The sequence below is a fragment of the Chaetodon auriga genome, chromosome 24 (assembly GCF_051107435.1).
Source record: "Chaetodon auriga isolate fChaAug3 chromosome 24, fChaAug3.hap1, whole genome shotgun sequence".
NCBI lineage: Eukaryota > Metazoa > Chordata > Actinopteri > Chaetodontiformes > Chaetodontidae > Chaetodon > Chaetodon auriga.
Window position 1 is genome coordinate 10,494,247 of NC_135097.1, and position 488,514 is coordinate 10,982,760.

The window sequence follows — 488,514 nt, forward strand, 5'->3', positions numbered from 1 at the left end:
CTTTAAGACATCATTGCTTGAGCATGTGGCAATTCACCGTCAGATATGTGAGACATAGATCTCATGGACAAATTGATATGGAGTGCTCCTTTATTGAACTAAAGTAGGAACAAACTTTAGCTTTATTGAATACACCCCAGGTGTTCAATAACCGCCAGACCCCATCAGACAGCAGAAGCTCTCTATTGAGCAACAGAGATTAAGTTTCTTGACTTAAGCCTCTCCAGCTGAGAACAAAGATATATACCTGAATAATGTTGAAGGGAGAGGTTTAATGAAAAATAAGATAGAGAAGAATGAAGAGGGAGGATGTATTGGCATCTTATTGGCATCTCACAGCGCCTGGCCATTAATGTGTGCTTTGACATGGTGAATGGGATGCACTGGCTCAGACAAATAATCCTAATAAAGAATACAAATTTACAAATGCCAGATTCAAGCAAAAGTGCTCAATCATCCGCATCCCCCCCTTTACTTTCCTCACCCAGGTGCAGTCCAAGCGTTGCGGGCAGATATTAATTCACCTGAGCACTGTTGCTTTATTCTTCCATACATCAAAATAAGAGGAGAGTGTGTCTTTTTTTGTCTGCAAGTGTATATTTACAAATGAGCGCTTTTAATTTAAAAGAATGACCCAATTCTTAGGTGGTGTCAAAGACATGATGACTAATGCTTTGCCTGGAGACTCGCTGCAAGTGATTGGTTTTCTATTGCATCAAAATCAGAGATTCATAGATCATGATAAAGTGGTGCGAGCGGGACAATGCTTCATTAATGGCCAGAGAGGGATGCAGGCTCCGGAGTGTTTCTGAAGTAACACCCTTTTTTTTTCTCATCTGCTGCTCAATAAGGCTGTAAAATAAAGCCGCCTTCAACTTGGTGGAAACTTAAAGCAAACGCAAGGTGAAGGGCGAATTTTAAACAGAAATGGCCAACTTTTACTTATGTTGGAGAAATGCTCGAGTATCCGCAGAAGAACAGTTCTGCTCAAAAGGATATGAAAGAGCTTACATGTAGCTGATTACCTCAGGACTGTCTACTGCCTAGAATTTGGCTTTTTGTGGACATTTTATCTTTCCCCCAACAGCAGCAAGGCTGGAGTACCGTAAGGGGAACCCTCTTTGGCTTGATCTGCGCCCTGACTGTCTGTGTGTGTCTTTAATAAAGACACTTTCCCCACTTCCTGCCTACTCCCTTCTGATTCACAGCTCTATTTACAGTTCCTGCATGGCCCTGCCAAATCAGGGGTCTTCAAATTGGGTAGTTAAAGGAGCTGCGGACGGAGAAGCACATTTTATCACCAGATATGCCCAGAAATCAATGCACCCTCTCAAATGGCTGTCTCTTTATGGACCGTCAGGGAAATATGAGTGGAAATAGAGAAGCGGGAGGGCAGTGATGTGATGTAAGTGAAGGCCTTCATTCAGAGTCTTACCTCCCAGTTCAAAACAGACATTAACACGAAGGGTCCCATTGGTTAAAACCCCCTGCTCTCAGAGTCCATTGTGTGCAGTAGTGCAAGATTTTGTACCTGATTACTGGACATAAAAATCAAAAGAAAAAAGAAAAAGAAAAAGAGTTTAAAAAGTTGAGTTAAGCCAGGGTATAAGTGGCTCTCAGAACGTTTAGAAACAAGCTTATAGGCAGATAAAGAGTATTTCAGATTACTGCAGCTGGTGTAAACATCATATGAAGAAACAGAACGGTGCTGGCTTGCAACAGGAGACATCAGGAGGCTCAGTGACTGCGGCCATGGAGGATTCAGGAGAGAGCGACTGTACTTACAGCTCTGATGCAGTCTTTTGACTAATTACTGTCTTAATTGACATTCTGTCAATATGTACCTTCTCTTCAGCGTTCCAGTTTTGCCAACATTGCAATATTTGACAAAACAGGCAATAAGCCCTAAGACATGTATTGAAGGGAGTTTTGTCAAAAATGTAAATGAAAATATCGTATTAGAATTTCAAGTGCTCTTTTCTCCCTCTTTCTAATGGAAACATCCGAGCCCGGTTAACTAAACCACATTTAGCTTTAAGAGCCAACTAAAGAACAACACTGCGCACAACAGTGTGTTGAATTATGCAGTAAATCCTCCAAATTCATTGACAAAATTGACCACCAGAACAACTGCCATGGTTCATGTTTGTATTTAGGCACACAAATGACAAGTAGTGTGAAGGGAAAAAAAGCAAGATTTGAGTTAAAATAAGATTACTTCATTCAATCAGTCATTAACTGCTTTAGTTTCCAGAGCATTTGTGATCATAGCAACAAGAAAACAACGTTGGCCTGCATCCAACCACCTCAACCACCTTTGTCTGCAGACTTTGTGGCTCTTTAACAACAAAGCTACCTCCTACTTTGCCTCTGACAGAAAAGAGTCATGATTCCTATGACTGCAAGAGGCCTTTGTCACTGAAACATATGCTGTTTTTGTCTTCTCGGAAGTTCAGTCTCAAATTAGTGTTTCGCTCGCTGGCAGTTTTCCTGTTTGCGTGCACTAATGACAGTGTGCTACCACGGCACTTTGGTGAGTTTTTAAAGTCAAAGCAGTTTAACTCACATCCATCACACGTGCCACCTCTCCACATGAACACCTGTAAAGCGTTCATGCACTGCCACTGCTTAAACGCTGCTACTTCAGGCCTGTGGAACAGGCGCTTCGACTCAGCGGCAGCCTGCTCTTTATTTAGAGCCCCGTCTCACTGGTTCAGACCCAAGGTCGTTGCATCACACGATGGTCGCTGGCTGCCAACAAAGTAGCCTATCAGTCATCAGCCTTAATGAATAGGGTGCAGTGTAAAAATAGACACAAAGACACGCAGTCAGAATGTGAGCTCTCACAGGCAACGGTGGCATTGACACTTGGCAACTTGCACCCCTTATTATCAGTCCACATAGCTGCGTCTGCTCATGTCCGAAACACTTATCTTTAGTTTGTTGATGGTTATTTTAGTAACTGTCTTTTTCTGCATGCAGAGTGACAAACACCAGCCTGGGACACACACACACACACACACACAGAGTAAAGTTCAGGACTGTGTTCTATTCAGGACGTGGTCTCCTTTTAAATTCGGACATACATTTTCGTCCATCCTTACTCAGTTTTTTCTTCTGACAGAGCTGAATTTAAAAGGTTTGGTCTGCTTGGTCCAGGTTTTTACTCAGCAGTCATCAGGCATTGGTTTTATTTTTATCTCTTGTGTAAATGAATTCTGTGTATGGTGACACACAAGACGTATGACGCACACCGTAACTCTTCCATGTCAGTCATGTGATATCGCAGACACTTCTATGACACACTAATCTTCCAGAGCATGTATGAATATGTACAGTATGTGTTTTGGTGGTGCATATGTGCACATTTCTGTGCCCTTATCGGATCACAGTCCATCAACAGAAACTGTCTCAACAGAGGATGAACTTCTTACCAGGCATACGCAGCATCACTGATGGGGATGTCATGGTGTCTTGACACAGCCTGCAGTACACTTCTACATTGCGGCAGCATTGTGAGATGTTAAACCACTGAGAAAAAGCAAAAACAAAAAAAAAAAATTCAGAGCCTTGTTACGTTGCAGGTAACTCCCTGTGGAGTGTCTGAGTGACTTGCGGTGCCATGGAGCAGCTCTTTTGTGAGCAAGTTCTACATTTGCACAAGGACACACGTGCACAAGTGTGCGGCGACGCAATACACTTTTCGTGCTGCCAATTTCAGGCTACTGCACTCGTTGACAGTTGGTGGCAGTCATGCACCGAGACGCAGATATCAAAATACTCATTTGCAAGGAAGCTCCAGCGGGTAGGTTTGGTCAGAATCACTGATACTCCTAAATTTTGTTTGCATTGAATGAAAAACAGCAGAACTTTGACCCAGAGGAAAAATAATGTTGGAGCTGACAGACATTCTCAGTTACAAAGATGAATCTCAAAGAGGCAAAGGCCTTAAGTTATGATCAAGTACGGGTGTACGACTATCCAAGCCAAACCAGGAAACCAAAAACTGCTTGAAATATCTATGCAATAAGAAACTGTACATACATTAAAGTCCACCTCTGCAAGAACATATGTATGACTGAATGTAGGTTAACGCTGGCCAGTTGAGAAATATCACTGAATAGTAAGCAAAGTGTTCTGGCTCTAGAAAGTAATATTCCCTGTTGCCTGCACAAGCACTGCAGCCTCTGAGGATCAGCCATGTGCTGAAATAGTGTCCTTTGACAGTGTTGTCGCTTCCTTTACTAAGCCCAAATTGGTCCTTAGGCTTTAGAGGTACAGGGTGGCAGATGGCCGGCCCCCTCACAGAGTAGCTCCACCAGCTTGGACTAGCACACATGTTCCCTCAGTGCAATTAAGTCTAGCTGACCCCTCAGAGCCCCCTGCATCAGCGGGGTGTTTCCGTCGCGTTCCTCCATGCAGATGCTAGCACCAGCGTGTTCTATGTGCAAACCCTCGCTACGCGTGTCACACTGTGCACATATGGCTGCTCCGTGTTCAGCATGTTTAATAATGCTGACATGTTTTAGGAGACAACATTAAGGCGGCAGGAGACTCAGACTAAATTGACCATCCGTATGACAAATAAAGCTGTTAGGCTTTGGTGTTTGGGCTTTGCATTGTGTATGAGAAGACAGTGCTGTAATATATTACGAAGGACAGGGCTGAGAAATGTTGTGCACGTTCACTCTTCTGTTTGTCTCTTTGGCTGTGCATGGCAAAAAGGTGCTTTGTTCACTTACAGCTCCTAAATCAAATTCTCCTTTTTGATTGAAAAAAACAAATCACTCACCATTTGCAATCTGACTCCTGGAACAGCACGTCTCTCTCTCTCTCTCTCTCTCTCTCTCTCTCTCCTCGTCCATATGTACAGCGAATATATCTCTTTATTTGCATGCAGAGACTGCACTGAGGCATGACAATAAAAGAAGCAGCTTAATATATCAAAAATCTGTCTGATTTATTGGCATCTGAAGTGTTTGCTAGCAACAAAAATCATTCCCATGCCAAATAGTCTTTGTAAGGCTTGACTGCTATTTACTGTCATGCGTCTCATTTTAGTGTTATGGGTGATTATGATGGGGAGGCCTGTGCAACCATATATTAGCATGCGCCGAATGAGCTGTGGGACATGATGCCCCGTGACGGTGAGGTAAATGAAAGCTGCTTGCTTATGCAGATGCATTTACAGCCCGACATGAACTGAAAATAGCCTTGAACATTATGCAGAGATGTAGTGCCATGTACATATCCATATATTTGGTGTATTTGTGATTTATCCATCAATCCTTCTCTCCATCTTGTGTAATGACACATCCTTAACTATCAGTCTGTGCAATGAACTTCCTGACGTCTTTTTTTGTTTTTCAGTCCCAGTCAGTAAATCCTTCCATCTAGCAACTATCTAATTTGGGATATGCAGGAGAGCCGACCTGTTGTTGTCCTGAATCCAGCTCAGGACCCTGAACGCATCAGTGTTGCTGTCACTCTGTGGGTAAATTACTGAGGTTCCCACTGTCCTGCTGCAAAGCCCGGGTCAGACTGGGCTGTATCTGCCTCTTTCATCCAATTAGGAAATGAGTTAAAACCCTTCACTTGTGCTGGGACAAGCTGACAGGGACACACACATACACACACACGTGCGCGCGCACAAACACAAACACACACACACACACACACACACACACACACACACACACACACACACACACACAGGTGCTGGCCAGAGCATCTGCCCCATCACCCATGCTATTTCTTAATTTAGATCTCAAGTAGGATAACCGGTCAAAACACACATACAAACACACTGAGGGATAAATAGACCGTCTGTCTCCCCACTTCCCCCTCTGTCTGCCACATGGTGCAGACACACATCAATTGATTCGGCATCTCCCTTCCCGTCTCTCTCTCTTTCATACACACAAACACACACGCACACACAAGCATGAAGTCTCTCCCTTGGGGATGAAATCACTTACACACACACAAACACGCACAAATATCGGGTGGCTCGTTGCTGGAGTGGACAGGCCTTTGTGAGATAACGGGCAAACGCAGCCTGACAGGCTCGGCTGGGCCATTATTGAATTGCAGTGAAGACTATATTACTTTAGAGTGAGATAAAAGACTACATACAAGACGGATGGGTGGGGGACATCAAACAAGACTGTGTCCGGATTGTGCCAGGAGTAATCCGGCTGAGGGCAGTGCTGATTTCCCCCAGGCCAGGTGCCATTTCTTCTTGAATAATTCTTATGAGGAATCCAAAAGCAGCTCCGCTTTTGTGCCGTTATTTGTATCCTCTCCTCGATTCCCTCCATCATATCCTGTTTTTTTTTTTTTTTTTTTTTTTTTTTTATCCCGCTCTTGCCCATTCTTCTATCTTGTTTCTAGGATTGCTGTTGCACAAAACTCCGATGTTATGATTGGAATTCTTCAAAATCGTTTAACTTCATGTGGTGCGCCCTCGGCCGGGGGATGTTTCTCGACTATGAATGGAGAGAGAGGGCCCTCGGGGGAAATACTTGTGATGGTGTTTGGGAGGTTTGGCCTAGAATGCAATATGGATCGCAGGAGAAGCCATCTGATGTTGAGGAAACATTTGGCACCTTGTGTCATCTGCAGAACTTGTTTGCAGTCAGAGGCGTCTTTGATCTCTAGACAAAAACAATGTAAACAGATGCTTTGTGTTTGCTCATTCTGAACATCTTAGGCTGCAAAAAGGCTGACAGGTATGATGATGATAATGTTGTGAAGCAAGGTGATCATTACTCACTTCAAAGGGGAAATTAACAACTATAAAAACAATGCAGAAATCCCTATATGAAGCACGACTAACAGCTTCCCTCTTTTCCTCTGTTCTATTATCTGTCGTGAGGTGATAGCACTCTTTTGTAGCTGGCAGTGCTGAATGGCATTGGACTTGACAGTGATGCTGGCATGTCATTAATCAAATATATATGCATGGAAATCATCTAGGCGCCCCGCCATAGGTTACGCTCAGGTGGCAAGGAATAAAATAACTGGGGTGAAAAGAGGCTTTTTCCACTAAGATCTAATGCAATTCCCACAGAATTAAAAAAGAAGGTTTGCTCCAACATAAATCCAGAAACTACATTAATAAAATATCAATGCTCAGTGATATGGGAAAATCGATCTATTTGAGTCGGTTCTCTGAATTACAATGCAGACTCGTGGCAATTCAAGAATCTGCAAGTTGCGGACACGGCGGGTTTGTGAGGCGTCTCCTGGAAGTCGCCGTCGTGTTGTGGTCGTGTCCCGGGTGGTGTCACAGTAGATGCATGTTGTTGATGCCTGAGTAATTCATGAACTGATGAATTTGAGATAGAGTGCAGAGAAACTGTGAGCAGCTCAACACAACACTGACATATTTAAGATGACAACGTGGGTTTCCACCACATACACAGATCTGATACAAACAAGAGAGAGTGACAGCCTAAAAGCACTCCCAGGAGGCTTTTGGGGGTCAACCCTACAGTATGCTTGCACGCTTTATATGGATTGATCCTTTGTTACAACTTGTAAGAGATGAATGGGTTTTAAGAGTTTGGGAGAAAGTTTCCAGCTTAGTTTCACCAAGCGCAGCCACAAACGTGGCCTGGAAAAAGATACTCCTGAACAACCTCCCAGAGGCCAAGCTGAAAGTGTATATTCGCTCAATGAAATCATTACGTTTTAACGTTTTCACGAACACTGAAATTGTCAGGTTTAAGGGGGAGAAGTTCAAAGAAAGGATTGTGAGTCCACACACAACTCACCTGAGGACCTCAAAGTTTGAGTAGCATCACTGTCCTAACTGGCTTGTCAATTTAAGCAACCTCTTTATGCATTTGAACTTATGATGCTTAAGCTTTTCATTAAATAACACTCCATTTTTGTGACATTTATGGTCTACATTTCTTCAGCAACAGCCATCCAGTGTATTTAAATCCAGTCATTTTTCTCTATTTAGTTGTTTTTATTCTTAGTGGTGGAGTGATGCATGCATGTATCAGCCTCACTGTTTACTTTTCATTTTCACAAGGCAGTAATGGAACAAGAAGGAGCAGCCACACTGGGGTGTTAGATGCAGAGTTGCAGGCGACAGGCTGCACACCTCCAAATCCTCAGAAAGGTAACCGCTGTCTGGTGTCCTGCAGTTGTGTGGAAATGACTTGTGGAGTAAGCACCATGAAATCAGTTTGCAGTTGTTCATAGCATGAACGGAAAAGGCAAGTTATTGACGGACTGCTTCATGAAAACAATGAGAGTCTGTTTAGCTGCACTGTAAACTGATACACGGGTTGCTCGTCTGTCCTGACAGAGGAGCTGCTCAAGGAGTGTTTGCTGCCTCCAGAATTCTGGGACCTGGAGTATGAAAAAAAAAAAAAAAAGCACTTGTGTCGCCAAATTAACCAAGACAGAAATCTTAAGAGTTACAACCATAACTCTCCCTCCGGGATGAATCTTTATGCAGTGATTACAAGTAATAGAGTACACTGAAATCTAAGATTGTGCATAATTTCTTCAATTATAGCTGGAGAATTGCAGCAAAGCATTGTGCCCAATGTTGCTTCAAAAACATTTCAATTGAGTTTGCTTTGCCCCCTGTTGGGGTGATTATTAGTGTTTTATGAGGCCTGATGTTCTGGCCTGCAGTTTATATCTGGAAGTAGAGCAATGCTGCATGATGTTTTGCATGGAGAACAATTGTTTGTCATTTGCAGGCACCTGAAAGGCTGCCCCTTAGATAACTTTGTGTCCTGTACACAAAGCAGATGAATACTCAGACTGCATTATAGATTATGGTCAACTTTTCTACACTGCATACTGGCTGAATTTCCCAGTTCATCCCGGAGTTTGTTTTATCCATTATGAGCCAAATGCATGATGGCCGCGGTCGAAGGACGAGGTAAATATAAATTGATTATTCTCTGATTGAAAACAGGTCTGGACTGTGTTCACCCCCTCCCACCAAACGCTCATTCTGTTGGGGGGGGCAGCCCCATTGTCGTATTTATTTGCTGACATGATTCACAACATGATAATAATAATTAATTGAGGTTATTAATTTTTAATGAGAGACCTAAATGGTGTGCCCCAAGGGCCTCTAACCTCTGGTTTTAATTAATATGCGGTGGGTGCACATTAGGCTTTCAATTAAAGTGGGGGGAATAGCCAGGCAATCACTGAGAGCTTTTAATCCATATGCTCATCAAGGGTCCAAGTCATGCCTTTTTAATCAAGCACTCCAGACCTGAAAAGAGCGAAAACACATGTCTATCAGTCATTCAGTGAGAACAGCTAGACTGATTCCGGACTTCAAGAAAAGTGCTGTCTTTTAATGAGCTTGGCTTAAGACCGTAACATGGCATGAAACAGCGAGGGAATCCAGAGAGGAGGAGGAGAAAGAAAGAAGAATTCTTCAAGAGGAGCTGGGAGGAGAGGTGGGATTAATGAGATGCAAATTAGTCCCCATTTGCTCAAATGCTGACAGCTGAAGCGTCGCTTTGACAGGGGACACTGTCAGTCCAACAAGCCCAAATAAACACTTCTCTGTTTTACCACGCAAACAAATGGCTTCCCTGCGCCAAGATGTGGCACATGCTGCTGGCTTGCCGCAGGTGACTTGATGCTATTCATGAAAATGAGAATCCTGTGCCACGAGGAGACAAGTCGTACGCATGCATGTTGGACAAGTGTGTTTGTACATCTTGTAAAACAATACCCCCCCCCCCATCCCAACTCCCCCGCCTGCAATCTCATCCAGACAATGCACACAAACACACACCTTGGCTGAATCGTTAAATAACCCAGGTGTCCTGGGAAGATGCTGCATGTGACCGAGTTCAATTTTCTCAGGTGGTAATGTGGAATCTTTGCTCTCAAGATAGCACTGACAGAGGAAGCCTCAATACTACACTGTTTGCTTGTCTGAATTAGTGAAGAAAAAGAAAGAAACTGAGGCCGAGTGATGACATGGCGAGGGGAAAAAAAAAAAAAAAGCAAGACTTATAGACAGCGAGCAGGTCGATAGATACATAGACAGGTAGACAGAGAGATCGGGGGGCGTCGTGCAGCAGCTAATGCACACCAGCAATTATGGGCCATCATAATCACAGCATCCAGTGACAACATAATCATAGCACAATCAGGTGGCGAATCAGAGGCAATTTGCAAACTATCTCTACAACTTGGAGGGGCTGGCGAAATTCCCCATTTGTGTGCAGCAGGCTGAGAAAGCTTAATTATCCTGATGAGGGGGTGGCAGAGAAGGGACCAGCGACCCCGGCACGTTGCAAGCCACCTATGAGACAAACGACGGCTGGCGTTGAGATCTCGAGACACCTGGAAACTGGCTTTTCGCGCGTGTCTATGAATTCCTTTGTGGCAACACGGTGGAACGAGCAGGTGTCAAATTGATCCTGATTGAGAAGACAAGGAAGAGCAGATGCACTGGATGTCGTTGGTAATTTCTCCCTCTTGTGAGCATTTGTGTGGTTTAGCGTCTGTGTGCTGACAGTATGGCTGCATTTATATACATGTGTACTTTAAGAACAGTGATCATGAACTGTGAGAAGATATTTTTTTTGCTTGCTGCAGAGGCTGATTATCTTGTCAAATTCTAGCTGCCGGCTGAGATGTGAACATATTGATAATCTCAGAGAGAGAATTTATAATATATTCATGTATGGGGAACGCAGAATTTGAAATCTGCAAGGAGACAAATATAGCAGAGAATGCAGAGAGGGCTCACAAAATTTTCTGTGTTCACTGAAAAAAGAAATACCTTTGGGTTATGTTATTAAACTTAGAAATGAACAACAAGGAAACTGAATTAATCTCCACCAAGAACGGGAGCCAGATAATTCCAGTTGAGCAAATTGAATTGGAATGTAAATGTTAAAAATGATCCACATGCTGTCCCTGGGTTCCTATGAGCACAGGCTCAGAATTCAGTCTGCTCCTCTCCCTCCGTTGCTCAAATATGTGGATAACAACAAAATTAATTATACATATTAATGCTTGCTTGCCAATTTTTCATGCGCATCTCCCCGAAAACGGCTTTCTTCAAAAAGCACCCGTCCAGAATTTGAACTAACTAATCTCCAGTTGCCTTGGGAGAGAAAACAAGCGCTTTGAGGGAATAAGTTACATTCTGTTGCGGCGTTTACACGTGTGGCTGAGCACAGAACTTCAGAGCTGGCATTTCAATCAGGAGCCATCAAAGGCATCCTTGGCAGATAAGAGGAGCTGCACAAGCCCCTGTGCTCTAAACTCTAATAGTGTGTTTACGCAGGAGATACACTCTGCATACAGTAGAACAAATCGGAGCTGCACTGAGACCTTACACAAAAGCTCAGTTCTTACTGCCCAAATTCAAAGGAAAACTTGTGTGATGTTTAATGTTTAAAGAGTACAAAATTAACACTGGAAAAACAGATACCAATAAAAGTGGTGCTTTGAATCGTATTCATGTTTTATCTGATAGGAAGCCTTTTTCATTTGGCTCGCAATACACAGATACAAGGCCAGGTTTGGTATCATAGATCAATGGTTCCCCACTCAGGAAACCCATCACAAGGGGTCATGAGGTTAACCTAAGGGCTACCAGGTTAGCAACAAAGTGAATCCAATACTATTATCTTTGCTACTTTCTTGTGACATACTGCACAGTTTCTCTGACAACTGATGGGCACAGACCATTAGAGGTCACATACACGTTTGTCTGTACAGTAAAACATGGAGCAACCGCCAGCAGCTAGTTAGCTTAGTTTAGTGCAAAGATAGCGGCAAATGGTGATCCTGGCTTTTTCTGAAAGTTGACAATAATACCAGAGTGCTGCAGGAATGAGTTTGAAAACCGAGAGATGACCTAGCATTGTTGCACTACTGGTTACCTCATCTGATATTCATGGGGCTTTTTGAATAGGTTTTTGGTTAGGTGCCTGAAATAGGGTCTGTCGCTAACACAAGCTGAAGAGATTTTCTGAGATTTTGTTCTTCAACATAAAATCCGTCGGTAAACCCCCCCCACGACTGAATTTTGAAGCTTGTCTTTAAAAAGGCGGTTGCTAACAGGTGGCTAAATGAGACTACAGAGGTTGTCTGGGACATTAAAGGTCATCCCGCCAAACACGGAAACTCATCTACTTGCTTATCTGCCTCTAGAGCCTTGTTGTGTTGCTCACGCTCTTGAAAATTATTCTCATGCAAACTTTATAACTTGTAGTATATATTAAAATTTGTGGTGGATTAGTAGAAATTAGGAGAAGATTAGTGGACGCTGAAGTCATGCTACTGTAACGTTAACTTTTTACTTCTGTCAATTACATTTACGCTTCAAATATAATAAAAGTGATGTTTATTTAATATCTTGTGAAAGTACCCTCAACTTTTGTTTCCCACAGAGCTTATTTTCTGCAATGATCCAAAATCCAATTGAAAAATCCATGACAAGGGAACCAGAACGATGCTAACTTACGGGCTGGCCTACAAAAAACTGTTGTCCCTGCAGTACTCTATTAACACCTTATATCTCTTAGTTTAGTATGTGCAAAATCAGCAGTGTAAAAATGACACACCGTGGGTTTACGGGTGGTCATGTGCCAGACAATTTCCCACCTTGAGGTTGCCTGGCAACCAGCAGAAAAAATATTTAACTATGCCTTTTAAAAGGTCATAAGCAAAGAAAGGTTGGAAGCCACCGTCATAGATCAAATATCCAGGCACTCTATTTCAAAGGTTTTAACTGGTTTAATCTGTGTAAATCTGGTGACATTGGCAACATGTTGCTGTGTTGCTCTGAGCAGAATTTAGTTTGAAAATGACACACTTGAGAAGCAGTTGCAATGACTGCAGAGAGCTGCTGCAGCCCCCACATGCTCACATGATGCAAACATATTGGATCGTCACAGCAGAGAAAGCTAAACTAAGTGCATAATGGAGTTTTGCTATCATTTAAGTTCTCATTTAAATCATTAAAAATTCAGCTTTGGTGCCGTCTTTGGCAAGGATTGACTTTACGTTCTAAAAAATGAAGGCAAAAGTTTTGCATGACTTCATGAGACTAAAATTACTGTTTGTCTTACGCTGATATGATAATGTGCAGTTGACATCTTGTGGCCTCAACGTGCCATAATATAGTAACGACAGCTAAAATGACTTGTATATATACAGTGTGACTCCATAAGTAATACAAAAAATGCACTAAATAAAGTTCAGTGCCGTCAAGGCCGTTTGCTTTTGCTCTTCAAAGCTCCTTTGTAATGTCATATATATTTCCTGGATGGCTCCCAATATCCTTAAGGCTTATTGGAGCGCTGCATCCACACAACTCACAGAGGACACCCAAAGATAACAGGAAAAGTTGGACCTCTTCCTAAAGTCAGGTATTACTGAGGCTAGCCGTGTTGTGCACTGGAGATTCGTACCCACAGCATAACAGGTTTATATCACCTGGTGTAAAGATTCATTGGCATGATCATTGGAATTGACTTTTAAGTGACCTGCTCGCTATAAAAATGAGGCTAATTACGCTGGAATGGGAGAGTGTCACCTTTGTGAAAATATCTCATCTATTGATGCCTTAATTTTAATGACACACATGACCTTTGTGAGTCACACCCTTGAGCTACACAAATACAGGAGAGAGATGCCTTGGCTCACTCCTGTGAGCTCAGGGGTGCTACATGTGGAAAACCTCCCATAGTACCTTTTTACTTCCACACTAGATTTTTTTAAATCCGCTGTAGTCCACCTACATTCAAAAAGAAAATTCAGAAAATTTAAATGAGGAGTTACTGAGTGTCTACCTGAATTACCAGTTGCAGAATATTGTGAAATATGATGTCAACAGTGATAAATGTGAGAAGAGAGCTTGAGAGCCACTCCACCAGTGATGCTTATCCTCTGCAGCATCATTTATGTTTATCATCACAAGACGAGTATCCTTCCAACACATGATATAATGTGTCTTTGCATAAGGATAAGAGGCTTTTAATATGATGTGTGGTTGTCACCATCAGAACAAAGATAAGGCGTTTGGGGGCGCAAATGTATGGCAGAGGGAAACAAATTACACTTCTGCAAAAAAATATTATAAGCCCAAGCACTGTCAAAAATAATTTCAGTTGATTCTGTGATGTTTCAGAAAATCTCTTGAAATAAAAAGTCTCTCTTTTTAGATATCTGCCTCTATTAAATGTATTTGCATTGCTACTTCTTCATACTGTGAAAATATTTACCTCTCAGAGGGTGTGTTGAACTACTTAACTAAGATTTCATTACTTGTTTTTTATGTGAGTTGCTATTCTCCCTTTGTCTGACTGTGGGCCCAAGAATTTTAACTAATGACAACTCCCACTTGTAAAACCCATAGATTTAATAATTAGCAGAGATCTTTGTATTTTTTTCCAAGTGGATAATTATTTAAGGTCTATTGACAAACCTTAAACGTTTGACTTGCCCCCATTTTAACTAAAAACCCCACGTCCATATCTGAAATAAATGGCTGATATGTGCACATACTGTGCATTCATTAATGTGGACATAAAACTGACATGGTTCCCCCCGTCTGGCACTCAGTTTCTGTCTCACTAGCTTACAAAATAAAGCAATTCATTGTGGTGTCCTGCAGGCTCTGTTGCAGGCCACCCTGCATTACAACACGCAACATATCAGTCATAATACAGGATCTACACAAAAAATTAAGCCTATGCAGATGACACACAGCTATTCACTTCAATTAATCGCCACTTCAGCTACCCTCAAAGACAACTTGAGAGACATTATGCTGTTTCCAAAAATCTGATAAAACAAAGCTGAGACTGCCCCATGCAACGCTTAACTCTTTGAACATGATGTCACTCAAAGGTATCCTCCGTATTTGTGGATTTCTTTGTATCTTATCTCATCTCGCTGCCATGTGAAATGTCTCACCAGAAGTACAGGCCGTATTCTGTACCCACATGCGCTTTACTTTTGGGGTATAGCAAATGCTGCAAGAATGCACACAAAGCCTGCAGAAAGACAAACAGATTCAGCACATAGACGACTCAAATTGAGGTGAAACTATGTTTGGTCAGTGCTTCAACATGAGCAAAATAACGGGGTTATTCCAGTTTATGTGCCTCCACTTCATTATGCACAGACAGGAAACGGGAGTGAAAAGCAGAGAAGAGAAACCACAAGGGTTCCTATAAGTTTGGAGATCAGTCTGTCTGAGCTGTCACACATACAGTACACAGACACACTGTACACACACAGAGCCTGTGTGTGTTGATACAGAAAATGTCTGTACTGTCAGTCGGAGAGGGGAACTCACTGATGGCTGTTTTCTGCTCAAAAAACCTGCCAAATCTGGGAGCGCAAGAGAATCCCAATGCTTTGACTTGTGCACAAGGATACAACTGGAAGACCAGCGGCAGATCAGTATTTGGGTGCACGAGCATTATGCACAACACTCCAATGGTAAAATACAGCTTACCTTAATATGATCTCATTTATATCGCTACATGCACCATTACAACAGCTCAGCTTCCTAATAAATCTACAAGCCCTCAGTCAGCGGCCACCATCATTTGAATGACACTTCCGTGTTCAGGCAGAAATCACATCTACCCCGACTAAATTGACGTGGACCAGTTTTCCATATCAGAGGTGCTCTCCAGCAGTCAAGTATGTGTGTATCTGTTTGTGTGTGTTTGTCTGTGTGTCTTTGTGTGCATGTGCGAGATCTCATTTCTGTATCGTTTCGGTGGTCTGATGCGTGCGTGGGACTCAAGCCCACAGCGGAGAGTCAATCTGAGACATCTATTATGCACTTCATCAATCTTTTTGGACTCTTGACATTTCACTAGCTGAACAAATTGTCAGTTATCAAAACTCAATTTCAGAAATGACATGTCGAAATTCACCCCCCCCCCCCAACCCCTCCTCCTCTCTTGCTCACTCTTCGTCTCTCCCTCTCTCTGCATGTACCTCTTTGCATATACCTCTTGTCATCACGGAGAATTTTCCCCAACAACTGCACATGCATACACACACGGGCATAATCGTGCACATGCACACACACACACTCACACTTGAGGACAAATGAAGTTCAGTCCTCGCCCCCCTCTACTCCTCTCCACCTCTCCCTATCGCTTAAATAGCTTAGCGATGGTAGTTTTGTATGCAAAGAGTTAACGGCTGTTGGAGTTAATCGCTCCTGGGCTATCCGCGTTCCTGCGAGCAGATAAGGCTGTTTATAAATTGATTTGGTTATGCTTCATTGATAATAAAAGGAGCCAGGCTTTGTTTACTTAACAAAACACACACACACACACACACACGCAGCATGCCTGATTCGGATCCCTGCTGGTATGCGGAGCGGATATGTGTGTGTGTGTGTGCGCGCACATCTGTGGAGGTGAGGAAATTTGTGTTTTAGTGCACGAGGAAGGAAGAAAGGAAGGAAAAGAAAGGAGTGAGGAGTCGGCCATTGGAGTGACAGGGTCAACCTTGAGGAAAGAATATAGGGAGAAAATCATTAGAGGAAAGTAAAGGTGAAAGCAGGCAACACTGAAGGGGGCCTAATCCTTGTTCACTCCCGTTAATGAAAGTCATCAGTCACATCCCTATGCATGCTAATGACGTGTGCAAGTGCAATGATATGCACAAAATCTCACACACATTTACACATGCATGCCCGTCATGCAACAGAGCACGGCTTTTTCTTCGTCTTAAAATCAGACTTTCGTATCTCATTCAAACAAACTCTGGCCCACTTGCAGCATGATGCCTTCCTCACGTGGCGAACTGGGCGACTCTTGTTTGTTTTTCCACAGATTAACATTTTGGAAACGCCTAATCTCACAGACGAATCTGTCACCTGCTTTGTTTGGTGATGTCACCTGGTGTGTGATAAGCCGTACTTTTTTTTTTTTTCTTTCTTTTTTTCACTTTGTGAACACAACAAATGCAGTGTTATTGGCTGTGACAAGCCTCAGGGAGGATTTGAATGGAAGTCATACCTCCCTTACCCCGTTTAAAGTAAAGAAAAGTCAAGGATGTGAGACACAAGTTTTAGTACTGACTGTGCTGCACTGGAGGAGTGTAAAGATGAACAATTGATACAAATCAGAAAACAGCCAAACCGTACGCTCGCATTATAGTGAGAAATCTCGACTCTTATGCGTGTGCTGCTTTTGCTCCAAGCAGGATAGAACTTTTTTACATTTTCACTTGTCATAGTAAGAAAAGCACAGGTGTTACTAATAGTATTAACAATGGCTCCATTACATTCAAGTGTCCCAGTAAGCCATGACAGGATGACAGTGAGCCAGCATGTACAGTGCCAGGATCCTGAAATTGAAGCAGTAAAATGAAATTCAACCGTCATTAATTTTATTGTATTTACACCTGTGCTTTTCCTGCTGTTACATGTCAAAATGTCTTCAGTGGAAAAGGGAAAAAGAATCTGTGGCAGCTAAGCGGACTTATGTGCTTAGCAAAAGTAACATTAACTCTGAGCTGTTTGCAAATTTTACGATCTGTCCTAATTGGACTCTTCAGGCGTGAATATGAACAGTAGACAGATCACTATACAAACTCAGTGTTGTTGTACCAAACCTGTTCCTGAATCTGATCATGATTTGTTATTGCATCGTTACGTTTACAGAGACTCATTTAATTTGTCCGCGATCTTAAATGCAGCACAACCAGTAGCCTTCAGCCATTTAACGAGCTCACGTGAAGAACCTCCAGCATCAGTGAAAATTGATACACAAGCAGCTCCAACCCAGATTCTCTGTGAAATTCAGCAAAAATCGATACAGTTGCCATTAACTAATCTTTCTAGTCTCTCTTTCTCCCGTATCTCTGGTGTGTATCTATCTCTCTCTGTGCAAATGCCCCAGCTACATTATCATCATATACTCAACTTACATCAAGCAATCCCCCTGCTAAAAAAAAAAAACACCACCACACACCCCCTCTGCCTGTCAAAGAAGGTGACATGGGCGCTGACGGTGTGTTACTGGTAGCGGCCAGCGTCAACGAGCAAAGCTGGCAATAGCAGCTGATGCTACCTCTAAAGTACTTTGAAGCCTAACTTGCTAGTCAAAGGAAATTAATGACAACTTAAGCGGTTTTACTGATAAGGAATTAATAGCATTGTTGATGGTACCAGATGAACGATGCTGCACCAGGAATCATGCTAAAAAAAACACCTCATCTGCAGAACTTAAGTGAAACATGTCGGCCTGTTCTCCTTTGGGACTGCAGTCATCCGCTGCCCATGTTTACTGCTGTTGGTGTGGCAGTAGACATATCTGGGGCATCTCAGATTTTCCAATTTAATCACTTAAAACGAATTAATTCGTGGAGAAGTAAAAACAGGGAATCTGAGCCGATACTTAATCGCGGCTGAATTGAGTCATATTAAACTGGCTTTATAATGGAGTCCATCACATTGTGTCATTACAAATGCATAAAAATTAAGATGGAACATTTCTTATTTCAGATGGAGATGGACAATATCAGAGAAAGGCTGGAAGACAGGTGTGACGTGTTTCTTGCAGGCATTAACCAGCATGATTATAGCAGCTGCATGTGAGGTGAACTCTATTTAGTGCTTTTCAATCTTCCTTCAAGCAGCCATGTGAAATTTAATTTAGCGTTGCATCTGTCCACATAACCTTGACAAGTTTTTGGAATCATTTGATTAGTGCCCACCACTAAAAATTGGTCTACTGATTTAATGACATTAGTGCTCCTGTTTAAAAACCAGCCTTACCTACAGTTACTGCCCATGCGATCATGCATATGATACAGGAGGATAGTTGCTTAAGGAAGGACTGCAACACTTAATGCACAGGAGCAAGTTAGATTCAAAGTTAATTTATACAACAAATCTATTCAGATAAGGAGGAATTTCAAACTGCAGTCTTTCACAATTACCCAATAGCGTTTCATCACAACCTGACAGCTTGTAAGGACACAGTGGATTGCTTTTTAGCTCAAGTCAACTATATTGTGCAACAACATATATTTAATTTCCTTTTGTGGTGTTTGTGGCAGATTTATTTCCACTGAAAACACCCTGACCTTTCTCTGACACTCTCCACAGAAGCGTTCCCCCTTTTACACTAAAAACTGGTTGCATTGGAGGTACAGTCGAATACAAGATCAGTAGCTCTGCTCGGGGGACACTACTGTCTCAAGATTTATGATGATCAGGAAGCTCATCAGAGGAAGATAGGAGAAGGGGCGGTGGGGGGGGAAGAATAAAAAGGAGAAGAAAACATTGACAGAGAGGAAAAGTTCCAATAATCATAAACATCCGGCTTGTATTCCCAGAGCAGTAAGTCCTCTGCGAAGCTCATTAGCATTCAGCGGACCCACCAGATTACTCGGGGCACTCTGTAATTTGCAATAAAAAATAAAGATGACGCCAAAACAAAAACAAATCTGAGCTGATACAAATTAGGAGGAGCGCGCTTGGTTAGTCTGTCAAAGCAGTAAATTTCCCTGCGCCGCGTGAAAAACTCAGGTCGTAGGCCTGAGCACAGGCAGGGGAAATTAATGAGCTGTCTGTTTGTGTGACTTTATTCCCCTTGTATCTCCACCATTTTGCCTGGACAGTGTATCAATCTACCTTTACGGTAATGATGCTTCAGTGCTGGAAATTATTGCATTAAAGCGGTTGGATTGATTTCGGTTGTGAAAAAGGAGAGTTCTGCTGGGCACTGCGTCCTCCTGGGATAGTTGTACAACCAGAACTGTTCAATTCTTTTTGGAATAAACTGCACACATCCTGACTGTTTTACATGGTGAAGACAAAATTTCTACATTTCCCGCATGCCATTCCCCACATGCAATCTTTAAAGAGTCCCTCTTCACTCTGGAGTTGTTATATGGGACATTTATCACATCTCCACAGTTGGCTTCAGCTGGTTTATCAGCCGAACCAGTGATGTCACCCAATCCTGGGATGTTTTAATGAAGCAAATGCTTTCTCCCGATGCCAGTTAAGGTCTCTCTCAGCATGGAGGCTCCAGCTGCTGGCTGACACCCCGATAAGCCAGACCTCTCACTGCGGCACCTCACGCTCCTCATGCTGACTCATCACTCGGCCTTTCAGATTAAGAGAAAGGTCTGGTGGGTGACGCCGCATGGGGTCTAAACGCCAACTGCCCCATCTCAAAACCTACCTAACCTCTGTTTACGCTGATTGAAACATGCTGATATGGGAGATACCCAGCGAAAAAAGTTTGAATACAGACCAAAATAGGTTAGGGAATGAAACGCTTGCTGATGCTGCACTAACGTGGCAGATGGGAAATGAAATTGTCGGCTCTTTCCGCTGTGTCACTCTATCTGTTCGACCATCCATCCATCTAGTGATCTATCCTCCAGCAGCAGAAAGAGCAGAGTTGGGAATGCAAGCCACCTGAAGCTTTTAGGTCAGCTCTCACGGGACATCACCCTACATCCCTGAAGACTGTGACTCAGTTTCAGAGTCCTAACCTGGCAGAACGGCTGACCTCTCTTTGTCACTGTGCTGCACACAGTGCAACACTGAGGGATTGTCATACGCCGGACAGCTATGTCTCTGCTTGTGTATGCATTAAGCCACTCTCTGATACTTGTAACTGTGGGGAAACATGGGTGCTTGTCTCTCAGAGATGCATGCTAACCTGCTAAGCAATTGTTCTTATTTCTCCTATGTTTCACTGGAGGTTGATAAAACAGACATTGAGAAGACAAATGCTGCAAAAACTAATGAATGTTCACAAATGAGTGGTACTGCCACTTTATTCTAATAAGATGGCGTGCAAAACAACAAAAACTAAAATTGTGTACATCGACCTGGCATGGCTGAGTGGGTTAATTGATTTTTGCGTCACATGGGAGCAGTGGAATAGAACGAGTTACCCGAGATTTCCTGTGACGTATTTGCTCCATCCTCTGCACATTTCCAATCCCCACCAGTTGCATTTCAGAAGCAGAGCATTTTGCTTGCTGCGGTTTGTTCACTTGCTCAGATCATGTTCATTTGGCCATTTTCCCTTGATATTTGTGATTCCAATGAGTAAGTAGGCTTCATAGTTAAATGGTTCCTTTTTTGTCCGTTTTCAGATCGGAAGTCTAGACAGGGTGTTTTATTTAGAAAATTTTCAGTTCACTGTTCCTGTGTCTGACTTCCTGTCTGGCTCAATCTGCTCTGCACAGATTGACGGGTTGTTTGTCACTAATGTTGGGTAGTAACACATTGCTGAGGAGCTTGTTCCAGTAGCCTAATGTCATCACTTTTTCCAGTAATGAGTGATGACAATTTGAAATTCAGTAAAATGTCACCCATACTGTGATACTTCGACATTTTTTAAGGTCTTTCAGATGTCATTAGTTGGTTGATATCAGTTCCATCTCTAGCTAGCATCGACCAAAAGAGGAGGAATACCATTTCAAGCCAATCCAAAGGTGTATGAACCCTGCATTTTCAGGGGTTTCTGGAGCACTGCATGCACTCACAGGCGGCAACATTAAGCAAGCTGTAGATTGTCAGTAAATACCTCCAAACCATAATCTGGCTTCTCGTTAAATTCAATGCGCTTTAATGATGATGACAGTGCAACACTGATTTACTCTGCAGTTGTCAATCAGCATGTATCCAAATGTACTACGTCCACTATGTGTCTTGCTATTGTGACAATATGCATTCTTTTCATTGTGCGTTATCCATTTCATTTATTTCCATACAGTTCTGATATGCCGCTGACTGAAACAGTTGGACAGCTAGTTCTGGCTTTGTCACCTTCACATAAATCCCTGACATGGCTGTCGGGAGATATTTACAGATAGAGGAGGCGTCAAGGGACGGCAAAGTGCTGAGATAAACCTCCCCTCGCCCCCACCCATTTTTATATCTCGACCCATAAATATAAACATATACATTCATATTTGCCAAATCGCTATGGCGGCTGAGATGCATGGCTGGCGACAGGAGGAGGAGACGCAAGAAATAATCCATCATGCCCAGAAACTGAAATAGCAACCCTAAACCTCTGTGGACATCCCAGGCTGTGTCTTCTGGCCTGAGAACAAGCCTGCACGGATGCTTTCTATAGGACCCTTGAGCTGCTCAAAGATTATGGGATGAGGAAAAAAACAAAAATACCCTCTTCGTCTGTTCTCCAAGCTTGGCTGAGGTTCTTATTGCCGACTATGTATCCATTACTGCTTTCCTCTGGTGCCCCCGCATCAATACGGCCCAGAGAAAATCTGGTGTGGCGGCACCTTCCATTGACAAAGCGTGTCTGGGTGGGTCGATACTGTATTAATATGGGACAATGGTGCTAGCCACGTGTGGCTCACACCACTAGGCCATATCGGAGTCTCTAGCACGCCCAGTGGCTGTGTGAATGGCCTTGAGCTCCGCTGGGGCAGAGGATGCTTCTTGTGTGTGTGTGTCTGAGCTAGGACTGTTTTCAACCCAGAAGTCCCAATAAGTGACTACCAGACCAGAGAGAGAGAAAGAACAAGAGAGAGAAACAAGGTCCATTGCTAACAATGCTGCCGTTTTGCCGGGAACATGAGTGAAAAGACATGCAACAGAGAATGTGCCTTTTCATGGTTTGTGGGTATAAGGGCAGTTTTGCATGAAAACAAATTTGATCCTTAAGATTTGGGTACATGCATAAAGAGGTCACAGGTTTTTACTCTAATTAGCATATTTTGAGGCTAGCATAGTTAACAAAAACTGCAACAAAATTAGAATAATGTTACTTGAAACTGAAATGAAACAAAACCATTTTCCAAAGGCAAATTTGAAACGGAAATCAAAATGTGCTCATCCAAAACCAACTAAAACACTATGAAAATGGTCAAAAATACACAGCATCTTCTTTTTCAGGCTTAAATGAGTCCCTCCTTACTCACAGAAATGCAAATACAACAAAGGACGGTATATGTAATCCATAAAATAAAGTCAACCTCAACGAAACGCCCATAAAACACGAAACATGACTCAATTTCCTTGAAGTCCATGCTGATTTTAACATCTCTGCTTATTTATGGGCCTGTTGTAGCCAGTTGAGAAAGCCCATGCAGCCATGTTCAGTCATTAGCAAGAGCTTGTTTTGGCCTAAATAGGCTTTGTCAGTTCAATCCATTTTGTGTATCTACATCACTGAGTTGCTATTAGATGACGACACGCTACTGTGTCACTTTTGTCCCTGCTTAATTTGGTTAAAAGGAGGGGAGTAAATCATTTTTATCACGAGGTCTGTGCATATTCTGTGAAATCTGCATGTGTGTGAAATGCGGGAACGCACGTATACAGAGTCATTGATCAGTTTCGGGAAGCTCTGTGCTTCTTTTTCCTTTCGTATCATATTAGAAAACAGACGGAAATTATGCAAACCAACAGACCACTGACACACTAAACCCCAACTGACACTCTAAACCATTAAAACACATGTTCAGCCACACAGTTAAATTTCCTGTGTTTGTGCTTGCTTGTATGACACACGCGTGTGCGCGCACACACACGTGTACTTTGGTGATTTATGAGTACAGATGAGGCCCTGGGAGTACCTCTGCCACCACAGCACTCAAATCAAAGCTGTCAACAGGGACCCTGGAGGAAGGGAGGAATCAAAAAATATCTCCTTGCTTTTCCTTCTCACCATGACCTGTGTGTGTGGAGACAGAGTTGGTGTGAGTGCAAATACCTATTTGTGTGTGTGTGTGTGTGTGAGTGAGTGAAGGTGTGAGAAATGTGTGAAAAGATGGGCGAAACCTATCAGCTGGCTATGTTGGAGATCGGCAGGATGCCCGATTCACCTTCTCCCCCTCTGCCTGGCCATTATTCCTTGGGAAATATACGCCTTTGGATGCATGGTGGCCAGAGGCTTGTTTACTTGCTAAACAACCTTGGTAGCTGAGTGGCATTTTCAGTGATGCGGCGAGGAAGATTGACTGTCTGCCGGCGCTGGTTGGGTGTCCACAGTCCCGATGCATTCTTTACTATCTCTTCCCGCTTACTCGCCTCCCATTACATACTAGCTCACCTCACAGGCAGAAACACACAGATGCCATTTGTGTATTCATCTGTGAGCTTACATACACATATGCAAATACTCATGCGCGCACACACACACACACACACACACACACACACACACACACACACACACACACACACACACACACACACACACTCCAGCCCATTTTCATCCAAATGAATTGGCTGTTCCACACATGCATGATATCTATCCCACCCCTGGATCCAATTTCCATGTTGATGAAACTGAATTTACAGTATAAATGCATCTAAACATACTGGTGTGCGAGGTGCCTATTATAATACAGCTGATGAGTGATTGCACGGATTTTACCATGCCATTATCATTGTAATCACTGTAATCATTTGACCCTCTTTTGGCCATTTCAGTAAACGTGCAACCTTCATACCTGGCAGTATCTCTGTGTGAAGCGATGCAGGAATGACTCGGGGAACGGCGCAAATTGATTTAGGGAGGCAGGGGAGAAACGCCTGCCAGTTCGCTATCAAAGTTCATGCATTGTATTTACCCGAGCCCGATTACCTTAACAAGGCACATATATCACATAATTAATCCAGAAGATTACCATCAAAAATCCATAAACCAGTAACATGCTTCCTTGCGCTCTGCCATTAATTATATTTGTGGTGCTGAAAAGAAGAAGAGATTGAAAACAGAGAGGCAGAAAAAAAAGGAGAGAAAGAGGGGGCCCACATGAGATACCGAGGCAACCACAGACCAAAAGGCAGATGGCACTTTTAATAAACATACTCATCACACTGCAATTCATCACATTATCAAGATAGCTTTGTGTTACTGACATATTTTTATGACCACTGCGAGTAAACATATGATCACTGGCATGAAGCTTTTTGTCATATTATAAAGGTATCATAATCCCACCCTGGTGTAAACACGACACCTGTAAAATGCACATTATATAAAAGATATACAACATAACGTGTGAAGTGATGTGTACATGCAGCACAGACTATGCTCACAGTCAAAAATCAAGGCTGACTGCTCTATTACTGATCAATTTTTGTCAGACTGCATAAATTCCTTCTGTGCTGATTGAGGTTTCAAGGTGCAGGGGTCGATTTCTAAAGCCCATTATTTTCTGACTGACGGATATAGACATTGTCAGCTAGACATTTAGGCCTCCAGGCATCGCTGGAGGATGTTGCTGGGACCCGTTGCCTGGCTTTGATTCCACCTCAACCGACTTGCTCTCTCTTCCCTCTTTTTTTTTTCTTTTTTTTTGCCCATCGACCGACTTTGTTGCATTTTTGTCTCAAGGTGGGAGGACTTGAAAATAATCGCATGTCTTTCAGAAAGTGTCTGCCAGCGTGTGGAACATCTTTATCACTCTTGGTGTTGGGCTGAGCTTGCTAGCCTTGCCTATGGCGTGTTTGACAAAAGAGGGAGCGCCCTGTCAAAGGGTCAGCCCCCGAGCACAAACAAGGAGACAAAGCGAGATACACAAGTCAGAATCTTCAACACTGGGTAGTGATTTCTTCCAGACCGAACTATTTCCTATTTTTTAGATGTAGGAACCTGAACAGACTGATCGAGTTCTCATGTGTATTTTTCTGATTTCCATTTTTGTCTTGCCAAAAGTGCGTCTTTACCTCTCTATCCCCTTCTCACCTGGTGTCCCAGTTTCATATATCTTGTTTGTCATCTCCTCCAATATTGTTCTCTCCTTTTCTGCAATGATTTGTTTCCCCATTTACAGCGTCTTCCTGTCTGATGCCAACATCTGACTTTTCACCTTTGCGGATGTTGTGCATCTCTTTTCCTTCTTCTCTCATCTTTGCTCATATGTCTACACCCCCCTCGCCCCCTTTCTTCTTTCTGCATGATGGTGATGGATGGGTCCTATGGATGAGTGGGCTGTGAGAGGGGCTGTGATGAACACTGGCCTTGGAGGGGAGAAAGTGAGAGGTGTGTGAGGGGGGGCAACATGAAAGAAAGGGAAAAGCATTGTATGCAGAAAGAAGGACCAAGATAAGCAGCAAGAGGTGGAGGAGACAAAAGAACGTAAGATGGGGAGAAAATTGGAAGATGAGTGGAGAAGAAGTAGATGAAGATGACGGGTGGAGGCCTGAGGGCTCTGTGGTTAAGGTTAGGGGGTTGTACTGACCCTGCCCTGTGCCTGGGGCCCAGCCTTGGATCAAGTCCTGGGCTGATCCAGCACCAGGTGATGAGGTGAGAGGGAATTGTGAAGGCTGCAGCCTGCAAAGACCAAGCTGTACAGACATAAAACCTGCACCTTCTACAAGTCCACGAGACTTTACAAAAGACACTTTTTTGATCTTGACTGCATGGTGATGTAAGGGTGCATAACCTACATTAAATTTTGGAGATTATACCGTTAAGAGAGATCTTTTTGTCCCTCTTCCCCTTCCCTGATTTGGAGTTGCTCGCTCATTGGATACAGGAGACTAGAGGGCCTGCTAAAATCTGCAAAATGAGACATGAGAAATGCACAAAAAGGAAGCACACACTGTTGTAGAGCACAACTAGAGACATCCAACATAAAAGAATATCATCTGATTTGTACAAGGCACAATCACGGAGAATATGCTTTAATATTGAATGAGCAAGTCTGCTCGACTCAGCCATATATCTTTACATCCCATTGCATCCTACACATAAATGCAGGGATCTTGAGATGATAGCAGAATTGTAAAGGCCCGTGATTTTTGACTAGCATCATAAATACGCCACATCCCATCCTGTCAACGTCGTAGCCCAGCCATCCAACTTCCTCCTTACATTCTATTACCAGGCAAGGAAATGACGGATCCCTTGAGAGACCCTAAAGGGGATCCATTTAGAGAGGAGGGGAGTGGTGTACTGGAAGAATTTTGACCCCTTTCACCCGTCGTGAAGCCTGTGGGGACTGCAGGGGCTCACATAGCTCTGTCACTGACAGAGCCCTGGGGTCTTGACACCTGCTCAGCTCTGCGACGTGACAACCACAGACAGAGGAGGCCAAGAGGAGGTCCTTGGTGACACAGTCCCACAGCTCCAAGACAGGTGACAAGGGTCAAAAATAGGGTAGATGGCAAGGAAATGGTGCACAAAATGGTTGGTGGCATACACAATTAGGCAAGATTTATACTTGAACTTAGTCTTAAAAAAACCACATTAGTGAATCAATAATTGTCAGAGGATTAAAAACACACATGCCTAAAAAGGGCTCGGGGGTTGAAGTTGCTTAAGATTTAAATATGAAAAGATTAATTCATGCAGTGTGTCCAAAAACAATGACAGTAGCCCTAATGCTCAAAGCTCATGCAAAGCTCACCACAGGACTGGATGCATGTGTCCCAAGTTGCAATATGTAAAATCACTTACGACAAGTTTCGACTTTGCTTAGAGATATCATTTCCACGAGGTTTTATAAATAACTGCTTATACGTGGTTTTCTGTTTAACTCAAACTTAAGATCAAGATTGAATACAAGTGTGTTATACAAATGAGGCCCCAAGGCGTGTATTTGTCAAGCAGTTTGGAATAACTGTGCTACCAGTTTGACTCGAATTAAAACACTGATGAAACCTCCAACACACACTCTCAGAAAGGAGCAGAAATCTTTGAAAATTTGTTCTGTTTACCATTTTAAGACACTCAGCAGCAAAATTAAAATAAAGGATGACATGCTGTATTTTTTCTTTTGCTTAGCACTGTGGATTCAACACAATCAAAAGACTGAACAAGCGACTTTGACGCCACAGAAACAGCAACATCACTTGTCGGTCTGATGCAAAACCTCAAGATTTATTCATGGCAAACCTGATAAAAATTCCTAAATTGCAGTTCATCTGCTTCTTGAAATGACTCACACCAGTTGAGTTCAATTACCGCAGCACTTTATTTTGTGACGTTAAGCCAGTGGGCCAATTTATCCAAGACATCCAATTGTGTGTTTGTGTGCCTGTGCATGCCGCCATTTCCATCAGCCCTCGCTAAAGCCCATGCAGACTTAGCTCTGAGCAAACATCTATCAGTGGCGACAGGCCTCTTCCCCTGGGCTTTCACCCCAGCACCCAACTGGAGCTGACCTGTCCAATCCTATCTGGACCCCGAGAGCCCTGTTTGCCTTCATCACAGAGGTCCCCCCAACTGCCCCCTTCCCATCACCCTCCTCCCATCATCCGCCAACCGCCAACCTTAATCTGTGGATAATCCCATCTAACCAATGCCAGTAATGGCTGGGAGGCAGTTTTATTGTTTCTGCAGTCTTAGAGGATACTAAAAACTCACTCTATATACTGCAAAAAGATAAAGTAATGACATCCAACCTAATTCCTAAAACTGTAGCTCAATTACTTCTGCAGAGAATGACTTAAAATGCTGCCAATGTTTGTGTAGTCCATGGACAACATGGGTTATTTGTTGACACCCATGAGGACTAATAAAATCTGCATTTCATTTTAATAATATCATGTGATTTAATGCTAAGATGACATTCGTTGATTCGTTGGAGTGAATCCATGTACATCCATTATTCTGCTAGCCAGCAAAAACATATGAATTCTCCTCATGATGCATGTATTGGCAGACAACTGCAGTAAATAGTATATCAATTATGATGCGGGTCAAAAGTCCAAGCTGCTGATTCATATGGTATAGGTTCTGGAAGAGAAAAAGCTAATTAGCATTGTAGAGTGCATCTAGAGCTTGTTTGCGCATAACCTTGTAAGGCTTCGCATGTCTGTTTGTGTGCTACACAAATAAATCAACTAATTGAATATGCAGAGAACAGCGATATATCAGTGGCAAACAAACACAACAAGAAACAAAGTAGGACGCATCGTAAGCCATTTATTAAGACCAAACGATAAACAATGTCCATCAGGGCTGCCAGTGGGAAGCACGGAGCCAACATGCACCATAAAAATCCATGCAGAGCAGTCTGCAAAAAGATCATTAAAAAAAAGCTGGTTCATCACATGTTTTGAGTGTCCTTTTGAAATATTTGTTGTGTTTGCAAAACTCTAACTTGAAATGAACTGAAACCTCTCCTGACAAGGTGATAATTTCCAACTAAGGGAACAAAAGGTACCCAATGTCATTCCTGGCCAGCGCGCCAGAAATGGAATATAGCAGGTCATTATGGCTTGGCTGCTTCCTGGCTTTTCATAATATACTGCTAAATGAGATGAAAAGGTGGGCCGCTCGGTGACTCAGTGTCAGACCCGTGTTTGTGTGTCTGTGTGTGTTTGTCTGCGTGATCACTCGAGTGTCAGGCCAAAATGTGGACGCCTCCTTCAAACGGAATGAGCTGAAACGGCGAAGCCGACCCATACCTTCTCATGCTCCAACATGATCTAGCACAGGTAAGCCCATTAGCATGGGGAAAAGGTCACTTTGAGGAGTGGAAATCAAATACAGGGATTTGGGCAGGGCCATTAAGCCACCGGGGCCATTAGTATTCATGCGGTGCAGATTAATGGAAAATATGAGTCCTACAGAGGGGCCGTAGTATTAAACTCGATAAGAGCTGATTTGCCCAACCTCCGACATCCCTGTTTTCCTACACCCTATTTGTACTCTTTTCTGTATTAATATTAATGATCATATTTTTCCATTTGAAGGCACACTGCTGTCAGATTGCAGGGTTTTGTCACTCACCCAGCTGCCACGACCATGATTGGCAAAGATGTGATTAATTGTCAACCAGGGGACCTAACATTGCTAGTCATGCAGAACACTGACAGTGAAGCAAACAGTCGGCACGTAACTTAATATTCTTAAATGGTGATGATGCTTCATGATAAAGTCTTAATGTTTCTCCTGCTAATCTACTCCAAACTTAGTAGCTGCCTGTTGGTACGCTGTATTAAAGTCAGTATCCCAGTGATGGTGGATTTACTGTTTAGCATACAGGTTTCCAGTGCCAGGAAAGATTATTGTGAGTAAATTCAAGAAAGTTGAAGAAAGGCTTAGCAACTGGCTTCATTTCAAACGTACAAAATCTGGCAAAGCTGGCCCCACCGTAACTGTGAGAACTGTGGGAATATAATTAAACATAGATATGGCCTGATCACATACGACACAAAAATGCTTAATATCTACAAATGGGACTCCTCACGTCAAGTATAAACTTTTTCAACTAAGCCAACTGACTGGTTTTCATTCAGCTTTCTCTTCCTTAATTTTATGGCATTTCTCTTTCGGGTCCAAATGTGCACAGTAAATTAGACACAGGACTAGAAAATTGGAAAAACTCCAATCATCATGCTGAATTAGTAATAAAAGTAATTGTGTCACCTGTGAGTTACAATTACTTGGGTGCTCTTTGTGTTTTCCCCGTCAGTGGAAATGTATTTAGCTTTGTTTGTTGCCCATCTCCGACAGACAGAACAGGTTTTCATTGGGTGCGACAAACCTCAGGTCGTGCAGACTGTATGAAAAGCTTAGACGATGCCAGTTGACACTCCTGGCAGATCCCCACCCAACAGTGGCCATGCCCCCCCCTCCAACTCCCACCCCTCCACCCTACCGTCGCCCCTGTCCCCCCAACACCCCGCCTTCCGCTCCATCTGTCGGCCAATAACCTGCTGGAGCCTGCCATGCCGTTAGCGCACCTGTGCCTGCCACCTCAAATAGAGCTGTTTGACGCACGGAGGCGGCATGCAACCACACACACAGCCTATACCTCCAGACATACAGTATGTGTATGTACACTGCGGTCAGCATGCATCCTGAAGGACAGGACAAAGTTGTCAGCTGAAGGACTTTGTCCAGTTACTAAGTCATCCATTTCTTGGAAACTCTGCAGTCAAAAGGTTGCAGATAGGAACTGACTGCCTCTTTATGTTTCTCTCAGTTACACTTGCTTCCTTGACTGTGACCACGAGAGCGCAATGGGACTGCCTCAGGCCACGGTCCTACTGTGTCATTACCTTACACGGCCCATGCTTCCATCCACACGGGGCACACATGCCACAGGGAGATGGCCACCTCTTTCCTCATTAGCTATGAAGTAATGACTGTGGTCCACAGAGCATTGCCCTCCATTCTTCCTGTGCAAAACAAATGCCCCCATACCAATACCATTACCTCCCCCCAGCGCAGGCCTGTTGAGGCATCTCTCTGTATCTCCTTCAGCCATCTGCTTACCAACAAAGCCTGTCACCATACATGTACTGACTGCTTTCTGAAAAGTACGACAGTACATACAAAATAGAAAAAAAGACAGTTGTAAAAGAAATTAAACAAGCCCTCTTTTGGGATTTGTTTAAAATGTTTCCGTCGGCGACTGAAGATGCTTAATGAGAAGAAAGTCAAAAGTTTAAATGTTTGAGTTCTTGGATTGCAACTAACTGTAGCCAGTTGCACTCAGTTCACACACTGTTACAGCTTTACTCCAGTTAATTCATCCCAACTGGGTCTTACATGGCACTCCTCCAAAAACAACTGCTTTAATCCTTCCATTCGGGCAGGACCATGCCGTTCAAACATCTGTCATGCGGTTCAAATGTGACTCAAGAATTTTGGATGACACACTTTAAAATTACACCACTTCAGCAGTGTTTGAATCATGGGAAAATTAGGAAAGTTTATCACCACAGAAAACTGAATCTATTTCTATGAAAACAACACAATCAGGCCTATTATAATCACATCCAGAGTCAGCATATATGACACTAATGTGGACAAGTGAATCTAAATGGCTACCAGTCCCATTCTCCATGTTATAACACACAGGATTGGCTACATTGTCCTACATTTTCATAGTTTACAGCACAGTTGGATATGTTGAAGACAAGAAGACCCTGGAAATACTGAGTACAATGAGTGGCATTTAACTCAGTAGGAAGCTGAGCCAAAGAAGACAAGTGTTGAATGACAGGCCATTAATAAAACACCTGTTCTACTTTCTGACAAAAATGTCAAGACTTAAGATCATCTGATGAACATAAAAGTTGAGACTCAACTCAAATTAGGGCTCACTGTCAGGCACAAAGCACCATAAGCAAAGACTTACATATGAGGCAAATAGTTTTAGAACGCAAGTCGATCAGAGGTGGACAATCCACAGAACCACAGAATGAAAACTACGACCAGGATCCTCAGGAGAGTTAGCTGAAAGTGGCACCTTTATGCCTCCAGAAGTTAACGGTGTTCTTTGCTCATCCATTCACACTTTCTTGGTATGAGAGAGAGAAAAAAAGGCCACAATTAGTCAGCATTAGTCATAAATGAATAATTGATTCAGATTTGAAATTCAGATCAGGCCGCCAGCATATTCCCACATGGAAGCCTTGGCACAACAAAAAGTCTGTCAGGGCAAAGATGTATGTTTAAGTAACACTACAGGAAGCCTCAACACGACCACAGCGGAGAGCAATAGTACCACTCCATGTCAGCACAGCCGCCAAGCACCCTGTGCCTCTTGGCAGGCTGCTGCAATATATTCAATAATCAAAGAGGAATGCCTTTTAAAGAACTGAGGGCTTGTATTTTGCCCAGGCGTCACTCTAACAGAGCTCAATGCAGTGCATACATTTATCATCGTGCTGGCTCATTCAATCAGGATTAGCCTTTGTAAACCAATGGGAGCAGCCTCTATAAAAAGGTGCTGCAAGAACTCTCTGCCTCAGACTGCTTTTTTCAAAAGATGAAGCCGAACTATCAGACAAACTCAGTTTGCAGAACACACAATGTTACAATACACACACACACACATATATACAGTATATACACATACGCACACAAACATATACAGTACAGCTGTATATACTCACACACTTGTCACAGAACGTTGACACTGAACGTAACAGTAAATCACCTACTGACTGTGTTTAAGTATATAAGTATACCCATAGCGTACAGTATGCACCTCTATCACCAAGAGTTCCCATGTAAACATCGGCATAGTTACCCATACAGAATTGTACTATACAGTGTATTCATATTGATATATATCCATACAATAAGTGCCTGTTATACCTTTGAAAGCTAAGTATGGTATACTGTGCCAGCCAGAATTGCGTGGGGTAATTTATGCTGACATTTTAGCCCAATACTGCCTGTAGTATCCATACTATGGATAAAGCGTCCAGTATCATTTTCCATTGACTGTATTTAGGTCCTGCGTTATTTGAATTTCCAGAGCCTCAAAGCTCCATTTAAGGTCCAGATTCTTTGGGATTTACTTCCTTAGAATCTCATTTGATCAAGGCCCCATTCCTATTTCTGGCTTTCTTTTTAACTGGATGGATTTGTTGATGTAAATTAAAAACTTTTCTCCCCAAAATGTCTGCACATTCAATTTAAAAACTGAAACTTGCCTGTAGTTACTTATTACTTTGAACATGGCTAGGAGGGCTGCTCGCTAATCTGTTCATGGCTGTGTTGCCAGTTTAAAAGGAAAAAAAAAAAGCTTCTGTGGGGACACATTCAACGGCAGTGGCATGAGAGTTATATTTCTGGTTTTCAAATTGCTGTGCATCCTCTAAAGTTGCCGGTGACAATTTTGCCTTCGAAAGATGTCTTCTATTCGAGGACCGAATGTTCCCTGTGTTGCGAGATGACCTCTCGACAGGCGAGCAATCACAGTCGTCAGCATTCATAAGCCCGGTGCTTGGCTGAGCTTGCAGACAGAACCAACAAGTTTTCACTCAGTTTGATAAGACAGTAATACTGAGGAAATAACCTTGCCAGGTTACGCCTGTACACTATCATTGATCCTCCACAACAGCAAATAAGGAAAACGGAGACAACGGGATAGAAACGGCACATTCTCCATCTCTTGTGTCCTTTTAATGGAGAAATGGTACTTTTCCCTCTTTGCTGTCCTCAGCGCAGCGATTTTCTCCTGCTTTTACAATTTAATAACTACCTCCACTCCTTATCAAAAAGGATTTTTTTTTTTTTTTTTTGGGGGGGGGGGGGGGGGGGTTGTCAGATAAAGGTTAGGGTTGTCACCAAACTTCTCTTGCTGCTGCGAGACAAAGTCTGTTTACTTCTTCAGTCATCTCTCTTCCCTGTCAGGGAAAGGAAATGCAAACGCTCTCTACAGAAACCTCCTGGGTATGTTCTTCGCTCATCGCTGTACCCCATTTACTCTCCTTTTCTCTTTCATCCACTTTGGGTAGTTAAGTGCTCATTGATATTCCGTTGGTCAAGATGAGGACCAATAGACTTTTTCTCCCATCAGGATTCGGGAGTGGCCACTTGCAGATTGCTCCTGACACTAGCTGATGATAATTTAACAAAGCATGGCACTGATGAAAAGGCTTATGAGTTGGGATGAGTTTTTCCACTCCTCTCACATCATGTCCGACGCTAATTGCTTTTGACATCTTGGTTTATTGTGCAAGTGTCATGGCAGCTTGGTATCGTTTCAAATCCGCTTTATCTCCCCCTTTGCTTTGAGACTGACAGGAATCAAAATGTAGCATTACCATAAACATGCATACAATCATGTTAACAACAAAAACTGAAAACTAAAGGAACAAATTCAAAGTTCAGCTGATCAGTCAGAAAGGTTATCATTCTGACTGTGAAAGAGCTTAGCAACAAATTAGCAGAAAGCTGAAAAAACGTTTCCTTGGCAGAGAGGACTCAATGCACTATTGAGTGGCATTATGGGAAATGTAGGATCCAGTGTTCCGGGAGCTTGACCTGTACTTAAGTCTTGAAAGTCGGGATATCTCGGCTTCCGCTGCTTCGATTTTGGCAAGTCTTTTAAAAACCCGTCTCTTGTAGGTCTGCCAAGCTCATGGAAGATCAATATTAAATCACTGGAATGACCCTTTAAAATGAAATGAAGATTAGTAGTTGATTGCACACTGTTAGAGCAACAGATTAAATGACTGGCAGCTTCCTCTGTGTTTATGTACATATCTGATCAAATTCGCCGCTTTTACGCTTCCGCTAGATTGGGTTCTCCAATCTGCCTCCACATCTGTACGGTCTTATTTTTCAGAGATGCACGGAGCCTTGTGTTAGATGTTGCTGACCTGAATCTTGGCTGCAAATCTACTTTTGAAATAGCAGCAACTGAGTAAGTTATAGAGCACACTTTGTCCCAGTTTGCAAAACGCTGCTGAAGAGCTACAGTATCTTAAATTCAAGAAGAAAAAAAAAAAATACAGGTAATGTCTGGGCAATCCTCAACCTCCTCACCTCCTCTGTCAATCAATAGTCTCTTTCATCGGTAGGGGTTGAGCTATCATTAATAATAGCTGACACGCTCCTATAGTGGTAATAAACTGGGGGAATCTGGTATGTAATGGTACAGTAATGGCACCTGGGCAGGGTGTTACGCACTCGACAGCTGCTGATGGATAAACCCTAGGTAAATGGATTTGGGCTCATCCAGGGGAGAGGAGCTGCTGCTTTTGGATTGACTCTGTTTTTGTGAGCTGTAGTGGCTGCAAAGGGCCCGTGCAATTGCTGGAGAATGTAAGAGGGCATATGGAAGTGAGCTTTTCAAATTGGACAGTGGGGCATTAGCAGGTGCCACGGACAGACATGTAGATTCACTTCAGCAGCACAGCAACGAGACGTGAGTGTGTGTGTGTGTGAGTGGGGATGAATGAGAATACCCAGTGAGTGCTAACTGGGGCATGTTAAGGCAATTGTCACCCCCCCCCCACGCTCCCTATCACCACAGTGAAGAATGATTTGCTGGTTGGCGTGCCATTTCATCTCCTCAAAACATAGACAAATGTGGACCCGAGGTGTTAAAAAGACCCAAACTTCTTCCATCATTTCAGAAGCCTGAAGAATATAAAATTATATGATTGATTTTTAGAGATGATGAGTTGTCACTTTAGACAGTGGGAATAGGAGGAGAGAAAAAGTTGAGCAAAATATGAGAGGTATTTTTACTTCTCTAACTGACAAGCTTGAAATATGGTCTATTCTGGTTAACCAAAAGGAACACATACATTTCTACATTAGAAAGAATTCCCATTATTTCTCTCTGAGCCATGAAAATCAATTCTAAAATGATTGCTTTCAGTGACGATGGGGAGAGGGGAGAGAAAATAGTTGATGTGCCTTTGGCTGGTCCAATAGATAGAAATAGAGGCTGTTTTTTCCTATTCTATTTTCTCATGAGAAATGGTTGAAATTGGGAGTGTCTAACTATTTCAGTTGTTTCTTCTTCATTTTCTTGTCATCTTTCGGTGCAGCTCTTTGTTTATTTCTCAACACGAGGACCCAATTCTTCGAGCATTACATGATTCCTCTGCAGTTCCAAATCCAGGGGCTTGTTCCATTGGCTTAAACCTTTTATCATATTATGTTGTTTTTGTAGCAAACAACAAAAAACAGATTCGCTCACTTCACTGGCAATGCTCATCAGCTTGTTTTGCATTGTGCTGTCTTGCCCATTTAATGAAGCATTTAGCAGCAGATTAGAAAATAGCTCATCAAGTATCAATTTAACAGATTAAGAAACTTCTTAACCATGATACAAAATAAGGCATTTTAACTATCAATTGCTGTTGTGGCATAAATTTGCTTCCTACCTCAAGTTTCTATACAACCCATCCCACATCTAATGTCATAAGTAAAAAGCCCTGAAAGCACCTTCATTATGTTCTTCAAGTCAATAAAACACAATAAACATTTTGTTAGAGCCAATAACACCATCTATTTGCTAGATATTGCCTTTCCTATGCAGCTTAGTCAGAAAAACATGCACTTTGAGGAAAACAGAAAACGCACCGAGGCATGCATGATCCAAGAGAGATGTTCATACTGCATGTGGTGCCGAGCTATGACCCCTGTCTAAGAACTCCAAATGACTGTACTGTGTTTAACCCTTCCCCTCCACAGTGCACCATGTCAAGTACTTTCTCCGAGGGCAGAAGCACTAACCCTTTCAAAAGGCCACTTTCAGGCAAAAGAGGCAAGAGACTGTCAATTCACTTAACTGCATTCTTATTTCATGAGTGCTGGATAGAGTTTCATGGCTTGGTCCTGCATGTAAAGTGACCCTGCGTTGTGCTTTAGAGGCAAGCTGCGTCTAAAATAAGCAATTGTGGTATTGCCTTCACAAAGCCACAGGAGACCCGAGTCCCCTCGGTGATCTCTTCACATTGATACTCTGTCTAGCATAGAGAGGCTTTCAAAAGGTAAGACTGAGTTCACGAAGGCAGAGTAGAGGGCTGACTTTTCAGTCAAGTGCAAGACATTCTGTGTCCAGCAGTTAAACTTTTCAAATGAACAATATTGACTGACTCATAGATTCATTTTTTTTCCCCAAGGAGGAGTAAATGGAATTTTAAGAATTCAACAAAATAAGTTTTTGCAGAAAAACCATGCCAGACATTATTATTTAAAGCAGCATATTTTTATGTCCTAAAGTACGTCCATTAACAGAGCTTTCTTGTTTCCTAAACCTAAGCATGCCGAAATCATACTTAAGGGTGTCTCTATGATTTAGGGCAGCGATTGTCAATGGGAGGCCACATCCCGTATGCCAAAGCCTCCCATCTGGCCTGCAGAATATTAACTCCATCTATCTACTCCATGGACCCACCACCCAGGCTGGCCATTCCCCGGAGCCAACAGCAGCACACTGGACGGACAATGGGAGGTAACTCAGGAGTTGTCAGAGAATCACTAAGCTTGTCTTTTAGATGCTTCCTGGGATCCCGAATAGCAGTTGTTGTTGTTGTTTTTTTTTTTTGATATAAGGACTCAATCATTGGTAACAGAACTGTGCATTTTGTAATGAGCGCTGACTGCCTCCTTGTCATCATTCTGGACTTCCCATGTTTCTTTAGGCGTCTGTCCACACTGACGTAGGCTCATAAATATAACATTTAAGTAAGAAGATGAAAATATCAGACAACAATAGGCTAATTAGGCCTTAATGAACTGACTTTTGGCTTTACTTAAAAGTCTGGCCCTTGGACAAATGGAGTTGAGGACCCCAGGCTTATGGGTGAATTGCAGTGTCCCCAGTTGGAGTCTAGCAGGGGACCTCTCTTGCATCTCTTTCTCCTATTGTCATTGAATGAAAAGGCATGAAATGCCTTGAAAAGTTCTCTTATTTTCTATAAACACGTTGGATGGATGTAAATAAAAGTTGACATTGAGGATTTTGTCGAATCGTCCAATATCAACAACTGAGCATTGGTCGAGCATCTCTGAGACAGCATCGGTGTTTGAACATGTGTGTTCGCGTGTGTCTACATGTGTGCGAGGAGGAGGTGTTGGGGAATTAAAATGCTTAAGCCACATCTGTCGGAGTGGCCCTGGCCCCATAGCTCATTCCAGATACGCTCATTTGTTAAAGCTGTGGCGACTGACACCCTCAAGGAGCCATTGCTTCTTCACCAAGGGGGTAGCAAAATAAACGAGGCCATGCCAGAAGATAGAGAGAGAAAAGCAGCAAAAGCAGACATATAGACCCCTTCACTGGTGCACTAAAAATACACTGCTGTCGTATATTGTTGCAGAAGAAATGAAGAAACTGTCTTTAAATGGGTGGCATATGGACAGGATATGGAGATCCAAAGATATACAACTGAGGAGGGGGCACATGAACCCATAAATCTGTTTACTCACACATGCATGCAAACATACAGTAAACATGCACACTCTGTCTCTCTTTCCATGGTTTTTCCTGCGGTCTCCAATGCTCAGTGACACGCCTAAACTGACCTCACATCTCCAAGTTGACTCCCCATCCATGTGTGTATTAAACATAAATGAGATGGACTCAATATCTCACTCATGGCTCCTTTGACACTTAGCCACCACCACAACCTACCTCTCTGAGCCTCCTTAGCCCATTTCTGGCCCGCTCCAGTTTTTCATTCTTTTCAAAGATTATTCAAGGTTATTACTTTCTCCAAAAGGCCACTTAGGATGCGCAGTGGAAATGTGTTGACTCTCTTCGATTTTTGAAGGGGTTTGAGTGTATTTCTAATTCACTGGTGGCATGGTTCACTACATATGAAGCTGCAGTGTGGCTTTCAATGGACCTGAGGGGAACATATTTATAAACTGAACCAATGGGACTGCTCGGGAAGTATTTGCCTTCGAAAGCATTAAAGTGGAGGGAACACCATTTGCGGTACTATATTATACATTAAAAATTGAGATGGGGTGACTTTGCTCTGCCACTGACCTCTATCAATATTTGATCGCAGAGAAGAGCAACTAGTAAACAATGGAGAGAGAAGGTGACTCGCGGGAAAGGTGAAGGTCAGGGCACGTGCATGAAGCCCAAAGAAGTGCACACATGAAAACTGTTTGTGCTAGATGCTCCACCACATGCCAGTCAAGCACGATCCACCTTGTGACAGTTTAGAGCTAAGTATTAGTTGCCCTGAAATAAAAATGAGGGGTCACTGAAGAGAATACCTTCCCAGCGAACTTGCCAATCGATCAGACGTGTGCTACAGTCGTCTTTTTGGTTGTTTTAAAAAAGAATAAAAATCACAAGAGATGTTGAACATGTCTTCAGTTCAGGGACAACTGTGGTTTGCTTGTTGCATGAAAGCTTTAAAGCACCAATTGAAGGCATCTCTCTGGAGGAGAGGACAGCGCCTCAAGGCTGCTCTGACCCCATGACCCAAGTATAATTGATGATGTCACATTCTTTCATGAGCAAACGCGAGAGCCATTTGCTTCGATGCATGCAACTGTGCCCGGGCTTACAGTATTACTTGCAGTTAACTTCATCCACATGTCAGAAACATACATCATCAAAGGCATGACTGTTAAGGGCAATGCACACCAGCGGCTTATTACATGTGTCAAAGCATCCCATTGTTTTCAGTGCAAACCTTCATCCTCCACAGCATCAGAACGCATCATTGTGGACAGCTGTATATCTTGATGCAGTCAGTCATAGTACTGTCTTTAGAGAAGTGGCAGTTTTATCACATTTCCTCCCCAGATTAGCACATCCCAGTTACTGTACCTTGACAGCTTCTGTCTGGATCAAACGCTGCAGTGCTGTGCATTGAGAGTGCATGTTGTGTGCAGCTCTTTAATGTTTTAATGTCACGCTTGCAATTAAAGTTTCTGAGACCAATTCCAACATGACTTTGTTCTGGGGTAAAACCAGTGAAAACAAAGTTTGTGGGGCATTTTATGCCCTTATTAGACAGTGGCAGTAGACAGAAAAGAGAAACTGAGGGGAACGAGAGAGATGGTGAAGGACATGCAACAATTCCCAGCCAAACGCAAGGAAACACTGAGGTTTCAGGGTCATCTGAGTTTTACATAAATATATTTACTCAAGTAACCAATGCTTACCACAGAACAAAACAAACACTAAACACACTAGATACCAGGACACATATCTGCCCATTAACTACGAAGCTACAGCCAGGAGAGTTATCTTAACTTAACGTGAACACTGGAAACATGAGGCAAAAGAATTCACACAATTTACCTCATTTATGTAATAAACACATTTGTTAGACTATTTCTTATTAGTTAAAATTGCTTTCTTTTAGTCTACCCCTTGCTTGTGCTTCCTTCATGTGCTGTGGCATCAGAGCCGGACGTAATGAGCACACATGATGTTCAATGGCCAGTGCGGCCCTAGAGTGAGAAATGATTGTGCCGGATACAGCATGTTTAAACAATCCAGCACGTAGACACAGATCAGCTCGACTGTCTAGCTCATCATCTCGAATGAAAAAAGGGGCTCTACTCTATTTAGCCAGCTAAATACAATGAGCCCAGTCTGTGGTACATCAGTCTGTCACACATGAACTGACAAACATGTACTCGCTTCCAAATGTATGATAAAATTAGAGATCATCGTGGTGGCATGTGGAGAGGAAGAGACAGAGGAATGGGGGGGACAAGTTAATCATCTCAGAGTAGCTTCTCCCATCAACTGGCAGTGACTTTAATCAAATTATGACCTTGTAAAGCATGCACTTGTCATTTGGGACCCTAATCTCTTTGCTAATGAGTAATTAGCCCCATCACCTGTTCCTCTAAGCTTCCATTACACCCCCAACAAAGCTTTAAGATAATGGAATAAACAAAAGGGGGGAAAAACAATACTTTCCTTGCCACGCACACAATAAAGAGAAAAAGTAGACCAGACAGACATCAATCAAAACCTGGGAGATTGATTAGAGACTGACAAAATATCTTTTGGATTTTTTTTCCACCATCTGACAAGAGACCACTCTTCAGTGCTCTAGAGGACAATAAGGATACACAAATTCATTAGGAGTAATTAACCGAAAATAGCTCCCGAACACAGGTGGGAAATGGTGAGAGAATTCAGCACCACAGTGTGAGGTTACAGCACGCAGACACTGAGGTTGTGGAAATGATCTAGTGGCCTCATCTCATCAATAACTTCACCTTATGTTGGGACAAAGCCCTTTGGACTGGAGTTACAAATGAGTAAAGCCCACTTGTTTGTTTTTGTGTTAGGTCTTGTTATGGATTAACTCATTTGCCTCAATCTGAGGCCGCACACGTGCAACATCCTGGCTTTTGCAGCGGATTTGCAGAAGGGGACGGGGAGGCTTTTGTTTGTGCCATCCAGCGCCTGTGCAGCTGCACTACTTGGCGGCAGGCACACAAACAGGCGGCTCCCATTCATTAGGCCTTTTTATATCAGAGACGCTCTCCTTCTGGGGGCCTGAAGCATCTGCCTCCACATCAGTAAGCGTGAGGGGGGCTGGGAGACAGAGCTACACTGAGTGGAAGAAGATGGAGACAGAGAGAATGAAGGAAAACAGAAAAGAAAACGGACAAATATGGGAAGGAGATAAGAGGCACAGTAGAGGAACAGACACAGAGGAAAAAAAGTCAGTGTGGCAAACGGCACTGTAGAGTGAGTGGAACGGCACGAGGACGCTGCGAACCTCATCATTCAGTTGTCTCTCCCTCTTCATCGCTCCCTCCTCATCCTCCAATCAGAGGAACATCTGGCTCAAAAGAATAATAATCTGGCGGGGCATTCATAGATCTGACACACATATGAGCACACACACCTCAACGAGTTATCTAAAGGGACCCACGGGAGTCAGCGCAAACAGCCGCGCGCAGCTGTAATGGCAACAGCGTTGTTCTTAACACACAACTGTAACGGTTTTTACTGATTCTGTATCAGTAATAGTGCTTTAAATGAGCATCATTTTGTTCAGTACTGGTAATGAAATCACCCTGTAGAGTTTAGCACAGAACTCAAGGAGTAACGCGACTAGTGCGACTAAATAAAACAAAAAATTTGCCAGTGTTGCGGCAGATACCGTGGCCTTTGGTTCTATATCTTATAGTGATGAATGAGGCATGCCGCATCCCAAATGAAGATATCCCACAGGCCACCACCGCTGCTGTAATGAAGCACTTCAAAATGATATGGCCAACCCCAATAGAGGTTGTGCTAAATTTCATCTCATTGAATTTCATTAAAGTATACGCCAGCAGGTGCAAGGACAGTGGCTGTCTTTTTTTTTTGGTTTTGTTCAGTACATATAAATCATGACACCCAGAGGGTACCTGCGAGTTGTTTCTGAGGGCAGAAATAAATAAAACATCAGCTATATCTTCATACAAATCAAATTTGATGAGAAGTAACAGGGGAATGTGTGGTAGGAACAGTTGAACCTGTCAGCAAAGATTGTGTCGGGTCCCTTCAGCATTTGAAATTATGATATGAAAGGCCACAGTGGTAGATTGATCTATGATTTGGGTAGAAGATGAAAAGAAAAACACACAAAATGCATGATTGCAAATCTGAGACATGCTCATGAGCTATTTTTTTCTTTATCCCAGTAGTGTCAGCTATTACAATAAACTGGGCGAAGTGTATTTTTTTGTTCGATACTATACACACTTACCACTGGAGAATTTGTCAGGCGGCCAAAATGCCTGCCAACCACTGTCAACACTGTTTTGAAAGATAGTGGGACATTACGGAAGTTGGATGGCAAATCAGCTTCATTATATCCACAATCTGTGAAAATTAACATCCACAATTAACCTTTATTTATTGCGGACAATGCACCCCTGGCCAGGTCACACGGCCCATTTGCATGACATTTAATATAAAGCATCCTTGAATGCAGAGCAGGGACCTGTTATATGTTAAGAACAGTGCCTCAAATCTAAATGGAAATCATGCACACCATACACCTAAGAGGAAAATAACCTTGCTTTGTTGAACTGGGCCCAAAGAATACAGACACATGAAGGAGAAGGGAGGCTGTGGATACAGCAAACAAAATGATTACACATTTTAGAGCAATTTCTGGGTCCTGCGGTCATAATCATTTTGTCGATAGCCTTCCAGTGTGCAGGTGCGCTCATACAGATGGTTTTATGAAGATCCATTAAAAATAATTTCGCTCATCGCCAGGCCCAGGAGGGGTCCAACCCAGCAACTGGGAGACAAGCCCAGATGTCTGCTTAGGCTACAGCTCTAACCCACCCTGCACTCCTGATGTGGACCACCCTGTCACCATGGGAACGCAGCAAAATAACAAAACCTGTGGAGGTAGGAAGCAAGAATGTGTTGGCACACATGTGCACAAATATGTACGCGCCAGCTCATACACACACACACACACACACACACACAGAGGGTGTAAACACACATCTTCAGGCGAGAGGCTCCAGCGGAGAAAGCAAAAAGCAGCTTGTGCAGGAAGGAGGCAGCGAAAAGAAAGTTTTTGTACAGATGCAATTACTTTCAAAAAAATAGGTGAGTTTAAACACAAGATTGCTGATGTGTCACTTCAGGCTATTCGAAAAACAAAAAAACAAAAAAGACTTGCTCGCACTATTCCTCGTGCCGCATCGACACGCGCTGCAGCAAAGCAATGCTGCAGAACAAGGCAGCAAGCGAGTGAGGAATTTTTTTGACGTCGGTTGTCCTTGGTGGCAAACATTTGATGTGTTTTGATTAGACTCCGGTGGGGGGGATTATCAAAGGCTAAGAGAAATCAATGTTCTTTTAATAAAGAGAACTTGGGTGGGAGTGAGACAGACAGTTCTGTTCATGACAGGGCCTGTCTCTGCCTTATCTCCCGCTTCTCAGATCCCCTAGACAGGCAAATATTTTAACTGTAAACACCCGTGGCTCGACAGCCTGCGTGGGCCTCCTGTCAGGCTTTTCTACTTGCTACTTACTCACCTACTCTCTCGCATGACCAAAAATGTGCTTGCATGAAAACAAAACCACACATGCGGGAAAAACACCTGCACACATTGCTAATATATAATACATGTTACTATTATCCCAGAGCGCGTCATGCGCTCACATTCTTGAGTTCAGAATGGTGCCACATATACTAAGTGATACCTGCATCCTCCAGCTGCCATCCAAATCCACTGTCATCCAGATTAGCCTGGACACCACCAGATGCCTCAGAGCCGCCAGGAGAAGAGAGGCGCGGCGCGGTGCAGTGAATTCCAGTAATTAATCCCAGATTACATCCTGTGCCTCTCCATCAAGCGAGTTAGCTACAGTGTGCAGAAAGGCTCACTAGGTTGTGAGAAACAGAGGCCAATATGGGCACACTTGAGTGGTCTTTGGTTGCAAGGAAGCTTGCAAGTAATGATTTGTTGGGGATCCTACAATAAGGGGGCTTCCCATCGAGTCTAACAAGAAACTCTGGAGTTCCAAATGCTTAGAGAACGCTGAATTGGAGAGACTGGAACTTCACGAACAAATCATGAAGAAGAGGGAAGAGTTAAATGGGAATATTGACATCAATCACAGGAGGCAGTATAGCCTAGCTTAGCATAAAGACTAGAACCACAGGTTAACCGGTAAAACTTCCATTACATAACCTCTAAAACTTTCTAATTAAGACCACGTGCCCTGTTTATTTCATCCATTCACAAAAGGATAATTTGATAAAAGCAATTACAGTACATGCTGTAACTATTTCTGTCATTTTTTGCATTTACAAGACAGTAAATGATTATCTGTGAACTTTGCGAGTGCTGTATTTTTGACCTGCGGCGAGAGACAGGCTAGCTGTTCCCCCTGATCCCAGTCTTCGTGCTAAGCTAGGCGAAGCCTCTTTCAGGCACGCCTTGCACTGAGATCCCACTCGCTCTTTTCGTGATAAAGTAACACCCTGCTACATTTACGATCTCCCTTTTTAACCTTCACACTGCTGCCAAAAAAATCCACTGGTGATCATGGAAATCAGTGGGCATCAAGTATCATGCAAATGGCATGCAGCCTTGTTCCAAAGGATGGGACAGTAAGTGTTGTGGATTGACAGTAAAACAATGATTTACATCTGCTGACAAGCTGCACATATAAAGAAAATGGAGGGTCTCAGCTGCAAGGAGGGAGATAAAAGCATCCCTTCAACAGTACACTGTATCCACCGCATACTGAATAGCAGCCTCTTTATCCATCAACTGAGGTTTTTACTCTATCATCAATAAAACTTTGAGGCAATTTGCAGCCGCCTAAAAAAGTTCACGCCACATTTTCATAGTCTGCGAAGGTAGATTTGTTTGAAAAACTAATAGAGCTGGTGCACTGTGGAATGCTTATATTTTGTCTGACCTTTCCAGCTCAATTCCTTTTCCGTGGCTATCGAATCTAAATTAAATAAATGAACTACATTATACATTAAAAGGCATTTCAATTAAAAATGGTGATCCCTTTGATGCTGAGGCCTGGGTGGTTGATGTGCTTGAGAAGCCACAACGCCCCCCTCCCCAAGAGGCCTTGAGAGCCTGTTTACTTCAGATTAGGCCCACAGTCATTTCTCACTGGGGAGGGAAATAGAGTCGCTTTCTCTGTCAGTCTCGTAATAAACAGGACTGTTTTGCAAACTTGCTGCAGAAGACTTCCTCGTACAAAGAAAAATATGTGGACTATTAATTTCGTTTCTGGAGAAAATATGTGCATGCATTTGTTGCATCACTCGCTCACTCTCCTGTTTTTCCTGCTCTTATATTTGATATGGAAAAGCATCAGTAAGTCATCTGCAGAGCCCTATGCCCCCGCCCTCCCCAAAGACAAGCCAAGAGCCCTTGAATTAAGTCAATCATTTAGTCGTAACAAATTAATTAAAAGAATAATTAAATCATTAACACATTAAATACGGCAATTAGAAATCTTGTCCTACATGAGTGAATTTGAGTGAATTTAATGGGGGAAGCAAATGGAGCAATGGGGTGTGCCAAAACATAATTTTCATTTAATGCTTTTTTCACAATAACATGCACTTTGGGATAACCCTCCACTATAGAAATGGTTGACTGGTGTTCTCCCAACGATATTATAGAAATATTAAAAGGGAATTTACAGAATTACATTATTCCTAGAATGAGACTCCTAAAGCTGGACTAAATCATATTTACATCATGATTTATTTCATAATAACTGGACACAACACAACTGGCCTCTATGATGGCTCCAGCCCCTCCCTTTCTTGTTGCCTAGTAACTGCAGCATTCCCTTTAGGAGGTAGAATGGGGGAAGAAGGGGGTCAGGAGGGCATCAAAGAATAAAAGGGCTTCTCTGGACAAACTGCCTGTTGGCTTAAGGAGCTCCACAGGAAGGATGGCTCAGCCAGAGCAATGCACCCTGATAGCGAGCTAAGTCATGAGCAATGCTGTGCAGCTGGTTAATTCCATGCTGTAATACCCTCCATATATCCCCTGTCAACAGACGTGATCTTTAAGTTCCCAAACCTGCTGATGAGAGCACATTTGAGTAGCACTGCAGTGTCCTGCTGGACAAATCCCGTTAGAGGGACGCGAGCGATGGGATGAAGTTGAGATGATGATGATGAAGGAGATCAAATGGGAGTCCTGTCCTAGTTCAGGCAAGCATGGAAGTTTTATAGTCACACGTTTCAGATACTGTTAAATCACATGTGGCCATGACCTATCTCGAGCAACCAGGAGGTCCACGGAGTATAAACAGTGAGGTTCTCGTTCTATGTGCAAAACGCAAATGCCCAGCGCTGCATCCTTGCTGCGACACCACCACTTCATCCACCTCCTCAGCCTCCTCCTGCATCAGTATTTAGATTTATGTGAATTCAGAATGTTCTTCTCCAGTATCTGTTCACGTTCATTCAAATGTTGTGCCTCTCTGCCGGGGGGGTTCGTGAGCTCAAGAAAGGCCTGTGTCAAGCTTGCTCAGATCTGATCCAGAGCGTTACATGAGCAGAGCAGCGCTGCCAAACTAACCGCTGCATCCATTTCAAGTTCAGCACCGAGTGCAATTGCAGGGTAGAGTTAGCCAACTCCGCCTGCATTCACAGAAACAGAATTAGAATAATGCTACGCCACCTGAGGTTACCTGACACACAGAACTGTGTCCGCTATACTGCCTAAGAAAAGAATATGAGCAGTTATAATTGTACAAAATGCATTAGCCACACCATTTAGCATTTAGCATAGTGTGCACGAACACACCAACTGGTCTGAATGTGTTGACATATCAAATTATCACATTGCATCTAACTGTTGATATGCATTACTGCACTTTGCAGTGAGCCAAAATGCATATGATCTTTCCCAAGAACTAATGGCTTGCATATGTGTTGCTAGTAAAACAAGATGAACAAACACAGGGAGTCACACAGGGAGAAATATTAGTCTACAACGCTAGTCAGAAACTCTATGGTTTGCCTGTAATGACAATAAACATGCTGTCATTTAGCCGCCCTTGCCAGTGACAAGCTGACAGCGAGAGCTTCAACAGGAGCAATGTGCATGTTGGGGTAATGTAAAGCAGGTGATTGGCTGTTTCTTGCCTTCTGTTGTGGTCTCCAGGCTATAGCCACACTGAGCTGGGGTAAAATGGACCAATTATATTTGCCTGCTTATCTTTGTTGAAGAATGCATGGCAGCCAGTTCAGCACATACATTCACAAAGACACTGCTCTTTTCATGGTTATTTATACACCATTGATGGAATAATGAGTCCTGGGAGAATGCTGTTGTGATAGTGGATATGTTACACAGGGAGTGACAACACATTAATGTGTGTATATGTGACAAGAAAGTGGTCGGAAAGTCAAATATAAAACGTAGTGGAAGAAAGGAGCAGGACTTGCTAAGTCTATTAAACAACACTCAACTTTTCTCAAGGTTTGAAACCACAGAAGCAGAACCAACAGTTTTCTTTAGAAGTACATCACTATCCCACAGAACGAGGCAGGTGATGTTGCTTGGCATGGGGAAACTTTTAAGGGGATGTTGAAGAAGAAGCTCAATAAGCAGGAGCGCAAAAGAGGTGGAACAGAGGCAAAAATGAACCCCGGGAAATTCAACAACAGTACCTTAGGCTGAAGCAAAATGAAAGAAAACACTAATGCAACCTGGAGCCTCACGGCAAGCTGCTGCCTCCTCTCTCTCCCCTTGCTTTAAAGAACGGCAGTTTACTTTCTCAGCCTGCTACCTGCCCAGGTAAGTCCAAGGTGAGCTCAACAGATCACGTCTGAAAATCATACAAAGTGATTAATAAAACACTGATGCAGTTTAAAATTTATTTTAGATCGCTGTCTTGTGCATTTCAAACCATCTTATTCTGCATACTGTGAATAAAACTCCACAGCTCTTCATTTAAATAATGATCATATTGTATACTGTCTTTTTATTTCTTCCAATTATATTGCCAATTTTTTTTTTCCATCTCTGCTTCTTGACTTGCAGTACTTGTGTCTTATCTTTCTTCATATTTTTCTACTTGCTGTGCTTGTTGTTATGCACAAATACACCACGGCGAATTCCTTGCATGTGAAAACCTACTTGGCAATAAACCGATTCTGATTCTGATTATGGGCACGCATACATACATACATACTGATGAGCGCACCAAATTTAATGTCATTTATTTATCCTCCTACATCGAAACAGTGCCCAACCCCCGACTGCTTAGAGGACATAATGATGCAAACCTGTTTTCACTATCTCCGACTGAGCAGCGGCTCTACCCCGACATCACAGACAGAACAACAACAACAACAACAAAAAGATGTGGAGTGCAATCTTTTCAGCAGATCATAACTCTATATAACCAAAGGAAAACAAACAAATGAAACAGGCTTATTTATAAAACCTGACTAAGAATTTATCAGATTAACTGAAACATTGGACTGAAATTGATCATTTAATAGACAAAAACATAGTTAATGAAAAAGAAAACACTGCTAATTTTGGGGAAGAGGGCCTAGTGTCATTCGCTGTGCCACCAACACACTCCAGCTGACCCTTCTAGACTGCCTTAAGTCCGTATGTGCAGCAATGGTCAGATAGCGATCAGATAACTTCATGAGAAAGCCTAATGCCATGACAGGACAGCAGCCGGGTTAGAAAGTTCGGCTCGAGAGTGCAGATCGAAAAACACATCCTCTGCTGAAAGTTGCAACAGAGAAAAATCTCCCGACATAATCACATCGCAAAGTAAAGTGTCTCTGACAGGGCACGCGCCGCCTTTCACAGGCATTATTCTAAGCTTGAGGCTTTATATTCTGTGAGACAAGCTCAACCTTGCATTATGAAATGTAAAAAGCTCTGTGTGCGCGAGGGAAGAGGAGCCAGATATAGTAGAGTAGTGGCTACACGCTCTGATTCTGGCAGCAGCATCACCTCGACAGCAAGGCAACAGAACTATAGAGCCCTAAGGGCACTCAATACCATCAATGGTCTATTTGTGTGTACATATTGGAGTAGAATGGGAATGATCTCTTGTATCGATCCTTTCTAGTCTAAATATTTTTAGAAAGCCATCGATTATATTGGCCGCTATGTTCTGGGAAGCATTAACAGTGAAATGTGACTGTGTCTGAGTGTTTATACATTGGTGAAAATATACAATAAATGTCTGTGTCAGTCTGCAGTTTGGGGATGAACTGCGACAGCGGTATAAAATGAGCTCCAAACAAAGCTGGATATATAAAGCAGCACAGTGACCCCCCATTGATCTGCCTCCTGTGTGTGCATTCTTATTGAATTTTTCAAAATGTACCTGTACCTGTGTAATTTAGAAGGTTAAATCATCCCAAGTTTCTCTGATTGGCTGTTTGTTTCAATGGCGGAGGCCCACTGGTCGTATAGGAGGTGTCACAGCAGTGAGCCAAATAAAAAACCGGCACACACTGAGTCCATATTTCTACACACCGCAAGAGAGAATACACACAGCGAGTTTAAACAGTCGTGCTCACACTGTGGACAAATGTGAACACACACATTTACACATACACCGACGCACACCTCCACACACATACACGGCATTAACAACACCCTCCAGTTTTTTCTAAATACTGCAAATAGATGCTTTAAGAAATTGATCTCTCTGTGTGGTTAATCTATTGTTGCCTTTTTAATGAAACTATTGCAAATTAGCACTACCCAGCATTAAAATGCATAAATAATGGATTCACTTCTGGAATCCACCAAAGAGGAAACGCTCAGGTTCTAATTGCACAGATTTAACTGATAGCATAGCATGTGTTGTGTGCAATCTTTCTGGAAAATTGCTGGGTGCCGATTTAGCAGATATCCTAGGAGATATGCATTGCCACGGCTAATCGTACTGCAGGCGAGTTTTGTACCTAAAATCAAAGTGGTTCATATTCAATGAGTTTTAAAACATCAAAGTATTTACTTTGAAGGAAAAAAAAAACCCCACAAGATAGCCGTTTTTTTTAAATCACAGAGCTATTGGAACTCTTATGTAAAGCTAATGGCCCAAAATAAAAAACTAACACCACATTTTCATTTTGTGATACAGAATGCATATATCTCAAAAATTAAGGGCTTAGAACTGTCATTAACAGCCACAGTTATGCATTCATAAGCTAGACACAGTAGAAATCAGGCATATAGTATAATGCAATACAGAACAATGGCTATAATACATAAATATTACATTGTTTTGTCCTGGCTTTAAACCGTTTATGGTGGCACACTGCAATTCATTGTTTGATTATGCCTCAATGACCAGAAGCCATTTGTGTGACAAAATACTATTAATATGCTTATGAAGGGCCAAAAGGGATCAACAAATTTGAATAACACCCCCTAAAACTAATGTATTCAGCATCTTTGAAGTGTGCTAGCTATACAAAGCTGTTTAGATAAGGATTTTTCTAAGTCCAGGACGGAGTATTTCTAATGCCTGTTTTGTTGCCTCTTCTCCAGAGTCTACTTCATCAATACACCAAAGATAATGCTGTTCTCATACTTCTGCCTTAATAAAAATGTAAAAATTTAGCTCATATAAAATCCTTTGACAGTGGACACAGACTATTTAGCCTTGGCTTGGTGAAACAAGGCCATGGTTTCAGCATGAGACTACGGAGACTGATGAGGAAACTTTCCATTGTCTGTTTACAACAAAACAGGGAGAAGAGAGGGATGAAATGTTAAATTCATTCATCCCAGACCAACTTAACATTCTGTGAACTCCAAATAGTCTCAGGTGTTCATAAGTAGTCGTCATTCATGACGTCTGTTCAGTAAAAAAAAGTCAGGCAGATATCCGGTATTGTCTTTCAATCCATGAACCTACCAGCAAGCTTAGCTAGTTAGCCTAGTGCAGATGATCACTCCGTTAGGGCCACACCATTATTTATAATGGCCAAGCCAGTTCGTTTGCGTGGAACTGCTTGCAGAGGCAAAGCAAATTTGCTTCAACTTGGGTGACACGCGAATTAGCACCATTGACTGGCTGTGAACAGTCTTGACAGGTCTGATGCTTGAAGGATGGGAGAGATTTGGAACTTTAAAATTAGCGTTCAGTCCATGTATGAACAAATCTAACGACAAACCTTTCAATTGAACTGACTATACACTGAATCACCATTACCAGTGAATGTGTCAGTGGCCCCCCTCCCTGGTCGCTGACAGTGTCGTTATCAGCTCAGCTCTAACGCACAGTGTGTTACTTCCTTGTTAAAAGCTTATTATAAGACAGCAAAAGCCACAGAAAAGCACAATCTGATACCTATGTCAAATATTAGAGGCTGTGGAGCCATTAACCTTAGGTACAATGCTTGTATAGGTTTTGCATTGAACAGCACTTGACAGCTTGGACTGAACTTACTACTGACCCAAAGACAGCGAATCAGAGCTGACCGCAGCAGCAGTAAAAGGCAGTGATGCGTTCACTTACTGTTAAACAACATAACCACTGACTATGAATCATCAAGCTCAACAACTCAGTAAATTGATTCATGATTTCCGCCTCTAATTAGAATGGGAGGAAATTATAACTGCTGTGTCACACAATCCAGTATTATCCAACACTGCTCTGATGAATGAGAGGCAACAACAACTGAACGGAATTTACTGTGCTGCTTTCTTGCGTTACCTGGTGAAAACACTAATTCCTTGGCCACTCATCACACAGAGCTCTCCAACAGTCAGAGACGGTGCAATCCAAACAGACAAATCTAAAATGGTCTGAATTAGAGTTTAATTTCATGTTGGTCTGTTGTATAAAGAAACCCAATATTTCGAGCTGCAGTGCAAGGAAGGGATATGAAAAATAAACAGCTGTAAAATCCGGAAGCCGAACACGACATAAGAAGATGCAGCACAAGATACAGGCCAAGCATATGTCAGTAACTTTGAATTAGCTCCTATGGTGCCGTCTGGTTATGGCTGCAAACCTCATCTCAGATCTGTGTCGGAGGAATCATTTCTCCACCTTTTCTCATGCACTTGCGTCAGTTCTCCCTCGTTGGTTTGCTGATGGACTGCACCCTCGCCATGCCAGGCACGCACACTTGTGCAGACACACCTACACATGCACTCACAAACAAAAACGTCACACGACGCTCGGACGTGACACGATTAAAGGTGCACGTCGGCTCGGAACCTCATCCGCACGCACATCAGACATCCTCTTAATGTGAACACAGTTTAAGTGAGGGGTAACGATTTCATCACGCCATCGTAGCAGCTCATTGGGATGCCTGTCAGATCCCAATCCATTTGCAGTGATGAACCCCAAAAGCGTGCATACACACTCATGCACACACAAGCACCGGCACATTTTTCTGTATTTATCAATCATGTCATGCGAGGAGTATCATGTGAAAGGAAGGATTTGAGAGGAAGTCTGGCAGCCTGATTCATAGCCAGATATTCATGGGGATCGTTTTAGTAGACAACTATGGGTCTCATCCAACCCCCAACCCACACACACAAATGCACACACACCCAAGAGAGGCACAATGTACATCTCTGAGCAGACCATCAGTGGTTGTAAAACTGTAGAGTCGTAATGTTCCCCAGCCTTGGGGGCTTATTAGGAGGCATAAAAGCTGCATGCTACCTTCATTCATATTCTCCATAAACACCCTGCCACATCTCAGCTTTTTGTTGCTGCTTTCCGACTCTGGGCAGTTGGAAAATATAAGCCTCTGCGCCACTATTTTGTGCTGCATGATTGATTTACAAAATAGGCCTGTACTGGAAATGTATCTGAATAAGGCTAGGATTTGCCTCTGTGTGTAAGTGCAAATTGCAGTGTCAGATCTCCGCGTGGATGTTGTTTGTCAGGCGTAAACTCAGCATGGCGGCAATTTTTATTCCTCTCTTTACACCGATGTCTGTATAATCTGCAAAAATAGGAGCTGTCGTTGATTATAGTTGAGGAGAGAGAAAGGACCGGGCAAATTGACATTTCCAACTTAGAATTTCTGGTGAATAAAAAAAAAAAGAAAAAAAGAAGCACATTGTGCCTGAGACAGTTTTCAGTTATCAGAATAGAATTATTCATTCCCCTACACTGTTGAAAAGTTCAGTATGGGAGAAATCCGCTGCAACTCAAGTGCAGACAATTACAGGGGCCAGTGTGCCGTTGTGGGAATCTGATTTTGAGAGAGTATTATCTGGGTTTGAAAACAGGGCCAGGCCACTGAGATCACACCTCTTATCTCCTGCGTGCGGTGTGGCGGTATTGAAGGCAGCCTGAATCACAGCTCTAGCCTCTTTTCCCAATTCATATCAAGTGGTTGGTTCAACTTAGAACTAGGTCGCTTGCATAACATGACAGGCAGAGGGGAGGTAGAGGAAGTTAGTTTGATTATGTGGGTGTGTTTTGGGTGTATAATGCGAACAAGATCCTGGGAACGAAATAGGGAAATAAAATGAGGATATGAAAAATGGAGACATGGGGTAAAGCGATAGGGAGAGGGGCTGGAGAGAAAGTGAGTCTATTGCATGGGGAACGAGCTGCTCTGAAGCTACAAGTCATTTGGTTACCCCTCCCCTTCGCCGCTGTCCCCCTCGTCTCCCTCCTCGTCCTCGCAGCGCAGGAACATCTGGCTTTAAAGCAGCCCAATAAAACGAGCCACTGGGAGGCGAGGAGTGAGCGGGAGAAAAAGGTGTGAGAGAATGTGTGAAGGATAGATAAGATAGCGGAGAGATGCAGCGATACAGAGGCGGCGGAAAAGACAGTGAGACTGTGTAAGAGAGTGCTCGGGGGCTGTCATAACTGCAGAACCGGGCCCCTTCAAATGACATCCTTCACCAAATCATATTTCACACGTGGCTACAAAGGCCACACCACATTTAGAGCACTCCATCCCCTGCGGGGGACGGCGACGGCACTCTGGGTTCTGATTCTCCTTCTTACCGAAAAATGGCCACTTGCTAACCGTGTGTCTACATTTACAGTGTGTAATAAAAGACATTGTCAAGCTACAGCTACTTTTACATGTGGGCGCTGTCACTAATTCAAAAGGAACTGCATTTGCATGTATATAAAAAGGTGACAGAAAAGTCTGAGCAGTCCTTGTTATGCACACTGTGGGGACAAACCCACTTGAACTTAAAGTTTTACCCACTTTTCCCTTTGCAGGACCACAGTGCACTTTAGTGTAAAATCGGAAAATGCACCATAGTTAGCTGCATAAAAACTGAACATAGCCTTATAAGTACGGGGTCTTTCAAGTCTTTTTTGTAACTCCTATTCATAGTTTTTGGTCACGGCCTCTTCAGCACCGCATGCCGGTGCTTCCTCTTAAAAATATGTTATTTTGATGAGACCATTATCCTCATCTTCCTCAGCTGCAACTCCAAAACGGCTGATAAAAAACATGGAGTCAAGAGTAGTGGCTTGGCTGTGCGGCTGACAGAATGACAGGTATTTTTGACAGCTACCTGTCAAGTAGGTGGAGTGTCGCACTCAAGTCACAGTGTGATCACTGTCATTTGCAATGCTGAGCAGGTTTATATAAGGTTTTGTAGGTAAACCAAGCAGGCGGCTGTCAAGAATTCAAACTGAGGCAAGGCCACCGATTCAAGAATCTCTCCAAGAAAACAACCACTGGAGAAAGTTCGAATAATTGTGAGTCCAGATCAGTTTGAAAATAGCAGATAAAAAGGCGACAGCGTACATGAAACTGCAGCAAGTATGTGACATCTAGTCATTTTTTTCCCCAGTTGCATCATGTGCTTGGAAATCCTTGAAATCCAACAGGCAGGAAGCAACAGATTTCATTTGCATTGGTGCTCTGCGCCTCAACAATCCCTGCTCCCAAAGTAGGTCAGCACGAATCGGCGCCTCCGAAAATAATAACAAAAGGTGAGCCCCCTTGCTCTCTCAGGGGTGAACGCTCTGCTTTCGTGCGACTCAGATGCTTCCACTGCGAAATGTGCCGTATCAGCACTCTCCAAATCTGTAGGCATTATACTAGGGCATATTAAGGCACAATATTGCATTCAGTATGCGAAGGGCGCTCAGCAGCCATTGTAAAATTTTAACAAGACAATAGCGGATACACACACACATTGTAAATATGCACAGTTTTGTTAGAAGGCACTGGAGTTGAAATTGTAATGATGTTAGTGTGTGACGGGGGCTGCCGCGAAGACCGAGTGTGCAGCTATAGCCTCATCCTTTTTCATCAGTGTGTTTTCCCAACCCGAAAAGTGAGTTGGAAAACACAGTCTATTCCTTTGGGGGTGTGTAGCTTTGAGCAAAGTGCACTTCATCTACAAGAGTAAGTCAGGGTACTGTATATCACCTCAGCACAGGCACACTGTCCTTACACACAAACACACTCCAACATGTCCTCTCTTCCTCACAGATTCACACAGAAATACACCATGCCCTTCCTCTCTTTGCTTCCAGTTCTCTCTCTCTCTCTCTCTCTCTCTCTCTCTCTCACACACACACACACACATACGCGCGCCCTCTGTCAGTATTTGAACAGTACATGCAATGTCCAGAGACCGAGCTTCATGCACAGTTAATGTCTCTGCTGTCCAGATGATTAACGTTGCCCGGCTCACGTTCCCAAACGCTGCCCAAATTCCACTCTCCTCCCGCTTCACCTTCTGTGTTGAGCTCACTCCTGGGCTTCAGGTAAAAATAGCTGCTGCACCCTGTGCCTCTCTGCCGTCACACAACCTGCTGTGCCTCCGCTGGGATATCAGGCCTGGGCAAAATTGATTTTATTGAGACTCCATGTGTCACAGAATACAATGCGTTAGAGAATTTGGGATTTTAGGAGTGTGAATACATTAGAGCTGTCACTCCTTATTATAAACATGAACTATAGTTTAAACAAGGGATAAAGTCAATATTCCATTTTTAATGACCTGTTCAAATTTGAAACTCACATTGCATACGTGCCTGACTCCAGCTGCATAGCTTTTGTGTCTTTTTGTGAACAAAACATGGAGAAAGTGAGCGAGCCATACTGCACAGAAAATAATAATTTAAAAAAGTCATATCCGGTACCATTTTGAATGCAACTGCATTATTATAATGTTAACTTGTTGCTTATGTTGGCTTGCCTTAAATGAAAAGGACATTAATTCTACAGTGTAGTTTATGATAAAACTACGAGGGCTACATTCAACTTCATTCATCATTCAAAGGCAAAGGCAAATCAACTGGCAGTGGGAAACAAGCTATTAGCCTACTAGGTATTATGGAAAGGTTACATCAACCAGTGCAACTGTCAATGTACATAAAGGCATGAGAGCATTGGGTTTCAATAGACTTGAAAAGATGAAGATATATGCTGTTTTCAGACCTGGTAAGATCTTGCTGCTGATTTTCAAACAAGCACCAAAATGGAGCTAAACCAGGCTCTCCATCAGATTTATGCCACTGTGAAAACAGGAAAGATGAACCCCATGGTTTACTTTTAGCCACAATATCTGATTAAAACACACCTGTCCAAAGTCACACACCCCTGTGCCAGCAAAGAGGACCCCTAACACAAGTAAGCACTACATCAACAACTGCACAATTTATGGCGACATCCAGATAGACGTAAATAATCACCACAATCTTTCAGCATGCTCTGCACTACATCTGTCAGTTGCTGCATCTGTGCATTGCTTGGCAACCATTCAGCTAAATGTGGCTACATTGCTTGGCAGAATATTTGTTGTCACTAATTTATTGCTAATAATATTGCTTTTTTTTGTTGTTGCGGTGTGTTTATTTGATGAAACCTTGCCAAGGCTGCATATTAGCTGTTTTATGAAAGCAATAAGCCACGTAAAGCCGTGCTTTATAGTGATTTTACAACAACTAAGGGGCCTCCATGTCTTGCCCCTCAGCTTCCTATTGCTTTCTTCTAAAGCACGCCCTGGCAGTTCTTTGGCCCGACAACTTATTTAGGAGTTGTTGGGGCTCAGACAGGTTGGTTGACTGTCAGATTCTCAGTGGGATCCTTAGTACAAGCATGCATAGTGGATTGCAGAGCTTCAACTTAGAATAGAAACTTCCAAAAATTTGACATGTAGAAAGAACGCTCAAGATGTCTTCTTTACATGTTAGCCCCAAGCGGCTGATAAGGTGATGTATATCAAAGCTTGTTTCTTTGGGTTTGTTTAGGAGTCTTTCTGCCCCCAGTTGTCACAGATCACTTAATACAACTTAAAGTAACTCAGTCAGAATTTACCTTTGACAAGTGATGCAATGCAGCTTCTGGAACACTCCCAGAATCCTTGGTTGCCATGTCAGTGATAGGACTGGATGTGAAGTCGTTGCCCGTGGCCAGAATGCACACATTAGGAGTGAGTGGAAGCTCTCCAGCATGGCATATCTCTTTATGTAATGCAATAGCATCTGCTGAAGGCGTTGACATAATCCCAAAACCGAGCCATCCGATCAGCATGCCAACAAGTCCGCAGACAAGGGATCTAAAATGGGAGGGTGCAACAACCGGGCCAGCAAGCAGCGAAAGGAGGAGAATTATTGTTAGTTAAAAGTTGTTAGTTCAGAAAGGCAGAGTTTTCTGAAGATGGCAGCTTCATAATGTGCGAAGAACAACAACAACAACAAAGCATTTCTGCTAAAAATATTTGGTCCAGATTGCTCCAAACTTGGTCTTATTGTACTATTGCAGTGATAATACAGAAATCTTGTTTACCAAACAGGGCTAAAACCAACTTGTTTTGCTGAACTACTGCAACCCAAATGTTTGTCCTCTCTCTTTGTACTGCTTAGCATTTTTAGACTGAGGGTATAATAATGCAAGAGTAAACACATGAGGAGGGTTTTGTAAAAAAAAAAAAATAATAAAATAAAATAAAAGCAAAACTTTGAATTGAACCCCTCAGTGAAATAAGGGAAAGCAGTAATTCAAGACCAAACAAACAACAGGGAACTTGAATAACTGACACAGGATTTCCAATTATGCCACACAAATCTGCAAAACAGTGCCTAGCCCTGTTTGAGGCTACCCACTGTGGCAAAATCACATAAATGCAGAATTTACTTAAAGGTCTTGATCATGGAGGGGCTTCCAGCTTCGGCGTGAGATAAGACATCATCTTGCTCCTGGATATTTGCAAGTTAAATGTGAAATTATGAAGGGAAAGGATTAGCTACAAGTGTGGAAGAGCGAAGTGAACTTCTCCTGTGCAGATCTGAACAGTGTGTCCCATCAGCTGTGTTGTGTGCATGTGGGCATGTTGCCACTCTCCAATCAACAGTGATTGAGTCCAGGTGCAAGTTTGTCCTTCCAAGTGCTACAGAGCTGAATCGATACCAATTCACCCACCAAATATGTTTCACGCTCACAACGAAACCCTTGAATTACAGTATGTCGCGTTTTAAATCCAAACGGTGTCAAATTCGCAATGCAGACGCAGTGTGCTGCGCTCACATATCTTTCCTGTGCACTGTGTGTCCTGCGTTGTCCTTTAGCACTGAATGCTAGATCCTGTTGTCCTTGTATCATGTGTCAGCATTCAGCAGAGTGTGTGCTTGGCTGCACCAGTGTCACCCAGAACAAGTCCTGCATGCTATTATACTTTTGTATCATTGTGCTAAAAGTAAATATAAGCAAGCCTCAGTCAGCGCTTTTTAATAAAAAGGCACTTCCTGGAAGAGGGATGTGACCAGAACTGTTTTGAGATGACCAAAAGCATTAGAAACAAATTACTCACAGCTATATTAGAATATTGCCTGTGTATTGCCACTTTCCATGTACTGACAAACATCTAATCCATGGACATCTCCTGTAGCTCTGTGCAGTGTAATTGCGCCTCATCTAACATGACGAAGTGGCTTGTCACATTTAAAAATGAGCATTCATGAAATGTGAAGACTTCCCACAAACTTCCCTTTGTCCTACAACTTATTGCCCTGTCTCTCTTTAACAAGAAGCAGGCGTGCTTGAATGGAAGAATGGTTCTGTCCTTCACACTGTCTGATTTGCTTAGGAAAGGCGCTCACGTCTAATACTAATCTGAACGACAGCAGTGGAAATCTTGGCTCAGTTTCAGAGGCTAGATTGGGCCTGGCCCAATGACCTTCTCTGAGAGAACATGGAAAGTTTGCCGGCTCAATATGTCACAGCCAGCATGAGCTTAGAAAGAGAACAAGAAAGGAGTGATTAAATGGGTTAGATCCGTGGCTGGCTTTAGTAGATGTCAGGAGGAGTGCAGCTCTAGTTGTACTATGAGATTATCGAAAATTGTATCAGGCTGAAACTCTCTCATCAAGTATGCATCCAACTTTATAGAGCAGAGAGTCAAGAGAGAAAAAGTATAAGAGAGTATTTCTAATTCCAAAAATATATCCCTCCTCATTTTTTTGAGGATGATTGAGCATTGTTTTCTGTATTCAGCTCTGGAGTTCAGTTCAATCTGCATGAGTGCAACAAGTCTAACACATCGGCGGCGATCAATAAAGCCAGCCCAGCATTATAATAAATGACAAAGCTATCATTCTGTTAGGAGCCAGACTTAAGAAATTCTCTTTCAGGCACCCCGCTGGATAAGAGCAGATCCCATCCACTGAAAATAAGGGCTTCACTGACATAAACAACTGATAATTCAGAAATTGGACATTTCTTAAGGCATAATTATAACAACTGAAGTAAGTTTAAAGCAAATTAGCCTCACAGGAAGTTGAAACAAAGTGTTAAAACGGGGTTAATTGAATTGTAAGCCTTGTCACAGAAGATTACCAAGTCCAAGAAACACCACTTTAATTGCGTTATTACCATGTGGATTAAGGCATGGGGTATTTTTGCCCAGTAATTATAGCTTGGCTGTCCGTGCATTTTAATGCACTTTAGTCAGGATGATTCGGGCTGAGATTTTTGACAGTCCAAACAGAGGAAAGTTCCATTACAGAATGTGTCTGTAATGCTTTGGGATAACACTGGCATTTCAGCTGTAATGGTGCCCACAAAATAAGGATTAAAAGGATACATGGTGATAATGAGTAATTAATTTGACAGGACATCGCCTTGATTTGATGCTATTTATGTATCAGAGGAGAGAATCGGAGGCTCTAAAATCAAAGAGACTCAGCGTGCTGTGGTCATTTCATGTCAGCCGCAGATGCTCTGCAGCATTTATCTCTACTTCTCCTTTAACAGCACTTTCAAATGTAATAAAAAATCCTCAATCATTCCTCAGCAGCCAGATATTCTGTGGGTTACAAGACTAGCATGCGAGTGACATGGCTCTGTGGAAATATCTGAACAGCTATTGGGTAGATTACCATGAAATTTGATACAAATATCCATGGTGCTCAGATGATGAATGCTAATGACTTTTGGTTATCACCTGACTTTATCTAGCGCTTTAATTTCAACATTTTGATTGCAACACCTGCAAAAATGATGGCTTCTTCAGCCTCAGCTGTATTGAGTGTTTTGTGCTAACTGGCACATGTTAGCATGCTAATATGCAAGATTAAGATGGTAAATGTACCTGATAAACACCAGCATGTTAATATTGTCATTGTGAGCTTGTTAAAATGTTGATGCTAGCATTTAGCTCAAAGCACCACTGTGCCTAATGCAGCATTCAAGCAGAGTAGGAAAAATTTGTTTCCCACAGGGCAAATTCACCTGAAAGCCCTTCAAGTCAGTACAACAACAACCTCATTTATTGTATTGCATTTTGCTCACATGTAATTTACAATATGGTATCAGCATGCAGAAGGACCTAGATCAGTTAGAAAAGTAATTAATTAGAATTAACGCTGATAGCAAGTCAGGTAAAGCAATATTTCAGTGGTTTTTGGGAATGTACTGGTGCAGCAGCCAAGTCCAAAAATCATTTTGTAATACATCTTCTTTGGAGCGTCCATGTTTTCACATGACAACTTAAAAGCCCATGAACACACCTAATTTTGGAGAACATCTTCATAACTCCGGAAATGGGACAATCTGAGGAGCATGTGAATGCTCTATTAGGACAGCCTCACAGAGCTGTTAGCATGGCTGTCGACTCTCAGACTTGTTCACTGACACAAACACCTTTCCGGACTCTTTCATGTGAACCTTGTTTTGCTGCCGTAGGGACTGATAAAGATCGTCATTATTTTTCAGATCGACAGAGAAGCTGAGGTGTTTAAATGAAGGGTTGACATCACTGAACATGTATCTGTTCTTTGAAATGCTAAGGAGCACAGACGACGTCAAACCTCTTCTTCTGATACTTTATTGATCTCCCGTTGCTATCCACTTTCTACGTGCCATATGTTGGTCTGATCACAAGAACAGCGACACAGTGGCCTCTTTGGAGCTGCTGGGAATTCTGTCTGTTGCTCAAGGGCACTACAGGACAGATGTTTCCAGACACTGGAATTTGATCATGGCCCTCCAATTAAGCAGCGGTCTCCCTACTTTCTTGTACTTCTCACATTCATGATTTCAACAGCCAGGGAACCCAGGACGGTTACAGAATATCATTAGCCTAATGGACGGGAGCGCAGGATGGCAAGAATGAATGATTGCATTACAGAGCCATTTGCTGCAGACTGTACATTGACATAAATAGTGCAAACCAACAATAACTGTCCATGTGCCCATTCTACTGTATTGTGATAGCTCACTGTGAGATACATGGGTTCAAGCTGGGGTCTGAGAGAGCGGGAGCGATGCTCGCGATGGCCCTTGTGTCAAAGTGAGTGGGTTTGGTGGGGGCTAAGTAGCTGGGAACTGGATTTAGACACAACTCCGTGATCCGCCAGGACCACTCTGGAAAAAAATACGAGCAGATAAGAAAGAGAGAGAGAGAGACAGTGAGAGAGAATACACAGAGAGGGAGAGAGCACTCAGCTTTTCTTTCTTTCCAAGCCATCTTGTCAAGAATGCTTGAATGGAGCCATTATGAAGCCCAGATCCAACTAGTATGGGACAGTTTAAATAACAAGAATAAAAAAAAGACAGCTAGCATTATTCTTTCTCAAGCAGTGGTTTCCAAACTGGGGGTTGGGATGCCCATGAGTGGTCATGAAATGAGTTTAAGGGGTCATGAGATAATTTCTAGGGTGGGAAATAAGGAAAGATTAAATTCTGCAACACATAATTCTGATTATTTTTGGGACTTTTCAATAATCTTTGTGCTTGTTCCTGTGAAATACTGTCTGGTTTTACCTCCTCGGGCCTCTGAAAGTGATTAAAATGAAATGTAAATGTCTGAGAGGAGGAAATAACTCCTCAATAAAACTAACAACTCAGACACTGCTTCATCTCAAGAGGTCACAGCAAAAAAGGCTGAGACCCACTGATCTAAAGAAGGATGGCAATGGTGAAGTACTGAAGAGGTGTTTACATCTGCATACGCTGAAGCTGAAGTCACTTAGTAATTCAGATCTCATCCTACTTTGTATGTGCAATACTTTATGCTCTTAATCCAGTCTCTAACAGACTGTAAATGACCCATTTGTATGAGGGAAATAAGCATATTTGATTTGTCAGTATTTTGAATGAAGTCATTAAGTACTGAAGTCATGGAAATTATGCTAATTGTTATTGATGCTACCCCATGATTGCCAAATAATAACCGATGATATGCTGCTCACATCATCACATTTACATGTTGCTCTCCACCATCGGCTCGTTAGCGGCGGTGCTGCGACGCCGGGCCTATGCGGATCCACTCTCACCACCTGCACACTTGCAGTTTGCGAACGGGGGGACGGAGTGTCTGCAAGGTGCCATCAGAGCTCGAGTCCAAAGAGCACCGTCACAGCCTTGTCACGTCGAGTCAGTCCCGCTTCGTCTCTTTCCTCTCTCCGTTTTCCTTTTTTCGGTCAGGTGATGCGCGCACGGAAAAAGCCCGGCCGTCTGCATCCGGAGCCCTAACGCTCTCTGTCAGCTGGCTGTCCCTGCGGTCACAGTGGAGATTTGTCTTTCTGCTGACGTCCCTTCTGTGTGGCAGGGAGTTGCCAGCCCCAGCATTCTTAAAGGCCTGCCGTGGCCTCGAGGCACAGGAAGCAGGTAAACGTAGGTACGTCAAGGCAACACAGATCGGTTAGCAAATGATCAAAAGGCCAAATTACCAAATGATTGCCATCTGGATCTGATTCCTATGCTAATCCATCAACAAAATCTATATGCACACTCACACACACACACACTACAGATACCAAAACACTGGAATCTTGTAGGTTTCCCTTTTTTGTTGTTCTAATTAATACGGCACGTCTTGGGCACACTTGAGGTAATTAACATTGTTTTTTGCCAGCAACACACAGCAGATGGTGATTGAAAATAGAGGGATGAGTCGCTCAATCAACCACCATTTGTCTGTAGCCATTAATTATCTAGCGAAGAATACATTTAGTCCCCAAAGTTGATAGTTTGGGGGGAAGAAGAATACTGTCCTTCTGTTCCTCATTACTCTTTAACAGCAGAAACTGCTGAAACTAGAATGCCGAATAGGGAGACTGCGATTTTAATAGCACAGTCATTATCTCCTCCCATAAGGTGGCATACGATGGAAGGCTTGTCGGGAAAAAAAAAATGGCGCTAACAAATAAGCGGTTCAATAAACGGCAGTCAGGCAGCATCTAGAGGTCCATTCTGCTCTGATCCATCAAAGACCACTTTCAGAAATGATGGGGACAAAATGCAGCTTCATTCAGAATGATGGGTTCGGGAACCGCCGCAGGACATGTTTATTTTCCTTCTGATCAAATGAAAGCCAATGTGTCAGGTGACCACTTTGTACGTGCAATCTGTTGGAATATCAGCCTCTCGCCTGCAGCTAGGACAATCATATCGTGACGGTTAAAAGATTTCCCCTCTTCCTCCAGTTCGGGCAAAATCTTGTTTGTTTTGCCTCATGAATTCTGCCTGGCAACACATTGGTATTACTCAGCTTAAATGGAATTCTCTAAAAATAAGAGGGACAGGGGGAGAGAGAGAGGGCAGGAGAGAGGCAGAAAGGGAAGAGGAGTTTGGGGGATTCAGCAAAGAGAAACCTTGAAGGGACACTGGAGGCAAGAACTCAGCGACATAGCATCACATCCTGGCATCACTTCTTTGATGCTATTTTGTCATCGCCAACAGCTCCCTAATCCAACGTCTATGACACCCTATAATCTTGTTTTTATTCTCTCTGCCAGCCTTGTAGTCAGAGATAATCAGTGTCACCTAACTTTAATTATTGTGATAGAATCAAGATAAATGTTGTTGCTTCAATGTCACTCGTTCTCCATTGATACAGAAGGGAAATTTGTGCTCTCGATATAGCTTGTGCTATGTTGAGAATTTAAAAGGAGAGAGTTCTTGATGGTAAATTACCAGTAGGATTGCTCATGTTCCACCCCACAGGCTTTAATTAACTAGTCTCAGGTAGTCTAATCTTATTATCGAAGACTGCTTTCTCCACACCTTAACCTGCTTACATGACACTGAGACAGGCGGTCGGAGGATAAAAGCGCTGCCAAAATTGTGCAGGGTTATCGTTTTCAAGTTGCTCTCCACCGCTTCGGCCACAAAATACTCACCGTTTACACATTCTTGGCACATAGCTGGAAACAAAGGCTGAATAGTAAGTGCCATTTTCAGGGTTTCAACAGCATCCGACACAGCAGCCACAGCTAGATGCCAAATAAAATACAGAGCTACACAACTCAGCGGCAACATCTCAGTGTTTGTCCCACAGAGAGCCCAGCCCCATCAAACCCCATTATCTCCAAGGCTACCACTTACTTCCAACTGGAGTAGAGATAGCTGCTTATCTGCTGGTTAATAATAAAAAAGACACATAACAGATAAAAAAGCCATCCTATCGTGATGGAAAGAGAGAGGTGGGAGAGAAAAAGCCGACGGGGAGCAGAGAGATTTCCAGGGACAGTTTCATTCTGTGGAAAGGGCAAGCAGAAGGAGACCTCCCGCTGTAATGCGGCAGCCAAGCCGAAATGAAAGCCAGCCGCTCTCTTCTCCGGGGCTAAACAGCGGCCTTAATAAAAAACACAATCAGACCCCCAACCTTAAAGTTTAATGCACATTCTTCCCATATTTCTCTTTGCACCAGTAAAAAGAAGGACATGGTGGAAGCTCCCAGTGTGATCCCAGCTCCCAGGCTAAGATGTGCGTGCGTTAAAGAAAAAGAGGGGGTTGTTATAATCATAATGAAGCCCCATCGAATATCAAGCACACCATCAACTCACTATAGCTCTCCATCGTGTTAATGAAATTGTTCCCCCCAACTTTTTAATTAACTTGCAGACTCATGGTGTGGAGTCAAGTTGTGGACACAGACAAAGACTACAGTGTTCTCTCCCAGGTGATATGAATATCAAAGAGGGAAGTTGCTCTGAATTAAGCTGAGTTTCTTTATTAGGGGAGAAACTTCAGAGAGAGACAGATGTGCTGAGGATGGGCTTGTGTCATTTCTCCTGCGTCAGTCAGCTTTCATTCGGCACTTTGATATATAAGCGCGGGGGGGGTGGGGGGGGGTGGGATGAATTTATTGTGAATTTACAGCGTGCATTGTTTTCTGAACTTTTAAATCTTCCCTTTAAAAAAAACTTCAAGGTGGTCTCCTTGATAGTAATCAGAGAGAGCACAAATCATAATCATTCCACAGCGCTGACTGAAAGTGGTACAACAGTGCTTGATGAAGGAACATTCATCACAAGGAAAGGGAGATAATAGGGAAGCCACTAAAAGAAAGGAAGTTTTTTTTTTTTTTTTTTCAAACACATTTCCCTTTATTGGCATGGTGAGGCTGATGAGAATTGCACATAAAAAATGAAATTCACAAGAAAGTCGTACAATAGGTAGAACCACAAAGGCATTGGTAAGGACTTGGCAGAAGGCAACGTGGATAGGACACAAACAGGTAACAACCCACAGCGAACCCCCCCCCCCCCCAAACACACACACACACACACACGCACACACACATACGCACACCTCCAGAAACACACACATGCCTGCCTAAAATCACAAACTCACACATACATACATACGTTTGCTCATACACATATTGTCCTTCCAAAAGAAACATGATTACCCAACAAACGTTTAAGCAGTGGCAAAGTCCTCAATAGGTCACATTATTAAAAAGTCCGCCACGGTTGAAATTTGAACCATAAGGTGTTATAATATATTGCTACTCTAGGCAATTTACAAAGCATTTTTTTTTTATTATTATTATTATTACAATGATTAAAGCCACATCTATCAAATGGGACACGACACCATTACCCAAACGCTATACAGACAGCAAAAAAGTAAAACAATGTTAAAACACAGGTAAAGGGTTTTTTTCAAGTCCGTCCCTCGCCCAATTTTTGCCTCTTTGCATCATAAAAATTAGCCGTTTCTTGTCTCCACAGTCAAACTCCATGAAAGGAAGCCTGTGATCAGCAAAGCTTTCATACAAATGATTTTTCCTTCCTGTGATGGAAGCTGGTTCTCTCATTACTTGGCTCGCAGTAGAAACGGGATATTAATTGAACCAGAAACCGCAAGGTTACCTTTTATGTCATGTCGACGGCGCTGTGATATCTGGACTGTGAGTTGGAGGGGGTGGGTGGAGGGGCGGGGTGGTGAAAGTGGTGCGGCATGCGAATACATTGTTGAGTAGTTTTCTCTAGGCTTATAGAATGTCATTTAAAATCTGCCAGTTAAGACAGCTGAGAGGCAGATATCCAAAGTGGTATATGCTTTGCCGACTGTCATCCTGTAATAGCCATGCACTACACAACAAACAGTTTCAACTGGACACATTTTACACACAGGGTGGAAGTTAAGAGTCAGTCACGTTTGCACAGATGTCACAAGGTAATGCGTGCATTACAATCACATAGACTCAATTACATCTTAAAGGGAAGAGCAGGAGGTGGGAGCGGGCACAATCAAGTGTTTACCGCACAGGGTAATGTCACGGTGATGAAATGCCAAGATCCTGGAATGGAGTCATCCTAGCTACCAGCGACTGGGTAATGGGTCAAGTCCAAAAATCACACAACAATAGGAGCTAAAATACAACTCTGAAAAATAATTTATTGCTTTTTATATAGTTTTTTCTTTCATTTATATTATTATCATTGTTATTATTATTATTATTATTATTAATCATCTTGTAATTATTGTGAATAATATTAGTAGTATCATCATTGTGTATATATATATATATATATATATATATATACACACACATACATATATATATATATATATGTATTGTACATCAAATACAAGATCTTTAAAAAATTCAGGAAAAGGAAATTGTAAACTTTTGTTTGGCATTCACATAATCAAGCGTGAGTGGAGTGATGACAACACGTGTTTACAGTGGTACAACGAAATTCCTGCAAAATCATTTTATTGCTTCATGTTCTGCTTGTGTGCGGAAAGAAAAACAAGGCGACATGCTGCAGGTCGGACCGATCGTGGCGACAGAAATCATTAAAATGATGAGGGGCTGACTGCTGGAGTGATTCGCTGAATGTTTTGATTGTTCTGGAAAGGCATAGAAGGTAATATTATCCCCACCGAACCATTTATTGTACACCCTGTCTAGTGATTGTAAGTTAAATAACACAAATCGAAGGACAACATATACAGTCAATAAATTTCATGAGGTACGCCATGTGAAATGGAGCCCATAAATATTCTTGATTCAAATATTAAAATAAATAGATAAATATGTGTTTGTACTGATTGAAAAGATCTGAATGCGGTATTCTCTTTCACTGAAGGTAATCAAAACGAGAACCATACAAAGCAATAAAATCAAATCGAGTTTTATATATATATACTATATATGTATATATACTGATTGCTTCAGAAATAATTAATAAAAAAATGGGGTACCTTTTTTTTTTTACAATCATGAAAAACACGTTAAAAATGCATTTTACACTGGTTGTATAAGCAAAAACACTGATTGAGAAACTTTATAAACAGATAAAACTATACATGGTTGACTGTTTTTTTTTTTTTTTCCCCAACAAAATAACTTAAAAAAGGACGTTTGTTCACATGCTCCCTCAAAATGAGCAATCGGACACATCTTTTTTTGTCTTTTTTTTTTTACAATCATATCATGTCTTTTAAACATCATGTAGGTGTACAATATGTTTTACAGTATTGTAATTACTACAGATCGACATTCTGAATTAAGAAATTTTCTCCTCATCTTTAAAAAAGGCTGCATTTTACAGTGCATAGCTGTAACAAATAAAGAACTTTATCCGATATGTACAGAAAATAAAAATATTCCTTTTTATAGTATTTGTAAATACACGGCTACATTTCTCCTTAAAATGTAGACAACAATGTTACCTTGAGAATTTTACCTCCAAGATACAATTCCCTATACTCTTGCGTGTAATGTAACACTAGATCCAAACACCAGATTTGAAGGGAAAACAGAAAGACAGAAAAATCAACAGCAAAAGAAAACAAATCTGGCTGAACAAGCTGCATGTTTTCACTCCCAAAGAATTGTGGGTATTGTAGTGCTTGGAGAAAATGAAAGTTTTCCTTTTCTTCTTTCACTGATGGTTGTACAGCAGTAGGGTGCACCAAACCTGTGCACCAGGTTCTGAGGGTTCACTGGCTTTCCCAGAATGCATTGTCTCTTCCCAGCTCTTCAGCAGCTATGTTCATGTAAACTTTATTTTTGATATATTCATTTATATTGATATAGGTCTATAGACTTATTCTTATATACTCTACGACATAGAGTGTAAAACTTCTGGTAGTCTCGTCGTCAAAGGAGCGAGAAACAACAGTGAGGTATCAGAAGTCCCTCTTTGTGACAAACAGCAGGTGCCACTGAACTGGTTACCTTCTCAGGCTGCGCTGGGCCTCCCTCAGCAAGCTGTCAAAATCCATGGAGTCATACTTGCTTTTTGTGGAGGCTGGATCAAAGTCGTCCGAATGGGAGTCTGAAAGGGGCGAGAAAGGATTGTGGTCAGTGTTGAGCGGAGCGGGGCTTCTTTGAAAATGCACATAAAGCAAGAGGTTCACTTAAGCCTTCCCAGGAAACATCCACAGTATATTCTGCCTTCACAGCGTTGCAGCTTGGTCATGTTTTAATCTCTTTCGCTGTTGAGCGTTAACGTTTTCTGATCTACATCATTGAAAATTTGACAAAATATGCAGGATAATTCGTACAATCGGTTATATGCTGCGTGATTTCTTGGCTGGTCACAATAAATCTATAACTGCATGTTTACATTAACAACCTGCGACCAAAGACTTTGTGGAAAAAGTGCCTGTTTTCCACACTAAGGCAACAGATGTCCTTCTGCCTATCCATCTCTCCTCTGTCCTATTTTTCCTGATCAACCTGATAATACATAAAGAGTATCTTATCTCTGCCAACAGACAGCTTCACAAATGGGGCCCCCAAAGGGCCCAGCAGCACACTCGGAGAGCTTTGAGAAATGGGTATGACCATGGCAGCTGGAAGACGCCAGTCGTGATCTAATGCAATGGCCAAGGGCTGCATTGTGTCACACTGTGCACCTTGAGGGATGAAAAATACCCCTGTGCTCTACTTAAAACTAATGGACAGTGTCTCTGAAAACTAAAAAAAAAAGAAGAAAAAAAAAAAAAAGAAGTGAGCGCCTATGAGACGGAGAAGATGGGGAGAGGTTTGGATACCACCCTATTATACGAGTCTCCCCTCCTCTCAATCGCTTTATCCCAGCTATCAGGACGGAGACGACCAAAATAGTCTGTTCCTGACAACGAGGCGGTCGAATGAAGGCCTTTCCATTTCAGTAGACTGATTAGCCAATCTCGGCATAATGTCTATCCTCAAGGCTTTGGGATTAGCAACTGTTTCTCTGTGTGTCAATTTCTCATCATGTCCTCTCTTTAAAAGCTGATGGCTTCAAGCATGTGCTTTGAAAATGTATAGTAACCACTGCATTTATTGAGGAAAGTGCTCCTTTTCTCTGTAGAGACCCATTGACCCTCTTGTGGCAGTGCATTATACCTCCTTGACCTCACATTTTGCTGGGAAATAAATATCAAAGAAAAACTGGCTGCAGATGCAAGGGTCGCTTCGGGGTGTATCATATCATAACCTTCAGGATAATATCTGTATTTTTTAATACGATTTTAAAAAATCATGTCATGATGACGGCAATATTCCGACTTGTTCGTCATGATGTGATAACGCTCCGCGAGCATGGCTGAACGTGAAACATTGTGATGTTATTTTAGGACCATATTGTCCACCTCTAGACTCAATACCTATCATACATATGCCGTCAACAACCATAGGAGATGATATCCTGTGGCTGTGTAACACATCATAATGCGCCGCCTTTCGCTGAACTTTTAACACGGCTGCTCAATTATCACCGCCTAACAACTGCAACTTCACGTCAAAAGTGGGGCATCATGCCAGAGAAAAAGGCCTTGATTTCATTGATATCATGCATTATTTATCAAATGCGTCATTCAACCCTCAGCTGCATCCACGTGAGTCAAGATTTCTGAGGTTTATGGATCGGATCGCGGTGGAAGCTACGGACTTACATCCTCTGCATGCATGCATGCATGTTGACTCCGAGGAATCACTTGCGTCAGATGAATTCTGCTACAGCGCAGGCTGCCACAAAACTCTGACTGAGGTATGCATAAGTAGGAATAAGTACATATGCTCACACAGTGGCCCCTCCCTGTCCATGGGCCCCTACATGCCACATCAAGGCTGCACCTCCTTTTAGAGCCTCAACAGCTCGCAACAGATGGAACCTCACTGCAGAGGGAGGAAGGGGTTGCTGGGACCTAAACTTGTCCCCACCTTCCACGTCCTCACCTTGTCCCCTTTCTCCTCTTCTCCTTCTCTTCTGCGTCTTTTTCTCCTCCTAATTTCATCGCTACCCCTCCCTCCTCTTCTGCACGCTCTCAAAAGTGATTCCCACACTCACGCACGTGCGTCCGACGGCAGCTGCATACATGCTTTTAAGTGCCATCTTCCTGCCTAATGTCTTGCGTTTCATTTCAACAAAGCTGAAACAAGCATCCCACGTCCACATGAGTAATGGAGCCTTGTTTTCCTTAAGACGCTACGGCCACAAGGAGGCTGGAAATGGAGCTCTATTCTCAGCATGTTCACAGGCTGACCCCTGAACTCTCTTTGCCCTTTTGAGCCACAGATGCCTCGTGGTCACATTCAGGGCTGCGGGGATTGTTACAAGCACAGAGATGGGTCTCTTTTGATCTGGAAACATCACTCAAGCTTTTTTTTTTTTCTGTCTGATTTTCCCCCTCTTCCTCCTTTTTTTTTTTTTTTTCCTTTCACTGACAGTCCTCCCAGCTACACACATACACTGCATGACTGCGGGGGGCTGATGGAGAGAACAACAAAGCTGCACTTACCCAAGTCTGTGTAATGTGATTTGCAGAACTGCTTTTGCCCGCCAAAGCACAGCTCGAACTGAGGCTCGTTTGACCTGCGTAAGGTGTGTCCGTTCTCAAGGGCGGCAAAGGCGTCACAAGTGTAGCGGTACGTGATGAAGCCAAAATTGTCCCTGGTCAAGAATAGAAAATGATGCGTCAGAGCGGTGCTGTGGGGTAATAATAACTGAACATGGGGCCTTGTCTTAGATGACGATCACGCTATTTATATGCAAAAGAGAATCAATAAAAGTGTATCTTTGGGGCCCCATAGGCCTGGAAATAGATGGATCGGGAGACGCTCTGAGACTGCAAAAGCTCCGTCTTTGTCTTAGACCTTCAACGCTTGCCTTTGCTTTAAGTTCAACAGTTACAGCAGTTTCCTATCAAGCTACGCTCACGCCAGGCTACCATATAGATGCACACACATGCACAGAAAGTCCTGGGGCCTTACCCATCGTCCCTCAAGTTCACTGCACATTCTTCAATTTCGCCAAAGACTTCAAAGCGGCGCTTCAACTCTGTCCGGGTGCAGTCGGACCTCAGTCGCCCCACGTACACCACCCGTCTCTCCTCCTGCTCGTTAAGAGGAAAGACAGAGTGGAGGAAGGAGATTAAAAGGGGGAGTTTTTTCCTTTCCCCTTCTCTCTCTTCACCGAGCCCTAATGAATTGGTCTTGATCACTCCTGTGGATACTGCAGCTGACTTTAGGCCCCTTTTTTTTTTGTTTTTTTTTGTCCCTCTTCTCTGTCTGTCTGCACTCCTCTGTGATTGGTTCAGCTCGCTTCCTGTTATCTGATAGAGTTGCAGATAGAGTGCCCTCAGTCTGCCTTGGCACAACAATTCCTTTTTCTCTCTGCAGCTCATCAACCAGAGGCAGAATGATTTTTATCAAATGATGCCATGTCTTAAGTTTGGGGCTGCTTCTTCTTTTGCAGCATCTAAAAATAAAACTGAGGGGTGACTCACAGTGTCAGAAAAAGCCTGTTTCTTTCTTTCCAACTTGGGAGTCAAACTCACGAAGTGCAGCAAACAAGGCACGGTCGCCAAATCTAAATGAGAGGCCTGTTAATATTGGGAGGATATTCATTTCCGAGAGAGAGGGAGCATTAAGAGCAGCAGCAGTGAGCCACAGGGCGAAAAACATGGATTTCCTTGAACCTCAGAGGACGTCAGGGTCATAGTGGAATAATTTAGGAACAAACTGCACCAGGCTGCAGTTACAGCTTTTGAGTAATTTAATTGCATCTGCTAATCATATAATACAGCACAAGCCTGGAGCTATAGCGTATCACGAGTATTATTTATTTATTCATTCATTTACTTGCCATTACTGGAGCAAGTCCACTGAGGCCTGCTGAAATGTTGAACGCCGTCTGGAGGGTGGCACTAACATGTATGTAAATCAGTTGCCTGGTGCTAAACTCAAAGTTCACCTTTGCCCCGTTAGACTCACATTAAGTTGCCAAGAAAAATACAAATTAACTACAGATAACTGTTTTTATGGTTTTTCCACTCTCTTTAATGCTTGCATACTGTTTGAGACAAAAAAAAAAGCATTTGCTGAATTAGGGGTTTAGTTGCTGACAACTGATAAATAGTCGGCCTTTTCTTGATGGCACCCTGAGGGCTGTCAGTGTGTGTGTGGGTGTGGGAGACAGAGAAACAGACAGACAGACAGAAGGAGACGCTTTCATATCCCCGGCCTCCCAAACCTTGTGTGACAGCTTGAGCTAGACTGCTCGTAATTGTTTGTCTTTCCATCTCTGGAAATGTATGCATGCCAAGCCAGGTTTGCATTACCGCACCCTTTAATGTGTGCTTTATCAACGGGCGGTAGTAGCGCTACCCCGCTGGAAACCTGAGTAATTTCACACCGAGACATGGAGAGCGGAGATATGGGAGAAACGCGATATTCACTGCATCAGGCTGAATTTTGAAACAGATACAGAAGAAAAGAGCTCAAGAGAATCAGTGGTCGTTTTTTTTTTTTCGTCCTTTCCTCGTCTTGCTCTCCTAGTTTCTGTTTTCCACTATTTTAGCATTTTACCCCTGTGGTGTGATTAATAAGAGTCGACAGTGTTTCCAGACGACAGAGACGTTAAAAATACACAACCCGGAGATAAAGAGGAAGGGCCTGTCGCCTGAATCATTCAGGAACTCACTTTGTATGTATTCTTTCAGTCGGGAGACACTGTGGCACATGGCACTGGGCTGGGGGCTGCCGCATCCTTAGCAATGTGTGTGTGTGTGTGTGTGTGTGTGTGTGTGTGTGAGTCTGTGGGAGGTTTCTGCAGGAATTTGTACATATGCCACAGCAGTGACTGCATGCAGTCTTTTATCAAACAAAGAAAAGGAGGATGGAGGAAATTAGATGGAGTTTAAGTCAGTTGACTCACTATTGCCTTTTGCCTTTGTCTCTCTCTCTGCTCGGCCCTTTCGAACTCCCGCTTCTCGTAGTCCCGGCGGTACTCCTCCCTCTTCAGCCTCTCATGCTGGTACTCCTCGTAGCTGTCATACCTGCGGAGGCAAGGATACGCATGACTGTCCTAGCCTCGTCCTCTAAAATTCACCCTTCCTGTTGATGCCTGTGAAGAACAATTGCCAGTATTCACCAAGGACTGGGTCTGCTCTTTTCTCACCACTGATGGTTGAGGAGGGGGTTTGCAAGGGAGAGGAAATAGACATGTTAATAAGATGTCTCTTCGCCATCGCTATGATTACGGAGACCGCGGGATAGGCCCGCGGGAGTGCCGGCGAGCAGCGTGGTCGGGGAGCCAGGCAGCTGCAACTGTCAGCACAACTTCACATGTCATTACTTTCTGCTTAGTTAGGGCTTCATCAAGAAGGAAAGTGCAACTTTCTCCCCCACCCCGGACTCGCAGAAGACGTGTCCGTTAAGTTTTCGACTGATGAGCGACTCTCGGGCTTGTCGGGTGTCATTAGGCCCGTGGGTGCCAAATCAGCTTGGAGCGCTGAGATGGTGTCAGTCTCTCTCTCTCTCTCTCTCTACACTGTGTCAGTACTTCTCTGCATATGAAATGGTCCCCTCTGCAGTGGCTCATGGAAAACTACAGAGGCACTAAGTTGAATAAGCGTCATTATACAGCTGGGAGCGTCGACTCATGAGTGAAGCGTGCGTGTGCATCAGTGCGATTTGAGATTCTTTTGTCACCAGTCCAATGAAACATGATCAATTAAACATGTTTGCCCTGAATGTTTGTCACGGGGGCCCTCGTGTGGATGGGACAGACTGCGAAAAAGCTTCGGTCTTGATGTGAAAAGGGAATCACAGAGAGATCAAACTATTTCGGAGTGCTGACAGGGAAAAGTTACTTTCACTGCATTTGCCGATAGTGACTTCTGTATTCCAGCCATCCTTGCTTGCATACCATAACGTCTTTTGAGCTGCTGAGAATGAACATCCGTCCTAACCTGGTGTATGCTACTAAACAAAGCTTAATGACATATAAAATTGGAGGTTAAATAATTCAACCAGAATAATCACCTTGGCCTGCGGCTGAGAGGAGATCGAGACTGAGAGTGGGGGCTCTTGTGAGTCCTGGAACGAAAAGTGCTTGAATCTGTGTTGTGACGAGACCTGTGGGAAAAACAGAAAATGTTTAAAATATTATTTTGGGCAACACCTGGGAACGCTGTTCATCTCACACGTTTTTTAAAAATCCGACGGGGTGCTGTTGCCTCCTGCAAACTTGTGACACCCCGGTTAATTTGTTCTTACTTTGGGAACCAAATTAACTTCTTTGATATTCACAAGACCCATTTAGATGTTCGAAACTGGGTTAATTCCAGATAAAATAATTCTGTATTCCCCTAGCCTTGTCCTAATCTAACCCGTGACCACAGAAAGTGTGCATGATTTTCTGCAGAACTTCTGTACACACCTGAGCTTGCATATACATGCACACACTATCTATGTTGTATGAGGAAATGGTCAATACTGTAAGCTCTAGTGGCCTGACTGTAGAGCTTGTACCCCTGCACACCTTAAGCTTCTGATGCTTAATTATTAACGTGTTGCTGAAGAAGGAAGACCTGAATTATGAAAGGAGAGAAGTTCGGGAAGCTCAGAGAAGCAAAGGAATGCCAGTTTGGAAAAGATCGAGGATCATACGCGGTGAAACTTGACGCAGAGAGGAGGGATTGTGAGAATTATTTTGCTGAAATTCTGTTTATCTTTTCTTGCATGAAAATACAACAAGCTTCTTGTTCTGTTCCTTTCAAAACTCCGATCCCCAGCCAGCATTTGCAGAAAGCTTGTCAGTGTCAGATTCTGATCGAATGCCTTGAGACTATTACTGTATAATTTGTGAGCACGTTGGCGCAGAGAAAAGAACAAGGGCCCGAACAGACTGAAGTGATTCTATTGGCTCTGTGGAGTAAACTGACCTTTAAGTAATCAGGCAAACAAACTGAGTCACTGCAGTGGAGTCCTATACTGTGAGTACTCAATGAACTACTACTGACAAACTGAATTTCCTCACATCCTTCTCAGTAACTACAGCTTCCCTCTGTTCTTCTACCCAAAAAAAAAAAAGAGAAAAAAAAGACCCAACAGAAAATCCCTTGGCTCTGATCAAAGGGAAGCATGGGAAATGTAGTTCTCACACAGAGCTATGATGATACGAGTCTCTTTTGAGAGGGGTTTTGAGACTACATTCCCACAGCCTGGATTTGGCTTTCATCTCTGGGGATGTAAAAGAGGAGGGTTTGCCACTCAGTAAAAACAACAGCTGCCGCTTAAAACAATAGCCCCGGCATCAAACAAAAAACAGGAGCATGCGAGGGAGCAAGTGGGGGGGGGGGGGGGGGGGGTGAGTGTTAGGAAGACACTCAAATAAAACTCCCTGCCTAGAGATTAAAACTCATAGTGTACAAAAGTCCAGCGCCTGTGGCATGTTTCATGTCCTGGTTTTTTCTTTTTTGCCCGTTGTGTGTTGTTTCATGGCGATCGCACCATTCAACCAATCTTTTTCTTCCCCTGAAGTGCCACCTGCTTTAATAAGCAGAATTTAGCGAGCTGCGGACAATTTGGTTAGAATCCACTCCACCTCTCTTTCACCAGTTAAATCTCTTAGCGTAAGGCTTGCCAAATCTATCCTGCATTTAAGTCAGCAAGGCGAAGACTAGCAGGAGGTCGAGAACCCGTGCTAAGAGTCTCCAGGGTCGATCCTGTCTGACACCAGCTCTGACGACTGATCAGGCCTGTTTTACACTCCTAAGCTGGATCCCCCGCCAGCTCCAAGCCCTGTTTAAACTGCATGGGTGGGGAGCAACCGCGGCTCAGCCAAAAGAGGCGGGAGGTGTGTGGTTGTGTGTGGTGTGTGTGAGAGATGACTTACCAGGAGGAGGGGCGCCTGTCAGGTGAGCTGGAGAGGGAGCGCCTCCGGTAGTGCGAGGAGGAGCTGCGGGAGCCAGAGTGGGAACGAGAACGGGAGCGGGACCCGCTGCTGGTCCAGCAGAAAGGCCTGCTGGGCGAGAGGAGGAGGGAGGAAGGGGGGGAGACGGAGCCTCGTGAAGGGGAGCAGCTGGATGGTGGGGAACAGGAGGGAGAGCATGGGGGGCAGTAAAAGAGTAGGTCCAGAGGGGTGCCCTCCCAAGGATAGAGGAAGCGACTCTCGCGGCCCTCACCCAGCTCGAGCTCTTCGTGGAAGGGCAGGAAGCCTGGGTGCAGGTAGCTGGAGCCAGGCAGCCTCTGGGAGTAGCAGCCGTCCTCTGCCGCCTCAAGGGACTGAGTGGCTGCAGCCTTATTCTGTTTGCTGCCTGGTTCTCTCTCCTGGCCACCCTGACTATAAAGGGCTTGTAAGGGGTAGCCAAAGTGCTTGTTGAGTTCCGCTCTGATTTCCTGGTCGCACAGGAGCTTCCGGCTGGTGGCAGAAGGGTGCTGTTGGTCCCCATCGGTAGTGGGCTCTTGTAATGGGATCTGGACGGTTTGCGTAAGGGTCTGCTTCCCTAACCCCTGGACCCGGACTGCTTCTCCATTCACAGGGGCAAAATTCTGCTGCTCAGCCAAAGGACCAGATGAAGCCGATAATGGAGTACAAGAAGATGAAGATGATGAAGAGGACGGTGGCATGGCTGAGTCCTTACATTCGACATGCCTGTCCTCCACTTTGCCTGCAGTAGGCAGGGGAGCAGCAGCGGCACCTGAGGTGGCCGTCATCGCTGCTGTAGTCACGGCAACAGTGGCTGTGCCGCCGTCCTTCTTAGCGCTAGCCTGGCAATAGTCATGGTCGCTGTAGCCACGTGGCGCCGACCGCTTGTTGTTGCTAGTGCTTCGATGCTCCTCAAGGCCACGCCCCACTGTGTGTTGGGTGACAGAGTAAGGGAGGGCGGTGGACGCTTTGCTCAGCTGGGCATAAAGCTCAGTCTGTTCGGGACCCTTCCTTGTGGGGCCCCCGCCTGAGGCACCTGGGGCCGGGGCCAGAGCGCCGGGGCCCAACTCGCTCAGCCTGGCTCTTTTGCATGCCAAGGCTGAGGAGGAACATGAAGACAACTTGGTTTTGAGCGATGCTTTGAAAGGATTCTCTTGACTGGCTTTGTGTGGGGGCGTGGTAGGTGGTGTCAGACCTGCAGAGGGAGGAGAAGACAGAGGGGTAGGTGGGGGCAATAAAAGGAAAATGGAATCATAATGCAAACGTCCCCGAATGCCACCCCCCCACCCTCTGTCCCTCACTCATCTATAAACTCCGGGTCAGTTTATGGACAGTGGACACAGATACATGCCTGATTAAAATATTCACTTTCACTTGGCCTAATCCTGATCTCTATTTTATTGCAATCTTGACAGATTAATGTAATGCTTGGTGTAACTTAATACGGTGGTGCTGTAACACGGATGACTTGCCATCGTCTTCCTCTCTGACCTTGGAAAGATCCCTTTTCATGAAAAAAAAAAAAAAAACACTGCACAAAACCCACGAAGAGGACAAACGTAATGCAGCCAATGAAAAAAATGAAAGTACATGTATCATATCTCTGCCTACATCACATAAATGTCTGTGCTGGACAGCAGCCAATTCATCTGAATAAAACCAAAGACCTTTTTTATCGGTCTGAAAGAAAAATCACTGACATGACGGCATGCATGTTTCAAGATTATCCGGCACCATCTCCCTTATTCCAATGTCGGAAGATGTGTCACTACTCTTAATGTTCGTGTTATCATGCCTGGTGATGTTGCCATGGCAAGATGTCTGCTATGTCATAGAAGCACAGGAAGTAATGGCGAATGGGCTGTCAGTCTTCTCAGATGGCATGTCCCTCCTGCTCGTGCCCCCCCCCCCGCCCCCCCCACCCTCACCCCATCTTTCCCCCTCCGCCTCCTACAGATTTACAACCAGACAGATGGCAGTTATATGGGAAGTCCTGAGATGAGCCCACTTTATAGCATTGTTAATGCACTCACACAAACAGCCACCACCATTACTCTCATTCTCACTTTCGTCCTCTCCTTTAGTCTCGCATTCTCCCTTTTTCTCTCTTCCTGTCTGCCATCTTCCCTGGATCAATCTCTATTTCTCCCTTTCCGTCTCCTTTCCTATCCCGTTTCTGTCTCGCACAGAACAAATGTGCCCACACACACACACACACACACACACACATACTCGTCACTAACAGTCTCTCACTGGAGTCAAACTCAGGCACTTTGAAACACCTACGCTCTCCCCTCTTCTTTGCCTTTCTTATAATGCACATCATTCTTCCCTTGCTGGTGAATTGCACCAAATGACAGCTATTAGTATCAAATCCAGTGTTAGAGTATGCACAGGGAAGACAGCTTGGCAAAGAGAGTGTGGGAGCCTGATACATAAATATGCAAGTTTCTGAAGCCACTTGCTGTGTTTGGAATGCCTGATCCAACGGCTTATCATCCCACTTATTATCTGGATGTGTCTGTAAGGAGGACTGCAAGCCCTCACTCCCCTCTTTCCCCCTTTTTCTCCCCTCTTTCTTTTCCTTCTCTCAGTTCTGATGTTGATGCAGTACATATATATATATATATATATACATTATGCCAATGAAATGAGCTATGAAAAGGAATTGGGAGAGAGGGAGAGGGGGTGCGACACAATGCCTGAGGAACTTCTGTTTCACCAATGAAGCACCATCTGTCCAAAACAATGTGCGCGTGGGGTCATAAAGTAGGAGCCATTAGCGATGGGGCTGAAATAAATCAGAATTAGATAAATATGTGCCTCTCAGTCAAACTTGCAAGTGATGGATGATCCGCAGACACAAACACCAATCATGAAGCCACCGGAGAGAAAACGATGGAGCCAGCGAGCAAGACAGAGAAGGAAGAGGAGGAGGGTTTTATCGTTTTTTTTTTTTTCTCGTCCAGCTGTAAATTGAGAGGAGACCTCAGAGCGAATAACAACTCCGTGCTTAAAGAGTTGATCCGGCGGTAAGCCATGCAAATAGCAACACACAGACCACCCCAGTGTCATGAGATACAGTAATTAAAGACAACACGGCGGCACAGGGTAAATCTATTAGCTTGGTAGAGATTAGGCCAGAGGAGTCAGATCCCAGGGGGCCGCACTGCCTGTTGTAGCTTTTACAGCACCTCTCCGAGAAGTGTCAAGAAAACAGGCAGCCAACAGTCACAAATGTTGCTATTATTTGGCATTAAACACTATTTGGCTCTCAATATGCACAGGTCAACTGGTAATTAAATGTAGCTTTCTTTGACACACTAACCACTATTACTACAACTTGTCATAAAGTCATGAAGTAAGATATTACTGCCAGCAATCCATGGAAAGTTCCATCATTGAGTCGCTGATGTGGAGCCACCCACCTGGCTAACTTCCTTCTGGTTATCAGTGACGTCACCATAATCTCCACTGTAGTGGAATGTTACTCTAAATCTGCCAAGGCGTGTAACTCTAGACCTAAAAGGTTTCGCCTCAACTTACTGGGATCTATATCCATCTGTCTCATACAACACATGACACAAAAGCTAATCCCTATAAAGGGGCTCAGTAACCTAGAGCTTTCTGGACTAATGACTTTCCAGCTAATATTCAATCCTAAATTTGCGCAGGACGGTTAAGTCAGGTGAAGGGCTTTATTTGACCGTGCTTGTAAAATGGATGCGGTGGAACAGAACGGACGCCCGGCTTTGGCCACAGGTCAATAGACTCACCCACGTGCAGTAAAACAGGACAAAATATTAACCCTGCTTGATTGCCCCAGAGCTTAAGTAGCCCTGCTCTTTCCTTTCTTTAGGTCTCAACAGGCATCCCCTTTGACCCCGAAAGCTTTTCTACACAAAAGGGTTACACAGCGCAGCAACCAAGGTCAGAGGGACAGAGGGAGACCTCTTGCGGTCTGATGTGCCACAAATTTCCATCCCCCATGAGAGCTACACAGACGGTATAGAGGACAGACATGAGGTATGTTATATGAGGAGCATTTCCCTTGCTGGTAAATGAATACCTGAAGGGCCCAGCACACAGTGTGAGAGATTAAAGGACAGCCATTTTGTTTTTATTGACCTTAGATGATTAATCTGAGGGAGAAGGGGGGTAATTACAGACATTATTAGCACAGGGAGGAAAAGAGAGACATAACCCCCAATTTTGCAGCTTTCACTGACATTCTCTTCATTTTTGTCCCATAATTACCTTTTGCCTATAGCTTTCATCTGATGTAGTTAATTATAAGGCAATAACACAAAAAGAATGGTGTCAATAATGATGGCGAAAAACCCTCATGCTGACTCCATTTAGGAAACAGCATCCTTTGCACAGAAGACTTAACATTCAGCTGATCTAATTGGCCGCATGTTCAAGGTAAGGAAAGCACAGATCATATGGGCAAAAGTGAATTATACTGCAAAACCAATTAAATCCGTAACACTGCCATTTCAATTTTCCTATGATGTGTAAGCTGTCCGTCAGAGAGCATTAGGATCTGATAGAGGAAGAGGAAAAACATATTAACTCTTCAGTATCAGGGGAGGGGAGGTGGTGGAGGATGGGAGGGGTTTGCTAATGAACCCTGAAGAGATTGGAAAGCCTAATCAATACTCAGGGACATAAAAATGTTCTCCTTTGCCTTCACCTTGAACTCTGAACTGTGATGGAACTATCAAGATGTGGGAGACAGAGTTAACCCATTATTAGCTACAACAGGGAAGTGAGAAATCCCAGCGGCTGGTCTGAACAAATAACAACTGCATGTGTTTTAAATAATCAGAAATGTGTGCTTACCTGGGGTTCCAGCAATCTCCACACTTAATGTGCGTTCAATGGTTTTGTTCTCAAATGGTGATCCCTTGTGGTCACTGGAAGACAAAAAATAAGTGCAACAATTTACTTCTCAGGTGAAAGCAGGACTTTAAATGCTTTTTGTGATCTAAGAAATGGAAATGAGTCACAAAAATGCCTCAATTTGGTTTCTAGTCTATTTAGTTGTCTTTGGTTTTGGCTTTTTTTCTGTAGTTGTTGTTGCTTTTTGCCTGGAATAATGTGGAAAAACTTCTCACACTTACTTTGGAGACTCTGGGGTCAAAGGAAGTGGCAAGGTGGTTGGTTTGGCTGCAGAACACAAAGGAGCATGGGTAATTATTGATCTAGGTATGACACTCATGGCAGAAGAGAACAGGTCCACATTCTGCAACAATTAATCTCAAATTGGCTCGTTAAATGCAATTATTACTACAAAAAAAACACCCATTAGAAAGTCTCTCTATAGACACTATTGCACAAAGCATATGTTTTTAGAATTGACCCCGTTTTAACAATTTATTCTCTTTGGATAGACTGTTCACTCTGTGAGGCAGGATGAAGTGATGGTGCGCATTTCACTGGTGTCTACACACAGACATACTCCGCTCAAGACAACAGCGAGTTCGAAATGGAATAAAGACAGAGAGACGATGCCACAAACAAGACACATGACAGTGGGTGAGCCCCTCCCTGGACAATTAAGTCATAATTGCATGCACCAACAGCACAGGAGGGGAAAAAGAAGGAAGAAAGGAGAGTCAAGGAAGCTTGTGCAGTTGCCCGAGGCTCTGGCCGACTTGTGCTCCAGCTAAGGGAACGTGGCTTTAGTAGCACGACGCTAAAGAGCAACGCCCGGGCTCTGAGTCTACATGTACATATTCAGCACACTCAGCTCAATCAGCCAAAGGTGGTTCAAGGGTCGACTTTATGAACACCAGACGCACAGAAGCAAGACAAGGCTCGCCCCTTTTCCCACCCCCTCCTTTTTAAAAAAATTGCACTCAATTTAAATTTGAAAGAATGCCTCCGGGACTAGCAAAAAGCATTGGCTAGCAGGCTGTTTGTTGTCATTGTTGTTTATGCCCTCAGAATGACTGTTAGATTCGTATTAGAATAGGGGTTAGTTGTGAAGTCAAACTGGGAAGTGGTTAGAGCAGGAGAGGGAGAAGAGAGAGCAGAGATAAGGCCAGTGGGGGGGATGCAGTCATGATTACCTAACAACGGGTGGCCCTGGTCGTCGGGGTGCTCGCTGAGTGCCTGCCTGTGTGGGTACCCTTGCCCTTGTATGATGCAGGGAGGGGCGGGCTCTGCAATTCTAGTATCTGGGAAGAGTGGGCTTGGTGGGCCTTGTGAGAGCACCGCTGCAGGGCTGCCCGTGACATGGTCATCATCATCATCATCAACACCATCATCATCATCATCATGGTCAACATCCTCCCCATGGTTTAGCCACCCCAGCTCTAGTCCAAAGCCCAGGTCTAGCCCTGAGTCTGGCTGGCTAACCCAGCTCTCTAGGTCTAAGGCGAGAGGTGACAACAGGGGCCCTGAGTCAGACTCTTCAACCTGACTTTCTGCCCGGTTTCTACAATCAGCGGTCCCCCCTAACTCTTCCTCCTCCACCTCAGAAACAGCTTGGGCTGGGCTCTTAGACCTCTTACCTGCTAATTTGCTGAGAGTGCTGGGTAAAGGGGTTGGTAAAGTCTTAGGTGGGAGTAAGTGGGCTCGATATCGAGCAGGCCTCTGTTTGGAGGTGAGCAGCTGGCTAAGTAAGGGGTGCCCCAGCTTCTCATCTCTTTTCTTAATAGTCACTGTGATGTGTCTATGTGGTGCACGGCTGGCACCGTTACTGTTACTATGGCCTTGCCTGCCAAAGCCCTCACTAGCCTGAGTGGCGCCCGCAGCCTCTCGGCAATGCTCACAGCTGTGACTCACCTCTCGGGGAGGGAGGGAATAAGAATGCATATACCTAATAAACCTAGCGGCGGCCAGGCGGCCCACATCGCCTGGCGGCCTTCCTTCTTCACTGGGTGGCCCGTGCTCCAGTTTGGGGCGGACATGGCCGCAGGTGGAGGTTCTGTGGCCAACAGGGATAGAAGCACCCTCCGACTCCTCAAACCCGTCATCGTGACTGCAACGCTGCCACTTCCCAGCCCCAACACCAGCCACACTACACTCGCCTGCAGCCCGGCTCTCACCTCGCTGGTGATGCTGCTGCGGCGGCTGCTGCTGCTGCTGCTGCTGCTGTTGTTGAGATGGTACAGCTGACTTCTTCTTGGAGGTGGTGGAAGAAGAGGAAGACGAGGTGGAGGAGAGGGAGGAGAACGAGGAAGTGGACGACGAGGACGGCGAAGAGGAGGAGGAAGATGCGCCAAGACCCAAGCCACTCTTGTCCCTGCTACTGGCACCCCCCCAGGTGCTCTTGGCTTCACTGGCTTTGGTGTGGAGCAGGATGTCATCAGTTGCTGTTAGGTATTTCAGCAGCTCAGTGCAAGGCCGCCTCACCGGGCGGTTCTGTTGGCTGGAGCCCCCTCTTGCTTTTCCATTCCAGGGGCTCTCCGTCTGTGCAACACAACAAGACAGAGAAAGAGAGAGAACATCATTTGGTTTGCTTAGAAAATAAAGTTTTGCTCACTGTTAGTATAGTTCAGTCGATCCAGTTGTGAGAAATGATAAGTGCTTTATTGGGCACAAAAATAAAAGTACAAAGGGAGGGAGCCAGAGAGAGACTGAAAGAGCAACTCAGACAGCCTAAGCACAGTGGTTGCCCAACTGTCTGGGAGGCAATGGTGGGAGTGCGGTCCGCCCATCATCTTAATTGCGTGGCCCTCCGAGCACCAACACGCCACTCTGTACGCGCACCATGTCCTCCGGGAGTCCTCATTCGCTGTGCTCCAGAAATGGATGACTCAAAGGCACAGTATGAAAATAGAAACTGTGAGGAAGGTTGACGCACTCCATGTGCAAACACAGTATGCACAACGCACACAAATCTGTATATGTGTGTGTGTGTTGTGTTGTGTTTACCACACAATATGATCACATACAGATGCTTTTTAAATTCAGAGGATTTTAAGCACTAGGGAAAGCAGAACAAATAGAGATTTCAAACATTTTTCCCCAAACAAGAGCAAATGATCAAGTGCTGGAAGCTGTATATGGCACTGAACAAACACTATGTCAGGTTCTGACATGAAATGCAAACAGATTACTGGAATGACATACTTTTTTTTTTATTCATATTCACAAACATATGACGCTTACACTGACTAAAATTCATCTCAATCCCAACCCCTTTCGAAAAAAAAGTCCTTTTGAGAGCCATCTAATGAGAACATAAAGGCTGATATTTTGATCTTGACGTCTCAAGGCATCAATCTCGCCGCAAGAGTGCCTGTCGCTGTTTTTTTTTTTTTTTTTCCAACAGGCACCATACCAAGGCGGATAAGTGGTGGAGCTAATGAGACAACGGTGCCGATGCCTCGCCTGGAAAGCCCAACAGCAATCAGCCTGTTTTCATTACGAGATGGCCCCCTGGGATAGTAGACTAGAGCAGTAGTCTAACATCTTCTAAAGGCGGCCACCAAAACAAGAAAAGTGTGAGAGGGGGGGAGAAAGAGCAAGAAACAAGACAGAGCAAGAACAGAGTGAGAGATAAACAAACACTGACAGAAAATGTGTGTTCAGGAGTGAAATACGCAGCAAGGCAGTGCGTATATTTGTGTGTGTGTGTGTGTGTGTGTGTGTGTGTGTCCCTACCTTGACGACGGCAGGTGGTGGTCTGATCCGGTGGTTGCTGCTGGCTGCATGGTTCTGTGCCTTGCCACCTGTGTATTGATTATAGCTGAGCTGGGAGTTTGCGGGTGCCAGAAGGAGCTTCTTCAGCTGCGAATGGACCCAAACAGAACAAGAGAAAGTGGTGGAGGAGGGGGGAAGTGAGTATGGCTTATGCAAATGACCATTTTCTTTCAATTAGACAGCCTGCGCTTTGTGGAACCAAAAGAGGCCAACGCTGCAATCAGAAAAGATGAAATCACTCAGATATTTAAAAGATTAGACATTTTTTAAGCAGTTTATAGTATGCGACAGGACAAGTCTTTCTTCCTGTGAAGGTGTTTTTGTGTACACAAAGCCAGGCTCCTCTAATGTGATTGAATAAACACTCTCGGGCATGTGGCTAAAGGTCATTTGGAAGGGACCGGCATGGAATAAAATGGACTATAACTGAACATAACACAACATTTTAGGTCAAAGCCTTTAAGCTAGAGGAATGCCCAGATGGTGTGGTTATGTGTAAAAATAACAGCACAAAGGTAAGCTGACTTCTCATCGAGAGGCCTGTCTTTTTGCCAAAAAAGATGACTCGGGCACAGGGGGATTAGTTGAGACCCACTGAGAGTTGACAAGATGAGATGGATTTCTTTTTTCCCTGACTTTCATTATGTGCCGGCTTGATTTCAGGGCTTGTGGCACTGTGTCAACCATAGTTGGCCCCACCACAGTGTTCGTATCATTGAATTGGCGCCACAATAGCACTGTTATGTAATTAGCACTGAGCAGCAAACGCACTGATCCATTCCATTTACTTCCCTCCTCCCTGCATCTGCATCTCTGAATGCTCTGACGACACATACAGGGAACACATTGTGGCAAATGTAGCAGAGTGTGGACTGGGCGCTGCCAAAGACAGAAGTCTAACAGACAAATGGCCACTTTTGGTGCCCAGTCTTGTTGAAGAGTCTTATCTGTTGTGTGCCACAGACTGGCAAAAAAAAAAGCAGCAGTGTGCGCAGGGCTGGAGGTCATGTCTCAGGAATGGCACGTTTTCGACCCTGGAGCGGTGGTGATGGGAGAATCTCACAAAGGAAAAGCTGGTGGTCTTACCAGGGAAGGCTCCTCAGGCTCTGGGGTGCGTGGTGAGCCGTCAGGGGAGGAGGGACAGCTCCGGTCACTGGCATTGGTCACGTCCCCATCTGCCAGGGCCTCAAACGAAGGCAATCCGTCCTCATCCACCGGGATGCTGTCCAGGGTCTCTGTAAGCACTGCCAGCAAGTTGGCCTCATTTTCTTCATCTATCTTCTTAGGAGGGGGAAAAGGGGGAAGACAGAGACAGAAAAACAGAGAGACGGGGGAAAATAGGACATTTTAGTCAGGAGAAGTTGCATCTCTTTTTTTTTCTACCGGGGAAGTAAAGGTGGTGGGTGGTTGCATGCAGGCTTTCATTGTTAATAGAGTGGGAAGATTTTTTTTTTCCCTCGTTTTTTTTTTTTGCAGTAGAGCTGTTTCTATCCTGGCAGCCTTTTTCAAAACTAAATTCTCTCCCTGTGCAAGTGAGTCAAGCCTGTCACTCATATTTTAAGCACGCAGCTTACTGGACCAAAATAATATCTCCCCCAAGAAACCCATTACCAGGGCTGACAAGTAGCAAGTATCTAGGGAAGACAGGAGTGGGTCGGGGTGCGTCGTGGTATTGAGGGGTTTGTGGGGGTAAAGGAAACAATGAGTGGAAGTTGACTCTCCTCTATCTTCCTCGGCGGAATTGCGACAAGATCGGCTTGCCGTCAAGATGTTTGCAAGCTATGCTCAGATAAGGCAAATTACCACCCGTTAATGCTAAATAAACGCGATATATTTAAAATGTGAGCATGACAGCTGATGTGCACGATGGGCGGGAAGTTATCATCAACATTTCATGAAAAATAAAGCGTGTCCTCGCCACTCAGCTCCTCTCTGATGCTCCAGAGGAGTTGTGTGCTTGCTGCAGCTGGCTGTTTAATAGTAGAGATTATGGCTGCGTTTGAGAAATAAAGAGACAGAGAGAGATGAAATATATAGAGATGAATAGCGAAAGAGGTGTGAGCCGCTAACATGCATGTACAGTATGTAAAGAAGGAAGCAAGAGAAAATGTATATTAAGGTCAAGAGGAATGCAGCTTGCTTGACAAAAGGGTGTGTGTGTGTGTGTGTTTGTGTGTGTGTCTGTGTGTGCACGGCTGTGCCTTTGCGCAGTGACAAGTGACAACAGGAACTGCAAGTTCCAGGGCCATAAAAGCCCAGGGGACTTTAAGACAGCGGAAAGATAAACAACGTCGTCACCCCGGGATGTTCTGTGGCCAGCCCAACAAGAACAAATCCCTTTATGCACATGGCAGGATTATCATCGCTCGGTGACGGCGTGTGGCCATCATTATGCCAAGGGGGCCACCAACCTCTTAGATACCAGCACTACACCCCAGAAGACTCGGATGCTTACATGCAGGAAATATACCCACTTGTTCCTCTCTACCCCGCTGATTTTACACAATTACACACCCACCGTGGACGGCACTTTCGGAGCAGGTTTGGATTCACCGATGAGGTAGCAGCTATTTTAATGCCCCCCCCCCCCCCCCCTCCAATTTTCATTTATAGATGACACAGATATCTTGGACGTTCAGTTAGCTAGCTAACGGTGAGGAAAACGTTAATCTGATGCTCATTGAGTAGATTTTCTCCAAACAACATGAGCACTCAGTCATTATTAAAAAATGATAAAGGGGACATATTTCACAGAGATAACACGATGTAGACTGGGGCCACGCCGCATTGGCAAGCAAATGCCTTGCAGGAAATTGCTCTGTATGAGGTGGCATGCTGTTTAATTACTTGCATGAAGCTCCAAATCCACTGTGCTGGAACACTCCACGACTGAAATGTTCACCATTTTCCAGCATCCCAAGTTATTACCTGAGCACTAAGCGGGTAGGTATTAACCGCTGATAAATCCGGAGCCTTTTCTTAGCCCAAACATACATCCTCGCATGAGAAATTGAAAGCGGGATCATTTTAGATTATCACAAATGAGTCTTTAATGAGCCAGCCATCTGTTTAGATCCAACCTCACCAAACATCCAAGCACTGCTGTATTTGGGTGGGGCTTTAGTCACCTCTCTAGATTCAAACCTATACGTTCTGTAGAAATTGCAGTCTTTGCCACTCTGCGACACAGTAGTTACATTAAAAGTTGAGGGGGCTGTGCAAGCTTCATTATGTCATGGTTTGGAAAGGATTGGGGAATTTCTGAGGCTGTGGCAGGCTCAAATGTAGTGATTTCAATCCTGTTTCAAAAACCTCCACCAATTGGCAAGCTCCCACAGGCACACTGTATCCCCGAAGATAACCCAGAAGGGACTCTCATATTCTGAAAGAGACACTTGTAAAACCCTGAGTCGTGACGATCATGCTGCAGCCGCTGCTGCAGCTCTCGTGGAGGCACTCATAGGCCAAGTGGGGATTTGAGAATCTGGGGTAAAGAGCAAACCTCAGTGATCATTTCTACCCTGGTGAGACCATGATCTAATACTCCTGGCCAGCAGGGTGAGCTTTTCAATGCCAGCTTAAGGACCACACCTTGCAGAGTTTCCACCCCAAAGTCAATCTTCTACCAATGGCTCGCTTGTCCCTTGTATATTTATAAACAAAATCTCTATGTGGGTGGACTTCGGGAACTATGGCACCCAAAGGGGGTGACGCCAGGATAACCCGGCAACCTGCTGACGGCCATGTCCACTTATATTGATTACTCCAGCAGCTGCTGAGAGGAAAAGAGGGCAGGAAGAACAAAGAGAGAGGAGAAAAATTGTCTCGGTGGGAGCACTTTCTCGCCCATCCCGCTTAATGGACCTCACCGAATTAAAGAGATCTTAACAATCCTGGGCTAATTGTGGGATCACAATATATTAACCCCGCTCCAATTCTAAAGGGTGCCATTTTGTGGCTGTTTTATTCCAAATGCTTCAATTAGCCATTAAACATGCTGGCAAGTGCTGGCAGAGCTTCTTTCCCCCCTCCTTCACCCCAGCTTCCCTACGTCGGAGAAAAGAAAGCCAACTCCAGTTGTTCATTATTAGGTGAGGCCCTTTTGTTATCAGGCAGGCTGTATTAGAGGTTGTCCTTGCCTTTAACTCTTTTATTGAGTTCCACGGCTCAGCATTTGTGTTCCAGGAGATACTATTCACACAGCTGATAAGGGAAGGTGAAGGTGCTGTTTTAAACAAACACTCACTTCTGAACACTGGGGCAAATAGCCAAATTAAATCTGCTAATTGCTTCTTGAGGATTCCAAGCTCCTGAGCAAATTTGCCAGGGATCAAATTTTAACGAGCTTTTCGGGGCAATGCATCATTTACATGTTAAAAGGAACCAAATGTGTTGTGAAAGTGCCAGAATGATAGAAGTGATCACTGAATAACACCAAGATGCAGTTTCAACAGCTCCGCCGTTATCTTCAAATGAGAAGCAGAACATGTGGCAGACACTCTGGATGTGGGAAGATAAAATATCTCCCATTAAATGGGTCATCTGGTATTTAAAGTACTGTTTATTCTTACTGTCTCTTTTCGCTCACTCTTTCCTTCTCTCTCTCTCTCTGCAGATAGAGGAATAGCAACCAGTTAGTTCAGACAGAAAACATTCTTAATAAATTGGCCCCCAAATTGCGTGGCGGGGTTAAATCTGTGCCTTGACAATTTAATTGCACTGCTTCATCTCAATCTTTATTTTTTTTCCCCTCCACTCTCTGCTCTGTCAGCTTTCAAAAGCAGTCCCTTGGATGAGGTTAAGACGAGCCAGACCTTCTAATCATGGCACAATCAGAAATTGCAGGGGGTATATGTGCGTGCACCGAGCGAGGGGGTCGTATCAAGTCGTCACATCTTGACTCTGCCAAGAAAAGCAGCCTTGGATTTGATAAACAAATAATGTCATTCTGTGTTATTACCCCCGGCCCCCAGATTTCAGAGGAAATAAATCAACGTCAGCCTTGCCGTTAAGGCCTTAGTCAGGCCTGACACGTCGGCTGGTCACACAGGCACAACATATGGGAGCGGAGAAGGAGGGAGGAAAGAGAGGCAGGGAGGGTAAGGTACGGCACGATGCACGGCAGAGAGACAAATCATGGCAGCCGCCAGGGATGTCTGGTCATTTAGCATGAGCTTACTGAGATGGAGAGAGGGTGATTATGGCCTATACGGAGCGATGAAACCATACATAACACTGTTAAGTCCCTCTGTGCGTCTGAGCGTGTGAGGCGGCGGTGACACAGTCTGACGGTGTTCCAAATCATAAAACTAAATGTTAAACCTCTATTGTAGACAGGGCTGTGACTGCGACTGTTATTCTGAATCTGAATTTCCCAAGAAAATGATTCCATGGGCTCAATATCGAGGGTCAACATGTTGAGGATACAAAAATCACAGCACTGGTGGCTAACAGTGTGTCTCTGCATTCATCCAGTCAGTATATATTCTGGTTATCATGATGGTTTGAGCTGCGAGTAGCTAAATCTTGTACCATCTAAATGCAGACAAGATTGTCCGCTCCAAGCAGCAGGCAGCTGATTTTAGGCTTCTCCATCCTGCTTAGCTATAATACCACAACTGGCCTTGTGATAATCCCTTCGCCCTGGCAGGAATTCACTATTTTGTGCCTCCATTTAAACAAAAATGGCAGCTCTCGGAATGAAGAAGAAGTGCTGCTGCAGGAGCTGACTGTTTACATGCCAGATGTCTGTCTCAGTTTAGGAGGCTACGCGGGTTGTCAATGAGGAAACGGTTGGACCCATCAGTGAGGACCAGGATATGTGTGTGTGTGTGTGTGTGTGTGTGTGTGTGCAGAGATGATGCATCTCCTGGGAACCATTTGAGACTGTTAGAGCACTATCAGATGAGCTGATGAGGGAAAGAGAGAGGAGAATAGAAAGTGAGGAGACGAGATATCTGTGTGTGCGTGAGAGAGAGGGAGCCAAAGAGAGAGAGAACTGTTGTTACACATCCTGACACAGGCCAGATCCGATTGAGACACCTACCCAAGGGATGTTAGCAGCGCTGGTCTTTCTAGTTCTCTGCGGAAAAATCCTTTGACCGGTAACCCTGCTGCTCCTAAAGCTAACCACCTGAACTCTGTCACACATCTGCTGAGATCAGCTGAGGCTGTCACATGCCTTCAGTCCCACCAAGCCCTTTCTGTATAGCTTCGGGTCAAAAACCATTCAGTCAGGTTCCACAAAAGCGCATGCAGCCAGAAAGATACGCAATGAACCCCAGAGATCAGCAGCTGGAAAGACAACGCAAACCACCATCCTTATATTTATGACAGATCTATAAAAATAACCTGATAACTCTCCATCCAAACACAGCACAAAATGCATACACACTTCTGTTCACATCAGCTCACACGCATCCTCACACAGCTGTCCAAACAAGCGATCGGATCGTGGGTGGGTGGGGGGGGTGGGGGGGGGTGGGGGGTTCGGTGTGTCCTGGTGGAGCCTCCCCATCTACGGTCCTGCCCCAAGCTGCTGTTGTTTTCCTACTCCAGCCGTCCAACAGATGGTCCAAGCAACCGTTTGCTAACACCACAGAATCACACACCATCATAATGATTGGACACTCACCCTTTTGTTTTGGCAGCTACTTCCCAATCGGCTTGGCACGAGGAAGCACTGATTGCTGTGATTACTCTGACTTTGACTTGCTTTGACGGTCACAGCGGGAGGGGGGAGAGAAACAGACATTTGGAGCCTCGAATAAGGAATATTCAGCTAGATGCAGAGATGGGATGAAGAATGGTGCTTCCCTCTGCTTTTTTCGCCTAATGGCATGCAAATAGCTATTTGCTTAAGTCGGCAGCTCTGAATGTGCACCACTAAGCAAGGGGCCTTTGAACATACTGTAACACTGTTGATAATGCGTTGGAGGAACACAGGGAAGGGAACTGAGCGAGTGCAGAGAGAGACAGAAAAAAGGAGCACAGAGACAGTTTCCAATGTCCATCTTTCTAAAGGAACGCAGCCACATTTCCTGGCTGGAGTGTAAGTCTGCCATCACCAGCCAAGCGTAGCTATCCATAAAACAATTGAACACACACACACACACACACACACACACACACAGAAGGCTGGTCACTTTGGTTTTGACATTTACATAGATTTTCAAGGGGAGCAGAATGGACCAGAACTTCTTGTTTTTCGCACCGAGGACTCTGTTATTATCCGCTGCTGACACCACCTTCACACACTTACAACCGCACACACACACACACACACACACACACACACACACACACACACACACACACACACTTAGGTACACCTGCACTCAAATGCAGCTCCTGACCTTTCAGGCCCTGCCAAGCCCATCGAGGGTTTGTGGCGTTTCATTTGTCACAGTAATGTCTTCCTCGGAAAGATGCCAGTGCAAGGAGAGCCAGGGTACAGTGGACAAGATATAGTGGTCTACAGCGTTTCAGACAAAAGGTATGCTCCTGTGTCATTGTCCCATTCTACATCTCTGTGTGCATGTGTTTGCGCGTTTGACGGGGGACGCAATATCACAAATTTATGGTAATTGAAATGGCGGAATCTTTTGGGGGAAATGCAGTCAATTTGATTCTGCGGCAAAAAAAGGTCACCCTATTCAATTTGCACTCAACGGCACACGAGGTGCGACGGGAAACACCTGAAAGCAAACGATCTTATCAAGGCCTCACAGGCTTCACCACTTACCCAACTGCATGAAAGCTATTTGCTGATTACTAAATAAACGCATTATCTTTTACCTTGACTTCTGCGTCGAGTGTGTGCCCTGTGTCTCCTGGATCCAGGTAGGAGGCTGCCACTGCAGTGTGTGCGCCTCTTATCCATGTCGTGACTTTGAGAGCATGTTATCTGAGCAGCTCTCTGTCTTCTGCACTTTCAAGTGCCATATGCGTATGGGCTGCACGTGTAGCAGCGGTGGACAAACACGGAGGGCTTCACAAGCCTTTGCGTGTTGTGCGAGGGGTAGCAATGTGGGGGTGCGCCTATCTTTACAAGTAAAGAAATGAAAACACATCAAAGAATAGCGCACTTAAGTCGATACAATCCCAACTCGTTGATGCGATTCAGGGATACTATGAGAGAGGATGAGGGGGGCATGAAAGCTCTCAGATGCTTTCTTTGTAGCATCAACATCGAATGTTGATCTGCACTTCATCTTAATCTCGGATCTATTCTCTGTGGAATACTGATCATGTTACCTTTAGTTTGGACAGGCTCGCCTTCACAGCGTACGTTGAGCTGAGCAGACCCACCATACCTGCGCACACGACCAGACTGTGAAATGTCTGCCAAATGCAGAATGATCAGCGGTCACTACCCACTTGATGACAAGCATCCAGCACTTGAAATGCCTTCCCAATCTGGCCGTCAACTTATTATACAACACAGCCCACAGCCATATGAAAAGAGGTTTGGCTGGCCACAGTATAGCCTGAAAATGGTTTTCTGGAGAGAGCTGATTAACAAGCAGACGATTTTAGAGCTGTCGACCTCCTGAGTTCAACAGCACTGTCATGGCGGATGAATGCAGCAGATTTATGCCGGATACACCGCTTCACATTTTCATAACACACGTATATTACAATTCACCTGATAAAATCATGCTTACCTTACTGTGCTTACGCCAAAGAATCAAGTTTAAATGCAAGTACTTGAGACTTGCAAGAGTATGTCCATATCTATCTGACATTTCCTTGAGAGGGACTTCTCTTCTAGTCGTATTCTGTACCAAATAGTAGAGTCGTACAAGCAAGTTTTGTTTTACAAAAAGTACAGTGGAAGGAACATTTTTTCTATCTGCGGCAGCCAAATGTCTGTAAAAGCTTCTGCTTTCAGTTTAGGCTCAGGAGCTACTGATTGGGCAGCAAGTGAGTCATCCAAGCATCCAGTCACTCATGCATCAGCAGAGTCTCGGAGAGCCTCTTGAACTATTTGAGGCCTGTGCAGACTTAAATGCTTCAGGGGGGAAATAAGCTGGAGCTATAAGCATGCAGTGCACATCATAAAGCTTATTTAGAGGGGGGAGGTTTTTTCCTGCATGGATGACAAAGCTCTGAAAAAAAAAAAAAAGCAATAGGGAAAAAGTGTTTTTTCGCATGTACAGTACAAGACCGCCGTGCACATGGCCAAAGATGTGTGCAAATCAAAATACCTAAATTGAGAAATTAATCACACAAAAACACATACTCAGATGTACCTAATGCACTGCACACTAAAGACAGAGCTAATCAGAGCTAAGTTTAGGAGTTACACCACTTTACACCAGCTGATCTTGTCTTTGCTGACATCCAGCTGCTTAACTTCTCACCTTGCTGCAGTAACGTATTGATGCACTCTATGGGCTACAGGTGCAGCAGAACACACCTCTGACCACACCAAACTACACCCACCAGTGATGCTGGGCGTGGTCAAAGATGTCACCCTGAAAAGCTTCAATCCCACATGGCATTGAAACACTTCTTTTCAGTCTGGCATCAAGCTCCTAAATACCTGCCAGCTCCTCTCATAACTGCACTTGTTTTTGGATTCATCGCGAAAAACCGAATGAGTTATTGCCGAGAATCAACAAACTTCTCTTCGGGCTGTGGTCCAAACACAAAAAGATTGACAGAGTATGGCGAACTACCACAGCAGAAGGGCTGGCCAAGGCTACTGTCACTGCTGGGCACGCTGGCACCGAAATACATACATACACACACACCTGAGATCGATTGGCCTTTCCTGGAGAGGGGAAGCAGCCTATCGCCCAAGACTGATAGCGCTTCAGCATGAATCACGGCACTCACCGATTGAAGGCCTCTCTCCATCCTCTTCCCTCTCTCTCTCTGTCGAGGTTTCCCCTTTTTGTCTGTTATTCATACTGTTTTCTCACTACTGGCTACCACTTTCACTCTTTCCTTTGTACCTGTCACTCTTTGATCAATTCATTTTATCTCTATGCAAACACCGTCTTGCACTCCCCCCCCCCCCGTCTCTTTTTGTTGCATAAGATGGACAGCATAAAAGAATGCAAGCACTCCACTGTTCATGCCTTACCCTCTCCAAAGTGTTCACTATTAAATAATACAGGGAAGGTTGGTCCTATCGCATGGCATCGTCGCAACATGTTGCTGTGTGTGTGTGTGAGAGTATGAGTCTGGGGGGGGTGGAGGGGGGTGGGTGGATTATTGGCTTAGTGTTTTGGCCAGGTTTAAGTGAAACAGCCCTGAAAGGCTCTTAGTGGAGATTACCCCAGGTACTAAAAATAGTCACACACACGAACACACAAAACAGAAAGCGATGAAAGTGTTGTGTCTAGCCAGAAAAGACCACTATCTGATCTTTGTATAGGGTGTCTCAATTACACTGAGACACACATGCACACGTACACATCGGTGGCTCCAGTGTGATGAGAGAGATGGGTATCCACTGGGGGCTGGGGATCAGCTGGGGCAGGAACACCAAACCATGCCTCAATCAGCAGCAGCGGCCCACTGGGAACATGAGTTGAGTGTGTGTGTGTGTGTGTGTGTGTGTGTGTGTGTGTGTGTGAGGGAGGGAGAGAGCTAGACAGGCAGCCAAGCAGCCACCACCAGACCAAAGGATGTTCCCTTGCTCTTTTTCCAAACATTCCCTGAGGGCAATTTTTTTTTTTTTTGGCCATGTCCCCCTCCGACTCCCTATCCTTTTATATTTCCCCCCTCACTCCCCACCTCCTTCCAGCTTTCCTTCCCAGAAGCGATTGTCGGAGGCCAGAATATATTTCTTTAGCCGCTGCAGCTTCAACTTCCCATCAGCCAGGAACAAATGCTTTGCCTTGGGAGCGAAAAAGACAGAGGAAGGAAGGGATGGCAGAGAGCAGAGCCCACAGTGTTGCAGGGCGGCGGGTTGAGAGCTCTTGTTGTGGAGTGGATCTGACAGACGCTCCAAGATGACACAGGCTTGGACAGCCTAAGTCTGCATCTCTCTACTATTCGTCTGCGCTGACTTGCCTGCGCTCCCTCTCATTTGTGTATCTTGAAACAGCATAGCCACGGGTCTGAGAGCGCGGTTTGCCTTCAGTTCGACAGTGACGGAGGATTTCTCCTATCAGACAGTGCAAACAATGTATCAGCACAGTAAAAACTGAGGGGAAATCGCAATGAGGAAAGTATGGTGTATTCTAATAAGACTCACTTGAGAAAATCATATTATACAGTGGAATATGATAATTCACACACCCTTTGCTGGAGCGGTGAACTGGTGCGGGTGGTGTACTCTCAAATGTCAGCATAAATTTGCAAAATAAACGCAACCGGCATTCAGCAGGGAGTAGGAACAGGGACAATAAGGGTCTCTGCTGTCTCTGTGTGTGTGTATTTAGGTAGGTGTGTGGGCATGACAATTCCTCTCTATGACTTTGTGCGCAGCTAACATAAGCGCCTAGCGCCAACAAGTGCGTGGGCTAATCTACGCTTTGGCGTGTTTGCAGCGCAGAAAGGTCTGCTGGAAGAAAACATTTCATCACAGCGTGTTTTATCAGAGCCTGCTCAAGATGACCTAATTGATAAAATCTGCCTTTACTTAAGAGCAAACGCCTGAGCATCTGTCCAAAAATGCACAAACATGCGAGACAAAGCACCATAATGCCTCGCAAAATCTGGTGCCATTGCACACCACATCCCGTTGGAGCAAAGCAGACTTTGAATGGCTGACGCGGCCCACACATGCATGCTCACGTGCTTACACTCGCAGCATGTCCCGAAACAATATTTGAGCAATGCTTTAAGCCTCGGCATCTAATTTTACTACCTGCATTACCTGAAGTTCAAGCTTCACCTGGTCTATGTGTTTGTCTCCTTCGCTTCCCTTTTGCTATTGGCCTTTTCTGTCTTTTTCTGCACCTCCCTTTGTTTTACTTATCTCTATCTGCCCTTGTCCCTTTGTCCCACCTGTCCATCTATCATCAGAGTATCTCACAACAGGGCAGGCACGGCAGTGATAATATGTCAGAAAGGTACACTCAGTGCCAATTTTCTACCATAATCACGACTCACCCCACAGCAACAGTAAATGCCTTCATCTGCGCACGTGTGATGTGGACGTGCCGCATCCCAGCGCGCCATCCAAATCAGGATGCAAATAAAGCAAAACCAATGAGACGCGTTTCCATCAATCAAACGGTGGAGGCTTGACATGAAATCTAAGTGGAGACCTGCAGTTAAGAAGACATTGGGTCACGCTTCTATGCCGTTATCTTTGGCAGTACATCGGGAACTTATTGGAGTAACCACCCCTTAACAACTGCAGCCCAAAATAGACTGTGGACTTTCACGGTCGGCCCGTTTTGAAGAGGTGTCAAACACACTGTGCCAGGAGCAATAGCTGTAATGTGTGTGAGTATGTGTGTGTATGTGTGTGTGTTACAAGTGGGGGGTTGTGGTGTATCATTCTTCACATTTCGTGTCAGGGACAGTTGGGACAGTGGCAGGGAATGGAGCAAAGGGCCAGCCAGGGGACAGATTGTGATCTAGGACCGTATGCTGCTTACGGAACAGAACACACACACTAATAGAAACATGGACATATTCGCATTCATACGCACACTTACAACGCATATACACAGTGTAAACAACTTTCATTGCCCCCTTAATTATAAAAAAAAAGACTGTCTCTGATATGAAGAGCACATTTCCGGTCCCAACTGCACTGTATAACCACGTCAAACTCTGTTTACTCATTTGCTACCGTCTGTCGCATGGAACTGTAACCTCAATAAAAGCCCCAGTGCAAGAAAAACAGTAGGTGTTTGTCTTCCTGTCTGAGCTGCAAATCATTTCAACGGTTGACTTATGTGAACTAATTGAAGCCGGTTCAAACTTCCAGGGAGCATGTCATTTGATGGAGACTTTTAAAAGAGGGGCCTCAGTGTAACAGCTGCACGCAGCTGTTACACATGTTACTCAAGGCAGCCTTGATAATCTGCTACCTGCTCTTTCTTAAAACACACATTTGTTAAGCCAATGTATGTATAGATGAGTGACATATTAAAGGAAAAACACCGGAGTAAATGAACGGAAAAATAGGACAATTGCAGATGCTTTCATATAAGTGAGAAGCCTTTTCCTGGCGTGCTCTGGGTCCACTTGTCCCCTCAGAGGGAGGGGTCGCGGCAAATCAATAGAAAGTTATTCTGAGTGATTGCCTTTATATTTGGATGAAACGTGTCTCTTCCACTGTGACCACGCCTGCCTCCACAGGGCAAGAGGGCTTACTGACTAGTTTAATGAGTGTGAAAATAATGTGAATCATGTGCTATAGCCTTTGCAGTCATCAGATCTCAACGCAATTAAACACCTATGGGAGATTTTGGAAAGCGCTCTCTGCCAGCATCATCAAAATGAAAATGAGGGAAAATCTTTTGGAAGACTAGTGTTCATCCCTCCAGAGACTTTGAAAATCTCTGCCAAGGAAAAACTGAACCTCTCCTGGTGGCTTATGGGGACCCAACACCTTGCTAAGACACTTTTTTCCCCCTATTTGTCACTCGTATGTATATCTAAGAGAGGAGGGGGAAATGCAAGGAAACAACAAATACACTTAAAGACTTTAAATCTGCCCAGTTAACGTTAATTAACATGTTCTCTAATCTTCAGCCTTTTATTGGATGCTTCTCTGCCCTGTGTAGAGGCCAATCAGGGGGGCACAGGAAGTACAGCTGGAGCCCCAGCTTTCTGATCCTTGCCGAGCGGCAAACTTTCCCCTGTCAGATTAAGTAGGATTAGCCGGGCCCTGCCGTATGATGAACTGAGCACTTCATATGTTGACTTGAAACTTTCCAAAGATGGAAAAAAAAAAATCCCTGGTCAGGGAAATGTATTACTTGGTTTGCAACCCCAGCTTTCACTGCTTGATTAGAAGCCTTTCCATACCCTCAGCATAACACAATAGGTGCTGGCTTGTCGAGTGTGTGAAAACATCACCCGCTCACTGCGATGTACAGTATGCGTGTAGACGCAAGCACGTGCGCTGGTGTGCAGGAGCATGTGCCCGTGCAGGCACACAAATACAAGCTCTTTCCCTCATTGGAAGTCACACATGGCTTCTTGCTCAGAGCTCGTTCCCTCATCGGGGTCCTCAGTGGGTGCTAAGTTCCATTGTGTTTTAAAATTACACACACACACACACACACACAAGCACGTGCATACACTCTCATTGGTATTTTTATCCATCCCCAGAGCCACTCGGTGGCTGCAAGCCATATCACTCTCAGACGACAGAGGAGCCACGGTCACACCGGCTAGTACTTAAGGCCCCCCTTCCCGTGTGTGTGTGTGTGTGTGTGTGTTGGGGTGGTCCATGGAGGTAGAATGTGTGGTGATATAAAGAGACTCTGAAAAGGTGGCAGTGGTAGGGAGGAGGTCAAACGTGGAAAGAATTTAGTCTGTTATCAACTGTTGCCTGCAAGACCACTGAGGAGGCGCGCGCACACACACACACACACAAACAGAGAACCTGAAAACGTGACTACATGACAGGGCCATAGGCACACACACACGTACCCTCAGACAGGGTTTTTCCTCCTGAGGCGAGGCTAAAGCATCCAATCTCAGTCTTTCTTGTCTATCTCTGGCACTGATAAAGGCTTATAATGAACTGGGGACTGGAAGTCAGTCCCAAGACCGATGGCTTTATGGCCCTGGCCAGATCATCACCCTCTGTGGACTTCGTTTGTCACCGGGTGAGAACAGAAAGAGAGAGTCAGGCGGAGAGAGAGGGATAGGAGGAGACACAGAGAAAGAAAAGGGGAGGTGGTGGGGGGCAAAGATTAAAGTTTTACGCTCCAACCTTTGAGAAGCGTTTTGCAATATAGCCAGCATGTCCAGAGTTTACTACCAGTGTTCTTTCAGATGTGTGCCGCCTTACTGACTCTTGGCAGAAATAAATGGTCCGAGTTTTGATAAGGGAGCCTACCGTCACGGCCAGGATCCAAACAGGGGGACAAAGGTCCTCCTGGGCTTATCATTCTTCACATTATCTCCCGTTTTGTACTTCGGAGCAATGTAAAAGCATGTTTGTAAACTGGTAACAGTTGTACATTTTGTTTGGCTCACATTCAAAGTGCGGTGGTGTGTTGGGTTTGCTAGGGCACGTTATCGTTCGAGCTCACTCCTGACCCCTGGGAGAGCAGAGAGTGAAATCACTGTGGATGCAAAGACGTTCCATGGCAGCATAACGCTTAGAAACAGCAACTTGCCGTGCAGTGATATTGATGAAGGTAATGAATAGAAAATGCTGTGAACGAGAGTAAGCTTTTCTTACCTCAAAGAGATTGGATGCCTCGTTGCCATACTGAGCAGAAATGATCTCTGATTGGTCACTGTACCATTTGAGGCCACCCAGGAAGCTGTCTGCATCTAAGTCACTGACATCCAGCTCTGAGAGGTCGAGTTCAGGGAGGTCTGGGCAGAGGGGCTGGTCTTCACCAACCAAGGCAGCACACTGGAGAAACAGAAAACAACGACAAGGATGGTCAGACAGAAAAAAAAAAATCACTTACCCTTCACACGCAAATCAGACACAGAACTCCTTGTGCCAAGTTTCAAGCATACCTTTGTAGCACATATGAAGAGTTCAAGCCTAAACTTCTCACCTCAGTGACAAATTCAGTTCTAAATGCACTCATTCGGTTATTTTCTGTCCTGCACTCCCTTTTTTTTTTACTTCAGTAAAAGCACAAAAGTATTAGCACCAAAACATACTTACAGTATAAAAAGTAAAACTTCTCATTATGCAGGATTTCAGAAAAATGTATATTATATTATTGAATTCCAATGATTGATGCATTAATGCATGCATTACTTCAATGCTGCAGCTGGTAAAGGTGGAGCTATTTTTTTCTTTGCTACATATACTGCTGGGTAGTTTGTGAATTTTGACCTGGGGATCACCTAATCTACATTATTGCATCACAATTTGTTTATGATTATGTTTCGCATTCGGAATATGAACCCGCAAGGTATCTTATCAAAGAGTGCAATATTTGCTTGAACCAGTGCCTAAGTACAGCACTTGATGTATGTCTGCCACTTTCATGTGACACACTCTTGACTCTATTGATTATTATCAGATCTTTTGATCTCTTCTGAGGCTGCAGATCAGCTGGTTTTGCACAACAACCTGCAACCTGTTTCCACCCTGCCTCTCTCCACCCTGCAGTACACCGTGTCCTCCCACCATCACTCCCCGAGCTCTGACACTGGTGCTGGCCTCCGTGCTGCTAAATGCTGCCTGTTGAAATGTTGTGATCCACCAGCCACTTTTATGTAATCTAGCCAATTCGAACTGCATGTGGCAGCTGTTCCCGCTTCCTCCACACACAAATCAGCAGCTCTGCTCTGGCGGCAAGTGAGGGGCTCTGGACTAGAAATGAACAGGGACTTGGTGACGTGAAAAGGTGTTTTACTGGCGAAGAAGGCGGAGGCAACAAGTTTAGAAAGCTTAGCGGCTTCTTGCAAGATCATTTTTAATCGCAGACATATGTAGAATTCCCATTCCACGTATTAATTGCTTTTGCCCAGCAGAATTATCCTCATTATTATGGATAATGTTCTCATTTCCGTATGCAACCCCTCAGGCAGGAAACGAACAGCTGAAATGAGCAACAGTCAGCCAAACCTGTCTGTGTGCTCCACGCAAACTTTGAGATCTACAGCCAGTGATCGTTAAAAGGCAAAACAGACACCAGAGTTGTGACCGTGCACATGGAAATCCAAGCTGAGTAAACAGCTCATCGTCTACCGTCTAATAGGGTACACACTCCTAATTTTGTTAACAACACGTCAGCCGTTGTATGAACGCTACAGGATTGCCTTGAGGCAGATATATGGTAGATATCCCCTGGCGAGGCCGCGAGGTACTTGGCCCGCAGAGTGAGGAAGGATGAGAGTCGGGTTCGGCTCAGGGCAAAGCTGGGAGACGGATGCTGTGCCAAGAAGGAAAAACCGCCCAGACACCGGTGTCACAGTTCATCTGCCGTCGGATTCGCACCAACGCGAATACACGGTGACTTAGACTATGATGAGACAAATCCGTTATGTTACAGCCGCAACAGCGAAGGGGACAGATTCACTGCGTCTTAGGCTTCCCCCTGCGATGATCCAGTGTGACAAGGCACGGAATGAAAAAAAAATGTTGTAAAGATGTTGGGATATTCAGCGGCTGGACGTCCTATGCGCGATTATCTTATGGACTTGTTGGTGAACTAATGAAATAGCGCCGCCAGACAGACGATCGGGGCGCTCCACCACAGCGCTCCAGTGATTTACGCACGCACCGCACATAAAAGCACCTGCTAGGAGAAGATTATTAGAGGGAAGACTGAGGAACTGGATGACAGTTCTCTCATTGGAAGAGCAAGATTCTGCATATTATTAAGTCTAAGTGCGTACATTTCAAGCAGAAAGGGGCAGCATTCAAGAAAACGCGTCCATTTGCTGGATTGACACTGACAGACAAGCGTTATCGCAGTCGCAACAGCGAGGAAGACGCTCTCCTGAAGCCCGCCTGGCTAAAGTGACAAGGCACGCGCCTGCTCCGGTGATTAAAGTGCACAGGAAGCGCCTCTGAATGAAAAGCAATTCCCAAATCGCTCGGAAAGCACAGATCCTTACTTTTTACGAAGTAGAGGCTGTGTTCTTTCCCATATTCTCAGCACGCAGCCTAGATAACCACAGATATGAAACCAGACTGCAGTTACATCATGTAGTTGCTGTGAAAACCTTTTTGAGGCATCAGCTCCTGCATGCAGACAAGTAGCCTGGACCCAAGTAGACCTGAACGTCCATAACAAGCTGGACGGAGCCGGTAAATTAGGGAAAAAGGAGGTGACTGAGCCTCCTTTTGATGTGCTTGATTATCCGTGTGCACTTTAACCATAAAGAACAACGTTAACAAGACCGGGCGGATGGGAGCTAATAACTTGGACAGAAATAATACGCAGGAGATCAAATGAACCGCACAAATGCAAGATGATCAAGCCTGCCCGGATGCGTTGCTGCTCTCCAGGCAACGCAACGCTCCTCCGGCCGGGCTGTTGGCATACAGACGTGCCCGGGACCGTTAGTATTATGATGCTCCTGCGCAATGCCAGACAGCGCTCCGTCAGTGTGGGCAACCTTTGCTCCTGCCTCTGAAAATACCATGCGCTACAACACATCAAAGGAGCTGTTATCGTCAGTGGCGTCAGCGAAATACCTGACTTTGAGACATTTCAGTCATTTCGCCATGAAAGCCTTCTCGGCACCGGAGCGCGGCTGGAAAGATATCCGCTAGCTTGCAAGCGCTCGCTCCGTCTGAACAGAGATCCTATGGGAAAAGCGATGGTCCCGAGCTTCTGCACGCATTACAGCAACTACATCTTAAACTGGGGTGAAAAGGGAGAATCCGCACATTCCCTCCACTTGTCATATATTCCCGTGTCGTATATCCCCCGCATCCTCAACTGCGTCCAGACGCGCACTACACCGGCGTGCCACCAGCGCCAGCAGCAGCGCAGAGCAGAGCAGAGCAGAGGAGAGCTTATGTGCAAATCGCTGTCTCGGATAGTCACTGTTGTCCATCGTTCCAGGGGAAAAAAAAGAAAGTCCAGAGGGCTAGGAAGATGAAAGAAGTCGGATTTTTAGATGCGCTCACCTCTAATTCTCTCCACACCGAGTCCTGGTTACACCTGTCCCACGCCATCCAGCCACTGAATGACGGTCCGGAAAATAAAAAAAATAAATAAAAAAAAAAGAAAAAAAAGAAAAAATTAAAAAAAAAAGAAAAAAAAAGAAAGAAGTCAAGTAAAAAAGAAATCCACACACGCTTCCCACTCGCTCTCACACAGGCAACTGCTGCCCCTCGCCGAGAATGAACCGAGGGCACCTGTCTTACAACTGCTTTCCATCACATGACAAAGCTATTAAAAGTAGGCAGGGGAGTGACTCCGCGTCCACACTACTCGCCAGTGACGCGCAGTGAGCAGGCGGGGTCTGGCTGCGCACATAGTAAAATCCTCTCTGTGCACTGCAAAAAATGTCCAGCTTAAAACCATATCATGATCTATCTGTCTCTACATGCGCAAACAGTAGGCTGTAAAGATTAAAAAAAAAAAGAAAAAAGAAAAAAAGTCAAATTCAGCTTGAAGGCAAACAGGACGAGTTTCTGGAATTTCACTAAGCAAACAGACTGATCTTCACGTGAATTCCAGGGGCTTAGCTATAACATATTGTAAATTAAATTCTTTAACTCAAGCTCAGCTTTGTTGGAAAATGTTTTAAGGAACAAAATAAAATGATCATGGCATTTTTTTTGCAGCGTGACGTCAAATGATCACAAATCTCTCGTCTATATGCGCAAATTCGGGGTTGTAGTTTTTAAATCATTAAACCAGAGAAAGGTCAGGATTATAATATGGACAATCAGGATCCATGTTCTTTTTGGTGAGCTCCCTCTAATGCCCATAATCAGTCATCCCTCGTGAATTCCTCGGCTGGGTCTTCAGGAGGCAGATGGGACTGAGCAGCACCTCGGGACTCTGGTAGATTGACGCCTCCTGATCTTTTCTAGCGCCCTTAAAAAGTGACAGCAAACCTTTGACAAAGCTGGTGCTGTAAAGATGTCACCGCACCTATCGGGATTCCTCTGCAAGAATGCGCAAAAACCACAAGGTAGTGAAATCCCAGCACGCACAAACGGATCATATCATGGAGGAAATAACAGAGCAGTCACGCAATGACCCTCCAGGAAAATGGATATAAAAAGCTCTCGTTTATGTTTAATTCAATTACTGCTCATTGACGAGATAATTAGTATACAGTGTTGGCGCCATTCCTGAGTTAACTCCAGACAAGAGTGTCACCTAAAATGTGCGTGTTTGGCGTGTAGAGTATCAAAGACGGTAATTCAGTCTTTCGCAAAGTATTTCTTTGTCCATTCAGAGGCAGTAAAAAGGACAGGTGGCAGTATCAAGCATGTATACAGTGTCAACAGGACGTGTATAGGCAACACTGCTTCGGTTAAATAAAAACAAAAGCTCTGTGGACATTTCAAACAAAGTGGTTTTTCTGTTGGGCAGACTTCCTGGGCTGACTGCAGGTCTCTTCAATCCGAAACGCTATTGTCTTCCTCTGATTAGCAGAAACATCAGTCTCTATGGAAATGATCAGGAGCTGTTGTCACACAGGGACTGTCTGAGCCGGAAAATTATGAATTCTTCTAAAACCGCACTGTTGCACGAGATCTTTAACAAATAGGACTGTTTCTGCTTCGATATTATTTTCAGGAAATAACCAAGTTAAGGTCTGACAGTACATTTCTGTAATAAGAAGCTCACTCCATGGAACATGCTAAGCCTGTTAAGTCCACCTGAGCGTGCCAGGAACAATTGTCTCCCTAAATTAGTGAACCACATACAGTAAGTCTCATTAAACACAAAAACCCGTAAAACAGTTCTGGGACTGCAAATGTAGATGGTGCAGATTGAGTGGGAGCACGCCAGCGAATGCCCTGTGTGTGCCGTAAGACATAATACATGTGCCTGTGTTATGCTTATGGGTATCTGAGGGCATTTGTACCACTAAATCTATACATCTGCCTCTACACGCGTGCCCAGAGATGCTACCCAGAAGCCACGGCGAAACCTGATCGGAGCAGGTGGCGTGTGCAGTGACCTCACAGAGCCCAGATGGACCAGGACCACAGAGACCGTAATATAGGGGGCTGCACGGGAGTGACGTGGAGCTCGATGGTGACTGCGGCAGAGATAAAACACTCAGGATTCAAGTGATGAAAAAGTGACGTTAAAATAACCTCTCATCTCTACATGGTGTTATTGTGTCTAACAGATGGAGGTAACTGCAGATACAGTCGCTACTGGTCAAATAGATTCTTCACAGCTTGAGTAATAGCACCTTGATGAACACGGATTTGCCTGGAAAAAAACATCTTGGCAGGAGATACATGCTAGTAAACGATATTTCTCCCTCTCCTGAAGCAGCATGTGAGTCACAGTCAAAAGGCTTATCTGATTGTACTCTTCATGCCAATTAAGACAACGGAAGCTAAATATAGATATAATGTTATGATTTCCTTTCTTGAATGGCCTTTGATTCTTCTTTTTTGGGGGTGGGGGGCTACAAACACACTCTTGCTCAAGGCTGGGTATTTATGTGTGCAGCGGTAGAGATTTGTAGATAGCGGAATCATTTCAAAAGAGAGAGAGAGAGGCGGGTTCTACAGCCCTGCTCGAATCCAGGTAATCTTTGAAATGCCACAGCTTTTGTTTCAGTTGCTGCGAATGAATGGGCGAGAATGGAGAGATTGTCGCAGGCTGGCACAGTGGGAGAAACAGGTGATGTTTAGCAGCTAAGAAAAAAAGTTTAATCCTCTATTAAACTATTTATTTGGAGCCGAACAGTGTGCACACCTTTCTCCTTTGTGCCCTGCAGTGATGCATATTTTTTCATCTTGCACCTGAATATTTTTGCCTGGATGTGCGCACACTTGGTCCCTCTTCTAATATTTAGCAGCCCACATCAGAGGAGATATTTGGACCAAAGCGCTGGCAGCTACGGGGGCCATCATCACGGCGTGTGCGATCATTCTGTTCCTAAGAATGACCTTGGGTCTTGCTTTCACACTGGCCTCGCATTTAACAGCTCTTATAGATATCACGTCTCGAGGGGACGCAATCTATAGGGTGGAGTGTGAAAAGTTGTTTGCACCCCTTGATGCAGAGCATGTTGTCATTCGATGGACTTGACTTCTTGAAACCTCTCCAAGGCTTTGAATATCGCCACCAGCGGAGCGGAACCTCGCAGACAAATATACCTCAAAAGCAACCATTAAAACCACGATTAATTAAAAGCGGCTGTTGGTTAATTGCTAACTTTTGGCTCGCAACTCAAAAATAATGCAATGTGACAACTTTCCCATACGCGCATAGGAACATGCCCGGTTCCAGATGCGGACAAACTACAGACTTCAATCGGGTTGTGCTGCTGGCAGTTCTCAGAAAGCAAAACGTCTTCATGATTAAACAATTTCTCCTCAGAGTTAGCCGACAAGTGGAGCTCTCAAAGCCAAAATGAGGCTAATCCACAGATAATTATCTTTGTTTGAATATTCAACCTGGCCTGACTAATGGTACAGAGTCTCCCATTTGCATTTCTGGCGTCAGACTGAATCTAATATTAACATTTCTGTTAAAGAGCTGAAAGCGCATTGATCCCGGAGTGGAAATTATGGTTACATGTTTAATTCTAACACAGTCTGACAATGTTTTTTTTTTTTTTTTTAAACAGTGTCATTTTTGACAGTCCATTCATACTCAAGTGGCTGCGTCTTGTTTTCCTTTTTCCATAAATTGTGTCACTGGCCCTCTGAGAGTGCGCTGCTGCACAGCGTGGGGGATGATTCATATCACTTTGTTGCATGTCATTGCTCCCAACAGAATCTATCCTAGCATCTGGCCGTTTTAATACATGGTGGCTGGATTCATGTGAATTAATTGAGGGCAGAGGTAAAACAGAGTGCCGCATCTATTCATTTATTATTCGGGACCGTTAAAAGACAGCTTATGCTTTGTTCTGCCGCTTTGTCATTTGTTGTGCGTTCAGGTCTTTGGTGATTGGGTCATTTTTTTTTCTCCTTGACAAGTCATACTGTGTTTCCTTTATTAGAGAAGGAAGTGATCACATTTCCCAACAGTCAACGATAACATAGGATGGAATACCACACAGAACTGTCTGCAGGAAATGGAAATGGATACATTGTGTAAATATAAGGTTCTAACATCGTGTCATATGAGCACACAACTTTAAAAGTGTCCTTTAATAAACTAATACGGCATAATATTTCAAATATTTATCTTATTAATTTCTACCTGTTACTCTTCGGTGCCACGGAAAGACCTCACACAAGGTCCATACATCTGCTTGGCCTCCATAGGCTCCTAACTCATGCATTACAACAAGATAAACAGTGTGACGCCACAAATTATTCCTACGCTCGCCCTCTGACATACAGTAAGCTCGTGCATTCTCCCCCTGTGAAGATTTTACATCGCCTCTCTTTGTAGTGCCCTTCAGAGAACCCGTCGCCTTGCCGCCCTGCGTGCAAGCGTGTAATCCTTTCCATCAATGAACTCCACTGTGTCATTTAGCCACTCTCAGGATGGCGGCTACTTTCCCCGCAGAGAGTCCAGCCCCCATTATTAAGGCAAATGGCATGAAGAGGCTAGGGCCAGTTAGCCATGGCTGAGCCTTGGAACTGAAAATAGCATCAGTCCCATGCAGGGGCAGGTAAACACAAAAAGGAGCCTGGGGCGCAACACAGGACGGTTCCACCCTCCCCTTCCCTGCTCCAGCTCTGTTTTGGAGGAGCCGGGGAAAAGCGGCAGCCGCAGATGAATAATATCACGGTCGCATGGCGACACGAGCCGGAGTCTCCCTTCGGAGCCGCGTGTTGTAGGGCTGTTATTGGGCTTGTTTAAAATCACCAGCGAGTCATGCAAGATGCATGTGAAAAGTGGTGGCAGAAAGAGGGTGAGCTGTGAGCACAGGCCTGGTGTGTAATGCGTCTTGGTGGAGAACTGTGCTAAACTAGCGCTCAGGGCAGGGACTTGTGAGGCACTTTGTGTTTTGCTTGGGTATAGCACTCACAAGGAATATTAAAATTTATGGACCATGAGGGTTTGGGCTGCAAACACACATACATAAACAAGACTTGCGCACTCCCTGCGTGCTTAAAATGCTACAAACCCAAACTTTGAAATTGCTGTAAAATTCCAACAGATGCCACATGCCCAGCAATGCAACTCGAGGAAATGAGATGCGCTTGTGTGGAGGAGATGCAGTTAAATCTTTTTCTACTGAAAGGGCACATGAAAATAGCACTTGTTGTCATGCTGAATATCCAGCAAGGTACTTTTTGAAGTTTAACACAAACTTTAAACTTGAGTCAAAAGCCAAGGCCTGTAAAAGCAATGAGACGTGCAGCAGGGCGATCAGGTAACACACAGGCATTAAAGTGATTTCCTCTGCTTATGCTTGCAAGATGACTTTTGGACCGTGTGCTGCATGTTTAAAGATCAAGAACAAAAATCATGTTTTGACTAAAAGACTAAACAGCAGCAGGAGTTAAAATGAACTCTGCAATGTGAAAAATATATTAATGAGATCTCATTGCTGGCTACAGGCGAGTTTAGGTGCATCTTTCTGCAAACTGCAAAAGCCTCCTGTGAATCACGAGGAGGGCCCAGAGCACAACAGATGTTGCTTGATTTCTAAAATAATAGAGAGGCAGGGCTGAATACCTTGACAGCGCAGTCCTTATGTACTCTTAGCACTGGAAGAGCGCCAGGGAAGAATTAGGTCAGCTGAAGTGCATTGTGCCTTGTGGAACTCCACGTTAAAACAGCGTCAGGGGAGGGAGGAGGGGTGGAGGTGTGTGTGTGTGTGTGTGTTTGGTGACACACAGGTAGAAATTTCTGGAGCAGCACAACCAGTTTTTTTTTTTTCCTCCTTTTACTCTTGTATCATGGAAACGTGAGCAGAAACGTTACACCCCTGAGTCCAGACTGCAGTCTAATTATTTTGAGCAATGAAAAGAGAAGGAAAAGGGGAATGAGAGAGAGAAAAAATGCATGCGAATTGCAATTCTTTCATACAGCCTGCATACGGGGTGTATAACCACAAGCCTGAAAAAATCCTTACGGCACAATAAAACTGATTGTATCATCACCTTTTTTTCCCCTTACAGGGTGCATTTCTACTACTCTTCACATCACCTCCTAAAAGGAGCATGTACTGCTGGAGTACACAGCGATGGAAAAAAAAAAAAAAAAGGAAGAAAAAAAGAGGAAAGCGTAGCAGGGATGTGAGGAAGGCACAGTCAATAGTCATTTTTGCCAAGGCATCCTCGTGAAAAAGCGCAAAGAGACAAAAGGAGCAGATGGATGGAGATGGAGCTAATGGTGAAAGAGAGTGTGACAGAGAGTAACAAAAGCAAGAGGGAGTGAGCCGCCGTGAGTGATAGAAAGATGTGGACAAAGACGGGGAATGAATTCAAGGCAGATATGGAAGGAGGGGAAGAAAGAAGCGCAAGGAGGAGTGATTGGGGACAGGAAGTGCGGACTGAAACAAAGGGGCAGACCAATCGGAGGCCAGCAACCGCCTCACCATGCTCCGGAGCTGTTCCATCACTCATCTGAAGATAAACCACCTCGCTGTCCCCCTTAGGTCTCCCAAGGCCTCCCAGTGCCAGTCCCGCCACGTCCACTATCTCAGTGTTAATCTAATGGTTACCATCTTCCCCTCCCCTGCATATTCCGGTCACGGTCAGAAATTTTCCTGCTTACGATGACTATCTGGCACACATGTGCTACGTATTCATTTACAGGAAGGTCTAGGTTTTCACACACACACACACACACACACACACACACACACACACACACACACAGATTCTTCCACTGCTAGCATGACCTCATTGCCCTCTCACAACGATCACGTTTTGGAAATAAAACTCTGTTGCAGATGCACCCTCCCCCTTGTTAGCAATATCAAATTGGAAGAAATAATGAGATGCGGTTGTGAAGATGACAGAAAGTAATTGGTTTTGATGTGTGTAAAATCGGAATTTTAACTGGACATGATATTCAAATGACTTGGCAGCCGTCCATCAACATGAAAGCGTGTGTAAGCATATTGCAGATTGTGCTGAGCAATAATGTTGGCTTTTCCTCGTGAGTCGGCAACATCAGCTTTTTTTTTTTGTTGTTGTTGTTGTTTTTTTTCCAGTCAAATGTTGTCGTGCCTCCAGCCATTTCCACTTCCTGGAAATAAAATGGTTCCTATCACTTATTTTTATGATATCTGATCATCAGAGGTAGAAATCAACTGTGAGGCAGTCATTCAGTCAGTCAACCCTTGCTTGCCCTGGCTGTCCTGTCCCCTGCAGCCTTCTCCGAGTCCCTCCCATAATCCCTTGTTGTGTGTTTTGTGGTGCTCTGTGTCCACCGGGACTGTCATCACTGCCACAATAAACAGGATTAATCAGCGCTGGCATTGGGCACTTTGGTCCAGATGACGCATGTAATTAAGAAGTAATTGGCATGTCATCTGTACATGAGGAAATATGACATGCGCGAGCCAGCTGCAGTCGTTGCGCCGCCCCGCAACAAGAACAACTGTGTCCTCAAAGGCTTTTTTCAGAGCGACAACTTCCCCTGCACTGCTGACACTCTTGCTTCCTTAACGCCTTTGTTCACCCCGCAAACTCCCTCGCATTGTAATTCACTCGCTTATTCATTTATTTACATGCTAACACACTTAAACACTAATTTGCTAACTTATTCATTTATTTACATGCTAACCCACTTACTGCCGCTTGCATTCAGCAACTTGTTCATTTATCCACATCCGGGATGACACAGTTACTTTCTTGAGTATTCATTTATGCACGTAGGAAGTCACTTACATTCTCGCTGGCTTAATTAAGAGGCCCCTCTCTTTTCAGTTCACACAAAAGGACGGGTTTATGCAGCTCAATATATACTGTAGCTGCACACAATGGGAGATGGCCAAGATGCCCTTTCATGTTTAGGGTCATGCTGGCTGCAACAATAGGTCTGAACTGCCCTTATCTCTCCTTGTAAACGTGAAGCTCCGGGATAAGTCAGAGCCCGATTTCATGGCTCATGAGGGAGATGTTAGGATGAACATAACTGAGGGGAGACTTTTCTTATTTGCCCTTGCACCTTATATTTCCTCGGTTGTTAGGGAAGTCAGTAATAAAAAGGAAACTCACCGCCAGGCTTTGGGATGATGCTCTATGTAAGCAGGTATGGCGTAGACGCACACCTATTTATTATTATTATTTCATAGTTACTCAGAGTATATGCAGCCATTTATCAGTGTAAAAGCAATTCTGAGTTACATTAAGGAGCAACATTAAGTGTGCGCCGCCTCCTCTCTATAAATTCAATTGACTCAAGAATATTAAAGATGTGCCAAAGAACATGATTATTATGGATCATACGTGTTTCTGAGAGAATTGTAAACACGGCAAGCAAACCGAAGAAAGCCGACATCACTGAAACAAAGTTTGGGCTGAAACTGAGCGTGGAACTGGTTCCAGAAGGGGTGAACTTGGCAGGGAGTGAGGTCAGCGATGCACTTGGCTGGTAACCTCAGATAGCTGCTGGCTAATTTGCAGTATGCCCCCAATCGCAACAGAAAGCCTCGAGCCATGCTGAGGAGAGAGAGGGTGGCCATAACGGCAAAGCAAATGGCTCATAGAGATATCCCAGTTGTTTTTCATCACATCAATTTCACGCCTGTGCCGCCAGTTTTTCAGAAATGTGACAAGATGGAGACGGGGAGAAAAAAGAAAAAGTAGGGGAAAAGGGATGACGGAGATAGGGAGGAGGGAGAAAACAACGAGCTCGGCTCGACATGGAGCTGGCAATGTTAATCTCAAGGCCTGTTCCTGTTGCGAATGAGCGCTGTCATAGCTGTCTCATGAACAAACAAATGAGAATATCTCCAAAGCTAACATCTTCACTGACAATATTGCTCACTTCTCAATTTACTGATGCAACACACAAAATCTTGCGGCAATTCAGTTGATTCTTTCTGGTGTGTTTGCAGAGACTTAAAGGAAGTCATTTGTTTTTAGTGCAAGAAGGCTTTGGAATGAACAAACGAAGTTGACCTTACTTATCCTTTTACTGCAGCTTCCCAGAAGCATCGGCGCTTATTGTTAGTCATGGTTTTGTATATCGCCGGGGAGTTCTGTTCGACAGCATGCACATAATTAATGTCAATGCACTCCGTTACCTGTGGAAGTTTTACTGATGGAGATTTGCTTCCACTGTGAATCTGTCAAGTTCTACAGCTTGTACTCATACAGCTTCATTCATGGCACTGTGCATGTGCCCAGCCTCTCAGGAAAAGTACCCGATCCACACAGACAAACTTCCACTAAATTCCAAAAGGTGTTGCAGTTATCACCGGGTTTTATCTATGGTGCAAACACGCCTGTTTATACAAGCCGAGATAGCAGCTATTTAACCTGACAATTGCTTTACGGTTTCTTGACCAAACACATTTTATAGCCGTTTGCATAATTCCCGTCTTTCATCTGTTAGAATTTGAGATGAGCTGTGTGCTATTCAGCATGATGACTCACCAGCAAAGCACCCAACTGTGGGCTATATAATTATAAAAGCAAATGTGCTATTGTGCTGAAAAATCAGCTCGAAAGTACATGAAGTACTTAAATTTGTGTAACTGCAGGATGTATTTGTTTTATGTGTATCGACGTGTATGCTGCAGACGCGCAGCAGGAAGTCCGGGCCTGATAAAAACTCACCGAGCGCCTGATGGAGCTGTGGCTTCGGAAGGGAAGAGTCAACAAGACTCCAACTCATTGGACAATCTTCCATCCAAGATAATTAATGACAGTGCATTTTTAATTACCCCTGTGTGGCGGTAGGCACTACAGCTTTTGTTTATTAAGCCCCACTGATACCCATATTAACAAAGTTAGGTTAATGATAGAGGTATTTTACTTAATAGCATTTTTATTACTCCCACCAAGAATGAAGCAATTAATTAACAATGGGCGAATTAAGTTCCTCTCCTGTAATGGCCTACCAACACAGGACATCATTACCAATAGTCAAAATAATTCATAAAGCCAGGAATCAGGTGGCAGGATGGCGGTGGGGAAAAAAATGAATACTCCCAAGCATACGTTTGATTTTTCATTTTAGAGCGGAATAAATTATGAATACGGTCTGTCAGCAGACATGTTGGTGGTACTGCATGCCGAGCGAGCCGCGGGATCAAAGATGGAGTGCGTTAAGTCACGGATTTGACATCGGTGTCTGGCGAAAGAAAGAGAGAAAGTTTCAGTGCGCAATATGAGCAGGTGAGTGTTATTGGAATAGATAGAGTGGTGAATTAAAGATACACAGATAAATGAGAGAACAACCAAAAGAGGAGAGATGGGAAAGTGAGGGACGGGACTGAATGTTCAAGAAATGACATCGAATAATGGACCTCAAAGACATATATGAAAGCGCATAATCTTTTAAGCTTGCATTTGAAGGTAATCTTCCATTAAAGAATACTAGCTATTTCTTTGTGGAGGAGAAATGCAAAGACAGCAGAACTGATGGGGACTACTGGTGTGACTTTGAATAGAGGAAAGACTGAAATGGCAAAAGGTGCAATTTCTCAGGCTCCGGACTTCGGTGGTAAATTCTTTCATTCCGAAAGAACTACTAAAACAGTGGCTGCTGAGAAATATAATCCCCCACCCCCAACCTCCCAGTGCCCAACACACACACACAAACACACACACACACACACACACCCTGAGCCCAAGTACACATGCAACAAAGAGGGAGAGATTAAAGCATTAATTCAGTGAGAGGGAATAGGATCCTGGCATAAATTTAGAGTGAATGTTTGGGGTTATCTTCTCTGCTGACTGCCGTTTCTACTCTCTGTACTCCATTGCACTCCACATGCAAATGTAAATCAGGGTCACACCCTGTATCCTGTAACATATCAGCCTGTAAACTCTTGTTTTGCTTTGATAAGCTCTGCATATGTGTGTGTGTGTGTGTGTGTGTGCGCGTGTTCGGATGTGTGTGTGTCTGTGTGTGTGTGTTTGCGGTGACAACAGGTGCACTCCTGTGTGTGAAAGTGGAAAAATACCAAACCGTCCGTGTGCACAGTGCTCTTTCTGTATATGTGTGTGTATTTGTGTGGGTGGGTGTGTCGGTGAATGTGGGTATTTACATCTCAGACAGTGCATTTCAAGCTGCTCTGCTCGCCTTAAAAAAATGTACCAAACAGAGAGCCTTGTTTGTTTGCTTGTCATTGCTGGGTGGGATGCACTTTACTAGGCACACCAGCTTTCTCCTGGCTTCACACTGGATACCAGCTGGCGGCCACTGGGGCGCCACAACGTATCGTGCCAGCGTCACAAACGAAGGGGAAAGTGTGCCTCATCATATAGAAAAGTAGTCTGGCAGCCTCCAGTCCTCATTAAAAATGCACTAACGCTGAACGCTCCCATTAATCTAAGCATGCTGTATTTAGCAAGGGTAGCCTTGTGTACAGTCTATAAAACGCAGCAATTAAAGCAGGTACTTTTGGCTTCATCAAGGCCCACCCGAGCGTAATGGGCCAGAAATGTGAAAAATTCCTCCATCAGCCAAAGCCTATGTGAGAGCAGCCAGCATGTAGCCCATAGCACTAAGATAGATATGGAACTGGAAGATGGCATGATTTAATCTTCCTCCTGCCTGATAATGGAAAGAAAATCTGTTAATGTTCTATCTACAGTGTTGCAGATAATCATCTCTTAGGTATCAGTTCTTATTTCAAGACATCAGTCATCCTAATGTAGACTAGAAAATGAGGTATAAGGAAGCCAAGCTAGAAACCAACATAAAACTAATACGTGGGGGCAAATGCCACTGAGATAATACAACAGTATCAGTAACTCAACATGCATAACATAAAAATGTATTGTATTTGTTGCATTATGTTGGTAACATAGATGTAGGTGCAGTACAAGGTGTGGAACATTCAATAGCGGAGTCTGTCATGACATCATTATGACTGCTGCATGAACCTCTTATAGCAGAGGGTTCAAGGAGTCAAGGAGAAGTGCTAAGATGCAAGCCATCGACGCATGCTTTCAGCTGCAACCCGAGTAGGTTGCAACTTGAAGAGATCACATGTGCAGACTCTTTAAGACTTTGATGATCGCTCAAAGGGATGGACAGAATAGCTTGCATCGTCCCATTCCTTAGCAACAACTTTTTTTCCCCCTTCTTCTCACATCTAAAGCTGGCACAGACATAAATGCTCAACGAGACACTGACAAAGACATTTTGGATTTTAGGTTTTAGGAGAGATTGAGGTCTCTCAATCAAAAGAACAAAAACATAGACTGTATAAAACAATGGAAGTAGTGTTTGTGACGTCACCCATAGGTGTTGGGATTTGAACCATTGTGAAACTCAGTGACTGAGGTTCTTGGATATTGCCATCTTGGCAGTGCTGAATTCCCGGTGATTCCAAAAATGGGCAAAGAAAAAAGTGGAAAAGTTGAGCATCGGTGAAGCTGAGATGGGTTGAATGAAGCCTAGTTGGAGAGACCTAACTAACAGCTTGCTGTCAAACAAAGCAGCCGTGCCCATAATTATGCATAACTTGCCTTAACATAGTTTAAACGAGTGAGTTATATAATAAATCACCTCCTGTGCTGTTGTCATGAACAAAGAAATTAGCCATTTTTTGGACCAGGATGTCAACATGTTTATTATTGCTGTAAATTTTGGCATTATAATATAGGGGTCTATGGGGATTGACTTGCTTTTGAATCCAGCCTCAAGTGGCCATTGGAGGAACTACAGCTTTTGGCACTTGGGTGTTGGTGACACTTTTCAAAGTTGCCAAACAAAAGACGTAGTTTGTTGACGTTGTGGAGTAGCACTGGATCATGGGAATAACTGTTTTCATTGTCAAACAACCTCCGCTGCTGATAATCTATCTGACGTGACTCAGCTAGAATTGCCTGAGTCAACCAACCAACAGACTGATCAAGAATCTGCCCCACTGTTGTGCGGTACATCAGGATGACTTCCTCAAGCCCAAAGCCCAAACTGCTCTGGACATGGACACCATGATGAGTACAGTCCATGCATGGTTGGAGAACCTGGTGAAGTTGGCATTAATGACAATCTGGGTGCTGAAATCGTCCCAAAGTCTGACCATAACGAGGAGGAGGAGACTCACATCCTCTTAGTGGAGGGCTTCCTGCCTTACACCTACGGACCTGCTGAACCAATGTTATTTCCATCCTATACCGAGATAATGTATTTATTCACGTTACATTAACCCATGTTCGCTGACTTCCTTTAATACGTCTACTTTAATATGGGAATGAAACACTTGAGTCTGTCAGCTCTTTAACTTTATCGCATAGCTTTCAGTGGGAAAGGGTTCATTTTTTTGTCCACTCCAATGCATTTCTTAAGAATGCATTACTGAAGCAGTGGTCAGAGGGGGTAGGGATGGATACTGGCAGAGCATTGCTGTAGCATGTGGTAATGGTCATCTCAGAATTAGCTATAAGCAATTATTGTTTCATGTGCATGCCAAGTCACAAAGGATAACGGCATTGGCCGAAGAGAGAGGCCACGCTCATAATGAAGGGATACATTGTCCACAAAGTAGCTTTACAGTCCAACGATGAGAGGGAACAGATGTATCAGGAAGACAGATCCCCAAACAAAGTGAAATCACTCCAGAGGCTTTGGTCCATGCTGGAGCGCCTCCCATATAAACAGGTGTGAGTTACTGTGTCACTGTGTGTTCCTGTGAGTCATTTTGCGAGCAAGGCAGGCTCGGCTATGTAAAGCTGTCAACATTTCCATACCCTAATAATAATTACCCTCAATTTACCCTCTGCCCTGCAGGCAGCTGGAGTAAACAGGCCAAGGATATAACCACCTCCATGCTAAAATGTGATTTCTCATCAGGAGGTGGCCACATGGTATGGAAGATAAATCAGTTTCTATATGTATGAGGACTACTGTGCTGCCAAGTGTAAGATAAGAAGTCAACTCAGTAGTCCAGTGTTGTTTACGAGGTTCCTTTATATGGATTTTATTTATAGTGGATCACGACCTTGAATAAGATTAGCGAGTCAATAACACAAATTCACTAAGTTGCATTCACTGATAAGAGCACACTGCAGAATTGTTTCATAATAAATACTTCCCGTGGATAATGAGACTAGGACATGATTATGTTTAACAGTGAAACTGTAAAGTCTAGATACTATATGATGACTAATAGCAGTGGGATTTTAATGGCTGCTCCTGCTGCTGCCATGCACTAATTCAGAAATGATTAGTTAGTTCCCTTTCCTTCTTGAATAGAAATGTGTGCCATCAAATCTGGGAGCAGTGAGCGTGATACTGCTGTGGGATAATTGAAGTGGCCTCAGCATCAATGTTATAGAGCCTCGAGAAGATGCTGTTGATGTTCATACAGCCTCCTGAGGCCCCGGCTGAGGCATCAATGGCCAGTTCATCTGTTTTTACCCACTTAAGATAGTTTTAGAGCTGACAATTGAACTGCATACAGAGCTTAAACATGAAACTTTTGGCGATTGCGCTTCAAGAGACATTTCAGAGCCTTTCAGTGCGTCTACTTTAACATTCCAACTGCTTTCCCAGGGCTTCAACTTCAACAAAACATTTGGATGTTTAATTTTCAGATTTAATGCTTTGTATTTGTGAGAAAGACACTTCTCAACCCAAACATTTCAGTCCCTAGTGCTAAACTAATGAGACATAGCAGGATTTTATAGTTCATGTCTTGTGTTGGGTGCAGGCAAATTCATCTACACCAGGCCAAAGATGCAGGAGGGCCCACATAGAGCAGTTAGCAGATTTCCAACATAAAATGACCAGCACCCACTGCATTATAAGCCCCAGCTGGTTACAAAGAGGGCAAAACTTAAATGCATCTCAGCAAGCTGTAACATCAGCCTGCCAGGGTTCAAAATTTTGCACAAATGAGAAATTATTGTACACAATTCTGCTATGTTACAGGTTCTGGGTTTGGGAATTGAGGTCTGGAAGCATTTGTTGAGGTATGAAAAAGATAATACATTTGTCTATGTGTTTTTCACTGTTATGTTCTCCAACTCTACGTCTCCTTGGGGACTGCCAAGCTCAAACCACAACCATTCCTCAACCATTTCACATTCAGTTGGCCCAGACTGGGGCAAGGCAATTTGGCTCTCGGACCATCTATACAGTGCCTTGTCTGGGAATGGATTTAGTGATTCTGATCTTTTTTTGTGCCTATGCTCTTTGTCTCCATTGTGAAGACTCAGGGAAAAAGAGAGAGAGAGAGGGGTGGGGGTGGGGGGGACAAGTTTGACCGAAGCCCAGTCAATTATCTCCCAGGTGTTTGACTGAAGTGATTGTAAGCGATCGCGGCAGTTCCCACGAGCCCTGGACTGAGACGGGCTGGAATTAGCCAGGAACAAAACCCAATTCAGCAGAAGTGAAGAAACAGCAGTTTTGAATAAAACCAGGCAGAGAATGCAAAAGAAAAGGCTCCCTGCAGAAGATAAAGTCGAATCTTGGCTCCTTTTTTCCTTCTTCCTCCATTTCCCCTGTCACACACAGCCTATCATATAGCCTAGTCTTTTAAACAAACTGTGGGGCTGGAATTGTGTCTGTGGTGCTTCCAATACCTTATTGTGTGGAGGTTAATTACTGGCAAGGCATGAGAAAATTACATTCTCAAAATAAAGTATTATGATTGGCCCTTCTGCTGGCTATTTTAAGTAATGCGTGGTCTTCATACAAGATAGCTGGGAAACCAGATTTTTAGACTTGTTCGATATCAAGTAACCTCGTTTCAAGTCCTCTATTAAAGCCACTATTCTGACTTGCAAATTACCTTTCTTTCCCAGGCCCCAAACACCATTTCCTCACGAAGATTAAGTTATAGCCTGTACTTGAGTGCACCCAGTGTTGTAATAACACAGGACACTTTTCTATTGATAGCAGTGAATTTCCCTGTGTCTTTTCATGTATCTCCCCGAGAGAATTCAGTCATGCTGAAGGGCAGCATTTCTGCACGGGGACGATATTGTGGAGATTGACATTTAGAAATCGAGGGGGAGGAAAGTGGTGGATTTCTCAAGCACAACCTGCGGTGGTGTAAGCTAATTTACGTAGGTCCAGCCTAAGCTAGCTGCTGCAAGAGACCAGGCACATTCCTCAAGTCAATTCTTAACCACTAAAGAATGGTTAACTGGGTGAGGACTTTAACTCAGCCTCAGTGAGGAGTCTTAGCAGGAGCCTGCTTAGGTTTGCATGAATCTCATGATGGGAGGCCCCAGTTCCCAAGCAATGATTGTGCATTTTCCTCCCTGCTGGAATCTTATTTACTCTCGCCTTCCACATGAGATGGCCACGTCAAGCATGGTTTGCGTCCGCTGCGCTTTCGCTTGGCTGCTTGTGCTGCACGCCAGCTCACACACATCAGAGCTAATAAATATGAAGCCTGGGGAAACTGGGTTTGCCTGACGCGGCAAGGCTGGAGGTATCTGCCGAACTGGCAACCCGGAGTCAAAGAGCACATCACGTGCAAGTTAGTGCTGCTTTGGACTGCGATGAGCATGTAATCGCAAACTGGGAAAGGATTCCGGGGGCTATGAGGCATTGATCTTGCTCAGCATCACCCCAACAACCTCCCATGCCCCACCAGCAAATACTCACATTCACACAAAGCGCACACACCCACAGCCCCGCAAGCAGAATAATAGATGAGCGCGTCTTTTTGTTATGGCTCTATTTAGTTAGCACTATAGGCTAGTTTTTGTTGCATTGAAACAACACCTTTTCATTCATTCATCATAATCCATCTCACTCCTCTAAGGTCACTGATCAAACATGGCTGTGTGTGTGTGTGGGGGGGGGGGGGGGGGGGGGGGCTCAACCAAATGTGGAAATGTGGAAAACCCCCTAAAACAGAGGGAATTAGGGTGATGAAAGGTCCATATGTCCCAGACAAACACCTTCATGGGATGAATGTGGTTTGAGAAGCTCCTGTGAAAAATGAATGCCTGGGCTAGGCGACATGTCGGCTTGTTGATGGAGTGTGACATCCTGCAAGGAATGAAGCTCTCTCTCTCCTAATGACCCTCTCACATGCAAACTAGTCTCCATCATCAAGCTCATTTGTACTGTCACCCCCTGCCCTTGGTTTTCACACATTATCTTAATGCCATGCCAACAGCAATGTGGATACATTTGAATTTGTTACAAAAATGTGTTGCAAGATCTTTGCCCACGCTGGCATCTAGGAAGCATTTCCCAAAAGGTTGTTGCCCTGAGATGCCAAAACAGTAGAAAGGCATGGATACACATCAGCATTTTCTAAAACTGCAACCATTCAGCACTGGCACTTCCACATGCATCTGTTTAGGAGAGCATTTTCAAAAGAATTCGTTCTTGGTTGTTCACATTCAGTGTTCTTATGGACAGGCTGAGTCGAGGAAAAGCAGTAAACTGCGACTCCTAATAAGAGATTCAGAGACAATATAAGCAGCCTTGTAGTTCTCACTCACACTGGAATACATTCCACTTTATAAATCATGTAACACATACAGTATGTTGAGATTTACTTTGTATATACATGATGTGCACATGTTGTCACTGTTAATGATAATCAGTGAGCCTTGTTTTTTTGTGTTTTCAGGCACACCCTCGGTAATGAGCAGCTATTGCCACTGTGTTGAGCATGGCATCTGCCCATGATTACTTTATAACAGTGTTGCCAGTTCTCTGACATCAGTGAACTGACAGCAACTCCCACATCCTCCACAAACAAGCAGGAGATGATCTGCTGAGACTTGTGAATCGACTACAAATGACAGAACAGCAGACTTTCCTTTGGTGCCTGTGCATGACCATGTCGACGGTAACAGTGTGAGCCGACACTATAGGAATAGATCAGACGTGGTTTTTCTTTAATGATGTTACAGCTGTGCAGTTTCTGCAACTTCAATGCAACTGCAGCAAATACTCGACTGATAACGGCAGCAACTTGCTTCCAGTCACAACAGTGGGAGTTTATCTTAGGATTTATGTTAGTACTTCTGAAGCTATCAATACACATCAAAGTTTGCTGTTATTTTAATTATCAGGGACACATGACAATTAGTTTTCTTCATGTTTGCCAGCTTAAAACTCACTGATATAATGGGTGTTAAATGATCGAAGATTTAACACAGACGATAATAACAACACCAGTAGCCTTAAAATCATATACTCATATTAATTTGCCACTGGCAAAACTAAACAATTTCAGCATGAACAGTGTAGTTTCCATTGTTTACTTCACTAAAGCTGAGACAGACAGTAAAATGATTGTCACTGTGATGACTTTCCAGGGTTGTAAAATCCCATCTCACAGTAATATGATATTTGGCTTTGTTTTTACATCTTATATGCCTTAATATTCATGAATGTGCTACTCAAACTGGACTTCCCAGAGCGTATTTCATCTTCTTGCCAATACCTGTAGAAATACCCTCCTGCCAACACAACCCATTCTGGTCTTAATGGCGACGGATAATCCATGCTGTCATAAATGTGTACCTCCTCGCTTCCTGAGCAGTGGAGAAATATTCATACATTTGTCAACTTTTTTAAATTGAATTACAGTTGTGAGGTGATATGATGGACCACAGCAAACATTAATATTAGAAAAGCTTGTGCATTATCATTTGAATTAGTCAGATGATGCTCGAAGTAAGCAGAGAAATATCAAATTCAGTAACAGTGGCCTACAGCTGAAAATGAAATTCTTACAGAGATTGTTTTAGTTCTTGTTTTCTGGTCTATCCACCTCTATCATGGCAAACGCCTTCACAAAGGCGTTACCAAAAACAGACAATATTGACACCTCCTCTACTGCAACAAATGGACAGACTGATCGAACCCAAATGAATTTGGAATTGCTGCAGCCGCGTCAGGATTCGTCTCTGAAAATGTTGCCCAGTTACACGGGGCGAGTGTGCACAGGAGACAAAAAGAGATAAAAACAGAACCATTAAATAGAAACTGTCTGTACTTTAATACACAGTGGAAGAAACAGAGGGTGCGGCGTGTCAGCAAACAAGATAGATTGACAAAGTCGTCACTGGCTGAAGCTCAGGGCTTTCACAGCTATACCCAAAACCTGTTTGTAACATCTTATTTCCAGCATGTACCCAGGGGCCACTTCCATGTGTCTTAGAAGACTGTGCTTTGCAGCCACACTAGCGTGAACCCCCTGATGGCTGGCAGAGCCCTCTGATCTGGCTGCTCACACTCTAGTCCACACTCTGGGGATCAAGGATAAAGGACCCTTTTCTCTACTCAGCCTTGCTTTATTCCCTCCTCTCTTCCCTTCCCAGCATCACCCCAACCACGTATGTTTTAACAACTGCCTGCCTCCATCACTCATTTTTAACTCCTTCCTTTACTGCTCCTCCTCTCGCACCCCCCCCCCCCCCCCCTTCCACTCTTCTTCTTCTTTTTCTCTCTGCCACTAGCCGTTGACTGCAGCCAAGGCTTTTGTGTGCAGAGTGGCTCTTTATTGAGTGTCACGCTGGCCGATAATCGCTGTTTAGCGGTTATCGCCCCTCCACACTATGCCCATTAATTAGGCTTAATAGTCGAAGAAGCAACTTTTAAGGATGCACTTGTACAGCAATAAGGCCACGGTTATGAGCTGCCACTTGTTTGCATGTGACTTCTGAGTGTGTTTTTATTAATGCCTGCGTGCATGCCGTTTGTGCGTTCGTCGGCTCGGCTAATCAGGGGCAGCCAATTGTAACTGACATGTCCGTGGTTTATCTAGTCGATGATGTGGCGGGTGAACAATGGTGCCAGAAACAATGAACGGGGGGGGAGCGGTGTCAACCGAGATTACAAACGTCTCCGGGAGCGGCGAGAGCCCTCTGGGATGTCAGATCACCATATTGTAGGGCTAATGAGATGGTGACACACTGTACACAAAGGTGTTGTAAAATCCTTTCTCTGCGATGGCTCAGTCCGCTCACTGTGACATTTCAGCAGGGGTCATATTGAGGTGACACACAAAGACAAGGTCCTCCGAGTTAACCCTGCCTCCAAAAGAATAAGCCAGGATCCTCTTTTGAAGCGCATGCTACCGATTATTCAGCGTTCCTCAGCCATTAAAATAGAATTGTCAAGTTTACTGACAAAATATGTCTGTTTTGTTGCTGTTCCTAGTCGAGGCGTAAACATGTCAGTTTCTCAACATGCACAAGTAATGTGTTCTTTTAAATTCCCATGCCCATTAAAAGTCACAGGCTCATTTTCTATGAGAAATCCCAGTGAAATAAACTCCAAATATTTGTGCATGGCATCAAAAGGGGCTTACATCGCAGACAGCACGTCCTCAAACAAATATTGGCGAAAATGTTGGGGAGGGATTTTGTTAATTGATGCTGTCCTCTTCCCCTTTTAATCACATAAGCCCTGGATGAATCTTAGTTTAATTCGCTGATAGAATGCCTCTTTTTTCAGCCATCCTCCAGCTCGTGCTGAAAGCTGAAGGGATCAGGTCTAATCCAAACGTCCCCCTCCCCAGTCCCTCCCCAACGTCCCACGGCTGGTCAAGTCTAGGCTGCTCGAGGGGGGAACAGGAAAAACTGGCAGGCGGAGGTGGGGGACTGTTTGTCGGACCTGGTTATTCCGCTCCGTAGATCCCATCAGGCGAGTCGTGACACGTCTCGTCCGAGGCCACGTCCCACCTGAGCGCCGTGCAGGGGGTTGGACTCTGCGAAGGGGAAGAGTGTGTAGAACTGTCTCATCTGGTCACATTCAGTTTGCATCCCCTGAGTAGCTTGTTATATGAAGTCTGACTGTGCCACAGCCTTTTTTTTTAAAGTGGTCAGCCTACCCTTGCAATATTTTATCAAATATTCTTTTTGTTTGCTTCGACTGTTAAATTAAAATGGTTCAGACCAAGATAAGCTTATCAAGTCAAAGGCTTACAGCTGCAGCTCAATTTCCCGTATTCCTCTTTTTTCCACATTTTCTCATTTTTATTCAACTTTTTTTTTTATTTTTGTTCTTGACTCTCCATTTAATAAACTGTGTACCTTCTGCATTTAGAAACATCGAACCTCTATACAGCCTAGAATATGAACATGTCAACTTAAGCAGAACCTTTATGGCAGCTAATATCTCATTTGAACCATTTCTGGGAGTCCTCCAAGCTCCATTGGAGTTGTGTCTGTGATTCAAGTGGGGAAGCCGCATGGGTTAGCTGTTCCATGATTAGCTTTGAGGGCAGTAGGTGGTGGAAATGTCCACCTCTGCAACCCCACCTCCCCCTGCCCCGTGAGGCGTGAGAGCACTTTGAACAGACCGACCCTGCTGACAACGGTGACTCAAGACCCCCAAGTGAAAAAAGGAAATCTGCTGCACTGAAAGGTTCATCTTCTCGGCATAACGACTTGCTGGGCACCAGTTGACGAGGTCTGTTGTTTCACAGGTAAGGTGAGGAACGCGATGGATGAAAAGACGAGACCAGTGGGTGAAGCAGCACTAAAGAGAGAAAGGGAACTGAAGAAGTGACGATAACTATATGGTGTGACATTTCATGCATGTGAATGTGACAGCGATCGCACTGATTTGCATTGTTTTACATCATCTCTGACAAACATGCAGCACATGTGTACCAGCAGGCATGCCTGACAGTGTACATGTACCTATCTTTGTCAGACATCTGCGTGCATGTGTGTGCCTGTGTGTCAGCACGTGCGCTCATATTTATGTCTCTGTTTGTATTTATATTCACTTGTGTCACTGTGACATCCGGACCGTAGCTCGAGTGCAGCTGATTACAACCGGTGCTAAACCTCTATCCTGGCCGGTTGTCCCCCATGTTGCACATTCTCTGACCCCTGCAGTATGACCTCTCCACTCTGAGTACAGCTGTCTGCCTCATAAACTATATTCCACAGCGATGTTGTTGTTGTTGTTGTTGTTGTGGATTGAGCTTTTGTTTAACCTTCTGGGGATGTGACTTTTTAGTCAGCAAAATGGTGCCTTCAAAGACCAATAAAATATCACTATAAAAAGGAATACAAGTTCAAGTGTGATAAAATACGAATCAAATGTATTTACTATTTCTAAATAACAGCACAAGGCTTTTGAATTATCTGTTTTCGAACCATTACAGTGCAATCTTGTTTTTTGTTTCCTTGCAGATATACTTTTGAGATTTTTTAGTGTTTGATATGTGATTAAAACCAGGATAATATGACAGCTTTAGATGCAGAGAAACATCGAAGAGAGTCATATCCCCACAAGACTGCTCAAAGAGAAAACAAAACAAAGGACCTCAGAAACCACTTCGGACTACATCCACACTCAGTCAGTTTAAAAAAAATCTCCATTTTGGCCTTTATTAAGGAAACAAGGTCCTCTTGCTGCTCATCCTCTCTGGTGGCTAATTGTAGAAGACAATATACCATAATACAAGTGTAGTTTTAATGCTGCAATAACGTCACAAATCATGAGTTTGACTGTATTTATGGAAGACAGTTTGACATTTTGGGAAATACACCCATTTTCTGTCTTGCTCTTGTTTGTATAGTAAATAACAAACAACAAGAAGCACTCATTTAGCTTAGCTTAGCACAGAGACTGGAAACGGGGAAACAACTAGTCTGGCTCTGTCAGGGGTAATAAAGGTAAGGAAATCTGCATAGAAGAATCTCTAAAGTTCTCTACTTAACATATCTCATTTGTTTAATTTGCATAAGAATCAAAGTGTAAAAAGAAAAAGGTTACACATGGGGCAGTTTCTTTGCGGGGTGCAGTGACTTCCTGTCACCTCAGCTCGAGCGCCGGTCTATGACACACAGTTGGGAGTGTGTGCTCATTTGTATGTGCATGTGTTGGTCATGAGCTGTAAAGACAGTAGTGGTGGGTGCCGGTGTGGCAGGTCAGCACTGCAAACTGGCCACAGGAGCGTGTCTCTCAGTGAGCACACGCCCTGTGTTCGACTCTATGCGTGCATCGTTTAACGGCACGCGCCCGTGTCAGGAAGCAGGTTAGCATTCTGTGACTTTGATACTGCTATCGCAAAGTCCATATCCGTTTGCCCGCATGACTCCACACACAAAGCAGGGCAAGCATGTGAGAGTGTTTGTGTTCCATATTTAAAGGATATGTCTTTTGAGTTTGTGTGTGTGTGTGTGTGTGTGTGTGTGTGTGTGTGTGTGAATGTGTTAGAATAGAAAGGGTTCAAGTTGACAAACTGCAGACGCCAACACTACGGGAGTGAGAGAGCAATAGAGGGGGGGGGGGGCCCTGAGCAGAAAGGGTGGAGGAGAGGAAGAGGTGGGGGGCGGAGGGGAGGGGAGGGGTCTAAATCTGTGAGAAAACGTCTAATCCCTGGATTGCTGAAGCTTCGGAAATCCTGGAAATAGATTAGGAGCTTCGCTGGCCCAGCCGCCTTTAATAAGAAGGCCCGTTTGGCTCCAAAGTCATGGCACAGCACTTGCATAATGTGCAGAGCCGCCACTTCTTGTAATTATCGTTTCCTCTATTTGGAAAATGATTCAATAAACACTGATCCACGGTGGCCCGTGCATACTGACAAGCTGCGGATGGAACACGCAGAAGCCCTGGTACATGTGCGACACCCGCTCCAGTCCGGCCACTAATCCAAATACAGGAGGAGGATGAGGGGTGCGCTAATCGAATGAAGACTGACCGTATCGACGGGAGAATCTTTGTGCAGTTTCTCTCAAGCCGGACGGCCACTGAGCCGAGGAGGCTCCCGATACATTTAGAAAGGTCCGCCATCAGATAAGAGAAAGTTGCAACGCTGTTCCCGACTTTATCTGCTTTCACACATCAGCAAACTTTGGTCCTTTTTTCTTTCCCCTTTTGGCATTCTCTGCCACCAACGTAGTCTCTGATATCTTTTTTGTAACGAGCAAGTTCTGAGGGATGGGGGGGGGGGGGTTGGGGGATAAGTCATCTTCATCTATTTGCTTGCAATTGGATTGCATTTACCCTCTCCAGTGGCTCTGGTCTGTGAGACCATATATTTCTCTTTCTCAGCAGGGAAGTTGACACACTTGCAGCAGCAAGTGTGTTGAAATGCAGATTTGATCTGGGTTTTCAAAACACAAGAAGCAAATTCCCTCATTATGAAAAGTGAAGTGTGAACACATACAAAAGAGATATCATCATGCTGTCGTGTTTTCTAAAGCGGCACCAGCTATTGCATCGCACAGTGTCCAGATTTCTCAATTCAACAAAGCTCTGACAGCCAATGAACTTAATAAGTGCATTTGAAATAGAATGTGAGCCAGGCACAAATGCCATTCTCAAGCAGCCTTCAAAGGGTAGTGGGCCAGTAAATAACTTCACCTTCCTGTCATGTTTGACAGAAGGTGAGTGACTGTGTTTGACTTGAATGTCCAGAAGGTCAGAAATAATAATAATAAAAAAAAGCTATAGAAAAAATATTTCATCTAGTAACTGTATACAGTTGAAATAACAATTCCAAAGCTGCTTTTGCAAATCAACCATGTAACTGCAACACCCACAACAATTCCAATGAATAGTGTTAGCATTTCAAAATGACCCTATTACCAGACACTGGGTTCTCAGACGCTTGTCAGCCGAAAGCTTGCTATCACTTGCAATTCATTCTCATCTATTGACACATCTGAAGCTCCAGTGGACAAGGCTCCACTGCCATAATGGATGTGTCAAAATGACAAATATTAGCTCTCCTCTCCCTCAATCAATTAAGAAAACTAGTCAATGAGGGACTATCGATGACAGGATCCATGATCCAGGGTCCTTTAAAGAAGTAAGAGATTTCACTCCAGTATAAATAACTGCCTCCCTTCTGTTTTGCTCTCCTGGCTTTGTGCTGTCTCTCTCTTTTTGCCAAAATGAGGGTAATGTGCTATGAAAGGTATCCCAGATTTCACACCTTCTGGGGCCCTGAGAGATGGAGCGACCAGCTGTCCATATCACAGCACCCGTGTTCCTGGCTACCCCCGGCCAGAGAGAGCCACAGGCAGCCAGAGAGGGGGATATGGAGTGAGAGAGAGAGAAAGAGGGAGAGGTAGAGTTGGGGGGAGCCAAAAAAGGAGAGAATGAAAAGAGCTAACAAACTAGATTTTGCGTGGCAGAACAAAACCTCTTTGAAAGTATGTGGATATTTGCAGCGCTTACATGTATGTGCACATGAGATTTATAGTCAAGTCACCTCATTGAGTCATGAAAAGTCAGACTCACTCACCTACTCTCTCCCTCACACATACACACTCGCACACTTGAGAGGCCGGGGTGAGCCAGAATTGCAAAATGCCAGAAAAACAGTGACCTAAGCATCCTGGAAATAGCATTAAATCTGGCAATATCATGGATCATAACAACTCAGGTCCAGCTTGCAACCACTCCGTGACTTTGCCTTCACTCAAAAAAAACTGTCCAAAATAAGATGTCCTTTCACTTTCTCTGTGAAACTGCACATAAAGCTCTCCCCCACCTGCACGCAAACACCAATCTTAAATGCAGGTGCCATAATACTAGTATGGTGTACTGCTCTAGGGCCCAATTTTCCATAGACTTACTCTATATTGCCATCTGAGAGACCTGGATCAAAATGGTATGGTTTCAACGGGGAAGTTGGAATATTATTCTAGAAATAATCATGGGGGTTTGGTTTCAGCCAGCTATTGTATTCAGGTCACAGTGTTGGTACATTTATGCCTTTAAATATCACACATCTGCAGAAACCTTCCATGTGTATACTTTCCATATCTAAAATGCCAATGACAAGGTAGGAAAGACAATGAGGTAATTAGCATGTGGTTAATTACTTTGCTTTAGAGTGCAGGCAGGGATGATTTTGAGACATTTGGACAGAGCCAAGCTAGCTGTTTCCCCTGCTTCCAGTCTTTGTGCTAAGCTAAGCTAACTGGCTGCAGCTTCGTATTTACCATAAATACATGGGAGCGGTATCTTCTCATCCATCCAATCTAAATATGCATATTTCCATAAATGTCAAACTCTTCTTTTAAAACTTCAATACCTCCCTCTTTTGTGCTGTGTCCGTGTTGACTGGAACACCGTTGACCAAACCAATCAAGCTTGATAGGAACAGAATTCAAAGGGACAATCAAATGCACCAACTAGGACACAAATCAGTGGTGGTCCATCAAGCCAACCCAGAATATTTACATCATATTTTTCACTGATTAAAGCTATTTTGATCACCATAGGCTGCTGGAAAACATAGTATGCACACTTAGAGCCTCACACACTGTTACACATTCACAGAGAGAACAAACAGCACATGCCAAGGTTAACTTGATAATGCATTTGTGGAATTATTTCTGATGATTTCAAAATAAGAGTAAGAGCTAAGTCTGCCCACCCGAGCCTGTGATGCCTGTGCTGAAGCTTCTTCTGAGCATAAATAATCCCACATTACTTTTCAAAGGGCCGGTTTCAGAGAAGGTTAGTCGTTCAAATGGGCGCTGAGGTCACTGGAGGCAGTAGCCCTAAAAGTTTTCACCTGGAGGGAGCAGGGCCATTTATTGATTGAGGAGTGTTCATTGGACTATATCAGTGAATGATTGACTGCATGCTAATCCCGCCCATGAGTGTGGTTCAGTAGCTTCATTTTACCCCTCACTGCTTTCTGGTGGTGATCATTTATGCTTCATTTCTGACAACACATTTTCTATGTGAGAAAATGAGAAAAAGAGGGAGAAAAACCTATTTGCTGCACTTTAAATCATGAGGATTAAGTGTGTAAGTGAGTGAGAGAGAGAGAGAGAGAGAGAGAGAGAGGGAGAGAGAGAGAGAGAGAGAGAGAGCACACAATGCTATTCCAATCACAAGTGCCAGAAATACTGAGCAAATAAGCCACAGCAATTTATTCCAAAACAACACAAATCTTGTTCTTTTTGTTCAAATGAACGTTGTGGTTTTCAGGCTCGTGAAAACGAAGACTATAGAACAAACACAGTTCGAAGACAAGGAAGCAATGCCAACATCCCTAATTATATGCTATTCATGTTCTCTCTCATCACTTTGCAAGAAAACGAGAGCTGATGTAGCCGTTTTGCGACGAGCTAATTGTGTGAGCAACAGCGTGCGCTGCCAACGCATGAGTAACTCTCAGAGGCTATTGCTGTGTGTCGAAAAATAAAATAAAACTCAGCACAAGGATAGAGAGGCCTGGGCAACGCTGAGCGGTAGTGCGACTGTAGCTCTTTAGCAGCTGCTCTGTAGCACTTCACCTCATAGGGTGCCTGTTTGTTTCACTCATCTGGGGTACTTCCTTTTAAAGGCCAGCAGCAACCTGCCGTCCATATTTGCACTGATTGTCGTGGCTATTTTGATTCCGTGGTTGCTGAGGCACGGACAACCTACTGTTCATTCCAGTCACACGCTCACCCAGAGCCTGACAGAGGAGGAAGCCATTTTGAAGGAGTGGTCGGTCTCAGTGGCATGAAAAGTGTGTGGTGACTTAACTCAAGCTCAATAACAGTAAAAAGACAATTTCTGTAATATTTCTTTTCTTGTCTGTCCTTGTTGTTGTCTAAGAATTTGTCCCATCAAAGTCCTTTGCCTGAGGTGAAGTTGGTCATGCACACACAGTCAGTGTGATCCTCAGGTTCTCTCACTACCCTTGCAGTGTGACAGGGCACCGGGTCCCGGATCCCAACCCAAGACTGCCAGAGTCTTTAAGTGGCTTTGAGATGGGAGAAGTGATAGAGGCTAAGCCCTTAATAGCCATTTCTTTGTAATCTTTCCTATGAAAGGCTAAACTATGGGGGTATTGATTTGTTTGAAGAAGGAGAAAAAAATGGAGGAGCGGGTGAGAAAAGTACTCCATCAGGACGGGGCATCTTGAAATGTGACAGAGCTGTTCAGCGGCCGTGGAGATAAGCCCAGATTGAGCCCATTTTATCCGATAAACGCTGCACAGTTTGCTCCGAGAGAGCAAAACAAAGACAAACTCATCAAATCCAAGTTGACAAGACTCACAAACAGTGGTGCTCTTTCTGTGCTCGCCGTGCTTCTGTCTCAACCCAGTCTGCACTCCAACACGGTGGCGGTCACATCAGTGGCTTTTTTTTTTTTGTCCCGACTGCGTTGGCTTCAACCTTTAGTCAGGCGCTCCGGGTTAACAGCGCATCCATTGTCACAGAAACCGCACACAAACCCTGTGAGGAGGCCGGGAAGGGAATGTGCTCGTGGCGTGCGTGCTGGGACGGCTTCAGTATCACAGGTCTGTTTGTACTGGTGTTATTTAGATGACTGCTTTTCAAATGACGCTAAGGAATGCTTCATGCTATATCTCACTGCACACGCCAGCACACATCTCCCCATAGATACAGCCCTGAAGGATATGGTAATTGAGCTATTATTAGATGTGGCAGGGATAGCATTGTTCTCTTTGTAGTCCCAAAGAATACATATTCCTCTGTTTGATGTATTATGGGGATGTACAGTATACCCTCCTGCTTGGGCATGGAGAATGATTTAAGAACCTACACAGTGTAATCCTATTATATATGGTTTATATGCTTGAACTTTTAAAGGCAGAATTTCACATCAGCATCACACCGATAATTCTGCGACGCCAAGGAGAAGCAAGAGGCTGCTGCCAGAATCTGGGACTGTTTTCTGAGCACAGGAGAGACATTTCCTTGCAATGTTGGTTCATCTGTCGCCTGAGGGAGGGCAGGTGGTCTCAGCCTTATTTCTGGGCTCTGTGCTGATGTTCACTTCACCTGGTCCCCCCCCCCCCCCCCCCCCCGTCCCACCCACCCTCTCTCTGCTCTGCTTCCTGAAAAAACACAGCAGCTCTGATCTGTTCTGGCCAAAACACACACTTATCATCCTGCCTCGGCCGTAATTAAGACAGCTATTCTTTACACCAGCCCTGCTGTGTTCCAGGGACCTGACAAAAGGTTTGTTTATGTGTGTCTCGCAAAAAAAAGACGAAACTCTATTTGTGTAAATTAGCCTGTTTATTAATTGCTCATGAGCTAAACGACAAGCAGAGCAAAGCTGCTTTCTTAAACAGCAGTGAAGGCAACAATTCTCACCTCAAACACACACAAACATGTTTGTTTCCATCACTTTCTTGCAGACTTACCTTTACCCTAACCACTACTTACCCAACCCTAACCCTTCCTTTAACCCAAACCTAACCAAACTCTAAGTCTTCACTCTTAAATTTTATGCTTTATATCACGGGGTTCAGCCTTTTGGTCCCCACAAAGTTGTAGGACCCCACACCATGAGTGGGCCTCTGGTGTTGGGACCTCACACATGTAGAAAGACACTCACACTCTTAAATGTCATTTGCACTTCTCCCTTGCCTTTCCTCTCCTGTCTTTTCTAACAGTCATTAACCCTCATGTTGAGTTTATCTTCCACACACAAGGTTCTTGACCCCTTGACCACCAGAGGTTACTCATTACCGCATGTGTGTGTATGTGTGTGTGTGTGTATGTCTGCATGTGTTTGTGAGACCGTCAGGAAATGATTGTGTTCCTACCAGCAAGCAGACTGAGACTAGGCCAGTCAATAGGCTCCAGTGAAAGCCATTGAGTGGACTGAGAAAGGAATTAGCAATTAGCCATTTATCATTTACAGTGCGTTTACCCATAGTGTGCAACCATGCAATGTTAAAATTACATTAGCTTCAGCTAAAAAGAAAATTAATGACAAACTTAAAAAAATAAAATGCATATAAATGAAGCTTATTTGGGGGAGTTTGTAGCAGTTTGAGGCACTGCAGGACATAAAAGAGCTTAAATATTCATAAACCCAGAATAGGTGTTACTATTTATTTTTAATAATCCCAAGACGTTTCTCCACAGTCCAATCAAATCCAAAAGAAAAAAAAAACACACAAAAGATGGGAGGGGGAAAAAATCCCTAAGTAGAGCGTGAAGTAGAAGTTTGGGAGTTGCTGCTCATTTATGCATAGTCATGTGTGCGAGTGAGCGCGTGGTCAGGGGTTGAGCATCCCTGTGGTAAAAGTCCACAGTGGCCTTAGTCCATCTGAATGATTGGCTAACAGGCTGTTTGGCCAGGAGAACTAACCTCCCACAGACGTCACTAGTCCCAGGCTTATGCAAACAGTATAGTGGAGTGATGAACACACATACGTACAGTGCACTCATACATGGAGGTGGAGTAATACTAGCCAATTACACAATCACACAGCACTGGACGTGAGAGGGAAGAAAATCATTCACACTCGTTCCTCCCCCGCCTACTCCCTCACTTATCTCTCTCTCTCTCTCACTTCACACACACATCAGAAATTTCATCTTGCACAAACCTTCACACACACACACACACACACACACACAGTGAGGAGGACAGAAAAATCAATACTGATCATAAGGCCAGCTGTTTTGGACCTATCACTCCATTGTGATGCCAAATGTGAGGTGATTCATGACAGGCCACGCTCTCCCACTCCCACGCCTCACAGGACGACTGATGGATTCCTCTCTCTTCTCCCGATCCCTCCTTTCCTCACTCCCTCCCTGTCCTCCATCCTCTCTTTCTCTCTCTCTCCTCCTCTTTTCCTCTCGCAGGGTCCGAGGTGATGAGAATGACACTGCACAGAAGGGGTCTTTATGCAAATGAGATCAGTGATCCCCGCCACCTCTCCCTTCTTCGCCACGCACCCCCCCCCCCCCCCCGCTCATTTGCAAATCCATGCGTTATGGATAGTAGGGAACAACTGCGAAACCTGACCAGAGCTGGTGGGCTGGAAAGAGGTGCTTAATGCAGACTGAGTGAAGACGCTGCGAGAGAGAATGGATGATTTTTTTTTTTTTTTTTTGTTCATCTGGCTGAAGAATTTACATCAAAATCAGCAATAAGCCACAACAGTCCTAAAATAAATTTCATGCGTGGTCTCTTGTGGCTTACAGCTTCCATAAACCAAAAGTAACAAAGGTAATGCAGTGTAATATAAAAAGAACATAATCTTTTATTTTTGATCTGTAATATTTGTATGAACTATTATTGTCCCGCAGAGCAATACAGTTATAGTACTGGCATAAGAGACGATTTCTGGGCTGTGCATTAATATTTAAATCAACTATTATGTGGTCAAAGGTGTGCGTTTATTGGACATTTTACAACAGCTTCAAACGTGACCAGCCAATCAGATTAGACCGGCACTATTGGCTCAAGAAAAGGCACATTTTCTTTCCGCTCCTGGATGAAACTTGAGCGCTTTGCCCAGTTGTGTTTTGTTATTTGTGTTAGAATGTCAATGTGCCTATGCCTTGTTACCCATACAAAGCAGCTGCTCTGTAACATAAATACAGGCCTTGAGGTACGCTTATGAAAATGTCATGATATGGCGAAAATATCAGTTATGAAAGAAAAGAAGAAAGCAATACTCCTGTCACAACACCAGCATGGCAGATGCACACATGCACACACAAACTAAATCACCTGGAAATGGCCCATAGTTTTCTTAGCACCGCGGCGTGACACACAAACACGTGCGCGCACGCATGCAATTGCACGCACAGAGAAATGCAGGCTTTTTGTTCATATGTGCAGCACACACACACACACACAGACACACACACACATGCACGAACACACTCACTTTTGACATTTGGGGATTGTTTGTTTTGGTTGACTTCAGGCGGCAACCCCACCTGTGGCGATGACTCTGTTTTGGGTCCTGACTTGTCACACTGTGTGAGAGGCGTCAGGAGAAATGCCCGAGGCGAAAACTGGCCCTGTTTAGCCCCGCAGTATGCCCGTTTGTAATTGGCCAAAACACCAGGCGGCCTGTGGCCATTTGTCAGTTTGAATAATTGATACAGGGAATGGTCACACTCGCAAACACGCTGGCACTTTAGCTCACATTCATATGCAGGCTTTTTCTGAAGCTCTACGCACTCGATTTTCATGTGCGATTCCACGTGATGTTATGAATTATGTATTCAATTTCATTCAGATTAACATCTAAAAACACAGACCCATGTACCATTAGTCCAACTAATCAATTATGAGACGTATAGAAATGAGTGAAGATACAAGCAAATGGAGATTAAATTGGGGAGATAGCCAGTCAAATTAACTGCTGCTTGTTAGGGAGGAGAAGATGAGATTCTTGTCTGCCGTTTTCTTGTTAATACAGGCTTCGTTAATGACATGCTCACTTTTCAGATTGTCACTCTTTGAATATCACGGGCCAAAAGCAAAAAAAAAAAAAAAGAAAACAACTTTTCTATTTAGCAAAGGATGATCAGCCAGTCAAAACTGTCAAAATGTTGATATCAGTCAAAACTTGTTTTTTTTTTCCCCCGCAAGCCTTCATTTGCTTGACATGCCCTTTTCATGCTGCACAGTCAAGAGAAGGGATAGTTTTGATGAGTGCCTTTTGTTTCATTCACTTTTTCTCCATTTCTTTTTTCTCATGTCCTAATTAACTCCCTTTTGTCTCACCATGTTTTCCAAATGAGTGCTGTGATTCTCTATCTTGGTGTTATTTTTGTCGCTAATAAATGAAGGTTGAGCATGCATTGCCTTGTAATTAGTTGGAGGAACAATGCAAGACTGCAGTATTCTTGGCCTTGGTTTGTTTTGGTGTGATTCAGAGAGTGGGAGACACACACACACACATGCACAAACACACACACACACAGAAAGATACAGAGAAACAGAGAGGAAGCACAGCCAGAACCCCACGACTCCCTGTTGAGAGAACATAAGCTGCGTTGCAGGACTGCAAAATATGCTGCCTGGCTTCTAATGCCAGATTAGCGATGGCAAACCATTGTATTGAGAGCCATGGCATCAGCATGAGATCAGTGCGCATGTATACAGCCTGATGAATCTGTCACCAAGTTCGAGGTAGCTGGGAATGTTCTGGAAATGAAATCAGGAGTGTTTAAAGTCATATGCCATATTTCTTTACATGCGTCATCGTGTTACTATTTTTGCAAGCTATAATACACAGAAGAATGCAATATGAGATCACCGCGTGCTGCAGTTGTCTTTATGTCACTTTTAAAGCTAGACTGGATTGAAAAGAATATATGCTCACATGCTATGCACTGAAAGACTGGGTCAACTTGTGCTTGTTGTGCTCCCAGCGACAGACAGCATCGTTCCAGTTGTTTTATTTAGGCAATGTTGTCTTTTGCTATTGAACATAAGATTTACAATCCCACAGGGGCTGATTGAGGACTGAATGAGTTCTGTCACTGAACTGGTTACAGAAGCATCAAGAGCAATCCGATTAGTGCTGCAACTTATGATTGTTTTCAATATCAGTTTTTGACTTCAGGCCAGAGGCCGGAGGCTCCCTGACAAGCTGAAGCTGCAGCCATCAGCTGATTAGCTTAGCATTGAATAGAGAAATACAAAAAATCAACTGAACAGCACAGCTGAATGTCCTTAATTGGGTTTTATTTTGTTTATTCAATATGTACAAAAAAAACAAAACAAAACACCAACTTGTCATTTTACACTTTGTTTTTGCCTGGATTAAATAAAAGCCATGAAACGGCTGAGTTTTAGTTGTGCTGGTAGGCAAATTTTGGACAGAGCCAGACTAGCTTGTTAATTAGTTACTTAACTAACTTATCCTGCCTCTCAGTCTTTGTGCTAAACTAAACGGCTGCCAGCTGTAGCTTCATATTCACACACAGACCCAAGACTGGTATCCATCTTATCATCTAACCCTCTGCACAAAAAAGAAAATAAGCGTGTTTCCTTTCAAAAAATGACTCAATCAAAACTGTTTTCCATCAAGTGAGTATCAACTGGTATTTTCTGCACCAAACATGCATCTACATGCAGGGACATGGAAAAATATGCATGCGAAGTGTGTGTCTTTATTTATGTTTTGGGTGACAGAAAGCATGGTCACATGCACCTGAACAAATCTACACACACACACACACACACACACACACACACACAGGGCTTAGCACTAGCATGTGTAGCTCCTTCCTATCGTCATCGTGAGTGTGTGTGTGTGTGTGTCTCTGTGTGTTCGAGCAATGCACGTGCATATCAGCATCCAAAGCGCATTTGCAATTCACAGCAGCCTCCCTCGCGCATTGTCCCAATCTCTGCCTACTTACGCTGCTCTTTTTTTTGTTTTCCTCTGTGCATTGTTTTGGCCTGCAGCTATTGTATCTGTTTAGATTGACTGGTGGTTTGGCTTTACCTCTTGGCTTCAGAATGGGGAATGGGGAGGCAGAGAAGGGGGTAGATAACAGAAACAGACAGTGTCTTGATCACCCACGCTATCCCTCACCTAAATATTACCCCACAATACCCCGTCAACCCCCACCTTCCTCGTCCCCGCCCAAAAGTAAAACCAAAAACCAATAGAACATCTTCATTTCCTTTCCTCTTTATCTCCTCTGTCTCTCGCAGTCTTTGTCCTTTGCAGGTCTTCCCTGCCACTCAGCCCTTGCTTTTTCCCTCTCTTTTTTTTTTTTTTTATCTCATTCCATACTCCTTGATTCTCTCCCTCTGTCTCTCCTCATTTCTCCCCTCTCAGGTTTAGCAGAGAAGAGGAGTGCCAGTGATTAGGAGGCGTTAGAAAGAATGGACGTGCTGTTCCCATAAACCGCTCTGTGCTGTCAACACCAGCTTTGGTGGAATGGAATCAGATAAAAAAAAAAAAATTACTGTGTGTGTGTGTGTGTGTGTGTGTGTGTGTGTGTGTGTGTGTGCGTGCTCAAGAAGGGGGGGGGGGGTCAATTAGGAGTGTAGCAAGCCAGCCCCTGTGAGACACATGACTGTCTTGCCTACTACTGTAAAGTCAGTTTGCCCTTCAGCTGAACTTTGGCTCACTTGAGCTCAGCAGAGCCGGGCCAGACAGAGATGAGAGGTGGGGAAAGAGGGAGAAGGGAAAAAGGCAGCGAAAGGACTGTCTCACAGTGGTGGAATTAATACCCCGACCCCCCCCCACCCCTTCCTCATGCACTCACACACGCGCAGACAAATATTTGGCAACATATGGGGTGAGTGATGTGACACTTTGGCAGGGGACAGGGATAGTGCAGAGAGCAGTCTGGCAACGTCTACCAGGGCAAAGGGAAGCAGTAGTTCTAATGGCATTATCAACAGCCTGCTGTGATTCTTCTTTCTCTTGCAGTTCATAAAATAATCTTTTTCTGAACGTGCACGGCGGGATTACGAAACATTTACACTCAGAATATTAGCTGACTTGAGTCTAACCTAGTTCTAAACTTGAAGAAAAGAGTGGGATTTTATGTAGAGAAAAATATGCCTGGTGAATGATGTGTTCTAATTTATGAGGCTCTAATTATTTGTCATTTTCTTCTGGCAGTGGCTGCGGACACATTTCACGAGGTGGTGGCTCAAAATTCAGTGTGGCAGACACTCTATGAAGAAACTCAAGGCAAAGTCGAGTAAACATACATGTGAAGCAAGGAGTCATCAGAGTTAAATCTATGAAAAAAAATCCCAAATATAGAGAACTTGCATGATTTTTTTTTTTTTTTTTTTAAGGCTGCTTCGAGTTTCAACATATTTTATATATGGACTCAGACAACAACAAAGTAAATAAAACAAATAAATAAATAGCGGGACAAAACATGCTGATACATTGTTGACCACCAAACATTAACTATGGATATTAACTTTTAATGAGTGCTCTCAAATTACAAAACATAACAAGTGTCATAATGTTAAAATCTAAAAAAAAATAAAAAATAAAAAAAATGTGGTGACACTGTTTGAATTATTTATGTCCACCGTCAACATCAATACGTTGTCAGCAAAAAAACAACGAACAAAATGTCAAAGTGGAGAAGAAAGAGGAATTTAATTATTATGTGCACAAGTTTATATTTACACAACAACATTTGCACCTTACTCTCCTTTTGATTCCAGAGTTACGTGGAGGATGCTTTGTGTGTTGCCACGAGCATCTCTTTTTTCATGCAGGTCCCACAAGTCGGCCTGCTAAGTGGCCAAACTGGCTCTGTATTCCCTCATAGCAGGACATACAAGAGAAAACACTACGTTTTGGCTACATATTCTCATTTGCAGTGGCTACGCATCATCTGCTTAGAGAAATCAGGGTGAACCATCAGAATATCAAAGAGGCTGACATTTACTTGGAATGTAGCTGTGTGTGTGTGTGTCTTAGTGTCTACTTGATCAGAGTGTTCTCTACTTTTCACTCCAGGTTTCTTCCTCTCGCTCTTTCCTGAAATACAGTGCCAACACACCTATTTGTGGGGCACGCCGAGCTGCCTGTGTGTGCAGGTGTAAGATTCACGGTGACAGGGAGAGATGGAGGGAAGGGAACGGGAGGGAGAGGGTGCAGAGAGAGAAGGACTCGGTGAGAGGGAGTGGCTATTCTCTCATGCTGAGTGAGTGGAGTGTCAAAACAGGACTGAAGTGTCGTGTCCTGAAGGATTGAATGCTCAGCCGGACTCCATGTTCCATGTAGCATGTCGAGACAAACGTGAACGGGGAGAAGGAAAAGGGAGTGACAAAGATAACGCAGTTTGAAAAGGCATAAAGGGACTGGAGGCTCAAGGAACACATCATCGCAGCAGGAAAGCTTCATGCCGCAATGGATAATAAGGCTAATATAGTGTAGTTATGAGTCTGAGTTTGGCATCTTAAGTTAAAGCCGAGCTATCACTCTCTGCAGTAAGCCATTCCCTGACTCTCCCCTATTTGCTATTGCTTTACGCTACTGCCCAATAAAGCTGAAACGCCATAAAAATAATCTTAAAAGAGATCATCAAATAGTTATGGATTCTCATAAGCTGAGAATTCACCGAAATGCTTAAGATGTGAAATTTAACCCAGACATCGCTGAAAGCACTGCACCTGTCCTACTGTGACTGATGCTTACACCTTGAGCTGCTAATTGGCACTTATGGGGAAACCCACCCACATACACTCCCTCCTTCTATCATTGCTCACATGCACACATACAGTAGACACAACTAGGAAATGGATTGACCTCATTCACAGGGCTTGGGGGGTTACATTAAAGGGTCTCTCACTCTCTCCCTGGCAGACTGTCAAAAAGCGGGTGGTCAGTATAAGTGAGAATCATGCCCTACTTTGGCTTGCTCTGTAGGGAACCAAGTGGTCTTTTGACAAGGTTTTTAATGGATAGGAGTGTTCTATGTGGATCAGGACCTTTGCACTTTATCAAAGCAGCTCTCTGAACCTTAAGCTTGGTGGACATTGCTTGTCAAGCTGGGGGAAATTCCTATTATTATTCCGAGATTGGATTCATGTGGTTTGTGATTGGGCCTACGATTGAGCCCTGGGGAACTCCATATATTCCTTCTCTCTTTTTCAAGGCCCTCACTAGAACTACAGACCTTTTTACTCTTGTGGTAATAAATTTCAAACCCTGACCAGTCTCCATTGTGTTATCTCTGTCCACAGTGTCTGCGTTTTTGTTTCCATGAGCAAGCTTTGTTCTTCAAGCTTGCGGCTTTCGTGTTGGTCTTCATTATATATTTCAGATGTTTCATGATGCAAAAGTGCTGCAAACATGCCAGTTAACACGCATGCAGCCATGCCAAGGCACACAAATGCACACAGAGATACCCCCACTCAAAGAGCACGCAGCCATAAATCATTTAAAGCACAAGTCTTCTCTGAGAAATGCTCCGCATAAAAACAGCCCACCTGAGTCCAGCAGCACATAGATCAATCATGTATCACAAGAAAGTCAGTGGAAGAGTGGGATAACAGAAAGAAGAGCAGAGGGGGGAAGAGAGGTCTTCTCGGCTTTGAGCACCCTGAGGCGTAGATCCCTCAACTGGAGCAGGTTCTTGCATGTGGGAGAGATATTACATGGAATGGTCATGATGCACTGTGCGCATGCAAGTTTCTATATAAGGTTCCTATATTTAAAGGCTCCAGTTATCTATGCACACAATGCATAATGCATCGGACGTTCAACTCAGTGTGCAATTAGCAGTGCTTACACGCAACCAGTGCACGCATTGAGCCTCAGCGACTATAGGACAGTGTTAAAGCATCAGACACTCCTCTCCCTCCCCCACCACAACCCTGTGTTCTTTCTTCATCTTGTCAGAGGAAGAGAGGGAATGAGGATAAGATAAGACCAGGCTATCTGCTTTGCTTGCCCTCCATTTGAAAGGGGCAATGTGGCAGTATGCAGAGGAGGAAGCAAAAAAGGGGGAGGTCTATCATAAAGCAAGCTTGTTTCAGGTTAGCAAAGGGCGCTCAGTGACAACATGCGGTAATCCCTCTTTCCCAGGCCTGGAGGGGACAGAGCGATAGCGTGGAGAAAGACTGTAAAAGAAGAAAAAAAAGTCTGCCAAAGAAAGACAGCAGCAGATATAAGGGCTGACCAGGTGCAAGGAATATTTCCCTCATGAATACTTTAGTTAAATGGATGCATTTTAGACAAAAATCTAGTTTCTAGTTAATGAGGCAAAAAGGTCAAATTAATCTCAGCCTTCTCAACAAACATCTCATTGGCAGAAACTCTGCTGCGGCATCCATTATGAACCTGTCATTCATGTGATACTATAGTAACACAAGTTTCAATTACCCTTAAAAACAGTACGTCATCGTCATGTTTTGACTCGTTCACCTAACCCCTCCAGACTTGCAAGGGGCCTGCGCTTCTTGGAGAGAATCCGTCTCCGTTCTCAGACAAACCGAAAAGCAGGGGTAACATTCCTTAAAAAAAAAAGCTGGTTCTCCACTGCCTACAATCTGTAAAATTGCTGGCGGAGGATCAATCTGGGTCCGAAGACCGAGCTAGAGTCAGTCTTCCCCTGAGTAGCAGGGCTGTGTGTAGCCTTAAACCCCTGATGGATGTGGAGAGGGCTAGCTTTAATCCTGGACTAACAGCCAGTTCTCTGGCCCTTGATTGCCACACAGCACAGAAAAACAGCCCAAGGGGACAAATATAGTCTCCCTTTGATACCAAGGGACCCAGCTGAGATTTATATTTGTGGGTATGACTACATATGTGCATACATGAGGTGAGGGAAGGGAAGGAGAAAGAGGGTGTGACGGAAAGGTTGATTTTATTATTTATGAATATGGGGTTTTTTGTTCACACCTAAATCCCGGCCATCAATAACAATCTCACTGAATAATAAGGTATAAAGACCTTGAGCAGACAGAGCGAGAAGGCTTTGATTTCACATAAAAGCAAGCACACACACACACACACACACACACACACACACGCTCATGCACACAAAGACACACTTTTCAACAATATTCTTTTGAAAATCTTTGTCCGACCTGCATGTAAAACGACTGTACAAAATATGAATATGAGCGACCTCCTCCTGATATACAGTTGCAGCACCTTTTATACAACCCACATCTCCGTTTTCAATCGAATAAAAATCCTCCCACTCAGTTTAAGGCTTTGGTCACAGGTTGATGGGCTGATTCAAGACTGCAGTGCAGTCCAATTCCCAAACTTGCCAAAGTATTCTTGAGCATGAGCACCAATGTAGACCTTCACAAAGACAGGAAGAAGACAGCAATGAGAAAACAAACTAGTATCAGCCAAAATCATGTGTAACGGCACAACATGGATGTACTTGCACATGAAACCTTATGGCTTCAATGTAAGGCTTTATGGCACCCTAAGCTACTTGACCTGTGCCTTTCTTGACAACTAGAATGGCAAGCCTCTGTTTGTTTAAAGACATGGGGTGCAAAAGCTCACATTAACATGCTGGACAGGCAGCAACAGGTTAGGGTTATGGATTAGCTGTAAGCTTTGGCTCATGTAAACGGTGAAAAGAGATGTTTTCAACAAAGCCTTCATTTGGAAGGCTTGCTTCAGGCAATGTTTTTATGTCATTATTCAAACTATGCAGTGTAGTCTAATTATTTCACGTTGTAGAACATAGAGGATAGTTGTGAGGTTGCACTGCAGAATGCACAATGCTCCGTGTACGCTGCCTGGTCTGTACGGGTTAATTAAAATATGGTTAAAGGTGAGCTGCATTTCAGGGGAGTGAGATTTAATGAAATTTCAGCAATGCTTTAGGGTTAGCAGTTTTCTGAGTAAATATATATCCTAATTCTGCATGGGCAAAAATAATTTACTATATCGCCTAATTACTTAAACGTGCTAATCCCCTGGGAGCAAGAAAAAAAAAGGGCCCCCGTGGTGGCAGTGATGCCCAAGCCACTGAAGGTGACAGTGCCAACTTGGGCTGGCACTGTGCCCAGCCTCTCTGGGGACCACATGTGGCATGCACCATTGCACGGTTATATATCTGTGCCAACAAGCAACCCACCCACTGCCTTTGCCCTAAAATATGCCCCTTTAAATGCGCTCACCTGCCAAAACGCCCTGATGCACATCGGCCTGTGCAACCTTTAGAAAACCTTACTGTCATCTCTCCAGCTCACCCAGGAGGGCAGTAAATGAGGAAAATATACATTTTAATTGAGCTACTTAGAGTGCCTTATGCCCTTGTGCAGGCAAAACGACTGTAACTTCTATACGCACACAGTGTACAGTGTTCCGGATCATCCATCTCTGCTGCCAATGAAGCTACCTTGCCCGAGGGTGCAGCTACGCACTGCAATGCCTTCCTATGGGGACAGGGCCACTGACACTTCAAGTCACCTTTTCCAGTCCTATTTCTACTTCTCTCCCTTCCTCTCCTCCTCTAAAAACTTCCCTTCCTCCTTCATGCTGCTGCAAATAAACAGCGAAAAGGGCTTAAGGGGGGCCGAGTGACTGATTTCTTTTTTCTCCACGCTCCTTCCCATTTCCTCTAAAGTTACGGTCCCCAAAAATGGGCTTTAATGGGAAACTGAGGACAAGGTAAATGGGGACTTTATCTGGCCATCAGTTTGGCAGTTAGAACTGCTGCCGAATGGACTTTGAAATCTCCTTAAGGCAACTCTGAGGTGGGGAGAGGAAGAGAGACTGCAAGGTGGGGTCAAAAGCAGAAGAGAGGAAGAGGTAAGGTAAGATAAGGGCTATATATGATGGATAGAGGGAGGAGGGTGAGAAAGATTGCGAGTGATGGGAGACAAGGGTTGCTGAAAATGACTGTATGAGCAGAGTGTGGGGGCTGGGAGAGAGGAAGAGGTGGAGATATGATCGGTCAGGGAGGACTAGAGGAGGTCAGAGTTGGATTAACCTGCATAAGGATTAGACAGCGCTGTGAGGGGAGCCTCGGGCCTACAGCAGCTGTTGCCCAGGGTGCCAGTCACTTTCCACTGCAAGATGTTTGTGTGTTTCCCTTAACAGATAAAATACAGTGATATGTGTGTGGTTGTTTGTACATCGGCAGCACACCAGCGAGGAGGATTTAGTTGCCGCGCAGCTGCAAATATTTGCGTTAAAATAAAACTCTTTTGAATGAAAAGAACAACAATGAATTCATTCCACTGACAAATATGGCCTGCGTAGCTAAAGCCTGATTAGCCTGATTTTCAGACCGCACTGCCATTTCGATTTGCTTCATTTATTCAGCCTGACATTGTGTTTATGATGGCTAATTTCTTCTTGGGAGTTGGGGTATTTTGTTTTGTTTCGCCCTAACCACGCATCCATCCCGCTGACATTGTTTTTGTCGGCACTGTGCTGCAGTGGTTGCTACTGCCGGAGTGTTATTTCTCTAAGCCAACATACAACAACCTGCACAGCAGCGTCACACTCATCCACTCTTGACCATTTTTGTGCCAACTTTTCCATCGCCATTTTTACATGCATGTAGCTTGGCAGCTAGCTTGCTATATAGCATTGCGAAATGCCCATTCAAAGCTCTGACTGGTCGACTTTTTCTCCAAACAATCGCAGACCGAATCAGAGTTGAGGGCAGCAGTTCTGTGGTCTGGAACCAGGCTGTTAAAACCCCTCTATTGTTAAAACAAAACCAATAAAAAGACATAAATCAGCCACACTGTTGCACCAGTCTGTAGCTGGAAATAGTCCCCAATAAATGCATACTCTCATTTCCGTAACACTTTTAGGAAATGTCTTTTTTTTTTTAAGAAATGAAACAAATAGACTTCCATAGCGGCTGAGTACCACAGACATAAGGAAGTCACCAACTACTGAGAGACCAACAAATGCAACACTGGTTTTGGTCTTGGATATGATGACAGTAAGAAAAGTATACAACAAAGGCAGCCTCCACCTTTAAATTATTTATATAACATGTAAAATCACCTTAAAGTCAGCCTGAAGTGACAAGATGCCCTATTTTGCATTTGACTTTAGGTTTCTGTCAAGATTTCTGTGCGTAAATATGCATATACATGTGACCAAGTGTCATCCTTCACACATATAAACACACTAACAGTTTCACCAGAGCCCTCCACCATCTGTGGAGCTGCCCATCTCTCTTTCTCTCTTATCTTTTGGATTCGGCTGCAGAGGGGCTCTGGGCTATGTCATCTTGTCTCTGAATACACACACACACACACACACACACACACACACACGGATCCTTCCTCCATCACAGTAGGAGACAGTGGGCTTGGCTTTCGCTCTGATCTCTCCATGCAGCCTCCGAGCCTTGGAGATAGGGTCAGCTCAGCGAATGATGGCCTTCCAATCCGTCTCTGATACAAACAATACACACACACGCACACACACACACCCCTGAACATACACAGTCTCAGAGAAACCCACACATCACACACAGCACGGGTCAATAACCAGGGTATACCAACAGCAATCACAGGACTGCTGGACGTGGGGGCTGTGTATTTGCGTGACATTCGATCGGATGGATTCGCCTTGTTCTTTGCCAGTCTCCCGGGAGAGGAAGCTGAGGGAGGGGAAGTGATCTGTGGCATTCTTTCAGGGATGATTCTCTCCTCCTCTGTCTTTCTGATGATGGTAGCCTTGGCTCACGATGGGCACACTACAGGTCCTAACTGAAACAATTGCTGCTCCATGGGCTCCCTGTGTCCTGTGTTGGCCTGGGGGGGGGGGGGGGGGGGGGGGTGTTTGTTAAAGGTTTGGTTTTCATTGTGCGTGTGTTTGTGAGTACGCAAACATGTGGGAACCTTCAAGAGCATGTATCATGGGTGTCTGTGTATCTTTGAGCAATGTGTTTGGGAAACAGAGAGAGAGCGAGAGAGAGCGAGAGAGAGAGAGAGAGAGAGAGAGCTTTTATCTGTATTGTCAGGGGATAATCACACAGCATACCCTTGAATATCCTGTGTGATAAAATCTGATGTGACACTGCGGGATTGCAGGGATGATTGAACTCTTGTCTTAAAGAAATCAAGCAAATCCACCGTCACTCCGCTTCAGGTGGGGATACAACACAACAATGTCAAATGACTGTGTTTGGAACACGAGGCAATCAGGGAAATAGTATAACAAGGCAGGCCAACATGCATTACCCTCTGAACATGAAACCTTGCTTCCACCAGGGATGATTTATCTCAAAGAGTTCTTTGGATGGAATTGGATTTGTGTGTGTGTGTGTGTGTGTGTGTGTGTGTGTGTGTGTGAATCAAACAAATAAAATGCATCAAGGATATTAAACAAACTTAAAGGAATTGGATTTAAACAAAGTGCAAACTCGAAACTGCTAATTTATGAAGGTTGATACAAGGGAAGGGTTGTCAGGGACGCAGCACCGTGCTTAAAGACACTTCAGCAGGGATGATGCTTTTTCAAAATCCAAGCTAGATTTTGGTGGTTAAACAGTAATGGGAGTCCACAAGTGAAGCATCCATACGTTCAATTCACACCCATTTCAACCTCCATTTGGATGTCACTGACCTCAGCTGTCCACACAGCTCCTGAGGAGGAGGATCAAAATTTTACAGGACCAAAACAGTTCTCAGGCTTCAGGACAAGTATACGAGTATACAAGGAGAAAATCGCATTTTTTTATGGATTCATTAATTTTATTCCGCTATGGTAGGCAGGGTGAATCTGCTCACAGTGACATGGAAACTCATTGTGAAAGTGGGTGCCTTGATTAATAAAAGATATAGTTTGCAACATATACCCAGTGGGAGATTTGTGTGATTTGGACAACTGCCAGTTTATTTCAGACTGCACGAAAAGGTGGGGGGCTGGGGGGGGGTCCTACAGTGACGCTTATCACATTTGCGTGTCTTGGCATACATTCATATTTGATAAAAACAGAAATGTATCTGTTCTGCAGTGACAGACGCCTAAAAAAAAACCACAGAATCTGACTTTCCAGCCGAGCCAAGATGTCTTTATTTCCAAGATACTTCAGAGTAAAGTGTCCTGAAATGTGGCACAAGACATCTAGAGATTTCCATTTGATGTAATTGTGATGCTGTAAAAAAAATAAATAAATAAAAAAAAATGTCATCTTCAATTTGAACATTTCCTTCAGTATAAATGGCACTAGTTGTACTTACAGCAAAGAAATACTTTGAAGCCACTTGAGGGGAAATTCGAGGAAAACAAATGGACTCGTGTCAATAAAATTAACCTACAAATAAACAAGGTATAAAACAAATTTAGGGAGCGAGTAGATGAGTAAGTGATAAAGAACACTCTTTTACACGTTTTTAAAAGAGAAATTTTTCTTGTATCACCAGCATTTTGGTGGGGACAAACAGCCCAAAAATGGCAGCCAGTGTCCATTAGCATGCCATCTGCAATGCGTAGAGATGTGAGAGAAGCCGAGCTCATAAAGCCTTGCCTCTCTGAAAGATTCTCCACGCTTGACCTTACGGATAATACTTCCGCTAGATTTTGGAGTGCTTAATAAGTAATATTCTGCTAAAGGCCAGCAGGTATTCGGAGCAGGGAATCATTATTGAATGAGGCTCAGACCAGGTTTATGGTCCCAATTATGCTAGGCTATAAAAGTCTGATACTGGCCGAGCAAAAACTTTCACTGAGTTTCCAAGTTGCTGAGGACAGACTCCAGACTAGAAATTCATTTGAGAAACATGATGTGCAATTATGATGGAGAGATGGGGGAAGAAGTTGCATCATACTTACGCCAGCATTTATCTCTGGTCATATCAAGGCTAATATCTGTTCAAATATGCAGCTTTCAAGACTGAAAGCGATTGGAAGGAGACACACAATGGCTGCATCCACACGCTGAATTTTGGGTTTGGCACACGGAGCTGTGATTCAAACCATCGCTTACCCAAATCTCAATAAGCAAACATTTTTCAAACATAATCCCTTCAATTGATCTGAGTAATATTACGATCTAAATGTGAGTGAATAGATTTCACCCAGTGACAGAGTATACACAGCAGATGAGCTGTAAATATTTCATTTTCATTTCTGGGATGAGGTTTTATTATTGATGATGAAGGGGGTGCGGGCCTCTTGCGTAGAGATTATGGTAAAATGGATATTACTCTCACTGAAGGTTTTATAACTCCTATGGTTAAGATAAGACCATGAATGACACCAAGGGAAAGTTCAGTCTTCCATCCTCTACCTATATAATATCACCTCTTCCTCTCTTTTACTCTCCTGTCATCTCCATTCCTCTCTGCTGGCCCTGAACCTACACCTGCACCCACACCCGTTCCTTTTTCTCTTTCATGGTCTCATTTGTCTTGTTGCGTCTCTCTCTGCCAGTCTCTGTCACGCTTTCACCCTCCTCTCATCTCTCCATTCCTCCCTCCCTCCCAGGAATGGATTCAGGTGAGCCAATTTCATCTCGGTCATGCCTCTTGTTTGCAACAGTCAATTCGGCTTCTCGGGAAAATGGCCTCCTCTCTTCATCGAGGGCCTTTTCATTTGGACAACTTGGCTCCTTTGCCCTAACCCTGAAATTACTTTTGGGTGGTTGTGAAAGGGGTGATGCGTTCACGTGATACTGTGCCATCTTTTCACGCTGGACTGACACCCCTGTCCAGAGGAAATGATTTTGTTTGGCTCAAGCCAAGAGTGAAGTGCTGATTATGAAAATGCCTTAGGGCAAAATGCAACTCGGATACTCTATGTTAACACCGTTAGAAAGAAGATAGTTGTTTCTGAATATACTGGGGAAAGATGCTGTATATATTTGACGTATGTTAACGTCCAGATGAAACGGCATTTCGTGAGTATCTTGCTTTTGTACCGGAACATATTTCCAAGTGAAAGAGGCAGGCGGGACTTAGCATTGGGAGGAATTTGATTTGAACATTGACAAGCGGGCTCCAGTCAATCGTAGAGGACTCCTCACCTCCCTCAGCGCCTTCATCACCTCCATTACAGGGGGAGGCAGATGTACCTCTCGTCCTTCCCACAGAAGGTTTATGGTGGCAAACAGTCAAAGACACCGATGTACCATGTCGTTGTTAGGTAGCAAACTAATGAATTAACCCTCAACCACTAAAAGCTGAAGATGTCATGATATTTTTGTTGAAATTAGTTGGCTCAAGCTTACAAATCTTTTTCTTTTTTTTTTTTTTTACAGGAATCCAGGATCCAATTTGGATTGGATTTTGATATAGTGATACAAAGGAAGTGATTTTGGGGGGGATATATTGTTAAATAGGTATACAATATGACCAGCAATGTGATCTAATTTTGATTTTAATCAATTTTGTGGTCATTTTATGATGATAATTAGCATCAGCCCCTATACCAAACCCGGATCATCTCGAGTTTTGTGTTTCATCAGACACTTCCTTTTTTCAAGATCCTGCATCCTAACTAGTTTGCGATATTGCCAAAACCTTGGAAGTACATTAAAACTCAGCTGACTTTGTTGCAGCCCCAAACATATCAGATGTTGAGTGAAACTGCTTTTCTGAGGAAATGTTGCTGTGTAGCACATTATTGCTCAGAAGACCACAATGGCATACAAAGCGGGAGTGGATGCTCCCTTGACATAGTTCTTTTAAGTTAGGACGATGCAGTCAGCAGCTCATTAATGCTTTGTTAACATTTTCTGTAATGGGAAACAAATTAGGCACAGGCAATACAGCAACCTCTGTTATAAGAATATTCTCTCACCTGTTCATAAGCCTTGACATTTCAGAAAAGAGAGACCTTTAGCTCACCAATCAAGTTTCCCATTAGGTGACAGACATGAATATAACCCAATGATGCCGATCCAAGTGTGCAAGTATTCTTTTGATTATGCTCCTCCGGGTGCTTTGCTGTTTCACTCCTCCCCATCTCTTCCTCTTTTTCTCCTTTTTCATCTTGCCCTCTGAGAGATCACCCTGTCCACATGCTCCAGCCATTAGCTAATAATTCTCTCAGATCATGAGTCGTTTACTTCACTCACTCAAGCACCGCCACGCTCGTCTAATGGTGATGACCCGGGTGTGTGCATGTGACAGAAACTTTTCGGTGTCTGTTAGCGTGCGCGTGCTTATACATACTCTGCGGATGCATCTGCTACCTGTGCCGCCTTCACGTGTCATTGGCTGCAGGAAATGAGAAGCCTTCGCCTCTCAGCCTCCCATCCCAAGGAATAGGAGCTGAATGGCGCACAGCTCTGACCGCAGGCAATCAGAGTTAGCTTTAACGGTGGGAGCTAATGAGAGAGAGCTAGCACTGTGACTGTGTAAAGAGGGTGCAGAGCCACGGCAATGCAAACATGCTCAGTTGATTTTGACGCATTGCACACACACACACACACACACACACATACACACACACACACAGGGGAAACGGATGAGCTATTTGGATTGTATTGGCGTTTAGGTGGAGAAACAGTGGGAAGGGAATATAAAAGTGTTCAATAAAATACTTCAAGTATCTTCAACAGCAACGCAGATACCTGGGCAATGTTTCCACAAGGGTGAAATTTTCTCAATTGCACATATTGGCCACACCCTGATTAGAATGCAACCAACATGCAATAATGCGCAGACACACCATTCGCTCATTCACCCACTTAACATTTTTTGCATGCGCATACATAGCGCATACACACACAGACGGTCCATTACAACTGTATCCTCAAGGGAAATCAGGCCATTTGGAGGACTGCATATGTCACATGTTGACATTATATTCCTTATCATTACTTGATGCATAGGAGTGGAATTAACACAATTTCCCCTGAACATTAGAAATACCATCTGTAAATGCTGAAATAAACAAACAATGGAAATTTGAATAAAAACAGAGAGAGAGAGAGAGAGAGAGAGAGAGAGAGAGAAGCTGAAGGCCGAAAACACCCAAACACTCCCCCGCTATCACTCAAAGATAAGATCACAATCAGATAACACACACACATACACACACACACACACCTGCTTGTTTGTCTGCTCCCCTCCTCCGACCTCACTGATTCCTCCAGTAAAGGAATCGGGATAAGGAGAGAGAGAGACGGGGGGAAGGAGAGGGGGGAAGGGGGTGGGAGGAAAAGAGGGAGGAGTAGAATGGCATTATGTCTATCGGTGTGGATAATTGAATGTTGGAGCGTTTTTCTCCAAGCCTTTGTTGTCCAATCAATACCACAGTTCCCGAGGGAGCTAATCTGTATTAGCAGAATTAGCCTGCTGGCTAACTCAGATGTCTCAACCAGGCCCCTTTTCCTCGTCCACCAGAGTCATGTGAGGATGCGGGACGGCTGACAGCTGTGTGTGGATGGGTCATCTATGGTAACGCACAGGTAAAAAGAAAGAGCCAATACAAAGAAGGATGTACTCCATGTGTTTACCTCATATTTCATGGTTTATATCGCATTATAAACATGTGACTTTGGTTCTCTGAGTATTGGCAACTGCTCACTGAACTAAATGTCTACTATGGGGGAAAACAGCCTACTTAAGAAATAAAGTTGGAAATTTGTGAAATATTGAGGCGAGATTTTAAGTGATGCAGACATAATTCTAACTTTGATGGCTAAAGTGATGGCAACAACATAACTTTCATCATTTTGCTGGAACTTTATCTGCCTTGAGAAAGAAAGTGAAACATCAGCCCGCGATAATTAACACCATCAATCATGAAAGATGCTCTGTGGTTCCAGGTAAGATGCTCTGAATTTGACAGAAAATGATGAATATGAATGATGGAAAGGATCTGGTGTTTATCAGAAGCACCTTTCACACAAGGTACAGACACAGAGGAGGCCGCACTACTGTGTTTACAGCGTTCAACATGGAACATATGAGAATTAGCAGTGTGTGAATGTGTGTATGTGGTACACTTGACTATGCCCCATTTGAGTTCAAATTTGTGCTTTGCTGTGTGTTTGTTCATGTGTGTGTGTGTGTGCGTGAGCATTAAGAATGAGCGGCCTGCTTGTGCTAATGAGAGGTGAAGGGAGACAGTAATTGAAACCCTGGGGAGAATGGGAGACGGAAGTGGGAGGGGGTGCAAATGGAAAAAACACACTCCCCGTACTCCTTTATTTTCACCATGGATCGCGACAACATGTTTCCCCAAGAGACACAGCCAGAGGGGAGAGTGCGCTCTCTCTTTTCACACGTTTCATGTTGTGTGCTTACAGTACAAAACACACAGTCAGGACCTGTGAATGAATGACATAAAGAGCATGATTTGCATTTGCATGGAACTGAAAGTTTTTTTCTTTTCAATCTTTAAAACATCTGTCTGCAACTGGTGGTCACCACGGTTTCAGCTCATACACGTCCTGCTGTTGAGTACCATGTTGCATGGCTCTTTAGTGGACTGTAGACCATGTGGACCTTTGGGTGGGGTTATTTGGGTTCAAAAGGTCACGTGTTCTACAGATAACCTGTAAGGTGACTGTGGCAGTTGGAGTTGGACCATCAAAATCTAGTCAGTTCATCCTTGAGTCCAAATTTGAAGAAATTCCCTCAAGGCTTTCCTGAGATATTGCATTCACGGGAACGGGACTTACGGCGTATGAACAGACAACCAAAATCATAAAGCCTCTGGCCACGGTCGTTGCTGGTGCAGAGGCATAAAAATACCCCATTTTAAGTTTAAGGTACACGTCTGTCTACATAAAACCGCAACAAGAAAAGTCAGTGTCTCCCAAGGAGCATATTCTTGAAATACTTCCATTTGCCTTGCTTAAAATTCTCTTGTGCACGCAGTTAATGCCGAGCTGAAGCTGAAGGTTATGCATCATTTAATTCGATCAGTTCATTTTGCATTCTGGGTCAATTTTGGATTGAATCAGCATCTATGGTGCTGTGCTTTGGTATCAGCTGCAACAATGGGGGGTTCGGAATTTGTTATAGCCCCGATCTGCGCCTAGAACTGACTTCTCCACTTTAGTGCAGATGAGTACTCGCCGTAACGGACTGATGAAAAAAAAAACAAAACATGATTTGTGAAACAAAGTAACACAATAGAATGAAAGGTGATGGTCATAAATCATGCATAACCATCATCAAACAGAAATCCATAGTATTGTGGCTGAGGAGTTTAATGACTAAAAGGGTGATTGATATACCATATGTTCACTCACTTTTACCTGTCCTGAACATATCCCTTCTCACCCTTTCATACTGTTTCTTGGTCCAACATGAGCAGAACATTCTGTCCTATAAGACAATTTGTGCCTATGTACTATTTCAGCTTGGCGGTGATGAGCCACAAGCATGGGTTTACCTGACCCCGGCCATATCTGGACTCTGTGGCTGCTGCAGGGGCTGAAGTGTTGTAACATTGTCACCACGTAATAACTCACAGCCTTGCGCGATGATATCCAAGATGCTTCCCACATACACACACAGACACACACTTGAGCAGCTGGACAAGGCCTTGGAAACTGTATGTGGTTACCCTACAATTTAAGTTGCTAATGATATTTATGTTAACTGGTTGCTGCATGCTTGCCACAGACAGAATGTGATCAATGCAGGAAAGAGTAGAAAAAAAGATCGGGCAAGGTCTTTAATCGAGCAGCCACTCAACACTGTGCAGGCATGTGCACACATACAAATAAACACACACTCCTGGACGTCTTCCACGGAAGCTCCAGTTGTTAAAAACTACCATCCTGTCTGGCCTAATAGCCTACAAAAATAGTTAGACACGCATGCACAAACACACCCACCAACAAACACATTACATTTGCAAAGGCTGCTGCAATATGAATGAGGAAATACTGGAAGTTGATAACAATGCTAATGCTTACTTCCACAAACTGTTTTACTATACTTTGAATTACATTTTTCAAAAACATTTTTCATTTAAGCTGGCGAAACATTTGCTGTATTTCAGAGTCTGAGAGCTGTTGAGACCGACACACATTATTCTGAAGAGACTGTGAGGACAGAGTGAAAAAGAAAAACTCAAGTTAAACTTCACGAAAGCCTAAACATGCCTCTGCAGAGGTGCCAGGCACGTGTCTTGGAAACAAGCGTTAAAGGTAGTACAGACAAATTAGTGCACCACTAAGCCAATCGATTGCTGGCACAAAGCCAGTCTTAGGGAGGAAAAACACTCTAAAATGAGTACTGTGGATTGGTATCTATTATAAATTATAGCTATTACAGTGATTTACATCATAGGAGACAACAAATACACACACACCCTCATGTCTAAGTGTAAATTCAGGCCTGTTTCTAAAGCGGTGAAATGTCCTTGAGCATCCTGTTTATGGTAAGTTCTTTCCCTAAAAACAGATATATTACCTTAATAAAAGAGGACACATTCACACACATGCTCACATACAGTCCATATAGAAACACACACCTGAAAACAGCCATACGACGACACACAAACAGACAAACTGTATCATGGCTGACAATGGTCGTAAATAAGTTGGGACCTTATCGAGAGACTGGTTTTCACAGCTGGATTGAAAAACAACCTTAACTGAAAGAGTGTTGCATGGTTCACTGTGAATCAAGACCTCACTGTAGCCAATTCAACTTCTGCTGGTTATCAGGGTATAAAGTTCTGTGTTGAAAGACTATAAACAGTGGTCCATGTGTAATAAATATATATATAAAAAAATTTCATGTTCAAATTATCAAAGCTTGAGTGTTTGGGAGAAGTACAGTTTTATCATGCATGATGCAAAGCACTTTTAAATAGGAGGTCAACTGACAAGGTAAAAGATGATTTGTGACATGTGCAAGAATACCGTTTGTTTCAACTACATTAGCCAAGGACATTGCCTGACCTTTCATCTGGGCTCTTGCTGGCAACTGCACACCAACTGCAACATTCTATGGAAATAGAGACTCATAAAATGGTGACACTGCAATCAAGAGAGAGGTGTGACAACACATCAAGGGTCTTATTTTCAGAGGACGCATCATGAGTCACAATGCTAAGGATATTTTCGGAAAAGGGGTGCCGGCCAACCTCCGACTATGGCATGGCTACATGGAAAACAGACAAGAGGGCAAACCCATAGATGCTTTCTTCCAGGTGCTCACATGCTGTTTTACACACATACGCAATGACATGTATACTGCCACATTTAAATTCAAATATAGTCTCAAGTGTTGAGGCTGAACATTCATGTGCTTGCAGAGGCCTCTGAAACCTGTTAGAGTAAATGCACTAAAAGCATTTTGCAGTTGTTAAGTCAGAACAGAAGTTCCCCCAGCCACAGCAGCTGGGCCTGCATTCAACACATCAGTCAGTCTTACTTGTACTGAGCTGGTACACACATTTGTACATGTAAGTTTATGCACAGCGCGAGGTGGTGGTCACCAGTCACTCAGGGAGCTGTGAAGCCAAAATTCCACCACACATCCATTGGCAATTTATAAGCCTGCTTGGTAACAGCAAACGTTGAGGCTGGGGACAAATCGTTGACATGCTGGATTCAGCACATTGCATGATACAGCACTGATACAGCCTGTCCCTTCCATTTTATCTCTCCAACATACCTGGAGATCTGCTCTGCAAGTATCATTTCAAGCTTCTGCACATATCGTCCAGTCATATGGATACCAGTCATATACATCAAAACCTTTCAGCAGGTGTTGAGACGCAGCAAACGCAACACCCTGGAGTCATAAAACATGAAAGTGCAGAAGCTGACTCCCTGGCTTGGCCCTGAGCTCGCCATTCCCACTTTGAAAACAAGGGCTTAAAATACCGGGAGATGGGGTGGGGGTGGGGGGGATTTATGTCCGTTTGCAGAAGGTGAATGAATATGGGGCATATATAAAAAGAACCAGAAAGGTCTAACCCATAAATTAAGGCCAAGGGGTGGATTCAGGGCGCATAGGAGAGTTGGACCCTTTTGTGCAAGGTGTTCGGTGACCCCACATTGCTGAAAGTCTCTTGTACAGTCTATTGCCTCTTCTGATATGAAGAGCGGAGGAGGATACAAATGAATCACGCAAACATGCATACATACACAGATTCATGCGGAACTCTTTTGATTTTACTTCGCATGTTTGCAACTATGATTCTTCACTGAAGATAAACTGAACAAAGACCACACATGATCAGAACCTCACACCTTCTCCTTGGTCACTCGCTATTGCTTTGCATTGCTTTGATTTACAGTGGTTGAGAAGCACCAACCCGAATGAGGGGGTGGATAGATGAGGTGAGGACGAAGAGTGGATGTGCACCTCCCCCCGATCTCTTCTCCCTCCCTCCCTTTTCAGAACTGATGAAGGACTTAATCTCTGGTGCTACCTCATCAGTCCAATAATCTAATTAGGGGGAAAGGAAGAGTGTCGGGATGGATTCATACTTTGGGCTGTGCCGTGCACCCATACCTGCCCCTGCTGCCATTGCCGTGCACATTAATCAGAGAAGAGGAACCTCCTCTCCTTCTTCTAGTGAGAGAGAGATGGAGGAGGGGGGCATGAAACAGACACTTTCCAAAAGGCCTGGCTTACATATTTCATGGCACATTACGGATGTCTTGCCTCAGCTCCGCCGACAACTCATTAGGACCTTTATGAAGGGGGAGAAGAGTGAGGGAGAGAGGAGAGAGGGAAAGAGCAGGAAAGCATTCTTAATATGCATCTGTATATCAGCCTTTCTTTTAGATCTTTCTTTTAGAGTTTTAGCATGTGTTTAAATGGACTACCCAATGGTGGGTTTAAGTGCAGCTTTTTCTCTCTGAATTTTAATATTACATACAAGATGCCACTGGGGGGGCATGTGGAGGGCCATGTATTTCATCTGGTACACATTCCACCAATGCACACAGAGGTATTGTGCCCAGATAACCACCAGTGCAGATGTCCCAAACAACCAAATGGAGTTAACCAGTGAAGCAATAAGAGCATAATTCCACATTGGTTTCCCACCAACCAATACTGCCAAATGTATCTGATGAAATGCCTGGCCAACCTGGACAAGAACTGCTGCTGTGGTGCCTGACAAGCCCTTTTTCTGCCACAGCATACCTAAACAAACTCCAACTACCCTTCAAGCCTCCTGCATCGGATTACCCAAATATGATACATAACACAGTGGCAAATATCCATGGGTAACACACAGCTAACTTACGGCATATTAGAAGAGTGCCTTTAGTTGAGGTGAAGTGGTACAAATTTGTACCTTCACAGTCAGAAACTATCCCTTTACGGCTGTCCAGAAAGTACACATCTGGTCTCAGGAGGGCCCATTACTGCATGGGCCTGTGATGGTACGTCTGTGATAAATGGTTTGGTACTTCAGTGTAAAAAAATGTACTGCTCTTGTGCCTCTATCTTTGAGTGTTCGCACAACTATTTGCTTGCTGACTCCCACACTTTCTTAACGACAGTTTGTGTGTGTATACATACTGTATGTACATGTGGTAACTGTGACAGCCCTAGTCCTTCTTTACCCCGTTTAATATTTGAGCTATAGTATATTCCAATGACAAGCAAGGCAAAGTACTTATGTTTGACTTTGAGGGACATAACTTCTGTTTGAGGATATCATTTGTAGGGCAATTTTGTTAAATAAACTGAAATGTATTTTACTACAGAATCATTATGATGTCAGGTGTGTAATTCACCTGCTATGTTGAACAGGACTACATGTCTGATCAGGATGACGGTAGAGGTGGGTGACGCACACAGAAGGGAGGGAGCTCAGCTGATGGCTTGCTGGTGGCCTGATTGCTCTGGCCCAGCAGCCCACTGAGCAGTGATTGCCACAGCTGGGGCCTCCGGTACAGATTCTTCCAGCACTCCCATAGCTCAAAGCTGACACCTCCCACAAAGCACTGTCTGCCCAGACCAACCTCTCATGACGCCATTTGTCCTGACAGATGGAAAGACAGAGGTTTGAAACCAACCAATATCTTCTTCCACTGATTTGTCCTTTCTTTTGTCTCCCTTGGCTCATCCATCAATCATTTTCAGCGTCACTTATTCACTTTCTGTCTCTATCTTCTCCTCCTTGCCCTGCTATCTTTTCCTCTCTTCATCTCATCCACCTTTCTGATGCCAGAGCGCTATCCACATCCACACTTCTCCAACTCTTCCGTCCTTTGCCCTGGCGTTCACATTCATTTATTTGGATCGCTTCCACCTCGGAGGGAATAATCCGCTAACTGGTTCATTCATACGGATGACATCATCAAATCCCTTCGTTGCCGTTGGCTGGATTAATCCTGCTCATTCTCTTGCACTGACTGAGTTCATTATGGAGGCACAAATCCAGTCGGCTTAAAAAGAGCGAAGGGGTCCGGGCTACTACTGAACAAGCTCCAGGGGAAGAGAGTGAGTGAGACAGATAGTGAGAGAGGACAGAACTCCTTCTGTGGGGCAAGAAGGAGAGACAAAATAGCAGTCACCTCAGGCCACGGTCAAAGTGCAGTATTAAACAAAAATGGATTTTTGGATCTGCATTTGCACAAGGCTGAAGCAATTCAAGCTATGCACTGTGTAGTTTTGAAGAGGATGGTGGGGCGGAATCTGAGGTGGTAAATTGTGTGTGTATGTGTGTTAATATGCACAGTGGAGGATGACAAGCTACAACTGTGTCCCTCTGACACGTCATGCTTTTTATATCCTCAGAGTATTCAGTTCCTTGAGGGTCAAAGGCCACACAAACCTTACATGACATGCGGTCCCGTGGTAGAGTTGCTTACACAAATTTTTAACCTCTTATATCCCACAAATAGACTGTTGTGTAATAATTATAGGTATGTTTGTGAAGCAAGGATGTGCTAAATGATGTTAGAATCTCTGGGTTATTATGGGATTCCTTTGATCATCGTGCCTCTTAGAATCATTTAGCCTGAAGCTATTCTCACTATAAAGAGGGGGAAAGATGCTTTTGTACACACTGTATATGTTGCTTTGAGGTCCTGTTGAAAGGAAAAAAGAAAGAGAGCTATGTGGCTGGTGAAGTTGCAAAGATGCATGAAAAAATAATAATAAGTACGAGTTGTCGTGGCTGTTTCTGTTTTCACTTCACATTTTAAGGTCATCTTGCGACAATAAATTCAAATTAAATTCCAGCTTAATATGTGAGATAAACATTTAATGTAGTATTATGTATTTCATTTCAGGGTCCAACTTCCTGCCATTACAAATAAATAACTTCTGTGCTTTCAGTGGGTATTAATAATTTTGTAATTATAATTATTAATAATAAATCATTTGGAAAACATTTCATGATTTTCAAATGGTCACACAAATGATGATAGCAAAAGAAATCAGGTCAAGGTGTAAAATAAATGAACAAAATTTGGCCACCTCACTTGAAAGTACAGTATAGAATGGCAGGAAATCCTGGCAGCTTGCGGTAGCAGAGCTCAGTCCAAATCTGGCATGACTTGATCTTTTTTCCTGGAAATGTAGACCATTAGTGTTTCTGCTGCTACTGTGGCAGCTCCACTAAGCTAATTTAGGTTATACAACACTAGATAGCTAAGGGCAAGAATGAGAGAGCAAGTGGGGAGGGAAGCAAAGCAGGAGACTACAAGCCAGGCTCCACAGGTGCACTGTAAGAGCAGAAACACAGCTGGTTGAACCAGATCCAGGTTAGCTGTTGTGGAGAAGTGTCAAGTGTGTCCTGGCAGTACTGTAGACTAGACTAAACGAGGCTAGGTGGCTCAGGAAGGGGGAGGTGGCTGGGGGGAAGGGGGGTCCTTAAGCCCCTTGCCCTTGCGTGACATAACTGATAGGATTGCTTTGACTAATGGGCATTTAAGTGCTGGTGTGACCAAGCCACAGATCAAGAGGTCAGAGATAAGACCAAGCCAATCGGCCACGCTGTGGCCAACGACATGATAAATAAGCTCTGGCATTCCACATATGCATTATGTATGATTTCTAGCCTGTATACATGTACTCTGCTTATCAAAGCATGTGCGCTGTGGTGTAGGATGTGCATGTAAGTATTTCATGTACATAAACACATATTGGCCCAACACGGAAGAATAGTGAGAGACAGCAGAGATGGGACAAACTCAGTACAGTCACTTTACACGACAGTACTTCAAGTGCTGATTGGGCACAGTGATGTGATCAAATTGCCTCAGTAATTGCATTAGGCAGGGTTCATTCTTTTAAATTGGATAGTTGGAGTTAACATGATTCATTTTGTGCTTTACGCTTTTTTCTCAGAAAAGTGATAAACGAAGAAATACAGTTCATTCAACTATTCTCCTGCAGTTTCGAGCCATAAAATTGTACCCCGTTAGCAGCTGGGACTAAAGACTGTATTTGGACAAACTCCTTAGCAGATCTTCATGATACCCAGGATGACTGTGCAATTGTGTTTGACCTCTGACATCTCGTGCCATCATGAGGCCAAAAACTCTCCCTGGTGATCAAGATTGCTATAGATACTCACTGTAAACCCAGGATTCAATCTTAAGTTTCTGGTGACCACTGGACCTTTTATGTAAGTCACAAAACAACACATTTCTCAAAAGAAAAGCCAAGTACATTTCCTATTTTCAACAGGTTTTCTATTTTCCTAACATCAATCAATATTGCTATATTGCAGTGAAATTTGCAAAGTGCATCAGTGTAAACCTGTTCTTTCCTCATGTGCCACCCTCACACACATGGCGTCACTGTTAATTTGTTGTCTGGGCTATCCAGCAACTTCATACTGTGGGGAATGAGGAACACTGCAGCCTCCGGGGACCTTTAAACATCTAGTCGTTTGTTGTGCACACGGATACACAGATGTATGGCTTTGGAATGCATCATTTCTCTATTTTTAGAGACCTGTAGGATTTAGTGAAGAGTTTCTTTGAAGCATTTGAATGTAGGCTAGATGTGTGTGCAGCCTTATGGAAATAGCGATGGGAGTGACAAGGGTGATTACCACAGAAAATGAGAGGCTGCAATAAACAATAAAAATGCAAAATATATGTACCCATTATCCAAGTTGAGATGTTTATCATCTTGTGTGTCCCACCCAAACTCCCCATGGATGTCATGTTTCGCTATTTATCAGCCATTCTCGTGAAATTCAATCTGATATACGCGTTCTAATCTTACGCTGAAGATAAGCATGGATGCCTGTTAGCAGACATGGCACAAACACCCAAAACCTGCATATAGCCACACTCAAAAATGTCACAACGAAAGGCCACCTCTGAAAGGGTGGACAACACAGCTGTCTGTGGTTCAACTGGCCAGTTGCAGGCGATGGAGGGAGTGGGTGATCATCCCCGTCAATCTGATCTGTCCCCCACCTCTCCCCCTCCTCTCTCTCCCTCCTCTAGCCACATGACACACATTGTGGCTGATCTGTCAGTGCGCTGGCATCATCGGAGCAGGACATGCATGATGTGTCAGAGATAGAATGTCACGCTAGGGGCCCCTGGATGGAGAGAGGGATGAAAGAGGGGAGAGATGACAGATGAAGCGAGATTGACAAAAGAGCGCTGTACACAAAAGAAGGATGGAGGGAAACAGGTGGATTGAAGGTGTTAGGCAGAAAGAGAGACAAGGATGGAAAGGAGGGATCAAGTGAGGGGGGATAAGTACACCGAGACAGATAGAAAGAGATTATTTCGAATGCCAGTGCTGCACACTCTCAGCGCAGGCAGAAGGGCGGCAAGGTGGCTGCTTACACAACACACACAGCCTTGCACACACACAACACACGCGCGCAGCTACATGTTGGCAAAAAGACCTGCTGGGCGCCTGCAGAGACATGAGTCATAGTATCCATATCACTACGCCACAACACATACAAACAAACATATTGTGCTGCTTGAGTACAGCCGTTAACAGGCATTTTGACATTTCCCTGACAAAAAGGAGAAGATCTGAGGGTTCTGCCTGGTTGTGTTAAGGGAGTGAGAGGAGAGCAGCAGCTTTGCATCGCTCTACTTGGTACAGTACAGGAGAGCAGTGAGTTATAGCTGGCCTCTTACAACAAAGGTAGAGCCTGTGTTGTGCGTGGAGGTACACAGTTGTGAAACGTGCTCTGTGTGGGCTGGTGTGTGTCAGTAAAGACGTAGATAGCTCGTGGGTGTGTTTACTAATGTGTGTTAGCGGAGGATGTAGTGTGTTAAAGCAAACGTGTGTGTGTGGGGTAGCTGGGATTTAATGGGATTTCCAGCTCAGCAGAATGCGCCTGCTCGTCTCACACCCCCCAACACGTTCAGGCGCGTGCACGCACAAACACACATCCTTTGTATCGATCCGACCGCCAGCCGCAGGGTCATTCATCAGATGGCTGGACACACCCAGGTGTGTTTTACTGTTGGCCAATGCTCAGCAGCGCATTCGAGGAGCAGACAACCATCATCAGAGGAGGGAGAGAAACAGAGAGGTGGATAAAGGAGGGAAAATCTTACAGTAACAAAATGAGAACAAGCCTAAAAAATAGTGCTGTGAAAAGAAGCAATACAAAACACCATTACTACAGGGACAAAAAGACTGTTAATCATGTTTGCCATTGACAGCATCATATATATATATATATATATATATAGCATAATATACGGCAACCCATCGTCCAACAAAATACTGTGTGTTTATATGTTCCTAATTTGCTTTGCCAAATACATTTTGCTAACTGCATTACATTCATTCCTTTTTTTCCAATCCAATCCCTGTAGTGCTACAGAAGTCATTAGGAGGAGTTCAGGATGGATGATGGGGCGCAAGGTGCAAACATGCAAGCACATGTGAGATTAAGTACAACACTCGAGGTGAGGGGAAGATTGGAGGTTTGGTTAAATGTTGAAAAAGCCAACACGCTTCGCCTCATGCTTCAGGTCAGTCTTACCCTGACCTTATCCAAGCACTTTCAGCTGACTTAACATAACCTTACATAACATAGCCATTGAACTGTTTCTCGTACTTTAGCTGCCAGGAGAGGATATTGGAGCACAAACACATGTACTATACAGTCAGTGAACATTCTGCAGATGTTGACAAAGAATGTCATCTTGGTGGTGTTACATTTCCTCCAAAATTTACTGGCTATTGCACATTATTTGTGTATTAATGTAACTTTTATTGCATAGGTTGTTACTGAAGTATCAACAGAGAAAATTGTCAGTTGACAGTTCTGCAGAACAAACGGTTTTGATACCAGTGGCAAATAAAATATGGTTCATGAATGGTTAGGGTTAGGCAACCAAACCATTTCATGGCTCAGGTTAATAAAAATGCAAACGTTAATTGCATGAATGAAAGTCAGACTCACCCAACACACTTCCACCACCATGACTTTCAACCTCACTACATGCAGAGCACACTACCTCCTGTAGTGGCGCTGAAAATGGGCCCTGGGTGTACATGGTGAGGTCAGGAATCCTCCAATATGGATGTAATTCCTCGGATACTGCTTAGGAATGACAAGCTTTGTCCTTCAGGAACAAATGCTGAACATTTCATGAAGCAACTGCCTTCAGATATCATGCAGGTTTACTGCCACCAACAGTCAAGCCTGACCATCGCCTCATTTGCCACCCAGTAGTCACAAAGGCTGATGTCACTGATGTTGACCGCCACATCTCTGAGATACAACAACACAACCTGACACACAGCAGTCTCAACCTCTCCCCTAATGACGGGTTAACAGTTGCCCCCAACACCATAGCAACAACTCCTTGGCCTTGTCATCGTTGTACCTCTGATTCAATTACCTTGACCTCGGCGGGTGCCTGGGCCTCCCTCCCAGTCTTGCTCCTGTAGCCAGGGAAGGTTAATTGAAACGGAATGCAACATTAATTTCCTTATTAATGAGTGCAGGTGACTGGCCGCTAACTGCAGGAGAGGGTGACCTCAGCCACGGAGACTTTTTTTTTTAACCTTCCCTTGTTGGGAAATGCCACATGAGAGATCACAATGTGCAATGGTACAGTCAAAATGTGTCAATGTGCACATGACATGTCTGTTCTGATGTGTGCATCTGCCTAAGTGTCACTATGTGCAGGTGTGTATCTTTGGCCTTTAGACGAAGCCATTAATAGCCACATATCAACTGGCTTTTCGGCTCATGATTCAGAGTGGACTTGAATGTACTTTGAACTCTGCCCTGATACCAGAGAATGCATACAGTAGTAAGACGCGATCATATATACAGGCACAATCGCAAATGCTCTGACATATAAGACACTCTTATACCTACTCTTCTACTTGGAAACTCTGCAGTTCTTCACTTGGGTTACCTATAACTTGGCGCTAACGCTACTGAGCATTAGAGAGTCCATTGTTTGTGTTTTAACAGAGTCCATTGTCAGTGCTTAGCCCCCTGCGTTGGGTTTCTGTCTTAATAACTGGAAGGTAGCTGTTAGCTTCAGGTCTCTCTCTTGTTCTTTGACTGTGATCAAGGGTTCAGAATAGAGAGAAAAAAGCCAGGTAAGCAGTTTAATAGCTACGGAAACAGATTAGCATGATAACATGTATTTTTATGATCATTTCCATGCTGCTGAAGGGGCGATGTACTGTTCATGCGTATTCACAGGTAAGCTTCCCTGCAGCCATGCACTCTCACCCCACGTCATCCAAATCATTTCCAGGAAACTTTGCATTTAAGGCAAACTTTTTATCCACCCGCGGACCCACAATGCAACAATACTCCACGTGTGTGTATTCTAGTGCCTCATGCCCCTCATCTGTCAAAACATGATAAGATATAAAACTCTGCGGTGACTGGAACAAGCAGCCTCCTCTTCAATCTCCTTAAATAAATACCAGGCAAATGAATGAATTTTGAACAGCCACTGCTGCCTTTATCACAAGACGGATCTCTGCTTTATTTCATTCCGCCACCTTCAGACGCTTTTGCGGAAGATGCAAGCAACTTGTTCTAATAAGATTTTTCTGCACTTGTTTTTTTTTTTTTTCTCCCCATTTCGTCTCTCCCACCAGCAACTTCCTTGTTTAATCACAGAGTCTATTAAAAAGGCAATTAAACATCATGCAGGTAATATGTATAATCCATTGAACAAATCCCGGATCAAATATGCAAATAGCAATAATGGAATGTTGATTAGTGTGCCATTTTGTCTGTACTATATATTGATTCAGTAGAGTTAGAGCGAGATCTTGCGTCTGTAAGTGGCATGCTGCCTGGTTTTAAGGTCTAGTATAAAGTGCGCAGATATTTCTTTTATGCTCAATTTATGCAACAGAATTTTGAAGGGAAGTTTTTTTTTTTTTTTTCTTGCTCTGAGGCTTTCTGGGAAAAGTGCTGCACATTTGGCTGGGGCATGACTTTTTCGAAGTTCAAGGTGTCTGTAGGAAGTCTTGTAGTGTTTATCTCCCCTAAGGCAAACACCCCAAGGCTACGTGAACACGCACAGACAGACGCCATTTTAAGGACATACCACTTTAACTTTAGGAGTCAAAAAAAGAGTGGAAACGGGGATTGGAAAATTTGGCATAGTGGGAAAGTGTCTGATTGTTCTATCTGAGGGTGAGAGAGATGCCAGTTTTGAGAGCTAAAACTCTTTCCAGGAGCCCAATAAGTGAAGAAAACACACAGAGACAAACAGGGATTCATCTGTGTGCACGTACAAGCAAAGTCCTCACATTGTCACTATCTAGCATGTAACAAGAGTTTCACTGGATACAGGCCGCAGAGATCAAACAACCTGAACGCAATTAGAGCTGCATCCAGATGATTTCAGGGTGACTACGTGCTGTTATCGCTCTTCCATTCTGAAGGATGAAAAATGACTCCGTTCTTCATCATCATGAAAAGCAGCGTCGGACACAGAAAAGCACAATCAAAGCAAGAATCGCACACCACAACAAAAGCACTCGCCTGAGTAAAACGTGATGGCATTTAAAAGGGATTTGCGTGACTGATGTTCAGGCTGCTTGTTTATGCCTGTCTGCCCAGTTCTGTGCGGTGGAGTCGCAGTTGACAGAAACCACACAGAGCAGAAGCACAGATCAACAGGTTATTAGCATAAGCCCGGGAAGGTACCTAAGAAAAGCACATTGAAATGTGGAAATAATTCCACCAGCCCGACCGCACCTCTTACAAATAAGAAAAAAATAACTGCTTTATCACTTTCTCAGCTTGATGCAGTTTCTCTTAGGGGGCTTTGCCGTTTTGTTTTGAAAGATTAAAAGTGGAGGAGTACAAGCTGGAGGGAAGGGAGGAGAAGGAGGAGGACGAGGAGGGGAGGGTGACAGAGGACGGAGGAAAGGGGAGGAAGGGGAAAGAATAGGGGGGTGGTGGTGTTTGTGTTATTGATGTGCAGCGCTGGCTCAGATAAAGGATTGGTGGGAGCCAACCAGCTCCTATCTGGCTCCTCCAGCCAAAGGCCTGTTTGCTTTCTAGGAGTTGCCGTCGACCAAAGTTTGTGTGTGTGTGTGCGTGTGTGTGTGCATGTGTGTGTGAGCTGGGAGGCTGGAGAATGGAAAGAGAGATAGTCGGGAGGGTGAGCGTGGAGATGCTTTTTTCGGAATTAGATTCTGCTTCCCTAACAGCACAATTAAGGTACGATTGGAGAGAGAGGGAGGGAGAGACAGAAATTCTCTGGGTTAAGCAAGGATAGTGTATAGTAATGGACCGAGCACAGTGTCACAGATGGAATATGATTACCATAGATCCATTTCTGTCATGCTTTATAAAAAAAAGGAGGAGGGAAAAAATAGAAACGCTCATGTGGCCGAAAATAATCTGAGGACAAATCAATATGGTTAGTAACGGAGCGTCAAAAGACCTTGATGAAGAGGCGGCCTTATCAAAAAGATATGTTTCATAGATGGGGCTCTTGATTTATATAGACAGGGGCGCTATGATGCAACATGAATTACTGGCTGGCTAGAATGCAGGGATGGAGAAACGGAGGGCTAAATGAAGCAGTCGAGTGGGGGATGGGTGGAAGGGGATGGAAGGATGTCTCCTCTTCATCAGCATCTCACTGTCAGCACACAAGCGCCATTCTCAAATGAGACAGGAGGCTGGGTCTCGAAAAGCACTGGATTCAGTGAAGTTCGGTAAACTGTTCCAAAATGTTTTTGTGAGTGTCTGGTTTTTTTTACTGAGTGGAGAAAAAGAGACTCATCTTATCAGTTAAAATTCTGGCAGTGGCAAACATTTTCCGTGCCAAAGTATTCATAATCTTAAGACTGCAATATAGTCTTGCTGATAAATTAGAGTCAAAGTTAACGCCACCTCTTATCAGATCAAATTACCGTTCAGTCTCATCACACATTTTTCTGTAATGTTCATAAAAATAAATGGCGTTTCTCCCAAATATTTGGATTGAAACATTCAATCAAGCAATGCTTTCATGACAACTGGTTCCAGGATTTGATTTCTGTTTCTTCAACACAGATGACTGATGTTGAGTTTGGACACAAGGTAAGTGAAATTTCTCGACTCAGAAAAGTTGTTAGACGTGTAATTTATATCGCAGAGACAGATCAAATTGCCACCAATTCATACTGTTCTTCAGAGGACTGCTTCTTTCTGATGGTGATAGCATGTCTTCATCCCTGCGCTGAGGGTTACCAAACGTCAAACACAGGATAATATTTAACAACAGTAAAATAATACTTGTGCTAAATCTTGTCTTCTTATGCTATTTTACAGATTAGACTGTACCTCTAAAGTGTTTATTTACAGGATCCAAAGTTCACTAGTGCCAATGATTCACTGTTATAATCCAAACAGCAATCATTGACGAGCGAATATCTGAACCCAGCGGCTTTCAGTAAGACATTGAGCAGTGCTGTAGTGGCTACTTGAATATTTAAAACAGCTTTTTTTCCCCAAAACAGCCATTTAAACATTGAGAATTCAGATTATTTTCTGATCAATAATCAACGCTAACACATTTGTGAACTCATGACTTTCTTGTTAAAGCTATTCCGAGTTTTAATCTTTCAACCTTCCGTTTAACCACACTTGTGATGACCAAACGTTGCTTTGAAAACCAAGTTTCTCCGAAATTCTGCAAGTGACTCATGCCTTCTAAAACACAAGGGGGAAAAAAAGATTTTTCTACTTATCCTATTCCTTTTCAGCCCGCCCTCCCCTGCTCCCTTCATCATGAGTGATACAGGCTCTGTGCTACCCTCCATTTGTTTGACCCTGCAGGAGGGGACCTGATGTGCTTATCCATCAGAACCGCACGGCTCCATTTACGGGATGGACCCCTGCCTCTAAAGCAGCTCCTCCAGCCGGCGCCAACAGCTGCCCGCCTGTCTTAAACACACGTCCACCAAGGGCAAGGGCAGATCCCCAACGCTAACACTGAAGCTTCTCCAGATCCAACTCAGTTGACTTGTGCAGCTACTAGGGAACGCTCTGTCAAAAACAATGGAGCGCACTGCATCTCAATGTCGATCCCAGGGACGCCCTGATTGAGCATGTCGGCTTTCTTTCCCAATGAGCATCGCTGTGACACTAACTTATGAGCATTTGAAAGTTGCAATCAATTACAGCACTGTCTGAAGCACACAGAAGGTTTACGAGTGTCATGCTGAATAACTAAAAGTGGCAGAGTATTGGTTGAATAAAATTTAAATGCTCCCAGTGCGTCGTCTTGGTGACATTCAAGAAACACTATACTTCACCTTAATATATAATATATCCAGTCTTTGACTTGTAGTTTAAGTCCTTAGCCACTGTCCCATTCAAGTTTCTTCCTGTTGAATATGTCATGTGGTGATCACACTTCTGTGGGGCCCCACTTTTCCAGCCCATTCATGGTCTCGCTTTGCAGGGGTAGAGTAGGACATATCATTAGAAAGCAGACAGGGGTGACGTGTGCCTATGTGGGTGTTTGTGTGAGGAGGAGGAGGGTGGAGGGCCTGATGTTGGATGCCTACATGTCGAGCAGAGCGGAGCATGGAACCGATACCCCCGCCCCCCCACGGAGGCAAATGCGCAAGCGAGAGAGGGGTGTTGGGAGAGTGGCCCAGTTGGGAGAGACTCAACCAGTGTTCCAATTCCACACTGGAAGCTCAGTCATGGGACTGAAACTCCATCCGCGCACTGGAAAGGAAAGCCTGAACAATCTGTTTCCAGAGAGGGTTCTGAGTGGAGGCACATATATCATAGACGTCATTTTCATGAGCCAATTCACGAGTCTAGAGCTGATCCAACAGCTAAGTTCAAACACAAAATAACAGATGTTTATATTGGAGTAAAGAATCAAGTAAACGCAATCAAACCTCTGCTTTGATTGTCTAAAACCTTTGTTGTGTCTGCAGGACAAGTCAACTTGGAGCAGGTAGGCGCCTGAATAGGTGGTTGTCTCATGCCACCCTTGTTATGTCTAACCCTGTACAGTTTTAACACTGTGCAGACTTCAGTGTTGCACATTAACATGTCCTTTACACCAGCTGACTGATTCATCCATGGAAACTTTAGACTCCAGTGTCCCCCCATTTTTCCCTCACACATGAGACTTAATCTCCAGTAGAAGTCCAAGCGTGGTTCACTTTCCCAAGCTCGCCACCATCACAAACCCCCTAACCCCTATCCCCCAGCCAGCTGACTGTAACTCTAGCCTCATCCCAGGGTGCGTAATCTCTCTCATGTTCCTTTCTCTTGCCGTCGTTGTCTAATCGGACTTGTTCCCTCCTGATGCTTCAGGCTGTGACGTGGAATGCCGCAGGTCATGGCTGGGGCAGCTCATGCAGGGGGCAGGTGCTGTCACAAGGTATGTTTCCATAGCGGCAGAAATACGCCACTGATTTTCTGTCTTTCTTTTTTTTTTTTTTTAGAAGGCTAAAGGCATGGCATCCACTGGCCCCTCCTCTCTCTCTTTGCCCCACTCTCCCTCTCTGTGCCTACATTTGGCTCGCTCTCGGGCTGTGTCACGAGTTGTGTCAGTAGCAGTTGCAGTTTGGCCGGGGAGAGCATTCATCATGGGCAGAGAGGATTGGTTAAGAATCTTCCATTAAGGTTAGCCTGCAGTATGTAGCACATGATTTGAGTCAGAGTAGAAGGGAATGACTCAACAGCACATTCACTGCCAGATAAGGAAGAGCCACATGCGCGGCAGCTCCTGAGGATGATATTGCTGCCCTGCCATGAGACAGAGAAGTCCTACTTTTCCTTCCAGATCCGTCGCAGATTGCCTTTTTTTTTTTTTTTTTTCATTTTCACATGTTCACAAACTTTTGCACATTATGCTAACGCCACCACCTTTATATATTGTAAGCTGTCCCAAATCAAACTGAGGTCAAGGGGTTAGTTTGAGTTATGAATGCAACCTTTGACAACGTATCCCAGTTGCACGAGCAACAATGCCACTGCTGAGAGTGACAGTCAGCAACGTGCAGTCACCGCACTGACAGCGCTCCTGCTGTTGGAGGGTCGTCTCAGTGTCAGCTGTCAGTGATGTGAAGCTGGAGGCTCAGTGGAGTATTTTGACCTTTCGCTAACTGTGATGTCATCCTGGAGCTCATTTACATAGTTAGCAAAGCTGTTCTCCGGGATACTGTCTCACAAGTTGACGTTAAGTACTCAGTACACCTGTTTTCAGTATCTTTGCCTTTGAAATCATAGTTGTGTTTGTCTGACACAATATCAAAATCACATACCCATCTTTTGGTTTCATCAAAGTGTTACCACCACTAAAGGGAAATTGCACTTGTAGTAAATTAAAAGACTGCACGCGTTGCTATTGAACCGGCAATCTTCAAATATCAGATGAAACAGACTCCATAAACTGCGGCATAAAAACAAACACTCTTTTTCATTCATCCACTTGATTCTTCCCACTACTCCTCATCACTCTTCAAAGGCGAAGGTTGACTCTCACAGCTCCAGGGTGTGCTTGTTCTTCGGCGCGTGTGTATGCCTTGCCTCGTTACTGAGCTTCACAGACAGTATAATTTCAGCCTGACACCGCCTTGAATGTGCCGCTGTCAAGCCGGAGCGCGGCGGAGTGCGAGTTGAGGGATGCAGGCTCAAAAATGTCACTTTCATTCTCGCCGAGATGAGAGAGAGGAGACGAATGGGGGAAGGGGCTGGGGAGCAGTGGTGGATGGGTGGCTGGAAGAGGCCTTGGAACAACTGTTTAAATCGGGACAGGAAAATGACCACAGCCTGGAGAGGTTTTTGTGTGTTTGTGCACACACACAGAGGGATGCACAAGAGTATGGTTGTCTGTGCAGTTTATTGCTTCTGATTTTTTTTTTTCTCTTGGTGTAAGCATGTGATACGTCTGAATATAAGTAGATCGGGGAGTTCACGCAACTCTTGTATTTACAAAAACAATGTGTACGTGCTTGTGTGAGAATGCAAAGATACAAAGAAGTGTGTGTATTATCTGTACTGTGAGCTTGCAAGTCCATCAAATCTGAGTAACAAATGTGTGTTTGTGTTTCTCTCCATATGTGTGAGTGCATGTGCCCGCCTGTGCTCCAGAATATCTGGCCCCGACTACAAAGCCCCTCTGTTCTTAGCATGAGCTCCATCTCTGGGCCTTGTCAAACAAACGGCTCCTGGCGCCTCTCTCCTGGGCATGTGCCACGGCCGCTGCCAGGTCCGCCATGGCTTGTGGAGCCCCTGTTCCTGGCATCTTCCGAAGCGCTGCTAAGCATTAACTGAAGTCCCCTCCGTCCTCGTTTACATTCATTAAAACGGTAGCACTGGGCTCCCCCAGAGCGTTGGGAAGCTGCGCCAAGCCTGCCGCAGCCGATAAACCGGGGCCACCTCTCACTGCCCATTCGCTTTGCTTTCTTCTGCTTTTCCCCGTGCCGTTCTCTGTCTGAGATGGCGCCCCACAGCACCCCTCTGTGGGCACTGGGCTCTGGTCTGTTGGCAGGATTTTGTCTCTGTCTTGGTCTTTACTCTGGCTTTTTTTTTTTCCTTTGTAGTTTGTTTTTTTGAGTTAAAACGCTGCAGGTTGTCACTGTTCCAAGTCTTAAAGGGCAATCATATGAAACTGCATTTGAACCTGTTCTGTGTGTTTCGGTGGCTTTGGTACAGGCCTGGACTGTGCAGGTAAAGCACTGAGTACAACTTCATAAGCCAGAAGCAGACAAACAATTTGTTCAGTTGAGCATTCCAACACTCGAAACAACTGCTGCATTTAACAGACACTTATGAACAAAGAGCAGGAGGTTCATCACGTCCAGCCCTGTCACAACACTACGTATTCTACACAACGCAAGACGAACCTTGAGGATTTTGTCATCTGTGTTCGGGGTATGGAGCAACTACAGTAGGTTTTTCTTGTGGGGGATGAGATGAAAGACTGAGTGGGGGATAAGCACCTCACGTTAACCTTGTTCTAATTCTGTTTGACTTGTTGTATCACCAGACATGTTGCCTTGAGGGGAATCAACTGTCCCACAGCTTTTCTCCCCCTTTGTGGCAGAGGGTTTTGGAAATGTTAGCTCCAGGGTTGTGACGCAAGCGTTGATGGGGAACAGCGGTTACCTTCTTTCTCTCATTTCGCGCCTGACTGACTAAGATTCTTCATTGTCAACACGCTAACCCTGAGCTCAACCGCCATACGGAACATGGAGGTGACAAACATGTGCTCGACACAGTGTGCACTAACAAAACAATGACCTCTACAGCGGCGGGAGCTGCTACTTGGTGCATTCGGAACTTTGTGGCGAACATTGGAGCCGGTATGACAGGTAACATGCCGGCTCTACTCGGCCCTTAGAGTCCTTAATGCCAGAAGAATTCAAAATGAAGCTGACTGATCACTAACATCACAAGCTCTCAACTCCCCTGTGCCTCGACTGTGTCTTTGGGGTCATGCTGTTGTACGGAATGGATGTTTGTGCCTGTGCGCCTGATGGATGAAGGTAGTTGCAGGGGGTGTGGCTAGGCTGAGGAAAATATAACCTCTGGCGAGATGAGAGGATGCCACTCTGGAGGGAAGATCAAGGTATGCGCTGCTGGAGGAGAGACAGGCCCTTGGCTGAGGGGAGAGGAGGCAGAGCCGACAGAGTGGCTAAATAGAGAGATGAGGGGAGGAAAGTCTTAATTACAAACAGCGAGTAGGGATAAGGAGAGGGATTAGGTCAACCATAGAGCATGGAATTAGAGGAAGAAGAGCGAAAAAAAAAACTGACTTTAATTAGCATTGTTGGTGAGGTAGTCACGTGTTAGTGTTAACCCCAAAGAGCTAAGGCTAGCTGTCATTAGCATTCATATAACGAGGACTCAGTGCAACCAGGCCATTTCGGTAGCAATTACTTTAGCCTGGCTAGTGCCGACATGCTGGGACACTACACATAAAGATAGTCACTCGTGCTGCAGGGGCGACAGAGGCCAAGGGAGTGAGTGATTGAGGAAAAGCAACTCCAACCAGCCTTAGCATGTCATTAACTTCCTTCCCATCCCTGCAGCACCCCCCCCACCCACCCACCCACCCCCCGACTGGACATTATGAGCTTATCACATAGAGCAAAAGGGAATAATTACCCAAATACTATCCAGCACAGCCATCTTTAATCAGAGGAGTGTGTAATTACTGCCACACAAATGAGTTCAGTTCATTACGAGGCTGCCGTAACATGTCCAACGATGGATTGTTCATCATTCTAGAGTGTATTATTTACTAACGCCGCAGCAAACCAGGGACAGATAAATACACAATTGTCATTAAGGAGGAAAGAAAAAATGGATGTGCTGGTCAGGCGAGCATTTTTCAAAGACACGCATTAAAAACCTAAAGTGCTGAGAGACATTAGAGGGCAAGTGAGATGATAGAGGAACCCCGGGCGACTGATGGCATGTTTTAAAAGCAACTTCCACTTGATTAACTCCCCGTTCTCTGAAGAATCTAATTTCTGCATATTTACATGTATATTTGCATTCATTTTTTGACATACTCAAATCTGTTTATGGCAGGACTTTATTTCTTCCCAGGCAAACCGCTCCGGGAAGCATTTCCGAGGCTTGTTGTTTTTGTGTTCCTTTAAGTACACGTGATGTGCATTTTCCTGGGGTCCAGTAGCGCACTAATCTTCTGGAGCCAGATGTGCTGGTAAAAGGCAAGCCACAAAGCCTCCACCACTAGACGTCTCTGCATCGCTCCTGGCCAGATATGATGCTGCATCCCTGGGGGCATTAGCAGAGAGCTTTGCTGGGCTCCAAATAGAACTATGCTCCTGCTCTGGAGACAGCAGCATAATGGAACAGTGCGAGGGAGGAGGACCAGTCAAACTTGAGGTCTATCGTGGGAAACCACTGGTACAGCACTTTCACAAGTAATATATGTGTGTTTTGGAATGATAATGGCAGCTAAATTGTTTATTTAGAGGTGACAAAGAAGCTGAACTTTTCCTTGCACATGTGACGTGTGTGGCAGTATCCTGATCAGGTGTTTTTACCTGATCGCGAGACTATGTTTGATAGCCCCATTACTTCTTAATCAGAACTAACTAAGCATAAAATAGGACTCTTTGTCTGTGTGTCAGGGAACAGGAAATTAAGGAAACCACCCAGCAAACATATCAGCAACAGGCAATTTATCCAACTTTGAGTGTTTGTTACCGTCTGCATTTCCGAGCTGCCTTTCATCCCTGTGCCTCGATGAACCGATCAATCATAGCAGCATCAGGCAATTTTTAGAAAAGGTATGCTGAATTGCACCTGGATCTGCATCCACTATGAAGCATTTAATGTTGTGCGATTTGCAAGGCTGGAAAAGCAATGCAACAACAACAAGCACCAGCAGCAGCATTTCTATCCCGATTGAGTGGCGGTAATTGTCAAGTTGTCAAGCGAGCTTTTGTGGCTGCAGACGGAGCTGGCAGAGCCCATCAGTAGAAAATTACAGAGCAAAAGAACAATCAGCTTCTCCTCTGTTACTTAAAAAGAAAGAGTTGCCCAACAACAGGGGGATCCAAATGGAGATGAAACCAACCCAAAAGGAGACTGTTTACTTCACTCATGTCTTTGTCTTGAGAGGGAAATGTCAACCGGAACCCAAAAGGAAAAAAGAAAGAAAGGGAGAAAGGGAGAAAATCAACTCAGGTCGCCATTGCTCATTCCTCAAACATCTGACAACAAATCATTATGTCGTCACTGCAATTGACTAACAGTCACCTGGTAATTGATATCAACAAAGGGAGGGTTGGTTTTATTTCGAGGCTCTCACAGGCGGGCCTCCTTTTGCCATGAAAACATTAGAAATGCTCTTTTTTACTGCCACTTGTCTCTAAGGGAACCAGCTCAATTTATCAACTAGTGTTCAAGGCAATGGAATTAAAGCCACACAACTGCTCAAACAGGATCACATTTTATCGCCTAAAGTTGTTGCAACCAATCACATGCTGCTTCACCGTTTGGCTCATCGCCGTGGTTAACTGCTAGTATCTCTTGAAGATGATTCACATCAATTTGTGCCCCTGTTTCTTAACTTTTTTTTTTTTTTCTGAGATGAAAACAATTTAGCAGCAATTTATCTGAAGATATATTCTTTTTAATCAAGACATGAAAGCAGCCCCACTTGAACATTTGTGGTGAATATTCCATGTATTGATTACAGTAACCCCTCCAAAACCAATTTTGAGTAGCACAGCAGATTGGGTTAAATGAGTGCATCTGGCTGTAATGACAGGTAGCTCGCGACTTGAATAAGTACTGGCAAACGGACACCGAATGTCTGGCATAACTGACAAGGCAAGCTTGCTTGTCTGGCCTTGATCTCTGTGCACGTTTAGCCAGACCGTACATGCAGGGCTGCCCACATGACCATAACCAGTGTGACAGGAGAGAACTCTGGACCTATAAGAGGGATCATTCTGTCATTTGAGGGAGCTGTTGTGTCAACACCTATGTGACCAAATCCATAGTGGCGCGAGCACGTGGCACATCCTCCTCCCCTACTAAATGCACACAAACCTTCGCTAGATCAATACCCTTAAACAAATCCTTAATCTGTAATTACTTGCCATCCGAAACACAAACACCCATCTGTATTTGAGGTGATCTGCCTTTCTTGACATCTGGCTCTCACTGAATTTCAGTGGGCCCCCATGCAGTGCAGCAAGCAGGGGACCCAGCTCTGAATTGCACAGGTTGGAAAACAGCTACCCTCTGTATGTTCTGCTGCTTTGCTCTTGGGGCTAAAGTATGGCAGCTATCCATTGCAGGGAGTCTTCTCGAACGGAGTCCGCCATGGGGGCTGAGCAAATAACAACACTTGCCTGATGCTCATACATATGGTATTCTGCAATTCTTCTAGGGCAGGAACTAGGCTACAGTGAGTGTGAGAATGTAAAAAACAGGTTATGGAAATGAGTATGTTTGGTGGGTTTTACAGAGTGCTCACCCAAGTGTGTGCCTATTTATGTGAATGTGTGTTTGTGTGTTTAGAAGAACAGTAACTCATCAGTGTTCATGTAGGGTCTTCATGCTTTATTTCCTGCAGCATTTGTGTTGGTCAAAGGCGCTTAAAACCACCCCAAACATGATAGAGATGAATGAAATTTCATTTGTTGTGCTTAACACACCAAAAATCTGTTAAAAAGATGCACATTGCACAGAGCCAACAGTTTGCGCATCTGCACAAGAGCAAAGAAGAAGTAAGTGTGAAATATGTATTTTTGTGAGAAATGAAACAATGGCATCAGAGGAGGAAGGGGGAGTCAGTGGCAGTCATTCTGTAGCTCTTGGCATAACTGGTTGCTTAAGTGAAAGGCAAACGGCCATCAACTGCTACCCATAACACCAACCCCCTCACTCCATCGTCCTATCCCATCATGTCCCTGATGGACACTCAAACCCAGAGTTAACCCCACCTCCCCCACGCTTAGGACCTGTCAGGCTTGCAGGCAATCTTTGCACGAGCGGCATTACTTTCACCGGGGCGAAACTGACGATGGTTGCGTGAGGATGGGTGGGGGAACAATACGGTCTTGTGTTGCTAGGGAACAAAAGTGACTTGAAATCCATGTGTATCTGTCATCACGGTTGGTCCGAGCAAAGGGACATGAGTCGCCATTCGAGGAAGAAACATCAAAGGGCAAGGAAATTTAGGCAGGATGTGAAGCAAGAGGAAACATCAGTTTCCTCCAATTGGTAATGCCTTGATGGTGGAAAAAGATGAATGGAGAGAGAGAGAGAGAGGGAGAGAGAGAGAGAGAGAGAGAGAGAGAGAGAGAGAGAGAGAGAGAGAGAGAGAGAGAGAGAGAGAGAGAGAGAGAGAGAGAGCGCTTTGGGCCATGTTTTAGCGTGAAGAGGCAGCCCATTTTGCATGCTTAGCTTATCAGGTGTGGAGGTACGCCTGTGCACAATGTGTAGGTGTGATAAATAAAAATGTTTGGGTGTGTATATTTTTACTTAAGTCTGGGTGATTTTTGTCTTGGGCTGTATTTGAGCAGCGGACGTGTTTGTGTTTGAGCTCAGACAGAAACTCCTGCAGGGGTGCTGCTCTGTGGACACACACACACACACACACACACACACACACACACACACGTCCTTAATGTGCCTTTACTGCACATGCTCGATGATATCCAGACCGCTTCTTGCTTTTGCTTGTGTGTCACATCAAGTGTACAATGTGGTGTTCATCAGGAGCAACATGTCAAAAGGGTTTAATGCCAATATCTGGCTCCCCTCTATGGCTAGTGCTGAAAATCAATACACCTGCTTTCTCCTTTGAGAGTGTTTAGAGCAAAACTACAGAAATATATATACACACACCCACACACACACACCCACACACACACACAAACACACACTGCTCTGGTAGCATGCAGTCTCTCCAGGACACTGTGTCGCCCCAGGGCTAAACTACACCTGTCCACCTGCACTTAGGTGGCTACTAATATGTTTGATCCAGAGTGACAGGGTCCTCACCTCACAATGCTTACAATTTGCTGTGTGGGGAAAAAACTTTCAATTCTTGGTTTTACTGGGGTTTTACTGAGAGTTGATGTAATTGTGTGTGTGCTTTTGTGTGTGTGTGCCAGACTAAGGCATATAATCCCCAGCCGCAACTGGTTATATATGATATTAGCATGAGGGCTTCTGGACCAATTACACTTGGTGTGGTTAGAGGTTGTAATCTCAACACCTCAAGAACAGTAATGGAATCTTTTAAATACACATATCTGCAAGTGGCTATCATGTTAAACCCAGTCAAATATGTAAATCACTTCAAGAAATGGTCCTGAAATTCTTTTCCTCTCTGTTTTCAACCGCACTCTTTTTACGAGGCTTCGCGCTGTCTCGCTCCATCAACCAAAAGATTTATCATGTCCTGCAAAAAAACAAACAAGCGGTGTGTGGTCATCCTACTGTAAGTGCCTCTAATTACCTCTTTAAAATTCCGCCAACAAGCTATTAAACGTCCACATTCTCATTTTTTCTCATTCCCTTCCGTGCTCCCTCGTATCTCGAAACACTGCGAGCAATTAGTCCGAGTGACTTTATTCATTAGGGGCTCGGTCCTAATGATTATTAAACTGCACACAAGTCAGAAAGTAACCGCGGGGCTGCACAGTGGCAGAGAGTGAGAATGAAAGAGGGAAAAAAAAGGGACAAGGAGAGGGGAGGCGGGGAAGGACGAGGAAGCTGGAGGGAGAGAAAAGAAAAGGAGAGACAAAAGGATGAGGATGAGAGTGTGGGAGAGATGATGGGGATTAAAAGAGAAATGGGGCAGGACAATCCTGGACAAAGTTGAAAACAGTTGAATGTATTAGCAGGGACAAACGGACTCTCATCCCAACCGAACTGAAATGAGTGCAGATGAGGCCGAGCTGTCCACCAAGAAATTAGGACGGATCATTTGCATCGTGGCAGGTGGATAATCACCCGTTAAAATCAATCGTATAAATCACCCACACAGCCTGCAAACACGTGTATAATGTTGAAAATAAACGACAGACAGCAGATGCACCTATAAAACCTTGCTACAAAACGCACACACACACAGTAAATAGTCTCAGGTGCTTAGCAAACGTGTACACACCCAGAAAGACTCATGCCCGCAGTGCAAACATGCATAGACTTTACCGCGTCCCTGCTGCTCTCCAGCTCTCGTCAATCCACACCTGATGTTATCTCTAAGGGAGATTTATGCACTTGCCGGAGTGAATTTATGAGAGACGGCCTCCTCAGTCAGAGGGACGCAGGCTAAGAAATTGCTTTGTTGAAAAAAAAAAAAAGGAAAAAGAAAAAGCAGATTTGAAAGATTTATTTCTATCTACACCAAGGATGCATGATATATTCAATCTGTTTATTTGAGTGAAACAATCATTTCAGGGAGGGAAGCCTACGAGACGTGATAAGGCTGAATTGTGTTTAGCGCCACCAACCCCCAACCCCTGTTTGCAGTAGGGCCTGCGTGCGCTTGCTCGAATCTGTTTGGTTGTCATTGTTTTTGTTTGCGGCGACCAGAGGGGGGGTATGGTATTAGGGTGATGCATCATTTTCTGTCTTTTGTTTGTTTGCTTTTTATTGATAGATTGATTGTTACCTTGGACATGAATGTTGTGATGGAGGATCTCGGGACAAAAACACAAGTGGCAGCTCCTCGCCGTCGCCTCACAAGTCAGACTGGCGAGCTCATAAAACATGATCAATATTGCCCCCTCCCTCTCTATCCATTCATCTATTCATTTCTTTCACTGGGTCTCTATACTTGTGGCTGAAAGAAGCCTGCTGTCAAAAGTGCAAAGACAGTCCTCGCATCTCATACAATGCCACAATAATTGAAAGCCATTTTTTAGTCTTCCTCTTCTGTATAGGCACAGCGGTTCTGTGCTCCAAATGAATGAATATGTGATACGGCATACAATGCAAACACTGTGGCTAATAGAGAGAAAAAACTTGTGCATTTGGTGCGCCACACGTCTGAGGAAAGAAAAGGTCAGAGTTTGATTGAGTAGCCAGCCGCCGCTCAAACAAAGTCCAGTCTCAGAGGGTACAGAGGACAGGCACAAAGTTAGCATCGCAGCCCCCCTGGGTGCCTACACATGCTGCTGCACTTCTATCTTAAGATAGGAAAGATGGACTGATGGGCAGACAGAAGAGTAAAGGACAATCATCCCGAACTGTCAGGGACAGGTCGGCCAAATGCAAAAAGGAAAATGTACATCACCCTTTTTCACATGTTACAAGATAATCGTTATCCTTCGGTCGACTGATTTAATGTCGTACAGCTTAAAGAAAAGCAAAATGACTAAAACATCCAAGGTTTCTGTTTTACCTTGAAGCACAAGAAGTAGCAGAAGAGTTAGTTAACTTTTTTGGAGGGAGCATTTTCTGCCTTTTTTCGATAGTGATAGTTGGAGAGTGCAAGGACAGAACATTTCCAAGCAAAATCAGTCAATTTAAACAGAATCGCCACAATCAGAAGATTCACTTGGGGAAGCAAAATACATCTCTGCTTTCATAGAGAGTTTAACTTTGGTAAACTTGGACATGTTTAACACAAAGTTAAATAATGATTGTAGAGATGCAAACAGTCCAAAATGGAGGAAATGTTACATCCTGTTTTATATAACACGACACCAGTCTGGAGTATAAACTGTTCCACAGGAGGAGATGCAGTATGATATGTAGTCAGCTGTGAGACAGAAGTGGATGGTACAATTAGATTCCCTTGAAGGAACTTCGTTAACCTACTGTGCAGAACAAGTCATACCATGTCAGCAAACTTTTAACGCTACCCGCCACCTCAGAGAGACACACAGCTGAATTCTGCTGTGTCACTTTTATTAGGAGGGGTGAAATTAAATCTAGGAAATATGACTTTTGAGAGAAAAAGTTGGGACTTCTCGAACAAAACAGCATTACACAACCTATAGAGGAAATGTAGCTGATGCACTTGGGCTTTACCACTCAGCTATGCTGTTCTAGCACGACATAAGAATGGGATACTGGGCAAATCTTTTAATACCCACGGGATTACGGGACTGTACAACCTTTGTCACTCTGGGTGAAAAGGTCATTAGTTCATCATGTATGATGGGAGGTGATCCTTGATCACTCTGTGACGTGGTGTTTTCAGTGACAATATTGTGTCCAGGACTCTAACCCCTCTGTGTGTGTCAGATGCTTCTAGTATCACATGGCCATCGGGGAAGGGGGGGGGCATGTATGTCACAGAGTAAGAGGAAAAAAATGTCTCCTCTGCCATCTAGGCCTTGGAGAACTGCTCTCCCCAGTGGTGGGACGTGGTAGATTATGGCAGGGCAATGGGCAAATAGGTGACAAAATCTGAGCTGAGGCATTTTCAGAGAAAAATGTGTCATGCCTCACATGCCTCAGCCAATTAAAGTGTCTGCACCTAAAGCAGAATTATAGCATAGTTAACCATAATGAGTTGCAAAGTTTAAGATCACTGCCTGCCAGACATAAAAGAAAAGAAATAGAAGGTACTAATTCACTGAGAAAGTTCGGAGTAGCCCAAATCATATCAATTGCTCTGTATATGCTGTACCACAGATTAAGTGGCTAAACAGCTGGCTGATTTCCTGTTATTTACTCTTGTTTCCTCTGTCATCACCTACATACTGTTCCCTTGTGTAACTCCTATTTCATTTTATATCAAGTGACAGCTCTTAGATTATCTCATGCTCAGTCAGGTTGCACTGTTTAAACCTTCTCCTGCCAGTTACACTGCTTTCATGTCTTTCATTGATTTAGTGTCCTGATGTAATTTCTTGAAGTCAAATTCAATTTTGCATCTTGGTCACTGACTATAAAATCTTTGGGCTTTGATTAGTTATTTATGAATGGACCCGCGCATTTGAAAGTCTTGAGCTGCATTTGATTTATGTCAGCAGATAAGTGTTCAAAGTAAAGCACGGGCCAGGTAAGTCCCACGTCCTGCCCGTGTGCTGCATTTTTATTTTTACATTCCACATATTTTTACGTGCTGTCAGTTAAACCTGGGCTCTGATTTTGTGTGTGTGCAGATGGCTTTGTTTTATCTGGATAGACATCACCTTCAGTGCACCACTCCCTGGTGCAGTGGATTTGGACTGGCTGAGGTTAGAAAAGTGAAATCCGGGGCTGCTGGTATTCCCTCCCTGCCTCGTGTTCTTTGCGCTAATCTCTTGGTTGGGTCAGCGCAAGAACAATTAAATGAGGAGAGCCGAGCGGTTCCTTCAGGACCCTGGGGCCTTGTCGAATGGGCAGGAGGTTAGCTCGACACCACTGGTGGGAGAAGATGCATCATTAATGAATCAGGAAGTGGAGACCGAGCTTGTCGGCACCCCTGTAAACTCTATTAGACCACACCCCATTGCCTTGCACTAATGAATAATGTATGACGCCCTGCTGGTTCCAGGTGTGACTTGACACAGCAGTTAAAAAAAAGTATATGAATATTCAGTGGCGGGTGGTAATGAAATCAAAATGTTCAGTATGGGAGTCCGTTTTTAGATTGAGTCTATCTCTGCTGTGCGGAACTGGTAGACTGTGCTGATGGAGAGAAATGAGAGACTTTATATGCACTGACAGGGCTGAAATTTTGCCCTGCACTTTTAATGGTTTGTCTGACAGCAGATGGAGATGTCACTGTGCGCGCACTGATGGAGGCCATTTTGTTTTGGCAAAGCAGCGGTGATTTGTTTGCCTGGGAGGACACTGATGAGCAGGAGGACAGAGAAATGACCCATCGGTCAACACTAAACAGACTTCATTTAGTTGCTCTAACAGAGGGGTTCAGAATTGCACTGTCAAGGAAGGCATTTGTCCCTTGAACACATGAGCCACTCCGAATGTACAAGGTTTCATACAAGCCACTTAAGACTGCAACAGGTGAGATACAGGCTGATACATTAGACTCTGTCATATCTTTATGCCTCAGTGGATATTTTTCAGCGTTTGTCTAAAAAAAAAAGCTGCTAAAAAAATCCTAAAAACTCCAAAATATTCTTTGCTACCTTCTTCTGTGACCTTTCTCCATGCTCCAGAACTCCCACTGCAGATAACCGTGCAGCTCTGGCATTTAGAGGGTCCATCTAGCAGCAGAAATACAGACAGAAAGCTTGTGAACAAGAGAGCATGAGCCCGTCATAGACAAATGACCAAGCCTCCGAAGGTTAATGCCCACCATGTGTGGAACAGGGGGCCGCAGGAGGCCAACGTGGCTGCAAAAAGCACGTCCCAGACACCCCGGCAGGCGCAAGGGGCTCTAGCCGCTGATTAATGCCATACTTTGGCTAATTACCTCCTCAGCGGACGTTAGCTTTAATGACACGAGTCATCAGAATACGTCAGTGTGGATGGATAGCTGGTGTGGGGGTGGGGTGAAAGAAGAGAAAAACAGGAGAGATATCTGCGCAGCCAAGCGTCAGAGAAAGCCATCGACTGCGCCTTCCCACCCCATTAGGTCGATTCCAGCACACCCGCCACTGTGCCGTCCATATCTGAATAATAACTGCCACTCAGCCACAACCCTACCACCCTGCTGCCCTTCCCTCAGTCCACCAGACCAGCATCGACTGGGTCCATTTGGTACCCTGTGACGCTTCCAGCCAAACTCTAATTTACAAAGAAATAAATGGTCTCCGTAATAACAAGGGCCTGAGTGCCCCAATCTCAGTGAATCTGCCTCATCCTCCCACAACACAATTCATTCCAATGCAACTCACTAACGGGCAGCCAAGACCTGGACAATGTCTTCAGCTGTTGTCCCACCCAGCTGATGAGTTACAAGCGCCTGATTGGCTTGGTGCACTGTCCCACAGTGTGGTCATTCAAGCCCCAGTGGAAGAAGTGAACTCTGATGGCAAAGCTAATTTGGATATTCTGTCAACCGTGAAATATGGAAAAGAGTTGCTAAATGAGCAATTAATCCCACGGAGATACCATGTACCTGCAAAAACTTAGATGGAAGAAGGGAAAAGAACAGAGCAGAAAAGGGAGCAAATTACCATTTTAACTTTCCTTAATGTTCCAAATAGTTCTGAAGCATTTAGATTTCCTTGATATGATGAACGTTAACATTTCAACATGGGAGAAATCCAACAAACTGCACAAATGTTTGCACACAGGCAACACCTTTTGGCATATTCTTGAGCTATGTTTTGCCATTTTCCCTTTGAAGGTTCCGGCTAATTGCTTGTGGATGACTTTAGCCTTTTCATTCTGTGAAGGCCTAATTGTAATGTATTGTTGTGGAGGGCCGCAGGGCTCTCCTGGAAGTCTTATTTATTTTTGCCATTCATCAGTCTGTTAAATATAGTCAATACAACTGTCAACGTAAATTACATGGCCCACTATAGAGGCGACTTTCCATGGACGATGGAGGCGAAAAGGACCTTGAGCCGGTGCCAAGAAGTGTTCTTAAGTGCGACACTGACGCTGATTCAGAGCTGAAAGAAGGCGATGAAAAAGGGATGAGATGGAAAGGGGTGGCCCCTGTCTTTTTGCTCTCTTTGCGATGTGAAAGGAAAGGGTTCATCCCAGTGCCACAGACAACAAGTGCATGGCTTAAGTGTCTGGCACTGTGACACGTAGCTGAAGAAATTGTTCTCCGTTCCTCGTCTTGTGTCTCTCTTAGGGACATGGAGGAAAAAAAAAAAGAAAAAAAAAGAAAAGAGTTGTGTGTGTGTGGATTTCAGTCCCATCTAGCTCTTGCAAAATATTGATTCACACTAAGAACTGAATGTCAGGGTAAATGTTTGCCACTTTTCTCTCTGTAATTATGTCTTGAGACAGCACGGACACAGCGCATACATACACATAATATCTACATATTAGCCATCAACTACTGTATAGCCGAGCCAGTTTTGTCCTTGAAGTTAAGTCAGACTGGCATTAAACTATTTCAATAACAATTTGCACAAGACTGCCTCTGTCTTCTTTATTCAAACAGAAAGGCTGAATAATCTCTTTCATCCCCTGCGTGTGTGTGCGTGTAAGTGCCTCACACACAAGCACAAAGGCACACTCACACACACTAATAACTAGCAATCATGATAATCTATAACTGCACTCCAGCCGAGTCCCTGGACAGGCATTACAGTCATGTTGCGGGCCAATAAATAACGGCACAAATAAAGCGCCTGTCCATTCTCGCACCCAGTGTGTATGCAAAATAGGTCAATAACACTATCCTGGAGGTCATTGCCAGACCGTTTGCTCCTTTATCGACTGTACCGCAATTCCAAAGGAATTAGGCTATGTCACAATTCATCGTAGCCACAGCCTCTGGGTCTTTGACAAAAAGGGAGCCTTCTGTGGGGATGACAAAACCTATTTGTCTTACAAGGTTGTGTGTGTCTGTTTTGTTTCTGCTTCGCCTTCAGTGACCTGAATCAAAATAGAAAAGAGGCTTTCATGGTGTATCTTTCATCTTAAGTTCTGGCTTTTTTTTTTTTGCCCGGTAGTGTTAGAAATGCAGTTCTCTTCCTCGACAATGTGGTTTTTATGATCAAAGCTCCCTTTTTGTGCCACCCAGAATTAAAACACTGCTTCAGATAACTGGTTACCTGGTTTCATCAAACCCTGTTATCAGTCTAATTAAGTTCTGTAACTTAGTTAGGAAATCAGCTACTTCTCATTGTTTAACTTGCCTCCATTGGTGTATTCACCTGCTATTTATCATCACACGTCAAATATTTCAAATTTGCATCCCATCTGTTTCCCCACCTGCAAAAAGACAAAACTTTTTGGGTGACTCATTCTGCACAGATGTGTCCACAAACGCCATTCAAGAAATACAGATTTTGAGATGCTCTGCCCAAAACCACAACCTGCAGGTCTTTATAAACTTACTGGTAGCATACTAGCAGCATGATCATGGGGCAGAGACATGAATGTACTGCAAGTGTCAGTTTACAACGTCGGCAATAGTTCTCCCTCCTGCCAAAGGCTCAAACATGTGGCTTGATGCCCAGTTTAAGAACACGTCCTTTCCTTTCGTCCTCCTCCACTCATAATTGGGAGTGATAGAGGGGGTGAATGATCCTCAAAGGCAACTGTCAATGTCCATTTTATCGTCTTTGTCTCCACTGCTTTTAATCTCTCAATCAGGCCCAAAGCCATTTTGATGGACCTTTCCAGCAAAAGTATATTCCACCTTGCAAACTTCAGCAACACCCTGAAACTCCACATCATGGAATATGATAAGTTGAACCCACTTACTTCAGTCACGACCAATGTTTTAGAGAGAAGGCTCAATATACGGTAGCTCAAAGACGTTGCGAGGACATCAGAAAGTATGGTATAGTTGAGTATGCATAGTGCATGGACAGCAGAAAGGAGGAGTTTCTATGGTTGTCCTTCCAAAAAAACAACAGCACCGGTCATTCATTCAGACGCTTAAAACAACCTTCATTATGTTCAAGCAGCTTTGTATGGATGTGCTCACGAGTGTCCGCTCTCCAGTGGGAGCAGCATGACACTGTTACGCTGTTATACTGGAAAAGTTAAAAAAGTTGAGGTGGATGGTTAAAGCATGTGACTTCCACATCAGAGGCCATCACCAGCATCTTTCAAGCCTGAAGGGCTGAATGTTTAATACTCAAGAGACAGATTGTGGTTTAAGTATTCGTTAATAAGTAATAATGTGCCCATAATTCAAATGTATGATCAGCTCATTTGATTTTTCGGATTTTACACGCTAATTAGCCATTGTTTCAAGCGCAATAAATCAGACTTGAGGATTAACACACCAAAGATCCTATCAGCTCTGTCAGGATGCTTTCATTAACGTCTTCCAGGCCTTTTTTTACCTGTGTCAAGTGTTAGCTGGTGCTGCCACCGCTGAGCCAGTGGCAAACCCTGTTAAGAAAAGCTGACAGACAGACTGGTGAAGAGTGTCTACAATGTCTGGTGGGTTTTGATACTGTCACAAGACATCTCTTCCTTCCCCTTTCCGCCATTCTTCTTTGTCCATCGCTGTGCTCGCTCCTCTCCCAGTCCCATCATGATGGCCTGAGCATGAAGGAGCCATCTGTCACTCTGTGCTCATTCCTGCTCGGGTCCTGAGAGCCCGCCACTCGCCTCTCACCCGCCTTGGCTGTCATGTCCGCTGGCTGACGGGAAAAGTGACGAGCGGCGACAAACGTCCCCAGCTTGAGTCTGTCAGTAACCCCCCTTTTTTCCCCTCTCCTCCCTCCCTCCCTTCCCCATGCATGCATACACAAACACACAGACCCATCCAAATGCATACGTCCGTCTACGCCTGAAAAATCTGCTGGCTGTATCTATACAGTACAGACAGCCTTCAGAGAGCTCACGTTCAATTGATTTTCTCCATTTTGCAACAGCATGACATTCTGACAGGGGAGACGGTGAGCAGAAGAATAGAGGAGGGAGAAGATGGAGAGAGACATGCAGAGAGTGGTATTCCCCCATCTGACCATTATGTGCGGCATGTCAAACGAGGGCGAGAGACAGAGGCCTTGACATGGGCCAGCCCTCACAGGGAGAGACTGCAAGTGGGGGAATGGAGGGGGGGTGGGGACAAAGGAAGCAGGGGAATAGATAGAAATGGGGATGTAAAGAAAGGGAGGGCAGTTTCAGACAAGGAGGGAGGGGAAAGCTTGTGAAGGATGTACAAAGCCACTGTAAAGAAAACGACAAGCGGGAAGAAAGAGCGCGCGGTATAATGAGGTGGGCCAGGTGGAGAGGAGGAGGAGGCGGAGAAAGAGCCCATCGATCGGGTACAGTTAGATTGGCTGCGCCGGCCTCACCTCCTCACAGCCCTGCTTTGCCCCCGATCACGCCCTCCCCTCCTCCCTGCCCCTCCCTCCGCCCCGCTCGCAGGGGCCAAAGTGATAGACAGTGAGAATCTAGTGATAGCATTTGATTGTCAGCTGAAGTGGCAGTTATAAATTTACTCCAGGATAGCCATTCAGTGTGACGGTTCAGGGGATTGAGAGAGTGCGGCGTGGAAGGAGAGAGACACAGAGGAAGATGAAGGTGGAGGGGGGTATCTCTGGGAGGGGCCACCACTCTGATCTTTGTCTCCCACCATCCTTTTGTGATAAAAGTGCTTTTATGGGTGCCACCAACAGACACAACACCCCTCCTTGTGCGCACACACACACAACATAAAACCTTCAAAACCTACAAATAGCTGCTGTCTCAATTTGGGCAATTCAGGGCTTCTAGCTGGCTCAAAAAAAGGTCTTTACACGGAAAAAATGACCTCTGTTTCGTGTAGTTTACTGGAGCATCTGTCTTTGTTTACAATATCTTCCTGATATTTGGAGGCGGGGGGGCGGCTTCTGCGATGCAGCCATTTCACAGCGCTCCCCCGCCCGTCAACCCCCCATTCCTGGTGGATTATTCCTTCAATTTGTTAAAAGCCAAAGCCTCCGTGGGATGGTCCAATCGCAGGAGAGGGATGGGGTGGGGGATGCAGGAAAGCAGTTGGCATTTACAAATGCTGTGGGTGCAGTGAAATATGGGAGCCATATTTCAACATGTGTGAGGCTGTGCGTGCACATGCAGAGACACCCACCCGCTCACACAGGCGTGCACAGCTCCTACACACCTAGAGCACACAAATTCTCTGTCATCAGTCTGCAGGAGTCAGGTGCATTTGTGTGCGTGTGTTGTTTGTGCACGTGTATGTGTTTGGGGGGGGGGGGGGTTGCATGGGTGGGTTTGTGTGCACCTTTGACACCAGCTTGACAGGCTACTAATTGCATCCAGGGTCCATGATGCCGCTTTCTTTCGCAGACGGCGGCGCGCACACATGATCCAAGACCCTAATGTTGTCGAGGACATGCAGGTATTGACTTGCAATTTTTTTCTACCTCAAACTTGTTAATTAATCTTAACCCGAACAATAACACTCATCAGCCCTGCATCCGAAAATAACACTTTGACAGATTTTTGTTGCTTGCAGGGATATTCGGACCCCAGAAGACATTAAAAATTTTATTTCACACACACACAGCCAGAAAATGAGATGTGAGACAAATACTACAGGTATGTCTACCTGAAACACAGGCTCTAACTAGCAGCTACACTAAACAAAAGGAGCTTTGTCTGTGTGTGTGTGAGAGAGAGAGAGAGAGAGAGAGAGAGACAGACAGACAGACAGACAGACAAGTTATACCTCTGTTGTTCCCGGGTTCCCTGTCTGCTGTGTGTCCTTGTTATCACCTCTTTGGCTCTTTAGGAACATCTTATTTCAGAGCAATTTCTCCACCAGAGCTCACAAATGTCTGCATCAGACACTCCAACTCTTAGAAATCGCATCACATTGCACTTTTTTTTTTTTTGCATGCGAAGGGATTTCTGAGGCCATCGAAATCGGCCAATCTCCAGAGACAAGCTTAAAAAGCAGAATTACAATCTAGATGTGATCTCCATGAGGAAACTGAAACTACAATTATTTCGGCCATGCGCCTCCCCAAAAGGAAAAGTTTGGTCTCAGCGTGAGTTGGGGTTTATTCATTGCATAGGATACAAAGTAAGCACACTGTATCCAAAACTGAAGCCAGAGCCCCTTTTGTGGTCTAAAAGATATTCAGCGCAGGCATTAGCATATTCAACAATAACAAGCCCAGCCACAAAAACATACATGAATGTTAGTATTGTGAGGGAATATATCTCTTTCTGTCAGAAGACAGGAGAAGCAATCACGGCATTCCTGGCATGCTCTGGAAGCTGAGGTACAACAAAGACAGGTACAGCTATAGTATGAGATAAACAGACAATGCAATTACTGTAGGGTAGTGCATACTACATGAGCCAAACACACACATTCTTATTCACACAACAGCGTTACAAACACACTGTACATTATCTTCCAGGCATCTTTGTGCCCACCACGAGAGAGGAAAAAATGATGTTTTTTTGTATGTGGAATTCGGCTAACCCTAAAATGACCTGCACTATTAGCTTCCCTCTCTTCAAGCCAATAGCTGCTGCTGCTGCTCTCCAGCTGGATAGTTTTTCAGGAACTTTACCCAGAAATGCATATTGGTTTCAATGCGAGGAATAATAATGGCACCGAGCCGAAAAATAACAAACTAACTGTAACTGCAATTGCATTTGTTGGCAATTTAAGGCCAATCTGAACTAAGACCACTTTTAAATTATTTTTAGTTGCATGAGATGCACGGGTCCCGCACATCAATATGCAAACCCTTTCATTCTGCTTCTGTTCGTCTATTTGTTTTCATTTGTGAATGAAGCATAAACTGCACAGACGTGGATAGTTAGGAAGTCTGGACTCGAGATGTAGACAGTCACAAATTTGATGGCTTCATACGACTTAAATTAAAAGCTCTTCTGACTTTGACTTCAACACAAACGACCCCAGACTTTCTTTGGAACTGAGCCTGATGACTTCAAAGACTTAATATCCAAGGTCAGTTGTTCTGGTGTGCTTTTGAATGAGTGACTTGAGCTTCATGGCAGGATTTCTTTTGGGGTCCAGGTTCCAGTATGTGTGTCGAAAGATTAGGATTTAGAGGAAAGAGGATTAATGCGAGGTTATTTTGAAAACCTACATTGTTTTATTTTAAGAATCACTGTGTTGGTACATTTTGAATGGCTTTAACTTTTCTAAAGAACACAACATGTCTGGTTTACAACTGAAAATCCAATGTTTAGGACTTTTAATCAATGGACTAGATAGGGGACATAGAGATTAGGTGTATAGGAACTATTATTTTGGCAAATGTCCAACGTTTTGATGTATTACATTCACCCTCTAGATCCTGGATCTAAGCCCAGATGTCCCACAGGACTCCACACACACTGCACAGTATTCGGCTATCATCTTTAATTGACCAAACTGGGATAATAACCTAATTTTCTGCACTAAAAAAAAACAAGCAAATGTTGGATTAACATGAAAAAATACATATATCAGTTGCAAATATTAAGAACATAGAGGTAACATACAAAAAACATGTCCATGTGAGATGAACTCAAGGACACGTCCAAAGCTTTTAGAATGCATCAGATTAGTACAATGGAGGGAGAAATAATGCCCATAATCCAAGGTGGTGAACATGGAAAACTTCATTCTGTCTGCCTCACCATTAGACACTGGTAACAGCACACGGATAGTCTTTGATGCTGATCCTGGACAGTGTGTTCATGACGACCTACTGGAGTGCTTTAAAGCTGAACTCGAGTTCAGGAGGATGGCTTCAGGCTAAAACAAAAAGGCAAATCCAGTAACCTGAATCTTGCCATGCCATCTTGCCCTCGAGGACAGTCCCGATGGCTGCTGGTTTATACGCTGGCATCCCAGTCTTTGAAAACACGCTGTAGTCTCCTCAGTGGATGCCTGAATGAGAGCTTCATGATCTGCAACCAGTAGAATGCACATTCCCAAAACACAACACAGTAACATGGAATAAAATACACATATGCACTATAAATATTAAAAACGGCTGCATTCAAGTCAGATGTAGACAGGAATGCAAAATGAGGGGACAGGCTCTGTGTCGTGTCCATAGCTGGTGATGCTTTTAGAGCTTAAATATATAATGTAAAAACATCGAAGCTGATTAAATTACAGTCACCGCATAGCAGGACAAGTAGTATTGAGTCCCGATAGAACTACAGAAAAAGTTATTTGATTAGAATTTCTCACTCGTGTCAGCAGGAATACATACAATAACAGAACACGCTCTCATTTGAGCAATGGGTGCCATATCGTTGTCTAATATGTTGCCTCTGTCCTCTCTTTGTGAATATCTTTAACAGATTTGTCAGATAGCGCATCTTTTTCATGCATTTATCAAACATGAACCTTAATAAAGTTAAAAAAAAAAAAAGCTATCTGAGGTCTAATGTTAGCATGACTAGTGGATGGTAGCTAACATTTGCATTAAGGTTAACATGAACTAAGCTGTTTACCAGCAGATAAACGTGGGTAACAGATTTGTAAAAACACATATCTTATGAGAGCATCTCAAACTTTGATTTGATGGGTTTTAATTACCTTCACCGTGTAGAAAGCTCTGAAGGTCCACGAGAAATCCTCCGACCAGGAGGCGGGGCTTCCCAAGATTAAATGATTAAATGCAAGAGTGAAATATGTTTGAAGTGAAACATGAATGGACTGTGTGGCGCACGAACTGCGTCTTTGCAAATTGAACAACCCGCCATCTCCCCCTTTTCCCAGTGTGCTGCTCTCCATGGATAATCTCATATAATATGTAAATGTGTGTCAGATGGATCCAAAATTAAGTCAATGACATTCATAGCCTCCTTACGTTCTGAAATTTAGATTACAAATGCATGTGTGCAATCACAGCTAGCGTCATGTCACTGAACAGCTTCAGTCACACAAAATACTAATTATTTCTATGACTATTACCTCTAACAGAAAGAAAAAAAACAAAACAATAAAAAGTGTTCTGCAGTTGAGGCGACCTAGTGGTGAGGTTGCAGATTTCAACCAACTGAATCCCCCTAGCCTCACCCTCCTGTTCCAAGCATGTAGGAGAACCTAAAAATTATACAGAACTGGTTTGTCCATTCTGGGCTGCTGTAGAAACATGGCAGTATAACATGGTGGACTCCATGGAAGAGGACCTGCTCCCTCTATATGTATAAAGATCTCATTGTAAGGTCTTGTTTACAACATTCTTGTAAATATTATATTCCATTTCTTCCATATTCTGGCCATAGATCCTTTAAATCCTACACACTGGCCCTTTAACGATAAGTCACACTATAAACTGCTGATGTGAAGGGATTCACAAATTTAAGATACTGATCCTTTAAAAAAAAAAAAAACCCTAATATACATACAGCACATGGTAGATGCTGTAGTGTTTGATGAACAGGGTGCTTTGAGGTATTGTTGTATCTTGGTACTCATTGCTGTTACAGTCCCTCTTGATGACAAACAAACAAAGCAGAGAAATAAATCCCCCCTCCTTCCCACATCCCCTATGGGTGAAGAAAAAGATATTTTGTGGGGTGTTTCTAAAATTACTGGCTTTTTTTTTTTTTTTTTTTTTTTTTGCCTCTCTCTGAACCTTCCCCAAAATAAAAGCATAAAAGATGTATAGATTGTGCACTCTCTTTTAAAAGCGACATTCAACGGGCACCGAGCTAAAACATTTAAAGTTCCAGGAGGAATCCACTCCAGATTGCATCATTTGGATCTTATGATGTCGATAGCAGCAGGCTAAAAAAAAAAAAAAAAAAAAAACAAGACAAAACAAAAGAAACACAAGCAGTCGGCACAACACGCAGTCACCTCAATAACATCTGTGAATGAACTCAGGCTGCACTCCTATTAAAGCCACATTAGATTCTCGACATTAGATGCCTCGTCTCTGCGGAGCGCTAATCTTGTTTTTTCTCCCGCTATGTGTTTGTACGAGGACAGAAGAGGCGGTGCGTGCTGGAGGGGAAGCAGTTCCTTTATATGGATTCAGGCGCTGGCGCCTTGCGGGCCCTGCCCACTGTGGGCCTCCCAGACCTCATTGTAATTTCATTAGCTGCCGCGGCGACAATGAGCGCCGTGTCGCATCAACACATCGAGCCCCTGGGCGGCCGATACCCACGGGCCAGCACACGCATGTACACAAACAGCACAGAAAGACTTACATATGTGCACATGCATGCGTAAACACAGAAACCTGCTCACTCGCTCACTTTTCACACTCTCTCTCACACATTCCCACACTCTTCCCACCCTCCAGAGATTTCTTTCCCCCCACCGGTAGGTCTCTGGTGGGCAGAGGGAGCAGGATTTCTTCTGGGGCTTTCCCTGCCTTCCCGTTTTAGAACGGCAGAGCTGGGAAGGAGGACGAGGAGGAGAGAGAGGAGTGGAGACGATCAGATTGGCTTTGATATATGGAACCAGCTTTGATGGTCTCTCCCCTCTTCTCACTATAAATAGCAAGCTACAGCTTTAGGGGAAAATGAAGAGAGTGCCAAGAGGAGGAGCACGAGGAGAAGAAAAGATCCCTGCAGATAACATTATGTGCTCATTGGTACACACATGTATATACGCACATGCATACATGCTGAACAATCTAACATGAAAGAAAAAAAAGTTTGAGTGCCAATTCTCATCGACAAAGACACGAAAATGTTTGCATTTGACAAAGTGACAGGTGCCGACACACAAATGTGGCTGTGGCACGCGCTCGGGTGCAGATGGAGAGATGTTTGGGTGCCTGGGGCGTGTTGCACGGGAGAGAGGTCAGGTTCCTTATAGCTGCAGAGGAGCGACACGAGTGTGAATGGGAGGCAAAGTGAGAAACAGCACCAGTACACGGCGTAATCACTAACGCGCTGACTGTATCGACATGATAGGATCTGATAGCACACGATTTCTCATGTCGTTAAAAAGAGCCGGTGGCTTCGGATGTTTAACCCGTTAACCTCCAACTGTGTGGACTTCACCTCACCACCAACCATGTTCAAAGAAGAACGTATATTTCCATATTTCCAAACTCCAGAATGCATATGCATTGAAGTTCAGAGCCCCTCCTGCTTCGTTTCTTCTTCTGTGGTTCCTTCTATAAATTTCTTTTGTCCCTTTTCTGTACAATTGCCCTGTGGGAGAGGTGGGTGTTATTTGTTTTGGATCCTAATCCGTCCCAATATTTCTTGTACTTTCTGTGTCCAGCAATGTCTGTCCAAACTTGTCAATATAATCATTTCAACCAACTGCCACAACTTATTTATTGTATGTGTGTGTAGGAGCTGGAGGCAGCAGTAGGATTAGCATGGAGGTTCTGTTTCCCTGTTTTTCACAGCATCTTTTTGTATGTAACCAATACAATGCAGGAGCCTACCGGTTACACAGGCACACAGTTGATGCAAAACCACCAAAAGGAACATTTTAATATTGACTCAGTGAATGGTCTGTGTTCACTGCATTTCCAGCTCCACCTTCAGTTGAAGCTACTGCTGCTGCTATTCTGCCGGCAGCCACCACACGATGTGGGCTGATTCATGAATTATTGGTTTACCTTATCACTGGATCCATGATGCGCCAGGCATTTGCACACAGTATATTTCACCATCTAGCGTGTTGTCATGTGTGCACAGATAGCTCCAACAAGCAGTGGCTCAGTTCGGTCCATGCCCACAGGTGGCTTTGCTTTTACCGTTGTCCCTGTGAGATGAATTTCTGACCTATTATTCAAAATCAACTGCATTAGCCATCATGGTAAACTACTGAAATAACCGTAAAAAAAAATAAAATAAAAGTCAGAAAATATATGCATACAGTGATGTGAACGTTAGACTTGAATGCAACTTCCTGTTTTTTCATGTCAGTTGGATCTAAATGAACTGAGTGAAAGCCTTTTACTGCCCTAACCCTAAAATCTATTTAGGTAAATGAGTTTAAAGTATAATAGAAACAAACCTCGAGTTCAATCCTGCATTCCTTCTGTTTCTGTCACATCAAACAACTGCAGCGAATTACCCAGCATGCAATACGTAACAGGCCTGGAGGGCCGGCATCCATCCTACCTCGCTGGAGCTTTACAACAGGCTGTCAATGACAAAGCCTAAACAATGTCAACTGCAGCGACCAGAAAGTGATTCAATTTAAGACCTGCTTTACTCTCCTCCCCTCGCAGCGAGCCTGCACACCCTCTCTCTCTCTCTCTCTCTCTCTCTCTCTCTCTCTCCTGCTCTCACTAACGCACATGTACACAAATCAAATGTAAACATGCAGACGGCGTGTCTCCATCAGCCACGGGGGACAGGTGGCGGCGGCGGCGGCAGCTCTATGCGCGCCACCTCACTTGTACCACCCGGAAACAAATGACCAGTCCTTTCATTTCCCCGCCCTGCCGCCAACACTGTCCCACCTAATCACTTGCTGTGAACATGACAGAGCTTTGCCTCAAGTTACGGCTCCTGGATGATGACACACTTAGAGGCCGGCGAGGGAAGTTAGCGCCGCGATAGATTGATACATTTGTCGCTTCTCTGAGGACTGTCACCCCCCCCCCACCACCACCACCACTGCCACCGCCAACAATAAATGACAAATGAGTTTAACTGCCACCGTTAAAGGCATTTATAATATTGATCTGGTGAGAGTCAATAGCCAGTGCTATGCTCAGGCACTCATAATATTACTTTGAGCAGTGTGCACACTTGCATTCGCATAAATACATAGACAGAGGCACGCACACTCTCATACAGTCTCTAAAAAACAAAGAGGGGGAAATCAATGGACAGTGGTGCTACTAAGGGAAAGACTAATGTTCCTAACTAATGAAAATAAACACATTAGGAATGTGCGGCGTTAACCGACCTCTGTGTTGACCTCACTCCATCTTGACACAATTAATCCCTCGTTAAGGGGGTAATTGTTTGCCACTGCTCATATTTATTGTTGATCGCAGTGGCGAAGGTGCCCGCTGCGTCTCAGACCAGGGCGAAGCCCATAAACAGCACGCGCACACACACACACAAACACCGCTCCTACGCGCATGTGCCGAAAACAGTGCCGGCGGTCTTGACGAGCTCGTGCCCCAAGCTGCCGGGGGCAGCAATCGATAAGGAGAGGGAGCAAAGCTGGCACAGGCCCTAATTGAAATGAATTTGGCGGCAGACAGATAAACGATTGGACATGTAAAGAGAGAGCGGGGATGAAAAGGGAGGGTTCGTCGGGAGAGGGGAAGAGATTGAGATTTTTTTTCACCTTTTCTCTCAAAGGGCGAATGTCTGGGGAGTCCTCAAATGAGAAATACCGTCACTTTATCATTGGCGGCGTCCAATAGGAATTTTACACAGGGCTGAATCAATCATGCCTGGGTTTAATATGGAAAGGGATGAACAGAGGAATATTTGCACAATGTAATAACACAGTTTCTACAGCCTGTCCATTTGGTCACTCGCATTTGATTAGTAGGTCAAACACTCGTGTCCATACCGCTGTGTCCCAATAGTATCTTTGACATTTCAGCTATCTTGTCAATAACATGGTTCCGTTTCACTGCTGCCATTTCTACGTTGCTGTGTGAAAACAGCAGAAAAGCCATACTAGCCAAGACAGACAAAGACCGGAGAGAAATTCAACACCTCTGTATCAGTAAGAGACATTATTAGAGCAGAATTCTGACTTCTCTGTATTCTGTCCACTGAAAAAAAAAAAACACCGTGTGTATTTTTATCATCAAACAGAACACCTCATGTACAATGAGATGATTGACAGCTCAGCTTTCTGTGGGGCTAACAGGCATGTTGTCGGAGGTCAGCCATGTCGCCGTGCATGTGTTCCCCTATAAAAGCTTGCACCGGGGGTTCAGCCCTGACAAACATGTGATCTTAACCTCTTTGACAAGAGGAGTGTGCTTGCATGCCCGGCGCGACGCTCTGTGTACAAAGGGATCAATGTGCTGCCTGCCATTCCTCCGACTACACAGAGACCATGGGATGCCGTGTAAGGTAAGGAAGAGAAGGACTGAGAGGCTGAGGGGGGGAGAAAAGGAAGCAGACAGAGTGAGCGCAGGGACACATGTGTAAGATCAATTGCGCGTGTTGTTGCGGGTGACCAGGTGTCCTGCACTATTTGTTGTCAACCTGAGGGGACACTTCGAGGACAAGAGCACCCAAGCAGCCGCTGACCTACATACACACTGTAACTATACACTTACATGCAAGTGCAAAAACACTCAAATGCACTCCCGCTGTACAAACTGGATCCAATAGTCGCCACGCCAGCTTTAACTCACCTGGTTACGCTGACTTTGAATGAGTCTATTTGCTCGGTGTTGCAGGAAAACGGGGGGGGGGTCAAAGGTGAAGAGGGGGTAAGGCCGAGGAGAAATACGACTTACAAGGAATTACCTTCTGCATAACAGCTAATTGTGGGGGAAATTCTGTCCGTGTGTGTGGATAATATTTCTGTATGTTGTTTTGTTCTGAGTTTGATTCAAGTAACTTTTTACAGTTTTTCAAATACAGTTTTACATTGTTTTGTTTTTTTAACAGTGTGACAATGCAAGCATAAAGACAAAAACATTAGAAATTCAATTACCTGAAACGAGGAAGGGGGTGGGAGGTCCACCAGTGGCAAACAGGAACATGGAAAAGAGAAGACGGGAAGAGATGATGAATAAATTACATGAAAAAGGAAAGATTTTAGGCAGAAATGTGAGAAGAAAAAAAAACATTAGACATTTTGTTCACTGATTAAATGCTGCATCAAAAACAACAACGGTTCCTCTTTTAATAAGAAATGACTTGATCTTGTATTAATTCCACTGGATCATCACCTCTGATTCAAATGGACATGTATTTGTTTTGTTAATGACGTCTGTTTTATCCCTAATTATTCATTCAAAAAGGCGAAATAATTGATCAATCAGACGTCCACAGGCTAAGCAGCCTTGACAACCTAATTTGATTGGTCATCACAGGACCTGACCACACAACCATACTTGCTCCACGGCAGCCATGGTTACCAGAGTGACCACTTTGTACGGAGCAACCGTAATTAAAACACGCTGTGCTTTAAGTCCACTGCAAAATGAGGCAAATTAACCTTCGGAAAATGAATTACCATGAAACTCCAATGAGAGGGATGATGGATGACAGCTGTCTGCCACTCCTGACAGTTTTTACATTTGACTTTCTAATTAATGTGGGGATTCAATGTGTTTGTTAATTCTGTCAATAGCAATTATGTCTCTTTTGGCTGCCTTTGCCACACGCATGTGCCCGATTTTGTGCTAATGCGCTGTTCTGTATGTGTTGGAGCCACGACTGCCAAACGAGGCCGGCCAGCAAATGGGCTTTGGCTCCCCGCGGAGAAAGTGCGATGCTGAATATACATAGCGCAGCATATGAATTCAAGACCGCTCCGCACTGTTGTATGCTTAAGGAAATTGGCAAGCGACTTAGGGAAGTGGGTTGAAATGGTTTGTTGGGTGAATTGTTGGGAAGGGATCATGTTTACAGAACAATGCAGATTAACTGATGGTGGTGTTAAATGGAGAAAGCGGAAACATAAATGCTGCAGCAGCGTTAGGCACAATTCTTATCCAGAACAACCACTGAAGGCTCAGCAGTACATTTCCCAGCATCACAGCAGTTTGTTTCATCTGCATTTTCATTGAGAACTTTCGACACTGTTCGAGCGTACAGTGTAAATAAAGTTTCTTGTGAAGTCCTTGGGTAAACTTTTGTAATAAGGTTGCAGTCTTGGTACTTTTTGGAAGGGGACAAAGGCAAACCCAGCCGAGTCAGCACTCAGCGTCCAAGGACAGAGGGCTCGTGGTTGAAGAAGTGAGGAAGATAGATTTAACTTGCTGCGGGACAAGTCCCTTGCTACCACCCACTCTTCTCCTCTTTCACCTGGTCCACTATTCTCTTGTGTGATATCAATCCCTCGTCCACCCTCTGCCTTTCCTCTTTTCACTACTACAACCCCCGCACCACCACCACCTCCAACACACACACACATCAACACACTGAGGGCATCAATCACAGGGCTGCTGTTACTTCAAGTGAAGTGACACTCTCGGGTGTGGCAACTGTTTCTCTTCACTGGGGCTCTTGCAGGACTTGTGTGTGTAAGAGTGTGTAAGTGAAAGCCAAACAATGCTGATGAGGTTGTCGCCATTCATTTCACTTATTTCAGTTTAGCCAGAGGGACTTCCTGTGAATTGACCCTTTAAAGAACACAAATTAGCACCATTGTGGATCCAGATAAATGAAGGAGCAGATTTGATGACTTCTTATAGAAGAACTTCTAACTTGTTTTGGCTCAATGAATTTAAAAATGGTCCAACAGTGCAAAAAACAACGTCGGTGAGAAGATCAGACAGGTTGTAAACAAGTTGGCAAGTCGCTACCATTTGACTTACAGGTAAAACTGAAACGCACCTGCAATCGTGCAATAGTACGGTCGTTCAAAGTTGATGTTTCCAATAGATAGTTTGGCTTGTCAGTTTGTGGTCAGCCTCTCTTTTCTCTTCCCAACAAATTCACCTGGGGATTCATTTCAATCGCCTACGATCGCCTGACCATCTGTGCTCGTTGGCCTGTTTGAGCTACAGTATTTTTAGCAGTGTCAACACATTCAATGAAAATTAACTCAGTGAAGTTATCGTAATCCACAGAACCAATGGCTCGTTTCCTCATTAGCCCACTTCAACATTTGTCCCTGCAGGCATGATGCTTGCGTATAATGTGATTTACAGGTTCGACTTCTTGGAGATGACTGTTCAAGGATCACAGAGTTGTTGATTCCCCCCTGCTGTTGCAAAAACATGACGCTTACTCAGACAAGTGTTGTTTTCTAGCATTAATACTGTATTCATAATTACATCTTAAACAGGCTTCTCCCCCAGAAATATAGTAAGAAAGACAAAGAGACTAAGACAAACTGACAGGAAAGCATTTTGGGGAGCTGTTTTTAGCTAAAGAGGTCCCAGGTTGGTATGGGAGACGAAGATTTGGAGTCAAAGAAGCGAGAGGGAAAAGCAAGCAGTACCTTGCAGACACAGTACATTACTTTTTCATCAGCACATGCACTCCCCTAAGCCTTGGTCCATGGGGGTGTGCGCATTGAATCACAAGCGTGGCCCCGGCTCTTTCGCCTGAACTCTCATATATTGCATACTGTAGGAATGGAGGGCATGGTGGACTCATATAGGCCACAAACCCACAAGATGCTGTCAAAAACTGCCGACAAATACAAATAAACAGCGGCGGGGAGATGTGCATACATCGCATAAAACACACACAATAACACAAGCGGCGCGGGGCTGAAAAACAGACTTGGATATGGCAAAAACAGGATGAAAGTCACATTTCCCACTATAAGGATCTTCATCACTTCATAGGAACTATAATAAGACTAATAAGACTTAATGAGGAGGCAAGTGAGAGCGTGACCAAACAAAGCCGGGGTTGCAGGGGGTTTACAAGCCTGGGGACGGAAAGGAGCTGCCTCTGGTGCTGCAGGACACGACCGCAATGTCACATTTACAACTTCACATCAAACCCTCTTTGTGTCCTTGCCAAAGTTATCAGTGTGTAATTACCACTTACTTGCTCTTTATTACATATCTGGCTTACCCGATAAGGCCCAAGCGGCCGTCCCCCCATGTGTGACATCAAAGTATAGCTGTTTAAATCTACAATAATAACCTCATAGAGCAGGTATGATTATGGAAGGTAATTTGTCGTACTTATTTTTGCTGGTTTCCTACGGCGTGAAGAAATGCTTCTAGGTAGATATGAGAATGTCCATTATTGCTCCTTAAGAGAGTTGAGAAGAGGAGCTTGTGGAAGGAGCTGAGGAAGTGGAGGAGGAGAAGTCAATCAAGACAGGAAGGATGTTCATTCTCTCTCTTCTTCTTTAGTGGGCCATAAAAGCTAACGGGCCCGGAACAGCGCTCACCTCGGAATCGCCCGATTGCTTTTTTTTCCTTTTCCCCTCATGCTTCCCCTCCCTCCGCTCCTCCGACAAATGGGCAGCCTGGACGGAGGTGAGGGTCATAAATAAGGAAAACGGTAGTCATTGTCACATGCACGTGCTTGCATGCACACACACTCGCACCGTCTCTCATGCATGCACTGCTCAAGGCGCTTTTACTCCTTCCTCGCCGTCGGCATGCGCACGCACACACAACAGCCCGTCGAGAAGGGCGCGCTGCAGCCGAGGACCTTCCCAGAAATGGCCATCGTTCATTTTTTTTTTTTTTTTAATCGTGTTACCTCAGGTGGAGAGAGGGGAAACGTGAGCAAAACTTCTAAAAATACAGTCCTACAGAGGAGTTGGTGCCACTGCAGAGGTTAAACAATCCGAGAGCTGCAGGCAATCATTCAATTTAAAACGCACCGGGAGCCCTTGGGGCACGAGGGGAGCAGGACGCATAAAGAAATTTAACAACTCAATGTTTTACGGCCCACGAAAATGAGATCTGAGTACAGGAGAAGGGAGGGGGCGGCGAATGCTCGCTGTGTGGTCCGTACACAGGCGCACAAAACTGCCAGACACACAAAAAAAAGCGGTCAGCCGGCGAGTGTTGAGTTGAGCTCATGACCCTTTCCCCGGGACTGAAGTATAGAGTGAGCTGGTGGCGAAGGAGAGAGAGGGGACAGCAAATCAAGTCTTGAGGTGTTGCCTGCTTTCTCTGACAGCCACCCTGCCTCCCCTCTGTCTGTCACAAACGAGTTTCAAGATTTGATGCTTCATTTTCCCCAGAGTCCACCTACGTTTCATTCAAATGCTAGTTAGGTAGTAACAGTTACCTGCGTGGTGAGGGGACCACTGGAAAGCTGCCACATTCAGGTAGTAGCAGAAAAATGCTACCATTAAAGGTCCAGTGTGTAAGAGCTAGGGAGTGGACTGTTAGAAATGGAATACATCATTAATTATTATGTTTTTGTTCGTGTATAATCACTTGAAAATAGGAATTGTTGTGTTTTGACACCTTTGAATGAGCTCTTTATTTTTACATGGAGAGCAGGTCCTCTTCCACAGAGTCCGCCATGCTGCACCACCATGTTTCAACAATAGCCCAGAATGGACAAACTGGCTCTAGAGGGGCCCCTTCGCTTTTTTTAAGAAAAAATTCTTTAGTTTTTAGCAGCCACCGTAGGGGAGGGTGATGTGAAGGGTGTTCAGTCGGTTGCAATCGACAGCCTTCTCCGTGAGACGTCACCAGAACCTGCACACTGGACCTTTAATAAGTCACTTTTCATCTCAAACGACAGAAAGCAACACTGATGGGAATTGGTCCTGGTTTCAAGCCGAAACAAATCAAGAAAAAAGAACAATCAGAAAAGTCAAAAGGGATGAGGCAAGACAGCTAGTGACGGAAGATAAAAAACAGACATTCAGGAGGGAGAAAATAGGCAGGGACAGGCTGGTAAAGGCAAATCTAAAGAAAAAGACAATGATACATACAGAAAAGGACAGGCAGGACAAGTTGAGACCCAGACAGAGGGATGGACAGAGAGGTAGGCAGGAAGGCAGACAGTTTAGACAAGCCCAGGGAGGACACAGTGCAGCTAACCAGCGAGAGCAAGAAACAGCACTGTGTCACATGCAATGAGGGCAAGCACACAAGACGGACTGTATTTTTAAAGACTTGAGAGGACAGTAGGTTGTGTGGGGTAGGATGGGTTCAGGGCAGAGGAAACAGAAAGCTGGAGAGAGAAAGAGAGAGAGAGAGGGGAGGACGTGCGACATACAAAATATTTCCATTAAATTTTCACTCTCGCTTTCTTTGAGTCAAGTGGAATTCTGGGGTACTTTTACTCTGTCTGACTTTTCTACAGTTCTACAGGTCCTGCATTTACTTAACAACTAAAGTTGCCACTTTACCGAAATTACTCACCATCTGAAACACTAAAATGCTGCTCACGTGTTAGCGCCTCAGTGATGATAATTCAATATTATTAAATTATGTTGTATTCAATATTATTATATGTTTTATCTGTCTCCTTAACTTAAGTAAAAGTACCACATTGTAAATTAAGTTCCTTAAGTTGTATCCGAAAATGTTTATTGAAAGCTTCTGAAGTTAAAGTGGTCAATAATGTAGAATGGTATCTTTTACATTATGATTATGTACCTTTTATTATAGTTTGATAATGCATTATCGTGTAAACAGCATTTAAATGTTGCAGCAGGTTGGGATGGACCAAATGTTTAAGGTTTTGACTAAAATATTAGATTAGAAAATATTTCTGATTATCTTTTCAATTAATCAATGGGTCCAATACGTCTATCACAGTTTCCGAGAGCCCAAGGTGACATCATGAAATCGTTTCGTCGACCCATTGCTCCAAAACCCAAAGAAATTCAAATCACAATGATATAAAACTGAGAAAAGCAGCAAATCTTCACGTTTGAGAACCTGGGACCTCCTTCATCCTCTTAGGTACCTGCTTCGTACGTTTTCATCTCATGCATCATTTACTTCAGCTCTTTCTTGCCTTCAGCAGCCTTCCCATCTCGAAGCCTTCAGTGCTGTGTCCATACTAAACTACCATTTCCTCATGAGCAAACAAATTATCTGACAGTTCCCTTCCACTAACTCAATTCCTAAATATTTGAGCTCCCCCTTGTTTTGTCTTAATTCATCTTCATCAATCCTTATCGTCCCTCAAATCATTTCTAACAGTGCTGCGTCCAACGCCGGCTCAGTCCATCTTCGTCACATTGCAGTCCTCTTACAGTCCTTCCTGTTTAAAAACACTTCCATCCATTCAAAACACTTTATTCCCCTTTATTACCATTTCTCTCCACTGCACCCCTCCTCTCTCCCCTCTCTTTCCGCTCCTTGCATCCATCCTTCTTCCACACCTCCTCCTCTCCTTCTCTATCCTCTCCCCTGGCAGTGCCCCCCTGGCAGAGGGCCTGAGTGTGGGCCTGTTTCCTCAGCAGGCAGACGACCGCTGCATGCCCGCATTGTGAGCGGAGGAAATATGCTCCATTGTGTCTGTGCGGCGCTCACCCCTCGATGTGGAAGTGGTCTGAATGCAGGCTCGTTAACCAATCAATAGAGCAGACGTGTCTAAAACCTTGTCCTTGAAACCCCTCTCTGCTTTTGTTCCATGCATGACAAATGAGCTGAGTGGAAGAAAACATCCTGTGTGGGTTTTTTTTTTTTTTCCCAGTGCAGATCTTGCCTTGTTTTTACAGATTTTTCTGTAATCACTCGCTCACGCTAAAAAGCAATTTGACAAAACCTGATTAGAACATTTGAAAGAATCAAACAGCATCGGCTTTCTTTCTTTCTTTCCTCTGGATGAATGGTAGAATGTAATATATGGTGAAATGAGAGCCACACGTCTACTAAAGTGGAACATGTGCTTGATTGGCAAGTAGGGAGAGTTATGGCTGCTCAGGAAGGGAAATGAGTCATCCCCAAACAGATGAATGGATTTACAAGTAGCCTAATAGAGTCCTCTGATGTGTGCATCAGGTAAATTATCCCTTTTAACCTATAAAAGGATATCAGCTCCAGTCTAATTCATTTCTGAACATGGTGTCAGAAGTGGAACAGGATCATTTTAATGTTAATTGCGATAGTTAAACGACCTGTTTTGAGGTGCTTCAACTTAAAGTATAGTCCACTTTATGACACCCAGCGTCTTCAAGCTGCTGGATGTGAGCCACTTGGCAGCGTTCTGTCCTCCTTTGCAGACACAAGCAGACACAATCGCGTAGACACTTGAACCTTTTATTCGGACATGCCAAGGGCACTTTGTGGAGGCAGTTCTGGATATAAGACCATTAGCAAACAACAATAATGTTATGAGTAATGCAGCCATTCACAAGACTTCAGCCAGTAAAATAGATCTAATGTCACCTCTGCCATGTTTGCTAACCACTAACCTAATGCTACCATTACTGCCAGTTTTTGGCAATTAATCTACTTCAAAATGTGCTAGCATTACTCTTGTGCAATTTAAAGCAAAAATGTGATCAATTATTTATCATAAACATCAATTACTTTACTAATTACTGTTATATTCCTCATTGCTTTCCTTTTTTTAATCAGCACAGATCCGTCAAAGGTGCTTTAAAACAACTCCAAAGCCTCCACACTCACAACTCACATATTATGTATATAACATGTGTAGATGTAGAAAAATGAGCCATTGTGGTTTAACAAGAAGCCAGCATCCACCCAGCAAACCATCGGCATCAATAGCACCGCTTAACGTCAATCTCAACTGAGCAAGACACAGCAACCAGCTTATGTTCTACTATCCAACAAGTAGCAGACCACTGTTGGCGTAGCCCCGCACTAGGAGGAATTAGTCACCTGCCCTTGTCTCAAATCCCGCTGGCCTCTCACGTCCGTCCATACGTGTTCACCACGTATGAGTTTGGAGATGCCTGCATCCTGGCTCTGATGGAGGCATGTGTTGGGAAGGTGGACTGGGAAACTGGAAAATAGACTGGAAGGCTGCAATCACCTGCAAGTTAAGTGACAGAGGTGGTGTCTCCATATAAATGGACCCTGGTATAAAAGTGTTTTAGTGAGATAAAGACTTAAAGACCAAGTGATCATCTATGTCCATACATGCGTTCTGTTCACCACAAGAATTCCAGCAGATGTCTGTGACTGTGGTTTACACCGACCCAAAGCTGGATGAAAGCATCCTGCAGACTTTGTACAAGCTCCTGATATTCCTAATCTAGTTCTGGGTGATTTTAACCTCAGGTGTAAGGACCAAACAGTCATGGGTTTATTATCAGTATCTTGGAATTTTAACTCACATTATAACTTATTTGTATTTTTTTAACAAGTGTGCTCTTCTTCAAGAAATGTATTTTGTGCTTATATGATGCGTTCATGATCTTTGTGTTTTTATCTTTCACTGCACGGGCCTTTGGGAACAAGTAAAGCAATTGATTGATAGTTTAAGCAGTAATAATACAACCAATCATCGACACCAATAATATCACTAGTATACAAAGCACCATGAAATGAAAACAGTATCAGTCGTAGAAATCCCGACAGAACAAAGAGTTAAAAGTGAGTCTGTTCCAGTGTCCGATCTACTCCCTGGCATCAAATCAATCCAATCACTCCCAGAGACGTCTAGACAAACTGTAATCACTTACAATTCAGAGCAATCACTTTCATCCCATGATGCATTTCGCCGGTGTTAAGACGGGTCTCTTTCAGGGTGACAGTGCCACGATCATTCAGGCAGCAATTACAGTAACAACAGCTTTGAAGAGTGTGACAGTGATTCGATGATCTTGTGACAGTGAGTCGCCATGCGCTGTCAATAATTATACAGTTTAGTTGCACCACATGCTGTATGCAGTATCAGCCTGTCAATATCCATATTATTCACTTGACGCCTATAGTGACGCTGCTTAAAAAGCACACAGTCGTGGAATAAATCACTTTTTGAGAGAGGGGGCTAACACTGTGGTGCCGGGGAAGAAACGGTTGAAGGGATAAGGGAGTATGAAGGGAGTGATTTTCTTTGTCTGTCAAAGTTTTAACCAAGTCTAAACGTTGACAGCTTTAGTCACTCATCTATGGATAAAAATAAAAATGAAAGAGACAGAGGAAGCAAGCCAAAAGAGACTAAAGTGGAAAGGAAGAAGGGAGGGCCAAGCGGAAGAAAACAGTCGACTTATACGCTGCTGTCTCAAGCGTTACCTGTGTTTCACCTTTAATCCTTCCTATCTTATTTTAGTGGAAGAACAAGGCTGGCGCCTGTTTACTGGGAGAATTCCTTTCCAACTGTGAGACGAAGGCTCCCAGGGCTCGGTATTTGTCAAAGAAACTCCTGCGCAGGCCTCAGCCCCAGCCCGGAAAAACCCTTTGTCAAGCAGCCAGCATTTTTCATTCTGCTGTTGTTGTGTCTCGGTCTCACCTAAGGCCATTAAACTCACAAAAGAATAAATTACATTAATTGCCAGTCTCGATGAGAACAGCTGGGCTGAGGTGCAGAACAACAACGATAAAACGAATTACAAGGAAATAAACCCCGGGTAAGAGAAGCAGCTCTCCTGACTTTCTTGGGAGTGTTTTCAAAACAAAATGGCTGCTGCTTGATGGGTTTTCGCTTTGGTTCTGCACGAGTCAGGTAACGGATTCGTCTTTCTGCTGGGTGAAGGTGTTCTCTGCAGCCATGCTGTCCCGGTTCATCTTGACACCTTTCACCATCAGGGCCCAGGTGCATAGCTAATGAGGGGCTGGTGAACCACACACCTGTGTGCTGCGGGAAGGAGGCGGGAGGCCCAGCACCTTGACTAATACTCTCACCCCAGCTTCTCTCCTTTCCATCTGTCTCCATCCCTCCTTCCTTTTGTTCTGCCTGAACAAACCCTCTCCGTTTCCATCAGACTTCAGCTTGCCCTCTCATTTCTCCAATCCGCTCTCTTTCTTCAGCGCACGTCTCTCCGACTCGTGTTTCCCGGGCGTTTGTACCTTCGGCTGAGGCCGCCCCGAACACATGGCTGAGGCATACCTCTGAGAAGAGCTCGTTAGAAGGTGTGAGCTTAACCCCTGATTGATTTCTGAACATGACACAGTGAGAGAGGCGAGATGCAGCGCAAACACTTCTTCTGAGGACTCTGTGTGTGTGTGTGTGTGTGTGAGGTAGAAAGAGAAAGGGAGTCGAGGGTTAGGGGGGATCAAGAACAAGAGAGCGAAAGAAAAGGAGGGGGGAGAGGAGACAGCCAGCAGAGACAGAAACTGACTGTGCTCTCTTTTTCTTTTATGTGCCTTTATATTTTGTTGTTGTTTCGCTAGCATTCAGGGCTGCGCAATGAACTGAGGAGTGGCTAACTTGCACCAATTTGTCAAGAGCTCTCTGACTGTTGTTTGGGCTGTGGGTGGGGGTGAGGAGGGCGCAGCCGCTGATGCCAGCCCTCCAATAGCGGAGTGATTACTGGGCACTGGGCCGTGTGGAGCCGGGCCGGGGCGTCAAAACATGCCATTGCACTTCACTTGACGCCGCTGTATAAAGATATGTGCTGAGACCTATATGCTCTGACAATGCTTTGCTAAATTTAGAGGTATCACATGACATTAAGGGGTTATTTGATTATTTGCCTGAAGAAAGAGGACGCCGGCTCTTTGCTCTTGGCGAGAGCTCAAGGAACACTGCAAAAAAAAAAAAAAAAAAAAAAAAAGGCGAATTCAAGAAAGTTGTAATATCTTTGTTTAAGATAATAAAATCTTGTCTTTTCACATCAAGGATAAATAAATTTGTCAAGCATCATTTGCATGAGGTTATTAAATTTGCTTCAAGGTAGCTGATCTTGATCTGTCTTGGTAAGAAATTCTAATCTATCTTTAATTTAGAGCTGATGAGAAATATGTCTGTGGAGTGGATAACATGGTTGTCATATTAATGTCCCAAAACATTTATTAAGAGAAAACGAGGCGGCTTTGCTCTTTTCAAGAATCAGACCCATCTCGTCAAGATAACGCCGGAAATGTTTTTATTTTGTTTAATTACTGCAGCCTAGTCGAGCAGTCACAGGGTTGACACAGAGGCCAGTGCTGACCACTGAAGCACCGTCTAGCACAACCTTCACTGTAAAAGCATCCATATAAACAGGAGGGATGATCTTAGATTCAACCTGTAAGTGGACTTGAGGTAAATCGCTGTATGACTTTAGAAAACTCTTGAAATAAGATGACCCAGCCTTGCTTTAAGAGGATGTGTCATCTTTGAAATCCCTTCTAAAGACGCACTTTTATAAACAGACTTTTAGTAAATCTCTTCTGAAGGAATGCCAGTCAGGAGTTTGATGTCCCTGAAGGGTCTGTGTCTGTCCACTGTTTCTCTTTTCACTGTTTTTCAGATGTATCTGTTTACCTTGAATATTGCCTTTCATTTTTATTCTTAACTGTGGCTGTGAAGCATGTTGTAAACATTGTTTTTACTAAAGTAATACACAAATAAAGTTATTATATTATTATTCTTTTGTTATTATTATCATAATTCTCATTACTGGGCATTCAGACTGGAAAAAGTCGATGTTATATACTGAATGGTGAGTTATGATTATTGTTTGTGTCAGCTGATGTCTTATTTCAAGATTTTCAGGACCTTCTGTGTTGTGCAGTTTTGAAATAATAACTCCTTTGTAGCTCAGGTAAGTGCAAAATTAGCAGTGTAAAGCAGCTTTATCGTCACCTGAATTGTGGAAATTCATTGCCTACAGACCAGAAAGTCTTTTATGATTTTATGATTTTTGCAGCACATCTATAGAATATTTTTGCTATTTTCTGAAAGATGTTTTGTTCTTGTTTTTGTTTTTTTGTTTTGTTTTTTTTTTGCAGTGCAATGCAAAATGCTTATGCATCATAAACGCGACAGTAAATGTATTTTGCTTCACGTACTCAAGCTAATGGAAAACTGGACAGCATCATTTACACTCCGAGAACAACCCAGCTGTAGCTTGTTAATAGTCGAATTAAAGCAAGTGACAATCTATATTTTCTGCAGACCCTTTTACAAAATTGTGTTCATGCACATCTTTCGGTGTCACAGCGTGGAAGCAGTCTTGTTGTCCAGTCCCTATGTGTGCACCCCCCCTTATAGGAACATGTAAACAACCTTGTGTATGTCAATTCTCAGTAGTAATTCGTCGTCTCTCTGCCCCAAGTCTGCATACGATTATTGGTTCTATAAAGAGGGGCGTCAAGGCATTTTGATTTGCATTTATATTCTTGCTGTGATGGTGTTCTTCTAATGCAATGAAACCTCTCTCTTGCCCAGGGATGAGTGGAAGGGAGGGAGAGGGTTTTGATAAGGCTGCCGTCATTCATTTCAATTTCCTTATCGAGCCTAAGTACCTTCTATGAATTGGCCCTTTAAAGTACACAAATTAGAGCCATCAGTTATGCTCGCACGTGAAACAAGGAGAGGGAAAAGCAGTGAGCGAATGCCGGCAAGGCGGAGAACACCGCGAGGATCACTGGGAGAAAATCAGCCGAAGCGCAGAGAGCGCAAAGAGGAGAGAAAATAAAAACCAGAGTCAGAAAGACAGTGTTAATGACGGTGTGAGATAGTGAGACCACTGTGTGGGCAGCGCCTGAAGAACAAATGTCTCTAATGCTTCATTCCACAGGGAGCGGTCAGGGTACGCTTCTTATCATTTTATAATGATGATTACTCAGGGTCTACGGAACGGGCACCCACTCAGGGGCCGTAGACCAAAAAAAAAAGAAAGAAAGAAAGAAAGAAAAGTCATGCAAACACGACAGGAAGTAAAATATATGCTGAAGAAAAATTACAGGACATTCAATTGCTGAGATTATGTGTTTGCTCCTAATAAGTGCGATAAAAGAGCAGAAAAAAACTCATGCATTTAAATATGCTTCTTAGCCGAGTATAATCCCAAGTCTCTGCGTCATTGTGACTCTGGCAAGAGACGCGCCCAAACAATACTTCTATACCAAGTACTGTTTGTTTGCTTTACATATGAATAGCCCACTTTATTTCTGGAAGTACACCAATCACTTTTGGTCCATTAAATTCTAATTAGTAGAGATAGAGCCTAAAGCCTCACTGAGAGAGATAATATTATAGAGGCTGGGAGAGAGCTGAAACAGAAGAGAGAGGAGACTGTTGCGAGACTGACAGAGCCCAAACAATGACACATAATGGACAAGGCCCTCACAGCTGGTTTGAGAGGGAAGTTAACCCCTTCCTTTCTCATTAACTCACACCTATTCTTTGCAACACACCTTTTATTTCCGTTTGTTCCGGCTCAGGTCTTACTTCAATAGTTTTGGCCACCGTTCATGGCGGTAATAACGTCGTATTCACCGAGAGATCGAGGAAGTTAGACAGGGCAAGAATCAAAACACTTAGACCAACTCTCTAGTTCAACTTTGACCCATCATAGTTGACATAGTTGGGATTGTGCATGGCTTTTCTCTGAATAGTGGGTTTATTGCAACACATTTTGGATGCAAATTCAGTTTTAACTCCAAATAAAGTGGTTTAGATCAATGATTTCCAGCCTTTTTGGCTTTAATCACTGGCTTGCACCTGGCTACTGCTTATTACTGCTCCGACCAAAATGTGATCTTTTGACTTGAATTTGTTTTTTGAAGCCTGTTTTTTTTTTTTAATTTTTAGAAAACAATATAAAAATGAATACCTAAAGCAGTGGTTTTTCATGCTTTCAGTAATTAAATGTTTGTTCCACATTTCAGCAAACTTTCAGCAAACAAAATCTGTGTCCTCTGTACCCTCTTGTGCTTTAATATGCACAATCTGAAATCTCTGCAAATTTCAGCCCCTTTTTCGGAACATACTGGGTGTAAGACAAATCTAGGAAAAACATGTCTTTCTTGTCCGGCCTCTACACTGGCAAGAGAAAAATGTATTTCGCCATAAATAAATAAAGGCCGAATAGGACTCCACTGGAGTCATGTTTTACAGTGCAAGCAAGCTGTGTTTAATTTTTTCTGCAGGAGTGAACTAAACCGTGTGCACTTCTTGGCCTCCAAGAGGATCCAATTTTGTTTTTAACACAGAAAAACAGTCTCTCAAGTAATTCATCTTGCCACCAATAATAATTTATCAATGATAATCAATTAAAATGTTAAAACTGGACTCTTACTTTAAGGCCTCAGTTAGTTCGTTGCTGTATTCCTCCTGACCTCATGTTCCCACTGTAATGGTATCATACCAGAGAGAAATGATGGACCAAGCTGCAAAACTCAGACTCAAGTTGCAACAACCCAGAAAATCACTCCCCAAAAATAAGTCTAACAAGTCAATTCCTGCTTGGCTCCATCACGTAGAGCTTTGTGGTTTCAGAAAAGTTTATCCATAATCTGAATGTTGTTGGTGTGTGAGTGAATCAGCCATTGATCTGATACAACTCATAAAGCAGCCTCAGACTCTGGTAACCCAGGCTTCTGGGGGTTGGTATAGCCTGTGCCAAATAGCAGGCCTGATTAATGCACCGATAATCTGGTCCATAAATAGAAACGCCAGTCTCTGTTTTGTATTTTATGTATCTGCCTTTACTGCAGCAATAACCGTTGGGAGGGCTGTATTTCATGGCTGCTCAGCCGCCAAACTTCTCTCACTTTCACTCTGTCTCTCTTTCTCGTTCACTCTGTCTCCCTCTCTCTCTCTCTCTCTCTTCCTCTCTGGCCCAACTCCGCTTTGATGAAGAGTGAAAGAGCATGTTGTCTAAAACTTTTTGGCAAGTGGTGAGAATACAAAAAAAAAAAAAAAAAAAAAAAAGACTGAGAGGAAGAGGCAGCTTTCACAATACATCAAGCTCTCTCTTCAACAACACCTACAGTTCGCCGATACCTATGGGGTCTTTTTCATCGTGAGTCACTGATAAACACAAAAAAGGATGCCGGATTAGAGGCGAAGGCTGGAAAGGAGCCCACCCCCATTCAAGAGAAGAAGCCTTGCCAACCAATAACATGGGTCACCGCTTCCCAGGCCAAACTGTATCCTGATGGAGCGCTGGGATGCCAGGGCTCAACCGAGAGCGAAGGTGACAAAGGAGGAAAAGCTTTTACCACATCAGTAGCAGAGACATTTGTTACTCACTACAAAGGGAACATGGCAGAACTCCCCAGTCCCAATCCCCATCTGACTGGAGATATAGCTTCGGGGTAGTCATGCTCTATCAGACCTCGTCTGAACCAGATCTGTCTCCCACATTAGCATTCTCATGTGAATAAATAACAGTGATAATGGTAACACTGTTCTGCATGCTGAATGGGAGATGGTGGGCTGCCAGGTCGCAAAGCAGCCAACCCTGGAAAAGTACGTTTAATGAACAAAAGCCGGAAGACACATCATCAGAAACTTACATATTAATTGAGAACAAATAAATAAATAAAAAGTAAGGGCCAAACGCTCGCACTCTTTAGTCATCAAGGTCTCCGAACAAACAATTCAAGTAGTTATCATCATATATTGTTTTTCTGTTTTGTTGAAGCTTCACAGCAAAACACAGCAATAAAAGATGCCCTTTATCCTCATATTAGGGAGCACAATACTCTTCAATCCCACCCATTTGCACAGCTTATGAATATTCTAATTTAAAGCATGAAAACATCCTTTCAGTGGCCGTTGGCAGTTCAGCTATGATTGCATGCCAGCAGAAACGCGGCTAAACAACAGCACCAACCTCGGCATGATCTCCCAACTTGACCGCTGTTTTAATTACAAAACTATAATTACGATGAGCTGGATAAATGTGTCTACTGGGCCTACAACTCACCGAAAGAACAATGAGCTTTGATATTCACAATTTTATTTCATGAGGGGCAGAGGAAAGAGTTTGAAATAGGGCCCCGAAGCAATAGTTAATTTACTGTATCCTGAGATGTTGCCTTAATTTATTGATACCAGTTTGTTTTTCGATTTGAGGTGAAGTGCTCTGGAGAGCGCTGCTCAAAGAATGGGGGGGGGGGGATATTTCAATTATGTTCGAGGAAAAAAGGCAGCGACAGGGGCCTTTCAGTGCACAATGCTGCCCTGTGACTTGATGAATGACCAGCCTTTAATGTTATGGGGGATTAAAGATAACTTCTGAACGATCAGCAGGCCAACATATAGGCAGCTCCTCTTTCACCGGCATAATAAGTTCTCAGCTGCCACTGGTTTAATTACCTCCTTTTAAAACTCAATCCACGTGGACCCCTCTTTAAAAAAAAATAAGATGGCAGGAGGATTAAGTCGAGGGGGGCAGTGGGGGTCAGGTATTCCATTGATTACAAGGTACCATTAAAGATCAAGAGAGGAGGCACTTAGAGACATCCATCAGGCTATGATTGAAGTGGCCGTAATGATCTTCCTGTACACCATAAATAACACTGATGTGTTGCTTCTATCTCGTCCACACCGCTCTGGGTCTGTTAGGAAGCAGCTCAGCCCTCCTCCGTGCAAGCAAGGCCCTCGGGAGCGTCCCGTGTGGACCACCCCCGCTCACTCCCACCACCCACCTGTGCCGCTGAGGAAGTTTGCAAGAAATCCATCAGGGCTGCGTTGGGATGAACAGATCATGTTAGCTACCCCCCTGGGAGAGAGGTCACTGGAGCTATGAGTCACAACTGTCATATGAAAAACACAGCGGAGGCGTGTTGTGACTGCCAGATGAGCATCTGGGATGCACGTTCATGCTGCTGCCAGGCGCTGATTGCAGGATTGGCATGCAAGGAGCTCAAGATGCAAAGAGGCGGTCAATTTCAGTCACCTGATGGACAATGGACCCGACATAATAACAACTCCTCAAGCAATAAATTGGTTACATTTCTGTTAGAACATCAAATATCAAAATTGTGTGTGAGTCGCTGTTCCCCACAGCCGTCAAATTTACTTGAGGGATCACCTATCCTCCTCTTCACAAGATGAACTGTTTGTTGCATATGGGATAATGTGAATTCAAAGCAGCAGGAGAAACATATGCTTTGGCTCCCGCTGGACTGAGAGACCACAGGGACTAAATGCGTCCACCCCTGGCTCTGCCACTTTGTTTTCATCTCTGTTTGCCTCCAGCGGATGGCTGGTTGCTGGATTAAAGAAAACGAAGAAAGAAACATGTTGCACTTGGAGATCCTCATTGGCTGGTGATGAAGGATGTCGACATATGAAGCGGGCGCCTGTTGACACCTACCGGGGGCGGCGTTAGAGAATGGCACAGCTGTATCCGTAGGTGAGGGGTTAATGGAGAGCACAGTATGAGACTTTCCCTACACATTCTAACAGGAAATCAAATTAAGCTTTGGGAAAATCATCTGCTATCTGCAGCTTCAATGTGTGCTTACCAACATCCGCAGCACAGATTTAACATAGCGGTGCACTGTTTATCGATGTGTCACAAAAAATAATGAAGCATTGTCCCTCATTCCCAACACAGCATGCTTTTGAGTTTGTGCCTCTTCTGAAAAGTCCTGTGTGCCTCATTGATCAGCAAAGCTGTGTATCGCCCCAGGTGATCACGCTGTTTTCTGTAGCACAACAATGGAAGAAGGCTGGGATGCAAGAGGAACAACGGGGAGGTGAAATCATGGGCACGTTCTAACCGCCCAGACAGAGAGAGACGGCGAGCAAGAACTCAACAGAAGATCCCAGGGGATTCGTGGTATGCCAGATGACCCTATGCCAGGGTAGCTGGAGGGCATCCTGATAGTATGCCCCCTACTGGCAGAAGGTAAGAGCAGGTCACAGAACCTCCTACAGCTCATCTCGCTTTGAGCAAGCAAAAGCAGATCATTATGAGGAGAAGAACCTTTTGTGTCTTTTCATAAGCTAAAGGGGATGATGTATGAGGCCCAAAATAATGAACCTACTGTGCACGTGTGCATGTTTTTGTTCAAGCCTCCCTCGTTCCGGCTTGGGTCTCCATCACAAAGTGGCTGGTTGCTATGAGGACTGCACAGAAGCTGCTAATTTGAACAGATGCATGTCAGCAACAACAAAAAGTGCTGGAGACGGGAGAAGAGAGACAACCCCACACTTTTTTTGCAAATAAAAGATGAAAGGATATATGACAAAGAAAGTGAGAGAGGGGCAAGAGAAAAAAGGAGCAATTAGGCTACATTCACACCGCAAGCCTGAGTGCTCAATTCTAGTCCAGTGTGAACTGGTCACAGTCCTGAACTGACCCACACATGCAAACAAACAATAACATGTTGTGTGACATCATGCGAAGGAAGTGCACATTCATGTCACCCCTGCATAAATTGGTGCCCCACTTGGGCCACTCCAGGAAAAAAAGTCTAGACTTGCTGCTGGAAGTAAACATGGGGCCCACTGAAGGCAGCATTTACCGTTTTATTTATAAATTGATGAGCGCTGAAACCAGCAGATTTGTGAGCAGATGATGATGAGGGTGAGCAGAGAGAGAGACAAATTTTTAATTATGGCTTTTTGTGGAGAAGTGGCTGCTACTTCTGCATGGAGGTGTGTGTGTGGATGTGGAGTCTGAGCCAAGAGTGGCGGGATCGTGACATGGATGGTTTCACAGAAACAGATTTCATCCTGAATTTTAGGATGTCAAGGGCTACTTTTAATGACTGTACATCTGTCAGAGCCTCTCCACAAGAGCATGGCAACAAGACACTCAGTTCAGGCGAGTGAGTGACACTCATCTGAATTCCATTATGATGGTTCAGACTGAAGTCACACTGCAAAAAAAAGAGACCCTATTTTGTTTAGGACCACATATGAGAGTGGCCCAATTCAGAATTGAAAAGGTCAGATTCAGTCTGATTTGTTCACACTCTCAAAAAAAAAAAAAAAACCAGATCTGAGTCACATAGGAGCAAATAAATCGGATGGCCTAGAGACTGAAGGAAGAGAGCACTTCAAAGAGAAATGATAAATATTTTTATGCACTTTTGCTCTCATCATAAGCACATCATTTGCTTTGCCCTCCACTGAATTGTATTATTTTAGAGCAAATAATACAAATACACACACACATTAACATTTTCTTGCACAAGTAAACTATTGAAGTATTTACAGATGTTCGCAGAGGATGAAAACCTGTTCAAGTACCTCGATAAAAGCTGTATTGGTGTAACACTGCCAGTTCAGGGTTATGTCCCCGCTGACACCATGAGGCTGGCTGCAGGATGCAGGCTAAGACTACTGCTACTCTTGGCAGGGGCTAACCCAGAAAAGGCAAGCAGGCAGGCAGGCAGGCTGGCTGCTGGAGATTGGGTCTGGCAGAAAGCAGGTCATACATACATCAGAGACCAGCGCAGCGCATTGCCTGTTACAGCTTAATATCCACAGAAGCCAGAGCCAGGACATACACACCACCACAGATAGAAGGAGAGAGCCAGGCAGAGAGAAGGGGGAAGAGTTGACAGAGGAAACAGATAACTGGACACAGAGAGGTGCACAAGAAGAGAAAGGGAATTAGAAAGGCAAAACATAGCTTGCAGGAAATGGAGAGCAAGAGAGGGAGGAGGAGGCTGAAATGATGGGTTTGGCAGAGGTGTATTTGACATGGGAGGGAGAGTGAAAGAGCGGGCAAGAGAGTTAAAGGCAGAAAAAGACAGAAAGATGTCCAGTGGATAAAAAAAGTGATGGAGAATCAAGGTAAGAGGGCAGCAGAAAGACTGCTGTGAGGGCTAGACACCGTAAAAACTGAAGGCTGGTTATAATTGAGGAGGTAAAGAGTGAGGAAAGTGCACTTAAGTGAGCTGAAATAGTCATTCCGTCTACAAATATATATTCTTGGGTACGCTGGCGATACATATTTAATCATACAGATAAGGGAACACAGCTCGTGTGCTGACTCACCGAAGTTCAAACATTTTGGGTTGCTGTCATCCTTGCATTAAAATTCAGGCTATAGTTGTTAAATAAGACAAGAGCAATAACACAAACAAAACACTCTCCTCACGCTGTACTCCTGCCAAGAATACAAAGACATAAATTAGCTCCAGCGAACAGTTGTAAGGTTACTCGACATTTCAGCTGTGCTATAGAAAAAGGAAATAGAAAAGTGCAGTAACGGAGAGAAAACAAAGGGACAACTAAGAGTGTAAAAAGCGCTGACAGGCTCTATTGCTGGAGTAGAGGTTGTGAAGGGGGTATAACAGAAAGAGAGGGAGCGAAGGAGCATGCGAGAGAAAGGGAAGGGAGAGATAACAGGGAGTGTGTGATAAAGGGGGAGGAAAAAAACACAAGCCCAGCTCCCATAGGAGGAATGCACAATAGTGCAATAAGCTGGTGATATAATGGTCTTTTTTGCTGTATCAAGCCCGTTCTCTTCATCTTTGGCAACCCTCATCAAATCAGCACTGCGCTACCTCAGGTGGTGCTTTAATTACTGACGGGATCTCAAGACCGAAAAGCAGAGAAGACATGTTTCTGCTAATTCCACCACACACAGAGAAGGAAATACGTGCCTCACGGACACATCCGAAAGGGCGGTGACATGATGAGTCAATAAATCGATGGACAAACACTGACCATAACTTTGATTATCTCGTAACTGTTGAAAAAGTTATTTGGTAAGAAAAACACTCCCTGACTGCAGCTTTGCAGATTTAAATACTCTGAAATGAATATCTTTCAGGTTTGTCAGGCAAAACAATCAGTGTGATCTGTTATCTTTGGACTTCTGGAAATCCTGACGATCAGTTTTTTAACCATTTGCGACAACTCGACAGATGAATTGATAACGAATGCAAATCATTTGTTGCAACTCAGATTGTAAAGATATGAAAAACAGAACGGGCTCACTTCTGTCTTCGGGGGCTGCAAATGATGGCACATTAGTATGCTCTGATTATTGAACACTTATTCATTTTAATAATCCTCATGACAAAACCTTTTTACTGCACTCCTCACATCATATGTCAAACCCCGCGGATTAAGAATCAAATCGATGCATTTAACTTTATTTGCTCGTATCTCTCCGGAATAGTTCGCTCTAACAGCTGGAATTATCCATGCTTATATCCACACATACATATTCCAGTGACACACATTTTAAAAAAACACTGAATAAAAAGCCATCTCTGCAAGTCTGTACGTACATGTTCATAATTGTGTGTCTTTCTGGATGCAGTTATGTTGTTGTGGTTGCCATTAGACTGCTACGGGACTGAGAGTGGTCCCGGGTGGATGCACGTCTGTAAGGCAAACCATCGGTGACATCCTAAGCACGGCTAACGTGGTTACGGCTGCAGCGACGCAGACGAAGAGCCTTCCCAGGACACTCGGCGAGCCGCGGCAGCGCACCGCCACAGACGGGGGCCAAATGAGATAGTGCCGGGGCCAAATCTAATCAGGGGACGAAGATGCAACGCAAGAGGCAGGGAAGACGGCGAAGAAATGGAAGGGACGGAAAGGGGTGGGGGGGGTTGTTTAGAGAGGTAAACAGAGAAAGAGGGAGGCAGAGGGAAGACGAGGGGAGTGAGAAATAGAGAGATATTGAGTGTGTGACAGAAATATACTGAGTGTTGAACTGCACAGGAGAGTGTGAGACAGAGCCGAAAGGAGAGAATAAGGCAGTGCAGGAGAAAGGTCTGTATGCACATGTGTGGGAAAGCAGGCTGAGTTGTTTGCGTACCCCCCTCCCTACTGGTAAATGGGAAACACAGCCTGTGCCATGTCCCCCCCTCTCGCACCCTCCTCCTCCTCGGCCATTCAGAGCCACTTGTGCAGCCTTTTCTCAGCCAGTGCAACACAATAGCGAGCTGATGAACCTGGGGCTAACATGCCCTTTGAGCTCAGTAAAGGCAGGACGCATGGAGAGTCCTTAATGATATCAGGCCTGCGCAGCAAGAACGCCACTCGCTAACTCCTTCACTTCCTCCCTCCCTTCTCTCCTCTCCGTACGCCTCCTCCCTCCAACCTTTTCCAGCCCTGTACAGGAAAAGGACGAAACATCCTAGTTAACCTCCAGAAGAACACACACACACACACACAAAAAAAACGTAAACATCACAAGATCTGACATAGATAGCGAGCACATGTGTTGGCACATCATCTCCCCGCATGAGCTTGAAATTAAATTTAAGCATTTTGTTTTTAAACGAAATGCTGCATCCAGTGATTGTGCCACTCCTGATAGGTAGATTGGATGGGGAGATTAGATTAAAAAAAAAAAAAGATGATTTTGGCTGCCTGATGTCCTTCACTTCCTTTCTTCATGTTCAGACACGTGTGGTGAGAAGACATCGGGACACGCTTTCAACGCTCGCTGGCATTAGCGCTGCCAAAAAAACAAAAAAAAAGGAAAGAAGAAAACAATATGCAAATCCCAAGGCTTCCTGACATATTAAAGATGCAAAAACAGATAGCGGTATGTTGTTAGGTTGGCATTTCTGTGTTGTGCAACTAGAATTGTGTACTTGAGGAAAACTACAAGGAAGGATTGACTGAATTATTGAATATATGAAATAAGCAAAGGTTAAAGTACACAACAAATGAGTATGTAGACTGTAGAACACCTGGACTTTTCTCCTTGTAAACTGTGACCTCTGAAGTTTTTATAGTTAGATTCTGCAGCCAATTAAAGGCAGGCTTCTATGAACAGGGGTGCTTGGGTGAAGAAAAACACCCTTTGCCCAGGTCAATCCTTGGCACTTGTGCTTCAGACATGGCCAATCACCTCATCAAACCAACAAGTCCTGAAACCTAAACAGCAAGTAAGTTGCTTATCAGTGTCTTCCAAAACACCCAAAATAGGGGTTCCAAAAAGCCAGTTCCTGTCTCACATTATGCCATCCTGTTGACCTGATGCGAGTAAAGAGAAGCATCTGGTGACTTCAGGTAAACTGCAGGGAGCATGTGGCTTATTTAACCCCCGCTCGGCCAATCGTGGAGTAAGCAACAGCGGGACAAGCCATTACAATTCAGGGAAAGGGGAATATAATGTATTTGAGGGACCACATGTGTGGCAAAGTTTGTATCACAGGAAGTACGTGGCTTCTGCTGCCTTCCCAGACCAACAGAAGAGTTCGCATTGACATGTACCAAAGTGCAGGGAAACCAGCTAAAAGGTGGAAAATTCAAACACAAAAATAAACTTGACATTGATTCATCTGAATTTCAGTTCGCTTTAGATTAGGATGTCCATCACGCCAGCTGTACAAAGTTAACAATGTGATACATCTGAAGTGCGCATCAATCAGCATCAGCACAAAGCAAATTAGATGCAAACCTTCTATTCACTAGTGGGATGAATTTGCCAAAAAATATTGTCAATGCCCATTATCACAGATTGTACTGTTTTTATCAAGTCAATCAAGCCATCAAATCAACCAGGAAGATGTTTAAAGTCTGACGAATGTAATTTACCAAAGAAGATCAGCATGTGGGCCACATAAGCATCCTCTCCAAAAACCTTTTGAGTGTTTGAGTGATTACATTTTCATTCCACTCAAGTTTCTTGTTCCATTTTTGGCACCATCTGCATTTTTATCCTCTTTCGACGATGCTTAATATGCTGATGCTGATAAAGCCTGGATTTGTGTTGTTTTTTTGTTTAATTCTTTATCAGAATAAAGCTATCAGCTAAGCTTGAGGGTCAGTTCTATCACCGCCGGACACGAGGGCTTAGCACGTTCCTTTAATTCATCAAGGTTTGATTACTTCTGTGAAGATTTTTTCCTCAGCCTGATAACCTGATGCTCCCCAATTAATGCCTTTTCACAATCCTGCCGACGCCGACATGATCAGAGCGCACTGGGCCTCCCGCACGTCTCTGTTCGCCTCGCTTTGTTAGAACACTCTTAGAAAGTTACACCTTAGAGATTTTTTAAACCATTTTCACTCTCCACTCTATCAACAATTGCAGTTCATCAAACAAGATAAATTAATCTCTCTGGCACTGTGGCAACGAGCCCAGATAACTAACTGGGAAAAAAAAAAAAAAATTGAGTCTGAAGCAGGACCCACATAAAGGTGCGTGCTACTTCTGTGATCCTGGACGAATCACTCTGTAAATGTGAACAAAACAGAGTCTGATACACAATTTAAAAAGAAGTGACCCTGAGCCTCAGGTGAGTTTTCAGGCATGTCTAGACCAAAGAAAATTCATAAAACTATGCTGGAATCATTACGTGGGTGTAAATGTCCAATAATAATAATAAGAAAGAACAATACACAGCATGGAGTCACAAAATACGTATGTGTTAAGGTTGAGCTGCAAGTCACTACAGGGCAATGCAGAGCTACAGTGAAGATGACCTGCGGATGCTGTACAGTACATGCCCTTAGCATTGCAACCAAGACTCCATCTTTACTCATTGACACGCAGCACAGGAGACACATTGGATGACTGCCTGCCTGACCTGCATTTGCCATTTTGATGTATTTGCCTGCTCAGCAGCAACAGAACCAAAAAAAAAAAAACAGAAAAAGCAATCCTCGCAATTCCAACAACTATGTTAATGCTTATGGGCATGACTCGGAGATGCACAGAACACATGAAGTAGGGATGCTGCTGAAGTAGACCAGATCGACTGGGCACCAACACCAATACCAGTATTGGTTATCGGGTCTGATACTGTGGTCATGTACACGCAATTGTAATCGTAATGGCTCTAACACAACTGCACCCGATACTACTTTAAAGTGGAGGGGGAGCAATGTCAGCAGTTTGGGGAATTGTAAAATGGCTCCTTTAACAAGCAATTTGATAAAACAACTGAAGAACCAACGCAATGCAGCATTCAAGGAGATTGCTTATACTAGCAGCGGGAAACAGCAACAACCAACTTCACAGTGAAGCAAAAGAAAATGTCCAGAGACAACTAACAGGCTGGTTATCAGTTGTAGATAATACTGGATTCCATGATCTTCTCAGTCTCCTGGAGCTAAGCTATGAGTTTCCCAGCCGTCACCACATGACAGGAACTGTATTACCAAACACTCTCTGACTGAGCAGAGGCAGACTCTGGGAATATTTGGACCAGAAGCGATTATGAACCTCCCCGCCATTCTCATTGCTCACCAATGGACACTTCATCAAAAGACTCCATTTGTTCTGGCTCCATTTGAAGAGTTAACCCAAAAAGTGCACTCCTCTGATGTTTTAGCATCAAATGTGATTCCTGCTGTGCTTCAGTTACTTTTGCCCAAAGAAACAGATGAGGACCATGTCATCAAAAGAGAGGAACCTTAGCTGCAGCCGTCGAAACGTTTCACTGCATTGCAACTGTACTCGATCTGAGGTGAAGGTTGTGTGTGTGTGTGTGTGTGTGTGTGTGTGTGTGTATGTCTTGAGCATTTTCGAACTGCAATGGTTCTATTAAGTACTCATATCTGTACTCGGTATCGGCAAGTACCCAAGTACTTGGTCTGAAAATGAGTGGTTATCGGTGCATCCTTACTTCTGGGTCAGTCTCTCAGCCTCTCAACACAAAGAGACTTGCTTCTTCAAAGTCAGCAATCAAACACGCACAGCACAAAAGCACATTTATCTTCTGTGGCTGGCATTAAAACGGCACGGTATTCATCTGGAAATTAAATTTGCCCACCAAATTAAAGAGTGGAAGAACATAATGGATGGATCTGGATTGTCAGGGGGGCGAGACAGCCCCTGTAAATAAAAGAGAATGGGAAGAGAGTTGAAAGAGAAGGTAAGCTGAGAGGTTTGCTGGATCAAATTGCAGTATTGTCTTATTTCAGTCAGGAAGAGTTTGTGCGCGCGCGCGTGTTTGTTTGTGTGTATTGAGCATGGGGAGAGTACATGGCACTTCATTTTCGAGCTGATTGCGTGCTGCCCAGTGGCGGCACCCGCTGCCAGGCTACTCAGTGAAAAGCTTCCACTCACTTCCTCTCCTTTTCTGCTGCAAATAAATCAGCCGCAAAATCAGATTACGACCAGGAGAGATTCATGGGAATGATACAAAAAAAAAAAAAGAAAAAAATACAAAGCTGAGGGGACTTTGAAGCCAAAACCCCAAAAGCAGTGAGACTAGAGAGAGGAAAGAGAGAACCTTGCCTACACATTACATTTTTACTCGGCAGTAAACAATTGTGCAGGCATTCTCAGGGCATTTGTCTAAATCCAGCACAAGAAGAGGGAAATATGTTAATCACAAAAAACAACCTACAGGAGAATTAGAGGCAGGTGGCAGAGAAGTGGTGGGTACATACAGTCAGTCACTAAAGCTCAAAAGGAGATTTGAAAGGTTGCATTGCTAGTTTGTGCACATAAGGGAAAACATTACAATCTGGGCCGGAATATATATTTCATACTTACTGTTTAAGGGTCCCACAAATTAGCATGATTTAGGCTTAAAGGCTTAAATTAACAAATGGGGGAAAATGAACAAAAGTTATGCAGCATGGCTGTCCATGTCAATGAATACAGCTTTCTGATAGTTAATTCAGCAAAAGCCTAACTACCTCAGATACTTAAAAATATATCACATAAATTGGCTTCTACTAAAGGACATCATAAATATGACCACATAATGAACATCCGCTCGGAAAGTGACTGTGATAGGGGCCATAAACCCTCTAAACTCATTCTTACTGTCTGAAGGAACCCCATTTGTCCTGTGAAGGACATAAAAATATTATTTTGCCCAGGTAGTCTTCTACATCTCTCCTTTGGCACCGTTCTCCTATCTACATGTCTCAAAGGGCTTTTGAGTAATGCATTTCTATTATTGCACCTTGTGTAGTGTCACATTGGTGGCTTTATCAGGAAGTTGTTGTAGGGTGAGGCTGGAGTAGGATGGAAGGGTTATTTCGTGGGCTTGGCTAGCATTAATCTCTGTCACTTGTCCTCTCTGATTTATACTCCTTCCCAATAAGCCAGTCTATGGCCTCCACTTCAATTGCTACTTTGCGATAGCGCTCCATGTTCAGCCTTCGTCCGCACCGCCATTTGACATTGAAGGCTTGTTCTCCAAACCAGCAGAAAGTAAAAAGCATGGTAAAGAATTAAATTTCCTGCACCAGGAACAAGAAAGACAAGATAATAGGAGCCTGGAGCTCCCTCCTCCCCCATATAAAAAGAGCCATTCTCCTCTGAGTCTATTACACCCGGTGCGGCTTCTGCTTGACGACTTTGATCAAGAGCAATTAATCTTTCGCCAGGTGTGAGAAACACGGTAAAGGCCCGCGCTTGGATAAACCAAATTTTAAACATACAGAAAAAAGGTTTTAATAGTTAAAAACAGAGGAGATCTATCAGAACAAGGCTCTGATTAATGAATACAAAGGCTAAATTCGGGCTACCTGATCAGATTCGACAGCAAACGCCTCCAATCGTCTCCTTCGCATTTATTAACCGACCAACAGGATGGGCAACCATGCCACCCACCTACCGTAGAACAGCCCCCCCACCCCCACCCTCTGCTGTGGTCCGTATATTTCCAAAGTGTTTAATTACAGATGATTTATCACCAAACTGTCGTTTGCTAACTGGGCCCTTCCGTTCTCTCTCCCCACGCCATTCTCCCGCTGTGCTGAGGGAGCCTTCACATCATTATGAGAGAGCTCATTTATATTAAAATGAGTATTACCAGTTAATTCGCTCCATACATTTTGGACACAGCGTGTGTCATGCATGAGCTTCGGCTCACACCTGGTTCGTGGCGGCTTTGGCATACATCAAGTGCTTTATTGCGGGAGAGTTAATGCACATTTGATCTTGCTGCGAGTTCCCATAAAGATTAAAGAAAAACATGGAGCGTGACTCGTATATCATGATTCCATACTGCCCTTGCAAACATGATGCAAGTCTAAGAGGACATTAAACATTATGCACTGAATTAAACATAAAACACTAAAGGGCCATTTATGGTGAATCTCATCTCCTCAGTTGACCTCTGGTCAAAGCTGTCAGTCATCTTCTCCAGTCAAAGACAATCACGATGTCTTGCGTATTGCAAAGGAGAAAGCCAATAATGCACATCACAAATGAAATTCATGAAAATAAGAGAAGTATACGTGGTCTTCAGAGCTGGGTCCATCATTCCATAATCCTCCAGTTCTTCAGGATGTGTTCACAGAGGAAGCAAATCATTCACCTCGATCAAAGAGACCACACACCATCGCTAACAACCTACAAGCAATCCTAAAGGACTCCAAACAAAACTCACATCAATATGCACAGGCAGCATACTGCTACACATACCTCCGCTACCATGTAAATGAGGACCAATCCCAGACTGCCAAAAAAAAAAAAAAAAAAGAAAGATTCAAGTTGGGACGGGAATAGCTTCCTCCCTGTTCAGTGAGGGGAAATAATAATGAGGCTATTAAATACAGCCAGCAGATGAAAAATAATAACATATCGATTGTGCACGTAGCACTTTCAAAGGAGCGTAATGGCCTGATTCCTGGTATTGATCTGCTAGCAGGCTTGGGGAGGAGTAGCTAGTCGCCCCTGTAAGACCCCCAGTGAGAATGAGATTGGTGAAGCCATCTGAGGTTCTGTTTCTTGTTTCGCTCCATACCGGCTTTATTGCAAATGGGTGTTTTTTTCTGAGCGGATGTGAAATGAATGCCGCTGAAATGGTCTGACACATACAATATTTTCCATCTTGTGATCATACTTACCTGCAACAATGTGGCTGTTGGTTGCTATACAGAAGTGCGCATTTTGCAAGCATGGCAACATCAGAAAAAAAAAGTAATACATTTTGCAGGTTATATCCACAACAGAGCCATTTATCATTTAACATTCATGGCTTTTCTTCAATCAACTGAATATATATTGTATGCTGTCATAAAGTGGATTTACATGCGCTCCGTGGTACATAGCTAATATTTAGTTTAAAATTAAGATGCAAGATGTTAACCATGATTCTTGCTCCTTCATATAATTTTGGATGATTTATGCATTGTATTCATGGAGTACTCTGTGCATGTTTGACTGTGTAAAAGGTGGACAAAATTCAATCTCCAACTTAACACATATGATCCCTAACCTGCCTCTCACAAACTCTTCAAGTGATCTTATTTCTAGCTCAAAGAGACAGAAAAATCTATATCTCAATTTGGTACACTTCAACTCCACTCCAAAAGTGCCCTGAGAGAAAACTGAATTAAACTGAGACAAGCTGATTCAACACCCTGAAAGATGAATTTAAGTAGTTGTTTCTGAAATATGTATTTGCCATGTGCAATATCGGGGCTTCTCGGCGGGAGAAAACGTGATAGGACTTTACAGCAGCCTTTCGTCTGGAGAAAGGTGTGTTTTCCCAGAATAAAAATGTGCATGTCTGGGAATACATTAATCATAACAAGGTGACAGCCAGCCTGACAGACAAGCAGAGGTGCAGGAACAGATTTGACGGTGCTTTCTATTCCTCAACATGTTCAAAAAAGCAAAAACTTACAGGGCAATTAAAGGAGCGTCGATAGCCGTGTCAGCTGGATTAGGGGCTGGGCGTGAAATTGTCACATTGTGTGTCAGGGGTGCTCTGTTAACAACGCGGCCCAGCTTTTGCCATGGAGTCGCGGAGGGGGCCCCGATGGAACGTGACACTGGAAGAAATACCGTCAAGTCTGTGCAAGGCCAGATTAGATTAGCACACTGGAACAGGTGGTCTTTTATTGGCTGCGTGATAATGTCAAGGATCCTCTGAAACTGGATGCAGCATGTGCACGAAAGCACATGTGCGTACAAACACACACACACACACACACACACAAGGGGAACATTCAGGGTAAAGGTGGCACAAAGCCTTTGTGCTCGGGACCAAAAGGAACCTCAGCTTGCTCACGCCTGAGTCACTTGTAATGTGAGAATGCAGCACATGCAGTTTGACGCTGCAGCCACTGTTACAAAGAATAGAAGGAGGGAACAGAAGTCATGCTAGGGTTAATACGCTTTGGACAAAAAACACTGTTGAGTGACAGAAAGACTCAGGATTGTCCGCCGTCTACCAAGGAACAGCCACAAAACAGCACAATCTAACAAGTGAGGGGACGGAGGTGATGGTGGCAAGTGTAAGGCAGTTTGCCAAACCATTCTTCACAGCCACCAGTATATTTACTGTCATTTTACGGGGAACATATTAGGTATGAATAATACATGCGGTGATGTATGGCACGAGTTCGCTCCGCATAAATTATACAGCAGGGCCGAACCAAATACCGCGTCATATCCCCATATGGACAGCGAGGAGTAAAATGCAGGGAGACACCTCTGCCAAACTGACAGTAGGTAATATACAGCCGCTCTCTGAAATCTGGCTGAAGTAAATTTACTGAACAGGGCCAAAAAAAAGGGAGATCCAAACAATGCATCTGACATATGGGGTTATTTCTGAGTAAGCAAGAGACAGATTTGAAATCATGCTTGCCATTGTGTGCAGATCTCCCACAGAAAGTATCCCGGGAATGCCAAAATAAGAAATACCAGACGGCAGACTGGGGGTGTTCTTTCAGTGGAAATGTTGTCGAGGTGTTTTGATGTGAGAGAAGTGTATGGAGTCTGATGAGGAGGTCTATTGAAACTAGGTCACAAGGCCTGCCATTTTGTCAAAAGCCTGAGTGAAAAGCATTGCAAGAAACATGAAGCACATTTCTAGTGAAGGAAGAAAAACTCTTTGCCATTTCTAGGACAACACACACTCAGGCCTTCTAAATTTATGGCTTTAGAGTAATGAGACGGTTTAAACGCTTCAGAAAAGCGAATGTGTATCGAGTGAACTCTAGCAAAAAAAAAAAAAGCAATAAACTTGTGTCTTTAAAGTACACTTGAGCACAAGAAGTTGCAAAATCTTTTACTTCTGGAGATAAATTAGCCCACTTGTTTCAAGTATGCTTGTTGACTTGTTGGTACACTTCACATACTCCACACATTTACTATTTAAGTGGCACTTAATGCAAGTGAAAGAGTCCATAAGTTCATTTTATGAGGTAACTTTTTGATTTGGGTTAAAAATCTGGCCTAGAAATTTGTTAAGTGGTGCATCCGTATTCCCTCACTTTGGCAGAGAGTTTATATAACTGAGAAATTACAGATGACTACAATAATTCCAAGTTATTCATGGATAGATTTTCCTTTTAATGGGCCACTGTACGAAAAGGAGTTTAGTTTGTAAAACCCCAAGTTTTGCCATACTCTCCATTATCCAATCCAACTTTTATGCAAAAGCTCTAAAAGGTAGAGATAATAATAATGTGTCTATGTCAGCCATTAGAATGAGATAGAAAGATCTCAAGCTGTGTCAAGAATGCTGGTGGTTACGTTGTGATAAAGGGAACTAAAAAGAAAACAAGGCAGGAGTACGGAGTGTCTATTTAGGGCAAAGACTGCAGATGAAAATTCATGTTAGTGCCTTTAGAGGAAGCTGAGGTAGTGCCAGAACACAAGGGAAAGACGATATTCAAATCCCGCAGTACTCTATCAGACAGTGTAAAATGAGAGTTGGCACTATATCTAACACAGAATGAGTTATGAGTTGGAGAACTATTATGACTAGATTCTAATTGAAGCTGTCCAAGAGCTGGCTTTTTCTCCTCATAACGGCAATGGAAACGAGGTAATGTCTTGTACCGGGCCGGCTGTTGAATGGCACACTCAAGGTAAAGCAGGATTGAACTGTACTTATTTTAGCTTGTCGGAGTTCATATGCTGTAGTAACTGCAGTCTTTAAATGTGGGGAAGATTCATGTAGTCTCGGATTATGGGGGTACAGGCAGGACCACGGCTTTTCTCCTGATGTGCATAAGACCCAAGTCAGGAATATGCATGAGATGCTGAATTAGCTGGGGAAATGTTGGGCCTCTGGCTATACACAGAATCCAAAATGTGTGATTAATTGTTTATTGCCACCTTCTGAGGAATAACGGGGAAAGGTTTTTTTTTTTTTGTTTTTTGTTTTTTTTTTTAAATGTACTGCACCAGTTCCTTTATCAGTGAGGGCTTCATAACCATAACCGCTGAACTTTCCATGAATTCTTACGCCCAAATACAATGCAGGTGCCTGTTTGAGTTAACGATTAATAGGTGCAATTTACAGCAAATGGGCTTCTGCACAATATGTTTAGCAGGGCTAGATAAAATGGGTCCCTGGCCACTGATCTGGAGACAGATTAGGTTTTTAGTCGGGTATGATTAAGGCATGAATAGGGAATGGGAGATCAGACTTTGGACCTGCAGTGTTTAATGCTGCCCACCTGTTATAAATGAGCAGTTAAACAAGTCGAGCGTTGGTGGTCCCAGGCCAATTCAAGGGCATGAGCTGGCTACACACACACACACACACACTCAACCTCTCTCTCCTTTCAAGCCACCCCCCCCACCCCTTCAGGATTTCCACTCTATCTTGCTGTGGTGAGTGTGCGCAAGGTGCTTCTGTACGCTTGGCAGGTCACTGGGCCAACGGGTGGTCTATGATTTCCCTCTGTATGAAGGCAACCAAAAGAGAATCCAAAAAGGACATTTATCACTGCGAGGAAATGAACAGATCTGCTCTGCTGCATGTACAACCGGACCAACTACATCAAATACGCAAATGACTCCTTAAAAGCAACTTTTTTTTTCCAGACTCATCCTTGTCCAGGGTAATGAATCACATCTCTGCGTGCTCTTCATAAGCACCAGACCTAGTGTTGCCAAAGGCGTGTTAACGTCTTAACACTGTACATTTAGTGTTTAAAAAGAGCATCTCTTACATCTGTTCCATGAAAGTGTGGGCTTCAAACTGGGTCAACAGACTGTCGCCGAGTTTTTTTTTTTTTTTTCTTGTCAAGGAGTCTCTCCTTGTACCTGCAGGCTGAAAGCACTTAACATGTTCTCTGAAGTTTGACTTTCATGTGCTGTGTAAAACATCTGAAAATGCTTGCTTTCTGTGCGAGTGCTTGCGTCCGCCGCCGAGTGTTGTCCTCGTTTATTTCTAAATGGGCTTATTGCATAATAGCCCGTGGAGGGCACTGTAATTTAAGTGGTACAACATGTGAGAGGTGTAGAACAAGGAACTGGGGCTAACCATAGAGAGGGGCTACTGTGGTAACGCGGGCTAAAAGGTTAAAGCAGCAGGGGGAATTAATATGTCTTAATGACATTATAATGAATGGGAAAATATGGGACATCATTTATTAAACGGAGTCAAGTGTGTCAGGGAAGTGCGAGGACTCACAAACGCATTAATTATCTCACCGTCTTTCTTCATGGACGGGGGAAGAAAGCATTGGTAGAGAGGTAATGACAGGCCCCGAACGGACGTCATAAATTACCACAGGGGGGCTTCAAGACGACAAGGTCTCGTCTCACTCCTGCACTCACGCAGCAAGATGTCTTTTCATGTGTCCAAACCGTCACTGGGAATTTGGACAGAAAACCAGAGTTGCCTTTTCTAACTCTCAGTCATCTCCAGACAAGAAAGGAGGGAAATGCCCTTTTTTCTCTTAAGACCTGATATCATACTGGCAAGACATGACTTGTTATTTATCATACCTGTCACACTGGGAAAAAAAAAAAAAAAAAAAGCTTAAGTTCTGTTTTTACACTGTACCGTCTTGGGACCAAGGATGTGGGGAGGGAGGAAGGTTCAGGCTTTGCTTGAGAACAGCCATCCATAACCACCAGTCTGTTACTTAGATTTGTGATAGATTTTTTATTTTCTCTGTCCAGTTTTCTGAGATCCAATGGCAACTTGTGGAGTCCAAAAGAGCCTTGTTGTGTTCATGCACTCCTCAAAGCCTCACAGTCTCTGTGTTGCACTCCCAGTGCTGACTTTGACACAACCTGGCACATTGCCGCTTGAAGAGGGCACGAATGTCAGCTTGTCGGTTTCAAGTTTCAGAAATAGTCAAAAACAGCCCGCCAATTCTGAAGAGCAAAGAATTTTGTAACTAAAAAGGTGAAGCACAGAAAGCCACACATGCCTTCACTTTCTGTTTGCCTCGTTTAGAATCTGTACAGAAAAACTGACTCAGTAAGAACTCTCATACTGCATCCCCGCTGACTTAATGCTTTGTAGTAACACTGCCTGTTATTGCCACATTGAATAAGTAATAAAGAAGCCCCATCTTGTCCCAGCGTAGTCCAGCATGACGCGTTCCAGCACTGAGCACCTGTTCAAACCTCTCAAACTGGTTCTGTACCGATATATTACAGCAGACAACTGCGCAACAGCCTGATTTTCAGCTCTACAAATTGGTTAATTCCTCACACAATAAACCTGCCAATGTCATTTGAGGGAATGTTGACCAACCAAATGCACATCCGAGCTCAGTGAATCTACAGCTTGGTCGCCATATGTTGTTATGGCAATACCAGCTACCCACAAACAAAGCCTGCAGCAGAGACATCTTTTTTTCCCCTCTGTTTTTCTTTCTAATCTCCTGGTGCTGCTCGTCTGTCAGCATTTCAGTATCTGACTAGTGGGGGTCAGCTGAGTCAGAGGTCGAATGCACGCAAGCTTGGCACAAACACAACAAAGGGCTTGGTTTCCTTGGAGAAGTCAGTGAGACCGAGGTGACGGAGGATTTTCCAGGTAAAATCTGACGTGGGATTGATGTAAAGGTTAAGCGACATGGTGGGAGAAGTTGATATGCAATTAAAATGATGTGTGGGCTGAAATTGTGTAGAGAGAATTGGCATTTTACCCTCTTTTTTCTGCCTTTTTTTGTTGTTGAAAGACACAGTAAGCAAGATCTGAAAGGTGCCCAAAGAGTTTTCATCAAGACGTGGTCGAGTGGCTGTAGATCACTTCACCTGGTGTGTCCCTCTGTTTGTAAATGGTCAGCCAATATACTCTGACCACCTTTACAACCATGGATTTCAAAGTGGAGCTGGGACCAGGTGCAGTGATCTCAGGTGAAGTAAAGACAGGGAAGTGGCAGCCTGATGTGCTGAGAGACAACAGAGCCTGGAACGCTCATGTCGCTCTGGAAACGAGTAAATGACACCGAAAATTGCAGCAATTATTGCCGACTTAAGGCCCGCCAGTGGGCCCAGGGAGAATTAGAGAAGAAAATACGTCTTCAAAGGCAATTAGTCTTCATATTGTAGTGTGTCCATTCAGTGACTGTTCTACCCACTCATGGGACTGCACATGTGGACATGGCTAATAGTCTCTGTTAATGAGCCAATCGTTCATTATCAATCTTCTGGGAGACACAGTGTGAGAGCAGCATCCTGTTGACACATTTAGAGGAAATGGCCTCCGCATGCCGTTCCCTGCGTATGCACAGCACTGCGGTGCAATTGTCGCTGAAGGCTGCGAAAGAGCAGCTTGATTCCATGTGTCCTTGTGGAGACAGCTAAATTAGACAGATTTGCATACACACACAAGCAAATACACACATACGCATGCACACAGTTTGAGTCCTCGCCTATTCTGGAGGGGGAATGCCCTCTTTGTCCCTGGCCACCTGGTCAAAACACTAACAGCTGACTTGTTGCTGAGCCCTGCAATGGTAATAAATCACTGCGCACCCCTCCCAAACACATACATGCAGTCACACACCGGCCGGCACCATCAGCCTATTCCTGTACACCAGGCTAGATACCATCTCTTTATGTTTTATGGCAGGATGGTTCACCGTTTTTTCATCAGAGTGCAATCTCGTCTGCTGTTTCTGCGAGCTCTGTGCTCAGCCCTATCAGCGCAGGGCTCATGGTGGATGTGGGGCCTTTCTGCACAAGCAATCGATGAACTGGCCGTTCCTTACATTTACTCTTAATGCTACCACGCTTGTCTTTTTTTTCTGATATGGCCAAAGTGTATATTTTGGGGAGCCTCTCTTTACTTTAGGACAAATGACAAGTTTTGACTTTCAGTTTCTTCATCCCATTTATTCAAATATTCAGCTTGTTCCTCTGCATATTGGTTTTCGTCACGGTGCCCCAGATGTGGGCTGGATGCAGCTGTTTCCACGAGTGACCCACAGTAATGCGAGCTCTTAAAACCCTGTACATTCCTCCCTTACTCATTCACTCTCACTTTGTCTACCATCTATGCAGACTCCATTTTAGCAGTGGTCCAGCATTTTTACATTGACCTTACAGTGCTTGATTAAGGGCACTGGGCCTCTGGCGCCACTCTGTTTCCTCGATGTTTAATTAAAAGGTGAAGAAAGTCCTCTGTCTTGTGATGATGGCTTGGGTACATGATTCTTTCCCTGCCAACCCAAAAAACGCCCTCTCAAGGCTCCGGCCCCAGGCTTGTGCCGACACACGTCCCTTCACTTGAAGCCGTTTTCTGAAGACTGAAAACTTCTCTTGACCTTTGTGCTATCGCCAAGGAAACTTTCCATCTTTCAGTTTCCCTGTAATACACTGACCTCCACAGGATCAGATAATTTAAGGAGCATGATTTTTTTTCTTTCCACTTTGTTTACTGACAAAATGTCTTTCTTGTCGAGCAGGGGAGGAAGCGATCATCATAGTCTGTAATGTAAGTCGCCTTGTCAAAGCCTGTTTAGAATACATCCTCAGAGGAGCCGTGCAGAGAGGAACACAGGGGTGCACTTAGTGTCATTGCCGCTGGGGAGGGGGCTGTCGAGCGCCGGAGCAGCAAGGAGGGGGCTGCTGTTTCATATGTCTATGGCAATTAACGCTGATATGACACATTCAAAAAGGTCCCCTGGGACTGCCAAAGCCAACAAATTGACTTACCATTTGAGCACGAAGACGTAGGTGGGGAGGGAAAAAAAAGCATGCGGCTTCATCTTGTCATAATGAATCTGGAACCTATTCCTGTCGGGCGCGTTGCTGGTGTGATGATTGCACTTTATTTCCTGTATATGCCATAAAGTACCACTGTGCTTACAGGGACATTGTGTAGCTTTTGACAAGATGGGGGTGGGGGTGGGGGGGGGGGCGCCCTGAAGTAATGACTTTATCGTGTGGTTCTGGTAACTTACATGACAAACGAAACCGTTGCTTTGCTGCTTGCTATAAATGTCTCCTTAGGCCCTGGAGCAATGCAGGGAGAAAGACAGATGTTTCATTTCATGCCATGTTTTCAAACTTACTTACACAGACACATGCACATACACACACGAGCACACACCATGTCTCTGGTTCTTGCTGCATATCTGACAACAATCCTGAATGATAAACGCAACTCAATTCATTTCCCAGTGCACGACTGGAATCGCCCTCCAGCTCAGGGAGCAGGAACTTGGTGTCCATAAAGGTTCAGCCAGTGATTCAGGCTTTTAAGGAGTGTTCAAAATGACAGGAGTCATTGGGCGGCCAATTTGTTTTCTCATGGGGAGCTGTGTTTGTGGCATTTCCTCAGGGAAACAAGGGCAATCAGCTGCAGCCTGTCGAGGACTATGAGAGCGACTGACCTTTGACCCCTGCTGTGGAAGTCACTGGAGGTTTCCAGAACAGGGCCACCGTTGCCAAAGAACACAACTTTACATCACGCCACGTGCTGTTAAATTACACTGAATACATGCCATGAATTGTATCTGCACACCCGTCCTCCTCTACTGCCCCCACACAGGGACAAGAGGGAAATATCATTAGAAACACTAAAAGGCAGGGTTTTGGTGACAGCAAGAAAGAGGTTGACATACAATTAGCAACTCAACACCATTAATTACACCTTGCAATTGCACTTAATCACTACAAAAACTCCCAGGTTGTGTAATTCAAGTGTTTAACTTGAGTGTGACAGAAGTGAGATTCCGTGGGGAACCCTTACACATGTAATGATGGTCCACGGGAGCTCTCTGTGTGGCTGAGGAGGACAGGGGGGAGGTGTGTTTGGTGGCATTGAGGTGGTTGATGGGGCAGATGTCTACTCTGGGCAGCCATGCATACAGGTCTGGCTCGGGGGATCTCTACCCACTGTGCATCGAGAGCAATTAAACACGGCTTATGTTGAGTTCACCGACGCAAACAGGCTGTAAAAAGCATACGCACACGCAAGCAACCTTAAAGGACAGGACGGACGGGAAAAACCAAAGCGCCACGGGCATAAATTGTACCAAATCAAGTGAACGCTAGAGAGCAAAAATAATCCAATTCTTGTGCAGAAGAGTAAAGCGGATCTATAGGAAAAACAGTATCTGACAGCAACACATACCTCTCCCCACAGACTCTGACCTAATGTACAGCATTGTTTAGCTGTATACCTGGCTGCCCTAAAAATGCATATGAGAACAATAAAAATGGAACTGAAACTACCTACAGCAGGTGCACATTCAGTGAGAACACAGCAGGAAAGCCCGGCATGAATGTGAACAGTAAAAGCACTGGACCTTACAAGGCATTAGCATTAAAGCTGGTATTCTTAACTATAGCACGTAAATAAGGGCAGTTTCCAGTGCACATGTAATCAGAAAAAGCTAATTAGTTTCTCATTAAGATGCAGTGGAAGAGTTTAAAATCCAGGTTCCTGTTTTTTGCTGCAGGCAGGACAGGGCTACACTGTGGACTACTTCAAATGTGATTTGTTAAAGGGCAGGTGGCATGCAGGCCCAAGACTGAGGGACTCAAAACTATAGGACGCTCCACATGGGGGTCTCAAAAATCTTTGAAGCTCGAGCTTGATGGCTACAAATGCCACCGCTCTTTCTTTACTCTTCTACCTCGATCTAAATAAAACTTTTTTTTTTTTCGTTTCCTCTGTCGCTTCAGTTCTCTGTAGAGGCCTGCCAAATTAATTCAACACAGTTATAACTAGATTCGGTGGCGTGCAGGAATAACCAGCATTCTACAGCTAAATCAACATCAGACACTAGGCGGGTCCTCTGGGGGCGCCGCGCAGTGCCTCACTGTTTCTCAGTCAAAGCAGCGCGCCTCGCCTTCAGCCCCCTGTGGAATATCTCTTAATGTAACTGGCATCTTCATTTTGCCTTTGCTCAGATTTCGCATGAAAAAATCAAATCCTCTATTTTAACTCTGAAAAGTAAAAGGTTTGGGGAGAAGGGGGAAGAAAAAAAAAAACAAAGACTAAGAGACCAACAGAGGAAAACGATGTAAGCTGTTAATGCTATGTTAATCCCCGACTAAAAACAGGTGAAGGTAATGCAGAGCTAGAAAGCTAGCAGGAGAGGTGAGTGAGAAAGAGGAAATGGGGGGTTGCAGGGTGTGAATAAATAGAGCAAACATCATTGTAAAGTCTTTTAACCCATCAAAAGTATACTTTTTTAGTGTGATCTTGAAGTCTACAAAGACTTTATGCCGGTTTGGCCTTGCTGTCCCACACAGATGGCTGAGAAGTGAACAAATCTATTTTACATAGATACATCTAAGCTACACATTTTTAGTTTAGTTTTCATGATTTGGGATGAAGTGAGTCAAGACTCACTTGTTTTGGACTGAGTTCTGTCACACCGACACGTTTGACTGTTTACGGAAGAGCCTTTATGAAGAAAAGAAGCCCTTTATGAGAAATTTACCTGGAAAATAAAGGAATACATCAGAATGAGACAACAGTACCCAGAATTTGAGCGCCTTTGACGGTTCCACTGGAGTGACTATTATTTAATTCACACTACAGCCTGAAGATGTCCTAAACACAAACAGCCAGCAGCAACGGCATTACTGCAGGATGGAGCAAATAAAAAGCTCTACATGAACGTTATTTGTTCATTATTCATTTATGGAGTGGTTTAAACATACAAGGCCATGGCTGCAGGGTGTGTCTCCTTTCCTGACCATAGTCAGTTCAGAAATACATTCTGCAAAGACAGATAGTGTGACATGGGAGCTGCGCACACACACAGCAGGGGCTGGAAAATCAATCCCTATCGTCAAGCAGCACACTCAGCAGCTTTGAAAAAAATGACAATAGGTCTAACATGTATAGTTTGTTTCTAATCAGTAAAGATCTCAAGGTTTGAGCTCTCTGTTTGAAGTTGTGTCCCTCTCAGAAACACTGACTGCACTTCAACTAATTCAGATTTCAATGAGTAATAAGAAATTTCACACCTGATGCAGGCTGTCCACCCATCACCTCTGCTGTGCCACATGGTCTTTATACTGCATGCTGTATATCAAACACAAATGACGCTCTTTGGCAGGTAAGGGAAACTTGTTGACACTTTTCCGACATCTCTCAACAGCTTTCTCAGCTTTCATTTCAATATCACTGCGAGTCAGTCGGCTTTTAGTAAAGGAGCCGATGCAATATCAAAGCAGCTTTACTGTAATGTTGTAAAATGAAAAATACACCAATTCTTCCCTTATTAGCAGACAGGTGTGTCAGCAAGGCGGAGACACTATTGGCCAATTATCTTCAACTTGTGATCTCAGAGAATTAAGTGGAAAACTTACACCGAAATGCTGTTTATAGGTTTCTCTCCCATACACATAACACGTTATCCACAGTTATTAAGTGTTCAGCCGCTATCAGCGACGATAAACAATAATATTCAACACGTCACAAGAGCTCAAATTCCCTTTGTGAAATTCAGACAATCCCCAAAATAAACCACCAAGTTCTGAACACATGACAAACACGAACCTTCTACAGTGACATCTGCATGTTGGAACATAAAACTGCAAACTGGTACAGAGGTGTGTGCATGTGTGTGTCCACAGTGCAGCACACTCTGGTCTGCCTAGGATGCAAAACGTTGATAAATATATTCATTCAGTTATTCATATTTATTCAGTTTAGTCGTATTAGCTGAAAAATAGACGTGAAGCGTAAAAGAAACGTTTTCGGTGACGAAACACGAGCCTGCACGCAGCCGCTGCAGAGAATAAAGTGAGTGTATCTGTCGCCTGAGACGTGTGAGTTTGATAAAGCTTTTCAGCTAAATTCTTGTCAAAGAAATCATAAGGTGAGTCGACATTACCATGGAAACCAAGTTATGCCAAAGCTATGGTAGCGACAGCATTATTATGACAAACCGTATGCTAATTGGAATATATAACAGGAGTCATACTTGTATTCTTTTGAAAGTACACAGATGTAGTGTAATCAGTAATGGATCACTCTGCACAGACAGGTCTTCTGTAAAGGAACTTGTTACTTGTAACAATCTTATTTTCAGCTATGTTCGGGTTTGGCTGGAGTCAGCGGATCAAGCATCTTCTATTTTCAGTCCATGATCACTGTGAAGCTAAATGTCCCATTTCTCACCTTTGGAAACAGACTCCTGTGTGGACTGACGGACTGTGGCTGACAGCCAAAGCACGCTGTGGCAAACAGTCAGGAACGGGTTGGACTGAACCCACTCAAAGCGTGGTCCAAAAAGGTCAGACTTTCTTTTGATACTAGTTCTAGTTTGCTTTTAAGAAGACGAAAAGTTGAGTAGCAAACCCATACCTCTGCTCCCACTAATCGAATAATTGTGATGCATTTGCTCCACTTGCTCCACTGCTCAGCCGCCGATGGCCACAAATATATTTTCCCCTCACGAAGTACTCGTGCAAAAAATAATATTGGAAAAACAAAATCCTATCTTTGTCAAATGTCTAACCACCAGCCAACCACTGCTCATGAAACAATGGAAGTAACACAGGTAGAAGAACCAAAAAAAAACACAAAAAAAAATCACAATCACTGTGTTTTTCATGAGGACATACTGAGCCAAGCAGTCGTGCATGAATATTCATGCGCGCCACAACAAACTGTGAAAACGGCTTTGTTCGTGAAACCAAATCCCATGCTCATGCTCGAGAAAAGAGTACACTCTCTGGAGGGGGCTTGGATCCCAGCCTGCTAAGATGGTTGCCACCAGTGGCGGTGAATGATGCTAAAAAGGCTGGCGTCAAAGAAAACTGTATGGCTGTAATGCTGTTTACCTCCTCAGCAAACATCAGTCCGGCCCTGCGCTGGAGCACTAACAGCAGGTCAGTGAAAAGCCACCATGTTTGGAAGCTGTTAATTGAGGCACTGAGGTGATAAATTTAACGTCCCCAAGTGTGAATGTAATGCCCTTAAGTGTGAAGAAAACAGAAAAACGAACGTACAGTTCTCAATGTGTCAGTGGAAGTCGGACTTTACCGCCTGTGGATAAACACAACGCTAACATTTTGCAAAAAAGAGAAATGATTACATAACTTCTAATTACCAAATGAGTATTTCCTGAGCAACTCTGAATCAAAGATAATTGTCCTTGATTTTAGAGTTATTATCCACATAGTAGATAATGATACATTTGGTGAGGACAGGCTGCAGTTTTGCAAACAGGAATGAGAGAAAATGCGGCATCCAGATGTTCACAGCTGATTCAAGCCAAAGACTGAGGGCTGTCACTGCTGCCAAATCAATTCTTTTGTCTTATGTCATGCTCACCTTAAAACAATTTGTAAGGATTTTTTTTTTTTTTTCTGTTGATATGCTCACGGTAGCCACTTCTAATAAACCTCCAGGCAGGAATCACCTGGTTTTGTTCAGAGTTGTGCGAACACTGCAGCTTCACTGCGAGGACAAGACCTCTGTCGCGCTGCATGCTGTCATCAGGGCTAAGCCAGCGGCCGCTGATGGTCAGTAAATACGGTCCAAAACGGAGGCTGAGCCAAAACGTCCTGTGTTCTGCTTCTACACGTGTTAAATACAAAATCTTTGAGTTTGGAGGATTTGCTTAAAGGCAGCTTTGTCAGAGCTGGGCTGAATAACAAAAGTAATGCAGTGATGAGTAATGGAACTAATTATATTTGCTGTTGAGTAATTAGCAAAGTAATTACTTTTACAATGAGCAAATTGCAACACGCAACTGATTGCAGTTTTTAAGGAACAAGCCCAACACTGATGATGTGAATGTTCACGGAAATGTGCTCTAAATAATGTTGAAATCTTAAAAAAAACGAATACACGGGGACACAATGTGATGGAAAAGTAATAATGATCAGCTCCTCACTCACTGTAATACACCACCTGAAGGAGCACAAACACAGTAACAACCATTTATAGATATTAGAATTCAAAGATATCTACACTTATCATTCCAGACTGATCCATGAACACCGCACCAGGCAGTCTGTTCCAGCAACTTATTATCTACTGTACGGCCCTTGATGAGAGGAGCTATTTAGGAACTACTTGTTAGCTGATGATTAATTAACAGTTCCGATTTGTTGCTATTCACTGCTAACTCCTTGGGGTTTTCTGCATCATAATGTTAAGTGTTACCAAAGCCAGTGACAAAAGAATGAGAAAAGAATCCGAAAGCAGATTCATCTGGCAGGAATTGATTTGTTAAGCTTCTCTCTTTTCACGGGTGCAGCAGTTGAACAGGATTTCAGAATAAGCCCCTGAGACGCACATCTGGTCTAAGCCTGTCCTCTTCGGGACGGATGGGACCCTCCGACCCGGGTTCCGCTGGGTGTCTTCCGCAGCCGGCTGGACCGGCTCACCGTGTGGTAACCTGGCTCTTGTATGCGTGTGTGTGTGTGTGTGGGGTGTATGGTTTCTGTGCTAATCTACATTAAGTGTGCACAAGTGTGAGTATGCATGCACTGCAAGGATGAACGAGGGTGTGCACATGGATTCATGTCTATCCACGTCTGTGTGTGTACTGTATATATGTTTGTCAATGTGCGCTGTACAGTATATGTGCCAGCTGTCCACTGCTGCCTTCAGGAGGAATGTGTAATGAGGATAAGCTCCTTCTCCTGGCTTCCAGGGGCTTTACTGCAGATCTGTTCCAGGTGTGTGTGTGTGTGTGTGTGTGTGTGTGTGTGTGTGTGTGTGTGTGTGTGTTTATTTGTGTGTGGCCTGTGTAAAACTGAAAAAAAAAAACAAAACAAAACAAACAAATGCAGTACAACCAAGCTCCCAGCTAGCTGCCCAACAGCTAACTACATCTCCATCTGAGAAAATGGCAGCAATAAACCTGCGCTGACATAATTATGTCACACTGAGCCATTTCAAGTCGAAACACAATTGTCAAAGCTCTCCCACCGCTCGATCAGCCTTTACAAAGATAAGAAAGCGTGGCCGTGCTTCATCTCTCCACTCCAACGCATTATCATAAAAAATAATCGAAGCCGCAGCTTTTTCTAAAGCGTGCAGAGTTAGGCGCCAAAATGGTGCGACTTGGTTTCGTAGGTAGCCTCGTCTTTTTCCAGTGGAATGAAAGGATGTCTGAGCGAAGAAGATGCAAACTAGTATTCAAATAAAAAAGATAAACACATCATTTCAGCTTTGTTATGGTGCCTCAAAGCTCAGCTGCGCTGTTTGGCCAGAGGTAAAGGCAGGGAAGCGGATTATGGTTGACGATATTATAGAGCTGATGCAGCATGGTGGAGATCTGGTGTGGTGGGATGGAGATGGTGTTAATACTGGGGTTTCTGACCTTGGATCACCCTCTCTCAACCCTCCACGCATGGGTACCTGTGAGCACACACACACACTCCCACCCCACCTCACACTCAGCCCTGAAGCTCTGCTCACGATAAGCCAATGAGGGAGAGGGACAGCAAAAGGCAGAGGAGGAGGAGGAGGAGGAGGATGTGGCACTGGCACTTGCAGGAGGCTGTTTACTTGCATTGTTAATTTCATTAGCCCTCCGGCAACCACTTCAATATTTAACATTCTCGATTTAGCTCTGTCCCTTTTTCCCCCTTTTTTCTTTTAACAGGTTTGCCAGCAAAGTCCAACAATTAAACAGAGTGGCCAAAGGTAATCTATCAGCACTCTGGTCTTACCACTTAATATAGTGGCACTCGATTTGCACTCAACTGAAGGAGGCCAAACCTTGTAAAAGCCACAATCCTTTTAAATGGGCAATCAATTTGGCAATGTGACTTTGTAGCCTGGTGTTGCTCAGCCCTGCTTGTATAAACCAGTGATGTAGAGTAATAGCAGCCATGCGGAGGCACAGCGGAGAGGCACACATGGATATGCATGATACCTGATCCATCACTGAGCCACAACACATACGCCAAAAATGGGCGAGTAATTAAATTAAAAAGGAAAAAAAAAAAAAAAAAGACTGATTTCATGCTACGTACATTTCCTCTAAAAGTATCCAAGTGTCCAGGGTCAGCGGCACGGTGCTGGGTATAATCCAGTATGTGAATGTGAGCTGCAGCCAGTGTATTAGCATTAGCGGTCACATACATAGAGCGTGCTGAAGAGTGTGACAGCCTGCTAATGGCTCTGTCACAAAGGGACCGGAGTTTAGACACAGCTATAATCATGATCTCAATAAGCGTGCCACCCTACCAGCGCACCAGCTCAGTCGTGTCCCCTGATATCCATACTCTGACATCATATGCGTACAGTCCCATGAAATCTAACTGCGGCTCAGAAGATGGCTTTGCATACTGCCAACATTTCCAGTTGGGGAAGCAATAGTGTGACTACTTTGCACACTCCTGCAGCACAGTGTTAACTCACACACCCTGTGTGAATAATACGCCGGCCTCACCTCTAATCCCGTCCCCTCAGCACAGGATCGCATTGTAGGGGTCTTTCATACCGACAAGGCTGCAATTTATAAACTGTTCTTTTTACTGTGGCGTACTAGCAGCACGCCCAAACCACCCGTCTCTACAACGTACACCCCCCCCCGGCCCGCCTCCTTGGCTGATTTATTAAACAATTGGCACACATAAAGTTCATTGGTAGGTGTGCTGGCGAGGCAAAGTGTTAAAATATTGCCACAATAGCGCCGGAGATCTTTTCATTTACCATTCAAAACAAATCGGACTGCAGCGGGCAGAGAATAAATTCAGACTTGTAAGTAAATACATGTATTGAAGCAGTGGACTGTTGAAAATGCATCAGGGGCAGGCTTTTTCTATTATAGGGATATTTATCTTCCTTCCTAAACAAAAAAGGCCAAGGGAGAAGGCAAGCAGGCGGGTGGGGAATGTGTTTGTTTTCCTGCAGTACAGTACTGTGCACACGCTTGTTTGTGCATGTGTGTGTGTATGTGAGTGTGCAGGCATGTGAGTGTAATTGCTGCCTGTTATCATTAAGCAAGCTGGAGCGATCGGAGGATGCACAACAACCTCTGAAGGGCAAACCTGGGGATATTGTGCGTGACATTGGACGTCTGTGGGTAAGTAATGATCAGAGCACCGTGTGACAGCCCAGCCTGAGCGGCGACAATGGCACATTGTTCGCTGTGCTACGTCGCCCGCGTCCAACTCCTACCCACCTCTTCATTAGTAAGGAGGCCCCCATGTTCTCCCATACAGCCCTATAGTAACAGGAATGCTACCAGCACTGCCTCTCCACTGCTAACAGAGCCATTATATTTAACCGTAATTTATAGAATGGCTGCCTGGGTGTTTTCACACTTCATGAAATAGTAATTCTTTATGCTGAGGAGGCCAAACAGAGGGATTTGTTCTTCTTTCTCTCTCTGGGGGTCATTCACTTCTCCTCTGGAGCTCAAGCAAGTTCAAACCAGGGCCACATCACCTCGAGTACGAGGCGAAATAACCTTTAATTGAAGAATAATCCTCAAGAACTGGATCGGGGAGTGGTAGATAATGAGCAATTGTCTGGTAGCAGCATGAGACAATTTACTTGGAGCTGTGACATCAAGATGGTAGAAGAGGATGTGAGAGAAGCAGATTAATGAAACCAAATAATGTATAAATCCACTCAGCACTTATCACCTAAATGGATGTGCAGTATATACATGCGTGTCTCTGAAGGATAAAGCTGGTTTTAGGCCTTTTTTTTTTTTTTTTCATTTTTCTTTTTTTGACTGTCAACAAATCCCAGCAGTAGACTAAAAACCACTGCATCAGTCGGCCTCGTTCTGACTTCCTGTCTGTGGCCCTGAGCCCATTAACTTCTACTGAAAATGTAAATCTTTAAAAACAGGTCACAACTACATGCGCTGTATTGTCTTTTAATGCTAGGAATTTTCTAAATCCGTTTTAGTTTTCATTTAAAAAAAAATCCTTAAACAGTTATGTAGCCATGTTATGTATGTTAAAATAAGTCAGCGCTGGCTTTGCTGTGTTTCTTTGACCCATCTGTCCACCCCAACACCTCCACGTCTTACTCTTTATACTACATCACCTGACTTCCTCCATTGCCCCTGTTATAATTACCACACCAACTAGAGGTCGCAGCCTAACAATAGAAGTAAATATGGGTCATAATAAGCACCTTGCAATGTCCACCTGTACACCCAATTTTCTGATGAGGACAAGCTGAACAAACAATATGTGAAACTCGTGCAGACGTCAATGTATGAAAGGCCAGAAATCAAGAGAAATGTCATACAATACCATTAGCAATTGTTAAATTAGATACTTCACCTTCAATGGTCTCGTGAATATTTATGGAACCAGGAAAGTGTGTGGATGATTGACTCAACATAAACTCCAGTGCCCATGTTCATTATAATAAAAGGAACGTCTCCAAGTGCAGCTGATGTCGTTTTTGGAAAACAAGGGAGGTCAGTGGCAGAGAGGAATAACAGCTGTCTAGCTTTGGCAACACACAGGAGAACAATGAGTCTTTGGTTTTGGTCTTTTTATGACTTCCGTTGACAATAAGAAATAAAAGGAACGTTGCCAGTCTGCTCTTTTGAGGTCAGAGGGTGCGCTGTGTCTGCGACATCCTCCGAGCAAACCAGGGCACGCATGTTTTAAACTTAGCCGCTTTGTAAACATGGCAGCGCCGCAGGTAGCGCACACGTAAATGTCACTCATGAGGCAGAGTAATTTCATTTTGTTTGGAATAAATAAACCTTCGTCCCTCAAACTGATTACGCTCCCCTCGGAATCTTTTCGGCTTGACTCCCGCTTTGATGAAACAGTGCTCCGCTTAATGATGCCATTGATTCATATCCGGTGGGTATCGCACCATAAGGGAGACAGAGGCAAAGGCTCAATTGCTGCTCGAATCAGCGGCGCTCCTGCTTCCATCGAGCGCGGCTAAAAGAAAACGGACAGACAACGGCAATTCTTGTTTTTGCTGTCATGAATAAGTTATATCAACCTCCAATGTATGAGGAAATATGAAAAACTAATTACCATATTTTCCATTAATGGGAACAGAAAAGTTTTGGGTGAAGTTCTCAAACTGCAGTAAATTCTGTAATTATGGGTCTTTTCTTGTTATTCTTGTTTGGTAAGACGGGAAACTCACAATGAACAATATTCACTGGATTTATAAGCACCCAGAGAACTCTGGTTGTAAGCTGATAAAGGAACGAGCTGAGCTGGTTTGGCATTCTTGGGCTAAAGACAGATTTTTAATGGTAATAGGAAGCATTTATATGAACTCAAAGTCTGGCTTTGTGCCTGCTATTAGGAAAGTTAAGACAAACAATAAAAATGCCTGTTAGAACTCTTTTGGTTTGTAATTGCAAGCAGAAGCCCATATAAGAGCGGTATCAAACATCCCACAGCAGGAGGCGAACTGAACCGCTGCATTCATGAAGGAGCGCGATTGATTCATTTGGCCAAGATTTTTTTATTAAGAGTCAGTTGATGTAAACAATCTGCATTTGAAATAGAGTCTTCCTTTGTTGGAAAAGGCTCGAACATTTTGTCGGAGTGGTTCCTGGTGCTTCTCTGCAACAAAGCTGCCTCACTGCTGAGGGTGCTGCAGCAAGACAGACACTCTGAAAGGCACCACACGGCCAAGAAATGCACGAAACAAGTGTGCACATGAACTTAACATGACTTCCCTTTCCGCATGGCAAAAGTGGGTTTGCAGAGCTCGAGGAAGCTGGGGATTTTGTACACTAACCCCTGCATCGATCCAGATCAAGCACTGGCAGAAAGCAGTGGGCGTTGGGAGCGGAGCCCCTTTGATCAAACAGTGGTCATGACTTCTTCAAGAAGCAGCAATCTCCCACTGAAGTCTGGGAACAGTGTGGAAGTCCCACAAGGGATTATGTCTGAGTATGTCAATTATAGTATGTACGCAGAGCTACTCAAGGGTAGGATCTGCCAATCTCTGTAGCTTTCTGATCCCACCTTGGCTCAGAATAGAAGGTTCTGTTGTGTCTGTGCCAAAAGGAAAAAAAAAAAAGCTCAGTATAAAACAGCCACCAAACATTTACAGCTTATTATATTGCCTTATGTGATTATGTGACAGATGACTGGCAAGCAGCAGACCACTGTTGGAAAACCAGGCATTTTAACGACACGTCGGGACACTTTCCAAACGTGTTTCTCACCCTAAAACCGGGTATTTTAAGCCAAAATGTGATCTTTTCCTGATCCTAACTGAGCGGTTTTGTGCCTCAACCTCAGCACATCTTAACCCCAGTGCTGTCACAAAATAAAACTGAACATTTAAATGGAAAGAAACGAAGTTTGCATGTAAAGCATGAAGTTTCAACAAGGTAAGTACAACGCCAAAGACAGTACAAAACCATTTAAACATGGTAGTTCATCTTTGATCCGCAATGACGCAAACTTCATTCACTGATAAAGACCATGAGATGTGGTTAAAAGCTCCAGAAAAAAGCCTCTGAGTGGAACATGTTTAAATGTTTGTTGTCCTTTATTCATTATGTCACAAGTGACAGAATCCAAGCCACAGCAGATCAAGGAGAAACCATCAGATAACAGGCATGAGTGCCAAAAGACTGCATGAAGATGCAAATGTTTCGGAAAAGAAGGCTGGAGAAGTGTTTTTTTTAACTTGTCAAGTCAAAAGAGGCCTATAAAAAAATCAGTGTGGAAATATAGTTATGTTAAATAAATAAATCTAACGAGGTAAACAAAAATGAAGCAGTCTGAATGGGAAATGCCATAAAAAGGACCAGGGCCCGTAAAAAAAAAGAGAGACATTTAGAAGATGTTCCAACACCTAGCAGGTCTCTGTTCTCTGCCAAGTAAGATCACGTCTCCATTCCTGAAATATGTCAAGTCACTGTACACTTGGAGCTGATCCAAGACCAGATTAAAAAATGAAATGAAGATCTTTTTTGTCTCTTGCTCTTCCCGAGTAAACACACTAATCCACACACTTTGCTGCCTCGTTACTTGGGCTCTTAATTAAAATGCAAGCACTTCTCCTTCAGGCGGTTACCAATACTTGATGCGCTGGATTACCGGCGGTGAAGTCGGACATAATTTGTTTTTAATAAAACATTGGAGGGATTAAGTCGATGGAGTTTACTGAGATTTGGCTCCAAGGAACCGCATGTCTTGTAAATGCTGAGCACAAACAAGCCAACAAATGCTTTGGCATCTTTAATAGGCATTTAATTGCTCTTAATATAGAACAAATGATTGTAATAGCAGGGATTCCTTACATAAATTCAGCTACTGTAAACAGAGAATAGGTGCATAGTAATGGGAGACTTACCTGAATATTTGCATTTGTTTACACAAATTTAGGGTGAAATGGCTGGGTATAATGTTGGGAAGAAGTAGTATTAATTTGTAGCCTTAATTAGGAGTTTTATGGGTTGCCACAGTAGAGAGCACATAAAACGACAGCGTCATCACTAATTCAACATGGCAGGCCTGCAGAACACCATCTGCTGCCCAAGAAACTGTTAATAAAGTCACAATTATCTTTTTGTAAGCACTTTATTGGGAATAAAATTTGCAAATTAATTAGCTGCGAGTCAAGTCCACGGCTAAGAGGAGAGAAGGAGGCGAAAAAAGGCCAGATCACCAAAGGCAGAGGCAAAGCATTTGATTCGAGAATGTTTTGCAACCAAACACACCCGTGGCGCTAATGATAATTTCGGGTTTCATTGCTGATGATTTGAAACAAAGGCTTTGTTTCACTTTTTAATTGCGCTTCACATCCACTTACACGCATTTTGTAATGAGGCTACACATTTAACCGTAGCCTCCCTCCTCTCATCACAACAAACAAACCCCCCCCCCCCAAAAAAAAAAAGAAAAGAAGAAGCAGTCTTAGCAGCCAGTAATTGCACAGTGTGTTAACAGCTGGCTATCAAAACCCAGCAGGAAAATACAATTCACCCTGTAAAGTTGAGCATCAAGCCTATTCATGATCAATACTGCCGGGCGAAGAAAACACTTATCTGTTGTGTTTACATTGTTGTTAGTTTCTCATCAAGAATGCTTCCCTCATTACCCCTCCGCCTCGCCCGTGACTGCCTTCGCTGCCTTTCCAGGCTTTTGTCAACACCAGCACTGACAATAAATGGCCAGAATGGAGGCCAGATAATTTTGTTAATCCCCTTTGCCTAAGACCTTGAGGAGTTTAATTCACGGTGATTGTTTTGACTCCCCACGCTGACAATCAATACAGCCCATTTCAGCACTTTTTGCCGGGCTCAGAAACAGAAAGCCCTTGTCGCTCCGCTCTTCTTTATGAAGACTGCGAGCGGACAAACACGCTAGCCTTCAAAGTCATCAAATGTGCAGGCAGAGAGGACACACACACACACACACACACACACACACACACACACACACACAGCAGAGCAATCACCACTCTTCAAACTCAGCAGCTACCAGTGAATCTACAGCTATAAGTCACGTTCTGCTGTATGTGCCTCAGAGGCCTGAAGCCTGTAGCACACGTCTCCCAGTTTCTTTTTTCTCACTGTAATTGGCTGAAGAAGGGAAATAATGGAGGTGGTGATGCTGGGGGTGGACGGTGGGGTTGGGGGTGGCTATTCCTTCCATCGATGTCTCTGGAGCGGTTATCAGTGACCCCCAGCAGCTCAGCGCCCTCTAACCCTGTCATCAACACACACGCGACCTCTTCACTTTAGCCGACAGACGATACCAGCAAATATCTCTGCAAGAATAAAAGAGAGATACACACTGTGCATCATGCTCCAGTTTCCCTCTCTAAAAAGGGAGGTTTAACCATAGCGGAGCCGCAGTGTAAAATGGAAAAGCGGTGACACTAAGGTTGCCAAATTAGCCACTGTGGCACAGTTTATTTCCCATTTAAGGCGGCGGAGAGGACACCCTGGAGAGGGCAGACCACAAACACTTTAAACAGAAGCGAAGAAGCGGATGTGCAAGGTAATTGTTCTTGTTAGCATGATTTATGATTCATAAATTCTGCACTCACCCGGCATTCCCTCTGAACACGAAAAAAAAAGGGATAAAGAATTTCCTTTTTTCAAATGTTTATAATGTTTAATTACCTGGGCCAGGCCGGCGGTTTATGTATTGATGTGAAAACACCGGGGCAATCACCCCAGGTCTCCTGTGTTTCTTTAATGAAATGTGCATGGCTGTCTATGCATAACCAGATTTGCAGTACACAAGTGCACAAATTAAGCATGCCCATCGCTCAGACAGCGGTACCTCCTAAGTGGCATTTGGAAAATTACCTCATACATTTTATTTGCGGGCGTGCTTTGTTCACAGAGTGGTAATTGACAGCGGTGTAATGAAATTGCAAGTAGAATCGCTGAATGTGTTTTTAAAGTCAATAACACAAAATGTAATGCCCCGCTGAGCAAGAGTTTGGGAATACAATTATGATCAATTTGAGTGCTGAGGGCGGCCATTTTGAATCAGCCTCATACAGAGACAATGGGTGCCTCTCACTCAGCAAGCTCATAAAAGAACTTCATCTGTATTTGTGCTTATGGGGAGACGGAGCACAGACAAAACAGATGCATGCTGTGTAACAACCTAACCCCTTGGCAGTTTTAACGCCAGTGAAGTCTCTGGATGGTACAAAACAAACTTCCCCCTTTTGATCGTAGGCAGGTACACAGTACTTTGAATTATTCTTTAGCCTGCTGTAAATAATGGTGCACTCCTGTTGAACTTCTGCTAACCCAGGGCTATTTAATTGGTCGCCTTGGGGCCATGATGGGCCCACAAGGCAATTTGTACTGGCATTTTTGAGTAGGCTAATTATTGTTTTAAATATTTTTTAATTGATTAAAAAAAAAAAAAAAAAAAGTGACGCTTTGGCACAATTATTTCCCATCCCGTTTTCTTTCCCCACTGTGTCACAGTTATCCCTGTTTGTCCCGGGCCAATCAAAGAGTCCCCCCTGCTGGCCCTGCCTTTTTGCTACGAGCGGCACGGGTATTAGCCCAAAACAAAAAACAGACACGTAGGCTGTCAAGGAGTGCATGGTAAAATTCCCCTATCAGACACCTCTGCCGCGAAGAGAGTAGAGGTCTGAAGCTGTGCTTCATTGTATCTGTAGCCTTTTATGTGATTACTCATATATCAAGCCATATTTCTCAGGCCTCTCATTTGGGATCCTTTTCATGAATTGGCCCCGACTCCAAATTAACTGAAGAACCCTGTGCTAACCCATCAGAATTTTAAATTCAGTTACAGTATCTTTACGGCCCCTCTCTCCAGAATCCCCTCTTCCGACTTGTGGCTCAGTATTCAGTTTTTTAAACCGCTCTCCAGCCCTATTCTTGTCCTTCACCAGGCGAGGATGTTTACAGCAGCTTTCTCTCCTCTTGTTGTGAGGCGGAGATCCAACTCCTCGAGTGTGTCGCTTGCCACACTTCACGGCTCAGGCACTGCATTCTGGCTGAATGGTCTGTGGGACACGCCACGCCAAGCCGCTGCCTTTAAGTGACCACTGGCCGAGAAGGCACGTCTGATTTATCGACTTGAAGGGAAACAAGTTGGGTTGGGCCTTGATCTGTTTCAGGGGTTTGATTATAATGGGAACCTTGAGGAAGGAAAGGGGACTGATAGGGATGATGAGTTTCAGAGCCTCTGCTCATCAAGTGGATGTGTGAGCATCATATCTGGGAGCAGAAAGCACAGGGCTGACCTGTTTTCTCCCTTCATAATACTGCATTCCTCTGTATGGTGCTTTGGTATGTTTCTTATCAAAGTCAAATCATACACATGCATCAAGTATTGCATATGCAATACCCTCACATAAGAGAGATTATGTCTCTTTTTAGCCAACCACAATGAAATTAGGGCATATACTGTACTAACTGCACATAACATGAGTTAATGTTGCAAATGCTGACAACAATTGGGAAGGTAAATGCTAATTATTGTAAATCTATAATCAAAGGACAAACAAGAGTCATGATTTTAAAGGGTGCTCTCATAGGAAACCTTGAGTGTGTTTATTACTGGAAGACAAGAAACTGTAGCTATATTATACTATACTATATATTATAAACTTCTTAAATAGATTAGTGTTGGAGGCTACCATAATAGCAAATGACATAATTTGTTATATTATTGTTATATCGGTGAAAAGATGTAAGATAAATTTAAACATGCAATATAATAATATTTAAGATAATTGCTATTTAATGGATAGCAATTACATGCAATCAGTTGGGATTGTCATAACTTTGAGTTTTTATTTGTATTACATTATTACAATATATGCACTGACTACACTAAGAGCAACTGCACGTGAAGGAAAGCAGTGATTAAAAAAACGTTGTGCACTGGAAGCTGCTATCTGATAAAGGTTTGTACTGACTCAAGCAAGGGGAGCATCAGTATCAGACTGGTCAGACAACATGATCAGATTGCACGCTGTTGGACGACTTGGGAGCGAAGTGAATGGAGACAGCCCCATCGTGTTTTTCTCATTAGACGCTATCAGGTGGCATCGGCTGACAGAGCGGGCGATGGCTGCATAACCTCCAGACTCCTGGTGGTTGAGCTTCCCATAGGCGCCTGGGGTGAACCCTGTGACCTCGTCACTATGGCCACCAGCGCTTTGTTCATCAGATTACGGAGCACATGGCTGTCATGCTCAGACTCTGGTGTGGTATCATTTGTTCCTCATTAGGCTGGGCAATCTGGTGTTAGCATACAACACAGCATCTTGAAATGCTGAGGAGCTCAAACAGCATGCGGGCGTTCAGTGGAACTTGTTCTGCAAAAGTGCTTCTTGAATCCCAGATGTACAGTTTGCAATGAAAAGTGATTTCCAAACCGGAGTTGCTTGTTCTGCAGGTGTCAGAAATAGGTTTATTAAAAGCTCCACAAAGTTAAAATAAATTTACTGGATCATTTACAGAAAAAAATATCTAATTCCCCACTTTTAAAGCAGGTGCTTTCCTCACATCTCATAGTCTCTTGACTCAAAAATATTAAACTGCTCTGATCGGCTCTCTCAGTGTGAAAACATCATAAACCAAATTCACAAGCGTATTCAGATTGTCAGCCAACTTCCACACATTACTCTAGTCTGTGATAGTGTAAAGGTGTTGAAGGTACGGATGCCTCAGGGCCACGAAAAACTAAGGCTGCACACATTGGCAGTTTGGCTCAGGTTTTCTTGGATGTAATTAGGGCGAGAGACCACTGTCATTGTGGGGAATCACATATTTGTGTTAACTCATGCAGGAAATGTAAAGAGTCCTGATAAAGGACAATTCTTACCTGCTGGTGGCACTAGAGAAAAAGTCAGGTGATCGTCAAAGTCACTGGGTTCATCCTCTGGGGATTCTGGAACTCTATACCCAATTTCATTGCAAATTCATTAAATGGCTGTTGAGATATTTCAGTCTGAACCAGGGTAGTGGACCAACCAACAGGCAGGCCAACACTGCCATCCCTGGAGTCATGCTGCTAGCATGGCTAAAAATAAACTACCCTATGTGTCTGCCTTACTGCTCCTGAATACAGCTGTATGCATTTTCCTTTAAAGGTCTACAATGGAATAAGAAAAAAAAGGAAAATGAAAGGACTTTTCAGTAAAGTCTTCACAGTTCAGCTACATCAATTCAAGACTACCAGAGTATCACTGTGTTCATGTTTGGAGCTAGTAAGATTGGATTGACATTAGCAGATATTGCTGTTGTGGCCATGTCAATAACCCTTCAGCCTGTGAGGGGGAGCCACGGGAACCTTTCCATTCCCTGATCTAATTAGCTGCCGACCAAGCTAACTCAACCCGGGCAATCCCCCCGGCTGCTCGAGCCACCAACAGCAGCCAGCCGGGCTGAGGCCAAAAGGTGGGCTGCCACCTCAACTTTGTACATTGATTACAGTTGATCCCTCTGGATTTTTTTTGATGGATTGTGCTTCCAGTCCACGCCCCTTTGAGGCCCATGCATAAACATAGAAATACGAGAATATGTGAACGCATGAAGGCAGGTCTGACGAGTGGGGCCTATAAGCTTGGGCAGCGAGGAGTTCAAAGACTCATTGCAACAGCAGTGTAGGCCATATGGATGCATGAGGATCAGTTTGTTCCTTTATGCAAGAGGATGTTGTCCACTCTGACTGGCAACACAGAATAGCGCAGTTAGCATTTGGAGTCTGCACCTTCCTTGAAGAATGAGGTTGTTAAAGCTTTGAAGTTAATTCAATATGCTGTTAAAATTACGAGGGTGAGCTGCCAACAAGAGCTAGCATAGTTCCAGCCGCCATTCATCCCAGTTTTAATCGTTTTTCAACCCCTGCTCCATCAAACATCTCTCAGGCTTTGTAAAACTTCACAAACACTGTATAGCTCAGTCCTGAGTGTCAGCACTTAATTAAGGGCTAACACACACAGTCTGCCCAGAGACAGATGAGTGCACATCAAAAGGAGCTGTACAATAAGATGGCTACTTTGGTTTCCATGTGTTTGTCCTCCAACTGCAACACCTCGTCAAACCTGATACTATGTAAAGGGCAGGCTGGCACCTCTCAGACTTTGACCCTGTTGTGGTCCTTCAGCTGTCCACTTCTTTGGGATTCCTAAAGGCCTGCTGCCCCCCTGAGGACTGAGCAAGTCTCCCTCTCTCTCAAGCATTTATTCACAAACATCATCTACTCTGACGTGCGGTGAATAACTTCTGCAGCTTCCGTAAAAATGAACAGTCACCTCTGCGACAGTGAAGCTTTTCATGCCGGACATCTTGTGGGTCAGCTACTGTCCGCGTGAATCCAGGAGAACAGTTGAGCCTCGACGTCAAAGTGCAGGTTAAGTGCGATAAGCGAAATGAGCATATGCCAGGGGGAAGATAATGACTAAAAATGACTTCCCATCTCCCTTACACAAAGAGAGACAGGTACAGGGGCACAGCTGCTGTGGAAGATTAATGGTGCTGCCAGATGTAGGGACTCTGGAGAGGGTGACCAGCTCATGGTGCTCTTCACCATGCTGGAAGAGGACAAAGCAGCCATCGAAGGAGCATGGAACAGACACAAGCAAGGGACGTTGATTCATCACTGTGTGCAGAGTGTAAGATTACATGACAGCAATGAGCAAAACCTGCCAGAGATGACAAGCTGAAGGTGCGTGGAGGTTCTAATAATGATGTTTTTGCTGGCAATGATGCCTTAAAAGCTATGCCTAAATCTCTACAATACACACAATAATCCTTAAATAATGAATCACCTTGCATTGACGACACCTTGCCAGTAATGCAAAACATATTTTAAAAGATTGACTTCTATTCCACACCTCATTCTGCTAAATCTGTGTGACACAGTCTGAATGTGAGGGAACTACCAAAAAGCTGAGCATTGTCACAGCTGCCTTCAGCACGAGTGGAATCATTAGAGGCACAGATATCAAACAAATTTGGGCAAAGAGAGAGAAAACGGATACGAGAGCTGTTCAGCGAAAGCGCAGCGCTGCCTCTCTTCCTCTTCAGAGTCATCTCTGACTCACCTCCAGGTCACCTGAGCGAATGACATGCCATCACAGCACAGTGTCAATACTGCAATTTGTTTTTCTATTTCCTCCCTTATCAAGGTTAAACGGGACAAATCAATCATCTTAGCTGCTGCGAAAGGGAGAAAAAAAAAGCACCCCTCTTGTCAGAAAATAAGGGTTATAAATAATACGGCAGCAGAAACCAAACACTTGCGATACAAATTTCTCAAAAAGGCAATTAACTCCAGGGAGGGGAGGGAGAGAAGAGGAGAAACCTGAAACAAATGCCTTCTGAAAGCCCTTCTGCCAAATCTCAGATGTGGGGACACCGGTTCCTTGTTCTCAGTACAGAGAGAGTTTCAATTACGTGCAGTTTGCCCTTGGTTGGGCTATTTCAATATTTTATGTTGATACATTACCACTGCAACATGCCTACATTCATTTTCATTCGAGGGAAGGAGCTTTGAGCAAAAATAGACTCTTTATCAGGCCGTGCGCGGTGTTATATTATTGTGTCTCTCTCGATAGAAAATAGATCATAGAGAAGACAGACAGCCTTATACATAAATGAGAAATCCACTTTTCACATGGATTCATGCGGAGCCAAGAGTGGCATTGATATTGCTCTCGCATAGCTCACGCAATATCAGTGACATGTCTTGTGAATGTTAGCATGTAATTGGTTCAAACCAAACGCACGCAGTGATACAATAAGGGTGTGTTTTTTTGCAGTTTTGCATAATACAGGGCTGCTGACAAAATGCGCAGCGTTCATAAACCAGATAATGGAGAAAGGCATTTACAGTACACTGGGGACCACTTTAAATGGGCACGACATCCCATGATACCAAGGTTTACCGAGGAGGTCATCACACACCTGTGCGCCACACGACCTCCTCAGACAATGTGACATTTTCATGCACGAGCCACATGACGAGCAATGACAGATATGTGAGTGCAGGCCTCTGGTGACCTTTATGGTGCATTTAAAGACTTGCTCCAAGAATTTCAACCGCTGCGCTGCCCTCGACGTGTGTGAGTAAAGGCCAGAGCGAGGGTTAATATGTCCCATATCTTTGCATGCAGGCTATATTGTCCAGACCCTCTGTTTCCCACCCAAGGTTTCATTAAGCTCCTTAGCAGGGAAGACAGCGAGATTGATTGGCTGCTGGTATTTATTGGGCACTGATGGCCCAGGTGCTGTGGAACACAAGCATCAAGCTTTGTTTTTATATCTGGTTTATAGCGCAGCTGTTTCTGCTGAGCTAACGCGACGCACATAATCACTGTGAAGACACTCAAATCATCATCAAAAGCTCCTGAAATGCAAATAAAAATGACAAAAGAAAGAGGAAAAAAGAACAAGTGTGGGGCCGTGCCCAAAGCTGCGCAGGCATGTGGTAAAGGTCAAGATGATGTCTCAGAGGAAGTTTTGGTGCGTGCTCCAAAATTGTCAGAATCGTTCTGCAACTCTAAAGTTTGTGGCTCGTAACAGCAACTGGCTCATTAAAAATACTACACGCCCCCCCCCCCCCTCACGCCAACACCTTGTGCAGGAGCTGTGTGTCCTCTAGAAACATTATTGGAGCGTGTGGCAGGTCCACTGGAGTGCCACTCTAATCATTGTAATGCATCTCTGTTCTTTTAATTAAGGGATAATGTCCAATTTTGTGACGTTTATGAGGTTATAACATCCATTAGCCTGCAACAGATGCTGTGGCTGAATAGCTAACTAGCCTCGAGCTGAGCCACACAGGTCCTCCTCCAGGCCAAGAAGCCACACTGCCCAGCACTTAATGGTGAAAGGCATTCGCTCTTTCCCTCTCTACCTCCCTGTCTCTTTTTTTGGATACTAATTTTACATACTTTTGTCTCCCATTCTCTCTGTATCCGTTCCCTCTTGCTGCCTCCGAGCAGAAATTGGAAGGAGATTTAAAGAGTATAGCTATTGAACTTTAAACAGCTTATAGCCATGGAACATAAAACTGGCATTTAAAATTTGTGATTGCAATTAAACGCGAGTTATTCGCAATGAGAATGTCAAAAGCAGTTCTAATCATTTTTATTGTGCCGCTTAATTATTGCATTGCACTTTTTCCTCACCCGAGCCAAATGCTTTCTGGGTGCATAATTTCAACCTTTAGCTCCTCTTCTCACGCTTATGCCAACAGCAAGATGAGCAGTCTGCTCGCTAGCCCCTCAATTCCAACAAAATGAGTCTGCCTGAACCTCTCCAGCACTCTATATTTTTTGGGCCTACAGCCAGCCCTCCTCTCAGCGGTGACCTCAATTTTCTTATAAATACCTTTCTTACCCATCCCAGTGAAGGGTGAAGGACACAGTCTACTCAAAGCATCAATTGAGATATTATTAGTCTGCTGTGGCACCAAACTATGAAATATTTATATTGGTATTGGGAATTAAGAGTGGTCAAATTCTAAATTGGTGGCTGATGCAGATGCAGTGGCAGAAAACGACCAGCTTTGGGGGATATATTGTGTCCCATGACTGGTTGCATAACTGTGGTGAGTGTTCATTTAGTCAAACCTGAGGGTTTTGGGGTACCTTTATAGGTTGACTCAGACAGCAGTTGGGGAGAATTAATTCAATCGTTCATTTGTAATAGGACGTGTGGCTGGGAAGAAATTAAGTTTGTAAACCCATCCCCGCCATTTGACGGCCGTCATAACTCCCGGAGGTGGACTGGAATTGGCAAGGCTGGTGCCAGGTCTTGGGTCCAGGGTTGGAGGACAGGGGAGTGAGATAGACGGCTGTCCCCAGGGCGGGGTGAGGGTCTGCTGGGCAGCTGTCCGGTAATTAGTCCCCTCCCTCGCGCTTGCCCCCTGGCATCTGTCGGAGCAACAGCTAACAGTGCACGTGGCCCCCATCCAGCTCTCAGGACGCAGTTCGGTTAGAACCATTAGGCTTTATTTAATCAAATACACCTGCAGTTAAACACACACCTGGTCAATTTGTGTGATAGATGTGGCGATGTGTCCACATAAACACAATGATGAACACCTGTAAAAGTGTGCTTGCACAACCTCTTGTTTTTTTCTTTGATCCCTCTTACAGTTTGGCCAAGTTTCTATATATAAGCCATGTGAGACATGGTCTTCAACTCTCAAACCTTCTCATTATGAATAGCTCCTGTGGGAGTTCCACATTGCTTGTGCTATGCTCTGCGTACCGAGCTGAGTCGCTCCAATGCAGCGCCTGAGCATGCACCAAACATTTCCTGCCGCAACATTAAACTTTACAAAACAGGGGGGAAAAAAATGCTTCTCCCTAGAGTCCAATTCCTCAGAAGGGCTTTAAAAAAGTCCTCTCAATGAAAAGGATGCTATGCACCATCAATACCTCAATATGGATGTGCTGTAAAACATGCTATAAGACAACAAAAGCACTTTACTTTTACTGCACTTTGTGTGGCCCTGCCTCTGGCTTTCATGAAGCAGTTAGTGTTTACCACACTTGGCTGAGTAATAACCCTGTCGTAGGACAAACACAACTGTACCCTGAAGATATAACTCCAGAAATCCTGTGCTGGTCAGGTCTCTGTATGTCCCACAATTCCCTTTCTCCCAGTTTCACACTCTTTGTGCTCTCCCTGTATTACTTACACACTAAACTATAGTTCAGAGGATCTTACATGGTCTTACTCACTTATCTTCCTGCATCCTCAATTCCTGTCAGTACACTCGGTTATCTTCTCCTCTGTTGCCTGAAGCATGCTCACACTCCATCCTTTGCCTTAAATTCTTCACTTCATGTCTACATGTAAATCCTGCTTCACCAGTCTGAATGCTTATCTCCAACGTTCAGTATTGGCTTGATTTGGAAATGTGAACATTTTCTTATAAAGGCTAAGTTCTGACAGATTAATCAAGCTGTCTATTTTCTCTGAAGCTGCTTTTGGACAGGGCTCTCTCGCATGCTCTACCGCTCTTTTCTTCCTCTGGTGTCAGACTCCACTCCCTCCATCACCCCCCACCCCCAACCCCGCCTTCTCCCACTGTGCCATCTTCCACGGTGCATCAGCCGGCCTCAGTCGCACTTGGAGAGAGAGCCTAAGTGTCCTTGGGTGAAGGGGGTTCCCGAGGAGCTAATGGTTAGCGCGGTATGACTAATGGGGAAAAAGCGTGACAAAATAAGACAAATGGTTTGGACCAACTTCATTACCTAAGTGACAGCTTGACGGCGCCGCTGTATAATATGGTATTTTTCATCTGTGACTCATTTGGCAAAGGAAAATGACGGCCGAGAGCCGGGACTAACTTTTTTATGACATCAAAGCGCTGCTGATTTTCTACCTGCCCGAGCAGCAGAACTAGTTGAGGAAGTTTGGAATTTTTAAAGGTGTTGTGTGCTTTGAAAAACAAGCATACAGTATGCCGAGCGAATTCTGGATTTGGAGGAGTGATACAGTATTCTGATGCATTGGAGAGTGTCTTAGGTTTTCAAACATCAAACTAGCAGGCAGATTGGCACCTACAGGCTAGCACTGGCAGACTGTTTACTCACCAACCTGCCTTTTTTGTATTATACATCTGTGGACACGCTCTCAGTGGAGACAGAAAGCACAATGGCACATGGAAACCTTCCTAAAGCGTTGCTATTCAACATTCAAGAGATAAGGCGGAAGGCGAGAAATTGACAGTTATCAGCCATGCTATTAAAACATATCTAATGATTTCAGTTTATTTACCACAACCAAAGAACACAGTTTCTGCAATAAATTGGCAATTAATAATGAAAACCATTTCAAAAGTCCACCGCTTTTGATGATAAAACAAGCCAAGGTAATGACAACAGTTTCTCAGTCCTCACCAGAGGTTTGAGCTAAATAAAGCCTCATCTGCTCAATATCAGACCGCTTAATTTTTCATGAAAGGAAAGGTCATACAGTCCACTGTAATCTCAAGTCTCAGTCTCTGTGTATCAGCAGCTGCCTGTCTTATGCTGTAGCATACATTATTCAACAAATACTTGAGACTTCTTCTGGAGGAATGCTGTGGTTTGCCTCACTGTCTTCCTTTGAATTACACAAATTCCACTACAATATTGCAAAGGTGGCCTCAATAATTCACGATTTGCTTTCCCTTTCTTTGAGTGGAAACCAAAAAGGGAAAAAAAAAAAAAAATCTGTTGCTCTCTGAGAAGTTGCCAAAGCGGTTGACAGGGGAGAAACACACGTCAAAATAAAGCCAATAGGTTTAGAGTGTTTCAAAGTCTAATTTTGTCTCTGAGTATTTGCATAAAATCACTGATGTGTCGGAGCTTTTCTTCTGAAGTGTGAATACTGGATCAGTGCTTTTACTTTGTGATAGATTCCTCCAGACAGTGACGGTCCAGCTCATACTGGGACATTCCCAATTCAATTTCCACCCAAGTTGATATGACAAGGTGTCCCGTATCTAAATTTTACTCACTATACCTCAAACACGCTGGCTATCGACTCAATTTAAATTTGTGCAGCATTTCAGATGAATTAGAATATTTTACACCACCCATGTTGTGTTAAGTCAAACTCAGCTGAGTTACACAGCACATCTTTTTTTTTTCCTAGGTCTGCTGAATGCATTCTGCCTTCAATGCTGTATCTCCCACACTCATTCCTGTGTAAACGCTGCTGGGCCTTGGCTTGCTGCACGCTGCGTTAAAGCCAAGGAGTCATTGCCTCTTCTGAGGGGAAGAATCCATCAAAACCACTGGGGAATAGCTAGGTAGAGCAGCTGTCTCCCAGTAAGGCAGGCACAAAAAAGTGGCAGAGTTGCAGATTATGTGTTATTGTTGAGCTTTCAGTCCCCCCCCCCAGTTCCCAAACTCCGAGTGTACTTTGCTATTTTTGTCTGCAGTCTCATCTTTATCACTATGGAAAACAGCGCTTGAGCCATTACACAACATCACTTTCCACTATAATCCACTGCAAATGGCAGCTAAATAAAACTTAATTTAAGAAGAAAACATAAAAATCCGGCTTGAAATTACATTTAGAACGAGCAGCTGCAGTTTGTTGCAGGATGCGACAGAAGCTGCACGCTGCCGGGGCTTGACGAGGTAAGGGTGCTGGCGGTTTTATGTGTTATTAGCCCGCTCTCAAAGTGATCCACCTGCCTTTCAGCCTCAGCTAACAAGGTGTTTCCTAAAAAAAAGGAGAATAGAATCAGAGTAGAGGAGCAGGCCACTATGGAGGAGGTGTAAAATGAATTATTCTGAGGTCGTCCTCCAGTCCCCTGGACTAGACAGGGCGGACAAATCCAGCAGGTGTTCTGAACGTGTCTGTCCATGCCAAAGAAAGTGATTTTCTCTCTCCCTCGCTTGCTTTCTCCTTACATCCTTTTTTTTCTCTTCACAGCTACATGCTGAGAGACATCCACAAAGATTTATGTATTAAAGCTTGAACTTAGCATCGCGCTCCCCACTCTGAGTCCATCCCTCTGTCGCCCTCCCTGCGGCTTCAGCCGAGTGAAGTCTGGACTTTTCAGAAAAGCAGACGGGTCACTGCCCATACGCCTATCTGCCTGCCCTCGCAGGCCAAAACCCCGGTGCAAGCTGGGAAAAAAAGAAACCTTTGAAAAGAGAAGCACTGAGGACTATGCACACAGTCTCAATGTGTAAACATCCTTTCAGAGGCCTTCCCTGAGATGATGAAGGCACTCAGCTGGGACCAGAGAAGAGGAGACGGGAGGTTCAACAAGATAGCTCAGAATGTCTATTATCGCACAAGAGACGGGTCAGCATAAAATAAAAGTCAACTTCAACGGTGAAGTGTGCTCTGCGAACATGCCATGCATATGCTTGAAGGTCCCAAAACGTTGCAAACAAAAGTGAAAGAGCGTCAAAGAAGAAGAAGGCGGGGAGTGGCGATAAAGCAGTTGTTACATCTCTGCGTCCCTGTGGGGAAATCAGGAAGAAATTGCTTTTATAAAGCGAAGCAGCACAACAATAAATTTCTGAGTAACTCAATGTAATACATCTATGACTGATTTTGTGGAAGCAGTGTGTTTTCATTTCAGAGAGCCCAACTAAGAATAATAACTGTGAGCTCAACAACATCTTTGATGACATATAAATTACCAACCGCTTTCATAAAAGACGGCCATGTAAAAACTGTTCAGTCTTTGTGCGGACCACCTCCCTAATCTCACACGAGGAGCCTCGGCCACATTGATTCACACATTTATGACTCTGTTCTGCATGAAAACTTTTAGCCGTTGTCTCCCAGACCTGTCCCACATTGGATAATTGCCACAGATAGGCAAAATTCTCCCCTTCTGCCTACTTCAGCTCAGCCTTTTTTTCCACATGACTGGCCAGACCTACATTTCCCTGCATAATTGCTGAGGATCACTGTACTTTATGAATTGATGATGGGTTGCTAGTGCCACACGACATGAAAGTCATAAAAACATCTAAACAAAGGCTTTAGTATGGACTACATTATTATTATTTAATATGGTGCATGTGGTTTGCCATCTTGCTGCGGTCTAAGAATGCATTTTTAGATTCTTTCCTTAAATAAAAGCAATACCACAATGAATAATGTTAATTCAAGCTGAAAGTCATGCATTCAGAATCTCAGTTAAAGCTGATCCAATCAATATTTTTTGTCCTGACAATGGATCAAAAGGCTCCATGTTATTTGTGGGGGCCACTTGTGGTGATGAGCAGTCTTTCATCTCAATGCACACCACCTGCACAGCACCAAACTGCCGACTAACAACTAGCTGGTGAACATATTGGAGCATTTAGCAGCTACAGATATTCCCTTCAGGAGTTAACGGAGCTAAAATGAGAGCGAATATTGGACCTCATTTACACAGAGTAACTTCATGCATCTTGGAGGATCGGATAGCTATCTGATCTCAATAAAGCTAAGCGTAAATGCAGCCAAGAGGCATTCGAGACCATCTGAAATCCGAAAGCGTGATTTGAGATGCATTCTAGCCAGATGTTGAAAAGGTGCAAATGCACCCGTCTCTCCAAGATGCTTGCGTTATCTTAACTCCTCTCAGAGAGTAACTTTGCAGTCTGTGGAAATAGCCACTCAAGGTGTGATTTCCTTAATATCATCCGCAGTCTGTCTCCTCTGTCCTCATGATAACAGCTGAAGTTACACTGAAATTAGCGCTCTGTCTCATTAAAGCAACATGGAAAAACAGCTCCAGTGATTTCTGCACGTACAGTATGACCAAATACAAGGTGCACCAAGCTGCATTTATCTGATCCCACAACTTTCCCAGTGATAACTCCGGAAACTTGTCTGGATTTTTTTCTATATACCAGACAATTGATGTGACAAGTGCATCATCAGCAAAATGTACCTGAAGTTAATATCAAAAGTACCAAACATCCCATTTCAGAGGGACATTTTTCAGTCATGTGTAATTGGATTGTCATCACTGATTCATTGATGTATACACATCATTTTAATGTCGTATATAGATGACATTTTGTATGTAAAATCTTCTTCTGCCAAGTAACTAATACAATAATAACAATAATAACTGTACTTGAGGAAATGCACTTAGTTAATATCCACCAAGGCACATCAGGAATGCTGCTAGTAAATTGCATTTCTTTTATCTTTGTTTTTTCACCTCCACAATTAAGAACAAGTCCTTAATGGAGAACTTGGGTGGCAAGTGAGACGCATCAGCATCAATAATTAAGGAGCAAAAGACAAAAGTAAGATGGAGTGATCAAGAAGCGACTGTAAATGTTTCGTTTTTTTTCCACCTTTGCTGGTTAAAGAAGTCTGCAGAGCAGGAAAATCTCATCCGGATTGTGCGAGTCTCTGCAACGAAGTGCTTTTTAATCACTGTCCCCCTGTGAAGCAGCTGAACGTGCTTCCTTTCCGACTCCGCCTCCCCTTCAGTGTACCCCGATGACCCGGCATCATGGCGGAGTGAAGGGCCTGAACAAGAGGATTCATGAGGGGAGCACTGTATTTATCATTAATGATATTCAGTTATCTGTGCCACCATCTCCACACAACTGTCCTCTTTTTTTTTCTTTTTTTTTTTTTTTTGAAGAGCAAAAACAAACCCCAGTGAATTCACTCAGAGCGCACTGTGCATCTACAGTCACTTAGACGCAGCTCAGCACACAAAAACAAACACCGCACACAGACACATTTCATACCAGGGGAATACAAATTAACCTGAGATGCCATCAGCAATTAAGCCTAATTTCAATAACGTTCAACATTTTATATTCGTGTGTGCTTTCCCATTAGCGTAATCAAGCGACAACAAATGTTTCCCTGCATGATAATGGCATGCTGGCTCCTCTGTGTGTGGATAAATTAAGGAAAACATACAAGTACTGATTAAATTGGGCCCATCAGGAGAAAGAACTGGGATGATGGTTGCACACCTTCAAGACGGCGAATCCCCCTCACCCTGATCTAATAGAAGACCAAAGAGATGCGTGGAAATGCGCACATTCAGCTAACCCTTGAACCTTGCCAAACCCCAGGATCAATCACTATTCAGACAGGCACCACTGTTAATTATGTTATTTCACTGATGAAGTGACGTTGCTGGTAAGAGTTGCTTAACATTAATATTCAGTAGTACTCTTGGTAGGATGGAGCAAGGCAAGCGTAATTAGAGTTGATGGGCTCCATAAGCATTAATATTGTAGCGCATCAGCAACGTGGGCTTCTCGCAGGAGCCTCGAGAGCTTTCTGTTCCCCGCTGGGACAACTCACTTTTTTCATCTGCATTGTCAGACTTGTCAAGGGGAACACAGTTGATTATTCACATAAAAAGCAGCAATGTTGCCCCATTGAAATCTTCAAACATCAAAACCGGACGTTATTTTTACCTGATTATGATTAACTCTCCATAACAATTGGAGAAAGCCAATAAGCAGGCTGAACCCAAACCCCCTCCTCCAAACCTCGCCCGATAGAAGCACACGCAAACACGAATCAAACTCGAGACATGAGGACAGAAATAGGCCCTCTGATAGGTGCTGACTGCATTTCATCCGGAGCCCCAGCTCGTTCCCAGGTATTGATGTCAATTACAGAGACGTCCATTAGCTGTGGAGTATTCTGAGGAGAGTCAATTTTGGTCATGTCATGCAGTTCAGTTTCACATTGAGGAATGACCCTGGGAACCAGCTGGGTTCAGCTAGCACTGGGGCTAATGGCCCTAATGCATGATACAATAAACATGTGCCTTTATAAACCAGGCGGAACCTCTTACTGTGACAGCGGGCTCTCAAATGACACACACTCAACATTAAGCCTGGCCCATAAGAGTGTGTAGCATAGTGTGATTACATTAGCAATGTGTTCTACACCGTGCAGTATGGCTCAATGAGGTGATGCTGGGATAGTAATTACTGCCATTCCACTTTGTGCTTGTGTTGTACAATGTGGGGAAAACAGCTGGTTCTGAGGTCACCTATCCAGTCTTGGTCAATTTGTCCATTGTAAGCGCGCATTCAATCTTAAAGCGGCTCCTTTGTGACTGCAGTCTGGTGTGATACCTTCGAATGACAGCACTTGCGGAATTCTTACACATAAATATGAACTGCACCACCATCTGCTTTTGGCTACGCTGCAGAGATAAAAAACAAGCTCTGACCTATCTCATGAGGCATGATATATTGACCTGAGTGTATCTACAGCCAGGTGCACACACAGGGACACTGATACAGTGTCAGAAAATATTTCAACCAAACCGCAGTCAAACGTTTCTACCAACTCTGTGTGGGGACGGAAAGGGTAGTCGAATGTTTTACTCACATAAAAGCACTGTTACTTTAGAGGAATTTGACTTGAGTACAAGTAAAAGGCTTTTGCTGAATGTCACTCGCACTCTCTTCCCCCTTTTTTGCCTCTGTCCAGCTGTAGTAAGGCAAAAAAAAACAAAAAACCCCAAAATCTTGACAGAGAAAGTGTGCAGTTAAAGGGCCAGTTTGCGTATTTTGAAGTGGGGTTGTATGAGGTACTCATTCATCTTTAAAGTTAACGACTGATGGTATTTTTGTGTGGGTTAATGCCCATGCTGGTTTGGTCATATTCTGAACAGACTGGTCCAACCCATACTGGAGAGTTTTGCCCAATACTGCCCCATACTGCTGCCACATGCTACATTTTTGGCCAAATCAGAATGTACTGCTAGCATAATAGTTGATTTTGAATACAGCCAGGGTATGACCCACAGTAGATGGTGGTGGCCACGCCATCAGTTTGGAGAAGCAGTTTGGAGAAGAAGACAGAATTACTGGCACAGAAGCTAAGCAATGTACTGCTGTAGACTGCAGGGAGCAGCAAAACATATTTTAACCATGTAAAATATGTTTAGATAATAGAATATTTTCATTGCTTCACTTTGCTGTCATTATGTCCACCTATGAGCTCTTCAAGCCACCAGACTCCACTGACAAAAACAGTAATTTTACTTTCGCACAACACCAGAGTTGTTGGTCTACTGCTGCCTTGACTGGTTAGCTTGTTTGTGTTATACTGTTTGCTTTGGATCTAAAGTAAAGTGCAAAAACACCACAGTCATACAATAATATAAATAAACTAACTGATCAAGGCAGCAGTAGACCAGCAACTCCTGTGGTCTGCGAAGTAAAATTCCTGTTTTTGTCACAGGAGTCTGGTGGCTTTGAAGAGCATGATATCACGGCTTTGGTCAATATTAGCCATTACCCTTACTGATGTCACCCTTCATTTTATTGCACTGTTGTGCCTTTTGTTGTCATGTTCACAGGCTGTCACCTCTCTGGAGCTCTGCCCTCTTGTGGCTGCAGACACATGAGAAGCTTCCTCTCTGCTGCAGCTGCTGGCTCCTTTCTATTGTTCCATTCTTCTTATTTTGACATTTTCATGTGACTTTGGTTTCTACTCCATAAGGATTGCAACTTAAAATTAGCAAAGTAAAATATAAAAGTTCATTTTCTGACTTTTAAAAATACTCCAAAAATTTCAAGCACACAAAACAAGACTTTGATACAGTAACAAGAGTAAAGAGAATTAATTACTTCCACTCCTTAATCTGTATTATCCTGAGACAAATTAGAATCAAAAGCATTTTGGAGGTTATTGTGATGAAGGATGGAGCAGGGCTGATATTATCAACCTCAAAGCATGGTCAGTATTTATGCACGTGGTGTACAGCCGGGGTGATTGAGTAAAGCTGAAATACGAGATGCTGGTTTGAAGGACAAAATGCCTGCTGGAGCACTGGGGAGTGGAAGCGGTGAGTGTATATAAGGGTATGGGTGGGGGTGTGTGTGTGTGTGTGTGTGTGTGTGTGTGTGTGCGTGTGTGTGTGTGTGTGTGTGTGGGTCTGTCAGTGGGTGGGTGGGTGGGGTGTGTAAATGAAGAGGTAATCTCAGGAGTGAATGCCTGGCAAAGAGCTAAGAGATGACCTCTCCTAGGAGGAAATCGAGGAGAAGAGGGAAAGGACTATAAAAACGAGAATGCGCTCAAGTAAAGGAGGAGGAAGAAATAAGGTAAAAGCTATCAGAAAGTAGAGAGGTCAAGAGGACAGCAGAGCAGAGGGCAAAAAGAAGAGGAAGACGGGATTGGTCTGTGATGAGGACAGTCCGACTCACGGCTCTGATTAGAGACTTTACAGAAAGCTGTAAAGACTGCAAGACAGACTTCAAGTTGCTCACAGTTGGCTTTTTCTCTCACCTACAGCAAAGGACCTCTGCCTCATAAATCCCAGTGGAGAGCACTTCTATTGCCTTTGTCAGGATGGACGGGCTTTGATTTTGTCACCACCCTATTTGCTATTTCCAGCTGCACACAAATCTCTTTTTTGCTATGCTCTATAGCTCTTGGGATGGCAGTGTTGCTCGGCCAGTTGGCTGGTGATCCCCTGATTTTTCCTGTAGCACCACCAACAGGTCTGATAAGTTTTCACTTATCCTTTGCAACACCGACTGCACAGATAAGCACAAACTTTGGTACAGACCCGCATGATATACGTTGATATATGTGATCCCCTAACTCCTTATCCAGTACCATCATGATCTTCACCTATTTTGACTGAAATGTCTCAGCAACTAGTGGATGCGTTGCCATGAAATGTGGTAACAAAAATGCTTGGCAGCACTAACTTCAACCTCATCAGATCGACAAACAGTGTGACTCTTGCAGAAGTCAGTCGGGAGAAGCGAAAGAAATACTCTCCAGCTCTGATATAACAAGCTACAGCAGCATCTAGGCTAACCCCTTCGGGAGCCACCATTGTTGTTTGCAAATGAACAATAACTCGCTGTTGACACAGCCAAACCATGCCCGTAGCTGCCAGTAGCTTCCTCAATGGTCCAACTCACTGTAGTTTGGCCACAAACACATACTGTAACTTGAAGCCTGGCGACATGGATTTTCGGCCTGTGTAATCTTGTGATCTCACAAATCCAGCTGCCTTGCTAATTCTTGTCGCATGTAGCACCATTATTAGGCCAAAAGTACCAACATGCTTTGGTTTATGACTAAATACGTGCAAAACTATTGCCATTCCCATCAGCATCAGCTGTACTTCATGTATAGAGCTAATTAGCAAATGTTAGCATGCTAACATGCTAAACTAAGATGTGTTAGGCACATCTGCTTTGAACTCAATGTTAAATACGGACTCACAGAGCCACGAGCATGGACTTAGGCTCTTAAGCTCGTTAAATGAGGTCAGACTGGCCTGATTATCAGTTCTTAAATTTGGTGCTGAAACAATACAATGACTTTTAGCCATGTGTGCAAAAATTTCTACAAGAGTCGGAGTCCTCTTAGAGAGCGCTGGCTGCAGGACGTATCTGTGTGAGTTATGGATGGATGGAGTTGTGGAACCACATCCAGCATTAGTGAGTAAAAATGGAGTGAACAGACAACACTTTGGCTAGGTAAGGTGCAAACAAAATAGTGGGGTATCAACACATTTTAGTTATGACAAGGCACTATTTCAGAAAAATTGCACAAAGGCAATTTTCATTTATTAATAAGGACCAGTGTTTCAGTGAGCTTCAGTGAAAATTCCAAGACTGGGCCTAAAACAACTGCAACCCCCCACACACAAACATACAGTATGAACACTCATAATCACCAGTGAAATGGAAAACATGCAAATGCTTACAATATGTATATTTCTCCAATAGTTTACGTCAGGAACAAAATTGTGCACTGTTATGCATAATTGGGATGCACAGCAGCATGCATAATCAGGCCTTATACGTCTACTGTGACCCGGTTAGCGCACTCAATTTCACATAAACACAGAAATCCTGCTCTGACATATTCCAAAATGTTTGTTGTGGCCAAGAGGACCCTCTAATGTCTCCCAGCAGGGTGTCATGCATTTCCACGTGCAGCCTTCGCTATCTGAATCCCAATGATGCCACAAGGGCCATTTGTCGAAAAAGACTTCTGTACACAGCCTCATGAATAGAACATCTTCCTGATTCAACCAGGTGAACTGCGGTGAAGCAACAAGCACGATGAAAAAGAGGACTCCAGACATGGCATGCCTCACAAACACACAGCCCAATCATAAACTGTACATGCAAACCAGTATGGTGAGCTGAACAGACTTATGCATGTGGTAAGAGAAACTCGGAGCAGAATGTTCCGTGGAGAGAAACGATGGGGTTTGCCAAAAACCACTGATAATGAACACTGACCAAACAGGAGAAAAATAAAGACAACTGGGAGGAGAGAGTGGGGGATCACCACATTTGTGCGAGTGCTCAAAGCGGCGCCTGTAATCACACATTGCTGCCTCCTTCCCCCCCTCCCTCTCCTATCTAGGAACCTGAATGTGAATGCATTAACCGAAAGGAGTCACAGAGAAGATTATGAATAAGAAAGTACCGCTGTTGATTATGCGTTTTCAGTGCGCGAATACAATTTACAGCTATCAGGTCCTGTGATGATTGAACGCCGTCTGTTGCCCCCTGGTAGTTGAATGGGGAAGGAAATGAGGAGTGGCGTGCACGGAGGGAAGACGGCACTTTCAGAGGAGGAGAAACTGAACACCAGACTATCATTTCTGGTCCTGTTTACCTTCCAACGCGATCCATCAGTCAAGCAACTGACGAATCCCTCGTGGGTAGATTACACAGTGGCCCAGCTTTGTTGAATGCGTAATATTTATAGTACCATTAGGGTCTGTGCATTAGATTATGTGCTGTAGTTCCATGGAGGGAATCACAGAGGAACTGTCTTGTGTATTGCTTGATTATCATGAAATGAGAATGAGGCCTCGAGATTGAACAAAACTCCACTTCAAGGAAGTCTGGAGGAAAGAGAGCACACGAAGTTTCCATTTCAAAGGCTGCGACTCACAAGCCGCCGTAACAACATAAACAGAGAGCGGCGCGTGATACCTGTTGTGGGGGAGAGAGCTCAAGGAGGAAGATTCAGAGAGAACATTAAAAGGCAGGGTATAACGCATGTACACATCACGCTTTAGCTCTTATCTGCTCCAAACAACACATCTGCTCAAAACAACAGCATATGAAAACACACCATTTGAAGAATGCAATCAGAGATGGTTAGGTTCCCGTGACAGCGAGGCGCCCCTTCATCTCCCTCCGTGCAAACAGAATCCTTCTTCCGCGTGGCGGGAGGCGGTGGCAGCTGCGATTTCGCGAGGCCCCTGCCTCTGCAGCACGCCCGTGCTTTGTGGAGTTCACAATTATTGGCGCCCATGTGTGACAATATGATGTTTGTTGAGAGCTGCTACAAGTGTCTCCAGTAATAAGATGGCATGTGGCAGAAAGAAAGCAGCGCTGCCTGAGTAAACAGACAAAGTTATCGCTGATGAAATACTAAACGAACAGCAGGAAGTAGCTCACAAGCAAACTCTAACCATCTGAGATCCTCGATTTGATGTAAATTACTTTTTGGGCGATTTGAATTTCATACATGCGTGCTTACTTTCAAACGCTTCTTTCAGTCCCAGACAGCCTCAAGACGTACACAGCAGTAGCGCCACGATTTGGTCAATACAGCAACACTGCATGGGACTTTTGACCATTTGGAAACTTAACAATGTTGTGTCTTTAACGCCTCAAATATAAGTCAATCGATGAGTGCAATATGACTCCAAATAAAAAGAAAAGGTGGGTAAACCCAAGCTGATCTCAGTTGATCTTCACTCCTGATTGTTGGAAAGATGGACATTTCACTCTCTGTCTTACGTATGTATGATAACAAAACTTAGTGATGTGTGATATATTTGCTCAACTCAAAGCTGCATCACTGACCGTAGGTGGACTGTTTGATTTATCAATGAAAAACTGACTGCAAACTGTGCTGTTGTATTTATAAATGACAGCCATTTAGCATCAGACATTTAGCGCCAGAAAACCATCATCTGAATAGTGTTTTTTGCATTGTGTTAATTACCTTAGTTACCTTAACAGTTTTTCTACCTTCGCTAAGCCTCTCTGTCATCTGTCTTCCATTTCCAAAATTCATGTGGGTACATGCCTTTCACCTGACCTGACAACCCAGACACCGTGTGCATTCACTTAGGTGCAGTAACTAAAAGCATCATGTCACTGACTGTGCACGTGGATCTGTTCATACTGTCAGAAGATACTGGAAAAAAAACAAACGAATGCAATATTTTTGGGAACTGTGATCCCAGGAAATGCCATGAATCTACATTGTGCAGATAAAATATGATTATATGCAAATGGAATATAATCAGAGAATGCCAAGGGCAAGTCAAAAAAAATTTGTTGCCATGGGTACAGTGTTGGAGAGACAATTAACTAGTTTAGATCCATGATGAAAGTATCTCCGCTTTTGTTTTTTTTTGTGCGCAAGATGTTGGAAAAAGTGGATTTGTTCTCAGCTTCTTTCAGTCTTTTATCCTGTGAAATGTAGATGAAGATAAGACGGGTGTTTTTGTCCTGCTGCACTGGATGATGTGGTGAACATCAACTCAGCAAACATATTTAGCAGCTGAAAAATCTCTTAATCATACAGGCTGACAAATAAGTGCAAAAAACCCATTGTCCAAAAAAAAAAAAAAAAAAATTAGAATTCCTGCCTCACGATTGTTTGCCTCCACCAACCAGTTGCAGTTTGCATCCATGTCTGCCCAGACTCTAATATGTAGTGAAGACTTACAGGGAGCGTCATCACATGGTGCAACAACAATCACCTGAAGCTCAATATCAGCAGAACCAATGAGCTTGCGGTGGACTACAATGCTTCAAATATGGATGTTGCTGCAAAAAACTACAGCTGCCTCATACACACACACCCCAGATTAGTGTCACCAACTCAGTATCTGACCAGATGAGAAATGCGGTCACAATCTGCCCTTCTGTTCCTGAGTTACGGTATTGAATAATGGCCAGAAAAGTGTTTCTGTGCAACATTATGATGTCACATTGAAGGTGACCTTTGACCTTTTGGATAAAAGTCTTCATTATTTTATCCTATGAGACATTTTGTCATAACTGCCGCAAATTCATTCTTGACTCATGGCCAAAAACGCGTTGACCTTTGCTCACCAAAATCCAATCAGTTTTGTTCCTTGAGTCCAAGTGGACTTCTGTGCCAAATTTAACGAAATTCCCTCGAGGCGTTCCTGAGATATCACGTTCACGAGAATGGGACGTACATACGGACGGACAGACATGGCCGTCACAGGCACAGACAGTAAGATATATCCTGATAATTCTGACCAGGACAATGTTTCTGACGTATATAATAATATCACGTTGTTTTCAAAATAAATTCACGTCACACAAAACAGCTTTGGCACTTGCATATGCTAATATGTGATGTAGTCTAATGAAGATTTGTGTTTTGATCAATCCATGTGCCAAATTATTTGATTTCATGTTGCAGAAACTGCTCCAGTCTCAAGTAACTGCGATATTTGGGTGGTGGTGAGCAGCCACCTCACGCCATAATGACCATAACCAATTACAAATCCTCCAATAACTCTGAAGATAATGCAGCAAAGTTGGTGCTCGTCCCTGGCCAGGATAGCTGAAGACAAATTTCATGCTAGATTAATGCTGGCCAATTGTATGCCACTTTCAATTAAGTTCATTTTCTCCTCACAAAAGCTCACAATTGAGATATTTTGACGGATTTTAAAGCCAACCATGCAGTGTCTTTCATATCTTGATTCAAACTGGGTGGTGACAGCGGAGGTTAGCCCAGCCCGCACAGCGCGATGACTGAAATCAAATTAACTATTTGCTTACATGCTTACGCTCACAGATTGCATGTTTAGCATTCAATCAATATTTGGTGTTGTGGCACAATACCTTCTTGAAATGCAATTAGCTTCACGGCACGGGGAGATGTATGTAAAGTGTTTCGGCATGAACGGACTTGATTCAGGTTGTCCAGTGCAATTATCTGCTGAGGGGAAAGTGGCAAACAGAGTGGCAATTTGGCCCTAGCTCGCACACACTGTACTGTTATGATTACCTTTATAGTCCCCATTGATTTCCTGATGACATTATGACTTGTAATTTTCACAAGCAATCTCCATGAGAAGAAGCTCGCTGTTCATTTGAAAGTCATGATTTCAGTTCTCTCCTTCACCCTGGGTATATAGTATTCTTTTCTCCCCCCCCCCCCGTTCTCTCATCCTTTACTCTCCTCTCCCCTCCGTCCTCCCACTCCCCCGTGCACACATGCACAAACAGATGGGAATTTCTAAGAAATTAAAATCCCATTTTTGGCTCCAGTTCAATCCTTTTCTCTTTTTCTTCTCCCCCAAAGCTTCTGGCACAGAAATGGCCAATTCATGACAGCAAAGCTGAGTGAGCACACTAGTGCGCACATTTACCCGTGGCAATTTCTTCTAACAAGATGAGAGGTGTTTTTCATCTCATGTTTGATGTGATACAGGTATGGATGTTACCATTCTAAGCCCAGACAAGTGTGTTGTAATATCCCTCTAGACTAAATACTCTGGCATGACCATCCTCTGGAAAAAAGAGGGAGAGAGAGTGATGTCGGGGGGGGGGGGGGGGGGGGGAGTCACTTCACAGTCAAGGTAATGCATGTGAGTATTTACTGTGCCACTTTCCGAAAGCGTTCTGTTTATCTTGTGTTAAATAGCCAGCCTTGTTCATAACATGCAAGATATGAGGAGGGGTGGGGTGATAACCTCCATCTCTCACCCCTTTCCCTATAATCAAAGTCACTCGCCACTGCCAGTGTTGCACTTGCAGCGCGATTCGCTTCTCGATAGCCCTCCATCCCTCTAGCAATTACAGTTCTGACAGCTCCACTAAGACACGCTTCCCCGCTATAATTACCCATGGCGTATTTATCCAGGGTGGGTATGTAAGTGTGTGTGCGCAAGTGTGCCAGGCCAAGGGGGGTTTGGACATGTAATAATGATCATCAGGGAACCTGATGGTCTAACAGGGGTGGTATGTTTGTGCTAAAGAGAAAAGGGAGATCCCCATTATGTCCCCTTCACTTCTGCTAGGAGTCTGCCTGACGTGTGATTATAAAAGCACTGGTTCGCAGCATGCCCCGCTACACTGAATGCAGTCTTCATTTTTCTCCAATTTCTCCTGTTGATGAATGCGATCGTCAGTCCACGAAAAAGGCCGGCTGATGTAGCAGCTTTCTGATGAAGACAGAGGGTTTGACTGCACTGATGAGGGTCAAGCGTTTGCTGCAGCGCAGGAAATAAAATTCCTAAAAGCTGCCTCTTGTGATTGAAATCCATGATGAGATAAAGAAGACAGACCGCTTCTGGGTAAATAGGTGAGGTCCCTCTGCCTTTCCTTGCTTGCGACCCCGTCTGATGAGATCACAGTTTGGGCTGATGATTCCTTCAGTCCCCCTTAGCAAAAAATATGATTGGTGCAAATTCACTCGAGTCGTTTGCCACAGCTATCCGAGTGTTTAAGTCAGTGTTTTCTTCTGCAGGTCTTATAATATTCAGCTGATTAAAGTGCTCGTCATGATTAACATTCATCTGGTCTCAGCATCGGTATGTGCCACTGCAGGAACACAATTGTATGCCTTTAAGTACAGCAGCTGTGCTGGCACATGCGAGTCGGCGAGACGATGCAAATGTATTCGGACATTTCACAGTGGAAGAGCATCAAAAAGCTAGTCACATTTTCCCCTCAGTACAACATTAGGACTGTGTTTCCTGGGGAATATGAGTATCAAAGTAGGCTGTCCATTTGCAATGTGTATTACCCTCGAGATCCATAATATGATTTATCTTTACACCATCTCATTTCGTCACTTTACTGTGTGATCATTCGGCGGATTGCCTTGAATTTTTAGCATCCCTTCCCTCTGCTGTGCTAATTTTGCCACATTAAAAAACACACAGGGAAGGTACTGTTCTGACAAATTGTTATTTTGTTATCCTCCAAGCTCGCTGGCAACTGAAGGCTCGTATTTACATTTGCCAAGCTTGTAAGTATAAGTCTTAAGCACACCACTGACAGAAAGCTGACAACTTTAGAAAAAGAGAAATGGAAGGGATGTCGACTTTGTTTGCACTTTTTCTGCTGCTATTTTCGTTGGAATGTTGTGCATCATGACAACAAATGATGGTAGTGCAGTTTTTGGTGTTTGTGGAGGTGGGGGGGGGGGGGGGCGGCTTTTTCCCTCTGACTGGCTGTCACTGCAGTTCTAAATCAGGCGTCATAGCCGCTTCTCATTAAAAACCATCCATTAGACACATGGCCCTGAAAGCCATCCAAACAGAGCTTGTTTTGACCCTTTTACATCCCTTTTTCTTCATGTGCCAGTGAGGCGAGCAGAAAGCTAGTCTGCAGCTGGTACACGATTGACAAGGTAATTTTAGATGCGCTACTAAGGGACCTTCTGCAGTATTTTCTCGCTGTGGAAAAATACGAGTATATACATATATTTGAGATTTTTCTAATCCCTGCAATTTTCGTCTCTGAGCTCAATCCTACAGACTGGCTCTAATGCAGCGTTTCAGTCTCAATTACATTTAATGGATGGATTAGACATCTAGCCTATTCAGTTTGCATGTTATGCAGCTGAGCATGTGAACTGGGTTGGAACTGCAGGGGAACGCTATTTGTTTTCTTGGGACCAGCCTCTGAGGTGTACTAGGTCTGGCTGCCAAAACAGGCGATGTTTGCCTCCATCAAAATTCCCCAAAGTTAACCTTGTAGCAAGTAAAGTGGAAAAACCGACATGTCTTGCATCTCTGCACAACAGCACAAGACATGTCATACTGCGTTCCCTCTGCTTCAATGTTCTTAGCTTCTTGAAGAGAATTACATAAAAAAGCAATGCTGCCAAAGTGCTGAAGTTATGAGTCCTTTTGTGTTGGCGGATGAAAGACCCTCTCACAACTGTTTCTCCTCTGTGCCCCAACCTCCAACTTTTTTGTCGTATAATTAATAATCTTGAGATGGATACATTATTTCTTAATGTTGAGAGGGCAGCATCCTTTTTTGGAGCTGCTTTGTTTATCATATGGGTGCTTCAGGAGCTACAGACAGCTAATGTCACATATGATTAAAGGTACGGTGCCGCATTTTGGAAAATATGCTCATTTGCTTTCTTGCCAAGAGGTAGATGAGAAGATCGATAGCCAGTTAGCTTAGCTTAACACACTGGAAATAAAAGGAAACAGCAAGCCTGGTCCTATCAAATAGCAACACAATCCCCCTACCAGTACCTCTGTAACTCACTGATTAACACATTATATCTGTTTTTGTTTAATCCGTGTAAAAAAAAAAAAGTGTAAAAATGACAATTTGCATTTTACAGGGGCTTATGTGCCAGACTATTTTTTGGCTGGGACCAGTAACTTCCTGGAGACTCTGCTGGTTGCCTGGTCCCAGCCAAGAAATAGTCTGGCACAGAACCACCAATAAAACACACAATTGTCATTTTAACTCTTCGGTTTTTCACCATGTGGACACGGGGGTCAGTCTTCCCATCTACCCTGACTGTCGGCGAAGAGTGAATAAGTGCATTTCCCAAAATGTCAAACGGCTCCTTTGAGAGTCGTTCATAAGAAACTGAGCAGGTGTGTTACTTCTTTTTGGGCCATTTCTGCTCATAATACCACAGTTCATCATCGGCAGCGCAGAGTCAGAGTCGTTTGGATAAGCTACAAACGGTGTATGTAGCACGGCGCTGCAGTGGTTAGCTGTGTCACCTCACAGCAACCCTCCGAAGGTCCATGTGACAAAATGAGACAAAGGACATGATGCTCGGTCAGGCGAAAGCAGTCAAATTTTGCAAACAAACCAGTTTGTTTACTTCCACTGATAACTAATGTCTACAACTTGCAGAAAATTGAAAAAGCAACTGACAACTCTTTTTAGGCTGCGTATGATCAAAGCACGGCAACATTTTGAACATCAAATGGAAAATCTTAAAAGGCTGGGTAATGAACAGTCAGGTTTTTTTTTTTTTTTTTTGCCCATTTGGCGCGGACACATATTTATTATGTAGCATAGCGAGAGACGTGCAGCAGGACATGCTACGAGGTCTTCAGTCTGCAAACAGGCTGAACACACATATTACTCACACTGCGTCTTTTCTAATCAGCCTTTTGTGTGTTTGAGTTTTATCACAGTCACGGCACCGAGGAGCAGACGCCGCCCTGCCCCATGTTCGTGAATGCCACATGAAACAAGTGGAAATTTCAAACGCTGAATGTGAATTATGAACAAATACAACAGCGGCAGATATGCAACATGGTATGACAACGAAATGAGGCTTTCCTTGAAAAAAAACAAACAAAATGAGGTGACTTTCAGTATAACCCTTTTAATTTGTTTCATTCCAGGATGGGAGGGGTGGTTATCATTCTAATTCAAGTAATTAAAACATCACTCTGCATGTGCCAAAGAACTGCTGTTTTTCTCTCTTTTTTTGCCTCTGCACAGGGTCTCCAAAGCATCAGCACATTACAAACCAATTTCCCTATATCAGCTTATATTCACATTTGATTCTGTCGCAGTGCTGATGGGAGTTGGAACACGGGTCTCTGTACACAGGAATCTAAATAACGTTATGAAGCCAGGCGCAGACCTCATTTATAATCCAATGCCTTGGCTGAATTCCATTATGAGTTTCTCCCATCCTTTATTTGTGGGAAATAAGGGAAAACTGAGATTATAAAAATGGCATCAACATACAGTAGCTGCTTGGAAGCGATGGCTCCAGTGTAAAAGCGACTATGTGCACAAAAGGTAGCCGAGGACAAGGTTTTATAAATTATCCTCCCTTTGGGGACAGCAACAATATATCAGCTTTGCTTGCTGAACTTTTATCATAGGCTATTGATACTTGATACCCACAGGTCCTATTTTGAACTCGGGTCCAACTGCTTAGTGTGAGACAGAGAGGCTGTGTGGGCGGAGGGAAAAAAAAAAACAAAAGAAGAAGCTGAAATTACATCTTTCTCGACGGTGTGAGCATCCAAACTGAGGAAAGCTAACAACACAAATTCATCTCAAACCAAACACGTCATCATAGGCAGCTGCCTTTATCACAAACACCTGCGAGCCAAATCAACATCTGCAGCAAAACTGATAAAGCATTTCCCTGTGCAGGAGTTACGAGCAAAAACTGCTTTGATACACTCTGAACTTTGCTGCAAAGTTATTCGACAGACTCAGGTGTCACTAACGCAATGTCAGGATAGTGATTTGGCGACAGTGGCCCCTGCAGCGCGGACGGAAACCTTGGAACATCTGGAAAATCCCTTGGTGAGCGGCTGGCAGCCGGGCTGGGAGAAGGTGTCAGACCTGAGTGACACACAGATGTGTGGCCTCTTGCCCGTCCGAGGCGACGAGGCTGGGATAACTCATTAATCAGAGGACCCTGCCAGCCGGAGGGTACTACCGCCGCCAAGTGTTTCCCTGCACACTGCCTCCACAGCTCACAGACATAAACACATTATGGCCTGCAATGCATACTGTATAGTAATTGACAGACTGCATATATTTCCTGTTCTTTTCTGTCACATTCCCAGCCTGAAACTCTTCGATAATTGGCACAAATGACCACAACCGACAAATACTAATGCAATCCTCTGCTGCAACCACAAAATATGATCTATTCCCTTTATAGTATCAGACACAAAACAACAAGCTCGGCGCTGTATATCATCATTACAGAGCCGCTCTACACAGGGGGGAATGACAAAGAGTTACCTGTCACCTTGTCTTGGGTAAAGGCTATTTAATTACTTATCAAATAGCCTTCAATGTCAACAGACTAAATCTGTTTCATAAATGTGCAAGTAACAATTTTTGACTTTTTCCACTTCCCAAGGGGAGGAAAATCAATTTTAATCTAAAGTCCTCAAGCCGTTCCATATGTATGTCCCAGTGCAGCATACTGTACATCATCTGATGCAATAAATGGCTGCATGACAGAAGAGGGGGGGCAGAGGAAAAAAAAAAACCATAATTGAAGTTGTTGTTTGCATTGCTTAGTGAGGCACTTTTTGCTGAGTGCTGCCAGAGTCGTGTTAGATTGTATTGTCAACATTCCTAATGATTTGCTCTTATAATTTAGGACCTGGGCAGCTGATGAAAGACGGACGAAAAAGGTGCAAAAAAAAAAAAAATCTGTGTGTTCCCCCTCTGCCACGCTGCTGGATAATTACAGCAACTGCACCCGCCTTTTGCTTTGAGACAACCCACTCGTTCTGATGCGTTTCTGTGCATCACTTAGTCACTCCAAAAGCTCTCCACAACACTTGATTTATATATAGGAACGTTATGCAAATGCGAGAACGCTAATGCTCTTTTTCTTTTTTCTTTTTTTTTTTTTTTGGAGAGTGTGCTCTCCGTGCGTGTGACACCGAGGTTGCTTTCCTTAATTCAACTCAGATTGCATTTTCTGACCCTTAATCCTGACAATGGCATTCGGAGGGAGGATTTCACATCCAGTTAAAATACATATATATTAATAGAGAGAATGAATTTGTTTATTTCTGTCTAAATGCTAAAGGGGCTGACTCCTTTCATCACCAGTTGGACTCTTGGCAGGCAAAATCCCAACAAATTAGCTGGAATGACAACTCTGCCTCAAGCATTGGAGGAAACTCGTTCGAGGCCACCATCTAGAGACTAATCTATTTATCACACTTGGCATTAACTCGACCAAACGGCTCAGACCAATGCATCAAAACATTTGTTGGTTGTTACGTATTGAATCACTGCGTTACACAAAGCTTTTTTGCATTTTCATTTTTTTCTCCCCCCGGTGATAGAAAGTCAGGCATGTTTATACATGAAATGCCCAGAGAATATTTGCTCTGAAGGGTTTCCTCCGTGAATCACAATAGCCTTCTTAGGGAGGAGGGGGAGAAGAGAGAGGGAGAGAGAGAGAGAGAGAGGAGGAGAGGAGAGGATGGACAAATCTGCTTACTTTGGAGCTTATTGAGCAGAATGAGTCATGCACAGAGATGAAACGTGACTGCAAAGCAAAAGGTAAGGAAAGCCTGACGAGAACAGAGGAGCGAGGAGATGAGACAGAGCGAGGGAGGAGGGTACGGAGAGGTGAGACAGACAGGGGGAAAACATAGACACATGGAGACAAAAGGAGCATGAGAGGGAGTGGGAGGAAGAGACAAGGAGGAATAAATATGTGTGTGTGTGTGGGATCGGGATGGGTGAGTGAAAGAAGGGAGGGACGGGAACATTAAAGGCCAGATGAAATTAGTTCCATCAGGCCACTCTGATTGTTCTTTTTATAGTGTGACCTGCCACCAGGGGAGCCGGTGCCTTCTGGGAGTGTCACAGGCAGGGTTGCTGACACACAGCACTTTCAATATCACTGACTGAATTGTTCAAGGTGTCACTATTGATAGTGACACAGCCCAGTGAAAAGGAGCAAGCCTTCACATTTTGTTTTTTGCTCCCTCCGTCTCTGCCGGTGCCGCTTTCGCTGGCGCTCCCTCTCCCGCGGCCGGCGTTTTCTCTTCGTTTTATAAATAACTGTAAAGTCGAGTGGCGAGGCGGGGCTGTCTGAGGAGGTGGCGCTCGGCTCTTTAGCCTTTTAGGTGTGAACGGTGCCAGCGTGGCAGCGAATCATCCGGCCTTCCCCTCTCCCGTCAAAGTCATGACCTGACCGTGGCTAACCTCAAGCCTGCATTGGATTTCCTCTCATTCAGAAGGAACAATGCTAAGGGGTTTCCAGGCTACTTGAACATTAATGACTCAGGGGCCTTTAATTGTCAATGGGGAGCAGGTCTCAGGCACAATAGACCAGGGACAGGGGGAGCTCTTTTTAATGCTATCGATTATTTATCCTGACCTTCAGCCATGAAAACAGGAGAAGGCAACAGAGAAAGGGAATGCTTCCTGAGCAACTGAACACCTCTGTCTCTCTGTTTCTCCATCTTTTTATACACTGCAGCACCCCCCCCACCCCCCACCCCATGTTTTATCCTATCCTTAAGCCCAGCTGCCTCTCCCTCTCCTCTTCCCACTGTAGTCTTTAAAGCTCGTCCAAAAGAGTAATCCCCATAACTAAACCAAAAAAAAAAAAAAAAAGTCCAAGTCCAACAGGATGAGGTAGCCAAAGCACTGGCTTGATAGCAAACAACAACCCCTCTTTCTTCAGGACCACTGTGTGGGATTATCATGCACATGGAAATGAACAGCACTTAATATTTCCTGAATAGCAACAATCAACAGAGCTATTGTGCTGCAGTGGCGCATTGTGCTCAAAAACAAAAGCAATATTTGAGTTTCAGCCACCGAATTCTTCAAAGCAACATTAATCAGGTGTTAATTTCACTAAATCTCTCATCTACATTGAGGTTACACTTTGGGGAAAAGGCCAGCGCTATCATTCAAAAGGCTGTGCGTGTCATTGTGTTAACCATATGCTTAAGAAAATGGAAATTCACCAACCATCAGGGGAATTACAAAGGGAGAGAGGCAAGTTTCAAAGCCAGCAGTTAAGCTTGTTGACACATTTTAATCTAGGAAAGCCAGACGTGCGCCTCACAACCCATGACTTTGTGGGGAGATGTAAAGGCTGGAGTGTGCTTGAAACAGATGTCAGGCTCTTTTTTCCCCCGTCCCTCCGAGTGTGATATGGATGCCATCAGCATCACGGGTTGCATTCATAACAGCGTTATTGTACCTGGGTTCGGCTCAATTGGAATTCACCGCCACGCCATGCTGTTAAAGCTCTATCTTAAAACATGCACCTGGCTACGTATGGAAAATAAGCTTGTTACCTGCTGGAGGGAGATGAGGAACCCCGCTGGCTGTCAGCAAACTCACCTTGATGGCCAAAAGGCTTTTTCGGAAACAAAGTCTCTACATTTTCTGGAAAACGTGGAAATGCAATTGATCTTTAATTTGCATAATCCATTTGTGATTACACGGCTAATTTTCACCTCAGGTTTATCGTAACTCTGCCGAACTTTGATATGACCAAACATGAGCACATAAATATTTATCAAACTAAGCAAAGTCCAATTTCAAATTAAAAGTTCTCATTGCACTATGCTAGAACTGAAAAAAAGAAATGCTGAAAAAGACCAAGAATATCAGAAACACCACCTTCATAAAGAGGCAGCTCACAACCAGAAACTATCTGTTATTATCCAGTCAAATAATTCCTTCCTGAGCAGATACAAAGGGAAGCTATGAAGCTAAGAGAAAATAACAGAAAGAGGCTCAGCACATTGGCAAACATAAAAATATTGGTGCATCTAAGTGGGACAGTGTGTGACTCAAAGGGTGACACGACATGAATCTACATCAAACCCTGGCATCTTTGTTTGCCTGGATTATTTGTAGTCGCGCATCCCTCAAATGACTGCTGTGAACAAACCTCAAATCAACAGCTAAATTAGCATCCTGTCAATTAAGAGAAAGCGATCAAAGTTGATTTTCATAACAGTCTACACGGGTAGGACAGCTCCTGCTTAATTGTCTTAGTGGCTGCTGGGACTGAGTGTTCCCTTATGTAACAACTACAATGACTACCACAGTGATATTATGGGGGTGGGGGGGTGGGGGGGCAAACCAGGAAAACCAACAGAGCTCTGTGTGGAATTTGAAGCGAAATGTCAGTGGTAAAGACTTCAGTGCTTGGTGCATATTGGCCAGAGAAGTAAACAAAGTTGAATTTAAATAAATGTTAAGTCACTACCATCAAATGAGCAAACACAATGGTGATTAAGCACACCGATGACAGTATTGCAGTATTTACATGTTCGCAGTATTGTGAACCGGGTGTGACAATCCCTGAGAAAATACAGGATTAAGTACCAAACATTTCCTCCTGTTGCAACTTCACATATGACGCATTCAACTGGCGAAATATGAGTAACAGCTCGTCACCATCCGCCAAATCAACCAGGACTGAAATCTTCAAGATCGCCACTTAAAGCTTGTTCTGCATCATCAGTGACCTTAGCACATACCTTTCACAATAAGAGACCATCCAAAATCCATATGCAATCGCTGATGTACAAGAAACATGAATATCTGACCAATGAAAATCTCTAAGCCTTCCAAAAGTTGGCCGGCGATTGATCGAAATGCACACGACAAGGCATCCAGTGAACTCAGCCTCAAAACATTATAGACCTCTGTGAGATTTTTTCATCAAAATCAAGATTAGAAGCTGCTTGACAATGACCTGGGACATTATCGGTCATTTTTTTCCAAAACCCTGCTCAGGGTCAGTGAAGTCTTCTCTCCCAGTTGGCTCCATAATCAAAAACCAATTCAGAAATTGAACTGTCACACAGGAGCTTATGCGGCGCACATCTCCGCAGTGCTTAAGTTATACATAAACATTGCTGCCATGGAGCCAGATAAGCAATAGGCATTCCTGGAGGAGATAGAAGAGGTCAGTCCCCACGTCCATTCATATTCTCCTCTCCCTCCCTCCCTCACTCTCCCCCGCTGGCCTTTCATGCTAATTATAAGATTTAGCTGTAATCCTGCACAAAGCCACAATCTGACATATAGGAAATATTTATGCTCCTAAAAACAGGGAGCTGCTCTCTTGCGTTCCGTTCGTTCCCTTCACCGACTGGTTTACGAGATCTCGTCTCACCCCTGCTTGGCGGGGGTCGCACACTAACATGGTTTCATGGACTTATGCAAATATGGTCAGCTCACCTGTGGTGTTTGCGTGTGAGGCGACGCGTGTAGTGTGGAATCAGCGGCATAGCGGGGGGGGGGGGGGGGGGGGGGGCGGCAAGGAATCACAGTCGAGGTTTAACTCCCAGCAGGACAGGTTAACAGAGTACCACAGCCTGAAGGTCAATCACTGCAGCTCATTTGTTTGTTTAGGGCTGGGTGGCTCTGCTTTATCGAGGCTAGCCTCGACATACTTGGATATTTGCCCTCCTAAGGGTCCACGCAAGGTAGTTTTCCCTCAACAATTGATGGAACGCACACTGCTGCTTACTGAGTAGATGCTGATCACTCAAAAAAACAGTTGGCCATGCTGTGTATAATTCATCAGAGGGGTTCCACTGTCACATAGAGGAGGATAGCTGTCCAGTCCCTGCCAACCAAGGTCCGGGTCCACCAGCTAATGGCACGGTGCTCCAATTAGAGGTGACAGGGAGGAAGGTCCTGACCCCCATAAACCTTGTCAGCGGAGAGCTGTCAATCAGAGCGCAGCAAAAGGGGAGGACCCATCGCCTGGCAGTTATTGGCATGATGGGCTAAACTAGGTCCGTGGTGATGAGGTCGACATTGACCTGCGTGCTTATCTCCGATCAAACATCTGCTGCTGATACAGGCGCAGGGGGAGGCGCCGGGGCGGAGTTAAATGACACCTGCATCAGTTATGGCTTCCAAACGGGATGGCAGGGTTGAATGGATGGCTGTTCAATTAGAGGTCACCTGGACACTTCCCATTGTCATGCACATGCGAGATTCAATTTCCTGATTGCCACGAGTCTGTCCTCACACATCCGTACAGCAGGAGCAACACGCTTCTGTGTTCATTTCATCGACAAGTAGGTAGTAGAGTAGTCAATTTGGGTAGTTCTGCAAATTTATCTCCCGTGTTTTGAAACTGCTTCATACTATAAAAACATGTTGAGTAGAAAGCATTACATCAGTCTGTGAAGAGGTTGTCATTTATTCAAACCGCATTTTAAAATGTATGAGATGCAGCAGCAAACAACAAATCTAAATGGAGATGATTTCTGTGCTCTGAGATGTTTTGACAGCAATAAGGCGATTTCACATATAACATGAGACAATCAGGAAAACATGAAATGCTGTGCTGTGGGATTAGGACAAAGTTGACAGAAATCAACCACAAAGGACTGCTGGGTCTAATGAATATGTGATCACTCAAATCTGAGGACAATAAAAGGGGAAAAAGCTGTTTCTTCTCCATCCTTTTTGCCATTGAAAGATCGATGGAGACGTACCATGTCTGTCTTCAAACCTGCCCTGTGAGCCCATTTGTTTGAGCATGGTGACAGTTTATGCTCACTCAGAACACTTCAGACTTACAGCTTTCAATTTAAGATGTTTTAAAGTCTGACTCAATTGTCACGTAATTGTAAGCAACCTCATGTGAAGTGTATGTTTGCAATGTATGTATTGAACAGAGTTTTAAGTGTGATTATATATTTAAGGTTCAAAATCAACAAATGCAGTAAATGTAGTCAAAGTGACTCTGTGCACAACTTTTCAAAAACCACAATTTCCAAGACAGCCCTCGGAAATCTTTCATGTCGTGCCAGCGTGAGGATACGTAGGAAAAACTAGGCTGCAGTAAACACAGTCACCGTTGCAACGCAGTCACAGAAGCAGAGAACAGTGCCAGTAAAACAAATGCACTTCAAGCTCTCCCTGCCCACTGACCTGCATTTCCTGCTTTCCCTGTGCACCTGGATTCTGGCACAATCTCCTTTTTGAGAGCTGAATTTGATGGTGCGGCTCTTTGAAGAGCTGAATATATACAATTTTAATTTTGAAAAAGAGGGGGAGGGGGATCAAAGCGAACGTCAAAAATCACCATCTTGCACGCATATGTAAGGATGGTTTAAAATTACTGGAGGGTGTTGCTTATGTCAAATTCACAGAAAATACTGCAGAACCTTGGGCTAGCACACAACATTGTCCAGCACTGACACTGGGGCATTTCCCATGTGCAGGATAACCCATGTGAACCCATGTTTAAAATCACTTTACATCGTTAAAGCAGCTACAAGCAACTTTCATTTTCGGTTGATTCTGGCGACCCCTGTGGACAATAGCAGTATTGCATCCTGCCATAAAGATCTTGATCTGACAGCACATTTGTTTTGGAAGCAGATGAAGCAGAAACGCAACATGCTTTCAATGCTTTTTATCTTTTTTTTTTTTTTTAGACACAGCTGTCTGCAGGATGCGTATGGTGAAAAAACTAAACTGCTTATATGTAAGCCTATGGGTAACAGATTGGGTTGCTCAGTCATAGTGGTTTTGTTGAAATAAAATTACAGTTATAGAAAGCCGTAAAAATCCTTTTTAATTTTCAGGATCAGACCTCGCTGATGGGCTCGTTTGCTTATGTAGGTCATATGCAGTCTATTCATTACCAGTTAAAAGCTCCTGCACTGTGTTTAAAGAAAGTGTATCGTAATATAAAGTTAAAATGAATTACATAGATAGAATTTTTTGACAATGTCCACAAGGTACAGAAGAAAGAGACAGCAGGAAAAATAAAAAGGAGTGCACTGAGGCTCTCTCGTTATTGGACCAGCGCAGTGCTTCTCGAGGTTACCAATAATGATCTCACGCTCATTTCAGGCATTTGATCACACTGATTATCATGCCACCTGGGCTGCGCTGCGACTCTCTGCTCCTGCAATATTGCTCGCTCTCACATCCTGGGAGAAGTCAGACAAGGTGTTGTCACTGACAACGCAAACTATCCTCTCCAGGTTCTCCGCCCCAGACATGTGGAGATTCTTTGACACTGACAACCATGTGGCAGCGCTATGACAACCTGTTAGCAACGTAACATTGTGTGTATGTGGGTGTGTGTCTGAACACTGGTAAGGGGGTGTTTGATGGAAAGATGATTGAGGGGATGGAACGTGGCAAAAGACATGCAGTCCTAGTCGCTGTCATTTTGAGAGGTGTGTGATGAAGTTGGGGTGTCTGCGAGCGACTTGTTTTTCTTTCCGTCTTTAACTCCTAACCGAGCACGCCCTCCCGTCCTCTCCCTGCGCCGCTTCTCCTCCTCCTCACCTCGCCTTGTCCCAAAGCCCAGCACAATACATCAACGGGTGTCCAGACCGCCGCTCTGTAATAACTCTGCAATCTCTGGAGGAAATACTCCGTCACAATGCATGAGACAACATCTTTTTTTAATCAATTGAGCGAAAGAAACAATGCGCGCTGACAAACGCTGCCAACAACCACCAAAAACACACTGAATGAAGAGCGATACACAAATGGAAAACTAAATTACTGCCAGCATTTATCTGAGCACAGATACTGGGAAAGGGTGAAAAAGGAGGTGAGGAAGAAGACAGTGGGGGGACGGATGGACGGAGAGAAAAAGAAAGAAATGAACACTCAATCATTAAATTATGCCCATTCTAATTTTGTTCCCTTCCATCACTTTCAATTATTAAACACCGCCTTTAAGAATGAGTTACTTTATAACTACAGAAAGACCAATAGTCCCTAAAGCTGCGTGTTACATTAGTAGACTAGGCTATGTGGAGAGCAAACGACTTTCATTTAGCTTTACAGCTGACTAGCTTTTATGTCCGCCTGAAAACTATCCTCAGAGCCAAACGGTCACGTGGAAGAGAATGAGAGTGGGGGGGGGGGGCAGGGGGGTTAAAGATGGATGTGAGGAGGGAATATATCAGTCCACAACCGCAATGGCTATAATTAATCATCAGCTGTGTTATTTCTTATCAGGAGATTATTTAGGGGAGGAGAGGTTGTGAGATGGGAGGAAAAAGCTGGAGGTGTGCATGGGAAGCGGTGTGGTTGCTGGCTGTCAGGTGTGGTTGCATTGCTGGTTTTTAACAGTGTCACCCAGTGAGGAAGTCAACATAGACATCCTGGGTTCAAATGAATTTTGACAAGAGTTGATTTGCATGTTCTTGTCTTCTATCCCCGCTGTTGATTATCCAAACTAAGCAACAAAACACACTGTCAGAGAGCCGATATCATAGGTTTTTCATGAAGGACTGACAGAAACTTTCGACTACAGCAGCCTGACAAACACCAACCACGAGTTACATGGTGACGCTAAATAGATCAGTTCTCCACCCACACAGCGCTGGGATCAGCTGGGCCTGTTACTGTTATAACAGTCACAGTGCCTGGTCCAATGTGCTGGTATGTGCGATTTATTCTGTGGAACAATATGATTTTAGAACAGAATAAGTTGTCTGATTGAGGGCATTGAAAGCATGTGCAAATACAGTATTTCTTCATGTAAAACACAGAGTTTAACCGTAACCCTCACCCACAGTCCAGTTTATTAGATGGTATATTACATATAACCTCTGGACAGCAATAAAAAAAAATATCATCTGGTATGGTGATCATTTGTGAAGAATGCAAAAAATATGAATAACCTCCATCATCATGCGAGCATGTTAGCATCAGAACTCTACTGACACATTACTGAATACAGTCACCCATCTACGAGACTCCTGACCTGTAAATTCAGACGTGTGTGGGTGCTGACAAAGCCTCGATGCATCCAATCTGCACAAACTTCAACCTCACTTTCATTGAATTGAAATTGACTGGGCAGGATGACAAGCCTGGTAGAGACAGCAAGCGTCTGACACTGTTCAAAAATTCAGAAAATAGGGATAGTAGGAGGCTTGTGCAACGCTGCCTTTTGGGGAGTTTATGTTTCACTAGGCCCCCAAATGAAAAATACTTTAAGATAAAGTGTGGACATAAGAACAGAGGGTCACATATTAACATGGTGTGGTTTAGCCCTTAGTCAGCTGTTCTTTTGCAGGGCGAGAGGCTTTAAAAAGCTGCAGCTCTAGTCTTGTTATCTAGAACCAAAAGCCACAAGTTGATTTTAGGTACATAATGCCTCTGGGGAATGCAGTGTGGCAATGTTACCGTTAGTGTGCTCGCAATTCACTTTTGGGAAAACAACCTTTCCACAATCAAGTTATATGGCTGTTATGAGCTGTGGCCCTCCTGGAAGAGAGACTTCATTTTTTTACAAGCTATTTCTCCTAACAAGACCGACAGCAGCTGTTGATGAAAAGAATCTGTTGGAAATCGTTGATGATTTCCAAATGGCCGCAAAAATCACCAAGGTATAGTTATTAGACACACCAGAGGAATCAAGGCTCCTGTGTTCTCAGACCGAAAGCTCACAGAAGAAATACTTCATGTTGCACTGAAAAACTCAAATCAATACAAAGCATACCTACTAAGACCCAGGGAGCTGCTGATAAGTGCCTGTCACCTTTAACTGACCTTTAAGCAGCTTTAATTTGTTGCTTCTATCAAGAGTAGGATTTGCAACAGGATGACATGTATCAAAACCGCTAAGAGGAAGTAATGATTGCAGACGTATAATCCTGCAGTGGTCACATTTAAAATCCACATAAATATGAGAATTCTTATAAGGTAAAGAGATATTAGGTATTTGAGGGTCCGTGGATCCTCAGCTGGCTATCATGGCTTGTCATTTAATTTCTCATAGCTCAGCACCGCTTGGTCCTCATAAGCACTGCATCCATCCCCCAACACGGCAAATCAGCCAAGACACAGCAGCACCTCAGAATCTTTTGGCTAGGTGGCACTTGACTGTTTCACCATCAATATGGGATCAAGTACCCTCTCTAATGACTCTAATATCGATGCCCTGCACTTACAGAGGCACCGAGCCTCCAAAATGTCAACAGTGGCATTTTATGTGCTAATGCCATATGGGTGCAATGGGCTGGTAAAAAGCTTTTCCTCCTGCACGCTACGCTCAAATGCTAATACCTCGGCACTCTCTGGTCTGCTTCATTTTCAGTCCCTGTTATGCTAGATTAGCGGCTGACGCCTCACAGCAAGCGGGCAGCCTGCGTTGATACAGAGGAAGTTGTTCGTGGGTGGCCGCTGTGACTCAACCCCGACAGATTGGCGTGCCGTACAAAGTGAGTACATTCAGTGCTCTGCCCAGGCCCCTTCCAGTCCAGTTTCTGCATGGTGGCAAGGTGAAGGGCCCCTGGTGCAACCTGTGCAACTTGTTCCGCAGAAAGAAAAATTATGTAACATCCACATTTGGCACCCAGAAATAGCAACTTGGGCCTGGCACGGTGTTGGTGAGCCACGCACGACAGCAGCAGAGAAGTGTGACAAAACAAAAGCTGCAGGAGACATCACTCAACCTTAGCTTTAGCATCCCGATTTTCAAACGTGGATCCCATTTTAGACTTTACACTATTGCCCGCATTTCTCTTCATAATGGAGCTGATGTATTGTTGAAAAGTGAATTTGTAACCACAGAATGTGAAATCCAGGTCCAGTGGTGAAGATGGGTAGTGTGAGATTTGGTCTAATAGCTTTCCTCTTTGACAGGCCAACAGTCTCTTTGTTCCTCATCACACTCCATAACCCAACTGACGGCCATGACTCATTTTGTCACTCATCTCCCACACAAAGGCTGTCCTTGCCTTTTTGCCCTGTCAACTGACTCGCTCTAAATCTTTCTGTAAAGATGGGAATAGCGCCCAGGCTTCCCTCCCAGAATGGATTTGAAATTAGGTAGATAACCCCTGGAGCGCTTACTCTTTCTGCCATGCCTTGCACACTTGTCACGACCTGCAGGTGCGCGAACGCCTCCTCACCCCCTCTCACTCGTTCCCCCATTCGGCCTGTGATGTGACAGGAACAGAGCATACTGGTTCTCTGCAAATTGCAGAATGTAAAAAGCGCTGAGGCCCGGAGAACGGCAGTGTTTATCTGCTCCGAGATCTGCAGATGAGCTGACTGATCTAAAGCAAGCAGGGCTCGGGGCAAAATGAGATTTCTAATCCTAAACAAATTCTGAGGCAAGGCAGAACAGAAGAGCAGAGCTCCCTTATTTACATAGGCTGGTATCACAAACACAAAGCGACAGGGAGGCGATCCAGGCAGGCAAAATGTCAACCTTGTTTGAGTGACCTCATAATGCAGATTAATACTGACATAACTTGCCATTTAGACAGGATCGAGTAATCCTGCAGGTTAAGATTATTTGAGTATCAATGGCTTGTAGGGCCATTCACAGATTCATTATGGTGACCAACCCTTTAGAGGAGTGAGATTTCGTTCTGTAATGCCCGAAAGCACTGCTGAAATGTCAGTCGAGCTGTCACTGAGATTTGATCAGTTTCAGGGTAGCAGTGTGCTGACATGCAGCACTTAAGCCAAATAAATTCCTCCAGCAGTTGTGGAATCAGACGCCCCATCTATGTTGTGTGTACAGTTTATAAATTTCAGTCTGCAGTTTATTCAGCCATTGCTCCTCAGTAATCTGCGAGACCCTCCTCTCCCCGCCGTTTTTCCATCTTGATGAGATAACATAAAGTATAATTGTGTTCATTCACCGTGATTGTACATCTGCCATTAAATGGTAAAGATAACGGCTACTTAAAAACTCACTGAGTATCCAAGCGTGTCCATCCACTGAGAACAATTTGGAAACATCGTCTAATTCAGATTTTCGAGCTACATTAATTACAAAAAAGAAGAAGAAGAAGCGGAAAAAAAAGAATCTGATCTATACCGAATTAATTAGGCCTGGGTGAGTGAATGTAGTGAATGCTGGGGGAGCAACTGGGTAATCAAAGATGGTCTTAAATCATCACTTGTTCTACAATACCCCCACAGCGAGCCCTATGAAAGACTGTTGCAAATTAAAAAATGACCATCATTTATTGGTCACCGCTTGAAGCCAGCTGCCAGAGCAGAAGCCCGATGGCTGTTCCCAGGCCTGTTTGGGCCCACGTCCTTGCAGGCCCCCGCAGCGACGCCAAGATTAACAGCTCCGGCTTTTCTTACGAAAACAAAATTACTGGGGGAATATCACAGATGCCTCTTTTAAAAAAACAGAAGATGGATGTGAAGATGCCAGACAACAGACAAGTGGGGAGCACTCCGTCTTTTTTACAGTATTCAAGCACAATTTAAAAGTCCTGATTTCCTACAGCCTGTTGCACCAGGCGAATAAGGTTTGCACTGCGGTGTGAAGTCAACACTATGTCCAATGTAACTAGTTAGTTTCACAATAAACTCGCCTATTTGTTCACTTGTTATAATCAAAACACCATCACTCTCATAACATGTGCTGCTGTTCTATTACATCAGCACCGTCATGTGACAGCGCAGACACAAAAGGACGCTTAGGGGAACAGCTGTCTTAGCGGAGATCAACAGTCCAATTCAGCTGACTCGACCTTGTGACCTGCCAAAAAAAAAAAAAAAAAAAAAAGAACAGCCACTTTTTATTTACGTGGAGGGGAGTCAGCTGGCACCGGTTCCACACCATGAGACCTTGGCACAGGCTGCAGGAGCTGCACGCGCTTGCTGGAGCTGGCATCAGTTCTAAAGCTATGTAAAGGTCCAGCCGTGACGCAAGGCAGGAGTATTTTGGGATGAAGTGCGTGGGTTCCCATGGAGTGACTGGAGATAATTTTAACTGGATGAACACAATTCCTTCCTATTCCAGCATTCCAGTGGGGAAGTTATTTTTGGGGTGATGCTTTTACAAGGCACCAGGCACAGCGGAAAGAAATACAGCACAGTTGGAGGAAACAGGGGAATGACACATCTGACACTGTATGCCGTCCTGCAGACGGGGAAAGGTGCTAAAACACGTGTATCCTGCACAGAGTCACAGCCGAGCTTTTGGCTGGAGGACCGGTCTAAGTTTGTGGGTGTAATATTGTTCCTTGCTTCTAAAAACAGATTAGTTTCACAGCTTCCGACATGTCAAAGACTTCCGAAACAATCCATGATGGTGTGATTACATTACGAACCTCCTCTAACGTTGTAATAACTGCGCATATCTGGTTTATTTATACTGAGCAATTAGATTATATACCTGTGTTTTTGCATCCTCTGCATGCAGCGAGGAATAACAGGGTGAAAGAATCAATGTGAACTGCACAAAAAGCTGATTCTGGCTCAGGAACACGCTGCATACTGGAAATACGGATGGCCACTTTTTTTTTTTTCCACTTCCTAATTCATATCTTCTTCTGCACAGAGAGGCTCATTACATTATCAACACCTTCCTGGGCGTATTGCCATGTCCTAGATTTACACAGCACACCTTGCACACTTCACTCATGCACTCAGAACAAAGAGAAAAAAAATAGAATAAGGCGATCATTCCTATAAAAAGGAGCAAACCGGGTTTTGTCTGTGGTTCATAAGCTACCAGTTTCCGGGTTTCCTGTTGCAATGTTTTGTGCGGACATTGCATTTTCTCTGTTCCTGGGTTCCGTGTAAAGCGATCCTGGCACACCACTGTTCCGGACCGTCTCAAGTGATCCATTACTCAGCCATGCCAACTGCACCCTTTTTAGTCTTCCAGCTTTGGCAGCTTGTAGAACAGACACACAATCAGAAATTTCATCCCGGGTGCTTCTTGCAGCCCATGTTTCTCTTGCAAATCGCTGATTTTCTTCTCTCTGAGTGCCCACATGCATACACATGCTGCCATAAACCCCACGAGAAAAGCACATAACTACTCTTAACTCTCCATCTCAGCATGAAAGCCTTTTGAGGTACCATTCAAGGCTGCAACAGTGGCCTGTGTGTATCACTCATAATAACCTGTGAGCAAAACAGCTAACTTCACCATGTGAATTTATTCAAATTTATTTGGCCCCAGGCTTTGTAGAACTAAGCCAATGGAGAGTCTGATTGTGTTCAGACAAGGACAAATGGGCACACTGCATCCATTGAAGCTCATGCAATAATTAGCTCCCGTCAGGCCCAAGAAAGGTTGACGGTTGAGTAGCTGACACATTAAAGTTATAAGGAGGAAGGAAAAAGGGAGAAAGTGAGGGCCGAGTGTGAAGCATGACACAGCCGCATGGCGTCTAATAGTCTCCTGCCGCTGACATGGTGCTTGTTCAGCGATTAGTGGAAAGGTGACATGAGGTGATGAGTGTTTGGGTGGGTTGGAGAAATAGTTAAAGTGAGGCTAGCCTAGCTTACTTTTTTTCCCCCTCTGTGCATGTGTGTGTGTGTGTGTATGTGTGTGTGTGTGTGTGCTCGAGTGAGGTAAGGCCCGGTGCTCCACAGCTCGTTCTCCTAATCGTGCGGAAACTCAGACTACTTACAGGAGCAATGAGGGAGGTAATGAGAAAGTAATTTTTACTAATTTCAGCTAGCTCCACTTCCAGTCTGTATGACTGTGTGTGCCGTCTGCATCATTACGGGCAACATCTGCAACGACTCGCCATGCGTACGCCACCAAGAAGGAGGAGGTGGGGTGGAAGGGTGGGGTGGGGGGGGGGCAAAGAAAGGAAGGGGAAGAGAAGAACAGGAGAGAGACTCCAAGCTTTGATGTGGCCTGAAGAAAATTAAAGCCTGCCAATCCTCAATGCTCATACTGCCTCCTGTTGTCGGGATTCTTACTCATCAAGGTGGTTGTGGTCTGAGACAATGAAACCCTCTGCCGAGAGGGTTTTTTTTTTCCTCCCGCCAAGTCTGTCGCCAAGCAGCTGCCGCTAATCTCTGTTAGCAGAGCCCCACTAAACAGCTGACTACAGCCTTTAATCTGGTCCCACCACAATCATTACCTCTGGAGCCAGGAGGGGGGTGCCTAACACAATTGCAGAAGAGTAAACAAATGAAACCCGATTTGTGTCCATTTGTCTGTCATTCCTCTGGCTTTCATGTAATCTCATTTGAATATTTGTTGAGGAGCCAAAGTCGCTATCGTTTCATCAGGCTGTCGCTCCACGGCTCGGGCTTGTGTTTGCCCAGCCTGCCTGATTGCCGCAGCGATCTTGTTCTCGGCTTTGGAAAAACTCTTTGAGCTTCATTTAGCTTTATTCCACCTTTGACCTCGAGGGGAGCCGAGAAGGATGCACGCGCACTCTTTCGACAGAGTTCAACCTCATCAAGCACATCTGCGGCCACTGTAGCTCCCGTCGCGGCCCCGGCTCGACACGGACTCCTGTTTGCTTTATGATTCTCACGTCACGTCAAACGAGCGCGCTGGAGGCGGCCACTTCAGATGACAAACGGCGGCACAAATTTGTCTTTGTGAAACACGGCTCCACGTGTCACCGCCAGACAGGCTCGTCATATAGCACGCACTTCTTTCTCTCCTTGGATCACAAGTCTCTGGCTCGCCCCCAACGCTTATATCAAAGTCTTGTGATTTGACTCCTCCGCCATGACCACATGAGGGAACAGGTGCCCGTGAAATGAAAGTCAGGGGAGGTTTTCAGAAGCGTGGAAGGAAACGCGGGAGAAGTCCCTGTGCTGCAGACTGCAGATTACCTCTACGTGGCACGAGGGCCGCCGGAGAGCTGAGGCAGCCCCCTGTGAGGAGCCCACAGGGAATACGTTACCAGCAACTTGACAATGACATCTGGACATTTTGTTCTTTGCTCCTCTGAGGGGAAAAAACTGGACTTGTTTGGTGATCACAGGGGGTTTTGATGCTTGCTGTGTTATCAGAAGATGCAGTGCTTTGCCATTATTGTGCCCCTGTGCTTATTATAGATTCCATTAAGATGGCAGTTAAATTGGATGTCCCCATCAGCTCTGGAGCATGTTGTTTGTTTTAGAGAACGCAGTGCTGAGTCACAGAAGTATTATTAAGTCTTTCAGAAGATAACAGATGAATTAAAGTGACAAAGCGCGCAAGAGGCTGCTGTCTTTTCTTTTTTTTTTTTTTTTTTCCAGAGCAGCTTTATTAAGAAAACGAGAAATCAAAACACAGTTAAGCTACCATCCATATTTAAGATAAATTAGCTTCATTCAAATGATTTTTACTTGAGCGGAAATGTCTCAAAGCTTGAAACATCACTGGCTTGAATATGTGATGTCAAGTTCCGCAGCAGAGCGATGCCACTGATAACAGGCGGGAGACTGACGATGTGGACGCTGGCAGTGCTTGAGTGATTAGGGATATGAATGCATTAGTTTTGTCACATTAGAGGCTTAGAAATAAATCACTCCTCAAAGTTTTCAAGCCAATAGAGCAGGCACAGGACGTGTCGCCGGGAGACTTCAAGATTAGATAAGTTACAGTTATAGTTAGCACTATGAGCTATGATCACTGTGTTTATCTTAACAATGGAGCAAATAACTACTTGTATGTGAAAATGGTTGCTTGTAGTGACACCCACAGAGGATTATCCTCCAACTCTGCAGAGCATTTCCGTGTCTTTAACGCACTGTTTTGGTTTTAAGTCCCAGCACTTTATTGTTTTGCAGCTGTTTTGAGCAAAAAAAAAAGCTCAGATGAATCTACTGTCCGTTACCTGCTCAGCACCAAACACACAGGCAGCGACGAGATGGTGAACATGGTGGAGTATTAAGCGGCAACAGAACCACATGTTTGCCTTAGGAGGCGCTGCAGAACAAAACAGCTGTAACTGCCATATTCTAATATTTTTCATTCACTTATTTAAGCCATTTATTTAGTCTTTCGTTCTTGAGTACTATGCCATGTAACAATACAACTGTTTAATTATCTCTGGTTCCATTTAGCAAATATGATCTGGCAATGGTTAGACACAGACACAGACAGGTCTCGTGCACACAATTTTCCTACAACCTCCCACCTACAATGATTATAAGACATAATAATGCACTTCTTCCAGATATTTCACATCGCCTACTTGGAAACCGACACCAAACTCAAAGTTTAAAACAACCCTGCACAGTCCTCCGAAGTGACAGTTCAAACGACGAGCAGCAAAAATTACCTCTTACGCAATTTTCTTTAACATGCAGGATATTGCTCCCCATGAAGCCCAACAACTACTTCAGCACACAGTAATCTAGTGGAACTCTGATGCAACCAATCTGGGTTTTCCACGACAGCCACTTTGGGCTTTTAAGACATTTTCCTTGCATGGCTGAGGAAGGAGCACATTGTAAATGAAAGATTAGTGCGATTGTGTTACATTATTGTGAGGTTCCCCTCTCAGCTTAGGCTGATTTGTGAGGCCATTCAGCGATGTTTCCGGCACACTCCCTTTGTAATAGATTCACTGGGCCTTGAATTGTTGTGCAGTAGAAGCAGTTCAATTAATACAGCACCACCATAAAATAACTATTGAAATGACAAACGGGTAAATGAATAAGCATTTGCCTCTGCAGGCGCAGGGAAGGATGTGTGTCTGCTGAAATTTATGCCGGCAAATCAAGCGCTTTTGGGGAAGGTGATGCAGTCAACTAAATATATCCTGCTGTCGCACACAAGAAGGGGCAGGTAAAAGATGGACCCGTTATTGCTCACACCATCGACTGATGATGGCTCATTTGAATATTTACAGCTGCATCTAAGGTAGATAGAATGATCTCCTATCATTAGGCCACGGCCCTTCAGTGTAGCATAAAGATGCATCAAAGACAGCAGTCAATGCGAGGAAAAAAAGTAAGCCTGCATGCTCTGTGCTCAGCTATCTCTCCCACAGCAAGGAGGGGAAAGGCCTCAAAGTGCCTGATGCAAAAAGTTGACCGTGTGGTGGGATAGAGAACGCCCTCTCACCGTTGTCAATATTCATTTCCAGCAGCATTGACAAAAGCTGCGAGGATAAATATCCATGAAGGCTGAGGGAGGTGGAAGGAGGGAGAGTAAGAACTCCTGGTTTTAGTCAACGAGCCCACAGTGTTCACTGCATGCTGATTAAACACTCAAGTGCAGGATGACTAAGTCATGTCTGACAACTGCGGGGTGAATTTTTAATTTACACTTCGCCACATCCAGGAGGTTGTCTAGTATTAGTCATGGCTGCTGTTTTTACTTGCTGTAATTGGACTACGATGTTTTTGACTATCCAAAGCTGGTTATTTTTGGTGTTGCGTGTCACTGCTGGTTCTAAGTATATTTGGTTGTGGCTGTCTCCTGACATTTCCCAGCAAGACTTAATTCTGACTTAGTGGCTCTCACGCACAGGGCTGGGAGATTTGCTCAAAAAAGGAACGATGCAAATTCAAACGGGAGGGGGGGGCGGATGATCTGACTCAAGGTGAGTTAATCCTGGCGTCACTTTCAAAAATTTGATCAAATCGCACGCACACGCTTCCCATTCAGAGGTGGCTTGCGGGAAAATGGATGGTGTCCAGAGTGTAGTTCACATGGGTTTCAATTAGCAGTGTCTAAATGAATTAAGAGGTTTAAAGCCATTGCTGTTCTAGTGGTGGTATTAACCTGGTGCTTCTCATTAGCCACCCCTGGCTGATAAAGAGAGTAAGGGGAGCGGCGGTGCAGACAGACACCTCTTGCTGACAACGTGTGACAGAGTGGATCACACTGCCTCATGAATAGTAATGGCCGCCAACATGTCCCACTCTCCCCCGTGTGAGGAGTGACGGATTCCTGTGTCAACAGGGCCCATGGCTAGGGAAAAAGGACTGACAACTGACTGAGACATTCTGGAGGGAGGAAGAATGGAGAGGAGAGAGAGAGAGAAAAAAATCCAGTCCTGACATGAAGGCTGCATCATAAGATTGTTTGTCTGTCAGAGCTGCCTTCATTGCCTCCCCGAGAGCGAGTAAATAAACACTGTTTGCAGGGAAAGGAAGTGAGACTGGATTGTTACCCGGTGCCCTTTGGGTGCGCAGAGAGGCGCTGGTGCGTCTCAATAAATCAGACTGAGCAGCCACTCTTAATGCACTCCCCAAACTATCGATAAGGGAAAGGAGAGGCAAACGCTGCTTTTCCGAGGAGTGATGTCACTGATAACCTGGCGGGCACACACTCGTCCTGACTGACCAGGTCTTGGCCAATCAATAGCCGCGCGATGTCTCGCTTGGCAAATGCACAGGTGAGCAGAATGTCAAATAAGCAGCCAGAGACCAAGTTGAACAAAGACCAACTTTCTAATGGAGCCAGAAGTGGCTGTGATGTCCAGTGCTTTAGACAGGAGCCACAAAAAGCTATTCTGAGCCGAACAGTTGGACATCACACTTCAGCCAAGTCTACAGCCTTGAAACAGGGATGGGGTGAAATGGCACCTCTGCTCCCAACTGTCTGGATGGAGCTTCGTTTTTATCAAAATCACTTGTTTTTTGTCATTTGGCGCCAGGGGGGTTGAGCAGGGAGCTGTTGACTGAAACCTGAACACAGCTGGGTCCATGAATTGTTCATTTGTTCCTTGTGAACTCCCCTGGCCCTGGACAGAGTTTAGAAGTAGTTGGTACAAAAAAGGTTAGAGGTTACGCTGGCAGTCACTAATCGAATCTGTCCTCAGAGGCCAATTACAGAAGAATCATGTGCAACATGTCTTGGGCCTTTTAACACAGCAGAGCAGGACGAGTTTTAAAACCTCTCCATCCTCTGTCCTTCATCCTGTTTTCAACTACGCTCTCCTGACCACACAGCTGCCATGTGCATTGCTCATACCCGGAGCGAAATTATCTTCACGGAGGTGGCTTGTGACTCACTCACAAATTCTCATATTCAGGTATATTCTGTGCAAGGGGGAGCCATTTCGTCATGTGAGTTCAACACATGCCAAACTGTGCACAGCTAGCTTAGCTACATTCAGGGAGAAGAACAGAGCAGAAACAGCGAGTGTACGAGCTGTTGTTAATCGACTCAGAAAGTTATATTGTTACACAGTATTTGACACAAACGATACGTCAAATTCCCAACATGATTTTCATTATTTACTCATAATTTCACAATCGAAAGGACAGTTTCAGCACCTTGCCGGGGAAACCTTGGTCCATGGCCTAAGACAGTCGCAGACCACTGATATTTCGCGTCTCGCTATGGCTGCCTGGGATGTCACATCCAAAAAGATCTCTTTTGTGAAAGAAACCACTGTTGTTAATATTGGATCTCCCTCCCTCTAGATTTGTCTTATCACACACAAAATGTGCAGCGAGGCTGACATGTCATGGTGCTGTTTGTCAGACAGCCCTCAGATGGAATGCTTTTTCTCCTGATCAAACTGAAATGAACCATATTTTCAGGCTATTTGTTGTCACAAATTCAGCCATTCTTCACGTGGATGTCATGCGTGCCTTGTGCCAGCTGTCAAAGGCTTACGGGTGGCAGAACGTTTTCATGTCTCAAATGAATGATAAGGTGAACCGCAGCAGCTCAGAACTTGTCCTATTTGGTCAATGGAATGATTTGAATAGTTAAAGAACTGCGGCCATTGAGCAGTACTCTTATATAAAGCTGGTGACAAACTGCACTGACGCACGCTCCATTAGATAATCTTTGACTCAATTTGTTTCTATATTTATGTTTCTAGTCATTTCAGTCAGCGGAATGGAAGCAAAATGTCCTTTTGAATTTGATTTTCACAGCAGAAAAATGAGGGGATGCTAATCTGAAATCTTAAAGACCATATTAAAAGCAATGCTCAGACATTTACTCAGAAGCGTAATTCATCATGTGACATTAATGTTGGATTCCTTTTTATTATTTCCACATTAATGTGATCACTGCACCCTGGCAAGTGAGTCACAGCAGTTGATCGTAGGTGTTTGTACATAAATTGAATATTTTGGGGTGTGTATGTGTGTGCGTTGGGTAAGGGGGAAGGGGGGGGGGGGCATCATTATGGATTCTGAATAGCTGAGCACGATTTCCGGCATCAATTATTCAAGTGTACAGCCTGTTTCTGTAATCACTCTCCTATTGTCCGCTAAACGTCCCAAATCACCACAGAGTCGACATGGAAGAAGACCGAGTGCGGGCTCAGCAGGAAATGATGGGATGGGGTTTCCTCCCACCCTATTCTCGGGCAAATTTTTTAAGGTGGTATGATTTACATCACAATGCTTATCTGATTCCGGTCACAATAAGGTAATACTGTGACTGTATTGAGCGAGCCCGCTTTAAATCTATTTAAAAGGCTCAATAATGCTGCTTACAGACCAAAATATTACAGATGCAGACCTGCTCAATACAAATAAGTCTGCAGCCATGCTCGCGGCTACTGTTAACATGCTCACGATGACAAAAAACTAAGATGCTTATGCTGAGCAGATATAATGTTTACCATCTTAATTTACCGTGTAAGTGCACGAACATTAGCGAATTAAAATTTGGAACCAGATCAACAAAGTTATATCTGTATTGAATTTCATGACAGTCCATCCATCCATTTCATTAAAAACTACATGTCATCCATGAGGAAATGTTACTGGTTTATCAATGGGCAGTTTCCAACCATAGAGCCGTGCTGCTAGCATGGTTAAAAAGAAGCTCACAAGCTCCCAAAATGATGAATGCTGGGAACAAATTGCACGACTGATCTCTCCATACTTCAACTGGGTTGAATTTTTCAGTGTAAACGCCCATTTTTGGTTGTAACTACAATTTTCTTTTGATCTGCAGATATGATCCACGACGGACTGAGAGAAAAACGATCATAATACCTGAATCATTTGTCACAGGGACTAGACGGCATCAATCCTCCTCAGTTGTTCAGTTTAATCACATTTAATCAATCACTTCTGCGATCACTTTTAATCTTGTTTTTCTGTCACCCACTTTGTTCTGCGGTTGGATTTTGGCCATCGATAGTCAACAGTCCGATCATTTATTGTCTGGTTTACAGCAAACACAGAGGTTGATGTTCTTTTCAGGGGGGTTTTACTCTTCTCTGGGAGCTGGACGGCTCCTGGTTAAGGAATCAATTTGACTGGACAGCCTTACAAATTGCATAAAGAGACAAAGTTGTCCTTGGAGTGCGCCACAATTGATTGATGGGCCAACACACCTGCACCGTAAATCCTCCCGACAGAACGGAGGCGAATCAGTCGCCTTCGCCTGCTCCCCAACCTCCTGTGCTATTTACCTACCTCCCCTATCTTCCCTCACTCTGACTCCTCTCGCACGAAACACCATATGATTCAAATTTATTCAAAACAAAGTCAAATTTCTTCCAACCTTTACGCTTTGCCACAAATTGCGCAAACGCGCATCGGCAACATACAAATGTGCTTATCAAACACTTTATATGTAAATTTGCGGTGAGAATTGAATGACAGCGAGTTTACGTTGTGGGGCTGTTACAAAATTAAAAAAAAAGCCATCCTCTGTGTAGACCAGATGAAGCTGAATCCAACAGCCTTTTTTATTTTTTATTTTTGTTTAAAGTCAGCTCTGTCGCCTTCCTGCACGATATCATCATCTTGTGATGTGAAAAACAAGGCATCGGCAAGCACACAGTTTAAAGCCCAAAGTTAACAGCACTTGGGAGATAAAACAGCTTCTCTCGGGGGTTGTGCTGTGCTAAGGAAATGGCAGTCCTCCCTGGGGAGGCCACACCAGTGTTTGTTTCTGGAGAAAAACACTACAGGCGTCTTTTTAGAGCACCCCCACTAATCAGAAGTGATCCCTTCGCATGTGCTATCCACTTTCCCTCGGGAAGGACTGGAGAAAAAAAAAAAAAAAAAAAAAAAGTGCAGGATAGTTGCAGACGCAAGACAACAATGCTGGAAATAAACACACCGGTGCAAAAATACATGTTCTGCACACATGCTTTTGCAGAATTTCACGCAGGTGGAATGCAAAAGATGGCCTGCAGAAGACAAGAAACTACTCTGCTCCGAAAGTATCCAGCAGGGCAAACACTACACACACTACAACTGGACACTACAGCACCTGGGGTTTGTGTGAGCAAGTGGGTGGATAGGTGAGTATATGCGCTGTAGATTTAGAGTCTTTTTATTAGACTACGTTTGTGTTGGTGCAGAGGCGCAAGCAGGTACAGCACAAAATATGCCATCTGCTCAGGATTCAAGTGCATGCTACCATTCCCCAACCACTGTTACTCGACAAGAGTGCAGGATTTGGAGTTAAAGTCTAAACCCGACACTCAAGGGGGGAATATTAGATTCCTTCTGTTGTATGCATGTTGGTGTCCTCCCGATTTTCATACCGTAACAGATAGGTATAAATAATTAAGCAGCCTGTTGCCCTGAATAGCTGGAGAGCAAAAGAGAAGAGGGAGGACAGAGGAAAATTAACAGCGATCAGCCCCGCTTGCGGCATTTTAAAGTACCACAACATTGTCATAATTAGGTTCTCTCTCTAGGAATCACCAGGAATTTCTCCTGCTAAGACAAAAGCCTTCTACACTCTCCCGCTCTCTCTCATAATTAAAACACAGCCTTCGCCGCTGCTTACATGAAGACGTAGTATGCACCATATTCTCTGTCACTTTAATGAGAGCGATAAATGCGATGCTAGCTTTGGCTATTTATAAATTTTATGGCACAAATTGTGGCATAAAGGGCACAAATCAGATGAATGACAGACGAAGGACAGCTGCGGCATCGTCCCTCCATTAAACGCTGCAAATGGCCAACTGTGGCCCGAGCAGTTAATTAGCCAGAGAGGGCCTAATCAGAGTTTTGGAGCTGAGGACCTCCCCAGGTAACACACTAATAGGAGAAGCTTGTGGAGACACAGATGGAGTAAAGAGTGTGGAAACAGGGTAACGGTGGTGTTGGGCTTCTCATAAGAAAGGCAGGAGTATCCCACAATCTCCTGCATTGACCTGCGTGTAAAAAAGGTAACTTGCGACTTTGGCTGAATTGGTCAGTTTTGGAGATTTTAAGATCTTGTAATTAATGAAGCTGTTTGGCATGAAGCTGTGGTTCCCAACCTGGGGGTCAAAGCCCGTCATGGGTCACAAGATAAACTTGAGGGGTTGCCAAATGATGAAAGCTGCCCTGTGCAGATTTTTGCAAACAAACAATGTTTGCAATCAGTATTTCTCACCCGAATTGTACACTGTGCATCCTTGAGGCCTTGAGGAGGCCTTGGAGTGCATCTTTTGCATTTGTTTTTTTTTTTTGCTGTTGTCTTCCTCCTTTTTTTCACGAGCAGATTGCCATCACCTGTCGTTCAGTTGAAGGGTGTAAAAGCGTCAGCAGTAAAGTGTACCGCGCTGTCTGCACACTCATCGCCTGCAAGCTCATATACGTGAACGATCCCAGCCAAACCGGGAGCCACTTGTAAAAACACTGCTCCATATCACTACCAGTGGTCCAAAACTCCACAGGGAACGTTTAACAAGATAGGAAAGAAGAGAAAGCTGTTCCACACAATGTTTCCCATTTGTTTTGTGTCTTTTTTGTCATGAAATACCTCTTTAGAACATCACCTGCAAGAGCCATTTTCATACATGCACATACAGTAGATTTCAGATCCTAGTAGCCAAATAGCTACTTTAACAATGAATACACATCACTCTTTGGTTGAACTGCTCACAAATTATAGACTTAATGCAACCTGTGACAGAGGCTTTAGGGCAGGCACAGCTCAGCTATAAAAAGGTCATAATCCAAAGAAAGCTGGTCTGCAGTATCAGAGACTGCTGCGTGATCGAGACAGAAAGCCTGACGGAAATCAGCTGCCTCTCTCCTCAGCACACAGCAAACCGCGGCGCAGTTGCATCTTGAAGTCAACAAAGGACAGACGCGAGCACATGGAGGAGCTCACGCTGAGGCGCACGTTCACCGAAACAAGACACACAAGTGCCTTAAGCATGCTGAAGTTCACCAGAAAAGCTCTCCGTACACACATCAAACAGGTCCCCCCCAAAAATAAAATGCAGCCAGCTCCTGTTACGTAATCGACCGAACAATCAGCCAGCGAGCACATCCCACAGAGGGAAAGAAGGCAGAGAGGAAGACGCAGGAAGAAATGAAAGTCAGGCTGTCCTGACTGATGATGTGCTGCTGTAAACAGGGAAGCTTTTTTCCAACAATTAAAGAGCAGGGGCTTATTGATTTCCAATGGTGCTCTCCAGTGACTTGCTAGCTGTCACAATGAGGCCCGCGGTAAGGTGACCATGCCTCTGCTCAACGTGATAAACCTTGCATGTCATCAGGTAGGGAGGACGCGGTGTCCCCCTTCCCCCCCGCCGCACCCTCTCTGCCTCTGCCGCCTTTATCACGGTGGCGATGTGGCATTACGGGCCGCTTCATTTCGTAATGAAGTCACCACGGAGCTGACGGGCGCGCGGCACACCACCACAGGACGAGTGAGTCAAAGTTAAGAACCTGCGAGAGCAAACATTTAAAAGTTCAGGTGCTCGTAAACACACAGATAGGATTTTTTTTTTTTTTTTCCCCAGATGACACTTGGCCGGCAAGGCAATCATGCAACTCAATGTGCAGCTTTACGGGCATCATGGGAAGTGGTGGCAACCCTGATGAGGGGTCAACTCCAGTCCCACTCCGGCGATAAACAACCATAAATCAGACGACGAGCTGTCACTCCAGTAGATCCATCATGGGCAAACCTGCAGCGCCGAGCGCGCACACCAACACATGCACAAATGCACCGCGGTGAGGAAAATAGAGAAAATGCCCACGCAGATTGATTGGCTCTTTTAAATGAGTGGCAGCGGGGTTATGTTGATCGATTCCATGGATAATTGACTGATTCTGGTGTTGTTAGAAGTGGAGTAACGACTACATGTCAGTGCTGTGATGTGACACAGCCTGTGGGCATCATAAGTAATAGACACGGCCTGGAAACTGAGAAAGGAAGCTTGTAACGTGAACCTCAGATCTTTGGTGTTAAACAGGTTAAGCTGGCAAGATGTCACAACAATGTGGCAGCTAAAAACACCTGATATGATAGGAAGCCATAGAAAACTTGGAAAACACCACCGATTGCCAAAATCCACAAAAATGATGTTGTTTGCCAAGCTCATTTGTGCCGTCTTTTAATACTGAGGCCTGGCTGAAATGCACGCTGCATATAAATATCCGTTTTTACTGTCACTTGAAGTAAAAGTTGATTGGAATTTTTATGGTGGAGAATTCAGCCAAATGGAGAGTCCTCTCATCTAATATTCCTACACCTCCGCCGGCGAGTCTCCATTCTCTCAAGACGAGACCAATCAATGAATGAACTTGTTACTCAGGCATTAAAAGGCAGAGCCATGGAGGAGTGGTAGTCCGTGTTTGGAAACCTTCCCGCTTTGTGACACAGCAAATCGCAGCTGTTCCGTATTGTCACTTGGCACCGGGAAAAGAACAGATGAAAAGGGAAAAGGCGAAAACGGCGAAGCACAAATTCAAGATTAGGAGTTTTCTGTCGATTTATGACAAGTGTGATGGCTGCAACTGCCGCCACGCAGCTGGCATGAAGGTCCTCCACTCATCTTACTTGTCTTTACATTTAATTATTCATTTAGTTGATCCCACAACCTGCACATTGCACATACAGACAGCAAACACATAAAGGATGACACATCGCTTAGGTTTTCATACAGAATATACATATTTATTTTGTTTAAGTTGACAATACATTAGTTTGTATTTGTAGCGCACACATTTAGTTAGCTTTTGTCAAACCAGTTTTCCTAAGGTCTAACAGTTTTTTTTTTTTTTTTTTTCTGAGTTTCCAGTGTGGAGGGTTCAGCTGCTGAGCGACATCATGCCAGGCCTGCGCAAAGGATGCGGCTGAGGAAACGCAGCTGCTAAATACAGGAAGTGGCCAATTGGGCCTATGCCAAGCGCCTGCAGCATCGAGGGGGGCAAGGAAGTTTAGGACAGGATTTTCTTAATTTATAGTCGGGTTTGTAGTGTTTTGGTTTAGTCTTTATTATTGAAATATTCCTTCTCACCAACTAGTTGTCTTGTTTTGGGTTATTCGTTGTCCAGTTAGTAATGTTTGTTTTGTTATCCCCTTTGTTTTCCAAATGATCTGATCAGCCATTATATATGTTCCCCTTTGTGTGCAGTTGGTTGGGTAGGTTTTGTTTTTGTTAAGTTTGTTTTGTTTGGTCAATTCAGTTCAGTCTGTTTAAGTTAAAATAGCCTGATTTAAGTTTTGTTTAGTTGACCTCTTTTATGCGCCCAGAACTTTTATGTATCGATTACCTTTTTTGTCTTAATAAATCTCTTTTTGTTAAAACCCACCTGGACTCCTTATGCCTGTCTGCTTGGTCCCTCACAACAAGGCACAAGATACAAAAAGGTCCAGAAAATGCCAAATCATTTGTGAGCGAAGGGCGCCCGCCCCGACAGTAAAATTCAGCCAGCGTTATTATGCCAAGAGGTGGTCACTGAGTGGAGGAAAGGACACATGCATCGAATGCAAAGCGACTTTTAATTATTCTTGGGAAAAGAGCACAAGCCCTTGGCTTGTTTACCACTTTACCGGAAACCGCTCATGATTGCTTTGTAATTATCTCCTTGATAATGTAAAATTTACCCCCCACCTCCTTTCCGTCCACTCCTTTCCATAGAACACCACGCAAAAGTGATCAAGCATTCATCATTTAGCCCAAATGTTTTAACTTTTATTTGGGGGAGGTGGAGGGAGGGCTAATAGATTATGGGTAATGAAGCAGGTCCAGCAGCAACACAAATAGGACTTGCTGTGAAAGACACAGGCGAAGGCACGCCTGTGCTGCGATAATCAGTCTCTCTTTTGTCTCATGATAAGCTGAGAGCCTAACCTTCACCCAAAGAGCACATCATTTCCCCTATGAGAGACTTAATGAGACATTAGCCATACTAACAAATGGTGGACGAGAAAGTGAAAGTGACTTTCCAGGTAAAGGCCGTTTGCTTGACCATAATCAGTCCCCAAGTGCAGCTAAAAGATGGAAACAACTCTGAGTCTCCGTCTCAACAGCTTGCTGTGGCTTTTATGACGGGCCTCCGAGGGCCCATCGAATGGCATGTAACATCTTAATATCCCTCAAATAGAACAGGTAATCTGCTTTTGTTGTCGGCTCGTCTGCTGTCATACAGACGACGCAGTTTGTCCATTTGGGCTCGTAATTCTGTTTGGGTTGGAGCACAGAACTCAAAAACAATTACCTGTCAGCTCAGGCATGCATGTGCACACTTCTGGTTTACTTATTGTATTGAGGGTTGTTTCATACAGAAGCAACTCAAACAGCTACTTCAAAGGGCACTGCGGAAAGGCGTGGAATTTGCAATGCCTTTAAATCCTATTTTAGATCACATCAGTATGCATCTGGCATTATTGAAACATGGAATCATGCATTAAAAATACTGTTTCTTTTGTGCAGCACAGAGCGGTTTGGAGATTTGGGACTAAAGACACAGTGGCGGACGGATAAAGAAAGGAAGTGACGAGCCGGTGCGTGGAGGGGCCCTGTTCCCCCGCCGGGCCTCCCAGCTCAATTAGCTCAGCTCATCCCGGCTTTCTGCTGATGGGGAAAATCAGCAACACCACACTGTAGCATACAGTCCAGGGAGTCTAGCCTGTTAGTGAGTGAATGAGTGAGCCGGTGTGCACATTATGCGTCTGTTCGTGTCTCACGTGCAGATTTTGCATTCGTGTGTGTGCATGTGCGTGCGTGTGTGTGTGTGTGTGTGTGTGTGTGCTGGCTGTCTCATCTCTGTTAGACTGCAGCCCCACAGTGCTCTCTGTATCAAACACCTGAACCAATTAGGCTACACTCACAAAAAAAAACCCTAAAGCCACTTAGATTAATGTCATAAACAGTCATGCAAAACTTTGCCTGGATTGACTTACTGAGATAAAAATGAAAAAAAAAAGATGAACTGGAGAGAGACCAAGACCAAAAAGTCTGAGATCTGGATTATGAAATTCCCGCCAGAGACTAGAAAGGTTATATTCCAACACTTTTCTGCCAACAACTCTAGGCTAAGAAAGAAACTTCTTCATGTCTAAATGCTGAACTCTCCGTCAGCACCAACAACAGGGAGGGGGAAAAAAAATGATTAAAACTTTTTCTTTACTCCTGTGGAAATCAAACTCCTGAGAACATTTTAGCACAGCGTTGTCCGAGCTGTGAAGGCACTGTGGCCGGTGCGCATGTGAGATGCAATGCATAAATCATTGAGATGGCCCCTGGATGTGCTTTCAGGATGTCCTAAAGAAGAAAAAGAAAAAAGGCCAAGGTCTGAAGGAGGCAGTCCGGTCCTTTGCAGAGACGTGATGCACATGCATGTCTCAGAGGCAAAGTGAGATGGAAAAGAGCACAAAAACATGAGAGAAATTGCTGAAATTGCTTGGCCAGCACAACTCAAGGCCAAAATTTGCTTAATCACGGAATAAGGACAGTTCCAAAAAAGGCAGTACAATATTCCTGCATAAAAACTGCACCCCACCCCATCCCACCACACACACACACACACACACACACCTCACCTGGTGACCTAAAGACGCTTGATGACACACAATACATTCACACTCATCCCATCCACTGCTGCAACGCTTCCCAGAAATTAACACACCTCTCACACATGCTCAGCCTGCCTTCAAATATACCCAAGAATGCTGCAGTGCGCCAAGTAACTAGTGAAACAAACAAAGTAAATACACAGATAATGCCGATGATAACATCCAAGGCGAAATGAAAGGATGAAGGTCAGTAATTGAGAGAAGGTGGGCAGAGGGACGCATGGTGTGGTTTGTTTTTCTCCTGGCAGGGGGCCATCTGGGCGCGTGCGGCGGGCTCCGGGGCGGTGTAGGAGCACGTCTGTGCAGAGGTTAAGAAAAGCAATTAATCCACAGCGCAGATAATCAAAGGAACCTCCCCCTCTAGACAACTTGGTGGGGGAGGAAGAAGGGAGGGAAACGGAGAGAGACAGGCAGAGAGGAAGATGGGAAAATACTTGTTTACAGGCACTGCTGGCGCGATCAAAAGCGCAGGGGTTCTGCTCTGCCACCGGGGCCCTCCGTTTCAGGTGGAATTGATAACACTTCAGATGTACAATTCAATGTTTGTGAGAGGACTTTTACCTCCCGGTGAGAAGGCAAGGATTTTTCACAGTCTAAGCTGCATTTCCTTTCATCTCAGATTTTGCAAGGTATCAACAGATTGTCAATGGTGAGGAAGACGTTTTCCCACACATAATCAAAGAATGCAGTCTGGAGTGCCTGCGCTCCCTCCGCTGTGACGTCAATTCGCAGTGCGAGAAGGCTCGAAAACAAGATTAATATCTCTGGAAACTAATATTGTGATTGCATTAAGTTATCTGTGAAACAAGCACCTCGCAGGCACATGATAAAGGCTGGAAATCAAGCTGAAAGATATTCCGTTTAAGTGCATCAACGCTGCTCGTATCCTCCCTCTCAGCTCAGATCCGGTACGTACTCGGCCGCGGTGGTGCAGTCAAAGGGCCTCTCCTGCTGAAAAACCTTTACATTTAACTAATGACATGACTAATTTTATAGCTCCATGGGAAATCAAAGCTTGTTGCTCCCTCTGGTGGTTCACATCTCCCTTTGGATGTGTGCTTTGGGAACACTTATGTTCATCATGTGGTCAACAAACCAGCGTTCGTCTCTGGTTAGACACCTCCTCTCCTTTATGCTCCAACCGCGCTGCTGAATCTTTAAATATAAGAACTACAACCAAGGACAGCGTCACACTCGGGCATTGGTGTGTCAATGTGTTGCTATGATGCTGCTGTTTGAATTATTTAAAAAACCGTCTGTTAAATTCATAGTTTGTCCTTTTTAAAACCATGAAAACATTATAGAAAACATGGTCCTCTGCATCAGTACCCATGCAAACCCTCAACCAAAATCCTGCCCTGTAACAAACGCCAAAATGCAGCTCTATGTTCAATTTAGAGCGTGTAAACATCTTGCAGCAAAAACTCTGGCAGACAGTTAGCAGGTCAGCAGTGAGTAAGTGGCGGCACTTTCACAAAGTCTTGATTAGATAATTACCCATCCATATCTTGGCAATATGTTGCGAGGGAACAACACGCTTCTCATTATACTGCAGACAGGCCCTGCTCCTGTGTGTTGCTATCAAAAGCAAGGTGTTCAGCAGGCTCATACTTGTTGATTTTTTTTAAAAACATGAATTAGATACTCCTTTGGGGGTCGCTGGAAGAGGTGGGAGTAGTTCTAGGTACAGGGTGCACTGAAACCAGGACCAACAGGAAGTGAGTTTCTGTGGCTTGGAAAAGGTTTTTTGTTGGGTGATTTGAGTCTGCGACACGGGGCGTCGTCGTTGTCACTAATCAATTGGGTAAACTCAACAAAGCACTCACTGACGAGTATGAATAATAGACTAAATGACATCAGATACGTCCTGGAGCTGCACTGGAAGCTGTGAGACAAAAGCACCCTGACCAACCGGAGTCGCAAGCGCAAACGCCATCGCGATCCCTCACCGGCTTCCCACTCACAGACACCGCCACTGGTGTTTAAAATGGCAGCGCCGGCGGCTCTTTAGTGGCACCATGGGAACAGAACCTGAGACTCTGCAGCGGTGCGTGAGTAGTAATCTGTCAGCAGGGATGTGTGTTTGAGCTAATTTAGCCTTTGATAGCATAAACATTTACTGTTCTCCCAGTCAGAAGTGATGACGTGACAGATGGTTAGCCGATTAACGAAGGTGACCTCTTCAAAGTTGAACTGACAGTCCAAAAGCCAAATGATTACTTTTCTTAATTTTACTTTCAAATCAGGGGGGGAAGAGAAAGGACAAAACTTCCAATGAACACTTTGTCAATCCACTCAGCAGAAAGTTTCACCGTCTCCACTCTCCTGTCAATCAACGCAGAGCACATCATCCTCAACTCCAACAAAACTGACAGCAGTGAGTCGACCTCTCTGCTGAGTCTGTGATCTGAAGAGAAACACAAGTCACATGCTCCAAAAAAAAAAAAAAAAAAAAAAAAAAAGTTTTTATCTCGTTCTTCTGCCGTGACGTGCGCCTCCGCTAAAACCACTCTGGCTCCTGACTCATTACACAGAAAAAGAAGTGACTCGCATGGATCAAATACTGTACATAAGAGCCCACACAAAGGAGCTTTCATTTAACCAAGCCGCTGAGTGAGTGGTAACGTAACTTGAGCCTCGCTGTGATGAAACATGCTGTAGGCAGGAGCAGACACATTTAAAAAAAAAAAAAAAAAAAATGCATTAGTCCTTACTGCTTCTGAGAGCGCGCCGTGTTACCTGCAGCTTTTTCAAAAGTCTTGAATGATAGGGCTTCACCCTTTTGAGCCCGGCTGCCAAGCGCTGGCACGCTTTTTGTCGAGACAAACTGAATACATTGCTTTTGAAGAGCGGCGAGGGCCGGGCAGGGATTGGAATTCTAAAAAGACATGCACAAAATGTGTGATGAAACTTTCAGCACCGTGGACAGCAGCCCTGGAGAGGCCTGACGGGGGGGGGGGGGGGCTGAGAGTGAGGCACAGAGTGGGACCAGGGAGTGAGATGGAGTAAAGTGGGAGGCAATGAGTTCATTTGATAATTAAGCAAAGGCTTCAGCTTCCCCACCCCGCGCATTTCAGCTATCCCCATGTCTGCTCCTTCAAAAGTGGAGGCGCTTACCCCAAAACACACACACACACACACACACACACACACACACACACGCTCCTGCGGCAAGACCCAGCTTTTCCACAGTTTTTTCCCCCCCATCTCTGTGTCTCAGGCTGAATAATGCAGGGCCTTTACCCAGCGCTCAAGCATGAGTGGATAATCTGGCCACAAGGACAGGCTGTGTCAACATTTCCCTTTACTTCCTTATTTATTTATTTACCCACCCGCCGTAGGACTTGGGGAGGGCAACGGAGGATACGTGCATGGCTAACAACATGCTGGCCAAGCAAATGACCCGCTTTCAGACGGTTCACTTTTTTTTTTTATACCGGGAAGGACTTTTAAGGGGAAGAGCGCGGACTGTACCAAACTGAATCTGGGAGGTTACACTCAAGCTTTTCAGGGAGACCAGAGTTTTGTTAAGGCTAAGTTTGGTGACAGCAAAGATCCCCAACGCTCCAAAACCCAAAGATATTCCGCGTACAGCCGCATCTAAAGGAGAAAAGCATCTGAGAATAAGCCAATGAATTAAAGGCACATTTCCCCACATTTAAGAAGCATCAAATAAAAGTCATGAACTGTTATTTTTAAGCCGTCTGCGCTCAAGAAGAACACGACGGACGGGCGCGAATCCAGCCAGCATCTCCGCTGCTTCGCCAATTCTTCATTGTGGATTTAAGTGTCTTAGGTTTGTGAATGTGCGGCTCCCGACTGATGTGCCAAAATCCATTTTGCAGCAGAAGCTGCAGGGGCTTAATTGTTGCACATTGAAAATGCCAGTCACAATGACTTTGCAATCCCGAATCATGTTTGTGGTGGCTTTTGTTTCCCCGTGCCTAAATAACTGTTACAATATGACTCTTAGCACGGCCAATCGCAAGCCCGGGCTTTAAGAGCCTAATCCTCTTTAATTTGTGATTACTTGTAATTCAAAATGGTAGCCCACTAAACCACGAGAGATTTATTGTTCAAACGTCCTCCGTCACTGTATTGCAACCTGGATACTGATAACAGAAATAAATATCCTGTATATATATCCTGAGCTCTCGTGGTGGCATTCAAGTAAATTAGCATAAAAAATCACTGTACAAACAGTTTGGCATCAATCATTGAGCATAAATTGCTAAATAGCTGGGAGCCCTCTTAGCATTCATACAGAACGATTTCATTGGCATTCTTGTGGCAGATGACTTTAGCCTCACACATTGCTCGCACAAATTAGAATGTGAGAATTAAGAGGGATTTCATACAGCACGATAAGTGTATTTTAAAGGCAGAACTGATTAAGCTTGAGGGAAGAGGGAGGAATTAGGTAATTATCTCCAAACAGACGCCACTGCTGCTCTGCTGTGAGAACAGGCCCCGGCACTCAGGGATCAAAGTGCTCAGCATCAAGTCTCCCCTCAAACACGACGCTCAGGCCGGGTCCGAGTTTGCTTTACCTGGCTCCAGCTCACCTGTCTGGCAACCCGCGCATCTCAGGACACATGAAAGAGCCTTGTGATCTCCGCTGTGAAAAGCATCACTCAGTCCACATAACAGTGAACATGACGCATCTCAGTTACTTCAAAGGAATGCTAAGTTTGTGGTTGCCTCTTACTTATTAATAGAATTCCTGGCATAAGATTCATTTTGTCTACTAGGTTAATTCATTATTGATTTCAAGGGCAGGATGTTTGAGCCCCTTTACAGGCAGGCGTGGAAGTTCGGCAAAGCAACATTTCAGAAAAGAAGTTTGGGCGGTTTTTCCATTTAATTAGGCTGCGACTGGAACGTGAAGCTGCAAAAGTTTGGGACAGACACGCTGGTGGGATGAAAGATGCGGACGCGGGTTCGAGACCCTCTTGCGGTGCATTCAATTAAAGTTGTCACCTGCACTCACCTCGCGTGCTGACTCACTCAGAGTAGCCTTTACAACTTCTTTGACTATTTCTTATCAGAGACGCCGTTATGTAGTAGAGAGTCGTGTCCTACCTGCTCGTAGCAATTCTCCCAGGTGAGGTTCAGGAGGCAGGAGGAGAACAGCTCATCTTCGGTCCGGGCATAACCGTCCATGGTGTGCGCCAGCCGTCTCGGTTGGAGGAGTCTGCGGAGTTCTTGCGTCGCAAACGGAGATTTTTTGTCTTTTTAATCGTCTTCCCTCGACGGGTGTCTCTTTCTCTGTGAGTGTGTGTCTGCCCCGCTTGCTTCTCCGTCCGGCGCCGTTGAAGCTATCAAACGAGCAGCGGCGGTGTGCTGGCTGCTGCTTCCCTCTGTCACGTGGGTGGCTTCTCCCAAAAAAGAAAAAACACAAGTGCTGCATGCTTTTCGGGGGCGATGGTTCCGAAAGTGGGGTCCGCGGACCGCCCGGAGGTGTCAGCTGCACTGGGTCAAGCGTGGCCCCGACGTGATGAAGACCACTTTAATTTGACAGGCACTTCTGATCGCTGATCTATGATCTCCTTCACCTGCCCTGGTCCTTGGGAATCAGTGGTGGAATGTAACTGAGTACATTTACTCAAGTCTGTACTTTGCTTGAGTATTTTCCATTTTACTCAGCTTTATACTTTTACGCCACATGCATCCCAGGGGCCAGTATTGTACTTATTGTCCTCCACTACATGTATTGCTTTTGAATTTTGAGTGTTTCTGATTAAAAAAAAATGCATTGTGTGAAGATTTTTGTGCACTTCAGGGCACCTGGGCTTCAGTGGCCTGGACTCTAGATAAATAAGTTTAATTTTTTTAGACTTCACTTTACAAAATAAAAAACTTTTCTTTGACTTTACACCAAAGACTCGTGACTTCACTTGGGCTCGAAACTTTTAATTTGGAATGGCTTCCTCCCAGACTCCAGAGCTAAAAATGCACCTGATAAAACTCTTAATTTACCTGACAATGGCTATACTTTGAATCAAACTGTGCAAGCTGGAGGGAAATGTGTGTGTCGGTGCAGACCAGCGCAGACTACCACATTCAGACATACAAACTATGCTGTCGTCAAGAACAAAACCTGCAAAACATTCAGCTCAAAAGTGACCAATGATTTATCTGTGGCACAGGAGTAAAGCGTGAAGGCACAGTGAATCACTTTACCGTTAAATGTTTGAAAGTTTCATTGAAAGTAACAAAAACACATTTTGAGAAGCTCAATTTCTATCTTAATTCTATCCTTTTTTGGCAGGAAAGGCAAACAGGTGCAATTAATACATTAATTATGGCTGCATTCCATGTAGTCGATCCACTTCCCAGGCCCTGGAGTTGTGCATGCTTGCTCACTGTCATGGCTTACTGGACCACCTAAACTGAATGGAGCTATCGTTACAGTCATTACTCACACCTGTGTTTTTGCTGATATGGCAACTCAGAAAATCTGCGGAGAAAAAGACAATTCTGCCCAACATGAAATCTTCATGGATGTGCCTCCTGTTGACAAAATCTTCAGTCTAATCTGAACTAAGAGCAAAGAAGCATTCTGTCACACAGTTGTCTTCTCAGGCCCGTGTGGGCATGCACGCTGTTTTTGACTGACATCGTCCTCACTCTCCAGTTCGTTTTGTTGCACCTGTTGCTCGGGGGCGACACCTTTATCATTCGTACAATTAATACAGAGAGACAGGTGGCATCATGCAATTCCTTGCTCAGCTTCAATGTGGCCAGAGGTCAAAGCAGACAGAATGAGTGACTCCGCCTGTGTGAATGTACGGGGCATTTAATTAAGATTTCATTACGTTCATTTAGCTGACGCTTTTATCCAAAGCGACTGAGAATAAATGCACTGAGCCATGTGAATGAATAACATGCTGCCTGAAGTTTTCTTATAATATTGCATTTATATTTCTATGATCACTTGTGCTGAGAATACACCCTTCGACCAAAACACCTCTTTCACTGTCAGGTTAGGGTTACTATCAAATTGTGTTGGGGTTTGGGCCATTCCCCCTATAAAACCCATGATAATAGTTTGTACCTCATTCATGTTGACAGCACGAAATATAGCAGAGCCCATTGGATCAGAGATACATGTAGCCAGGGGCTAATTTGCATCAGGTTATCCCCAAATCAGGCCAGTGAAATAGAACAGAACACACAGCAAGCAAACAAATTAGGGAGAGATGGATGTGAAACTGTAAAATGTACAAGTCAGTAATATCACACAATATGGTCATTTTGACATGCAGTATAGCAACTGCATACAATTACCTGACTAGCCTCTTAGGCTAAAACTGGGGTTGCTGACCACTTTTGTGTTCCATGTGCCATAGTCCTTCGCAGTGCACAGAGGCTTGCTCCAGAACATGAGCCCTGCTCTTTTTATGGTGGCCATGTCGCCTTCAAGAGGCTGATTTACATCCGAGCCACCAGGTGAATGCAGTAAAGTACCTGCTGAGCCAGAGAAGCAGCAGCAGCAGCAGGACAACCACTGCTGTCATGGAGGGAGCTGTCTGTCCACACTGGACACTTGAATCAAGACTGCACCTGGTGTTGGACTCTCTACATGTCAAAACACACTTTTTTAAGATGATAAATCAGGACAATCCATGCAAAGCTAATTCAGAAGGTTGAGTTTCGAAAAGCTTCACACCGAGCACCTCAAGATTTGTCAGTCTTGATGATGGGTTTATGTACCTAAAGAATGACTCGTGGCTCATGCATTAGACAAATTAGTGCAGGCTCATAGCATCGTCAAACATGTTAATATTAAAATCAATACAAGTGGAAAAAATTGGTGAGAAATAATCTAAATTAAGTTATTTTTACAACAAGTTTGCCTTTAAAATTGAGCCTTGAATGGAGCATTTGATTGTATTTGAATTGTTTTATTAGACTATGATGGACAATGAGGCTTTAATCAAGCCCATTATGATGGATTAAAATGAAAAGCCGGCCTGATTAAAGATTATACTCCTACAGCTTTAGACAAAACCTTGAAGTTTCAGTCGAGTATGTTCACCATTAGAATAATTGTAAAGCATTGTAGAAAACCATCCTCCTTCAGAATAAAAGCAGTACAATATTGTACCACAGAATTTGTTATCTACGTGCAGCCATGCTGAGCGCTGAACGTCTTTCAGCTCACTGCAAACTGTACGTGGAGGGCTGCTAGCAGAGCTCATTTGGAGAGCTGTCTTTCAGCACACTGTTTATTGTGATGCGAGAGCCGTGCAGTTCGACGGGCCTTTTGTTCATCAGCTTTCTTTGCTGGCCTCCTTGTTTGATCAGATGCATTGGCCACGCATGATGTACGCCCGTTTGAAGTGTGGTCAGTTGGCACGGCGCTGTGCATTTTCTTTTTCCTGGAGAAATTGTCAAGAGTTCACTGCAGTGGTGAGACTGCAGGATGATAGAAATGACAGCGAATGTCCCCCATGGTGATTGGCCATAACACAGCCTACATATTTCATCTAATTCATTCTCACGAGGCTTGTTAGCTGTGTCAATACTGCAAAATTGTGGAATAAAAATACATAAAAATGCCTTCGAAGAGCAACAAAATAAGGGATTTTGCAAGGCTTTGAGCTTTCTGTGACAGTTGCAGGTCTGAGTGATTTTACACTTTTTGATTATAGAGCTGCATATTTTAATAGTAATGCATCATTGGGGAAAAAATATGGTAAACCAAACTCAGTGCTTTGAAAGAAAGCAGGCCCCAATCTGGAGGTAAGCAAAAAGATTGATGCAAGCAAAATGAGGAGCAGTTTGTTCTTTCGCCTTATCTGCCACCATCAACCATCATCTGTCCTGTCCTGTAGATTAATTTAAAGATTACAGAGTGCCATACATTTGCACAGTGGAGGAGAGTACCAAAGCACAAGAGAAATCACAAATAGCATGGCCGGCTTGCTCCTGAATCCATGGCACAGCTCAGCTCGCTCGTATACTTGTGCCTGTAGCTGCCTCTGATCGGCTTCTTCTTCTGCCCAGTGACACATGAAAGCTTTTCACGGAATCAAATCAACAGCCCGAGATAATTCAGTGTGACAATGTAGCAATTGTGTTAGTGTGATTTTATGTGGGGATATTTCTATCATTCACACATATCCTATGAAGGCTGCGGCAGCGAAAATTGGGTGAAAGTTCAGGACGGCGGCCGATCCGGCAGCGTCGTGGGGAAGTAAATGAGGTCAATTCAAATATTGTGTCCCTTCTTCCTACAGGTAGTGGCTGCACCTTTCTGCACAGGTGCCTTCAGTAGGAGATTCATTTCAAACTGGCAGCCCATTTTAAACATGCAGTCTACATGCCAGATCTCCCCTACATAACCAATTTATCAAGCCTAACCCCGCGGTACGTGCATATACTCCCATATCACAGAGAAGGCTGGAAAGCAACTGTCATAGATGGCATGATTGAATTGTTCCCTTGCACTGTCACCAGAGGGGCTATTACTTCAAATTAGCATACAAATTCAAACCAGGACAGATGGATTTGTCACATTCCAGTCGCCATCTTCCTGGAAGATTGGCCGTGCTTGTGCTGTGTGATGGAGATAAGACACCTGTCTCGTCTCCGATTGGTGGCGGCGTTGGTGGTTGCGAGGGGGGAGGAAGGACAGGCGTGGGATGGGAGTAGGACCGGGTGTGGGGATGGATTTCCTGAAACGCTGAGGTGTTCTGCAATAAACTTCCCTACCCACGGTCTCAAATGATGATGAGGCACCATCCAGGACTCTGTGGGTGGTAGGAGATTGAGCTGGAGCGAGGTGATGATTCACACTGTTTGGAAACACGCTGAACAATACCTGTCTGGTATTTGTTTGTGTTTGCTACTTTTGGTGAGTTACTGTCAAGGAGCCACATAAACCGAGGCCGAACAGGGTGCACAGATGAGTGTGCTATGAACAGCTGCGTGAGGAAATGTACAGTACATCCCTGACCTCAAGTCAGTTTTCTGCTTGAATGGCTAAAAGGCAAACTACAGATCTCATTCCGACTGTCAGAGCTCAAGTTTAAATATCTAAGGATTCCTTAGTGAGAACATGGGAAGTAGGGCCACATGCACTAACGAAATACAAGTTGGAGACATAATGATTTTCATTTGTAATTATGGCGGGGTGAATCAATGGGAAGTATTGAGCATGAAAATCTGTCCTTACCTCAGGATCAATTCCATATAATTTCCAGATCAGCTCAAACTAATGGGTTTTCTATTGGCTTCACTTTGGAGGGAGACTAATCTCTCTGGCACCATTTTGTGGTTCTGTGTACGTTCCCAAGCAAAAGGCCAGCCACTTAAAAACATGTCTCCCAACAGTCCAAAAAATATTAAAGCACACATGCTAATTTCCTGACTTAGCATATTACACAATCTGCAGGCTCAATTTAAAACTCCCTCAGCAGGTCTGCTATATCTGCCTGCCTACTTCCAGACACTACAGAGAATGTGAAAAATGCTTACTGGTTCATTTCTGCCTCTATCCTCAGGTCAATGTTATGTATATTCCCTTACAATTGATGTAAAGTTGAGATGCAGAACAGAGGAAAGCAAGGTTACGCTATCATTAAAGGCGACTGTGTACCCGCACAGAAAGAAATGTGGATTAGAAGCAGTTAAATAAATTGCTTTTTAAAAGGTGATGGAAGAGACAGCCAGAAATAAAATGGGGTCTTTGATTTGCATTTGTCATTGTGCCCAGACAAGGTATAGCTCAGACTCACTTGATAAAGGAATATTGCTTTTTCGTGCTTCCAACTGCCCTGCACGGAATAGTTCCATCCACCTGGAATAGAGCTGAGACCACAAGTTGATTAATGAATCGGTCGATGAACAGAAAATCAACTGACAACTATTCTGCTTTAAGCGTTTGTCATTTTTCAAGCAAAAACGTCAAATATTTGTCGGACGTAGCTCAAACGTGAGGCCGTTTTTCTTTGTCTTACATGATCGGAAGCTGAACGTCTTTGATCGGACAAAAGTCAGCTGAATTTGCATTTTTCAGGGTTTTCTGACATTTTATAGACCAGTGATGATTTAGCGTTGCACTCTGGGAACATTGTAAAACACATGCTTCACGTTTTGCTTTTTCCATTTTAAAGCTCGTAGTTCACAGCCCCAACTGACTCAGATGACATCACTCAAGGCGATTTAGCAAATTTTCACATCTCCCTCTGGAGCCGCTGAAGGCGCTACTGAACTTTTACCCCCACACTTGCAGCAGACTGAGGTCCCTTTTAATTGACTTAATCTTAAAAGTAACTGGCAGATTAACCGGTCGTACAAAATAATCTTAAATTAGATCTGACAAAAGCTTGTCCATGAACCATTGAGTTCAGGTATACAAAATTTGAAAAATTTGAGGCACAACCACCTTTAAAATGTACTTCTTTAAAGTTGAAGGGCCGTAACTCATTACTATTAATTCCTACAACTCACATTTTTAAAGCCCCCAGTTTGTCATGCAGGCTCTCTTACTATTTGTTCTTAGTCTGAGCTAAAAGACCTCAGTGATGTCAATTAAACTCATTGCTTTCCCAGGCCGTGCAGTTGTGCTCATTACTAGTAAACTGACTATTGATTGACTACGACCTGTGCACCTCGATGAAGTTGTAGAGTTTCAGCTCTAAAATTAGCGATAATATGGTTTCTACATACACACACAATTAACTGCTGGCTGCTGAGTAGCAGTAAGCAGGTGTAGGACCAGGTGCACTCACCTTCTGACCTAAGAGATATCCCCCCCTCTCTACATCTTCACAGTCCTCTGAAGAGTCCCACTTATCAACCTGTGTGTGGAATTCATGCTCCGTCACTCGCCGACAGCTCGCCTCGTTTAAGTTGTTGACCCGCAGAATGAGGGGGGAAAGCTTCCCAAGAAAGTTTGCCAGAACCCATCCAACTTTCTTTGCTGCTCAGGAATTCTTTCAAGTCTGGTGCCGGACCTCACATTTGAAGTTTAACCCGACAAGACAGTCGCGGTTTGACTGTCATTGACCATTATTTTGGGTATTTCTTACATCACTGCAGTGCTTAGAATTCAAGCTTCCCCAAACTGCAAGCTTTACCTTCCACATTAGAGAGGCGCTGACACAAAGCAGTACAGCCAGAACAGGCTCCAGCACAGCAGGGATTTCACACTGATCTTGTTCTGAAACATTTGTAATTAACATTCTCCCTCACTCCAACTGTTTCTGAAGCTATCAATATCCCAGTAAGAAGATTTAACTTCCCTGAAGAGCCAGGAAACGAGCTGGATTTGGCAGGTCAAAACGTGATTGCTCTGTGTGTGTATGTGTGTGTGTGTGTGTGTGTGAGAGAGAGAGAGAGAGAGGGTTAAGTGAAAAGTTTTATGCACAGATTATCCTGTTATTTTAATGCTGACACTGGAAAAATGTTTTATTACAAAGTCATTTTTATTAAGTTGAACAGCGACAGGAAATGTGACCAGAGTGCCTTTCTTAGCATCTCCTTGACAAGAGAACAATACACTATGCCTGCATCAAAATACAGTATAAATTACATTTGATCAAAAGCTTGGCTTCATGGACTAATGCCGTTTCAGCTGCAGAAGCAGCCAAGAATCCCGAGCTGTGACTTAGTATGGATGTCTGAAAGAGGAATGATGAAATTTTCATGAAATATCATGCTATAAACAGAAATGGGTATTGGCTAAATTCCTCATAACCGCTCATTTGCAGTGCATTTCTAGTCGTGCTGAACCCTTGGTTTAACAAAAAAAAAAGACACAAGGTGGCCCTCAAAGGTAATGTAACATAACTGATCAATCATGAAAATACGTTACACAAAATGAGGTTGTTGGTGGAAAAAAAACCCCCCCCAGCTCAAATGAGTTCAGATCTTCCTTTGCACAGACACTGAAGATGCCGTCGCAGCACATGCAAACCTTCTTAGTACTGAGAGTATTCCTTGGATGAGAGTTTTGCAATGATACGCTCCAGCTGTCTCTTTGCTTCACACTGGGGGAAGTTACTCATCTCATAGTACTGCGGGGCAATTTTCACCAGCCTAGGAAAGAAAGCAAGTAAACATTAGTCACAAAAATTGTCTTCGGTGTTTACTTGTGGGAGAACGCTGTTCTTCCATATTCACGTGGTGACTACCAGCGCAAGCTCAACAAATGCAATACTTAATTGTACAAAGTCACAGAAGGGGGAGAGAAACACAGGGAGCAGGCTGAGCGCAGTACAAGTGTGTGCAAACAGTGGTGCAGTGTGGTGATCAACATCATTCCGATCAAACATGTGGCTGCCACTGACACGTACCACTCCGGCTTGATGTCGGTGCACGTGCGGATGTAATTCTTGGTGGTGAGCACAAACTCGTTGTAAAGCACCCACTCCGGCTTGTGGTCCAGCACAGTGGAGGGGTGCAGCTGCACCACTTGGTTGTCCTTCGCCGTCAGGTAATGGCCTGTGCGCTCCAGGTGAGCGACCTGTTCGCACCAAACAGAGAGAAGAGGGTCACCGCCAGTAACCAACACTCTGAAATCCAGTTCAGGCAGTAAGACGGGAAAAAGAAACACATGTACGCCCTTTAACGGTGCTTAATTTAATTTCTGTCTGTAATTTAACGATACAGAACCATCAAAACCTCATAAGTAAATAACTAAATTTGATAGAACAACAGCCTGGCATTGACAACAAACTTGTTTGTCCCCAGTAGAGAAATTCCCGACTTTGTTGGTAAAGCTGCAGAGGTTGTTGTGATTAACTCGGGCAATCAGTCTCAATAAAGGCCTCTCCCAACAAAGACATGATCCAAATGCTGTGAAAGCTCCAACATGAGCCGCAAATTTGTCTCCGAGATAAAGGTTAATGTTGACAAATATTTAAATATTAACACCATAATTCAACTTGTCAGGCTGCTTGTTTTAGGTAACCCCCGAAAATGGCTTCTTGCAAAATGCCATTTGTTTCCTTGAGCGGGGAGCAAATTGACTTGATTTCTTTTTTGTGCGTTTAAAACTAAGCAGCTGTGTGTTTGTGTGTGTGTGCGCACTTTAAAGGTGATTATCTCAGCTGTTTCTTTTTGTGACTATTGGGTTATGCACAAAAAGGCTATTTTTTTAAATGCTCAAACTCAACAAAAGCAAACGCCGGTGAGCATCAGAATAGCAGTGGAGCTGGATGTAATGACTGCATTTGGGGGATGTATGACGTTAAAAACAAAGAAATGGGGCACTACATAGCTAAAGTTAGCAAGTTCAAAGCTGATACTTTACTTACGACAAATACAATTTCCTTTGATGAGCAAAGAACCGCGAAGAGAAACCAACCTGCATGAAGAAACCAGTGACCAACGCTCGGCGGATGTTGGTGTAGTAGTCTCTGCTGCTAAACTCAGTGCTCCGCCGCGGCAGGCTGAAGCGGTCCATGATCCTGGACAACTGCTGGCGTACGTTGTCTGCCGACATCAGCGAGCGGTAGTTGACGAAATTGTCATAGCACCACTGAGTAGACTCGTGGTCTGTGTGAGACAATTCAGGGTTAAGGCCAAATAACGAAGGCGTGACACAATCAAGTGCGCATGTAAGGGCCGCTCACTCTGTTTAAAGGCGTGGTACACGTTGAGCAGCGTCATGTGGTCCCCGTCGATGTGGGCGAAGCGCATCTTGGACTCGTCGGCCACCTTCTTAGCCTCCGTGGGTCGGACGAAGCACTGTGGGACTAAACAAGGTTGGTATAGGCCCCAACGCAGCCGCCCATAGGGATAAGTTAAGCAAATCCCACAGAGAGGAACAAGGCCTCAGCTAACAGAGAGGCACAGAGCGCTTCACAGGGCACACTGTATGTGAGGTGTTTATGGTGGGAAAGGAAAGGAGGAGGGTCAAAGAGGGGAGAAAGATGGGGTTCTCCATCCTGATGCGCTACATTATGGCTTTATACAAGATACAGCAGACATATGACAGCTGGTCCACACAAGCATCCTATCTTACAGACCTGATACTGAAGCGAGATAAAAGTGGAGTTGACCCAGAGGACTGCGGGTCTGTCGTCTCCCCTCTGTGAACTTGCACTGAGTTGCTTAACGTCAAACCTGCTTGACTGTAGCTTTAATGGGGAATAGCTGTGTTTATTGAGCCCTGCGGTTGGTTGCTGTGGCGGCACCGTCCTTAGGTGTACTTTCACTGCTTACTCTAATGAACTCAGCAAAAACCTGCCGTCCTGAAACACCTGCTTTAAGTGCACACCACGTCCAAACAGCTAGTTAAATCCATTTCCCCGCTCTCAAAGACCCTCGCGCTCCCTTCAAAGGCGCCAAGATTCATCTCAATGAGCAGCATTCTGCTTTGGCAAGCCTAAAGTGCAATTACTGCTGTAGCACGCTGGTGCTGCTCCAGCTACACCTATACATTTTGTACAGACATGTATTTTCCCCCTTCCAAACAAATAATAGCTGACACCCCTGACTTTATCCTCTACTTGCCTTGTAGTTAAGTTCAGTAAGTATACATTTATTCTCCATACATTTTCTTCTGTGTTCTAGCTATTGTTCAAGCTGTAAGCAAAATTTGATGATGAGGGCCTAAAATATGTGAGATAAAACTCCTCCAATTAACCTGTTAAAATCATCACGTCCACACAACTAAAATAAACACAAAGGGTCAAAGAATGCCAACACATTTAAGGGACTTTGAAGATAAAGAAGCTGCTCTGTAGGTCGTTTCTGAAGCACGGTCCACGAGCACAGGAAATGGAAAGAGTAGCAGCTCAGACCCACACAGTGGGCCAGCCCGGAGCATTACCTGACAACATGGCAGTGATGGAGAGGACCTCGTTTGAACAGTTGAATTCACAGCTGGCGATGACCATCTTGGCCAGCTGGGGGTCCAGGGGGAACTCTGCCATCATGGAGCCCAGCTCCGTCAGGTCACCGTCGTCATTGAGCGCCGCCAGGTAGTTCAGCAACTCCAGGGCTCGCATCAGGGTCTCTGGGGCTGGGAGAGACAGAAGGGGAGAGGTGGGCCATTAACGATGTTCCAAGCCCATGGGCAAAACACGCACAGACGAGGGAAGACAGAACAATTTGCAAAACTGTCATTTTTTCAATCACAGCAAAACTTGAGAAGAACAATTTGGAGCCTTTTCACACACCTGGGTCAGGATTGATTCATACTCCACTGACTACTGGCTGTTTTATTTTTGTCATATTTGATAGTTAAGTGAATATCGAGGTTGAAAATTGTTGGTCAGGTAAAACAAGACATCAGAATAAGTCATTTTAGGCTCAGGGACATGATAATGGACAATTTTCAATTGATAACAGACAAAGTAATTGATTCATTGAGAAAACAATCGCCAGGTTAATTGGTCATGGAAATTATCATTTGAAGCAGTCTTATTCATTATTTAAGTTTAGGGTCCAGGGTAATGGAAGGGTGCAGCTGTACGACGTGGTTGGCCTTCCCTGTCAGGTAATCTTCACAGTCACACTAAATAATACATTTGTCTACTCTGGCATTGGATCAAACTATTTCAAGGATGGTCTGACACACTTTGCTGGAAAAATGAAAGATTTATTTGAAATCTGGCTGGTCGAGCAGTTAAAAATTAAATGCTGTTTGTGTCTTCATACTCAATTGGCTTCAAGACTGGGAATCTTGATGATTTTGAAATGGAAGTATTCCCTAAACACAGCGTATGCAATGCTTAAACTTTCACATTCATGCAGCTAAATATCAAAACCAACATTTTCTAAATGATGGAAAAACATTCGTGGCAAAAATAAGAACGTAATAATTGCATCTGATTAACTGAAAGTTCAGCTTGGCGGCTCTGTGCCAGAGAAAATCTGCAGCCTGATCAACCAAATGTGACACTGAGAGACATAATGGAGTAGAAAAGACCTCAGATCTTTAAAAGAAGAAAAATGCAAGTTAAGAGGAGACAGAGACACAAACAAAGGGAGGCTGTTTTGGGGTTTGGTGGCAGGGAGCACGAGGTCAATCAAATGAGCAGGCTTGCTATGCTATGTGATGGCCAGAGTTACGCTAGACAGCAACTTAGCGGACAAGTAATCATGGCAGAGCTCATTTTTCATCCTCCTCTCAGGCAATCCTTAACAACGAATGCAATTACAGGGGAACTTTCTACTTAATGCTTGAACACAAAAGGCTTCCACCGTTTGGTTAAAAGATTTTTCCTCCAGATGCAATTATTGACCTTTGGCTCCCGAGAGCTGGAGCCTAATGACCAGTTGCATGTTAACTGAAAATTAGCTTCAAGCACTCACTGCGGTGCTCGTTCGCTTTCATTTCTCTCAAGTGCTCCCAAAAAAATTCAATTTCAAACAGCAGGGAGGCATTTTTTTATGATTAACAAATATTGATTTGGGGCATCAAAGCTACTTTTTTACACAAAGTAAGCGCAGGCCAAATTACTTACCACACAGCAGTGGCTTGTGTGGGGCTAAACAAAAGGTGAAAATCTGATTTCCAAGTCCTGCTAGCATGATGAACCAGTGTGGAAATTCAATCTATATACAACGCAGCTCATCAGAAAGTAAGTATTGACTGCCTCAACACACGAGAATCCGATATATTAACCAAGGGCCAAATCAATGAGACGAAAGGCTAAAGGTACATTAAACCACATTGGCTTTGAAAGGTACTTCTTTGGAAATGTCACAAGGCAAATGAATCCCACCCAGCCAAGTCCTTGTGTAAATCGCTACTGATTTCTTTTGGATTTTCCATTTGGTTGGCTGGTTCGTACCGTCGCTCCTGTGTTTAGTGAGCGAGGAGCGAGGTGGGAAAAGAGAGAAATGAAGTAGGTATTTGAGCATTTCGCAGTAAAAAAGGAAAATCAAGGCTCCCATTGAGGTGTGGACGAGCTCAAATGGGAAAAACACGGGCTTTCGGGGCTGATAATCAGGGAGACAACACCAAAACACAAACTGACTGGACTTGAAATTCAAACATCAAGAAATAACTGGAAAACGTATGTTGGCCTAGCATTACCACAATAAACACCGTAACCTCAAACCAGGGAGTTTCTGATCAGAAAACCTGTCAGATTAGTTACCTGTCCACCCATTTAGGATTTTCAACATATCCAAAACAGATTAATAAAGCTGTCAGAGCAACAAATATAACCCTTAGCAACTCAAAACTAATTATTTCAACCTCTTTTCTTGACTCTGCAGAGACGCCTCTCTGACCTGTCCATTTACTCTGAGGTGAGCCTTTGACACAGCACATCGAAATTGATCCACTGTAAACTAGATATTATAAAGCTCCGGGAACTCTCTCAGGCTCAAAGCAGGCTTCATTCATTGCACTGAACTCACTCTGTGGTGCTCAGGAGCTAGTTAGGAGAAACCTTCCGCCATGAGTCGATCGAATAAATAAAAGGTAATCCTCCTCTTTTCCTTCACCCCACTGTTCCCAGTTAGACTCAGCAGACAAGGCCAATCCCATATGTTGACGCTTACCCTTGCGCTTTGTGAGAAATGTGGGGGTGGTGGTGGAGGTCAGTCATGTTTCACTGGAGGAATATAAAGGGAAGGCAATAGCTAAGGTGATAGCGCTGCTATTGATGTAACCAATTTCACTCTCAAAATGGCATTTGCCACAGTGGACGGGGAGAGATGGGTTTAATCTCAGAGGTGAGATGAAAACTATATTATGGCGAGAAAAGGGGAGAGGGAGGGGGCGGTTAAGGATAGGAAAAGGAGGGGTGGTCTCCTCGGGAAGACATGGGAACACACACACTCTCGCAGAGGATACCATAACTTGGCGCCTCAATGAGACTCGGCCTGTTTGTTGGCCTAGATCCAGCGTGATTCAGACATACAAGAAATAAGAAATGCAGAGACAGAAACAGAAATTGACTGATCAGCCAGAGCACTAACTCCACACATCACTCTCTTTCCACCCTCTCACTTTGAACACCAATAATGTTAACTTTAAGTAGACTGCTCATAAAAACTGCATAGCACTGGTGTGGAGTCCATGTCTGTCAGAGCACTTACACTCAAATCTCCAAACACTCAGTTTGCAGCATTTTGATATCTGCCAGGATCATTTTATCTTGGCTTTGTTGTTTTTTTTTCCCAAGCTCCCAAGTGACACAGGCAACCCAGATTTGATATTGTACATGAAACAACCACAGTTCAACTAAATGCAGATTTTATAGCAGTTTGTAAGTGCATTTGTACCGATTCAGATGGCACTGATCAAAACCAACATCTCTATATTACTTGATATTGAAGTTTCAGATATCAGCCATGGTTGGTTTTTTTTGGCTGGTGCTGTTAGCTATACGACTACAGAAACACTTGTGAAGCGGGTATTTGTTGGAAATGCAACAGAGGGCTAACTGTGTGTATCTGTTTACAGTGCAGCCAAACAAAACGCAGTTGTAATGAAAGGAAACATAATGTGATTTGATGCTGCACACCGCACTAATAGTTAATTGAAAATAAAATATCCCTTGTGTGCATGAAGGCAATTTGAATCCACTGACTAAAAAGGTGTACCCCGCCACCAACAATGAAAAGTATACAGAGAAGTAATTACAGAATGTAAATTCATTGAAGGGCCGACCATAAATAACATAAAGAATGGGTTTGATTTCATGAAAATCTTCCATCTTTAGGTTTTTAAATGTTTTGCCATGTAAAAAAAAATCACACTTTTTCATGGGGTTGAATGCAGAGCAAAACAAAACTAAACATAGAGAAGTGTGTCCTTATGAGCCAAAAAAAAAAAAATAGCATCTTTTTCCTACTAACCTGGTGGATCCATGAAGTCAAAGTGCACCAGGTCGTCAATACCCAGCTTCTTCAGCTGCAGCACCACAGAGCCCAGATTAGACCTCAGAATCTCTGGATACGTGTTGTCCTGCGCCCGTTAAGAGGTACAAGAGAAACCCAAGGAACATTTCAAAATGAATTAGTCAGGGTGCTTATTATCTCCTCATGCGTCGCTCATATGTCAACTTGAACAGAGACCGGGAGTCTAGGGCATTTGAAGGGCTATTTAACTTGTTTAAAAAATTCCCTTTGCCACTCAGCGTGACATGAAAGAATTAGCCTGTTAAAGTGGAGAACCGGGCCTCCGCAGGTTCATTTGTCACAAGGTGGCTGTTTCGTTAACACAGGTTATGAGGAAGGGTGGAAGCAGTGTGGTTTAGCACCAAGCTCTTAGAATTACAATTCTGCTGAACTGGGAATCATGGAGTTCAAAGACCAAATATTGCATAATAGAGAGCTTTTCCGGCTCCAGCGCTGCTTTGGGGGGAATATAAAGTGCTTGTGGCACTGAAGAATGGGAGAATCAAACAGCTCGCAGAATTTCTAACCGTTTTTCAGAAAGCCGTGTTTCTTACCTGCATTTCTGTCTTGTAAGCTTTCTCTGTGTAAAGGCGGAAACACTTTCCTGGCCGTGTCCGTCCGGCACGACCTGCCCTCTGCTGGGCTGAGGCCTTGCTGATGGCTGTTACCAAAAGAGATTCCACTCTGATGCGGGGGTTATACACCTGATAGGAAAAGGGTGAAAAAAAAGCTCATGTTATGCTGATGTAGATTTTTTTTTTTTTAGGGGGGCAGGCATAAAAAAAGTACTTAAAGACAAGCTAACACCCACAATATACTATATATACAAGCAGCTAACACAAAATGTCCCATAACATATAAACACAATTTGCCATAGCGCATATATAATCTCCTTTTGCGCCATGCCTATGACTTGGCTCCAGGCTGGTGAAATGTCAGAGGAATAAATAACTGGCTTTTCCATCTTTGCCGTTGTCAGGTGTGCACTGCTGTGTTTATCTGGGGATTCTCAGGCAACAGACACAGATGATCGCAGCAGATAGAGAGCGGTGGGTGAAGATGGGGGCGGTGGGGGAGAAGGGGGAAGCTAACCTTTTGCTTGGCAAATCCGGGATCAATTACAAACACCACGCCATCGATGGTCAGGGACGTCTCGGCGATGTTTGTTGACACGACAACCTGTGGAAATGAGAACAGATGGGTTAAGAAATGATCCACCCAGGGTGTCTGGAGGGACTGACGAGACCTCTAGTGTCAGACCTTGCATCGGGATATTTTCAGTCAATTTTACATATGGCCATCAGTTATTATCAGTCAGAGGCAAGCATTCAAATACAGAGAACTCGACAACTGGTACATTTAAGGAAAAGGTAGTTTCTTCTGTTGAAATATTAGAAAATAAAGTGCAGAACTGCATTTGCTGATTGTCATTCAAGTATTCAAAAGAGCTTTTGTACAATCAAAAAGTGTCGTGCTTTGCTACAGTGGAGCAGCTCAGAAATCATAGTAATTCTTAAGCACGAGTAAGAGGAGAGACAAACAAGTGCAGATATCAGCTTTGCTTTAACTTGAAAACTATTCCCTGATGTGAGCCAGTTGACTGAAGAAGCTTGTAGAGCTGTCACTTTAGTGCACTGTACACATGCTGTCTAATGCAACCCAACAGGGGAGTACCGCAACAGTTTCTGCAATCAAGTCCAATGTGCTTTCAACGTATTTGTGGAGAGAGCTGGCTCGGTGCTCAGTGTCCCATCCAAATGCATTACCTCTGGCCTTTCTGCGTTATGTGTACGCGTGTGCGTGAGGTTGGGGGTTCTGGCCGACTGCCCTCAACATGCCGCTGGTTTTGTCGAGATGTCAGCTTCTCTCTCTTGCAAAGTTCTTCCCGGAGTTTTTCATAATCACAGGAAATAGTTGATGTAATGGTTTCTCTTCGGTGGCCTGCTTTTTAACACACTGAGAGTTCTGCAACATGTTACATCCGAGCAGCTTTTCTTCCCTCCAAATGATGGCTGCTGTAGATATTTCATGTGACCCAGCACGTCTCCAGAAATTTGGAACGCTGCTGTCCGCGGACTTGCCAACTGCGTGCGGCTCATTGTCGCTGATTGGCTCTTGCCGTGTGCGACGCAACGCTGGCTCCTCCAAAGCTGTGCCTCAAACACATCCAGTGGCAAAGGGCACTGCAAATGTTCCTGTTCGGTTCAGTGTGAAACATTTTAAAAAAACACTGCCCACTGGAAAAGTGTGATAGTGTCAGACTAGCTAACTTTTTACGAGTTGAAATAAAAGATCTACAATCTTTTTTTTGCACATGAAAGGCTTATTTCATTTTTATTTCAATTCATTCATTCAATATGTCAGTGACAACTTCTCCCTTGCCAGGATAATCTATCCAACTGACAGGTGGGTCACATCAAGATCATCTGATTAAACAGCATGATTATTGTACACGTGTGCCTTGGGCTGGTCACAATGAAAGGCCACACTGCGCAGTTTTATCACATGACACAAAGCAACAGATGTCGCAGGTTTTCAGGGAGCATGCAATTGGCATGCTGAGTAGAGGAATGTCCACCAGTGCTGTTGCCCATGAACTGAATGTTCATTTCACGACTATAACCCGTCGCCAATGTCGTTTGTGACAATTTGGCAGTACGTCCAACTGGCCTCACAACCACAGACAACACCAGGCCAGGACCCCCACATCCAGCTTCTCCGCCTGCAAGACTGTTCGAGAGCTGCCACCGGACAGCCGATGCAACAGCTGCTTTGCACATCCAAAGATTCTCTGCAGAAACCGCCTCAGCTTAGGACCTGTTTTGTCATTTTTATGTTGCTTTAATGTTAATGTTACCGGTTAGCCTGTTGAATTTGGTGTTAGCATGTTCCGTGGCTAGCGTGGCTACTAGCATCTATTGTAGATCCTTACGCTGGAGCAACGTTGGCGTACTTAATATTGAGGGACAGTGAAGAGAAGCTGTGTGAACGTTAAGCCTGATTTGAAGCCAATTAAATAACCAGAGTAGTAGCTTAGGTGTGGGAAAGCTGTTTCTTCACCTTGCTTTCTGTGTACTCTCACACAGTCAGACCTAACGTTATCTCTGCATGTCACAGTACAACGTGAGCTCAGCAGGTTTTGTTGTTCAAGGAAAAACCCCTCTGCTGAGTGCCGTGTCGGTGTGTGTGTCTGCTGCTGCCATATGTAAATGTACTTCATAGACATGCCCTGTGGGACACTGACTGTTATACTTTGGGTTTCCTGCCAAATAAATGCTGTTGAAATGCCTAATCCTACCCAAAATGAATCATATTACATTTAATAATTAACTCATTATCTCCTGATTTGATTATCATGATACTGCAATAGTGCTGATTGAATATATATTACGATTCTACAAGTACTGTGATTCCATATTATGAATGTTTGCATTTTTGGTTTGTTTTTTTGACACCAGATCATGGGAAAAAGATTAATCACACACTTCCAGAGACTGTATATCAGGAGTTATGAGTTAGTGAGTTGATGATAATTCCCATTATGTGTTTAGCATCGAGCTAACGATACCACTGTCACGCCATGGCGGTATGGAAGTTGATTTAAACACCAGGGCAGGTGTGATTGTTAACCATCCTTGGTCAGGTAGAAGAAAGACAACAAGTGAAATGAAATGCTGATGAGTTTCTAAGAATAGGGAAAATGGGGAAACGGTGAACCTGCACCATTTCCCAGTCTCACATCCTTTTCTGTTACAATTATTCCCTATAGCAAGGCTGTGTATGAGAATGACAGCTGATTCAGAGCAAATAATAATAATAATAATAATAAATCAAATGAGTCACAACATCCTATGGGTCTTTTGCTGTCAGCATATACACAAACAGAGGGAGGAGAGGGAGACAGATTTGCAGCTGCACTCACGCGAACCTTGACCGCCGCTAGGATGAGTTATCCTTATATAACAGCTGAAACACACTGGACAGAGAAACCCTTTAGATTCATCATAGCACTTGAGACTGTGGTGGCCGGGTCATAGCCCACTCTACTGGCAACTGCCACTCCAGTGCCATAGCTTAATATACGTGTGGGTGTTTGGAAAAATGCCTCTCCACAGTTCAAAACCTTTTCCTTGCGCACTTGCTTAACATCTACCAAGACAGGAACAAGCTGTCGGCTGACCTGAGCAGTCATTTGGTGGTAGCCATCTGCTTTCTTGGTAGTCCTCATGATAAAATGCCAAGCACAAAACCAAACCATTCTCAGCAGTCTTTGCTCAAACAGGTCCGCAGAAGTAATTTTGCACACTTGACACACTTCCTTTGTAGCTGTGCCTCTTCAGCTGTCTTCAAGCTGTGAGCCTTACAGACTTTTAAATCCCACCTTTTAAGCGAGGATTTCTCTCCAGCATGAGAATGCCTGACTGTTTAGTTATTAATGCCAGGGAGGGCCGTTTTCCCCCCTTATTGAGCCCTCGACCTCGGGTAATTCACCTGTCGAAAGACATATTCCCTTTAGCATTCAAGCAGAGTAATGAAGAAATGGCAATAAATGCCCGTATGAAGCTGATCAGACTGCAGTATCTGGCAAATGGTTGCGTTGTTATTCATGTATTTCTTGGATGAATGGCTGTCTAGATCTGATTGACATGAGCACTCCGTGACAAATTTGAGATGCTTAATTTTGATAGACAACTGAAAATTATATAGGCTGTCTACATAACAGCTAGCTTTGTGGGGTAACACGGAGACCAGCGGCTTGGTTCAAAGGTACATTTCCATATTAGGAACTTAATCAAACGTAACCCAACGTGTCGCCACTATCACAGGTTCTGCTTTTGTTTCCACAGCTGCTTCCATCCATCTAAATAGCAAATAAAATGAATTCAGTTTGTCCTGCTTTTGCTTTTTAATGGCATATATCCAAAATGTCCCAGAATGTAAAATACAGGGAAAATCCAAGGAAAGATCTCGTACCAAAGACTCACAAGGTTCCGAGAAGTTGAGGTTATGGGAAGCCCCAGGTAACAGATTGTTAAGTTCCTGTGGTGAAAAAGGGCCATCGGTGTCGAAAAGGTACAGAGGAATCACATCTTTAAGAAATCAATTAGACACAGTGTGGCAGTCTGAAATTAAAGTGGCTGGCCAAAAAAAAAAAAAAAAAGAGAGACCAGGCTATCAGACAGTGTCTCATGACAGACACTATATGCCAGCAACCAACGTCTCAGCAGGGAATGAAAGGCATGGAATGCTTCAAAGCATACTGGACTAGGTGAGGTTGTCCTGCATGCTGGGACACAGTCAGTGCTCCAGCAGATGCCACACATGACACCCTCTCACATTTCATGATCATATGGGTGGCCTCATTGACTGCATTGATTCTGAAGGATTATCCGGGCTAGGGCCATTACACTGAACATAGGCTGGCTCCTTCCAGTCTGTTGCTGCACTGGATAATCTTGGCTTCTTCATCAGTAATATCATTAGAGCATCATCTCTGCATGTTATTTCTGGGTTATTACCTGCAGGAGAGCAAGTACTATGGCTAACACGGGCCATCTTTCACATTCCCTGGTGGGGAAACACAGCCTTGTTGACAAATAAAGCCTCCCCTCCCGACTGGGGAAAAGGAGAACGTGCCTCGAGCAGCATCGACACACCCACATTCAAAGCTCATTGAAATGGATATGTGGCCCAATCACGGGTGGCATTTGAGGGAATGTTCCAAACGTGACAATGCTAAAAGCAAACCGAACACTCATCACAGCACATTTGTCTTTGAGACGCTGGAAAGCAAAGTGAGATTATCATCTTTGTTTGTAATTAGTCAATTGCTGCCTTGGCTCTAAATGATTAAACTGTTCAAAAATAGAAGATCAGTGGCTTTCCTGGAGAAATGGAGCAATGACGAGCTAGTGCTTTATGTTAATTGAGGGGTGCCTAATGCAGTCATTAGCATGCAGAGCGGCAGACGTGGCGAACCTTAATTCTTTTTCACTACTTCCTCTTGGGCTGGCTTGGATGACATCTCTGCAATTTTCACTCGATCAGTCGCTCAAGTCAGTCATGGAGGAGAAGCACGTTCACTTCAAGCACGGCAGCCCTAGATCCCACCAACTCATCGAGCACCTGACAAATTATCTCGAGGAAAAAAGGAGGGGCATCGGCCGTGCTGATCCGAAGATAAAAGTGGCTGCTCGGGCGAGAGTTCAGAGGTCACAGTGTCACTCCATTCACTTCATTTCATCTATTAACTAAACTCATGGGAAACAGGGAGAAGATGCTGCAAGATGTTCGCAGAGAGGAGGAACCAATGTTATTCAGCAAGCCCGCTGCCAGTCAGTCAGGACCATATAAGTGGCGTTGCAAAAGTAATGTAAGTAACACTGTAAAGCCGTCCATGCAACCATGGCCCGGTTTCACGTCAACATCTCTTTAACCAGGAATAGCAAACACTTGTACTGACATTTGAACTTTAGAAAAAGATCTATCAAACACTGGCTGATCAAACTACTACGAATGCTAAGTCTCTTCAGCCTGAGCAACACACACACACACACACACACATGCAAATACACACACGTGCACCCTGAATTCAAACAGAAAGCTGTAAGATATGAACTATAAAACCCAACACAGTAAAGAAAGATGGTGCTGTAATGTTGATCCAAACCTTGTGGTTAACCCTCAGCCCATGCCGTGCTTTTTATGACCTGTAACTCACATTGCGAGGAATCCTAATATTCCCAAAATCCCGCTTGAATTGAGCGGTTTTAAAGTATCGGAACGTGTTTAACTTTGACAGCCCATAAATATTTTCGCTGCTCATATGTCAGCCTGATCTGCCTCAATTAGAGGGGTTGTAGCAATGAGTCATTCATCAACATCGTCCCCTATCAGATGCTGGGGGTGAATGTTTGCTCATTCACTGGCAGCGATGATATTCTGATATTCTGTCAGATCCCTGGCCAACAGTGTGGCAGCGCAGGTGGTGCTGCTACTCTGGTGATGAGCCCGTCTGAATAGAAACTGTCACACAAAAGAGAGGAATTGTCTCTGTGTCTGTATCAATAAGAGGATCATCCACTCCTTTGAGATTAAGTGATTCAGGAAGAGGACGACTTGTCTTATTTTTGATCAGCTCGTACAGACGTGCACCTTTCACATGGTTGCAAACAGCGGAGGTCTTGGGCCTGTGAGCAGCAGGGCCTGTGCAAATGTGGTGAAAAGATAAAAATGACTGAGAATGCAGTACTTTCCTCAGGCTCAGAGGGCGTGAGTAATACCCCAGTTATAATTTAGAGCAGAGAATCGCATGCTGACAAAAGCAGCATATGTTGTGTGAGTCAGTTCTGCGCTAAAGCTGAGAAAGGGAAAAAAAAAAGTTTCAGTCCCTACCTTCCAGCTCTCCTCCTTTACCCACCTTATTCCCCATCTGGCCTTTCTACATCAACTCCATTCACTTCCCCTCTCCCTCAAACTCCCAACATCAACCTCCTCCCTCTGTGTGTTTTTGTCGCAACAAGGCAGTTATACCTTCCTTCCAATGGCACCATTTGGTTTATTGGGTGGGGGTGGCTCGAAGATCCTCTGCTGCTGCTGTGGAGGCAACGTGGAGTACAGCGGGATGATTTTGATGTCACCGACTTCGGGACCCAGGTCGTCGACCTCCCTCTTGATTCGCTTGCAGGCCTCGTCAATTTCCTGAAAGAGGGAAAGCGCAACAATGAATCTGGGCGTTGCCTGAGTTTGCAAAACGGCAAAATCAAACAGGTTCTGAACAACACCTGGACAAACAATGGCGGCAAATCTGGATGATGGGGGAAGGCGAGGGGAGGTGGCCGGGGGAAACCGTGGTTCCCTGCTACAGTACATTTGTTCTAACTATCACTCCATCTGACGGAGGAAATTAAACCTGGACTGCAGTATGCTTTGCCGAGCTCCCCGTGGCTCTGTTGTCAAATGCAGCAATCATGGAAAACATGGACGCGCGTGCTCAGAGAGGCGCACACACACACTGAGCCAGACAGACTCAAACAGGGTTCATTATTCCACAGTGCAGTATTGTAGAGGGGAATGTGAGATGAGACTGCAGCACTGATGCATAACCAGCGGCAAATCATGGCAGATCAGTTTAGTGAAGCTGAACGTTCTAGAGCCGGTGGGCTGGCAGACAGACAGAGGACCTGAGCAGCGCCAGGAATAAGAAAGCATGATAGTGAGCACAGGGCTCGGGCCTATTCTCTAAAGGCCTATTGGAATACACTATTAAATGTACTAAATACATAGATATTCCACACACACCCCCTGCTTATAACTCATTAACATAAAGACTTTTTTTTTTTTTTTCTTTTTTTACATCCCCAATAGACACATACACATGTTTAATGATCACACTTGAAAGTTTTAAACAGTATGGCCTAAAACAACACGTAACAGCTTTTTATTTCTACACGACTCCCCACTGTTTTGGACAATTTTCTTTGTTTTGCTAACAACAATCATTTAATCCTCATGAAGCAGCAGTTACTACGTGTGTCACATTACAGCCTGTACTGTTGCACCACCTGCAGGCCCATGGGAGCAATGCAGCAAAGAGGGGAGTCATAGGGCACTGATGAACAGGAACTCAGGCTCCCCAAATTATTTTACTGGGTGCTCATAGACACACAATGGGATTCACCAGAGCTCTTCATGCATTCTTATTATTAAGCAGACCAACAAAACAACCCATAAAACTTCTCAGACATTGTTTTTCTGTTTTCTAAAAGCATGGTATGCTTAAATTAGTTTAAGCATAACCAAAACTGACTTAATTTGTACCACTGTGTGAAGCCAGTAACACTCGCCTTGACATGTGAAAGCACCTCAGCGACGTTTCCTGTTTTCCTTCTGGACTGCAAGTGTGTTATTAGCCCTGTTTGTCCCCTTGTTCATCGCATTAAGTCAAACCCCGCTGATGGCCATGTGCCTCTTAATCAACACACTGACAAGTGGAAAATGGTAAATCTGAATGGATTGGTAAAATTAGCCTGGGTATTAATAGCCTATCAAGCCTCTGGATGCAGCAGCTGCCATGGAGAAAAAAATGGACCTCTTTGCCAAAGTGCTGGAAGCAAGCTGGCTGTGTATCCCTCAGGGACATCAAGACAGAGTGAGTGAGTGCGTGTGTGTGTGTGTGTGTGTGTGTGAGTGTGAGCGTGAGTGTGAGTGTGAGTGTGAGTGTGTGCGTACACGTAGGGGCAGTTGGCCAGTGTTGGGAACCTGTCCACCAGCTCTCCCTGCGACCCCAGAAGCAACAATCTCTAGCCAAGCTAATAACCGGCACATTTAGGCACTCCTCTTGACTAGCAAACAACCCCCCTGCCAATCCCCATGTTTTGATGTTAGCTGCTGAGGGGGAAGCTTAAATATTAGGACTTATCTTTGCTCAACAGCTGTGATAAGTTTCGACTTTCTTGTTTGGAGTTGGTGCTTCAGTTCTATTTGTTTGTGGAAGCAAAATATCTCACAGAAAAGCGAAGAGGGAGGAAGAGGGTCCTGTGCGTTTTGCTTTCGTCTGATATAAATTAAACAGTCAGATAAAAAGAGTCTATGGCTTTGCCATGGATCTCCCTCCCAATCATTAGTCTACATCAAAGTTGCTGAGAGACTGAAGAGGTTAAGAAGCGCTCGAGGGATGCGCTGCAGCACCCTTTGAACACCCATCTCTGTCAGACCAACCACACATTAACTTCTTTAACCCAATTAGGAGGGGGTGATAATGAACTCACCGTGGGAGTGCTCTCAGTAATGCCTTAGCTTGACAACAGTGCGGGGGGTGGGAGGGGAATATAAATCAACAAATTACATTGAACTGCAAAAAATGTTTCACACACTTGCCTGCAAATATGCCAGACTTTTCTACGCACTCACAGGAGCAACTATCAGTGTTTCTGGTCATCCGAGCAGCTGGGATACCACTAAATCTAAAATCAATTACTAGCCTTTGGTGGAGACCACTTCAAACATCATGCCCCTCCAGTGAATTCATCCCCTTTGTAACAAGCCGCATATTGATCCTGCTTTGGCAAATGAAAACTGACGTAGGTGGAGTGCCACAGTCAAGCTGCTGTTGAGTGACAAATAATTACTGCTAATAAACAACCTGTCACAAGGTGTGACCGGAGAGGCCAGAAAGACACAACTAGATGTGAGGTTTTAAAGAGTCCTTGTGCAGATGAAAAATTGGTACTGTGTAGCAAAAAGGGTCCAACATGTACCTTAAATCTCCAGGGCAATTTCTGTTGTATTTACACCAGTTACATTCTCTTTTACAACCACAGGCAATCACATGGTCTCCAATGCCATCAGAGTGCTGAGAGAGAAATCATACCTGCACAGGCACTGTTGGCTCTGACAGGCTTCTCCTGTCCAATGATCGGGACATTGAAACATTTGTTGGTGCTTTTCTGCGTGTGTGTGCGTGCGCATGCATGTGTGTGTCCCCACCCTGCTGTGACCAAATTCATCATTTTGGGCATGAACCCTGCCCTCCATTACACATCAGTGGACAACATTTGCAGGGAGGGAAAAAAATAATAAATGACTTAATTTCAGAGATTCGTGGGAAGGGCAGAATCTGGGTCACTCCTATTTCCCCCCCCCCCCCTTCGCTGTGAAAAATCCTGGTGGTTCCCAGACAGGCACACTCACAAACATTAACATCTATCAATCTGAGGATTAATCATTTTCTGTGCGGAGGAGTGCATGCGTGCTCATGGCACTGCGTGTGACTAACTCATCTATGTAATTAGATTAATATGAATACTCTTAACTTTGGGTATGTACAAAATCTTTGCACAAGGTTACTGCCTTTATGATTATACATGTATCTAACGCTGAAACGACTGGTGAACAACATTAGCTGACTGACAAAAATTTAATCGCCAACTGTTTTCTAATTGCTTAATAGTTTGTATAATTTTGAGGGAGGATTTACTGCTTTTTTCTACTTCATATAATAGTGAATTGACTATATTTGTGTTGGGGACTGTTAGTCTGGGAGAATGCTACTTGAACTTTCTGTCAAAATCTAGATGCTTCAGCAAAAATTAATTAAGTCCTGCGTATATCTAATGAAGATATACGTAGGACGTTTCACAAAAGGTAGTTTATCTGTGTAAAAATGTTTCAATCAACATGAAACCATCAATGTTTTCTGTTTACAACCATCACAAATCAGGGGCAATCTGTGCAAGAAGTCATTAAAAACCTATGGAGCCGTACCTCTTGTCCAGTGAGGAAGAGCAGAACGTCCCCTTCATCCCCCTCACACATGTGGATCTGGATCACGGTGCGGATGGCCGCCTCCAGGTAGTCCCGCTCCGGTTCGGGCGTGTAGAAAATCTCCACTGGGTGCGTGCGTCCGGGGATGGTGAGCAGTGGGCAGCTGTCAAAGTACACCTGGAACTTACCGGCATCGAGCGTGGCGCTCATGATGATGACCTGGACAGAGAAGGGCACAGGAGCAGAGCGGCAAAGTCTGTGAGGGACAATGTATTCATAAAAAGAGGTGAAAGGAAAGATAAAACTAAAAGTAAAGACAGCAGAGTGTAAATGACTGTGGCGATTACAGGCATGAGCAATCAAGTGTGGAATGAGTTAACATTTTATACGGCTTGATGATAATTGGGGATAAGGACACATGCTAATTGGATAAGGCTGCAACTAAATACAGAAGAGATGAAGAGTGCAAAAAGCTATACAGGCTGGATAATGCTCTGAATCAGAATTTAGGATGAGGGCACTGGCACACACCCAACGTAGTGTCCATAGTGTAGAACTTGGCATTACACTCCAAGTCACTGACCTACACGGAGCTATGACAGTCCTTGTTCCTGATGTTGGGTACACAATGTTCTCTCCAGAGCCATTAGATCGAGCGCATTAGGATTCTGATGGGAAACACGTCTCCCATTTTCAATCTCAAACATTTTCAGGGGCCAGTGTCTCGGCATTTCGCTTTACGCTCTGCGAGACATCATAATTGCTCTTAATCAAGGCAAATTAAACTTTCAAATTTGGTACGGGATAGGGATGAAGGAGATAGAGGGGTGTGGGTGGATGATCATTCCCAATAACCCTAGACCTCATTTAACAGTCGGCGAACAACAATCTAACCTTTGATTCCACGCTGACAAACAACTAGTCATTATCCATCTGCTTTATGAGAATGATGTCTGGCACACTATGCCTATAAAATTTCTGCCTGCCTGGACGCTCCCATCCGTGCCGACAAGTTGCTGTTCTACCCCCTGGTAGATTGGCTTAAAATGGGGCTGACTCAGGGAGCAACCTCCAATAGTGCTGCGCTGCAGAATAGATGTGCGTTTCTGAGCCCAACAGCTCAGTTTCTTTTTTTTTTTTCCTCAACAGATACACAGCTGTCAGACATGGGGACAGTGTCAGGGAAAAAAATGTGACAGAAAGGAGGAGTGACAGAAGAGGGACATTAACACTGGCTGTTACTGAATTTATCCTCAGGGGAAGTAATATTTAGGGCTTTAACTGTGTTTTGTAGGCAGTAAGTGGGACATATTTGTTGAACAAATCAGACTACTGTCAAGGGTACTTTCAATACAGAGCTTAGAGATAAGACAAAATAAAAGTGTGGTCGACTTGATTTTCCAGAATAAAAAGTGGCTGTAGGTGCTAGAGAAATAGTCTCTTCAGAGATCTTATGCTACCTTTAAAGTGAATTCACCTGCCATCAAAGGCAATACCTGATCCTGAAACTAAGGCCATAAATATAAATACTGAGAAATATACTCAGGGTATTTCTACAGTTTTTACCTTGAGATCAGGCCTCTGGCGGACCACCTCCTTCAGGACCCCCATGAGGATATCGGTCGCTAATGTGCGTTCGTGCGCCTCGTCCAGGATGATGACACCATAGCGCTCCAGGAGAGGATCGTTCATGGCCTCCCGCAGCAACATTCCATCTGTCATGTACCTGTGTGAACAGAGGACACGCAGGCTTTATCATCACATACAATGGCATCATTTGAATAAAACCCTGCTTAGAATTCATGGAATGAGGAGAAATTCACCCCCTTCAAAGTGCTTTGTGCAGAACCAGGGTTTCTACAGACATGGGCAAGACAAATTCAAGGACTTTCAAGTACTTTTTCAAGCATAATTTTTTTTTCAGGGATGAAATTGTTTTCTCTGCAGCCGTCCATCTGTTGCAAGAGAACTGCACAGATTCATAAATGAAGCCAATGGATCATGATCAGTCTCAGTGACAATAATAAAAAACCAACCTTTTATTTTAGGTTAGAGACCAAAATGTTTTATGCAGGTTTAACTTAATTTCTTTAGAGCTCACTGCTAAAAGCAGACTGGAGATTTGAAAATATGCCTGTGTAATGTATTGTTAGAAGTAAGTCATTTACTCAACACACACTTATTCTGTTCTAAGCTCAATTTTATTCAAGTACTTTTCAAGGACCAAGCTAAAAAATATCTGATTTTCAACGTATTCCAGAGCTTAAATTTCTGAGTGCAAAGTTTAAGTACTTCATGCACCTTGTACGAACCCTGCAGAACATAAAGAAAGAGTCAAATCTACCCTTTCAGACAATTTAATCATTTAAATCTATGAGAAGATAAAAATTGAGTTTACTGCACTTCAGAAAATGCAAGTGCACAAATTATGGCCATATCAGCTTTTACATGTTTTGTGTTATTTCTTGGAGCCTGTTGAATTGATTGTTAAGGCTCCCATTAAGCTAATAGCGTTCATCTATTATCTACTGTAGGTCTGCGATTGGTTGTTTTCCAAATAAAAAAGAGAACCAGGGTGATTATTTTTAACTAGCCTTCTTACTTGAGTACCGTCTTGGCAGAGCTGCAGTCCTCAAACCTGATGGAGTAGCCCACCTCTTGGCCCAGCATGACATCCATCTCATCAGCGACCCTCTGGGCGACGCTCATGGCCGCTACCCTCCTGGGCTGGGTGCAAGCCACAGCTCTCTTTGGCCCCGGCACTGAACGCACCATGTCCACACACCACTGGGGGATCTGGAAGACAGCAGACAAGTCAGGCTGTGCTTGACAAATGCAAAGAAGTGAGAGATGCATGCAAGGTAGATGATGGTGGAGGACGAAGATTATAGACAAACCGTCAACATTTGCACTCATGGTAGGTTTTTGCTTATAGCTTAAAAACGGGAGCAGCTTGCCAAGAAAGGCCCAAATGAAGAAAGTCTTACTTCCACTCTATTAAGCTTGAGGTTCTGATGAGTGGTGAGATTTGAATCATCTCTAAAGGGCAGTCTTTGAAATGTCACCCAATCAAGAGAACAAAAAAAAAAATGCCAATGACAGGTTTGGAAGAGATAAACATTTCACAGGCAGTCTAAAAATCTGTTATGAGTACTTAGAGGACCTGACCCTAATCATCAGGATATGCCTTGTGGAATGTTGAGAAGGTCTGTGTGATTAATTGTATTACAATTGCTATTTCAGTAGATACCTGTGTGCAACCTCATTTTGGACATGAGCAGCATTTTTTATTTTGAAATAGGTTTCCCTGAAAATTGTGGTGGAAGTCTAATGCTAAGGTAGTCTGCATTTTCCCCTCATCTATGATATTATATGTATATTTTATTTTACTTTGTCTAAATACAACATGAAACATTTGCTCTAAAATGTTCAAAAATACAATTAATTATTAAACTTAAATGCATCAATGATTATTTTTTCTTTCCACATTTCAAGAGCAATAAGCACAGATGACAGCCCATAAAGATCCATTAATGTATGATACCTTGGTGAGCATGCTATGTACATCTGTGGAGTTCAGAAATTCATGCTGAATGTGGAGAATACAAATGTTTTCCAGCATCATCAAGGCAGAAAGCACTGACAAGATTACACCACTTAATTTAAGAAGTGTTTGGAAGATAGTTTATATTCCCCTCAGGAGGAGGCAAAGGCTCAACCAGTGATTTACTCTAATCTTCTCTCTTGCAAATTTTAAAAAACAGACAACCCAACGCTTTCAAGAACTTTAAATAAACTTAACAACCACACACTGTGAATCGGCTCCACAGAGAAACTGTTTAAAATGCATCATTTGTTCACCGCACCGTTTTTTTTGTCATGTTGTTATACCAATTATATGAAGAATTTCCATTTTTATTTTATCTTTTTACTTAATCTGACACACCAGTCAGTTTGGGGGACAAATTACAACTCTACTGCATCTTTATGGGCTGGTATTGCTAAACATTCTGCCTTTTACCTGTGTGGTCTTTCCAGAGCCTGTCTCTCCCACCAGCACAAAAGACTGGTTACACATCAGGATCTCAGTGAAGCGCTCTCTGTACTCCCAGACAGGCAGCTGCAGCCGCTTCTTCAGGATCTCATAGTAGCGTGGTGTGTGGGGCAGGTTAGTGAAGGGGTTCATCTGCTGCTGAATAGGCGTTTGCTTAAGGAAGCCTCCACTGCCGGCAGCTGGGATGCTGGGAAGCCCGGATGACTTCACATCTCTGTCCCTGTCACGGTCTCGATCCCGGTCACGGTCCCTCTGCCGTTCATCACGGTCTCGGTCTCGGTCTCTGTCTCGGTCACGCCTGTGAGAAGAAGATGCATGAGGTCAAGATCTGATGATGCACTGCCACACAACCTAAACTATTTAAGTGACTACAGAGACACAACATAACCACAAATGGCCTTTACACAAATGCACACACACACACTCAAAAACACTGGAAAAGGTTAAATCTTGCTAAGTTTGCCCTAGAAATGGTCAAGATTAAACCAAACACAAAATGCACAACATGAAACAGACAGTGCACAAATGTCAGCCCATGTCAAGTCATTTTCTTAAAAATGCCACGGTTGCAAAAAGCAAAGCCTGATCGAATGTAGCATGCAAAGGTCATGAATGAACTAATTGTCCAAAATCCACATCAAGCACATTTGCTCTGCAGAAAGATGTATTTAATGGCTTCAGACCAGAATGTGAACCCTTTCCACACCCACATTAGCTGGAAAAGGCTGAGCACAATGTTGACTTTAAAGGTACCCTAGAGCGAGGTGCTTAACAGCCAACTACTGCAGTGGAGCTGGCTGCACACAGGCCAGATGTGGAAGATGGTGTGCAGGTAGCTCTGTGGCAGCACAAAGGTGTTAGCAGTACCAAAAAAGCCATCTTGGGATAAATTAAAGCTAAAAATTACAATGTTACCTTCATCCAACAGTGCCAAATAACTAGTAATTCTTACTAAATTGACCCATTAGATGTCTACAGCACATCTACATTAAGTTATTTAACTATTCATATTTATAATCAAAATATATTTTGAATATTTTGCTGCTAATTGCTATTCAGTTTTGCACAGTGCAGCATAAACGAGCTGACAAACAAAAGCCATGCCAAGCATGAGCAGGGGCGCATCATCTGGTCTCTCTGACAGCTCGTCTGCATGTACGCATCTCCAGCATCCATGTCCTTGACTGTGGGAAAGCTGCAGTCTGCACATCACATGATGTCAGACTCTTTTGTGTAAACATTAATGGAACTGAATTTATCGATCACATGATGCATGCAACATTCATTAATCCCGGTGGGAATCTTTTCCTTGTCCCTCCCGTAAGGTCAAAGCGATGTCAAATCCAGGGCAGTGACCCTGATGCTCTCCGTGACTTTAGCCTGAGCTTCAACCTCGTGAGGTCCTTCAACATCTACGGGTTTACCATGTCTTGTCTAGATCCATATGCACGCCCACCAGGTTTTAATATCCATATAGAGACCCTGGCTTCACAGGAAAAAGTCGACTGGCACTGATTCGGGAGATAGAACACGGCTGTGACATCTGTCACAGCGTCTCATTACGCTAAGTGGCTAACATTAGCCCGGCTAGGGGTCCTATGTGTACCTTTCCTTGAAAGCCGCTTTCCCTCTGCGTTCTATAAAAGCCATATACCATAACAGCCAAGAGTTCATCATGAAATGTTGACTTTGTCTCATGAAATTTATAACCTTTCCATTTCAGACACAGCACTTAATGTAGCACTGACTAGCATGTTAGCCACGTGCAGATCAGCCACGGCTGGTGGCTGTCTGTTTGCTAACTTAGCTAACTTTACTCTAGTCACTTTGCTGGAAAACTACCACGTAACCTTACCGTCCAACAGCAACTCCATGGAGCTGGCTGGGTTTCCTATCATTACAACGATGGATTTTCATCCCCGCCAGGGCTAAATTACCAGCTAAACTTGCAAAGACCTCCGGTAGCACGGCTAGTTAGCAAGCAGCACAACAACAAAACAGCCTGCAGCAAGCAAAATCACTGCAACGGCCAAACGCTTTTAGACACCGCTAACGTTACATACCCATCAGAGGGTCTCTTTTTACTCGATGAATAATCTTCACCCAAGTCTAAACGATGTCGCTTGAACATCTTGCCACCGGCATCCGTCCAAACAGCTGCTTTAGCTGCTAATACAACCGCTCCATGCAGGTTCTTCTCCCCCAAAACCGTTATTACACCGGGAAAATGGCGACCGGAAGCTCTTACCTCATCATTATTATCCTTCGCAAAATGCTTCAAAAGCCGCGATTTACTGTGAGACCAAGCGAGCACGTAGCATAGAAAAGGTCCCCGCGTTACTGACACTCGCACATGCTGTAGTCCACGAAAGCCTATCGCAGCGCCTGCAGATTCAATGCAGCTGTTGGGGGATGCGGGGGAGGATGCGGGAGGTCTGCTGCCTGCCTGTCGGTCGGGTCGGGATGGTGATGTGCCAGCGGCCGCCAAGCAGCGCGCACACAGGCGCTGCTGTCGCCTCGCCCCCTTCAGTCCAAAGCCCCTGTCACTGCAGCCCAGACGGTACAAACGGCAACAAAATAGCCTTTAAATGCACCAGAAAAATGCAAAAGCAATTTAATTACATACATATCGTCATTATTTAATTAAAAAAAATTCTTAAAATAGCATCAAATGCAATAAATATGACAGACAATGCTTCCTAAGAACACTCAACAATAAATCAGTTAATACACGTTATATTTTGAATGACTGATGAGATCATGAAACGAATTTGCTCTCCCTCCTCGTTCATTTTCTTTCATTTGAGAGCTTGTTTCTGGCTGCATCCATCAGGATGTGTACTGGCACATTGGCACCCAATTTTGCTGTCATCAATCCACCCATTAGTCTAATCTATACCATCACCCATCGTCAGCTCCATACATACTGTATGGGCCAGTCGTCTGCAAAAAAAAAAAGAAAAGAAAAAAAAAAGATCTTTTGTAAAAATTGTTTATGTTCATGTTTTCAGATGTCAGATTTTAAATTTCCATCCAGAACTACTGGAAGTATTCTTGTTTTTCTTCTTTTATCAGGTCTGCAGTTTACAGGACTTTGCAGACATGCAATGCAGTCTGGAGGGTGCAGCCAGGAAAAGTGATGAGCATGAAAATTTGTACTTCTTGGCTCCGTTAGAAGAGCTAAAAATCCTATACAATTAAAAAGTGATGAATAATCTGTCGCTAAAGACAATCATTGCCATTGACACAGGTAATTACACCGCCTGGACATTGCTAACAAGCTGCATAATGGCAACTGGCTCATTGCTTATAGCTGGGGGATTGATGGTGATGGTTAAGGAGAAGTCAACGTTACAACAAAGGCATAATGCTCTAATATTCAAGGATAATTTAAAATACTGGGGATTTCCACCTTTCTGTCTGTCTCTCTTTCACAGGCTATTAAGTAGCAGTCCAATTGTGTTGAAATAGCTTTGGCAAACAGCTGCAGAGCTAGCGGTAAGGGCATGGACAATACTAGAGACTAATCATTTAGAATATTGCTACATGAACTTAAACTACAACCACCAGCTTTAAAGAAGTGGATGTAAAATGGATTAAAAGAAGGCAGTAACTTACTTCTGTTTAGCTCTGTGGCTTTGAAGTGACATTTCTTTGTGGGTTTGTTTGTTTGTTTGTTTGTTTGTTTTTTGCTCCTGAACTTGATCCCAGTCACACAATGAAATCCAATCCAATATTTGCTTTTGTTATTTTTTTTTTCTCTGCATATCATATCAAGATAATGGTAACATTTCAGTTAAATATATCCGTGGAGAGTGCTGCATCACCTGCAGAGTGACACTAAACAAAACACAAAATGACCACAAAGAGACATGAAACAACCACAAAAAGACATGAAACAACCACAAAGCAAAGCAAAATAACCACAAAGAAACTCAAAACTACAACAAACAAACACCCACAAAGTGACACAAAATAATTACAAAGAGAAACAAAACGACTACAAAAACATGCAAAATGACATTCATAGTCATTTACACTTCTTTCTTTCAGCCTGGGTGTCTGTGTAGGAGGGACGGTAGAGACTCTGTCCAAGGGCACATTGACTCACTATCAGTCCATGCATTGGATGAATGCATTCAACAACACACAATAAAAATATCTTTTGCTGAGCATCAGTAGAAGTTTGAGGAGCTTGTGAATACTGAAGCAATACAAATCATACACTGAAGTCATATAACAAAATTCTGATGAACTTACACCTCGGGATCATTTGTATTTTCATTAATAATTCTGTATTTTAAATGTTCTTACAAGTGCTGGGATCAGATGCACCCACTGAGAGACTACAAAACAACATGGTACTACTTGTGCAATGCATGCCACAGTGCCTGTGGGTCAGCCAGAGATCTGCAGACAAACTCTGTTCAAACAGGTCTGTCCAGATGGTCAAATACAGAGGATGATAATGGTCATGGAGGAGAAGAAGGGAAACCAAATGAGCAGGCATAAAGGCCAGAGAACAGTCCATTACTGGAGTCCGGCTCATTAGAAAATGCAGTAAAGTCCTGCTAGTAAGCTTCTGACAAGCAAACTGCAACCATGAACGCTGTGACCACCTTCTTATCTTGAAAAAACAACTTGGTAAACAATCATTTGAGAGGAAATGCTAAACTGCAATGATCCAAAGTTACTTACTTTCCTGAATTAAATGGTTTCATTAATATCTACTTCTGTGCTCATTTTTGCCCCGCAACAGCTGTGTTCCTGTCTGGAAGAGATTAAAGAAAATACTCTTTCAGACCAAGTTAAATCAAGAAAAAAAAAGACTTTGCTATTCTGCAGAACTAAACTCCTCCAACAATGATGAATTGCAGTAAGCTGTAATAACTACAATGTATACGGTCGGTTTCAATCTTTAAACCTGTATTTTATTGAAGTGATGTGAAGAATTTGATATAAGTATTAAGAATATTTTTAATACAGAACCCAGAGGTCAAATGTTGCCATTGATTGTCTTCCAGAATTGCCCAAATACTGTGAAATTTGAATCAAGATAATTGAGGACTGCCTCATCATACTGATGTCCAGGGCAGGTTGGGTCCAACCCTGACTCCCCTGCTGGTTGGGGACAGTGTCATCTGCAGCAAAGTGCCCCATCACTGATATCACATCACTAGGTCCTGTTGGCTCTTATCACACTGGCCCACCATCTCCAATCTTAATAGAGATCTGACTGTACGCCATGGCTACGTGCTGACCCTCGGCGTGGCCTTTCTGCTTATCGGCCATCCACAAGCTAAAAACTCCTCCCGCATCCTGCAACTTTGCTGGTCTTGCTTCTCTGCAGGGCCTTGGGAGCCATTTTGTTGCTGTCGTTGTTGCAATCGTTTTCAGTTTTGCTTGCAGGAAATCTGGAAACTAATGAGGTAGGTCGCAGGGGACGAAGAACCATAGGCAGCAGCTGGGCAGTCAGTCTTCAGTGATCAAGGGAACTTCTGTATTAATATGAGGGCTGATGACAGTTCCAACGTTTTTTAGTCTTTCTGAAATCTGAGTTTGCTTGATGTTGCTTTAAAAGGAAAATTTGACATTTTGGGGATACTATTATCCCCATGAGGAAATTTGTTTGGGACTCTGCGCTACAGTTCCACAATTGTAAGTAATGTTACCTTCAGATAGAGTCGGGCAAGCTGTTGCCTACAGTAGCTTGGCTTCCCTTGGGAGACTTCCATTTCTGATTGATTTTTATGTCTTATTTACAGATCAAATAAAAGAAAGAGTATAACATTTTGGGAAATACACTTCTGTTTTCTTACCGAGAGTCAGGTGAGAGGATTGATATATCACTCTCATATCTGTATGCTAAATATGAAACTCCAACCAGTTAGCTTAGCATAAACCCTGCACACCAGAGGGAACAGTTTGCCCAGTTCTATCTGAAGGTAACATTAGATATAATTGTGGAGCTGTACTGCAGAGTCCCAAACAAATTTCCTAATGGAGAGAAATAAAGCATGAAATTCCAAAACTGTCCAGGGTTTATGCTAAGCTAACTGGCTGTACTTTCATATTTAGCATACAGATATGACAGTCGTATATCAACCTTTCACCTGACTCTCAGCAAGAAAACAAACAAGTCTATTTCCCAAAATGTTATACTACTAACGTACTATATGCCATACTATAATGTTATACTATATACAACAGAAGTCTCTCAAGGGAGGCCAAGCCAACGTGGGAGGATGCAACAGTCTGTCATGTACCTTTAGACTTCACAGCCTTTAGAAAGTGAAGAAGGGATTCAGGCTGACACAATTTACCTATCTGGAACTGACTATACCATATTCATGTCTGACAGCTGAAGTGATGAGAAAATGCACACAATAATTGCACAGATGCCGAATCCATATAAAAGTGCAAACCGAGCGAATGATGCAGTTATGCATATCGTATCTATGATACATTAGAATTATTAACTCCACGTGAAACAAGCAGGGAAAAGATGACTGACATATTTTGCCTGTCCGCCCCCCCCCCCCCCTTCCCTCCATTATCTCAGATAATAACAGTCTTGTCAGCAACAGAGCAGAAAGTTACACTCCTCAAAATGAGCACCCGGGGAGGAAAACCTGCGGGGCTCTGCCAGTGTCTCAGAGGCACCACACGATAAAACTCAGGTAAGCGTAAAAAAGCAAGGTGAGCGAATGAAGCTTGGATCATAAGGGCACTGACCATCACTGGAAGGGGCATCTGGTTGGTATAGTAATTAACCCTGCTGAGCGGTTGGCCTGGAAACTGCTGGCTCCACATGCCCCTGTCCACCCCCATCCCTCAAACCTTTGGAGGACCCAGAGATGATGGAGTATCAAACCCTCCCTGGTCACACTTATTAGAGCCAGTGAGCATCGCTGTGACCCGGCTGGTCTCTCCCACTACCCAAGCTCCAGGGTAGGATAAGTGGAGGGGGCTAGGGATCAGAACAAAGCAAGTTGGCACTGTGAAAAGATTAGCAGTCTATATGATATGGTACAACTCCTCTCAACATCTAAAACATGAAAAGGTAGCAGCTAAGTACAAAGCTACAAAAATCACAGGACAGGCGCGCACACCCATACAAATTATTCCTCCCTTGATCTCTCTTTCAAGCGCAGAGAGGCAAACACACACCTGAATGATTTAAGCAGCACGGGGCCAATCGAAGCACTTCGCAATGCACATTTTTTACTTGCCCTGTAGTGGGGGATGTCGCTGTCACAGATAAGGGGCTAAGATTAGTCTTGGCATGGGCGAGTCGCTGGTACCGTAGCCTCATTTTATCTGTAGTGCTGATGATTGGCTACAACACCTCTCAGCAATCCTCCTTTGCTCTCGGGGGTCTGGAGAGGCAGCCTGAATCTTTCAGCTGTGTGACAAGACCAAACACTGGCCAATGAAATCCTGACAGGTAATGGGTCAGAGGGGCAACATCTCCGATGAATCTTTAGGAAGTAAAAAAGCTCATACAGTACGTCTCTGCTGGCGGTTTGTGTTGTTATATGAGGTCCATTCAAGTAATTATTGATAAAGTAAAGCACCAGTACACTTCCAGAGCATTGTCTTTGTGTTCTTTAATCCTAACCGAAGTGGCAATGCATTTGTTGGAGCTTGAAATCACTGTATGTGCTGAAACTGCTGCTTGATATGAACAAAGGGAAGTCACCGACCTTAAATTTGGGGGGGGGGGGGGGGGGGGGGGGGCTTCCAAGTACAGCTTCATGCACAAACGGACAATTGGCACACAAAATGATATATACATATTTTTTTTTAATAAGTACAGAAAAGGCCTCTGAACACATACCAAAACATTTGTAATAATGCTAATTATTACTATTCTAATGTTTTCCCTCTGTTGCAGACCTCCACATTCTTTATGCTGTTCTTGATTGATTGTCGATCTCTTGCTTTCATAGCTTTGCTACTTTCAATATTAGGTATCAAATGTGTATAATTAATGGGGATCCAATCATGTTAAACATGGTATTGAAAAAGGTTAAAAGAGAAGCGACATAGTGACAAATCCTCGCAGGGAATGCTTAAAGTGACGGCTACTGGTTGAGGAATGCAAGGCAGGACAAAAAAAAAAAAAAAAGCATTTTGTCAACTTTAATCCATGTCACAAGTCTAAGCAGCCTGCAAGAGCAGCCGATATGGCTCACTTCTTCCACAGACACATGTTCCCTGAACCAGACAATGTATCTCACTCCTGTGTTCTATCTTCTCTAACAGACAAGCAAAGCTCACAGATTCCTCTAAGGCATTCATAAGCATGCAAAAATCAAACATTGGTCAACGACTTTAAGGGGAACCTGGTGGCAAGCTGGTATCATCTTGCAATTTCATTAGCTCAGACTCCATCTGGTTTATAAACTTAACAAAAAAAAAAAAAAGGGCTCGCTGCAGTGTGCCAAATCAGCTGCCTGGCACGGAGCCGACACTGGGTACACACCACGGCTCCCTCGCTCGGATCCTTTCTCTCTTCCTTGCCTCTATTTTGTGTCACAGATTAAAAATAGCAAGTGGCCTTCTGCAGAATAAGCAGTTCATGGATTCTGGCTTTGACGCTGTGTTTGCCTGGAGAGGCCAGCTGTCACCTGCATGCAGGAAGAGTAGGCCTCACCACTGATTCTCAATACACAGTGGGCTCTGGACTTTGGCTGCCAGACAAAACGGGTTTGTCTGCGCATCCATTTTACAGTGCTGGAAAACTTTCGGTGCCTATTAATTCATTTTTGAAGTTATACAATCATATGCACATGTAATATTCATGTGCGCTGTCCAAAAAAACATCTTTGGACATGAACAAAACCCAAAACAGTCGAAAATAATATACATAAGCTTGTACATAGACACCCAAAATGTAGATTTTCCCAGAAATTGATGTTAATTCGACTGAAAACAGAGCATTTCTATGATTTTAGACAACAAGTGTAGATTTGTGATGCCATAACAATTCTCTTCCAAGGCTGGAAAGAAGACAATCAAGTTAAGCTGCTCTAATCTGTAAAACAATCAAAAGACTGAGGCTGCTGCATTTAGAATTAATGAGAGACCAACCTTGTGAACACTTAGAAATTAGTCAGAGCGATTTTCTGCAGATATGGGCTCATTTTCTGGTTCAGAACATTACTATCAAACAAACCTCATTTGTGTGTGGAAAGCTCAAACAAATATAACACCAAGTTCACAAAGTCAACCTCGGTGTCACAGCTGAAGTTTTGATCAGATGAAATGCCTGCTTGTGTGCTTTCGAGCTAAAGGAGAGAGCTGATACAAAAGCTTTCAATGTCACTCGACCAGTGGTTCCCAGCCTTTTTCAGTCAGACATACTGTGGCCCTCACCGATATTGACACTCGCCATCATGGATTAGGCATGGACTTTAAACCTGATGTTTTTAAAGAGTTATAGTTAAGAGTTACTTACTCAAAGTGGGTATTGTTACAGCTGAGTTCTCATACAATTGAACTGCCAATGGTCAATGTGGTCAAGTCTGCATTTGTATTTCTGCCACTTGAAGCCAATTATCCATTGTAACGCCATTACAAGTATTCCAATGGCTACTTTTAGCAATCTATTTCATAACTTTTAGCGAACTGTTAAACCATTATTTTTCACCATCTTACTTTTAGCTTCCTATTTCAACCATTTATCCATAGTTTGTAACTAACACTTTTAACTTATAACATGTATAACTAAAGCTTTGGTAGGCTGCATATTTTTGGCATCATTGGGCAAAAATTCCATAACAACCTTTCAGCATACTGTCGTATTCAAGTATGCTGAGAGAAAACTGGTTTTACTAAAACCAAGTGTGGAAACAGGTCAGGCTTAAACGGTCTTAGCATTGTGTGTCTGGAGAAAGTGAAAGCAGAAACGGCAGAAAATCCTGCAGAAAATGTGGTAAAAGTACCACATACCACAAAAAAATATCACAAAATTACATTTTTTGTGTTTGCATGTGGGTTGGAAAAGACTTCCGGACAGGTCGTATTGCATTGGTTTATACATTTATAGTCATAAATATCAGGGAATTCTTCCACATATAAGGCACATGTAGTCTCATCTGAATATCAACTGCGAAATGAGGAACAATAAAAACTGGAATGATTAGTAAGATTCACCCATGCAGATGAATAGACATCAACAGTCTCTAATATTAACATTATTAATTCACACATATGTACAAAACAGTTTTGGTAAGCCAATTCAGACCCCTGATGAGAGCAACAACAAGATGGAGAACTCAATTTATCGGCATCCCTCAGGAAGAAGAAGAAAGCAAACAATTGGGATTATTTTATCACAGGGGAAAGGAAGAAGGGAATATGGGGCATGGGAGTTGAGGCTGCCATATTCATTATTTTGGTAGCTAATTTTCTCCTACAGGGCATGAAGTTTGCAACTACATTGATTTCAAGTTTCTCTTCCTGTGCAGCAACAAGCCTGTCGAGATACAAAGTGCACAACCGGTTCTGGCTGGAAAAGTGTTTTTCGGTTTTACTGACTAAAACAGAAAGCGAGTTAGTGAGCGGTGGCGACACTGTGAGAACGCAGCCAGGGATGATGAATGCAACCATCAATAAGGAGGACAAGGACAAGGATTTAAATAAGCTCCCGGAGTCTTTCAGTGGTGTCAGTTCATGCCAAGTTATCAGTATGACAGGCGTCACTACGCAGATTGACAGTGAACGTCCCACTCCTCCGTACTCGACACCTCTGTGGTCTGGTTCTCTGGCCCTGATATTGAGGTTTCTACATGTTCAGGTGCATTACTAGACCCGTCGTCCTGGGGCTCGCGGGGCTGACGAACCGCCTCTGAGTGATCAACAGAGGCTCGTTTAATTGGAGGCCATGGAAGGTCTGATTCGGTGGACGGGACATTCAGCGCCAGAGCTGCCTCTTCTCCTTCTTCCACGGTGGAACCCAGCTCTTCATCTTCAACTCCCTCGACCTCGTGCCCGGCCTCTTCAACAGGGCTCCGCCCCTCCTCCAGCTCCAAGGCGGCTCCATCTTCAGTCAGGGTCACCATTTCTCCCCCTCTCCTGTCAATCCCATTCGTCTCCAAGCCCACGAGAGGCTCCAGGCTGTTGAGCAGCGCAGGTGCGTCTTCCCTGCTGACGCCATCTGTGCCAAGGTCGCTGCCAGCGGTGTGGCATTCCCACAATGATTCATGTGAACTTCTGTCGCCTGACACAACTGGGAGAAGGAAGATGAGACAACTGGTCATTTTAATTACTCACTTGATCTGAGGCCATAGTTAGATCAGCAAACAAGTACTTTTGCCCGATTGTGCTGCTCTGACGGAGTTATGCGGAGGGAAGGCGGCTGATTCGTGTTCACTGGCAACATCAACAGCAAAGAAAAATACCTACTACAACTGCTTCCCATTCGTACATATGGGGCTGCATAACACACTCTCAATAATCTAAATATGCTGATAGGCCGAGGTCGACAATGTCGTGCCTTGTGTTTTATCTAAAGAAATTAGGACAGGATGAAAAAACCCTTTGAAAGGAAAACATAAGGAAAACTTTCCTCTTTTGGAGTTGGACCACTGTGTCAACGCAGAAAGTTATTTCAATTACTTATGTGACTGAAGTGCTTCCATGGCAACAGGCTAAATATAGCAGCAGTGCCCCAGACAAGGGGATGCAAGACAAGTGTGACGCCCCGCATCTTGGCAATAGCAACAGCTTAGTTCTGCTTCTTCGCCAAAATATGCTCTCACTTTGGGGATTACTGACCCATATTTGTGGATGTGCAGGCAAAAAGGTTAAAGACTGCACATAGAGTCCCAGCCACCTTTCCCCACACATACATACACAGGAAAATACACACAGGAAGAAAGCAACATTACTTGAACTGACATCCATATTTATGCCCCCCCCTCCCCGCCATCCCCCACCCCCTTTCAAAGAGAACACGGCAGAAGTTTCTGAATGTCAGCGGGCGAGAATTTGCTTCACATTTCCAAAATGCCATGGCATTTGGGCAGCTTGCACCAATGAGAGGCGGAGAGGAGAGGAGGCGGGAAGGGAGAGGACTTGGGTTAAACATGGAAGATAGCAAGGAGTGTTTAGCACGCAGCGGCTAATTGCAGTGTTTGTGCCGTTAGCTGTGGGAGAAGCCAGCTGCACACGATTACGCGCTCACCTTTGGGTGGCTGCACTCTGGGCTGCATGTTTGGGTGAGACGTGGCAGGTGTTGGATGGAGCTCCGGTTGAAGGTTGTCATTCAGCGCGATAGTGTCTCGTGCCCCTGCGAGACCGAAATGAAGGAACAAACACTCCCCGTCACTGTCACATCCAAATGACGACAAAGAGACAAAGTAAGTGGTATGAGGAGTTTTGAAATGTTTGAGCACGTCAGGACTGGATGGAGCTCATCCGAGCGCATGTACGGCGCTGTGCCGTGTGTGCTTTCACACGGCGTACAAACATACACGCACGTATGCATTGCGGTGCTCACAGGAAGTGGCTCCAGTTCCCTGTCATCTGTCTTCATTAGTGATGGCTGCACGCCTCTTAGGCTGACACCATATGCTACTCATAGGAGACTGTGCACTATAAACCAGACATCACAAACACACACACACACACAACTGTATTCACATGCATATGCTGGAGTCTGTAAGTGTGCATATCAGCCCGCGCCTTCACAGAAACCCTGTGAATAGGCCTGTTTCTGACCACTCAAGTGTGAGACACAAAAACAAACAGAAGAATGAGAAAATGGATGACTGGGTGACACGATGCGTGAGAATCATGAATGGTGAACGGAGACCATATTGTTATGAATGCGGTCCATATTGTTATGCATGCTCAGCGTTGACACTGATGTGGGGACAGTGAGGGAGAGGGGTGGGGTGGGCTGTTTGGATCCCGAAGCTTCAACGTGCAGACTGGTGGCGTCAGGAGGAGCAATAAAGTTGATGTTTGTGGAAAAAGTTGTCTTACTTCTGTTAAAGAGACAGCAGCTTCAATCGTGATGTCAGACTGTTTTAGAATAACTTTGGCGATCACAGGTCAAAACTTCAATTCGTCCACACTTTGGTTTGTGACCAAATCATTGCAAAACTAACGGCGTTCCCATCAGCCTCAGCTCTACTTTGTGTTTAGTTCTAATTAACAAATGTTAGCATGATAGCAACTCCGACAGTGAATCTCACAAACATGATGTTAAACATCAGCATGTTAGCAGATGGTAACATTTAGCTTGAAGCGCCACTGAACCTCAGCAGTCTCAGGGAAGCTGGCGTGAATGTAGACTTGCAGTCTTGCTTCTCCTAAAGTTACATATTGATATATCATAATTTATCACTTCGCTCACAGCTGGATTCATTTTGTCTGGAAAAAAAATGTATATCTTAAATGTTGTATATCATACAACAGCTTTCACAAGACGAAAGAGTCAGCAGTTCACTAGAGGGGAAAGTCATTCAGATCAGAGAGGTGGCCTGTCGCTTTAAGACTACTTTATCCAAGTGCAGTCTTAAAGTTTGTTAAGGAGTTCTGCAGACTGCCTTTTAAAGCCAGTAACAAGGTGGTGTTAGTTACTGGTATGAAGAAGAAAGCCCAGACTGAGCACTGCAGAGTGTCTCCAGGAGCCATGCAGCACTCAGGAGGAGGCAGGAGGGACCAGCAGCTTCCTTTAAACCTGACTGGCAGCTGCCTGTCCAGCCATCAAACCATCGCTCTCTCACACATACAAGCCGGATTCTAAAAAAGATGGAACGCTGTGTGAAATGTGAATAAGAATGAAATCTTTTGCAAACTAACTACTGACAACTGGTTTCACTATGTGTTCCTGAGCTCATGTAGTAACATCCTCTGCACAGTCATGTGTTACCAATGAACCTGTTTACCTGTGGAATGTTCCAAACAGGTGTTTTTGGAGCATTCCACAACTTTCCAAATTTCTTTTGTTGCTCCTGTTACTTGTTTGAAACATGTTACTACATATTATGAACATCATTTTCATGCATATGCACCTATCCTCCAAAAAAAAATTGTCTACGGTCACATGGTTAAATCCTACACTGGGATACAGTGCTGTCTGGCTCTCAGGTGGCAAGGAAATGCTTTCCTCTTAACCGGCAAGAGTCTGTCACTGGACCCAAACAGAGCTATATGGACGCACTCTACATCCACCTCTGTCTATTCCATAGCTGACGCACACTGACAGGCTTTCACTTGCTGTGTTACATTTCAGCTTGAGTCCTTCAGCAAGTGGGGGGTGGGGGACTGCAAGACCGGTGGGGATCTATCAATCACAACTTTATCTGACTCACTGCATCGATGTCATTGTTATTGTTTTTGGCTCTCTCTCATCCGCAGACAACGCAGTCACCTCTAGTGTTCTCCGGGCCTCAGGTAGGCAGCCAAGGCCCTCCATCCTATCCTGTTTGCCTTTAATATCCATCAGCCCAACTTCACATCACATCAAGGCCACAGACGATCACATCTCTCTCTATATTTCTGTCTCCCTAACTGTGGTGGACAGCGTGGTCGTCAGGCACTCTGGGCCCTCGCCTACAAATTCCCTAATAACGGCACATTCCCCTAAATGTGTTTGTAATGTGGGCAATCATTTTCAGTAATGGATGCTTGTCAGTTTTATAGCGGTGAGAATGACGGTCTCATGACAGGGCACCTCCATTCAGCCGCAGCCCCTCCACCTTTCTGTCTGGTTCATACACAGCACAACATCGCCCTCCAGTGGCTAAAGCGGGGAACTATTTTCTAGGTGGACTGTCTTGCCTCCTGGTTGGATTTGGAAATCCTTTTCAGACTGTGCTAAATGCACTGAGTTACTGCCATGTGATTGGCTGGCAAGCAATTTGTGATAACAAGCAATTGAACAGGTGTATCTAATACAGTGGCCAGTGAATGTATATCTTGCCCTCACATGGTTTATGCTTCGAATTCCTGCCAGCATGAATGTCACACCTGGTACTAAAACGGGATCTGAATCCCATTTTTTCTGTCTGTCAGTAAATGCAATACATTAAGTTTTTCCTTTCTTTGAATAAAAAAAATACTGTGTCAGTCAGTCCCAGCGTGTTGCAGTGCTGCCGTATAAGTTACTCTCTAACTACATAAATTATATACCTTGTTCACAGCTGATCAGCCGCACAGATAAGTGCGATGCTCATCGTAGCAGAGGCAGTTATTTCTTACTCAATATCACTCCTTTCCCTCCCATATTGCTTTCATTTTCACGCAGTTCTGTTGAATAATGCATCTTTTGATGCTTTCATGGCGCAGATTAGACGTATATCCAGTTCTAAAGAAAAAAGTCAATTCCCACACACACTTATCATCTCAGCACTGATTTCACAGAATGTACGCTGCAGTGCATTTTATCAGTCATTAGAGGCGTGTCTCTTTCAGCCTTCTCGCTTGACTCGCTCTCTCAAATTTGACAACCTCTGTGTTATGTTAGCTAAAACCAAATACCTGCGCCGATATGTACGGATACGCATTTTAATACCAGGGGTGCAAGGGGTCTGAACGCATGTTAAAATGAATCCAGAAAACAGTCGTGTGCTGCCTTAAATAAAAGGACTCTCCTGCTTCTAAAACATGCCAAAGCCCAAATATTCAAAAAGAGCTCTTTTTTTCTTCCTTGAGTGCAAAATTCATGACAGATCCACTGGACCAAAAAGATCAATGTGTGAGATTCAGGCAGCCCGCTTCAGTCAATGGTATCATGAACACACACGAGCGGGTGGTCAATGGAGTCGACACATTGTAAACGGTGGGCATGAGGTGACACGCTTTCTGGGCATCTGCCCAGATTTGTCCTGGCATGACATAGTGGAGGGCATGGATGGGCTAAGTGGGGCAGAAGGAATACATACTCCCAATTCCCACTGATACGCGGTAGGTCAAGCCTGAGACGCAGCCAGGGAGAGAGAGAGACACACTGTTATGAACATAAAACCTCATTATTGTATTAAAATAAAAAAAGAGGGAAGTTTTCAAAACAAGAGATTCAAAAGCAATTTATGGCAACATGTTCGAAAAAAATGTTATCTTCACAAAATGCACAGTTTGTCTTGAGCGAACAGCAATTCATGCTCTGTAAACACACACACAGTCACGCGGTCATGTTTACAAATGGTGTGTGCGCCTTGCTTCACAGTGAGGCAACAGTTAAGTGTCTGATCATATGTTACAGCTTGACAGCCATTTAACTACAAATGAAGCTGTAATTTTACCCTCTGTATTGAAAATCACTGTGTTATAACAGGATTGCACAGAAACCTTCAAAAAAATGTGTTTCAATGAAAGGTGATTGACAAACATGATTATTTTCTCCACAAAGCAAAATAATTATATCCATGACAAATGACCGTGCCACTGAAATACTGTTTAATGAAAGAGAATATACTGTTTCACCAGCTGTTTGTTTTCATATCCTACAGCCTGAAAGATAAGAGTTACTGTCAAATTACTGTTATTACTCTGTATTTGTTTTCTAATTGGACTGTGCTTGATGTTAAGTCATGGAGGGCTCATTTGAGGACTTCAAAAAGGAGACATTGAACACTTGGTCTTGAGACTCACCTGGAAGGCTCCACAGTCCTGAAACCTCCAGCGTCTTCAGCTTCCTCTCCAAATCTGCAACTCTGTTTCCGAGGATCCTGCAAGACCGAGCGCGATGGGTCGGGTTACTTGGGACCAACAGAGAGTGTTTGCATGCACTCGCGTGTCACAGTGCAGTGTTTGCCTTGCAGGTGGAGGAGGATTCTCTGAACGGGCAGGCAAACAATACACGTGTGTTACCTGTTGGTGTGCCTCTGGTGTTGGATGACCAGGTTTTTCTCGTGGATGGTCTCCAGCAGGGCCGTGGCCAGGGACTTGAGGTCAGAGATGGACTGAGGCGTGGCTGGCAGGCTGCAGCCCTGCTCTTCCAGGAGCATCTCCTGGACTGAAAAGGAGAAGGCGAGGAGAGCGGGGAGAGGAAAATAGGGGTGATAGCAGATAAAAGAAAGAGAAACAGGAAGGGAATAGAAGGAGGGAGAATTCATGTGCAGTCATATGTGTTTATGATGCCATGGAGGAAAACATGGCCTCATTTATTAAACTGCAACCTGCTAATGATGCCCCGATAAAACTTTCAACACTTAAAAAAATATATACAAGAGAGAATATGGGAATATAACAAGAGACGGAGAAAGCAGCATGACAAGAGCAAGACGGAGATGGAGAGTTAGAAACAGCTGTCTGCTAGGTGACACTCTCCTAACTTTAACTCCGGAGCCCACTGTGCTGCTTCTGCCAGCGACTGTCAGTCATCGTGGCAGGCTCATTTCCCTGCCAGTGGTGCTCTCCACCACTCAGAATACAATTAGTAACCCAGCTGGTGTCCGAGCGGTGGCTTGAAGGATCGGCAAAGAAAAAAAGGAAAAAAAAAAAAGAACAGACTTATTAAATCTACATGCTATAAAACAGAGGAGGCGCACACTATTTTACTGGCCGTCAAATCGCTTCAGATGAGCGGCTCCCGTATCTATTTATGTCAGAGCTTCAGAGAGAATTCAGAGGGAGTTTTCACCTTGTTTGGCTGAGAGGACTCCAGTGAGGGGGCTGCTGTTTGATTTCCCAAATGTGCTGGAGTTTTTCCTCCTCTCAAGAGCTGTCTGTGGGGAGGGAGAAACAAGAGCGAATGGAGCGCGCCCTGCCATGTTTGATGAACGTTTGAAATAAAAGCGCACATTTTCACTTCCACCGCCGAGGCATAAGAAATCAACTTTTGGGAAATTAAATGGATTTCATCAGGATTCGTGAGCCTCAAAATCAGCTTCATGTTTCTATTTTATCAGCGGCACTCCAACTGTACCTTGTACTTCATGATGTTCGATTTCAGCAGGTTCACCTCCTCTTGCAGTTGGCTGAAACGCTCATGCAAGTACCTGCGGCGACACAGATCAAAAGACGTGCTGAGTACTTTTGGTTCATGAGGGTAAGAGTCATTTTTGTGCTGGTGGACGTATCTGCTTGCTTTGCTCACTTACTTGTTCTCCATGCAGAGGGCATCCACATCAATGATGCGCGCCTCACGGTTGCCCAAGATGTGGTTGAGCTCCACGTTGAGTCGGTAGGCCTTCTCCCTGAACACACCGCGCTCCGCCTTCACGTCCTGCAGCTCGTCTGTCAGAGCCTTCATGTTGTTCTCCATCTCCTCCATCTAGGAGACGGCAGCCAGGCAAAGAAATGCTTGTAAGCGAAGCAGCTGAAAGGAAAGTTACAGCTTTGTTAACTAAAGCAGAGTTTGCTGAGAGTGCACTCGCTGTTTTCAGCAATCAGCAGCTGAGGAGCTCGTCTACTGTTTTGACCTGAGTGAGTGGAAGGGACAGTACGGTTTCATCAAAATCATAAAATCCAATACAACAGCACCGCCGCCTCAAACAAGAGTGAACTCAGTCAGCCTAGCAAGTGACAGTAGTGAGAATAATTCCAGAAAGTGAGCCATGCTCCTCATGTGTAATGCAAAATATTCATGACTTGTATTGTGAAATCTGCCACAGATGTCTCTCTGTATCATTCGTCCCTGTTTGACCAACAGAGGGAACTAAACTCAATGACAGGACCGAGACCAAAAGTGAACTGTCAATGTTTTAGATGTGCATGTGCTAATGTGATGTGACACCATGTAAAGTTTGAAAGGTTTGATTATTTTTAAAAAAAAAAAAAAAAAAAAAAAAAAAAAAGGAAATGCATCAACCTGCAGCCCCGCTCTCTCTAGCTGGTGAACTAGATCTTCCCGTTCGTGAGCGGGGAAATGGCGTGTCCCCACCTCCTCGTCCCCCAGCCTCTGTCGAGTAATCGTCATCCTCAGGAGCTGCAGAAAAAAAAAAAAGTTAAATTCACTGCTTTGCTCAAACACACGACTCGTGCACTGGAGTGAGTGACGGGGTCAAGTTTGTGTGTGTGCTGCGATCGGTAACCTCACCTTGTTATCCCCCTGGGCCTCCGCAAGCCTCTGAGTGAGCTCCTTCACCTCCTCTGCAAGCTGTTTCGCTCTGTCTCTTGAGTCCCTCAACAGCTGAGCCAGGTTCACCTGAGGAGAAGGTGGAGAGGAGGAGAGAATGAAGTGAAGGAGAAAGATACGGAGAAGCGACGCCGTCTGAAACTGCAAACAGCTGGTGGCCACTCGATCTGTCATGGAGAGGGGCCAAAAGCACCGATGAATTAGGGTCCCACTTCTTTCTTCAGCTCAAGGAAATATATGCACAGGAACAATCGGTAACGTACAAAAATAACTGCTGAAACTGCTTCTATTAACAGCGTTTGATTGAGTCGTGCATCATAAATAGATTTTCAAGATCATAAGACTGCAAGGACAAAGATAAAAGGATTATACTGAGCAAAACACACTGATTATTTCTTGGCTATGGCTGATTTCACACCTACATTACCCTTGTAGCAGCCTCATCTCTGATTATCAATTCATAAATACTTATTAACAAACATCATTATTTCACAGATGTCTTGGTGTCAGCAAAATCATAGCCAAGATGATACTGTTACCAATGAACCTGTTTACCTGTGGAATGTTCCAAACAGGTGTTTTTGGGGCTTTCCACAACTTTCCCAGTCTTACGTTGCTGGGAAAGTCGTCAGAATAAACAGATATTTACAAAAATTGACGAGGTAAAACTTTCCATATATTGTCTTTGTGCTGTTGTCAGTTGAATATGCGTCAATGAGGATTTGCAAGTTATCACATTCTGTTTCATTTATGTTTCACACAGCATCCCAACCTTTTTGAATCAGGGCCGGATATAAAAAGCAACATAATGTGCATGTCGGCATTGTCCTCGCAATGCTGATGTTTGTTTTTTGTCCTCTAAAAAGCAACACTGCTTCTTAGAATGCAATTCAGCAGCCAACTCTTCAATTAAGGTTGTCACGGCGTCCTTGAAAGCAGCACCAAGCAGAGTCCTACAGGACTCTGACGACACGTAACCACCCTCACATTTAATCTAACCATCAGAAGTCTGCAAGCATCAGACAGAGCTAATGAAAAGGTTGTTCAGTCCAGTGTTACTAAGTGAGCATATGATCTGTATTTGCTTGGTATTATGAGGTTGTTTGTTCACAGAGATCTTGTATTTGATGTGAACTCAGGTTAAAGAGATTATCCTCATCTATCATAACCAACATAACAACCACACCGTAACAAAATGAAAGCTTATGTTCAGCATTAGCGGCTGTAAGAAGACCCTCAAAATCAACAACAACTTACTTGATTGCGTTTTTCTGGCGGCAAAGAAGGGTCCCCATCCTAAAATATGAAGAGGTACGGAATTAAAATCATCTCATGCGATTATTAGATGACATTATGCGTGCTATTAAACACCGTGCACGTGAACAAATAAACACCACCTTGAAGGTCTGAACCACTCACAATGAGCTCCCTGTACTTTTTCTTGAGGCCCTGGTGGCGCTCCCTCAGCTGGTTGGCCATCAGCTTGTACTGGTCTCTCTCCTGCTGACAGGTATCCAGCTCCTTGGACAGAATGAGCAGGGCCTCTTTCTTACTCTCCAGCTTGCGCTTACACACCAGGAACTACAACAAATAGAAGTAGTCAAAGCACTGAGCTGGAGCTGACCAGTTCCCAACAGGTGGAAAAGTACACACTGGAGCCAAGTGTTTAAAGTACAGATAAGACCCAGCAGGAGGAACGGAGTAGAGCTTGGTAGCTGTCAGATCAGCTTATAACCAAATGAAACAGCAGCTGCTGCCATTGAGCTGAACGTTCAGGAGTGTGAAGTGAAGCTTGTAGCTCCGACATGCTCATTGCTGATATTAGTGGTCCACACACACACACACACACACACACACACACACACACACACAAAATAGACAATTGTTCCCCCCCCCCCCCCACTGAACGGATTGTCTGTTTGGTCTACAAAACAACCGAAAATAGTAGAAAATGCCCATAACAGTGCTCTAAAACTCACTTGTTTTCTCTAACCTGAATATGATCAGCTTGCTATCACACATTACAAAGAAAAGCAGCAAATTCTTCCAAATTCTGCCTTTAAAAAAGAGACTACAGCAATTATTTGAGGGTCAAAACAGGTTGCCAGTTCATTTTTTTCTGCTAGATCATTGCATCATTGCATCTTCACTCTTGTGCTCTCTAACGTCCATGGTTGGATTATCACCAGTTCAGATATGACACTATCAACCAGTCATGGATCCACCTGCAGCGTGGAAGTTCCTCCATAATCACAGCTGCATGAACAGTCCCTGAAGGCAGCACGAAAATCTAAATATCGGACTTTTGTTCTGATTAAAACATAATTTGGACGACGTTCACCAGCTGGTGGGCCACTCTGCGTTAAGCTAGCCAGCTGACTGCTGTGCTGTGTTACCGTGGAGCTACAATATATATCTAAAAACTGCTTTTTTGGGGGGCATTTTCGTGAAGAAATTCCTGCGGTGCCAATGACGTTTTAGGCTTACACTGCGTTTTCACCCCAAAAATACATTCATACCTGTTTTCTACACCCACATAGCCTAGGTCGAACCTTACTCTCTAGGTTTAAATGACTTCATGCTAACAATGTTAACAAGTCAGTGTCGCCCACAGGTGTGTTATATCTGAGCTCCATACGTGTTTCGGAGGTGGGCAGGAGTGTTCTTGCATTTGCAGACAGACACGGACACTGTCGGCCTGACAGGGTAGCATGCTAGCGTACCCCATTAATCAACCTTTAGCCTATCTAGCTAAAGACTGGAAAGAAGGAGTTTCTTTTTTTCTGTGGCGTTCAGCAGCTCCTCCATCCACGAAGACAAGTGACCGGAGCTCGTTCCATATGGACGACGGCGCATCCGTCAAAATCAGCCCGTCTCCGCAACAGCTGTTGGCGGTCTTCGCCACTCTCTTACCTCGCTGACAAGCCCCTGCCAGTCACTCTCGCTCCTCTTGGAAGACTGCATTATCCGAAATATTTTTGACAAAGTGTCAGGATACACGCTGCCACTCCGCCGCCGTCAGACCTGCCTCTACCCCGTTTGTTTATCCTGCAACGTCACTGTTTTTTTTTTTGGTTTTTTTTGTACTCTGCCGTCAAGTCGCGCGGAATGAGAACAGATTAAAGGATACAACTTCCGGCACCATGTTAAGACGAAAATGATCTTTTTCATTTAAGTTTAGATTGAAATTAAATGTCATTTTAAATTTTAATATAAGACAGTGGGCATCCTTCATTATTTTTTATTCCGAATTAATGCTCCTGAAGAGCAATTTGGAATAACAAAACGGAAACTTAACAAGGTGTCCTTCATAATAAAAGCATTATATATGTACACTGTGTGATGTAGGTGTTGTTTCTCTTTATGAATTTAGTCTAGTGAAGGTCTGAGGATTGAAATGTTAGGAGAGTACAAGTGATTTGGGATTTCTGGCACACCTTCACCTGGTTCCAGGGTACATGGAGAAGGGAAAAGTCTGAAGATGATGAAAACTCCAGCAGCTCTTGTGGTATAGAAACAAACTTTATTGTCAGACAAACAGGTTATGGAGTGTGACCTTCATTAGGGTCATCATAAAACACATTAAAAAGAACATTTGAATGAGATCGGTAGGAAGCAAAAGAAATAAAAAAAAAAAACAAACAAAATAAATGACAAGCAATCATACACATACATGTCAGGCAATGCGGCACCAGTACATGTATGGGCTGGGTATCATACAGTATGGTCAGGGTTTGTTAAAAAAAAATAAATAAATAAAAATAAAATAAATAAAAACTATTTCTTAGTGAGCTTTCACCGTGACAAACTAACTGTACATGAGAGGGGAGATTTGATCTTTGACTGATATCAAGGCATAACCCTAAAGCAAACATGATGAAACATATCAAATTAGATTTTATTAATATGTTAATCTTCAACAGATAAGCTGAAATTGTGGTGTAGCATTCAGTAACCTTAAAGCTAAATCACACAAAAGCATGTTGTAAAGCTGTATATACTTTTTATATTGCAATACCATTCAGAAAATTTCAAGACTTTTGGGTTTGTTGGTTCGTTCTTCCACATTGCTGTTACATGTTATTTTTTTGACAGACAGAAACATTCATTTCACAAATCATGTCCTCAATTGAATTCATTGGCTAACCTTTGACTTCAGCTGTGTCAATAACACAGTCAACAGGTCACACGGTTGGATTTGCAGTTTGCTCAGTTGAATGAGATTGAGATTCTTGAACTGGGGCGTTCAGATGATCCTCCCTTGTGGGGGGCTTTACAACTCTGGAAAACAAAGTTCCAAACATTTCCTTCAGGGGTGTCTCTAAATTCCACCCTTTGTTGCTAGCAAATGTATAAACGCATCCAAAGAGTTCAGGAAACAGTGACATCAGATCAACTTTGGACGCGTCCTCGGAACTGAGAACAGACAAAGACAAAAAAAAAAAGAAAAAAAAACAGTTCAGGAGCAAATACTAGCATTTTTTTTTTTAGGTTAATATTAACATCTCTTTCCAGAAAAAAAATGTCCCAGAGTGACTGTGTACACTTGTTCCTTCCACCAAAATAATAATTAGAGAAACAAAAGAGAAAGCATGATGTTAAGGGTGAGTTCTTGACACATCATTTTAGCTCAGTTTTACTCACTAGTGCTCATAGAGGTTTCGTATGAAGCGCAGTAATCCCAAAATGTTTGTGCTGTAGGGTTTCTTCCTGCTGTCCATCTTCTGGACCAACTCTGGTTGAAACTATCAAACCAAACATCAGTTAGAATTATGCTTAGTAATAATATTGACAACAAACTGGTGAGGTTCCAAATAAAGGATAAAATTGTTGTGTTGCAGTCACCTTCTCTTTCCACAGTTTGAATGATCCGATCCCAACGCCTCTTTCCATTGAAGAAATCAATCCTGGGTCTGCATTTCGATGGTTTTCCACCTCCCTTCTGTTTCCAATCCTTCTCAAGTATTCTACTCTTCTGAAAAATCAAATGTATGTTTAGGGTGTATGTTTGACAAAACATCTTGAACCATTTTGTCAGATCATATTGATAAAAAAAAAAAATTGTGATGCACAGATGCAATTATTTGCTGATTTGCCTTGAAATGTTGCACAGGAATTCATGATTCCCAGTGGATGAATCATTTTATTAAGATGGTGGCCATGGTTAACATGACACCTGCTGTGCATCAGCATGTTAGCATTGTCACTGTGAGCATATTAGCATGCTGACATTAGCACTTGAAAGCACCACTGCACATTTAAGGGCAATAACAGCAAATCGCCTGAATTAATTTGAATTAACTGGGAATGATAAATGTGATTCTACCTTTCAGGGTTCCAGAAGAAGGGATGACTCAAGCATTCTTCCACTTTAGGTCTGTTCTTTGGATCTTCATTGATCATCCACTCGATCAGATCCTTTGCCACCACATCTTGAACATGGTGCAAAGAGTACTTTCCTCTAAGAATGTTGCACTCGCATTTAGCGGGTACCTTGCCGCTGAAAGGGTGGTGTCCTCCAGAGAGGACAAAATAAATCAGCATGCCCGCCACCTTAAAAGGAAAAACAGTGGTTTAATTACAGAATGAGTTCTCACCTAATCATGACGAGGATTGATGTAGCAGAAAAACTAACCTGTATGTCGGTGCTCCACTTGTATGGTATGTCAGCGTCTCCTGTTAAAGTCTCTGTGGCCATCCAGCATTTTGTTCCTGCAATGCCTGTGTAATGAGTTGTTTGGTCATCGGGTAACCGTCTGCTTATGCCAAAATCAGCTAATCTTGCCCTCCCGTTAACATCTGCAGGACAAATAGTGGAGATTGATTCAGTAAACAAACGCATACATTCACCAAAATGAATTCAAATATTTGTGTGTGCTTTGAATTTCAGATCGTGAGTTATATATTTTTAACGTGTCTCACCGATCAAAACATTCTGTGGTTTGAGATCGCGGTGGAGAATTTGAGGATTCTGACAATGAAGCGTCTTTAAACTCTTGAGAACCTGCTTGACAAGTTTCTCTCTCAGCAGACCACCTTTGTCTTCTCTGATGTATTCTTCCAAGTTGTATTCACAAAGCTGAAGACAAAGATATCCAAAGTTCTCATCCTCTTCAAAGTCAATGTATCGTATAATGGATGAATGATCGAGCTTTGGAAGTCGTAGAATTACTTCCTCATTCCTCAGCTCCCGATAGTTGCATTTAGTCATTCTCTTAATAGCAACTTCAGTGCCATCTTTTCTCAGCCCCAAGAAGACTTCAGTCACACCACATCCCTTCTTTATGAGGAATTCTTCATCATTCACATAAATGATGTTCCCAATTTTGGTTACTTTTCTTTCATCAGCGCTCTGAAGCTTCTCCAGTTTTTCTCTCCACCTCTTGCTGATTTGTAGCCACCTGTGTGGCACTGATGGCGTAGAGGTGTTGAGGTTTGAAGTTGAGTCCACAACAGGAACTGATGTTGGATCACTTGCAGATTCCAAGTTTGGTGAGTTGAAATGGTTTTTCAGTTGTCTGAGAACTTCTTTCAGTTTGTCGTTCATTTCCATATCTGCAGATAACAGTATGTCGTCTGGCACTGAAGTTATCCCCACTGATGGAAAGATGTTAGCTGTGTGTTCAACTGAAAGTATGTTTGCAAATACGCCGTATGTGTAGACTCTGATATCAGAGGAGTGTTGGTTCTTTACATAAGGAGCAACTGTTTTGCATAACTTCTCAGTAAAGTTGGAATCCCAGCCATTTGTGCCTTTTGTTTTCTGTGTTATCACATAGAGTGTTTTCAGAACAGCCTCCCATATATCAGGTCTTTCTTTTGAGCAAAGCCGGTCCAGCAGTTGGTGGATTATAGCCAAAGCTTGCTCATTTGGTATCTCTTCCATTGTACAGCAAACTGCACGTAAAGTAATAATTGCCCAATATACAAATTTGTGGGAAATGTGTGGAAAGCGACTGACTGCACCTTTAATGTAGTTGTCCACATTTCCAGTGTCAATCAGCCATTTGATACATTCTTGTCGTTTTTTTTCTGCATCTTGCCCAAATGCATTAGAAGGTCTTTCAATCATGGTCAGGTGGGTCTGAGGATCCTCCAACAGACTGTTAGAAGGTATGAACGCTTCAGCTTCCTCTTGCGTAACACATTGCACAGCACCCATATTCAGAAGATATCTGATATTGGAGCAAAATTCACCTCCTTTTGATGCAGTTATCAGTCGTCTGGATTTGCTTTTCTATCAAGCTGTCTTGTCACGAAAGCAAGTGGAGCTTTGGACAGTGAGGTGAATTCTGTGGGAAGACAAAAGCATGGTTTTACTGTTAAACACTCCAGATGCAGTAGTGGATTAAAGTCCTCAGGGCTTTTACTGAAGTAAAACTACTAACACCACACTGCGAAAATACTCCATTACAAGTAAAGGTCCTGCATTCAAAAGTAATACTAAGTATTATCAGCTGTCATTGCATCGTAAAATAGTCCCTGTTGGCGTTTTACTACTACAATTGTTGTTTTTGGGTTTATATTACTGCTGAATTAATGTGTATGTTGCATTATACTGCTGCAGATGTTTAAGGTTGAGCTCATTGTAACTACTTTATATACTGCTGGCTCATGAGCTCAGAAGAACAGTCCTATTTTCAGCGCTGTGACGATGCATTTGACATTTTTTATAAGATAGTTTGGTAACACTTTATTTGACGCCTATCTCTATAAAGCATTATAAATATATTTATAATGCGTTATAATGACGTTATAGCACTGTATAACTATAGTTATAAACACTCATAAATGATCATAATGCTTTATAACAATTATCATAACACACTATAAAGCATTCTATCATCACTTATAAGGTCAGGTATTATAATACATTATAACTGTAGAAGAAAAACACACATTTATCAACCTAGCCACTCACTGTGAATGTGATAATTTAAAGTTTTTTGAGGGAGTCACATTGTTAATAAAAATAGGTTTTGAAATGTTTTGTGTTGTTCTTGAATAGATTCAAAATGTGTGTTTTTCTTCAAGCAAACCACTTGTAGTGACTTATGACCAGCTTGTAATGTGTTGTATCAGCCTGTACCTGAGCCGTTTCATCACTTTACTTGAAGCACCCAATGACCATTTAGAGTAACTTATAATCACATTATAATGCATTATACCAGTGATTATAAGGCATTATAACAAGTTTTAATATATGACAACTATAGTAATTATAATACCCTTTGATCCTTGCAACAAAAATCGGTTAGCAAGGGACCAGCAATCATGAAGTATTATAATACTTGACCTTATAAGCCATTATAAAATGCTCTATAATGTGTTATGCTTATTGTTATAAAGCCTTATGATAATTTATGAGTGTTTATAATGATAGTTATACACATTTATAAGCATATCATAACTATATGTATAATGCATTATCTATGTGGGCATTGTCAGTGAGTTGCTAACAGTTATAATGTATTATAATACCTGACCTTATAAGTGATGATAGAATGCTTTATAGTGTGTTATGATAATTGTTATAAAGCATTATGATCATTTATGAGTGTTTATAACTATAGTTATACAGTTCTATAACGTCATTATAACGCATTATAAATATATTTAGCATGCGTTATAGAGATAGGTGTCAAATAAAGTGTTACCGATAGTTTATTTCACTTTAGATGTAGAAGAGTTTTCTCAACCCATAAAGGAACACTTCATCCTTCCTCCTCTCACAAATAATCCAATCAACATGTTTGGAGAAATGAATATTAGACATATTTCATTTAAAATGTGGCACTGGGTGTTGTTCACATCCACCACAATGTAACGTACTGATAGATTCACTGACGTCACCTATGACCACGGACGTGCCTTCTCAGAAATGAAGATAAAGGCGCAGTGCACTGCCACAACAGATACTGCTGCTGGCACGTTTCTTGTGGGTGGAGCCAATTACTTTCAGGAAAATAATTATTTTCAGAGATTAGTCAAGTCACAATACCATACAATATGCAATATTAGAAGGTAAACGATCCAGAGGAGACATGATCTTTGACTGATGTTGAGCCATAACCCTCACAAAAACATAATGAAACACATCTTACACTCATACTTTTGCACATTTACTTTGATATTTTTACAGACAGTATTTTTTGAGAGTAACATTAAAACAGAATAACACTCTCCCAAGCAAGCTGGAGATATATTTCACCTGTGTGACTCACTGACGGTGAGCTTTTCCAGAGAGCAGCACGCAAAGTTAGTCCCCCCGGGCATGAACTTGCTGCTTGTATCAGTGCTAGGACTGCTGTTTTTTAACAGCGTGGTGACACCAATCACGTTTTGTCTTCAGGTTGTGGCCAAATCCAACACTTTTTGAATTTTGTCTTTAACACAATAAAAAGCGATGAGCCTTAATTTTAGACCCATTAGCTTCAGTGCATCTTGCCCTGTGAAGTTTGGCATTCATTCCAGCAACTGAAGCTCAACTTTCTGAAGTTTGGAGCTCTACTCAGATTTGGAGGAAAGGTAAAGAAATTAAAATAACTTACGATTTTGAAGTAGGATTGTCTTCTTTGAGTTTGAATGAGCGTTTCAAACTGAGTTCTTCACACAGGATGTTGTCGAAAAGTGAGCTGTGAGTGAACTGATGTCTCCCCCTGTATTTGTGGTTCCTCTTCCTCTTCCTGTTTCTCGCTACTCCCATGTACAGTGTGATAAATATCTGTGCTGGCCATGTCTGGGCTTGCTGTTGGTGGACTGCCTGTAATTAAAGATCAAATATCACCATACCGTAATGTAGGGTACATTGATGTGTCAAAAAGGCTACAAACTACACATTTTCATTAAAAATTCCTCCACATTTATAGTGTATATTTTGTTGGGTGTAATTCAATACATATTTCAATACATGGGAACTATTGCCTTTTTCTTTGCAATCCTAAAATATGAAGGCCAGAATACTGAAACAAATATTTGCTCTGCAGAGACAACGGCAGGCTGCTACGTTAGCATCAAACTTTATGTACTTACTGCTGGATTCAATCCAACTGCATTACAAAATTCCAGATAACATTTTATTTCCGATTATGACGTCTGCTGGGTGGGGGTGTCAAAGGTGTGACTGATTTACAGGAAACTGAAACAGTGAAGACGCGGAACAGGAGAGAAAGTAAGAAAGAAAGAAAGAAAGAAAAAAGAGGCTCCCTCAAACAACACCACACTGTCTTCTGTCAAATCTAACTGAGTGATCTTTGCTATAAATGGTCAATTTCTTGATTTAAGATTCTCTGAATGAAATATAGCAAATGACAATTTCTCAGTAAGTGAAAGTAACCAGACTGTCTGACACTTGTGTAATACTGTGGAATATTTTGTAACCTGTAGCTAATTCGTGTAATATTGTGTAACATCCTTTGCTTCCATCTGACTCAATAATTCCTGTTGCCTCCTCCGTGGTGTTCACAGACTTTTATTGTCGCTCATTTGTGTTAAATTGTCTGACTTTTGTCTCTTTTCTGGTTAATTTAAGTGAGGCTGCACGGAGGAAAGCGGTTTTATGTTTATGATGGATGTAAAAAAGCACATATAAAACAGAATGTGATAACTAGCTAATCCTTTTTGACATATACTCAATTGAAAACAGCACAAAGACAATGAACTAAATGTTTGACCTCACTGACTGATATGTATGTGTATACGATTAGTTGTCTGGCCTTGTTATTTATTTTTTGCTTCATTTGCTTCATCCTGTTTAATGTTCTTTGCCGTGTTGGCAAAGGCTGGTCTACACGCTCATCAATGACACTCTCTGGTATGGAAGAACTTTGTTGGACTTGATACAGAAATACCTGAAATATATCACATTGTCTGCTCACTTGAGAGCCCTGATATTTTATATGTCAGTAAAATGCTCCGTTTGAATCATACCTTTATACCAAATTCAAGGGTTCATGATTAAATTGTTTTTTGTGTTCAGTCTTTATGTTAGAAAATGAATTTATCATGGGGTTTTTTGCATGATCAACATCACTGCTACACTATTGTGATGCTCCCGCACAAACGAAATGACAAAAGTCAAAGGCATGTGCCTTTAAATTAAAGTCCACCAGTTTCTCACACTTTTAACGACACTTTCTCAAGCTCACCAGACCTACATTTCACCTGGGTGAAGTTTGGGCACACGTGAGAATTCCCAACAACCCAGACATGAACTTCAAGTTTTTACCGGCGCCTGGATGATGGTTTTTAAAAGTGTGGCCATTCAAACAACATTTGCCTTATCCAAAATGCTCATAACACCTCAGTTCTCCTCCAGAGACATTGGACGGCAATGTGATAAAATCTAAGTTTAAAATCAACACATGCGTAAACTAACACTGCTGGCATCACCTCTCTGCAGACACCTGGAGCCATGTTGCCCACAATCATCAGTATTAATTAATATTATTGATGAAGGAAACTTCATGTGGTTGCTGCATTCTGTCTACAAGCAGCAGGACAGCAGCAGAAGTCCATCCAGTTTCTGTGAGCACACTAAAGATCAGCATTTAGCTTTAGGCTCCCATTATTTTTGCTCTCAAACAACAACATGATCAATAAACTGAATTAGCCATTTTGTGTCACCATTGACAGTCTACAGAAGAATGTTGAACTGTCATTATGATGTCATAATTGGTGGTAAACCTATTCCGGAAGGTGAGCTGACATCACCGACAATGATGGCAAGAAGAGAGAGCAGAGGCAGTGGGGTAAGATGTTCAAACCAGGAGACACTGAGCACATTTTACTCAGCACACACACTGAAGACAACTGCTGTTTTCACACACACGACTCATATCACATATACAATATTTAATTCATGATATACAAGATTTAACTCATGATATACAGTGTGTTACTTATACATATACATATACAATAAATAAAGGATTTATTTAATGGTTAAAGTCGAGTTTCTATTCAGACTTGTCTATAAATGTGACAGGTTTCCACTCATTATTCTTATTTGTCTTGGCCGGTCGGAGTCGTTCTGCTGTTTGGAATGACTCCGCTCTGTCACGTTCGCCATCCGACATCTTTGTTTCTTTCCTGCTCGCATCCATGTGCAAAGAATGCAAATCCAAATGATCAAACATTTCCAATTGAGGATGCTTAGCGTCAGCAGTTAACCGTTTCCTGTTCCAAAATGCAAATGTTACTTTTTGTTTGTATTCGTTATGTGTCACTTCAGATCTCGGTGGTTCATGTTGGGAACTGTCATCTCTTTATAGCTTTAACCATTAATGATGTGGCTGTTACATTTCTTGTCGTATAACCGCCAGATCCTGATTGTACCTCCATAGTTTTACTTCCATAACATTTTCAATGCAGGATATTGCTTGTAACAGAGGATTTTTACTGTGGTAATAATACTTTTACTTAAATAAAGGACCTAAAACTTCCTCCATCACTGGGTAAAACAAACAAACTGTTGGAATAACACATCATAATTCACTGTAAGTTAAGATAAGGTTGGGAATGGACTCGTATGTTGTGGGGTAGTTGAGGTGATTTGTCTGTGACAGGCTTGAAATACTGTATTAACAATATGACAGTCGACATGAACATGATTTTCAAGTCAGAAAAATGTGATGATGATAACTCTGATATGACATGAACACAACATTACCACAGCATCAGGCCTCCTGCAGTGTCAATCCAGATGCAAACGGTCAGAAAAAGCAAACAAATCCAAAAACAAAGCAGGCAGACAAAAGCAGGAGAATCATGAACAGGCAGCACATAAGAACAGAGGCAGGACACAGAGAAGCCTGTACATATACACACTGAGGTTGATGAGGGACAGGTGGGGCTGGATGTGAGAAGGAGGGGCAAGTGCGCAGGTGGGTGTGGAGATCAGGTGAGTGGAAACGGCAGGAAAGACTGAGTATATCTGGAAAGTCTTTGAATGCAAAGTTCCATTGAAATAGTACTTCACTGAGCATTTAGCATTGCACTCATATCACACAGTCAGACTGTCGATGGACTGTTTAAAAAAAAGATGAAAATCGATTCAGGACAACCAGAGATATTGTCTTTTTTTATTCCACACACACATCAAGTCCTGATTTAGCTGAACCTACCCGAACAACCCTTTCTCAGAGACGTGCAATAGCGTACACTTAAAGAGCAGAGGCCCTTAGACTTCTGAGTTTGTTAAGTGTCTATAAAAAGAGTTGGGCAACCAATCCTTTTTTCATTGTGCCCTTGTCAGCTGCAGAAATTAGTCGGTGGATGATCTGATTCATTATATATGTTCCCTTAGTGTCTTTTCCCCTCACATAATGTGTCAATATCATGGAAAAATACTAGAATAAAAAGTAAAAAACTGTAACTGTAACTGTTAAAAAAAAAAAAAAGTAACTATATCAGCAGTATAATAAGAATCAAACATTAGCAATTTCAGGTAATATTGATGCATTAAGCTGCGAAAAGAATGATAATTTTGTCATTTATCTGATTGGGTGGTGATACTATAACAGTGCAGACTGTTGTTTGTATCACGTGACTTGAATTAAATCCTTAATCTGTAAAGTAAGATCAGACAAATGCAGCAAAATAAAAGTAGAACAGTTTTACAAATACTAAAATGAAGCAAAAGCCCCTTGAAATTGTACCAGAGTATATTATCTTACAATGTCAGCCTTTGGATAATAGTTACAATGTACAATACATCTGCAAAACCTCCAAGGCTTTGTTCACAGAAGTCATTTTGACATGTCACAGTAGGAAAAGCACAGATATGAATAACAAAGTGAATGATGGCTGAGTTCCATTCAGATGCTTCAGCTTTAGGGTCCTGGTATAGTTCATGCTGGCTCACTGTCATGGATTAATAGGATATTTAAATTGGAGCGAAAAGGCTCTCTGGACTTCATGTACGTGCACTCTTGTTGCCTGGTGTTGCTACAGCCTTGCTATGGAGCATGTGCTAAACAGTATGACTGCGAAAACCGATTACACCAGAACGGCCTTTAGGTTGAGACTCTTGAACTGGGACACCCAGGTGCTCCTCAGTGTTTGCAGATGGCGTTGTAAAGCTGTCTTCACTTCGAAACATTTTCTTCAGGGGTGTCTTCGAATTCCACCCTTGAGTCTTGGCAAACTTGTGAACACATCCAAAGAGATCAGGAAATATTGTCATCACATCGACTTGGGCTGCATCACTGGGACTGCAAACAAAAAGCAAAGTTTATTACAAAGGTAATGAACACTCACTTTATATATATATAACTCCAGTGTTTATTAATGATGAAGAATTGCTTTTGATTGACATTTTGCATCACTCTCACTGACTAGTGCTCGTGGAGGTTTCGTATGAAGCGCAGTAATCCCAGTGTGTTGTCAGGGTAAGCTTTGTTCTTGCCATCCATCTTCTGGACCAACTCTGGTGAAAACTGCAACACCAAAAATAATTTGTCATAAAGTGGAAATTAGGAATATAGAAGTTCCAGCTGTTCTGTTGTAGTCACCTTATTTTTCCACTCTTTGAGGGATCCTTCCCCGGCACATTTTTCCAATGAACTAATCAGTTCCTGGTCAGCGTTTCGACACTTTGCCACCTCGTCCCTGTTACCAATTCTTCTCAGGTATTCAACTCTCCTGGAAAACAGTTTATTTTAGGACATATGGACTGCAAAATAAACATACATTTCAAGGATTTTCATATGATGCTGATTGAAAATGGTGTTAGAGATGAAAACTGACTATTTGCTAAACCCCTCAAACAAACAGCCGATGTCTCATCATAGCTTAGCAGCGCCAGAGAGGCAGAACAGGGCTGGTATGCTTTGGATTTTTCCAGATGCTAAAACAGTGTACACAATTGAACACAACAGCAAAACTGTAAAGGGTGGACTTAAGGGTGTTACCTATGCTACAAACTGCTACAATATAAGTGGGGTCACAGGTCGTGTTAGAAATCCCCCATTCAAGACTGTACCATTGACTGTGTAGGAGTTGGTTCTGGATGATACTATACCAGAGTTCGGCTACAATTTGGCTTAGTTGAGATATAACGCAGTTAGGAGCAGTTCTGCATCTTTTTTCAGCCTTTTTCAGGGGCTTGGAAGTGTCAGGTGTGCCTCTCGACCTACTGGCGTGCTCCATGCTCTGACACACTTTGACACGACTTGAAACACCAGAACGTAACAGGGTGCACCAAATTGAATTTGGCTGGCCAAACTGCTCAGCTGTGAAGCAAAAATACCATTTGAAATATGTGGCATCCAGATTGAGCTCTGGGACAAGGTGATAAAACTCTCCATGGTCAGGTCTACCAAGGAGGACATCATGTACCCACATATTCCATTTTGGAATGGATTTCTCCTCTTCTTCAAGGGCAATGACAGCAAACACAAACTTTCTCTTGTCCATTTGTATTGTATTGTAACAGCATAGCCTACTTTGATAGATGTCTGCTGGAAGGATGATGGATCGCATCATAATGAAATGTGTCTTTCACTCCAGCGCACCTGTGAGTGTTTGTGTGTGTGCGCACAGAGACACTCATAGACACCCACAGATGCACAAAAACCATGCTGTATCTGATCACAGCCTGAGCAGTTCTGTCCTCACTTTATTGAGAGCTGTAGTGAAGCTGGAACATCCAGGTTGTGTTTTAGCATTAAGAAAACCACACAGGTCAAACCTTGGAACACAGCCTTGCTCAACACTATATTGTGTGGTTCAGTCCAGCACATACATGATCTGTCACCATTGCTTCTTTAATATTTCTGGTGTTTAGAGGCCTTTAACAAACCCCATTTCCCAGCAGCACAAGACTTTTGTGGGCTAAACGTCAAGTTAAGTAGGTTAATAGTCATTAACATTGGGAGCCATGAATGTTTATACCAAAGGATTGACAAAGGTCTGGTAATGACATCCCATATAAAATAAAAAATCAGTTGACAATGATTTTCCTTACTTTTCAGGGGTCCAGAAGAAGGGATGACTCAAGCATTCTTCCACTTTAGGTCTGTTCTTTGGTTCTTCATTGATCATCCACTCAATCAGATCCTTCGCCACCACATCTTGAACATGGTGCAAAGAGTGCTTTCCTTTAAGAATGTTGTACTCACATTCAGCGGGTACGTCACCGAAAGGATGGTGTCCTCCAGAGAGAACAAAATATATCAGCATGCCCGCCACCTTAAAAGAAAGAACGGCAGTTTAATTACAGAATGAGTTTTCACCTAATCATGACAAGAATTGATGTAGCAGAAAAACTAACCTGTATGTCGGTGCTCCACTTGTATGGTACACTGGCTTCTCCTGTTAAAGTCTCTGTGGCCATCCAGCATTTTGTTCCCGCACTGACTGTGCGATAAGTTGTTTGGTCTTTGGGTAATCGTCTGCTTATGCCAAAATCAGCTAATCTTGCCTTCCCGTTAACATCTGCACAACAAATCAGGTTGACAAACTCAAGAAAGAAACTATGTGTGATAATTTTACTGTAAATTAAAAATTAAAAATTTTTTACAGTATATTTTCTAACGTGTCTCACCGATCAAAACATTCTGTGGTTTGAGATCGCGGTGGAGAATTGGAGGATTCTGATAATGAAGCACCCTTAAACTGTCGAGAACCTGATAGACAAGTTTCTTTCTCAGCAGACCACCATTATGACGTCTGATGTATTCTTCCAAGGTGTATTCACAAAGTTGAAGACAAAGATATCCAAAGTTCTTATCCTCTGCACCATCAATGTATCGTACAATAGATGGATGATCAAGCTCTGAAAGTCGTAGAATTAATTCCTCATTCTTCAGCTCCTGATAATTGCATTTAGTCATTCTCTTGATCGCAACTTCAGTGCCATCATCTCTCAGCCCCAAGAAGACTTCAGTACCATCACTTCCCTTTGCAATGCGGAATTCTGCATCATTCACATAAATTATGCTCCCAATTCTTGTTACTTTACTTTCATCAGTGCTCTGAAGCTTCTCCAGTTTTTCTCTCCACCTCTTGCTGGTTTGTAGCCACCTGTGTGGCACTGATGGCGTAGAGATGTTGAAGTTTGAAGTTGAGGCCACAACAGGAACTGATGTTGGATCACTTGCAGCAGTGCAAGCTTCATCCTTTGGGTCTTCTTGCTTTTCTGACTTTCCCTTCTTTTTCTTCTTCTTTTTCCTCTTTTTCTTGGATCCAGATGAGGCTGTATCGTCTTTAGATTCCAAGTTTGGTGAGTTCAAATGATTTTTCAGTCGCCTGAGAGCTTCTTTCAGCTTGTCATTCATTTTCATATCTGCAGATGTCAGTATGTCGTCTGGCACTGAAGTTATCCCCACTGATGGAAAGATGTTAGCTGCGTGTTCAACTGAAAGTATGTTTGCAAATACGCCATATGCGTAGACTGTAATGTCAAAGGAGTGTTGGTTCTTTACATAAGGAGCAACTATTTTGCACATCTTCTCAATAAAGTTGGGATCCCAGCCATTTGTGTCTTTTGTTTTCTGTGTTATCACATAGAGGGTTTTCAGAACAGCTGTCCATATATCAGGTCTTTCTTTTAAGGAAAGCCGGTCCAGCAGTTGGTGGATTATAGCCAAAGCTTGCTCATTTGGTATCTCTTCCATTGTACAGAAAACTGCATGTAAACTATCAATTACCCTGTTTACATCTTCTCTTAGGTTCGGAAAGCGTCTGACTGCACTTTCAATGTAGTGGTTTAGATTTCCAGTGTCCTTCAGCCATTTAATACTTCCCTGGCTGTATTTTTCTTTACCTCGCCCAGAAACTGTAAAGAGCAATTCAATCATGGTCAGATGGGTCTGAGGATCCTCCTTCAGCATGTGACTGTCAAAAAGTTTGAACACTTCTTCAGGTGGTTTCTTTCGTACAGCAATTTCCATGTCCAGAAAATATCTTATTTTGGAACATAATTTGTCTCCTTTTGATGCAAGGTTGTGAATCATCTGAGATATTTTATTATTGTGAGTAATGTGTTGAGGATCAGTGACAGGCAGCAATGTAACCAGTGCACCGGCAGAAATGAGTATTTTCAGGACATCATCCCTGTCGCTGATGGCAGCAGTTTGCAGGGGTGTGAATCTCTGTATGAGATTCCAAACATTTGGATTAGCTTTTGCTTCAAGCAATTTCTCCACAAAAAGAAGTGGTGCTTTGGATAGTGAGACATAATGCAAAGGTGTGGAGCCAGATTGGGAAGCAATGTTTGGGTCTGCACCCTGACGCAAAAGAAAAGTACAAATATCCGCATTGTGATTCACAACAGCAGCAATCAGTGGAGTTATATAGTCATTCCATTCTTTGCATGGGTAAAGTCCATTAATGTCATTATTGTCTTTTAGTAATTTTTTGAGCTTCTTGAGGTTGTTGTTCATTATAGACTGTATTATAGGATGTGTTTCTCTTGGGGGGGCTGACACTTGCAACTGTGTGATGATATTCATTTCTTTGCTGTGAAAAAGACAAAATTACAATATTACTGTTAAAACATTTGGTGCCATTTATACAAACAGCCTTTTGGCTGAGGCCAACTCAATTTGAAACCATTTACTTGGCTACGTACAGTTCTGTTCAACTCGAGGTGATATTCTTTCACGAACTCCTAAGACAAGTGCTGGCATGCACACGTTCGTAGAATAATTCCTACAACTTGAAAACTCACGTGTATACTTACTGTATCTGCTGACAACAATGGCAACAAACTGAGTCGCAATTTAGTCTGAAGACAAATACAGTTGAGTGAACTCTGTCTTAAGTTTTAGAATTGTGAATCATATCACACTTTTAGATATGACTTGTTTATGCGCACATTATGTGACACACCTTGCCCTCAGTGACTGCTTTACAATCTGAGCTTCCTCATTCAGGTCGGCAACCAGAATTCAACTTTGCCCATGCAGAACTGTGAAATGTTTGTCAGTAAAAGTTCATTATGATGACATCAGTTTACCAAAAGACTGGATGAAGAGTAACCTACACTGTTGAAGTGGGGTGTCCACTTGTATGAATTAAAATCGAAACTTAACATGCTCTGCTTGTACATACTCTGCATCTCTTAGCCCTCCCTTAGCTATAATAATGAAGAAACCTGTTGGGACCGATGGGTCCAACACGCCCTGTTCACTTTTTTGTTGATTTTCATATTCTATGAACTTTCACTCAAACAGTCCAGTCACCATCGTCTAAATGTGAGCTGACTGATTAGCTCATCTTTCAGTTCTTATCATGTCCTCAAAGCTGTAAACTTAATGAACATTAGCTTTTTCTGCCTTCTGTTTTCCCTCTCTGGCTACATACAGACTGTAACAGGTAATATTCGGACCCAACAGCAACACTACCTGAACACGGAAGTCTCTTCGAGTCTTAGACGAGGCAGGCTTGATGCTCCGTCCAGAGCGAACGACAGCTTAAGGAGATGTTTGGCAAACCAAACAATTGACAGTTCCACTCAGTAACAGATCCAGGAAGGGCAAGGCAACAAATGTAGTCAGGTACAGAAGGCTAAGGTAATTATCAGGGGGCAGGAGGGCAGACGAAGTCAGAGGCAGGCAGGGTCGATACTGAGAAGGCAGTCCACAGCTAACTGCTGGAGAGTCTTGCATGAGGGCAAAGAACAATCTGGCAACGGGTAAAAGTGGAAGAGCAGCTTAAGTGAGTGAGTCTCAGGTGTGAGGTCAGGTGATTGGGCAAGTGGGTGTGGCTGAGGAATGAAGGGGTGCTGGCTGAACAGGCGTGCAGGTAAGAGAGACAATGGCAGCAGGTAAGGAGCTGGCAGACTGTGACAACAGACTTATTGGTGGAGATTTTGGGGCTGTATGTGGCCTTAAGCAATACCTGCACGCATTATACACGACTGATGGATTAATGAGAATCCTCATAGACACAACACAGACGATAACAGAGCATTTCTGTTCAATTTGTTGTCCTATCATTATAATAGAAAGGACATTGAACAATTCCATCATAATCTGCTGCTGATCGGCAATGAGACTGAACCAGTGAAGCTTAAACCCCCCATCAATAAATAAATAAATAAATAAATAAATAAATAAATAAATAAATAAAAAATCAGGGAGCTGAAAGATACTTTTCTGAGCCATTTGGCTTTTTTAAAAAAAAAATGTATTTATAGACTACAACATTTTTTGACCACTAGATGGTAGTATGTAGCTAGTACATGCGTTAATATTGGTCAGGTGACGTCACAGGAAGTGTTATAAAGCAAATGTGGCGGCAAGTGAATTTACCCGCCCTTTCCCACAACAGAGTAACTGTGACTGACGTGCAATCCTAATGATCAACAAATTATAAAACACATCTCACAATCAGACTTTTACACATTTATTTTGATACTCAGCTGACTAAATTTACAGTATATTTTGAGAGTAACATTCAATATGCTTCGAACAAAATCATACAAAAGAACGCGCATGTTGTAAAGCTTGCATATTCCATTATGATTTTTTGTTTGCAATACCATTCACTTAATGAGAAGAAGCACTTTTAGACTTCTGAGTTTGTTAGATTCCTCAAAAAAGAACTTGTCAAACACCCTTTTTTTTTTTTTTTTTTTGAGTATATCATGCTCTTGCAAGCTGCAGTATTTTTTCTTTTTTAAGTAAGTGCAAGGATCAGTCCAGACTCTTGTGTGACAAACAGGTAGTGGCATTACAGTCCTTGTTTTATGTACATTTTGTAGTTTGTAAGTCAACATTCAGCATTTTCAAAGAAGAGAAAGACAGACTGAGGAAGCCTCTCAGCTTGAGTGGATATATTTACATGAACATTTTGTTTCCTTCAGTTTTAGACAAACAAATGATGTCCTCTTATCAAACTTATTTACTTGAGTCCACTGACTTCTGCTTTTTTTTTTTTTTTTTTTTTTTTTTTTTTTAGATATAGCCTAAGAAGAAAGTCATGTCAGTTGTCCGACAACTGTGGTTATTTTTTCAAACTTGTAAGTAGGTTTAATTTCCCTGACATCACCTAAACACAGGTCATTTCCACTAAATGGATAAAAAGAGCTTCTATCTGCTTTGCCACTTATAGTTTCTCTGAACTAAAAGGTTATCTACTAGTAAATGGGGATTTTTCATTCATATGTGTTTGTCTAAAAAGGCATTAGCTATATCCAGTCCTGAATATGTCACCTCCTAAAACAACAAAACACTTCTTCATTATTTTTACTGTACGCAATATAATCTATAGCACCTACAGTAACATCTTTTCACGTAACAACTACACTCTAAGGGCTGGGGTCTCAGCTACGATAATTAAAGGTTTGTGCTTTCAAGACATTCCCTGTATGGAAAAAGCAAAGGGGTGTGATACTTTATCACGGCCAGAGGGAGGCACTGTGGGCGCATTAGAACACAGAACCCCAGTGCTGATAAGGCAACATACTGTACATTACCACAGAGTAAGAGGACATGAGGTAAGTGGCAACCACACCTGTTACACCCTCAGTAGTAAAATTATCTTTCTCTCAGGCCCTGGTGTGTATTTTTTGGGGTGTAAAACCATTAGCGCAGGGGATATTAAACCAAAATCTGTACATCCAAATAGATCAAATTATATTGCAAATCTTTCCACCCTCGGGAATGTCAGCTGGATGTTTAGGAGAATTCCCAGCTGCCTTGTACAACTGTCCACACTCTTGACTGTCCCTCTCACTCTTTGTGAACCGGGAGTATCTCTGAAAGTCTGAGAGGCCATGAGAACAGGTAATAGGACAAGGCCATTGAGAAATAGTCAAGACAGCTTAAGAAACTAAAAGGATTCCAAACACTACTTGATCCAGCTCTTATCTGTGACAGAAAACTATGCAGGAATTTATATTTTAACAGTTCATTATGTCTGTTCTGGTCCTTTCTCTTCACAAATGTATCTTATTAGTGGAAGACGTTCGATTGCAGGACGGGCAATAAGGCACAGCCCCTCACAAGCTCAAGTCAATGATGATGTGCTCAAAGATCTGTGTGTTTCCCTTGAAGCTAGAGGTGAAGATGAAGTCCCTGCGGTCGGTGGAAACCACAGTGAAGGAGCGCGGTGCCTGGATGTACACCTCCTTGAAGCGGTCAAAGAGTTTCTTGTCATCATCCCACAGGTAGATCTGCGAGAAGGTGTAATCGCTTCCCAGGGCCAGGTAGTAACGTTCCTTGAAAGAGAACGGCTGGAGAATCATGGAGCCTCGTGAGGGCAAAGCCTGAATCTCTGAAAACTGTTTGGCACCCCAGCGTAGAACTTTGGAGTCCCCAATATAGCGTGTCATAGCCAGGTAGAGTTCCTCCTTGATCCGAAAGTGCTTTACAGCAACAACATCCTCCATGTTGGGGATCTCGCCCTGCAGGACAAACTTTTGGTTGCTCCGGCTCCACTGGTAGATCACAGGCACCTGAGAGCGGCTTGCCAAGATTAGGTGGGCCTTCCCATCCAAGTCCAAGAACTCCGCATCTGTGTCACGGTACCACTCATGCAGCGACTGGTATGAATAAAAGCCCTTATCGTTCCACTTGTAGAGCGTGGACAGGCCCGCTTTTGAGCTGTCAGCAATCACAAAGAACCAGTCAGAACCAATCTCGAATGCCTCGATGTCATTGGGCTTGGAGATCTTGGACACTTCAATGTCCTGGAACTTGCTGAATCTGCTTTGGTCCTCATCAAACTTGTAGATGTGGGAACCACCAAAGAGCTGAGCCACGATGACAAACACCTGGTCCTGAATGACAACTGACGTGCAGCCCACAATGGACTGACCTGGGAGGTAGGGAATGGGATATAAAGGGCAACATGAATGTAAAAGTCAACCAGGGTATTCTGAGAGGGTTTGTTAAGGCATTGTCGTACCTGTGATGTTGTCATACGTCCTGAAGTTCATTTCTATGTGGTCCCATTGGAAAACCATACAGCTGTCTGTGCTGGGAGCAGCAATCGTCACATAGACATCATTCTTATAGCTGAACGTGTCAACAGACAGAGACTCAGATGCCACAGACTGATGGAGCGTGAAATCTGTGAAAAGGTATATTCTGAATTGAAATTTTCCACAAAAAAGGCTAAAATAAGGAAAGGACACCTTTTCTTTACACTTCTTCAGATGACCTGGTTGAGTTGCCTGATACTAGCCGTGTTCCCATCAACAAACACTTGTACACATTTTGAAGTGTCATATTGGAAGAGGTCGATGCAAATGGTAAAATAATAAAAAAAAATTCCTTGATTTCACAAAAAGAAACATTTTTGAGGTAGTTTTTGCCTTTTTGGAAAAAGACTTGATGAAGAATAAGCTCTGATGTAGCAAACATTTAATTCAAATGACAGATCAGCTGTGTCCACTCGGAGAAAAGAAGAAGAAGCTGGCTGTGTTCCAAACTGAATACTTTTTACTTTCAGTACTGTACTTCAGCTGTCCACACAAAGTACGTACTCTTGCATGCAGTTCGTATATAACAGGAACGCACTACTACGTCATAACATTGTGCCTTGAACTTTGACCCTCATGCTGTCGCGGTCCCAAGCGTGAAATTTGAAGTAAAAAGAAAAAGTATGTGATTTGGAATGGGTGCCAAGACTTTGTATGAAACCTGTTCTGGGCTCAGTCGATGTGACGTATTTTCCGCTGGGCGGAGGATTGTAGGCCAGAATAACCAGACATGCAGGCTGGCCTTGAATACTGAAAAATCTACCTGGATGCAGTAGGACATCCTGGTATTTTTGTCATACTGCATTATGTACTGTTGGCATCTTCCTGGGTATTCCCTTAACATATGAGGCTACTGATGCCAGTTAGACTAGAGACAAAGGCAGCTGGCGTAGGTTTGTCTCACCAGTTGAGATGCACTCATTGTGCAGGCTGGTCATATCATTGAGGCGCTTGTCCTTCATGTCCTCCGGTCCGGCACACACGACATCCGACACTGTGGCGTTGGTGTTCTTCAGCCACGTCATCAGCCACTTGGCGCGGCAGTCACACTCAAAGGCATTGCCTCGCAGGTCCCTGCAGAGGAGAAATACTGTATGTCATTGCAGGGAAACAAAAAAGATGAGCTAAAAGGCACCTCGGAAGAAAGAAGATATTTGTTGCCATGATGTGTCAACAAGGACAGCATTCTTGACACAGATCATGAAGAACAAAACAGAGGACAGGACTCTATTTTCCCAACACTTACAGCTCGATCAGTGAGTCCAAGTCAATGAAGAGGTCCCTGGGCAAGGCTTTAATGTTGTTGTTTGCCAAAGACCTAGAAACAACAACAATTAAAAATTACTTTCAGCAAATAAACATTACAAAATGTAAATTTTAACACTCTTTGTTTGGGAACGATTTCAGAGATTGGAACATACAAGTGAGTCAAGTCCCTGAGTCCTCTGAAGGCATATTTGGACGCAGTCTCTATCTTATTACTCTCAATGAACCTGTGGGAGATAACGAAAAGGCATGTTGGATTTTTTTTCACATGAATAATGTTGCATGTACCGACAGTAATCCTATGCACAGACTGTGAACACCATCAGCATCTGTTTCTGTCAATGAGGAGGGAAAGTCTTTCCATTCTGGTGGCGTTCGAGGCTCAGACACAATCATTTAGACTTCTATAAATATAATACTGATTTTGGTGAATTTTGTGCAGTTTTAACAAAAACTAAGTGCAATTAATTGCGTAAATGCTATCCAAAACTGCTGCCACATCTATTACGATATGTTTCATTGGCTCAGTTATTTAATGTTCAGGTTAGATTGAAATGTTTTGGTCAGGATATGTACATGTACTCTTGTGATGTATAGGTGACGTCTTTTTCGTAAAAAATACTTAATAAAAACTTAAGTTCAATCTAATAAAGAGTAATAAACTCTAATAAATACAGTATTTTTCAAAATGCCTGTAATGACAGAGATAAAACTGATAGGGATTCGTATTACTTGTCAAGAATCTGTTTGTGAACAAGAGTGAAGATTCTGTTCTGGTACAAATTGAACCACTAGAGGGCAGACAAACAACACGTTCCTGCCTCAGAAACTCTCTGCGGGACCAACATCCAACAAGATAACCCTTAAGAACATACCCTTAAGAACATTCCTCGATGACTGATGACACAACTAATTAAATTAATGCTATATGCACGCTGTGTCGCCAACATGATGAGTTATTACACTAATTCACTGAATGCCTCTGCACTACTTTGATAAAAATCAATAGAAGAACTTACAAATACTCCAGATGTGGAAGGCCTGAGAATGCATCATCCCTTACAGTTGTCAGAGAATTAGAATTCAAAAGCCTGTAATGAATAATAAAACACACATTAACAGATGCCGGTTGCCAACATGATGTACCATTTTACGACTTACCGTGTTCCAAGCAACAAAGTCAGTTCACTGACCAAAATAGAGCCAAATGCTCTCAGCCCACTTCTTAATACCAACACATGTGAAATCAAGAGCAGGATGAGGAGTATTATCACCTTATTTTACGGCCACTTTCACTATTTCAGCACGCTGTGGTACTAAAAAGTCGAGGAAAACGCATCTTACCAAACAAACTGTGAGCAGGAATAATGTTCCCTGTCAACCAGTGGAGTTAACCACTGATATTTTTATTGTACTGAGATAGAACCTCTCCTTTATCAAGATGTAACACACATAAAAGACAGGTAGAGTGTGAAAATGGTCAATTTCAAGGGGAAAAAAGAAGGAAACACTCAGCTGTGGGGCTGCACAATCTAGCTTAGCCCTTTATGTGTGTATATGTGGGCAAAGGAGTTTTTTAGTTTTATTTTTATTCTATTCTAATTTATATATATATGTGTGTGTGTGCATGAAGGGCCTACAGCTTACATGTCACTGTGCAAAGCTGTGTTGTAAAATGACAAATGAACCTAGAAATCAGATTATGTGACATGACTTTGGTTGAATGCTCTATATCTGCCACGCCTTTGTTTATGCTGGCGTCACAGCCATCACTATTGGGGCAACAAAGTAGATTGATGGCCTCTGGTGGGTACAATGTGGTGTGGGGCTGCACCGAAAGCACAAGACTCGATGTCCATTATTTACTTTCCACGTGTCCAACTCTTTTAAAATCTTCCTTGCTGACATACATGTGCTTCAATAGCATAAAATCCTTAATTCATTCTTGCTATTACATGCAATTAGTTGATTATCTCTCTGTGTGCATTGCAGCTTTAGACCACCACGATTCAGCCATACAGCCACATATTTAAGTTTTGAAAGTAACCAATTTGAAACAAGTTTTGAAGTCTGCATTGTTCAGTCCTATAGGAGTGTTTGCTACGAGGTAGGGCCAGCCCATACTGTAAAACCATATAACTGGGCAATGAAATGCAGTTGAAGCACTCTTACAGTAGCTGGAGAGATGGAATGTGGGCAAACATCGCCTCTTTGACCTCAGAGAAAGTCCCATTGACGATGCTCCTGAAAGGATGGAAGCAGAAATCATGAGCATGAAGCCACCCAAGCATATGAAATGCTGAAAAGTGATTAATCCGAGAAGGTGGAGAGGAGTCAGGACTGCATTGTCTTGCAACATCACCTCTTATTAAGATGGTGTATATTACAAAAAGCCTGGGACAAGTGGAATAAAACTTACTAAGCTTATTTTGCTGCATATTACAAATGCATGCATTGTCTGCATTGCTTAGTAAAAACATCATATAGAAGCGACTCACAAAGAACTGATGTCGTTGGGGGAAATCCTCGGGACATGAGAGGACCCGACGCAAATGATAGACTCCCTGGAGCAGCTGCATGTTGAAGGACATCGGAAAGCCTTCTTCAAATGGCCCGGTTGAGACAGGAGGCAGAGCGACAGAGAGAACAATGCCCAAATCTTGAGAGCTGGCAGCATCTTTCTTGCCGGGCTTGCATGTGTGAGGTTTGCTGAGAGCACCGATGGAGGCAGATGGCACCGCGCGTTTACACCCTGCACCATGAAATGCTGCACTGGCTCCCTGACATCAGCAAATCAGCTGCAGCTCCCCATCCGTCCACTTTCATTATTTATTAAGTCGGAGCTCCAGTCGGCTAACTGTTGGTTAAACAACCGCGCGCCGCACACCGAAAAAATAAGGCGTTATTAGGCTGCCGCAGATCTGGCAACCTGCAGTTCATGTTGCTTTGAACGAGCGCGTCTTCAAAGCATGCAGCGATGGCTCATTCTGATCATGCGTGGCGCATTTTTATGATATGAGCAGATACTTCGCTTTTTTTTTTTTTTAAATCAATCATGCAGTTATAATTTCCAAAATAAATTCAGAATGACGTCATTTCCACGCATACATTTTGTTGCTTTTTTTTTTTTTTTTTTTTTTTGACATGACTGGACTCCCATCTCGCTTGTTTCTGGCAGCGTTTTACAACATGTGTGTTACAATCAAAGACATCACATGAAAGTGACTTCATGAAGCCAAACCAGGAGGTGAAATACTGTTACACAGGAGCATTTTCCCCCCACACAGTAAGCCATACAGTACCCCTCCTCCATTCAGAGGCTCTCAGAGGCGCAGAACTGCAGCACCATGGACAGCGCATTTGTGGCGGTCTATGCGGAGCAGCTCGGCTGGGAGAGGTTTTTTGAACTAAATGTAATGGATATCTGAGTGGTTGCATGTGTAGTCAAAGTACAGCCCGTGCACGCAGTGTATGTCCAAAGGCACCTGCAGCAACATAAGGTATTTATCCAACTCCCGACGCTGGAATTTTGGACTGAAGTGAAAGATGCTTCCTATAAAATCGATCTTCTTCTGTAATTTGACATCATGGGTGCAAACAAGAAGAAGAAAGCTGGGACTGATTATGTTTTCACACATCTTAGTTGTCTGCAGTGACAATGTGGTGCAACATTCTCCAGTTTTTTTGTTATTCCATCCCCATTTCTACATTTATTTATTAGAAATACCACAGATTGTTGTTAATATGACACGTTCATCGCTGATGGAGGTATGAGGGACTTCACACAAAATGATTACAATGATTACTGACATCTGGCTATTCCTGGTCTGACATGTGCTTAATCATCTAATCACTTGGGAGCTTACTCTGACACTTCGCTGTTAGGCACATAGAACCAGGTCAATACTACTTTATAACTCTGTAGCTGACGAGGCCAACAGGTTGGTCCCTATTGATCAGCCAGGTACGACTGGTACCAGCCTGGCAATCCCTGACCCTGTCGGTGGTTTGGTATACCATGACCCTGTTTGTGCCTCTCTGCCACTCCATCATCACTGAACCCCACCTGGCAGCTGCTGAAAGCCGGGAGTGAAGGGCCATTTGTCATCCAGCCACATCCCTGGGGTACTTAGACTTATGATTGAGTGCAGATTCAGGAGGAATATTTTTAAAGGCAGTCTATTTTGGTGAGGAGGGATGAAGGTAAACACGCATTTGGCTTGAAGGGAAAGACTGAGAAAACGCTTCCAACCTGATGGATAAGGTATCTCCCCATAATCTTTACTGTTTTGATTCGTCTACGCGGTTTCCTTTATGCAATGCTTGACACTATCACAATTATAAGTGGATTGCATTAAAATAAGAAAGACTGTGATGCCCTGTTCAGGTTTGTCAGTGAAAGCCATTTTCTGACTTACACACTGCAGCAGACTTGATCAATTGGGAGGGAGGGGGGCTTTGGAACTGGCCAGCACAAAAAAGTGGATCCGACTCTCTGGATCCCCTCAGCATCTCTGCAACATCAGCAAAAGACAAGGGAAGCAAGCAAACTGGTGAGACCAAAAAAAAAACCTGACTCCTCTCTGGATTGGAAAACATTTGCTCCACAGCTGTGCACACTGAGAGGCAGCTGGCTTTGTTCATGTAAACCAAACGTACAGTTTCACAGTCAGAATCTACAGTTGATTCTTAATTCGGACTGAAGCTGATGAGGTGCAACGTTTACCGCCGCGAAACAAACAACACCGTGGAAAAAAAAAAAAAAAAAAAAAAAAGCTTTGTTTGAGAACGCCACCCTCTGCTTTTCAGAGTGCTGCACTGTACCAGCGCTGTCAGAGCACGCAGTGTTTTTCCACTATACAGTATTTTGTTCATGGTTCGGTACAGCTTGGGAACAGTGAAAGTGTGCTGATACAGCACCCCTATCTGTCTGACTCCAGCCCACTTTCAAACGCTGCTGGGTGGATTGCTTCTGCTGTTGCTCAGCATGCGTTCAGACCCGCATTCCTAATTGCGGTTGAATAACCGACATATGCCGACAGTACACCGCTACGCCCCGAGCACACGTGGGCCCAGCAGGGATGCAGCAACTATGTCAGCTGGCACTTCCAGTTCTGATCCACACACGAGTGTTTGAAGCACAGGGACGTGCAGCCGCATCTACTTCACATGCTCCAAGCTTTTCAAAGAGCAATCAACCTTGATAATCCGCAGCAGACGAAGGGGAGGGCACAGGAAGAACTTTGACAGAGCAGTATCGAAGTATAGATTAGTCATCAGTGAGTGAGGCTTTAGTAGGAGTCTATTTTTGTGCCTCAGGGCACTACCAGCTCTGCTTTGTAATGACTGAGACTGGAGAGCACAGGGAGTGAGACAAAAGACTTGCAAACATGGATGAGACTGATTAAAGATCAAATCCTCTGGTGAAGCTCTGACCGAAATCCAAATGCATCCAATGCTGCGTTACAGTAAAATACAGTTCAACATGTCGCTCTTAAATAGCTGATGTTAGGTACAATGCAGGCTCTGACTAATAGCCAACATCACTTCCTTTACTAAACACAGGAGTGATGTATGTTTGCACTTCATTGATTGTCTGTTCCTTGCGATCTATTCCAGAGCCTGAAAGCCGATGTGCTAGTTCAATACGCTGGATTTAAATGGAGTTAACGACTCAACTGCATTTGTATCACATTACAACACACCACAGAAGACAAGGCACAACAAATTCCATTATAAAGCTGTATCGCTTCATGAATCAGTGAGTGGAAGATCCTGATGTATTCCCTCAACAGATTTCAAGCGTTGTTTTCAAACTGAAAGATTCGCTAATTTATAGAATATCTCACCCAATGCTGGCAGCGCAGAGACTGTAGATGGCAACAAAAAAATGACACACAGCAAGGTCATTGTAAACGGCAGATCCATAATCTATTTTGAATCAGTTTCAATATATACAGACAACAGTACAACAGTCTTTGCAGGCGCTTTGGTCTAACTTAGATCAGTGGTGACCTATGCCTGCATACACCTGCCTCCAGAGAGGCAGGTGTATGCAGGTTGTGTCCTTACAGCATCTACTAATTAGCACGGCTTCGCAGAGGAGGGAATTCGTCAGTGACATGATCATTTGTTTGGAAAGAACGCACAGGTTCATCATTTGCCACCGCTGCAGAGTTCAAGTCGATGTCTGGATTGATAATCCATCAGCGAACGCCATTCAAAAACACACACACGCACAGTTCAAATCAGGTGAGAAGTGAGTGCAGGCAGGAGAGGGCTCGAAATAAAATGATATATATCATTCTCCAGTGGTGTCTTCCTGGCACGATGGAAGTTCAGGGGAACTACTTTTCACCTCGTTTCCCTCTTTCTTCAGGCTCTTCAGGCACTTGTCAAGCCTTTTGATGCACAGCGTCACGTCTTCGCGAGTGATACCCACAGCTGAGGCAGCATTGAGGTAAGGACAGGGGTATGCGTCCGAGTGTGACATAAAGCCACGGAACGTGTGTCCGCTTATGGTCTGCTCCTTGCCCAGCGGTATGACCCTGAAACATGGGTGAAACACAAGGATAATGTAGGGCAGTGGTGATTAATTCACATGCAGGGAAACAACTGGAATTTATTGATTTTGTTTTTGCAACCACGACCTGGCTAAAGCTCAAGATGCTCACTTGACAAACAGCTGTTTAAATAAAAAAGCTTGACTTTAACATAGAGTGGAGGAATCATTTGCAATGAAAGCAGCAACTACTTGCATAATGTAGTAAGTTGGTCTCCACCATAGCCTGAGGGAAATATCTGTCTCTTTAAGCCGGCAGTTAGCATGGGTCAGTTCTACCAAAGACTTCAAAAAGACAACTTGCGTCATTTGAGTTGCAAGACCCTTCCAAGAAAGGTTTCAGAGAGGTTCAAAGTGTACCGGTCTGCAATGCAGTAAGCAATACCTCTGAAATGTGGCAGGCTTTAACCACTGCCAGCACACTTTCAACTCACTTTAATGTGAAATCAATTACTGGCTAGCTATTTGGGCTACACGTATGAAAGACCATTATGGTAGAGAAATGCATTGTAGTACAATGTAGATATCTATGAATCTGTTCAGTTGATGAGAGAGAACAGGTCTATTCTGTTGTGAGACATAAGGATTTGAGTAAGACCTGCACTCCGACCATGGAAAAATGTCCACTTGAAAGAAATCAAAAGAGGAAGGAAGGAAGTGTGGAGTCTATTTCTTTGATGTATTTTTAATGCAATTGAGCCATGAGTGCATTAAAATCTGAAACAACACAAAACAAGTATGACAGAATGACCCGAATAAATCATTCATTGGGGATATTTAAAATATTTACATGGGCTCCCGGGCTTGGTCAAAAACGACTGAGGGGAAAAACAGAAAAACAAAAGCAGCCCGCGACTTGAAATGCTGTATTGCAGCCCTGAGTGACGGAGGCAGAAGACAACAATGAAGAATTGACAAATCCTCCTCCCTGCCGCCAAGAAAAAGGAGCAAGGACACGTCTGTCAAAGCTGCACCACAGCTCGTGCCTGCTGCGGAGATATCGCTCTGTGGATCGTAATGGAAACATCCTGTTAAATTGGGAGGCGGCCCCTGACAGGATGGGCAGTGTAATCAACTAAAGTAGCTTCCGCCATATTCAGCGGATCCATCTGCCTGATTGCTGATTTCTACGGGCCATTTTGTTTGGCAATGCAGCGCATCCCCTCATTTTTGAGGATGCAGACAAACACATTTTTGACCTTTGTGACACAGCTCACTCCCCAACACCCTCTTTTTTTTCCCCTCTCCTTCCCCATGATTCCATCTCCAGGCCAGACTGTGGCCCTGCCCTTTTAAAGTTTTCATACCTTGCTCCCGACACTTGCCGCGTGAACAACATGGAGCCCAGGTGAGTCACCGCCTTGTCGCTCTGGGCTTGGAGACCATCCAGAGACATGGCTGGAGGAGAGAGGTGCCAAAGCCAACACACATGCACACAGTGGTTACATTAAATATCAAAGATTAAAGACATGTGCAAAAACTGGGCCATAAATGTAGCTTTCACCAGCTTACCCAGTGAAATGGGGTTATGTGGGGTGTGGAGCAATCTCTCCCCGTGTGCAGAGGCCAAACTCTTCAGCTCCTGAGCCAGGAATGAATAAATCTCCTGCAGGGCATGCAGACACAGAGAAGAGGCATGTAGATACAGAGCTAGAGGGAGCAGGAGCCATATGACAGAACTATAAATAGCAGCTCAACGCTCCTTTCACGCTCTGCCACGGTCTTATTTTAGCAGCTGCAGGCTTGGTTTTATTGCTAATCAAGCAAATCTATCCGCAAGCAGGACCCGCCTGTGCCCGAACCCCTCCCCCTTCCCCTCCGAGCTCCAGCGCCAAGCAATGTCTTCACATGCTCTCTGGCATCTTTACTCGCGTCATGCATCCACCTCTGGGATCAATAAGGGAGGCAGGAGAGGAGCAAACACATGCTTTTAACATGCGCATGTTTAAAATGTGCTGACAGTGTTCAGTTCGGAGTCTGAAAGCAGAGCGTGGGTGACTGGTGGAGGGGTGATGCAGTTCTGGACACAGCTGTTGTGAGCCCCGGCCAGGTGGGGAAGCTGCACACAGACAAATGGCAGTGTTTTTGTTGCCGGCTGCTGGTGCCAGATTCCCCAGCGAAGCATTGCACATTAAAGGATCTGCTCTCTGCATCAGTGTGTGTGTGTGTGTGTGTGTGTGTGTGTGCGCTCACTGTGCTGACTCATACTTTCCTAATTTGAAAACATCAAGAAGGAAGATATTTTCTCTGTCATGAGTCGAACACAAACAGCCTTTCAATGATGTCAAGTGTCTCTAAGTGTCCCTTGTTCTCTCATAACAATGGATGACTTTATCATCCCTGGAGAGGAGGGGTGAAAGTGGTGGAGAGAGTGCATGGCAACGACTCTGCAGACAATAAGTGTGTGTGTGTGTGTGTGTGTGTGTGTGTGTGTGTGATGACTAAAGCTCATCCATCCCAAAGAAAACACATCATCTACTTCTTTCCAATATGTAGACATTTTCAGAAATGGTGACGTGAGGCTGTAAATTAATCTCAATAGATGAACTGTCTGAATTATTTAAAGCTTTTGAACCTGGGGGTGGGGTGGGGTGGGGTGGGGTGGGGGATGTGAGGAAATCACTCAGTTCTGCAGACAATATGGAAAACTGGTCCCGGACATTAATTATGCATGGTGTGGACCAGGAGAGATCAATAAGCCTTGTTGACGTCGGGTCATGCGAGAGGCCCGAGGTGTTTCCTGGATGTAGATTTCTGCTATGGTGTCAGTTTAACGTAAACTGCATTTGGGATATTGCACGCTGTCCTGCAAGAGTGTCCTTTTTAAGTTTAGCTCTAGTTTGGGATTATGCAAAGATTTTACCGAGAGCACCATCAGAAACAGATGAGAGTCCAGTCCATGTACAGTACATCTACGGAACAGCAGTTGTGAGGCGTGAGAATGCTGCAGTGCCTACCATTTGAAGAGGGGGATGCTGCATTGTGAGCAGCTCCGCTTTAAAGCAGCGAGCCACCAGGGAGTGTTTTCTGAAACTTCTGGATCAATGTTATGTTGCTATAGCATACTCCTCCCTCTACTTGCTCACTCGAGTCTCAATTCCTCAGTCAGAGTGCAGGTAAGCACAGAGCTGAACATACGCAGTCATAACGCGTGATCTACTGCAATTCAACTTATGTAAGGTGTTTTGAAGGTGTTGACTCAGCAGGCATAGAAGCGTTTTCAAACTGACATTGCCGCAGTGTTTTTACATACATGTATTAAAATATTTAGCTTGACGAGGTGGCGCGGGCAGGCTCTCACCTTTCTGTCTGACAGGAGTTTCTTGTAGCCGCTGGCTCCCAGAGTCAGAAGGGTAATGAGGACGTCAAGGGAAGGTGAGGCCGATGCCCGACCTGGACAAAGGGGGACAAGAGGTGACCTTGTTAAGCAGCTATAGACACTCGACGACTCTGCTGTGTGCAAAACCTAATTAGAAGTACAAATACTTCCAAGCATCACATGCATGTCTATGGCAGATCAGGTATCAGTTTTCTCTCACTGTTTATATGAGTTCTGCTCAGGACTGGCCTGACAAAAAAGAAAAAGTGAAACTGTATAGGGGCGAGGGATGGGTATCAAATCCCAATACTGACCGAAATGTGTTTGAAACGCTGAGCATCAAAAACTGTCCAGTACCGAAAAGCTGGCACTGAATGTTTGGTCAGACAGTTCTGGATTTAAAGGTTCAGTCTGAGGATCGTCATCACAGCCTGAAGCCTGCTCCTTATGTTCCTTCACTGGGATGAACTTGGGCTCTGGAGTCTATTTTGAGTCAATCCCACATCCATCGTTCTGAAGACTCACCAGCGCACCACAAGCACCACAGGAAACAGTCCCAACCAAATTACACAATTTGCTCCTGTTTGAGTAACATTTGCGACAAAATACTGATGGCAACACTTCAGAAATCTGGCTTATTTTTTAGAAATATTTCAAAATATAAGGGTTTTGTAGAAAAAAACGTAATATTCCACATAACAAAGGTTCCTTATTTAACTGTTCATTAAATATACACAAGAATGAAAAAAGCTTCAAAAAGATTAAATAGTTAAAAAAAGACTGTGGCAGTTTATTTTTTTAAAACTTTATGCATTAATTTGCTTCATTAATTATGTCATTACTGGGTTCAATTTCCCAAATTCATCCTATTTTAATGGCTGTAGATGTAAAAAAATGACAGTCCTATAGAGAAAATAACAAATAACTGAATAAAGCAAGAAAAGGTGTGTCCCCAGTGCAGTTAATACATTACTCCATCATTAAAGATGAATAAAAATGCATGCACATAAATACACATCCACCTACTTCATATTTTATTAACAACCTCCATGCTTTCACCTGACGTAGCTGAGCCAGATTGCAGTTCACACTCACCTGGGTACATCTTGCTAATCTCCTGTATGAAGGACTCATCAAACCCTGCGATGATGGCGCCACCTACTGGAACCATAAAGTTCTTGTCCAGGCTTTGTACGAAGGCGTCAATTCTTCCAACGCGAGCCCCCTGATGAAAGACAGTCCAGGAACAATGTGAACAACCACTATATCTGTCACCAACAAGCAAAGTTCATCCAGCAATTACTGTGCAAGTGAAGACAAGCACAAATGACACGTGGACTGAGGATGAGTGGGACCCACCTGTTGTATAAGGTGCATGCATTTGGACGACTGCACTCCATATGCGTTGTTAACTATGTGGGGAATGTTGTATTTGGCACACACAGCAGCCAGCTCCTCAAGCCTGCAAGACAAGATAATTAACAATAATTCCTGATAAACTTCATGTAATCCTTTCTGGTATTTATAAATCCACTACGGTGACATCTGGAAAGACCAAGGGGGGGGGCGATAAAAATGTATGTTACCTGTCAGGGACCCGCGGGGCAAAGCAAGACGTTGTTGAATGAACACACAGGATGTTCTCAGCTCCCAGCTCCTCGATCCTGCGCTCAACTGCCTCCAAGTCTGTCCGCAATTCATCGCCCTCAAGAACGTTCTCCACCACCACCGGTTCAAAGCCTGGTAAAACAGTCAGACACTTAACAAGTGACACTTAAAATGACATTATTTCAGAATTTTGGTGTCTCAGAAACATTTTCTAAATCAAACATTCCCCTCAAAAATCGCCATCTGCTGCCATTTTTCAATCTAGTCTGTGAGCAGGATGTTCGGGCGACAGGACATCCATCATCACCTGCTGTGATCATGGATTTGAAACAGGACTTCTGGTCGATGCGAGGCCAAACGATGTAGCGAGCCTTGGGTCTCCGATGACGGAGGGTCAGGAAGCACAGAGTCAAGCTCATCCCTGTCGCCATGGGAACCACAAAGCAGCTCGCCACACTCCGGACACCTGTTATCGAAAGACACAAAGCATTCACACCAACGAGTAAAACCTGAATCAAAGGGGCAAACCACAGATTTTACACCTGAAGCTCAGTTTACTCCTCACCAGGACAAACCTGTGAAAACATCTGTGTTATGTCTAATGTCATCAGGGTTTCCTGATGATGTCATTAGAGTAACTGCAGCTTAAACTTAGGACCCATAACGCAAATCCTACGTGCAAAGAACATAATACTGTCTGAATGAGAAGCTGTACACACCCGAGAGCTTTAAGATGTCCAACACAACTGAATTGGTCAGCTTGTTAAGGAGACTGGATCCTGCAGCTTTGGGCTGAATCGCAGCAATGTCACCTGACCGACCGATACCATGGATCAGCCTACAGGAAACAGCGAAGTGTCACAGCAGGGGCCATTTACAAACTTAAGAGACTTTGTGGAACATGAATATACCGACACATCAGCAAGGACATTTTAGCTTAGCAAGAATTAATCACTGTTTATGTTGGCTGAAAAACCAAATAAGAGTTTCTTTGTCTGCAAATTTCATGAAATCAGTATCAAAAACAGCTGGTGTTTATCATTCTTAGATACACTCTCAAATATCAGTATCAGCCTCACAAATCCAGTATCGGTTGAGCTCCAATGTTATGCCGAGTGACTCCATTTAAGCCCTCGAAAAGCAACGTCAAACTTGAACCTGTAATGCCGTCTTGCCACAAGGCTGGACGCCACCCGGCCTTCCCTCTCTCCGACACCGCAGTTGCCGAGGAAGTTATTGCTGTCCATCACAGCCAGCTCATTCAGGAAGAGCTCGATGGTGCTCTCGCTCCATCCCTCCTCTGGACACTTACCCTGTGAGGTACACAACATGAAAGGTGGACAACTTAACAGTGACGCAGTGACCTTGAAACATGAAGATGGTGGCAGCCGTATAATTCTACCTGCTCCAGTAAGTGTCTGATTAGCTGCTCATGGCCTCGACGCGCCTGGCTCCCCTGTCGAATGTAGGAGGGCGACACTATCTTCTCGCTCAGGCTGAAGTTTTCACTGTTCATCTCTGCAAAAACCAGACAGCAAAGATAGAAAGAGGAACCACAGAGCATCAACAAGTGTATATTTGAGTTGTAAAATGTCCCACTTAGTACGTAATTTGTTCATAAACCTTTAGGAAATTTAATGGACACTTGTAAGAGTGTCTGTTAATGTAAAGAAAACTAATAATAATATCAGATAATAATAATATATATCCATTTTTGTATTGATATCATCAAATCCAAAGTCTGTCAGGCTCTGCTTTTCCACCATCGGGAGACAGACTGTGCTCATTGTTGTTTTAAAAGTCACAGAAAGACCACAATGACCAATTAATTAGAGTTTGCATAAAAGGGAACTAGGTCATAAAAGATAAAAATCAGTTTACTGCTCATGAAAACTTTTACTTAGCCTATGAAACTGCTGTATAATGTCTCTTGTGGCTTTTTTAAAAGCCGTAATTGAAGGTTATCCTGGTTTGGGCTTTGAGTCTACAAATTTGTAACAACATGCCCTTGTTACAAGTGAAATTTGGACAATGTGGGTGTTTACCAGAAAAGGGCGCTTCTGGTTGCATCATGGGAAATGCACTGTAAGAGCCAGTGCTTTTGGAGTTTGACCCACAGTGGAGACTAAAAAGTCAGGACATCTAAGCCTCTTTGATGACATACCCAAATAAAAATAGCTGTAGAGTGTACATGGGAATTGTGAAAACCTACTTTGTGCTCTGAAACACGCAGCAGCGGTGTGGGGAAACAGAAACCTTATACTGATGACAACACATTTAGTTACATACATTGCAAGTCATTGTTCTGTAAGTTCTATGTTTTATGTTCTCAGTGGCGCTGCTATGTCTCCTAACTAATCCAACTTTACTCAGCAAAGGTTTAAACAGCAAAGCATCAAACACAAGCCGAACAAAGCGTCTTGTTCCACCAGTGTTAAAGCACTCCTAACCAACAATAGACGTGTAACATCAAACATCTCTTTCATAAATAGCTAACTGTCGTCGGTTACCTCAAGTGATTTACCTTGGCAGCGAGGCTGCTAGCAGCTCTGCTGAGCTAAGCTAATGTTTCCACGCGAGGAACAAGCCCGTGCAGCTTCGACAGGGCTCCTTTTGAAGATGACAATTATGTCGACTTACCTCACAGCTTTCCTGCGAGCTTCCCCGTGTTTCAAAGCGTCAAACCGCCTACAAGAAACCAACAGGCATGGGAACAGACGGCAGGAAGAGGCAGCATGGAAACGGAGGAGCACTCACACTGCGTCACGAGGTCACGTGACAAGGGAGCGCTGATCATATGACCAACACTTGAGAGTGTGCGTTAATCATGCCGGTCAGTTTAATTCACCGTTTATTTGACAGTTTTATAGAAAGTGTTACCTTTTTAATGAAGCTGTTTTCATCTTAACTTTATTTTTTATAATAATAATGTATAATATTATAATAGGTTGTGGGGTAGGTTATTAAGAAAATATAATAATAATATGAAATTATTACACTGCTACAACCAAAACAAAAATAATTTTTAGAACTTTAATTTAGAATTGTGAAGATGATATATTTGTACTTTTTTATTGATAAAAAAACATTTTTTTATTTTTATTTCAATACTATATAATATTTTTTTTAAGTGATTTTTGAAGAGGACAAATAAAAACCATAATAGTCCACCATGAATTAGCTTACATTTTTAAACAGGTATGTTTTCTTCATGATTTCTGAATTAGCAAATTCTTAATGGTAGGCTATTTAATACCGACATTCACTATTGATACCAAAGTCTTCAGAAATAATTTAACAAAACAGACAATTCATTTCATGATCTGGAATCAAATTTATTAGAATTAATTGCAATATTAGCTGAACAGCAGCAAGTGAACACCTGACAACCCTTGATAGTATGCAAACCAACAATAATACAATTACAATTGTGGCTTTACAGGGGCAAAGGTGCAGGGCAGTGGTGTAAGTTTATATATTATTATGCAAAAGTAGAAAAAATATTAGGAAATGCTCTGTTACAAATAAAAATCCTGCATGAAAAATTTCAGTGTAAAAGTACATAAGTAATTTCAACAAAATGTTCCTAAAGCATTGACACTAAAAGTGAACATTACGCAGAATGACCTCCTTCAGGGTGTTTATGATTTTATTCACATATATCATATAACTGGATTTACATTACAAATATGTGTGTGTGTGTGTGTGTGTGTGTGTGTGTGTGTGTGTGTGTGTGTGTGTGTGTGCAAAATTTCAATGTTGAAGATGGAGCAAATTTAAATGATTTTACATCACTCATGCAACACTGCATCATATTTTCTAAATATTTCATATACAAAAGATAAGTAGTAACTCCAGTTATCAAATAAATGTAGTAGAAAGCACACATGCACACATAATCTCTCTGATGGAGAACAAAGTAGCATAAAATGGAAATTACTCAAGGAAATACTCAAATGTACTTAACATGTCACTACACTTCATCTTATATCCCAAACAATATTATTATACCGAACTATACAATATGTTATAATGATATGTACTGTATGTATATTTGGTATATATGTATTTAATGTGTCACACAGCTTATTGCACTACATTATGTCTTGTACTATATAATATTTTGGTGTACACTGTTATATCTGATGGTACCACAGTACCCTTACATACCCTTACTATACTTTCCTGATTTGCTGCTACTATGATGTCACTTGGTTTAAGACGGTGGTGTACAATTAGTTCAAGGACTCTCACTAGTTGTAGGTATTTTATGTGTATTGCTATTGCCTGAAATTTTATCTATATTCTTACATATTTTTGTAAGATTCTCGATTTATCTGCAGTTATTTGTCTTGTGCTGCTGTGACAAATACATCAATATCAAAAATAATAACATAATATCTGATCTTATCTTGTCAAATACCAGTACTTCAAAATTGTCCTTCAGTACAATATTTAAGTAAATTTACTTTCCACTTTCCACTTTGCAGCCACTTTCCATCACTGGATAAGAAGTTAGCTACAAAGTATTGTGTATTATGTTCTTACACTTCAGGGGCAAAAAGTCTCCTTAAGTTGTCTGATTTCGTTATCATTATGCCAAGAGAAACACATTATATTTGTGCACTCAAATGACCTTCTGTGAGCAAATATGACTGACTGTTATCAATAACAATACAGATAGAGTGAATCCTTCTATGTATGCAAAAAATAAAAAGGTTGAATTAGTGTCACACTCACTGTTTTGCCTTGCACTAGGAAAAAAAAGCTGTCGAGTCACTCTGTAAACTGAATCTGTGCCAAACCTTAGGAGGAAACTTACAAATGAACACTCACACAGAGTAAATGATGCATTTGTTGTGACTAAATATATCATTTTGTAATATTGTAGTAATCACCCTGTGTCCTCATCCTGTAGGTTGTCGCCCACAATGACAAAGACCACACATTTTTCCCTTCACACACAGACAGATGATTTCAAAATGATAAAACTGTTTGTTACTATACACAATATTGCTCATCTTTCTGACCTTTAAACCCTACTGTAAACAAATAGATTAATCACAATATATGCACGGGATTCAGGCGAGTATTTAACCAAAGACACTGCCAAGAGCTCAAGCCTTCCTGGAAGATGTCATGGTGTGAACAGGTACATATTGTATATGCATGGAGAACGTGCTGCAAAAGGGACAGAAAGATGGCAATTTGATGGCATAGCAGGGCATTCAACTCAACAGCTATGCCAACATCTTGCCTTCCTTCCTGAACCCATGTTCACACCGAGCTTCCCTGCTTCGTTCCATTCCGAAGCTTCAGGCCCAGGTTCATCTTCATCCAGAGCGCATGCAAAACGTCGAGCGGCTGAAACGACAAGCCAAACAGACGCACGGTGATCCGACAGGTTTGCGCGTAATGAAACATTATTCCATCTTAGAATAACTTCAGAAATATACACTGTAATATTTCAACATGTGGTTTTAGGCGTTATATGGCCACACAAGCGCCATATTATGAAAACAATACAACGAAGACCCCATCAAAACGTCGATTAGACCAAAGAAAAGAGGATTCCAGCTCACAGGACGGCCAAAAATATAAAAGTACCCAGAGGTAACACATGAAGTGTGCAGGCCTGTTCCATCCCGCCTGCCGTTGCCTCGTAAGTCCAACCTCACGCCTACCTGTTGAGGTGTGTGAAACAGGCGCTCCAGTGTCCAGCTCTCCGGCTGTCCTGGTCCATGTGTCTTGGCATCAAGCGTCAGCACAGAGAAAAGTAGGCTGAGGGTGGAAGAGATAAGTCCGCCTTTCGCCGCCCACTTCACTTGTGTGGCAGACAGGATCTGCTGATGACTATCGCGGTTCATAATACAGTAGGTGTGTTTTGGGGTTGGCCGGGCAGCTCTGGGTGGCTTCCTGCACCTCTGGGCGCTGACGACGTATCCAATTGGCCTAATTTAGCGGGGGACAACCCTCCCAGGAGAAAGAGCTGTGTCAGGGCTCGTGAGTCTCTCAAAAGACATCGCAAAATATGTAAGAACTTTGGAAAATGTAAAATCAGCCCATAGATATGTCCGTTTCGTATGACTTTTGGATATCACTATAAGGACATCGTGGGAATATTATACCAGAGGACTTCATACAAATGATAACTGGACCTATGATATATTATAAATAATAATACAACATATCTTAATATTTCCATAAATACCGAAATCCTGCCACTGTTCATGCGCATGACTACATGGATGACGTCCATCAAGGCAAAATGGTCCCAGTCCCAGTTTACCCGAAATCTGACTTGCTGATCCACACACAAAATAAACCATGACTGCAGGATGTGCTTCATTAATGAATCACGCAGAATGATTCAAAAGCTGTCTAGACCAGAAAGTGGTCTCCATCCAGGACAGGAAGCATCGTTTCATGAGAAAACTCTTCATGACCCTTAATTATTAGCTCCTCCGTGCGCGAGCCGTGTCTAGCCTGGATGTTCTGACATGAGTGCCACTCATCAGGTGGATATACAGAAATTTACACATTCTCACTTAAACAGTTGACACCAAATTACAGCTTTTCTGTGGAACTGATTCGTGATGGTGAACAGTCAGCAGCCACGAAAAGTGCGTAGCTCCGTACTGAGGTACCATTTTGAGGTACTTCACTGATGTAATTTCCATTTTATTTTACTTTAGACTTCTGTTTCACTACTTTTTAGTCCACAACATTTGCATTTACACCTTCAGGTAGTACTTAATTTTCAGATTCAAATTTAACACACACCAAAAAAATAGGACAAGTTTAATATTAAACCTCGTTCTCAACCTCGCGACCTAAGAAAAAAAAAAAAAAAAAAATGAAGCCACGTCGTGTTGGGGCCCCTCGCCATGTTACTGATGCCTATGAGTCATTAACGGTTCCACCGAAGAGACATTTCCTCTTCAGGCTTCTCAGATGACTGAATTTCAATGACAGTTTGGGGTTCAAAGAAGCAACATTTTCAGTTATTTCACACAAAAAGAAATGTCAGAAGAATGAACACAAACTTGTGTAAGAGAAGTCTTTCTTTTCTTTTTTCCTATCTCATTAACCATTTCATGACCCCTCAGATTTATTCTGTGACCCTTTGGAGGGCCATTTTCCTGTAGAACGTATCCTTTAAGTACATTTTGCTATAAATGTTTCTGTACTGAAATACTATTTTAAATGAAGAACTTCTACGTATAATAGAGTGCTTTTGTACTGTTGTAGAGGTACTTGTACCTGGATCTGAATACTTCATCCACCACTGTCCTCCACAGATACTCAAGATTGCCACTCTCCAGCTTGCTGTGCTACATCACTGATGACCATTTTGTTCTTCTAGTTGTAGTTTTTGAGAAAGAGTTGTTCACAAGTTCTGATCGGATTGCTTTATTTTTAAGACATATATCAAGTACATATTACATGTATGAATCTAAGTTGATGAACAAGACCTAATTCTTTCTTTTCAAACAATTTGACAATCCCAGAGTTGACTTTAGCACCTTTGGAATGGATGACTCACTTCCGAAGGTGTCGACACTGGCCACACCTGTCAACTCCCACAGAGCAAATATGTTAAAGTAAAAAGACAATTACAGGACCTGACAGGGTTAACGTTTCCATTACGCACAGTAAGCATTTGTTTATCATGGTAACTGCATTGCAAATAGAAATCGGTTGTAATCAATGTGAGGAATTTTAATGTGCTGCACTGGAAGCCTTGTGCACATACTGTCGTTTCATTTTTCAGTAAAGTTAACACAACACTAAATATCCATTTGAAACTTTGCCAAATAACACACCGAGCTCTCAAAAATGCCTCTGCCTTCACTCAGAGATCATCAGCTTGAACATCCCCTCCAGACATTTCTATACTAAAATCCTTAAAAACTCATGTACTGAAAAATATCATGCAAATTTTGTTCATTTCTAAAGTTTTCCTGCTGGACTCAAGATGTCTCCTACTAAACGACAAAGTCCATTCTCAGAGAATGTGCGCTGGAGGCCTCAAGTTTCTACATCACACTTGTATAAATTACAAAATTGACCGGAATTGACTTCCAAATATTTCACATCACAAGCTGTGCTTACAGGCCCACACCTGATTCAATGAGTACATGAACTCCTAGTGTCAAAATCTGCACAGCTCAGGATCATAAGTGGATTGTTTCAGGTCAGATGTTTTCATATACAATCTAAAAAGAAAACAAATGTTTGGGAATCACAGTAAAACCTCTGCAGCAGGATAAATGCTGAGGTGGTTGTGACTGTGTAAAAATAATCTCCCTCTTATGTTTATTGTTATAGGGACAGGTGTAAAACATGGACCAGTGCCCATACAAAGCATTTACATGCTGAGCTAGTTTCTGCCTGTTTTTAGATGGTCCTGTATGCAAATACATGAAACACACAACTCAATAGGAATATAAAGTCACACAATACACACAGCCCAACTAGAAAATACACACAAAATGGCAGAAAACACACAACCCAATTAGAGAATAGACACAAAATCTCAGAAAACACAACAGAATTAACATAAACTCAATTACAAGCACCAGACTACATGACTGATCCCTTTTTACAGTAAAAGCAATTTCAGTTTAACGTCATCACATTCATGGTCCATACTTACTTGTTTTAAAGATGTTATGGGTTTGATTCAACATCTTGCACATTTTGAACTGATGCCTATGTCCTGAAAGTTTGACCTTTTCTGACCTTTATGTCGGCCTATTGTATATCATTCTACCTTTAGTGACCTTTAGTGTCCATTTTGATTTAAGGAGAGACTATAGCTGCACTTGAACAGTGGCCCCTGTGGCCACAAAAGACAAAACCATTGATACTGATGCATTTTAAAACTTGGTCTAACAGCACAAGCAGAGCAGAATAATCAATGAAGCCAACACAGTCATAGATGTCAGTTACACAGAAGCATAAAGTCTGCTAACATTAGCAGAGAGGAATAATAAAGTGAGCAAACTGAGTCAGGGATGTTTACACAGAAACATCTATCTAAAGTTTGCTAACATTAGCAGAGACAAATCATAAAGTGAGCAAACTGAGTTTGGGATGTAGTTACACAGAAACATAAAGCTTGCTAACATTAACTGACATGAGTAGAGAGGAGTAATAAAGTCAAACTGAGTCAGAGATGTTAGTTCACCTACGCAGAAATATCTATCTTATGTTTGCTAACATTAGCTGATATGAACGGAGAAGAATAAAGTTAGCAAACTGAGCCAGGAATGTTAGTCACAGCTAAAGTTTGCTAACATTTGTTAAAATTGGCAGAGAGGAATATTAAAGTGAGCAAACTGAGTCAGAGATGTTTACACAGAAACATCTATCTAAAGTTTGCTAACATTAGCAGAGACAAATCATAAAGTGAGCAAACTGAGTTTGGGATGTAGTTACACAGAAACATAAAGCTTGCTAACATTAGCTGACATGAGTAGAGAGGAGTAATAAAGTCAAACTGAGTCAGAGATGTTAGTTCACCTAGGCAGAAATATCTATCTTATGTTTGCTAACATTAGCTGATATGAACAGAGAAGAATAAAGTTAGCAAACTGAGCCAGGAATGTTAGTCACAACTAAAGTTTGCTAACATTTGTTAAAATTGGCAGAGAGGAATATTAAAGTGAGCAAACTGAGTCAGAGATGTTGGTCTACCTACACAGAAACATCTATCTAAAGTTTGACACCATTAGCAGCTAGGAATGAAGTTAACAAACTGAATCAGGGGTGTTAGTCACATCTAAAGCTTGCTAACATCAGCGAACATTAGCAAAGAGGAGTAATAAAGTGAGCATTCTGTGTAAGGGACACAGAAACATCTATTTTGTTAATATTAGCTGACATGAGCAAAGCCAGCAAACTGAGTCAGATATGCGAGTTAGACAGACAGAAATCTCTATCTAAAGTTTGCTAACACTGGCAGAGAGGAATAAAGTTAGCAAACTGAGTCAGGAATGTTAGTCACACAGAAATGGGAATCTCAAGTTTGCTAATGTTCGCTAAAATTAGCCGCCATAAGGTACTGGTCAAGTAAAGCTAGCAACAAGACCCATGAGTTTGCTGCATTGAGCAAAGGTTTTTTTTTTTTTTTGTTAAAAAGGTTTTTTTTTTTTTTTTTTTTTTTTGTTAAATTGTGAACAAATTCAACTTTTAATTTGTAAGTTAAAGAAAGACTTATTCCTTCTTTCTATAAATCCCTGGATGCCTGGCATCATTTAAATGTTCACACAGGAACAAGTATTCTAGTGAAGCACTGAAGCAAAAATATTACAAAATATAAAGCCTTCAGCTTACAGCCTATAAAAGGCATCTTATTCTTTCACTCTTTTTAAGCTAGTTATGTTTTAAAGTTGTCACATATGAATTGCTGTAACTGTTCCTTAAAAGAATTAGGCCTCCTTGTTTATCACGAGGTTTACACAGATTGCTACATAATCTGGCTCTTCATTTTCTCTGTCGCAAACCTCTCACAGTCACTTCTCAAGCTGAATCACAGCGCCACATGTGCAGCAGTTACAATTCAGATCAACACAGACCCTCTTGTGAGTCATCATACGGTCTCAAGTCCACCGAGGCCTCTTTTCTTAAAGAGTCATGAAAATAGCTCCCCACATGAATCCCCAAAAACAGCAAAACAGGGCACTTTTGGTGATGACTCGCCTGTGTCTGAGATATTTTGAAACTATTCTCTCATTCTGCAGCCAAAGTCTGCCTCACTGCTGCCATGCTCGTAACAGGATCAAGTGAGTGTGCAGGATTTGGCCTGCAGCCTCCTCTGAGACATTTTTTTTGCTGAGTCAAACACAAGCACACCCTGTAAGAGCAAGCGGATGAAGTCACTGAGCAAAGTCTGGCCCATAGTAAGCTGACTTGCTGAACAGGACGCCCTCGGTGTTGCTAACCTTGCCCTCAGAGGCATGTGGAGTTTATTAACTGCTGGCAAATGACTGAGAAAGTGAGTTGGTCTGTCGTAAAATGTCCACCGGACCAGGGAAAATCCCCACACACTCTGCCAACATGGCCATTGACTCACAAATTTAAAGGGAACCTTTTTGCAGTTGACTTGAATTGGCCTGAATTCTTCGGAACTGACTTCCTGACAGCGATCACATTAGTGTGCTGGTTAGAGCTGCATAATGTTCCAAACATCACATACATCATGCTGATAAGAAGTTGCACACTACAAGAGTGCCAAAGCAAACAAATGTAGCCCTTGTGATCAGATTTCATCTGACCTGACATCATCCGTGTCCATACAAGTAAGAAGTGCTGATAAATTCACTCTGTGTGTACACTGTAAAATTCAATGGTCGTCTGGGGGCAAGGTGTGAGATATATTATTATCTCTTTGTATACATTTAATTTAAACTCTTAAAACTACTGCAGACAAAACAATATCATGTGAGATTTAAAGTGCAAAAGTGAAATTAGTAGTCAAAGATAATAAAAATGGTGTTTCTAAGCCCATTTTTAATTTATACTTTATTTTCTTTAAATCAGATTTAGATGTGCTTATTATCTTGTCTAAGTGCCTCCCTTCCTACCACGCTGTAACTATTACTAATATTTCTATGACGACCACCACAGCTGTGGCTGCTAGAAGTATTTCATACTACCTAATGGGATTTATAGCACTTAACTGAAGTGTCTCTTCAACATACCACCATCAGTATAACACCAAAATTACTGAAACTAAAAGCGGAGGAAGATAGACTTAAGAAAAGAAGCATTATTAGTAGCAGGAGAAATAATGCTTTCTAAAATGATTGAGAATAGTTGAATACAATAAATTAGCACAGTCAGCAGCTAATCTTTGAAAAGCTTCTACACCTTTCACAAAGAATGCCTTCATTTAAATTCCAGTTCGGTCATTTCATCCTCTTTTTATATTCTTAGGCATCGCTGGACATTGAGTTTGGTTTTCTCATTCACTTTAAGTTGTCTTTTAATTAATTAATTTATTTATTATTTTTTGTGGGAGCTGCTTCAAGGACATGATTCATCACCACAAGCTTAAATCAATTAAAGGACACACTGAATTACTGTCCTTCAGTTAGTGACCCTAACTTTTAAGTTAAAAAAAAAAAAAATGTCTAATTGTATTTTCTTTTAACCATTCCTATTATTTTCTCTGGCCATTCATTTAATTTTCAATAATTATGTATCTACAGTCTCCTTATCTATCTTAACTGGTATCTATGAACTTCACTGTCTGTTAATCACAATGAGCTGTGACCTCCAGCTCAACAACACTGCGACAAAGCACTTTTTTTTTTTTTTTTTTACATGACTTCATTTGACTTACCATGTGATCATGTCCTCCAAACCAAAGTCTTGTGTCTGTCCAGAAAAAAAGCAAACGCGATCCAGAACTCTGAAGCTAAATTCCATTAAAACACAAAACCACAGTGTTCAAGTGAGCACCCTCACTCACAGTGATTAAAACAACTCCTCTCCAGGGGAAGGCTGATGATTTGCCTTCTTACACACTGAAATTGGAAGTTGGTGAGGTGGACATGATCAGTGTCAATTACAACAGAGATGATTCGGCTTGACTCACTGCAGCTGAGGCAATGGAGAGACGTGTGCTGGTTCAGTTTTCCAGGGAAAGGTGCAGGGAAGCAGTCATTGGGCTTACTGTGAAAAGTCTGTGAGTATCTGGAAGGATGAACCACATTTCTGAGGAAAGATCAGAGATGGGGTTATGGATCAGTCTGGAAAGTCCTTAAAGAACATGTAGATAAAGTGGGCAGTCTGTGTCACTCTGTGCTCTGTGGGTGTGATGTCTTTTGTGAATCCAGCTGTGGGGAACAGCACAAAAAACACTGTGACATATCTTACTGGAGTTATCAGGAAACACCTGGGGATTTCTGCCTTACTTCTCCCCAGGAACAACAAATAATATTTTGGCATGCTTTAACACCGTCAAAGTTTTGTTAACCGTAACTTGAGGAATCTCATGCATGTCTTATCAAGTTTAGAAATTCAAACCGCATGCGGTCTCACCCACATGCCATTTGCCCCTTTGGTTTGGAATGTGAAATTTCTTTTTCAACTGATAGTTGTCCAGGATATGTCCGTGCCCTGATGGGATGCACTCGCTTTAACGTGACGCCACAGGGGCCCCTGTGTGGCCTAAGTTCCTCAAGTCGGCCCTCATGGCGGCCTCTTGTTTTTACCCCCAGCTGCTGATGAACTTGGTGGCAAAAAAGCGTTTCTTCAGCTATAGTAGTCTATCTGCTCTACCTTGGAAATACACCTCTATATCCCACAACACTCATCTGTCATGTGAAAACAAAACAGATCTTGATATTCAATGGTTCAACAGAAGTTTGACCCTTGTTGTGTCTATTTGCAGTCAGTGGGGGAGAAATCAGGTGATATAAATTGAGAGGTACTTGGAAAACGATGAGACACAATTCTAAGGAAAGATAAAAGCCATGTTATTCAGTAGAAACCCTTTAAACTGCTGGAGGACAATTGAAAGGAGGCATGAAAGTGATGATTGCATCATGCATGTGTTCTTCATCCAATTGAAGTGTCAGGGTTTGACCACAAGAGGGCGCCCAATTCCATGACTAGTCTTCATACATGCAAGATGGAGCGACATGAGCAGGGAAGAAATGCTAATCACTGCCCTTGTTTAAGAGATGAAACGGTATTTTTCTTCCATTTTACAGCTCATTGAAGCTACTGCCATTCAAAAATTGAAAATTTGAGCTTGGGGAGAGCATCTCAGTCAAAGTGGGCTCCTTTTTTTTTAAGTATTCGCACAAAGTCGACTTGATTTTCACTAAACTCCACGAAATGACAGACAATTGAAAAATCAAAGAAGCTTGTATGTAGGTTGACAGAACAATGAGGTGTATTCAGTTAACATCTGCAGGAAGTGTTTTGAGTATTTCTTATGGAAAATTAAGAAGACAGAAGCTCGATGAAGGATTATGTAGGCCAGGTGTGCATCCCGAAACACATTTTTGTCTGACTTGGCACAGACAACACTACCTTTTTATGTGTTTAAAAGATGCTGAAAATCATACAAATTAAATTTATGTACGTGTGGGTTCATGTGTTGTCAGAATGAATCTTTTCAAATAATGTCACAGGCTCTTATGCTCTATAAAGTTGGGAGACTCATGAGAGAATGGTCCAAATTGAGTTTTATTCTGTGGTATGTGTAAAGCTCTTAATAACACTAGATCCAACAATTCCCATGATGCAACTCTATCATTAGATCCCACTATTTCCTAAATACCCGCTTCCTTTCTGGAGTAAACAAGCAAAAGCCTTGCAGGAAGCCTCTAAAGTGAAAGGTTTCGAATACAAACAGAAGCTGACCATAAGACTTTCGTCGTGCAGGGGACCTAAATTCCTAAATGTCTCTCTAATCATATAGAATGATATTTAATTACACCTTTGAACAAATGAGGAGTTGTTGATCGATACATTAATACAGTAACAAACACTTAAATGTCCTTACACATGCAGACAACTCCACTAAGGTGTGCCATAAAGCATTTATTACTTATAAATGCTTAATAGGGTGGTTAAAAAGAAAAGGCAAAGACCGAAAATGTTGACAGTTCTGACAGGAATGTAAAACCACCAAACACACTGTTGCATATTTGAATTATCATCTTTATTTGTTTTATTATATACTTTGTGTTTTTACATAAAGAGACATATTTCTTTTACACATATAGATTATATGGTTAATTTGTATCTGTATATATGTACACCTTAAGTAAATCTTACATTAACACCAATGAAATAAAACATTTACAGTGCAAGAATGTTCATTAGTGGTCAACTCTCACGGTCGCTTACCCTGTAAACCACAACCAATGCCAAGCTCACATGCTAAACCGCTCTGCCTTTTGACATGATGCTATTCGCTGTTCCTCTCGCCATCCATGCTCTCACGCAAAGATGGCATGAGATCTTTGGAGAGAGAAGATAACAATGGTTGAGGGGTTTGGGGAATGGAATTACACGGGTTGCAGGTCTCAAACATTTTGGGAAAAATGCTTATTCTTTCTCTTGAGAGTTAGACAAGAAGATTGATGCTAAATATGAGGCTATCACAAGCTAACTATTAGCTTAACTTAGCACAAAGACTGGAAAAAGCTAGCACAGCCTGCACATAACTCCCCCCAAAAGCACAACTTCCGCTTTTACATGTTGAGCAGCTTAAACAAACAAGGTTTTTGAGGTGCTGGGAGGCAAATTTTGTGACCACTTTTTGTGCTAAGCTAACCAAGTGCTGGCTCCTGCTTCATATTTACTGCACTGACATTAAAAGCGGTGACCATCTTCTCATCTAACTACAACAAGAAAGCCAAAAAAAAAAAAAAAAAAGTGCATTTCCCAAAATGTCAAATGATTCTTTCAAAGAGAGGGGTGAGTCGAAACTAGAGGTGAGGTGTGATGGTGTCAAGTCATCATCACGAGAGTGTGTGTGTGGGCGCTTTGAGGGAAGAGTTTAATGGCAAATGCGCACAGGAGAATTTCACAAAGTACATGAGTCATCACAGAGGCCTGAAATTGACTCTTTCACTCCAGCCTCTGGAAATACACTACACGAGAGCACAGTAACAGTTTAACATATGAGTTTGGTTGATGCAGGCGTCGTACTTTTCTTTTGCCTGCACGTCTGCAGCCTTTGCAAAATATCAGAAAACATGGCGTCAGCGTCACCAAGTCGCGCTGTTGCTGAACCCGAGGAAGCAATGTGGTATTTAAAGGCCTCGTTTTCATACGAGAACCAGAACAGACATGTTTACAGAGTAATGTATGCTAATGAGATGTTGAGGAGTCTAAAAATAAACGCTCTTGTGTTGTTTTTTTGCTCTATAATACTATGATACTAGAGGGCCTCCATCGCTGTCCTTTTCCATCCTCGCTAACAAAAAAGAAAATAAATAAAAGCGAATAAAATACATGTTGGAACCAATTCGGCTCTTGAAAAAAAAAAAAAATAAAACAGGTGTTTATATTTACAAAGTAAAATGAGTTCTTGGTGTTTCTTTCTGAATGGATGCATAAAAGTGAACATATATAGTTTGTCTAAGCTCAGCTGTACAGTCGGTGGGTAACCAGCCCAAATTCCTCGCATGCATTTTTCCTCACACATTCAGAGAATCTATTTACTATTATTTTACAGTTAATTCCTACGAAGCTGCTGTACAGAGGTCGTGTTGAGGTAAAGCGGGTGTTTCTGGCCAGCTCTAACAGGAAGGGGGCGCTCGCGGCGAAGCGGTCACGCGCATTTTCTCGTGGGGTTTCAGACAGGAAGGACAGCGGGAGGACAGACGCATGGGGGATGCGATTCTTAACGACGACACACACGGTATATTGCTGTTAAATCTGTGACTTCCACATTCTATGTAGCTTAAAGAGAGATTGTGATTATGATTTCTATCTCCAGTATAAAACACAGATCGGTGTTTTTTTTTTTTTGTTGTTTGTTTTTTTTTTTGCAGTTAGTTGCAAAATACTGGTAAGTATAACCTCTAGTCATAGATAAATATATGGATTGGTCATTGTGTGATGACTTCAAATGCAGATTGCACACATGCACACAAAAGCACCTTTGATTAGAAAAGAAATTGCACAAGTTTGATAGATATCATTGACCATACATGTTGACATTTTCTACATAGAGACTGAGCAGTGGTTTGCATTAAGAAGTTAAGAAACATGTTTGGAAAAAGTATACACTTTGGGATACAACTTCTTAAATGTTGATTGGTATTATTCACCTCCAAGTCTCTACTTTTACATGCAGTTGACTCCTTGGAACTACGAACCCGGGAGCTTGACTAGCCGGTGAGTTGAGCCCAGTTCTACTGTGAACAAAGCACTACACATTGACTAATCTAAATCAACCATGACGCTTAAACACTGTTAACTTCTTTTCAAATGTATTATTTTGACATTGACTTCATTAAGGAACTTTAACGAGCCTAAAGTACTCATGCCTTTTTTTTTCCAACCAGTGAAAGATATTGAAGGCTAGCATATATTTTGAGAAGCTAAACTTCAGTTAGGCTTTTTTTTTTTTCTCGCCTTTGTCAGTCGGTGTGTGTGTGTGTGTGAAGCATGAAAAGTTCTGTACAATCAGAACGTGGTGTTCAGTGGCAAAAGAAAAAAAAAGAGGAGCAGATTGTCAAGACTCTACAAACTCATATCGCTACAGTACATCTAATGCTACTTCTAATGTATTTCATGAGAATGAATCCAAAAATTAAAAAAAATAAAATAAAATCTTCTGAGGAGACATTCAGTGGTGAAAAATGACATCCGGCAGGGAAGAGGGGAAGCGCAAACTCGTCATTCAGACGGAGCACATGACGAATTTGCAAATAAGAAATAACAAAGAAGTTCGCCTGCCCAGCAAGAGTGTTTCATCCCTTGTTGCTCAGGTGCAAAACCCACAGGAGAGTCTCTCAGCTCAATACCATCAGACAGGAAACACATTCTGAACAAAATCGTCCACAAATTCACTCTCGGCGACAGCATCTTTGTCTGTTGAACTCGTGTGTGTGTGTGTGCGTGTGTTAAAATATGCTCACAATTTCAGCTCAGCCACTGCATTTATTATTGACAGTTTTATACAGTGCACCTCTTGTTTTCCCACAGGAGGTCATTCTCCTCAACCCGTCCAGGTGTAGTCTTGGTTCCAGCTCATCTAGTGACACTAATGGCATGCATAATGCTTCTATATTTAGCTGGTACAGCCATACTCCCCCCCGACCCACAAAACTGCCAATTATAATAATAATAAATAAAAATCCACTCAGGTTCGGGCTACGCAAAACCAGCCAAGCCAAAGTCTTGTGCCCTTGTTGGTTTCACCCCTCCCCACCACCACCTGCTGACTGGAAATATAGGTAGATTCCATAGTTTTTTGTATGATTCTCTTGTCTACTCCTTATTCTTCTTTTAGTCCCGGGTTAAAGGATCACAAAGGTCAGGTGAGAGCGATGGCGGACAAGAAGGATGGTTGTGTCGGTGGTGGCTGTGGTAGTGACGAGGGAGAGGAAGCAGGTCCTTGCAGGTCCTCAGACGGACACCGGACAGGTAATGACCTTGTCCTCCAGCATGACGCTGACCACCAGGAAGACGAAATACAGCATGAACATGATGAAGCCAAGCAGCTTGCTCATACGCCACTTGCAGGCGGCGATGGAGATGATGACGAAGAGGAGCATGAGGAAGAGGAGCACGATGGCACAGAAGAGGCCGTTGGAGCTGACTTGCACCGGTTGGAGGCCTCTGAAAAGGGACCACATGAGCCAGGGGAACGGCAGCCTGCGAACACACAAACACGTGGGTGAAACATGATGCTGAATCAAAAACTACACCACAGGTATTAGTGGTTACAAGGGAACCTCTAGTATCTCAACGGTAAACGAAGCCTTAGAGGTGTGTTGGTACACTGTGACATCACGGTAAGACTCAAATCACGCTAAGACAGCGTACCCAACAGTAATGTCGAAGATGTTGGAGCCCACGGAGCTGGATACAGCCATGTCACCCAGCCCCTTGCGTGCCACAATAACACTGGTGATGAGGTCAGGGATGGAGGTTCCAGCTGCTAATATAGTCAGGCCCATAATCTCCTCTGTAATCCCAATGGTCTCTCCAACCTGCAAAAAAAGGAAAAAAAAAAAAAAAAAAGGAATCTAAGATTAGTGGTAAATAAAACCTAATCTTTTGTTCCAGCTATTTTTAATTTCCTTGTGATGCTCGGGAGGTGAAGGAGGTGACAAAACTCCAGCTCTGACAATCTCTTTGTCTTGAATAAGACAGCTGTAATTAATTATGAGTGGGTGGATTATCGAATGCGGTTTCATTTTAAATGTCAAGGACAGGAAATGCAGAGAAGAGTTGACTGCGTCTCTGTTTTTTGACAAGGATTATGCTTGCATTGGGATTTTATAATGTCCTGCCATCATGATCACATGACACCCAGTTATTTGTACAATGTCACGTCCCGGGGAGTGAACAGTGTACCTGGTGAGCCCACCACACCATTAAGTAGGAGAAGCATGCAATCCAGCAGATGGCACCCAGGAAGGTGACAGGGAAGAACTTCTTTGATGACTGAAAGATAAAGAAGGAGAAGAGAGAGCAAAGAGTGAATTCAGTGAATCAGGGCTTCAAACTTATCCAGATAAAAGTGATGACGCTCTTGCTTTTCTTGGTGAACTATGTCTCACACACCGCTTTCCGGACGTCAGGCAGCGTTAGCCACAGGGGGAGGACAATGGGCATGATTAAGAGGTAGGTGAAGCGCTTGCGGGCAGACTCGGGCCAGGACAGGCTCAGAGGCTGGTCCTCCTCCTCCTCATCCTCAGCCTGAGAGGAAACACCAAAGAGGGAAAGGAGACAAAGGTTACAAAACATTCATGAGAATGGGTGAGCACACCTTAAAAAATGCAATTGTGTTCATTTTTGGTCTGGGGGCTGTCAAATAATCATGTTTGGGTGTCCACATGCCATATAATGTAATCACTTGCTGTTTAATTTGCCATCTGGGAATATCAGATAAATGTGAAATAAATAAGCTCACTGAGTTGAGTCATGCTTTGTGCATGTTCCTAAAGGGATGAAGGGAAAAAAATTCATTACAATCCAAGTGTCTCCTTTAGCTTGATAACTTGTCTCACTGGGATACACCTCTCCATAGCAACTATCCAGAGAGGCAGGCAGCACTCTTGCAACACAAGCACTTCAGCACAGAGGTCTGCACAAATTGATGGCAGGACCTGGATGTGCACGTGCCTTTGCTCTGCAGTGACCTTAAGACAGAGGAGTCTGATGACTGTGATTTGGGAGATTGCGCCGAGCCTGAAGGGCTCTGCCTCTCCAGTCATCAGGGGCTCATCACTGCTGACTGCTGATGCCGGCTGCACTGGCAGACCCCCGGGGTCTGATTGGACCTGCCACTGGAATGCCAAGTGAGCCAAAGACTGTCACCTCTCTGCAGATCAGCATGAAGTAAGCTGTCACTGTCTGAAGATGACATATTCTGGCACCGCTGCCTCAGACGACTAAATTGTCTCTGCATCCACAGCATTAGCCTACCTTACCCGCTTTTGTGCCTACTTCTGCAAAAGCAGACTGGTTCTTGTAAACTTTAATGGCACAACAACAAAGTCTTCTGAGAGCGGAAAGACATCTTGGGTCCCTTTGTATCCAATTATACAGCATGCTACGGAGCCGTGGGGACCTGCAGACAGCAGGTCCACACATGCAGATCTGAGCAGAACACACTGATGACCTAGAATGTGTCTCTTGCCCTTTTGAGAGTGATGTTAGCCAAGGTGTGGAAAAAAAAACGTGATAAAGGAGTGCAAAAGACAGACAGGGATGGAAAGACATACAGCAGGGCAGATGTTGATAACAGATGTTGTTCAGTAAATAATAATTTTCTCAAGAAAACTATTTAAGTCTCAACAGCTTCAATCACATCGTACCCAGAGAGTGAATCAGAAATCTTGAAAGCTGGCTAACGCACAAATCATGAATCATATGGTGCTTATCCTGCTGTGACAGCTACTGCTGTTGAGTATTGCCTGGTAACCTTGGTAATCAGAGCTGCCAAACAAAAGGCAGCGCTTGCATCACTTAGCCTCAGCGTTCTGATTTCTCCTCCTCTCCATGTCCAGATGGCTGCATTGTTGCCTGTTAAAAAGGCCTAAAAAACCCAAAACATGAGGCTTTAGGAAGATCGATTCTGGACCACGTCCTCTGCTTTTCATAGATGTAAAGACGCGAGAGGCACAGGAACAGCTTCCTCTTACGGTCCAGCAGGGAAAGTTGCACTGCAGTTTGCCCTGCAGCTCTTTCATGGATATGTTGACTGCTGCAGGTGACTATTTCTGGCTGACGCTGCACACTATGAGTCTGTCATTTGTCTATTTATGATTTGCTTTACTTGATTTCTCTGCTAAAGTACCCCATAGAGCTGGAGCTCCCTTCGCTGAGATGGTTTCCAAATGCCAGCCCCTTGGGGGCATTTCCTGCCCTGTGGTGCCTCAGTTGGCAACACTGCCAACTCCGAGCTTAAAGGCACTGACTTTTACCATGCACCACAGAGCTGCGAGGGGAGGTGTGACATTTGCTATTTTTTTCCTTCCCGGAGGAAAGCGTGTGCGCTGGCACCTGGTGTGAGGCAGTGCTTACACTTTTTGTATGGTCACACACACACACACACGTCGTAAGCACTGTCGCAATGAGGCTGCACCCTGATGCATTTGCATTGTTTTGTTGATCCAATTTTTAGCATCATGGAACGGAGGGAATGCAGCCATCGCTCTGAGTTTACTTTGATCTTTTCCTCCACTTTCCACTCCAGAACACATGAGGATAAGTTAGATCCTTCTTCATGTTTTTGGGAAAAAAAAAAACCTTTTCGGTTTTCTGCACAGTCCACCAGGTACCTTTAAATACTTCAGTGTCTTTCTTCAGAAAGTACACGCATTTCTTTGAACAGTTTGGCTGTTACAAGTGTCACATGAAAAGTGTCCCATTGTTTCACACAGAGGATTCATCTTTTCGGAACAGACTCCGTCACTGTTACAGCTGTCATGGTGTGAATATCGACATCTGCTATTTGGATTTACTTTTTTGACACAGAGCCTCCATCTGGATATGAATTCCTCACACTATTTAGGCCAAAGAAAAGCAAACAGGGCCCTGATGTCACCTGCATCCTGAAAGGCACGACGCATACATGGTTTTAGTTGTGATAAAACACATTGGATGTCTCATAACCATTGGTTATGATGAATTTCCTTAGTTTAGTATGTCATCTGAAGAAGTGAATGCAAGAGCCTATAAATATTCAAAGTGTGTGTTGAATGTTGAAAATCTTGAATATATTGGCACAGGAAGACAAGTTGAGTCTTACCTTGAATGTGATCATCATCTATCTTTAAAAGAAGCATTATAAAATCAGAACAAGATACATTTTCACCCTGCTTCTACACTATAGAATACAGCTTTAATGACAAATAAACTTTAATTTCTGGAGAACGTTTTATGATCTTTTCTGTCAGCGCAGCTCTTTAACAACAGAAATGGGAGCGGGGAAACTGTGCAAGATTTTCATTTGACCTTAACTATCTCCCTATTCCCCATTCTTGGTTACCAAGGCATCCGGGAGGAATTGAGCAATTAGTATGACGGGGCCTCTGGCGTCACATGAAGGTGTGAACTGTTTCCAGCTACTTCCTAGCTGACAAAGACAGGTGCACTGTGGGACAGACCTCTAAAAATAGCGGCATGTGAGACTTTGGCATGCCGATAAGCGTCCGGCTCCTGCAGGTTCAGTGAATCACCACCTGGAAAAAGGTGTTTCTATATTCCATCTATCGCGCTTTGTGCCTTCACCTCAAAAAGTTCAGTTTCGAGGTGAGTCTAAAAATGGTCTTTCAGTAGGCTGCCTGTATTTTTTATTTATTTTTTTTTAGATTCAAAATATTTTCAGCTTCAGGGCAGTGATGACAGTTTGATCAGTAAAGGCTATTATTAACCCAAGAGTGAGAGATCAATCTGAAAACAACTCGGTGCAGTGAGAAAGATCAATACACATGGTCATGTAGCGAATCAGGGCTCATCTTTTAGCAGTTTCTTGTGCAGTCTATTCTGAGAACCTCCTATATCCTTCCACACCAGTCTGTACCCAGAGACTGCTGTATCTTAAAGTGCTACAATACCTATTTTCTACGTGCAGACGGATCATATTCTTCAAGGATTGGGTTTTGATTGAAACGGGGATACATGCAAGATTAAAATCCCTATAGTTTCATGGAGACCTTTGTATGCAAAGCTACTGGTCATGTTACAGTTCATTTGAAAAGCCGTTTACAAATCCTTGCAATACAAGGTCGGCTGAAATAAAATAAAAAAGATTAATATCATGGGTTAGTGGCTTGAATCAAGGTAAACTGCATCAGATTAACCCAGAAAACAGCCTATGAAATTAGTTTTTGGCCTTGAGGAAAAAAATATTCGGAATACGTGGACGTGTGGAGCGGAGATTTGAAAAGTATTATGTAAGAGAAGAATCATTTGAAGATACAATCCTAAAAATCAGATTCAACTCAACTTTTTGCTTCTGTTTATAGGCAGCATTTATTATGCAAAGGCTTTAAATGTATTGGCATACTTTAGGTACATCTTTATGTAGTTGTTGGGTCCATCACTCCCATGCTGGATTCAAATGGCTTTACGAGAAATAAAGCATGTACCTACCCACCAAGCATTTGTGACATAATGTCGTAATCCAGAAAAACCAGCCAATACGGTCATTGAAAAGGAAACTGATTTTTGTTCAGCTGCGGCACTTTGATCCTGCAGCAATATGGCCGACACGCCCGTCTCCTCCGCCCGCTTCCTTCTTAGTGTGCGACTTTGAATCGCTGCCCTCTTGCCTCAGAACCGTCTGCTGGCCCGGCGGGTCGCTGCATCCCACTGCCATCACTCATGCCAGCACAACTGCTGCAGGTGCCATCCTGAGGCCTGGCTGAACGTCAAAGAGTGTGTGTCTGTGTGTCTGTGTGTGTGTGTGTTGAGGCATGTGTGCCAGTGTGTTCATCTCGAGCGCCCAGTGGCGGGGAGCAGCAGGTGAGTGAGGAGTGTGATTACAGAACTCAGTGGGAGGAGGCGGGTCTTTGGCAGGTCTGGCTGAAGATGGAGGAACTCGCCGAGTGCATGCTGGGAAATTATCAGCAGTAGTGACCTGTGCCATAGTCAGTGCAACCTTTGCATCAATCACACTCAAGGTGGAACATAGACACAGATGAGAGGCATAAAATATTCATAAATGTCTCTTCTAACTTTGATATCTGTCTCTCAGTTTTGTTGCCTTTTCATAACACGACCCAGTCAGCCGGCTAGTGGCTGAATTTGAATAAATATTTTTAAATTTTGGGGGGGGGGGGGGGGGTTCATGCATGTGCGTGCCGTGACTTCTTACCGTTTCCCCCTCTTGCCCTGCCGTTCCATTCATGGGTGGTGTCACTTCCACTTCCACGCTGGAGCTGTTTGGGAGGTTCTTATCTGTGGGAAGATTGAAGAATAATTAAAGTGAAAAGCTTTTCCGAGGAAGAAAAGCTGTCACTGCCTCAAATGGACATGAGAGCGTTAGCTGCCATGACATGGAAAGGGGTGGGAGACAGCACCTCAGCAACGACAGGCAGTTAACCCTTTCAACCCTATGGACACCAGCTGCTTCAGAATACTTTACTTATCAATGAAACTGATGAATTATGAGTTTTCCAGAGTTGCAGAGCTTTGCTTTGCTTTGACGCTGCTCTGGTGGATCTGCTGCGCTTCTGATATTCTTTGCATTTTGCTGTTCGTGTGTACTCTTATGTAAGATTTTGAATGCAGGTGTTTAATTATAACGAAGAGTATTTTTACACTGTCGTGTTGCTATTTTTAGTTGAGGGTCCGGTGTGTGGGATTCAGTGGCGTCTCATGATGAGTTTGCAACCAATGGAATACAACTTGCGCTCACCCTCCCCTATGGTGGCTGCTAAAAATGCAAAAAAGAGGCAAAAGGCTCTCTCTGGAGTCAGGGTTTGGTTTGTCCATTCTGGGCTACAGTAGTATGATGCAATATGGTGGACTCTGTGGAAGAGGACCTGCTCCCTCTGTAGATATAAAGAGCTCATTCTAAGTGAAAGGGAATGATTCTTATTTTTTTCTTATTACATGCTCATGAAAACATAAATGCTATATTCCATTTCCGCCATTTTCTGCCAATAGATGCACCTCAATCTTACCAACTGGACCTTTATTCAATTTTTAAATTACATAAAACAGAGAAATAAGGATTTTCTTACATTCAGCAAGCAGGAAGCAGCAAATATTTGTCATTTCCGTTTGACAACTGATCTAAATATCCACCAGCTGACTGAGTAACTGTTAATACTTCCATTTTATATTAAGGTGGAAAATAGTTATGACAGTGATGTCACTCTAAATAAGACTCACCGGACTCATTTAGAGACTTTAAAACTGAATGTGATGATAAAAGAGTGCTGCTCTCTCTGTGTGTGACGAGGATGTGCATGTCTGAGGCTGTGTTTGTCACCCATCTCCCTCGTCATATCCTGGTAGCTGATACGGCTCCATTTCATTTGAGGCCAGACTTACTTAACAGCCCTTATTAAAATCCAAAGAGCCGAGAGCCATGTAATCAGATGATAAAACTATAATTGCGGTGGAAATTGCTTTAATCCAAGTGTGGTTGTGACAATTAGAGAGATTCTCAGATGGATAATGTGACTTGAAGCCGCCATCGTACAACACATGACCTCACTCCCTCACTTGGATGCTGTGACATTACAGGATAAAGACTGGATATGAATCTAATCGCACGTATCATATGCTACACTGCACTGACAGTCCATTTTCTTTTACTATGAATACCGCAGACCAACTTTAACATACGTGAGGCCTGGAAAGTAAAGTACACCGTGATGACTACCAGTCGTGCATTTTGATTAAGATGGTAATATGTTAATGCGGCGCTGTTAGCATAATTTCGCCTTGTTGAGGAACATCTATGTCTCGCTTTGATTCTGCTGCTCTGACTACATTGTGGCCCTGAAAGCATCTCGTCTGGCCTCCTGTTTATCCTTTGGTCCGGTGCTCTTTGAAGTGAAAAACACACATAAATTACACTCGGCAGTGACAGCGATTGATTTAAATACTGCTCGAAGACAACAGTTGCAATCAATTTGGCAGTTCTTGCTAATGTCATGCTTGTTTAACATCGGATGTGATGCTTATTAACTATTTCAGTGGGCCGTCCTAATGACTGATATAAGGAATGTTAAGCCAGGTAATGCCTATTCATGGACTTTTAGCAGCAGCAAACTCATCTTTGTGACTAATCAGTTGGTATTTAATCAAAGTAATAGTTTGACATTTTGGGAAATAAGCTTATTTGTTTTCTTGCCGAGAGCTGGATGAGAAGATTGCTAACGGGCTGCTGGGGGTAGCTTCATATTTAGCGTGCAGACGTGAGCGGTATGAACCTTCTCATCTCACTCTCAGTAAGAAAGTGCATTCACCGAAAATATCACATCTAAGGAACATGAAAGAGCTTTTTACCTGATCGGCTTGCTACTCCATTGGCCTTCTCACTGTCCTCCACTTGGCATTTCTTTTTAGCGATCTTGTGAAGGATGGACGCCTTCTCTCGAAATTTACCTGCAACAGAATTGCCACAGTGGTTAAACGTAGAACAGAGAGCTGCGCGCCGCAGCATCTTCAAAGCCTCTCCGCCTCGTCCCAGTCAGAGCTCCTTCGCCGTCACCTCTGACCCCAGACGGGCCACGTTTCAAAAGCACAGCGCACACGGGGGCGGTGGCTTTACACAAAACTGCCGTTCAAACAACATCGAGAGTCGATATGACGTCGCATATCATATACTGATGATCCTGCAATGTCCTGGTCCGCGGTGGAGGAAAAGCCAGCAGGGAGGGAATCTCTTGTGACGAGATCTGCCTGCTGGAGGTCAGATCTGCTCCTGTTCAGCTTTCAAACTCACAAGAGATGCCAGAGGCCAGCGGGGAACTAAAAGCAACCAAAGTTTTAGCTGGGGACAGCATCACAGCAGATCAAAAACAACAAATTTATCGGTTTAAGACATCATATCCATATATTGAGACAGGAAGCACCAGACTGTACCACTCTCAAAGCTCTTAAATTTTAGCTTTACTTGTATTTAAGTGTCTTGTGTTTTTAGGTACAACAGCTGTGTGCAAAGCTTTAGAAAAAACAAATACTGTCGCATGACATCATCTCCTAATCAGTGATCACTGGTGGCGATTAATATATTTTCACTGATAACATTTATTGATTCAATAAATCCCCTCATACTGGAAACACGATTCTGTGACACAGCAGACTGAATTGAAACCAGTCATTAATTGAACATGACCTGCTTGTCTTACATAAGCAGCGTGCCCTCTTGACAATACAAATAATGGCTCACGCAAGCCAGTTCTGCCTGACGATGACTGGCTGCTGGCTTGTGGAACAATGACTTTCCACGAAATCCTCACGGCCTGAAGTCCCCCGACAACACACACATGAACAACAATGCAGTACTGAGAGGGGCAGAAATATGAGTCCAAATGCACAAAAATCAGGTGCAGGTTTTTATGGTCCCATGTCATACAAGTACGATTTTAAAAGTGCATGGCTATGCAGGCTGGGCGTATTGAGCAGCAGTAACCCTCAGTGTTTGCATTTGAAACCAAACAGTGTTTAAACAAAAAAAAAAAAAATAAGTGTATCATGATCTTTTGGTGGAAACCCTCCTGCGCATCATGAACCTCAGCGCTGTCATGTATCCATATCTAATTTCACCGACTTCCTCTGCGTGTCAGGTTTTGCATGCGTGTCCAGCCTCCTCCCAAACAGCCAGCTGCAATCAATGTGAAAGATTTTTTTCTTTTTCATTTTAAGAGCGCACGGCTGATTTGTCAGTGCTTGACACAGTGACGCGTCGATTCGTACTCCGCCCAACCATGTCAACACTGTCTGTGACCTTCTGGCAAAATCATTAACCACCCCAAGTCACTGCCGGCCTTCCTCCCGTCTCCTCTGTCTCACTCTGCATTTCTCCATCACGCCTGTTTTTCTCACTCATCTGTCTTCGGCAAACACTATTTTTCTCTCACTTTGTCTTTTCATTGTTTGGCAACGCACAGCCCCTCCCCGCCTCTCACTCTGTCAGACACACACACACACAAAGACACACACGCACACGCACGCATACTGTACATTTTCACAGGACGACATCACACATTCCTCTGCCGTGACATCACTCACCTTAGGCGGTCATTGTCAGTCGTATGGCAGTGAGTGTGTGTGTGCGTTCGAGATGTAGGTGTGAGATCATTGCCTCTGCTTGGATATGCAGGCAGCAGGGCTGTGCTTTCTGGTGTACGTATTCAAAGGAAATTCTGAAATGTTCGAGGAAACCACTGTGGCATGAGGACCATTCAGTCCCAGCTGTGAAAATGATTCCGCGAAGATCGACAAATCGCAGAGAGCAGTGACGATGCACACAACATGCAAACAGCATGACAGAGGAAGGCTGTAATGCCTTCGTTTTATGCCTTTATAGGCTGATTATTTCACCAAAAACATATTGTCATACAATTTATGTACATTAAACCTAAGCTCATCTACCAATATGAACCAATAAAACTTCATTTTGATTGTTTACAGTCCAGCTTACAGGAATCAAATGCACCTCTGTTTTGCCATGTGTCTGTTATTAATTGTTATTATTAATGTTATTAATGTTATTATTGTGTCTACTATTAAGATGTATAAGCTACTGACATCAATATAATACATTTACATGTTATAATATCATTAGGTATGTGATTTAAAAGGTAGACAAACAGCACCGAATTTCCCAATTGTAGCTGATAGCTTTAGCAAGAATTCAGCCATGTTTTTTTTTTCTCCAACTGCCTGGATTTAGCTAATGTCTCATTCAATGTGGAATAACAAACTGATTTCCAAAAATGTCCATCAAAATGAGTATTTTTTTCCATTTACAGACAGCTAGGAGAATGATTGATAACTATGTTCAGTTTTAGCTTAAGCTGAGGTTGGCTGTGTCTATCTCACACGCTACTTTGAACTTGATGTAGTTTTCTCGTTGCCATGCATTTCTATAGTAAAATACTTTTTAAACTACTTGAAAAAAAAATTCACATTCAGGACATTAACTGTTCTGATCAAATGTGTAGTGCCTGTGTTTTGTCTTTGCAGGGTGTGGTTTGAAACTTCATAATGCTTCAGCTCTGAGGGCAAAAAAGAAACTTCCTTTAAGGTGCTTGAATCAAAGTGAGCACAAAGACGAGTTTAGACACAAGCTTCAAAATTAACAGCGAAGCAAGATCAAGTTATTCTTGAGTGAATGTCTGTGCAGTGTGGAAAAAATGTTTCCTGGGAGGTCCATTTGAGCCGTGCACACTGTCAGAGCCACCCAATGTGCAAAATGATGACCCATTTGTGAAGTCTTTAAGAAATAACCAGCCCTTCCCTCGCTGCCGTTACACAGCCGCTCATTTTCGCTGTCAGCTCTGCCTGTTACGCAACCACCGGGTGGATGAGTCACTCCATTTTGCCGAATTCAGCAACGTACATCTTACGTGTGTGCACCCGCTGCTGGTGCAAGTGGAACCTCCAAGTGAGCTCTGAGGCATGGATGATGCATTTCTCAGCGACGCAGATGGGTAACAGGGCCAAAGAAAAAAAGAAAAGATAAAGAAAGAAAGAAAGAAAGAAAGAAGACCTTGTGGCTTGTATTGTCTGAGTGTGGGGCATGGGATGGCATGTTGTGCTGTGTGTGCGTGTTTATGTGCGGTTCAACCAGCCTGCATACTGAGAAATGTCTTAAGATTTGACCAAGAACCCAAAGAAGAAGCAGTGGCTTTCTCACAGAATCAAACATAGGCAAGATATGACTGCAATTTTCTCGGTTTCTTTAAAATATTGTCAAGAAATAGAATAAAAATCCATAGAAAACACTACACACAGTGACACACAATATTCTGTGGGCAGAAATAAAAAATGAGGCGAAAATAAAAATGAGAATAAAAAGTAAATTCAAAAAAATGGCATGGCGACCATGATTTGCACTTAAGTCAGTGAAATCTCAGAGAGGTTGTCAAACTTAAAAGCCAAAAACTGTATGTCACAAGCAAACAAATTAAAAAAAAAAAAAATGCAGTTGGAGGTGCTGTTTGATGATTAAGATGGAGAAAAACCAAGAAGGGATGACAGAAGCTGACTGAAAGAATCAAGTGAAAACTTTCAGGCTTACCTTCCTCAGTCATTGAGTGATAATATTTTAGTTTCCCATAAGTCCCAAGCTCTACAACATCACAGCAAAAGACAAGGGTAAGGCAACGAACACACAGAGAAAAGGAAAAGAGTGAACATGACAGAACAAGACAGGTCCGCTGCTTCTACATCACATACTGTACAAACACTCACACGGGCACAAGGAGTGACATACAGAAAGACAACGGCTCTCCAAGTCATCACTGCATAAGTGCAAAACAAAGCGGCAAAGGTTGGATTACAAATCAAATACATTATAGTGTTACAGTAGCTCAGTCTGATAAAGGGCCTGCCAATGGCACAGGTTAGAGGGCTATTAGAGAAGATTTGCAAGATTTATGGAGGGGGGAAGGGGCACTCAGTAGGCTAAAAAAGAAAAAAAAAAAGAAAAGAGGTTCATACAAAGATATATTTAAAAAGAAAACAAACAGGACAGGAAAGTCAGAAGAGAATTTACTGGGTCAACATGCAACAAAAAGATGAGTCCTCCTCTCCTCTGCACGCAAGCTTATTCAAAGGCTTGATGACTCGGCCTTTTATTTCCACAATGAAACCCGAACAATTAATTTGATTCCCTTACTGTAGCAGTTCTTGGTGCTACGGTAAATAGACGGTCAGCACATCTGCATGATGAATTAGCCGGGAGTTCAAACCTGCAGCAACAGCTGAACGTGAAGCAGCAGGACAGAAGACAGCGGGCCACGAGGCTGTTTCAACAGTAATAAGTGACGGAGTGAGGGTTTGGTTTTTAGCATTGCTCTGTCCAGCTTTCTCCAACAACAGTTTTTTTGGCCACATAATAGCAGAGCTGCTACAAATATTGCTGGTTGTTGCAAGGCACTGGTGTTTACAGCCACATAAACCAAAGCAACAATATTTTCTCATCTCGATTCGGTAGCAATACTTTATAAGTACAAAACACAGTGTCCACTTGAAAGGGTCAGTTCACCCAAATTACAAAATAGACATCTATTTTTTCACTTTTGTTTTATTTGCCCAGGTGATCCGTTTTCATGGGAACTTCTTTTGATCACAGATGAACACAGCTGACTGTGATCCATGTCTTATCACAATGGCGAATCAAAACTGTCGGCATGCTTCACACCACTGGAAAAGCGATAACATTCTTGGTAACTTCCTGTCTACCTGCTTTCTCCTGTCTCAGACGGCTACTAGAGTAGATCATCAAGATGAATAGTGCTGATGGTGCGGTACAAAGAGGCTGTATTTTCATATTATGCAAATTATGCTTGAAATTAACTACAAATCATTTGAAACACTGTCTTCATACCCAACGCCACATTCAAAACACGTTATGACGAGTTCAACTATTTTAAACAGTCAAGCTCTCTTCTTTGTACCTCTCAAGCTACAGATGAAAGCTGCCATACTGGCCAGGTCACTTGTGTAAAAGGAGTAATTCACATCAAGAGACTTCCCAGCTAAACAAAGGTTCAGTCAATGAAATGTGTTTTTTATCATCTGGGCAAACTGACCCATTAACCCTCCTCCTCAGCACAGGCTTCTTGTTTTGTACATGCAGTCGGCATACAGTGCTATAGTACAAGCACATGCACTCAGACTAATATCAAACTCTGCCCAACAGTGGGCGACCACTCCACTCACATGTGAGAGGATTATGATGCCAACCTCATGCCAAATGCGAGACTTGGCAGCCCTGGAAACACAGTCTAACGAGATGAAAACACATCCCGCTGCAGAGTGTCTTGCTCATCTGCTGCACTCCCAGACAAGTGCCTCAATCCCATATGATTACGCGATTTGGGTTTGAAGTGCACTATCACTGCAAGGCTTGCCTTTAACTGAGGCTGCTCAGAGGCCAATTAACCCACGACACAATCACTGCCCGCACAGTCGTCTGTTTGCCCTCTGCGACCAGGGACAGAGGGAGCCATGTTGTTGTTTACCGGGGGCCCTCTTGTCCTTGTGGCGTGACCTCTAAACCTCTGGTGAGCTGAGGGCTGAAGTGTGTGTGTGTGTGTGTGTGTGTGTGTGTGTGTGTGTGCATGCCCGCTCTGTCTGCTGGGGGTTGGGGTGTCAGGGAAATTCACAGTCTGTGCTGAAGCAAAAAGGCTTTTAACATTGATCCTTTCACCCACCCGGCGCAGGGTGAGCCTGGAGGGGGGAGCGTGTGTGTGTGTGTGTATGAGTGTGTGTTGGTGGTGTGGCAGAAAGATGGGTGCTGGTTTGCTGGTTACAGTTACATAACATACTGGAAGTATGATTATCTATCAAAAAAATAAAAATGTGGGGGTAAGGGGTGGTCTCTATGAACATTAAAGGCCGAGTTTTGAGAAATACACTCATACTTGTCCTTTTGAATGAAGGTGGTACCAGCAGCCGGTTAGCTTAGCTTAGCACAAAAGCTGGAAACAGCCACAACATCTCATTTGTTCATTTAGTACAATTTGGAGTATAAACATCAATTTGTGGTTAATTCCAGCCTGGATCCCAAAAATGAATCATAAAGCGCCGAGCTTTAGAGGTGCTGGTAGGTGGATTTGGTTACTATTAGACTGAGCTAGGCTAACTGTTTCCACTTGGTTCCAGTCTTTGTGCTAAGCTAACTGTCTGCAAAGGAGCAAATGAATATATTTCCCAAAATGTCAAACTCTTCCTGTAAAAAATAACAACTGTCATGCCAATAGCCTGTATTGTGATTTATTTCCAAAATATGACCGGACATTATCTATTTTCCTGAATTCAAAGATTAACGGCAAACACTGAAAAATAAATGTGTGCTTTGATGAAACCATGTCTCATTTATGTTTTAATACATTGCAAAGACAGTATATTATCACTACGCAAGATGCTGCCATTTCAAACACATGCCTGAGTCATCCTGATGTTAGTGTTATATGTAATCTACTGCTATAAAAGATGTAAGAACAGTGTTACATCGAAAGAAATAAAGAATAAACTACAGAAGAATATCAATATAATACATCTACATTAATGGAAAATATATTTCCGTTGTACAAGGGGTGGGAGGTCAGTGAAAGTGAGTGCATTATTGAACCATGTGATCAATGGGGCCCTGGGTCACCACACAGACAGGACTGCTGGCAGGGGGGAGCAGCAGTATGAGGCACACTGGAAAAGTTGTCTGATAAATGGATTTACCTCTGAATGACTTAAAATAATGGTCACAGTGTAGAAAATTCAGAATTTATGCTCCCTTTTCTTTGATTGCTGCCTCATTTGCTTATTCATTTCATATTGTTTAGATATGAATTACACTCTCACAAAATTATACACACTGATAAACCTCGTTCGCTGCCCTTTGGCAAATTTCCTTCCGTGCCTGCATCGAAAACCTCCAGTGAAACAGCAGCCCTCTTTTGTCTCACCAGTTTACCCAATAAGCACGCTGTCTGCCAACATGGGTGGATCACGGTTTACCCACATGACCTGGCCCATTCTGCGCTCAGCCTGTGGGGGACTTTGGTACGGAGCCTGCTCAATAAAAATGTCAACAAAGATGCCACACTGGCATTGTGAGCGATCTTTCCAGTCTATCTAAGTGAGATAATGATCTGACAAAAGTGTCCGATGTGGTCTGGACCAGTATATTTATAGCACTGCACTACATCATCACAGAGCAGTGGTGTTAACATGGTTAACATTAGGGTTATTTAAAATATATGCATTTCATCAGTGTACCACTACTATATTCTGTGGTTATATGCCAGATTGAGGTCAACCTCAGCTATGGATATGCACAGACTCACCACCAGAGTTCAGATCTCGGAGTGATAAATCTTATTGCAGGGCTCGAGCCAAAGGCATGCATGCACCCTGAATTCTGAGTGCTGTTTTAGGAGGCTTGTTTCAGCCATCCACTGAGAGCTCAGACAGTAGAGTGAGAGCCACTCTGCCCTTATCCCTCCCCATCTCTCTTTGTAGTTCAATATTTGATGCCACTCTTAAGTGATATTGTTTGTAGCTCCACACTGATGGAAAAAGAGATGCGGGCACTTGTGCCTGGAACTTACTGTACCAGACCTTTACAATGTTCTCTCCAATGAAAAGCATGCAGGATTAAAGGTCTGTTATTAGACTGAAGGGCATTCACGATAACAAGAACAAGAGAGCTGCTGTTCTCGGACATAATTTGGATGCTGAATTAACAGCTATCGCTCGGGGAGCATGTGAATATTTAAATCAATAACAGTTTGGTGGGTACAGCTAATTGTAAAAGGCTGTCGAGGGAAACTAATTTTAGTCCGCTGCCATTAATCGCTCTGTCAGACTATACTGACTCTGAATCCTGACGAAGGACATGTGAGGAGGACTGAAGAAACAGCTGGCAACTTTTCTCCATCTGCAGAAGACACAAATTCATGACCTAAGCACAACGCTGTCAAGTTGAGAGACCGAGGACGTGATACTCCGTCTTCTTCCGACACCGCTGGCATGTTTAGCTAAGCGTCTGCAAGGCAAAGGACCCTCACAAAGCAGGAGTTGGAGGACAACACGGACAGGGAAAACCCAAATCACTCCTTTTGGGTTTCTGCCTGTCTCACACAGAGCAATAATACAAAGCTAGAACTAAATGGAGGTCATAAGAGGAGAGAGAGGATTGGGGACAATGGGGGAAAACAATGCAGAAATGGTTACAGAGGGGTTTCCAGGGAGAATACATCCACAGAGGAGAATGAGGTATTTGAAGAAGAGAGTCTGCAGAGATGGACAGTACAGAATTGACATACAATACAGCGGCACTTGGGAAATGTATACATAGGGGACACGTCGGGCAAGAGAGTTGCCTCCAGGCTGTTGGAATGAGAACAAACAGATTTTTTTTTTTTTTTTTTGGGAGGGGGGAGGATACAGAAATTAGAGGAGTAACTCACCAGAGTCAGCAAATTCTGAGGGGACAGTAGAAGAAAGAGAGATAGGAAGACAGAAACAGAGAAAAGATAAATCCAGGTGATATTTAGTGTGATAGCCCACATTTAATCATTGATAGGTTTTATTCCAAGATGAGAGTCCATTATGTCCAAGTTCAAATCCAATGATCTGAACTTGAAATAACTTGATAATTTGGGAGATGTGCTTTTTTGATTTCTTGCCAAGATGAGAAGATTGATACCACTTTGACGGCTCGACACTAAATGTGAAATTGGGACAAGGGAGCAGTTAGCTTAGCTTAGCTTAGTTTAGCACAAAGATGTGAAGCAGGGGGAATCCGCTAGCTTGGTTGTGCCCAGAGGTGAGAAAATCCACCTACTCCCTTTAAAGCTCTCTAAATGTTTTAAATATATATTTTGCGTCTTTAATCTGTAAAAACAGAGGTATCGTGGTGGACAGTAAGTCACTGTGTCCGCAAAGAGAAATAGCTTAGCTTAGCATAAAAACAACACAATTTGTCATTTTTACACTTAGGTTTTTGTAAGGATTGCCCAAACAGAATATAAGGAGTTAATAAATTTGATTTTAAGGTGCTGTTAGGGGCATTTTCTTACCTTCAGATAGAGCTAGCTGTTTCCCCCTGCTTCCAGTTTTATGCTAAGCTAAGCTGGGCCAGCTTTAACTTCATATTTAAAAGACAGCTATGAGAGTGGCAGCAATCTTTGGAACTATCTCTCAGCAAAAAATCGAATAAGCGCGCTTCCCAAAATGTTGAACTATGCCTTTAAAAGAGTCACACAGCACAGCCACACACAAACTCTCAGACACCTAAAACAAAAGTATTTCAAAGCTTGGCCAGACTTCATATTGTCTGGCCACCGTTGCAAAAGTTAAACCTACTTGTGTTGCATTAAATGACTAGGTGAAAACAACACGTGGCAGGGTAATATAATACAATAAAATAAGGAATTTGAATCATAATTTCAATTCGTCCAATCAGCCACAATACAGATCAAATACTGGAGGAAGAAGGGAACAATAAAGGAGTGAACAGTCATGAAAAACCATCAAAACACAAACACACACAGACATACAAATACACACACAGACACGTATATGCACACTCACACACTCACACACTCACACATGCACGCACGCACACACACACACACACACACACACACACACACACACACACACACACACACACACACACCTCTAACTACCCCGACTCTAAAAGCCTCACAACTGAAAGGTAACCAGTTCCCAGTACTAGCAACAAAACCTCAGACTCTCCTTTGGCTCTGAAGCGCAGGCGACTTTATTTTAAGAATATCTATGAAAAATGTATGGATGGAGTCCTGCCAGCTCCCGCCCCGCGGCCCCGCTGGGCTACACTTCAAGCCTAAGAGCACATGAGGACAAGCATCACAGCCCCCGTCTTTGATGAGTGCACCTGTTCGTCGCTCGCCACGCTATGAGCTCATCAACAAAAACGCTCCTTTGCATTAATTCAATCAGTAAATGTGCAAAGAACACAGTCACTTGAATGGGGCCGACTTTTATCGGGCCCTTACAGTAATGGATCAATGAAATTATTTAACGCGCTGAACGAACGAGGCGTGTGATGAGTGCATTTTTAAAAACGTAGTCAACACCACTATCAGCGTTATATGTTCAGCGGAGCTTGTGAAACTTCCACCGTGCTACATGGAAATTTCAAAATAATATATTCAAATCAAACTGGAGCCCGAAGTGTTGAGCTTTTGTTCTCTGCTGCAATTAATTCAGTCCTCAAGTCATGTCACACTGTAGTTGTTGTTTCGGTGCATTCATTTTCAGTCAATTTGTCAAAAGACTCATCGGTCAAATCTGGTGTAACAGCCTCGCATTTCTGCTACTAAATCAGAATTTGCCTGTTTGACCATTTTAAACCCACTATTAAGAAACAGCATACTCAGTAACACATAGGAAAATGAATTTTGACATGAATTCTCAGATGCTTGGTCGTGATTCAGACCCAAACACAAGCAAAAACAGGTGGCTTTTGAATGTATAACCCACTCTATTAATCTTCATGCAGTCAAACAAGGAGTAAATATTCCAGTCTGCCATCATCAGAGCATGTTTGATGCCCTTAAGAGGACCAAATGACAAATGGCTCCCCGAGGAGAAGCGGGGCCGGCAATGTATGACCCTCTCTTGTGCATATACGACTGGCCAAACAGACTTCCATTCCCCCAGCAGGCTATGATTTACATTTTAATCACTGAGATGGAGAGATGAATACACTCAGAGACGGGACGCCTCGGATTCAGTGTACAACAATGCGTTGATGCATGTTAATGGGCACTTTAAGGTCCGTCTCGGCACAGCTTATTAATCTTTCCTGAGCTGACTCATTCCAGGTTTGGCTTTCAAGGAATGTGCAGTCATTTCGGAGAAAGCCGAAATGCCTTTTCACTGCTGAGCAGACGTCTGCTAATGCGATCACGTCCGTCCAGACGGGAAATATGAAGCCTGGCTATTGTTTGATGCTTACAAATGGCACTCTGACCTTGTGGAATTCTGTTTTGTAGTCACACTGACCCTGGCGCTTTTTATCAAGCCGCATAGACTGTAAATACACTTCTGAGAAAACTAAAGAAGGGATAAGGGGAATAAAAAACAGAATTAGTTTCAACATTAATATTCATTTTCAGCAGATTAGGATTCATCACGCCATGAGACGCTGCCTCCACATCCAATTCAGAGAGCTTTCACGAAAGCTAAAAAAAGAAGACACTCTACTGACAAATTCTCCAAACCCTCCCCAAGTCCCTGTTGCCTGCTTGCTCCCCACTAATGTGAATTTTTCTTGCCCTTCGTCTTTTCGCGGTGGGTTGAGAATGGGATGACACTGCACCTCCCGCCGGCGTATTAACATATTCATCCCCTGCGCCGAGCACTGACACTGCCGTTTTACATTTCCTTTAGCTAAGCTAATAGGCCTTCATCTTGGATTAAAGGAAAATGATCTTCCACCTCAGCTGTGCTCTGACACAGCAGCAAGCTCACCTTGTCTCGAACAGACTATTTTTTAAAAAGGGATCAATTCAGTCTTGGCATATCGGGGGTTCAAGCAGTATTTCTAAACGTCAGTGGTGGAGACACTGGACTTCAAGGGATGCGTAACGTGGAGTGTGTATGAATGAAAACCAATGGTTTTTTTTGGAAGGACTAAATTAGAAACTTCACAAAAACACCACACTGATGCTTGGTGCTTTTGTAGAATGTGAGCTCAAGTTCGCTGCATGAACATCTTGAATGTGCTCAAAACCTTTTCCCGTTAACGTCTTGAATTTTTTTTTTTTTTTGGTTTATGCACATTTCCAGAAAATGGGATTTGGGTCATTTAAAGAGAAAAAGACAAGAATGAAGACAAGTTCAAGGCAAGATCAGCCTGAAAATAGACAATTATGGACAGAAAAAAAGAACACCTGTGCTGTATGTGCTGTGAGACTTCGAGATATGAAATCCATCACTGAAGACGGGGTTGCTGTGCACAGTTCCTCTTGACTGCCTTACCTTCACTTAAAGGATCCAACGTGTGAATCATCAGCTGGAAAATGCTGTTCCTCATCAAGCTGTTGTGCAGGGAGGCGGAACTACCCCCCCTCTGAAGCCGAGGCCTGGCCTGTGAGAGGAGAAACAAGGTGTCAATCAAACATCCTGCTGCCTGGATGGGACTTTTTGCCTAGGACATGTTTCTTATGAGCAAAAAAGACATAACTTTGATCCAACAACTGGTTCTTATAAATTACATATACTGACTATTAACATCAGTCTATCAATTGTAAGTACTGTACTAGAGCCATTTCTAATCCAAGCTGTTTGGAATATGGTTCCCTAATCCTCTTTTGCATAAAACCCCTAAGCGGAACCTGCAACCTAGTAAAACTATCACAAAGTGCCTCTGCTTCTTAAAAATATCAGCCCCATGGGTTGAGGCATTTAAGTGGCATATGAGGCCTTTCTTCCAAAACAACCCTCGCCAAGATCACTCCAGCAGTCGAAGCTGAACTTGAGAACTGTGGGAAATTAGGCGCAGTTGCAGGCGGCAGCTGTTTGGAGTGTGTCCCCCTTCAGCTGCCCACAGGTGATGCGTAGGCACAGGAGGTGTCGGGTGCTAATTCACAGGCCAATATGGGTGTGAGCGGGAGGCAAGGCAGGGCTTGTGTTAGATGTGTCTTCTCGGTGCGACCCTGATGATTCTCCTTCTGTTGCTCTGTTTTATCTTCTTCCTTTGCAATCGGGATGAAAACTAAACACTCTGGCACGCTTGTTGGAAAGTATACAAGCATTAAAAGAGTCTTAGCTTTTCGAAACACATGCTCCTTCCTGGATTGTCTTTTGCATGCCGTGTACAAACTGTAACTTGCAAAAAGGCTTCGGAAAACAGACGGAGCTAGTCTCTGTGCATGGGGAGGCTGGAGGTTAGAGATAACGGCGTACATGTCTCGTTCACACTATGGTGAGAGAAACACAAGTTACACTACTACGTCTACACAGAAACAGGGACAAACACAGAAGCAGACGGGAAGAGTGTCAATCAGACAGGACCTACCGACAACTTGCCGTCATCCTCTGGTGCCCCCGGACTTGCCTTCTCATCCAACACAGAGAGAAGAAGAAGTAAAAGGGGGGGAGAGGGAGAGAAAGAGAAAACAGGACATAGATGTGAAGCATGCCGCACACAACCACACAGACAAGATGAAAAGACGATAGAGAGAGACATTACAGTGATGGTGATGACTGACTGTGATGTAAGTGGACAAGACTTGAGGGACACATTCCTCCCCACTGCTGTGCCTGCTGACTGTCAGACGCAAGCTGAGCAAGATTGGATTGTCTACTTGAATTTCCTTGAAATTCATTCAAAAACGTCACGTCAGTTTCCTAATTTGACTCAAGGACGTCGGCTCATATCACAATTCCTGGCATGTCTTGGTAAACACTGTAAAAGCAGTTCAAAGAGTGAAGAGGCAAAAATGTAATAAGTTTTGGGAGATATGCTTATTTACATTCTTGCCAAGACCTTGAAAAGATTGATACCACTATGATGCCTATTGTACTGTAATGTAAATATGAAGATATAGCCTGCAGACGGTTAGCTTAGCGTAGCACAAAGACTGGAAGTGAAGGGAAACTGCTAGCCTGGCTCAGTCTAAAGATTATAAAGGTAACAAAATCTGTCAACCATCTAGAAGACTGCCAAATAGTAAAGATAAGTACAAGGAATAGTTTGACATTTCGGGATGTCAGTGAGCAGTTAGCTTAGCTTAGCAAAACAGGGGGACAGAGCTAGCTTGGGAAACAGCTAGCCTTAGCCATGGCATGCATGCATGTGTCTAATTTGTTTAATTTGTACAAATTCAAAACACAACAACAAACAGATATGACATGTTAATTAGTGAGCTTTATCTGTGCTGATAGTTGAATTTTGTTTGGACAGAGCTGTTTGTGCTAAGTTAAGCTAACTATAAACTAGCTGAAGCTGAATATTAAATGGGCCATGACATGTATCTTCTCATCTAACTCTCTTTGCCTTGCAGTTTCATGCTGCCAGTTTTAATGTGATAACTTTGCCTTTGAGGGTGCGTATGTGCCAGATCATGCCAAAGTGACTCTGGTCTTTCAACAATCACTCAGTTCTCTGCTATCATTCTCAGCAGGCCTATTTGGCATGTGCAGCACTGTAACACAGTCTATTTTTGAAACAAAAGCCTTTCACCAACTGCCTGACTGAACCACACTCACTTCATCTCCAAAAACGTGTGTGTGAAATATCAGTCGCTTAAGGCCCCTCTGTTTCGAACTGCAAGGGAACAAACACAAAGCTTTGTTCAGATCTTAGCATATCAAGACTTTGTTTCACAGCCTACACAGTTTTCAGACAGAAACATGGAAATCTGAAATGTGGAGGAATGCTGTGTATTGATAAAGTGCATCATGCCAAATGAAATGCAGATAATTATCCAGTTCGATCTTGTTAGTGTTTAAAAATGCAGAGCAAACATACAAATTTTAAGACAGGGCCTCCAGGCTTGTCAACCCAGTGATTCATTTGCATGCTAAATGACACTGCATTGCATTGAATATCAAATATCTTGATAACGAAGGAGGAATGTGGTGTTAACAGTGGTTCATGAAAGCTTATGCGGGTGTTAACATTTGGCTGAACAGATTTCTGGATTAAAAAAAAAAAAAAAGAAAATTAAATTGTTTGCGATCCTTTTGTTGATTACGAACAAACTAATTCAAATGAAATTAACTTTCGCATGGGAACTGGTGTCATTTTCAGCAAAATCCACCACTGCAGTCAGTGTGAATGTCAGCACCCACTGTGTCCCACTGTTTCTGTTTAACGGCACATAATTTACCATATATTAAGTTTCCCTCTGTATAGCCACAGAATAAATGGGGAAGCTGAAATTAAACATTTGTCCCCCCCCCCCAAAAAAAAAAAGAGTGGAAAGCTGAGCTAATCCTGAGATTTTCCACAGAGCTATTCAACTATAACCCAATTTTTTCCCCATTTCATATCTTCAGGGTAATTCCCTGCACACTCAGGGTATAATTATTCTATTTCACTCCCTATCACCCTCCTCAAAGGCAAGTCAGGGGGGTTAGGAGAGAACAGGTGAATGTGCCAGATAGAGATTATGCCGTGGGTCGCTCATTAAGCCAGCGTTAAATATTATGACTAATAATCACATAGGGAGATTAGTATGTTCTCTGGAGTTTGTGTGTTCTGTAATACCGGCAGCTCTGCCTTCCAGTTCTTACGTAATGTCACATCAGGATCATTCTTGGAAGCGGATCAGCTGAGGGAGATAAATGTCCCTCTGCAGCCACATGCATGTAACGCTGTCTTACGGAGAATTATCGATGAAGAGTGTGACATCATGCAGAAATACTTCCGCTTTCACCGCTCAAATTGCCCACAGCTTAAAGAGGGGACTTTCGGAGGAATCTGAGCACGTTGGTGAAACGCTGAAAGCGAAGTCCTGACTTTCGAACATCAGTGGCGGATTATAGGTCTTCTCATATGCAATCTGGGTACACAAAAGGGGTCTATTTCTGGATGGTTTTGATTTGCACTCCCTTTATACTTCAACATCCAAGCCAAATTACACAGGGGAATAATAGCCTTTTTTTTTTTTTTTTTTTTACACACTTTCTTGTTTCCCAATGGTGGAGTTTGATTAAATCCATCATAGCTGTGCTTGATCCTTCAAATCCTTAATATACTCCTTAATACACCCTAGATATACAGTGAATTATGATAAAAGCAATCAGTATTACACTTTTTCTAAATCTTATGAGCCACTTTCCATATCATTTCCACTTCATTTCCTTTTCAGGGCTGATTTTTTTTTTTTTTTTTTTCTTGAGAGTTTGCAGGGAATTAGATTCCAAAATCTAAATCGTAGGGGCCGTGGCTGGGGATGCTGGTGTTCACTGTCACGCTTGGCATGAGTGTCAATACAACACATATGTTATTGTTATCTTAACATTAAGATTGAAGGAAGGGGAAACAGGTATCCTGGCTTTGCCCTCCTCTAAAGCTCATTGAAAAATAAGTTACACCTTGTTTGTTTTATCTGACGATGCAGTGGACTATTTGTTAGCCAGAGGATGCTCGCAGCCACTCAAGCCTCGGTATCCTCGATAAAATAGCAAATTATCAACATTTGAAATGTAAATATCAAACAGTGTGATGTAATTTCAATTTCTATCTATTCTATGTAACTACTCATGACAAGCAGGGCCTTCACAAGGTGTTTTCATGGTTGTCACAAGGTAACACGGACAAGAGTAATGTGCACGAGCCAAGAATTAAAAGCCAGACAGATTGGCTTGTTGGGACATTAAGTCGATTTGACATTTCTTGCATGAGAAATTCTTCCATATTGAAAAAGTAGTAGATGTGGATAAACTATAAATAAAGCATCAGTGAGCCTGTATATGTAAAGATATGTGAAAACCAGACTGCCTGGCTGTTCAGCATACTTGAAAAGCAAAATCTTGCACAGCTCCAGGCGTTTGCCTACACGTGCTTACAGTCGGCAGCCTGTCTGTCAGAGCGTGACAGAACACCCTTTGAGATTTGTCCATCTAGACTCAATGTGTTCGAGCTAAACTGTTGAGAGGCACGACTGAGCATCATCTCTCTCCCTCTCTGTCTGCGCCCCCCCCCCCCCTTTTTTTTTTTTTTTTTTTTTGCCTGGAGACGATAATGATGATCTTCAAGGAAAGAAGGGAAAAGATGCACAACAAGTCAAGAAGCCATCCACTTGCTAATTAGTAACCCCTTCATTTTTCTAACAAGCAGAACTAATTACAGGATCTGCCACGACGCTGATTTCCCACAAGGCAATGCTCACCAGGACTAAGGCAAAATTGCTTCCTCTTACTCCCCCCTCCCATGAACCAATCAGGCTTGGGCTTTTGGGAGAGGGGAACAAAAACTGCTGTGTCATTTTTGCAAGTGAATGCAATCACGCAAAGCTGGGTTTGATCAGGAATAAGTCATTTTTTGTGATTTCCCTATGAGCACTCCATGTGCTTGAAGTGTACTGTCTTCATGTGTGACTGAATCTTGTGTTAATAATAATGTGATTTATTCCCCAGATTAAATTTAGATTGTGCATGTGCATCGGAAGGCTTTCATCCAAGTAAATACAAAAGGTGCAATAATGACCTCCTGCACACCTGATCAAATCTGTACTTTCCCGTCAGATCAGAGCTGCTTTTGATCTGCAGTTGCAGTAAACAATTAGAGGCTGAACAGGCTTCTTTGTCTTTGTGATTGGAACAAACGATGAGCAAAAGTTTCTTCCAGGAGTCGGCATTTATATTCTGCAGCGTGTCTGGCGTGCTCCTGCTGCAGCACTCCCTGCCCCAGATTTCTGAGCCACCCTCTCCTGTTTATCTGCATGCCTTAAGAGATTCTGATGAAGCTATATCTTGTCTTTTGTTTGGGTTCAGTTATATCAGTACAGCTGCTATTTCCTTGTCAGTTCCTGATGCTGAAAGACTTTCATTTTATAGAGAGAAGTGGTTCCCAACAGAGGCAACCAGAACAAACTCAATTGCTGACAGTGGTCCAAGTGTAGTTGCCCTGAGGCAACTGGGCAGTGGTTTTTTCCATGTATTGGTCATAGGAATAACATATCTGCAGGGTAGCATCCACAGTACTTTCCAGTTTTCTCAGTATTGCTGTAGCATTCTTGTTTATCCTAATGATGATGTATTAATAGGTAACGCTAAGTCTCTTAGTGTTACCCTAGTAAGCGTACATTCCCAGTATGTAGCATTATGCACAGATGATATTATGGACCACTTCACATTTTATAACAAGTTGTGAAAATCCTGCTATATATATATACACACACACACACAAAGTCAGGGATGATAGCGGCAGCACCTGGATGGGACAACAAAACCGGAGCCAACAGATGCTGAAAGGTCGTGGCATCCAGCAGTGTTTGTGCTCCATTTGCCCACCAATGTAAACTGAAACCAAGATACCCTACTATGCTGTATTAAGTTCACCTGGATACCGAGGCCGTCGTCGATATCATCAGTGAACATGAACTCACCCGTAGCATGATAAGAGGTTCGAGGTAATGGCTAAGTAAACATGCTTGTTCTCCAGCCTGGGCTAGTTTACACTGTTCTTAAACCTAATATGCAATGCATCCTGATATGCTTACTGTAGACCTGAGGGACAGGATGCCCAAACAGCTGATTTCTCTGTCAATACAAATGGAACCGGGAAGCTTATACTTTTAATGGACTGAATGGGCCAAGAGCACGGAGTTGATGTCCAAAATATATAGCGAAGTGCATGTTGTCCAACCAGCAGACCTGCTTCCTTGGCTAATTTATTTGTAGTGCCATTAGAAATGTCAGAACAACAATCTATCTATCGTTTTCATTATTATTTCAAGTCCAACGATCCAGCTAATTGGTTTTACTTTAATGGATAAGGCTGGTCAACAAATTCCAGATACCAGTATCACAAACAACAATATATTAGTTCATCACTCTCATCCAATTCATCCCCCAAGACGTAAATCATTAAACATGGCTCACAAACTTTTTAGAGAGGCTCAGTCATTTCCTGAAACAGCTGCGAGCTGTGGTTTTAAGCAAATGACACTCATAAAAGAGTGCTGGTGTTGTTTTTTGCATTTGTTGAGAAATATTTTCAGCTGCGGATTAATACACATTTGGTGTATCACCAGACTTTAGCTCAGCTTCAATTTAGTTTTGCAATTAAATTCTACTGAAGTTATTATGTTATGATACCTCATTCACCTAATCTAGACCCTTATCTTACAGAAGAAGTGGAGCTGGAAGTATGTGGAGGAAGCCTCCTGCTAGCCAGTCAGGTTGTCCAGTTACATTTCGCGCAGACGGGGTAATATGCTGATAGAGCCCTTTCAGGTCACCTTGGTTGGCTTTGAGTGGGGACGAGGGTGAGGGGCAGCCTCATATGCATCACTCGCCCATCAGTGATGGACATAAGTGGTAACCCTCTTAGATGAGAACAGAGGAGGAGAGGCTTTCAGCGGATTCACTGAGGCCCAGAGCGTTTTCTAATTAGCTCATTAGAGACTGTCTGATTGCAATCACTTCCATTTTAAGAGTTTACTCTCTTAAATTTGGTTTAAAATTCTCTGTGGTTATCTGCGCGGTGTCAGGTCTGTCTGCAGCTGTGAGATCTATACAGCAGCACTTTGCGTGGCGCAGACATCACCACCCTGGATTTCACAAATTACGGGTATTACATGAAGCACAACTCTCAGAGCTGATGTAATGTTCAGCTGCTGCAGCTTAGCCAGGCTGATGTTGAGGGTCAAAAATCCCCCCAAGGAAGGAGTTAAGCATGTAAGGCCCGCTGGTCCTCGGCCACCTCCAACCATATGCACTGTTTCCGTCTCACTGTGGTCCTGTGTGTCATTTCATACGCCCACGAGATAGGGATCTCGGTGCCCTTCACATGATGCTTTTACAGTGCAGTTACATTAGCTAATTCGACCCCGCTTTCAAAAATAGCCTTTGATCGATAAGGCTTTCAGTTTCTTGCAAGCCTCAACGTTTCACCTTCAGGCTCCCCCTTTGAAAAAAAGGAAAAAAGAAAACCCAGCAATCTCTCATTTCAAGTTTTCCAGAATTTCTTTGCAATAGGGCCATTACTAAATCTGGACGCACGTATGCCCTGATCTTCATGGCCTTGAGCTACTGAGTTAAACAGACAAAGGTCACATGACCAATCACATGTCATCCATTCCAAATGATTAGAACAAAATAAAATGTATGGCTGGGACTCTAGAACTACATCAGCTCATATCACATCTAATTATCTGAACACCTGCTAGCCTCAGGAGGTAAAATTACCCAAGGATCAAACAATGGATAAATCAAATAGAAATGGCCTCCAATGAAGACGGCGGTTAAAGCTGGAGCCAGAGCTCTTCAGGAAGTCTGGGTTATATCAAAATATACACTCATTAAACATTACAGACTAACAGCTTCACAATCCAGGCCTGCTGAGATCCTCTGAATGAGCCATAAAATGTGGTGGATATGGCGGTTCCCCCGTGTGACATTAAGGGTCTTTGAACAACTGTCCACATTAACTAGTTCAGGAAAGCAACCTATACTTGCAAGATGAGTTTTATCTCAAGTGTTCCCTTTAACCATTTCCCTTGTTCCCTTGTTGCCTTAAATGGAGCGCTATGGGGAGCAGCTGCATCCCTCAACTACGTAGTGGCTTGACTCATCCATGTCACTAAAAAAGAAAAAAAAAAAAACACACAAATTTCTTGAGCTATTCACAAGGTATTATGGGGTAGCCCCTGATGCCAAGAGTGATGGTGAAAGTTGACACCACTGCACTTCAGATAAATGCTTGAGAAGAAGGATTGAAGGCGAGGTTGAGTGAAAAAAACATGAAATGCAGCACTGATGCCACAACTGCTTATCAGTGCTGAAGACCAGTGAGCTAGAGACAGTGCTGTCCATGGTACTGCACCGAGGGCCAAGACCGGGTTCAGCGGGACTGGATGTGAAGAGAAAATAAGCTGCAGCTTTTTAAAACAAACAAGGCTAAATTGTTTCTTTGCATCACTCTCAGCCCCATATAAATTCCTTTATAGACTTTTGCCAACTGATACAAACAAGAAGGAGACAGTGTCAGTGTCAGCTTCATGATGTATTTTAAACAGTTTATGTACATTAAAGGCTCGGGGAGGGTTGCTACTAGCTATTAGTTTCATTATCAATGAATCTGCAAAGTATTTTTCTTGTTTATCTCTACATTTGGTCATAAAATATCCCCCAAGAAAGTGAAAAATACCAATCAAAACGTAAAGATAGTTTGCTATCATAGATATAAAAACACATTCAAGTTGCAACCAGAGAGTTATTTTAGTGTGTATTTATAATGTTTAACTGCGGTCTCAACATCATTGGAAATCAGGGCATGCCCTGGTTGTTCGAGATTTAAAGAAAGTTTATAACTGAATGAATTAGCTCGATCATCAGAACAGTGTTTCAGCTCTGACCTCAGAATGTCTAGAATCAAAGCGCTGTGGTACAGGCAGATCTGAAAACTGCAGCTCGATTCCATATGTGGTCTCACTGAGTGTGTGAAGTGAGAGCGGGATTGGTGTATATGATAAGACAAAGAAATGAAGGAAACTTTTTTTCACAGATGTTAACTTGAAGCCCACATTTCCTTTTGCCTCTCTCTGAAGTGGATCAAGTCACAGTGGCTCTAATTTACATGTATAATGATCTTTCTATGGCAAAAACAATAAGCTTCAATGTTTTACTTATTTTTAAAGCAGACTGCATTGTGCTTTTGATAATTACACAGGCACTGCAACAAGTGACAGGGTGACCTTCAAACCATTAATGGCACTGAGGAGGCGGTGGAGAGCCACTGTCCGCTCTGATAAGAATAGAGGGGGGAAGCCAAATAGCACAATAACCAATCTAGAACAACATAAAAAGTAGACATCAGCACCTTTGATGCAAATGAGAACTTTGCATGTACAATTATTACTCGTAAATGCAATTAAATTGGATTTGGACAAAAGCAAGGCGCTGTTGAAGAGCAATGACGCTGCCGAGAGAGCTCGAGTAATTGCAGACAACAGAAGACAGACGGCGAAAGAAGCAACTAAATAGCCCTCCACACTAGTGTCCGAAAACCTGTGTTTTTGATTGGCCTGTTCCTGTGTTCTGACCGATGCCTTTATCTCTATTGACTAACAGCTCAAACACAAGGTAGAACCTCCAAATTCTAATTACTGGCTCGACAGTCGCGCCCCTCCTCCTCAGACAAGGAGCCACAGCTGGAACAGATGATAAAACTTGGACTCCTCATCGTCATGGTGAGATCAAAGTCGCAGGCTTTCTATTTTTAAATGATTGAACTCTGGCTCCGTTGTCGCTGGCTGAGCTCAAGCGGAAAAACAATTCTCTCTGTGACTGCATATATATACTGTACGTGTTTGCAGAGTTATGTGTAGATGCATGTGCAGATGCATGACCTTAAAAGAGGGGCTCAGTTTAGCTTGTTTCCACTTAAACTTTGCTTGAAAATTTAGACATCAAGCCAACAGTACGACTAATTTTCCTCTACTTTGTGAAGTGAAACCACGCTTCTGTACTTGCTGTTGAGAGCTTCTGTTTTGCTGTTTCTTCCCTCAGTAACCTTGGGCCTGCATGGAACACACACGAGCATGACTGACTTATACTTATTTTTCTTTCAGATTAAACCAAGGTCACTTCTACAACTGCCCTTTTAAAGGATACAAATGCAACTACTCACTCGCTTTCATATAATACACAGGACAAATCAAGGATAAGGGCACACACTGTACAAAGCATATCGTGAGAAGAATTTTCCATCATAGTAGCACACAACCTGTACGTTGTAACCTGCAAGGGAAATGTTTCTGGGTATTGTGCAAACAATACTTTTACTGGAATTAAATTTCGACAGGATTTCGTAGAAATTAGCTTGACAACTGCTTTTATTGCAGCAAAATCCAGCCCACAACAAGCAATCTGAAGCAGATGTAGTTTATAATTTGGTAGGAGTTCAGCGGTGCACATCTGGATTTGGCTGAAAATTAGGTTGACATCCGTCATAATGGGAGATAATCCCATGAACACATCACACGACTGAAACACACAGCTAGGGACAAAGTTCATGCAAGGCAGCCTGGTATTATAGAGCATGACGTGGGGGATCACTGGGATTGGACTGTAAAAATAAAAAACGAGCTGCATGTGTGAATATACAGAAGGTGCACGGCATCAGCACCGGTGCCCGATCGTGCAGACACACAGGGAGGAAACGCAGTCTGCTCCCTGCACAGAAGCCGCCTCGTAACTGATCTTTGAAGCGCATCCTGATGGAAGATCTCGCCTCCGTGACGCTATTTATAGCTTGGTAATACATCAGAGGTCGCACCTTCCATCTCAGCAGAACCAACATCTGCCTCGATACACGCTGGCTTATCCGGCGTTGACGATAGCAGCCATCTAGTCCGTGGTTGGACGCAGACTCTAACCCACACTCCAATCTGCAAACTCTGTTCATTTCAACAAGTATGTGAGATGTTTTGCTTTTGCTTGATTCAAAAGTCTTACTGTGACTTATCAGTCCTTGAATTTGCTCATTCTAATGCTGACATCATGCTCACATGGATTTAATGTAATGAACTAGCATAATCAAATTTAGTCTGATTCCACATTGTAATATGATATTCAACTGCTCGTTGCTTGTGATGTGCTGTCAGGTGGTCGCGCTCTCCCTTTAAAATGACAGAGAGACTTTGACTTCATTATCATTACTGACAAACTCTGACTTCTTGTGTGTCACCATGATCATAACAAGTAGTTGGGAGCTCGTCACTCTCCTGTCTTTCCTAAAACCACAGTGCGCAAAGTGCAGGCTAATCTGATCCGAGCCGCTATTTTCAAAAGCAGCCAGTCAGTCCATCGGCCAAACAATGAGAGAGGCCACAAGATAACAGTGTAAGCCTGGCCTGGCCTGGTGAGGTGGTCCTGAGGAGGGGGCCATGCATGGACAGAGCAAGCCTTCACTGATGTTCCTTATAAATGTGACTTTGTGCCTTGTCAGACCTGAACTGACCTCTTTAAAAGAGGTTTTTGAACGGGTAACATCACTCACAATGGCTATAAACAGACAATATTACTGATTGGAATGGAAAGAAAAAGCTACTCTTCATTGTGAAGCGTGGTTAAGATGCCAGCATTGATTGGCTTGGCTTACTGGTTCGACAAGGGGTTGGACAAATGATTGCTTCAGTGAGACACCATCAGCATGCAAAGCCAAAGTGTAATACACACACATCTGTTGTCTCTCCAGTGAAAAATGGATGAAGCAGAGAAAATCTTGAGCTGGTGATATTTATACTCCTCCATCTTGCCCTGCCATGATCTTTCAAGCTTGTGAGGCAAACATAGGAGCCTCTAGCGCTGTTGTGACCTTGAACTGTGCCCCCACAGTCTGCAATAAGAATTTACTGAGTGCGTGGGCGTGAGATGCATTCAGATGGCGCAGAAAAGCCCTCAAGCATTGGTGACCTCCTTCGGCCACTCTGTGACCTAGGGTTCAGCAATCAGACCCTTGTGCATCATCCCGTTAAGTCGCAACCGCACCGCAAGACTAAGAAGCTTAGGTCTGAGAGAATGTGCAACATCTAAGGGCAGCGATGCAGTAAAATGACGCCATCTTTGACCTGTGAACTCTTGTAGCTCACAGGGCCAAGATGTGTGACACTGCAGTCAGCCTTTGGCGCTAATGCAGAGGGGGACTGACAGATGTGACAGGATAACAGCAGCAGACTAAATATACCGCAAACACAACACAAACAGACAACTATAGCCTCAAAAACCCTCAAAGAAAGCCACTATTTTAAGCTTCACAAAGGTAGTATTTGTTGCAGGGATATTGCATTGGATTGTATTACACTGCAGTGTTTTTCGATGCAGGCCGCTGGTAGTCTTGTGTGGCCTTATCCTCAGTATAAAATCAGTGCTTTTAAATAATGAGAATTCCTCTAAACTAGTGTTTATCTGTGTCATCTTTGCTTCTGAGTGGATTTAACTCAATGAGGGAAATTCTAATTACAATAACATCAACTGTGGACGACAGCAGGTAAAATACAGCCAGTCTGCAGGGTCGTGTCTCATAGGAGATAGAATTGCAGAGGTGGAAATCTAACTCGCTGGGCTAAGGCAGACTGCCCTTGTTGTGAGATTAACCAGCAGCTAAGCACTCATTAAGTAAACAAAGGTATTAGGCACCATTCGGGCCAGAGCTAATAGGTAAATACATCCTTACAACATCTGTTTGGGTCAAAGAAGAACAAATGAAATCACATATCATGCACTGGAATCAAGTGAACTGACAACTCTGAAGCAGGATCGCATGAGTTTATTAAAACTGCTCCATGATGTCTACTAATTTTGAGCTGCTTCAAATGATATGAAAGGGGTCATAGTGCCGAATCAGCAGGCAGTTGCGACCCTGACTTCGCTGTCTTTCAGCCCATTGTTTTGGTTTCATGGTCCACGACTTCACTGTCTGCTTCGCTCTCAGCTCTTTACAAAAAGCTCTAAAAAAAAACAACTGGACGCTGACACCAAATGTCAGGCAGCAAAGTCAGCGACCAGCTGGTGAACATAGTGGAGCATTTAGCAGCTAAAGAGCTGACAATTGTGTGATAACGCCAAATGAATGCTAATGCTGTTTTGTGTCTGTCAGTAATAATGGCTTTCATGAGGATTTGAAAACTGCGCGAGCATTTGCACAACCAAGATTTTGGGAAAAAAGCGTCAAACCACCAAGATTTTGGGAAAAAGCGTCAAACAATCCACATGAAGTCAGTCCCCAAACCATGTGAGGTCTTGAACGCACTCCCATCTGTCTATAACTTTACATGCTGAAAGAAAAGGCCTTTGGTATCCTATTTTGCTGTAATTCCAAGTTGTCTAAGTGCATGGCATGATGGAGCATTCATGGTTGTGTTAACTGGATTGGGAGATTATTGCAGATTACATTTGATGAGGCTCAACTGCTATAAAACAATGGCTTTAAGTAGACCTAGCATCCACGCAGGGATCTGACAGTTGTGTTTGTGTGGTATTGATAATGTTACACCTCATCCCTGGACGGAAGGGGGAAAAAAAAGACACAATTTGTCAAATGATGGAAAAGCAAGGCCTGCACTCAACATTTAACGCTCTGCCTGGGAGCTGAGGCATTACTTTGGAGAAAATAAGAGGAGCAAAGCCATCTATTTTTGTGTTACCGGGAGCAGAATAAACAAGTTACACAAAGAAACTTTTCATGTCAAATAAAAAAATAGGGAAAAAAAAAGAGATTGCAGTACAAGCAGTTATGTAATGAGATGAGAGGCAGCGGTCACAGACGCTCCAAAATTGACTGATGACTTCTAAATGCAGAACATCACACTGCTGTCCATCTTACTCCCAGAGCCGCACTTCACATGGTATCTACTGCAGAAATTGTAATAGCAACGAAGCGACCTCCACGCTTCCATGTTTAGGGTGACGCCCCTTCTCTTTGGCAGCTGACTGTCCTGTGTTTCTGTCTATGGCAGCAGTGTAACACGTACCTGGGACATCCCAATATCATAATGCGTGAAATAATCTCAGGGAAGCCCATTTTAATCAAGCGTTTAGTTCAAGGGCATGGCGTCAAATGACATCCTATTGTCCTTACAGTGCGATACTTCACACCTGAGCGGTAATGTATGGAGGATTAAGGACACCTTGGAGCTCAGTCGTGACGTGGGACATGATTAAAAAAACACAAATGCTCTGGGTTCACGGTGGCAAATGTCACTTACAAATACAAAGAGAAAAAACAATAAGCACAAAATCAGACACTGGATTATTTTGCGGGACTCTTATGAGGTAACTCGCTTGTCCTTGTCCTCGTCTGGCCATTTTACTCTGTGTTATTCATGTATGAATTTACACACGCACGCACACACACGCTTGCTAAATTGCCAATTAAATCCGAAAATAACGCTTGTGTCTCGAAATACACGTCCCCAAAGTGTCAAAGCTTGATTAGGAAGGGTGTTTAGACGATTATATTCTAATAATATTTGTGCCTTTCTCGTTCCACTAACCCAGACCACACATTAAAAGGGGTTAACTCATAACCCATATCTGCTAAAATAACACCTTAACACTTTTTGGACACCTTCAACTCATTCATTTAGCGTTTTTGATGTTTTCGGTGCTGAGAAGTGCGAGAGAGGAGAAGCTAAATCTGCTGTGAGTGTCACAGGAGATGAGACGTGATGGCGGGGTTTGATCGACTCATCTGTCTCGCACTACCCTCCCAAACCCAAAACTTGTCTTTCAACACACACACACTGTTCTGTTGGCCAAGGTACCCAGAATCCATTGCAGCTCAAGGTCACCTGAGTCTTCTCTTGGCACTCAGCCTGTACACCTCAGTTCTCACTCTTTTCTTGCACGTAAGCCCTAAATGAAATTAGTATGGCAGAAACAGGACCTACAGAGAGCAACTACTTTCATGCCTGCTGTTTAAATGAAGAGAGGCTTTAATTTTAACATTGCGGTTTACACACTGCAATTGCAGCAACGTTGGCTTCCTTGAGAGCCCCCCCTCCCCGCTCCCCCATTCATTGTGTAACCTGCAGTTTAAATATCCTTTATGTACTTAGAATAAATCCAGATTTAATTAAAGCTTCATAATACAACTTTCTCAAAATTTCATTTCCATTTCATGTAACAAAAGAAATCTAAATCCGTCCGGATAATCTCTACACCAGCATCAAATTGCACTGCAGTGTCTTTTGCCCTCAAGTGTCATTGAGGTAGCGAATGTTTTTTGAAGCAGCACAAAGAATTCTGCTGTTTTTTGTCCATGGAGCACTCACTGTTTATGCGATTGAGCGAAAAGTAAAATGCTGCACTGAGCGACTGCGCGTGAAGAACCTCCCCTGAGAACCAACATGGAGGAACAACCAAGACTAGCACAGCCACCCTGGAGGCATTTACCTCATCATGTTTCATGTGTTTCACGTGTTTACGCAACAGTTTAAACACAATATTTATGATGGAAATCTTTAACTGGGGGAAAAAACAAAATAGCTCCTGAGATTTTCGAAGGGATTTGTTTGTCAGACCGGGACACAATTTGTAGAGCTTAACCCAGAATTACACATTTGACTCTGTTTTATTAATCCCACAGTGGAATACTGTAAGCCAGCCCTGTGCAGCATCGCTTGAACCGCATTAAAGCACAATGGTCAGTTTAGTTGTTGTAAATACTCCAAACTTAACACCCACTGAGTTTCAATTATTTCTCCTATTCTAGTTTCATGAATATGCATCTCAAGCCAGTCTCTTAAAACATATGTTTGGCATTGGCTGCTGTATATTGGATGATCTAAGAGTCAGACACTGCTCTTAATTTGAAAATGGTCATTAGGATGATGAGAACAAAGAATAGATGCATGGAATTAAAAAGCACATTTCCACCAACAGACTGCTTTTTTCCTTTTTTTTTTTTTGGCTCATCTGAAACAATAATCAAAGTAAGCCTGACTTCATTAAAATCAGCTGCATGATATGTGTAAAAGGATGAGTGTGTGTGTGTGTTCCCATGCCAGAGGAGACACTGAAGGTCATTTCTATTAGCCAAAATGCTAAAACTTATCACTACACAGCTGCTGCGACTTCCTAATGGTCTGAAATTTCCTACGAAATTGCATTTTCAGAGGAGATGGAGGTGAAGGGAAGTGGGAGAAAAATAATACGGGTCGAGAAACCAACTCACCTTGGGCTGCACTTCTACTTCTACCACTTGGTTCTTGTTCATGCAATCTTTGACGAAGCCCTCAACTTTGCTATTGAACTTCATGAAGATCACGTAGGCGGCGTAGCCTGAGAGCAGCGTTACACTTTCCCACACGGAGATGATGTTATCCAGGAAGAAGATGATGAGCAGGATCAGACCCAGGATGTAGAAGGAGACGTCGCGGAAGAGCGGCCACCACGTCAGGTTGAGGATCTCCTTGGAGAAGATGGCGCACATCCCAATCACAAAGAGGATGTTGAAGACGGCCGAGCCCACGATGGTCCCGATGCCCACGTTGCTGTGTGAAATGAAGACGCCGATGATTGAAGTGAAGAGCTCCGGGGCTGAGCCGCCTGCCGCCATGAAGGTGGCACCCGCAACATCGTCCGAGATGGTCAGCTTCTCCGTGATGACTGTCAGTGCTGGGACGAAGAACTCGTCACACACTATGGCTAAGGCTATGAACATGTAGATCATGCCAAACATGTGGAGGACCACCGCACCTTGGCGCCTCTCCTCGAGGGTGAAAATGTCTGGCGGGTACTCCCCCTGGCTCTCATTGCTATCTGCTGTAGATCTCATGGCTATTGGCATGTCGGCTGACACATTGGGGTCCCTCTCTGGTGGAGTGAAAAGGAGAGTCCTGTGGGGCGCCGGCTGGTGGAGACTCTCCTGGAGGAGCACTGGCTCACTGAGCCCCCCAGAGCTCCAGGTCAAGGCACTGAAGGAGACGGCACTTACGGCCACCAGGCTGAAGACAAACCCCAAGATTCGCATGGGCCTCATCTTTTTACGCAGATACCGGTGGCCCTGCCGCTTACAGGCAGCACCCAATATGGGCCTTTGCTCTAGCGAATCCATGCAGGGCTGATGCGAACCCATGTCTGTGCAGCTCGTGGCGTCCTCACTCTCAAAGGCTAGGTAGGAAGAGGGGAGAGAGGGGGGCAGCTTTTACCGGAGACACTGCATGGCGTTGTCTTCAGGTTCAAATGAGTTGAAGAGATTGTAGGTGCTTTCCAGGGTCTGGTTTGCCAAATGATGTCTTCATATTAGCCTCTGCTGGACAATGTCAAGAGAAGGAAGGAAAAATCATTATTGAGGCAGGAAAGAAAACTCAAACAAGATATGATTAAAGGCTGTTTGGAAACTGCAATCACAATGACTATTTTAAAGATCCTGCTCTGGCAGTTTCAGCAGTGGAGTGATGATACAATGTACAAGAGACCAAGAACTAAACAATTAGTTGATTCATTGATTACGTAATGATCAAAAGTTAATCTTTCTCCATTTTGGTAATTGAAATCTATCATGTAAACCATCTGATTAAAACAGATTCCTTTTTACATAACATTGCAAACCAATTAGTCATGTGTGATGGACAATATTAGTTTTTTTCCTTTTTATATTTATTAAAAATACAAGATGTAATAAACAGTGGCTAGACTAACCAATCAACATTGTTGCTGTGGAAAAGTCTACAAATCAGGACTAATCTTGATTATGGCCAAAAATAGCTACATGTTGATATGTAAAAATTAATAATCAAAGAGGAAATTCCCGATTATGTTCAGCAAGCATGCGGAATAAAGCACATTTAGCGCAGTTGGTGAGTTTCAGAATGATCCCATGGTCTCTGTGTTGCCATTCTCTCGCAGTACTCTCTAATTAATCTCTATAATTAAGACGAAGCACATGCATAACATCTTCAGTTTGAGCATTTAAATGAAACAGTCCATTGTGCGCACAGGATGCAGCAAAGAGACAGAAAAAAAAACTTACACATTTAGATGACGTGTCTGGTTTAACAACCCCAATTTTCTAATGTGACAACTTGCAGTAAAAAAAAAAACAAAAAAAACCCCGCAAACCTGCTGTTTTTACCTGGGAAATGCCACGAAATGAGAAGGCCGGCGGTCACTTGGACTGCAGTCAGTGAAAACGGCTCTGACGCTGCTGCTCAGGTGAAAAGCAGCTAAAAACACATCCTGTCCTGTTTGACTTTTCAATGATGCACAGCCTTTAAGCTGAACGGCTCGTGTGAGATGCCAGCACCACTGTCAACTCTTTCACCCCCCCTCGTCTGTCCTTCAATAACGCCTTCGCCCTTTCCAGCTGTATCATCACACAACAAAACAGCCAAGCATCATCGCCCGACCAAAAACAGCCCAACATTAGTTTCCCCCGGCGAGGCGCATGACGCGCGGCGGGGCTGCGGACGGTGTCATGCCTTACCTTTGACAGAGGCGAGAGAAAACAGCCGCGCGGCACAGCAGCAGGTTGAAATTAGGAAATCCTCTCCGGTGCCCTCTTCCTCTCATTGAGCGAAAAATGTGACCGGTCTCTGCTCTCCGACGCCAGAGGAGGAGCTTTGGAGGCAGAGGAGGGGGGGAAATGCTCTTCCAACTGCGCTCACCTCTCTCTCTCACAGCAGCGGCAGCGGCAGCAGCAGCAGCATCCCTCCCGTCTCGGATGAGAGGAGGAGGAGGAGGGGGGAAAAAATCCCCCCGGTCGAAAATACCTTGCCAGTGAGGCAGAATATTGTGCTGGGTTGGGCTGACCACGTGAACCGGTTGGTTTATTAATAAAGGCAGGTAAGCGGCAGACAGCGTATCCTTTCCTGCTGGGTTCACGCGGTGGGGGCTTTGTTGATGTTGCGTTTTGAGGGAGGAGTTGCCGTGGTTACCCAGCAAAGGCAGTGTTTCCACTGATTTTTTTTTTTTTATGATGATGACGAACAGGTGCATAAGCTTCAGCTCAGTTGCTGAATTATGTGCACGCCTAGGTCATTTCAAGGTGACATGCAAGCGGAGGGTCCCTGTCTCAAAGAGAGCACTGCGTGTGCAGCCCAAGGTGCTGCATCTTTCCACTCCAGTATAATATTTCATTTTAAAATGTGTTTTAATATTTCTGGGAAATTTGCATGTTTGCTTTCTTGCCAAGAGTTTGATCCCACTCACATCTGTTTGTTCCAAATAAAGCTGTGGCCAGCAGCTGGTTAGCTTATAGCATAAGACATAGAAACCAGGGTTTTAATGGTTCTGTCTGAAGGTGACAATATCTGTCCACCAGGATTTCTAAAGTTTAATAATTATATGTTGGGTTTTTTTCCATCATACAAAAAAGGAAGTGCAAAAATTACATTTTGTGGGTCTAGGGGAGTTATGTGTGGGACTATTTCTTGGCGGGGTTCAGTGACTTCCTGGAGTCTACCACAGCTACAGCCACACATCAAACAAACAAGATGTAGCACAAATAGCAAGCTTCAGAGGTGCAGGAGGTGGATTTTTGTTAACATTGGCTGTGTCTCTGTTTCCACTCATTACGCTAAGCTAAGCTAACAGCTTTATTTTTAACAGACAGATGGAAAGAGTGGTATCAACTTTCACATCTAAGTCAGCAGGAAAACAAGTAAGTGTATTTCTCAAAATGTCAAGTTACCCCTTTAGATCTTTTATTCATTCATTCATTCATTTTAAACTTTTTTGGTTCCAAGGCCCAATGGCAGAGTAAACATTTAAAGGTCATGCTTTACATGTCTGTTTGCTTCACTTTGAACATGCAAACCAAGACTTCGTCTGACATAATCATCATCCCTACGGCTCCCCAGGTCGCCATGTTTCCCCCTCATGTCAGATAAAGCCTCCAACCACTTAGCATTGGCCGACAGGCCAGACCCTGTTGGATAGACGCACACACGCAATCTCTACACAGTGTGACAAAGTATGTGTGACACTAATGGCCCGGTGCTGTATAATAAATCATGATTCAGTGACCTCATTGATTGCCCTCTCCTCTGCTCTCATCTCCTCCCCACTGTAGCTGCCTCTTGTTACCTAACAGGAAACACAGAGGACGACAGCATTAACTTACCTCAGATTATCAATAGTCAGATGTTTCGTGACTGCCCTGCATTGTGGTTCATATTGAGTTTCCTAGTTTAATTAGCTGATTTGGTAGTACTCAGAATAAAAATAAACCCCTGAGTGTCCTCTGATGTGTAATTGTACATCTTTGAATTAGATGCCTTTTGGAGAATACACCTACTTTGCTGTCTTGACTTAGCTTGATACCACCCTCACATCTGTTAAATAAATGCAAGACTGCAGCCAGTTAGCATAGCTTAGCATAAAGATTGGAAACAGCTGGCTTAATCTGTGCAAAAAATGAAGTGTTGACAAGGCAAGTTGCAGTTTTATGAGGGTTTATGTACATCCGGCAGCAGTGACTTCCTGAAGTCTTCTTGTTATTGTGAGGTTGCCATCAATCAACCAAGGTAAACAACTTCTGGCTCTAGCCATTTATCGGCCAGACATGACAGGGATATTGATCTTGTCATCTAACTTTAAACAAAACAAGGCTATTTCCAAAAAAAGATCCAACTATGCCTTTAAGCATGAAGACTTAACCTCCATTGTGTAATTGTGTGTCAATCATTATGTCCTCTCACAGTATCAAAATGTGCTATTGAGTCCTGCAAGCACTCCAAAGCCCAGAAGGCTATTCATGTTATTACGATGTGATTGAGTTTGATTGCCTGAATTCATCCGTAGTCTTCATCTGTAGCCGTCACCACAGCGTATCCTTGCCAACAACTCCCATGTTTTTCCACCAGAGCAAACTGGTGGCTGTCCGGTCAAGGTGATTACAGATTGAACACATACAGGAAGGCGACGTCATTGATTTTATACATGTTCGGTTCAGTTTACTTGTCATGAGATGTTTTACTCACCCTCTGAAAACAGTTGCGTAACATCTTCTGTGGCTCTGGAGGGAGCGTTCCAAAGTTTGTAAAAAAAAAAAAAAAAAAAAACACTGATGATGCCATTGCGATGTCATCAGGAGCATCTCGGCTTAGGCTTGAGACTTGAAATTTGTACAGAGAGCTGTGGGATTAAAAAGAAGAGCGAATTTATAAATCAAGAAGGGTTTCATTAAAGACGTTCAGTTGCAAAAATGGAGGATTGAGAATTTTTGGGGTTTGACCTCCACTAAAATACTAAAAGTCAGGATATTTCAGCCCCTGCTGCTTCAATATTGTTCATTCTGTTTTCTTTATTTGTCTCTTGTGAGTCTTATGGAAGTGCAACACTGAATTGCTGGAGTGGACCTTTATACTTGAGCTGCAATAGACAGTCAGTTAATTGATAAGTGGATTGAAAGACAATAAATCGGCAACTATTTTGATATTAATTGTTGTTTTCAAGCAAAGAAAATCTAAAACATTTAATTTTTAAGGGTCCTCAAAAGTGACAAGATGGTGCTTTTTTCATGTTATATTACAATATATTGAATATTTTGAGGGTTCTTGGACTGTTGGCCAAAACAAGACATTCAGTGACGTCACCCCTGGCTCCAGGATATTTTGTTGGGTACTTTTCACAGTTTTAATCATCATCAGATTAGTGGGTAATAAATAGTCTTTAGTTGCAGCCCTACTCTCCTATACCCTGCTGAATTTTACGGTTAAGCAATGAAAAGTTTTGATGAAGAAGACTCAGGATTAAATGCCAGCCATGTGATTAACAGGAACAATTGCAAAAGCAAAAGTCACCTGAATAAAAACAGCCATTTTGCCCTCCTTGGCTGAGCTGCTTCTCTGGAGAAAAAAAAATGCTGTTGTGGCTGCACTAACGTGAGTTGGCCATAACTGCAAAAGTTAGCGAGTGTTTTTCAGTGCTAGCTGGGTAACAAACTGGCAGCAAGTTTAGGGTTAGCCCCTCAAAATGTCCCTGTGCAGAAGTCAAAGTTAGGATTCATCTCAGGTGCTTTAACCTTGTGCATCCACCTGGCCTCAGGGAGGTTAGAAGTTAGTTAGAAGAATGATTGTACAGCGCACCGGGGCTGCATCTGTTTTTATATAAAATGATATGTTTATCTGTATGAGCACATGATCAGTTCACATCATCATCATCACAAAACGCACTCTCAGCCTCCGACACCAGCTCTCAAATTAGATCTGTCAATATTTTTGCCTATCAAATGAGATCTCATTCAGGCTGTCAGCTCTTTTTCAACAATGGTCCTGAGCGCTCCTCCACACCGCCGCACTGGCCGCTCCTGATCTGGCTGCATTTCCAGTATAAAAGTGATGACTGGTCACAGGTCATGTGGATTACGGAGGGGAGGAAGGGGGTTTTGGAGGGGTGATGGTGCCAGTTGTTTTGATTTGTCTGAAATCTGTGCTGTGACAAAAACAACAGAAATTTCCATCCTAGCCCTGCCCCCCACCCGGCCCACCCTCGCTTTGGCCCGGCAGCTAAATCCGAGCCTTTGTGTCCCACATAGTTGTATGGATTTGTCAGCAATGGGGCAGGGGTGGGGTGGGGTGGGGGGTAGATAGGATGATGATAACCAAGCAAGTTTTTCCGGTGAAGAGGGAAGGACAATTGACTGAAGCAAGGTATTGAATTAGCACTATTGAACAAGTAATTTTTATTAATAACTCTTGCCAAAAGCTGTCTGGTCCTGCAGATGAGGAAAGCAGGGAAGTTGGAGAGTCCCCAGACCAGCTTTTTCTAAGAGACTTGCTCCGGATTAGATGTTGAAAGCCTCATATTAGCACCCCACCACCACCACCACCACCACCACTACCACAAGTCGGCACAAAGAGGCTTGGACAGACCACCTGCCCCTTAGGAAAACACGGTCAGCAAAACAAAATGGCCACAGACACCAATGGGATGCCCAGGTAGTAAACAATGAATCAATGAGGCTCTTAAAACAGCTGAGTAAATGTATTCCAAAAGGCAAATGGTCTGCCTCTGAGTTACAACACAAAAGCAAGATTGTTGAAAGATAAAGTGGGAGAGACCATTTCATCTGAAAAATGGGGGTAGGTGGGAATATTCATTTTAGCAGTGTTGTCTCTAAAGAGATTAACAAATTAATAATCCACAGGAGGGTCTGATCACTAAGTGCTGGAGCTGATTAGATACGAGGACGCAGTGTGAAAGTGAGACCCTGCTTTTATGGGTGGTGCATGTAAACAGACACGACTTTAGAAAGAACTGAGGTAACAAATCCAAGCAGGCCCTCCAAACTCAGTTTGAAGGGAATTTTGGATATTTTTTCTCTGGATGTGTTAACATGTTTAAATAATGTAACTGTTCCACTATATTTTGTGAAATGTATTATTGTATTTATTGTTCTGGAATAGTGTAATAATGTATTTGCAACACCAAGTCTATCAGGAATAAATTCTGGTGGGAAAATTTGTTAAACTGTTGTATTTATTCATTTATGTCTTTCTTGTTTTGTCTTGACCTGTGGAAAATCTTCTCTTCTTTCTAACAACAAGGACTGAGAGTCTACAGCCATGCTGGCAACTCTGTGAGGCTGTACTTAGGCACAGTGGTGCTTTCAGATAAATGCTAATGTCAACATGCTAACATGCTGATGTCTGGTAGTTATGACATTTACCATATTCGCAAGCTTAGTTTAGTATGTTAGCATGCTAACATTTGCTAATTGTAGTACAGAGCATGGTGAACTCAGCCTCAATCTGTTGCACTCGTGTGTTGAGCATGCAGTATCTAAGTGTTTGTCGGGATGCTAAACCATCTGTGCACACTCAAGATCCTGTAAAAACCACAGGATAAAACACTCCACATCATTTTACATTTGACTGTAAGTAAAAATAATAAAACCAAACTTTGTACAGAACCTTTCATTCAAGAATTGCAGCTCAAAGTGCTTTGGAACAATAAATCAAATGCACCAAGTGCTTCACATAAACAGAATACAATATCTTAAATGGATTTCTGTGCTGGAGTCTTGAGGTGAGCTGTTGTAAAAATCCAATCAATCTCTGCCTTTTGTGACCTTAAAGCGCTAAACCGTTGCTGAGTAAGGACAAAGAGGACAAAAGAGTTGAGAGTGATTGCTGTGTCGGTGAAGGCGATTTCAGGTGGAGGTTTCAAGGTTCAAGCAAATAACAACAACCTGACACTGGAGCAGATTTTCTTTGGTTGTTATCTGTCATTGAGAAGTCTGATGTGACGGGGGACAGCATTGATACAGGATGTGTGCTGCATTATAAGGTTAATCCTTATGTGAACAGGCCCACAGATGGGCTGACCTGCTGGGCTGCAGGGATGAGGTTTGGGGGTGGGGGTGTTGAAAATCATTGCTGCCTGTCTGCCTATGACAAGTTGGAGGGAGGGATGAGTGAGCTTGGGCAAAAACCCGACAACTGGGGGGGAAAAAAAAGTCAAAAAATGTTTCATGCTCTGATGTCATTAGGAAGGCGAAAGCGGAGCTGTAATCCTATTTTAATCGCAGTGGATTTATTAAACAGGAGCAGCAGGTTTAAATCTCAGCAGATTACACAGAAGGCCCAAGGAGATGTGGAGAGGGGGGGTCGGGGAGGCTTGCGTAATGAAGTGCACTTAAGGTGATATGGTTCATCTTTGACTAGGCAGGACTGATTGAGAGGGAGAGGCTGCTGGTGGCAGGCCGCTCTTCAAAATGTGAGATGGATTTACAATAAACACACTTTCTTTAACATTCTCTACCCATCAGGAATTTATTGATATTTTCTTGGATTAAGATCTAAATTAAATATTCTATTGAGATGTCTTCGAGAATAATTACTTCTGACAAGATTAAGCCTGGCTGCCTGCAGATGTTACTAATTATTTGGACGTCTGTGTGTGCGCCTCAGTGTCCCTTGGAGTCGGCGCAAATCTCTTTGGCACCCTTTGTGAAAGACCTTGATTCTCGTGAAGAACGGGTTAATCCCGGGTCGCGTCACATCTGGCCTTAATCAAATCAATCCCATAAGAGAACGTGTAGAACAAGCTCGGACCTCTGGAGGTCACCAGTAATAAAAAGTTTCCAATCAAAAAGCAGTGACAGTGTGTGGTGGGAGGCGTTTGTGTTCATGCTTGTCGCACATGCTAATGCTCGTAGCTCAACGTGAGGGACTTGTCTGCAAAAATGCTAATGCTAATAGGTGCCTTTCCCTTACAGACGCTAGATGAAGATTTGAATATTGCTTGTGACTGGTCCTAGTTCATGCACTATTTGCAAAAGACGACATATTAATTCTCAGTGTCATAGACTTGCAGACTTCACTAAGCAGCGTAATTTACTAGTTTGATTGTAAAGAAAGATTTCCAGGTCTACTGATTCAGCTGTACAAATGAATGAAAAATGAACGTGTCACTGTTGAAAACCAAATCATAAAAGGAGTTCAGACGAAGTGGAGCATAAAACCAGACGGCTAGTTTCGTGCCCTTAAAACGGATGCGTAATGTGCCAACACACTGTACAGAGCCTTGTGTTGTCGCTGAACTTTGCCTTCGCCAAATGCTTCATCTAAAAGGATGCCAAGCTCACCATCTGTTGGCTGAGCTTGGCAAATGTCTGTTTGTGACACAGCACCTCTTTGATAGGGAGCCATTTTGAGTTATTTCTCTCATTTTTAGAGCTGTGGAGTGCACGCTGCAGACTCTGGTGGCTGGATATCGGTGGTCAGTGTGCGTGGCATGTACATGTAAGAAATGTTAATTGCATTGAGGGACTTTATGGGGATTTTTAAGAGGGGAATCAGTTTGATGGGTTTTTTTTTTTAATGAATGCAGACTTTGACACTTTGAAGATGACTTTTGATAAAGTTGGCATTTTGTAAAAAAGAAAGAAAAAAGACAGAAAGAAAGAAAGAAAGAATGTAAGAAAATACAACTTTAATCCCTCTGAGATATTGAAGAGATTTCTATTTTTGTGAAACTTAAATTTAGAAGACTTTAAACAAGTCATGGGTTTTACTGCACTACTCTAAGCTAACTTGATGTGCTAGATGATTTATTATTGCATGATCTCATCAATCCAGCTTCCTTGTCATGCATAGTTGAACAAAAAAAGCTCCTTTATTATTTAGAAAACACTCATTATTCTAAATTAGCTCCCATTTACGTGTTCTCAGAAATATGTTCACAGAGTATTAGCATATACATTTCCATAAATGTGTGTGCCTGTAACAATAGATATTGATATTAACATCCTGGTCAGTCTGAAGGACAGACTTGCTTCTCTCAATTGCCACCTTGCACACCACTGCTGCCATCTACTGGACAACCCATGCATTGTTTTTATGACTCAAATAAAACTGCTGGTTTACAGTCACATGCACTGCCTTGGTTTTTCAAAATGAGTCTCCCTTCTTGATTTGGAGGAATAGACTCCTGAAAGGCGGTTTTCATGCTGAACATTTTATCTTGTCGAGCAGGAAAAACACAGGTGCAACGAATCACATTAATAGAGCTCTGATACAATTAGGTGTGCCAAACACAGGTGTGTGTCTGTCGTCACCTTTGCTTCTGGTTTATACCAGAACCTGAATATGAGTTATCATTGTTAGAACAGCTGTTTAAAAATATGACAACTTATCAGCTGTATTAATTTGTGCTGCTTATACAGAATACAGAAAACAGGCTGCTTGTTGGCTTGTCATTACACTCAAGTTGACTTGTGAGCAGTCTCTGGTCAAGTAAGAACCTGAGAGAGATTAAATAATGAGTGGTAAGAAAAGGGCACGGATAAGCTCCATTTGACCTTTTAATGTTTTATTTCTAAAACAGCTGAATCACCGCGGTAATTAGGAAGTGACACAGATCCACAGAAAAAAAAGACTTAAATGTCAACGTGAAAAAAGTTGCAACAGTTCCAGTCTGAGAGCAACATAATAAACGGTGTCTGCCATTTTACATGCAGGTCAAGTGAAATTATAGACCTCTTTAAGCTATTTTTTTAATGTTTAATATACCGTATTTGCTAAGTATTTAAAAGAGACGACGTTCACGGTAGATTAGGTAAATATAATTCGATGATTGTTTTATTTCGTGTTTGTTACTTGTAATTTGTAGCTGTCTTTGCAGGAAAATGTGTATTTCAAGATAAAAGAAGCAATTCGGTAATGCAATTCAAAAACACATTTAATTAACATAAGTTTCAATTAAGGAAGCGCATCATTTAACATCTTACACATTTTGTTTCATTTTTATGGGTACATGTGTAGTAAAACCAAAAGGCCAACAGGGGGCGGAATAATTGGAAACAGCCAGCATGGAGGAACTTTAACCTGTAACATCCGCCTTCCTCCTTCCTCTTCCGGTTACGGCCATAGCAGGTATGGCGACCCCTGCTTTTCTCTCAAATATTATGACATTATAATCCACTGTAATCCTGCGTTTAAAAAGAAGCTGTGGTCGATTTGAAGTAAACATAATATTGAGAACAACTCTTCGTTTCTAAGGATGTGATAATTTTATTATTTAGTGGTCTGTATGTGACATTTTACAGACGTCGTTACTGGGTCCCTATGGCTGCTATCTAAATGCCGAACTGATTGTGATAGCCGTAGCCGTAACAGCCACACTGAAAATGTGTTTTCATACCGAATTGAGTTATAGACCAGATTTATCTGAGGTGAAGCAGTCGGGTGAACTCATTCGGTCAATGTCTTTACCCACTAACGTCCATGTTAGCCGGTGTCACTAACCTCTTGAGGCGTACTGAGTGGTAACGCTAGCAGAGTTAGCTTCCTAGCATCATGTTCCAAAATTAACTCAGTGTGATCTGTGTTTTCAGCTTCAAAATGGTGCAGCGCCTGACTTACCGTCGTAGGTTGTCCTACAACACCGCCTCCAACAAAACCAGACTGTAAGTGAGCTTTCTACAGCGTCTGTAATGTCGCGAGCTTGGGAAACAGACACCATTGCAGCTTCACTTAGGAGCACCGGTGTAAGAGGTAACGGTTGATTAACATTGTGGTGGTGGTCTGCAGGTCCCGGACGCCTGGTAACCGTATTGTGTACCTGTACACCAAGAAGGTCGGCAAAGCTCCCAAGTCGGCATGTGGCATCTGCCCAGGAAGACTGCGTGGAGTAAGTAAACCCATTGTGTTTTGGTGGTAGTTTGGCTCATTGCTTTGCCCCAGCATGCTATATATGCGTGGCTACTCTAAAGTGTAAACAATCAGTGCATGCACGTGAAGACTGGAGGGCCCACATGGGGCTGGTCTCATTAAATACTGACATCAATCAAGTATCCAACAATCTGTAAAACTGAGGAAATTCTGCTGTAGCTGTGAAATTATAAAGTAGTAACTGCATTGGTTGTGGTTAGGGACTGAAGAGATCTGGTGGGTGATCCTGCTGCAGACACAGACGTTTGCTGCTATTGCTTCACCTGTAAACATGGTACAAAAATAGATGTTCATCCCGAGAAGTTTGCCAAATCATAGAAATGCTAATCTTGTCCATGAGGTGTCATTCATGAACACGATCTTTAGTGATCACTTTTGAGGTTCAAACTTGAAACTGGCTTTACATCCTTACAGTTAAAGTCAAAAGTAGAGTGACTGTTTACAGCCATTCAGCGATATTTCCCCCAGATTTAAGTGGCTAGATTCAACTTTGGTGTTTTTTAGATCCAACTTTGTGGCTGAAAGCAGGCCAAGTGATCAAAATCAGAACAGTTTGGACATTTGTTGGTAATTTTCATTTTAGAAACTGACCATAGTCGTAATGCTAATCCACATGCTCTTAGTGGAAACAGCCAAACTGTCATGACAGGACTGTGTGTATGTATTCCTGTGCATGTGTTCAGTGAGCCAAAGTGTGGGAAATAATTTGGATAAAGTTGAACAAGGCATGTGCAATATAATGGATGAGAATTTTAACTAACCTGGATGGGGACTTATAAATTAGCTATTTTGAATAAATTGTGATAAGTGGTTCTTACCTCAAAGTGGGGATACATCTTCTCGTATTGGTGTACAGGTCTTTCCTTTATCAGAATGTCAGAATTCAGCGTGAATTCGTGAAGTTCAGGTCCTCTTTCATGTCCTAAGTTACAAAGTAGTGTTTTACACCTGAAAGCAAAGTAAGACTTTTTTTCTGGATGAGACAAAGTCAGACCAGAGCAGTTTGCTGATCCAGGAACATAATATGAAATGTGGTACAATGAACACTGAATTCTAAGAAATCGTACAGCTGTTGCATTTGTGATCATGGTGGTGTTAAAAAGCTGATGCACGTTTCAAACTTGGCAGTATTTGAGTGGCAGGAGTATTTTTTTGGTTTTTGGTTACAGAGCAGGTTGCTCCAATCGTCATTTTTCAGGAAGCCTGTAAATGTTTTTGTCACTTCCACGGAGTAGCCTTCAGTCCATAGGTTGTTTTTCAGCATGCAGACTGTGTGATTGCTCCACTGCATTTAAGATAACTTTCCACTGGTTGTGACGTTGAAGTCGGTACATGCTGCCTACTGTGGTCTTACTGTGGTTCTGTTGTATCTTTTAGATTCGGGCTGTTAGACCTCAGGTTCTGATGAGGCTCTCCAAGACCAAGAAGCACGTCAGCAGGGCCTACGGAGGCTCCATGTGCGCCAAGTGTGTGCGTGACAGGTAAGAGGCATTTCCCATTATGTCCTCACTTTCTTGACAAGAAACTGGATTGGTGCTTATATTCACCTTGATAAAGATTGTGACAGCATGCCTGCTGCTACTACTCATAAGTTATCTGAACTTTGAATCAAAACATGGAAGAGGGTATAATGAGAATCCAGTCACTGATGTGGATGTGAATTTTTAAAAGACTTTGCATTATGCTTAAATTGTCTGTTCTGCTTTCATCCTCAGGATCAAGCGTGCTTTCCTGATTGAGGAGCAGAAGATCGTTGTCAAGGTGCTCAAGGCACAGGCACAGAGCCAGAAATCTAAGTAAAATGTGTATTTGTATTGCCACAATAAAAAATGACAAACAAATCCATTTACGTTGTGATTTGCAATGCTTTGGTGTGTCTCATGGAAAAGGGGGGAAATCTGTGAGGGGTTTGATCTCTGACAGGCTTGAATGTGGTACATGAGGATTTATTAGATTTGTTCTACCTTGTTGAAATTAAGTTTCACATTTGGCCCAGTATGGTCAAATATAGTTAAAGCTTTTGAATTACGTCACTTTCATAAGTGGTTTGTCACCGGGAGTTTCTTCAGTGAATGTTGACACATGAACTGGTTCTCTTAATAGTTTGAGAAAATAAACGTGCCATACTGATTCTTAAGTTTTTTTCTCTTAAATGGACGTTTGGTGTTTCGACATGAATGCACCATCCTGTAAACAAAGTGTTTTCTATATGGTGTAATTTTGGGAAGACTTGAAAACTTAGGATCAGAATTGAATAAATTACTCCTCCTGATGTAAATCAGAAACATAGTTTTACTTGTTCCCATGTGGACGCAGATAACCAGGATTTGGCAGCTGAAAATCAGACGCATGCTGTATGACATCTGATGAAAGCGTACGCCTTACCAATAGTATCAATCATTTACTTCACTGGACCAAGTCAGTGATATTTATTGAACTATTTAACTGGGTATTACTCAATGTTGTGGTCACCTAAGAAATTATGATGACGGCCGTACTTTGAGGAATTCAGTAAAAAGCGCCATTACAAAGCAGCTTCACAACGATTATTATTATTATTTTTTCAACAAACTCGTCGTCACTGTCTCTTTAAATCTGCGTCACGCACTCGCAGTGTCGCGGACCACAACTTGAATTATTAAAACATTTTCCGTACAGTTAATTTAACTATCACGGAAATATTTTTGCTTAAAAATTCCACTTCCCACTATCAAAAATATAATACAAAAAATAATACAAGAAGTCAATAAAAATGTAGACTGTTAAAAAAAAAAAAAAGTACTTCCGGGACACGTCAACAAAGTCGCTGCTCAGACCGATCACAGCTAGCGTCAGCAGCCTTCTTGAGGAGACAGGGAATTTTTCTACAGATCATGGAGACATTATACAGTATACCGTTTGCTGTGCTGGAATGTCCGAATATAAAACTGAAGAAACCGTCATGGCTGCACATGCCCTCGGCTATGACTGTGTACGCCATCGTTATTGTGTCCTACTTTCTCATCACTGGAGGTAAATGGATCTGCTAAGCTAACGTCAGTGCAAGACTGCTAGCTTGTTAGAATCAAGTCTCCATTGTGCCACCATGTTATTTAAAGTCAAAGCTCAATCATGTGTGGTTGGAATAATGGCAGATATTATAGGCTTTGAACAGCATCTGTAAAACAGCCTGCTAATTTTAACGCTAGGCACGGACGCAGTTAACATAGTGGACGAAGCTAACATCGCAGTTCAGCTAGCACACGAAACTTAACGTTAACAGTTGAATACATGTTAGCTTTAGTCACTGACATTCAGAAGTGGTTAATATCTATCAGTAAAGTGAGTCGTGGAAGAAATATCCAACATGATCAGTTTGCTGATTCGTGAGCTCAACTTTGCATAGACGCAGGTCGAGTTGTTTAATGGTCTGATTTCTCTCCAACATTATAGGCATCATCTACGATGTTATTGTGGAGCCACCAAGTGTGGGTTCAATGACTGATGAGCATGGACACCAGCGGCCAGTGGCCTTTTTGGCATACAGGTATGTCAGTCATAACGTTGCGAGCATCTCAGCAAACTAAAGCGAGGAACTGGATGGTGATGGTCACCACGGACAGTCACATTAAATAAAGCATGGCTAACGTAAGCGCGTTTGTCTTTTCAGAGTAAATGGGCAGTACATTATGGAAGGATTGGCTTCCAGTTTCCTCTTCACGATGGGAGGCCTGGGCTTTATAATCCTGGACCGCTCCAATGCACCAAACATTCCCAAACTCAACCGCTTCCTGTTGCTCTTCATCGGTTTTGTCAGCGTCCTCCTCAGCTTCTTCATGGCCAGAGTGTTCATGCGCATGAAGCTGCCGTAAGTTTCCCTCAACAAGAATGAAGCCTTACATGTGGAATATTTCTTATTTAAACCGCAGCCTGTGTCTGAAAAGTTGGCTTGACTCAACAGTAAACGATGGCCTGGAATTCTGTTACTCTGCGCTGACATCTGTTGTGTCTCAGTGCCTTAACTCGCTCATCTTTTGTATTTTCAGAGGATACCTCATGGGTTAAAGACAAAAAGAAGAGCACACTGAAAACGATTTGGACGCAGAGAAGACATACGGGCCCCAACAGGCAGTTCAACTACAATTTTGAGCTTTGATTTAATCGACAACCATTCAGGACTGCAAGCACTGACCAGCTGCACTGACAGTCTCTCACTGGCTGTGTCACTGTGGGTTTTCAGTGACTTCCTTTCCTCTCGCTTTCTCCAAAAAAGAAAATCACATAGATCATAGACCCAATAGTGCATCTGCAGCAAAGTGGAGAAATTCAATTTCGCTTTACCAAAAGAAGCCAGAAGTATTGTTAAACTTCTCATAGCCACTGGAGAAGAAAAAGGAAAGGAAGTTACTGGACACCGTTGGCACGGAGCCACTCATTTGGTATCACAAGGGGAGTCTGAATAATGTTTAAGTTTTATGTTTTTGTAAAGAAATCATCGAAAAAGCCTTGACTTTGTCACAGTTGCATTTTTGTACAAAGGGTGTGAAATAAACCTTCCTTTCAGAGCTCTGTGCAATTGTCATATGTTTACATACTGTGTTGTTTATCATGAACAAATTTAAAGTCAGTTTCAATCTAAAAGGATGTGTACCTACGCACATGTACACACTTATAATTTGAGTAAATTCTTAAGTAATTTTAAAGGAGTTTGGTTCTAGGGGGAATAAGGTAGAGGTATAATAATGTGCAACACCTCCATGACAGGAAGTTTAATGTCATTCATTTATGGTGGAGTTGGTAGAAGCTGCCCTGCAGTCCGGTGGTCCAGCAGCAGATCATTTTGTATCACTTGCCAGGCGGCAGCAGGGTGAACAGGCTGTGGCCGGGGTGGGTATTGTCGTATTCTTTTGGGCTCTGCACAAGCCATCTATGATGTGGGTGGTTTTATCAACCGCTGCACAGCCCATCTGTCCTGGGCCGTCCACGTCTCCATGCTAGTTTGTAATGTTTCCAAATCAGGATGCTCTTAGTTTCTCCTCTGTAACAGTTAACAAGTACTTGCGAGCATGGGAATATTGTCTTCTGAAGAAATAAAGTAGTTTCTGAGCTTTCTTTACCAGGGTGGAGATGTGTTATGTCCATGACACCTTCCTTCACCTTCTTCACTGATGTAGATATGTTTGTCTTCACCTCCTTTTTCCTGAAATCAGTGATCAGCTCCTTGCTCTTGCTGATGTTGAGCAGTAGATCTGCAGCAGCAGGAGGTTCTCTGACATCTTTCCCTGGTGCAGTCTTCCCAGTTTTACAAGTGACTCTTCCATGCAAAAAAATGGGACATTTTGTTCATCTTCAGTGGTATTCTTTCGCTTTCGTGCCCCCATGTTTTCAGATCTAGATTTCGCCTCTTCTTTGTGTGTACTCTGACAAAGTATTAACTGAGCCTTTTTCCTTATGGGTTACTACAACATAATTTGCACTACTCAAAATAAGATAACTCCATCCTCTCCTCCTCCAGCCCATATTTCTAGTCATCCCCTCACCTTTCCCAAGTAGGTTTCCCAAATAAGTTGCAGCGGCCTTCCTTTTTTTTTTTTTTTTTTTAAACAAATTTCCTACAAATTGACTTTAAATGTCAAATACATCTTCAAGATCTGCATCATTCACTTAAGTGTCTGCTGCTTTTGATGAGCCTGTGGCCCTGACTTCACCAACACCAAAAACACTAGACCAGTGCCAAACATTATCGAGGCAACAGTAAAATGTCTAAATATTTGAATTTGCTCAAGAAACAATGAACAGCTGACACTGAACAACTAAAATTGACACAACTGTTTGAACTGAACAAAGACTCAAGAAATGAATGAACTGACCTCCACCACCTCCCCCTGGGTGGACCCTGATAAGCCCCTCTGTCTCCCTGGTGAAGTGGTCTCCTCAGAGGGGGGAGTTAACATCCAGCATACCCTACTTTAAAAGCTGCTCGTCCTTCAGCATGAATTAAATAAGGTGGAGAGGGGCCTTCCCTGGCGGAATATCACAATGTAATTTCTTGTCATTCGGTGATTATCATTTGGTCGGCCACACCTGTGAGTTTGTGCCTCTGCTTCTGATTGGTCTCAGAACCTTCAGCTGTTTCAGGCACCACAAATCAATGAGCTCATCTTGACTGGATGATTGATTACACACACACACACACACACACACACACACACACAGGTGCACTTCTGAGGTGGTGTTCTGGGGATGCACAGTGCCTGTAGAAACTTTAATTGTGCCACGCAGAGCACATGTGTAGAGCCATATGCATTCATTATGTTTCTCCAGTCATTTACTCATGTTTTTCCCTCAGTGTGTCGCCCATCTGCATCTACGCTTTGTGGCCTATTTGCATGTGCAGTATCTGGGGGCTGTGATTTCTACATCAGCATTGTAATTTGCCCTCCAGAAGGTGGCAGCATAGAGCTACCAGGCAGAAGTAACAAGACAATACTGGACAGCAACAAGAGCCTCAGAGTTTTTTTTTTTTGTTTGTTTTTTTTTGACAATAATGTGTTTTCATAGAGGTAAAGTAGTCATGGTTATCCACCCTGGGTGCTTACTGCTTCTTAAGTGAATGCCTCAGATCAAAGTGAGACCTGCATCAGAGTTCTGCAAAGTTGTTCCTGTTTGGTTCAGCACTGCATGAAGTCCACCTCGTTAATTCACACAGTGTAAGTTGCAGAGTCTGACTGGCTGGGTCATGTCTTGAACCTGCACTCGTGGAGGGAGGAAATAAACGTCTGCATTGTTAATGGTGATTATCTTTGTTTTCCAGCTGTGTGGAGACAATAAAACACTAAAACTTATATAGTTCAGTCATTAACTAGGCTTGGGCCAGTCTGGTTCTAGATTACACTTCAAGTCATTCACAATGGCAGTGTTGTGTACTGCCCCAGAGCAAGATTCCCTGTTTCCTGTTCTTGGGTACTTAAACAGAGCAAACCTCTGCTATGAACTGCCAAAAAACAGACAGCACATGACGCACCCCACTACAGATAAAAACATACGGGAGATGGACCAAAGCGGCAAAGCTGGAATTACAGGCCTCCTTTGACCATGCTGATTAGTGTTTTTGAGGCTGCAGCTCCAGGCGCGGATGAACTCACTGACACTGTGACATCTTTTGACAGCTTTTATGACGGCAACAACAAACCCTGGTTCACAGCTAAGTCAGGCCAGGACAGAATCCTGTACACGGAGGCCAAAAGCACACTGGCAAAGGAAATCAGAGTAGCAAAGAGAAGCTACAGAGGAAACCTGAAAATCTGCCAACAACCCTGCATCAGTGTGGAGATGCCTGCAGGACACCACCAGGAAGTGAAGACAGGAAGCCATACCACACACACTGTAGAGATCCATTAATTGGCTGACAACTTGGATGTGCTTTACTGTATGTTTGATAAGCCCACATTCACACCCCTGACTCAGACATCACACATCCCACATTATTCTGGGGCAGTGATGAATCTGCATGCGTCACGCCAGGAAGTTCAACCTGGCTGAAGAGCTGCTGCTGTTCTGCACCACAGTCATCCAGTCTGCCCTCTGCACATCCAGCGCTGTCTGGTCAGGATCCGACACAAAACAAGTAACTGCAACAGACAGTAATGACTGTCTTCATCTCCAGAATCAAGAAACATCACTGCAGACCCATAACAACCAGCTCTGCCCTCTGGCAGCTGCAGAACACTGTACGCCTAAACAACCAGAAACAACAGTTTCTGCCTACAAGCAATCACACTGATGAGCAGTTAAATCATTTCTGTCAATGACCCTGCAACACTAAAACATCCACTTCCCTGCAAATGATATAGTTACAGTTTAATATACACAGTATTTAACGTGAACATATCATCCATCACTGTCAAATATAAAGTGTGCATGCTGTATAATGTATGTAGACATGTATATACTGCACATAGGAACCCCTTTATTACATTAGCCACTTTAGTTTAATTCATTTGCCCTATTTGTATGTTTACAATTTACAGAAACAGGACTTGTAGACATTGTATGTTGTTCATTGTTGCTTTTTATATATATATATATATATACCTATTTTAGAACTACTTGTGTGTTGAAAACCCATGTTTGTTGTCCTTGTTTTAATCTGTATGTCTGTTTCTTGGCTGGTGTAAATTGTTCCGTGTATTTATCACATTGAGAGCCACTTAAAATTCCTCGTCTGTTTCATTCTTGGCCAATAAAGCTGATTCTGATTACTCATTACTTTTGATAAGTTCATCCCACTCATGACACAGTGCTAAGGTCACAGAAGGCCAAAAATCATCAAATATGACAAACGAAAGATTTGCACATTGTAAGTCCAATACAAATGTTTAATGATAGAGCAAAGCTTTTGGTCACTGGACACTCCCAGCGCTTGTAATGACACAATTGCTATCATGCAACTATACATTGCAAATGCAGTCCACAGCTGTAGGTCCTAATACTGTCCATCGGATTTTACACAAATTGATGCATAATTCGATCAGGAGGTAAAATAAAATTGATCTACGTACCAAAAGGGGAGTAACTATTGCACAACCATCAGGACAGCCATCATAAAGTGCAGTACCTGCAACCCTTAAACACATCCATTAAGTTCATTGGTAGCAAAATGTTCTATAAGTAGTACAATGAACTGCAAGCTTCACAGAGAAAAATAATCTCCCCCTTCATTTTCCCTCTCGGCTTTCATCTTATCAATCGCTATCAGTGGCTCTTGAATTTGCCAACAGGGCATTTTCCATTGTTATCAAGAATGGCCCGCTACTGCTTGATTCACCAATCGAGCCAAGTATCACGTACAGTATTTTCATACAGTATTTTATTCAATACAGACTGATTCGCTAAAAATACAATGAGCAATGTTCACAATGAGCAATGACTGTACTTTAATACTGAAGTCACATGACAACACCATTGCATGTTTTGACATAATACGTTTTGATTTATTAAAATGATCAGTCCCGAAAATCACGCTCAAGTGAATGTTGACAAAAAAAATGTAAATAAAAACGATTATTCAGGTTGTGCAACCTGGTAACCCGCACAATTAAAAGGAGGTATGTTTTGCCCCACAACAGACATTCTGTTATGCGAAACAAGTGTCTCGATTCTTAAGTGTAATTAAAAAAATAATACCTGAGAAGACACTGCCATCTCACAGACACACAGTATATCCATATACATGAAACATTTGTCATTAGGTCACATGCTAAGGCACTTCACTTTTGATCCCAGCCTTTCCAATGTTTATAGTGTCTGTTAGCAGTTATTTAAGATAAAGCGTTGAAGGAGCGGCGTTATGTCTTGAGTCGTTTTGTTTGTTGAGAGGCTCCTGCACCGCTCCCTGCATTGTGCACTAACCCACCGTGATACTGGTGTCCATTTTCATCCGCCGGCAGCTTGAAATAAAACCACGAAGAGAAGAAGTTGAAATGAAAAATTTGTCTTCTTTATGTAAGGGACAGGATCGAATAGACGAGAGCTTTGTTCTAAAAACTGTTAGCTGGGCGTTCTTGAGCTCTCTTGGGTGTTCGGGAGGATACAATTCAGGCAAAAGAATGAGTTTAAAATCGGGAGCAGAGTCACACTTACCTGTCTTTTGCTGCTGTCGTTCTTTACATTCAATGCACTCTGCTTCAGGCCTAAGGCTTCCTCCAGTTCTGGAAAAACATGGACACAAATCACGCATGATTGAGAGTGACAGCAGGCTGCCATCACACACCTCAACCTTTTCGTGCAATGCTAAAGCCAGAGGAATACACCAACATCCTAAACAGCACTACAGAGAAAACTGGGGGAAACTTAAGTACCTGTGAGAATGTGGTCGATCTTCTCCACCACCAGGTCAGCGTCCTCTGTACTGAAGCACATGGGGGGCTTGAATTTGAGCACATTGCGATGAGGTCCATCAGCACTAAGAAGGATGTGCTGTTCCTTTAGCCTGGGACAAAATCTGAATTATTCTCCACTCTTAAATGCAGTGTTTTTTATCTACATCTAGACTCCTTAGAGCAGGAAAAGCACCGATCAGCTACAACTAAGACTATTAATGATGGGTCTGCTTTATGCAAGTGTCCAGTGAACAGTGCCGGCGTGCACAAAAGCAGCCACAGTGAGTGCAGTGTTAATTAATGTTATTAATCACACCTGTGCTTTTCCTGTTGCAACCAAATGTCAGTCCAAAAAAACTCTGCGGTTAAAAAAGCCCTTTGTAGTTAAATTTGTCATATTTATCATGATACAGTGGGAATATGGTTACATTAAAATTCTCTATAATCCTCAGATCTTTTAAAATGATGTTTAAATGCATAGATCAGGGGACGCCAATCACGCACCATGCAGGCTGAGAGGACCTAATCCACTAATTAGTAACTGTCAAGTTCAATATGAGTGAACTGAGAGAACTCAGTTTGATATCTTAACAATCTCAAAGGGCATGATTTCAAAAGCTTAAACGCATTAAAAAATGAGATATCATGACTAGTCAATGCGAAAAGAGGCTCGGCTGAGCTCCCCCTTTCAGATATTATGCACAGGAAAGCAGTTTAAAAGATTACACTTTATGATCCCACCATAATTTGATAAGCCTTTCGTGAGGTATGGGACAAGTGATATCGTAACACTGGTGGGACTTGTTGGTTTGCAGTAAAACATGGGTGTGGAAGGCTGCAGAGCAGAATAATCTAAGCAGCGTCTTTGCTATAAATGCTATGCTAATATGACACTGCACTGACCTCAGACCTTACACTTACTTATAGATGACTTCTTGGGCTTCTGCTGTAGCAGGGGTGAGCTTCAACCTGTCCTTCACAAGTTCCACCCCGACAAAGAGGCCCCGACCCCTGCAGGATGTGACATTATTGGTTTAGTCACCACTGACGCACAAAGAATCCACATCCGGGGATGTTACAAACATGCCATAAATATAATGATATTACAAAGTGTGTATTTAGTCAGACATAATCAGCTGTGTTCTGGATCAGCTCGACAGGACATGCACAGAATTACCCAGCTGTTGCACTGTGCCACACACTGAACCCGTGTGTGTTTGCCTACCTGATGTCACCAACCAGCGGATGCTTCTCTTTCTGCTTTTCCAGCAGACCGGTCAGGTATCGGCCCACACGCAGCGCATTTCCCTGGAGATCCTCTTTCACAATCACGTCTAGGACGGCCAGACCAATGGCACACGACACTGGGTTACCGCCAAACTGTGAAATTCAAAACCCACACACAGAGGAAAGATTGCAGGGAGCTAAGTTTGCCACCAGCCAGGAAATCGGCCGCTTGATCAACAGGATGACAAAACTATAAGATTTAATGCGGTGAATATATAACAGACATCCAAAGTCAGCAGCGTGTTTTTGTTTTCGCTGAACTGATCATTGCTCCAGCACACTCAACTATTTTCATTATGTAACTCGAAAAGATCCACACTGTACCAGAACTCTTACATTTGTAATATCATCCGAACTTTTTTCCCTTTCACAGGAAATGACTGCAATCTGAGACCATCGATGAAAAAAAGGAACCGGCCCATATGGAATGTGTCTTTCCCCATAATGTGGAAAGCAGCTGCGTCCATAAGTTTGGCAGTTATAGATAAGAACGTCATGTCAAGGATGAGGCTGTGTCAGAGCCGTTTCTGGCCAACTCGGGAGAAAAAGCAGAGTGTGGAATGTGTTTCGTGTGTTACATAAACACTAATTTGCTATTTATATCAACCATATTTGCAGAAGGGTTTTTATTACACCGCAAACACAGTTCTTCACTATTCTCCATAATAATCTTACCGTATTGAAATACTCCATTCCGGATAACAGGAAGGCCTCTGCCACCTCTTTGGTCGTGACCACACATGACATGGGGTGGCCGTTGCCGATAGGCTTTCCCATGGTGACAATGTCCGGCACAAAGTCCTCTCCCTGGAGCTGGAAAGCCCAGAAGTGGGTGCCGACGCGGCCGAAGCCCACCTGGACTTCATCAGCGATGAAAACGCCCCCTGCCTTACGGACATGCCTGCAGACATGGGTGCAGAGATAAATGAGTTCACGCAGTAATTAAATATAAAAGTGTACTTACATGTTCACTCTGCTTTGTGGTTAATCATTTCAGAATGACAGCTCTCCATATTTCGCGTTGGTGAGCTGGTTCTGAAAAAAAAAAAAAAAGGTGGGTGAATCTGAGATAACTTGGGTACATACTCTGCCACTTGCTGGAAGTAGCCCACGGGGGGAATGACCTGCCCGCCGCAACTCTGCAATGACTCAGCGATAAAAGCGGCAATCTGCATCAGAGAAAAACACAGCAGGTCTATGAATGCAAAAAACCAGACAGATACACTGGAAAAGAGGACGAGTTCTGACATCTTTGACCTGTAGATGTCCCTCTTTCATAAGCGTGCCACTTTTCAGTTGGCACGAACAAGAGAGAGGCAATCATGTAACACTTGGACAGAAATAAATGTCACTGCAGGTCACTGCGGAGGAAAATGAATCAAAAGAAATCTACTTCATAAGATCAGCAGGGTGCAACATGTAACCACATACATGCATCACAAAAAGGAAAGTGTTATTGTACTCGGTTTGCTAGTTTTGGCTTCCTCCTGCAGACTGCACAAAGATCCATTAGAAAGGCATTCTGTATAATCTCTGGGCCGGAGTCCCGTCGCTCTCGCCAATGGAAGCATGGACATGCCCTTGCGTTGTGCTTTTCAACATACGATTATGGGCCAACAAGCTTGGACACTTAAGAGCCCCCTACACATGTTCTTGTGATCGGGGATTTGACCCTAAAAGCCAGAGTCCTTGGCCTGAACCTGAGATAGGGGAGAAAAACAGGAGAAAAAGGGAAAGGAATAAAAAAATTGAATGAGTATTTCAAAATAAAAGGGGGCAGACAGTGTGCAGCAGATAAAATGATATATATATTTCTTACAGTTCACACTTGAAATGATGAAGGCACTTTTCATTTCTTTTCATTTTTGCAAAAAGAAACCAAAACACTGACAAAGAGGCAGATCTTAGGGTTGGGGTTAGGAAAATTCCCACTTAAAATCTTTAAATGAATCATTCCACAGATCATTGTGATGCTATTCTGGGGGTATCACTGGCTCCTTGGCAAAGTCCACACTGCCGGAGTCTGACAGACACTTGAAGGACTACACCAAATCTGACAGACTTTTACAGTCTTTCCTATGATATCTGAATCTTATGCTCACACGAACACATTACAACACCGGTTTCAGAACAAAGCATTAGACTTTTTGTGACTCAGGGCCATTTCCTTGAAAAAAAAACCAAAAAAAAAACCAGTCCCTTATTAACACAATGACGCAATTAGTACACGCAGCCATATGTTCAACATTCCTGAGCTTAGAGGAAACAAACTGTACCTTGCCTCCTTTTTCATGGACCCTGTGTATTATATCTTTGACTTCGTCTGCATATGCTGTTGCAGGGTCAGGGTGGTCCGCTCTGTATTTGCCTCTGTACACATCCGGGCTCGGAGCCTGTACAGGGAACCAAACACTGAGATGATTACTAAAGCAGATTCACAGGCCACATCTGCGTAACCAGTCCTACAGCATACATTCATGCAAAGCAGTGAACAATAAAATATTATGAAAGTGTCATAGCTAACGTTATTAGCCTTAAAACTGTCTAAAAATGGTTGTTTTCACTCAGTGTTCCACAAAATTAAACACAGACTGTTACTCGTTCTTCACTCAGAGCAGCCTCTGAGCCACAGGTTGATTCCTTCATGTCTTTGATCATGAATAAAATATGCAAGCTGGCGAAACAGACTGACCCGCCCCACCCTTGGCATGTAACACTAGAGGTGGGGATTCCACAGGCTGCCGTATCGAACTGCACTGAGGCCGTCAAGACCTTTAGTTAGTGTGACTCGCACTTCAAATAACACTGGATCCTACAATTCCCACAATGCAACTCAACAGCATGGTTTATTTGACCTTTCTTTTTGGTTAAATGCTCTTATCTTCCAAACTCCATTATTCAAGTAATGTAACTATGGAATCAAAAAGACTGTGAGCCTCTGAGTGGCAGGAGGAGCCACGGCTGTTTGAGCTCCAATGCAAACTCCATACAGAAATTTCAGTAGGGAGGAAGGCACGAGGACATTTCTAAGATGCTTTAATTCATACACACACACACACACACACACACACACACACACACGCACACACATATCTCCCGCAGTGATCCTGTTCTGCCTCATTCCTCAACTCAGAGGTTGATGTTCATGTTACGTGACTGTGCAGGTAGCTGAAGACTTTAAATCACTGTCAGGTTTCTTGAGGAATCTTAACATTTTTAACTAAAAGGCGTGGAACGTCCACAGCCTCCGGCCTCTGACACCAGCAGTAAAATGCCTCCTTTTCAAAAGCAAGCTGGTTTCATCTTGCTCAGTTGAATTTGTCGTAAAAAGCATTTGCATTTCTTGCTTCCGTCTCCTCTTTTCTTATCCACACACACACACACACACACACATACATGCACAGGAGTGAACACACAGTAACCTGCCAAAGCCCAGTGGTGCAGGTTGAGTCATAGTGTTTTAATAGTGTGCAGGCAGGCAGACAGGGAGAGAAAAAGCACTCACCACATGGACAAATTGGTTCTGCACAGCGTCTGACAGCTGGTGGAACTTATACGGGCTGATGTCAATGAGGGATGAGACATGGCCGTGGTAGGCGCTGCAAACAAAGCAAACACAGCTTTGCTAGAATTTCTCATCATGAGGACAAACATCTCTGAATAAAACCGCCACTCGTTGTCATTTGTTTTCAAACAATAACCGGGCGGCCGCACTTACTTTTCCAACGTGATGATGTCTTTGTGGCCCGTGTACTGCCATGCCAGACGGAGCGCCAGGTCGTTGGCTTCAGAGCTGGAGTTCAAAGGGGCAAGGCTTACTTTGAGTTACTCAGTCACCACAAAATACACATGTGAAGCCATGGACATCACAAGCACGTCAGTCACAGTTTGATGTTTTACTTCCTATTCTGAGGGCACTGGAGGTGACACCTAGTCAGTAATAAAGGCAATTAAACTGACACACGAATGATTCTGCTGTCTGGCCTGCCAGAGTGTCTAATTCAAAAGGCAAAATCAGCCCCTGGAGCACGGACGAGCTGGTCACCGATAGCAGTTTTACACACTGGAAACACAATCACGCTGCAACGCAACAGAGCTGGAAACCTAATGTTTCACTGCAAAATCAGAGGGATTATTGTGGCACAATAACATCTTCCACACCTTTTGGGAAGGTTTTCCACATGATTTCGCAACCTGGCTGCATCAGTGAGGCATTACAGTTTATCTCCAGGGGTTGTGGTCAGGGCTCTGGGAAGGTTAGTCAAGATCAGACTTGTAGAACTGTTTCTTTATGGACCTTGTCTTGTTTGCAGCAGCGCTGTCATGTTGACACAAGAAAGGGTCTTCCTCAAACTGCTGCCACAACATGGGGGGTGGAATATTGTCTAAAATGCTGTTGTATGCTGCAGCATTACGATTTCACTTTCGACGGCACTTTTGGACTGTTGCGCAGTCCTTACAAAGCTTTTGCAGCGATAACTTGACGCCTCTGTTATGTCAGGTTTATAACTTCTCTCATTTCATTTATTTCCCCGTGGCTGATAAATACTCAGGATGGTACTGAGTTGATATGGATCATTATCTAGCCCAGGCCAGATAATTCCTGTTCACACTCCAGCAAGTGGTGTCAATAAGTAACCACGCCAGACTGGTCCAGTTTAATGTCCAAAGCTAGACATGCATGATATTGTGCTTTACTACTTTAGTCTGGCAGTCTAGACACTCCCTCCAAAATCAGCTCAGTAATCACACCTGAAAATCCAGATCAGCAGGAGGCTGTTCCAAGGAGGACTGGCAACTGTAGCTATCCCTTTTTTCTCTTAAAATGTGTCATTTCTTCTTGAGTACAATATAGCAGTCATTTATGTTTGAGCTTCACCCTCTCGTCTCGCCCACCTTAGGCTACAGCTCAAGTAATTAAAGTTGACAAGAGGCAAGATATGAATCGAACGCTAACTGCATCTGTTAATGAACACTCAGCCTGTCATTGCTTGAGCTGCATCTTCAGCACAAACTGACCCACCCGCCTCTAAAGAAAAAAAAAATAAAAAAAATGACGCGTTTGTTGTTTGAGGAGTGTGAGAACATGTGGACATACCCAGAGTTGACAAAGTAGCACACAGACAGCTTGTCGGGCAGTGTGGCCTGCAGCCTCTGGGCGTACAGTACAAGGTTGTCGTGCAAGAAACGTGAGTTGGTGTTGAGCAGTTCCATCTGCTCGGCTCCCGCCTTCACCACCTCCGGGTGACAGTGGCCCACTGGCAAATGGTAGAGAGAGGACACACGCAGGATTAGAACTCGGCCTCACGTTCAGGACAAAAACACTCTTTAAATCATCTGACTGTAATTTGGGGTTGAAACATAACATGACAGCTGACCCTAAAGGCACATAGTTGGAGGCCGCATGTTGAGTTTAAAGAGCGCTGAATGTGGTAGATCAGGAGACATCCCTTTTTGTATTCCTGTCTGCCTGCAAGTTGTGCAGCTCAAATCACTCCGACTTACATGCACATTAGGTGACACCAATCTGTCAAGCAGATCAGCTCAACGAGTCCTTCTGCTCGTGCATTCTAGTGCAAACTAGTCCTCAAACACAACACCTCTAACTTTGAGTCCAAATCTGAATGCCAGCCTGACACATGTTGTTCTTCGGCTTTGCAATTTGTGGTGAACGCGATTACATAAAAGAGGAAAACAAAACAACTCTGCTGTAAGTGCTTTTGTGCATTTGCATGTGTGTGCAGCTGTGCGTTTACCATGAGCCACGTTGTTGATGCAATCCAGGTAGCGCTGCCCTTTTTCGTCATACATGTACTGGCCTTTGGCTCGCACGATCTTGATAGGGTCATGGCTGAAGAAAATCTTACAAGACGGCCTGCAGAGGAGCAAACATTAATATTTCCGTGTGTGTAGAGTGCGTCCTTCACTCTGGTTTGACAGTTTTTATCTTTTACAATGGTTATAAAAAATATGTCAAGATATTGCATCAAGCTACACTTTAACGTACAGGCTGAACAACTGCTTGGCTCCAAATATATCAACTAATTCATGAATAAAATCGGTTTACAAAATGACATTTGGTTTGTTCTTGGAAAAAAAAAAGTTTCAGCTCTGTCATGGTGCGTCTCCAGACTGTAAATAACTTCAATAACGTTAACAGGACCGTTCTGTTTTGCAGTAAAAGTCTCTCTTACTTAGCAACTGTCACCTCTACCTGAACACCTGTAAGCTATTTAAGCGCAGAACGTCACTTATCTTACCCAATGTGCTTCTTCCTCAAGTCTATCGTCTTCTTTTTCTCAAATAATTCCCCTGACATCCTGATGTTGTCCGGCTGGCGACACTTGACTCCCCGTTGACTCACTGAGGATCAGCTACATCGGCTCGAGCACAAAGAACCCGGCTGCACACACGCGCGCGCGTGCGCGCGCTTAAACACACAGAAAGACATTTGTGCACACATAGGCGCAGCTCGCACCGCTCTCTCGTGCTGCCACCTAGCCGGAACTTTTTATTTGACAGCGTGCAGATGTCTCGAGGACAGTAACGACAGGCTGTTATTCAGTAATGTGCTCGCGGGCTGTTTCAACACCTGCTGAACAGGGCTGCAGCTCCTAATGACGGCAATGAGGCCGTGCGTTTGCGTGTTTTTACCTGGAGAGAGTTTACATTCTACATTGTAAACAGGATTCTTCAGACACAATACATTGCAGCTGACTAGTTTTAGCCCAACAAATAAACAAATATTTTTCCTGCCATGTGCAGAGTCAGAATGTCGTGTGGAAAGTAACTATTTACATTTTCTGCCCTTTTACAGCCAATACTCCACTACAATTTGTGTGAAATATTCCACTTTTTACCCCCACTACATTTATTTCACTAGTCACTGGTTTATGTGACAAAATATAAAAAAGCAAGATATAAAAAGATGCATTGTTTGACATTGAAAAATATAAAATATAAAATAGTTCACACGAATAACAGATTTACTTTTGATCCTTAGGTGCTGATCATTTGTACAATTCAAATGTGACATTTTGAAGGCAGGACTCTACTTAAAGTTAGCAAATGTTAGTATGTATAATTTTCTTTTTTTTTCTTTTTTTTTGAACACTTAAATACATTTATTTATATGTATATGTTGTAAATGTGCAATAGCTTAAAGTTTTAAGTGCACAAAAAATATGTTTTCAGAAAATAGACACTGAATGGGATGTTGAGGACTACAAAGAAAGGTCAGACTATTGTTTGATGTATTTAATAGACTGTGTTTATTTGGCTCCAACAGTACAGTCATATGAAATGTCATCTTGAATTATAGTAGTGTGCGAACACAAGGGTCTTTAAAGAAACGTCAATCAAGTTGGTAAAAAACAAAACAAAACAAAACAAGTACTGTAATACAAATGCTGAACAGAAACTGAGCATATACCACAACCAAAAAACACAGTTTTCAGTGGAAAAAGCCACAGCGTGGACTTAGCTTTGAATTTTTGCTCCTGTGTCAAGGCTGTATTTTATTCTGGAGAATATGTGGCAATGTACGTCTTTCAGTAAGGCTGTGGTGCATTGGAGGGTACAGATGTGGAAGAGTTTCCAAGTTCTGATAAGAGACCAGTGTCTTTTGGCATAACGCAGAATATGACTGTTGATTATCCTACATCAGCACTTTTACTTTGAGATGAGTGAAGTGTGGCTCACGGGCGTATGCTACGTTTCAAAAAAGGAAAACTTGACTCGGACTATTTCTACGACAATGACAAAAAAAAAAAAAAAAAAAAAAAAAAAAGCAGCTGTGGCCTATCAGTGAGTCATTCTGGAGCCCCTTACCAGCTCGGCTAATACTGATATGGAAATAAATGTTTCAAATGTTTTGGCACCTCCGCTAATAGCAGAATAAACAAAATTTGACACTTTCACAAGGAAACACAACAATCAAACAACAAGATCAACAAAATCATTAAAAAAAAAAATCAATGAAAAAATTAGCTGCACATGCTAAAGATACAGCAACGTGTGACAACAAATGCTGTAACAAAGGCTGGAAATCAAAACTCAAAATTTAAAAAAAAAAAACAAAAACAGAAATTTAGTAAATATTAAGCAATGGAAATAACATGTTAAAACATGAGTGAAGTGACAGTTTTTGGAGGAAATATTTAAACCAATCAAAAACTAATATTTCATGAAAGGTCTAGGTTTACATTTGTTTCTTTGCTTTCTGGTGGACAGACATTTTCTTTCCAGGTAGTGGCATACAGGGTAGCATGAATGAGCAAACGGAGCTATAGAAATCACAATGGCGTGATATTTCAGCTGCATTTGATGCTACACACATCAACCAAAGTATAAATTGCACTTCTTGTCAAATGAGCACACATTTTAACAGTACATTAATAATCCACTATACATATATCAAACTACATTCAATGTAAAGAGAGAGAGAGAGAGAGAGAGAGAGAGAGAGAGAGAGAGAGAGAGAGAGAGAGAGAGAGAGAAAAGAGAAAGCGTGAGAAAAAGCTGTGATATTTAACTTTTACACAGTTGCATTGGCCGGGCCTGTCAGCATGCAGGCCATCAGTACTTTGTTGTCATAGTTAGCCTTCCCACACACTAAATTAAATAAAAGCAGATGTATTCCATTGTAAGGCCTAGAAGCTGAATTGAATGCACAGTGAATACGCACTGGTGTATAATTTGTAAATGTCCACCTTCTCTCACGCTGTACCATTTGCATAACTGTTCTGTGATGCCTTTGCATGATCCAAAATTCTTCATCGTATCAACAGAGACGCAGCGGAAACTGACACCAAAAGCCAAAACAACTGAAAGGAATGCTGTTTAGAACCAAAATGCCTTCATTTAAGAAATTATAGAAAAATAAATAATGTAAAATACTGAGACAAATACACAAATATATGCACAAAAAAAATGTAAATTGTTACATACATAAAACCCCAACAACAATAAAGAAACCTGTTGTGTAGTTCTTGCCACTGGTAGAGCGCATCAGCTGAGCTGTTGCCGACCCACTAACAGAGAGCACCATTATAATCTATACAGATGTGCATCCATTCTTTGTAACGATGAGATGAACTGTACAATTAAACAGAAACCGTATGGGAACAAATCCCCCCATCTACCTGTGGTTGCTGCTACATCACAACAAAATGTTGGTTTTTCATATCCGCCCTTTACAGTAAATCACGCATGCATATTTCTAACGCTGAAGAAAAAAAAGTACTGAGCATCACCTTGCATAGCACCGACTATGTCAGAAGGCAATTTGAATATAAGAGACATGAAAGGATGAATCAACTGTGGTGACCTACTGCTCCACTTTTTGCTCCATCTGATATGGAATGTGACATAACTGGCCACTAGTTAGACTGTAGTTAATGGAAGTTTACCAATTTAACTGTCAAATTT

General features: G+C 43.4%; 10 protein-coding genes across 41 annotated transcripts; 2 read left to right on the plus strand and 8 right to left on the minus strand.

Annotated features, from left to right (window-relative positions):
- Nucleotides 1-68,533: 68,533 nt before the first annotated feature.
- On the minus strand, nt 68,534-316,657 carry ppargc1a (peroxisome proliferator-activated receptor gamma, coactivator 1 alpha). Of its 11 annotated transcripts, none has more exons than XM_076724433.1 (13): nt 316,444-316,657; nt 101,456-101,635; nt 87,205-87,396; nt 86,080-86,205; nt 84,519-84,882; nt 82,587-82,632; nt 82,306-82,379; nt 77,428-78,655; nt 75,573-75,665; nt 74,464-74,584; nt 72,519-72,640; nt 72,047-72,198; nt 68,534-69,594 (listed from the first exon to the last, which is right to left on the minus strand). In XM_076724433.1, the coding sequence occupies exons 1-13, from the start codon at nt 316,522-316,524 to the stop codon at nt 69,491-69,493; spliced, it is 2,883 nt and encodes a 960-aa protein (XP_076580548.1). In that variant the 5' UTR covers nt 316,525-316,657; the 3' UTR covers nt 68,534-69,490. The 11 variants fall into 11 exon arrangements, with proteins under 11 accessions (XP_076580548.1, XP_076580547.1, XP_076580549.1 ...); XM_076724432.1 differs by having other exon boundaries at nt 87,205-87,399; XM_076724434.1 differs by lacking the exon at nt 316,444-316,657 and adding an exon at nt 104,828-105,097 and having other exon boundaries at nt 87,205-87,399.
- A 7,122-nt stretch (nt 316,658-323,779) lies between these two features.
- On the minus strand, nt 323,780-349,042 carry dhx15 (DEAH (Asp-Glu-Ala-His) box helicase 15). Of its 2 annotated transcripts, none has more exons than XM_076724763.1 (14): nt 348,750-349,042; nt 346,469-346,799; nt 345,050-345,243; nt 344,014-344,173; nt 342,448-342,666; nt 338,716-338,883; nt 332,275-332,361; nt 331,737-331,886; nt 331,141-331,249; nt 327,152-327,343; nt 325,950-326,072; nt 325,682-325,872; nt 324,669-324,838; nt 323,780-324,411 (listed from the first exon to the last, which is right to left on the minus strand). In XM_076724763.1, the coding sequence occupies exons 1-14, from the start codon at nt 348,755-348,757 to the stop codon at nt 324,294-324,296; spliced, it is 2,220 nt and encodes a 739-aa protein (XP_076580878.1). In that variant the 5' UTR covers nt 348,758-349,042; the 3' UTR covers nt 323,780-324,293. The 2 variants fall into 2 exon arrangements, with proteins under 2 accessions (XP_076580878.1, XP_076580876.1); XM_076724761.1 differs by lacking the exon at nt 348,750-349,042 and adding an exon at nt 348,565-348,728.
- Nucleotides 349,043-354,287: 5,245 nt separating this feature from the next.
- Nucleotides 354,288-368,598, minus strand: ccdc149a (coiled-coil domain containing 149a). Of its 2 annotated transcripts, XM_076725225.1 has the most exons (13): nt 368,454-368,598; nt 366,960-367,121; nt 366,798-366,836; nt 365,502-365,609; nt 365,274-365,390; nt 364,564-364,736; nt 364,389-364,461; nt 364,104-364,188; nt 363,332-363,476; nt 363,113-363,189; nt 362,404-362,436; nt 358,695-358,799; nt 354,288-357,737 (listed from the first exon to the last, which is right to left on the minus strand). In XM_076725225.1, exons 1-13 carry the CDS (start codon nt 368,502-368,504, stop codon nt 357,211-357,213), a joined length of 1,695 nt encoding a protein of 564 aa, XP_076581340.1. In that variant the 5' UTR covers nt 368,505-368,598; the 3' UTR covers nt 354,288-357,210. The 2 variants fall into 2 exon arrangements, with proteins under 2 accessions (XP_076581340.1, XP_076581341.1); XM_076725226.1 differs by lacking the exon at nt 362,404-362,436 and having other exon boundaries at nt 368,454-368,588.
- A 687-nt stretch (nt 368,599-369,285) lies between these two features.
- Nucleotides 369,286-383,011, minus strand: LOC143316740 (serine/threonine-protein kinase/endoribonuclease IRE1-like). 3 transcript variants are annotated; one of them, XM_076724362.1, is made up of 7 exons: nt 375,092-375,172; nt 371,463-372,832; nt 371,176-371,339; nt 370,867-371,093; nt 370,386-370,515; nt 370,185-370,285; nt 369,286-369,956 (listed from the first exon to the last, which is right to left on the minus strand). In XM_076724362.1, exons 2-7 carry the CDS (start codon nt 372,700-372,702, stop codon nt 369,725-369,727), a joined length of 2,094 nt encoding a protein of 697 aa, XP_076580477.1. In that variant the 5' UTR covers nt 372,703-372,832; nt 375,092-375,172; the 3' UTR covers nt 369,286-369,724. The 3 variants fall into 3 exon arrangements, with proteins under 3 accessions (XP_076580477.1, XP_076580479.1, XP_076580478.1); XM_076724364.1 differs by lacking the exons at nt 370,867-371,093; nt 371,176-371,339; nt 371,463-372,832; nt 375,092-375,172 and adding exons at nt 381,508-381,731; nt 381,814-381,977; nt 382,087-383,011; XM_076724363.1 differs by lacking the exons at nt 369,286-369,956; nt 370,185-370,285; nt 370,386-370,515; ... (2 more) ...; nt 371,463-372,832; nt 375,092-375,172 and adding exons at nt 379,142-379,753; nt 379,878-379,978; nt 380,054-380,183; ... (1 more) ...; nt 381,814-381,977; nt 382,087-383,011.
- Nucleotides 383,012-385,878: 2,867 nt separating this feature from the next.
- On the minus strand, nt 385,879-392,749 carry lgi2a (leucine-rich repeat LGI family, member 2a). The gene is made up of 8 exons (XM_076725215.1): nt 392,238-392,749; nt 391,912-391,983; nt 390,759-390,830; nt 389,895-389,966; nt 389,720-389,791; nt 389,378-389,547; nt 388,398-388,562; nt 385,879-388,307 (listed from the first exon to the last, which is right to left on the minus strand). The coding sequence occupies exons 1-8, from the start codon at nt 392,498-392,500 to the stop codon at nt 387,490-387,492; spliced, it is 1,704 nt and encodes a 567-aa protein (XP_076581330.1). The 5' UTR covers nt 392,501-392,749; the 3' UTR covers nt 385,879-387,489.
- A 2,895-nt stretch (nt 392,750-395,644) lies between these two features.
- On the minus strand, nt 395,645-404,001 carry sepsecs (Sep (O-phosphoserine) tRNA:Sec (selenocysteine) tRNA synthase). Of its 2 annotated transcripts, XR_013076666.1 has the most exons (13): nt 403,869-404,001; nt 402,631-402,746; nt 402,387-402,541; nt 401,948-402,066; nt 401,536-401,694; nt 401,207-401,360; nt 400,980-401,082; nt 400,716-400,845; nt 399,603-399,694; nt 397,814-397,907; nt 397,609-397,699; nt 395,812-396,287; nt 395,651-395,770 (listed from the first exon to the last, which is right to left on the minus strand). XR_013076666.1 is itself a non-coding variant. In XM_076725674.1 (12 exons), the coding sequence occupies exons 2-12, from the start codon at nt 402,742-402,744 to the stop codon at nt 396,041-396,043; spliced, it is 1,458 nt and encodes a 485-aa protein (XP_076581789.1). In that variant the 5' UTR covers nt 402,745-402,746; nt 403,869-403,995; the 3' UTR covers nt 395,645-396,040. The 2 variants fall into 2 exon arrangements, 1 of the variants encoding a protein (XP_076581789.1); XM_076725674.1 differs by having other exon boundaries at nt 395,645-396,287; nt 403,869-403,995.
- A 14,293-nt stretch (nt 404,002-418,294) lies between these two features.
- On the minus strand, nt 418,295-458,672 carry LOC143317349 (solute carrier family 24 member 2). 17 transcript variants are annotated; one of them, XM_076725468.1, is made up of 12 exons: nt 458,245-458,672; nt 455,992-457,071; nt 440,656-440,694; nt 439,617-439,725; nt 436,052-436,066; nt 431,155-431,205; nt 427,413-427,511; nt 425,266-425,348; nt 420,504-420,638; nt 420,294-420,383; nt 419,760-419,926; nt 418,295-419,588 (listed from the first exon to the last, which is right to left on the minus strand). In XM_076725468.1, the coding sequence occupies exons 2-12, from the start codon at nt 456,892-456,894 to the stop codon at nt 419,339-419,341; spliced, it is 1,941 nt and encodes a 646-aa protein (XP_076581583.1). In that variant the 5' UTR covers nt 456,895-457,071; nt 458,245-458,672; the 3' UTR covers nt 418,295-419,338. The 17 variants fall into 17 exon arrangements, with proteins under 17 accessions (XP_076581583.1, XP_076581579.1, XP_076581584.1 ...); XM_076725464.1 differs by having other exon boundaries at nt 440,656-440,702; nt 455,991-457,071; XM_076725469.1 differs by having other exon boundaries at nt 455,992-457,068; nt 458,245-458,665.
- An 8,433-nt stretch (nt 458,673-467,105) lies between these two features.
- rpl34 (ribosomal protein L34) lies at nt 467,106-469,783 on the plus strand. The gene is made up of 5 exons (XM_076724266.1): nt 467,106-467,140; nt 467,602-467,673; nt 467,798-467,897; nt 469,316-469,419; nt 469,654-469,783. Exons 2-5 carry the CDS (start codon nt 467,609-467,611, stop codon nt 469,736-469,738), a joined length of 354 nt encoding a protein of 117 aa, XP_076580381.1. The 5' UTR covers nt 467,106-467,140; nt 467,602-467,608; the 3' UTR covers nt 469,739-469,783.
- A 949-nt stretch (nt 469,784-470,732) lies between these two features.
- Nucleotides 470,733-472,482, plus strand: ostc (oligosaccharyltransferase complex subunit). Its single transcript, XM_076724937.1, has 4 exons — nt 470,733-470,950; nt 471,371-471,464; nt 471,588-471,785; nt 471,964-472,482. The coding sequence occupies exons 1-4, from the start codon at nt 470,812-470,814 to the stop codon at nt 471,980-471,982; spliced, it is 450 nt and encodes a 149-aa protein (XP_076581052.1). The 5' UTR covers nt 470,733-470,811; the 3' UTR covers nt 471,983-472,482.
- A 3,926-nt stretch (nt 472,483-476,408) lies between these two features.
- On the minus strand, nt 476,409-485,418 carry etnppl (ethanolamine-phosphate phospho-lyase). Its single transcript, XM_076725213.1, has 13 exons — nt 485,346-485,418; nt 484,842-484,960; nt 484,184-484,343; nt 482,804-482,878; nt 482,591-482,684; nt 481,362-481,478; nt 480,172-480,254; nt 479,761-479,986; nt 479,024-479,178; nt 478,720-478,809; nt 477,778-477,908; nt 477,560-477,627; nt 476,409-477,366 (listed from the first exon to the last, which is right to left on the minus strand). The coding sequence occupies exons 1-13, from the start codon at nt 485,402-485,404 to the stop codon at nt 477,265-477,267; spliced, it is 1,479 nt and encodes a 492-aa protein (XP_076581328.1). The 5' UTR covers nt 485,405-485,418; the 3' UTR covers nt 476,409-477,264.
- Nucleotides 485,419-488,514: the final 3,096 nt, after the last annotated feature.

What these genes read in the sequence shown, in the direction of transcription:
- ppargc1a (XM_076724426.1), bottom strand. Translation starts at nt 316,524, where the DNA reads ATGGACGGTTATGCCCGGACCGAAGATGAGCTGTTCTCCTCCTGCCTC. An exon ending in GGGAGAATTGCTACGAGCAG is followed by an intron (nt 101,636 to 316,443) that starts GTAGGACACGAC and finishes CTGTTTCTCCAG; the next exon opens with TGTGCTGCCTTGGTTGGTGA. An exon ending in AGCCTGAGGAGCCTTCCCTG is followed by an intron (nt 86,206 to 87,204) that starts GTAAGACCACCA and finishes GTCCATTCGCAG; the next exon opens with CTGAAGAAGCTCCTTCTGGC.
- dhx15 (XM_076724761.1), bottom strand. Translation starts at nt 348,632, where the DNA reads ATGTTCAAGCGACATCGTTTAGACTTGGGTGAAGATTATTCATCGAGT. An exon ending in CTTACAAGACAGAAATGCAG is followed by an intron (nt 331,250 to 331,736) that starts GTAAGAAACACG and finishes TAACGGGCGCAG; the next exon opens with GACAACACGTATCCAGAGAT. An exon ending in ACCGACATCAAGCCGGAGTG is followed by an intron (nt 324,412 to 324,668) that starts GTACGTGTCAGT and finishes TTTCTTTCCTAG; the next exon opens with GCTGGTGAAAATTGCCCCGC.
- ccdc149a (XM_076725225.1), bottom strand. Translation starts at nt 368,504, where the DNA reads ATGCAGTCTTCCAAGAGGAGCGAGAGTGACTGGCAGGGGCTTGTCAGC. An exon ending in AGTCCTCTCAGCCAAACAAG is followed by an intron (nt 363,477 to 364,103) that starts GTGAAAACTCCC and finishes TCTCCTTTTCAG; the next exon opens with TCCAGGAGATGCTCCTGGAA. An exon ending in CACCAGAGGCACACCAACAG is followed by an intron (nt 363,190 to 363,331) that starts GTAACACACGTG and finishes TCGGTCTTGCAG; the next exon opens with GATCCTCGGAAACAGAGTTG.
- LOC143316740 (XM_076724362.1), bottom strand. Translation starts at nt 372,702, where the DNA reads ATGGGTGCTGTGCAATGTGTTACGCAAGAGGAAGCTGAAGCGTTCATA. An exon ending in ACCACAGAATGTTTTGATCG is followed by an intron (nt 371,340 to 371,462) that starts GTGAGACACGTT and finishes TTTGTCCTGCAG; the next exon opens with ATGTTAACGGGAGGGCAAGA. An exon ending in TCAAACTGTGGAAAGAGAAG is followed by an intron (nt 370,286 to 370,385) that starts GTGACTGCAACA and finishes TTGGTTTGATAG; the next exon opens with TTTCAACCAGAGTTGGTCCA.
- lgi2a (XM_076725215.1), bottom strand. Translation starts at nt 392,500, where the DNA reads ATGGTGCAGGGTGTAAACGCGCGGTGCCATCTGCCTCCATCGGTGCTC. An exon ending in CCCAACGACATCAGTTCTTT is followed by an intron (nt 391,984 to 392,237) that starts GTGAGTCGCTTC and finishes CCATCCTTTCAG; the next exon opens with GAGCATCGTCAATGGGACTT. An exon ending in CAATGAGTGCATCTCAACTG is followed by an intron (nt 388,563 to 389,377) that starts GTGAGACAAACC and finishes ACCTTTTCACAG; the next exon opens with ATTTCACGCTCCATCAGTCT.
- sepsecs (XM_076725674.1), bottom strand. Translation starts at nt 402,744, where the DNA reads ATGAACAGTGAAAACTTCAGCCTGAGCGAGAAGATAGTGTCGCCCTCC. An exon ending in GCCCCGCGGGTCCCTGACAG is followed by an intron (nt 401,083 to 401,206) that starts GTAACATACATT and finishes CTTGTCTTGCAG; the next exon opens with GCTTGAGGAGCTGGCTGCTG. An exon ending in GCATGCACCTTATACAACAG is followed by an intron (nt 400,846 to 400,979) that starts GTGGGTCCCACT and finishes GTCTTTCATCAG; the next exon opens with GGGGCTCGCGTTGGAAGAAT.
- LOC143317349 (XM_076725464.1), bottom strand. Translation starts at nt 456,894, where the DNA reads ATGGGTTCGCATCAGCCCTGCATGGATTCGCTAGAGCAAAGGCCCATA. An exon ending in TCACTCAATGACTGAGGAAG is followed by an intron (nt 427,512 to 431,154) that starts GTAAGCCTGAAA and finishes ATTCTGTTGCAG; the next exon opens with GTAAATTTCGAGAGAAGGCG. An exon ending in CAGGGCAAGAGGGGGAAACG is followed by an intron (nt 420,639 to 425,265) that starts GTAAGAAGTCAC and finishes GTTTCCTCTCAG; the next exon opens with GCTGAGGATGAGGAGGAGGA.
- rpl34 (XM_076724266.1), top strand. Translation starts at nt 467,609, where the DNA reads ATGGTGCAGCGCCTGACTTACCGTCGTAGGTTGTCCTACAACACCGCC. An exon ending in GCCTCCAACAAAACCAGACT is followed by an intron (nt 467,674 to 467,797) that starts GTAAGTGAGCTT and finishes GGTGGTCTGCAG; the next exon opens with GTCCCGGACGCCTGGTAACC. An exon ending in GCCAAGTGTGTGCGTGACAG is followed by an intron (nt 469,420 to 469,653) that starts GTAAGAGGCATT and finishes TTTCATCCTCAG; the next exon opens with GATCAAGCGTGCTTTCCTGA.
- ostc (XM_076724937.1), top strand. Translation starts at nt 470,812, where the DNA reads ATGGAGACATTATACAGTATACCGTTTGCTGTGCTGGAATGTCCGAAT. An exon ending in CTACTTTCTCATCACTGGAG is followed by an intron (nt 470,951 to 471,370) that starts GTAAATGGATCT and finishes CCAACATTATAG; the next exon opens with GCATCATCTACGATGTTATT. An exon ending in GTGGCCTTTTTGGCATACAG is followed by an intron (nt 471,465 to 471,587) that starts GTATGTCAGTCA and finishes TTGTCTTTTCAG; the next exon opens with AGTAAATGGGCAGTACATTA.
- etnppl (XM_076725213.1), bottom strand. Translation starts at nt 485,404, where the DNA reads ATGTCAGGGGAATTATTTGAGAAAAAGAAGACGATAGACTTGAGGAAG. An exon ending in TTGAGGAAGAAGCACATTGG is followed by an intron (nt 484,961 to 485,345) that starts GTAAGATAAGTG and finishes GCTCCTCTGCAG; the next exon opens with GCCGTCTTGTAAGATTTTCT. An exon ending in GAATGGAGTATTTCAATACG is followed by an intron (nt 479,179 to 479,760) that starts GTAAGATTATTA and finishes TGAATTTCACAG; the next exon opens with TTTGGCGGTAACCCAGTGTC.